The sequence below is a fragment of the Zeugodacus cucurbitae genome, chromosome 2 (assembly GCF_028554725.1).
Source record: "Zeugodacus cucurbitae isolate PBARC_wt_2022May chromosome 2, idZeuCucr1.2, whole genome shotgun sequence".
Taxonomy (NCBI): Eukaryota; Metazoa; Arthropoda; class Insecta; order Diptera; family Tephritidae; genus Zeugodacus; species Zeugodacus cucurbitae.
The window spans coordinates 16477418-16965004 of record NC_071667.1 but is presented as its reverse complement, the minus strand read 5'-3'; the positions used below and the strand labels follow the sequence as shown (position 1 = coordinate 16965004).

The 487587-nt window shown below is 33.9% G+C and overlaps 6 protein-coding genes, 1 long non-coding RNA gene, 1 other non-coding gene and 2 pseudogenes across 15 annotated transcripts; 6 read left to right on the top strand and 4 right to left on the bottom strand.

Moving 5' to 3' along the window:
* Positions 1 to 806: 806 nt before the first annotated feature.
* Positions 807 to 92964, top strand: LOC105216621 (nuclear protein localization protein 4 homolog). Of its 2 annotated transcripts, none has more exons than XM_054229281.1 (9): positions 807 to 1064; positions 3008 to 3151; positions 3211 to 3300; positions 3502 to 3668; positions 3738 to 4266; positions 4339 to 4537; positions 4599 to 4759; positions 91649 to 92067; positions 92207 to 92964. In XM_054229281.1, the coding sequence occupies exons 1-9, from the start codon at positions 1035 to 1037 to the stop codon at positions 92367 to 92369; spliced, it is 1902 nt and encodes a 633-aa protein (XP_054085256.1). In that variant the 5' UTR covers positions 807 to 1034; the 3' UTR covers positions 92370 to 92964. The 2 variants fall into 2 exon arrangements, with proteins under 2 accessions (XP_054085256.1, XP_054085255.1); XM_054229280.1 differs by lacking the exon at positions 807 to 1064 and adding an exon at positions 2166 to 2448.
* On the bottom strand, positions 24544 to 62507 carry LOC105216620 (kinesin-related protein 6). Of its 2 annotated transcripts, none has more exons than XM_054229278.1 (2): positions 61007 to 62507; positions 24544 to 28463 (listed from the first exon to the last, which is right to left on the bottom strand). In XM_054229278.1, the coding sequence occupies exon 2, from the start codon at positions 28461 to 28463 to the stop codon at positions 26169 to 26171; it is 2295 nt and encodes a 764-aa protein (XP_054085253.1). In that variant the 5' UTR covers positions 61007 to 62507; the 3' UTR covers positions 24544 to 26168. The 2 variants fall into 2 exon arrangements, with proteins under 2 accessions (XP_054085253.1, XP_011189513.2); XM_011191211.3 differs by lacking the exon at positions 61007 to 62507 and adding an exon at positions 58106 to 58338.
* Positions 92965 to 93854: 890 nt separating the features above from the next.
* Positions 93855 to 97035, bottom strand: LOC128921490 (uncharacterized). Its single transcript, XR_008470929.1, has 3 exons — positions 96734 to 97035; positions 94052 to 94313; positions 93855 to 93946 (listed from the first exon to the last, which is right to left on the bottom strand). It is a non-coding gene; the product is annotated as an uncharacterized LOC128921490 (long non-coding RNA).
* A 1191-nt stretch (positions 97036 to 98226) lies between these two features.
* Positions 98227 to 98342, top strand: LOC114804496 (small nucleolar RNA U3; annotated as a pseudogene).
* Positions 98343 to 110505: 12163 nt separating this feature from the next.
* LOC105216626 (uncharacterized) lies at positions 110506 to 142781 on the top strand. The gene is made up of 6 exons (XM_011191218.3): positions 110506 to 110587; positions 110657 to 110690; positions 110758 to 110822; positions 141765 to 141853; positions 142084 to 142141; positions 142207 to 142781. The coding sequence occupies exons 1-6, from the start codon at positions 110513 to 110515 to the stop codon at positions 142306 to 142308; spliced, it is 423 nt and encodes a 140-aa protein (XP_011189520.1). The 5' UTR covers positions 110506 to 110512; the 3' UTR covers positions 142309 to 142781.
* Positions 119363 to 457295, bottom strand: LOC105216624 (poly(U)-binding-splicing factor PUF60). Of its 5 annotated transcripts, none has more exons than XM_054229247.1 (6): positions 457037 to 457295; positions 443751 to 444881; positions 255823 to 255867; positions 139129 to 139711; positions 132262 to 132971; positions 119363 to 132192 (listed from the first exon to the last, which is right to left on the bottom strand). In XM_054229247.1, exons 2-6 carry the CDS (start codon positions 443852 to 443854, stop codon positions 131754 to 131756), a joined length of 1881 nt encoding a protein of 626 aa, XP_054085222.1. In that variant the 5' UTR covers positions 443855 to 444881; positions 457037 to 457295; the 3' UTR covers positions 119363 to 131753. The 5 variants fall into 5 exon arrangements, with proteins under 5 accessions (XP_054085222.1, XP_054085225.1, XP_054085227.1 ...); XM_054229250.1 differs by lacking the exon at positions 457037 to 457295 and adding an exon at positions 456139 to 456415; XM_054229252.1 differs by lacking the exon at positions 457037 to 457295 and adding an exon at positions 449495 to 449739.
* Positions 189146 to 194168, top strand: LOC114804495 (uncharacterized). The gene is made up of 3 exons (XM_029043120.2): positions 189146 to 189643; positions 190777 to 191881; positions 193295 to 194168. The coding sequence occupies exons 1-3, from the start codon at positions 189607 to 189609 to the stop codon at positions 194040 to 194042; spliced, it is 1890 nt and encodes a 629-aa protein (XP_028898953.1). The 5' UTR covers positions 189146 to 189606; the 3' UTR covers positions 194043 to 194168.
* On the top strand, positions 279623 to 286614 carry LOC105216622 (juvenile hormone esterase). Of its 2 annotated transcripts, none has more exons than XM_011191214.3 (5): positions 279623 to 280500; positions 280643 to 280768; positions 280822 to 281320; positions 285794 to 285926; positions 286004 to 286614. In XM_011191214.3, the coding sequence occupies exons 1-5, from the start codon at positions 280249 to 280251 to the stop codon at positions 286149 to 286151; spliced, it is 1158 nt and encodes a 385-aa protein (XP_011189516.1). In that variant the 5' UTR covers positions 279623 to 280248; the 3' UTR covers positions 286152 to 286614. The 2 variants fall into 2 exon arrangements, with proteins under 2 accessions (XP_011189516.1, XP_011189515.1); XM_011191213.3 differs by having other exon boundaries at positions 279627 to 280500; positions 280822 to 281842.
* On the bottom strand, positions 380989 to 381202 carry LOC128920025 (small nucleolar RNA U3). The gene has a single exon (XR_008470149.1). It is a non-coding gene; the product is annotated as a small nucleolar RNA U3 (small nucleolar RNA).
* On the top strand, positions 430924 to 431114 carry LOC128920031 (small nucleolar RNA U3; annotated as a pseudogene).
* Positions 457296 to 487587: the final 30292 nt, after the last annotated feature.

Genomic DNA, 487587 nt, shown 5'->3' with positions numbered 1-487587 from the left:
AACCTTCGTTTCTCTGCTGGCAGCACTTGTAATGCTCATACAAATACGATTAATGCAAATTTATGTTGAATATAAGCACCAGTGTTCCGAAAACAACAATACTGAAAGTTTAAAAAGTTAATAATATTGTAAATTTTGTAAAAAAAAATACACGAATTACCACAATTTCACTTGCAACTTGTATGACAGATGATCGAATTTCCTTCTTCATTAATTTGTCATTTCCTTCTTAATTTTTGATACAATATTTTGACAATGAAGTTATATGGCGCCGAAATCGCCGGTTACATCCACACACGAAAGGAAATATTATCTAATTATTTGTAGAAATCACAAATTTTATAACAATTTTGGTATTTGTGATGAAAAATAAGCAAAAATTCATTTGCATGTGCAAATAGGAATCAAAACAACGGTAGATACCGTTTAATATATCTATGTGCATATTCGAATTTAAGAAAAAACACAGTTGGCAACGCGATCATTGCTGGGCAGCACTTAGCATAGTTACAAACCCACTATGAAAATTATATACTTTAGGTTTATGTCTTAGCTAGCTATTTTACTACAATTTAAATACTAATATGGGGAACATATTGTATTAAAGCGTTTACTGAAAACAAACAATTAAAAAAATAAATTTTACACTCTTTGCAGTATTTTTTCATATATATATTTTGTAAATATGTTTCAAATTTACTTTCATGCACATTCCGAAAATATTTTTAGCTAAGTCTAAAACCATATTATTTTCTTAATGAATTGGCAACCCGGCGTTATGTAGCAAAATTTATTTGACAGCAAGAAAATAAATGACAGTTCTCCGTGCCCGTGGTCGTGAATTTGCGATTTTTTTGTAGTGCATTTGATATATTTTATTTCTGTCAGAATTCTCCTTTGTCTGTCTGTCTGCTGCGTTGTTTGTAGGCCAGTTGGAGTTTCCTGTAAGAAGTTTTTGTGCGAAATTTGAATTGGACAAACGCATAATCAAGTGTAATAAAATTCATTGATACAAGCGAACATTGTGTGTGAAAATGTCAAACTCAAGCGTTGGCGATAAAATTGTAAGTTTTATTTTATACGTTTGTTGCTTAATGTTTGTTTGGTAAACGTTTTGTTTTCTTATTGTGTTGGTTAGCATAGTATGGTGTTGTTTTTGTCACGGTCAAGTGTGTAAACGTAAAGGATTATGTGGCCAAAGATAAGCAGTAGCCGGTAAGGTATTGCAGCTGCTGTTTGCATAAATACATACATACATATTTACAAGTATACGTGTAAATAACTAAAGTTTTGTGGAACGAGCGATAGAAGCGTTTATCAATTTCAAATATTTATAAATGTTTAAACTATTTGTAAGCATCAAATCATCATCTGCTACAATTGTGTATATACTTTTACTGCCACCGGCAGCCGGTTAATGCCGGCAAACTTAAGAGTCAATAGAGAAAAGCCGGCACAACACGAAACCATCTTCAGCCACATCTATACAGCTGTGAAACACAAACAAAATCAAAAAGTTACCACAAATGCTATTATGTATGTACGTCACAGGGGTAATGCAATGGCCGGCAGACTGACGGGCTACCAAGTAGTATCTTTGACAAATAAGATAGAAATAAGAACATAAATTACCTTTATATATGTATAGGTGGGCAATCAGTGTAAAAATTTGGCAAACTGTTGTGTTAAGTCGATTTGTATACACGGAGCGTTCTATACGCCTGTTTCGCGCATCCACCCCCTGTTGCTCAACACGTAGTTCTTACTGCCACCCACATTACATACGTGTATGTTTAACAATGTATGCATATAAGAAATGCAGATATTTTTGGTAAAAATAACGCGCGTCTTTCAACAGTTTGTGGCTCATGACACTGTGTCAAATGTATTATAGTTATTATTTATCTGTATAGTGATAAAATAATTTAAATAATAAATTTTTATTATTTTTTAAATAATGAATTGAGCGTAATCACGTTTAATTTATTTATGTATACATTTAGCTATCTTTATTTACTTGAATTATGTATCTTCGGCGAACTTTAAATATCGAACACGTTGAATAAATTTTTATATAATAACTAACGCGTAATTAAGAGGTCTTAAAAGTAAAGAAGAGAAATGTTTTTTATTACTACAAGTGCAGTACATTCAGGACAATGAAGAGCAAACCGCGGAAATTGCATTCAGTGTAAAGCAGCCGTTAGCCATGCCAACAAGTGCATTACAAATTATATTTTTTTAAAAGTACCACTGAGCGCAACAATTTTCTCATAATTGGCCTACCTTAAATAATGCCATAAAAAATAAAAATATTTAAAAAAAGAAGTAAAGTTGTAAAATCGGTTAAAAATGTCGATGCTCGAATTGGAATCATTATTGTATCGTAAACGGAATGTGGTTTATGCTTTTGTGCGTCATAAGTTAATGGTGCTTTGTAGACAGTCGGTAAGAAAGAAAGTGCTATAAAAAAATTCAAAATATGGAAGAGCTCCTCCATAACGATGACGTTTAACACTTTTTAATGCAATCATTTAGTGAACACGTGCTGCTTAGTTTTTCGGAAATAGCCAATTAACACAGTTGCTTAAGTGAACTTGAAAATTTGGCAACAAATCTAAATCTATTTAGTAAACAAAGGAGAAACAAAAGGAATGAAACAAGGAGCTTTCTTGTGCGGAAGTTAAATAAAATAAAAAAATTAGATAAACAATAAAAATAAAAAATAAGAAAATTAAAGAAAATAAAAAAAAGAAAATTAAGAAAATAAAAAGTAAACATTAGAGAATAGAAAAATTAAAAATGCAAAACAAAACCATAACAATTTTTAATATTATCCATATTTTTTTATTTTTATTAATTTTATTTATTTGTTTTATTTTATTTATTTTTTTTGTTTTATTTATTTATTTTTTGTTTTTTATTTTTTTTTTTTTTTTATTTCTTTATTTTTTTTTTTTATAATAATTACTTTATTTTTATTGAAAATTTGTTTCTTTTTTTTCAGTTGATACGCGTGCAGTCTGCTGAAGGCATAAAACGTATCGAGATTTCACCGAAAGCTAACTTAAAGGAGCTCTTCGAAATGGTACATCATAATCTCAAAGTTGATGGCTTCGGACTCTTCAAAGAGCGCAATTTCCTTACAGAGGTACGATTTTAATTCTTGTATTTTATTTTCATACTAATGTGTTATTTTCTCTATTGCAGTTGCATTCTAGTCATTCGCAAAAAATTGGCTCCTGCTTGAAGCATGGCGATATGTTGTATCTGAAGAAAATTGCAGGTGGATCGATACGTGTAAGTTGATAATCAAAATTTGTTAATGGAAAATTTGAATTTTGAACGACTGAGTGCTGAAGATTTCGTTTCTGTGCAAATCGTTGAGAAATTGTAAAAATAATATTCTTGCACATATCGCTCTCTAATAAAATGAAAGCTTAGAATATAACCTAAAAAAGTCAGTAATCCATGTTATTTATATTTTTATTTCTCTATCAGCGTACTAGCACTACTGCAATTGATGATTTTGAGACTTCGAGTGTCAATTCAGCTTCAGCAAGCAGCACCAAACTATTTCAATCTTCTACCGCCGTCGTGGAAGATGAAGTGGATCAAGCGTTATCCAAAATGGATGGTTTGATTGAACGTCCACGTGATGCAAAGCTGTAAGTTTTTAAACACAAATTTATAAAAATAAAATTTTTAAAATAACTGTATTTCTATCTATATTCCAGTTGTCGTCACAACGCTAATGGTCGTTGTGTGCATTGCTCACCACTTGAACCGTACGATGATAACTATCTGAAGGAGCAAAAGATCAAACATTGGTCTTTTCATTCATACATACGCAAACAGAAGTCTGGCATTGATCGTGGCAAGTATGTCGCATTCGATGATATTAATTGTCGCATAAAGCCTGGCTGTCGTGAGCATCCACCATGGCCCAAGGGTATCTGTTCCAAATGTCAACCATCGGCTGTTACGCTAAATCGTCAAATTTATCGTCATGTTGATAATATTATGTTTGAGAATCCCACAATCGTTGAGCGTTTTCTTGACTATTGGCGTACCACAGCTCATCAGAGAATGGGTTATCTGTATGGCACCTATGAGGTACATGCTGATGTACCACTTGGTATACGTGCAACTGTAGCGGCCATTTACGAACCGCCACAGGAGTCGACACGTGACTCGATTAGGTTGCTAGATGACGAAGCAGCAGCTGAGGTGGAGGAGTTAGCACAAGCATTGGGTTTGAAGAAGGTGAGAAATGTCATTATGCTTTATTAAATGTAATCTGTTTAAATAACATTTTTTTTCTTGTTCTCTACACAGGTTGGTTGGATTTTCACTGATCTCATTACCGATGATCCAGCTGTTGGCAGTGTCAAGCACTTACGCGGCATTGAGACACATTTTCTCACTGCACAAGAGTGCATCACGGCGGGCGAACTGCAAAATCGTCACCCGAATCCGTGTAAATATGGCTCTAGTGGTTACTTCGGCTCGAAATTTGTTACAGTGTGTGTAACAGGTAAGTTGTCTTCATAATCAATGAGAAATTCAGTATGTAATCGGGTACTATTTGGTTCCAGGCGATAGCAGCAAGCAAGTACATACAGAGGGATATGCTGTATCAGCTCAGTGTATGGCTTTGGTGCGAGACAATTGCCTAATACCCACCAAAGATGCACCCGAATTGGGTTATGTACGCGAATCAACAGATAAACAATATGTTCCAGATGTCTACTATAAGGTGAGTCAACTATTTATGTTTCTTAGAGGTATATTGAAATCAGTACCAGTAGGTCTTGCCAATTTTGCTTAATTTTTAAATCTCGAAACTTCCACAGTTACGGTCTTCACGTCCGTTCCCCATATTTTTTGAATTACTCTGTTCGAATGATAATCATCTCTCCCACTAAATTTGGGAAGGTCCATATTGAATAGTTTCCCAACGCCATTAACGAGGTTTTACCTTCTTATAGAAGACATTGTCTCATATTGCATTTATAAAAATGAAAGTGACCATCAAATTAGATTATTATTATATTCGTATTCGATGTAATTAAATCTGCACCTTACGTAGAACCGGATGTGCTTAAATGGAAACTGAATATCATTCATAGAAATATTTGACAATGACTGACCTGGTCGGTGTTTTCTTAATAATGTTTCTTACTTTCCATATCAACTTTATTTTATGTAATAATTGTGTTCACATAACGGTTGTTTGTATCTCATAAAATTAAATGAGTTAGATATGGGGGTGTGTCTGTCCGTCCGTCCGTCCGTCCGTCCATCTTTGCTGGCGATAACTTGAGTAAAAATTAAGATTTCTTAATGAAATTTAGTACACGTGTTCCTTGTCACCTTGAAAGGGTTAGTAATGTAGATGTGCGAAATCGTATCACAACCACACCCACATCCTCAAAATGGCTACAACCAAAAACCTATAACTAAGTCATAAATAAAGCTATACAAGTTTGTACAAAGGATCACACTAGAGAATGGAGTGACACATTTTCTTTACGTACCTTCATATTCATCCGAAATTCAATGGAAGAAATTTGATAATTACCACTCCCACCCCACTAACTCAGTAACAAACAAGTAAGGAAGAGTTAAGTTCGGGTGTAATCGAACATTTTATACTCTCGCAATTTATTTATTTAATTTTATTAATGTAAAACACAATTTGGCTCACATATTCGGCATATATACGGTTGAAAGTTTGAAAACCTTAACGTTAGGTATATGGGGAGTTATGACCCGATTTCATTCATTTTTGGCACGGAGACATTATTAGAAGGAAAACATTCCCTCTGATTTTCTTCAAAATATCTGAGAGACTTACCTATATTTTCGGCAAAAAATTTGTTAGAAGAACTGAGGTCTTCATGGTCGCTAATAGGAGTCTTGACATCTCATTATGCGATTTCAACGATTTTTGGAAAGGCGATCCCACTCTATAAATGTAGTATTTGTGCAAAGTTCTGTTTCGATATCTTAACTAGCACTTAACTTATATATTGTAAAGTAAACGGTTCAGATCGACTTCAAAGTTCTGGTATATGGAAAGTAACCGTGGTTGTGAGCCGATTTGGACTATTTTCATAACATATCATGGGATGCCAGGAGAATGTTATTAACCGAATTACATTGAAATTGGTCGAGTAGTTTCGGAGATATGTTTTTTGACCCATAAGTGGGCGGAGCCAAACTCATTTCAAACTTTGTATACCAATTTGAGTCTTTATCATGAAATTTAACGTTTCTAGTGCTTTTCCTTGAATTAAAGCATTCTTAGTAGTTTTCAAGATAACCTTTGTATGGGATGTAGGCGTGGTTATAATCCGATTTCCTCCATTTTTGGATTATATAAGGATATGCCTGAAGAAAACGACTCATGAGAGTTTCGTTGATATAGCTTTAGCAGTTTACGAGATATGTATAAAAACTTAGTAGGGGCCCACACAATTTTCCCCACAAAAATTACATCCAAATATGCCCCTTTCTAGTGCGATCCGTTGTACTAAATTTGACTTTCATAGCTTTATTTATGGCTTAGTTATGGTACTTTATGTGTTTTAGGTTGTCGCCAACCTCCTCAGGGTGCTAAGGAATATGTGTACCAAGATTCATTAAGATATCTCAATTTTTACTCAAGCTATCGTTTGCACGGACAGACGGACAGACCGACAGACGGACGAAGAGACATCCGGATTTCAACTACACTCGTCATCCCGATCATTTATATATGTATAACCCAATATCTGACTCTATTATACTATAATACTCTCTTTAGCAACTTTGTTGCGAGAGTATAAAAACGTTTAAAGTATTATAAAAGAGATTTTAGAGGAGAGTTGCATTCAGATAGTTATAAAAAATGGAAAATGGGCGTGGCGTCGCCGACTTATGTGTCAGAAATACCTCAAAAATTGTTCGACCAATTCCAGTTAAATCTTATAAGCTCCCAAATTCTAGTGTTCTTCTTCTTCTTCTTGACTGGCGTAGACACCGGTTATAGCCGAGTCCAAAACAGCGCACCACGCATCTCTCCTTCTGGCAGTTTGGCGCCAATTGGTTATTCCAAGCGAAGCCAGGTCCCTCTCCACCTGGTCCTTCCATCGGAGTGGAGGTCTCCCTCTTCCTCTGCTTCCACCAGCGGGTACTGCATCGAATACTTTCAGAGCTGGAGCACCTTCATCCATTCGAACAACATGTCCTAGCCAGCGTAGCCGCTGTTTTTTTATTCGCTGGATTATGTCTATGTCGTCGAATAACACATACAGCTCATCGTTCCATCGTCTGCGGTATTCGCCGTTGCCAATTCTTAAGGGACCATAAATCTTCCGCAAAACCTTTCTCTCGAAAACTCCTAGTGCCGTCTCATCGGATGTTGACATCGTCCACGCTTCTGCACCGTAAAGTAGGACGGGAATGATGAGGGACTTGTAGTGTTTGGTTTTTGTTCGTCGAGAGAGGACTTTACTTTTCAATTGCCTACTTAGTCCATAGTAGCACCTGTTGGCAAGAGTGATTCTGCGTTGGATTTCCAGGCTGACATTGTTATTGCTGTTAATGCTGGTTCCCAGGTAGACGAAATTATCTACAACTTCAAAGTTATGACTGTCAACAGTGACGTGGGAGCCAAGACGCGAATGCGCTGACTGTTTGTTTGACGACAGGAGATATTTCGTCTTGTCCTCGTTCACCACCAGACCCATACGTTTCGCTTCCTTATCCAGTCTGGAGAAAGCAGAACTAACGGCGCGGGTGCTGTTTCCAATGATATCGATATCATCGACGTACGCCAGTAGCTGTACACTCTTATAGAAGATTGTACCTTCTCTATTTAGCTCTGCAGCTCGTATTGTTTTCTCCAGCATCAGGTTAAAGAAATCACACGAGAGTGAGTCACCTTGTCTGAAACCTCGTCTGGTATCGAACGGCTCGGAGAGGTCCTTCCCGATCCTGACGTAGCGTTTGGTGTTGCTCAACGTCAGCTTACACAGCCGTATTAGTTTTGCGGGGATACCAAATTCAGACATCGCGGCATAAAGGCAGCTCCTTTTCGTGCTGTCGAAAGCAGCTTTAAAGTCGACAAAGAGATGGTGTGTGTCGATCCTATTTTCACGGGTCTTCTCCAAAATTTGGCGCATGGTGAATATCTGGTCCGTTGTTGATTTTCCAGGTCTAAAGCCACACTGATAAGGTCCAATCAGTTTGTTGACGGTGGGCTTTAGTCTTTCACACAATACGCTCGACAGAACCTTATACGCGATGTTGAGGAGGCTTATCCCACGGTAATTGGCGCAAATTGTGGGGTCTCCCTTTTTGTGTATTGGGCAGAGTACACTGAGATTCCAATCGTCAGGCATGCCATATTCTGCAAAGAAGCTGATGCAAGCACCTTATCAGCTCTTCGCCGCCGTATTTGAATAGCTCGGCCGGTAATCCATCTGCACCCGCCGCCTTATTGTTCTTCAAGCGGGTAATTGCTATTTGAATTTCTTCACGGTCGGGCAATGGAACATCTGCTCCATCGTCGTCGATTGGGGAATCGGGTTCGCCATCTCCTGGTGTTGTACTTTCACTGCTATTCAGCAGGCTGGAGAAGTGTTCCCTCCACAAACTCAGTATACTCTGGTCATCAATAACTAGATCACCTCTGGGGGTCCTACAGGAGTGCGCTCCGGTCTTGAAACCTTCAGTTAGTCGCCGGATCTTTTCGTAAAATTTTCGAGCATTACCCCTGTCGGCCAGCTTGTCAAGCTCTTCATACTCACGCATTTCGGCCTCTTTCTTTTTTTGTCTGCAAATGCGTCTCGCTTCCCTCTTCAGCTCTCGGTATCTTTCCCATCCCGCTCGTGTTGCGGTCGATCGCAACATTGCGAGGTAGGCAGTCTGTTTTCTCTCCACTGCGAGACGACAATCCTCATCATACCAGCTGTTTTTTTTCGAACCTTCCTTGTGTTTGTTGACGTGTACGCTTTTCTACACAGAGGCGGGTGCGTATCTTAGCTGCTACAAGATAGTGGTCCGAGTCGATGTTGGGACCACGAAGCGTACGCACATCAAAAACACTGGAGACATGTCGTCCATCTATCACAACATGATCGATTCAACCAGCTGGGCAGAGGCACCTTCCCAATTAAGGGTCCGGACATTCCAGGTGCATGCCCTTATTTCATAGTCCTTTAAACGTTTGCAGTGGTCGTCATCAAAATTGGGGTCTCTCATCCGAGGCTGTTTTTTCTTTTTCATTGGGGGGTGTTTTTATGTGGTGGGTCCCAAACCCTACGCACAACCGCATAGGCGGGTTTCGCCTTCTCACTTTAGCTCGCCTCCAAACGGATGTCTGTTGGCTACCCAGAGGATACTTGGTCTAAGACCGGAAGTCGGGAGCTGCTTGAGCCACATGTAAAAGAATCGTTCCTGGCCACTCCCAAGTGAATGACAGTCAGAAACTTTCCTCACTTACGTGAACTTCTACATATGACTCCATCCTCCATTCTAGTGTTACGTGTTGAAAATGAGCGAAATCGGTTTTCAACTACACCTACTTTTCAATCTGATCGTTTACTGTGTAACATGTAATTCGATAAGATAAGGAAATTAAACTTTATACGAATACTACATTGGAGGTGTGGTACCGGTCATTTAAAAATTTTCAAAATTGGCCTATAACTTTACAATTTCTCTTAATAATGTGCCAAAAATTGTTAAAATAGGGTCATAACTTTCCCTGGCTAACTTCCTAACTTAATCCTTCATTTCTTGTTTTACTATAGCTTTCGATCACTTCAACTATTCCTCGGATAATTTTCACTATTTTGATTTTGGGTTTATCTTGTCCGATAATTTTTATTTTACGGCTACGTTCTGAAATTTATGGTATGTTATCTCCTCCAATTATTTTTATTTTCGACCATTTCCGATACCATAGTTATCGATTATTATAATTGAGTCAATTAGTTATTTTCACGTATTAACTAATTGACTAAATAATTTCGTTAATTAACATTTCCCGCCCATTAAAAGACGTTTCGCACCTGCCCATTTATTCATAAATCCGAAGTGTAACATAACATTTAATAACATAATCCATTTCATACAATTGCCTTTGGTATTTTTTTCGATATTTATTATTTTTAATTTATTATATATTTTTGCTGTTTACTCACATTTAACTTAATAGCGTTTAACAACGAACAATAGATTACGGTTTATTACCGAATTTAATACATTAACGCAGTTTTATATTAAATTTGGAATTCAATCGTTATTAATTCACATTTTGCCATCAACTAAAGGATACATAATGTTTAGAAATAATTTATTTATATTTGAGTACGAAAACTTTTCGAAAGCGCTCAATTGTTGCGAATTTAAATTGTCCATGAAGTAAGTGGAATGTTATAGCCTTTTCACACAGGAGTTAATTGATCAATTAACCGGCCTCTGCTCGATTAAAACGCTGATTAAGATCAATTTACCATACAAAATAAAAATATACATTAATTTTTAATTGAATTTTAATCACCTTGAAAATGAAATGCAACTCTGCGATTTTTATTGATCAATTAATTTGGCTGTGTGAAAGGGTTATTAGTAAATTAGTAAGAATTGTTTGATAGGAGTCTGTTATGAATTTTGAAAATCATAAAAATAAAATTCTCAAAAAATTGTGTTTGTAATATAAAAGTAATTTACTTAATTTAATATAGCTTAATTAAGAACAAATTAAGTTAGATTATAATTTTTTGGTATTTTTAGTTATTGTTTAAATTTGTTCAATGTGGTTTTTTTTAATTTTTTGCATTACATTTAATTTATTGGATTCAGTTTATGCTATTCTTTTTGTATTCGTTTTTATTTCTCTTTTATTGGCTTTGTCTTGATTCCCTTTATTTATCATTGTATTCACTTTGTACCAAAATATCTGCGCTCTGGGATTGTCCATTTCAAAATGTTTTAATCCGCTTTGAGTTTGCTTAAATTCAATATGAATTTCTTCTTGAAATCAAGAAATTCCTGTCCGCACACTGGGTCCATAATTATTTTTCCATGCAAATTCTGTTTCACTCCTAAATATTTTTTATTTATTTTCACAATGCTAACATTGAATATAATAGACATTTAAATACAATTAACACTGGTTTATGGCTTGCATTGGATAACTGGATATGCCGTTTTCGTAATTATATTATTTTTGTTATAATTAATATTTCTTTAACAATTAGTTATCAATAGAGTTTTTGGAAAACATTTAAAGCATTTCCAGTTCGGAGTGGCAAAGTGGGTATAGAAATGAGTGGTATTTCGTAAGAAGCATGTAGGATAAATTAAAAAAAATATTTTCAAACAACTTGTAGTTTTATACTAAATGTTTTATAATAGCGTTTTCTCTTTGAAATCGACGTCACAATTTGTACATAATTCTGTAATTTACTTTGGTTTTCAACCAAAATATCAATATGTCGGTTCTTGTGTGTCGAAAATTTTAGTTTTGTACTCAACATTATAACATTGAACTTCATAATATTTACAGTTTATAGAACTCGTTTGTAATTAATTTTTATTTTTAGTTTTTTTGAAAAACATTGTCACTTTAAAGAGTTAACGGGTGGGCTGAATTTAGTCACAAAAATACCGTTTTTGCATATTTAATTATTTTATACAATACATACTAGTTCCGCTTTCGAGTGCTACATTTTTCGTTAATATAATTGTAGGTAATAAATCTAAGTCTTCAAAGAGAAACTAAAATGTTCTATTCCTGTAAGTTTTCGAGTGGAAAATTTGTAAATATTTTCTATACGTTTTTATGGCGGCTTTGGTGGTACTTGATTACATGTTTCGTTTGATTTTGTTTTCAATAGATCTGCGTTTACTTTGATAACCTTTAAAAACTTCCTCTTTAGTGTGGAATGTGTTTTTAGAAAAAAACGTTATCTATATTAATGCACTCAATTTAATTGTGAAATTCGTTAATTGTGTTTAATTCAAAGTAATGCTGATTTTCAATACGAAAAATCGTTGGTTTTAAATGTTTAAACTCTTCCAAAAAACGAAAATATGAGAAATTTTACTTTAAATGAGTTAATTAGCATTTCTTTCATTTACATACAATTTGCTAATTGACTAAATTAATTTACAGTTGAACACGTCTATTAAATTCATATTTTCAATTGATAACGGATGTTAGAAGTATTGACAGTATTTAAAAAATTGTATTTTAATTGAGTCAATTAGCATATAGCTCTTGTGGACTATTTACCAATTGACTAAATTAAAGGGAAATCTAAAAATTCTTCTTATTTTCAATTGATAACGGATGGTAGTAGCATTGACAACATTTGAAAAAAAAATTTAATTGAGTCAATTAGCGTACAGCTCTTGTGGACAATTTGCTAATAGACTAAATTAAATAACAAATCTAAACCTCTTTCTTAAAAGCCTATTTTCAATTGATAATGTATGGTATAAGCATTGAAAAAATTATGTAATTGTATTTTGTATTTAATTGAGTCAATTAGCAAAATAAGTTTTCATGGCCATCACTTATTCTTCGCTCATGACAAGTCAGACACTAATTCTTTCAGAGAATGTGTAAAATTATACGTGAATTTTTTTAACAATCAATTCTTTAAATGCTTTCTCTTCACCATTTATTTTGGTTTGCGAATTGTCGCTAGCTTTTCATGGCAGTTTTGCCGTTGTGAAGAATCTCGTGAACACATTTTGTGTTTGGAAATTGTTTTAATATAATACTCGTTTGACGTGAACACAATTTCGTAAAATTTTATTATTAGAATTCTGCTGTAACATTTCGATTTCGTGAGAGGGAACATAATTGAGGTATTCACAGTGCGTACTTTACATATATGAGCTATATGAACATAGCGGGATTGATGTTGATTTGTTTGCATTTAGTAATAGCTTTTGGTTCGGGTTGCACTGCATATATTTTATGGCCTTTATTTGGTTTCCCTATGTGTTTGTTGGCAGCATTATTGCAAAAAATGACATCTATTGCTCTGTGAATACCCCAAAAGTGGCAAATTTTCACTTTTAAACGATTTTATTTTGCTGTATTGTGCTCAACACATACTGTGACACTTTTTGTACATCAATATGAAGATTTTTCTTAGTAAGTACTTTTGTGTACCCTATTTTTTGTGTTTTTTGTTTTCGAAAAGTTGCTTGTACTGTTAATGTTAAACACATAAAGCTTTTATATACATATCAGTTTAGTCTATTCCGCGTTGCCATATTTCGAGTCGATTTTTCCTTATATATTTTTGTTGTATATATGTATGTATGTATGTGTGTATGTGTTTTTTATGAATATGTATGAGTTAGTTCAACAAAATCGAATGTTAAACAATCTATATACGTTTGTATGTATGTATGTATATCGCGCATAGCTTAAGTAGTAAGTCTTTATAAGTGTACAACATACTACATACATATTTATTTGATAAAGTTATTCCTTTTTTATTTTTGTTTTTTGTAGTGCTTCGTTCGTAGCGTCGTTTTGCTACCTACATACACATGTATAAATATCGAGTTTTTTCGTATTTTGTATTTGTAGACTCTTTAAAATACGCAAAGTAATATAATGCAATTCGAAAATGTAAAATTTAAATTTTAAGTTATACAGTTTTTCATATAAATAGTAATACGTAACAATTTTAATATATAGACGTAGATTTTTTCTTTAAATATTTTGTTTTTGTTTTCTTTCGAACGCAACTTATTTTTAAAGTTTTTAGTTTTACACGCATACATAAATGTTTTCGTATAGATTTTAAGTTTTTTTTTTTCGGAATGTTTTGATTACAATTGTGATAATTTTTTTATTTTTAATCAGTTTTAATACTTATTTACATACATACATAGATAAATACATATTTGCACAGTCAATTGTTCAATGAAATTGTCAATTGTTTCCATGAGAAATACTGATTATACAGATTATAATTCCCAAAAAATAATAGAGAATTTGAGAATTTTTGCTTTAATTGAATCAATTAGCATTTTTTAATTTACGAATAAATATAGACAATTTGCTAATGGACTAAATTTATTGAGAATCCAAAACGTCTATAAAGCGCCTATTTTCAATTGATAACAAATGGCAGAAGCATTGAGAAATTAAAAAAAAAAACAATATTTTAATTGAGTCAATTAGCATATAGCTCTTGTGGACAATTTGCTAATTGAATTGAATTAAATGGCAATCTGAAACGTCTGTTAAACGCATTTTTTCAATTGATTGACGGGATTTGACATTGACAACATTTTGTGAACATTTATTTTAATTGAGTCAATTTGCATATAGCTTTCGTACACAATTGCAAATTGACTAAATTAAATGATAATATAAAAAAAACGATGTAAACGGATGGTATAAATTTTGACAAATTTTTACAAAATTGTATTTTAATTGAGTCAATTAGCATATAGCTCTTATGTACAATTTGTTAATCGACTAAATTAAATGTAGATTGTCATTAAAATTTAAACGCTTATTTTCAATTGGTAACAGATAGTAGAAGCATTTATAAATTTTTACAAAATTGTATTTTAATTTAGTCAATTAGCATATATATATTTTGATAAAATTTTAACTCTTGTTTTGGTTTAACTTAAAGATCAAGTTTATTTGAAATATTTTTGATGAAAGTTTTCCAAATTTTTTACCAGTCACATTTATGTAAATATGTATGTATGTTTGTATGCATGCAAATACTCGCCATTATATGCTATTATATTTATAGATGTTTCATATTCGTCTATATGTATGTATGTATGCATATGTTTTGTTATATTTTTAAAATAACGTTTACATTTAAAATTCTTCATTGTATTTATTATAATTATTTTTCGTTTACACTTGTTTAAATAGTTACATAAACAGACACATATATTTAAAACATCGAATTTAAAACAACGCTATATTATTATATATGCGCATTTCTTTAATATTTTATTCTTTTTTTTGTGTGTTTATGTATATTATAATATTTTTTTCTATTTTTCGCTCTTTCATTTAACTATTAATTATAATTACTAAGGATCTGTTTGCTTGTAGACATATTTATGCTAGTATGTGTGTATGAAGTTGGGATACTTGTAAATTCAAAGTATTACCAAGTTGTCACTCACTTAAAGCTAAAACACCGATTACTGCATTTATTTTCTCGCATAATTCATATGCACTTGTGTGTGTATGTTTGTGGCCGTTGGTTATAACGCGTGCCTCATTGCCTTTAAAATATATTTTATATTTTATTATTATTATTATTACATACGTATTTTTGTTGTTTGAAATTTTTGAAGGTTGCCACACTTTTACATACCACACACATGTTTTTTTTTTAATTTTTGCACATCGCTCTTACCAAAAAAAAAAGTACTCAACTCGCTGAAGACACTTTAAGTTGCTGCACTGCACTGTGTTTGCTTAAAGTTTTCTCTTCGTTTACTTAATATTTTGCTGCTTTTGGTTAATTTCTGTTTAATTATTTAATTGGTTTGCTTTGGCTAACTTTTGAGTTTTGCATAATTTTGTGTTTGACTTTGGCCCAAACTGCAATCTCATGCCTTTTGGTAGATTATTTTTTAATTTAGTCACATATTACTATGATTATAATAACTATTTATTTCTGTTTGTATGTATGTATATTTTCTTTTATTTCATATTATTTTTTCTTGTTCATAGTTGTTTGTTTATTGATTTTGCGGTTCCTCAACCGAAGGTACTTGTGTATGCATTCCCATTTGTCATTTGTAGACGCGTATGTTTGTTTGTTTGCTATTATAATCTAGGATACATACAGTTTGTCAACAAATTCTTTGCAAAACGAAAACGAACGGTTTTTATCTACTTATTGTATTATTTTAGAAAAATCCCAAAATGAAAGCTCTGAAAGTTTGCGTCCAGAGTTCTTCCAATGCAGTATATTTTATTTCTTGCACCTGAATAATGTTGTATATAGTCCTTAGCTTAATATTAAAAATTTTGGACACCTATTTTTTATTTTTTTCTTTGAAGTAATGAAAGTATACCAATTGGTTAAATTTCTCATGAACTCATTTACTTGACGATTCTTATTTTCAACTAGATCGTTAGTTCCAATTATATCTGTGCAATTCGAAACATGAATATATGCCAGAATATTCCGAGAAGAACACGTGTTGGCTTTTTTTTTTTTTTTTTGAAAATGTCCCGTTCATTTCTCATGAATTCGTTCTTCGACATGTGCTTGCATTTTGCAAAGAATTGATTGACAATTGGTTTTTTGTTGTTTTTGCTTATTTGAGTCCTATCTTATGTTTTTGTTTTTACTTTTGTTATTTTTTTAACATATTCTATGACTAGATATATCCTATAATAATACTGTAAAAGAAAAATCATAAAAAACTAAACCTTTGTTAAAGAAATGTAATGTCAAAGTTGATTTTTTGAGTCAATTTTCATTTTGCAAAGAATTTGTTGACAAACTGTATATCTGAATTTAGTGTATCTATTTATTTATTTTTTTTTGTTATTTCTTTGAAAGCTAAAATCGTATGTATCAGCTTTTACTCATGTCACATTTCTGTTTGCTCCATTCTTACCATTTTGGCGCTGAGTTTTTGCTCTTTCACTTGACCTTCAACATTTTACTTTTGCAAAAATATGTCTCTCTTACAACACTAATGCATATCTGTGTACTATGCGTTTGTATGTATGTTTATCGTATTTTATGCTTTTTTGTTACTATTTTAATGCTACATAATCATAAAAAGTATGGAACGGCATTGTTATTTATTGTTTTCTCAAACGGAAGTTAAAGTTTTTAGCGACTTATAATTTCATCTAACCTATGCGTATGTATATATGCATGTTTATCTACTTAAGTTTATTTTTTTTTGGTTTTTATTGTACATGAAAAGCTTGTTACTCTTTTGTCTGTTAAATTTCACATCTCAGGTGTTTATGTGTTTATGTGAAAGGTCTGCGAGGTTCCCATTATTGAATTTTTTAAATCTCGTTTGATTTGAATAACTTATATAACTTCGTTTCTTTCTATCAACACGAAAAAAAAACAAATTAGGAAATAGAATCACCGGGAATACTTTCGGAGTATCCAAAATCATACTAACATACATCCATAGATTTATACATACATATATATACTTTTCATGGACTGTTTGCTATTATTGAGTCACTAAGTAACCAATTCTTTGACGCAAGAGGGTTGAACCTACTTAAGTTAAATTTTGTAGCCAATCACACAATCACAATTTGTTCATTATATCTTCCACGGTATTTCGGCAATATTTGTTTTCGAATGACTAAATTACTATAGCTCGGACACTTTTCTATCACTATATTCTTGGATGTTATGAATGGTACTCAAAAAAAAATTGTTTTAAAATGAAGGTAATGGAGACATTCCTTAAGTCAACGTATTTAGCAACTTTTTTAATTATTGTAAAATGCTAGCAGATTTCCAAAAACTCTTCCAATCGCTCGAAAATTCTCAAATTGACGTTTAACAAGTAAGGAAGGGCTAAGTTCGGGTGTAACCGAACATTTTAAACTCTCGCAATTTATTTATTTAACTTTATTTATATTATATAATACACAATTTGACCCACATATTCGTCATATATATTGTATAAAGTCCATTGAAAGTTGGAAACCATAATATTAGGTTAGAAGCACCGAGGTCCTCGTGTTCGATATATGGGGCCTTAAAAACCTATGGTCCGATTTCGGCGATTTTTAGAATGGGGCTGCCACACTATTAACATAATATTTGTGCAAAGTTCTGCACCGATATCTTCACTAGTACTTACTTTATATATTGTAAAGTAAACGATTCAGATTGTCTTCAAAGTTCTGGTATATAGGAAGTAGGCGTGGTTGTGAAGCGATTTGGCCTATTTTCACAACATATCATTGGTATGTAAGGAAACTATTACATACCAAGTTTCATTGAAATCGGTCGAGTAGTTTCTGAGATATGGTTTTTGACCCATAAGTGGGCGACGCCACGCCCATTTTCCATTTTGTAAAAAAATCTGAGTGCAGCTTCAATCTGCCATTTTTTATGTGAAATTTGGTGTTTCTGACGTTTTTCGTTAGTGAGTTAACCTACTTTTAGTAATTTTCAACCTAACCTTTGTATGGGAGGTGGGCGTGGTTATTATCCGATTTCTTTTATTTTTGAACTATATTAAGAAGTGGCTAAAAAAAACGACTGCAGAAAGTTTGGTTTATATAGCTTCTTTGGTTTGAGAGATATATATAAATAACCAATTTGGGGGCGGGACCACGCCCACTTCCCCAAAAAAAATTACACCCAAATATACCCCTTCCTGGTGCGATCCTTTATTCCAAATTTTATTTCCATAGCTTTATTTATGGCTTAGTTATGGCACTTTATGTGTTTTCGGTTTTCGCCATTTTGTGGGCGTGGCAGTGGTCCGATTTTGCTTATTTTCGAAAGCAACCTTCCTATGGTGCCAAGAAATAAGTGTGCCAAGTTTCATCAAGATATCTTAATTTTTACTCAAGTTACAGCTTGCACAGACGGACGGACGGACGGACGGACAGACAGACATTCGGATTTGAACTCCACTCTTCACCCTGATCACTTTGGTATATATAACCCTATATCTAACTCGTTTAGTTTTGGGTGTTACAAACAACCGTTATGTGCACAAAACTATAATACTCTCTTTAGCAACATTTGTTGCGAGAGTATAAAAATTGTGGGTTCAAAAATTCTAGAACAAAACACTAAAGAACGATAAGTGATAATTTTGTAACTGTTAATAAAAGTGCATAATACCTAATTAATACGTTATAGCCTTTTCGCGTAGGAGCTAAGAAGCTAGGCTTTTGCTCGATTAAAGCGCTGATTTAGATCGATTTGCCATACAAAATAATAGCCTTTTTACACAGCAGCTAATTGAACAATTAATCGGCGTCTGTTCGATTAAAACATTGATTTATATCGATTTGCCATGCAAAATAAAAATCTACATTATTTTTTAATTGAATTTTAATCGACTTGAAAATTAAATGCAACTACGACAAAAACCGTATTTGTAATTAAATGTATGTACGCTCTTCGTCTGTGAGTTGTTGTTCACGCTACATGACGATAGATTGCAATCAGCTGATGAAACTTACCAACTTATGAATAGGAAAAACAAAAATGTATAACAGCTGATCGATTATCGAATAGCCGGCAGTGCGAAGGGCAAAAACGGGTTTCTCAATTAAAATATTAATTGATCAATTACTTTGGCTTTGCGAAACGGCTATTAGTCTGATCGTATCTATATTTAAATTCGCAAACCTTTCTCACATTCACACAAACACCGGGCTCGCACGCGTATTTTCACACTTATGGCTAAGTAAAAATCCAAAAATTGGCTACTACATATGAAAAAAATTCTATGCTCCCTAAATATTTAGAGTTAATAAATAGCAGTTATATTTGATTTTATTCATCATTGTTTACTCATATGACACGACTTGCGTAAAATTATGCAATCCATTAATTAATTGTCTTAAAATGTAATCACACAACATTTAAAGCGTAAATTTTCTTTGCATTTTCTTTGCTGTTTTCATTTGCATTTTTTCGTTATTTGTTTTTGTATTTTTTTGCGTTTTGCTAAGTTAAACCGTTACGTATAATATGCATACAATTTTGACTAGTTATCTTTGGTTGCAATTTGCTATATATGCCAATGTTCTTTTAGTAACTAGTTCTTATATATTTTGGTGTGTCAGCATTTTCTAATGACGTTTAAACAAATCATTTATTTAATAATAATAATAATTTCGTTTGTTAAATATATCTTTGAAGTTCACAAACTTCTGTCTGTGTTTAAAAAATTACTTGTGTAAATTTCGAAAGTAATTCAATTTGAACGCATATAATTTAAGTTTTTTCCTTCGCTTCTCTTAATTTAGTCGTTTAATTTTTTTGTTTTACTACATTAATGGAATAGCAATTTAAATTTTGAAGAGTTTAAGTTAATTTTCTTTTCCTAGCGCAGTTCCTAGTTCGTGTCGCACTGTGTTTAACTATCCTTTGTGTTTACTCATATTCTTTGTAATTTTAGATATGTCAATAGATTATGCATCAGTTAAATATAATTTGTAACTAATATACCTTTTCGAAATACTTATTTTAACGCACCTTTAAATATATGAAGACCACCGAAAATAAAAAATACTTATTTTTGTCGCAAAAATACAAAAATTAAAAAAGTCTATTCAATAGCCTTTTCACACAGGAGCTAATTGATCAATTAACCGGCCTTTGCTCTATCAAACGCCGATTTAGAACGATTTACAATACAATTTTAAAATTTACATTAATTTCTAATTGAATTTTAATCGACTTGCGACAAAGACCGTATTTGTAATTATATACACGTTCTTTGTCTGCGAATGGAAATGAAAAGCAAAAACAAAAATGCATAACAGCTGATCGATTATCGAGTGGCCGCTAGTGTGAAAGGCAAATCAAAATTTTAATTGATCAATTAATTTGGCAGTGTGAGAAGGCTATAAAGAACTTAAGTACTTAAATGTGCCGTTCGTAATTTTAGTTTTCTAAAAAGCGTTGAAATTCGTTATTTATTTTTTTTTTGATTGGCAGCTAATTTCGTTGATTGCATCGATTTGAGCAATTAAAGGAAGAAAAAAGAAATTAAGTAGAAACAATGTTGCCACCTTCAATTAAGTACGTTTAGAAACCTAGCATACATTCAGTAATGTTCCCTTACAGTATTTAAGTTCAAGTTAAGTTAGTTTATCGTGTTTGCTCTTAAAAATGCTTCGTCATCGTATAAACACGCCATAACTTCATAAAAAGAGATTATCACTCGCAGTACTGAGTCAATTGTATTCTGTGTTTACTACCGAGTTGTACATTTTTTAGTTTTTATATAGTATAGAGTTTTAACTTACATACAACTAATTTTGTAACCAACGTTTTGAGTTAAGATTTAAAAGGAATGATAACTGTATATATACCGTATTTATGTATAGGTAATGAGATACATAATGTTATGAATTGTGTTCGAAAACTCACAGCAGAAAAAACTTCCTTAAATACATTAGTACAAAGATTACCATAACGATCTACTTCCGAGGGGTAGATCTCCGCATCTACAGAGAATCTCACTTAGACAGCAAAGACTGTCCTTTGTGACACCCAAATACTCCTAAGGCCCAATCCACACCGGATTAGTCAAAGAAGACTTTGTCTTATAAGACACAAAAACGTATTTTGTTCTAACCCATACCAAGCGAACATACGTTTTTGTTTCGTCTTGTTCGGTGTGGGTTGTCACATATCGTCCCCTCAATATATAGTATGTGCTCATACGCCATTATATTGCATATTTAGAATCTCCATCATTGATTCTATGTCTGGTCAAAATTTCGTTAAATTCTACCTCCACAAAGTGGGTCAAAATGTCATTGGAAAAAATGGTGTATAATTTCATGTTCAAAAATTTAATAGACATCTGATTTGACAAAAACTTTAAACTCGATTTTCTCAAAACCCAAAAAAAATTATACGCTATTGTTATATTGAGGGGACGATATGAAGCTATGAGCATCATACAAGAAAAGACGTCTTGACTAAGCTGATGTGGGTTGAGCCAAACGGATCGCCAGAACCCTCATGTTTTGTATAAAGTCTCATAGATTCTTATAAACATTATTTTAGTGTAAGTGAAATCTTTCGCTATTTTTAATGAAAAGGGGACCACTTTAATAAAAAAGAGGTTTAAAAATATTCATTGTAAGGTAATGTAAGTTTATCGATTTCGAATTTCAGTACATCGATACTACTATCGACTTCGGTAGACAATAACGGTCTATTTTATAAACTAATTCAGTTTTGACAAAAAATTCCAATCGATAGTCCATAATCTATATTAATCTCTTGATGTATTAGTATTTATCGGACGAATGACATTTAACTTTATTTCGATAAACATCAACGATAATTTTAACTGATCTGTAGATAATAATATTATTATAAGACAATTAGCTGTCCTTAATTACGACAAAATGATTTCTGCTGTGAGCTTTCCACAAAGATTTATTACCGAAATTGAACATAAAATATTTCAATCTACTTTAGTAAAAATTGTTATCGATTATATTCGATTATTTTAACTGATCAGTAGATAATAATATTATTATAAGACAATTATCTGCCTTTAAAGCCGACAGACTGATTTCTGCTGTGAGTTTTATACAAAGACTGATTACCAAAATAGAACATAAAATATTTAAATTTAGTTTTGTAAAATTTGTTATCGATTATTTTCGATAACCATTGTTAGTTTCATGATAACCGCGCCATAACTGATCAAATATATTTGTATTTAAATTTATGAATGTTTAGTGAAGTTATGTTTGTTCTTTTTTTCGTCTGTTTCCATTTAATACCGAATTTTTTTATTTTGTAAAATTATAATTTTCAAAATCGCTGGGAGTGTTTTGTTTTCTTAAATAAAATTGTTTTTCTTCATAAACGTTTGCTTCAACATCTGTGGGTTTATCTGTTATTTCTCGCTTTTCTTTCGTAAAAGTTGTTAGCACAAAAAATCGTAGTATACAAAAACGAATTATAGTTAGTAAAGTTAGAATATAGTTTTAGTATGAAAAATCTCGTATATGCAAAATATTCATGGGGATACTTCTTCTTTTACATACAATATACAAATTGTTGTTTTTGTTTTCACTTAACAACTTTATATATGTATTTATTATTATTATTATTATTAATTTGTTTATGTTTTGGTCTACTTCGGCATTGCTTTCGCCAAAGTTTCCAATATATTTTTTTGAAGACAGGTACACTTGTAGCGCTTTAAAACACAAATGCTTTAGACACAAATGTATTTATCAATATCAGTATTCGACATTATTTGTGTTTGTTTTTAGTTTTTGTTTTTTGTTTGTTTTTGCATTCAAGTATATATATATATATATACTTCTTAAATATTTTAAGTTATTTGTAAGTATATTTAGTTTTTTTTTGCTAAAATTCTTCATTGTTTCCGCTACTCGCCAAACGAATGGCGTTATGGAATTAGTCATTTAATACTGGATAGTTTACTATAATATTCTATAATTTAATATTTAATTTCACATTTATTTTAATTTTATATATTTTTTTTTTACTTTCGACGTAATTAAGTTGTATGCCTCTTATTGCATTAATGCTCGTACATTTAAGTTCAACGTTTAATATACATGTGTGTGTGTATGTTTTTGATTATGCCTAACATTTATTCATATATTACGATATTTTATATATTATTATTATTATTTTATGTCTTGTCTTTACCATTTAGTGTATTTTCTAATACATATTTATTTGTATGTATATAGGTATATTTTTTTTAATATTAACATTTCAAAGCTACACATCGAGATATATTATATATATATTTATATATTTTATTTATTTATGTATACATGTATATAACTACATATTTTTCGTAAATATTTTCATTTTTAAGTTGTCTTATTTATGTTTTATTGCGTTGTTGGCTCAATATACTACATATATATTTCCATGCTTCATTTCCGGTTCCGTTAACCGTTTCACATGCAATCAATAAGTATATGCATTTATGTAGCAAAGTTTTCGTGGATTCTCCGTAAATTGTTTTTGTTTTTGCTTTGTCGCTCTACAAAAGTGTTAAAATGACGCTTACTACTCCATGAGCAGAAATTCCCTAGTTGTTTTCACTTTGTTCTTGTATGTATTGGATGACTGTATGTATGTCACGGTGTTGAATTAATTATTCAATTCATATCATTTGAATACTTCGAAGTATGCTTTAATGAAACATTTTTCGCTATAAATTTTCCTTTTGTTACTCTTTTGCAATTACTGTGCAATACTGTTTTAAATTTGCATGCCTTAGTAGTAGTGGAATACCTCAACATTTTTGCGTTAAAAGTGCAGTGTATGTGTGTGTATGTATTTTTTTGTCAACAATTATGACTTTTACAGTTTTCAACACTCTGACAAGCGGACGTTTAACACTAACTTAAATTTTACACACATATACACACATATTTATACGTGTAATTTGGATTTTTGCTTTTTCACTATACAAAGTTTGCTGAAGCCTTATAATATTTGTAAGTTTATTTTGATATTTGTTTTCGAAATTCGAGTTCTTTTTTGTGAAAGTTAGAAACACCATTTAGAAGTAGTTTACTATATTTATATTTTTTTATTACTTTATATTTTATATTTATCTATTATGTTCAAACCTATAAAAATAATAAATAAAACATATTGAAAAAAATTAATTTCAGTTAATTTAAAATTTTCAATAACAGAAACGAATTCAGTTAATTAAAGAAAGTTTATTTCGTTCTGACGTGAATTACTGCTGTCTATTTAAGAAAATCATCTGTTCTATCTCTTCACCAGCATAACTTCTATTTAAAAAAACAAAAAACATAAAATAAACCCTTCGATTGTACTTCAAAAATCTAGCTTTAGGTATTCAATTAAGTTCCAAACTGAACCAATTATGTTTTTAATTTAGTCACTCTTTCAATAGTAAAACATTCAAAATATCAGTTCAATTAAATCATCAGTTCAATTAATAGCCTTTTCGCACAGGACTTACTTAATCAATTAACCAGCCTTTGCTCGATTAAAGCGCTGATTTATTTTTCTCCCTTTATTTTTAATCGAATATAAATCGGGTTGAAAATGCAATGCAACTCTGCGCCAATGAACGTATTTGTAATTACATATACGTTCTTTTTCTGCGAGTTGTTGTTCACTCTGTAAATTTGGTATTTTTTGATAAAGTAGCAGTAATACTACTCGATTGTAGGTATCGGAAATAATGGTTGTGGTTATTGATAAAATTCAAACAGATGATGAAATGCAAAAACAAAAATGTATAACAGCTGATCGTTTATCGAGTAGCCGGCAGTGCGAAGGGCAAAATCTTTCTCAATTATAATTTTAATTCATCAATTAATTTGGCTGTGCGAAAAGCCTATAAAAATGTTTTCGAGTCACTCAGTTATAATTATATTTGAGAAAGTGTGAAAATTATTCATGTAAATTTGTAAATTGTCTTGGTTTATTAAGTGACTTGTTTATTGGTTCATTGTTTATTAAGTGACTATACTTAAGGGAGTGACTGTTCAATTACTCTTACAGCGATAAAAATGTAAACAATTAAATTAAATTTTTAATTTAGTCACAAATTTATATGAATAACATGACAAACAAACGTGATTTAATTAGTTAAGTGTTTTTATAAAATAAATTAAGTAGAATTACTATTTAATTTGAAAGAGTGATGATATTATCCGATTAAATGTGAATGTTAGTTGCCAGGCTTTCTTGAATATTCAATGATATCACTTTCGCAATTAATTGCTCAGTAATAGTAAATTGAGTTCATTTACAATCCCGATAAAGAGATATAAACTGAAAAAAACTATTAGCTGCAGAAATTTAAGGTGGAGATTTTGGAAAAATATGTACATATATATTTAAGCCTGCATTTATATTCATATATCGCTTGTATATTTTTACTTTTAATGAGACTCTTTTCTGATTTTTTAAATTTTTATAAACCATTAAAAGTAACCCCTACTTGCTGGTGAAGCACTCGCAATATACGATTTTCCACATAACCTTTTTTCCTACGTCGTTTAGACTCGACCTAATTTTTATAAATAAAAAAAATTAAAAAAGGTTCTAACTTCTTCTACAATTCTTCAACGCTCGCCTATTTGTTATCAATTTATATGTAACATTACAATTAAAGTATATTTATACGTTTAAAAATCGTAATTTTCGAAAACTACTTGTTCTCTAAAATAACGGTCCTGCAACTTTTTCGAATTATCATGAATACATTCCTATCTTCGCACGTTCATAGTCTTCAAGACCAATATGATCTAAAAACATAATATATATACATACGTAGGTAGAAAATGTAAACTCATAATATTTTAAAATACTATTTTAACGTACGCTCATTAAAAAAGTTCGCATTATTCAAACTATTACCTTTCTTAAATTATTAACCACTACCCCAAACCTTAGTGGGGCCTAACCCAACTGGTATTTGCCACAACTTACAACCATAACACTACTCTGTGGCTTACCAGTCGCATCACCGGTTTGCGATATCTTCTCGACCAAATCCAAACCCTCGATCACAAATGCAAATATACCTGTAAAACCGCGCATTTCCCTTAAAATTATACGGAACTGTGAACCTACTAGACCTAAATTATCGTGACGCTTTTGACTGCGCCGCATGCCAACCGAACCGCGTATGGCTAGTATTTTTGTATCGTCGGGCATAAAGAAGCCCTCATCGTATACCGAACGTCCGCCACGCCCATTATTCAATTCAAAATCGCCGGTAATAATACTCTCGTTTTCCCAACACTGGAAGATGTGGCAGCCCTTATAACCGTAGCCGAGCTCTTGCGTGGCGAGTGCATTGAAATTCTTCGCCATTTTCGGCGCCACATCGCTGCGCACCTCGATGAGTATGCGTCCCGAGTGTTGGCCGTTGATTTCGATGTTGAAATAATAGATGGGATAGACGTGTACGCTGGGATTGAGTAGTAGTGATGATTTCGTTTGTTGTTGTGTAGTCGCAGCATTCTGCTGCTGTTGTTGAAGGTGTAGTAAGCTTAGACCTAGACCGTTAAGATCAGCGCTAGAGAATAGATGTGAGCTGTTGTTGCGTTGTGCGCCAACCACCACTGATGTATTTGATGTTGTTGCCGGTGTACCAATTGGTGCGATTTCCGAGAAACTACCGCTAACCGATTGTTGTTGTTGCAGCAGCTGTTGTTGCTGCTGTTGAGCAGTTTGTAAGCTGGTGCTAGATTTGCTCGAGAGCGCAATGATGTCGGCGTAAGTCTTGTGTACGGGCGATGTTGGATTGTTGGCTTGTTGTTGTTGCTGTGTTACGCTATTGCTCGAGGTCTGATTCTGTTGCAGTGCCTGTGCGTATGTTGCGTGCGTGAAATTGGCATTCGAGGTGGGCAAATTACCGTTAATGGTTGTGGAGAGACTCACATGCGATATCATCGAGGTGAGCAAACCGTTCGACAGCAAATGCTGTTGCTGCTGCTGATGTTGCTGTTGTTGTTGTGCATGCTGCTGTTGCTGTTGTTGTTGCTGCTGTTGCTGTTGCTTCAGCAACAACATATGACGCGAATACAATTGTGAAATGCAATAGTTGGCCAACAGCAAAACCGGATTCTGATGAGCACCCGCCGTTATGCCATTGAGACCGCCAATTACCGAACCCACACCGAAGTTATCCAAATTGCCGCCATTGAGCACGCAATTGTGCATTTGCACAAGCGCCTGCTTGATAAGATCAAAATCGAAGACATAACCACAATTGCGTATCATATCGTCCAATTTGCATTGTAGAAACATCTCCTGATACTTGGCCATGAGCCGTTGCTTCTCGGCATGCAGTGTGGCATAGAGCTTCATAGCCTCGGCTGGCGTCTGCTTGTCGATTATCTCGAGGCATAGACGCGCTTTGCATAAATTCTCACGTATTTCGGAAAACTCCAAGGTAGGCATATGATTCAGCAGCTCCGTTTCGATTTGTGTCTTGAGCGTGGTGCAGCTCTCCAATATTTTGAGCAGAAAATCACGTTGCTTCAATACCAAATGCTGCACATCGTTCAGCGTCTTCTGCATGCCGAGCAGCTCTTTTGATATGTCCGCGTACAGTGATTCCTTGGCTTCGATTTTATTCTTCACCAAATGTGTGCGATGCTCTTCGGTGGCGGCACAGGCGCGACACAGCAGTATATTACACGCGCTACACCACAGAGTGTTGGGCATGGCATGTGTCATGCAATTTTCGGCCATTTTCAATTTATCCAAATTGTTGTTGTTGTTGTTGCCTACACCAATACTACTTAGATTGCCATTACTGCCATTGCTATTGTTACTGTTATTATTGTTATTGTTGTTGCCGCAATTATTAATTACACCACTCCCGCTAAGCGCACCGGTGGAGCCATTCGATGCAATCGACGACGAACGCTGCTGACGATCACGTTCGCCGAATTTCATTTTAAAACTAAGCGCAGTCAAATTCTGTGTGAGATACAAAATCGCATTGTAGGTGGGTAAACTGTCGGTACGTGGCTCGGGTCCCTGCAGTTCGGTACGCTTCCAGCAGTGTACACAGTAAAGTTCGTCGCTGCCTTCGCGCAGCAACGAATTGACACATTTGAGGCAGAAGTAGTGGCGACACGTGAACAGCTTGGGCAGGGCGTCGTTATCGTTGAAGGGCAAATGGCAACAGCTGCAGATGAGGAGCTCCTCCAGCTCCGGTGGTACGGTCGCCAAGTCCATCTGTGTATGTGAAAAAGAAGAAGAACGACATTTGTTAAGAGTTTATAATTAAATTATTATTTTAAAATTTAAAATTACAGAATTTTGTAATTGCTAGAGAAAATTGATAACTATCTACTATCGATATATTATGATAACTTTAAAAAAATATTATCGATTTTTGCTCTTTGTTTATATTTATTTTCTCTACTTATTACACTGCCGATAATTACTTTGTTAAAATTATCGATATATTTTGAAAAAATCGATATTAATCGTTATATTTTTGTTAGATTTTATATTGTTTTTTTTTTGTATATTTTTCACACAATAACAGCAATTTATGCTATGACTAAGCCTTAAATTTAAACCATTGAAAATTATCGATACTATTATTGATATATTTTTAAAAATAAAATCGACATTATTTTTATCGATACATTTCCGTTAGATATTTTATTGCTTTTTGGGATATTTTACACAAAATCATAGCAATTTGAGATATCCTCAAGCATTACATTCAAACAATTTAAAAATATCGATGAAATGATTGATATATTAAAAAAAAATCGATAATATTTTAATGACCCATTTTCTTTAGATATTTTATTGCTTTTTGAGATATTTTACACAAAATCAAAGCCATTTATGTGGTCGGTGAGATATGCATAAGCACTGGTTTGAAGTATTATAAAAATATCGATAAGAAACAACATAATATTTCGATAATTTATTCTCAAACAATTTTAATTGATATTATGTATTTAAAATTAATTGAATATTCATAAGAAAAGAAAAATTTTCACTCCAAACAATTTAGTTCGCTTCAAATACATTTAAAAGGCAAATAAGTTTTCCAAAGTCAAACATCGAATTATGTTTAAAAAAAGTGCAATTTGCTAAACTTTCGAATACAGTTCGACTTTTTTGCATACTTCACTAGCATTTTCTGCGCATTTCTTAGCCTGAATGGTATCCAAAAAATACTCTCTTGGGAAGCACTTCAGACGTTAAAGCACAAAACAACGAAGAACAACGAATAATTGCAAAACTAGTCTGTTGATGCTGCAGAAACAGTTAACAGCTATAAAAAGCAATGCATACTTAAAAGAGCCGCAAACAACAAGTAGCTATAATAATCATAATAATTGAACACACATACATATGCACTGCGAAGTATTTGTTTAAGGAAATAAACGCTGATGACGATGAAAGGCTGAGTGCGTGCTTGCACGACTCTCGTCTGAGTTTGAGTGTCCAATTCGGTTTGTATGTGCAGCTTAATGGCATGTTGGCCTAATGTATATAGCCTTAAGGACCGCTTTCACGTTATTATTTCATACATACAAAGACAACATATTCGCCTTCCCCGTTCGCCGTAAAGGCATTCATGCAGAAACTGCTCAATTTGATATGAACAACTGAAATATTTACGAAAATTAAGTGTGAGCAGTCAAATGTCCCTACTTTCCCACTTATGTGCAAACATATATACAAATACATATTTATATCTCGTCTCCAGCTACTTTTCCCAGGCTCTACACTCCATAAAAACTAAGTTAATCACCTAAAATGCTGTTTGCCAGTTTACTTGAAGCCGCATTTTGTGTGCGCTCATTTCCATATTTCTCTGCTCGTTGTAAAAATGGTATGGACCACAGTTGTTTGTTATTGCTTTTTCATATAAACAAACATATGTGCATCCAAAAGAGCTTGCGTATCTTGATTGTATATGTATACTATCCCTAGCCTTCACTCTCTACTTGCGGTACGCTTCTTTCAACCAACTTTGCCAACATGTCCTTTTGTGTTTTTTCTTTTTTGCTTTATTGGGTTTTTTGCTTTGTCTTTTATGACTTTTCTGCTTTGCTTATACTCATTTTTGACTCAAGGCTGCATCATGATTGTGTATTTTGGTTTGTTGGCAATTTACGCAATTTTCCACTAAGCAAAAGGTTGGTTATATATTTTTGTATTGATTAACCTCAATGCGTGTGGTTACCTGATAATTGAGGTAATTTTTCAAAAATTACCTTAAAATTTTATTTTTTTTAAATGTTGGCTGCTTGGGAATGCAAAGAAATGTTAAATTTGCTCAGATATTAGAGACCTTGATCGTGGATCCTTGTGGAATTTACAGAGTTGTTAATAGTAAATTCAAAAAAAATTAATTTCCGAAATTTTCGAAACACTTAATATTTATAACTAAAACTGTTTGGAAATGCAAAGAAATGTTAAATTTGCTCAGATATTAGAGACCGCGATCGATATGTGGGACTTACAGAGTTGTCAATAGCAAATTCGAAAAAAATTAATTTTCGAAATTTTCGAAAAACTTAATATTTGCATTTAAAACTGTCTGGGAATGCAAATAAATGTTAAATTTGCCCAGATATTAGAGACCTTAAAATTAATAATTTTCAAAAATTTCTAAAACTGTTTGGAAAGAAAAGTTGAAGTTACTCAACTATTAGAGACCTTAATCGGCATGTGGGACTTACAGAGTTGTCAATAGCAAATTAAAAAAAAATAAATTTTCGAAAATTTCGAAAAACTTAATATTTACCGCAGAAAGATGAATAAATTGTGTGAGTAAAAGTTAGAGCGTGGTCTCAAATGTTCTACACCTTTAGATAAATTTTTCACAAATATATTAATAACAAATTTTCATTTGCCGAAATTAATACAAGTGAAAAATAATTTCAAGGAAATTTTATTTCCGTAGTTATTCATAACGAATGTGTGTGTTAATATTCCATTGACAGTACCACTATTAAATAATAAATAATAATGGAAGAGTAATTGAATAATAAAAAGTGAATTTTAAAGTTCAGAGAAATTTCGTAAAATTATTTTTGAAAATAAATTGCAGCAAGCTATTCAGATTTTCTATTTCAAGTAGATTAAAACATCACAACAATATTTCACAAATTTGTTGTATTATTTGGAAACTTGTCCAGCATACGTGTAAATGCATAAATGAATGTGAATTTAGCAGGAATCTACATATACAAACACATACATATATATGTTTACATATATGTAAATATAAAAGCGTTTGCCTTTACCATATGAAAAACGTTTTAAATTAAGCGCAGATTGTTTACATTTGTATGTATATGTATACCACATGCATGTATGAGTAACGCTTAATGAATTTTAAAATGCACATTTGCGGTTGCGGTTGCACTAGCCAAATGCCAATAAAACCACAAAAACTGTAACTAAAAATAAAACAACAACAAAACGAATGAGCAAACAAGCAACTAGCATGCTAAATTACAACAACACTACTAACATAAAAAGTTTATGCGAAACTTTGTTGCTTTTAACTGAATAAACAACAAAAAAAACATAATAAATATGAGAGTGAGTGAGTGTTGCATGTATGTGTGTTTGTATGCTATGTATAACTCGTATATAAATACTATCAACAGGTATATACTCCGGCTGTTGCTGTTATATGTATGCATATGTTGCCCATTTTAGCGTGTATTTCCGGCTCCACACTCAGTGCACTCAGCCATTTAGCCAATTCAAAGTTTTAGCTAACTTTGAGGCGTTCAGAGAAACACTGTATATATGAATATTGTAGCTTATGTGGTTTTATAGTTTGGAGTAAAAGTTTACCAAAAAGTCCTTTCATTATCACTATTATTCAGAGCATTTAAAATTAAGAAAAAAAAAAGATATAATTACTCATAAAATTGTCAAATTTTTTAATAAAAAAAATACTGCATAAATTTAACTATATATAATTTTGTAGAATATTGGAAACATGCTGATTTCTTAAAACAATTTTTTTTTTTTTTGTTAATTTTATGAATCTATACTAATATTATAAAGCTGAAGAGTTTGTTTGAACGCGCTAATCTCCGAAACTACTGGTTCGAATTGAATAATTCTTTTTGTGTTGGATAGTCCATTTATCGAGGAAGGCTATAGGCTATATAGCATCAGGAGCGAAGAAACAGTGGTAAATGTGTAAAAAACGGGGGAAATTATTTATCTTTGAAGGCTTCCGTTCCTTCCGCTGCGAAAGCGGTTCAAGATTAGATACGCTAAGGATCGAGAACGGTTGGATCATTCTTGATGAAATGTTCAGAGGTTGTTCGTTGTGGCTCTTGGAAGGTTTAGTCGGAAAATTGTAAAATTCCAAAAAGTGACTTTTTTCCATACATTTTTTTTTTCAATCTATCTATAAAAAAAACAATTCGGAAAAGTCGGAAATTGGCAAGTGGCAACAGAGAATTCAGAATTGCAAATGAACGGTGACATCTACAATGAAGCATTGAGATGTACTGAATCGTGCATAGGACAGAATAACTTTGGAACAACAAGTAAAAAGAAATGTTCCATTATTTAATGAGCAGCAAAAGACAACCTATGATGAATTGATTAAGGATTGATATGATGGAAATGGTGGACTTTTATTTTATGATACGCACGGTGGGACTAGGAATCCTGATTGATTCTGATATCATTGATTTTGGCAACAATACGATCTCAAAATGGCATTACGTTGGCTCTCGCATCTACTGGAATTGCAGCAACGCTACTTAAAGCTGGAAGAATGGCACATTCGACATTGTAACTTCAGTTAAACATGCAAATCTATGAAACATCTATGAGATGAGCCCAATTTTCTAGAAGCACTTGACAGAACAATGAAAGATCTGTGGAATAATAATCGTCGCTTTGGTGGCGTAATGATACTGTTATTGACACACACATTCTGTTATTTCGAAATCAACAACGGCGGAGGAATTGAACGCATGTTTCAAGTCATCGTACTTGTGGCGGCACGCGAAAACCATATGGTTGACCATGAATGTGCGGGTGTTCCTGCAACAGGAAAGCACCGCAGAAGATTTGCAAAGAACTGGGCAAATTCTGGTTAATACTTCTAATGGTTTGAAATCAATCCGAACATTAGCCAAATTTATCGTAACTACGATTGGTTGAGCGCACGCAGATTTTTAAACGCCAAAAATACCGATGTCGATGATTTAATCTATACGACTTAAAGTCAACTTCCGGGAGATTTGTGTTCATACACATCGATCGATCATGTTGAAAATGAAGACGAAGCTGTGAATTATCCAGTGAAATTTCTAAATTCTTTGTCATTATAATGCTTTGTCATTTATTATGCTTCGCAATCTTTAAGCAGCTATCGAATAATGCAATAGTTGCAAGATTTTTTTAAAGGGACTTACAAGGGGGCAGAATGCTTGATTCCACGAATTTCTTTGAGTTCCAACGATCTGCCATTTCAGTTCAAACGTATTCAGTTTCCAACGAGACTTGCATTAGGAATGACAATCAACAGGTCTCAAAGAGGTGTGTGGCATAAATTTCATTCACGAGTTGAAAAACCACCTTCTCTGTACATTTACGCACCGGAACCGAAAACAAAAAATGTTGTTTATAAAGCTGAGTTAAAAAAAAATTTAGAAAATTCGCAAATAAATGTTTTCCAACACTATACAAATTCAACTTTGTTTTCAGAACAAATATTTTCACGCAGTGCAACGACTGCGGAGTCAGCTAGTTCTCAATAAAATTACTCCCAAAGATCAACAGAGAGGCCTAAAAAAATCGCTAGAAAATTATATACATATTCTAACCATACAAAAGTAGTATATAAACGTACAAAAAGGCCAAAGAAATGATACAAGTCAGAAAAAACATATGTGACCCCTAAAAGTATGCAACGATTTTTTGTACTTTCTCTTAATGACAGTTTGAGTGCGAATGTTAATTTCTGGTATTTTTTAGGCTTATAAGCAAATAATATGTTATAAACAGGCACTAACTTTACTTCTAACTGTGAATTTTATAAAAGTCTTATTTAATTAGCTCTTATAATAAAAAATTATTTGATTTTATTCTAAAATCTTTTTTTCTTCCTCTCTTTCATTACAGGTAAGTGCCAAGTTTTTGAAGCTGTTTGGTTTAAGGCTCTTAACTGTGTAAACTAAGCGCGCACTCGCTAATTAACACATAAAACAAAAATAGTTGTGCAAAGTTCGCATATGTGTGGGTGCGCATTAGTGTTTGACAACACACTTCAGCAAATGCCCTGGCAAGTTACAGTGTCTTAATTGAAAACTTTCAAATCTCAACAGGCTTCTAAAATGTTTAAAATTAAACCACACACACCTGCCTAAAATACATATACATATTTGTATATGCTCACTCACATATAAATACCGTGTATCAACACCTGAAAGTATGCTGCGTAAGAATTTTTTGGCAAGCATATATTATATACAGGATATATATCTACATACACTCATATATACAAGTTCGACCTTCACGCTACTTCTCCACCCGCCAGCAAAAAATGCGCGCACATTGCTCATGGCCACAAAACAAAAGCGTACGCGCGCTGCCTGACTGGTTGACTGAGTGAGTTTACTATCTATCTGCTTGACTGGCAGTATTTTGTCGGTTTTCCAGCATAGCACAGCACCCCCCTCGCGACCAGCTTACATAGTTGGCATGTCTGCACTTTGTTTTTTTTTTTTTGTCACTTTTATATTATGATGAATTGCTTGCTGTCGCCGCTGTCTTTGTGCTGTGCCGTCGCTGATAGCGCACTCGGAAATAACGCAAATAAATGGGAGCCACTAATAATTTTGCTTTCCTTGCCACATTTCAATTTTCACACTGCTGAAGACATGGTGTCGGCTTTTAGCGTGCGCGCGTAGCAAGTGGATACTACTTACATACTTTTGCATGTCTATACTCTTTCCGCTTTCATTTGCTCGGCAATTTCCTTTTTGTTTTCCGCTAACATTCCGTGCGGCAGGCACAATAAACTTGTACATATGTAGGTATTCAGTATTACAGCAGCCCAACTGTCTGCTTTTGTTTGCCTTTCGAAAGGAACAAAAACAAAATGTTGGAAAAAAATCAAGTCGATCATAAAATATGCTGATATGATGATGGTAGTAACAAATTTTCGTTAAAAATTCGTTTACATTGTCTGTGTGTGTGTACTGCCATTATAAAATATGCCTTAAATTGCATGGCTGTTGTTCGCGTAAAGTACGAAAATTAAGTTGTAAAGTCGAAAATTTGCTGTAAGAAATTTGTTTGTACAAGTATATACTCTGTATGTATATGTATTTCAGTTGGAAATCATCGTTTGTGATATAGCAGTTATATTTATTTATGAATACCTGCAAGCATATACAAATATACATACGGCCTATATTGTGATATGAAAGAGTCTGTAGGTGGAATAATTAAAATGTTGAGCAGTCATATTTTTTTTGAAAAGTGAAGACCTTATATAAATAGTGAACAATTTTTTCTTTTCTAAGAATATTTTTCTGTTGCACTCTGATTATTTAATTAGTCTTATTGGTCAAGTTTTATTAAAGTTTGCGCCGAAATGTAGGCAACAAAAACTTGAAACGTTTAAAAAAATTGTATTTCATGTTTTATTATTGTGTGAGCAGAAAACTTATTGTTTTTTCTAAAGAATTGTCTTACATATCTATAAATTTAATTTAATTTTTCAAAAATTATAAAATTTCGATATAAAATGCTATAAAGAGTCAAAGTTTTATCTTCGAAAAAAATTAAAAAAAAAATTTATATTTTAACATCTGTCATATAAAATCGACAAAAAAGTTTATACCAATGAATTCAGAAGAAAATTTAGATTGTAACTATTTTTTGAATTTTTTTATAACCACATCCTGTAATTAGTAATAGTTTTTTCTTTTCGAATCCAAATATTTAGATTTTCGAATTTTTTTAAATTTTAATTTTAATTTTTGTTTTCGATATTTTTAAATTCCAAAATCGGAGAATACAAATTTTTTACTTATGACCCAATCTTCCGGAAGAATATTAATGGCCCGATGCCCAGCCGAATGTTGTACAGTGTAATAATAAAAAACAAGTTTTGTAATTAATTGTGTAAAAAATCAATATATAAAAAATAAAAATCAAAAACGAACAAATATAACATTAATAACAGTTCTCAAATTGCTTTGTGCGGAAAAAATATTGTATTATTTTTTTTTTTTTTCAATTTTATCTATAAGGATTGCTAATGATATTAATTAATATTTAATTAAATTTCACCTTCTATATTTTTTATTTAAATTTTTTTTTTTTGGTTTTTTTTTGCAAATTTTAAATTCATGTAAATCATGTAATTTGACACTTCAAATAGATTAAACTATTTTAATGAATAAAGTAAATCATACCGATAGAAAATATCTAAAATATTTAATTAGTGATTATACTTATCATCATATGCAATAACACAACTAATTGACATTACTCAAATTCCATTTGAACATTACCCGCATAAACATATTTTTAATTTTAATATATCACTCCCAAACTATTTGTGACGCCATACAACCCACTACACAGTTATGCTATTTATTATATTTTCTAATTAATAGAAAAAGGAGAATTCGAAAAATTATAAATAGTGGAAATATGTTAGCGTCAGTTTATTAACCGCTACATTTTGAGTGGTATGTATTGGAGAAAATGCGCTGTTCGAATGACACAACACAACAAAAGCAAAAAACGCAAAAGAATACAAAACAATAGACCTTAACCACGCCAGTACAAGCAATAAAAAATCGAAGCTATTTTGAAAAGCAACCATTATATAAAAACACGGCCAATAAACTATAATACAATGTTGGCGGTGGTCAGAGTAAATGCTTACAAATGGCAAAAAAAAAGTCGACAAATTTTGTCACTTACTCAATGGAAATGGAAATGAAATTCAGTTAGCGAAGCACATGGAAAGCGGAAAACAAAATTGACTGGCGCAAGCAAATGTATTGTCAACGCATAAAACTGTTGGTGTTAGGTTTATACGCCTTACATTTGCGTCTGTAGACCAACCAATATGCGTGTGTGCAGCTAAATAGGCGTATATACATATAAATATTGCCTATAGTTAGGAGCAATACTACACTCGTATATAAACATTGCCTACATTTAGGCGCGTTATGAACAGAATATCGATAAATCGATTTACTGATTACGATCCAACAACTTTTATAACAGTAACTATACAAATCAGGAAAAAAAGGAAAAAACGAAATAAAAATACGAAAATAATAAAAAAGCAGTAAAAATGGCGCACAAATACGCAGTTCAAATACATGGTAGAGGAAAAAAATATTTTGTTTTACTTTTGTTCTTGCCTTAACTATTGTGTGGCTTCGCGGCAGTTAGTGTTGTCGCATAGTTTGAGAGCCTGTCTGTATGTATTGGAAAAAAATTCCCCGCCATTTCTTTACAAATGTAATTCTAGTCAGCGTCTATATGTACATATATGTCTGTTGGCGTGTGCGTAGCGCCATAAAAGGATAAGCCAAAAGCAGTTGAATAGTTGTTAGATAAGTGCATACTCTTTCATATATATACAAACATATGTACGACTATATGTGTTGAAAAAACACGAATTTGATGGCGTAAAAAAATTCCTTGTGAAATTTGGCACGTAACATTCCCTCTTCATTCCATGACTGATAGACCGATGTTGTTTTCGCTTATTCAACTAACTAGACGCAACATTTTTTTTCGATTTATTTTTAGGTTTTTTTTTTTTATTTTTGGCGTTTTTTGCCGCCAATTTTATTCTTTGTTTTTCTTTTTTGCTTTCTTCTATTTCACACGCAGTTGTTTTGTAAGCTCTACATTGTATCACTTGGCTAGTATTCGCTGCAGCGTCGGTATGTAAATGTTTCCGTCTATTGTGTACGTTTTAAGTTCGTGCTCTCACCGCCAGTTCTCGTTAAATAACGAAAGCGTGATAATCCGAGTTAACACGCCCGCTTACTCACGCTTGTAGCAATGGGGTACCAAATCATTGTCAGAAAATTTTTTCACACACACATACATACTACACTTGCATATGTGTAGCAAAAGCCCACATATTCGCTTCAGTTGACTTTTACTGTTACTTTGAGTGGTGTATACTGCGTTGGTTATGTACAAAAATATAGGAAATGAGTGCTTTCTATGCGCTTTATTTATATTTTCTGCGTATTCTTCGCGTCCTTGAATATGATAAAGCTAAATAAAATAAATGTATGGTGAGAACTTTGTGGAGCTTCACTTTGTTTCAGAGTATAAACTTTTAATTCGAGCTTATACATATGAAAACACACAAGCATATGGTTTATTCATATTTTTGCGGTGTTTTTACTAGAAATTTGGGTCTAAATGGTAAATTTTTATAAAAAGCTTCTTTTTTTGGACAATCGTGTTGGCTTAAGTCTTCAATTTGTGTTTTCACTTTGCGTTATGCTTTCTCCACCACTTTCTCTTTCTTTTATTTTCACGTCATTCATATTTCATTGTTAGCTGCACCGCGCCGCTTTCACCCTTTACCTATAAGTTAATGTCATGTTTGCTCACGAAAATGTCAACGCGGATTTTTATTGACCATACTCTTATTAATTGATTTCATACACGAACATTTTCGGGTTTTTCTACTTCGTTATTTGTTACTATTTCTCATAACTTTATTATTTGATGAACTCTGAGTACTGCAATATTAATAAAAATTTTTTTTTTTTTAATAAAAAATTATTTTTTTTTAATAAAAAATTATTTTTTTAATAAAAAATTATTTTTTTATTAAAAAATAAAATATTTATAATATTTATAATAAAAAATATTTTTTTAATTAAAATTTTTTTTCTGGTATTTACATCTTTCATAGTTTATAATCATATTTTTGTTATTTATTATTTATTTATATTTTTAAATTCAAATAGCTTTTGCCTTGAATTTAGCCAACTGGTTGTAAAACAATTTTTTTTAGAAATTATATAACAATACACTCCCCTCCACATTTTTCTACAAATAAATTATTCACATTTATCACTTGATTTACTTGATAAACACGCCCACACATGCTCACATCTATTAGCACCCATATAAATAAACAAGCAAACCTTTTTTGTAGCATTAAAGCGGACGCTTGTTAATATATGTAAATTGGTATTTCGTGACTTTTTCAGTGTGCAGATTTTTGTGACTGTCATATACCGTTATTTTACTTTACATTACACTACTTTACTTAAATTTTGTTGACCATTTTTTGTTGCGTGCATATACATATTTATGTATGTATGCATAGGGGTTATTGCCAGTTTGTTTGCTTCACAAATAAATAAAGAAAATTGAAACATTAATAATTTCGTTTCTAAATATTTAAATAAAATTCACTCCCCCATTTGTAAACAAGATTTTAATTTGCAGAATTTCATTGAATTTATTGCTTTCATCAATGAGCTTAAAATATTAAGCTCCTTTAAGTCCTACTTCAGTTGCTTTTATTTTTACTGTTTAAATTTCTGGTTTATGTTATACTATTTATTACAAATACAACACATTTGAGTATATAATAAAATAAAAAAAAATATTGCCTATCTTAAGGCGCTTTAATGAAATCGTATCATTTGCTCTATATAAGAGAACTAGTTAGCTGTAATAGCTCAAAATTTCTGTGAACACAATTTCTTTTCTGCGAATCTTTCATATTCAATATTCAGAGAACTGAAATAGTTACGTATACGCCGTGTATTGCAACAAAATGCTTTTCATATCAATGTTACGTATACGCCGTGTGTTGTAAAATACAATTAGATTTTCTGCGAAACTTTCATATTCAATATTCAGAGAACTGAAATAGTTATGTATACGACGTGTAGGACGTCTAAATGTATAGTGTCCGACCGATACCAAAATTTTGGCCGATGCCGATGCCGATTAATCGGCCAGTTGGCAAAGAATCGGCCGATGCCGATGCCGAATTCCTTCATGAACAACATTATTTAGTAAATTAGTATGGTAACAAAATAAAAACAAAGACAAATAACATCACAAAATAGGTAAACAACTCAATTCATATGTAAATATGAAGTTGTTTAGTGATTTAATTAATATTCAAAAATTAAAAAAAAAAAAATTATTATTATAAGATATATGTTGATAGAACAAATAAGTTATTCGCGTTTTCTCAAAGCGCATCTGCAATCAGCAATATAGCTTTTTTCCTTTAAGGGTGTGACATTTTCAAAAAATCGATTTTTTAAAACGACCATTTTTTTACCTAAAAATCGAATTTTTTTTCAGAACTACGCCATTTGTTAATGTTTGATATCTTTCAATAATCGTAGGTCATTGTATAGGGAATATATTCAACTTTAATAACCTTTTTAAATTTTTGTGTTTCAGTTACTCATTCGGCCGATAACAAGACAACCGATAACTCCTTTATTTTTCAAAATTTTTGTAAAATAAAAATCTTAAAATATAGTTGAAAGTACACCTTATTATGTCCTAAAAACTTCGACACATTCGACCAAGTACTTTCTTTAAAAAAATTCACTGAAATCGCCAATTTTTCATGGGTTACACTGGGTTACCCCTTAAGGACAAATATGAGCATTAGGGCCAATATTCGAAAATAGTAGGTCTAGTAAAAAGAATCCGTTATTCTCAAAGAGATGACTTTTGTCATTTATATCTCACATTGTGAAAGGCGGCAAATAGTGATAGTGACTCAATAGAAACTTCGGAAGCTTGTTTGGGAGGATCTTTTCCATGCACCTTATTATAGTCCACGCCAGCACCTAGTGATTATTACGTGACCCTGTCTATGGCAAACTTTTAAAAATAAATTAATCTAGTTACGAATGCTTCTATAATAGTGACTTTATGACATTATCTTCAAAATCTCAACAACTTTAAACAAAACTGTACATATTTGACATAAATCGAGTGTTTCTAGCAGTGCTAAATAAAACCTTTCATTAATGCAAAGTTGTTGAATTTCTCTATACTAGACTTAAATTATCACCATGATGAATTGTTAGTTTAGTCAAATGTATTTTATATGGTAAACAGAAGAATTCAAATTTTATGCTCTAAAGAAATCAAAAAAGAAAAAAATGTATTTTAGTATAATCCGAAAGAAGTTGAAAGAATCGGCTAAGAATCGGCCAAATATGGCCGATGCCGATACCGATGCCGATGCTTAATTTTGTGGCCGATACTGGCCGATTAATCGGTCGGTCTCTATCTAAATGCATTTTATGTCAATGTTACGTATACGCCGTGAGTTACATCAAAATGCAATAAATATTTAGTATTTTCAATAATACAGTTCATGAAATTGTGTTTTACTGCTAACTAATAGCAATAATAACAAATTATTAATCAATTACTCAATATCAGTTACTCGAACATAATATGAAAATTCGAAATTTGCGTTGATTAGTCAACAATTATTTTGTATGAGCTTTCATAAATCATAATTGCGCACATGCACTGTAGCTAACACCCAATTTAAATTGACATATTACAATAACAGTTTTGAAAATAAATGTTCAGTATATTCAGTGTTTAATAGGCAATCAGCTAGCGATAGCGCATAATCGATGAAAATAAATACAACAAACTCTGGGAATAGTTACAATAACTAGACAATTGACCCGGCAAATTAAATTAATAAAATCGCGAATTAAACAATTTTCCGCTTTAATTAAATTTTCCAGCTAACTATGGATACAGTAATTCACATTCACATCACATAATACATATACTTCACCATATTTCTCATTCACTGCAGCAGTTGTACTATTTTCTACGTAAATTTTTGACAATATTAAATTTCGGCAACATTTTAAGCAACATTTTCGCCGTAATTTAATATGCTTTGCGCAATTTTAATGAGCATTTTGCTTAATGAAATGTGTAAAAGAAATCAGCCACGACGTTGGCTTGGTGGGGAGACAGACGTTTATTTTACCGACAGCTAGCAGTCAGTGCCAACATTATGCGGCGTTCCTTCGGTGCCTTGCACATGACATTCTTGGGGAATTGCTCGTTAATAACAACAGCAGGTTATTGATGTGACGCTTATTTGTATACATATATACGTAAGTATGTTCTTGTTTTGTCGTTTGAGTAGGTAACATTGTATATATTTGTATATGCATTAACTATAGGCCGCACACCGAAGACAATTCAATGCGTAACGATGCCATTAAACTTTGTTGTTCGCTTTTTGTACATGTATATGTATTTGTATATATGTATATGTGTGCATATATAAGTTAGGTGTGTTTCGTTTAATAAATTACTTTGTGCTATTGAAATTAGCCATATGCATATATAGTAATTTGTGTGAAAATAGACGCTCTCGAATTTGTTGTGTTTCACTTTTTCCACGTTGTTGCTGCCAATTTTTTGTTGGCTTTTAATTGATGTGGCCAAAGTGCTGTAAATTCTTGCACGCCCATCCGGCGCGCTGCATAAAGTTGTGGGTGTAATGTTTTTTTTTTCGAACACATAAAGTAGGCAGAAAACACACCCATACATACATATACATATATGCACACACACATACATTTTCATACAAAAAATTGCTAAACCACATTCTTTTTAACGACTTTTGTGCGATTGCCCTTCGTGCGCGCAGTTTTACACGCCGTCTTTTATACATTCAACACGTTTTGAGAATTTATTTTCGCCTGTGCTTAGCATGCTGCGCGCAAGAATTCAGTTTCCTATTGTAAAAGTTTTAATTAAATGTGCCTTTGCGCACAGGTACTTTCTTTATTGCAGTTGACTTCCTTTCTATATTTATTTTTTTTTTTTGCTTCTACTCAGTTGCCACTGTTGGCTTTCAATGATTTTGTACGCAACGCCAAAAAAACGAAATATTCATTGTATGAGAATTCCATATTTGAGCTTTCAAGTATTTTTCTCATTGTCTTGCATTTTTGTAGGCAAATTATGCTGTGTTAATAACTTTTGCCGAAATAGTTGCTCATACGCACTGTTGTACGTCGGTATGTGAACTCAATATACTTCAATGAAAGTAATTTCTTTCTGAAGACACTGTAAACATTTAAATTATATTAAAGTAAAGTAGGTAAACGATGTATAAATAAAAAAAAAAATAATAGAAATAAAAGAATAATTAAATTTGAAAAATATTCATACAAATAATTAAATTATTTAATTATATTATTAAATTATATTAATTATTTTTCCACTTTACTACCACTTATATATTCTCCTCCTCTTTGTGTTTTCTCTTTAATTAATTTACCAAAAACTCTCTTTATTATTTATTTATTTTTATGCTTTCCATGGGACACATTGCTCATTCATTCTGTCACCTGACACTATTGTCCATCCCGTGACCCCTTTGTGCTTATAAGTGAACCGTACTCACATGCCACACTCGTAACCTCAACACCAAGACCAAATAGCATTAATTAAGTGCACAAAATCTGCAATTATGGCTTGGGGAGTCCAAGCGCTTGAGCACCGTAATAGCAACTGGTGTGCTTTTGACGCCTTGTTTGTTGGCCCTAAACGATTGTTAGCGTCAAATTACGCTTTGACAGCGAAGTGTAGTTGTAGGCACATTAAGCATTAAGGCGACTGATATGTGGTTAGTCATGGCCAAATATGTATTGTGTGTGTTTGCGGCACAAGCCTATATTTTGCTTAATAGCTTTAGTTTGATGAACTTTGACAGCGTTTGGTTGGTAATTAATTTGCACAAAGCGAAACTATTTGTGGAATCCTATAACGTATTTGCATGTTTCTAATTTTAGATATTCAAGTTATTAATTTAATTTAATGAACTTGATTTATGTTTTAGCAATATTCTGATAATGAGTACATAATCATCTCGTTATGTTTGCTACTAACTTTGACTTTGCTATTCTGTGTCTATAGTTAAATATTCTGATAATGAGTACATAATCATCTCGTTATGTTTGCTACTAACTTTGTCTTTGCTATTCTGTGTCTATAGTTAAATAATAATCTTTATGTATATACATATTTTTATTTTTCGTCTGTTTTTCTTTCTTTTTTACGTAAGTCTCTATGCCCTCTAGATACACTAAATCGCTAGTTTGTGCATTTTCCTCTCTGCCGAACACACTCGTTCGTCATTGTCAATGACCACGCACAATACATAATTCTATAAGAAATATATTTACAACAACAACAAAAACATCTACAAGAAGATAAAAACAATAGCGCTATTTTTCCTCGTTTTTCTATTTTTTCCTATTGTTGCTACCGCTCTGATACCCGATATAATAATAACTATCGCTCTTTGTATCCGCTTTCCTTTTCGAAAGGAAAATAGTAAATAATAAAATATGCAATTTTATTATATATAGTATATTGGCTCTATTCCTTTATGTTATTAACAATCAGTAAGTTCCCCTGAAGTGTATTTACTTACAAGCAAAATATTTTATGTTTGTACTAAAAGGTTGCGTATACGCCAAGGGGGACTAGTATATTGCATACACAGATGTGTATATTTTGAAATTATGTACTAAAATATCCTCACGTTCACTATTTCTAACAATCAATATCTAAATATACTTGATATATTATTTTGACTCATCATTTTGCTGTCGGCTTCAGCAGCATCTTGTTTAAAATATCTTTCAAGTATACTCAAGTTACGCCATTGTCATTAGCTGTATCATATTTCCAAATGTGACCTACATGTAAAAATATTTCCAGTTATCTCTGTTATATTGTTTGCGTAAAATGTTGAAAATCATTGTTGGTTAGAGTATTAGCATACTCAAATAACACACATTCCCTAAAAGGGAAAATAACCCAAAAACGAAACTAATGTCAATGTCCTCTAAAATCCATACAATATTTACTACTACATCATAAGCATTATAAATGTTGTATCTACATATATATGCATGTATGAGAGCATCTTTGTCTAAGTTATTTATTTGTACTAGCTACACGCTGACAATTTCTCCTCAGCTCCTACTGATTAGTGATTTCAGTTGCAGCTGGTTAATTTAACATTATTATTGCAAACTCAAAATCCGGCTTCGCTTCCGCTCTGTGTAATATGCTAAATTATTGATTTTCCAGCAAGTAAACTGTAACATATTGTTATTGTGTTATTGTTGAAAGCGGATGTCCATTTTGTGGTCATGCTCAGCATACGGCAAGTGTGAGCTGTGCGTCAAGTCAGATGCAATTGCAAGCGTATACTATATATACACACAGAGCATGTCAGAAGCATATGCTTTGCGATTTCTATTATTTTTTACAAGAATTTTTTAATAATATTTAATTAAAACTTCTTTACACTGCTCCCACTCGTACGCCCTGGCGTACACAAACGATTGTGCCTTACCATTAAATAATATTTGCTTCTTTGACTTTTCACTTAACTTCTCGTTATTTTCTTGCCGTTGACTTTTACTTGGTTTTTGTCTTTTTTTCTTTGTATATTTTCGCTCGCTTGTTTGCGTGGTGCTCAAACAGTACTTAAGCGTAATAATATCTTGCAACGCCTGCAGGCTGCGTATGCACAACAACGTAATCGCTTATAAATAATTGGCATTATTTTAATAAAATAAAAAATAAAGCAGCAAGCTGCAAGCCGCTTGCCTACTTGCGATGAACTTTTCTGCGAAGAGTTTTCCCTGTTTTCCAGTGAAATGTGATGCTATTGTGGGTGATGTTTTTTATTCTCTACGGTTAAAATAAACATAATTTGTATATTATTTGTCTCTACGGTATTTACGATTCGTTGAGTAAATTTTTATAAAAAAAAACAACGATTTTTTGTGTTTGTTTAAGATGTGTTGAATTAAGTTGAAATTTGTTAACAGCTGTGAAAAATGGTACATGTATTGACATATAAAAAATTCTCAACAGTTTTGCTACCCCTTGGTGACAGTTTAATAGGAAAGTTGAATTTTTTTATGATTTTTAAATATTGAGTATTTTTTTTATAGTTTTGCATACATTTCCATTGGTAAATATGCAGCTGGAAAAGTCGTTGTATCACAGTTAGTGAAAACAAACATGCCTGCCTGTCATGACGAAAGAACACAACCATATTTTCTTTGATATTTACCACATCTAACTGTCATTTCGCGCATTGACAAGAGCAAGCCAAGCGTAGCAAAAGAAAAAAATGTTAGCCAGTAAACAAACAGTGCGCTTGAAAACAATAAATCCGCCAATATTTTGTGCGCACAAAGTAAATAAAAAAGTAAATAAATTGTGCAAACACTACTTTTGAGGCGCACAATTCATAAAAAAATAAACCAAAAATAAAACAAATTAAATGAAAGAAATGAAAAATATAAAAAACAAATAGAGAAGCACGGCAAATGGATATATAGTATTTTTTGTTGTTAAGCCATTTCTTGACACATTTCTTGCGTCCAAAGCTTATGTTGAATAGCTAACGCTTTTCGTTCCAATCTATCACCACAAATGGCATATTATCGAAAGTGAGCATACTCAAGTGCATGCACTTCAAGCACTTTGCGTTTGTATTTTCTGCTTAAACGGTTTCACTTTCAATTTACTTTGCTATCAAGCGAGTTGTTTGCTCTCCTTTTCCTCGATATTTTTGTTTGTTTAAATTGTATGTGTGTGTTTATATAAATTTCGAGGGAGTATACTTTACGTCGTCTTATATATTTTCCTACTCATATTTATTTGTTTCATACTTAAAAAAAAATTAAAAAAAAAAAAAATTCATTGGCATAAATATAAGTATATACATATAATACATTAAATACAGTTGCATAAATCTACAAGTGACATATGAGAATTTCTGTCTTATTTTAATTAAATTCGGTTGAGCAGTTAGTAGCATGCTCAAAAATTGTTAGAAACGTTTTATAACATTTTCACACAGGAGCTAATTGATCAATTAACCGGCATGTGCTCGATTTAAACGCTAATTAAGATCGATTTACCATACGAAATTCAAATCTCATTTTTCTACATTAACTTTTAATTAAATTTTAATCGTCTTGAAAATGAAATACAACTCTGCGACAAATACCATATTTGTAATTATATATACGTGCTTTGTCTGCGTTGTTTGATGTCGCTGTGAGAATGTATATTAGCTGATCGGTTATCGAGTAGCCGGCAGTGTGAAAGGCAAAATCTGATTTCTCAATCAAAATTTTAATTGATCAATTAATTTGGCTGTGTAAAAAGGCTAATATTTTATTAATTTAAGCAGCTCCCAAACCTATTTAATTTGGTATTTATTCCTGTTGTGATATCGTTTCGTTAACTTATTAATTTAAACGTTTCTATATTGATTTAAATATTATAAATATTTTGTTTTATTCTTTAAAGTTTTATTGAACGAAAAAAATGAAGTTGGCAACCCTATCAAAAAATATTTTAAACTATAAACTTTTTTATTTTTCTGAATTCGGAACAATTTAGAAAATAAAATTGTAGTTGATTGAATCTTATCATTAAATAAATTCTGATATCAGCAATATTTCTCAAGAAAAATTTATTAACTTTATCATTTTATTCTTTATTGAATAATAACTCGAATTACTCCATGCAGTCATGTGAAAATCATATTGCATGACATGCCAACATATCCTGCCTTCCTAGCTTGTACTTTCAAATTATTTGTCGGTTGCAATTGCTTCCGGTTATAGTCAACATTTCCAATGCTTTTACTCGGCCACGCCATTGCAGTCAGCTGGTGCTGTGCAATTTCCTCAACCTTTCAAGCAGTTTATTGGACGGTAGTTGTATGCTTATCATATAGCTATTTTTTTGTTGTATTTTTCTACACACACACACACACACACACACCCATAAAAGCATAACAATACAATCTATATGTTGTGAAAACAAACTTGTATTGCATGTAGTATAGTAACTGTTAATCGATCTCACACTTGAGATGCTCACCGCCATCACACAAGTCAACTATGTAGTTACGCTTTGTTGTTGTTGCCAAATGCAGGCAATGCATAAGTGTTTAAGTGCTCGTACCAGTGTGCTTTCACTTATAGTATGCCCACCACCCGCGACCACCAAACAAGCCTCATCCTTAGTTGTACTATATGCTGTACTTCAAGTGCGCACAACACACCAGCCAACTCGACTAAGTAGCGAGTATCGCTAATAGTAGGCGTTGTTGGTGTTTTCTTTGCCTTTGCTTATACTTATATACTCGTATTTTTTTTTGTATTTAAATACATTTTATACTTGTATAATATGGATAGTTGCTTTTAACAAACTATTGCGTTTACCGCAACTAAGCAGTTAAATGTAAGTGGCAACAACATACGAGGGTCGAGGTCAATAGCGCAACTAATAGCTGTTGTTTTTGTTGTTGTTTGATTTGGGTAACAGAGGAAAGTTCGCTAGCTTCCCATCAAAATTTTGTTCCATTTTAGCTGATAATGCGTGTTAATGCAAGCGATATTTGTTGTGTGCGAGTTATGCTATTCAATTGTGTGCTGATACAGATAAATTTATATACCGAATATACATATATACATCTATTTTATTTTCGGTGCATTAAGCTTTGAATTGTATATACTTCTTTCTATAAGAATATTGATAATTTACACCATTTACTTGAACAATTTTATTTGAAAAATTGCTTTAAATAAGACCGAAATATTCAAAAGACGAGTTTTCTCAATATTTTTCAGTCAACTGAGGTCGAGGCCTGAAAAAAAAACTTCTAAAAAAATAAACTAAGAAAAATAAAATAAAAAAATAAATAAAATAAAACAAAATAAAATAAAATAAAATAAAATAAAAATAAATTAAAATAAAAATTAAAAAACTTTAAATTTTTTATTTAAATTTATAAAAATGAAATAAAAAAAAATATATAGAAATTGTATACATTTTTCCGCTATCCTGTCGCTTAAAGCTTTCTCACAATAAAAACATAATTTTAAGCCTTCACCTTACACACACCTGCTTTGAGTTGCCTCGTATTTATCTCTTGAGATTTTGTGGATTTGCTTAGTTCAAGGATCTTTCATATACGTGCACGTGCATGAATGTATGCGGTTTCCATGTGTTCTCACTGTGGCAACGCGTATTATTGTCAAATATTCTTTTTATTTGACACGCTTTTATTTAATATACTATGCGCTTGCGATTTAAAGAAAATGTAAATGCGAGCGCTATTTTGATTGCCATATTTCTTTACATCTTGTTCATTTTGTTTATGTACATACATATAACATTGGCACTACAACAGTCTTATATTTGAGCGCTCTGAAAATTTATTTAAAACCCGATTCATGCCAAACCGATTCCAATGTATTACCGATATATATGTATGCATATGGATTTGTAGCCTTTCAAAGGCGAATTTAAATCCTTAACGATGTGTTAATCAAGTGTTTGCACTTGAATTGAAGCGTAATTCTTTTGGCACATTTTTCTTATGAAGAGATACATGTACAGTACATTCAACTATGTAAAAATTTATATTTTTGAGAGAAAGCATTGTCATTCTTTAAAATATATGTACATTTATAACTCCTTTCATTGTCACTTTCTTTTCATTTCATACATACACCCACACATACACTTCATTTTGACAATGTGGTGCCTCAACGGTATTCTAATTTGATTTTCCTTTGTACGCTTTGCAGCGTGTGCATTTTTGGTATTAGTTGATTGGTTTTTGGTGATATGCTGTAAATGTATGCTTCAGTGAGAGAACATATACATGCACAATTTTATAAACGTAGAATACGTAGAAAGAAAAGCAAAATTTATTTTCACTTTATTTTTAACATTTTTGCTACCTCAGGCATTTGCTTCCGCTGGGAATATTGAATTGCAAAATTTAATTGACAAAAAATTGCCATTTATTTTTAAAATATAAATTCTGCAAATATTTGTTCGGTAGAAAGTACATTTAATCTCTAAATCAAAATCATTATTTTTTTGTAATGTGCAATTCAAATATAATTACAAATATATTTTTCAAAGCTCATATTGTTAATTGGAAAGTTGATCTATTTAATGCTCACAAATAATAAATAATTTTTATTAAATATGTACATTCAAATATACTCAAATACCTACATTGATACACTTCAATCTATATAACAAAAAAAAAATAATAATAATTTCATATTAATTGCTCTCACCTACCACTTATTATTCATTGCCTAGTTATTATGACAAATTGATCCTTGACCTAAGCCAGCCAGCGAGCGGGTCAAATTTCTAATAATTATCCAACTACCTGAAAACGTTGTCGAATGTCGTCTTTGCATAATTGAGTGCTACCAAAACGTGTCTAAAATTTTTATTTCCACTTCAGCTATACAGAATTGCTCAGGCAAAGGCAGCTGTCGCACACAACCACTATACTTTCGGTCCAGCGTCATTATTAATATTACATTTATATGTTTTTCTTTTCAAGTATTTCATGCGCAAGTATACTAGTCACCCTCCATCCATGCACTCATACATACAAACAAAGTTTTGGTAGATTTCGTACTGTGCTATTTATTCAGCAAACTGTTTATGGTTTTCATAAAGTAATTTCTATACTTGCTGCCATGGTTTTAAGCATTCATATACATACATAGTTGACCTCCACGGTATCAAATAAAACTGAGTTAAATGTGTATATACACAACTTATGTAATTATTTATATATATACATACATGCGCCTGTATAAGTACTTGCTGTTGCTGCCTCTTTGTATGCTACCCCTGCATGCATACAAAGAGGCAGGCTTTTTGATAACCGTCAATAAAAGTATTTTGCACAAATAGTTGTGGTCCACTTCGTCTGTTGGTTAGTTGGAGGAAAATATGTGCATAATATATTCTCACATGTTCATGTATATATAATATATATATATGTATTTGCTTTTCCGTATAAGCCAACGCAACAAAGTGTTGACATAAAATTATGTAAAAAAAGAGAAAATAAACAATCCGTTAAGCAAACAAGTTTAAAAAAGTGGTTTAATATTTTTATACATATATAGTAAATAGATTGCATGTCATAAAAATTGCCGATATTTTTTGATAAGCATTTCGTTTATGCCTCACATTTTTTGACTGAACTTTGATGATATTCCACAGATTTATATTTGCATATGCCAAACCGTGATAATCGTTTGAAACCATGATTTAATAAACTCATATTTTTTCTCGGGTCAAAAATATTGTTTTTTCTTCGACGATTTTACTGATGACATCCATATATTGCAAATTATCAATTCTTAAAAGAATTTTGTAGAAGATTTTGAGGTGAATTCTCTACATTTTGGGAGATAGCTAATAATTGTTGTAGAAGGATAAGGGACACGCTCAAATCTGGCTTCAGACACAATAAAAAAACTTTTATAAAAACGTTCATTGACTTAAAGACATCTATGGTCCTTCATTATTGGGATAATATGAAGTTAAATACCATAAATAAATTTAGAAGCTTTAAATAAAGTCTAAATGGGAATATGAAATATTATGAATAGGAATGCAGAAATTAAATCCGCCTAAATTTTTTTTAAGGAAAACTTCTTACTTCTTAAATATATAATTAGCGGTTTATTGGCTAATAGTCTTTTCACATAGCCAAATTAATTTATCAATTAAAATTTTAATTTAGAAACCCGTTTTTGCCATTCACATTGCCGTCTACTCGATAATCGATTAGCTACTATATATTTTTGATTTTGCTTTTCATAAGAAGTTGGTAAGTTTCATCAGCTGATTGCTAATTTTTAGCAGCGACATCTACCATCGTGTAGCGTGAACAACAACTCTCAGACCAAGAACTTATATATAATTGAAAATGCGGTCTTTGTCGCAGAGTTGCATTTCATTTTAAGTCGATTAAAATTCAATCAACAATCAATGTAGATTTTTATTTTGTATGGTAAATCGATCTTGATCAGCGTTTTAATCGAGCAGAGGCCGCTTAATTGATCAATTAGCTCCTGTGTGAAAAGCTATAAAACTGTTCGCTTTAATATATTATACATATATTTTCTACACTCTCTCTGTGGGTCAAGTAGCCGTTAAGCTTTCAAATCTTAATCTGTCAACTGCATGCTACTAAGTAAGTAGTATTTTCATGTTACGCCATTAAATGTATTTGCTTTAACAAAATTCTTCTAAGTGCTCGCATTTCCTCAATTATGCTCACTAACTGATTGATAGGGCAGCAGGAAAAAGTATGGTTCTAAGATGGCGGCTGTCAACATATATAGTTTAGCTTGCCGTTGAGCATTACATAAATGATTGATTGATTGATTGAGTGGGCGAGTGAGTGAGTGAGTAGATGGCTTGAGTGTATTCGTGTTTGTTATGTACGCGCAATGTCGTTCACTTCCCCTTAGTTATTTTTGTATACGACGCTGTAGCGACAGAAATATGGCGTTACTTTATTTACCGCAATTTATGCAAATTCTAATGGAAAACAAATTAGATTTCCTGTTGCAACGAGTGTAAAATGTAAAATTGTTGCAAATACGCGATTTAGAAACGGAAGCACAATGAGTACACGTTTGTGTGAGTGAGATGTGTGCAGTTATTTTTTACTTCCGTTCGTCAGCAAAGTATAACTCAATTCTCAAACGGTTTATAAAAAAAAAAAATAAAATTTCTCAAGTGTCAATAAATAGTAATATTCTTCGTTTCTTGGTTATTTTTTCGTTTCTCGAGATATATTTTTATGATCCGGCTTATATTTATATTATTCTTAACAAGTGTACCACTTTTGATATTTATAAGCATTCTACTTTAGTAAAATATGTTTAAAACTTGTGTGGGCTACAAGCAGCAACGGTAAATAAACAGCGCACAAATAGCTTGCCACAGTAGCGTGTGGGCGCTAAAATCAGCCGCTTTGCGCTACAAGCTGTACCATATATATCCCAGCTGCTGGTGCGACATGTCGTATACGCAATTATTGATTTATATACAAAGTGTAACAATGTACGTTGGAGTGAATGCTGCATACATTTAGGAGCATAGTACATACAAAAAAAGCGTGTCGAGAGGAATTGACGCTTTATTTATTTAAGTTGGGGAATGTATAAGAATAATTAATGTCTGCTCATCATTTTCAAAGAGTTGCTAAATTTTTTCCTTTTCAATTATATTTTACAATATTATTGTATTTATACACTTACTTGCTTATTTTATTTGCTTCAAGCAAGCCGCAAACCCAAACCCTTTCTACTCTGTCCTTTGTTAAAGTTGTCATTAATTTGTCGAAAAATGTCTTCAGCTGTCGCAATATCATGCAGCTTGTTTGCCACATCCAACTTATTTAGTATTATTCATGGCAGTGCGCTTGATAAGGGAGTGACAGGCGTGCACGCACACATACGTACTTATAAGCCAACCTTTTTGTTGTTTTAGATACGTACACGCATTGAAAATGTTAAATGTTTTAATTATTTTATATATTTGTATATGCTTTTAGTGAGTGAAAATATTTCCATTGGTTATTCTAATGCGTGAAAAGCTAACACATACAATAAAATTCAGAGTGTAATTTCAATATTGTTACTGATGGAATTGAAATTATTTGCTTTCGTTCGATAGTGGCAGCGAAGCCTTTCACATTGGAGGCAATTTTTTTTATATTTTATGGAAAAATTTATGGAATATATCGTTATTTTCATACTTTATTTCATTTCTTATATTTTTCAAGGCTGTATTTGTGTTAGTTTCCCTTTTTCTTTTAAATTTCGGCTGCTAAGTGAGCTACATATTTTTTACTCAACTGTGCATATTTCTATACTCACGCCCATAATTGAGTGCAAATTGTTGACGTTGCATTCTTTTTATAACCCTGCAAAAGTATTCTTAGCGCCAACAGAAGTATTAAACAGCCAAATGGAAGTACAATTTAATTCTAATAATTCCACGCAAGTTTTTGATGATTTTGCATTTTTTTAATTAATCCGGTTGATTTATAAAAAAATTGGACAGAAATGTTTGAAAGTAGTTGAAAGCTCTGTCAAAGCATGAAATCGAGGTAGAGCAAATTAGCACTACGTCGACACTTTTTTAATTAGAGCTCAACAGTTTTATGAAGCTTTTAACGTAAAGTAGCTTAAAATACCGTTATATTGCCTGGGAGATGAGATTTTTTATGTCTCGATTTGAAATTTCTGTAATTTTTTCAGCTATGAATGCGTTAAGAAAAGCTACTAAAGCTACAAGCCGAGTGTCGATTATTTTTTTTTTATTTTGAGAATAAAAGACATGCCATGACGTTCTTATTTGCAAAGGAAAGCACATTTGGTATCACAAAATTTGCTTCATTTGTTTGTAGGTGTAAAAGAAATTTTTCTGAAAGTTTTACCCATTCTAATACGAAAGAGCCTCTACAAAAATTCAACAGTCTTTAAGAGATAGCTTCAAAAGAATTTAATATTTTTGAAGTTATATAGAGAGTTTTCATAAAGCTTTAATTCGTAAAGTGTTCAAAAATAATCGCTTATCACTTCTTCATAGAGAGCCAATAGCTGGAGAATTACGTATAGAGACATATATGTGTACATAAAAATTGAATTTACATACATATCTACATTGCGAATTGTCTACTCAAGTTTATATATCATTTATTGCCTCTCTTTATTACATTAGACTTCTATCGAACCTATTTCGTTGTGTTCTATTCGCTTATGGCATTTTAATTGAATCATTAACTGCTTGCACATTCGATACGTGACGCAATTTCAAAGCGAAAAGGTTTAGCGGTAGTGAACATTTATAATTTACAGTTAGGCTTATTTACAGTCAACAAGAATTTTCGAATTTGTATTTCATTGCATAAATTCTGGGTAATACAGTCTTTTTACTTGAGTCATGTCTTTGTTGTATCGCCATTTTTACGCAACACCGTGTTTTCTTTTTTATTTGATTGTAAATGCATTCACGCAAGTAAATATCGCACAATACCTACCCACATTTGCGTTTAATGCGTTCCTAACATAAGTAGCTACAACCGGGCAAGCTTATACTCAATAGTCTCATATACCGCACACACCTAAAACAGTCTCACATTTAGCTCTCTCTCTCTCTCTCTCTCTCTTATGTATTTTTCTTCTTATTATCTGTTGCTTACTTTGACTGACTTCAGTATTCAGCTGCAACCACAAAATGATAAATTCGGGAGTTTCCGTGAAATTCACTGTGTGTCTTTAATACAGCACCTTCTTTACTTTTCTTTTTAGTGAGTGCGTGTGAGCGTAAGTTAGTAGTCGTTACATTGCTGACATGGCAAAGCTTGGTGTGAAACGACATGCGATTACGTTGATACCGTTAGTTTTTCTCTTTCTTTTTTACTTAGTTCCAGTCAACAAGTCGCATTTTGTCTGCCCTTTTCCTTTACATCCAAGTACATTTATACTGCGTATTGCATGTGTGCATCATTGACCTTGATTTTGCTTACCTAATATGCACATGAATGGGTGCTAGATGTGTGAAGACCCCAAGAAAATCATGTAATATTGTGCTTTGATGTGTAAAACCCACATTACTGTGAATTAAGAAAAAAAATTCAATTTTTCGCTTGTAAGGTATTAATAAGACATTCAAAAAGTTCAAGGTTTTGAGATAATTAAGTTATTGAATAGGTAATTAATTTTGGTATTCATACATATTCAATCAATCTCACTCAATTAGTATTAATTGGCTTAGAATTTTTTCCCGTTTATATTGAAACATCAAATGATGTTCTTTGGGATTTAAAATTGAAGATTATTTTTGTTGCATCTCCTACAGCTCACTAAGCATTGAATTGGAATTTCAACACAAATTTGTTGGAAATTAATATTAATTAATTTCTTCGCAATTAATTAGATTTTATTCAATTAAAGTATCTAGTGTAATTAGGAATAAGGTACTCTTTCGAATTTAGTTATGGAAATTAGCTTCAATATATCTTATAAAAACTTAAATAACTTTCTAGCTAATAAAGGAAGAATGAATAGGTGCATCATAGATATCCTTAATTAAGTCCATTTATGATCGATTAAATGGCTCAATCAAGACCATTTGTATAGATAAATCTCCCTTTTGATACTAGTTGATTTATGTCCTCATAATGGCATTTGCATATGGAAAATTCATTAATTCATATTTCAAATTCACTTTTTCCCTCTTTAACGTACCAAGAAGACTTTCAGACTTGTTTATATTTAAAATTATTTACTGTTTTAATTGCATAATATGAAACATCAGCTCTAAAGTTTATATGTGCAATAAATCACATTTGCATAAGCACTGGTCTTTATAAATAATATATGTATTTCATAATATAAGCTCAGAGGGAATACTGCAGTAAATGAGATATTCATATTTACATACATATCTAAGTGCTTAACGCTAATTGCGCATTTCATTCATACCTCACCTCAAACTCATTAAAATGCTTTTAAATGTGTGATTTTAGAAACTAAAGAGTATACATACTATATCTATGTACTGCAAATTTATGTAACCTCTAATGTGCAAATATCAAACAACCCCTTCACTAAATGCACTCCCCGCTCAATTACTTAACTTAAATTGTGCACACACCACCTGATGCCTACACACACACGTACTATATAATATACAAAGCCATAAAATATCGAAATCTCGCCACAAGAACAAAATGTACAGCAAAGAAATCTATTAAATGATTTTTGGATACAAAACGGTAGAGTGAAAGAAGGAGTGGAATGGAATGCAAAGCATTTTCGGTGACTTTGCCTTAAAGTTTTCTTCATTCACTCATTCAAGTATGTAGAGACTGTGATATGTGCGTACATATGTATATACGGCTTAAGAGCTTACAAACCTATGCTCAATACATATCTATTTACGTGCAAACTGTTAATTTGCTTGCGGTTTGTAGCGCTCACGCAAGCACTTTGCGGTTTAGTGTAGTCCTGAATTAAATAGATATAAGTACAGTGCTGAGATTAAGATATAATAATCGGGTTGTTTAGCACATTTGGATATATATGTATATGTGTATTTGTAGTAAATTTCTAAAAATAAATTAAAATTAAATTGATTAAATATTTAATGAAAATAATTATTTTCACTTAATGAAAATTATGATTAATGAAATTAATGAAAATAATTATTTTCACTTAAATATTTAATAATTTTATATTATCCTGTATAGTTTTTTTTTATTAATTAATTATGTTTAATATTTAACAACAACTAAATAAATAATAATAATTTTTTTAAATTTAATTTGAACTCAATTAAATGTTAATGTATTTTTAAACATTTCTTATATATACTATACAAAAATATATGTTTTGAGTTATTGTTATAAAATTCTATCTTACTTATAACCTTTTCACACAGGAGCTAATTAACCGGCCTCTGTTCGATTAAAACGCGGATAAAGATCGATTTACCATACAAAATATAAATTAATCGACTTGAAAATGAAATGCAAATCTGTAACGTTCTTTGTCTGCAAGTTGTTGTTCACGCAACACGTTGGTAGATGTCGCTGCTAAAAATAGCAATCAGCTGATGAAACTTATCAACTTTTTATGAGAAGCAAAAACAAAAATGTATAACAACTGATCGGTTATCCAGCAGCCGGCAGTGTGTGTGAATGGCAAACACTAGTTTCTCAATTAAAATTTTAATTGATCAATTTATTTGGCTGTGTGAAAAGGCTATTACTCTCAAATAGTAAATTGAATGGGTTTACTCTGTATAACACAATATACAATATATGTATATACAACATAAATAAATGAATAATGGAGATGCATTATTGTAATACAACAACAAAATTCGTTGTTGTTTTTCTTTTTGCCTACCGTTTCAAATTATCGCTAGTCGTTATATCACAGCTAAAAACCATTAATGTTTGTTTATAAACACAGCATCGTGTGTGTTTATATGTACAATTGTTGTTATTGTTGTTGCTTTTGTAACGTGCTTCAATTTAGACTGCTGCAGTAATTGTTTTTTTTCTGGCTTATTTTTGTTTTTTATTAAATTCTTTATTGCCAAATCGTTTTTCGCCGTTTTGCTGCGTTTATTTTGCAATTAGTTGCAATTAGTTTTTGTTATTGTATTTTTGTTTATTCTTATTTATTTCACGTATATTCTTATGTGGAATTTATTTTTTATGTAATTTTTTTTATTTTTTGCTTTATAATTTAATTAGTTCAACTATTGGAGGGCTTACTTTATTGATTCCTTACGCTCGCGTATTTGCTTACATATATTTAATTAACGGTGATTCTGCTTCACTGCCGCAACTGGAAATATGTTTATTAAACTTTTTTTTTTAATTTTAATTAAATTTGTTATAAGAATGTGGTTGATTCATTTTATAAAAGAATAATAATTTAATATTACATTTCTGTTCAATAATATATTCTTCACTCAAAATTATATAAATGTTTTTATTAATTTATATTTAATTAAATGTATTGTATTTTATAAATATAATTTAATATTTTTTTTTGTATGAAACATGCCGAATGTATATGCATGATTTTGCGAAATGTACTCATTATAATTAAAAATTAAGTTTTTATTGAATAAAAAATACAGATAATGAGCTTTAAGTATCGATAACTCAATTGTTCTCTTGAATACCGAGTGTTCGTTCATTTTTACAAATTTACGAAGAAGTAGTGCTCAAAGATATTTTTTTAGAGTTATGTATATGAATGAGGATATCGATTTCTGAAACGGCAGGCTTTTTTCACATTGATTCTATCCAGGAATTTATATCGAGAATAGAAAGTAAAAATCTTAAGCCATATTTCAAATCGACATTCAGACAGAATTTTTAACATATACAGTAGGTTCAACAAGAAAGCAATCTGCTTAAGTAACTGAAAAAATAAAGGTGTCTTTTAAAAAAAAGTTCACAAAATTATAAAATAACTAGCAGACCACTCCGGCTTCGCACGGGCTTAAACAATCAAAAGTTATAAGATTTTATACGCTTATACACACTCTCCCATACATATGTATGTACTTTGCCGTTTCATTCGTGGGTTCATTTAAAAAAAAAGGAAAATGAGGAAAATTGGAACATGAAATTATATATTACATATTTGCAATGCGCTAAAACTTGATTGCGACCTCTACTCTTTTGTGTCCGTTGTTTTTCTCTCTGATTATGAAGGCGTTGGGAACGCTCAGAGTTCGACGACCTATTGCGAGCTTGTATATTTCTAATATTTGTTTGTTCTTCAAGCCGCTGCACACGATCCGTACTCGACTCTCAAGCGCGTACTTGGGAGTTTTTGAAGTTTTGTTCAGCAAGCAGCTGCGAGCGTTTGTTACTCGACTCTCTGGCACGCGATTGCGATACGAAGAAAATGACTTGAAGGACGATTTTCAGTTTCAAATTAAGATTCTCCATCACGAAGTCTTTTTGATACCCACACCTGGGAACTATTTCCAGAAAGTTGTGATTCTAGCAATAAATATAGCCTATGTTACTCGGATTGAATGTAGATTTCCAATGGTGAAAGAATTTTTGAAATCGGCAAAGTAGTTTTCGAGTTCATTCAATACAAACATACATACTAATCTTTCCTCTTTATAATAGTAGTATAGATTATTTATACAAGGCGCCAATATATTTATTAGACTTGCAGTCATCACCATATTTTATAATTTCATTACAACGGGAATGCATATTTACTACTCATTTTTCAGCATATGACTTTGTTAAATTTCGTCACATTGCCCTAAAATTCAGTTTTAATTGATTTTGTGATTGCATCTTTTTCCGTGTAGTTCCAACTTCATAAGTGGCCAAACGTTTGACTCAATTGTGTTCGCCATTCAAGGACTCACCTGTGAAGACCTGAAGGCTTCTATCATCATCCAAATATTCAGCTGCCTATTCTTGACCATTTTTCGTGTTGCAGTTCGTAAAGATTTTACCGTCGTGACACGAAATCTTCCATCAAATAATTTTTTTGTATGTCCTTTCGGGCCAATTTTTGTTTTACTGCTTTCAATGCTTTGACTGGATCAGCTTCGAAAATACTGCTTGTAACCAAATCACCTTTTAAGAGGCGGCAATGCGTTTCATCATGTCATCCACATTTTTGCGCACCAAAAAGTATTGGTTCCAATGCTGGGCAAACGCCTTCGTCATTTTTAGTATTTTGCATCACTCAAATCAACTTTTGGATGAGTACAAAGAAAGTACAAAATGTTTCGCGTATACGGAACTCATTTCGTAAATATATTTTTGTGACTAAAGCGTTTAATTAAGTGCGCAATTGGCAATAAAATTAAGTTTTTTTTGAAAATCAAGACCTACTTCATCTTGAAATTATTTCATTCGAAACAGCCGATTGCTTTCTTGTTGGACCTACTATACCTATAGTCTTATTAATAGACAGTCATTTTGAAGAGATTCGTTAACCTTTTAAATATCGTTATCAGTATTCAATGATTTCTGCAAATTGTCGTGTTTTCTTATATTATTTAGCAAATATTTTATTTTAATTATTTTTTATTTTATTAATTTATAATTTACTATTGTTTTATATAATTTATTTTATTTGGAAATAATTTTAATTATTTATTGACATCTGTAATATTTTTTAATTTACTTTAAATAAATTATCTTCGTCACCAGTTATGATTATTTTTTATCAATTCAGTTTTTATTATTATTTATTATTTTTGGTTTTAAATTGCTAATATACTTTTATTTACTTTACGTATATGCTCACCTGCTTGTTTACTCACATATGTAAACAACACTTATTTACTCTTATTTTGGTGTAATATTTGTTATTTGCATATGCATGTATTCATTTGTTTAGTTTTATTTTTAAATTTGAGTTTGAGTAATTGAGTTCAAACTTCCATTGCATGCATGCTTTCTGCTTTTACAAACTCAATTTTGTTGTAAATTTTTTATTTGTTTTTGCAATGCCCCCTTCGTATATGTATTTGTGTATGCATGCAACAGTGTTCACATTGGCAACATGTGGCGCAATTACTACAATTACCACGTGCGCGTCACTCCGGTGGCAATTATTGTTGTTGTTTTTTTTTTTTGTTCTAATATTAACTTTAAATTTGTTTTATATGTATGTTTGTGTGTTATTTTGTAGCATTCCACAACTTATAATTGTGTCTGTTTAACAAGTTGCTTAGGAACTTTTGCTTATCAATTGTTATTGTTGCTGCTCCGCATCAATTCGTATCGGTGGTGTAATATAACGCGCGTTTATTTTGTGTGTGATTGTGTATGTGTTAGTTTCAATTGCTACTTATTACTGGCAATATTTTGAATTTCTTTTATTTCGTTATTCCTTTGTGTTTGGTGGGGTGTTTGTTGTATTGTTCTTTGGTGGCTTCCGTTGTCTTTCGAGTTTGTCTTTGGCTTTTACTATTATTTCTTTTCCTTTCTCTCCCCATACATTTGTTTTTGTATATGTTTTTATATATATTTGTATATATTTGCCATCAACTTTTCTTTCTACTTTGCTGCTTTCTTTCTGCCGTACATTCTTTGCGCTCTATTGTGCTCTTTTCTCGACTCGACGCTCAGGCGTCAGCTTGAAAAGCCAGCAGCTATAGTCGAAAGAGACATATGTTAACGCATTTAATGTAATAATGTAAATTTATATTCGAAATAAATTTTAAATTATTTTTATTTAGTTGTTATAATTGAAATTTAATTATTATTGTACTTGAAATATTAATTGTTTCATTTGCATCATATATGTTAGTGTGTAGTACTACTAGTGGTCAGCTAGTAAACTCTTTTCCTTTCTTTTGAATCAGATTTTGGTAGCAACAAAGTTGTAGCTAAGAGTTAGCACCATTTGGAGGAAAATAAATAATTTTTCTTTAGCTTTTCACACTAAAAAATTCACCTTTGGTCTGTAGTTAGCGACGCTCAAATCTTTTTATTTCTCTATTATCACATATTTTGCACCATTCATTTTCATTCATATTTTTTACATTAATTCTCACTCTAAATTTTAATTAATTTATTTATTTTGTTATTTTCATCTCATTTGCATAATTCTTCCGCGACGCTACAAAAGCAAAAAGCTTGAGAAAAACTGTTGTATGGCAATTAGAAAAAGTAAATATTGTCTCTGCTATTTTTTTTATTTTATGAAATACCGTTGCTTTGCGCAAATTTGTTGGAGAAAATTGTCTGCGTTTTTGTCCTCCGCACCGTCGGACAGTTCGTTTGCAAATGCACGTTTACGCTCGTGATTTTATAAATTTCACTTTCAAAATGTATTGCATGAGCTAATACGAGAAAGCTTTTTTTTTTGCGAGCAGTACAAATTCACTCTATGTACTCGCATGTGCTAGTTCGGGAGTGCTCTGTTGGCCCACTGTGAAGCTTGTTGGGTGAGGGTGTAAATCAGTTGGTTTGAGCTATATTAAGAATATCAGTAAATGTAAGGGCTACAGTACCTTGGATGTTTATGAAACTCTCGTTATATATCCACGTCTATTTCATTCTCTCTCTCACTGTTTCTCTGCAAAGCTTTGTTGAAAGCTTCATATGGAATGTTTATAGTTTACCTGGGGTTGAGTTTGGGGTGGGAAGGTATGTTTAAATATTCCATATAGCTTACTTTCTCTTGTACTCTATCTGTGCAAGGTCTTTTCTCTCAATTATTCACATCATTTTAGCGTTTTCTTGCGCTGCTTTTGTGACTTGTCAGAGTCAATGTCGACATTAAAATAGTAAAAGTTTACCCAAAAAAAAAAAAAAACAACAAAACAACAAAGTAAAAACAATGTGAACTGTGCTTTCGCTCAGTTTCTCTTCTCTTTACTCTCAAATGTTGTAAGGATTTTGCTGTTACAGCGCGACGGGCCCTTTATTTTCCTCCTATTTACTGTATACTGTTATAGCCTACGGTTATGAATACACTATTTTTCATACTTTTGTAGTATACTTATTTGATATATGTCAGTGTTTGTAAGCCGAGTTCTGCGTAAAAGTTTGTGCATAAATATATTCGCGCAGGGATTCTCCACGTACATATGTATGTAGATACGCATGAGTATCATAAAGCTCAGCACATGCAACACGTTAATCTTACTGCTTGCAGCTACACCAGTGACGCACGTGCTTTTACACTGAGCAGCTTCAAGGTATTTGCAAAATAAAAAAACAAACTAGCTCAACAGTTCACGATTTTATTTTTTAAGAAATTTGCAAATTTAATTTAATACGATTTTAAAATAAAATTATGTGAGAAACTTTTTCGCTTGAAGTTGATTTGTACTTTTGTTCTTATGTTCGATAAATCTTTGTTTTTTTAAGATATACCATTTGTTTTATTGTGAAAGCTTATTAAAAAAGTAATAATAATTTTTAGCTGAAATATAAGGTGATACTAAAAATATTTAAAATAAAAAGCAATTTTCAGTATGAGTAAGAATCAGATTTTCTTTAAAATGATCGCCGAAATAAAATGTATTGCATCCTAAATGTAGGCAATAAACATTTGAACAATAAATTATTACATGCATGTTGCCTACAAATAGGCGCTCACCTCGTTACTTCCGCGAAGATATATATATATAATTATTTGGCGAGGGAACCGCTTTATGAGATTATAGCCGAATCCACCAGAGCGAAGATACTTACCTTATATAATAAACAAAGTAGTCTGCTAAGTACATTGAATGTCCTGCTTAAAAATCACCAAACTAATGGAAAAATCTGAAATCATTGTCTGAAATTATTATCTGAAATAATCATCACTTTCTTTTCTAATACAAACATTTTCTTTTTTTCTCGCGCAGACACCGCTTACGCGATTATAGCTGAAAAATACAAAAAAAGATACTGTTATAAAATATTCTCAAATCAAAATTTCTATCTGTGACATTAACACTTGTTATAAAAAAAATATATAAAGAAATCGCGTCTCTTTTTGTTTTAAGTATTCTACCACATATGTATTTTCAAAATATTTATCAGTTTATTCCACCACCAACACAGCCCTATATATATATGTATACTTTCATACACATATATACACATTTATACATCCTCGCAATTCCAAGGACTACCAAAAAGTGTTGCTCGCAACGCAGCTGTATCTTCGCTGCCGGTGAATATAGTATCAGCGTAAAACTCTTTACATGTGTGTATATGACCCTGCTATATGATTCTTTTGGGGATTACAAGATTAAGTGCAAAATACTATGAGCAGTGAAAATTCGTATTATTGCCTGACAGATATACGTACGAACACAGTTGCAAACATGCAAATGTAGGTACACACAAATATGTATGTGTGTGTGAAATCTGTGCTCAAAATATATCTTGGCTATCAAAATCACTACAATGTATTAACGAGTACACATCATATGAGTTGAGTACACGCATAACTACTCGCGCAGATAATAACATATTTCAGTTGCTTTTTGTATTATATTTACTTACTCACATATATTTGTTCGTCAAGTTCATATTAACAAAGACTCATTGTGCACAACGGCGATACAGTTCACCGCAAGGCTCTTGTGTGTTCTCTTCGTTTTTAAGGTTCTTTCTATTTTATGAATATATGCTTTAAAATTCGTGTACTCAAAATTCGCAAATACATGCATACATACATATATATATAAACATATATATATGTACAACACAAGTATTCATTTAGTCCTGTAAGAGCATGTGAGCTGCCAAATCGCATATCCTTCCAGGCTTTGACTCGCACGCAGTCGCAGTTTTGTTTTTGTATACGCGTTATGCCTTTTCAATATGATTACTTGTTTTTTGTTTTCCTTTTTAGTCACTGTGTATCGTTTGAATGTATTTATTTTGTTTGGGTTCGCTTTCAGCTTTTATGTGCGCTCTCTGCGTTTCGTGGATTTTACTCTGTAAATGTTTCTCTATTTTTACTTTTCAATGTAAATATAATTCCGAAAAAAAAATATGGATTCCAATATATTTAGGTTTCTTTCGGAACAATCAGTTTTAGCATTGTTTCAAGTTGAAGCTGAAGACAAATTAAGATAATAATTAATTCTAGATAATCTTTTAAGAGGGCGTAAATTTAATTAAAATAAATAATAATAAGTTAATTATGTTGAAATTGTCTAAGAAATCAAAAAAACCTTTACGTGCACTTTCTTTCGATTGTAAAAAAAATATAAAAATTCTACAATTCCTAAGAAATATATTCTTTGAGTCGGAGCTACAAACGAATAATTTTTATTTCTTTTGTAATTTATCTTTAAAAAAAAAAATATATTATTAATGGGACTCATTTAACGTCGCAAACGCATGGCAATATCGCGAAATAGCAATATCGTAAAACAACTGTTGATTTTTACATGTATTTTGTTTTACGACAATCTTACAAATATGCGAGACAATTTTCAGTGGCATTCATGTCGCAATTTGCAATCATCTGACATTGCCACAATATTGCCACAGATCGCTCATTTAACTTATATTACCATATTGCCAATTTTCCATTTTTATATAATTGCGACGTTAAATGAGTGCCACTATTATACTTTTAGTTAGTTTGTAATGAAATTTCACACAAATTTATCGAAACAGAGGCTTACAGCCTTTTCACATAAGTGCTAATTGATCAATTAACCGCCCTCTGCTCGATTATAACGCTAATTAAGATCGATTTACCATACAAAATAAAATCCTACATTAATTTTTAATCGGTTATTGAGTAGCCGGCAGTGTAAAGGGCAAAAACTTTAAAATTTAAAAAATTAAAATTTAAAATAATTGATCAATTAATTCGGCTGTGTGAAAAGGTTATTACCGTCGAGGCGTTGGAAACTTCACTTAAATGACCTCAAATCATTCAAATTTAACTCATCCCTTCTTTATTTTGCAAATTGTTTTTCCTTAAGCACTATTTCCTTCTTAAATATATTCATGTATGTGCTAACCTATTTATATATACATATACTATACTAGCTGACTCCGCAGTCGTTGCACTGCATGAAATTATTTGTTTTGAAAACAAAGTTGAATTTGTATAGTGTTGGAAGACATTTATTTGCGATTTTTCTAATTTTTTTTCAATGTAACGCAGCTTAATAAACAACATTTTTTGTTTTCTGTTCCGGTGCGTAAATGTACAGATGATGATTTTTCAACTCGTGAATGAAATTTATGCCACACACCTCCAGCGACTGTCTTTGAGACCTGTTGATTGTCATCCCAAATGCAAGTCTCATTGAAAACTGAATACGTTTGAACTGAAATGGCAAATCGTTGGAAGTCAAAGAAATTCGTGGAATCAAGCATTCTGCCCCCTTGTAAGTCCCTTTAAAAAATTCTTGCAACTATTACATTATTCGATAGCTGCTTGAAGATTGCGAAGCATAATAAATGACAAAGCATTATAATGGCAAAGAATTTAGAAATTTCACTGGATAATTCACAGCTTCGTCTTCATTTTCAACATGATCGATCGATGTGTATGAACACAAATATCCCGGAAGTTGACTTTAAGTCGTATAGATTAAGTCATCGACATCGGTATTTTTGACAGTTAAAAATCTGCGTGCACTCAACCAATCGTAGTTACGATAAATTTGGCTAATGTTCGGATTGATGTCAAACCATTAGAAGTATTAACCGGAATTTGCCCAGTTCTTTGCAGATCTTCTGCGGTGCTATCCTGTTGCAGGAACACACGCATATTCATGGTCAATCATATGGTTTTCGCGTGCCGCCACAAGTACGATGACTTGAGACATGCGTTCAATTCCTCCGCCGCTGTTGATTTCGAAATAACAGAATGTGTTTGTCAATAACAGTATCATTACGCCACCAAAGCGATGATTATTATTCCACAGATCTTTCATTGTTCTGTCAAGTGCTTCTAGAAAATTGCGCTCATCTCATATATGTTTCATAGATTTGCATGTTTAACTGAAGCTACAATGTCGTATGTGCCGTTCTTCCAACTTCAAGTAGCGTTGCTGCAATTCCAGTAGATGCGAGAGCCAACGTAATGCCATTTTGAGATCGAATTATTGCCAAAATCCCGTTTTTTACACATTTACCACATTTACCACTGTTTGGTCGTGATGGTATATAGCCTATAGCCTTCCTCGATAAATGGACTATCCAACACAAAAAGAATTATTCAATTCGAACCAGTAGTTTCGGAGATTAGCGCGTTCAAACAACCAAACAAACAAACTCTTCAGCTTTATAATATTAGTATAGATGTGAGTAAATATATTCAATATTGGCATTTGATTTCCGTACTTTGAATTCCTCGACATATTCTCGCCCATTTGTTTGCGCAATTGAGAATAGTGTGCAGGAAGGCACTCAGCAAATTGCACAAATATAATAAATATATATTTGTACGCGCACACATACATATAAGCACATACAAGGAAATATCCATTAACTCCATTAACTCATACTCATATGTAAATTTTAAAATGAAAATTAAATATTAACTTAAGTGGTCTCATATTTGTACATCCATTTCCTTTGCACAAATACACACAATAATTTCCTTGAATTAATTTAATATGTTCATTTATTTATTAACAAATATTTTGTGTGATTTTCTATAATCGTTTTCTATTACTATTTGTTATATTTTTGTATATATAATAATAAATTTTCTTTCTTTTTTGCAGGTAAGTTTGACTCTATGGCATAATTGTTGAAATATATTTGATGGTCCTCTCGTTGGTTTTGCGGTGAGGTAAAATATTTTCACAGAAATAAATTAAGTAAATATAAATTACTTCCTTCAAAATGTAGGTTTTAGTCGCTGAAATATATTTTTTATAAAAAAAGTATAAGACTTTGAGTACCAGCAGGGAAATACTGCGCCTTATTTAAAAATTTTTAAGAATTCTGATGTCACCTTTGCGCCAACAGTATGTACATTTATGCCAGAAATATTTGAAATTTTGATTTTTTCTAAATGCGAAACTATAATAATATTTTTAATGAACCTAAACAGCAGTTTGAGTACTCTACTGCTTTAGTTAATTTAGTTAACACCTCTTGCTAATTTCAAGTGTAGTTACAATCTACAACCCACGACGTATGTTCTCGTATATATTCGCACATTCTCATTTAAGCTGCAAATTACTTATACGCCACCGCTGGGAATGCAATTGTAAACCATGGTCTGGCCGCTGGCGTTGTACGCAATGTGAGTTGCAATTACCATTTTTCAGTTAACACTTTACATCTTCTTGTTTTTCACTTTTTTCTTGAGACAAATACATATATATGTATTTAAGCGAGCACAATAACAATGCGAGAAGTGCCAACAGTAAAGATGACTAGGAGTTAGTGCGCGCTGCGTCTTACTATGCTGCTCAAATATATATATAGTTCCATATATGTAGCCAAAAGCGCTGAGAGGCGTGCGGTTGTTTCACGTCTGAGTGATTTTTGCTATTGTTGACGCAATATAAATTTCCAGCTTTGTTTTACTTACACTTTCAGTTCTATTTTGTTTGCTTCTGTTTTCATTCCTTTCACGAAATTTCCTCAAAGATTGTGTATTTTCTCCATTACTATTAGTGTCTGAGCGAAACTATAATATACAATATTGTGGTTTAAGGCAGTAAGAGTGGTTGGTATTTAGATCGGAAATAAGTCAAATTGTCCTAAAAGAAATTTGTTGATATAGCGTTGCTTGGCCGTGGCGTATAATCAAAAAAATCGAGTTTCTGTTAGGACAATTGATAAGAATACACATCCGATAACTGTTGAAAAATGGAAATAAAACGCACAGAGTAACATATTGGAAATCATTCATAGTCTGGATATGATGGACCAGAACGAAGGCTAGAGGCAGTCAAATAAAACGTTCGGTTTATTCGTTCGGTCATTAGCCGCAGTGTGCTAAGCGCCAAGCGATCTACTATGTCCTTGTCATTGCCATTGTCACTGTCACCGAATAAATCACTGCTCGCTTGACTGCCTGTGATTTTATAGTAATTATGACTCAGTTTGCTTAGTCGATGACGTTTCCCCTGGTGGTGTAATGCCATGAACACATCACAGCCATTTAAGCCAATCGCGCGCGCACACACAAGTCAATTGTTTACGAGCAGTTGACATACTAACATCCAGACACAAGCACACACACACACTGTTAGCAATACGAATAATAAATGAAAAGTTGAAACTAATCACAGCTCACAGCTCGCCTTACCCTACTCATACTCACCTACATACCCTCCGCTTGCCATCTCCATATTTAATTGCTCACTCAGTAGCATAGTATTAGCAATGTCTGTTGACTCTGGCAATCGCTCAGTTCATCCAGTTCACGACAGCAATGTCGTGCTTTTGTTGTGCTATAAATATTTCATTTCCATATGCACACTAATTTTTACACCTCCCGTCGGGGTGTAGTGTCTGTCACCCCGCTTCTCTTGTTAAATATTTACGTGGCAAGTTCTAACCACAACCACAAATACATATGGTTTCACCTTTACGGTATTTCGGTTTCCATTTGTGTAGCCACTTTTGCGGCGTTGTGTGCTCTCTGTGTCCCTCCTTCCCTCGTACCTTCATTTGCATATTACGTGTATTTATGTGATCTGACAGTTCCCCCACAAAAGCGGCAAGTAAATAAAGCACCAAAAGAACACACAAAGAAAATATGAGAATTTCAAGTTACAAAGCAACGCAAGTTGGACGTGAAAGTTTTGAGCAGTTTTGCGACGGAACCGATGTGTTGCCTACCAATGCGTGAAATCGAACAAAAGATATTGAATATTATATTATAATAGATAATAGAGTTCGTAGCCGGATTTCAAAATTATTGAAGAAATTTTTAGTTCATATTGTCATATCTAACTAAAAACAAGTAAGGAAGGACTAAGTTCGGGTGCAACCGAACATTTTATATTCTCGCAATTTATTGATGTAATTTTATAAAGATAACATAATTCGTCCCATATCTTCGGCATAAAGTTCAATAGAATAACGAAAATCATCATAAATATTATATGGGGATTGAGGTAATTCCTAAACCGATTTCACTCGTTTTCACCACCAAGATACAATGTATCGAAGACTATACGCTCACTTAATTTAATATTACTTATAATTAGGTATATGGGATCTGGGGGAAGTTATGACCCGATTTTTACCATTTCAGGTACAGAGAGAAACTGCTATTAGAAAAAAATTCAGAGGGAATGATTTACATAGAAATATCTGAGGGATTTACCTACATATATTTTCGGTGAAAAATTACCCTTAGGCACTGAGTTCTTTATGTTCGATATCAGGGGCCTTGAAAAGTCAAGGTTCGATTCTGACAATTTTTTCACAAGTGATGTCACAGCTCAAATACAGTATTTGTGTAATGTTTTATTCCGCTATCTTCATTTGTTCCTAATGTATATGTATTATATAGTTGTGAACCGATTTCGCCCATATTCCACCCGTGTCATCAGGGTATCAAGAAAGTGTTATATACCAAATTTCATTGAAATCGATCGAATAGTTCTTGATATATGGTTTTTGACCCATAAATGGGCGACGCCACGCTCATTTTCCATTTTGTAAAAACATCTCAGTGCAGCTTCCTTCTGCCATTTCTTATGTAAAATTAGGTGTTTCTAACGTTTTTCGTTAGTGAGTTAACGCACTTTTAGTAATTTTCTACCTAACCTTTGTATGAGAGGTTGTCGTGGTTATTATCCGATTTCTTTTATTTTTGCACTGTATAAGGAAATGGACTGTATAAAATAAACGACTGCAGAAAGTTTGGTTTATATAGCTTTATTGGTTTGCAAATTGGTTCCAAATGTGCCCCTCCCTAATGGGATCCTATGTTCCAAATTTCAATTTTCATAACTTTATTGATGGCTTAGTTATGACACTGTATAGGTTTTCGGTTTCCGCCATTTTGTGGGCGTGGCAATGAACCGATTTTGCCCATTTTCGAAAGCAACCCTCTCAGGGTGCCAAGGAACATGTGTTCCAAGTTTCATTAAGATATCTTAATTTTTACTCAAGTTATCGCTTGCACGGACAGACATCCGGATTTCAAATCCACTCGTCATCCTGATCATTTATGTATATATAACCCCATATCTAACTCTTATATTTCTTGGTGACACAAACAACCGTTATGTGAACAAAACTATAATACTCTGTGCAACAGGTTGCGAGAGTATAAAAATTTACAACCTTAAATTTTGTATCAATCGAGTTTCAAAGCCACATCCTTTCAATAAATATGTGGTTACTCAACCCACTCGGCTGAAGCGATTGTTAAATGAGAATGTCATCACAAAATTTCAATGAAACACCTATGATTAGCAATAGATTTGCATTAAGGTTCACTCAGTGACGCACTTCTACATTGATATTATTTAATCATCACCTTAACGACGCATAATTCCAACTAATCCTCAACTAAAGCATACAAGCTTACTGCTAAAATTAATTCGAATAGCAATTACCCGCGGCGGCGAAGAACTGATAAGGTGCATGCATCAGCTTCTTTGCAAAATATGGTCGATTGGAATCTCAGTCATCAAACTCTACAAGTCGCTTATCATTTCCGTCCTGCTTTATGGTGCAGAAGCTTGGACGATATCAACATCAGATGAGACGACACTAGGAGTTTTCGAGAGGAAAATTTTGCGCAAGATTTATGGTCCTCAGAACATTGGCAACGGCGAATACCGCAGACGATGGAATGATGAGCTGATCGAGTTATACGACGACATTGACATAGTTCAGCGAATAAAAAGACAGCAGCTACGCTGACTAGGTCATGTTGTCCGAATGGGCGAAAACACTCCAGCTCTGAAAGTGTTCGATGCAGTACCCGCCGGAGGAAGCCGAGGAAGGGGAAGGCCTCCACTCCGTTGGAGGTACCAGGTGGAGAGCGACCTGGTTACACTTGGAATCTCCAACTGGCGCCGAACTGCGAAGGAAAGAGAGGAGTGGCGCGCTCTCATCGATTCGGCTATAACCGGCTAAACGGTTGAACGCCAATCACATACATGTTTATACTGATTTGAATATTCTTAAAATCAACTTTCATTCAATCAAATCGCAATTAGTCCCTTAGTGAAATATATTTGGGGAAAATGTTAGTTATTATAACTTACAGCGAGTGGATAGCTTACTAAAATGAGCTGGACAGTGTTTTGCATATTTAATTCATAATTGGCCTAATGACTTTTGTATGACGTTTGTATGATGAAAACGCATCGTCAAATACTCTCGAAGAGTATAACAGTTTGTTTAGCTAACAGTTATTTCTGTCACCTGAAATTGAAAGAAAATTTGATATAGAGCTATATAAAGGGTTTTTCAAAAGGGGCGCTACAAAAGTAGAGCGATAGAGATAGCAAACGACGTTATATTTTTCTCGCTCTTTTGAGATTGGTCTTCAGTGGCCTCAACTTTAAGAGCGCTAATTGGGCGGCTTCATTGGGTCGCAGTTCTTCCGTGATGATCAAGACCGGTACGTTACTGTGAATGGGAATCACTACGGCTCAACGATAACCGATCCAATTCTGGTTGGATGATATGGACTTGGACAATATGTGGTTTCAACAGAACGACGCCACAAGCCACACAGCGAATGTCACAATCGATTTATTGAAAACCCAGTTTGGTAAACTTCTTATCTCACGAAATGGTTCAGTCAATTGGACGCCTCGTGCGATTTGCCAGCGACGATTGCTGAATTTCGTACGAATATCGAATGTAAATTTGCAGCAGTATCGGTCGAGTTATGCTTGTAAATCGTCGAAAATTGTGTTCAGCGTCTGGACTTCTGCAAGCGAGCCCTTGGTGGCGCTCTTGTTAAAAACCTTTTATATGAAAATGATCATGATGATATAGAGTGTGTTAACTCACTCATGAAAAACGTCAGGAACTCCACCTAGAAAATATTTTAAGGAGAGCTGTACTCAGGTTGGTATAAAAAATGGAAAATGGGCGTGGCGTCGCCCATAAAACCATACATCAGGAACTACTCGACCAATTCCAACAAAATTTGGGAAGCAACCTTCCCCTAATATTCTAATGTTACGGGTATGTATGTCACGCCTATTTTCCATATAATACAATTGTGATTTGATTCGTTCACTTTGCAATAAATTAATCGAGTAGCAATAAAGTTATCGAAATAAAAATGTTTCTACATTTAGGTGGTATTGCATTGGAGGTAAAAATTGTTGAAATTGGACTATAACTCAAAACTTTTCAAGACTCCGATATCGAACGTGAAGATCTCAGTGCTTGGGACAATTTTGTTTTTATCGAAAATCGATAAATCGGTCAGATATTCTAAAGTAATTCAAAACAGATGCGTTCATTATTATAGTGTGCCTCTGACCTGAAATTGGGCAAAATCGAGTCAATGCTTCCGCTAGCACCCATAAACTTTATATAATGCTTTTCAAACTTCGGGTAAGCTTTATACCATATATATCGGTGAATATGTGAGATATCTTAGCAAACTGATATGATATCTCATATAATATTTGATACTATATATAGATACCTAATACATTTGTGTTGTGTTAATTATTTAACTACCCAATCTTACAGTGAATTCCCAAACCATGCATTTAACCAATTATGTCTATATGTATGTCAAAATCACTGACACCGCCATTAATGAGATTTGTTAAATTTCACTTAGCTAAGTTTTCCACTGAGTGACGTTGGCACCAACTAAAATGTCGCGACACAAACGAAGCAAGTGTTGAGTTAATTATTTTAAAATGAAAATTACCACAGCTTTTGTAGCGATTAAAATCACTAGCCACTTGGCAGTGTTATGATACCACCACTTCAGCTAACGAGAGTGCTGAACTGACATACTCGTACATATCTACATACTTGTCTATATTCATACTTGCCTGTTGTACTCAGCCATTTTTTGTATGTAAAAGAACTTGGCTCGGATGCAAAGTAACTTTTTTTGCCAGCAAAATCAACACTTTCAATTGCACTCAAACGCTCGTTGTTAGCTCAACAAAGTGGCTGGAGACATCCCAAAGGGAGGTGCACTACTTTTAGCTTGAAAGTAAAATATTGTCCACTGTCTTTTGTGCGACCGTTGACACTAGCACAAACGCACAGCATAATAGAGCGAATGAAAAAAGGATGATGAAAATAAATAGTTGTGAGCAAATAATAATTTTTATCTCTAGCTTTTCCACCGTCATAAGCGCAATAATAAAGTTAAGTCAACCGAAATTGTTGGTGTAAAGCATGTAAAATCCTTTTAGTCTGTCTGGTAAAAGCAGAGAATAAAAGTCGAAAAATCAGCTAGCTCAAGCGCTTAGCTGTACTTAAGTTGACTGGTTGTGTGCAGATTGAAAGCTTGTTCGGTGGCAGGAGCTGGAAGTATCTAAGATACGAGTAGGATAAACATATATATGTGTATAATTTTTTTTGTATTGATAACAAACTCACGTTATCATCTTACATAACCTTATTTTGTGCTATCCTACAGCAATAAGAAACGTTAAATGACGCTTCCGGTATTTATAGGCGTCTACGCCATTTGCCTTGTCTTACGCTTTATTTTGTTTTCTTTTGTTTTGTCCTGCGTCCAGTGCCCATCAGTCTTTCATTAATGGCTATTTGTTGCAACCACTCTGCCGCTCAGCATAACCATTGGATTTACACGCCTTCAGTGTGCTCGTAAGCTTTTGCATTCTGTTTCTGTTTGCTTGTCTCATTTTATTGTTTCGTTCAATCTCCTTATCCTTTCAATGTCTTTATTCCTCGTAAAGCAATATTCTGTCAATTTAATAATTGGAAATAGCTTCTGTTGTTGTGTGCCAGTAAGCTGATATTAAGCATTTCATTACTCGGCAATGAATATTCGTCGAAATAGATATTTGGCTACCTGATTGCATGATTCTACGAACAGTGAAGATGGATACATGGAATATTGTGTTATGATGAAACGCAGTATTTCAGTTTTGTATTTGACTACATCTCAATACTTAAAAAGCGTGTAATTAGCATACTTTTATACATATTTTGTAAGGTTTAATTTCAACCCGAAAAGCATTTCTTAAAACTATTTATGATATTAGGTCTATAACTTTGCTTCCGCCGTTTTTTTTTTTTTTTTGTAAATTGAAGTTTTTTTTTTGTATAAAAACCGGTACTAATGTCGATGAGCCTCAGCCGCACTTTTCTTGGAATTAAAAAAGGAAAGCAAAATTTCCCGCAAATGTTGAGAATATGGCTCAAAAAATTACATTTTCAGTTGAGAATAAGTTTGGGATGCAAACAGATGTCTACAAATATTTTGTAGGGTTAATGTTGACACAAATATGCAAGATCGATATAAAAAAAATCGATTTAATCGACCAGTGCTTGACCCTAGAGACATCTATTGTTTTTATTATTTTAAAAATTTTTTTTATTTTTTTTTTATTATTTTAAAATCGTTTGGAGCTCTTATGTGTTAGTTCCGACTATAAACAATATAGCCTCAGTGATCAGGATGACGAGAAGAGTTGAAATCCGCATATTTGTCCGTCTCTCCGTCTGTACAAGAGATAACTTAAGTTAAATTGTGATATGTTATTTAAACTCAGCACCCTGAGGAGCTTGGTATTGCCTATGGGCGTAATCGCCCTAAAAGTGCCTTAATTCAGTAAGGAAAAACAGCAGACACTCAAAAATTTACGGTATAGAAGGGATGGGATGCATATTGGTGAAAAAAATAGAAAATGGTGGTGAATCCGCCTATTTATGCGTTTTAACGAAATTCGGTTCCTAAAATTTTTTTGAGGTGCGGCATCACTAATTTAAAAATTGTCGAAATCGGACTATACATTTTCAAGGCCCTATATATCGAACATAAGAAGCTCAGTGCTTCTGTCTACATTTTGAGCGAAAATGACAGTAAATTTCTCAGATATTCTAAAGAAATTTCAAGAAGATGGATTTCTTCACTTCAACAATCTCAGTTAGAACAGTAGGATCTTCATACAAGGAATGATCATTTCCATCTTCATTAATAATACAATTCTAACGTTTGTTTATGCATAACATTTTTTTGAAAGCAAGTTTTCGTATATTCAGCTTTTTAATATGAATTGTCTATGTATTTTTTTACCACACAAACTGAATAATTAAATGAATTTGAAGTTATTTCTCTAAAATTATATTTTTTATTTATCAAAAGGATATGCTACATTGTTGAAAAATAAATGCGATAAGGGTCAACATTTCATATTAGTTAAATAATTTTGGAAAATGACATGGATGCGCACCTCATAACAGAAGTTAAATTGGATTTATTTTCTATTTCGTATATTCATATATAACAACACCTACAATCCTTGGGAGTGCAAACTTTATTCAACGACAAGAGTGTGCCACCTTAGCCATAATCCACATTTATACGAATCGTATTAGAATATTTCATATCGAACTCTCATACTCCATATATTTGCATTGTGTGGTTTCCAGAATTCGGTACTCATATCGGTGCAGCTGCAACTGACAGCTATGGCAACATTTGAATATTTCCAACAACAATAAAATGTGCTTCACACATGTAACGCTGTAAGCGTATATATCTACATATGTCTATATCCATCTGTATAATACATTTGATGCAAAGTTTGCTATGAAATTCATACACATATTCCAAGAGCTGCACAAGGGCACATTTCCGAAATTTCTCAATTTCAAATTAAACATTATCCGCTAACCTTGAAAGTAGACGACAGTATTTCCAAGGAAAGTTACTTGAAATTCCCGTGAAACTTGTATTAGCAGAAGTGTTTCAATTATAAAAAATAAAATTAATATATATATTATCTTTTTTTAACAAATAGTTTTGAACGATAAGAGTTTTCTCCTAAGTCAGTAATATATTGTCTTATCCTCTTGAACTACTTCGCTTTAAGCGCTCCATACCGACGCGCCCAGCTAACAAACTACTGTAAAATTTCGTTTCGATTTGTTAGCTTAAAATAAATGATACTTGCAAAGAAGTAGACAACAACAATCACTTATGCACGTCAAATTTTATTTTTATTCAGAACTCTTCGTTCAACCGCATTTGTGACCTTTTCGTTGCCTTACCAAAGCGCATCTCTACCTAGTATATATCTATCTGTATTTTACTTTTATTTTCCAAATTTTTATATGAATAAATATCACGCATTCATGTGTATTTGATATTGTACATTTTTGTGACGGGACAAGGATGCCACTCTCGACACAATGGCATAATTTTTCATTTGTTATTTTTATTTAGTTCCCGAAATCATTTGATTACATTCACTTTATATTGCTTAATATTTAATGAGAACCAATCGCAAGTGATTGATTTGATTCGATGTTGTTCATTGTCAGAACAAATTTCTTTGCTTGCGAATACGTTGTGATTTTTCCAGAGAAGGTTTATAGTATATGTATGTTAGCTTATGTTTTACGTTAGGGTGGGCTAATAAAGCGGAAGTTTAAAATAAGGTCCAATAAGTTTTTTTGACGGTGATTGTCTGTCATTTTATTCGCTGAACTATGTCAATGTCGTCGTATAAATCATACAGCTCATCGTTCCATCGTCTACGGTATTCGCCTTTACCAATGTTTAGAGGACCATAAATCTTGCGCAAAACCTTTATCTCGAAAACCCCAAGAGTCGTCTCATGGGATGTTGTCATCGTCCACACTTCAGCGCCATACATCAGGACGGGAATAATGAGCGACTTGTAGAGTTTGATTTTGGTTCGTCGAGAGAGGACTTTAATTGCCTACTCAGTTCAAAGTAGCACCTGTTGGCAAGTGTGATTCTGCGTTGGATTTCGAGACTGACATTGTTGGTGTTGTTAACGCTGTTGAAGAGACTAATACCACGGTAAATGGCGCATATTGTGGGGTCTCCCTTTTTATGGATTGGGCGGAGCACACTTAGATTCAAATCATCACCATATTCTGCAAAGAAACTGATGCATGCACATTATCAGTTCTACGCCGGCGTATTTGAATAGCTCGGTCGGGTCTGCCCCCGCCGATGGATCAATATCAATAAACTGGCCTCCGCTCGATTAACCCTTTCATGCCCAATGTTGCGTATATGCAACATTGTACTTATCGGCTCCTAATTCTCGTTATTTAAATTTTTTTAACCAGCGGTTTTTTCAATTATGTAGACTTATGTGTTATGCAAGCTTACAGTTACTTTTTCTGATTTGAGCTGTGCACGTGTTCACTCAGTAAGAGTTCTTAGCAGAGAGAAACTGGCAAAAGTCGTTTCGCGAAAAAAGTTATACAAAAGTTGTTATACAAAAATGGTTCAAAAACATAAAAATAATTGTTTTATTTTAAAACAAAGTGAACTATATAAATAAGTAAGGATAAGAGAGTTATTTACTAAAAAAATTTCATGAAAAAAGTGTTTAGTTTATTTATAATAATTTAATTTGTGCCTATAAGCAACATCACATAGCTAATGAACCACGTAACATAGGACTTTGAAATTTTTATCACTTCATATTTGAGTTAAGACTAATATATATCTGTCCTAAAAAAGCTGTTAGCTCCGCCCATTTTAATTCGGGCATGAGAGGGTTAAAACACTGATTAAGATCGATTTACCATACAAAATAAAAATCTACATTAATTTTTAATTGAATTTTAATCGACTTGAAAATGAAACTTGAAGTTCTTGGCTATATTTTTTGATAAAATAACATTAATACTACTCGACCGTAGATGTCGCTGCTGGAATAAATAAAAAATAGCAATCAGCTGATGAAATGTACCAACTTCTTATGAAAGGCGAAAACAAAAATGTTTAACAGCTGATCGGTTGTCGAGTAGTCGGCAGTGTGAAGGGCAAAAAATTGTTTCTCAATTAAAATTTTGATTGATCGATTAATTTGACTGTGTAAAAACGCTATAATGGAACATCACAGTTATTTCATACTACTAAAATGTTTGCAAAATTATGAATTAAACTCCATATCGTATTCGTTTTTTATTGCATACCGTTTCCACGTATATCTTTTCGCACAAGAGTTAATTGATCAATTAACCGGCCTTTGTTCGATTAAACCACTGATTTGGATCGATTTACCATACAAGATAAAAATTTAATTTATCTACATTAATTTTTAATCGAATACAAATCGACTGGTTGTTGTCTACGCTGTAAATCTGGCTGTGTTTTTTGTTAAATAGTAGAGAAGCTCGTAGATGTCACTGCTAGAAATAATATTTGATAAAATAGCAATCGGCAATCAATCAAAAACCGAATTGTATTACAGCTGATCGTTAATCGAGTAGACGGCAGTGCGAAGAACAAAAACTAGCTTCTCAATTATAAGCTTAAGGTATTAAATTAATTTGGCTGACAAGAAGTCAAGAAATCCGGGAAATTTTTCTGTTTTCTCTATAAAAGATATGCTTAATAATTTGAATTAACGAAATACTGAAAATCTAGTTTACGTCCTTTATCAACAAAACAATGCTGGACTGTATAGCAAACTTTAAGGCACACCCTGGTATATTGCCAACATTTAATAGATTTAAACTTCACACCTCATAATTACCCTAAATTTATTTGCAGTTTATTTATTTTATGCGAAGATGTTTTTCTTCAGCAACTTAAAGATTATTGTCAATCAACACCTTTCTACTTACACACATTTACGCTTTCTTCAATAAATTATTTATGTTGGTTGCTATTTATACTTTGCTTCAGACTTTCACTATAAATATTTTCTGCAGCATCCACGTTACCACGCTCCAAATGCAAAGTAACGCAAATACGCTATGCAAAAATAGCTGTAAATTCAAAACAGCACACCAAATGATTCCATTTAAGGCACTGTCGAGCATACAACAGCAACATTTATAGCAACCGCGTTATATCTTAGTCTGCGGTAGCAACTATGTATATCTCAGTCTGCTGTAGCAGCTATAAATACACACCCACTTGCCACTAACTGCTAAATACAACCCACCAGCACTGCAAGGACCTGTTATTCATTCGATTTCACTTTCTAGCAAGCACAACAAGTCTTTCGCACTGAACGAATTTGTATGTGATTCAATTGCACCTGATGCAATTGCGCTGAATTCCACATCAACAAACAGGCGGTTGTGACACATTTTCGCTATCGACAACTCTGCATCAACACACTGTTGCACACACACATACACACACGACTCTGCATGACAAGCTGTGGGTGGTTTTGCGGTTGGCCGCTAATTCGTTGGCGGAGGAAAATCAGATGAGCGCGTTGAGCGAGTCGCCTTCAAATTAACAATGTTACAATTTCACTAGAAACACCAACACCAGTACATAAAAACATACCTACATAGTGCTTGTCCACACTACCCCACATGGCATACGTAATCGTGTCACAAAAATCAAGCAAGGACAGTACGTAAATCCACTTATACATACACATGAATACATTGCCTACTAGCTCCGACATGACGTATACGCAACATAGCACACTAGTCTTTGCAGCGCGTTACCCACGCACGTTCGCCGCAATACAGTTATTCTGCACTTACTACCAGCAAATGACTCGCTTGTATGAGTACGTTCGAAATGGTCATACAATCTGATTGGCGACTGTGGGTCTAGTAATTGAATTTTTAATACACATTATTAAGCTGCCGTCAGTATGAACACCCACTGGCATACGGAGAAATATCTGTAAAAGCGCAAAAACAATGTGTTGCTGTTATTTTTGCTGCTATATGCGCTAATGTTGTTAAATGATTCAACAACATGCTGACTCAGTTAAAATGTGCAAACTGTTGCATACCTGCAGGCTGATTTTAACAACGCACTCACATACTTACATATGCTTAGCATTATCATATGTATGTGTAAACTTTCACATAGACTTTCTTACATTATTCCTAGTAAATCTACTTATATGATTGAATTCCTGCTCTTAATGAGCATAATTTCAGTGATCTCCAACTAGCTTGCCGGGAATTAAATCTTTCCGAAGAATAAAGCATTCGAAATGCGTTTGAAGCATTTGCGTTGTAAAGAGCTTTGTACCTCGCACAAAAGAAAGCATTTTTTTATTTCACTTGAAGATTTCAGACTCTTACATTGCCTGAGATTAGCTGAGTTAATGAAGGCAATTAGCATAATTAAATTCAATTTTTGTTTTTGCATCTTCTTATGCATGTATGTGTGCGTAAAGTTAGGCTGTGTCTCTTCGTAATAATAATTTTATTCTTAATTATTAATTTTTTTAATCTCAATAATTTATTACTTGCTTTTGTTTTAATAGTTTTTTTAAGCTTCTTTTCAATTTTTCAACGAAATGGTCTGCCAACTTGTCGATTCTAGAAATAAATTTTAAAGAAATGGACGTAAAAGTTTAAATTTTATTACTAAATTCCAGACAGACTGAAGAGTTGGTAAAAATCAAAGGCAATACACCGGTTATAGCAAAACTTAAATTTTTCGATGAAATATTTAGTACGATGAGTCACGGTGGATGAGAGTCGGAAAACACTGCTGATATGGAAGCTATTCGATATGCCACGTTGCATTGTCTCGATTGTAAATCACGTTTTTGTGAATATAATATTTAACGTGTTCAGTTATATTTGAATTAGTCTAATCGCTTAGTTTATAAAAAATAAGCTAATTTGGAGAATTCAACAGTTTCAATAAAAGAAAACTACTGTATTTCAGTCCTTACATTTTTTAAAACATTCTAAGTACTCGGAAATAATGAAATAATGCTTTTTGTATAATTACTTTTCTTATACTCGTATAAGAAGCATCCACACTAATTGAAAACTAATACAGTGGGTTAGAAGAGACTTTACACGATATTATCGCATGAAATATGAATCTTAGTATTAAGTGGTTAGGTGGGTTTCAAAATTTTTAAATTAAAAAATAATAATTTATCTATTAATTAGTACAATATGGGCATTTCCGCCAGAAGGTCCACCACAGACAAAATATTAAACATTATTAGAATTACAAAGTTGTTGCATATTTTCATAGGAAAATATCTAAATTTATTTATATTAAATTTTTATACAATTAAAATAAAAAAACCTTGTTTAAAAATCAGAAGATTTTTGGTTTTGGTAACTACTTAAAATTGGTCACGTGCGACATCGTAGGTGTGGAATTTAAAAATTGAAAATTATTTTTTGTCTTATAAAATTTACTTAAGTATGTAAATAGATATATTTACATTAATTATTTACATATGAGCAAAAAAACGTACTTTCAATTCCATTGAAATAGCTATTCAAATAGACTTTGGCGAAAATTATAGGCTTACAAATTAAAATAAGGGTGCTCATTTTAACAAGTTTGTCAGGATAAAATCGTTTGCTTTTAAAAGTGACAAGTTAGCGCATGACATATTATTTTCTTTTATTAACTAAAATTAAGAAATCCTTTTAGTTGCTTTTCTAAAATATTTTTTTTTTTTAAGGTAACTGCTCTCAGTCTGGTTGATTTTATATACAAAATATTAACAAAATACTCTTCATTAGGATAGAATTTTTTTTGCAAGGAGCCGACGTTGGAGGTGGAGCAGTTATCAAAAGGAAAGTCTAGCAGATAACGAAATCCAAAAATTTTTATACCCGAGGACAGCATTTTCGGAAAAAAAACTGTTTTTCACATTCATAGTACTATTTTCATTTCATACTATAGAATTTTTGTTGTATTTCTCGTTGGATGCTAGTTAAAATAAATAAATAAATACATTTACTACTTTTTTAAGCCATTTTATTGGACTTGTTGTTAAATAATTCCGTATTATAACAACAAAATCAACATAAATATTATGATGGAAAAAAATGTCCCGTGCAAATGTGATTAATATTTAATTAAAAAAAAAACTATGAATTCTTTTTGGGAGAAATTCATACCATCTTTTAAGGCCATCAATGCGCAACATGTTACATTTGAATATTGTCTCACAATTCGCTGAAATCGTCGTTTGAATCGTTGTCCCCAAACACGACTTCCATTTTTTGTCCAGTGCGAATGCCTTGATTGTTTGCAATTATATTGAAAATGTAAACCGTTCCAAAATCAACCTTAACACTAAATGTAGAGCTAATAAAGGGCTCTTAAAAAATCCTCCTGTCAAAATTAAAAAAAAAAAACATTTTAGTTCATATTTTTTTAGTTTAAAGGTATACGATTGTCCCGTTCGACATGGCGGAAATGCCCATATGTTCAAAATATTATCTAAAAATATAAAATCGATACGCATTTATCTCAAAACTCAAATTTTAAAGTTTAAGATCGGTGGACACGATTTCTCTATGCGAAGCGAAACGGTTTTGTTCAAATTTTGCACACTTCTTTGAAATAACAACTAGTTAATAAATTAAGAATTTTTTTTTAAATTTTATCAAAAAAATTAGTTTCTTTTGTTAAAATTCGTCAAAGATGATGAGATGTCAACAGCTAATTTTTCGAAATTTTGAAATAAAAATTTCACAACATATAATTGTATATGTATATTGAAAAAAAAATACTCTTGTTTTCAATCACTGAAACACACCTAAACCCTTAAACAACCTGTTACCAGTTCTAAGTAGGTTTAGGAAAAAAGTTCTATATAAAATTAGCTTTACTTAGTTTAATGTCGCTACTATAAGCTAAATACCTCTCAATAGAGCTTTAAACGTGTGCTCTTTTATTCCACTCACGTACTTATTGTCTTTAGAGTTATAGATAAAAATTACTTTTCAATTATGCTGCAATTTTTTTCCTTGTGGTTTCGTTGTTTTTGTTGCTATCGTTTTTGCTCCAACTGCTGCTACTTGTTTAACTTTTTCTTTAGTTTCATCTTTTTCAACATCCACAATCCGTATCAAAAATACACACATCTCTTTGAGTTCTTACTGTTCCTCCCACCTTTTTTATACTCTCGCAACAAATGTTGCTAGAGAGAGTATTATAGTTTTGTTCACATAACGGTTGTTTGTAACACCCAAAACTAAACGAGTTAGATATAGAGTTATATATACCAAAGTGATCAGGGTGAAGAGTGGAGTTCAAATCCGTCCGTCCGTCTGTGCAAGCTGTAACTTGAGTAAAAATTAAGATATCTTGATGAAACTTGGCACACTTATTTCGTGGCATCATAGGAAGGTTGCTTTCGAAAATGAGAAAAATCGGACCACTGCCACGCACACAAAATGGCGAAAACCGAAAACACATAAAGTGCCATAACTAAGCCATAAATAAAGCTATGGAAATAAAATTTGGTATGAAGGATCGTACTGTGAAGTGGCATATTTGGATGTAATTTTTTTGGGGAAATGGGCGTGGCCCCGCCCCCTACTAAGTTTTTTGTACATATCTCGCAAGAGATCTCTAGAGCTATATAAACCAAACTTTCTGCAGTCGTTTTTTTTAGCCACTTCCTAACACAGTCCAAAAATGAAAGAAATCGGATCATAACCACGCCCACCTCCCATACAAAGGTTAGGTTGAAAATTACTAAAAGTGGGTTAACTCATTAACGAAAAACGTCAGAAACACTAAATTTCACATGCATAAGAAATGGCAGATGAAAGCTGCACTCAGATACAAAATGGAAATGGGCGTGGCGTCGCCCACTTATTGGTCAAACACCATATCTCAGGAACTACTCGACCGATTTCAATGAAACTTGGTTTGTAATAGTTTCCTTACATCCCAATGATATTGTGAAAATAGGCCAAATCGTTTCACAACCACGCCTACTTCCTATATACCTGAACTTTGAAGACGATCTGAATCGTTTACTTCACAATATATAAAGTAAGTACTAGTGAAGATATCGGTGCAGAACTTTGCACAAATACTATGTTAATAGTGTGGCAGCCCAATTCTAAAAATCGCCGAAATCGGACCATAGGTTTTTAAGGCCCCATATATCGAACACGAGGACCTCGGTGCTTCTAACCTAATATTAGGATTTCCAACTTTCAATGGACTTTATACAATATATATGACGAATATGTGGGTCAAATTGTGTATTATATAATATAAATAAAGTTAAATAAATAAATTGCGAGAGTATAAAATGTTCGGTTACACCCGAACTTAGCGCTTCCTTACTTGTTTTTTGTTTGTTTGTTTATTTTTTGTACGAATTTCCTTTGCAGTTTTTCTTTACAATAGCTTTCCTTAATACTCTTTGTGCCTTGTGTTTGTTCGTTTTTAGAGGGTTAACTTGGCAATCCTCTTTGCGTTTTCTTTGAAAGCAGCAATATACGCTCAAGAGCTTTTTATAACGAGAAGTTACAAAAAAGCTTTTACGAGTATTTATCTCGCGCTACAGGGTGTATGTAGAGTTGTAACTGTTTAGAAATGGAATGAAATGATAAAGTAAATTCACGCTAATTAGAACTAACTGCACAAATAAATTTTTAATTATTTTAAAATATGTACATCTTTTTTTCAAAAATTAACAAAATGGCGGCCTCAGGATTTTTTTTCTAAATTTTCGGGATAAAATCGATAGTTAATTGGTCTTAAAAAATCGAAATTAAAAAAAAAAATTGCTCCACAGATCACGAAGCGCATATGGCCCCACTAAAATGTTGATGCAGCTCAATCAATACCAGTCAATTCAGTGAAGTCTACCCAAAATCGAAAAAAGCATCAAATCATATGTCGGAGGTTTTCCAGAGAGAGATTTATGAAATTTGATATCTAGAATGGAAGGAGGCTAATAGTGCTTTATACAAACTGTCCGCTTTGTTTCTAATATCGTGTGACCTATGTAGGTCTACTGTATATTATGATCAAGGGCGCCAGCCCATAAAAATATCGAAAGCTTGAGACCAACAAGGTGTAACAATTAGTCTAAATTAAGTGAGCTAAGCGTTACATTATATGTAAAATGAAAGAAAGTATTATTAAATGTTGTAAATTATGGCTTAATTTGTTGCAAAAGTATTTCAATGTCAAAGGGCACTTACTTCTCGTTTGCTCACGCGAGTGAACTGCATTTGCCGCTGCAATTAATGTTTTTGTTTTTTAATGTTCAAGTGTTCTACTTTGCAAAACGTATGTCCCAATTATAAATACTTGACCTGATAACCTTGAGCCCCATACTAAGGACCATTGGCAGGAGAGAGAACGAGAGAGTAAGCAATGCATTACGCATAAAAAAGCAGAGAGGCATATTATGTATATATAACTATTTTTTATTTACTTATTTACATAATATATATGTATGTATATTTCAACATATATATTTTATATCATACATACATACATACTTTGATATATATATATATATATACATATATATAATTAATAAATGGAGTGAACATAAAGCACTGGAACATTTAGCTCAATTGCCAGCTAAAAGGACAATTGAAAGTACATACATATGAGTATAAGAATAGTAAGAAACAAACAAGGAACAGTAGCAGCAACAACAACAACATGCATTAACACGAGTTTGAAGTGTTACAAGTATCTGCTTCTCAGCGCTTTGTCTGCCCATTTGTTGGATCACACACCAACTCCAATACACATGCAACTCACTCAAGTCTATTTACCCAAGTCCATAACCTTGTGGAAGGCCATGGAAAGCTATCAGCAGAAGGCCAAAAGCAAAATCGAGTTGGACAAGGTGAAAACAGTATCAAGGAAAAATGCAAACAGGTTGTAAAAGCTCTCCCTCGAAAGCAATGTGATTTGGTTGTATAGAGAGAAAAACCAAGACTATGTCTCTCACTCTCTTGTAAGACGCTCTTAACCTTTAACACCCCATAAACTCCATGCTCATGAAACTCTGCAGGCGAATTAGGTCAATGGAGCGCCACAAGGCGCATGATTCTTTCGCCAGCTCTGTTGACTTTCAAATTGTTGACATTTTTTTCAACATTCGTTTTTATTGTAGCCTATGCTGGAGCTAAGAAGTGGGCGTGTATGAAATAATAAGGATACAGCATGAAATTGAGGGTATATATTCTCTGGAATACTAATCAATTGTCTAAACAGTTTAGCTCACTACTTTATTAACTGCGACAAAACTTGAGGAGAATCCTAATAACTTTTACTTGAAGAAACGCTGAGAATCCTTATATTCGACGCTGTTTGTAATTCATGACTTCAGTTAGTGGTTATTATTGTAGTTTTAGTTTATATTGAGAACTAAGTGACAGGCTTTATTGTTTTAAATTAGCTATTTTTCTTTGAATAGATGTTGTGCATTCTAATAATACTCTAAAAGTACTTAAGGCATACGGTATATACAATCTTGAAATTAATTTTAAAGAAGTCTTGCTACATGTTCTGCTTTTCTTCAATTAGATATATAAGACTAATTATAGTAAATTGCCAAGGTAAAGAGGTTTAAGAACAAATTCTGACGAGCATAGTTTTTGAAGAGTTCCCACCTGTTTTAAACATTTTGTTCACCATACAAATTGATAAATGCAATTCAGTGATTGATTGGTAATTGATTAAATTTGAAATCTTAATATAGTTATGTATATAGCAATATCGGCAATATCAAAATTTTAAATTTCACGAATTTGAAGTGTCTAATTGTCAACTTTCTTTGTTGCTTTGTCTGTACCAGCCGCTAAGGTTAGACGTGATTTTATGAGCTTTGGCGATTTTCGTTTGTTAAAAGCTCACACTTTGTTGCTTGTTCGTAAATTTTTGGCCAAAAGACATTCTGTACGACTACCCAGTCTCCATATTCGCCAGACATGGTTCCGTGTGACTCTTTTCTATTTTCAAAAATAAAGATGAAATTAAATGGGGACTATTTTAAAAGCAACAACATTAATGTAGACATCTGAATATTTTTTTTTTTTCAAAATCCGTTATTTTTTTAATAAACCTCGTATATCGAAACTAGTCTCTAAGTATTCATAATATTTTACTATGAAGAATATTATTTGACAGGGTGTAGCTTCTTTTAACATCATGCCCGAACACATAGATGACGACAAGCGACGAGCAACATATGTCAAATATTAATATCCAAGTGCTCTTATGGACACAGCTTTTTGGACGACAGCACGAATTCCCGACAGCAGGCTTGAAGTTGTCACTGTCGCCAAATAACAAATATTTCTAATTTTGCCGACGACAATGCCCGCTGTAGAGCTGCCACTAATATGTGAAATGTAAAATTATTCAAAGTTCTAACAAGATCAAACAAGTATGACGTTATTTTGCCAGCGGAAGCGTTCATGTCGGTGGACACTATAACTCAAAAACTTATGATGCGATTTTGTTCAAATTTTGAACACATTTTTGAAATAACATTATCTATTTAATGAACGAAGGATTTTTTATATCTTTATGGTAAAAATTTTTTTCGAGCCTATATTTGCCGAACATTTGATCAATAAGTGAGTTTTTTTAGTTAAAACTCTGTCTAAAATTAAAAGTTCAATATTTTCTTTTTTCCTTCATTCACTAACTAGGCATGTCCATATACTATCGAAATATTTTTGGTTTATTGATTTTAGTTGAACCACAAGATCTTTTTTTTTGGACACGTTATGGAATTTCGGAATTATTTAATCAAAATTTCACAAAATACTCTTTCGATATGCTGATTTGTTTAAAAGCAATATATGATCGTATATATATAAAAGAAGTATTGTAAAAATACCCAGTTTTTGGCATCTGAAACCCACCTAACCCTATGGTATGTTAAATTCATTTATAAACTTTTAGATTTGCCTTGAAACGAATATTATTATGTATATTTTGGCTTTAGACATAAAATTTTTTAAATTATTCGTTTACATATTATTTTCCATCGAGGCAAATATTATAAGGATACGTGAAATCATAAACTCTAAAATGAATAAAATAATAAAGCAATAAAGCAATAAAATCGACATAGATTTAGAACCATATCGACAGCCAAGTGGAAATTAGCTACATTTATGCAGCAATAAAACAACTTATTTTAAATTGTGGCATTTTATGAATGCACACGACGTGCTTATAAGACAGAACCCTATCAACGCATCCTTTAATTATTATACTCTCGCAACATGTTGCACAGAGTATAATAGTTTTGTCCAGATAACGGTTGTTTGTGTCACCAAGAAATAAAAGAGCTAGATATGGGGTTATATATATATATAAATGATCAGGATGACGCGACGAGTTTAAATCCCGATGTCTGTCTGTCCGTCCGTCCGTCCGCCCGTCTGTCCGTGCAACGGAGATATCTTAACGAAACTTGGAACACGTATTCCTTGGCACCCTGCTTTCGAAAATGGGCAAAATCGGACCATTACCACGCCCACAAAATGACGGAAACCGAAAACCTATACAATGTCGCAACTAAGCCATAAATAAAGTTATGAAAATAAAATTTGGAACATAGGATCACATTAGGAAGGGGCACATTTGGATGTAATTGTTTTTCAAAAGTGGGCGTGACCCGGACCCCAAATAGGTTTTTTGTATATAACTCACAAACCAATAAAGCTATATATATCAAACTTTCTGTAGTTGTTTCTTTTAGTTGTTTCTTTCCTTATACAGTCCAAAAATGACAAAATCGGACAATACAACACCCACCTCCCATACGAAAGTTAGGGTAAAAATTACTAAAAGTGGGTTAACTCATTAACGAAAAATGTCAGAAACACTAAATTTCACATAAGAAATGGTAGAAGGAAGTTTCACTCAGATTTTTTTACAAAATGAAAAATGGCTGTGGCATCGCCCACTTATGGGTCAAAAACCATATCTCAGGAACTACTCGACTGATTCGAATGAAATTCGGTATATAATATTTTCTTGACATCCTGACAACACGACCACGACTACTTTCCTTATAACTCAATTTTGAATTCCATCTGAATCCTTCACTTTATAATATATACGTTAGAAACCAATGATGATAGCGAAATAAAACTTTACACAAATACTGTATTTGATCTGTGACATCATCTATGATCTTCGACATCAAAAAATTCTTGAAAACAAACTATAACTTTTCAAGGCCCCAGATATCGAACATGTTGAACTCAGCGCCTAAGGTTAAATTTTAACCGAAAATATGGGTAAATCTCTCAGATAATTTAATGTAATTCAGAGGAGATTGTTTTCTTCCAATAGTGTGTCTCTGTTCCAAAAATTATTAAAATCGGGTCACAACATCTCCTAGCTCTCATATACATAATTATAGGTTTTCCAAAAATATCATCCCCTAGCTCCCATATACCTAATTATAGGGTTTACAAAAATTCGTTGGGCTTTATTCCGCATATATGTATTGGTTAATATGTGATATATCTTAGCAAAATTAAGTGAGCATATAGTACGAGGGCTGCTATATATATTTCTGGCCTAATAATGAAAATAGGAATATTTTTCAACGAAAATGGTTTTATTGTTTTTCAAAATATTCTTCATCAAGACTTATACTCTTTTGCATGCGCTCAAACCAATTTTCGAAGCACTTTTTTTGAGCCTTTTTTGAGCGATTGTCAAATTGTGCGGGATCCAACGAGAACAAACCTTTTTTACGGCCAGGTGTTCATGCAATATCGAATGTATGCTGGTGGAAGAAATGCATAGGCATGCCTCTATCTGAAGGTATGTTACATGACGGTCTTGCATTATCAGTTCACGTACGGCATCGATGTTTTCTGGCACAACCTTTCACGGAATTCGTCTTTGAGCAAGCGTCGGCCACGATTGAATTCGCTGTACCAGTTTTTCACAGTGCTATAGGATGGTGCTTCATAGCCATACAAAGATTTTAGTTCATCGATGCACTCTTATCGCGATAATCCACGGCGAAAATTGTGAAAAATGTTCACGAGTTAATTCCATTTTTTGGCCGAGATGAATTTTTTAATTCCCTGTAAATAAAACAATTCACGATTAAATGATAAAACGTTCTGAGTGATGTTATGCTAAAAAATGTCAAACTTTCCAATGGAAATGTCGGATTGCACCTGGCAACACTTAGTGTTGCCTAAGCCAGAAATATATATAGCAGCCCTCGTATTGGATATAGTGTACCTTGCTGGTGAAATTGAATGAAATCACTTCAGGAATTACCTCAGCCCTCATATCTATATACTCGTATGACGATTTTCGTTATTCTATTAAACTTTATGCCGAATTTATGGGTAAATTTGTGCGTTATCTTAATAAAATTTCTTCAATAAATTGCGAGAGTATAAAATGTTCGGTTACACCCGAACTTATACTTTCCTTACTTGTTTTTGTTTTAGTGTTACGTTTCTGTGGAGCTTTGCAATGTTTTATTGCGAAAGCAATCACATAACCTTTTGCCAAAGCGAAAGGACGATCTTTCGAATATCCTTTGGAAACACACACATGCACTTGCATTATTTATCTTTATGCTAGCATTTAACCATCACATCTATGCATCTGCTTGCCTCTTTGTAGGAGAAAGACCAATATGGCAATGAAGTACAGCGTTTGGCGCGCCCGCTGCCAGTTGAATATTTGCTGGTGGATGTGCCCGCCTCAACTCCACTCCAACCACAATTCACATTTACACAGTACAAGAAGCGCGGTGAACCATTTCCGGTGGAGAATCGTTACCTCGATGGACATTTGCAGGATTTCGGTGCGCTAAGCACGTATCTCTCCCACTGGACGGAACATGAATTTCTCGAGGCCATTTCTGATTTCCATTTGTTGTTGTATTTGTATCGAATGGACACAGTGCCGTTGCGCGCACACATCGCCCCCCTACTGGAGGCCGTACGCAGCAAGAATTCCGATTTGGCTTACAGTTTTAAGGCCAGCGAACCATGGAAGCTACTGGAGTCGCTCATACAGGCGAGCACCGGCAGTGGCAGGTTAGTTGCTGGGAGCGCCACTTGACCATCGCAAGCACGTTGTAGTGCTCGCACGGTTGGTGGTATTGCTGCTTCTTTTTACTGTTGTTTGTGTATTCTGATTTCTTATTTGATTTTTATCTCTGTTTCGCCTTTTCAGCGTACACTCTGCTGGCAGTGCAACGGTTGCTTCGAATACGGGTACCGCCGCCGCTGGTGGTGGTGGTGCCGCCGGCGCGAACACTCAGTGGCAATGCAATCACTGCACTTTTATTAATCCGGGCGAATTGAGCTCGTGCGAGATGTGTTCGCTGCCGAGATAAACGCTTTGTCGCACTCCTTGCTTTCGCCGTCATCGTTGCCGTTGCTGCGGACGCAATACGGATCAGTTGATTGCTTGGTTGGTTGATTGGTCGGTCAGTTGGTGGGTTGGTTGGTGCTGCGTTCGCCTATAAGCGCAATGTGTGGCAGGATTGTTGATTGACAGGACTTCATTATTATTTAATTTAAATTATAATTACAACAAAAACAAAACAACTATCTTAACTATTACAATTTGCAGCAAACGTGTGTGAAAAAAGGAAGCATGCATGGAAATAAAGGTTATTTAAGATCCTCTAATCCTTACACTTGATATATAAGTGTTAATTGAATAAATGGTTTGGCTATTGCAACTGTTTAGCTTGTACTTCTTCCGTTTACCCTCCAGTTTGATTTACAAACATATATACTCACGTGTTAACCTTGAAACACACAACTTTGGAAAATATATCCTCAACAAAATATTTATAAAAATAACAGAGAAATAATCAATAAACAAAATCAATGTCATCGTCGTCGGTATGTGTAATTATTATGGCACTCATGTTTATGCTAAAAATATAGATTCAATAAATAAATAAATTATTTATCTATTAACTCACAGTGTTTTATTTGATAAAGGAGAATTTGCCTAGATGATAACAGCGTAAGTAAATACATGTCATATTTATATATAAAGGATTTTTCAATAAGGTAGCTACAAAAGTAGATCGGAGGGGCAGCAAAAGACGCCATTTTTCATTTATACATATCTCGTTAGTAAGGTTTGCCATTTCATCATGGAAAGATATACGATCCAATAACGAGAATTGAAATTATTAAAACTTATTACCAAAATTCAGAGTCAGTGACCTCAACTTTAAGAGGACCATTTCTGGCTGAATGGCTTCGTCAATAAGCAAAATTTGCGTTATTGGTCAGGCAGTAATTCACACGTACTCCATGAGTCACCATTGCATTACGAAAAAACAACAGTTCGGTTATGGGCCGACAGTTTATGAGCCGGCGGCGTTATTGGGCGGCACTTCTTCCGTGGTGATCAAGACCTGCACGTTACTGTGAATGGAAATGCAACCGCTCAATGATAACCAATAATTTTAGTCCGAATTGGATGACATGAACTTGGACAATATGTGGTTCCAACAGGACTGCGCCACAGGCCACACAGCGAATTATCACAATCGATTTGTTGAAAACTAAGTTTGGTAAACGTGTTATGTTACGAAATGGCCCAGTCAATTGGTCGCCTCGGTCGTGCGATTTGACGATGTTAAACTATTTCCTGTGGGGCTACGTCAAGTCTATAGTCTATGCCAACAAGCCAGCGAAGATTGATGAACTTCGCACAAATACCGAACGTGAAATTGCAGCAGTATCGTCCGATTTATGCTTGAAAATACCGTAGAAAATTGGGTTCAGCGTCTGAACTTCTGCACGCGTTGCCATGTGCCTACCATGCAAAAGAAATCGAGTTTCATACATAATGGCATCGTATGTGCCTTCACAGGAATAAAGAATTTTATTGATATTCAAAACCGTTTTTCTTTCATTAAAAAAAGTGTAGCGCTGTATTGAAATCCTTACATATGAACATAAAAATTGAAATATAAAATAAAAGTTGAGAAGGTTTTAAGATATGTAAAATTATTATTTCAAGTGAAATACGGAACCATGTCGACAATACCTTATTAAAACATTGTTTTTTTGTTTTTGCCACTTATTCAATGGATCCTCATAAGATGTATGATATTCTAATGGAGTCACATCATGTAACCACTACCAATTTCGTATTATAAGTTGATCCTCAAAAGATCGCCGCAATTAAGGACTGGTGTCACGCGCTCTATGGTTCGTTGCAGCGTTCTGATGATGGATATTGGGCCATTAGCTACAAAGTTGCTTCCATCTCCAACATATAATGATGTTTACTTCGACAGCTGCTTTTACTGTAAATCATCCAAGAAAATCTATGTATAGATAGCTCTAATACAGACACATATGGTGTTTGTAGCACTTTACTATGAGAATTACATATATTATTTTGGCAGATAAAAATGTTTTCAAAATAGTTTCGTCGTATCTATGTATAAGTAAGTTCCGGTTATGTAGATTCGATTATTTAGAAATTTTCTATTTTTTAATATTTTGACAAATTTATTTTGGGCCAACCATAAAGGATATGTATATTTTACCAAAGTTTAACGTCTTAAAACCCATATAATAAATATTGTTTTGTGAAAAGCTTAAATGTTGTTGTAATGCTTAGAGGTGCCTGGCAATATCTTCTAGCAGGTCCTATGTTCGATTCTAGTTTTTTAAAAAACTTTTTTATACTTGTATGAATATCTTTTTGATGGTAATAACAGCTATTTGAATATATTTTTGCTATGAAAAGGCTTCTCTTATAAATCTATCAACAGTTTGTGGGCTTCTTGAAATTAATAGTGCTCACAATATCTAAAAATTATTAGGTCTACAACTTTGCTTTCCGCCGTTTTCCAATAGATGTCTCAAGGGTCAAGCACTGGTCGGTTAAATTAAATTTTTTTTATATCGATCTTGGACATTTGTGTCAACATTAACCCAACAAAATATTTGTAGAGATCTGTTTGCATCCCAAACTTATTCTCAACTAAAAATGTCACTTTTTGAGCCAAATTCTCGACATTTGCGGGAAATTTTGCTTTTCATTTTTAATTCCAAGGAAAGTGCGGCTGAGTCTCATCGAATGCTTTCGGATACGTACTGTGAGGCTGTCCTAAGTGAAAAAAGCCTTAAATTTACAAAAAAAAACGGCGGAAGCAAAGTTGTAGACCTAATATTAAACTTCATATTTACTTGGATTAGAACATACAACAGCATGTCGGTTTGTGTTAAACAAGACCTTCCCTACAAGCATTTTGTAATTGAAAACTGTTCACCAAAACCACTTTTAACCACATGCTTAAGCCAAACATATACGTTACCTTTGAAAAACTGACATTTTCGAAAACAAAATCAATTTTATTCATTATTATTATTTAAAATTTTAAATTCATTGGAAATTGTTGTGTTAACAAAAATTCAAAGTCTTTTTCGCAACATTTTACGTTTACATTTATTTTACATTTATATAAAATTAGTGATAAACAACTAACAGCTAAGAGAACTGTAGGTGAGTGAAAAGTAATTAAGAGAAAAGTGTTTTTTCAAAACAATTTTCGAAATTTTGGAGAAATACGCAACTGGCAATGCTGTTTGCTGCCTGAGAGAAAAGCACAACGGCTGAAAGCTCTCAACGAACAGCGACTAAAGCACAAAAGTACGCGACACCCACACACACACGCCGCGATTCTGTGACTTCATCAAGAGGGTGTGCGAACTTTGATAAGCTTATGTGTGACGTATGAAGGCGGCAGTTCGCGCGGCGACTGACTGAATTTTACGCTAATACTACATCAGTTATTTGTTGTTGTCTAAATGTATACGTAATGTATACGTAATGGGTGTAGCGCACGTTAGCAGCGATGAATCAGCTAGTACTCTGTTTCCAAATGTACACAAAAAGTTCTATTTAATTTGTATGTATGTACATATGTATGTGTGTGTGTGTATATGTGAATTTAAATGCGGTTGCCTGTGCTTGTTGGGAATTTTACTACTCCGCTAACAAAAACCAAGCAGTGTTTTGTTTATTATGAAGCTTTTTTTACGACTGCCATTACGAGGATATTTCCTATTAGTATTTTGTTACTTTTATGTTTGGCTGTCGCCTTCACTTGGCACATACACACACAGATATACATACTTTTGTACCGTTACAGTTCGATTTGTGTACTGTTGAGCATGTAATACATACATTCATATAAATGTTAAAGGTCATTTGAAGGTATTTTTTGTATACAAACAAGTCGAAAGCTACCGTCTTGTGCGTTCTACATTTTAGTTGTTGCTTTTGTGCATGTAAAGGCTTACTAGCTTACGACTAGGCTATTTGTTATCATTTTACTGAAACGCCTATTTCTAAGCAAACACGTCTTCGGGGCTAATCCACTGCCTGGCAACTTTGCAGCAAGCCAAAGTAAATCAAAGTGACCCGCTGTGTACACCACTTGTTGCCAATCGCTCGCTCAGTAATAGCAACAGCAATTTTCCTTTGCACTTAATCAGTCAGATTTCCGGGCGCTTTATTTATAATACAAATGTTTATACTATTAACCGATTTACTACTTTTTTTTGAAATTTCCACTATCGCCGCGACGTCCACTTCTCTCCTTCACTATTGCCAATGCATACGTGATCGCGAGCGCGTTGACTATCGCAGCAAATGCGTTTACACACACACACACACACCCATGAATACTTATGCAAATACATACGTACGTACGTATATGTCATAAAAAATTCTTGTGAATTCAGCGCATATGCCACCACAATGCGCGAAAGCCGTCAAACCGCTTGAAACGCTTTCATAGGAATTTCATTTGGTTTCAGTTCACGTGAACTACTGATTGCTTGAGTACATTTTGAAAGCAAGTGGCTCGTACACATATTGCTCACCAAGTTTATCGCATGTGTACATTTGCATTTACAACTATAGTATTTATAACTAAAGGCAATAAGAAAATCCGCAAATACTGCATATATGGGAAGTCTAAGCAATTGTTTATACATAAATTGTTTACACTATTTTCCCAATATTTGCGAATTTTAGTTTATATTGTTTTTTTTTTTTTTTTTTTTTTTTATTGCTCTTTTTGCGAAAACAAATCACTATTTCACGCATATTGCTGTTCTCAGCATTGAGTTGTGTGTTTTCTATACATTTACTTTGTTGCTGTTTCTGCGTGTTTCCATCTTAAACAAACAGCGTTATTTGCCTCTAACTCAATATTAACACATCGCCAGACTGGCTGGTTGTGCGCGCGCTTATTTGATGAGCAGTGGCGTGCCGTGCCGTTTGTTTGAGTTGAAATTAATTAGAAGTGGCAGAGAGACCCTACAAAACTATAAATCTATAGAATAAATAAGCTATGCTGCTTACGATTTAACAAAACTGTAAACTGAAAATATGTAAATACTTTCGCTAAACCGTAACAAGCAGTGAAGCGACTAATCGATCATTAGACTTGTTGATTTTAGTGTTGATCCCTTTACCTGAATAGCAGATAATAATAATAATTTTTGAAAATAAATATATTTGAGTGTTATCTGACCGAAAATGTTATCAGCTAGAAATATAGTTAAGTTCGTTATTTAAAAATATATAATATATGTATATGTTTACCCAATATGACTAAAATAAAAATCCAAAAAAGCGAAACCCATAAAAATGTAATATTTTCATAAAAGTGGTGGTGGCGTATAAGTAACCTTAATTATTACAGCACTAAAATGGTGTGTAATTTCGTACGAGTATATGCTGACTTTGATCATAAATATGTTTGTCTATAATTATATTGGTCTACAATTTTGCTTCCGCCGTTTTTTTTTATAAATGTAAGGCTTTTTTGAAGTTATACTTCTTATACGACTTTGGAAAAGGTTGCGATAATTGTTTAACGCTTCAGTGGAGAGGGAATAGCCTTGAACAATTAACGCGAGAGAAAGAGAGAGTGAATGAGAGTAAAGCAGAAAACTTAAAGCACTTGCCATGCTTATGCTATTTGAGCAATTCTTGTACTTCTTATACGACTTTGGAAAAGTGGAGAGGGAGCTTTGAGTTAAATTTTTGGTTGGTGACATATTCACATGTGTACGCATATGTATGATTGTATGCTTGCGCATTATTTTTCTTTCGTTTCTGTTTCATTTCTGCGAATTCTCAACTATTTTGTGTGACTTTTGGTTAAAATACTCTGCGTTGGCCGTTGACAAGTTAAGACTATACTTCACAGGATCATTTCCGTAGTCAGTCTTCATTTACTTTCTTTGCAAATCGAAAGTATTAGCACCCGCGATGAGGAGGTATATCGCTTTATCTGACAGCGTGAGGTTTATGAACTTCTTTTATGATTTTGTCTTGTGGCATATTAGAAATGATGTCGGTACTCCTTGCTTCATTGCCAGAAGCTGAACCATTACTGGCATTCCTCAGAGAGAAATTTTCATTAGAAATGATCAATGGAAGAAATGATGCTACGACAAAAGGAGGTACGACTATTGATGCGGTATTCGCGAGAACTATAGATAAAATAGATGTAAGACATTTCATATCGTATTTTAGTTATCATAATCCAATTGTAAATATTATAGATATCAATCCGTCAGAACCCAGAAATTATAATTGAATTGGACTTTGCTTTATAAAATGTGCATAATAAATTTATAAAATGTGAATTTAAGAAGGTGTTGGTCAGTCCACCATATTTTTATTCTTTCCCTCTCGCTAGTTTTCTTTCATACAAAATGATATGCATTTCTTGGAATATCACTAAGAAGTATAACTTCTTCCGCGCGTAGGGACTCCACGCACCTTTTTTGTATAAAAATGTTTATACAAATTATTGGCCGTCGCTAGCTACTACTTTTGACCATCTTTCTGACAGCATGCGTATTCCGTGCAAATGTCGAGAATTCGGCTCAAAAAGTGGCATTTCCAGTTTTGAGAATAAGTTGAGGATGCAAACAAATCTCTACAAATATTTGGTTGGGTTATTGTTGACACAAATGTCCAATATCGATATAAAACGATTTAATCGATTTAATCGACCAGTGTTTGACCCTAGAGACATCTATTGGAAAACGGCGGAAGCAAAGTTGTAGACCTGTAGACCTGTAAAAATATAAATTCGAGAGTTCAAATGCGAATCAAATAATTTGTTCAGAAGAAGAGAAATAAATTGATTTCTAAGTACAAATTTATATACAGTTGAACTTCCATAACACGAAGTTCTTTATAACTCGAACTCTTGAATTGGCAATAGAAGTCAAATTTCATACAAATTTCCTTCTATAAATCGAATTTTTCGACCAGGGCATAATACAAAATAAAATAATAAAAAAATAATAAAAAAAATTTTACTATCGAGGCAGAATTTAAAAAGAGTCCTTTTATCGAATGGAGGCGAAGAAAAAATATGATATTAATGTTATGGATTGCATAAATCATTTAACAAAGACAGACAAGGATGCAGACGTCAAGAGCCAAACAATACCAAACTGCAACAAACAAAATTATAGAATACATGTTTTAACGTATATACATGAAACTTTATGCGAAGTAAATAAATAAAACTGTGTATAAATCTATATTTTACAGATTTTTTTAAAAATTTTATGTTTTAATTAAAATTTCTATAACTCGAAGTTTTTCTGTGGATTATGGTCGATCGAGTTAGGGCAGTTCAACTGTACATATTTGTAGAATGAAAATAATGAACTTTGCTCACTTAACTCCTCTTTGGGAAACTTAAATGTCAGTCAGTTCAGTTAAGCCAACACAAACTACAATCACCTCAATTAAGTTTTACTACTATTGTCCGAAATTATTCCCACATACACGGATTGCAGTTTGTCAAATTTAAGGACAGACAAAATGGCAGTAGTCAAACTGATACAATTTCAATGCACATATATTTCATCGATTTAGAAGAATTATTATTATTTTACATTATCATACAACTGCTAATTTCAATTGACCTTTTAACAATGTTGTCAATTTGACATATAATATGCCATTAAAATTGACATATTGAAGACCACACATTGGTAGGTTCATACACAGAATTTTTTTTAAACGCTTCGAGACAAAAAAAAATTAAAAATCATTTCTCAGACAACTGTCCAGTTGTTACTCGCATCAATCTACAGAAACTGTCAATTTCAAACGAACTTGCCAATTTGACATACATATACTATAATTATAACTGCCATTAAATTTAATAAATTCATATAAAAAATACAATTTTAAACGCCCCAAAATTAAAAAATAAATTAAATAACATTCCTCCAACTATTTTCCATATTTCATGCTACGCCACTGTGTTTGTTTTTTGCGATAAGCATTGAAGAGAATTCCCACCGATGACGCAGTTTTTTCGCAAAAAAAAATAAAACCAGAGCGTTTGCCACCAATTTGTTTATAGCTGTATATATGTAGCAATGTGCTTTGTATTCATTTTGTACATACACGAGTACGAGTGGCTTTCTTTATACGCTCACTTTCGGTGCTTGTGTTGCTGCCCACATTGCCCGGAGTTGTTGTTGTTTCACACATTTTGTATTCTAATCATTATGTTAATGCCATCTGCCATACTGTGTGATAAGAAAAATACTGCTTGTTGTTGTTGTTGCTTATACACGTAAAAATGACTACTAATGTTGGACGGTGAGCGCCTACTCTTCTACACTCGCAAGCGTCTGCATAGCAATCAGCTGTTGCGAATTGCGTAGAAAATGCTCGAAAATAAATTTAGAATTTAATGAATGAATGGAAAGTGACAAACATAAATATGCACACACATACAGGCAGACAGACAGACCGTTATATATGTACATATCTATGTGTATGTGCTTAATTATAAGCTTATGTTGGTTATTTGTTTACATATATTTAATGGCGCTTGTTTGTGTCAGCTTTTTATTATAAATTTTATTTTTATTATTAAAATCTATTTTAATTTTCCAATTAATAGTTTTGTTTTATTTTTTTTATTTTTCGAAATAAACAAATTATTCTAGTATAAGCTATTAAAAAAGATATAAAAATGAAGCATATGACACACCTCCGCACGCTGTCAGTGATGGTGGACGTCCATCAGTTATTTTGAGTTGAGCGCTACAACGTGTCGAAATGAACGTCCTCCCTCCTTATGTAATCAGCTGACGCTAGTCAGCAGGCAGCTACTGGCAACAACAACAACAATTGCAACAACAGTTTGCTTATGGTAGCAGTGCTGTCGTCAGCCGCAACAACAATGCCGTTAAGGTAAGGGTGCGAACTAAACGCTTTCATCCCAAAAAAAAAACAACACACAAAACTTCGCACGCCTCTCTATATGTGTGTGTGTGTGTATTCCCGTATGAGTGTGCGTTTGCTTTTGTAGCGACGGCAGTTAAGCATACGCCGCGTTGTCGTTGCGGCTGAAAGTGAGTTTTCCTTGTTGGTTGGTGTCATTGCTGTGTTTAGTCTTTTGAAGACAGTTCAACAGTGTAATTGTGCAAAGTTGTTTGTGAACTACAGTTACAAAGCATTATTCTCATAAATTTAGTGAAAAAAATATTAATACTTTGGCCGTTTTTAAAGGTCAACGCTACAACAAAAGGTGCTTATCCATAACGTTTTAAATTGTTTTTAGTTTCCGCAACAACTCTACACAACGCTCACAAAATGAGCGGGAAATTTTGAATTGTTCACTGTGCTCCTATTTGTGTGTATGTGTGTGTTTTGTGCTTCAAAAATACGCGTAAAAATCTGAGTAGTGTAATTTCTAAACCCATCCATGGCGACCTGTTGCCCGACCTAAATGTTATGCTTTCAGTCATGTTGCCATAATAAAATACTAAAACGCTTGTAATTACATTATTTTACAAACTAGAGTTTCCTTTGCGCCGTTAACCTTGTTTAAGGTCACAAATGGGGGGGTGGTGAAATGGGTATAGTATCGCATGGAATATTTCCCTTCAAAGCGCACATGAAATAAAACAGTGGTTGGAGTAATTGAGTTATTGTGTTATATTTGGCAGGAAGAGTGTTTTCAAAATTTTTCAAAGCAAGCAGTTATGAAATGTTTTAAATAATAATCAATCAAAATCAGTAAAATAGGTATATTTAAGAAATTTTATATAACAAACGAAATGTCGCATGCTATATAAAATTTATTGATATTTAACTATTTAATAAATTTTTTATAAATATACTAGCTAAATTGTTATATAATATACTAGCTGGCCCAGCGGAGAAGTTTCTTCCGCCTTAGAGGCAGATTTTTGATTTTATTGAGTCCCTTTTTATACATTGTATGTATGTATGTGATTGGCGTTGCAACCGTTTAGCCGGTTATAGCCGAATCGACGATAGTGCGCCACCTGTCTCTCTCCTTTGCAGTTCGGCGCCAGTTGGAGATCCCAAGTGTAACCAGGTCGCTCTCCACCTGGTCCCTCCAACGGAGTGGAGGCCTTCCCCTTCCTCGGCTTCCTCCGGCGGGTACTGCATCGAACACTTTCAGGGCTGGAGTGTTTTCGTCCATTCGGACAACATGACCTAGCCAGCGTAGCCGCTGTCTTTTTATTCGCTGAACTATGTCAATGTCGTCGTATAACTCATACAGCTCATCGTTCCATCGTCTGCGGTATTCGCCGTTGCCAATGTTCTGAGGACCATAAATCTTGCGCAAAATTTTCCTCTCGAGAACTCCTAGTGTCGTCTCATCTGATGTTGACATCGTCCAAGCTTCTGCACCGTAAAGCAGGACGGGAATGATAAGTGAGATTAGGATAAAAATCAAGTATTTTAATTATCCTTCATTAGCTATGTATTTTGATTCGTACTCTTCAGTTAATTACCAAAAATTAAGCGATGTAACATTTGATTACATATAATAGTTAATTTAAAAATAGGCTAGAAAATTTATGAATTTTTATAAGATCGCAAATGTGGTGGTTCAGACAAATCAAAGACAGAACAAGACTATTATATAATAAAATATAGTAAATTTACAAAAATAAATAGATTTTTCTTTCCTACTCATTGGTTGTAGCTGTAAATTAAATAATTTAAATTTATGAAATGTTTTAAAGAATACCTCAGCATAAGTTTTAAGGCATACTTTAAGGTTATGTACATACATAGCGTGGTAGCTGGAATGGTTATATATTTAATAAATACAAAATTTGCTGAGTTAATTATTAATAAAATTCTATATTCACACGAAATATGATTCCAATAATTATAGAACAACTTTTAGAGCCCAAGCTACGAGTTACAGCTTCGCCGGTACAATCAAAACCACTGAACTGTTGCCCAGCTGAGTACCAAATTACATTATCAGCTGTTGTGTGCTGACGTCACATTAGCGAATGTGTTTACAAAATGCGCTTACGTCGGGTTTATTTACGAAATAAATTTAATTGTGATTTCGTACTTAATTCATAATCTCTGTAGTTCTCGTGGCTTACTCTTAATTTCGTTTACTATTTTTTTCTTTAATTTCGTTTACTTGTCGCTCTAATTGTGGTTTGGTCACGTGTAAAAATATGATTACTTGTGTTAACGGATCAAAATTTAATGAGTATTGATTCTATTTCTAAATACGATCTGATTCTATTTCTAGATACTACGATAGAAGCAATAGTCTTTAGTAGTTGATCGAGCTTATTCATCTATTTGAGAACTTAATTGTGTTATTTTACTCCAAATGGACGCTGTTTTTTTTTAAGGTTTTCATATTAGAAAAAACTATAGTGGTTAGGCATTGTCTACCGAGGATTGACCATATCCTATAATATAATAAACTTTTTTATAAGTTTAGATTCTTGATGGAACCCACTATTAGTAAAGTGGCAATCTATCACTGAACTTTATAGGCCGCTTGCAAATAAATGTCAGTAAATGTAATAATAAATATCAAAGTTGGCTAATATATATATATATATTCTACATAAATACGAAAATCCTACAGAGCGCTGTAGAGTAAAAATAGCATTCCATCATCAAATATTTACTTACTGGTTCTTCTAGTATTTATTTTTGCATTGAAATCGCTTTGAAATGTCAAAAGTGTGTTTATATTCCACCAATCAAATGCATGAAGAATATACAAATAATTGAAATATTTGGGACTTGATTAGACTGACTCGCCCTTTCATTTGCGTACAGATAATGGTAATTTACGCACTCATGTCTATAATATATACTAACCCCAAACAGCTGGCGGTGCTGTCATAGCTGACTAAATTATAAATGTGAAAGGGAAAAAGGAAAAGGAAAGCAGTGCAAAGTGAAGGTCATGGCATCCATAAAAGTTTGTGCGCCACTTTAATATACTTACTTATATACTTTGGCCACATTTACGTATATTTTCAGGCATTTGAGATTATATATACATGTAGTATAATACAAAAATACCTGGTTGCCTTACTCCCTAACTTTGTTATCATTTCCGTTCGATTTACGCATTAAACCGTTGTTTAATATAACATGCATACGCAAGGCGTATATAAGTCAATAGATATGTGTATTTATTTATTGACTACTTGCTGTCAAAAAAACTTGACTTCCATGAATTTATATTCATTGCTATTCGCCAAAAATCAACCACAAACATATGTATGCACTTATATCCGAGGTGATAATAATAATTTTAATATAATTGTTCACAACTTACATTGCCACTCTGTATTTGGCCGAATATAGACCTCTATTTATGGTGTGTGTTTTATTGTTTTTACGAAAATGGAGCGTCCTATAAGTCATAAGCCGGCACCTAACGGCTGTTTGATTTTATATACAACTTTTTTAATATTATAGAGTAGCTAAACAATTTTTTTTTTAAATAGAACAAAAATTTATTTCACTTTGGATTTAAAATTACGACTCACGGGGATTACAATATAGTGCTACTATGATCTGTTGAATTTCTTGCCTTGAAACAAATAATATGTGTACAGACAGTGATTTTAAATAGTTAAACAGTATTACGATAAATAACACCGGTCAATACAATTTTTGGGTCTGACATCTACTATCTGACATCTAAATTTTAGTTTCTACTATGACAAAAATAAGGAAAAAAATTTTTTTTCTCGTTAAAGTTTGCTTTCGTAGAAATTAGAGCAATTTTTCGATTTTTAAGCAGAAATTTTTTTCTTTTTTTCTACAATTTCACTATAGATTATTTCGATTATTGACTTTTAGCTTAAAATAGGTTTCGCAAACTTCTAACTTTAATAAATTCACAGCAAATAAAACAGAATGAATCAACATCATTTTTACACTGACTTGATGCCATTTTTTAACTGAGTAATACACTAAAATTGTTGTTACAGCTATAATAAACAGGTTAACATTCACTACTGTGCCTCTTAAAAATAATAATACTGTTTACTGTCGGGTTAATCAAAGTGCTGCCATCTTTGATTTATGAAATAAATTAAAATATACTTATCGATGTAGATCAGCCCAAAGCAAACTTAAAGAACTAAAGATTAATATTTAAGTGTTTTTCAATTTCTAGAATCAGAATTCAAGCATGAGAACAGAAACCCCAAAAAAAATATTTTTTTTGTTGACCGGTGTAATTTTTATATTTTCAGTTCACTGAGAGACCAAACCCAGCATGTATTTTGTGGTTGTAACAACTCAAACGCACTCAACTGTAGTATAAAGGCATCTGTTATCCAAACAAAGCTTCAATATATGTACCATTTAATTCATTTGTTGTCCTTATTCAGCGCTTCTGAGTATATTATCGTTTAATTGCTACACAGTAAATTCAATTTTATTTGTGAATATTTCCGCATGCCATTGGCAGCCGAACGTTATAAATATATAGTTTTCTATAAACCATATGTATATGAATGTAGTATAAGAAAAAAAATATAAAATATACCAGCATATGATATGAATACCATACTATGAATAATATTTATTTTCTTTACTTGCATTTGTATTAGAGCTCACCGAATTAACCGATAGAGCATTATTCGAATAATAATATTCAGTTTGCTTATCCGGATAGTCGTAAGTTGTCGACTATTCGATTAACCGCTCATTTCCGACTATCCGGTTAAGCGTTTGTTGTCGACTATTCGAATAGTGCAAGTTCATTAAATTTTTATTTGTATTGAAAAAAGTGAAACTCTCGAAAAATGCGCATAATTGACATTTTCATAAATAAAAAAACAAAAATCAAAGGCTGCTTGGATTTCAAACAATTTTCATTTATGTAGAGCAGAACAACTATTCGAATAATCGTAGCTGAAAGACTATTCGAATAGTAGTAACATTGCGACCATTAATCGGTTAATATTCATATGAACAGTTACAAACCCGATATTCGAATAATCGGTTTTCAGGTTATTCGAATAATTTTCGAATTATTCAAATTATTTGTATACTTACATATATGTATATACATATGCTGACTTTGCTAATTCAGTGTTGAATAAACATCTCATAACTTTCTGCTGCCCATAATTTCCAATTTAAATGCAAAGGAATACTTACACTACTTAGCTTCAAATACAATACTTTAGTGAAATATACATATATTGATTGTTTAGATTTCAAAAATGCTAAGTAAGCAATCTGCATCTACTACAAGCTCTAAGGCTATATTAATAACCTAAATGCGTATGTACACTTTTCCGCTTTATTTCTTGCACTTTGCGAAATCACGTAGGCCAACCAATACAATGTTCTAGTCTAAAAATTCTTGGACCAACACATTGCGACACACTATCTATCGATAAGCATTCTTTTATTGTGTTCTCATAAATTATCAGGTACAAATTGTTTGCAAAATTTTGGTCAAAACAACTACAATTGTTTGTAGTATAAAGATAACAACAAATAATTGCGTAGGTTTAGCATATATAAACACAACATTTGCCGATTTGTTTGATGTTAGTGCACAAGAATGCAAATAACCACAACAATTTTAATTACTTGAGCACCATTCAAAGCTATTTAGCGGATGAGTAGCCAATTTCTTTGAAATAAAATATTTTCACTGTGAAAACAAGTAAACAAATAATCTCGAAGTGGTTCAAAAGTGAAGAGCATTATTGGCCCACTGATAACTCTTCTACTCCAAGCATTTCATGCTTTCTCTCCGAATAACTTTCACTTCATTAGCATCTCTTGCAAGTACGATCAATTAAAATTATATTGTGCTCAACATTTTCCAAGAATGTTCTTGTACAGTTGAACTTCTATAACACGAACTTCCATAACTCGAAGCCCTCCATAATTCGAACTCTTGAAATGGCAATACGAAATCAAATTTCATACAAATTATCTTCCGTAACTCGGAAGTCTCTCTAATTTGAAGTTTTTGGATTATGGTGATTCGGGTTTGGGAAGTTCAACTGTATTACTTTACTATAAAGCTTCTCACTCATAGAGAAAAATATAAACAGTTTAGACTTCAGTTGATTAATAAATTGAGTAATAGAGAATTTAAATAATAATGTGCCTTTCACTTTTCTTTACAAAAAAAGCCAGAAATAAATCCAAAACACTTCCTTTTTAGCCCGTTAAATACAAATTGTGTAACATAAATTGAGTATGTATGAATAACAAACTCGATCACACAATTTACAGCCTCATTATCTCTGCCAATTTACTATTTTTTTTTTAATCTAGTCTAAGCTTAGTCTACTATTCTGTCTTCATCTGAGACTTTAAGACTACAATAATATAAAATACGTCATAGGTTATAGAGATATTATAATTAGAAATTAGCTAAAGAAATATTTAAATCGTAATAGAATTGCATTTAACCAATAAGACTTCAGTTTTATGCATCATTTATCTACTCATTTTATAGCTACATTCTATTATTTATTGTATATAACATAAAGTATACAGAGTAAAATTGATGAACGTCTGAAAATGTCACTTTGTCATAAATCACACGCCTGCTAAAATTCCCAGCATTTGCTCCAACGATTTGTGTAATTTAAGACCTGTTGCTGAGAAATCAAATGAAACTGCTTACTTTTGTATTCACTCATTTGTTACTATTTGATGCTAGTACTAACTTGTCTAAGAAACTCGTGAATAGTATAAATACACATTTATAATTGACAAAACTGCCACCGCTCCACGCGCCTTATGAGCAATTGTGTACTAATATTTGTACAGTGTTCACTTATCGCATAATCCATTTATTTGGAATTTTCTTATTAATGATGGAATATGGAATTTGATAAAGTAACAAAGTGAAGACAGTACAATCGCTCGAAGGGTAGGTGAGTTGTGCTTGCTGATAAATTGCATTTGTGGCAATTAAGCCATCACAGCGTTATCATTATCGGAAAATCAATATTGCTTTATTAACATGCGAATAAAAGCAACTAAAGTGGCTATAATTAGTTGTACAAAAAGAGTGAAAACAAAAATAAATCATATATACAGTTATTAATGCATGATTATTTGTAACGAAACAAAAATAGTAAAAGCTAAACAAATAATGATGTCATTCGGCGGATATTAGCTGAACTCAAGTGGCGAGTGCATTTAATAAAGTGTGATAAGCGAATTCGTTTTATATGTAGGTACTTATTCCACTCATTAGTTGTAACTGCGATTTTTATACTCTCGCAACAAAAGTTGCTAAAGAGAGTATTATAGTTTTGTCCACATAACGTTTGTTTCTAAGTCCTAAAACTAAACGAGTTAGATATAGGGTTATATATACCAAAGTGATCAGGGTGACGAGTAAAGTTCAAATCTGAATGTCTGTCTGTCCGTCTGGGCAAACTGTAACTTGAGTAAAAATTGAGATATCTTAATGAAACTTGGAACACGTATTTCTTGGCACCATAAGAAGGTTAAGTTCGGAATCGGACCACTGCCACGCCCACAAAATGGCGATAACCAAAACCACATAAAGAGCTATAATTAAGCCATAAACAAAGTTATGAAAATAAAATTTGGAACATAGTTTTTTTGGAAAAGTGGGTGTGACCCCGCCCCCAATTAGGTTTTTTGTATATATCTTGCTGCAGTCGTTTCTTTTATCCGTTTCCTTATACAGTCCAAAAATGAAAGAAATCGGATAATAACCACGCCCACCTCCAATACAAAGGTTAGGTTGAAAATACTAAAAGTGCGTTAACTCACTAACGAGAAACGTCAGAAACACCAAATTTTACAAAAGAAATGGCAGAAGGAAGCTGCACTGAAATTTTTTTACAAAATGGAAAATGGGCGTGGCGTCGCCCACTTATGGGTCAAAAACCATGTCTCAGGAACTACCAGACAGATTCAAATGAAATTCGGTATATAATATTTTCTTGGCACCCTGATGACACGAGTGGAAAATGGATGAAATCGGTTCACAACTACGCCTACTTCCCATATAATTCAATTTTGAATCCTTCTGATTCTTTCACTTTATAATGTATACATAAGGAACCGATAAAGATAGCGAAATAAAACTTTACACAAATACTGTATTTGAGCTGTGACATCACTTGGGGAAAAATTGTCAAAATCGGACCATGACTTTTCAAGGCCCCTGATATCAAACTCATGAAGAACTCAGTGCCTAAGGGTAATTTTTCACCGAAAATATAGGTAAATCTGTACATAAATTGCGAGAATATAAAATGTTCGGTTGCACCCGAACTTAGCCTTTCCTTACTTATTCGTTGGTGGATTTGTACTATATATCTAGAATGGAGAGCTTGACTCATACTTTGTCATTCGCAATAACAAAACACGTGCTTATTGCTAATTAAATGAATTAGTGAAATCAACACTTCACTAATTAATTTAGCACAAGTAAAAATTACACTAAAACGTATTAAATGTTCAACAAGTAATAATAATGGATGCTGTCGCAAAACCATGTAAATATACAATAAAACTCTAGCCTCATGGTGCCAAAATGTCGCAACACCAAAATATGCTAATTAACTATAATAATAATTTGATAATGCCAAACAAGTGTTAAATGGATGGTGTTGCTGACAACAAAGTTTATTTACTATCACATTTTATATAGTATTATGCAATAAAAATATGTAAAATTGTTGTTCTCATAAAACTCAGTAGAAGTTTCACAAAACCAAAATATTTAATAAATGGAAAAAAAATATTTATAATTGTCTAATTAATAATTCAAACAAAGTGTTGCACTTTATTTGTGTGTTTGAATTTCGTGGAAAATGACTAAACTACAATTTCAATCCGTGACTTTGCGGTGAATTTATAATCAGAGAACAGAGTTAAGATAAAGCAACCGTTGAAAGGGCGCACTATAAGTTTTCAGGGTCTTCTTTTATCGCAAAAAACTTTTAGACGAGAATATATTAGTATTTGGTACTACGTTAGAAGATAGGGATTCCCAAAATTTGAATTGTTTAACCTTGCCTATTGCCTATTCCTATTTTGTTGAAATATTTATGTTCTACATTGAAATGTTAAAATATCACCTCATTTGCAGTTATAGTTCATATATTTATTATCTGATATTATCATTTTAGATATAAAAAAATGTCTTACCGCCCACTCTACAACAAATTGATGTCCAACACCATGTTCCGCCAATTGGTAGTGCGACAGAATCCGGTAAATGAAAATTAATACACATATTCTTTATTAATTGTATTAATTCTATTTCTATAATAAAACTTTCAGTTGGTAATGCGCACGCAGCTGGCACACAGCATCAGTAAGTGCTCTATGACATTAATATTGAGAATAAAAAATTATAATTATTATTTAATTAAACTTTACAGAACCCAGAACCCCCCTGAACAAACCATCCATGTTCAGTCCGGCGATCATTAAGCGCTACTGGGAGGTAAGTTTTGTGCTATACTATAAGTGAGCAATACATTTGAATTTCGCGGTATAACGAAAAAAATAATGTATTTTATTAGTAAGCGCTGGTGGGGAATTCCACTTTTTGAGTAATACTTATTATAAGCTAGTATTATCAACGTACAAATTTATGAATCAGCTATTTTCTATCAAGTTATTTAATGTTAACTTCGACAAATATCAAATAATTATTACGACTTTTTAGTGCTTAGCCATTAAACACCGCAAAATTTATTGATATAATATTGCATAATATGTAAGCTAGTAAACAAGTCTGAAAACAAATTCGTTTTATTATTTTTTAACATTTTTTTAGAAGAAGAAGAATAAGAAATATTTATACAGTTACGTACAGCGAATTGTTGAGTGAATGTTGCGAGTTAGTATAAATATATATTTATGAATTCATTACGTGCCTCTCCTAGTTATTTGCGATTTCCTTTTTTCTAAATAAATTAGTCAGTTATTTTGAATAACTCAAATATAATATAGAGTTCAAAGCAGTGTCACAAAACTCAGTACAGTAAATATTACTATATGGATAGAGAAGACCTCCATTATTTAATGATTCGCAAATTCACATCATAATTATCGAACTATAACTGACGCGACGCAGAGAAATTGGTGATAAATACCACAAAAAAAAAAACATATAAAATACGAAAGAAAAATTGGAAAGAATTATCTTTATAGAGATCCTGAAAGGTACAGTAGAAAAATAATAATTTAGTTCCTATTCAGTTATATGTATGTTTATCTAGCAATGAAATTTAGAATTCTTATAAATTATTTTATATATATTATTCTCTTTCACCCCGTAAATTACTTACCTTGTGATTATTGTCAAATAAACACGATACCCGTGTTCTCTTTAAAACAATCATATACTTGTGTAAACTAAACTTTAGACCCAAAAACATAATCCGGTGGTGATAACGTGTGGGTTTCCTCTACGTCTAAAGCAAACCTTTAACAAATCGATCCGATGTAATCTTCATATATGTATGTATATTTTCTCACATCGAAATCGGACTTGTGAAAATCTGATGTTTTCTAAACTTGATCAATGATTGTAAACTCAGGGAGTGTTAGATATAAAGAAAATACTTCGAAACAAAATCGCAAATAATAACGTCCGTTGTTTGAACCTAAAAATATGAATATTTAAGAAATAAATACTAGTTTGTTAGGGTAATATATTGTTTAATCACTCGCTATTCAATACTGTAAAAAATCTGACGGAAAAATACTATATTGCAGTTTACATAAAAAAATATACTATTTTTGAAAACTAAAAGCATTTTTATTGACAATTTTACAATTCAGGCGTCTACAGTCTAAAAAATATATATGTATAAATGTACTAACACACAGAAAGATCGAGAAAAATCTACTAAATGTTTGTGTGAAAAAATAAATTGAACTAGGCAATAAATAAAAATTACGCTTTTACTGAAGCTATAGTCATAAAAAATTAAATGAAAAATGGAATTGCATAATTTAGCACTACTATTGAAGCGATCTATACTAAATTAGTAAAATACATATTGTTTATAACGCAATGCATATATTTATTTATTTAAATATTTTATTAGTGTTTTTAATGGTTTTGTCTATACATTACATGGTTGTTTTAATGTGTTCAAAGCGATTTCTCCAGAGATCATACTTTATTTTAAGAGAGAGAGATCCACTTTTCGTATTTATGGCTATATATGTATACTTTTTCAAACTACAGATATCTACAGTTTTATATGGATGAGTGTATATTATATAACAGTTACAAATGAGTTAGTGGGTTGCCAGTTGTTTAAAAAAATTTTCTAATTTTTAGCAAAATATTGTTAATAAAAAAATAAAAAGTTGGAAATATTTTTGTGGTAGTTGCCACTTTTTGTTGATGCTAAAATTTTAAAAAATGTTGTTTCAGTACAAAATTTAAGAAAAATTAATCAATACAACAAATATTAATATAGTATAGGATATAGAGCCCTTTAAAAAGAAATAGAACCGCCAAATGCCAGAAGAATTTCTAGACAAATAAAGTGATACTTGTCACTATTGTACATTAGCAAGTTCTTTTACGAGTATATATGTACTTATGAAGTATTTAACCTACAATTTTACTCATACATATATGTATGTATGTATGTACGCATCTGTACTTCTCTGCTCTTCTTAATTAAATTGTTTATTGGGTTATTAGTCTAGCATATTTCCTAAGACTTCTCGTGTTACGCATTTTTGACACATTTACGTACGTACAAACTTGACCTTGCCCAGTAATTAAGTACTTTACTATGACTTCTTTAACTTTTTTGTTTACTACTTGCAGACAAGTAAACATGTGAGAGCTAACTATATATAGATATATAAATAGTTTTAAATTATTATATATGTATATGTATATCTACATTTTAAATTGCTGACACCGATATTTTATGGCTGTCATTTTCGAAACAAATGTTCCACTAAAAAACACTAAATATTTTTCAGAATTATTAGCGCGCCGGTTTTATGCGCTTTTATCTATTTTTATTTCGGCGTATGTTGTTTTATTAGCTACAAATTGTTGTTTGTTTCTTTTAAATTTTCATTAATTATCTAAATATACATACATTCTTTTGTATTTCTGTATCTATGCTTCAACTTGTAATTTATTGTTGTGGGTGTGTTGCTTTGAGTATATTCTTTACTAAGTTTTTTTTTTATTTTTTGTTCCTCAATGAATATTGTCTGGAGTCTTTAGAAAATTTTGCTAAATTGTATACTGTTGTTGTTATTACATCACATGTTATTTTTACTATCGTGTTTTTTAAATTTTTTCACTATTTTCTTATAGAAATTATATAGTTTTAGTTGGGAAATTTTTATGTTTTTGTTATATCTAACACCTGCTACACTCAAAAAATGCCTTCAAGAGCAGTAATTCCGAAAATTTTCTGTTTGACTTTTTTATATATGTACATATCGCTCATTTACTTGAATAGTGTCACAACGCAAAAAAGTCGATTTTTCAGGAGAGCGATTTAAAGTTTTCAATTGTCTCTTATTTAGCAAATATAAACAAATTCCAACTGTTTATTGACAAATCTAGTGGCCTGTAATATATAAAATACAATGTTGAGCATAAATGGACCACATAGAGTATACTAATGCTTTTTCTTGGGCATAAATGTGACCCATTTTGAATTATGTCGTTATTTGTGAAAAATATAAATCAATTTCGCCGTCTTAAGTCAAACGTGTCGTTTTTGTTGAAAAAAATCAATACGAAAAATTTAATTACTTTTCACCAATATCGTTGTAATACAAAATATGTCGTTCTTTCTGAAAAGAAAACCAAATTCACACTATGACAATATGTGTTGTAACACAAAATATGTCTCTCTTTCAGAAAAAAATCCATGCCTAATTCTGGCACAACTGAGAAGTGTCGTTATTGTGGTTAAAAAATAATGCAACTTAACAAGTTTAATAACGGCACATTCTTATTTCACGGTTAATTTTTCTACGGATCGGAATGAAATTTTTTTACAATATGGACGCTGAAATTGCGCACATTTCTTCATACCCAACTCAAAAATCGTGTTTTTTGAGTTGTGACACTATTCAAGTAAATGAGCGATATGTATATTGATAAATTGTAAAAAGTTCATTTCAATTATTAATTCAAATTAGTTTCATAAGCAAATATTCAAATACTACCTGAAAGCCTGACTTCCAAATATTTAAAAATATTTAATTTTTTTTAACTGATTAGGCTTTTTGTTCGTATATTATTATAATTTGTACATATAGTTTATGTAATAAAATAATAATATTAGACACAAAATATATTTTTTAAATTGATTTATTTTGATATTCTATGCAGTTTGCTTTTGGACGATACTAATATCATATATGTATCTAGGAGGCATACTATTTATCTGCTGTGATATTTGCCAGTCATATGTAGTTGAATAGGCCTCTGTCTTAAAGATTGATTCATATAACGATGAATCGAACTCTTTCGCCTTCATTATAAGAAAATCTTCAAATCTTCGTTGGGAAATTTGAATATGGAACTCTTGAATATAATATTGAAATAGTATTTAATGACAAAATCAATTACGCATCAAATGCAAATTATTTTTCATTATAGTTCTCATAGCAATTATATGCTACTTCATCTCATTTTAAATCATCTGTATAAATTTTAATTACTCTTAGCTGCGTTGAACCAAACGTGCATAGTTTTGAAAACATATTGAATTAATCCAAACTTCAAACTAATGATATACTGTGTTCATCGTGGTTCAAATATTAATCTATTCATATTCGCTGTTCGTTAATATCAGTCGATTATGTCCACATACTAGTGACTTAAGCTATCCCCTGACATGACACAGTTGATCGGCAATAAAACACTTTAAGCACTATGCTGCAGAAATATTGAAATTGCAGTGCTTTCACTTACCTTCACTGCTAACTCGATATGATGGAAATCACTGTAATTCAACTACAATATTTCAACTACTGTATAAACCACTAGCAAATATCACTGCAAAAAAAAAATAGGTTAATAAAAATGAGTTTTCACTAATTAATTTACTAATTGATGAATGAAAGCGAATTACAAGTAGCTTTATATTAGCAAAGGCAGTTATTCTACACTACTATATAAATATACTATATGACTTTATTACAGGAATAAAAAAAGCAAAGCAGTATAAATAATATTTAAAAAAATAAATTAATAAAATAAATCGTTTTAGCAAAAAAAAAATGAAAATTTTTGTCTACAAAATTATTATTAATTAGCGCTATACTAAAGATACGCTACAAATGTGTTTTAATTAAGTCTGTTTAGTGGTAGATACATTTGCTTGTTACAGTTTTACTAATAACTTTTGCATTACTACCGTTAAATACTGGATATAAGCAATGCACAAGGAAAGTACAATAAATGAAAGAAAAGTGATTTTGCAGCAATTACAATTACACACAATATACGGTTATTTTGCTAAACTTTCAATGATATTTACGTAACAGTTATTGCAAACATTACTTACTGCTACTGATATTTGTTTACTTTTATTGCATAGAACATTTTAGTAAATATTGATGACTACCACTACATTACAAAATTTTACTTGATTCGCTACTTTTACATATATTTGTATACATACATACATGTATGTCAACATTTTACATAAAACATTTGCTACATTTACAGTTAACAATTTTAATGCAACTTTTACATTGTTATTTCAATGCTGCATATATGCAGATTAACACAATTTTAAGCATACATTTAGGCGCACATGCCATACGCTACCTGTTGCTCACATATATTTCTGCTTCGCGCACACACATATTCTTTATATATATATAAGCGCTATGTTTAGCAAGTAAATAAACACCGTTATGTATTTTATTCAAATTTCTTCAGCATTATATATTCTTTATTCTTCATACGTCATCGATACATGTATATGTATTGGTATAGGTATAAGTGAATGCTTGTACAGCTAGAAAAGGAACGAAATCAATTTAATATAATTTTTTCATAAACATTTTTTTATATATGTAAATGCGTGTATATAGACGCACAATTCATAATACGATTGAGCTGAAAGGTTATACATTACCTACATGCATAAATACACACTTATATACTATTATATATGTATATGTATTTGAAGTATGTAATCAACACTTGCTACATATGGCTTAACGCTAAGTAACTAAGGCTAAATTATATGTCCCTTTTTGGTTTGTTTGTTTGTATATATAGAAAGGGCATAATCGTTTCATATATATGCATGTATGTATAAAGACTACATTACAAAACTAAGTATATATGTATGTAAATTTAAATATAATTTTTTTTTTAATTTTTTTTTGTTTTTTGTTTTTGTATACATATAAAGTTACATATATATGTTGATACATTGTGTATTTCTGCACTTACATTATAAACAGTAAATACACTAAATCACAAGCTTAATGTAATATATAAGTATGTATATACAAATACATATACATACAAATGTATATATGTTTACTTGGAAAATGTATAATTTCCGCTTTTAACAGTTTTCAATTTTAATTTTTGTTTTTTAAATTTTTATAATTTTGTTCAATGTCTTCCACATATGTAGTATATATACACAAAACATATAAAATGCACACCACTTCGATTATATATGTATGTGCAAAAATTTGTATATTATTTAAACAAGAAAAAAACACCAACAATTTCCGATTACAAAGTTGAAAAATGGAAGATTCCAAAACGTCAACTATTCAAAAAATTGTATGTATTTGTTTGCAGAAGTTTACACTACATTTATATAAATAGTAACTACTGTATATGCAGTGGAAAGCACAGTTGAGTATATCATTTAACATACTTTGTTTCATACAATAACTATTTAAACGAGTACAGTGTTATATGAAACAACTAGAGAATGTTCTCGAAAACACTTATGCTGTATAAATTAAAATACCTAGTTCATTTGTGTATCGAGAAATTTCACTGTTTGCTGATATTATTTCTCAGTACTAATACATATATAATTTACCTTTATGTAGTATATAAAAAAGCTTGTATATTTCAGGGAATTCTTTTATAGAGTTGACTAAAAGCAACAAAAACATTTCGGCGATGAGGATTAAGTAAAATATAAACAAGTTAGGCAGCACCTTCTTGCTTGCTATACGAATTCTCTTTGCTTATGCCAGTCTATTTGATTTATACCAGTTGTTAGTTCGATTCACTAACTCTGCGGGGTTTGACGAATCGAAGACAGTTCAGACTAACGGGTGATTTTTTTGAGGTTAGGATTTTCATGCATTAGTATTTGACAGATCACGTGGGATTTCAGACATGGTGTCAAAGAGAAAGATGCTCAGTATGCTTTGACATTTCATCATGAATAGACTTACTAACGAGCAACGCTTGCAAATCATTGAATTTTATTACCAAAATCAGTGTTCGGTTCGAAATGTTTTTATCGACAAATTTTGTTCAGCGATGAGGCTCATTTCTGGTTGAATGGCTACGTAAATAAGCAAAATTGCCGCATTTGGGGTGAAGAGCAACCAGAAGCCGTTCAAGAACTGCCCATGCATCCCGAAAAATGCACTGTTTGGTGTGGTTTGTACGCTGGTGGAATCATTGGACCGTATTTTTTCAAAGATGCTGTTGGACGCAACGTTACGGTGAATGGCGATCGCTATCGTTCGATGCTAACAAACTTTTTGTTGCCAAAAATGGAAGAACTGAACTTGGTTGACATGTGGTTTCAACAAGATGGCGCTACATGCCACACAGCTCGCGATTCTATGGCCATTTTGAGGGAAAACTTCGGAGAACAATTCATCTCAAGAAATGGACCCGTAAGTTGGCCACCAAGATCATGCGATTTAACGCCTTTAGACTATTTTTTGTGGGGCTACGTCAAGTCTAAAGTCTACAGAAATAAGCCAGCAACTATTCCAGCTTTGGAAGACAACATTTCCGAAGAAAATCGGGCTATTCCGGCCGAAATGCTCGAAAAAGTTGCCCAAAATTGGACTTTCCGAATGGACCACCTAAGACGCAGCCGCGGTCAACATTTAAATGAAATTATCTTCAAAAAGTAAATGTCATGAACCAATCTAACGTTTCAAATAAAGAACCGATGAGATTTTGCAAATTTTATGCGTTTTTTTTTTTAAAAAAGTTATCAAGCTCTTAAAAAATCACCCTTTATTTTATAATGGTTTATACTTAAAAAAAATTGTTTTTAATTTCAAATTCATTCCTCCATTGAAAGTCTATCCTCCACGAAAATTGTATTGAAACTCCTTAAACTGGTATAATTGGTAAAAGTATTCCAAATTATAGTCTATTTAATTGGAAAATGGTCAATATATAATTCAGTTTGGAAAACTATTGTCAAAAAAAATACTCCTAGTTTTTCGATTAGTCCATTAATCTGAGTTCAAAAACTGGTATAAGAGGCTAAATAAGTCAAGTGGATTATAGATGTTTTTTTTTAATTCTTTTGTGTCCACCGGCCTTAGAACTTCTTTATATATTTTATGTATGTCGAGTTTTTAAATATGGAAGTTTGCCTATTTTTCACCATACTCTTGGTCATTTGCTCATATCAACAAATTTTATAAGCCTCAACTACTAACAATAGTCGTTTTCGATTCGCTTCTTCTCACAAGCAATCTACAAACAAAATCAAAATGTCTATGTATCATTAAGGTGGTTTAGCTGTTATAAATATTTTATGAGAATTATATTATATAGATATTATATTATATAGAATTAATTGTTTTTTGATTAACCAACTTCCAAATTTTATCGGAAAGCTACTTACCTTTAATGCTTGCTTAAGAGTTTTTAATACTGATCTGCACATTTTTGAAGGGATTGATATTATAATAATTTATCCTCCCGCTTTATATGATTGTGTGTTTGTACAATATATAATTTTTTCTGATATGTAAAATTAATTTGTAGCTCTTCGAATTTTTGTCTTTTTTTTATTTTTATTTAGTTTAATCATTTTACATTTAATTATGTATATCGAGTAACAAATGAACAAATTTTATTAGAGCAATACTTTTAAAAGGGGCCAAATTAGAGGGAGACTGGCGCATGTTTTTTTGTTTAGGATTTTACTTTGAAGCCTTTTGGAAAACATATTTTTTTATAAAACCTTTTCTGTGTGTTGAATGATTTGCCTGGTTAATGGCATTGAAAAGGAGCATAAATAGCATGTAATATTTATTTGTATTTTTTTCAATATAATATTGTTTACTCTTTTTTGATATCCTTTCATTTATAGCTTAAAACTAACTTATAAATATTTACTGGTATGTATAAGTTATACACAGTTCACTTATTTTATCGTTTATTCAAATCAATTATTGAACGTTTTGGAATTGAAATTAAAATGAATTATATATTGTGAGCTTATAACATTTAATAATCTATAACAAAATAGCTTTAACTTAGTTTAAGTATATTTCCAAGAAACGAATTGCTTTAATTATTGTATTATATTTTCTTTAAATTTTATCTCATGACTTATAATGCCCAGTTTACACTGAGCAAACTACTATAAATATCTACCATTTCCAAGCTCTAATATATATTTTTTCACCAACTGATTTTTCCTTTCTGTTCTGAGACCTCAACTGCACTGTTATAAACCTTTAGTATGAATGTAGGATTATTAGTTAGTAAAAATATGCAGTTAAATTTTTCCAGATATGGTTGTCGGTTGTATTTTTATATAGTATGTTATAGTGTATGTAGTTGAATTTGTGTCGCGCAGTGTTTCTTTGAATTAATGTCGCGTCTACACTTCAGTACGCATTGATATCGTAATATTGTTACCAAGTAATTGACAATGATAATAGAGAGATGTATTTTCAAATACTGTATGGATTTCTCGTTATTTACATACATACATTTGCCGTCAGCTTGAGTGAGTGTGTTTAAACATTAAACATGAACAATCTGAGAAAAAAATTATACAATTGTAAACCTTTGAAACAAAAACACCAAAATGCTGTATAAAGGACTATAAAATATTAAAGAAAAATATCTTAAAGCCAAGCCGAAAGCTCTTTTCGGGTCGAAAGTAATTACTAATTTGAAAAAAAAAAATATATATATTTATGTAGATTAACCCTCAAAAAAAGGTTCTACCAGTCTTGGGAGACTACAGACTATAGATGACTGACTACAATTCTGTATGAAAATTATATATACGTAATACTTTTGGTATACCTAAGTCAAAAACAAAACTTACAGCAAATAACTGTTTATATGTAGACTTAATTAAAAAAAAATTCATGCCTTCTAAGTTTTTTAATTTACGAGAAAATTTATTTTTTTATCATTTTATATATATCTAGTTTGCTCACTAATTACTAATTAATTAAATACCGTCATATAGGAAGACCTTTTGTTTATACGATTTATACGTTTGAGTATACAATTTTCTCAGTAATATTCACAAGTATATATATGTAAACCGTTAATTTTTTTTTATTCTTTAGCTAAGTTAATTTTAATTTTTTTTCTAAAATTTTCGTTGTTACTTTGCATTCAGTCAGAAATTAACTTCAAATCAATATAACTGCTTTAATATACGTATATATATATATATATATATTTTTTTTTTTGAAGACATTACTTTAATTTTTTTTTTTATTATATTTGATGCATGTCCATAAGTATGTTTGCATATGAAGAAGGCCAATATATTTGCACAACACTTTACGTTGATATTATTTTGTTTTGTTTACCGAATTGTTTTTGTTTTGTTTAGTTTTTAATAAAACTTCTGTTTATCTTAAGTTTGTATATCAATTTGAGGATTTTGAGGTTATTTACGTTTTCAAATTCAAAATTTTTAGCTTTTGAGAGATATGTGTTAGTACATACTATTTCATTAACTTCAATTTACAGCATAGTCATACATTTTTTTCATAACCAGAGTATAAAGTTAACTCTACCTAAGCGGTATTCTGAATTCTATTATTTTTGATTAAGAGTTAGATGGCCTATCTAAACATCACTGGGATACTCTATAAACTTGGCTGTCTGAGTATAGTTTATTATAAAATGTTTGTATGAAGTGAGTTGTCGAACAAATACAACATCGACTTCAGTGAAATAAAAAAACATATCTGTTTGTGAATTTAAGCTGATTGTATTTAAAGTGATAATGCCTCGTTTCAAATTGAGATTCTAAAACAATTTCAACATTTTAACGAAACTACTTTTGAACTATTAGTAAATTTTTTTTTAATTATGAGAAGTTTTTTCATGTCAAAAGAGTAAGTATTCTTTTTTTTTTGAATTTCAATGAAGTCGCTGTGTGTTTTAGAATGATTTCGTAATACCACCGATAAAATCGTCCATTCGTCCGTTTGTTGTATACATATTTTTATGTGCCAATATCTATATGCATATGTCGTAGTAACCTGAACAATTTCATAAAGGTTTCATAACTACTTTACATGTGGTTCCATAATTAGTTCCACTATCTACTTACTTTCGTAAGATTTAATTGTTATGATTATTGTTTAAACTACTACCGCCCTTAATTTATTTTTGTTTTTACATTTAAGTATTTTTCTGAACTCGTTTATTTGTTTCAAAAACTAGTTTCCAATTTATTTTATAACCTATAAATGTTTTCTTCTAAATACTGTTAGGTCATCTAATATTTTCTTGAAACACAGTTGAGCTTATTGTCATACGATGTGATACTATAGTAAAGTTTTAATTTGTTTTTCTTTTTTTTTAATAATTTGGGGCAATGCACAAGTGGAAATGGGTTTTTGTAACTATGTACTTTTGTATATATTTTAATATACTGTGAAAATCTATAGTTTAGTTATTTTTTTATGTTGCTGTTGTTTTTGAGCAATATTAAGGATAATATTTGTCATATATATATAAATATTATTATGTATAATTATGTTTCGAAAATGTTGTATGTCATCTACTCTACAATTTTCTTGTGAAAATAGCCAAAATGTTTTGATATAGTTTAACGGTATAATGAAAGTAACTGTATGGAATATGGATAATTTATTTATTTCTTAAATTTTTCCATACTCCAACTAAACTACTATTTCTTATATGAATGAAATTATAAGGGAGATAAATTTATGAGAATATTTTCATATTTGGTTGTTGAAGACTTAAATATTGTTTTCAAAGTATATATTTGATGAAAATTGATATTTTTTCAACCATATGCAAGTAGCTAATCTATGAATATTATTATTATATTAAAGCAAGCAAGTCTAATAAATGCTTTTTGGGGTTGCAAAATATTTTTTTATTTAAATAATTTTTTAAATCTAGTTTTTATGAAACTACTACTCGTAATATAAATATGTAATGCATTGTTCGAAGTGGAAATTGGATGCAACTATGTGGAAAAGTCTTTTATCTAATCTTTTAAGAAAAATTTGTACTAAAATATTTAAAAAAAATATATATATATATACATATGTCAAAGCTTTTTTTCAAAATATTTTCATAGTTTAATTTTTTAACTTTTATACCAAAATCATCTATAAATGAACAAAATTAATATATATTGTATATACTATGATGAGTAGTGTGGTTAACCATTTTCACTTTGGAGAAATTTCTTTGTCTTCAGAAAGTAGAATACCACTTCGGTTAGTCATCGCGCTTTCTCCAATAATTCGCCACTTTTTACCACTCGTGAAGGTTATTCTATGTTTGATTAATATGATTTGCTTATAGAAAAATCTGAATATCTATATTTCCATATTCTATAAATAATTGGGATTATATAAACAGGCATGCCTAACTTTCAAACTATCAAAAGTAACGGAGCTATATTAGAAAAAAAAAACGAACGGTTTACAATATACAGTGAGCTATTACAACTAAATCGAAACAAACTTTAGCCAGCGAAAAGAGCTTTTGACTTCGGCTTTAAACGAAAATGGCATAAAAATGCTAAATTTTTAAAAACAAGAAAATATAATAAGAGAAAATATTGTATGGGTATTTATGTATGTACATATTGAAATAAATAAAAAACTCAAAAACGTAAGAGTAAAATGCAGCTGAATATAATTAATAAAAAATATTTTTATTATGAAAATATAAAAGATAAATTTTTTTATAAAAAAACAAATATTTTTTTTTTTTTTAATTTGCCAAAAATTAATTGTAAAGACATCAACAATATAAATTATATTAGAAATTTTATAAATGTTTTTTTTTTTTGTGTTTTACATTTGTTATTTGTATTTATATTTTTTGTTCTTAATTATATTATAAGCTATTAAAAAAAATAACTTAAAACTACAAAAAATATTTTTAACTTAAATTATATGAGATCATTCTGTTTTGTGAATATTTTATTGGAGTTTGATGTGATATATAATTCAAAATATTTAAAAAAAAATATATATATATTTTGATGTTATAATAATAATAAGTTTTATCAAATGACTTTTTGTTTGAGCTGATAAAAATGTATTAATTTAAATACTAAAATGTGGCAAGAATTAAGTTAATAAAAAACTATCAAATAAAAGTTATTATTTTCCATTAAATAAAATTATATAAAATAAATTTGTTTTCATGACTTAATGAGTTGAAAAAAAATGTCAATGAAAAATTTCCATTACACAAATTTAATATTATGATTTATATTTATACAAAAATCATCTTTAATATTTATAACTTTTAAAAACTGTTTAATTTGAGTAAAAATTGTTATTTTGCTATTTTTGAAAAATATTTTAGATATTTTTTTTCCTTATAGCTCTTGATTTTGGTCTCCATAGTGTTTTTCTCGCTCTCAAAATGGCACTTTTGAATTGAAATTATTTATGATTTCGACACAGTGTAATTCACATACATATATATGTATGTGGATATGTAAAAAAAAGTATACCGAATACAAATTTGAGAAGTATTGTAAAAAAAATCATGTGTTTTTAAAATAATATATCAAGTCTTAAATTTTTTGTTTAAGTCATAACAAAACGTTTTCAATGCCTCATTGAGTATAAAATTGTTTGTAAAAAATAAAAAATTTCACTTAAATAATAATAAAATGCAGTGTTTTCATAACGCTGTTCTGTTAAAAAAAAATTATATATTGATATTAGGTCACAAGTCTTCGAATGTCTTACGGTGCGTTTTGTGGAATGTCTTTGGTTTAAAATTGAAATAATTTAAATTTTAATAATAAATATATATATAATAATTTTTTATGATTTTAAAAAGCACAAAATAATATTTAAAACAAATAAATAAAAATAATAATAAAAAAAAAATATAATAATAATAAAAAAAAAAATATAAAAAAAAACAAAACATCAATAAATACATACATAAAAACTAGATTATCTAAAATAAATACTTTTTAATTAAAACTAATTTGTACAGAACCAAAAATAACAATATACATATGCAACAAAGTGTTAGTGGCAAGTAGCTACGGTTTTTTTTTTTTTAAATCATATAATTATGTAACTAATGCTAAAACTCGCACAAATGTATGCTTTCAAACGACTACGCTAATTCTATCAAACTAAATACTACTAGTACTAAGGTATATAAAATTGTTTTTATTATTTTTTGTTCGACCTAACAACCTATTTGAGGTTAGTGGCATTATTGATTGTTGATATATTTTTTTTCTTTCTGAAAAACTTCAAAATTATTTGCAAATGAATAAAATGAATTATGAATGCTTTAAACAAAACAAAAAAAAAATTATAGTAAATATTTTTTGTATTCAATTTTAATAATTCTATATTTATAAGGAATTTTCAGTATATTTTTGTTTAAATATTTGTTCTCTAATAATTTATTAAACTAATTTTTCAATAAATATTTTTTGTAGAAATTATTAAAATTATTATTTTTTTCAAATATTGTTTTTAACTGTTGTGTTTTAAAAATAAAAAAATTAATTTAAAAATTCTTCAATATTATGAAAATTTCCAATTTTTTTGTTTTAATATAAAAGAATAATATTTAATTGTTATTTTTTTCGCTTATATCAAATATTCACCAACTCAAATAGGTTGTTTTGTCGAAATTTCACAAAATTACAATTAAATGTATCATATTTTATAAACATACTTAGCACTCACTGGCATGCGTCCTTTGGTGCTGCTGGGCGCCGCAAACTGCTCCACTACGACTGCATTAATTATTTTTTTATATCATTTTATTTAAATACTTCCTTTTGCTTTCGGAAAGTGAAAATACCAATATACATAACTATATATATATATGTATTAAATGTAATTTACAAACTGCACTCATTTCGCACATTACTCTACAAAATTTTATGAATATTTGCTCAGGATTCCAACGCCTCTACAAGTAGATACTTATTATTCCATACATATGCAATAAGTACATATTATGAACACTTACCTTTCACACGCCACTGCTGCTGCTGACAAAAGTTTAATGGAGCAACAAAAGCTAATGCAATAATTTTCACTATGAATTACATACTCAAATGGGATATACATATATTCAAAAAATGTCGTTCACCAAATTTCGGTTTTTCAATACTAAAAATACTAAAGAGAAAATGTTAAATTGTTTAACAACACAACAACAACAGCTAAATAAATAAAATATATATATGTACAGTAGGCCAAACAGACAACAACAGTATGTATGTAGGAGACAAACATACAACTAAGGAATTATATATGCTTGTACTTCAGTCTAAATACCAAAACAAATCACTAATTATTTTTTTTTTTACAAATATACGATTAATTGTAATAAAAACACAGTACAAAATTACATTTTCGCTTTTATTAATTTGCTGCTTAATATATATAAATATAACTATATACTTTATATATATATATGTATATATATATACTAGAGAGTATGTATATATGTATGTGATAGCCGTAATTATAAATTGGCAATTCAATTTGAATGCAAATATATAGTATTGTATGTACTCAATAATATAATTAACGCACGAAATATGTATGTAACTATGTAATTATGTAATTTAAATATATGTTTACTTTTTTTTGTTTTAGCCAAATTGTACAGAACTAGTACATAGGTAGTGTATGGTATTAGGTATGTTGCTTCAAATAAATGTAGTAGGTCTTTTGCATACTTTTTCGCTAAAAATTTATTTCACAATAATTTCCACAAATTATTTACAATGCATAATAATAGACGAGTACTAAAGAAATCCAATCAAATTAAATAAGAAACATTTCAATTCATACAACAAAAATACTTTCGTGAAAAAATCATATTCAATGCATATATGTATGTAAGTAAAACTAAAACTAGAAACAAATACAATAAATGTGTGAGTAAATACTAAAAACTAAATTTTACAAATTAAAAAAAAAACTAAAAATATTTTCGGTTTTGTTATGTTTAGGTATAAACCAAAAACTAGACATGCAGACACGTTTTTTTTTTATCAGTTTCTAATTCAAATCATAATACATATGCTTGGATATATATTGTATGTGTGTATGCCATTATTAGTGGCAAGTAATTTTTTCAAAACTAAAATTAAATGATTTAATTAAATTGAAAATTTTGGTACTACTATACTAAACGAGAATTTCAAATTGATTACTTTGTAAGTGCTTGTTTGAGTTAGCGGTGAAAGTTATGGTGTATATGTATATATTATAGGTGATTTTCGATTGTACTTAACCTAAAATTATTTTATATTACTAAAAACATTTTTATATGTATTAGAACTAAATGTGAGCATGAGAGTGCAGTGGTTGACAGAAAAATAGCAGTTTTGAGTAGAAAAATGTTGGCGTTGAACAAATAATCGTAACTTTTCTTCCGTTTTTTAAAGTTAGATTTGTATCTTAAAAGTTAGGTTACAAAAAAAACGAACTGCTTAATTTTAGTACTAAATTTCTTGACGAAGTACTAAATTATTAAATTTCCATTTGCAGTACTAAAGAGTGCTAAATATCAATTAGGTAACTTCATACAAAACAGAACGTATTAGTAATTCTTTCAATTTAGTACTCTGAAGCACATTATGCCACGTTGTGTCAAATATAGTAAGCAAGAAATATTATTTGTTACTCAATTTATCTTTTAGTACACAATAAGGATATTCTCAAGAGACCAAAAAAAAAAAAAAAGATTACTAAATTTTTGAACTTATTTTCAATGCAATTTTGAAATGAAACTAACATTTTTAGTAACAACTTTTATTTAGAATATTTCTAATCTTTAGTAATTCGTAAGTGCAAAAAGATTTTCGGAAAAAATGTTTTACTAAACATTGTGTTAATTTTTAAATAAAGATTACGTTTGCATAAAAAATATTTTTCTGAAAAGTCAGCCAATTTACATGCAGCTTTCCAAAGAATAATTTGTTCAACACCATCACCTACAGAGCAAAAAAATAAAAAAAAAAACAAAATTTCAAAATAAAATATTTCTGCAAAAATTAAAAAAAAAAAATATAAAGAAATTATATAATTTAAGCAAAATATAAAAGAAACTAGTGCAAATAAAAACAAAAACAAAAACATAAACAAATAGGAATTGAGAGAAGAAATTACAGTTTTAAATGGAGCAGAATAAACTTATCAAATATAATGATGTAGTTTTTTCATTTCAAAAAACTCTGCTTAAATGCTTTTGAAAATTCAAAATTAAATTTTTTTTTAAATTTTGTAAATTTTAATTTTTTAATTTTCATTAATTTTTTTTTTTTGATACAAATTTTTATTCAATACATTTTTTTATAATTTTATAAATAAACTTTTATTTTTTAATTCTTAAAATTCGCAATTGAAGAGTATATAGTAAATATTTTGAAAATGAAAATGAAAAAACCAACATCATATACCTTTAATGTGTATGTGTATGCGTATGAAGTTGTACATTTTACGTTACAGAACTAACCTCAGTATGCGTGCGCAGGCGCAAGATTAAGCTAGTAATACTTTCTGCTGCTGAAATGTCAAAGAATATTTGTACATTCTGGCAAATTATGACAATTAAAATATTACATAACGTAATTACTACATTTCTATGCTATATATACTATTACTTATGAGTGATTTCAATGTATGTTGATGTGATTACATATGTATGCAATTAAGTGTATGTTGCTACTAGCTAACGTAAAATTAGATTATTTTTTTGTTGTTTAACAAAACAAATTAATTATAATAATAATGTTCAAAGAAATATTTATACGCACTATTTTTTTTTTTTCTTTGATATAAAATATATTTTTTTAGTAAAAATTATTCAATTCGCTTATGAACAATATAATATAAAAGAAAATTATATTAAATACCTGTGCTTACATAAAATGCATAAGTTGTACTAATGCGCTAAGTATATGCAGTGTGAATTCCGCTTGAATATTAAAAAAATATATATATAAATATTACGTTAGACTTCGTGTGCAAGTAAAAATGTTAAATAAAAGCAAAACGTTGTTCACAAATGAGTATAATTAGTTATAAACTTATTTAAAATTTTTTGATTTTTTTAATAATTTTTGGTAATTAAAAAAAAATTATACACTTTCGTTTCAAACAATATTTTTTAATTTAACATTTTCACTAGACATCTTTTGTAGCCTTTCAAGTGTTAAGTACTATAAGTGTTTCAGTGGCAAAGCAAAATCAAAATTTAAAATATTAAAAAATCAGCAAAGGAAATATGAAATATAAAACCAAAAATATTTTAAAATTTTTAAATAAAAATACTAGTAGTAATAATGCAAACTGTACTACAGAAGTGCCAAACAATTGTTTTTTTATAAAAAATAAAATAATAATTAAATTAATAAAATTTCTGAAACAAAAACTAAATAATACACAAAGAAAATTCAATATAAATCAAAATAAATACACTAATGCTTCGTTGAAATTTAAAATATATACGCACGCAGTTTTTACTGCTGTCATTAATTGCTAATATTTATGTATATGCATTTAATAACATTACAATGTACAGTTAAACACTAATGTTATATAAATTATTTTTATATTTTTTTTATAATAAATTCAAATAATAGTTGTGGGCAAGCAATTACAATATTTATGCACTTCATACATATGTATATAAGTATATTTACTAAACTAATTTTTTTTTTTGTTGTTAAAAAAATATTATTACTAAAGGAAAACCAAAAACGAAATTCAATACAAATTTCTAGTATGGAAATGGTAGCAATGCAGTGTTTATGGTTTAAATATTTTATATATAAAATTAAAGTACACTGTAGCTTAATATATATGTATTTAAGCCATGTTTGAAAGTAATTTGTAAGCAACGTATGTGGCAAAATGAAGTGAGGTCTCACGAAATTTTTTGTTGCAATAATTTTGTAGGAAGTAGTAAGGTTGCAATGCAAATTCTTTTTTTAAGCTAAATAGCTTGTTCTTTTGTATTTGTATTTGATTTTAGGCAAATAAACAATATCAAATTCATAAATAAAAGCGCTTTCAAGGGCTGTTTCCAGACTTTATAATATCCAACAAAACAACAGTGTTGGTTTTTTCTTTACACTGCAATTCCAGCAATTTCACCACTTTAGGTGGAGTTCATTTTGTTTGCTGATCGCTTTCGAAAATCAAACAAACAATCGCTTTCAGTATTGAAAAATTAAATCTGTTGAACTCACATATGAACTCTGCATTTAACGCTAAAATTTATGTTTTTTGTTAGAAAATTTCTCACAACTACACTAATTACGCCACAATGCAGTTTGCGGCACACTATATACTATTATACATATATATGTATGTATGTAACTAAGCATGCGTTTTTTATGTAAAACTACTTGTAGGCCATGTAGGTATGTATGTATGTATGTAATTGGCATGTATATAATTATAGTATGTATGTATATGTAGTATGTATTTTTCTTTTTGTTTTGTTGTTGTTGTCATGTTTATCTAAATTAAACGCAATCAAGTCGGTGGTTTAAAATTCTAATTCTCATTATTTTATATAATTATTGTTATATGCAATATTAATGTTATATGGTTTATGATTAGATTAGTACAATTTATATATACTTTGCTTTAATGATAATATCTTTTTGTTTTTTGTTTTTAATAACATTGCCTGCAACTGCATGTTATAAGTTATAACATTTGTAGTTATATTACTGCTAGCGTTTTTTGTTGTTTCTTTTCTTCTTGTTTTTTTTTTTTGCTACTTCTTTTAATGCTCTGCTTCTTCTTATATGCTTAAAATTAAATATATGTATCAATTTTTCAACATTTTTTAATTGTTATAATTTTTTTTTGCCTGGGTACATGCGCTTTTGTTATTTTGGCGCTACACAAATTGCTGCGCACACAAATTTTGTTTTTCTTTTAATTTTTTTTTTGTTGTAATAATACTTAAGAGCGGCATTTGTTTAACAATAACAAATACACAATTTTGCATATATCATTTAGTTTAGTTTTGAAATTGACAAATGAATTTTCAGCGCAATGCGCGCGCAAATCGTAAATTGTTGTTTGCGCTTGTCCGTAATTCTGCTTTGAGTCACTTAAAGCTAAGTACATGTGTATTTTCATTAATTTTTAATTTTATTTTAATCTTTATGCGCATAGCACTGCAGCTGTCTGGCTGCTTAGCGCCTTTACACACTCTAGAGTTTGTCTTTTTTCAAGTAATTAAATAAGATGCTTGCAAGTAATGTATACAACACGAGAATTGTTGCAATTTATGAGTTGTTGTTACCTTTATTACACAACAACAGACCCTTCTTTATTGGCATAAAGCAATTTCGCTTGCCAAAATATTGTAGAACTCTTTTTTTGTTTTATGTTGGCTTACGCTAAACAACTAGCCAAAAAGCGCACACATAACTTGTCTGCTCAAGTGTTAAATAAATTCATATATTATATAATTATAAAGATAATAATAATAAGCAATTTATACACTTTTATAGTGTTCTTTATTCACTTCTCTTTTTTTTCATTTCGTTTAAATATAATTCAAGTTGTTATTGAGAACTTAAAATGTATTATAATGGTTGTGGTCAGCGTCTCAATAAATTAATTAACAAATTCATAACTCACGCATGCCACATAAACAACAATGCAGCGGTTATCACAAATAATGTTGCAACGCACACACACATACAATTTACGGCGTGCGTTTTAAACAAATGTATTTGTGGCGCGACAGCATTAGTGAGCATGACATTGGATTTTCTTTCTATAACTATAAATATATTTGCTTTTTCTTCTGCTTCAATATAGAGTATTTTTTATTTTACTTCAGCACACTCCATTGCTTGGTGAAAAACAAAACAAACAAACAAATAAAAAACGCACAATTCGAATGCTTAAATGAAACCAAATGTGTCGAATGTGTTACGCTTTAGACGTACATGCCCATGCCGTACATTTGACTCCAGTCCACACCCTGAAAGCTGGACATGTCCACATTGGTTAGCGCATAGCTCTGATATGGATTGGCTGCAGCCGCATTCAATGGATTGCCGGCAACTAAGGCGGCCTGTTGAGCAGCGGCCGCGGCGAGCGTATGATGTGATGCCTGTGCTCCATGCGCATTCGCTGCGCCACCGGGGCCGGTAACGGTGAGCGCATTGTGTGCGCTCTGTGCAGCGACGCCTTGTGTATTGGCCGCGTTGTGTTGCTGTACTGCAGCAGCGGCGGCAGCATGGGCAGTATGTTGCTGTTGAGCTGCGGCAGCAGCATTCGCTTGTTGTTGCTGTTGTGCCGCAACATGTTGCTGTTGGGCCTGTACCAAGGCGTTGGCGGCAGCAGCACTCGTCGGTATGGGATATGGTGCATATCTAATTATAATACAAAATTACATTTCATTAATCATAAAATTATCACAAAATATAAGATGATCAATTTACCTGACGCTGTGCAAGGCCTGTGGATATGTGGTAAGCAATTTGCCAAAACTAGCTGGATTGGCTGCGACCGCAGCGGCGGCGGCATTTTGTACTTGGAAGGGTGACTGCGAGATGAGCGCTGCCTGTTGTGCAGCGGCGGCTGCAGCGCCATTAGCAGCATGCAATTGTAGCGGTGATGGGCCCTGCAACATGGCTAATGAACCCATTGTGGTGACGCCGGCGCGTGCACCAATCAACTGACCCGGTGCAGTCGGCAAAGGCACACCCAGTGTGCTCAGCATTATACGTTTCTGCAACAGTTGTGCTGCAGCCGGTGTGACAGCCTCCTTGGGTTGTGCTTTCTTGCATTCGACCTTCTTATTTTTAATAGTGTGAAAGTGTATCTCACAAACACGATCCACAACGTCCTCATTCTCGAATGTGACAAAACCGAAACCGCGATGACGTTTCGTCTGTTGATCCATCAGCATAACGGTTTCCTCCACAGTGCCGAATTGATTGAAATAGGCTTTCACCTCATCGGCTGAGGTGTCCTGTGAGACACCGCCAACGAATATCTTCTTTGTCTTATTAGCTTGACGTGGTCGATTCTTGGGTGTGGCATGCTTCGGGTCGATCTTCTTGCCGTCCAATGTGTGTATGGGCACCTGTAGTACTTTGTCAACGCTACAGGGCTCTTGGAATGTTATGAAACCAAAGCCGCGACTACGCTGTAAGTCATAATAGCGATAAGCGATTATGTGTTGGAGATGGGGAGAAAGCCGAAAATTGTTTATATTAGTAAAAATTGTATTTGATATTGTCATAACTACTAACGAGACATAGCTACTAAAATACGTATACATTATTATTTAATGGAATAAGAAAACATCTGCTGTAACTAAGTTCAACTAAATCTGCACAACTGCAGTACGCAAGAGCAATTCAAGTCAATTCAACTTAATCAACGCTAGGCAATTTATATATATATTTTGTTTTTTTTTTTTTGCTTTTATAATTTTCTCAAGTAGTAAAGGAGTACGTATATAATTTTTAATTGCAATTGTACATTCGATTATATGAAAGTTATAAATGAATACGCTTGTTTTATATATAATTACGAATTACAATTCAATACTATGCCTAGTAGTAAAAAGAGACGTTAAAAGACGATTTACTTTATATGTATATAGATAGATATATATATTGGCTGTTGTAAATACATCATTAAAATATAGTCTATTAGTCGAAACAATTCAAACATAACCTAGACGCATAATCTATACGTACATACAAACTAATTTACTTGTCTAAACCTAACCTAAAGCACCACAACTCAATTTTAGGGGTTTCGAGTAACTTTTAGCAATGCGTTAGGCGCGACATTCACATTTGAGTGATTTCAGTGAATAAGTAAATTAAATAATAAATATCACTGGGGGAAGTCAAAACTTTTACATAGCACGCATAAAAAGAAATGTTTCGAATAAAAAATTATTTTGTTATTTTGAGGTTATGTTACAAACTGTTTGTTAAACTTTTATGATTTTTTAGTGATTTCAGTGATTAATTAATTGGGGAGAGTCAAAAATCTTACATAGCACACATTAAAAGGAATGTTTCGAAAAAAAAAATTATTTTGAGGTTATGTTAGAAACTTTTTGTTAAGCCTTTATGATTTTTTTTATAATTTTAAGGTTAACTAATAACGGTCGTACAAGCACACCAAAACAGTTGCTATATATGTTCTTTCACCTATAGTAAGAAAGGTCTTTAATAACCTACTTGAAATACCAAAATTTTCAATATCAATTTTAAGAAACTAGTTAAAGCTAACTTTACTTTTGCTATACTATACTTTTAAGTGTATGTGTAAGGAATTTAACACACGACAAGGTCTATTTTGAAGCACATTTGATGCAAAAGTTGTTAAAATTTTCGTTTTGGACTTTTCGATATTGTATCAAATGTAGTCTGCAAACGAATAATTCAAAAAAGGACTCTCATTTTAGTAAAGAATTAGCCGGTTTATAAAACTAAGTAAAAGAAAAACAATAAGGTTAAGGAGACTAAGGAGAAGGAGGAGACTACAAAAACTTATAAATTATATATTTTTACGGGTGTAAATCAATATATAATCTAAGCTAAGATTTCATCTAGATACTATTTACACGCGCACACTCACTCACATACACGCCACTGGAAACACTTTCAGTAACAAATAACCGGGGTTTGTCAGCCTAACAACAGACTTGCCACTATACCAAATTGAACGCTACATAACAAATACTTTTATAATTATAGATAAAATGGTTTAGTTACATATACGAGTATATAAATGTATGATTCTTTAAATATACTTAAATGATAATTAAAATATTATGTAAATGAAGCGCCATTTTTTAGACTAGGGATAAAAACATACTTATTTAAAGCACCTTACAAGTACGTACACCTGCTGAAAACTAAACTTGTACATGGGACTGTCTACGTTTTATAAGCTTCCTTTGAGAAGATATCAAAACTAGTTAGTAAGCGCAGCGCACCCTATTAAATGTACGTTGTATCTTAAGGATGTAAAAAGTAATACTATTATGTTATTAACATTAAATTACAATAGTTTATACATATATGTATGTAGTATATATAACAAATTAATATACATAATTGAGTTACAATCGTTTAAGGAACATTTTTACGTTTACAATAAGAAAAAAAATATTTTACAACTATTTTTTGGCACTTACAGCTAGACGTTTTCATTAATTATATACTACATTTTTGGTTTCAACTATATATAGAATAAACTTTTATTTATGAGTGTTTTCTTGTCAACTCTATGTTTTCATATTAAATTGGCATTATTGATAACAATTAACATTTTTAAATTGTTGTATACAGCCTTGCTTTTGTACATATATACAAAATTATGTACCCAAATGAAGTAAATACGAGGGGTTACTAATTCAAAATATACTAGACCCGCAAATCGGGTTTGCGATTTAATGCTTAAAAATTCTTAACATATGGGTTTCGGTCCGTAAATCTAGTGTCAATATGCTCTGCTAGATTGATTACTTTCTTTTAATAATTAAATTTTTTTTTTAACTCAATTATTAATATTTTGTTATTGCTTTTTAGCTTGAATTCATTAGATGAATTGTTCGTTTCATTTATTCTAAAAAAGAATATTGAATAAAGAATAAAGCTAAATTTTTCTGGCTAATATATTAAAAAAAAATAAGTTTACTAGAAAGTCAACGATAAAATAAGAAAGGCTATTTGAAAATCTATGAATAAAAGGGGTTTAAATGGTTTTGTTATTTAAAAAGTAGGATTTACAAAGTTTCAAATAAAATATGCACTCAAAAGAACACAAGAAAGCTAGCTAACTATATTATATTCGTAAGTTGGAAACTGAATTGTAGTAAGCATAGTAAAAATATATTTATTACAGTACTGAGAAATTTTCTAAAAATATGAAAATAAATTATTTGACTATTTGTTACATATGACCGCTAGTGTACCAGTCAACGTACGGCTTTACTTGTTTTAATTATTTTAAATCCCTGCTATTAGGTAGTGGGTATTAATTGTTTAATTACATTAATTAATTATAAAACAACTAATTGTTTTTAGAACTAACTGTAATACGAATAACGTTAGTTTAAATCAACTAAATAGTATATGAAGCAATAATCTAAAATTATTAGTTTATTATATAACGGAAATTAATATTTTCAACAATTAATTTGACGCGCATTTTAACTAACTCAATTAAATTTCAAATTAAAATATTTTTTTTTTTTTTAATTTAAACTAACATTATCCAGATTTTAGTATTTTTTACAAAGTAACATTTTTTGACAGAAAAATTAATTATTATACATTGTTATAATATTTTTCTAGTAAGAACAGCAGCTATTGACTTGTAGTTAAATGCTTAGAGGAGCTAGAAATACATACATACCTAGTTACATGTTTTTACTAATTTTCTGTTGATAATTTTATTTTACCCATACATATACATTAGTACACTAAAAGTATGTATTAACGTATTGTACAATTCAACATTTGTCGACTTTCATATTATTTTGAGCAACTACTAAACTGCTGTAAAACAAAATACACTGTTCAACAAATACATTTCCTATTTTATATTATATTTTAAAACGATGAAATCAATTATAAACAGACTAAATTCGTTATAATTATTTTTAATTGATTACAATATATATTTTTTTAAATTAGTATTACATATGAGAGGTGATAAGGCACGATAATTCAATACAATTATAGGTACATTTACAGCTTTGGTGGGGTCAATAGTATTTGTAATTGGTGGTAATATTAAACAATTACATTTGAATACGCAATACACTATTGCAAAGTTACGAGTTTACTGCGTTTTGAGTCCTACTTATTATTATAGATTTATGATTAATTTTCATTAATGAGCATTTGAACAAATACGATTACAGTTTTACATTCATTAATATTTGATATGCGACAGTTATGTATAAAAATTGTGTAGACAAATACCTATGATTCTCGCAGAACATATCAAACGAGTGCGTAGCTTGTGTTGATCACATATGCAAAGTGAATAATGTTGACAAGATCACTCCAGTATAGCGCATTAAATTCGAGGCAGTATAGCTAGTACTTTGTGTACAGGACTTTTTCACATTTATCCTTTAAGGCTTGCTTCGCTACCAGTTTGCTCAGTACCAGTTAATATTTTTTTCCGTAATCCTGTCGCGCAGCTGCCACAAATGGTTTTACAGCTATTGAATGGCACAAAGGAACGGTAGTATACTCCTTCATTTATGTGTGTGTGTGCTCTTTAACGTCGGCCAATGATTCAGGTATACCACAATTTCAACCTCAACACAAAATTTTTAAATATTTACTGCGCTTGACTGCGTATTCCATGCGCAGGCTTCATATGCGTTATGTATCCTTATGCTTGTGCCGGTTTAACCTCGCATATATTTTGCTTGCCGACGTTGTTTTCTCTAAATTCAGTACAAATCCATAGTAATGTTGTTTTTAATAACGTAAATAAATCAATTTCGTTAGCGTCAATTAAATAAAACACATTACTCGCTGCTTTCCTTTAGTTTTTTAGCTTACTTGAGAAATGTTTACTACTTAACTATCTGTGTATATATTTTTTACATTTTCTGCTTGGCATTATAAATGCGAAAAATTTATAAGAATACTTGGGATGGCATAATTTTTATACTTAGTTGTATTATACTTAAACTGTATATGATATACCTGAATAGCTATAGTCACATTGCATGACTGACTTTTGACCTTTTGATATTATTATAACTTACACTTTAGAATTGAATGAACTACAGAATACTACTTTCAAAAATTATAAAACAAATTAATACATAGTTATATATGTAATTAAAATAAATAAAAATATTTTTTCTGCATACTCAAATTTCACACTTAACACAGCAATGAAGCCAGGTGTGTTTTTGCTTTAATGAAATGTATACATATCTATAATTGGTTCGTATGCAAACGTAAGCACACTCCTCCCTAGTATGCAAAAAGGTCATACATATAATACGTGTGTATGTTTAGAATAAAGGAATGCGTAAAGGTAAAACAGCACGGAATTGCGAAGACAATAACAAGAGTTGTGAAAGAAACTCGTTTCTGAGTCGTCAAAACCTAAAACTTGTAAATACAATTTCGGTATAGCGGCAGGACATGCCAAAAATGAACGAATAAATAAAATGGCAAAGTAGAAAAAGGTAGCAAAGCTGACACAATAAACCGTAACAGGAGTAGTGGTACTGAACCCCAGACAAGTAAGGAATAGCAGTACCGTATGCACTGTTTTTATATTCTTTTCATTTAATTTGAGCATTATCCTGTGCCATAGCCCTACAGCGTAGCCCAACTGTGCGTCGACGCGGCATGCCATGCAAGGGCACACATTTTATACGATTATATATGTATGTTTGCTATATTGTAGTCTAACCAAATTGAATTGAACAGCTGTAATATTGCGCCTGCGCATTGCCGCCGGTTTTTATAATGAACAATAATACAATCGGCAAGCCAACAATATATATATTCGAATCAATGGCAGATGTTTGCGTCAGTTGGACGCGCTTTGTATAGTATGAGCGCGCGCTAAATGTTTACAACGCGCCGAATGACGAAACAGTTGGTTTGGTTTGTGTCAGAGGGGCGAATGCCCTACATTCATGCCTTGAACTTTCTGTAGCAGCTAGCAGCACATTTTGAATTGTGACAAATTGCATTTTCTAAGTTTGATGCAGTGTAGTTGTTATGCTTTTATAGCAGTTGTTGGATTTTTTATTATTCTTATGAGTTCTGCTCATATTCGAAAACTCTACTACAGGTAAAAGCAACTTTCTTACAGCTGCCGGCAGCATTAAGGAACCTATTACAATTCAACAGATTCTTTAATTCGAATGTTGTATTGTTCCCATGTTTGTTGTTGGGCCCTCATATATTGTGTAGTTGAGGTAAAATAAAATGAAAAAAAGTGCAGCTGCTTGCCAATTTGGCCGGCTGGCAGCGCATAAATACACAAACCTACCATGTAAGGAAATACCAAAACATACATGGCATATGTCTATGTAAATAAAGATACATATGAAGTCAAGAAGAAATTTGTTTAGTAAAAGTATATCAAGTGATTTTAGAAAAATTTTGGAAAATGTTTAGAGAAATGAGGACAAATATTGCTACACCCAAAGCCATCGTAGGCAGCCACTGAATAGTAATAGTAGACATAACAAATAAAGGTCAATATTGTAAGTAAATAGTAGTATTATAATGAAAAGGTACTCCTCCGCAGCAACGCTAGAAAGGAGACCACTACATGCTTACCTGTGTCACGGGATCCTTCATGATTAGTACATCGGTGACAGTGCCGAATACGCCAAAGTATTCCTTTAGTTTTTCCGATGATGTTTGCCAGCTGAGACCGCCAACGAAAAGTTTGCCTGGTGCTGGATCTGTCGTGGCACTACCATTTACTGGCGTCGATCTACCAGATGAACTGCCTTTATTTACAGAACCATTGGCAGTACCATTATTACCACCAGCAACTGCTCCAGTATTACCATTCAACAGCACCATGGTGTTTTGTTGCGCCTGTTGTTGTTGCTGCTGCTGTTGTTGTTGTTGTGCGGAAGCATTATTATTTGCAGTATTTTGCTGTGTCTGTTGTTGCGCCTGTGCTGCGGCTGCTGCTGCTACTACGGCTTGTGCTTGAGCAGTCTGTTGAGCAGCGCTATTTTGTTGTTGTTGCTGAGCCGATTGACTCTTTAGCACCGCAGCTGCTGTATTGGTCAATGTACCATTTACAGCCGCAGCATTGACCAGCACATTGTGTAGGTCACGGTGTTGTTGATCGATGAGTCCAGCAGCGGCTGCGGCTGCAGCTGCAGCAGCATTATCAATGGGATTGCTGTGTGGAAAGAAAAATGTTGGATTTGTTGCTGATTCTTCTTTAATACGTGCCGCAGCAAGCGGTAAAGTGTGAGGATGGTGTTGTAACATGGTAACGCCTTCTTTTATGGCGTGCACTTCACGTCTAAGCTGAATTTTGAAGGATAACGGCGTCGGTTTCGCGAAAATGGTGTGAGTCCAAATTATTTGGACTATTAAAAGCGCGAAAGTGAGGTTAATAAACAGGTGGTGAAGGCGAAAACCGAATTAACCAAACGAAATGTTCTCGTTTATAACTATTAAATTACGCGTGCACAAAAATAACGTCTATTTGTTGAAATGTCTTTTACGTTCTGTGAAATTTTCAATATTTCCAGACGTTGAGAAAAATAAACAGCAACGCTTTCCACACGGTTGCCCTAGGTAACTACACAAAGTAGTTGCTCAGTTATTTGCTTGTAAAATATTTACTGTTTTCAAGTGAATTCTATGGCGTAGGGAGTTTTTTGTTTTTATTGTTATCTTCTTTTTCTGCACAAATACAAATTTAAGTAAATCTGTATAACACTTGCATTATCGCTATGACGATTGTTTCGCTTTTCTTTTCTGCACTATAAATCGTTTATCTAATGTTTTTATACAACAAATGTGTTTTAAACATGCAATTTATTCAAATAATATGCAATATGAAACTATATTAATGTCACCCAAATATTTACAAATTCACAACACTCCTCAATACAATTTTTTCACTTTTAAAATATGTTTGGCTTCGAGCGTTTGCTTTTATACTTGTTCGTTATTTGCCTGTACATTGAAAAGTCGTTCGTATAATCCTTGCATACATGTTGCTGCAACATGTTCGTTCGCACAGGTAGTTTTGTAAGCATACAGCGCAGCCGCTTTATAGCTGAATGCGCATGAAGGATCGAAGACATGTTTGAAGCAGTGTTAGCAAATGACAGTTTGTTTGTTATGAGTGTTGATCACATGTCTACAAAAAGGAATTTGTTATTTGGAGACTTTAACTGCAAAATTTGTTAAACTATTCTACAATATTGTAGTTTTTAATTAATTTCTATGTGGAATATTAATAATAATAATAACGAATGTCTCTCAACATTGCTCTAGACAATACCGCTTGTCGTACTGACATTATGCGGCTTAACTTGCGAATTTCTCATGACTCTACGGATTGCACTTACCCGCGATGATGTATGGTAAGCGCTTACAAAGTCATTTTATTTAAAGCAATGAAAACTGAAATAATCTAAAATTTAGTTACTTTGGCAAAATGCCCTATGAAGATTACACTCGACTGCTCAAAAATAAACCACCACCTATAAGAAAGGTTCGTCAATGTCAAATACGTTGAAAATGTTAAATATTTCTGTTCTGTAACGAATTTTTGAATATTTACAGTTACGCACCTACAATCAAAGATATGTTTGGCCACCAGGCTTGGTTCATGCTTTGAAAGATGGCGAATTTTGAAAATTTATTATTTTTTTTGTATTGAATTATACGACATTTTAGATTTATCAAAATTAAATTTTCAAATGCAAATAATTATTTTTTTAAAGATAAAAATAATATATATATTTTATGGAATATGTAATTATTTACCCTCTATATACTTAAAAAAAAAAAAAATTGTTACAGTACCTTTTGTATGCACAAAAACGTCAAAATTCATTAAGTAGTAATCTATAAGAACTTGGAAACCTGCAATACAACGTATTCCAAAATTTTCTCTGTTTTCAAGAAGCAAATAATTGATTGAAAAAGAATGTATGTATGTATGCAAAGTATGTGTGTATGTATGGCTAAGGTAATCATTTTAAAATCTATTTTAATTTTATTGTTGATTTTGAGTGAGATTTTCAGGTTTGATTTTAAACTAATCATATTTCTTAAATAGTAATTAAATAAAAACCTTTCAAACGTAAAAAGTATAAGTAGTTGTAGAAAATAATATTTGTAGAGTATTTTAGTTAATTAATTAAGTTTCAAATTAAAAAAAAAAAAAATCAACAAGAAAATAAAATTAAACTTTACTTTTCTCTTTACAGTTATCACCACTTTTCATCATTGTTGGTGGCGCAGTTTTGGGTCTATTTTATGCAATCGTGCGAAATGGTCTATCCCGTGACGATGTGCGGTAAGTTAGTTTAATAATAAATATTATAAATTATAAATGCATTCTGCGAAATAAGAAAAAAATAATTTATTCTTAATCGAAAATATTTTAACGAAGTATATTAAACATCTCTTTGCCTTATTCTATTGAATAAACAGATTGTTGAAGCTTCCAAATTATTATTTTAAAATTTGACAAATGAAAATATTAATTAATTATTAATTATTATTATTAATATTTTTTTTCTACAGTTTCTATTCAAGTGGCAAAATGAACTGCGAAGATGTTGAAAAGTCTGGACCAAGAAAGGTAAGAGCACATTTGTTAGCAATTGAAATTACTGAAATACTGATATCAAAATTTTATTTTTACAGTTTCTGGTCTACAATCAAAAATACAAAGTACCCGAAGGTTTGAAGGAGGCGCTAGCCGCCATTGAAGAGCCAGCAGAAGAGCAAGCAAAGAAGTCAAAGTAAAGCAGTTGACGACTATTTTATAAGAAAAGAGTACTGGCATACTGTACAATATTTAAATAATGATAGTAATTTAATGTTAAGTGTTAGAAAGCGCTAGTGAACTGTTAGCGTAACTGTATAAGTGAACAGTGAAAATTTTAACTATTTATTTTTATGTAAAAACTTAACTTTTAGTTGAGTATGAATACAAAGGAGAAGTGGTTAGATTAATATGCATTTATTTAAAGCATAATGTATAACACACGTTACAAGAAAAAGCTAACGAAGGATTTTTCCCAATTTTGTATTTTGTTTCGTTTTAGCGAAATTTTATGCAGAATACAATAGTATTTAGTATTTATGGAAATTTTAAATATAAGTTTATATGCTATTTATTAAGTAAATAATTAACTTTGTTGTACACGTTCTAATACATGTATGTAATACATTCACCTATATATGCAGATATGTGTTGAATAAAGCAAATAATTGCACATACAATGCGTTTTTTTTTTTTAAGAGAAGATAAAGTCAAATACACAGGTATGTATTAAGAAATAATATTAAAAAATGCAAAATCAAATTTACAAATATATGCTGCAAAACATCAGTAATAACTTGTCTAATATAATTTTTTTAGCTTCAAATCAGAACCCAGATCGGATTAAGTAACTAAGTGTTAAAAAACATGTTTAACATTAAAAATACTATTAACAGAAATTTTAACATTGCCACTGCTGCTGATAACATGATTGTTATTATACTATTATTAGAAAATGTTAATAGCATATTAACATAACAGCGAGGAATAAACCACCAAAAATAAAATAATGCGATTAACCCACTATTAACGGCATTTCTACATTAACAGAGCCAATGATAACATTATTGCATATAAATATTCCTAACAGAGAATGTCAATGTAACATAACATCACAGCCCGCATCACTGATCGCATGAGAGCTGCTGGTTTCTGCTTTTGGAATTTTTGCTATCAGCAGCTAGCATCCGTCAGATGTAGAAATAGCTGTTTAATGAATGTGCAATTTTTTTACTCTCGCAACGAAAGTTGCTAAGAGAGTATTATAGTTTTGTTCACATAACGGTTGCTTGTAAATCATAAAACTAAACGAGTTAGATATAGGGTTATATATATCAAAATGATCAGGATGACGAGACGAGTTTAGGAACACGTATTCCTTGGCACCATGAGGAGGTTGCTTTCGAATTGGGCAAAATCGGACCATTGCCACGCCCACAAAATGGCGAAAACCAAAAACCTATAAAGTATTATGTATGTATGTGATTGGCGTTGCAACCGTTTAGCCGGTTATAGCCGAATCGACGATAGTGCGCCACCTGTCTCTCTCCTTCGCAGTTCGGCGCCAGTTGGAGATCCCAAGTGTAACCAGATCGCTCTCCACCTGGTCCCTCCAACGGAGTGGAGGCCTTCCCCTTCCTCGGCTTCCTCCGGCGGGTACTGCATCGAACACTTTCAGGGCTGGAGTGTTTTCGTCCATTCGGACAACATGACCTAGCCAGTGTAGCCGCTGTCTTTTTATTCGCTGAACTATGTCAATGTCGTCGTATAACTCGTACAGCTCATCGTTCCATCGTCTGCGGTATTCGCCGTTGCCAATGTTCTGAGGACCATAAATCTTGCGCAAAATTTTCCTCTCGAAAACTCCTAGTGTCGTCTCATCTGATGTTGACATCGTCCAAGCTTCTGCACCGTAAAGCAGGACGGGAATGATAAGCGACTTGTAGAGCTTGATTTTGGTTCGTCGAGAGAGGACTTTACTGTTCAATTGCCTACTCAGTCCAAAGTAGCACCTGTTGGCAAGAGTTATTCTGCGCTGGATTTCGAGGCTGACATTGTTCGTGTTGTTGATGCTGGTTCCCAGGTATACGAAATTATCTACGACCTCGAAGTTATGACTGTCAACAGTGACGTGGGAGCCAAGACGCGAATGCGCCGACTGTTTGTTTGATGACAGGAGATATTTCGTCTTGTCCTCATTCACCTCCAGACCCATTCGCTTCGCCTCCTTATCCATGCGGGAAAAAGCAGAACAAACGGCGCGGTTGTTGCTTCCGATGATATCAATATCATCGGCGTACGCCAGGAGCTGTACACTCTTGTAGAAGATTGTACCTTCTCGGTTTAGCTCTGCAGCTCTTATAATTTTTTCCAGCATCAGGTTAAAGAAGTCGCACGATAGTGAGTCACCTTGTCTGAAACCTCGTTTGGTATCGAACGGCTCGGAGAGGTCCTTCCCAATCATGACGGAGCTTTTGGTGTTGCTCAACGTCAATTTCGGAAAATTCGGATAAAGTATTATAACTAAGTCATAAATAAAGTTATAAAAGTAAAATTTGGAATAAAGGATCGCACAAGGAAGGGGCATATTTGGATGTAATTTTTTTTGGGAAGTGGGCGTAGCCCCGCTCACAAATCGGTTATTTGTATTTATCTCGCAAACCAATAAAGCTATATAAACCAAACTTTCTGCAGTCGATTCTCGTACGTACCCCCCCACACACCATGAAAATAGTTGAAATCGGATAATAACCACGCCCACCTCCCATACAAAGGTTAGATTGAAAATTACTAAAAGTGGGTTAACTCACTAAAGAAAAACGCCAGAAATACTAAATTTAACAGAAATAATAGCAGAAGGAAGCTGCACTGAGATTTTTTTACAAAATGGAAAATGGGCGTGTCATCGCCCACTTATGGGTCAAAAACCATATCTCAGGAACTACTCGACAGATTTCAATGAAATTCGGTATATAATATTTTACCCTGACACCCTGACGACACGTGTGAAAAATGGAAGAAATCGGTTCGCAACCTCGACAACTTCCCATATAACTCATTTTTGAATTTCATCTTCTTCCTTCACTTTATAATAAATACATAAGGAACCAATGAAGATGGCGAAATAAAACTTTACATAAATACTGTATATGATCTGTGGCATCACTTGTGATTGTCGAAATCAGACTATAACTTTTCAATGCCCCGGATATCGAATATGAAGAAATCTTTTCACCGAAAATTTCGGTAAATCTCTCAGTTATCTTAATTTAATTCAGAGGAAATATTTTTCTTCTAATAGTGTGTCTCTGTACCAGAATATGTTAAAATCGGGTCATAACTTCCCTTATATATGAATATATGAGAATACCTAATTATAGGATTTGCAAAAATACGATGAGCTTGATAGCTTATAAATCGGTTAATATGTGAAATATATTTAAGCCGAGTATATGAGTCAAATTGTGTGTTTTCTTAATAAAAATATAGCAATAAATTGCGAGAGTATAAAATGTTCGGTTGCACCCGAACTTAGCCTTTCCTTACTTGTTGTTTATTAAAATTAAATATTCATTAAATAACGTTGAAAACACAAATTGTGAATATTTAAACTAATTAGAATTTGATATAAACGATTATATACGGACATATATGCATAAATTAATTAATTGGTTGTTTTTTATTATAAAAGTTAATTCAATTTCTACTGTCATTCATTTACTTCTTTTTAAAAAATCTCTTGAATAACAAATTCAGAATCAACATTTTATTTATTAATTTTTAAGATGTAATACGACGGAATTTGCCAACCGCAGACCGCACTCGGATGTCTATCTGCTAAATTTTGCTTGTTTTCCTTTTTTTTTTTTAATTTCGCTAGCTGTGAGCGTAACTTGCCATATTTGTATATATTTTTTCTCTCTCCCAAAAAGCCAGCAGCTGCCAGCAGTTAATATACAGAGCTAATATCATATTATGTTACTAACAGACCTAAATATTATTAATAACAGGATTAATAGTGCCAATAACAACTTCAACTTTATAGAAATACCCCTACCAGAGATATTGAAAGTAAATTTTATAAACATTTTATATTTTCTGAAAGTTGTCTTCGTTGGATTCGCTTAATTTAGCGACATACATATGTTAATTTGCAGAAAATTTAATTGCCACAAATATCTATCTCCATATATTCTAAAATCTTGCATAAGTAACCTAAAGACACAGCCGCACGACAATCAAAAACGTTTATTCGAACACACCAATAATTCTATTGAGTAAGATGGGCAGCAATGTGCGTGCTTTTTGATCAAAGTGATTACATACATATGTACATATGTAATCATATGTACAACACTTCCTCAAGCGAGCAAATGCATTGGCAAGGATACTTTGTAATATGCTTACGGCTTGAAGGTACATTCAGATGTGTTTGTATGTAAATATGTATGTATGCAGTACATTGTAATGCATACCTTTGTTAATATCCCTATCGCGGTCGGATGTAAATATGTATGCCAGCTTGCATATATGCATGTCTGTACCCGCTGTTATTCGAGTCGTTCACCATTGTCAGGACAACTGTCGATAACAATACGGTTGAAACGAGTTAAATACCAATACATGCACAGAAGAGTGCATTTTTGCATAAAGTGACTAAATATATGTATATGTGGGGATATACAAGTGATGTTGAACAACTCCAGCTTTGCTAGGGTTATCAATAAGACAAATAAAATCGACTAAACGTATATGTGTATATGTATTTATGTACTTATTGTTTCACGTAATTCGATACGTGCACATGCTTCGATTAACCCTTCGATTAATACAGTTTGCTTGCATAATAATATGTTCATGGAATATATTTCCTAAGCACACCATGAATAATTTTGTATTGATTACTGATATTTCCTGCAATTTAAGAATATAAAGGAAAAGGAATGCTTTAATTATACGAGATATAGAGCTTGGTCGTCTCATGTATGGTATATATTCTTCATAAGAAGGAAACTTAAGCGTGTTCCAAACTGTTTGAGATTGCCTATTGGGTAAGGCATACTTTAAAAAAACCTTCTTTCGTTTTTTGTCTAAAAGTGGGTGGAAAGCAAATAGTATCTGTCACACGTTGATACGCTTCTTTGGTTTTTCGAAGAGTTACTATTTTCTTGAAACCATTGATATTGACTATTATCATAAGATGATCAAATTGTAGAATCGTTGAAGGTTCGATTTAAGCTCAACTGTTTCATTATTTAGGGCATGTGCGACGGAAATTTCTTGAGTAGTAATGGATTCAGCCTTGCAAAATGTGGTCTTACTTAAGGGGAGGACAACTAGTGTCTACCTGGGAAGATTCTCAAGATTCTCTACAATTTTAGGCGAGTTATTCAGTGTCATAGACAAAAAGATTATCACAAAAACATGTAAAAGCCTCTAAAATACCGCTGAACTAGTTGGTATGGAACCTTATCTGCGGTGCTAACTACAATGAAAATAGTGTCCATAGAAATCTTTGACGTTTTCGCTAGCCTACGACTACTCAATGAACACTTTCAACCATGGAATCACAAGTAGAAAATGGACGGATAGGCTTCGAAAGGCTACAGCTTTAGACCAAACACCTAATACCATAAGAATTACCATGTTCACTTTGGGAAGGTATGAATGAATACCTCAATACAAAATAAAATAGGTCTTTTCATTGAAAATTTTCTAATTTGACGATAAAAAAATTAGCAAAATGCGTAATTAATGCACCCTTTACTACACTATTATGCGTTTGAGCAGGCCTCCTAAGCGCAATTATAGTCTATGCAGTAGTAAGAGAAAAAATCATAATTGAAAACAAACATTTTATTTGTGGCGTAAAAAGGTAAACACTCATGAGCAGGAGCAGCTCACTAAAGTAACAAGCGAGTGTTGAAAGAAGTGACGTTATTTTGATGCTGCTGCTGCTGCTGCTATGACTCCTCAGAGAGTTGCTGTTGATGGCATTGTAATTGTTATGCAGCAGCCTGTCAGTTTTCACACAGTGGCAGTTTTCACACATGGAAAAAAAGGATGCTGTAGAAGCCTTCGGCATAATGTCTGACACAGCCATACACCTTTATTCGTCCACTCACACCAATACAAATTAAATAAAATCTTCATGGTTTTGTTGTCGATCAAGCTGTGGAGACTGAGCAGAGTTGCTTGAAGCCAATTATAAGAGCAATTGTGCATAGTTTTCCAAGTGAAAAATCGCATACAGTTCCATTGCGCCGACGCTATAACGCTACTTCATTCAAACAGATTCCATTATTGGAAAATTAAAAGAATGGAACATTTTCGGCAAAGTACTTAATTTGCTGAGAGCAAGAGGAACTTTTTGTGTATTACCCATAGCAATAAACAACAAGAACAACAATTGAGAGTTGAAGTGAATGCTCCCTGTACAACAACATAATAAAAACTCTAAAAGAAGAGTACAAAAAAAATGCAAAAATGGCTTGCATTGTGACACAAAGAAAATAGCTAAATAGAGAAATATTTGCGTTGTTTCAACATTCATTAGAGGTTTATCGATTTCCTTATTTTTTTCCATATATCACCCTTAACAGAATCAAAAAAATCAGGTTGCCTACAAATGAGTGAAAATGCCTGACGATTGATGCTGCGTACGATGGTTTGCATAAGGCAAGCCATATTCCATTTTTTTAAAGTAATATGTATATATATATACATATGTGTAAGCATATGCATAAAAATCAGTATACGCCTCTACATAAACGCAATTTCCATGTGAGCGAAGTGCTGATGCTTGACTCTGGCTGCTTAATACAATGTAAATTGCAGAATAATTCAATCAATCGCTGAAAGCGCTTAAATGGCACAAGTTGGCACAGCTGAAAGTGCACTTAAGTGGACGTAGTGCATGTGAAAAAGCGTACATACTACATATTACGTGCATTTAAAATTATAAAAAAAAAACGTTGCATACTACAAGGCGCATCAGGCATCAATTAACCTCATATAAAGCGCATGTTGCACGTTGTAATATTATAAAATGTTACGTTTAATGCTGTTAATGAGAACTTTTAAGAAGAGCATTAATTGATTGGCCAAGGATGGAAAACATCTTCGCTTTTAACAGAGAATAATATTCTGCAGAAGCAATTTCAAGATGGATTAAATAAAAGTAATGGAAATACATAATTGTCTTTATAAGGTTTATAAGCAGTAAAAAGAACAGAAACAAAATGCTGTCTTCTTATCTGTTTATTATCGTTCCCAACCGTTCAATATAAAAAAAAATTTGGAGATTAATATAAAGGGCATTTATATAAAGAGTGATAACTAAAAATTATCTATCTAACTAATTTGTTTATCAACTTATCTAAATTGATATATATATTTATATTTACTCATATCGAGTAGATAAAGGAAAATATTTCACGGCAGTTCGTCGTCATTTTATTACGTAATAAAATTTATAACGCTATTTCGATAGAATAATACCAAAATTGAACTACTTAAGGGGTTAGGGGTAGGGGTAGGTGACTATCATAAGTCCTTGAAGATTTATCCAAAACAAATCGGATAAGAAAAATTAATTTTATAAATAGATAATCTTGGGCCTGGTCGAACCTTTTTTTTCAAAAATTAACAAAATGGCGACCTCAGTAAATTTTTCTAGATTTTCGGGAAGAAATCAACAGTTAATTGGTCTTAAAATAGACATTTTTGAAATACAAAAAATCCTTCGATTCCAGGCCTGAGTTTATTAGGTATTCTAAAATCTGTATGAATTTCATTAATATCTACTGAGCAGTTCTCGAGTTCCAGTTGTCACCCGTTCAAAACACATAGTTTTGAGAAAACGGCATTTAAAGTTTCTTCCGCGAGTTTTGGAGTGTTCGAGCGCTCTTTGTGAAACGATTTTTTTTTTTTTTTGAAAATCCGAACCAGCCCTAACCGCTTAACTGTACTCATTTGTAATATTAATATTTATTATGTTAGTGGCAATAATATTGATAAATTGGTAGAGATAAATTGGTTGCCACAAGTTATCCGCCGGAATTCAATATAAAAGAGTGTTGTATAACTCATTTGGAAGACATAATTTCATTGCTTAGCTGATATACCAGTGAACGATCATAGAAGTGGCCAACAGATATTTTTCGCTTGCAAAGTGAATTTCTTTGGGTTTTGGTACCTTTTTGCTCTCTGTAGTATGTGTTGCATACCGGTTGTTTGTACGATTCGCTACCCGCCAAAGATTTGGCCGAAATGAAAGAATAACCATTAACAGTGGAGCTATTAACACCTTCCTTGACTCCCTTACAGTGAATGGCGTCCTTGGAACCAAACCACCACATTTAGCAGCCGAAGAACTCGAGTTGCCACGTGAAACCAGAGTGACCCTTGCGGAACTTCGTTCTGGATATTGTAGCAGGTTAAACTCCTACTTATCCAGATTGAACCCTGAGAAACAAAATACATGTCCTGCATGCAAAGGGTCCCCGCATGACACTAATCACCTTTTTGCATGCCCAACGAACCCTACTCATAAAACCCTCGCAGGTCGCACCTTTGGTCCGACCCCGTCGAAACAGCAAGTATCCCGGGCCTCCCGTTATATGACCTCGAAGACAACTAGACTTATGCTTTCCATTCCGGCAGGGATAGATACTCGCTACAACAACAACAACAATAACTAATATTAATTTTCAGCTCACTTTCACTGAAACCGAAAGATCACAGAAAAATGCTGTTTGACAAATTTGACAGTAAACTTCTCTGATGCGCTGTTTATCTAGCTTCCAACAAAAAGCAGCAATAAAATTTAATTAACTTTCCTTTACTACAATAGTTCTCCATATATTATACCATTTCATCTTATTTATACCAGTTGTGTGTTCGTTTCGCCATTAACGAATACTGTTAAAATCACACTTCGAAAGAAATACTTGAGAACTATTTTTTATTTTTTTTTTTTTAATGTGTACACCACAAATTTTCCTCATTTCCATATTTCCATGAACAGTGCTACGCAGTCTAATAAAAAATTTATAAAATATTTCTTTAAATTTCGACTCATTTAAAGTAATATTATTTTCTAATACGCTCGGTGAATACCCTCAACTTTAATAGCTTTACAAATACCGAGAAAAACTTACTACACTTCATATACATACATAGATATATGACTACATTTATCCATCCCATGCGTATAAGAAACAAACCCAGCAGCACACACATCCTGCGGCAATAAAGTCGCGACTTTTTGGCATATGCCGTTTTGTATGTACGCTTTGCTCATTCATTCGTTGCTATTTTAATTAGTGTGGTGACATCAGAGTCCACTGAAACGAAACGTACGAAATCGGGCAAAGGATACTTTGGAGAATTAAATGCTGACAGTTCTTTGTAGGTATGTATGCATATGTAAATGTGTATATTGTGGCCTAATTCGATTAGTGGTCACAGAGGTGAGTAATGCGAGCAGAAAAGTGTGTATAATCAAAATAAGTTGTGAGAGTTTTACACAAAAAAACAAAAATTCACGGATCTATATGCATGTGTTAAAAATTTGTTGTTTAAAAAATTTTAATTAATTTTCGAAACCTCGATTATTGGGACTGCATTGACAGACTGTGGAATATTGTCTTCAAAATTATTTAATTGAAAATACAAAACATTTTATTATAATGTTTAATCACTCACTTGATATGCCAGCTACACCTCGACAACACGAAGAGAAGGTCAAAAGGTTACATTTAAGTCGATACAATATCATATAAAATAATATAAATTTAAATTACTGCCATTTACTTTCCTTTGATCATCTATTTTAATTTAAATAAAGTTCCACATAACCACTAAATAAATAAAAATGTGAAACGAACATAATCTCAAAAGAAATATACTCATTTTAGCTTTAAATTCTCCATATAATCCATAAGCAAAAACTCTACAGAAAAGTATCTTCGAAGATACCAGATAATAACATACTTCTTAGCAAAGAAAAAATCTCTCATATAAATAAATAAAATTTTAAAAATTAATTTCAATATCCGTTGCATTACGAAATGTAAAATGCAAATGTAACTGTGTATAACCAACTACAGTCAGTCAGTCAGTCAAAAGCACGACCTCCTTTTTTATGTCCGTCTCCAAAGTGCACTTATAAGTGAATTTCTTCCCATTTTACAAACGTACATATATATTTACGCCACATCCTATTACTGAAGCACTTCCTGCGCACTTCGGGGATTTGTGCGCTACAAACATATATTTACGAGTTTATGTAAATATGTATGTATGTATGTTTGTGTGTCGAGTGAGTGGGGGAATGAGTGAAATGAGCCAAGTACCTCGTCAAAAGCACTACAAGACTTCATATATATCTGTCGGTTGGTGTCAGCGCATATAAAACGGAAATTTGCGTAAGCGAGAAATGAATGGAACGGAAATAGGCGTAGCAACAGTCAACTGAAGAGCATAATGTGCACAATGTACATAGCTACATGACATATAAATGAGTGTGTATGTATGTTTGCAATCGATTTGAATTTGCGCGTAAGTTTGTAGGTACATATATTCCTATCTAAATATTCGGTATGTCATAGTGGGAAAGTAAATGACTAACTCAGTCTTGTTCTTACTGGGATTGTTGCCTATAGTATTGCAAATTGAGCGCTTAGTCTTACTACAGGAGGGGATTGCTCGAATATTAAAAAAAAAATATGGAATTTGAACGAATTATATATGGTAAGAACTCTTGATATGAAAGCTTTCCTCAGTAGGATTTTTTAGATTTTCTATCATTAGAACAACAACAACAAAAATTGGCATAAATTGATCAACAATTAAGTATCTTAATTGAGTCAATTAATAATTTATTAGAATCTCTAACGTTACAACAACAACACAATAAATTTACATAAATTGGTTAACAATTAAGTACCTTAATTGAGTCAATTAACAACATATATTATATTTTTAAGATTGAACAATTGTCGGCAACTTTTTAACATGTGACTCAATTAAAATCAGAAACCATTATTGATAGGGCCAAAATATGTACTTTCAATACCGAGAGTTTCAAAATGTTGATTGGTCAACAATTAAGTACTTTAATTTAGTCAATTAAAAACATATATTTTTAAGTATCTTAATTGAGTCAATTAATAATTTATTAGATTCTCCGTCGTTACAACAACAACACAATAAATTTACATAAATTGATCAACAATTAAGTATCTTAATTGAGTCAATTAACAACATATATTATATTATTAAGATTAAAAAATTGTCGGCAACTTCTTAACATGTGACTCAATTAAAATCAATATTGATAGGGCCAAAATATGTACTTTCAATACCGAGAGTTTCAAAATATTGATGATTAAAATTTAATATCGTTACAATGGACTCTCGGGTCTTCCAACTAAGGAAGATCTTGATGGTTGCGATCAAAATTTGTCGAGATTTAGTTTTTTAAAATCTTGGTTATATTGTCAGTCTTACTTGAGAGCAAATTCTTAGCCAGTATTCCAGATAGCTTCTTCAACTCTACTTTAAATTTTGGCAGTAAAATTGTCTTAAGGAATTCATTCTAACCATGTACAAATTATTTACAGGGTGTAGTGATTTCTTTCTAAGATTTTTCCTGTATCACACACACTCGTGCTATTCTGATATTTTTTCTTTACGCCAATTTCAGTAAGAAAAAGAATAATTTTTAATCAAGTCATTATATTTACTTTGAGTATAACGCAGCGCAGGGCAGCATATTGGAAACAATTATTCTCATTTGACAACAACAACAACAAGCGTGAAATTAAAGAAAACGAACGACGAACACAGCCTTTTAGCCAACGGCATACTAACTAACTGAGGTTATATACATACCAATATATGTATATAAAATATATGTGTGTGGTTATGTGTCCAAACAAAATTGGCCGTTATTGTTTTATGATTGTTTCATATTGAATATTTATGCAATACAATGCTCCGTCAGTACATCAAGCTGATACATATGTATATTTTTTGCATGAGTGTAGTTTGAAGTATTCTTCAAAAATTAAAAAAAAAATGTCTACAAATCAACGTCATATGTAATCTAGGTCCTGTCGGTGGTGAAACGGTGTTTATAGTTGTTGGTGCACATTTTTTTTATCATCTTCTTCTTCTTTGATTTCTGACAATACATACATAGTATCCATTTACAAAGGGATGATGACGACAAAGTTGGCCGACACGACGACAGACAAACGACGACGAGTACTTGCTGGCCTTTATAGGCTTAGACACAATACGACTGAGTGCTGTTAACGAGTAGCATTTTGTTTGGGGGAGGGTGAGTAAACGTACAAGAGATACAGAGAGCAAGTGAATTTTTTGCGCGTACCAATTTTCGTGCGCAGCCACAAACACACTGGAAGGCGCTACGGAGTACAGCAATATACTACAATTAGGGGGTGATTTCCAGTACCCTTATGTGGATTTTACTTACTTTGGGGGCGATAAACGACGAACTATAAACGAGCGAGTAGCGTTTCGCGAAATTGAGCGCATGTTGTAGAGAGTTGTTTGACTGATTTCAGGGTACATATACATATATTTTTTTATTTATGTGTCTAATATCTGCGATGTAGCGGTGAACTGTTTTATGTGTGTAAATATTTATGTAGACCTGTGTGCGTAATTAAATTCTCTATGGAATACACTGTGAAAATTAACTTGTTTTATATACATAGGATGAATGAGAAAGTTTCTTGTTTCTGGCTGATATCTTAATATTAGCTTGTAATTGAAGGATTTTACTTGTTTCAAATAGCCTTAGATTAGCTGAAGCACTTTTTTGAGCATTTTTGTTAGCAGCAATATATATATTACGATGTTTTCATTATGATAATAACACATATCTTTATGCCTATAAATATATCAACTCAATCGCATATTTTTTTCTTTTTCAAAACATCAAACCGCATGATATTACCAAATACTTCCCTTAGATGAAATCATATCATTGATATTATGAAAGAGATGTATTGATCTGATCTACAATAATAAGAACTTATTGTCATCATTTTTCATATTATGTAGCTACACCCACAAATTGCTGACCAAAAGAAGCGGCACACATACACCCAACGCTTACATTAACGAGTATATGCTTACTTAGGGCAGTCGTCGCTAAACTCTCTTTGGTTTTATACTGAATTTTTCGCAGCAGAACTGTAGTAACTTACATATTTACATGCATTTACTACCACTCGCTGGCCACAGCGCTTGCAGCAACGTCAACTGTGCCGTTACTGGAAGCGCATATAGCGCAGAACACGGCAGACTTTCTCGGCTCGTTCATAGTGCGCACACACCTTTCTTCGCCAAATCTACCCTCACACAACGTTTACTCAATGAGCTCGCTGTCAGTCAGCTTTTGGATTTCGTACGTGCAATTTCGACTTGAGCGCCGTTGGCAGGCGGGACGGCCTGTATATACATATATAAACATATATATATCTACATTTTTGTTAGGCTAATTTATTAAAAAAAAACTAATGGTTTTAAGGAAACATATTTGCAAAATATTTGTCTCAAAGTAATTTGTGTATAACGGAGCGAATCTTCAATGGCGTTTAACAGGCAGCGTTTGAAATCTTACTCACAATGAGTAACATGAAACACATTTGAAATCAAACTAACTGTATGCTGTAGTTTCATACGGTTTTGAGTGTTAAACGGTTTCATACTCATCGTTAGTAATGCAACGAAATATTTAGAAAATCAAAATCAAACGTAAAATATGTGTAAAATCGAACGTTTGCCAATGATATTGTCCTGTCACAGCAGTACTGTTCTTCACGATATGATAGCCTACTGCTGGGCCGGGGCATTAACATTGTCTTGCGAAAGTAACAACAATAATAAAAGCAGCAGCAGCATTAATGAAGCAAAGACAAACAGGAGTTGTGAAATATATACGAATGCAACAAAAAGTGTTTGCTAACTGAGTATTCGTCAATATTTAAAGCATACTTTTTGGGGCATACACAAATTTTATGCTGAAAATACCGGATTATTACCAATTTCATTAATAATTTTTTATTTGCTTATCATTTACTTTTAATTTAAACATTTCCGAGGCATACTTTCAAGCGTTACCCCTAAATACACTTGCATGTACATATGTATGTGACTATGTATACACATACAGTTAGCTGTGTATGTGCTTGCACACAGCGAAACGCGTCGGTAAAACGGCACTTTGGCTAAGCATGAAAATATCCGGTATACGGCGAAAAGCAGGAAAAATCAATTTTCCATTTTTAAATCGAGCAGCAGCAGCAGCAGCAGTCAGCGCCACAGATGCAGCAGCAGCAGCACAATTACAACAGCAAAAATGGTAGTTATAGCGGCAAAGCATGGAAAGATGGGCGGCATCAGGAATCGCATACGGACTTCATTGTACACAGCGCCCATAAAGAAGGGATAAAGGATGCTTCAAGTCGTTCGCACCAAAAAGAGATGGATATTGTTGCAAACAGGCAGCTGTACGAGTATGTGTGTGTGTGATTGTGACACATACATATACACCTTCAGACATACAAACACATAGTACATTTGCCATAGTTGGAAACTTTGAATGGAAGCTGAAATTGGAAATACCATGGCAGCGTACTGTTATATGCTCGTTACGTATGTATGTGGATGCCAAAATTGTGGAAGCCGTTCAGCCAAGCTAATGAATTATGCAAAGCCAAGCGCCGAATAAAGAAAATAATGCTACGAACGAAAAATGTTGCAAGAAACAATGGAAATTGAAACGCGATCGATTACGCGCATAAAAAATGGCACAAAGAAGTAGTAGACCCTAAAATTGTGTGGCATGCATCAGCATTACTATTTTGTGTATATTTCCAACTTATTAGCGCTGTATTTAGAAAAAAAAATCAATAAACCACCACCAACGCTGCGAAGCGGCTATAAAGTGTGCCATATGCATAAAAAGCAATATAGTACGCCCTTACTTGCAACACCACCAAAAACAACATACATACTGAATAATATAATGAAACACACCCACTTAATGGCTTTATGGGTATCTAAAAATATGCCACTCACATACACAAACACACACACATCTTTAATGCAACAATAACAACGATTTTTGATAATAGCTAATACAAAATAGACGCTTATAAGTAAGCTGAAACGAGCGGCGGTCAAACAACAACAAAACAGCAAAAAAATATTTGAGAAAAATCACCAACAACAACGAAATGCAAAGCGAAACTATTGTCAGCCGTGCCGGTTTGTGGGGTTGAGCGCAACCCTTCGTCATACACATACATACAACAACATACAAACAACCACACCTATACTACAAGAGTTATGTGCGTGAAACTACTTCAAGCAGCGCCCCAGCACCCCATTTGACATACGTCGAGTTTGCGCCCGTTTTCCCTGTGGTTAATTTTAATCTTACTTTTCTCCCTCACAACAAACCAATGTCCTTTTCCCCTGTCGTTAAGTTTCTTTGTTGTTCTTTTGTAGTAAATTTCTGCGTTCTTTTCAACCAGTAAAGTTGGCTTCTACCCTCCCTCTTACATACCGTTAGGATTGACTACGGCGTCTCACAGCCTATTTGAACACCCCTCACATACATACATACAACTATCAATGTACATATATGTAAGTATATACTCTCATATGTTTTACTGCGAAAAGTAGATTCGTTCATTGGCCGCTTGACAAAGCATATTGTAAGGCGCTGGCGTCAACTGCGAAGCTACCCTCATTTCATGAACTATGAAAGTGTGTATGTACACCTTTATATTGTTTTGTGTAGTGGCGTTGACATCAATGCGCTCATGGAGCTTTTGTGTACCTATTCATATGTGTATGTATACGCTTTGTTGTACTAATTTCGAAAAAGCTCAATTTCATTTCCAAAATGATTCAGTTGTTGCTTTAGTATTTATGTACATACATATATTTGAAGCTGGCCACAACTCATTATTTTCGATTTCAAATTTAAAAAAACGAAATGGTATTTGAATTTAAAAAAATATAGAATTTCGAATTACAATATTCAAAATATTAGTTAATTGATTACTGTTAATTATATTTTTTTTGTTCAATATAGTAATAAAAGCTAAATATTTTGTTTATACAATATTCGAAATTCGAATTTAGAAGTTTTGTATGTTCGAAATGTTCGAAATTCTTGTTCAATATAAGTAATTTCACATCTTAGATTTTTTAATATTCAAAATCATAATATAAGAAATTTTTTATGTTCGAAATTTTTGAAAATCATGTTCAATATGTTCGATTTTTCATATTAGAATTTTTAGTATTCAAAATCATATTTTAAGAAGTATTTTTGTATGTTCGAAATTTCCGAAATTCGTTTTCTATATGTATGTTTTATCAAATTGGAATTTTTAATATTCAAAATCATAATACAAGAAAATATTTCAGTGAAATAAGCTACAATGTTCGAAATTGTTGATATTCGAAATTTCATAGGTTTAGTTGAAAAATACGTAAAATCGTGAATCTAACTGCTTTATTCGTATTATAAACGTTTTATTTTCTCAATTTCAAAATGTTAAGATTTTCGAATTTCTATTGTTTCAATTATTTTATGTTGAAAACGGATTTTAGCATAATAAGCTGAAGCATTTCAAACGGATTTTTATATGTTTGAAATCTCTAAAGTGTACAATGTTACATTTCTATATTCCAAATTTTAAAAGTTCGAATTTTTTAAACTTAGAATTTTTCGAAGTTCGAATTTTCAAATTTTCGAATTTTAGAATATTTGTAATTGAATTAATCAATCAGCATAAGTCAACCGAAATATTACTGTTTAGCTGAGTTCGAGTTATTTCGAACTTTATAGACTTGTTCATCAATATATTTACATATATGATTTACCGTTAAACCGTTAAACAATTGTGAAAATTATTTTTTTCATTTTTTTTTTCGTTCATTTTTAATTCTTTATGTAATTTGAGGAGTTATGGGCACTTCTAAATCAATTCTCACCTTAGCTGTACGCAATTATCATATAAAAGTAGTTAATAAAATTTATATGTAAAAGAAAATCCACTACCAACAACATTATCGTGAAAAAAAAACGCAGAAAACATTCACAAATACATTTTTCTTAGTATACCAAATCGTAGCCACTCCCAAGCGTTGACTGGGTTTTGACAAACAAACACTTGGTCAAGCTATCCGTTAGCCGTTTCACCTGCTATGTGCTTTTCACACACCTCACCAACGGGAAACATAGCTGAAATTTTTACTTTATTTTTTACAATTTCAGTACAACAAACATAAGTATAAAACACACTTATTACAAATGTATATATGTATGTATGTACGTATATGTACCGTCAGCTTGTGTACAGCATCTTTGGTTGCATTTTAAGTATCCCAAACACGCCAGTTTGTACATTTGTCCTTGTACGTCATTCGTTTCGGGCTGTGCGACACGAACGTCAGTTCATTCGCCTATTTCCACAGTTCGACTTCATCCCCATTTGGCCATACACTTCTAATGCAGAATCTTACAAATATTTAGTTATTCGTGTGTGTGTGTGCGTGTGGTAAGCATATAATTTGTGAAATATGCTCAGCGGCAACACTCCAATCGCTGCTACAGCAATTCAATCCTCGGATAGAGCAACACTAAAGGATGCTTTGCAAAGAATAAGTATGTAGATACACACTCATGCGAATAAATTCAACTCAAGTGCAATTGTAGCCTTACAAATTCACTACTTGGATGAGTCTAACGATGCTTTCACGAAAATGAAATGTCGCAAATTGTTAGAGTACAAGATACCAAGAACAAAAACTATAATATTTTGCAAAGTACTCACCTTCTACAGTCACTCAAATCAAGGATAATGGAATGGAACGAATTTCAGAATCCAAAGCTAAAAGCTGTATTTTTGGTGAATCTGTAAAGTGTCGAGGCGAAAAACATATTTAAAAATGGTTCTTCGTATTAAAAAATGACAACATTCACATAAAATTGAACAGAAAGTTTGAGTACAAAAGCTAGCGAGTGAAGAGTAGATCATCAATCACTGACAAATATTATTTTTTTACAGCTACTTAAACGTACTTCGCGATCTCGGTTATGCAGTTGTTGTTTCTCTCTCTTGATAGAACTCGAAAAGCATGAACACTGCGTACGAGTTAATGAAGTACAAAGTCGAAAACTCAACACTTAAGTGGAAAATTAAATTCCAAGCATATATATATAAATTATAAAACAACGAACCATTAAAATAGCGAATCGATGAAGCAACTAGTATAACTACCATAGAAGAGACTGGTATAATCAAGCATAAATATAATGTTAGCGGTTTAACCATTTCAGTGAGGTATTCACATACTCTCTTGTACTGAATTTAACTGATAATTCTTTTGTTCCTTTCATATATAATTTTTTAAGAAGCTCGAAGATCGAAGCTAAATTCGATAATGTAAGAATGAAGCTTTTAAACAATAAAGAAACTATTCTTAACGAAAATCATAATATGTATATAGTATATGAGGGCTGAGATAATTCCTGAACATACTTTAGTCATTTTCGTCACCAAGCTATGTTATATCCAAGACTATACGTTTACTTAATTTTGCAAAAATATCTCACAAACTAAACAATATATACAGTATAAAGCCCATCGGATGTTTAAAAACTCTTTTATTAGGTATATGGGAGCTAGGGTAAATGAGAAGGAAAATATTCTCTCCGATTTGCTTTAAAATATCTGAGAGAATTACTGGTAGTTTTGGTAAAAATGTATTCATTTGCACCGAGGTCTTCAAGTTCGATATCTATGGCCATGAAACTGTATAGTCCTATGTCGACAATTTTTAAATGAGTGATGCCACACCTCAAATGCTGTGTATGCGTAAAGTTTTGTTCTTGTATCTTCATGTATATATTGTAAAGTGAATGAATCAGATGGAATGCGAAATTGTGTTATATGGGAAGTAGGTGTGGCTGTTAACCGATTTTATCTATTTTCCATCAGTAAAATCAGGGTATCAAAAAAGTAGTATGTCCCAAATTAAATTGAACTCGGTAGTAGTTCGTGAGATATGGTTTTCAGTCCAAAGTGGGCGACGCTACTGCCATTTTTTATACCAATCTGAGTGCAGCCCTTTTGTACTATATTTTCCATAAAATTTAGTTTTTCTGATTACTTTGATCAAATAAATATGTAAATATTTCGTTCAGAAAGCAAAATATTATGTTGAGTCTTTTAAAACATTATTCCCATTGATTCAACAGCACACTAATCACTTGTGAAATCGTTAGAAGACGAAGAAAACATACATATTTATTTGTACATATGTAAATTGAATAGCGCAAATACACTGGCTTTGTAAATATTGCCACGATAATTAGAATATATGTATGTTGAATATTATTTTATGCCAGTTATTTGAATAGGAAATGTTTGCGAAGGACCAACAAGTGGTAAGTATGAGTTTTGTAAGTCAATTACTTAAATATACAGTTCATAGTAAGTATGTAAAGTAATTGCCGATTAAATATTAAAAAGGCCGAAAGGATAATATAAAAGCATAATAATCACTTAACTTTCATCATTTGTTATATTTGTATATTCATTAATGGGATTGAAGTAATATAGCAATAATAATTGCGTAGATAATTATTAGGTTGGCAAATATCTCCTTCCTTTCGCTTTTTTGCTCTTTATTCAATGCTTTATAAAAAGTGTTACAGTGATCTGTTTCCATCTAGACGGCAACTTCATAATACCCCCACTCGTAGAATCCCCCCTCCTTATTTGCGAAGAACTCGGACAGCCTCTTTTGAGTTCAACTTTACACCACCAAGGGCGTTCGCAATGGACAGGAACATGTGGTAATCACTTGGCGCTATGTCCGGGCTATATGGTGGATGCGATAAAACCACCCATCCAAACTCCTGTAGCTTCTGACGTGTCATTAACGCAGTGTGTGGTCTGGCGTTGTCCTGGTGGAACACTACACCCTTCCCGTTGGCAAATTCTGGACCCTTCTGGTCGATCGCCTACTTCAAGCGTTCCAGTTGTTCGCAGTAGATAGTAGAATTAAGTGTGTGGCCATATGGGAGCAGCTCATAGGGGATGATTCCCTTCTAATACCACTAAACACACAGCAAAATCTTCCTGGCCTTCGACCACGACCGTTTTCGCTTGATATTTTCGTATGTGATCCATCGTCGCCAGTCACCATCCGCTTCAAAGGCACCCAAACATCAAGCTTTTTTGTGCATCCAGCCTTCTACAGATGGTTTAAAATGGTTTGGTGACTAACTCCCATCTCCTGGGCGATGTCACGAGATGGCACAAGCCGGTCTAACTCGATGTTTTCCATGATTTAATCGGTATTCATCGTCACAGGTCTTCCGCCGGCTGCCTTATTCATGCTGTCGTTTTCACCCGCTCTGAATCGTCGAAGCCATTCCTCCGCAGTTCAAAGTGATAAAGTACCATCCCCCAAAACACCATTAATCTCATGGAACGTTTCTCCAGCGGAAGCGGTCTTTGACGAAGGAAAACTTTAAAATAGCGTGAATTTCGGCGTTAGTGAACTTCATGTTTACACGTCTATAACTGTTGAACAAAATATCCAAACTAATCTTGCATAGTGTCGTTTTGTAGGTTATGTCAAGACCTTTCAAAGATGTATAGTATTGCCAGACACGAGTTCTTCAGTCCTTTATACATAACCACGATATTCAAAAGACAAAAAGGCGATAGAGAGATATTTGCCAACCCAATATATAAAACAAGTAAGGAAAGGCTAAGTTCGGGTGGAACAGAACATTTTATTCTCTCGCAATTTATTGCTATATTTTTGTTAAGAAAAAACACTGATACCTGAGAGATTTACCGAATTTTCGGTGAAAAGTTAGCATGGGGCACTGAGTTCTTCATATTCGATATCCGGGGTCTTGAAAAGTTATAGTCCGATTTCGACAATTTTTTCACAAGTGATGTCACAGATCATATACAGTATTTGTGTAAAGATTTATTTCGCTATCTTCATTGGTTCCTTATGAATATCTTATAAAGTGAAGGAATAAGATGGAATTCAAAATTGAGTTATATGGAAAGTTGCCGTGGTTGTGAACCGATTTCATCTACACGTGTCATCAGGATGTAAAGAAAATATTATATACCGAATTTCATTCGAATCGGTCGAGTAGTTCCTGAGATATGGTTTTTGTTCCATAAGTGGGCGATGCCATGCCCATCTTCCATTTTGTAAAAAAAATCTGACTGCAGCTTTCTTCCGCTATTATTTCTGTTAAATTTAGTATTTCTGGCGTTTTTCTTTAGTAAGTTAACCCACTTTTAGTAATTTTCAATCTAACCTTTGTAAGGGAGGTGGGCGTGGTTATTATCCGATTTCAACTATTTTCATGGTGTGTGGTGGGGTACGTAGGAGAACCGACTGCAGAAAGTTTGGTTTATATAGCTTTATTGGTTTGAGAGATATATACAAATAGCCGATTTGGGGGCGGGGCCACGCCCACTTCCCCAAAAAAACTACATCCAAATATGCCCCTTCCTAGTGCAATCCTCTATTCCAAATTTTACTGTTATAACTTTATTTATGGCTTAGTTATGACACTTTATAGGTTTTTGGTTTTCGCCATTTTGTGGGCGTGTCAATGGTCCGATTTTGCCCATTTTCGAAAGCAACCTCCTCAGGGTGCCAAGGAATACAATTTTTACTCAAGTTGTCCGTTGCACGGACAGACGGACGGACAGACGGACGGACAGACATCCGGATTTCAAGTCGTCTCGTCATCCTGATCATTTTGGTATATATAACCCTATATCTAACTTGTTTAGTTTTATGACTTACAAACAACCGTTATGTGAACAAAACTATAATACTCTCTTACCAACTTTAGTTGCGAGAGTATAAAAATTAAACAAACTCAAAGTCGTAGTTGAAAAATTCCTAATACATATTAGCAATTTGAACGATGAATTTTTATGTCCATATCTATACTACTATTATAAAGAGGAAAGATTTGTATGTATGTTTGTAATGAATAAACTCAAAAACTACTGTGCCGATTTCAAAAAAAATTTCACCATTGGCTATATTTACCGCGAAGAACAAAGGCTATATTTTTTGCAAGAATTTCAACTTTCTGGAAATAGTTCCCAGGTGAGGGTATCAATAAAACTCCGTGATGGAGAATCTTATTTTGAAACTGAAAATCGTCTTGCAAGTCATTCTCTTCGCATCGCAATCGCGTGCCAGAGAGTCGAGTAAAGAGCGCTCGCAGCTGAACAAAATTTCAAAACCTCCCAAGTACGCGTTTGAGAGTCGAGTACGGAGCGTGTGCAATGGCTTGAAGAACAAAATATTAGAAATATACAAGCTCGCTTCATAATCAGAGAGAAAGACAACGGTCAGCAAAGACTAAAGGTCGTAATCAAGTTTTAGCTCAATGCAAATGCAATATAATTTCATGTTCGAATTTTCCTCATTTTACTTTTTTTAATGAATCCACGCAAAAAAGGGAAAGGGAAAGTACATACATATGTATGGACGAGTGTGTATAAGTGTGTAAAAACTTTTAACTTTTGAAATGTTTGGTTAAATCCGTGCGAAGCCGGAGCGGTCTGCTAGTACATAATAAATAAATTTTCCAAATAGTTCAAATAAAGACAATAAAGCTAAAATAATGAAGATAATAAGATTAAAGAAAGCTTCAATAAATGTGTAGATCTCCAAGGAAACTATAAACTGAGTTGACCTAATTCTCACTACGTAATCACATGGCCATAAAAAGCTGTATTAATACGAGTATGTCAAAAATACTAATAAAATACAGAGCAACTAATAGTAAGTAATAAATACTAACATATGTCGGCATTTGTTCGCTGAGTTCACACATATTTCTGGAAATACTAATACTTTTTAATGCATGTGTAGTTCATGTAAACACAGGACATATATACCTAACTAATAGTTTTTACACTTGAAAATAAATATCACACCCACTAACTTGTATGTGCATAGCACTGCAAGCGTACACTTCGAAGTTAAGCGCACTTATGAAGATCCTTCAAGGAAAGCTGATTAGCGTAAGTCCACAGTCGTGAATAGTGTGAATGAAATTGTAAAAGGAGGCACATACATAAACACATATGTGTGCTTGGTGATGCAGTAAGCGCTTGAATAATTAAAGGATAAAAGGATGTTACAGCAAAGCAGCTTATGAGCTGCATTTTATAGTTGATGATGGGCTTATGCTTATATGCGTATGATGAGTATGAAAAAAGAATGCGATTTTAAAATAATGAAATATGGCATATGTTTATGTGAGGCTTAAAAGCTCTGTTTGCGATTAAAGTGAAATTTAAAGTTAAGTGCTTGACAATCATTTACAATATTGCTGGTCAAATGTGGGTCATACGATGATAGCTCGATAAGCCAGTTATGATATTATTTTATATACGAAATGGTTCACAGGTATATTTAAGGTAGAACTTTAATATTATGCTATAGAGCTAGCTTCAATAGAGTTGATTCTTATTTAAGCATATGCATGTACAGTGAGGAGCAAAACTGTAACACCTCACAGTGACCCATTCTAAAATGAGGCCGAAAACAAAAATAAACAATGATTTAAATGATATCTTTATACTCTCGCAACCTGTTGCACAGAGTATTATAGTTTTGTTCACATAACGGTTGTTTGTGTCACCAAGAAATATAAGAGTTAGATATAGGGTTATATATACATAAATGATCAGGATGACGAGTGGATTTGAAAGTGGATGTCTGTCCGTCCGTCTGTCCGTCTGTCCGTGCAAGCGATAACTTGAGTAATGATAATTAAGATATCTTAATGACACTTGGCACACATGTTCCTTGGCACCCTGAGGAGATTGCTTTCGAAAATGGACAAAATCGGTCCACTGCCACTCCCACAAAATGGCGGAAACTGAAAACCCATACAGTGTCATAACTAAGCCATAAATAAAGTTATGAAAATGAAATTTGGAACATAGGATCGCATTAGGGAGGGGCACATTTGGATGTAATTGTTTTTGAAAAGTGGCCGATCTCGCCCCCAAATAGGTTTTTTGTATATAACTCGTAAACCAATCAAGCTATATAAACCAAACTTTCTGCAGTCGTTTATTTTAGCCATTTCCTTATACAGTCCAAAAATGAAAGAAATCGGATAATAACCACGCCCACCTCTCATACAAAGGTTAGGTTAAAAATTACTAAATGTGCGTTAACTCACTAACGAAAAACGTCAGAAACACCAAATTTTACATAAGAAATGGCAGAAGGAAGCTGCGCTCAGATTTTTTTACAAAATGGAAAATGGGCATGGCGTCGCCCATTTATGGTCAAAACCATATTTCAAGAACGATTTCAATGAAATTCGGTATATAACACTTTCTTGACACCCTGATAACACGGGCGAAATCGGTTCACAACTACGTCTACTTCCCATATAACTCAATTTTGAATTCTTTTGATTCTTTCACTTTATAATTTATACATAAGGAATAATGTATACGATAAAGATAGCGAAATAAAACTTTACACAAATACTGTATTTGAGCTGTGACATCACTTGTGGGGAAAATTGTCAAAATCGAACCATGACTTTTCAAGGCCCTTGATATCGAACATGAAGAACTCAGTGCCTAAGGGTAATTTTTCACCGAAAATATAGGTAAATCCCTCAGATATTTTTATGTAATTCATTCCCTCTGAATTTTTTTTCTTATAACAGTTTCTCTCTGTACCTGAAATGGTAAAAATCGGGTCATAACTTCCCCCAGATCCCATATACATGTGGAAGTCACCAGGCGTGGGGATCGGTAGAAGTGTATAGCGGTATACAAGTATGTACCAATGTTAATGCGTAGGTACGAGTAGGCACGAGAATAAATAAAAGATGCTTACTGCTTGACGTCCAAAATTAGAGAGAGTGAGTTTATTGCTAATTCTTGCTTAAGTACAAACATGAATATCATAGTAAAAGGAATAAAGGATTAAAAGCTAGGGTTGTAATTTAGAGTGTTGCGCTGTAGTGTAAAGTTAGCGCCGTAGTAATTGTAGGAGGTTGCCACAGTACTCCCCTCCTAGACACTTTGGGAAGTGGCGATAAAGGCTGGTTTCAATCGATCGATTGAAACTTTAACTATGCTGCCGTTCACGTCTATTGAAAAATATTTAGGAAGTCGTTGAATGACTTTGTATGGTCCTTTGTATGGTGGCGATAGCGATGGTCGTATTAGATCATCTCGAATAAAAACTTGTTCGCAGGTTTTCAGTCCTGAGTGAACGAATACTTTTTGCTTTGTGTGCCAAGCGGTGTCCACTGGTCGTAGATCTCTCATACATTTGCGTAGTTCTTTGACCATGTCTGTTTCGTTGATCGTTGGTTTTGTATCTGTGAAAAATTCTGAGGGTAATCGGAGATTCTCTCCATAAACTAGATCGGCTGGTGATGCATCTAAGTCGTTTTTGTACGTGGATCGTAATCCCAATAATATAAGTGGTAAATACGAAGTCCATTGATTAGTGTTGTGACATAGGAGTGCTGCTTTTAAAGTACGATGCCATCTTTCGACGAGTCCATTTGCTTGTGGGTGGTATGGCGTAGTACGAAAATGACGAGTGCCTACTAGTTGTAGTAGCTGTTGAAACAGAGCGCTTTCAAACTGGCGTCCTAAATCGGATGTGATGGTTACAGGTATACCAAATCGTGAGATCCAACCATTTAACAGTGCTTTGGCGACGGTTTGTGCAGTTATATCTGGAATAGGCAACGCTTCTGGCCAGCGTGTAAACCTATCCAATATAGTGAGACAATAACGATTTCCGTCTGAAGGTGGAAATGGTCCAACTAAGTCGATGTGAATGTGTGTAAAACGTTGAGTCGGAGATTTCTGACGTTGAAAAAGACTACGGTTATGTCGAATAGTTTTATTCCGTTGACACTGCAGACAGCAACGAGCAAAATGTCTGCTATCTCGTTGGATACCAGGCCAAACGAAGCGTTCAGTTGCTAATCGAGTTGTGCCTTTTATGCCTGGGTGAGACAGATTGTGAATTGATCGTAGAAATGTATCTCTAAACTTTTTGGTTATAAACGGTCGGATGCGTCCAGTTGAGGTATCGCAGTATAAACTTTTGGAGCTGAAAGGTACAACGAAACTTTGTAGATTAAGTGAATGATTTATGTTACCACTTAAGAGTTTCCGAAGCTCCTCATCGTTGGATTGATCGTCAGCCAAATCGTCATAATTTAAAGAATCGGCGGAAAGAGCATTTATGCGTGAAAGCAGGTCTGCTGTAACGTTATCTTCACCACTTACATGACGAATGTCGGTGGTGATCTGTGCTATGAAGTCGAGTTGACGGATCTGTCGATTAGAAGCTCGGTCAAGCTTCTGCTGAAAAGCGTAAATAAGCGGCTTGTGATCGGTATAAATATGACATCGACGACCATCGACCATGTATCTAAAATGTCGTAATGCTAGGTATGCGGCTGTCAGCTCCCTGTCGTAAGTGCTATATCTTTTTTCAGCACTAGTGAATTTACGAGAGAAAAATCCTAAAGGTTGTAGGGCACCATCCACGATTTGATTTAATACAGCGCCAGCAGCGAAATCTGACGCGTCTACCCATAAGGAAAGTTCGGTATTGTGTAGTGGATGAGCGAGTAATGTACAGTTGGCTAGTTGCTCCTTACATGCTGTGAAGCTGTCCAGTGTTTCTGCTGACCAAGTAAGCGGTGTGGTGTCGTTTCGACGATTGCTACGTACCATGTCGAAAAGTGGGCCTTGGTTCTTCAGTGCGTTCGGTATGAAGCGACGATAGAAATTGAGCATTGCTAGAAAACGCTTCAATTCCTTGACAATTTTCGGTTGTTTAAAATTTCGTAATGCCTCAACTCGTTCTGGTAATGGTCGAATACCATCTTTCGTAATTGAGTGTCCGAGAAATCGTAGTTCCGAGACGCCGAGTTCGGATTTGCTAACATTGATAGTGAGGTTGTTCTCCCTTAATCGTTGAAAAACTTGACGAAGGTGATTTTGATGATCTTCTTCCGATGTGGATGCAATGCAAACATCATCGAGATAAACGAAGACGAAGTTTAAACCACGAAGAACTTCATTTATTAACCTTTGAAAAGTTTGTGCTGCATTGCGCAAACCGAAGGTCATATGTGTAAATTCGTAGAGTCCGAAGGGGGTTGTTATAGCCGTTTTACAGATGTCTTCTTTATTAATGGGTACTTGATGAAAGGCTTTCTTTAAATCGATTTTCGAAAAGACGCGTTTTCCGGCCAAGATGTTGGAGAAGTCGTGTAGAAATGGTAGCGGGTATCGATCCGGAACTGTTATAGCGTTTAGCGCTCTGTAATCTCCGCATGGCCTCCATGTCCCATCAGTTTTCTGTACCATATGCAATGGGCTTGCCCAATTACTACTGGATGGACGGCAAATGCCCAGTTTCAGTAAAGAATCGAATTCTTCTTTAGCAGCTTTCAGCTTTTCGGGTGAGAGGCGTCGTGGTCGTGCGAATACTGGTTGACCGGTGGTGATTATCCGATGCTCTATTGACGATTTCGTTGCTGTATTAAGCGGTCGCGAGCGAGTGATGTCACCGTATTCCTCGAGAATATTTGAAAAAGTTGAATTTGCGTTAAATGATTTAATACTGAGTATACGAGTTTTGTCTATTTCGCAAACCGTCTTCAATTCGGTTTTGCGATCGAGTAGACATCTATTTTTTAGGTCGACTAAAAGTTCGAAATGTGCTAGAAAATCAGCACCAATAATTGCTTGAGAAACATCAGCAATTAGAAAATTCCATAAAAATTCGCGTCGTAAATTGAGGTTAAGTTTGAGGATCGCCTCACCGTATACAGAGATGGGCGAACCGTTTGCGGCAAACAGTTTCATACCGTTAGGTGAAGCTCGGGCTGTGTTAGCGCACTTAGGTATAACGGAGACGTCCGCACCGGTATCTATTAAAAAATGCATTTTTGCTGACGTGTCGTATATGCGTAAACGGTATGTTTGAGCAGTTTTAGATTGCTTGCCTAAATCTAAAACTGTAGCAGCCGAGCTGGCCTACGATGATTTCTTGGTTGATAAAAAATTACAGGGCTCTCTGCATTTAGTTGCCTTCTCGCCGAATTTGTTGTGATACCAACAAAATGTATTATTCGGTTTATTTAACGGAGTATGGGGTCCACGTGACCTAGACCGTGATCGCGAACGAATGCTTGATCCCTTTCTACTAAAAAGTTTATGCACTTGCCTGGTTAGTTCCACTATTTCGAGTTTGAGGTTAGAAACTTCACTGAGCGTAAGTACCTCTTGAGCGTTGTTGTTGCGAATCCCGATGCTTTCGATGATCGAATCGGCGATTTTGAGCTTTTCCACCATAGCGACGTTTGTGGCTATTATTGCTGCTTGTACGTATGGAGGAAGTCGGCTTACCCACAGATCGTGCAAAATGCTGTCACTCAGAGTCGTCCCGGCTGCGCTTTTCATCTCGTTGAATAGTTCGCTGGGGCGTCGATCGCCCAGAACCATGTCCTTAAGAACTCGTTGCAGCCGACGCTGTTGACTGTCCGAAAAATGTTCGATTATTTTCTCCTGGATGTACTTGTATTTAAAATTAGTCGGTGCTGCGTCCACTATGCAGCGAAGCTCCATTAACTTCTTAGGCGGCACACTAGCGAGAACGATGTCGTATTTCTTATTGTCGCTGTTTATCGAAGAAGCGCTAAACCAAAAATCCAATGAATAAAAATATGCTTCGATATTGTCCTCTGTCATCGTTGGTAATGGCAATCGTGGAGTAGAGCTTGGATTATCCAAAATGTTAACATCAGAGTAGCGGTTACCAGAAACCACATGGCTGTCGTTTAACGCCATTCGAATGTGTAGCTAAAGCTTATCGCTTCAGCTTTGTTGTTGTGTTCAATTTACCTGACGGGTCACCAGATGTGGAAGTCACCAGGCGTGGGGATCGGTAGAAGTGTATAGCGGTATACAAGTATGTACCAATGTTAATGCGTAGGTACGAGTAGGCACGAGAATAAATAAAAGATGCTTACTGCTTGACGTCCAAAATTAGAGAGAGTGAGTTTATTGCTAATTCTTGCTTAAGTACAAACATGAATATCATAGTAAAAGGAATAAAGGATTAAAAGCTAGGGTTGTAATTTAGAGTGTTGCGCTGTAGTGTAAAGTTAGCGCCGTAGTAATTGTAGGAGGTTGCCACATACATAATTATAAGTAATATTAAATTAAGTGAGCGTATAGTCTTCGATACATTGTATCTTGGTGGTGAAAACGAGTGAAATCGGTTTAGGAATTACCAGTCCCCATATACTATTTATGATGATTTTCGTTGATCTATTGAACTTTATGCCGAATATATGGGTCGAATTGTGCTATCTTAATAAAATTACATCAATAAATTGCGAGAGTATAAAATGTTCGGTTGTTACACCCGAACTTAGCCCTTCCTTACTTGTTAATTTTCGCTATTTACAATAGTTTATTGTTGTTGGCTGTTGAAATTTTTACTGTACCTCTACGATGTCCACACACAACATTTAAAAAAAATTCAGTTTTAACTCTAACTGGTGAAATACACTTAGTTGAAATAAGAGCGCCTCTAACGTGTTACACTATTGCTCGTCACTGTATATGTACTGTGCTCAATATTCAATTAACACATGTTTATATATGTACACTTTATAGTCACATACACATGTGTTGACTAGGGTGGCCCTTATTTTCCAAAGTATTCCGATTCTTGATCGCACCCCCTAGAAATATGCGAATAGCCCAAAAACTAGCTTGAAATCCTGAAAAATTAAGAATTTTTGCCATTTTTATGTCTCCATATTTCAAAGCCACACTATCTGGTTTCCATACCGTAATAAGATCTGCATTTTATTATCTTTCCAAAATTACCACAATCTTAAAAATCGGTCGATTGATGTTAGAGTTACAGAAATACAAATATGAAAGTAAATTTAATGTGGTGCATTCTCAAGTGTGGCATGCTCGTGATATACCGTTATAACGGTTCTAATGTTATTCTTATTATCTTATTACGGTATGGAAAACCAGTAAGGGATAGTGTGACTTTGAAATATGGAAGTCTGAGACATAAAAATGGCAAAAATTCTTATTTTTTTCAGGATTTCAAGCTCCTTGCGCAACCTCTGAACCTTTTTTGATTTGATATACTAGTTTTTGGGCTATTCGCATATTTCTAGGGGGTGCGATCGAGAATCCAGAAACTTTTTTTATCCTCCATACAACTAAGGGCCACCCTAGTGTTGACACATGTATGTAATTTTGCTAATTAAAAGGTGCGACTCTAACAACTGAGTAAATAACATCAATGCTCTTATAATGACAACAACAAATAACGAGAGAGCTGGTTGCTAAGAGATTGCTCAAGTTACTGAGCAAACATTTGATGACTAATTAAAACTAAAAGGACTTAGGATAATATGTTTTTACATGTATATACTATACATATTTAAGGATGTCCTTATGGGAAATTAAATATGAAGTTACAGTGTAGAGACTCATAATTTTCTGAAATTAAGCTCTTCGACAGCAAAGCGACAATACTGGCATTGGAATCGATGACAGTACGCTCTGGGCTAGTTAAGGAGTGTCTTAGATCCTTATCAATAGCTTCTAGCTAGTGTGGGTACCCGGTCACCGCGGAATCGTTGGTAACTGTATAGCGGACAAGCTTGCAAGGGGGGTACCCTAGCTACATTGACGTCGGAATGGGAGCGCGTTGGTAGTCCATGGTCCACCTGCGCAAGAGCGCTGGACATGCAGATTACGCATGAGCTCGTCAAACGCTGGTCAACTAGCAGCACTTGTGCAGTGGCGAGATCCTTTTGGCCTTCTGTGGAGCGTAAGAGGTCCTTTTAACTGCTGTCTCTGGGCAATGTCCATATCAGCGCGACCATTGGTGTACTTACTGGACATTGTCCAATGCGTACCCATGCGTTGAAACTTGGAATCGTTGCAGATGCAAGTTGCCAAAGCTTTATGGAGGAAGGCGAGGTGGAATAATCTAAGCATTTCCTTCTTCATTGTCCAGCTTTTGCCAGAGTGAGGTTGAAACACCTCGGAAGGCCCTTTTTCGGCGATCCTAGCGAATTGGCTAGAATCTACATTAGCCGTTTCCAAGCGTTTTGCTGAATCTTAAAGGTCTTTGATCCACAGGGAGTTTTATTGGTATCACAATGGACAGCGCCAAGCTGTCTAAGTGAGATCTTCTGTTTTTGCAGAGATCTGCCTACAAACCTAACCTAACCTAACCTAAGCTCTTGCCCAGTCCTGAGCTAAGACAATTTTTGTTTTGAGACTATATAATAATTTGATAAATTGGAAAAATGTTTAAATTGTTGTATTAGTCAATTCGAAATTTATTATGACTATAGCGACTTATATGTACCTGTGCGTATGCAATAAAATTGTATTCACAAGTAAATAACTAACTTAAGCAATTAAAATGCTTGCAATACTAATCGAATAATAAAGCAATTTGTTCTTCTTGTGGTACTAAATACATTAAAATGAGGGTCAATTAAAAATAACAACTCTAAGCTTGAGCACACACGTACATATGTATAACACAAAGCATGAAAATGAGTGCCAAATTGTAGCTACTTTTCTTTGAAATTGCGTTGTAGACACTTCAATCTCATACCGGAAGTTTGTGGCTAAAGTCTCAAACGAGCTGAGATTGCACTTTGCTGTATGCAACCGAGTGTCTATAGGAAATGACAAGTGGTTGGTGAGTGCATGCACTTCCTGTTGCTGAGTACTTATGTAATGAGTTTTACGGCACGCACTTTTGCAAATGCAACACTGTAGGGTGGTGAAATACTTGACTGCAATACATTTGGTATTTGCAGTGAAAGTGTAGAAGAAGCGTCACCCTGGGCAGCGACGTTGAACTCAAGACGCAAGGGACATTTCGTCACCAGGCACTAACACAATGCTCATAGCAAGAATAATAAAGTCGTTTGAGGTTTAACCTCCCTTGATGGCGGAGCATTACTTTGAATAAGAACACAGTTCTGCTTTCCTACAAGGATTTCCTAAGAGGTACCTAGGTAACCTACTGTTACACCCAAACATACGTACCTATATGAACCCCGAAAGCAACACACCTACCAAAAGTGTAGTAAATTGTTTGTATTAAATTAAATTGTAAATGTTTGTTAAATGTTTCCTAAAATAAAATTAATAATGATAAGCTTGAAAAAAAAAAAAACACTTTACTGTTATGAAATAAATATGCAATGTGCTTTTTCTTACAACTGCATTGCATATAAACATACAAAAGCTTCCAAGCATAAAATTTACAAATAAGCTTTACACATCCACTCTTCCTCAAAGCTTAACAAAGCATCGAAAAGCTCCAAAGCCTAAATTCATATTTGGTATGGATTGTGAGCAGTCATATAAAGCTAATAAGCTTTCTAATAACATTTACGAAAGCTTTAAGGTTTATGTAGCAGATAATACACACATATAAATACTATTATTTTCCAACAGATGGCGCTATGGAACAAAAAAAATTGACATATTGCAGAATGAAAGCAATAAAAGGAACTGTCGGCACAGGGTGACAACGAAATTGGAAATCATATGTAAATATGTATATTACAACTAAATATACATATGTATGTAGGAGATTATGGCAAATTAAGGAAGATCCTTGTTAATAGATTAGAATAAGTTACAACGAATTAAATTAAATCATTTGTTGGAAGTATTTTTTTTACGAAATGTATACTATTGTTAACTAGTTTTTGATTACAGAATTTTTATACTCTCGCAACAAAGGTTGCTAAGAGAGTATTATAGTTTTGTTCACATAACGGTTGCTTGTAAGTCATAAAACTAAACGAGTTAGATATATGGTTATATATATGAAAGTGATCAGGGTGACGAGACGAGTCAAAATCCGAATGTCTGTCTGTCCGTCCGTCCGTCCGTCCGTCCGTGCAACGGATAACTTGAGTAAAAATTGAGATATCTTGATGAAACTTGGAACACATGTTCTTTGGGACCGTGAGAGGATTGCTTTCGGGCAAAATCGGATCACTGCCACGCTCACAAAATGGTGAAAAACGGAAATACATAAAGTGGCATAACTAAGCCATAAATAAAATTTGGAATAAAAGATCGCATATTTGAATGTAATTTTTTTGGGGAAGTGGGCGTGGCCCGCCCCCAAATCGGTTATTTGTATATATCTCGCAAACCAATAAAGCTATATAAACCAAACTTTCTGCAGTCGGTTCTCTTACGTACCCCACCACACACCATGAAATTAGTTGAAGTCGGATAATAACCACGCCCACTTCCCATACAAAGGTTAGGTTGAAAATTACTAAAAGTAGGTTTTCTCACTAACGAAAAACGTCAGAAATAAATTTTACGGAAGAAATTGCAGAAGGATGCTGCACTCGGTATTTTTTACAAAATGGAAAATGGGCGTGGCATCGCCCACTTATGGGTCAAAAACCATATCTCAGGGACTACTCGATCGATTCGAATGAAATTCGGTATATAATATTTTCTTGACACCCTGATGACCCTATGGAAAATGGATGAAATCGGTTCACAACCACGACAACTTCACATGTAATTCAATTTTGAACTCCATCTTATTCCTTCACTGTATAATATATACATAAGGAACCAATGAAGATAGCGAAATGAAACTTTACACAAATACTGTGTATGATCTGTGACATCACTTGTGAAAAAATTGTCGAAATCGGACTATAACTTTTCAAAGCCCCGAATATCGAATATGAAGAATTCAGTGTCCCATGATAATTTTTCACCGAAAATTTCGGTAAATCTCTTAGGTATCTTAATTTAATTCAGATGAAATAATAGTGTAACTTCCCCTAGCTCACATATACCTAATTATAGGATTTTCGAATTATCTTAATAAAAATATATCAAGAAATTGCGAGAGTATAAAATGTTCGGTTGCACACGAACTTAGCCTTTCCTTATAATTATCGAATTATTATAATAATATAATGCTTGGAGTCTTATTACAACTCCAGTAATTAATTTATATGGGAGATGAAGGTGTAGTATCTTTCAAAAAAATAGTTGAAAGCGAGAAAGCCAATTGTTTTGGCTGGGTTTATGTATAAATGGTACAAGTATTGGTGTTTAGAGTATTTTTCGGTTAGAAACAAAGTTTTAGTGACTTTCCTTCATTTTAAATATGGCTTAAGTCATAAAAAAGTTTCTAATTCATAACGGTGTATATAACTGTGCTTTTTTAGTATCACAATATCATGTAAAAATTGTGACCCGAGTGATGTATTTAATTTTATGTTTTTATTAACCACCAAAAAATAAATTTTGTAACGCAATTCTGCGTTATTGCGTAGTAACACAAATACAGTTAGCACACAATAGTGGTATGAAAAGTTTAAAACGCAAAAATACTCAATCAACCACATAAACGTGTATGCGCGGTGTTTTTAAGGACTGCCAAGTAAACAACGATTGTTTTGCAGCCAACATTGAATTGGTGGTGCTGTTTAACAAGGACATTAGTTTGTTGTTGTAACTATTTACTGCTTTCAATTGCTTGCAATGAGCACTATTCACTATTCGCTCATAAATTTCAATTCAACAATTGCGTAGCAGCAGCAATTTCAACTTAACTTGCAGGGAAACGTGCCGAGGTATGAGGGAGATACTTGAGTTTGAAAGCGCGCCAGCAAGCTGGAGGATATGAATGCATGCACGTACAACTGTGTATTGTATGTGGCTGTGTTTATGGATGAGTGTGTGTGTATTGGTAGAGAAAGCACTCATAATGACAATCATGATGATATATTTCTTTTTGAACTATTTGCTGTTGTTGTTGTTATGATTTCACTACGTTTTTGCTGGTTAAATTTACAGTATGTTATCAAAATATTAAACCATATTTCTATACAATATCGAAGTAAGAGTAAGTTTTCGTAGATAATTTCGTCTACCGGGGAACCAGTATTAACAGCAATAACAATGTCAGCCTCGAAATCCAACGCAGAAAAACTCTTGCCAACAGGTCCTACTTTGGACTGGCTATAGAAAAGTAAAATCCTCTCTCGACGAACAAAAACTAAACTCTACAAGTCCCTCATCATTCCCGTCCGGCTTTATGTTGCGGAAGGGTGGACGATGTCAACATCCGATGAGACGGCACTAGGAGTTTTCGAGAGAAATGTTTTGCGGAAGATTTACGGTGCTTTAAACATAAGCAACAGCGAATACCGGAGACGATGGAATGATGAGCTGTATGTGTTCTTCGATGACATAGACATAGTTCAGCGAATAAAAAGACGGTGGCTACGCTGGCTAGGTGATGTTGTTCGAATGGACGAAAGAGCTCCAGCTCTGAAAGTGTTCGATGCAGTACCCGCTGGTGGAAGTCGAGGAAGAGGGAGACCGCCACTCCGTTGAAAGTACCAGGTGGAGAAGGACCTGGCTTCACTTGGTATTACCAATTGGCGCCAAACTTCCAAAAGGTGGAATGAATGGCGCGCTGTGGTGAACTCGGCTATAAGTAAGCGGTGTCTACGCTTGTCAAGAGGAAGTCAAGAGTAGCTTAAGGCATTATCATTTAGAAAACTGTCGAAAGAACACTTATTGAAACTAAAGTTTTTGAATGAAAAGAAAAGTAGAAATTTTGTGGAATAGGGTTGCCAGCTAGAGTGATGTAATGTGTGTAACTATCTATGAATGGAAGAAAGATTTCTTAGAAGTTTTCGGCACATTAAACAAAAATGTATGTACATATATATATTATAGATGTAGTTGCCACCTTACATTTATTAAAAAAAATTTAAAAATGTATACTGATCGTTGGAAGAGAGTAGAGTTGTTGAGGAATTTAAGAGGGTTGTATACTTAACTTTCATGAACACATTTTTGCAATACTCAAATAAAATGAAAAATTTTAGTAAATTATTTTTGGTATATCAGTTAATTATTGAGAAAATAAATGTCCATTTGTATCAGTATATCTTTGGAATTTATTTTAAACAATAATTAGCTGCCATAATTTGAGACAAAATTATATTTACATGTATGTTAAATTTTCGAAAGCACTGTAATCAAAAAAGTATTGGTTAGTTAATACTATTTTATGTACTTTTTGAGGCTTGAAATACTGTTTATGACGCATTTTTGCCACAAAAACACCTCAGCATCGCACGAACTCACCCTCAAAAGTTCAAGCAAACTACCGAAAGCTGAAAATAATTGCGTATTATTTTGCAACAACAAATATGCATATAAGCCACTTCTATTAGGCATAAAGACTTGTATGCTTGAGTATTCCTACATATGTGTGTAGATACAGTAGCACTAATTCTGGTCACGAAAAAAAAGCAAAAATGTGTGACAGCGAGTGCTTTATCAACATCAATAAAATGCCATCGTGAAAAACAACTCACACTGCAGAAGAAGATTTCAGCAAAAAAATGCAATTCGAGCGTCAATGCGGCACGATGTCATTAATATGCATATATACTTATGTGTATGTATGAGCATGTATGAGTGTAGCGACCCAGCAGATTTAAAAGCGAGATCTCCTGAAAGGAGGAATGAAGGAGTCCTCCTATTGACCTCTTTTAGGAGCAGTAAGGGAGATTTTTTAATTTTGTTCTTATATTGTGTTTTTTTTTATATTTTATTTTAATGTTGACCTCCTTTTGTCATCTTTTAGGAGCAAAAAATTAGATTTTATACTTTTATTGTGATTTTTTTTTACTTCATTTTAGTATCGATCTCCTTTTGTCCTCCTTTAGGAGCAATAAATGAGATTTTTTAATTTTTCGTAGCTTAAAAATCGTACTTTTGAGTCAAAAATTACAATTTAACGGGAAATAATAACTGGTAATTTTTGTCTTCAAGCAATTGTTCATTTCAACTGTGTTTTTTAAAGCGTGCGGACGTCTATTGAGTATTAAATATTTTAACTCTTTGTACTCTAAAAGGCATTTAAAACGCCTAGTGAATAAAAAATTAAATAATTTATATAAAAAACAAAATAATAATACACAAAATGAAAATGATGTGGAAAGTGTTAATGAAATTGAAAGTGATACAGGAGCGCAGCGGATTATTGACATATTGCAACCGAAGAAGATTGAATTAATGATATTTCCTATTAAAAACATGAATGATTTAGCACATACAGAGTCCTTGCTTTTGAATAAGCCTGAGGCAGAAATTGTGAGTATGATAAAATACATTTGATAAGATGTTAAGTGCTGAACACAAAGACGACGACACGACACGACGTAGCGACGGCTGACCACAAATGTCGCTTCGAAGCCAGCGTCTTGAACATTTTGAAGACGGCAGCGACATATCAAACAGCATTTTCATTGTTGCCGTACTAACATCTTTCACTTCAATAAAATTTACATATTTAGTTTAAAGTGAAATTATTTACGCAAAAAAATTTAAAAATGGTCGATTTATTTGTTTTAAATAATCGATTGTTATTATAAATGATATATCAAAGTTATTTTACGTTTCTGCAGACAAAATAACGTCATACTTGTTAGAACTTTGAATAATTTTACATTTCACATATTAGTGGCAGCTTTACAGCGGCCATTGTCGTCGGCAAAATTAGAAACATTTCTAATTTGGCGACAGCGAAGACTTCAACCTTTTTGTCGTGAAGTCGTGCTGTTGTCAAAAAATCTGTGCCCATATGAACGCGTGTATTTTAATATTTGACAGATGTCGCTCGTCGCTTGTCGTCTTCTATGTGTTCAACACATTACTAAACAGTTTGAGTTTATTATAGGTGGCGTATCTGAACCAAAAATTTTCAAACAGACCCCTATCAAAAATTTTGGATGAAATGATTGCGGAGTCCCTGCTCCTAAAAGTGAATTGGGATGGAGCCAAAAAAAAAGTTGCATTGAAGAATTATGCACTTTTCAATAAATTTCTTTACGGTAATACATAATTTCATTTCATGTCATCTATTTTTTTAACAAGTTTAATTTTTAGAGGCCTTAAAAGATGATTATTCATACCCTGATTTTGAGGCAAACATCAAAAAGGCGTTTCTCAAATGTAAGGCTCAGTTCTACAGGAACACTTATAATATAAAAAAAAAATAATAGATTTCATGTACATTCATTTAATTAAAAAACTTTAATAAAAAATAAAATTATAAAAATTTGTTTTTGTTAAAGTAATTGCAGGTTGAAAATAATATAGGATTTATCATAGAGATCTCATATAGTAGTAATCATAGAGATCTCCTTTTAGATTAATCATAGAGATATCCTATAGTAGTAATCATAGTCATAGAGTAGTCATAGAGATCTCCTATAGCAGTAATCGTAGAGATCTCCATTAGGAGGTTAAAAGGAGTACTCGCGTTCCAATGACATGCAATGTTAAAAACGAGTATACAATTTTACGTGTATTTACACACTAGTATTGGGAGTAATAGGGAGTATAGGATATCTCCCAAAGGATTAATCCAGGAGGTCTCAAACGATCATCCTAAAATCTGCTGGGGACGTACAGATATGCGCCTAAAAATATGCAGTTAATTTTTACAGCTGTGATTGTGTGTATAACTACGTGTGGGCATATTCACACACAGGCATCTCTAATTTTATTGCGCTCTCCACTTCCGCCTAAACCATGCGCTGTTGCTGCCCCTTGACTTGTTTACTTTCACAGCCCATACCACATTTTGATACTTTTATGTAGCATCTTATTTCGTCAATAATTTTTTCCTGCTTAACAACAGCTAAGTGTCACACAAGCGCTGTATTGGTTTCTACTTTATATCGCATGCTGTGTCTTTCTGTCTTTGTTTTTGCATTTCCTGTTTGTTTGTTTGTCGCTGTCAGCAGCTTCATTGCTTTGTAATCTAGACACAGACGCCGATACGGGAATAACAAGTGAAATCCACAAAATCCTCATGTCACAGTCAATTCCACTCGAAGTGATATGAAGTGAGGACGACGCAGTACTTAACACAACGCAACTCAATACAATATTCGAAGTGAAGTGCTTGCCAAGGGAAAATTAGTATACGCACATACATCCAAATATAGTTATAGAAATTGTAGGTCTATAGGGAGTACAGTGGGCGAAATATTGAAGTAAAAGCGTTTAAATTTATTGTTTTGACATGCTTTCGCAGTGGTGATAGATTTCATGGAAAAAATTTCTCATATAAATTATGTATATTCAAATATCTATCATTAGTTCTAATAGAATTCTCTATACATATATCTGAACTCATAATCTGCCGAAAATTATACTCACTTTCTAAATGTATACGACAAAAACCAGGATCCTATATACTCATGCCACTATCATTAACTGTTTCTAATATTCGTTTCCTAATATACTCGATTTCCACGACAATCAGGTCTATGTGACTGATATAGAACCGAGTTTATATCCATTACCTAAGTAATATTTGGCCTATATATATATTGCCTATAGGCAACATTGTACTTACCGGCTTCTAACTCTCGTTATTTAAATATTTTTGAAGAGAGGTTTTTTCAATTATGTTGACTTATGTGTTGTGCAAGCTTACAGTTACATTTTTTGTAATGAGCTGTGCACGTATTCATTCAGTAGGCCTTCTCCGCAGAGTGGAATTGTCAAAATCGGTTTCGCGAAAAAGTTATACTGAAGTGTTTATACAAAAAGTGCTCAAAAACATAAAAAAAATTGTTTTATTTTAAAACAAAGTGAACTTTATAAATAAGTAAAGATAAGAGGGTTATTTAAAAAAAAAATTGCAACAGAGAAGTGTTTAGTTTATTTATAATAATCTAATTTGTGCCTATAAGCAACATCCTGTAACTAATGAACCAGGATACATAGGACTTTGAAATTTGTATCACTTCATATTTGAGTTAAGATGTTAGCTCCGCCCATTTTAATTCGGGCATGAGAGGGTTAAAGCGCTGATTTAGATCGACTAACCGTACAGAAGAAAAATCTTATTTTACTACATTAATTTTTATGCAACTCTGCGGATTGTTATCCACGCTGGAAATTTGGTTGTGATTATTGATAAAGTAGCAAATAGCTAAAGCAACTCACCAACTTCTTATGAATAACAAAAACAAAAATGTATAACAGCTGATCGTTAATCGAGTAACCGGCTGTGTGAAAGCGAAAAACTGGTTCCTCAATTATATTCTTAATTGTATTAGGCTGTGTGGAAGGTCTATAATCTATTTCATGCATTCCATTGAGCTCATTTCGAGCTTTCAAGAAAAGCTGTTTGTGGAAATGACGGGTAAGGGACTGCCGTAGGGTGGGGTTCTCTCCCTTTATTGTCGAAATATCCACAATAAAATTAAGAATATATGAAATCTCCTATTTTCAGCATTTTAGTACCCGTTTATTCTTCGCTAAGAAGATGGTAGATTATAGGATTGCTTAATCTTTAGACTCGATTTTGATTGACAAACATTCTTGGTTGTTTAAAAAAAAAATTACCATAAAAGTTAGTTTGAGACAATTGACTAAAATTACCTCTGCCCAGAATCAATTCTAACACTAATGAGAAAGTCTCACGTAGATCTGTAATTTAAGAAGTTAGGGTCAGTTAATTAAGTCCTAACCGGGCTTATCGCCATAGTAAAAATGAAAGTTCTCTTGTTACTACGCAACTTTATGACAAGGGAGCACAAGGGAACGTCAGCTCTAAAGTACCGTAATCTATAATAATACCCAAAATATGGCATAAATATTCGAAATATAGCCAAACTAGTCACGCCAGAAGGTTGCAATATGACTGGACAACTTCATGCTATGAAACGTCAACACTAAGCCACTGTGATCACTTTTGATTGATTGGAATTTATGCTGACAAGGCACGATGTCCTCACGACTTTAGCTATTTCCCGTACGTATCTATACGAGCAGTACACAAACAATGCTGTGCTGAGGACAACAAAAGAAACAAAACGCATAATTCACTTTACAGCCAAGGCAGCAGCACAACAAAAGATAAACCAAGCACAGCACAACAACAAGAACTACATGCGACAAAAACAATTACAAACACATAAAGTCACAAAACATGAGTATGGATGCCAACAAAAGACTGCTAAAGCTAAAACCGGAGTTAGAGTTGAGGTTGAAGCTGGAAGCTAGACTCGCAGGATAAGTGTTGGAGTATGTGCATTGTCAGCATGACTGAGTGTATTCGTGTTCGGAGCTTAAGTGAAATATGCGTACAAGGAAGAATGGCTTATTTATGATGTAGGGATGCCAATGGCGAGTGAATTTGTGGGAATAGACTAACTTTGAGACAGATCTTTGAAATGCAGTGGATGAAATTCAGTTGAATTTGCTGCTTGGAAGAAAAGAAGATATAGTGAAATCAACACTTATTTCCTGGTTGTACCGCCCTTGTGAGATCAACTACTATGCTAAACGACTTAGGATTTCACATCTCCGGTAATCCAGCTGAGCTAAAGGTAATCAAAATGAAAGATCTAATCATACTTTTAGCGCATGTCTAAACTATGTCGAGACTTAAGATCTAAGTAAAGACTTTTTATGACTTCACAAAGAACCATCCAAGATTACACGACTCGTCTTAGTGGAGATCACCTATAGAACCAAACGTAGCCTTAGAAAAAATAAGAAAGATAAATCTTTCCAGGGAAAACCTTTTTAAGGCTTTCATTTAAATAATTAGTTACTATACTTTAGCTTTTCTGGACACTAGATTCAATAGACCTTATCAAATATTTTTTTTGTCCTCATAACGGTTGTTCGTATTGTTCGTGTCACCCCGAAATAAAATCTGATCTGTGGCAACACTTGTGGAAAAATTGTCAAAATCGGACTATAACTTTTCAAGGCTCCGGATATCGAACATAATGAACTCAGTGACTGAGGTATTTTTTCACCGAAAATATCGGTAAATCTCTCAGATATTTGAATGTAATTCAGATTACTTTTCTCTAATAGTGTGTCTGTAAGACAAAAATTGTTAAAATCGGATCATAGCTCTAGGTTCCATATACCTAATTATAGATATTTCAAAAATACGGTAGGATTTATTCCGCATATATCGCTTGATATGTGAGATATCTTAGTAAGATTAAGTGAGCGTTGAAATCGATCCTTTTATATTATTTCATAAATTAATTTAATTTAATTTTTTTTCTTTTGCTGTTGACTGTTGGCAACCCTATGTGGTAAAACAATGTACATACATGTATAACGCGCCGTAACTCGTAGTCAGCAGGAGTTTGGCGCACTGCTTCTGCTTCTTGTTGAATATTTGAAAGACTCGAGTACTCGTCGAGTTGTTATTATATTTTTTATGAGCCTTTGCTGATGGCGCAGTGCGAAGCTTTTGAGTATTTTTTCCCGTAGAAAAGCAGTGTTTGCTTTTTCTTTCGACTTTAGAATTTCACTAAGCACTGTTTTTTTGTATTGTTTATATTTTTGCATTTTTTTTGTATTTGTGTGTATTTTAGTTATACGCTTGTGTACAAAGCCGTCGCTTGGTTGGTTGCATGAACTCTTCAACAACGCATGTTGTTGCATATATTAAACGCCATACAAAGATGATATTTGTTTTCGAGATAAAGCCTGTAAAAAGCTTATAGAATTTGTGCGATTTGCCGATACTCGTAGCATTATGCAAAGTAAGCGAAAATGTTAATAACAATAATGCGCGTCGATATGTGTGGGAGTATGCAAATAATGATAATGCGAGGTGTCTCTGGTAGTTGTGTGTGTTGGTTTGTTCTGTACACACGAAATTCATGTATTGAACTCTCGAACTCTGAGGAAGTGCTTCGGTACTTCAAATAAAAGTAAGTATTACAACAACTGCTTGTTGTTGTTTCTATAACAACACGCATGGAGACAATAAGTTGCGATAACACAGCGTTGTAAAAGTGATTGGTAAACTGCTTAAGAGAATGTTTGGTACAATGAAATGAGTACTTAAAAGTATTAGTATTAGTAGTAGCAGGAAATTGTAATGAAATTTTGTTAGCTAAATTAAATTTTGAAAAAAAATAAACTTTCCCCTCGTGCTTTCGAAGTTTCTTCATAGTGGGAATACATTCGAAGGTTTCCCAACATCAAAGGTAAAATTGGTTCTTAAATATAGATCTTCCAAAAGAAAATAAAAAATATCTAAAAATATTGGTCATGGGGCATTGAAAGTTCGTAATACTTCCACATCTGAATCATACGAGGTGTGTTAAAAAATAACGGGAATTTCCGGTTTTTGAAAAAATATTTATTCATTCGTCTACATAATGATGTCTCGTTAGAAATTCTTTCCCATTCGACATAATGCATTTATGCCTTTATATGTTAAATTATATAAGGGGTTCACTATTTTTCGACAAAATAAAATTTTAATTTTTTTAAGATCTAACTTCGACCCTTCATAACACCTCGCTTATAAGATCGACCGAAATGTTTTATGCATCATTAAATTAATAGGAAAATGTATATTATATCCATATTTTGGATGTTTAAGTTGATATATCCTGTAATTCGATTTTTCATTGGTAATTCGTTTTAAAGTGGTGGGGTCCCAAAACCTACGCACAATCGCAGAAACGAGTTTGCCTTTCATCTAAGCTCGCCTCCAAATGGCTGTTTGTTGGCTAACCATAGAAGAATCGTTTCTGGTCACTATTGACCATTGTATACTTAGGAACCAGCATTAGCAACACTAACAATGTCATACTCGAAATCCAGCGCAGGATCACTCTTGCTACTTTGGACTGAGTAGGCAATTGAAAAGCAAAGTCCTCTCTCGACGAACCAAAAGAAAACTCTACAAGTCTGTTATTATTCCCGTTCTGTTTATGGTGGATTATGTCAACATCCGATGAGACGACACTAGGAGTTTCCGAGAGGAAAATTTTGCGCAAGATTTATGGTCCTTAGAACATTGGTAACAGCGAATACCGCAAAGGATGGAACGATGAGCTGTATGTATTATTCAACGACATAAACATAGTCCAGCGAACAAAAAGACAGCGGCTACGCTGGGTAGGTCATGTTGTCCGAATGGACGAAAACAATCCAGCTTTGAAAGTGTTCGGTGCAGTACCCGTCGGTGGAAACAGAGGAAGAGGAAGGCCCCCACTCCGTTGGAATGGCCAGGTGGAGAGCGATGTGGTTACACTTGGGATTTCTAACTGGGGCCGAATTGCGAGGGAAAGAGAATAATGTCGCACCATTATCGATTCGGCTATAATCGGATAAACCGTTTCTACACCAATACATACATATCTTGTAATTAATAAACAAATTTTCTTAAATTCTTTTTCGAACTTCGAAGACAAATATTTCGATTGTGGAGGCATACACTTTTGATACTTATAACTCAATCTCCGGAAATAATTAGTTTGATCCCATACTTAGAAAAAAATCGATTTTGCTGTCTTTGGATGTCTATGTGAGATTTCGAATGGTACAAGGATCCACCTCTTAACCTAACCTGATCTAACCTATATTTATTAAATTACCTCAATAGCTGTCGAGAACTAGATACAATTAATTTGGTTTTAAAGATAATGAAACCGTTTTATGCAATCATCATAATCGAAAATCATTATCATCAGCGATTATTTTTAGTTCACAAATATAAATAGTTACCCTCGTATCTGTAGACGTTTGCTGTTATTTCTGTAATCTCTCACGATTTTGAACACCAATATTTTTTTAAAGAATGACTTTTTAATCTTTTCGCGATTGAATCTAAACACATAATTACATAATAGTGTTTTATTTAATTAACATACCTTTATTTATAAACTTTACTAAACTTTACCATGTTACAACACCAACCTGTTTTTTTTAAACGTAGAATGAATCAAAATATTGGTTATATGTATACACGTCTCTCAATTGGTGAACCGTTAACATACCTATAAAGAAAAAGATAAATATTGTTATTAGTAATGATTATTTAATAGATTCTTCAAGTAATAATTATGTAAAATACAATTTTTTTATAGTAAATGTAATTGAAGGAAGTTCAGTTTGAGTCAGTTCAATGCAATACAAAATACCATACCCAAATAACCATATAATTTGAATACTTCATTAGTGGTCTAATGGGGTAATATCTGCGAATTGTAACTAGACAATCTGTATTTCGGAAACTCTGTGAAAACTCCGAGTAATTTTAGGATAAAAGTTCCTTCTTACAGAATAAAAGTTCCGCAAGCATTTTAGAGAAAAACGCTGCGAAATGTTTATGAATATATGTGGAAAAATACCGTTATGAAATAATTAGCAGAGTTTACGTGTGCTGGCGACAACTGATGACGATAGCTGATGTGTTGATGACGTACGCGTAAATGCCTGTAACAGCTCATTAGTGTCATATCCAGTCTCACTCATAATTTCAACTTATAATGACCTACCACACTAACGAAGCAACTCGTAAATTTGTTCATACGAATATATGTCTAACGAAAGTCGGTCACTGGTCGAGAGTTGTATTCGATAACTAAGTTGGAAAACTAGAGTTTATGTACTATTTTTACAGTTAACGGAATGTGTGTCAACTTGTTGGTGCGATAAGAGATATTTTTGGTACACATTTTGCACTTCCATACATTCGCTGCACCAACTGACTAACCATAACTATGGCAACGCGATGATGTTGCTTATGACGAGTTGTCAATGTTTGCATAAATAATTTACAACTGTCATAAAGAGTTTGAGTGGCAGTGCGAGAGAGTCACCACTGCGAACTCGTAACGGGCATAAAGTTTGTACGAAGTTAGGCGAGCATGCTGTGCAAAGAGGTGACGAAGCATTAAATGGGGAAATGTTTAAATTAAAGTTAAATTGCAGCGGAAGTGCAAAGTTTAAACCAAAAATATGAGTAAAAACACTAACAGGGAAAATTTTATTTTCATTTGTCAAAATATGCCAATGCTAAAAATAAAATCATATCAACGAATGCTGTAGAGTATCGCCACGATTGTAAAAACTGCAAATAGTTGATGTCAGCAAAAGTTTTAATTATAATAAATGTAGAATTTGATGATCATAGTGGTGACATTGGAGGAAAAAATAGGTTGTTTGTTGGCTTTTTGGGTTGATGTCAAAGCTTTTTACGGAGACACAACAATTATTTTAATAATTTGAAGTCACTGAGTGTCAACGCCATCAGTAATTTTCCACGTTTATTTTATAAACAAATATGTTTCACTTGTTCATATAACTAAATAGCTGTAAAAATATTTTAAAATAGCTGAAGTCGAATTAGGCTGAGATTATATATCTTCTTTGGCTTGATAATAACAATATATCACTTTTATTAATAATTTGTAGCTTCAGATTATTTGCCATGGTAGCAATTTAATCAACTGCCGGAAAGACATTCCTTATTCACCACATCTTGAGTATGAATGCACCGCAAATACCAGTGTCACTTATGCCGGTCACTTACCAAATTGTTACCAACTTAACTCGTAACTCTTTTCTGTCTATCATAACTTTTTTTTAACCACTTGCTTTGCCTATTTATCTCGAATTAGGCTGAGATTATATATCTTCTTTGGCTTGATAATAACAATATATCACTTTTATTAATAATTTTTAGCTTCAGATTATTTGCTATGCTAGCAATTTAATCAACTGCCGGAAAGACATTCCTTATTCACCACATCTTGAGTATGAATGTACCGCAAATACCAGTGTCACTTATGCCGATCTCTTACCAAATTGTTACCAACTTAACTCGTAACTCTTTTCTGTCTATCATAACTCTTTTTTTAACAACTTGCTTTGCCATTTATCTTTCCAATCATCATATAAATTATGCATTTTTTGCTCTTTAAGAATAAAATGCTCGCACAAAATAAATAAAATCAACAAAATGCGAACGTGGTCCACAAACAGAGATTTTTTGTTGTAATTTTATGTCCACACAGCAGAAATTCGGTTTAACACGCATGTATTTTTATGGGTTGTTATTATTTGGACAGACAACGAGTTAATGTATAGTATTGTATATCTCGCTTAAATCTTTCTTAAAAGCCACAAACTGAAAATCGTTCTGTTATTTGCAGTTTTAGTCTTTCGTCAGTCTTCTAGTGGAACAGTACACTCAACACGCGCAATAACACGCTGGACAAACAGTTACTTAATGCGTGTTTTTAGTACTATCGGTTATGCGAAGCACGTAAACGAATTGGGTCGAACGCGTCTGAGTTAGAAAAAATAACAACAATTCCAGTCAAATATTATTTAGGAATTTTGAATACTAACTGTGAAGTTATGTGCATACATTTTTAAATATTTATATTTTTAACAAATTGATTCGAAAGTAAAATGCCTTGGATTGCAATTTTCATCTTCGGCATAACAGGTGATTCTAAATTAAAAAGATTGTGTGAACGATTTGGTGTATATTGAATATGAATATGAATAGTTCAAATAATTGATGGATTATAATAAAAATAACGCTGGAAATTTTAATTTAAGCGTGACGTCGTTGTAGTGATTCATTTTCTTAGAGGAAACTTCTTCTTCTTGACTGGCATAGGCAGCGCTTACGCGGTTATAGCAGAGCTTACGACAGCGCGCCATTCAGTCTTCCTTTTGATAGTTTGGCGCCAATTGGTAATACCAAGTGAAGCCAGGTCCTTCCAACGGAGTGGAGGTCTTCTTTTCCCTTGGCTTCCAACAGCGGGTACTGCATCGAACATGGAGCGCTTTCGTCCATTCGAACAACATGACCCAGCCTGCTGTAGCCGCTGTCTTTTTATTCGCTGAACAAATGTATTCGTCGTTGCCAATGTTTAGGGGACCGTAAATATTCTCGAAAATTTCAAGTGCCGTCTCATCGGATGTTGATATCGTCCATGCTTCTGCCCCTTAAAGTAGGACGGGAATGATGAGGGATACCAATACCAGATCCATTCGTTTCGCTTCCCTTTCTAGTGTGGAGAAAGCTGAACTAACGGTGCGGTTGTTATTTTCAATGATATCATCTGTACACACTTGTACCTTCTCTATTTAGCTCTGTGGCTCGTTTTATTTTGACCAGCATCAGGTTACAGAAGTCACCTTGTCTGAAAACCTGTTTGGTATCAAACGTCTCGGAGAGGTGCTTCCCCATCCTGACGGAGCTTTTGATGTTGCTCAACGTCAGTTTACACAGGGGGTTCATCGGTTTCTGTTTTCATTAAGTGAAAGCGTATATGTTGAGGGAATTAGAAGTATAAAGAGTCAGATGTTTAAGTATCCCCTGAGTGTTCTTATTGTAGACTTCTCTTATTGGTCTATAGAGATGAAACTATGATATATAATCATAATTTAGAGCGAATAAATATGTCTGGCATTGGTGAGAGATAACTTAGATCTTTGCAAAATCGAGAAACAATTAACTACACAACTCGAAATCACCTAAAATATACTGATATAGAGTTTAAAATCATTGTGAGCTTTCAAGCCAGAAATGTACCTAAAATAACAAACCGATTTTTTTTAATTTTTCAGCGCTACAAAACTTGTGCTATATTCAAGCAAAATTATCGCCCGAACATGTGCCGAGATCCGTCGAATTGTTAAGCAATATCTTAACACCAAACAACGAGACCCCCAACCATAAAGATTATTTAAACGACAGCAATGAAGTCAACGTGATAGATCTGCAGTTAATCAGCGGCAATAGCAATAATGATGATTTTGTAATGGGTGCCAACGAGCTCAATGACAATAAAGATGACGAACCATATTCGTATAGGGAGCATCAGAAAGATGAGGGTATTGAAGTGGCAACAGAAAATGAATATTTGCCGAGCAATTCCACACAGAGCAGCAACGAAGTAAACAACAAAAGCAACTGCACTACGAAAACCGCAACAGCAACAGACAATAAAAATGAAGCAAAAATGTTCAGTGACATAGCAATGTTGGAGACGACAACGGCAAGGAATACCGGCACACTGACAGAGCTGTCAATGCGGGTCAACAGAAATGATTTTGTCAAAGTGGATGATGGCAGAAATGAAACTAGCAGCAATCACCTGGAAACATCGACAACAGCAACAACTGTCAAAACAAAGCCTTTAACTACAACAAGTAGCAAAAGAAATACCATTACAGCGAACAATAGTGGTGTAACTGTAACGAGTATGAGCACGAGTGTCCCGTCCCCGCTGGCGGTCAACACGAAACTCTACCATCCAAATGGGTTTCTCAATCCATTCGGACAATTAGTCGCCTTCTTTGGCAGCGACCAATTGCATCTGCAGGACTATACGTTCTTCTTCAATGTCGAACGCCATACCGTTTTCCAGCTACACACCAACAATTACAACAATATTAACGAAAAATCGCATAGCCAAGCTGTTGGCAGTGTAACGGGTTTGGCCGAAACGGTAGCTGCTGGTAGTGAGCGTGTATTGAATGTGGTCACCAACTCGATTGGCGCTGTATTTGGCGCAAATCCACCCACAACAGCAGCAGGCGTAACGCCAAATTCAGCGTCAACAACAACGACGTCCGCCCATGCCGCGCCCATTATCAGAGTAGAGGAAGTGCAGCTGTACAATGGCAAATCATTGCGGCAGTCACGTTTCAATCCTTTCAATCCAACACGGTAAGCGATGGCCGACAAAAGGGCTTTAAGGGTCGAGAGTCGAAATGTGTTATGTGTGTCAGGCGAGCGCATACTCGATAGATGGTTGGTTGCTTAGGGGGATTTCGAGTGCTGAAATGCAAAAATTACAGTTAAAAACTTGCTTTTCAATGTGTCTCTGTGTATGCTTGTAGGTATGTGTGTGTGTATGTGTAGCAGTTTTGCTACATTTTCAAAATTCGATTTGTGTTAAACGTGATCGGCATACTGGCGAATGCTTCCGCTTTGCGATTTGTGTCATAGGGGCACTAGTTGCTTGCCAAATGGTTGTTGTCTTTGTATTTTGCTCCTTCGCTTTGTTGCATTTAACTGCAATGTGTTGTTTGTCTCTGCCACACAGACCATTGCACGTCAAAGGTTGCCGATTGAAATGCAATGGTGCGACGGCTAATTTCATTAGTATACATTTTGTTGTTGTTGCTTTCAATTTGTATACAATATTGTCAAAAAGATGACGCTTTTGTTTTGCTTCTTTTTAACATAGTTAAAGAAATTGTTGATAAATGATGTAGCTTCGGTTAGGAAAGAAAGCGGTGCAGAGAAAGAGTGAGAAATTAATAGAGAGAATTACCGATTGAGCTTGATTCCAGAAGAATTGTTAAAAAGAGAGTTTCCAATAACTAAAAGACATTCACCACAGGCACGCTGGCAGACATCCAGACGCTGAACCCACTTTTCGACGGGCTTCAAGCATAAATCGGCCGATACTTCTGCAATTTCACGTTCGATATTCGTCCGAAGTTCATGAATCGTCGTTGTCTTGTTGACATAGACCTTAGACTTGACGTAGGCCCACAGAAAATAGTCTAATGGCGTCAAATCGTACGAACGAGGCGGCCAATTGACTGGGCCATTTCGTGAGATAACACGTTCACCAAACTTGGTTTTCAATAAATCGATTGTGGCGCCGTCCTGTTGGAATCACATATTGTCCAAGTCCATATCATTCAATTCGGGCCAAAAATATTCGCTTATCATCGAGCGGTAGAGATCACAGTAACTTGCCGGTCCTGATCATATCGGAAGTTATATGGCCCAATAACGTTGGCAGCCCATAAATCGCATCAAATCGTAATTTTTCCGTGATGCAATTGTGACTCATGGAGTACTGCCGCATTTTTGCTTATAGACGGAGCTATTCAGCCAGAAATTAGCCGACCATAAATTGCACGTAGCACAGCCCACTCGCTCCGAATTTCGGTAGTAAATCTTAATAATTTTGACTCGTTGTTGGATCGTATATTTTTCCATGATAAAATAAAATACCTTACAGAAGAGAAATGTCAAAAGAGCGAGAAAAGATATAGGTGTACTTTTATAGCATCCAAATATTACGACCTACTACCTCTAATTTCTTTCTCCTATCTTCCACAGCATACTCATACACGGTTGGTTAGGCGGCGCCAATGCAGGCATCTATCAGACACTCGTACCGGCTTATCTCCGACAAGGTACAGGCAATTATAATGTCTTCACAGTGGATTGGGGACGTGGTGCAGTTGCCGACTATCTCACCGCAAGCTATCGCGTGAAGCCGGTCGGTAAGGTGTTGGCGAAATTTATCGATTTCCTACAACGTGAGGCAGGCATACGCTACGAGGATCTACATGTGATCGGCTTCAGCATGGGCGCACACATAGCTGGCATCGCTGGGAAGCATATACAAACCGGTAGACTGCCGGTGATTTATGCATTGGATCCCGCGCTGCCATTCTTTCGTTACGATAATTTCGATGAACGCGTAGCGATCACCGATGCCGATTATGTGGAAGTCGTGCACACGAGTGTTGGTTCGTATGGTTACGATCGCCCATTGGGACATGTCGACTTCTATGTGAACTATGGCAGCGCGCAACCGGGTTGTTTTCTGAATGAATGCAGCCACTTTCGTGCTTTTCATATATTCGCCGAGTCATTGCAGTCGAAGGCCGTGCTGCGTGCGCATGGTTGTGATGTCAAACTGTGGCAGGATATGATTAAGCATAGACGATGTCTAATGGGCACGGGCAGGCAAATGGCGTTGGGCGGTGATCCGACAAATGTGACGGCATTACGTGGACGTGGTGGTGTATTTTACTTAGCGACTAATGCGGCAGCGCCGTATGCCAAGGATGTGACGTGAAACGTGCGAGCGCTTGAGCATGACTTTTACTTTGCATTTGTAGATATTCTTTGAAAATAAAAACACAACACAACACAATGCTATGTGTATGGAAAATTAAAAACGCAATGAGCATCAGGATTTCTATGCGCCTTTCTTTTAACTTGATGGTTCTCTGTGCAGAAATAGTGATAATTAGTAAGCGCGACTTTCTGTGTCGCTTGGCATTAAAGCTGCGCGTACACACACAGGCGGCTTTAGGAAACGGCAAATTCTCAAAAGCGTCGAAAACTGTGCACAACAGGGGTGCAGTTATTTTTACTTTCGCTTATGCGCTTATTTGTATGCAATGCGTTTGCTTTTTTTTCGATGTGAAAATTGAAATGGAAATTAAAAAATGCTGCCATGTGTGAAATTCCTCTACAAAAGCACATTTAACCCGCATATTCAGTGTTATAGTGTGCTTTTCATTATGACTGGCGTTTCGGTTTTTTTTTTTTTAATTTTTCCCAATGCTATGCAATGTTTTTTTTTGATATGATTAAAAAAGCGTCGCTCATTTTCCAGCGAATATGTGTCACGTGGCGTAACAGTGGGCGCGATACTTCTGGTTATGACCGAAATTCTTGCGCAGAAAATGTTTATTTCAATATTCACTAATGTGTTAAAGACTCACTCAAATTAAGATTTCATATTGAAAACAGAGTTGTTCAACTTTGGAGAATTCGATTGCGTTGCTATAGCTTAATTATTGAGTCAGTGCAACCCTAAAGGTATGCTATATAATTTTTATATTTTACCCTTGGTCGCAAGGTTTTGATAATAATCACTAGAAGAAAATTAAATAATGTTTAGGTCTCAAAAGATAACTGTTTCCTAGAGAAAATCTACGAAAGAAGTTATCGCATTTAAATATGTGTCTGTTAGATCTATAAGTTCATATACAAATGACCAAAAATAGCTGGAAGAATCTATTTCAATAAAACAGATAGGAAGTTAGTGTGGTATATAGTGTATGAGGGCACAATAGACCTTAGGTCGCTGTGCAATCCTCAATATGTAAGGTAATCTAGTATGGTGTTGGAAATTGAAGAATCAGGATACTAGTGATTATACCCGTTGCAAGTCTTTAAATAAAGTATAAGAAGTTTTCTGCCGCAAAGAAAAACTTTTTAAAGAGAGTCAAAGCCAAAGGTTGTTCTGACAATCAAAGGAAAGAAGAGTTTTTTTAGTGAGAGTTAATCATAAAATATTATACAAAAATTAGTTGTTGGCAACTTTGCATGAACAAAAAAATAAAGGGTAGTTTAATAAGCGCGAGTATTTCATTATGCACAAAAGCACATGCAAATGAATATATGACCAAATTAATTAGCGCACATAAAGTCAACACTCATTAATATGGATTTAAAATGCTAACAGGTGCTCTCCAACACACAAATGAATTCATAATTGAGTGAGAGTACACACACTGAGTTACGCAACTACATAAAGGGGTTTTCAATAGGAACGCTACGAAAGTAGAACGATAGGGTCAGCGAAGAACGCTATATTTTTTCCCGCTCTTTTGACATTTTTCTTCAGTAAGGTTTGCCATTTCAACATGGAAAGATATACGATCCAACAACGAGTCGAAATTATTAAAATTTACTATCGAAATTCGGAGTCAGTGGCCTCAACTTTAAGAGCGCAATTTATGGTCAGCTCATTTCTGAATGAATGGCTTCCGCAATAAGCAAAATAGACGTTATTGGTTAGACAGCAATCCATACGTACTCTATGAGTCACCATTGCATCTCGAAAAAATTACGGTTTGGAGAGGTATATGGGTCGGCGGCGTCATTGAGACGTACTTCTTCCATGATGCTCAATGTCGGCACGTTAATGGGAATCGCTACCGCTCAATGATAACCGAATATTTTTGGCCCGGTGGATGACATTGACTTGGACAATATGTGGTTCCAACAGGAGGGCGCCACAGGCCACACAGCGAATGTCACAATCGATTTATTGAAAACTAAGTTAGGTGAACGTGTTATCTCACAAAATGGCCCAGTCAATTGACCGCCTCGGTCGTGCGATTTGGCGCCGTTAGATTGTTTCTTGTGGGCCTACGTCAAGTCTATGGTCAACAAGACAGCGACGATGGATGAAATTCGTACAAATATCGAATGTGAAATTGCAGCAATATCGACCGATTTATGCTTGAAACCGTCGAAAATTGGGTTCTGCGTCTGGACTTCTGAAACCGTGCCAGTGGCCATGCCATGCAAAAGAAATTGAGTTCCATACATAATGGTATCGAATGTACTTTCACTTTTATTTAAAAAAAAAAAACTTGTGTAGCGCTCTTATTGAACAAACCTTTACATATCAATCAATATAAATTCAGTTATAAAAAAACGAAGAATAATAAAAATTATTATTACATCAGCATTGAAATTAGGCCTTTAGTAACTCGTTAGAGACTCAATTCAATGTCTTTAAAAATAAATGGTTTCAAGGGATTCGCCTCTCAACTTTCAAAATATACTAACGCTTAGCTTTATTGTTAATTTTCAAATTCAGTTATGCAACGTGTCTTGTTAAATTATTTATTCTAACATATATTACCTTAAGTGTGATGGTGTAACTAAGCTGAGTAATTTCAAAATTCTTGCTGTGCAATTAATAACTGCAGTTTTTCTTTGCTAACAATGTCTTAGCCTCAAATCACAGGATAGTTAGAAAACTAATGTAGGATGATTTACCAAAGGAGAATACCTGCAGGAAATTATTTATAGACTGTACTATATACATACATATAGATATACTAAAACAAGTAAGGAAGGGCTTAGTTCGGGTGTAACCGAACATTTTATACTCTCGAAATTTATTTATTTAACTTTATTTATATTATATAATACACAATTTGACCCACATATTCTTCATATATATTGTATAAAGTCCATTGAAAGTTGGAAACCCTAATATTAGGTTAGAAGCACCGAGGTCCCCATGTTCGATATATGCGTTGAAAACATATGGTCCGATTTCGGCGATTTTTAGAATGGGGCTGCCACACTATAAACATAGTATTTTGTCAAAGTTCTGCACCGATATCTTCACTAGTGCTTACTTTATATATTGTGAAGTAAACGATTCAGATCGTCTTCAAAGTTCTGGTATATAGGAAGTAGGCGTGGTTGTGATAGGCCGATTTGGCCTATTTTCACAACATATCATTGGGATGTAAGGAAACTATTACAAACCAAATTTCATTGAAATCGGTCGAGTAGTTGCTGAGATATGGTTTTTGATCCATAAGTGGGCGATGCCACGCCCATTTTGCATTTTGTAAAAAAATCTGAGTGCAGCTTCTATCTGCCATTTCTTATGTGAAAAGTGTTTCTGGCGTTTTTCGTTACTGAATTAACTCACTTTTAGTAATTTTCAACCTGACCTTTGTATGGGAGGTGGGCGTGGTTATCATCCGATTCCAACTATTTTCATAGTGTGTGGTGGGGTACGTAAGAGAACCGACTGCAGAAAGTTTGGTTTATATAGCGCTATTGCTTTGCGAGATATATACAAATAACCGATTTGGGAGAGGGGCCACGACCACTTCCCCAAAAAAATTACATCCAAATATGCCCCTTCCTAGTGCGATCCTTTGTTCCAAATTTTACTTTTATAACTTTATTTATGACTTAGTTATGACACTTTATGCGTTTTCGGTTTTCGCCATTTTGTGGGCGTGTCAGTAGTCCATTTTCGAAAGCAACCCTCTCACGGTCCCAAGGAACATGTGTTCCAAGTTTCATCAAGATATCTCAATTTTTACTCAAGTTATCCGTTGCACGGACGGACAGACCGACATTCGGATTTTGGCTCGTCTCGTCACCCTGATCATTTTGATATACATAACCCTATATCTAACTCGTTTAGTTTTATGACTTACAAACAACCGTTATGTGAACAAAACTATAATACTCTCTTAGCAACTTTTGTTGCGAGAGTGTAATTAAAAGGGAGGATAAAAAGTTAAAATCCAGAAGAAAGTCCGGAAGTTCAATTTTTTAAACGACCCTGAGTAATATTTGAATAAATGATTTTAAGCTAGGATTTTCCAAAAACTTATATTTAAAATGCTCTTACATATTCTCCAAATTTATTGCTATTTCACTACTTATGCGCTTTCCTACTGGGTAGCTGTGGCGTTTGCGCAAACTCCTGCAAAGGTATTTGATATTAGTGTCGGCAAAAGTTCTTAATCGGATTTTGCAGTGGTTCGCCAAAGTTTTTGAGGCTTCTTTGAGGCATTGGGAAAATAACTTTGCAATTTCTTCGCTTAATTTTCAATTATGGAATTTGCTTTGCATGCTCGTATGCGCAATTTCATTTTGACTTGATTTGAATTAATATGTAATTAAGGTGTATAAAACAGTTCACAACTTTCGTGGAAACGAATCCATCAATTACATAAACATAGTATATCTTTCAAAAATAAATGGAAGTAATAATTAAAATTGTGCATAGAATTTGAGTTTGGAATTTTGTTAATAATAAGAATATTGATGATTGCATTTCTGTAATTGCCTATGTAAGCACATATTTCTACAGTTTAAATGAGGCTATGAACAATATGGTAGTGTTCTAAACAAAATTATTTTTGGTCAATAAATTTTAGTAACAAATTTACATATTGACACCGGTTTAAAGATAGTATGCCAAGATTTAAAGAGTAAGGAAAAGGTAAGTTCAGGTGCAACCGAACATTTTATACTCTCGCAATTTATTGGAGTAATTTTATTAAGATAACAAACAATTTGACCCATATTTTCGGTATAAAGTCCACTAATATAACGAAATTATCATAAATACTATATGAGGGCTGAGCTAATTCCTCAACCGATTTCATTAATTTTTACCATCAATGTACACTATATCTAAGGCTATATGCTCACTTAATTTTGCTAAGGTATACTACATATTAACCGATATATGCGGAATAAAACACACCGGAAGTTGGATAATCCGAATATGAGGTATACATATGGGTGCTAGGGGAAGTTATGATCCGATTTTAACCATTTTTGGTACAGAGACAAATTAGTAGAAGAAAAAGATTTGCTTTGAATTACATTAAATTATCCGAGAGATTTACCGATATTTTCGGTGAAAGATTACCCTCAGTCAGTGAGTTCTTCATGTTCGATATCTAGGGCCAGGAAAAGTTATAGTCCGATTTCGACAATTTTTCCACAAGAGAAGGCACAGCTCAAATACAAATACAGTATATTTGCAGAGTTTTATTCCGCTATCTTCATCGGTTCCTAATGTATACATTATAAAGTGAACGAATCAGGTGGAATTCAAAATTGAGTTATATGGGAAGTATGCGTGTTTGTGAACCAATTTCGCCCATTTTTTATCCGTGTTAACAAGTTGTTAAGAAAATATTGTGTACCGAATTTCATTGAAATAGGTCCATTTCTTCGGTAAAATTTTGTGTTTCTGATATTTTTCGTTAGTGAGTTAACGCACTGAACTTTGAACTGAGATATTTCTGAATAGTGTTACCACCTGTGTTATTTTTCATTTCATAAAAACTATGCACTAAATTAAGTATTAATTTATAATTGTCAGTTTGAAAGTTTTTTTTTCAAAAGCTTGTATTTAATTATGTTATCGAAAAAAAGGATTGCCACTTTTTGATGAATTTTTTTATTAAATTAAATTAATATAATACACATATGATTACAGTTATGATATATTTTTGTATAAAAACTAGGAGGCAAATATTTCTGAATAGGGTTACCAACTGTGTTATTTTTCATTTAACAAAATTGATAAAATAAATTAAGTATTAATTTATAAGTGTCAGTTTCAAACCGTAGAAAAAAATTTTGAAATTTTTGACACTAACTATCAATTTTTTTGTTGTACTGCCGTTGATACTAAACTTTTTAATATTTATATTATATTGTATGCCTTACCATGCCAGCATTGCGTCCAAATAATTCATCTTGACTAAGTATCAACACTTGTTTGCGCTTTAAAATTTAAATGGAATATATTAAGTTCTTCACCACTTATTCACACGCAACAAATAATAAAAAAATGGCAAACTTTTTGCTCCTCTAGCAACTCGTAATATTTAATTGACCGGAAAGTATTGAAATCAACACTTTAGGCGCACAACTGTTGTTGTTTTCGTAGCACGCTAACAGCATGCAATATGCCACTTATGTACGTATGTATGTAGTTGCAGTGGCAAACCGAAAAAAATCGCACGCTGAATAAATAACGGTATTTGATGAGAGCTTGTTGCGGAATATTACACGAGCATGTTTGCAGCTCGATGTGTGTGTATTTGTTTTTGTTTGAGGCGCGCGCCAAACGCCAGATCAACCGAAAAAATAGTCGAACATTAGTCAACACGCAAATCGTAAATAAATGCAATGAATAAATAAATAAATAAATCAACGGCGCAAATTTCGTTTGCTTGCTTGCCACACGGCTAACCGGAAATTGTGCGGACGTGAAGGAGAATTTTTCCAACTGAATTGCGAAATGAAGTGTAACGTTGGTAGAACTGCAGCAGCGGCAACAGCAGCGACGGCTGCAGTCAGCAGCAATCAGCAGGCAGTGAACAGTTAGCAGCAAATGATTGAAAATTTGAGTGATGGTGTTGTTGGTGTTGTTTTTATTGTTGTTGCTTGCAATGCATGCAGTAGGCTTTACTATTCTCTGTTTTGTTGTTGTTGTAGTGTGGTTTTAATGTTATTATTGTTGTTGTACTTTGATAATAAAAATATTGTTGTTTTTTTTCAGTTGTTGTTCTTGTAACTAGTGGTGGATTCACAAGTATTTACACTTTTATGCTATTTCAATACAGTGTTGCTACTATTCCAAATGCATGCATGTACATGTGTAACAATTGCAATTGTTGTTCATGCTTTTCTTGTCATTTATGCCGTTTTAGGGTGAGTGTCTTATGCCGCTCAATACATATGCATATATTAACGTTGTTACTCAGTTTCCAATTGCTGCTCGTTAGGTTCTTTGGTTGACTGGTTGGTTGCTTGAGTTGAGCTGCAACATGCAGAAGAAGCCACACAAGTGCAGCTCGCATGCATGCAACCAGCTTTGTTGTAATGTTTGTGTGTCAATGTGGCTTGAACTTAAATCGCTAAAGCTGCGCTGCAACTAAGACAAATGTCACAAAATGCAAACACAAGCTAAACAGGTAGGGAGGCAACTAAATTCGGATGGCACTGAAGTTGAAATACTCAAGGCAAGTGAGCTTTGGAAATCGGAATTGGGTTAGTATTAAATACTTCAATATTTCAACAAGTCTGTTCTCTTGAGAGAGATTGATAGTTGAAGGTGAATAGTAGAGTGAAAGAGTTAGAAAAAATCAACCGAAAAAATCTAGGAATATTTTCCGTAGGATAAATACGAAATATCTTTACTCATTCTCTAAAGGAATTATTAACGAAGTCAGCGTGGAAGAATTGCAACTGAGCGGTAATTCTTTTGAGAGCGACAAATCGATCACAAAACGTGTATCAAATATAGATAGAATAGCACTTTGTTGTTGCTTGCAAAGTTATTTTTTAGAAGATAAAAAGAGAGGATAGCCCAAGTGCAGATCTCTATATAGAATAGTTCGAAGAACATCATATGACTGTCAAGTTTTTGTTTACAAATACGTAACATCTGGGACTCTTCTTCTCCAATACTACAAACTAATTTTAGTTACACGGTTTTGTTTTGTAATTTTCCTTATACATACATTAAACCAAATAGAAAACGACTAAAGTCTTCAATTAAAAACAATTTATAATTTCATAAAGAAAAAAAAAAATAATTCATAAGAAAAAGAGGAACTGCTGAAGCCAGCATGAGTCTAACTTATCTATCTCACTGTTACTTTGAAAACCTTTAATTGAAAAAAAAAAAACTCAAAAAACCCTACGCAACACATTATGCAGGGGTACAAAAAAGCCTAACTTAAATCGCCGCAATAACAAAAGAAAAAAACAAATACGAGAGGCAAATAAACGAAGCGCAGAATCAGCTAGTAAAATGCACTACACGTTAACAGTATATTTTCGAGTTACTTGAATTGAGCCACTCAAGTCATAATGCCGTAGCTTATGAGATCGGCGTGGGTGCGCGTGTGCGCAATTGCCTGCCATAGTAGCACGAGATGGGCTGCTCGTGGGCGATAGGCACGCGCGCTGCACCAATAGCTAATGACACAATTGACGGCAGGCGGCAAGGTAAGCGGCATGGATCTACATTTGTCACCGACTTGCGGCAATTATGGAACTGGCAACGTGTTCTACAGTCAGGCATTTTCTGTTCAGTGTAGCAAATATTTATTTGCCTAGATATAAGATTTGGGAGAATATGAGTTGGTTGCATTTAAGAAATTGAAATAGGGAGTTTGGAATAAAAGAGACTAAAGCTATATCAAGAAAATTTTCTGAAGCTATTTCCTTTAGCCACTTTATTCTGCAGCATGAAACTGGTTCAATTTGGATTTTAACCACGCCTACCTCACATACGAAGGTTATGCTAAAAACTACTAAATATGCTCTAATTCAGTATTGAAAATCAACAGAAAGCTTAAATTTTATGGTAAGGATGGGGTTTTCGCTCCACTAAGATTGGTATAAATAATGGATGATAGGCGTGGTACCGCCCACTTATGGGTCAAAAGCCATATCTCAGGAACTACTTGAGCAATTTTAATGAAATTTGGTTTGTTTCTTGTCATCACAATGCTATATTTTGAAAATGGAAGAAATCGGTTAACAGCCGAGCCTACTTTTCTTATACTGTCATGGATTCCTTGACTTTACTATATACTACTTTTTTAGTGTGACATCGCCTGTCTAAAAATCCCCGAAATCGGTATATAACTTTCAAGCCCCCTATAAAATGTTCTTCTTGACTTGTTTTTTTTTGAAATTTTGGATTCAATGTAAAAAAGCGCCTAATTGTAGGCAACATTTTATATTATTTGAATCATATTAAAGACTTCGAATTCGTAAAAATTATATAATGAATGAATATAGCATGTTTGTCAATATTTTTTTCAGATCAAAAGTATAAACTAAAGAAAGCTTAAAAACTAAAAGTAAAGAAACTTAAACTGTCAACAAAGCCCAATAACCCATAAAAGACACTACTGAAAATCTTGAAATGAATATGCCAGAAATTCCCGCCATAATAGCTTGCAGTTTTCGATAGCACGTGTAACATACACCAGCAAAGCCCGCTTCCATACTTTCTTAAACTTCACCGGATAACCAGCAGCACCAGGCACTCTTATTAGGCGCATGTCGTCGACATGCGAAGAAGCGAAAATATAAAAAAAAAAATATTCAAGCGTCGCACATAAAAGCAGCCGCTAGTTTCCGTTGCATCCCGCCGGGTGTCAATTCGCATTGCAGCAAATAAAAGCAGCTAACTATTGTTGGCACACAGTTTGGCTTTTGAATGTTATTTTGATTTTATTTTTAGAATTGCTTTTTGGGCTGCGACTAACCGCAGCGCTGCTGAATATATATGAATATACTTGAGAAACTGAATGGAGCTCAACTGCAGCAAGAGACTGCAGCTAAGCGCCATAACAATGCCAGTGGGTGTGCGGCGTGCGACTCAATGTATATATGTATGTATGTATTTGTATTGGTTGGTGTGTGCGGGTGCTTGAAAGTCATGCAACCACATAGAGTTTAGAAAATTCTTAATTCATTTTAAGTGCCGCTGAACAATTGCGACTGTGCCACAACATCCTGTGAACTCGCATAAAGTCACACACACGCATACATATGTACATACTTGATGACATTCTCACAACACGTTTTGTGCTCAAACACACGCACGCATTTGTCCGCAATTTATTAAGCTCTTGGAATAGAGCTGTGTTCATTTATTATCCTTTGAGTGCATTTAACTGTGTGGAACATTTTCGGTCGTGTCGTCGCTGACTGTTATCAGTTGTCGTGCGGTTCATTCATTTTAGTTATTTTTCAGATTTTGTTTTTTTTCTCTCTCTCATTTTTGTTTAATGAAAATTCTGCAAAAGTTTGTTAGTTGTGAATTTAGGTCAACTAGTGCTTTAAAGGATATTGGTCATAATCGTCAGTAAGTAGATTAGTGTTACTTTGAAGAGTTTGTTTGCTTTCGTTTTTATATTTCATAAGAATTTTTTTTAATTTTCTGTTCGTTAAAGTGTTTGTTTTTCAAATTTGTGCAGTTTATTGAATGAGAAATAATTTTAAATTGTGTGTGCTCTTTTTCAAGTAAAACAAGGAATGAACGCAGAATAATGTTATAAGAAAGTATTAGTTCAATTAATTAATTTATATATTTTATAAGAAAGCACCTAAGATAGGCTTAAGAGTTTTTGAAAGCTCAAAAAGTTCAGTGAAAGCTCATTGATATCATTCAATTGGAATGTAGACAGAATAATATAAGAACAAATTACTTGATTTTATTATTGATGTGTCGCTTTGATCTAAAGAAGCTTCGAAGATACACTTAAAAGCTTTGGAAAACTCTAAAAGTTCAGGGGAATCTCATTGACGTCATTCAAAAGGAATGCAGACAAAATAATACCAGAACGCATTAGCTGATTTAATTATTGAAGTACCGCTTTTATCTAAGAAAGCTTCGAAGATAGCCTTAAAGCTTTTGAAAGCTCTAAAAGTTCAGAGGAAGCTCATTGAAGACATTTAAAAGTCAATCAATGAACCAAAAATAAATTTTAATGCAAATAGACTTCGTGAATCAGAGTTTTTTTAGCATTTCTACTTTTCCAAAGATTAGTGAGAGCTCCCAAGATAGGCTTAAAAACTTTTGAAAGCTCTAAAAGTTCAGTGGAAGCTCATTGAAGACATTCATAAGTCTTCGTAAATAAGATTTTATGCAGCCCCTCTTATATTCCAAAGAGCTGTGAGAGTAAATGATTATGGAAACGTAGAAAGATTTTCAAAATCAGTGCGACGCTCGGGTTGGAAATTGTGTTGTGTAATGAAATAGGAATTTAAACATGAAATGTAAAGAATGTTCAATGTTAAGAACTTTTCCAACAGCCTGGCTAGACCTCCGCTATTTTACGGATTGATTACAGCTTTCGAAAACCTCTTCGTAGTGACCTTACTTCACAATAACAAATTGAAAATTTGATTCTATGTACATCTTATTAAAATTAATTCAATAATTATAATTATAAATATAGAAACAAATCAAATTAGTCAAATGTGTACAAACAATCACTAACTTCAGTAACTTCAAACTCAGAAGCATAGAACACAGTTGATATTTGATAACAAGACTTTGGAACCAATTACAAATAAAAACAGACAAAAGCAGTTCACGAAAGAGCAAAAATTAAAAGCCAGTCAACGGGGTCAACTGTGAGGAGAAAAGTAGAAATTTCAAAATGAAATTGGTAAAACTACAAAACCAAAACACACAACAGAAAGTTATTGATTGAAATCGGCAGTTAGTTGCAGAAACGGAAAACAATTAAGAAAATTGATTGCCGACGGTGTATAGATGCAATGCAATAACAACAATGCAATGTAGAATTCGGTATCACCATACAATGAATGCAAAAGTAGAAATTTTGCAATTTTCCAAACATTGTATTGAACAATAACAACAACAGTCTTGCCTTAGTTTATAGGAAAAAAAAACAAAACGAACAAATATTGTTATGTAAGTGAGTTTGTATGTATGAGATATTGAAAAAAGTTGTGTGTTTTCGGGAAAATTTACGAAAGCAATGCTTGCCACTGTCAATATATACTTTCCAGCTACACCGCTCACTGCTCACTACACACAGTCCAATACAATGTAGAAGCCATACATACTAAGTCACCCCAAAAGCAAACAAATTGGATTAGACATTTAACCTCACTTTTATGTGTTCGCCTGCATGTCTTTAGTGGACTTGAACATGGATAGGTGGACAGATGACAGGTGCGAAGCTTACCTACACTCTTACACATACATATGTACACATGCAAATATTGTGTTTCCAAGCAAATAAGGAAAATGCTGTGGCATTATGTGCTTCTGAACGATGTAAATGCTATGTAATATGTATATACATAGATACAGATTTACATATATGTAAGTGGGTGCGTGCATAAATGTACTCATTTATATATAAATGCTACAAAACATATCGTCTTTCATTGCATTCTTCACAAGCGTGCCTAATAACCACACCATCTAATGTGGGTACGTGACGTATGCGTAACATTTTATACAAATTGATAGCACAAGGGTGAACGGCAATACATTCTAAGTTAGTTTGTATGAGTTGTACACTAGTTGAAATATCCGATTACATAAAATTGGCTTCTACTTTAGTGCAAGAAAGGGTCAACATTGAGTTCAATAATGATTGATATGCAAATAAATTAGATTTGAAAGACAGAAGCAATGCCAATTTTTAACCCTTGTCAAGAGTAAAACATTCCTAGAACACTGCATTAACAAATATGGACAACAAAAAGTGTCTTTTTCATTTTGAAATTCCATAGAAATCAAGTGTGCTGGACACAGCAGGTGTTATTGAGTTCACAATTCACCAGAAATATAATAAAAATTTCTGCTAACGCTTTGTGTCAAAGAAGCAATTATTTCACAGCAAATATGAGCAATTTTCTTTATGGATATCGAGTACTTTTACATGTTATTTTATTTTATATATATATTTTTTTTTTGAATCCAATCCACAATAATATTATCGAATAGAAGGTCACTAACAGTACTCGCCAATTCTGGTAAATTTTGGTAGCTGTGGTTTATGGTGTCATAAATAAGCCTGCAGCTAATGTTAGTTGTAGAAGATTCTTAAGTTAACCAAAAAAATGGAAAAATTTCGATTACACAGTAAATGTCTTCGAAATTTTAACATTGCCTTCTTAGTATTTCAAACATTCTGTGACCACGCATCAGTGCAAAATTTACCTCCTTGAGTTGCATCCATGAAATATCTCGCTGTACCAAATCTAAACTATATATATTGTATACACGTATATGGAGCTCTAAGCGGAATTCCTGCTTAAATTCATACCACATGCACACTTTAAACGCACATAATCCACTTGTGGCATGCAACAACGCCCCTTTCGAGTACCGAAACTATCCAAGCAATAAATTCATTGATGAATCAAGAAGACCACAAATTGAAATATTTGCTATGCTAGTTGCAGCTTGTAAGTGAAATGGAAGCGGAGGGTTGCAAGCAACTTGGTAATACCAACTAAACCGCACGCACATACACACATTTTAGGCAGTAAAGCCAACCGAGGAGTGCAGAGTTATACATGAAATAAACATGAATGGGTCGGCAATTATATGTACATACATATGTATGTATGTACGAAAATTAGGAGAAGAAAATTAAAAAGAAAATAGATAAATGATACTAAATTAATTATAGAAAATTTTATAAAATTTATTAAAGATATCAATTAATAATTTGAGATTCTTAATAAAAAAAATTATAAAATTCTTAAAAAATTAAAAAATTAAAAATAATTAATTTACAATATTAAGTACCCAGTATTACAAATGTAAAAAATTATATCAAATGAAAATAAAAAAATGTTGAAAATTAAAAACAAGTAAGGATGCGCTAAGTTCGAGTGAAACCGAACATTTTAACATTTCTTAAATTTTTTTGTATACATATGTGGTATAACGTAAACTGAAAGTTTAAAAACTCTGATATACCTAATATGGGAGCTAGTGGAAGTTATGACCTGATATGGAATCCGATTGGTCCGATTTCGGCGATTTTTAAAAGGGAGATGCCACACTATAATTGCAGTATTTGTGCAAAGTTCTGTTCCGATATCTTCACTAGTGCTTACTTTATATATTGTAAAGTAAATGATTCAGATCGACTTCAAAGTTCTGGTATAAGGGCGTAGTTGTGAACAGATTTGGACTAGCTTCATATCATATCATTGGGAAAACCTAAATCCAAAAATCATTAGCAATATTCCAACGAATAATTATTTTGCCTACAGGGTAACCACACTTTAAGAGGACATTTTATACCAACCCATCACACAGCAGCGAGCGACAGAATGATTTGTGCGTTTTAAATTAAGTGACTACGCGTAAGCTTGTGTATGTGGATGAGTGTGCGTAAAAGTCATGCACTTTCGCAGCGACATAATTTAATCCTGACTTTCTGTTGCTATATATACTCGTAATTCAGCATGGCGGACAATATTGGTCTACATGAACTTGTTGCAACGACAGTTTATTGAATGCGCTGTATTGAGAGCTACAGAGTTAAATAAACTTCACTTTGCACCTTTTAACCTCAATATACCACATTGTGTTTGTTGGTGCACCTGGCGTATGGCTACGTACACGTTGATATGTTTATATACGTTTATACCATACAAGAGCAGCGACCGTAAAACACGTTAATCTCTTTCAATCAGTTGCATTTAAGAGAAACGACTTCATTCGATTGTTGTTGGCATACAAATGTTTGTATTTATGGGTAAAGATGGACTTACTTACATATATACATAGGTGTACAAAGAGGTTTGTGGGAATAAGTAATATATAATTATATAATTATATGCGAATTTTTTCGTTTATGATAATATGAAAAATGGTACTTGTTTACTCAACATACCGATATTGAAGAAAATGTATATATATATATATAATAACCATAGTATAAAGCATTTGCAATGAGGAAGCCTTGGCGTATGAGTGACTTCACTGAAGAATAAAATACTGAGCCTTTCTCTATATTGAATACTAGATATAAATTGCATTACTCTAATTGTGGCTCATATATGTTTATTATTCGTTTAAAGAAACCCCTCAACTACTCCGCTCGTGTGATAATCATTACATTTATCTTGTTGTTGTTGTTGTAATATACACATAATAAATATTTATGCGTTTTTTCACAATAGAATTAAATGGGCTATAATATTTAACTACACACTTAAATTTCTGTGCAAGTTCAGCCATTTCATTACTACCCACAAGTCCCCTATGTATCGGTATCGGCCAATGCGCAAGCATGTGTAAATTAGCTATAGCGACAGGCAAAGTCATAAAAATTTGTCATAAAACTAATAACCTTTTGAAGTAACGGTGAAGCGGCGGAAGTGGTTTCCACTTAATGACAAAGTTTGAGTTGAAATATTTGTGGGGTGAAGTTTGCAACTAAAAAAGAACTTAAATATAAAATATTATTGAAAAATATTAGTATTTCAGACGAAGGCCCCATGCCTTACAGTAGAATTGTGAAAATATTAAGTTGGAAATATTCAGTGATTGACTTAAAAAAAAACACAATTTTCAGTTCACATACATATTTTTTTTTCAACTCGCCTGCATGTAGACTACTTTTATCCATTTATATAAAATTTAAAGATAACTTTGAGAGACTCATACCTATTTCTTCCTATAAGTCAGAACACTCAAATTTCATCGAAATCGGTACACAAAACAATTCCGAGGCGTGGGTAATGAGAAAAAATCCCTTTGTCGATAGAAAATGTTTAAAAATTACAATCTAAAATGGATCTTAGACCATATTCAACAGAACCAGTGAAGGTAACGATAATAGATTTCATCGTAGGTAAGCGAAGCATGTTCGAAATCGACTATCAGGATTACAATACTTTCAATGGGTTAAGGGTTTTTCGATAAGAGCTCTACAAATGTTTATTGTTTATGAGTTTAGTCTGCTACAGTATCCTGAACGAAGTTGTTCTTCAAATACGCCATTCACGGGGAGGGAGTCAATGAAGGTGTTAACAGCTCCTCTGTGAATGGCGTTCAGTGCTTGTCTATAGTTAATCGTAGTCTTTTAGGTCGTCGACGTATTTCGGGAAGGTACTCTTGATGGCTCTGGGAGACGGCTCGGCTACCAGCAGGTTACTGCAGGGATGATTTCTGCGAAAGCATCCCAACTGAAACTGCTTGGTAAGCTTTACGTAATTCTCCTTGACAGGTAGCATCCGGGCCTCATTGTGAAGGTGTTCGACCGGAGACACCAAGAGGCAACCTGCGGCTGTCCGAAGGGCGGTATTTTGGCAAATCTGAAGCTTCCCCATCTGCGCCCTACTGCATCCAGGCGACCATATTGGGGTGATGTAGTTTAGGACCGGCCGGCCGATTGCCTGGTAAGTTGCCAATAACGTTTTCTTGTCTTTACCCCAAGTGAGAAAGGTCTAGGAGGTAGCCGTTTACTTTCGAACACATGTCAACGATTCCATTGGCCGACGTCAATATCGTACAATCATCAGCTTAAGAGGTAACGTAAGTTCTAGTCTAAAAATATTCGGTTATCATTGAGCGCTAGCGATTTCCATTCACAGTAACCTGTCAGTCTTGTTCCTAACGGAAGAAGTGCGGCCGCCGGCCCATAAACCGCACCAAACCGTAATTTTTTCGGGATACAATGGTAACGTGTGAATAGCTGCCTGACCAATAACGCATATTTTGCATAAATAAAATAAATTACATTATAAATTGGACGTAGCGCTCTTAAAGTTGAGGCCACTGCCTCCGAATTTCGGTAGTAAATTTTAATAATTTCGACTTATTCTTGGATCGTACATCTTTCCATTAAGAAATGACAAACCTAACTAAAGAGAAATGTCAAAAGAGCGAGGAAAAATATGGCGTCGTTTGCTATCCCGATCAGTCTACTTTTGTATCGTCCTTATTAACTAATTACCAAATATTTAATCAACACTAGTTACATACTTAATTAGCTTAAGCCTTATATTATTATATTGCGAAATCATATTACAATTCGGTGGCGTCTTTAAGGAAAGTTGCCTCGCTTGTTATTTTAGAAGTTAATAATCAACTTTGAAAGTGCCGAAATCACTGCTTCTCTTCAATATATATTGGCAATGTGTTAGTAATTATACCAGAGGTAGCTTATGTGTATATGTATGCGCCTGCCTAATGATTTCTAACTAAAATATTTGTGAACATTTGCGATTTATGAAAAATCAATAACAGGCTGCTCTAATACTTACACTAACATATACATATGCACATAAATACAAACACACAGCAGTGAGTGCCTTCCCACTTCAACCGATGAATATGCAACAACCGCTTTGCTTCGCCTATATGTATATTGCCACAACTGGTGTTGGCGAATGAAAAAGGTATATTGTTATACAGCCTTACTCGCACAACTAAAGAAACCCTTATATAACAATAAGCAACACATATTACATACATATAAACACAGAACGAAGGGAAGTATCAGGCCGAAACTTTAAGTGGCAACAACGTGTAGTAATCGTGCAACATAAATTAGCCGAAAATGTGCAAACTAAGCAAATGTGAAAATGTACCGTTAGTATGTGACTGTATGTGTGTGGAACTTTGCCTATTCGCAGGAGTCTGCCAAAAATATATATACGAGTATATAAATATATTTGCTGCAAGGAATAAAATAAGAAAACATATTTTATAACGTTACGCCGATAAAGGTGCTTGGCGGTGGAGTTGGAGAAGGCGAAGAATAATGGCAATAGAAACGATACGTTTGGCAATTTTAGTGTCTCAAGCAGAAGGTTGATGAGGGAGAAGTGATATTTTTTGTTCGTTTGACCTAAAATTGCAATATTTGAAATATGATAAGCGCTGAAGCAGGCCTTTTAATGGCCAAGTGATATATGGGTATGGTTGAAAGTATAGTAGTTTTGCTTTTTAATAGCTTAAAGCGAAGTTACCAGTCACGAACTACTTACGAAAGCAGCTAATGGGTAAATATTTAATAAGCAAACATACACATATTTCGTATATTTATAAGCAACGAAAAGGGTTAATGAGTTCGAAAAACGGAACATTAGTTATATATGTAGCGGTCATAGTCAATAAAATCAAAATAGAAACAATATAGTGGTTATATGTGAGCGAATTATGCATCTATTTTGGAGAACTGTTGAGAATTTCAAAAAAAAAATTGAACAAGTAAGGAAAGGCTAAGTTCGGGTGCAACCGAACATTTTATACTCTCGTAATTTATTGATGTAATTTTATAAAGACAACACAATTCGACCCATATATAGTATATATATAGTTCAATAGAATAACGAAAATCATCATAAATAGTATATGGGGACTGAGGTAATTCCTAAACCGATTTCACTCGTTTTCACCACCAAGATACAACGTATCGAAGACTACACGCTCACTTAATTTAATATAACTTATAATTAGGTATATGGGATCTGGGGGAAGTTATGACCCGATTTTTACCATTTCAGGTGCAGAGAGATAAGTAAAAATTCAGAGGGAATGAATTACATTAAAATATCAGAGGGATTTACCTATATTTTCGGTGAAAAATTACCCATAGGCACTGAGTTCTTCATATTCGATATCAGGGGCCTTGAAAAGTCTTGGACCGATTTTGACAATTTTTCCACAAGTGATTTGTGTAAAATGTATTTGTGTAAAGTTTTATTCCGCTATCTTCATTTGTTCCTAATGTATATATATATGTATTATAAAGTGAACGAATCAAAAGAATTCAAAATTGAGTTATATGGGAAGTAGACGTAGTTGTGAACCGATTTCGTCCATATTCCACCCGTGTCATCAGGGTGTCAAGAAAGCCCATTTTCCATTTTGTAAAAAAATCTCAGTGCAACTTCCTTCTGCCATTTCTTATGTAAAATTTGGTGTTTCTGACGTTTTTCGTTATTGAGTTAACGTTTTTTTAGTCATTTTCAACCTAACCTTTGTATGGGAGGTGGAGGTGGTTATTATCCGATTTCTTTCATTTTTGGACTGTATAAGGAAATGGCTAAAATAAACGACTGCAGAAAGTTTGGTTTATATAGCTTTATTGGTCTGCGAGTTATATACAAAAAACCTATTTGGGGGCGGGGTAACACCCACTTTCCAAAAACAATTGCATCCAAATGTGCCCCTCCCTAATGGGATCCTATGTTCCAAATTTCATTTTAACTGTATTTATGGCTTAGTTATGACACTGTATGGGTTTTCAGTTTCCGCCATTTTGTGGCCTGCCGCGTGGCAGTGGACCGATTTTGCCCATTTTCGAAAGCAACCTCCTCAGGGTGCCAAGGAACATGTGTTCCAAGTTTCATTAAGATATCTTAATTTTTACTAAAGTTATCGCTTGCACGGACAGACGGACGGACAGATATCCGGATTTCAAATCCACTCGCCATCCTGATCATATATATATATATAACCCCATATCTAACTCTTATATTTCTTGCTGACACAAACAACCGTTATGTGAACAAAACTATAATACTCTGTGCAACAGGTTGCGAGAGTATAAAAAACCAATTTGTGGGCGGGGCCACGCCCAATCCCCCAAAAAAAATTACACCCAAATATGCCCCTTCCTATGCGATCCTTTATTCCAAATTTTACTTTATTAACTTCATTTATGGCTTAGTGGGCATTTTGTGGGCATGGCAATGGTCCGATTTCGCCAACAACTGGTATAAAGCAACAGAATTTTGATATCAACAGCTTATTCTACTTTAATGGAATTTCACCCTTCCTTTTATTGAATTCAACTGCACTACTATTTTATTGGCCTAAATAGTTGTTTTTTTCCGGAAGAGAGCAAGGCTTTCTGCAAGAATCGCAATTTCTTTTTTTTTTATTATATATTAAGCTTAACATTGTAGTCTTTTTCAGTACTTAAATTATTTATTTATCATTCAGAAAATATTTTTTTATCACTCAGGCCAAAAATTAAGTTTTAAAATTCGAGAAAGCAACACCAACAGCTTTATTCGGCAGAAATTTGCTAACTAATAGTAATTCTTAAAGAGAAAACAGCTAATTGAATTATGCATCAAAAGAGTTTCCACGAAATATCTACAAAATGAAGGCATCAAATTTCACATATCTTGCCATGGAAACCATATTTAATTGCGAGATTACTGTGAAACCACAGACTAAATTTTCACGCGCGTAAATTACCGTTACACCTGCCACGCATGTTTGTAACGGCAAAGCAAATGCATTAGAAGCTCTTGCTTAATTAATAGACATGCAGATGTCAAGTAAGTTCTTAGATTACAAATGCATGTGTGGCGTCCAGAATAGATACATAATTAGACATACATACATATATTGGCGAAATTCGGGGTATTATGTTCATTAATTAAGCAATGTCAGTCATTTTCTCGTTTGTGACAGCCTGAGTTCTCAGAATATTTAGATTTTTTAAGAGACAATAATTTATATTAAGTACTCATTACCAATAGCTAATACTGTTTTCATATAGGAGCTAATTGATCAATTAACCCGCCTTTGCTCGATTAAACGCACTTTACCCAAAAAAAATATCTACACAAAGTTTTAATTGAATTTTAATTTTCAACGACAAAGGAGTTACCGGCGTTGTGAAGGACAAAAACTGGTTTCTCAATCAAAATTTTAATTGATCAATTAATTTGGCTGTGTGAAAAGGCTATAAGAAAGCGAGTGACACCCAAACTCCCCCAAAAAAACCCACTCAAAATTACTACAACTGCAATGCAACAATAACTGGTTTTATGGTTTCACAACCCACGCGCCAAACTTAATATAACAGTACCACAAGGTAAGCATAACGGTGTGCATAAAGTTTTAAATACACAACAGAAAATTGAAGTAAAAGTTGTTGAAGTTTGCGTCTACAAAACGGTATGACGAGTGACAAAAACTGCCGACGTCGAAGTTGGAGTAGCAGCAGCAAATGTAATGTTTTACCGAAAGTTATACGATTCGTGTTGAAACAACCGTAAAAGTTGTTTCCAACACTATTGTTGTTGTCGGTCTGATTCGCATATATGTATGTATATGTAAACCGTTATGGCTGATGCTGATTTTGCTGTTACATTGCCGGTGGCTATGGCCACTGCCGCTACTTATAACTCAATTTCGTTTTATAATCTCACCGTCTTGAAGTTGGCTCTGGTGCTGGCAAACAAATTAAAGACTTTTGCCGACTTGTAAGAACTTTGTGCTGCAACAACAAGAAAGTTGTATGCTGTGAAGCAAAAGAAACATTGTTGCTGGTTGATGTAATGCAGTTGAGAGGTTAGCTTGAAGAACCAGTGAGTTTGTGGTAAACAAAATTATTTCCATACTAGATCGCTTCTGCTTTTGTACAACCGTTAGTTGGAAAGCTTTTACTTAGCTTTGAAACATGGAGTTCCAAAGAGCTTTTATAATTTCCCAGATAATAGTTTTTCTAAAGGTTCTCTCCATACAAATTGCTTAATATTAGAACTCTAGACTTGACAAAAAGCTTTTAACACCGACCTTTTTAGAGAAAGTTCAAAAGGTTGAAATAAAAAAAAAAATTAATTGAACTAATGCGTATAACTATTTATTATTGTTTTTGTAACATATGTATGTATAGTATAGTAAACGAACCACAAAGCTTTTCAATTATGTGTATACATTTATGGTAAACAAAATTATTTCCATACTAGATCGCTTCTGCTTTTGTATAACCGTTAGTTGGAAAGCTTTTACTTAGCTTTGAAACATGGAGTTCCAAAGAGCTTTTATAATTTTTCATCACTCCTAGATAATAGTTTTTCTAAAGGTTCTGTAGTGTAGTGTAGTATAAAAGTGTGTTTAACAGGAGACCTCATCGCTCGACGAAAAGCTCTTAACACTGAGCTTTTTAGAGAAAGTTCAAAAGGTTGAAATAAAAAAAAAAAATAATTGAACTAATGCTTGTAATTATTTATTATTGTTTTTGTAACATACTTATGTATAGTATAGTAAACGATCCACAAAGCTTTTCAATTTTGTGTATACATTTATGGTAAACAAAATTATTTCCATACTATATCGCTTCTGCTTTTGTATAACCGTTAGTTGGAAAGCTTTTACTTAGCTGTGAAACATGGAGTTCCAAAGAGCTTTTATAATTTTTCATCACTCCTAGATAATAGTTTTTCTAAAGGTTCTGTAGTGTAGTGTAGTGTAGTGTAGTATAAAAGTGTGTTTAATAGGAGACCTCATCACTCGGAGAAAAGCTTTTAACACTGAGCTTTTTGGATCTTGGAAATTTTAAAAGTTCAAAAGGTCGAAATTAGAAATAAACTTAACTTAACTAATGCTTGTAACTATTTATTATTGTTTTTGTAACATATGTATAGTATAGTAAACGATCCACAAAGCTTTTAAATTTTGTGTAAACATTACCTATACTCGCCTATCAAACTAGCCTCGTAGCATGGCAGACTGTACCGTACACGAAACATATACATATATAAATACTTGAAAAAGAAACATATTTTTTACACCTTTGGTTCACTTCCCCCTTCTCCAAGCTGTTAAAAGTATTATTAAACAGCTAGAAGTTGCATTGTATTTATTTTATAGCTATATTGTTTGTATGTATGTATTTGCGTGTGTACAGCATGTGGAAATGACAGCTGCAATGAGTGACTCAGCGACCTATGCAAGTTTGTTTCATTTCAAGCTTGAGTCATTTGGCTTTCTTACTCTTCCGTTGTAACTAACTATTGTACTAGTATAAGAAGTGCTCAAAGGCGGCGCATAAATGTAATAATGAAAGTTCTTTAGAGCTCTTAAGCAAGACTAATCAGTAATCTTTGGAAAGTGTTGTTGGCAATGCGCAGAAAAAGCGAAAGACGCGATTATATATGAGTTTTGCCAAAGGATGATTACCATGTTTTATGTTTATAATATGCTGTACTTGAGAGGTAAGGGCAAGGAAAATGTCATTTGGAATTTTATGAAGAAAATATTACGGGAAAATATAAAATCACGAGATAATTAATATTTAACTTAGCACTGTCTAGAAATATTAAATCATGTTATTTATATAATTCTTCTTTTCTTGCTCTTCTTTTGTGATATCCCTATATTAATTGAGGAATTTTACTCTTTTCAAATTATAGAAATTCTACTTACTCTAGATAAGTTCATGAAAGAGCACTGTTCACAGAATTTACATATATAAAATCAAGACGTACCTAAAAGTACAGAAAAAAAATTTATTATTAAAATTATTGCAGATTAATTTACTAAAATCTAAAAAAATTCTACAAAAATTATAAAATTAATGCTTAATTATAAGAAAAATATTTCTAGAAATAGTCTAGACGATGATATGATAAAAGTTAATAATTTTAAGAATGCACAGGGGAAGAATATTGAACTCTTCTTTTTTATGCCATTACTCATAATATAGTAAAGAGAATTTTGCTTCCAACCATAAAGACCTTTATAGCCTTTTCGCACCAGAGCTAACTGATCAATTAACAGGCCTTTGTTTGATTTAAGCGGTGATTTAGATCGATTTACCATACAAAATAAAAATCTCATTTTTCTACATTGGTTTTTAATCGAGTGGAAAATGAAATACAACATAGCCTTTTCGCACAGGAGCTAATTAATCAATTAACAATTAAATTTAATCTAATTTTTTGATCGAATTTTAATCGTGTTGAAAATGAAATACAACTCTAGGAGTTGCCTGTATTTTTTAATAAATTAGCATAAATACTACTAAGGGTAGATTTCGCTGCTGAAAATAATGGATGTGATTATTGAGAAAATAGCAATCAGCTGTTGAAACTTACCAGCTTATTGTGAAAAACAAAAACAATAATGTATAACAGTTGATCGATTATCGGGTAGCCGACAATGCGAAGGGCAAAAACTGGGTTCTCAATTAAAAAATTAATTGTTCAACTAAGTTGGCTTTGCAAAAGGGGTGTGACTATCTTCAGAGAGGTTAAAACACTTCTGTGGACTGTCCTTTTAAAGACCTTTACTTTTTCCAAATATTTGAGTTTGTTTCCATTGAAAATCATTATTGTGGACTGTTCAATTTGATGGCTAGAGAGATATTACTATAGAAACAATTATGATGATCAATGTCCTTCGCATAACAATTATCACTTATCCATCTGTACATCATTAGATCTTCGATAGAAAAAATCTTTGTTTCAAATACTTTAACAAGAAATTATAGAGAATGGCAAATCGAACAAACAACTGCTATAAAGCAAAGTAGATTGGTATAAAGCAACAGAAATAAATAGCAAGCGCTCATTTTACTTTAATGGGGTCTCTAACATTTTTATTGAATTCAACTGGACAATTCAACTTTTGTTACCTTAAAATGTTTTTTTTTTTTTGAAAATTTGTTTTCATTATTTTTGTAGCCAATATTTAGATTTTAGTCTATAACAGTAGTTAACTTATATATTCACTCACGCCAAAAATCAAATCTTCTATGGTTCAAATTACGATTTACCAACTCTCTTAAAGTCTGAAAATTTCAACGTTCATCAATCAACGAGTATATGTCATAGCAATTATGGATTCATTTCCGGAATATTCTTCACACAGAATGAAAAATTTTACTTTCCAGCTTAGGTAATATTTTTGAAAGCTAGATAGAGGACCATTATTACCGCCATATAAAAGCAAAGAAATGAGAAAAAAAACTATTAGTCTCTACTTCCACTGCCTGGTTCTCTTATTCTCATGGTCGTACATAACGTTCATGGAGTTGTTTTTAAGCGATGTTCTTTCCATTTATCGCATGTAATCTACATGACCGCCAAAGTGAATTTGCCACAAGCAATGCCACCAGTGTTGCATGCAACAGTCGACAACCAAATGCTGCATGCGCAGAAAAACAATTATAAACTGTCATGTGATTGTAGGCAAAATTCCATATGCGTTTGTAATTAAAATCTTTCAAAAAGGAAAAAATTACACTGCAATGAAAGATAACAGAAAGAAAGGGGAAGAAATCACGAAAAATTGCTACAGCAATAAACTACATTCATATACATATAGTATGAATATGTCTGTATGCCTAAGCGCAATGCAAATGCTCAAGGATTCGTTCACTAGATTTATAGAGTGTTAGAAGTGGCTACGACGCTCGCACGCCTATAAGTATGCAACGCGGAAGGACAAGAGCGCTAACAGCGTATGCAGGTCGGTCGACAGCAGCTGGCTAGGCAGCGCCAGCGCACAAATAGAAATGGTGAAGACTGCATGCGTTGAAAAAACGGAAACTGAAACGAACAGTCAACGTTGGCATTCAGTCTTGCGCTTTTGCATTCAGGAATTGCATTTAGGTTATTTAATGAGTGGCATTTGCTTTTAGTTTTGCATTTTTCTCGCAACACTCGCTACTCGTACTAACTTGGCGTTTAGTGTTTCTTTTATGCATTTCTGTGGCTGAGTAGTGCTTACGCCTAGTGAATAGGCAGTAAGTGTTGTGTGATTTTAGTCGTTTAGTTATTGTTTCTTAACATGAATGTCTAAGTGGTTTGGTAAACACGTTCTTTCTGCGCTAAATTGTTTTTGAAGTGTTGCATATGAATGTACTTGGCGATTTTTTAGATGTTGTAGTCACTAGAAGTTTTGAAGTGTGTAGAGAATATAACCTGAAGATTCTACTTCTTGAAAATCATATATAGAAATATGAATCATAGAAAGTAATCGAGTATACCTCCAAAGTAATACGGGCACTGAAGAAGAAGGCTGTTGTAGAGGGATATCCCCTACAATAAAAGGAATAAACATTGGCTTTCCTAGCAATGTTTTTAAAGACGAAACCCATAAGCAATATTCGGTTGTCCAATGTAGCAGTTTTTATATCTGAGATAGCTACCAATATATTAATAATTTTCGTTAGAAACTAAGGTTCGTCAAACTCAAAAGTATATAAAATCCTTTTCTGAGGCTTATTATAGGGTTTTCTGGATTTGTTTGATATACTTTTCGATTATTTGGAAACAATTAATCTCAACATCAAGCTATAAAAGCGTTGATCGACCATTAACAGCCACCCCTTACAAATTAGCATACTTTGAGGCGCTTAAGCTTAGAAAAGAAAAAATATCCTTCATATTGATATGAAAACCATTTTTCGTTTCACTTTGTAGTCGTTTCAGCATTTAGTCTCGACATAAAAATATAAACTAAATCCCATGCCACATATAACACTATAGCGTAGTTGCAAGGAGGCAACTCTAAACTGCCAAGCTTCGTCGCACCGTTTTGCGCACGTTTAAATGGCAGCGCTACCGTTTTGAAGCATATCTGTAACGCCGGAAAATTTTTGCTGATTGCGACACATCAGATAAAAGTCTAGAGTGTTACTACAGAGCAGGAGATGCGAGAAATTTCTAAAAAAAAAACAATCCGAAAAATTTAAGTCGCAAAAATTTGCTTGAAACAACACTAAAGCGTTGATCACGTCTATCGGCAGCTGCTATTTTTCAAACAAGCTGCGCACATTGTTGTCGAGTTAGCGTAGGTATCAGCTAGTTGCATGTTGTACAAACGGCATTTTTTACTGTAGTCTACATTTCAGCGCAACATTACATGTATTGTCGTCGTCGTGTCGTGATTGTGAAGTGGTGCCATGCATTCCATAGAAAAAAAGGAAGACAACTGAAAACAAAAAACACATAAACAACCGTAACATGCGCACTATTGTAGACGCTTACACCAAATGGCTAAAAAGTATTGTCTGCTTTTAGGCGTTACATGTCGGCCACTCTATTGCTCGTTTTCACAGCAACTCCTGCAACAATGTACATTCTTTTCGCGCTTGCTACGAGTTCAATGCACTCGATTTTAAAAAGTTTTTGTTTCATGTCGTTGCACTTATTGTAGTGCACTTTTAGGCGCTGCAAATATCTTTGCATTAGCGTGTTGTAATTTAGTTTATTTTTTTATTTTTTTGTGCTATGACAGTTGCTATTAAAAGTTTACAATGCCTTCAATACAGAGTTTTTGCTTGTAATCACTGCACTTTCGCTAAATCTTCTTGAATAAGTGTGATGGCAGCGCAGTTTATGTGAGATGACACAATGCTATCCGGCATGGACATTTTATATAACTTTTTGATACATGTCAGCCTGCAGTCATGTACAGCGAATTCACACACAGTGAGACAATGTAATGTAGAAAGTTTTATGGCGCTTTCATGCTCGATGTTGATGGTCAAAAGCAGCTGTCGTTGTGGCGCGCCACGCACATATGTAGGCAACAATTAATTGATTTAAAAATTAAATACGATTATTTTTGTCGCTTGTGGTTAAAAATGTTAAAAAATATGTTGAAATAGTTAATATTTTACGCATTTTAGCGAATTTTCATAAACTATTTACTTTTAAAATTTTATTTGCATACTTTTAGGCTATGAGCACTTCTGAAAATTAATCAAAATTTCTATCAGAGCTGTTTCACCTAATTTTGAATAATTTAATATCATTAATTTCAGTATTGCCGCGTTATTTTATTTTTTGTTGGCCTACTTTTTGGATGCATACATTTCGGAGTGGAAACTACGGATTTAAGGTTTTTCTTAAAGTATATCAATATTTGTTGAACAAAATAGTGTGAAGCTATTTTTTTAGTTAAAATTCAGATTTAAAAACAAAAACTCCTAAATATATGCAATTAATGTCCAATTTTGCATACTTTATAAGCGTTTCTAAAAACTGATCGAATTGTCTCTACAGTTTCCACTTAATTTTAAATCACTTAATCGCATTAATTTTAATATTTCTGCAAGCTTATTTCTTGTTAATCGCATTAATTTTAGTATTGCTGCATGATTATTTTGCCTACTTTTAGGGTGCTGCCTAACATACATACTTAGACTCTACGGATTTGTGGTTTTTCTTAAATTTTTCTTAATGTGTATCAATATGTCATGAACAAATCAGTGTGAAGCTAATCTTTTAGGTTAAAATCCTAAAAATATGCAATTAATGTCCGATTTTGCATTCTTTTAAGATGTAAGCGTTTCTAAAAACTGATCGAACTGTCTCTACTGTTTCCAACTAATTTTTAATAATTTAATCGCATTAATTTTAGTATTGCTGCATGGTTATTTTTTGTTTGCTTACATTTAAGGTGCTGCTTAGCATACGTTTAGGAGTGGACACTAAGGATTTGAGATTATTCTTAAAGTATATCAATATTTATTTTACAAATCAGGGTTAAGCAAATTTTTTTAAGTAAAAATCTGATTTAAAACATAAACAAAAAACCCAAAAAATATGCTATGAATCTCGTTCGTTACAGCACAGAAAACAAGCAGAGTAAACTAATAACATTGTAAACGAATATTTACAAATTCTTGTAAGTAAAAAAAGTAATAAAAACAAAAACATAACATAAGCAACCGGTCAAAAGAGCGTGTGGAAATACAAAAGCGCATAACAAAGATAAACAATGTACCGGAGAGCGGGAACATATGAACACATAAGAAACAAATGGAAAAGTTTTCTGCCAGCGCCCAAAGGCTTAAGAACAAAAATACAATTCCATAAAAAAACGGAGCAGTGAAATAAAATCAAATGAAATAAGCTGGAAAACGAAATTGAAAGAAAAATTCGAAACAGCAAAATGCTCGTAGCCGGTACTTTGTGTAGAAAAATAAAAATAAAAACAACAAAAACAAAACAAGTAAAGTTCAGTTATTTATATACATGCATGCAGCACAAATATTTGTTTGGCCCTGGAGACCACTCGAGCCGGGCACGACACGACACAGGCATGCACAGAGCGTCGTCTACTAATACGCTTACATAAGAGCTGGCATAACCGTAGTATCTGTGTGCGTGTGCGCGTGCAAGGATTTAAAGCTTCTTGTAATTTTGCGCAATAGTCCGTCTGATCCGTGCGTAGTGTGGTCGACCCCAAAGGGATTTGCGGCACAAACATAACAACTTGAAGCCTAATTCCTTTAGCATTTGTTTATGCATACATATACATATAGATATGCATAAATATATATTTTTGTCTACAACTGTAGCACTTTTGCATTGACAAATACGAAAAATATGCGAATGTTGGGGCAAAAAATTATCAAGCTAAATAAATAAATTAAAGCCGAGATTTAGTCAAGCAAAACAAAAATGATTGCACACATTTTTGGATGGATCAGCAGAGAGGTGTGGGATGAAGAAAATAAAGTATAGTGGTTTTAATAGAATATAAATTATATTGAGAGCAGAGAGAAAAAAAAACTCAAATAATATAAAATAATATTTAAAACTTGTTTTATTTTTTTAATTTTATAATTTAAAAAATATTAATATATTTAATACTTGTAATCGAATTTCATATTATGTGAATAAAAATAAGATCATAATTATATATAAAATGTGAGGTGAGCGACTTTTATGTCATATGCCTAAATGTAGGCAACAATTAAAATATTTTTTAATAATAAAAATTATTTGAGTAAAAAAATATATACTCAAAGACGCATGAGAGGATATTATATTCAGAGATGCATCTGAAGTATTTAACTAAGCAACAATTAAAGAAGTTATAGCCGTTTCACACATCCAAATTAAATGATCAATTAAAATTTTGCTTGGGAAACAAGGTTTTGCCCTTCACACTGCCAGCTACTCGATAATCGATCAGCTATTACACATTTTTGTTTTTGTTTTTCATAAGAAGTATTTTTATACTCTCGCAACAAAAGTTGCTAAAGAGAGCATTATAGTTTTGTTCACATAACGGTTGTTTGTAACACCTAAAACTAAAAGAGTTAGATATAGAGTCATATATACCAAAGTGATCAGGGTGACGAGTAGATTTGAAATCCGGATGTCCGGATGTCCGTCCGTCTGTCCGTCTGTGCAACCTGTAACTTGAGTAAAAATTAAGATATCTTGACGAAACTTGGCACAAATATTCCTTGGCACCATGAGAAGATCAAGTTCGACAATGGGCAGAATCGGACCATTGCCACGTCCACAAAATGGCGAAAACCAAAAACACATAAAATTTGGAATAAAGGATCGCACTAGGAAGGGGCATATTTGGATGTAATATTTTTGGGGAAGTGGGCGTGACCCCGCCCACAAATCGGTTATTTGTATTTAACTCGCAAACTAACGAAGCTATATAAACCAAACTTTCTGCAGTCGGTTCTCTTACATACCCCACCGCACACCAAGAAAATAGTTGAAATCAGATAATAACCACGTCCACCTCCCATACAAAGGTTAGGTTGAAAATTACTAAAAGTGGGTTAACTAACTAACGAAAAACGTCAGCAACACTAAATTTTGCAGAAGAAATAGCAGAAGAGAGCTATACTCAGATTTTTTTTACAAAATGGAAAATGGGCGTGGCATCGCCCACTTATGGGTCAAAAACCATATCTCAGGAACTACTCGACCGATTCGAATGAAATTTGGTGTATAATATTTTCTTGACACCCTGATAACACGGACAAAAAATTCACAACTACTACTACTTTCCTTATAACTCAATTTTGAAATCCATCTTATTCCTTCACTTTATAATGTAAACATAAGGAACCAATGAAGATAACGGAATAAAACTTTACACAATTAGTGCATATCATCTCTGGCTTCACTTGTGAAAAAATTGTCGAAAACGGACCATAATTTTTCAAGGTCCCAGATATCGAACATGTTGAACTCAGCGCCTAAGGATAAATTTTAACCGAAAATATGGATAAATCTCTCAGATATCTCAATTTAATTCAGAGGAAATTGTTTTCTTCTAATAGTGTGTCTCTGTTCCAAAAATTAAAATCGGGTCATAACGTTTCCATATACCTCATTGTAGGTTTTTCAAAAATACGGTGAGCTTTATTCCGCATATATGTATTGGTTAAATTTCTTCAACAAATTGCGAGAGTATAAAATGTTCGGTTGCACCCGAACTTAGCCTTTCCTTACTTGTTTTTATTTATTTCGTGTAGCGTGAACAACAACTCGCAGACGAAGAACGTACATATACAAATAGGGTCTTTTTCGCAGATTTGCATTTTATTTTCAAGTCGATTAAAATTCAATAAAAAATTAGTGTAGAAAAATGAAATTTTTATTTTGTGTGGTAAATCGATCTAAATCAGAGTTTTAATCGAGAAAAGGTCGATTAATTTATTAATCAGCTTCTATGTGAAAAGGCTATTAGAGGCGTATTTATTAATATACTAGATATGCATTTTGGAATCGAACTAGAAACAAGTTCGGTGTGTGGTGCGACCTATGATCTATTGTGCCCTGCTGAGAAGTATAAATAATTAATTTATTGAAAGGAGGAGGAAATTATTTCTATTACTGATAAAATTATCATTATTATTATATTATTAAAATACGCCTAAAGGTAGGCAATGATAGCAGAGAGATGCTGGTGACTGAAATAAATGTTGTTATAGAACAAAAAATTTGTGAAAAATATATAGAAATTAGGGGCATTCAGATCCAACCTGTTAATCTGGTAAAATAGAAAGGACTTTGCATATTCACGTCACCAACTCTGTGCAGTTTCAGTTTACAAAAATAAATGACTATTTTCACTGTCAGCCATAATAAGCGACATTTCCGAAGTTCAACTGTTTAAATAAAAAAATATGTTGTAAATGTAAACATTGTGCAATGCTTACGTATAGTTATTAAATTCTTTTTATTTATGTAACAGAGTCTTTAAATAATCCCCTGTTATGGTACTCAGTGTAAAAATAAAAATATATAATTAAATGCAAAATAGTTTCAGCTTTTATTTATCACATTGCTTAACACTTCATATTTTCTGTGTAAAATGCATTAATTATTTGCATATGGCAACTGTGTTAAGCTTTGAAATACAATATATTACAGTACTTTTACTAATACCTTAGCAGTGCATAACACACTGAAACCATAACACAGCTTTAGGCGCAAGGTTAATGCTGGTAAAAAGCTCTGTGGATTTACATAAGTATATTGCATTGTGAAAATATTTCATTGCTATGTATCGCACTTCAAATAAAATATATATTTTGAATAAAATGTCTGAAAGTATGCGTAACTACCAAGCAAATAGTAAAATAGTCGCTCTTCAAATGAAACTAGTTTTCGTTAAATGCTTTAGTAATGAAAGTAGCTTTAATTCCGTATACAATATATTAAAAGATTTAAAAGAGTTCTGTCTGAATAGTTTCCGCTGGACTTGGTCTATCTTTTTGCGGTATGAATACAATTGTTTAAGATCTGAATTATCAAACGTTAGAACCAAAAACAATACAAAAATAAAAGCAATGAATTCGAGTTTGAAACTATAAATTTTCAATATAGTTGTTTTGAAATTTCGAGTGGATGCCTTTATGAAAACCTACAGAATACTAACTCGATGCTCACTGAGCCGTCTCAGTTCGTTTTATCACCGGGTTGTTACATGCAGTAGCAAATAAAGACTCATATCTCACTTCAAATCGCATACACCAAAAGTTATATGCTAAAACAGAGCTACAATAATGTATATATACATAAATATATATAGATAGATACCAAGCTAGGGTATGGATTACGTTTGGTTCATCTCATTTAAAATCCCTATTTGTTTCAAGGATACAGTTACGACATACAAACAAAACCAGACAAAAAAAATACTTGGAGGAAAATAAAGAATAAAGACAAAAAATCCCATGCGGGGTAAAGCAACCCACTATCTATGCAAAAAAGTACTTAAAATATTTCGAGTAGCTAAACGTTGCATTGGCATTGGAGTGCGCCAGCGAATGGAATCCCTCTAAATACTCTTACATGCACGTAAGCGAACACGCACACAGCGAAGTACAATTTTTTTTTCGATTTTATCCTTCCCAATAAACATTTAGGTTAAGGTGAATTTGTGAGATTCAATTGTTGGTATATTGATTATTGTTTCTAATACTTTAAATTTTCTATTTTATAAGATGATTTTTACAATATAAAGTTATTATTATTTAGGCTATAAGATCTATGGGTGCTACAGCTATAGGCTAAGCTCGCGCTGAGGTTCAATTAAGTGAAAGTCTACGTCTACAATAGAGCTTTGACAATTTTCAGAAGCATTCATCTAAAGCTAGCAAGACAATAGAGCCCTATCTAGAAGAGGTTTTAGAAAAAATTTTCAGAAGCTTTCATCTAAAACAATCGAAACAATAAAGCCCTATACAGTAGAGCATTTAGACCAAAGTTTCTTCAAATGGGCTTTGACAACTTTGAGACAACTTTGAGAAGGTTTCATCTAAAGCTATCGATACAATAGAGCCCTATCCAGTAGAACTTTTCGAAAAAAGTTTGTTTAATAGAGCTTTTACAACTTTCAGAAGCTTTCATCAAAAGCTATCGAGACAACAGAGCTATATCCAGTAGAAATTTCAGACTAAACTTTGTTCAAAAGACCTTCGACAACATACAAAAGCTTTCAAAAAGTTATCGAGATAAAAGAGCCCTATCATGTAGACTTTCAGACTAAACTTTGTTCAAAAATGTTTTGACAACTTTTAGAAGCTTCTATCTAAAGCTATCTAGACAATAGAGCCCTATCCAGTATAACTTTCAAACCAAACTTTGTTCAAAAGAGCTTTGACAACTTTCAGAAGCTTTCATCTAAAGCTATCGAGAATGAATAGGGCTTATTCAGTAGATTTGTTGAAAAGAGCTTTGACAACTTTCAGAAGCTTTCATCAAAAGCTCTCGGAATAACATAGCTCTATCCGGTAGAACTTTTAGACCGAAGTTTGTTCAAAAGGGCTTTGACAACTTTCTGGAGCTTTTATCTGAAGCTGTCGAGACAATAGAGGCATATCCAGTAGAACTTTTCGACAAAAGTTTGTTCAAAAGACCTTTTCAACTTTTGGAAGCTTCCATCAAAGCTTTTTATTAAAATCTGGTTTTTTCATTAAAGCACTTTTCCATTGCTGCCAATCTAACTAATTTCGTGTAGTTACTCATTCGTTTCGCGACCCACCAAGCCTGAGCGCAAGTAAGGGGAATAGTATTGCCACTAAAACATGAAAACCTTTTGAGACATTATCTTAAATACATAAACTTCATAAACTCAAATTTATTTGCTGTTTGCTAGGTTACGCGCACTTGATAATTGCAGGCATGTGCGAGTAAGTGGTATCCACATATGTTCATATAAGGTATGTGCATATTCAAGTTCTTAAGCGAGTAAAATTTCAAACGTGAACATACCAACACTAATACACAAGTAAGTGAGTATGCATGTATGCGTATATTAGGAGTATAATGTGGCTTAACTTGTGCGCACGTGTGTGTTTTCGCTTGTAAGCTTATCTGTGTCACAGTGAATATGCCCCTTCAGATCCTGTGCAAATTTATATGCTTACTGGTACTTCCCGGCATAATTTCCACAACAACAAATAACAAAAACAAATACAAATCACCACAATATTTCTGCGTTAAGGCGCTTAGCTGCAAATGAAATGTAATACCGCCTGAAAGTATGCATGCAAAATATATACCGTTTTATGTTAGTGAAGAGTGTCATTAAAGTTTTATATTACACATTTCATAATTCCCACACTTTAAATCCCAATCACTGCGTAAATATGATTGATTTTTTTGTTAATTGGTGTCGTGACGGGCTGTGGGGGGAGTGGCAACAATATTTGTGGGCGTTTCTTTGCAATCACCAATATGCCTTGCATACATTTAGGCTGCCTAGTATGACACAGATCCAACATTTTCCTCATCATTTATTCATATGTGGTTTATATACTTAATTTTCCAATAAATAGTGAAGCATGAAAATATGTTCCATGTCGATTTGTCATAGTGCATTTACATGCTTTTAGCTGAGTGTAAGGCAATGTATGTTTGTTGTAGTAAGTGACATGTTTTGATTGAACGTGTAAGTGAGCACGCCTGTAAGTACGCTTTACTCGGTACATTCATATCGATTGCAGCATGTCAAGAAATTTGAAACATCTGCAGCAGCAGGGGGGGTTAATATGACACATGCATTGCAGGAGTGTATTTGTGCAAAAACATGTTTTGTGTGTGTGTGTCTGTCTGGTGTGACAAACACAGCATTAGTTGACACTGTCAAAGCTCTTCACGTCTGATTAATGGTCGGGGAATTCAAACGAAATGTAATTGTGTCCTTGTGTGCAAGTGCAAATGAAGACTAGTATAGCTTTAGGCGCAAATGATGTTTAAGTTGAATGTGCCATACACTGCTTTAAGAATTTATCAAATTTATAATATTTTTGCTGCATTTTTAATGAAATTAATTAAATGATGAAAAAACTGTGTTCCCCTTCAAATCAGACTATTCGAGATTTTATTATTCGGTTTTTATAAAGTATACTTTTAGGCTAATTGTCAGTAGTTGTCATTGGATCAACAACAAGCAGCTAGACTTCTCAAATAAATTAAATACTAAACGCTATTACTGTTGGATTCATCAATTAGCAAGCTAACAACTCTAATCTTATAGCCTTTTCGTACAGGTTAATTGATCAATTAATAAACTTACTTAATGAAACTTACCAACTTCTTATGGAAAGCAAAAACAAAAATGTATATGATGATCGATCATTGAGTAGCCGACAGTGCGAAAGGCAAAAATTGGTTTCTCAATTAAAATTTGAATTGATCAATTAATTTAGCTGTGCGAAAAGGCTATTAGATTGTTAACTTAATCATCTCCTGCTAAGCTGGTGCTGGTATATATATGTACAGTGAAACTTCGATGAGTCGTAACACCGATAAGCGAAAAATCTTGATATTTCATAGTATTTCTTCGGTCCCTAGAAAAATTCGCGAAAAATGCATGTATTTCGGTCCCTTTGATAACTCGTATTTTTTTTTTACAAAAAACCGTGACGAAAACATAGTACGTTTTTTAACCGTTATTATTTTACAGTTACGCTTATTCATAAGTTTTGCTTTGTTTTCTACAACTAGCGTAGATTAGTATCAATTAGGACGCAAGATGTCAAGTTCTCGTAAGTGCAATTAAAAAAAAAAAATAAATTATTTTTGCCGTAAAAAATGGTGAAAAACAAGTAGAAACTGCGAAAAGGTTCGGTATTGCGCCATCTACTATCACATCAATTTTGAAAAAAAAGGGATTTGTATTTGGGTTTGCCCTCAAACACCAAACGTAAGCACCAAAAATTACCAGAATACCCGGAATTAGAAAAGAGAGTACTCACTTGGTTTTTGCAATGCCGAGAATCTAATACTATTCCAGTGATGAAGTGTGCGTTCAATGGAGAGAAAACATTCAAAAGTTAATAGAGAATTATGAGCCCAAGAATATTTTCAACGCGGATTCAAAGTCATGGATGACACGTAATTTATTTCTTGAATGGCTACAATTGGTGAACCAACAAATGATAAAACAAAATAGAAAGATTTTATTATTTATTGATAATTGCACCGCAATTTTGATAATTGATAAATTACCGCAATGGAACCTTTGAGCAATGTGCAGATTGAATTTCTCCCACCTAACATCACTTCAGTTTTGCAACCACTCGACAAAGGCGTAATCAAAAGTATCAAAACATTGTACCGTAAAGAAGTTGTTGTTAAACTGCTTGAAAGCATCGAGGAAAAAAAGGATTAATCCATTTCGATTTATGATGCAATGAATATTGCTCATAAAGCCTGGACAAATATCAGTAAATCGACTATTAAAAACTGGTTTCGAGCTTGCGGTTTTGTTAAGGATCAAAATGTAGTCGTAATCAGGGAAGATGTACTTCACATAGCAGAGTGGGCTCGTGTTCCACAAAATGCAGAAACACGTGTAAACTTTGATGACTACATTCATGTTGATGATGAGTTGGTGATTACTGGAAGCCTCAATGATGATGAAATTCTGGGTTTCGAAAACATCGACGATGAAAACGATGAAACATTTGAAATTCCCTCAGTTTCCACAAAGGTTGCGAAAGCTTCAATTGAAAATTTGCGTCTTTTTTTCATGGCATCAAATGTTGAAGACACTATTTTTAATGACATTGTAAACATTGATAATGCCATAGATAAAATACGCCAAAATAATTTCCGTCAAAAACATATTACGGATTTCTTTTAACCTTTAACTACTGAGGTGAAATATTTGGGCGTAGTTACTGAGGTGGGGGTAAATTTTACCCCTTTATAACCTATAAACAATTTTTGTCAACGAAATTTTTTTTTAAATTTATTTGTTTTTAATTTTAATAATAAAACACATTTTTAAATGAATAAAATAATAAATTTAAAGAAATCGAACTTCTAGTTTAACAAAACAAGGACTTGATTTCATAGCCACTTTTCTTAAAACTAAAAAACAAACTACGAGGTGTAAAATTTACCACCACCTTAGTAGTTAAAGGTTAAAATGAACACTTTCCTTAATTTTTTTGTACAATTGATTGAATAACATATGTACTTTATATTTTAAAATTTAAATATGTACAATCATTTCTTGTTTGTTATGTAAAACTAGCAGACCCGCCCACACGTTTTTGTGGCTAAGGTATACATTAAATTAGTAAATCTTTCAATACAGAGAAAAAATTCTTACGCATAAAGACGAAAACGTTATAGCCGTTATATGACCAAATTTCATAGTTGGCTTTATCTTGGCTTTGGTGACGACTTTGGTTACCTTCTTCACAGCCAGTCTTGTTCTTTTGCAAAGTTTGATGTTGATTTATATTACGCAGCATGATGACAACTCACACTACTTTAAATTGCATGTGAGTGGGGATAGTCCAGCAATTTAAAATAGTCTGTGGGATAATTGAATACGGCATCCTGGTTTGTAGCTGTGTGAACTCTCCTTTAACGAAATTCTAAATTGTCGCATTAAGATCAAAGAGATCCTTGTTTTTTTACCACCAATATAGGTCATTTAATCAGTCATTTATGTTTATTATATTATGGTTTCATGTCAGGAAAAACACGATGAATAAGCTCCTCTTTCGAGGCCATGAAGTGACAGAAACCCGTTAAAAATGATATTAATCCATCGAGGTGTCAACTGCGTCGCTACCATTTTCAACTTTTTCTATAATCGCAGTATGATATTGTTGGAAAAACACTCGTATGTTATTTGTTAATTGACGATTCTTTATGTGTCGCCACAAATTAGATGATTTTAGGAATGTGATTAGTTCGTCAGCAACAGTTGATCCAGGAATAGTCTGGCGAAAATCACCTGTCAACAAAATCATGGCTTCACCAAAAATATTTTCGTTGTCGCGTAAATCTTTTAAAGTCCTGTGCAGTACCTCCAGCGACTTGAATATCTGAAAAATCTTCTTTATAGCTCTTTTTTTTTGGCGATTTTGCAGCCTGGTGTTTCGTTAATTTGCAATTTAGGAGTAATTTAAAGGCCGAATTGCCGTTTGTCTGCTTACTAACAGTTGCCAAGTTGCCCCTATTCCCATTATATCTGGGCGTTGAAAATGAGTGAAATCGGTTCAGGAATTACCTCAACCCTCATGTACTATATATGCTGATTTTCGTTATTCTATTGGACTTTATTTCAAATTGTGTGTAATAACATTACATCAATAAATTGCGAGATTATAAAATGTTCGGTTGCCTTTCCCTACTTATTACAAATTGTTTTGGGCTATCGACACAGCCTTATACAATTGAACAATGATAAAAATATTTTAACAAAGCAACAATGACAACTTTCAAAATATTATTATTTTTTGTTTTATTTTTCTTTTTTATAATTTTGTTGTCAATTCAAATAAAATCATCTTCTTGTTATCTTCCTCACAATTTTTCGATATATACTTACTTTCTAATCCTTCCCTGGCCTTCCATAAATATTTCAAAACTAAAATTAGCCAGATCGGTTTGGCCCTTCTCTCCTTTTTCGAGACTAACGTCACAAATTGTTTGTATGGGTGATTAAAAAATTGTGGATTTAAGACTTTTTCAGGCAATTTTTCTAATTTTCTCCGTAAGAACCATCCCGGTACCTCTAAAAGCATTCTAAACAAAGAATTTGCGAAATCGGTTCAGCGGTTCTCGAGTTATGCGCTTAGCAACACATTTTGCGATTCATTTTTATATTAAAGAATTGAAAAATATATAAAAAAACTCTATAATTCGTATACTCTGTATGTTGCCTCTATAAGTTGTATAACTTGATAACTTGAAAAACTCTATAACTCGTATTTAAATTGTGGGCCTTTGCAAATACGTGTTATCGAAGTTTCACTGTACTAATTTCAACTTGAATATAGTAAAGATACTTAGATTTTTATGATAAATCTGATTGAAATCTGAATGAGAACCACAAATTCAATATACGGAAAACTGTATATTCGAGGCAAACATAATCAAAATTCAGAACATATATCTTGTAGACCCTTTGAAGCTATATCAAGACAACATAATTTAGAGATAATTTTAGTCTCCAATTCTTCAGTAATTTTCTGGTTCTTCTAAATCAAATAAATATTTTATGTCAGAGAATTATGAAAATACCGTTTTATAGCTTAATATTATTAAGAATAAAAGAAAAAAAAAATGGAAGAGAAGAATCGTTAAATTTTGATCTACTATTCCATCACTTCTCGACCATTATTTTTTTCCTTTTCCGATATCATTTTTAATTGTAAAGAAAATGACCTTTCTCTAGCTCCACACAATTTATGATAATGGCCTATGGTCTCTAGTGACTTCTGTGGTTCCCGAGGTTCGTTTGTGATTCTTAGATTTAATGTTCAGTAAGGATTATTACATCCAATGGCTTTTAAGAATCAAATTTTAAACAAAATCAAACAGTTCTTTTGGAATTGACAGTGAAAGAGATAGAGAAAGAAAGAAGAGAAAGTAGAGTGGAGTTTAAGTTAGGTTAGGTTAGGTTGCAAGGCTGTTTCCCAAATGGAAAAACACACGTAGACTTTAAAATGTAGTCCTTTGTGAAGCCTGGTTTAAGTTGCTAACTTAAGAAATTTTCTTCTAATTTTATCAATTTATAAATCAAATTAATATCTAATTTATAGTTTAATAAAATATTTCTTTGAAATTTATAGTTAAATTTCAATTAATTTATACAACAATGTTACAATAAATTTTGTTTAGACACAAAAGACAATAAATTCTTCGAATTTTGTTTAGACGCAAAGGACAATAAATTGCTCAAATGCATACAAATAATGCGTATATGTCAACTAATATATAAATATTCAAATACACATAAACATACAGCTATAATTAATATAAGTATATGAGTGTGAAGTCCATATTGCAATACAACTCTGCTCATATATACAAGCATGGCATGTGCTGCAACGGCAACTCGACTGCGTTGAAATGCAATTTCCGACAGTTGAACACGTGCCCAGCAGGCGACACGTAATGTGCAATAAATATTGTAGCATTTAATCGAAATAATCATTGACATACTCATCAATAAAATAGTCACAATAGCACAGCGGTCGTTGTAACAACATGAGATGAATATTATATATGTGTACATATGTAAATATAACTTCTTATATACATATTTGTATATATGTAAGTATATGTAAATTCGCACAGCGCTCCCAGCTCTCACTGAAGGACATTGAAATATGCGAGAAGATGCACAGAACATAATGATAATAATTGCGACAAACGTTGTAAATACAACAAAAATAACCATTAACATACCAATGGGGTAATGAGTTAAAATGGCTGAAAAGTAAGTTTGAAATGTGTTGAATGGTATTCTTATTTGTGTCCACTGAATGTGAATGAGTTTGAGAGTGAAGTGAGTGAGAGAGAGAGAGAGAGAGATAAGATAATAAGAGAAAGAGAAACAAGCAAGGAAGGGCTAAAACCGACGGACTGAACCGATTTCACAAATTTTCACAACCAGGGTGCACTATATACAAGACTATATGCTCATTAAATTTTGCTAAGATATCTCACATATTAACCGATATATGCGAAATAAAGCTCATAGCGTTTTTGAAAAACCTATAATTAGATATATGGGAACTAGGGAAAGTTATGACCCGATTTTAACCATTTTTGGTGCAAAGACACACCTTTAGAAGAACGAGATTCTTTTTGAATTACATTAAGGGGGTATCCTGGTCTAGGATTTTGAAAAAAATCGATTTTTTTTTGCATATTTTGAAAGTTGAGACTTTCAAAAATATGACCTTGGAAGGATTTTTCAAAATTCGACTTATTTTCGGAGATACAGCCGATTTTGTGGCGTGGCGTCCGAGCCGGCAGAGCGGTCTCCTAAACTTTAAACGTGTTTTTCTCGAAACTACTTTTTTTGAGATGGTTGACATGATATCTCAAGTTCTACTGAACTGATTCATTTGAAATTTGGTATATGTCTTCTATATACAACGCTCTATCGTGTCTGTCTTGGATTTCCAGAAATTTTGATTTGAAGTATTTTTAAAAAATTCGTAAAGGTTTAAAAAAGTGGGTCAAAATTTTTTTTTTTCAAATCGACGCCATTTGGTTTTTTTTTTTTTTTTTTTTTTTTGAAAAAGGTCAACCCGATAACGACATCCTAACTAATGAATAATCTTCTTGTGGTTTGTGTTTTAGATCTCTACAAGGGTTGAAATCACGTCAACCAGGACCCACTGTTTTTTTTGAAGCCCCATTTCACCAGCCCGTATCTCAACGAATTTTGGTTTTTTTTCTTGTTATTTTTTATATTATTAAAATGTCAATAATATACAAATTACCATATTACCCAAGGCACTGCGTTCTTCGTATTCCCTATCTGGGGTCTTAAACAGTTATGTTCCGATTTTGACAATTTTTCCGTAAGATATTTTCTAGAGCTCAAATAATGGATTTGTGGAAAGTTTTATTAAACTATCGTTATAGGTTGCTTATATGTATATACATTATAAAGTGAAGGAATCAAATGGAATTTAAAATTTCGAATTTCAATGAAATCAGTTGAGTAGGTCTGAGATATGGTTTTGGATCCATAAGTGGGCGAAGCTACTCCCATTTTCGATTTTTTTAAGCTGTATTGTACTTTTGAGTGTAGGCTGCTCATCTTTGCTACGACTGACAAGAGCAATTGTTTTTACGGTATACATATACAAATACCTAGTAATTATATATGTACATTTATACATGTATATCTGTATGTGCATTTATGGTTGACTGCTTATGTCGGGATGATATTACTATGTTAACGATATGAACGTGAGCGGCCTACGCGTGTGAATTGTGTGCGCTGCATTTTAATTTTATCGACGTTTATGCACACTTTTGTTTGTATATAAGTATATATATACAAATGAAATGTATAATTATGTACGGTTTCTATCGTAGTCACCAACATTAACTGTTAACGTACGAGCAAGTCTGTAGAGGCTCGTCACAATAGCTGTAAACGCATGTATATATGTATATATGGTTTGTAAAGGAGCTCACATCGGTAGAGTAATGCTATTCTTATCGAGTCAACGGCCATATTATGATATTAAAATTAAAATTATAACACTGAATGCTCATTAAAAATTAAAATAGTGTCTTTTTTGTATGGGTGAGTGTGAGGATGAGTATATAATTCTAAGAAAAAAAAAACATTAAATCTTGAATAAAATGCCTGAAAGTGTGGCAGGTATTTTAGGGAATTGTTGGAATTTAAGTTGACAGGTGATTTGACTAAGTTTTGGCTTCTTAAAACAATTATTTAGAAAACGGAAAACCAAAAACAAAAAGCAAAAATCAATATCACTGATAAGACAACTTTAACAATCCCAGTGTAATCAACAATGAATGCGAAATGGCACAGAGCGTATACGTAACTTTTTGTATAAGAGCTATATAATACTTATTAATTCTAAATGAAATATGTGTGAAAGGCTTTGTGGAGTGGTGAGCTCATAGAATATTCCGCTAATTATATGCTATGTCCCTTTTATATTTACTAAATTAAATATAAAAAAGCAAACAACAAGTGTTTTTAGACCTCAATTCACCAAAAAAGCTCACGCATGAGGGTAGCAATCACTCACATCATTACAATTTTCGAAAAGTTTATTGGTTAAAATATTTCTGTTTAATTAAAGTAGTTAGCTTGGCATTAGAGCGCTTCATATAGAAGTTTGCGAAACTTTTAATTGCTGTGGAATTGTGTAAACTAAATATGGAAATGGACAATATTTCAAAGCAGAACATAAAAATGTTCAAAATTAACAAATATTTAACCAGTGCAATATAAGCTAAATTTAAATTTATATTAACATAACTAAAATAATAACAAACATGTTTGCGCAGCTAACATTAAATGAAAATAGAATTATCAACTTTTTGTTGTTATTGTTATAAAAATATAAAATTTTCTAAAAATATATTGGATCTTCACACCGATTACGTATACCAATGTTGATGAAAATTACCTAAAAGCTTACGGATTTCGACGAGATATCAACGCAGAATTATTTTTTCCAGATGCTGAACCCAATTGTCGACAGTTTCCATCGGCCGATACTGCTGCAATTTCACTTTCGATATTCGTACGAAGTTCATCAATTGTCGCTGGCTTGTGACTGGGGGCGGCTATTGACTGGGGCTGTTACAATTACATATATCCCTATCATCCAATTCGGGCCAAAAACATTCTGTTATCATTGAGCGGTAGCGATTCCCATTCACAGCAACGTGCCAGTCTGGATCATCACGGAAGAAGTACGGCCCATAAACCGCACCAAATCGTAATTTTTTCGGAATGTAATGGTGACTCATGGAGTACGTGTGGATTGCTGCCTGACCAATAACGCATATTTTGCTTATTGACGAAGCCATTCAGACAGAAATGAGCCTCATCATAAATTTGACGTAGCGCTTTTAAAGTTGAGTCCACTGACTCTGAATTTCGATAGTAAATTTTAATAATTTCGACTAGTTGTTGGATCGTATATTTTTTCAAGATGAAATTGCAAATCTTACTGAAGAGAAATAGCAAATGAGCTGAGAAAAATATGGCATCGTTTGCTCACTCCCTCGATCTACTTATTTAGCTACCCTATTGAAAAACCCTTTAGTGGCATTTAATTAGCAAAAGTGTTGTCTACATTTGGGCGCATATTTTATATACGTCTTAAATCACTCAGTTTAAGGCTTAGGCCTTAGTTGGTGGGATCAAATATTCTTAATATGTCTGATATTCTTCTGAAGTTCTGAATGCTTATTACTTCATATACAATTTAAAGAATTTAATTATTTTTTTAATTGTTTCGTACGTACTGAGATCTTTATTAATAGAAGTATATCCATATGAGTATTTGAAATTGTCATACATATCATTAAAAGTCCAATTAAGTTATATCTATAAACAAATAAAAAGTTAAATCCCATTAAATGTATGAATTCGATGCATACATTGAGGAGTAATACAGGTTTTATAATTTCTTTCTGTAACTAACATCAAACGATGAAATTAAGTAAATTTAACTGAAATAAAATCCAATTTAATAGCATTTTTTAGCCTGATTTTTTTTTATTAACTGAAGCGAGAAACACTGCGACGAGTGGAAAGATAACAGTAGACACAAAAACCATTTTAAAGTACTTTTTGCCAATGGGTTTAATATACTTTTAACTGTTAAGCCATCAGCTTAAAAATACGTACATATGTACATATATGTTGCAAGTGTTCAGTGCTACATTTTGTCAAACAATTTAATTATGCATACATATATATATACAATATAACACATAGGTATGCATATAAATGAAGCAACGAATTTATGCAAATTTAGCGGCGACCGCGTTGGCCACACTTTTCAATTTAAAATGTGTCATAAAACACTCGAAATGCCGAGCGGTTGAATGAACCATAATAAACGAAACAAAGGACATGCCAGCAATTGACGCGCCACAGCAACGAAAAGTGGCAAAAAAGGACCGCTGACCGACAATATGCCACCCGCACTCACACATACGCACATCCACACAATTAATGGCCGAGCGATATGCTGTATGGAAATACGAGAATTTATGCTAAAACTGCTGCAAATATTGCGAATTTTCGAAATTGAAAATATGCATATGAAGTGGGTATACAATGACAATAAATGCGTGCGCCGTGTATGGCGGCGCGAAGAGCAAAGAGCAATTTCAATGCGTACTTGATATTTCAATGACCATATTGGTCAGTTAAGGTTTCAAATCACTTTCCGCTAAATGCACAAAAATGCTAAAATGTTGTTATTGTTGGAGTACAGGTATGTCAAGCCGTTATTTGGATGGCCCATTTTATAGTCAACTAATTTGAAACAGCTGCTTTGTTGCATTGAGTAGGGCTTAAGTCTCATTCACTCACTCGTGCACCAATATACATGAAGGTGTGCCCACTCAATCGAGCGATTTGCTCTCCAAATAGCTTACTAATTTATGCGCGCTAAAGTGCATTTCAATTCGAATAATTCGAGTATAAGTGGACGCGTATTTCTGTACCATTTTACTTATCAAAGTTATTATGTGCCGAGGTGAATAAGTAAAGCTTTTTGAAAGATATTTGGACCATTCAATGGAATTTTGAAAACGAAACCACAGAAAATTGAATATCCCTACTGACCGATTAAGTGTACATCAACGAGGGCACTGAAGTTGAACTTTGAATATAGGAAATTGAAATAAAAATGAAAATTATGGGAGATAGTAAAAAACCATATCAGGCATTATTTAACCGTGTTAAAGGAATAACTCAAGATCTTTATAATTACTCCTGATGAGTTATGAAGTTATTCTCGTAAAAATCGAATTTAGAAATAACTTGTATATCTCGTATCTGATCGTCTCTCATAAATATCGATCCCTTGCCAATTAATTGTAAGCTCGTTCATAATGAGAAGGAAGTCTAGAGATCTAACTAAATGCTTGTTCAAAGCAATGGAAATTTAAGCTTTAAAAACTTTCTTCGAATGTCGCTGGAGTTCAAATTCAAAATTTTTACGGTTTTCAGAAGATAATTTATATTCATAGTAAGTTAATTATATTTCGTATTCTTGCTATTTATCATACAAAACAACCTTATAAAAAACCAATTGTCAAACACATTTAAAGATCTTTTCTTGACTGGTATAGGCACCGCTTACGCGGTTATAGCCGAGTCCACAACAGCGAGCCATGCATCTCTCCTTTTGGCAGTTTGGCGCCAATTGGTAACACCAAATGAAGACAGGTCCTTCTCCACCTGGTCCTTCCAACGGAGTGGAGGTCTCCCTCTTCCTCGGCTTCCACCAGCGGGTACTGAGCTGAAACACATTCGTCCATTCAAACAACATGACCTAGACAGCGTAGCCGCCGTCCATTCCGTCCATTCCATCTTCTGCGGTATTCGCCGTTGCCAATGTTTAAGGGACCATAAATCTTCCGTAAAACCTTTCTCCCGAAAACTTCTTGTGCCGTCTCATCTGATGTTGACATCGTCCAAGCTTCTGCACCATAAAGTAGAACGGGAATGATGAGAGACTTGTAGAGTTTGGTTTTTGTTCGTCGAGAGAAGACTTTCACTTTTCAATTGCCTACTCAGTCCAAAGTGGCACCTGTTGGCAAGAGCGATTCTGTTGACATAATTATTTCTTTTTTAATAATCGTACTAATTTTTCTCCTGCACATCCATTGTCATAATTATTAAAAAAACTGGAATTTATAGTATTTTAATGCTCACAGTGAAATCTAACATTTTATTTACCCTCGCCCTTTTTCAAAATTGAGAATTGACCTTCACATTTGACATAAAAATTCAACCGCTCAAAACTATCACTATCACTTTAGTAACATTTCGCAAAAAGAAACAACAAAAAATAAGTTTAAAAGTCCAAGTTAGTATTTAAATGAAATGAAAAAAAAAAACACTCCTTTATAGGGCAATCTAAAAAATACCACAAATCTACACGTTGAAGCATGCCACTTAATGACGCTACTTTCGACGGAACACGAAAATGAGCAACAAGGATATGCCGCAAACGGAAGAATGCTCATTTTTTGTTGTACAAAAATACTTAAAAAAAAATGAGGCAACCACAAAATGATAAGCGGAAAATTTGACTCACATAACAACAACAACAAATGCAAATTCATGAAAAACAACTACACTTAAAAATTTAATTTATGCCGGAAGTTGTTAAATTTCCACTTTATTCTGCTGAACTAATTTTTTTTTTACTTTTTAAAACTGTTTTACAAATTTTCTCTCGTATTTTTGCGCTTGCACACTTATTTATTGCCTGCAGACGATTTTATTTTTTATTTTTTGCGTTTAGCAGACGGGCGTGTTTGTCGATTCACACACAGGAAAGTGTGTATATGTGCTTGTATATGTACAGGTATATGTGTAATTACTTTGAGTGTGTTTTGCTAGGCTTGCCGTTAGGGCAGATATACGCAAACAAAAATTGTGTTAAATACACAACACACAGAAACCGCACTTAGTACGCCAAAGGAGGCGTGGTTGCCAGTGGCAAGTGGGTGGCATATTTGGTAGGTGGCAAGTAGGTGGGTGGCTGGTGCTGTATGTGAATTGGTTTTTTTTGCCCTAAAATATATGTACGTGCCTATTTATGCTGCCGTTTTATTGCTTGTAACCAGCGTTCTCAAAAAAAAAAATGCTTGATAATGGCGCAATGATATGAAATTGATACAAAAATGGGGCACGCTTCACAATAAAATGTTGTATGCTATATTTGTTGTTGTTGTTGGGTTTATGTTTCATTTTGCTGTAATTTTTTCTCTCAAATTCAGTTTTTATACTCTCGCAACAAATATTGCTAAGAGAGTATTAAAGTTTTGTTCACATAACGATTGTTTGTAAGTCATACAACTAACCGAGTTAGATATAGGGTTATATATATCAAAATGATCATGGTGACGAGACGAGTCAAAATCCTAATTTCCGAATGTTCGAAAATGGGCAATATCGGACCACTGCCACGCCCACAAAATGCGAAAACCGAAAACACATAAAGTGTCATAACTAAGCCATAAATAAAATTATAAAAGTAAAATTTGGAACAAAGGATCACAAAATTACATCAAAGGGGCATATTTGGATCTAATTTTTTTTGGGACGTGGGCGTGGCCCCGCCCCCGAATCGGTTATTTGCATATATCTCGCAAATCAATGAAGCTCTCTTACGTACCCCATCAGACACCATGAAAATAGTTGAAATCGGATAATAACCACGCCCACCTCCCATACAAAGGTTAGGTTGAAAATTACTAAAAGTACTAACGAAAAACGTCAGAAACAATAAATTTTACAGAAGAAATTGCAGAAGGAAGCTGCACTCAGATTTTTTTTTACAAAATATGAAATAGGCGTGGCATCGCCCACTTATGGATCTAAACTATATCTCAGGAACTACTCGACCGATTCGAATAAAATTCGGTATATAAAATTTTCTTGACACCCTGATGTCACGTGTGGAAAATTGATAAAATCGGTCGACAACTTCCCATGTAACTCAATTTTGAACCCCATCTTATTCCTTTACTTTATAATATATACATAAGGAACCAATGAAGATAGCGAAACAAAACTTTAAAGAAATACTGTATATGATCTGTGGCGTCACTTGTGAAAATCGGAATTGGTCGAAATCGGACTATAACTGTTGAAGGCCTCGAATGTCGAATATGAAGAATTCAGTGCCCCATGGTAATTTTTCACCTAAAATTTCGGTAAATCTTTTAAATATTTTAATTTAATTCTGAGGAAATATTTTTCTTCTAATTGTGTGTCTCTGTACCAGAAATGGTTAAAATCGGGTCATAGCTTCCCCTAGCTCTCATATACCTAATTATAGGATTTTCAAATTGGGTCAAATTGTGTGTTATCTTAATAAAAATATATCAATAAATATATCAATAATTGATAAAATGTTCGGTTGCACCCGAACTTATCCTTTCCTTACTTGTATTCATTTAGTTTTCACTGTTATCAACATGCGTACACATAGCAATTACAGCAATGGACCCGCAGGAGTTTTTGCGTTTGCACATAATAACTGTACTGCGTGTAGCATTAAATAATGCAACAAAATGTAGAGAGCTATTTGCGCTGGTTTTTGGCGCTCTCACGTTCGTTATTTGCTATTGATATGTGTTTTAGAAGTATACATCTCGGCGCCTATTTGCGTTTCGTAGGTGTTTTGGAAATGTTGTGGCGTATGCTGGAGGGTAATAATGCGAAAGAAAAAGAAAAAATTAAAACAAAAGAAAGCTGCAGCTCGTTTTTGTCTGGGAAGTTAAGAAATAATTTATAATACGTTTTACAACAAGAGTTGTAAAGGAAAATTATATATAAACACGTTCACATAGTAATATAGTTGCGAGAATTAAACATAACATAATTAAAGGTTATTCTAAAACTATTTTCTATGATTTAATAATTTATCAATCAAACAATTAAGTTTTTAATTAGTTAATAATTTAGATAAATTACAAATAATTGAAGTCTTAATTAACACTTGCATATTTTAACAGATAAAGGGGTTTCCAATATGGACGCTGTAGGGACAGCAAACGACCCGGCTCTTTTGACATTTGTCTTCAGTAAGCTTTGTCATTTCGTCATGGAAAGATATGCGATCCAACAACGAAATTATTAAAATTTACTACCTAAATTCGGAGTTCATAATCGTTCTGTCAGATCAACAATTGAGCGTCTAGTGGAAAAATTTGAGACACGGTACGAAATGTAATAACAAATAAGTGTCCGTAGTGTCGAGAATATTGCTGCCGGCAGCGCATCAATTGAGGAAGACCCAAAGCATCTCTATAAAGTCCTTGCGGCAAATTTTGCGAAAAGATTTTTGCCTACATTCTTACAAGATCAAATTGACGCAAGAACTGAAACCGTTAGATCACCAGAATCGTCGAATGTTCGTGAATTGATCCGGATTTTCATCGAAAAATCATCTTCAACGATGAGGCTCATTTCTGGCTGAATGACTTCGTCATTAAGCAAAATATGCGAAAACCCGAAAAAATTACGGTTTGACGCAGTTTATGGGCCGGCGGCGTCATTGGGCCGTACTTCTTCCGAGATAATCTAGACCGGCAATGGTAACCGAATATTTTTGGCACGAATTTGATGGTATGGGCTTGAGCAAAAAAACCAAGATAGGTGAACGTGTTATCTCATGAAATGGCACAGTCAATTGGCCGCCTCGGTTTTGCGATTTGACGTCCTTAGACTATTTCCTGTATGGCTACGTCAAGTCTATGGTCTATGCCAACTAGCCAGCGACGATTGACGAACTTCGTACGAATGTTGAACGTAAAATTGTAGCAGTATCGGCCGATTTAAACCGCTGAAAACCGTCGAAAATTGGGTCCAGCGTCTCGAAGCGTGCCCGTATTGGCCATGAACAAGAAATCGAGTTCCTTACATAATGGCATTGAATGTTCTTACACAGGAATAAAAAATCTCGCTTCACTTTTGTAGCGTTCTTATTGAAAATCCTTTTACTTATTAAAGCTAAGTAAAGGAGTTTAATATTAAAAAATAGCTTCAAATACAACCGTTCCTTTAGTTCCCAACTAATTTCTCTCCGCTTCATATTTTATCCACACTCATAAAACTGATTGCTGTCAATCGCCATAATGACCGTGAAACGATTAATTTCATTTTAAACAATCTCGCAGTCCATTTAAGCGTCATATTTGAAGACTAATTAGTTAATCAGGAAATAAAAGCAATTATTTATCGCACACGCGCACAAATCAACTATGCAATTATATAATAATAAATTTAATGTATTGTCATTTATTATATTTCAACGCTAGCAATAACAATGCGCATGCACTTACAAAAACAACAAACAATATAATTGACCGGGGTGAATTGCCGTTGCATGACACATTTTTCCGGTCATCAGAAGAATTTTTTTTTGCATTTCATTCGTGTTGTTGCTCACTTTGCGCGTGAATTAACACTTTCTTATCCAACTGTTGCATCGACCTAGTTGTTGTTATTGTATTTCATGTTTCATTTAGAAGCGTTTTGTTTATTATTAGTATAACCACTATGCTTATTTTAAAAAAATCATAAAAAATGCTGAAAGAATAATTAATGAGTTTCAGGAGAGAGTAATGTAATTGAAGCCATTAATTACATAGAACTTTCAAAAGAAGCGGAAGAGCTAGTGCAAGGGAGGAGGCAGAAAAATGGCATATCTAGCGGAATGTCAACAAAAGCATAGAAGGTAATATTAAGGAAGATGACGGAAGTGGCGCAAATAATTGCGTTTAAGAAAAAAGGATTGACCGGAATTTGCAATGACTTATTGGAATTGTTAATGACTTTTCACTTGAAATGTGTCAATAAATAATAAATAACCTGGCAAATTAGTGTGGTTGACATGCACTATGGCAATTTATTGCATTGGAAGTAAAAATATCCAGCTGGAAATTGTGAAGGCGACCATAAACGTTTTGATTTGACTTATTTTTTTACACTCTCGCAACAAAGTTGCTAAGAGAGAGAGTATTTGAGGTGTGACATCACTTGTGGAAAAATTGTCGAGATCGGATTTCAAGGTCCCTGATATCGAACACGAAGAACTCAGTGCCTAAGGGTAATTTTACACCGACAATATCGGTAAATCTCTCAGATATTTTAATGTAATTCAGAGGAAATGTTTTTCTTCTAATAGTGTGACTATGTAGCAAAAATGGTTAAAATCGGGTCATAACGTATCCAAGCTCCCATAAACCTAATTATAGGTTTTTTAAAAATACGGTGGGCGGCTTTAACCCGCATATATCGGTTAATATATGAGATATCTCAGCAAAATTAAGTAAGCGTATATTCTTGGATATCATGTACCTTGTTGCTGAAAATGAGTGAAATCGGTTCAGGAATTATCTCAGCCCTCATATACTATTTAAAATGATTTTCGTTAGTCTATTGGGCTTTATGCCGAATACTTATATGAGTCAAATTGTGTTATCTTAATAAAATTTGATCAATACATTGCGATAGTATAAAATGTTCGGTTGTATCCGAACGTAGCCTTTCCTTAATTGTTCTCCTATATTAATAATTCATCTACATTAATATTGTCGTCTTTAAAATAGTCACCAACGGCGCTTCTTCCAATCTTTGAAACACTTCTCAAGCTCGTTTGTGGCGATAGTCTTTGACTCTTAGATCGATTTCTCGTACGCTTATACAACGACGACGCTCTTTATTTTTTGATGTAGAAAAAAGAAGCAAGGAGTCATACCTGGCAAATATGGAGACTGAGCTATCGTTTCAGTATTGTTTGTGGCCAAGAATTCACGAACAAGCAACAAAGTGTGAGCATTTAACAAGCGCAATTCGCCAAGCTCTTAAAAAATCGTATCGGCTGCATACCTTATTTCGTTTTGGAACTCAAACCCATGACCTTGCCGAATGTAAGCCACGCAATCAATGCTACACGCTTGAAACGGTCACTTCATGACCATAAATAGATACATAGACTGGAATCTTCCTCTATGCACCAGTAGCATAGCCTCCTACGTCATTGCCTCCAGAGTAGGATACAAGTAAATACGTAACTCTGCAAACAGTGACTGACCTTATGGCTTGAATTTCACTCACACTGAATCTGCCAGTGAGCTTTTGGTATTTATATGGTACATACTCTTACATGCTAATTGTGAGAATGGGAGAAAGTTTTTTTTTCCATAAATATCTTTCTGTCATACCTGTATTAGTTGGTTAAGCCAAATATACATACATATGTACCGTTATTGTATATTTATTGTGGACAACATTGCGTGCCATTGCCACTGGCTAAAAGCCAACGTAAATAGCTAAACAACAAAAAAAAAGATAATAATAAACAGCTGTGAGAGCACTTAGCGTGTTCGCGTAGAATTTATAGCAGTTGCAGTACATACATACAAAACACACACGCATATGTCTATACATGTACCTTGTTTGGGTAATTGCATTTATTATTAAAATGAGCAAGAGTCAAATGCGCCATAAAATACAATACTCTCAAGTACTTAGTTGCAAATACTTGTAAACAAAAGCGCAGCTAAGCCAAAGCGCATGTGTACGGGTGAGTGCGTGTATGTGACTGCAATGCACTATAGTGGCGCTTTTTCATGGGTATTCATAGAGTATTAATGCAACTTATAGCAACAAATTTTATAAACACAGTGAAACTAATGCAATCACAACAACAACAACAAACACGTTTAGAAATAACAACAACGATAGCACGGCTAATAAGTAATTGTAATGCATTTGAAAACCCGCAGCACGGAGTAAAACACCATAACAAATAGTCACACAATTTAAATGGCATTAAAGTTCATCGATAACAACAGCAAAATATCACTAAACTGGTTGGACAATAATAAAATTACCGACAATAATGTGATTCTATAATACTGCCCTTTGTGCGGCCACTCATGTGTTCGCAACATTATACGAGTAATGAATGGTAACAAAACCCCCTTCCCCCCAATCCAGCTTGTGGTTTTGAAAAAAATCATTTATGAATTGATGTTAACTACATAGTAATGACATACATATATTACACTGAGTGGGTATTGGACCAAACTAATTTTTTTCGTGCGATTGAGTTATGAGTAAAGAAAAGTCTATTCTGTTCTATTTATTTTCGAAGTTAACCACCAAAGTTGAAATAATTAACTTCGAAGTTCAAAAACAATATTCTTTTTAAACAGGGTTATTAATTTCAACACATAGTTCCTAAAAGATCCATAATATGGGTATAATCAACATTTCACTCTTAAGTGCTGAACACAAAGGCGACGACACGACACGACGTAGCGACGGCTGATCACAAATGTCGCTTTGAAGCCAGCGTCTTGAACATTTTGAAGACGGCAGCGACATATCAAACAGCAATTTCATTGTTGCCGTACTAAAATCTTTCACTTCAATAAAATGTACATATTTAGTTTAAAGTGAAATTATTTGTGCAAAAAATGTAAAAAAAGGTCGATTTATTTGTTTTAAATAATCGATTGTTATTATAAATAATATATCAAAGCTATTTTACATTTGTGCTGGCAAAATAATGTCATCTTTGTTATAACTTTTAATAATTTTACATTTCGCATATTAGTGGCAACTCTACAGCTGCCCATTGTCGTCGCCAAAATTAGAAACATTTTTAATTTAGCGACAACGACAACTACAACTACAAGCCTGTTGTCGCGTAGTTGTGCTGTTGTCAAACAATCTGTGCCCATAAGAACGCGTGTATTTTAATATTTGACAGATGTCGGTCGTCGTTTGTCGTCTTCTATGTGTTCAGCACATTCATTTAATAGTATACGACACTTTTCAGTCAAACTTATTAGCAATATGCTTGGAAGGGTCTAAATTATATCTTCGAAAAAAATAAAATTTTATATCTCGAAAAAAAAACTGGTCCCCTAACATGACATCTATCATATAAGTTTGACCAAAATGTTTTATAGTAGTTTGGTCCAATACCCAGAAAAACGTCGATTTTGCTGTATAGTGTTATAGATAGAGTAATTCAATACGGTCATTTTTTAGCGGTTTGTTCTAATCAATCAATGTAAGTTAAGCTCAGCTTTTTTCAATGCTTATATCCCGCATATTACTGATTGGACCTTATCAGTGTGGCTTTAGACCTGGAAAATCCACCATGGACTAGATATTCACCATGCCCCAAATCTTGGAAAAGACCCGAGAGAGAAGAACCGACACTCACCACTTTTTCATCGATTTTAAAGCTGCTTTCGACAGCACAAAGAACTCCTTTATGCCGTGATGTCTGAATTTGGTATCCCTACAAAACTAATATGGCTCTTTAAGCTGACGTTGAGCAACACCAAAAGCTCCGTCAGGATCGGGAAGGACCTCTCCGAGTAGTTCGATACCTAACGAGATTTCAGACAGACGAGGTGACTCACTATCGTACGACTTCTTCAATCTATTGCTTGAAAAAATAATACGAGCTGCAGAGCTCAATAGAGACGGTACAATCTTCTATAAGAGTGTACAGCTGCTGGCGTACGCCGATGATATCGATATCATTGGAAACAACACCCGCGCCGTTAGTTCTGCTTTTTCCCGCCTGGATAAGGAAGCGAAGCGAATGGGTCTGGTGGTGAACGAGGACAAGACGAAATATATCCTGTCATCAAACAAACAGTCAGCGCATTCGCGTCTTGGCTCCCACGTCACTATTGACAGTCATAACTTTGAAGTCCTAGATACTTTCGTCTACTTGGGAATCAGCGTTAGCAACACCAACAATGTCAGCCTCGAAATCCAATGCAGAATCACTCTTGCCAACAGGTGCTACTATGAACTAAGTAGGCAATTGAAAAGTAAAGTTCTCTCTCGACGAACCAAAATCAAACTCTACAAATCGCTCATTATTCCCGTCCTGATGATGGCCTTGAAGCGTGGACGATGACAACATCCGATGAGACAACTCTTGGCGTTTTCGAGAGAAAGGTTTTGCGTAAGATTAATGATCCTCATTGGCAACAGCGACTACTGCAGACGATGGAACGAAATAAAAATATAAGATCGAAGTATTTGATAAAAGCCTGGTAAGTACCTCGAGGCACTTAAGCGGAATTTATTTAAGTGCCTTTCCCGCTTAAGTGTCACAAAAGTCTTGCATGTTAAGAAGGGGCACTTAACTTTGAAATATTATGATAAGATAAAAATAAGTTTGGCTATTTGGGCGTTTTGTTTACGGAATACACAAGAGTTAATTTTCCACAAACAAGCTTTATTGCACAATATTTTTAATTTTTTTATTAAAATTTGGAAATTATCTATTTCGTTTTTTTTTATTATAATTATATGTTATTATTTATTGTGGGTTCCACTAATCGCTTCACGACTGTACTTTGCAATGCAAATTTTCATTTTATTGCCTCAATTGAGTAACACTTATACAGATAGTAATCCAATTGATGTTTATATTTCCAAGAACTTTAGCTGTAAATCGCAACACCTTCAGTGCTCGCACACTTTGCACGGATGCGAAGCTACTTGCTATTGAATACAAAGTCTACAGACATACAAACATACATATTACATACGAGATATGTAAAAGCTCAAGAAACGATGCAGCTATGCACAGAGAATAAATATATAGATATTTACATAGTTAAATATCGTATACACAAGTGAATGTGATCCTTGTAACGACATGTTATCAACTGTACGAACCAAATACTTGTGCTTCAGTAAAAGTAATTTAATTTGTTTTAAGATGCCTGTCGGCAGCGAAGATTGAAACTCTGGACGATTGTAGCTTAAGGCAGGAAATTAAGTGCATGCGTTCTCACATATATGCAGGAGCATGTGTGAGTGCTCAATACAAATTCAATTGCTAGTGAGAAACTATGGAGGCAAGAAGACACTTGTATGTAAATGTATTTAAATATGCGAATGACAGTAATAAGAGTAATAATAAAAATTAACTCACGTATATTTGATTTACCAATTGAGAATTTTATAAAATTATTTTTTTTTTTTAATTATTTAAAGTTATTCTTTTTATATTGCTATGTTATTTTAGAACTATTAACCTACATTAGTTTACATTAAAAAAATATATTCGAATTAAATTTCGAAATTTCGAACATATTCAATAATATGCTACAACGTTCGTTTTACCGCTCCTTTGCATTACTTTGTATTATTGGCTCAATTTACAACAAAAAATATATTCCAATTAAATTTCGAATTTTCGAACATTGTTTTAATACGTTATTGCATTCATTTTGCCACTCCTTTGTTTTACATTGTATTAACTAATGCGTTTAATACCGACTGTATTATGGGAACTGGAAAAGCTATAAATGTATAGAGTATAATTTGGAAAAATAGCGAAAGTTGTATAACAAATTCAACTCAAATATAAGCGAGGAATGCCGAAAACCATTTGGCAGGTTAAACATACGAGTATAAATAACGGAAAAAATATGTAGTATAATATGTAGTAGCTCGGAATTTAGAAGCATATCCTAAGGAGCTTGGGAAATTTGTTTGTGGATATTCGTTAATTGTTAGGCAATTAAATTAATTAATTAATGATTTCGATATTAAATCTATATTTTTCGAAAATATAATGTTTAATTTTCCAACTTGAAAGAACTGATACTTAAAGGATTCTTGTTTGTCATAAATTTTAAAATTCGTAAAAAAAAAATTAAAATTGTAAATTCAAATTTAATTTTTAATGATAAAAATTTGAGTTTTATTTGAAGTATTTTATACCCCACAATTGTTACTGTCTTATTAAATTGCTTGTTCTTGTAGTGACAATAGTTACTGCTTTGATTACACCCAAATAGCTGTATCCTGCTGTATTCGCTTGCATCCTTGCTTAATACATGCCCATATACATATATATATGTATATGTATGTAGAGACATATGTGTATACATGTATTCACTTACAATTCTCAGTTGCCTTCCGCACAATTGCACAACCATTTTCACATACAAAACTCACACGCACTCACAGTTGAGGCCAATATGAGGTGTGCTCTTTTATGTGAATAGCTATATTTTTGGATGTAAGTATTGCATACCCTAGCTGGCACTTGGCTGTGCGTTTGTTTAGAAAACAGATAAAATGAAAGCGAATTCATAGTCTTCAGTTGGAATACATAGCTTGATACTGAGCGATTGAATCGAACGTATTTACTCGTTGATATATTTATACAAGGAAATATACCATATATTCCAATTACCCGGCAGTAAATCATACTAAAAATCCGTAAAATATATATTATAACAAAATATCACAAGTTGCCTACATCTAGGCGCATGTTCCTTATATGATATACGCATTTTAGCCAAGCCTCATACATGAGCTAAAAGATAAAGAGATACATCGGTATATATTTTGACGAAAAGCGATATTTTGAAGAGATTTTTCTTCAGAAGATTTTAATAGTCTTTTCACACAGGAGCTAAGTGATCAATTGAACCGCCTATGCTCGATTAAAATGCTGATTAAGTTCGATTTACCATATAAAATAAAAATCTAATTTTTCTACATTACTTTTAATCGCATATTAATCGAGTGGATAATGAAATGCAACTCTTCGACAAAGACCGTATTTGTAATTATATACATATATGTTCTTTGTTGTTCACGCTAGACGATAGTAGATGTCGCTGCTACAAATAGCAATCAGCTGATGAAACTTCCAAGCGAAAACAAAAATGTATAACAGCTGTTCGGTTATTAAGTAGCCGGCAGTGTGAAGGACAAAAACTGGTTTCTCAATCAAAATTTTTATTGATCAATTAATTTGGCTGTGTTAAGGCTATAAGAAAGTTTGTCTTAGACTTCCTAATTACTGAGAATTGAATACGAAATATGTATTAAGAGGCTTACCACTGCCGGTAAAGTGGTGAAAACCAATAGAAATAACTATTCAGTTAATTTGAGATTTTAGAGGGAATATAATTTTATATTGTAAATTTATTTAGCGACTAGAAAAATCGTTGGCAAAAACGCCAATAATTTTTTTCCATTCCCAACTAAGTCCGTCACTGTGTCTTACTGGCATTTCCAATTGCATAAGCATATATGTATTTCTAAGTATATTGTGTAACAATTAAGGCGGCTTAGAGTTTGTTTATGTATGTAATAAATTACATAACAGCAAGTAACAATAACAAACCATAATACGTATAAATAAACAAACACACACACATTCATGTTTTCACACAAATTTAATATAATTGTGGCAAAGTGCTTGGATATATAAATGTATATGCGTGTATTTTAAGCCTCAAAGCGTAACAAAGGCGTTCGAAGGCTGTTTAAATGTGTGAATGCATCGTTTTATCTGACTAGTTGCACAAACTCATAGGGTTGCTAAAAGTGCAACTAGACCATACTATTTTCTTCTTATTTTTTTTATATAAATTTTGTTATTTTTGTTTTAAAATTTTCGACCAAACAATTGAAATTTCGGCAAATCGTCCAAAAACATTGCTGAATCGATTGGTGAATTGAGGCGTACCACCTACGGCTTTAAAGATTCATGTGTGTATATGCATGTGTGTGTGTGTGTTGGAGTATTTGTCCTTCTAAATGCTTTTGGCATAATTTTTAGTTCACACTTTGCGTGCTTGCAGCAAATTAATTTCGTACAGTGAAAATGCCTTAGTAACACCCCTAACACACACACTTCACCTAACCGTCTCCTCGAGTGCCAACAAGGAGCTTGTACTATTTGCTATTTGTAAGTGTTTAAAAGCCATTTTATTTCGCTTTTCCGCATATTTCTAAATTTGTAAGGAAAATACGAAGCAATGCAAATTCATTTCCTTTTTCGGCATATTCGCAAGTCAAGCCGTTTGCTGGTTGTTGTATTTGCATTTGTTTTTGTGTGCAATTCAGCAGAAATTTAAGTAAATGTGGGAATTTAACTTTAAAGCAAATAAATGCTGAAAATCTCAGCAGACAAATGCAAAGATTTTTAATTTAAATTGGAATGCTCATATTTTGCTTTGGTTTTTGTTTTTTAAATTTGAAATCAGTTTAATAAATGCACAAAATTGTTACACTGAGAAATGCAATTAAATGGAAGAAGCAGGAAATTACAGAAATTCCTCAGCGGAATGCATTCATATGAAGTAATAAAATAAATAATGTCATTCTATAAATTCTATAAATATTTACAAGAACTAAAAAAAATATAACAAAATAATATTTGGACATTTTATTATGTAAATAAATATATTAGCTTGCTTGTGTGTAGGAAAATTAAATTTGAATATTTAAATTGTCTTGAGAGTCATTCGCGTCTCATTCGAGTAAAATTTTAAATAAATTTCTTCTGACACTGGTGGCAGTTTCTAAACACTTTGAGCTAGAAAATCTAAACCAGTTTCATATTTCTCATGTTTCTAAATGGAATCGACTATATATGAACATATAAATGTATACAGTAGTTTTCCGAAATAACGAATATTCGTTTTAACGAAAACCGCTTATAACGAACAAGCAAATTTGTTACATTGAGTACCTTAAATAACGAACATCGGCAATTTGTAAGTACTCGGTTGAACGAACAACACGAATAAAACATATGTAGAAAGAGTTAGAAATCAAATAAAATCGTGGTAAAAGTAGAATTACAAATATAACTTGAAAAAAACTCAAAAGAAATGTGCAAATTGAATAAATGCGTACAAGGAAAGTATTGAATTTGATAGAAAAACTTAAAATTATTGATCAGCGGCAATTTAAGTGGCACTAAAAAAGAAGAGAAGTGGCAAAGAAGAATCATATCAATTTCTCAAAACTTATCGTATTGATTGAACTTCAGGAAGGATCCAACGAAGCGAACGACGTTTGATATAGTTTTGAAATAGTTATAGAAATTTACGAGTATCACGAATGAAAAATTATTTTGATCTCGTATAGCATGAATTTGCTTTTTCAGCACATTACTTCTTTCAATACAATATTTCAATTGTTCTGTTAAGGTTTTTCTTTTTTTAACAAATAATTTAATAAAATAGTTTATTAAACTGAAATTTACGGATATTTAACTAATTTTTATTGAAAAACATACCTTCAAGTGAGTTCTCGAATTAACGAAAAATTCGGTGTAGCGAACAGGCCTGACAATTAATGTGTTCGCTATTTCGGAAAACCACTGAACTATTTATTATTACAAATTACTTTATTTTCCTCGAGATGTAAGAAGAAGAGCTTAGATTGATCTTAGGAATGTATTTATGGCAAAGACTGCAAAATCATTTTTCTCTTTTTTGTTTCCAATCATCCAGTTACTTAAAGCTTTTTCGCTCAGCCAAATTAATTTATTACATTAAGATTATAATTTAGAATCCTCCGTTTGCTTTTCGCAAAGCCGGTTACTCGATTAACAATCTGCTGTTATAGTGTTTTTAGACAGCCAAATTAATTGATCAATTAAAATTTTGATTGAGAAACCCTTTTCTGCCCTTTATACTGCCGGCTACTCGATAACCGATCAGCTGTTACAGATTTTTGTTTTTGCTTTTCATAAGAAGTTGGTAAGTTTCATCAGCTGATTACTATTTTTAGCAGCGAGATCTACCGTAGCTTTATTTATCAAAAAAAATCAGCCAATCGCAGACAAAGAACGCATATCGTATGTCTTTGTCGCAGAGTTGCATTTGATTTTCAACTTGATTATAATTCAAGTAAAAATAAATGTAGATTTTATTTTGTATGGTAAATCGATCTTAATAAGCGTTTTAATGGAGCAAAGACCGGTTAATTAGCGTCTGTCTAAAACGCTATTAGATATTTTTGTTTTTGCTGTTCGTAAGAAGCTGTTAAGTTTCATCAGCTGATTGCTATTTTATCTTTTGTATGGTAAATCGATCGAAATCAGCGCTTTAATCGAACAAATGCCGTTTACTTACTTACATCATTTAATAAGTTTCTCAATTTGTAGTTCGATTAAGGTGAGAAGATGTGAGAAAGAGTCTATCTCTGAGAAGTCAAATGTAAGTATTTATTTTAAACTGGTAAGAGTGATATAGCAATCATAAACGCTACGTAACGGAAACGGACATGAATTTCACTCCCCGAAACTTTTATACCGCTACAACAATTTAAACATCATCTGGACATTCTCAGAACTAACTACTTTTGTTGGAAGGCTTTACATAACCTAACTTACAATTGAATATTGTAATATTTTTATAAAAATATTAGTTTTTGTATTATTCTTACTATATTAATGAATTCATATAATTTTTTATAATGCTAAAATTCAGTTACACTTTCAACAGACAAGAGGTACGGGCATTTAACTATTAAATATGAAAAATTTTCAAATGAAGTTCTGTGTTATATACAATAAAGCATTTAACATTTTGTAAAATTTTTTAATTAGCGTTTTTACATAATTTAAATAACAAATATTCAGTACCAAAATTAAACAAAAATCTTAGTCAATAAAAGAGTTTATAGAGTAATCGCTTACCTTGCTGTGGTCAGGCAGGTGAAGGCTTTAATTGGTGTCTGAAACCTGTAATAATAAGAACCAGAAAAGAGAAAAGAATATCTGCACTAAACGTTTTATGCATTAAAGATATTATATTAAATAATTATTTTAATTGTTTTAAGGACTCAATATTTTAAATATTATTTTTAAATGCTAATTATGAAAATGTTTATTATATTTTTTAATATTTATGAGATCATTAATTATTTTAAGTAAGAATTTACAAAGTTAATTAATTACATGACAGTTAGTATAGATTGTAAACTACTAGCTATGCATTCATTCCCATTAGAATTTAAATTAACAGTACTTTATTATGAAAAATTAAAAATGAAAAAAATAATCTTGAAAATAATTGTTCAAAATTTTTTATAATATGTAATATAAGATATTGGTAATCGAATTAAGTTAGATTCGGATTAGTTAATTTATTAAAAAAAAACCGAAAATGTGTAAAAAAATAGGCGTGGTTATGACCATTTCGTAATATTTTAATGGTCTATGTTTTAGTTGCAAATTGATCAATTAAGAGCATTTCAAAAATTTATCACATAATTGTACTCAATTTGTAGCACAATTAAGTGTTCAATTGAAACTGTTGTGAAAGTTCCCATAAATCCATTTGAATAGTATTAAAATGAGAGAAGAAAATACAAGTACACTTTGAATTAATCAATTAGGAGTAATTTAATCACCAATTGTTCTCAATTTTTCATACAAGTAGTGTTCAATTGATCATATACTTTTTTTTAAGTTCTCATAAATCCCTGCTAATAGTATTCAATGAGAGGAGAAAATGCAAGTGCACTGTTAATTAATTAATTAGGAGCAATTTCACCTCTAATTGTTCCTTTTGTCGTGCAATTAATTTTCAATTAATCATAAATTATTGTAAAAAATTTCACATAAATTTGTAAAGAGTGCTCAAGTAAAGAACGAAGTCTAATTCGAAGTTTACTTTAGCCATCACTAATTGCTTTAGCTAATTGAGAAAGTTTGAACAGCAACCCGGATGAGACTATTAACGTCTTAATTAGCTTAACTAAGTGGCGATTTGAATAAAGTTAAACTAGTGCTAGTGCTAGTTGGTTCGCATTTTTAATACTTTTGAAACGTTTGAACGTGGTTGTAATTCGATTTCACACGTTTTACACCTTCTTAGAAGCTTAAATATTTGAACCCAATTTGGTTACAATAATCTATAATATAATAAAAAAAAGAAGTTTTTAAAGGCGGAAAATGCTTTTAGCCCACCGTGTTTATACGAATATATGCATACATATTTATAGATCTTATTCCCATAATATAAATAATTACTTGTTAAGCAAATATTTGCCTTTTGCCAGTATCAAAATACTCTGCTTACAAAAAGCTATTTAATTTTTATTTTATAATGTGTGTTATTTTTCGGAATTTATATTTATTTAATGTGTAAAAGAGAAATTAAATTTAGTTAAAATTATCGAGAATGTAGCCAAATGCCGTTATAAATGTATATATATAATATATTGATGTAAATTCACATGAGAGTATGTTAAGTGAACCGCAAACTACCATTCCAATAAGTGTATGAAATTATTGCTATTTTATATTACATTTAGTGAATTATAGCATGACTTCAAAAAGACAAGTTTGAATTACATTATACACCTACAATTTTATTACTTTGTTATTGTGTTGTTTCAACATTATCTGAGTTATTAAAATGTATGAGGGATAATTCAAATAAAAGTTGTAATAAATTAAAATTAAGTGAAATTAAATGGAAATTTCATTAGTGCCCTAAAAGCTACTGAAATGTGAAATTTTACATCAAATAAATGTAAATTTATCAAGTAATAGCACGTAATACCTTGAACCTATTATCACCTGAAATTCATTTTATTCTTTTTTAATATATTTCATGGGATAATTTTGGTTTTTATACATATGTACATATTCGCATTTTTCAACGATTTAAATTTATCAAAAAATTTCATCATATTTTCTATAGTATTAAATATGCAATAATGGAATAATATGAATACTTTAGAGCGTTTTTAGACAGCCAAATAAATTGATCAGTTTAAATTTTTATTGATAAACTCTTTCTGCCTTGTATACCTGAGACAGAAATGTTGTACGTATTGTAGTATGCTTCAGACACCATATGTGTATCACCGGTGTTCCGAATTTTGTTTGAAAACAAATGGTGTTTCGTACTATAATACGGTTATAGAAACCATTGCAATTTTGTGGTGTTGTGGAATGTACTACAATGGATCGCATTGAACATACCGAAAGCTTTAAGCTCTTCTGCCACAATCATATGTTGTACGACATTTTGACATACAGAAAATAAATTTGATTCAAAATAAACTGAAAACAAAAAACAAAATTTGAAAAAAAGATCCATAACCGATCAGCTGTTATACATTTTTGTTTTTGCTTTTCATAAGAAGTTGGTAAGTTTCATCAGCTGATTAATATGTTTCAGCAGCGACATCTATCGTAGCTTTTTTTATATAAAATTCAGCCAATCGCAGCCAAAGAACGTATAGCGTACGTCTTTGTCGCAGAGTAGCATTTGATTTTGAAGTCGATTAAAATTCAATTGAAAGTTAATGTAGATTTTATTTTGCATGATAAATCGATCTTATTAAGCGTTAAACGCTGAGCAGAGGTCCGTAAATTGATCAATTAGCTCCTGACTAAAAACGCTATTAGTTGTAATAAATTGTTATTGTTGTCTTTTTTTTATTTAAATTCGACCAATTTTTAATTGGTTTATGGCTTTTGATTGGTTTTATGTTTCTAGAGAAGATATTTTGTTACAGTTATTATATAATAATATTATATTTAAGTATATTCCATGCTGAAGGGGGTTTTAAATAACTTTTTTTTGCCACCCATATTGTTATACCAAATTGTGATAATCCCTATAATTTAAGACAGTAGTCTACTTTACAGGCTTCAAAAAATAGATTTTTTTTGTTTTTGTATAAATCTCTTCCACAACTATCCAATAATATGTCTTTAAACTTCCTACATATTTTCGAAGTTAGAGCAGTTTTAGTGGCCGAGCGTCGAGCAGGTGCGAATGCATAAGGCAGACCTTTAAATCGCGTTTTCTCGAGTTTTCATTTTCACAAGTGTTACTGAAAACGGTGCCGGCGATAGCAAAAAGAATATATGTATGTCCGATCGAAAAAAAATTATTTTCTATTTGAAATATAAAAGTTGGACAATAGTATTATTTAAACTGCTTGTTTTGCCATTTCAATTTTTTTAAGAAAAAAGTGAATTTTTTTTCAAACTTCTTCGGTATTTTTTTAGTTCAGAAAGAAAAGAAACTTATAAAAATTAAAAAAAAAAATTTGGTTCAACTGTTTCAGATGCATCGCACGACCTCCATCGCCGGCACGGATTTACAAGTGCAGACTCCAGGCGCTCCAGAAAAATACTTACAACTTTGAATAAATTTAAATTTTTTTTAATAATAAATATTGTTTTTTAAGCCCTACACTATCGTCTTAAAATTCCGTTTACCGCAATCATTCCCTTCCCTTTCAAAAAAAAAATTGCTAAAAAACGCTTTTATACGGCTTCTAAAGCAGACTACTGCCTTAATGTCATTTTAGAAATTTTTTCTCTTGGCAACCTCATCCGAAAATAGTTTTATAAACAAGCATATTTTAAAACCTTTAGTTGAAAATCATTATCAATTTATTTTTCTTAATTCTATATTCAAACAGGTGGCAACCCTACTCAAACAAATGTGTAATGCAAGCCATTTCGAGAGTTTTTTAGATACTCAAATTGCTATGTTATATTTTATTTAAACAACTTAGGTAATTTGAAAATTTCCAACAGGTCGCCACTCTTATTCCGCAAATATGTATATACAGTAAGCCTTTTTCCAGCTCCATATATTCCTTTTTGACTAATGAATTTTGAAAATTTATTCTGATATTGTATGTAGGTATATTAATTATATGTTTATACAACCTTGCCAAGTATTTACCGTTATTATAATTAAAAAACATATTTATTTTTCATAATAACTATTTAATAATATTTACCCTATAATCTACCTTTATGATGTTTTTGTTTTATGTGAAGTGATAATTTATGCATATTAAACTCAATTTAAATCATATAAAAAATTAAAATAATATTTAATTGTAGACATAAATTTTAGCTGTTCAGATTTCCTACAATTTCTGGTTATTATTAACACATTTTCTAGACAATAATAACAACAACATCCACCAAAAAGCAGTTATGTGCACAAACACCAATAACAAATATGTAATAAATAAATAAATTCACGCTAAAATATATTAAAATAATGTAATAAATAACAATTAAAAAAACAACAATAACAACAACAACAAATTAGCAAACAATAAAACTGAACTCGGTGTGAAAGCACAATAGAACAAACCATGCAGGCTATGAAGTTCCCTAAATGTATATGAATTAAAACTTAGTTGCAAACACACAACAGCAAATTGCGTAAAGTTTTCATTATTACATACACATATACATATTTTGTGTAAAATGTGAGTGGTCACTAGTTACCAACAGCAATAACAAAAATTCCACAAAGATATATATATTTTGTAGTATTCATATGATAAATTATATGTTCGGCGGGGCGTATGCGCAACAATTTAATACATTTTCAACAATTTTCATTTTTTTTATAAATTGCTTTACGGTGAGGTTTGCTTTCAATTCATGTTTGTAGCTAATAAAATTATGTATGTGAAAAAAAAATATTAAAATATTACCTACTAATTAAAAGCTTACACACGTACAATTACCAGTAATGTGTATGTTACTATAACCGCAAGCATGTAAATATCGCGAAAACAATAAATGATAAATAAATATTTAATCGTTTGCATGTCTTGTTTATATTTGAATAAATATTTATGTGTTTAATAAGCATAAACATTTATCTTTGTCTTTTTTGCTGTCAATTAATGAATATAATAATAATATAATAAAATTTAAATATAAATGAGGTGCAGCTGAAAATATATAGTGGACCGCGGCTGAGAGCATGAAGCATGTCGGAAAGTGGGTTTGAGGTGAAACTTTGAGTATGTAAATAACACTTCAATGGAGTCAAAATCAAGGAACTTATATACACGTTTTCTAGTTAATGCTATACCTGATTCCGGTATTTAATAGAAACTTGATAAATGTTAAATCTGGCTTTCGCGAGACAAAGTGAAAGATAGCATCTATGCATCGGATGGAATCGATCTTGTTATATCAAGTGATCCAAGTACTTTTTTCAATAGCCTTTTTTTGATAGATCAAGCGTGAGTATAAAATATAGCAGCGGAAGCTGCGAGTGTACACGAATACCGTGGCGAGTCGATTCGACGCCGTTCGCAGCAACTCGGTCTTACGTATGGAACGACTTGGCACATTTTTCGTCGAGATCCTAAATTTAAAGCATATAAAATACAACATGTGCAAGAATAGAAAACGCTCGACCTTCCTATGCGGTACTAGCTCCTCTCTATGGGCTCTTGAAAAGTTCCAAGAAGATCCGACATTTTCGAGCCAAATTCTGTTCAGCGATGTGGTCCATTTTGGTCCAATGGGTATGTAAACAAGCAAAATTGTCGTATTTGGGATGAAGAGCAACCTGAAGAGATTCAAGAACTGACATTTCATCCAGAAAAAACTACGTTTTCGTGTGATCTGCGGGCCGGTGGAATCAAGCGGTCCGTACTTCTTCAAAAATTATGCCGGTGAGAACGTAACCGTCAATGACGACCATCTGAGACTTAGACGTGGCCAACATTTGAAAGAGATAATCTTTGAAAAAATAAATGCGTAACATTTAAGACAAGCGCGCACTCAATTGCAGGGATGACTACCAAGCAATAAAAATAATGAATAATGAATTCTACCGTTATTCAGAACAACATTTACGACTATATATGTAGGTATAACTAAGAATATCTTTCGCAAATGCATTGCCTCTTGCCATACACTGAAACTCTCCAATGTTACCTGTTAATTTGGCAAAGTAATCGAATGAGTGGATCTGCTTCAATGAGAAATATATATGTATTTGCTGATGATGATTTTAGGCCTTTGTCAATGCAAATTTTGGTCAGCACTTTGGGAATATAAAATACCAAAAATATGCAAATACGCATTTGTGATGGACATGTGAATTACTTACGGTATTTATTGATATTTACCAGAGCGTACAAATGCACTTATGTGCATACTTAAGTGAAATGAAGGATATCGAGTTATAAATATGTTAGTCTCTATTTGCATTAATAAATCATAGTAAACTAATCAAGCTAACATACATTTACTTAATATTTAATTTTTCATAAAATTTTACAGCTGTTAACTGTATTTTCAATTAACTGTTCAACCGTATTTTTGTGACAATATTTGGTCGACAGCCAATTTTATATAAATAAGTATAGCCTGTAATTAAAATGTTGTAATTTGTTGTTGTTGTTAAAGCTTAAACTCTCATAACAACATATAACGGCCTATACATATGTATATATAAACAAGTGGAGGCAGGAAATGAATTTTTGGCAAATTGTCAAGCGTTGAGCACACAAAAACCAATAAAAAAACCAAAGAAAAACTTGTATGACAATGCCAGCTTGTGATTAAAAGAACAACAATAAGCGTAGAAACAATGCACAGTTATGGCAATGACAACAAAAGCTTAGAATGTAAAATTTTTAATTTCCTGTGCTGTAGCTGGACTTTAGGCTGGAGACAGCCGCTGTGGTAAATGCAGAGCTTGAGGAGACAGGAAGGATATATGGCAATAACAACATACATATACATATATAAGTATATATGTATACAGAATAAAAATTTTAAAGGAACCTGCTTTCAAATGTTCGAAAAATTTAGTACATGGTCAGCTAACACTATTATGATTTTTGGTCGTGATGGGACGTATATGTTTCATTAAAATTCTCAGTGAAATACATTTGTGGTAACTACTGTACTTTAGAAACAGAAAACAAGAAGATCACAATTATGCGAGATCAAGCTCTTTTAGACCTTTCCCATCTTCTGTGGGATATATATATTAGTACGAATTGCTTCTCAACGGTCTCTCTGATGTTCTCGAAGTCATATTATGTTAACACATAGACCAGAGCAAGATCCAGATACATTTGGAATCAAATGATTGATCGAAAATCTAATGTATTTAATGCACCAGAGCACCAGAGAATCCGATCATATAAGCGATATGTCTGAAACTTTTCTGTTTTGATAACTGGTATGGAGACCATATTATTGGTTTTGAGAAGAATTTCAAAAGATAGTTACAATACATTCGCAACAACGCTAAGAACTCTACTTGAGCCGCAAATATGTCAGTTTAGCTAGAAAATTCTGGTTTTGTAGAACTTCTACTGCAGAAGGCACTGCCTGATGACAGTGTTCCTGAGAGAGCTTTAAAGAAAATCTTAGGCCGAACATGGTAGAAACAATATGTATCTTCGGATTGGAAAGGATTATTCAGGAGCGTTGGGTATAATTTGTTTGAGCTCAAAGCTCAAGTATATGAATCTATTACGTTTGAGACTGTAACTTAACAAACGCCTAAGCCTTGTTACTGACCCCAGTACTTTACATCGATTTCAAAGATATTTTTAAACAGCTCGTGGAAGGGTTATAAATAAAATTCTGCGATCGACAAGCTCGTGTAGATTTGTAAGAAAAAAATATGAACAATACTAGCAACTTCTTGGAATTGTTAGAAGCTTATTGAAGACGATTGTTAACAAACGAGAATACAGAGTGGATAGGATTTTTCTGCAGATATTATGGAAAAGTATTTAAAATCTAATTTTATTACTGTAATATGTATTTAAATAGTAGAATTATTTTTACAGTTAAGTACAATTTTTACTTAAGTAACAACAACAGCAAACAATGAATTAAAAAAAAGTTACAAACTTATACAAAGAAAAACTAGAAAAAATAATAATAAAAACAAACGACAAACAGCAACACTTACTTGAATTCGAGATGCTGATGCTTTTGCTATTGTTGTTGCAAAGCAGGCTGCAGCTGAAGCTTGAAATCTAACTACAAATGAGCATATTTGCATATGGCTGAGATACTAACCATAAATGCTTGTACAACTACATACATAAATATGTGTGTGTATGCTGTTGTTGTTTCCACAGGCAGGTGTGGTTCTATGCATTTGAATTACTTCGGGGTTGGGTTGGCTTTCTGGGTGAATTGTTTACCGTAATTTGCATACATTGTTATGTGGCTACAAACATGCACATGCAGATATTTACATATTTACTACATTAAGAGGCGATTTGTATTTGTATAAATTTACATGTGATTAAGTTTGAATTGTGCGCGTGAATACACAACTGCACGCACATCCATACATATATGTATATGTCTCTAAAGTAATGCATCAATTTAATTAATTTAATATATTATGCAGATGCCGATACCAGTGTGTGTTATGTTAGTATATTTATATGATTTTCATAGAAATTGAATTTTATTCACCAAGTTTGCCAATCGATATTGTTTTATTACTTATTAAATTAATTAGTAAATTAATTTATTATTTTTTCTGAAAACTTACAAGTGTTTTTCCAAGAGAATTTATTTAATTTTAATTCAAAAAGTCACTGCCAGCTTACCTATAATGAGAAGAAATGTATAATTTATTAAATTTGTTGATTAAAAATTACTAAGTTATATAAATAATTTAATTGACTTAATTAATCTGCAGGAGGATGGGATCATGTGTAGAAGTTCACGCAAGTGAGGAAAGTTTTTGATTGTCACTCACTTGGGAGTGGCCAGAAACGATTCTTCTCCACATGGTTCAAGCAGCTCACGACTTCCGGTTTTAGACCAAGTATCCTCTGGGTAGCCAACAGACATCCGTTTGAAGGCGAGCTAAAGTGAGAAGGCGAAGCCCGCTTATGCGGTTGTGCGTAGGGTTTGGGACCCACCACATAAAAACACCCCCCAATGAAAAATCTACGAAAGCCTCGGATGAGACACCCCCCTTTTGATGACGACCCCTGCAAACGTTTTAAGGATAATGATATAAGGGCATGCACCTGGAATGTCCGGACCCTTAATTGGGAAGGTACCTCTGCCCAGCTGGTTGATGTCCTCATACGACTTAAGGCTGACATCACCGCCATCCAAGAAGTGCGATGGACGGGACAAGGACGGAAGAAGGTGGGTCCTTGTGACATCTACTACAGCGGCCATATAAAGGAGCGCAAATTTGGTGTTGGATTTGTGGTGGGAGAGAGACTCCGTCGCAGAGTCCTGGCATTCACCCCGGTGGATGAACGTCTAGCCACAATCCGCATCAAAGCGAGGTTCTTCAACCTATCGCTGATTTGCGCCCACGCCCCAACGGAAGAGAAGGACGATGTGACCAAAGATGCTTTCTATGAGCGCCTAGAACGCACCTATGAGCGCTGCCCCCGCCACGATGTAAAAGTCGTGCTTGGTGATTTTAACGCTAGGGTGGGTAAAGAAGGTGTCTTTGGCACAACAGTCGGAAAATTCAGCCTCCATGACGAAACATCGCCAAACGGCCTGAGGCTGATCGACTTCGCTGGGGCCCGAAATATGGTCGTCTGTAGTACCAGATTCCAGCATAAGAAAATACATCAAGCTACTTGGCTGTCTCCTGATCGAAACACGCGGAACCAAATCGATCACGTTGTGATAGACGGAAGACATGTCTCCTGTGTTTTAGACGTGCGTACGCTCCGAGGACCAAATATAGACTCGGACCATTATCTGGTCGCAGCGAAGATACGCACCCGCCTCTGTGCAGCAAAGAATGCCCGTCAACAAACACAAGGAAGGTTCGACGTCGAAAAGCTGCAATCGCAACAGACAGCCACGAAATACTCTACTCGACTTGCACTCCTGCTCTCTGAAAGCACTCATCAGCATCTCGGTATAAGGGAACTGTGGAACGGCATCTCAAACTCACTGCGTACCGCTGCAGTCGAAACAATTGGTTTTCGGCAACGACAAAAAACAAGCTGGTACGATGAGGAGTGCCGTCTCGCAGCGGAGAGAAAACAGACTGCCTACCTCGCAACATTGCAAACGACCACAACACGTGCGGGATGGGATAGATACCGAGAGCTGAAGAGGGAAGCGAGACGCATTTGCAGACAAAAAAAGAAAGAGGCCGAAATGCGTGAGTACGAAGAGCTTGAGAAGCTGGCAGACAGAGGGAATGCTCGAAAATTTTATGAAAAAATGAAGCGACTTAACGAAGGTTTCAAGACCGGAGCATCCTCATGTAGAGACCAAGGTGGTAATCTGGTAACCGATGTCCAGGGCATACTGGGATTATGGAGGGAACACTTCTCCGACCTGCTGAATGGCAGTGAGAGTACAACACCAGGAGATGGCGAACCCGATCCCCCAATCGATGACGATGGAACAGATGTTCCATTACCCGACCATGAAGAAATTCGAATAGCAATTACCCGCTTGAAGAACAACAAAGCAGCGGGGGCCGATAGATTACCGGCAGAACTATTCAAATACGGCGGCGAAGAACTGATAAGGTGCATGCATCAGCTTCTTTGCAGAATATGGTCGGAAGAAAGCATGCCTGACGATTGGAATCTCAGTGTGCTCTGCCCAATCCATAAAAAGGGAGATCCCACAATCTGCGCCAATTACCGTGGGATCAGCCTTCTAAATATCGCATACAAGGTTCTATCGAGCGTACTGTGTGAAAGACTAAAGCCCACCGTCAACAAACTGATTGGACCTTATCAGTGTGGCTTTAGACCTGGAAAATCGACAACTGACCAGATATTCACCATGCGCCAAATCTTGGAAAAGACCCGAGAAAAGAGGATCGACACACACCACCTTTTTGTCGATTTTAAAGCTGCTTTCGACAGCACGAAAAGGAGTTGCCTTTACGCCGCGATGTCTGAATTTGGTATCCCCGCAAAACTAATACGGCTGTGTAAATTGACGTTGAGCAACACCAAAAGCTCCGTCATGATTGGGAAGGACCTCTCCGAGCCGTTCGATACCAAACGAGGTTTCAGACAAGGTGACTCACTCTCGTGCGACTTCTTTAACCTGATGCTGGAAAAAATTATAAGAGCTGCAGAGCTAAACCGAGAAGGTACAATCTTCTACAAGAGTGTACAGCTCCTGGCGTACGCCGATGATATTGATATCATCGGAAGCAACAACCGCGCCGTTTGTTCTGCTTTTTCCCGCATGGATAAGGAGGCGAAGCGAATGGGTCTGGAGGTGAATGAGGACAAGACGAAATATCTCCTGTCATCAAACAAACAGTCGGCGCATTCGCGTCTTGGCTCCCACGTCACTGTTGACAGTCATAACTTCGAGGTCGTAGATAATTTCGTATACCTGGGAACCAGCATCAACAACACGAACAATGTCAGCCTCGAAATCCAGCGCAGAATAACTCTTGCCAACAGGTGCTACTTTGGACTGAGTAGGCAATTGAACAGTAAAGTCCTCTCTCGACGAACCAAAATCAAGCTCTACAAGTCGCTTATCATTCCCGTCCTGCTTTACGGTGCAGAAGCTTGGACGATGTCAACATCAGATGAGACGACACTAGGAGTTTTCGAGAGGAAAATTTTGCGCAAGATTTATGGTCCTCAGAACATTGGCAACGGCGAATACCGCAGACGATGGAACGATGAGCTGTACGAGTTATACGACGACATTGACATAGTTCAGCGAATAAAAAGACAGCGGCTACGCTGGCTAGGTCATGTTGTCCGAATGGACGAAAACACTCCAGCCCTGAAAGTGTTCGATGCAGTACCCGCCGGAGGAAGCCGAGGAAGGGGAAGGCCTCCACTCCGTTGGAGGGACCAGGTGGAGAGCGACCTGGTTACACTTGGGATCTCCAACTGGCGCCGAACTGCGAAGGAGAGAGACAGGTGGCGCACTATCGTCGATTCGGCTATAACCGGCTAAACGGTTGCAACGCCAATCACATACATACATAATTAATCTGCATATAATATGGTTTTAGATTTATCTACTCAAATTTGATATAATATAATTTCTTTAATTTTAATTGAGCAATTAAGTTACTAGCCGTTAATTCTAGTCAATTTACCATATAATGAAGCAATTAACTAATTGCGCAATTAATATTAAATTAACTGAAATAAAATATATTTTACATTAAAAATTATGAGTCAATTAATATCTTAATCATCTTAGCTAATTGACTAGTTCGAACGTGGTATTAGGTACAATTACAAATAAATACCAGTAATAGCTCTAAATTTAATATGGTCCTGTTTAATGATTTTAAATGCGCCTCGGCAATATTGTAGAAGCTTTAACTTACTTTTGAATAAAAGGAATGGTTTATAGAATCATACGAGTATAGTAATATGAACAACAATAAACAGATTTCTCCTAGCGTATATTATCTTATAAAATATTAATTTTTGATTGCACGACTGTAACTGAGCTGATTGATTCTTTTTTCTCTCCCATAAGTGACCAATCAAAATTTGTTCGCTCGCTTCTCCCTCTCTTCTATAATCATCCTTGAAAGCGTGGACAATTGTTTATATTTTAAACCATATCTGACCTAGGGATTTTACGAGGGTCAAACTTAGGGTACTCTGAGCCTTAGCGAAAAGGAGTTGCCTCTATGCCGCTATGTCTGAATTTGGTATCCCTGCAAAACTAATACGGCTATGTAAGTTGACGTTGAGCAACACCAAAAAGCTTCGTCAGGATCGGGAAGGACCTCTCTCAGCCGTTCGATACCAAACAAGGTTTCAAAAAATGTGACTCACTATCGTATGATTTCTTTAATCCTGGTGCTGGAGAAAATAATACGAGCTGCAGAACTAAATAGAGAAGGTACAATCTTCTATAAAAGTGTACAGCTGCTGGAATACGCCGATGATATTGATATCATTGGATCAACACCCGCGCAGTTAGTTCTGCTTTTTCCAGACTGGATAGGGAATCGAAGCGTATGGGCCTGGTGGTGAACGAGGACAAGACGAAATATCTCCTGTCACCAAACAAATAGTCAGCGCATTCGCGTGTTGGCTCCCACGTCACTGTTGACAGTCATAACTTTGAAATTGTAGGCAATTTCGTATACCTACGCACCAGAATCAACACCACCAGCCTTGAAATCCAACGCAGAACCACTATTGCCAACAAGTGGTACTATGGACTGACTAGGCAATTGAAAAGTAAAGTCCTCTCTCGTCGAACAAAAACCAAACTCTACAATCATTCCAGTTCTACTGAAGGAATTTTCTAGAGAAAGGTTTTGCGGAAAATTTACGGTGCCTTAAATATTGGCAACGGCGAATACCGCAGACGATGGAATGACATAGACATAGTTCAGCGAATAAAAAGACAGCGACTACGCTGGCTAGGTCATGTTGTTCGAATGGACGAAAGTGCTCCAGCTCTGAAAGTGTTCGAAGCCGAGGAAGAAGGAGACCTCCACTCCGATGGAAGGATGAAGTGGAAAGTGACCTATCTTCGCTTGGTATTACCAATTGGCGCCAAACTGCCAAAAGGAGAGATGCGTGCCGCGTTGTTGTAGACTCGGCTATGATTGCCTTTACATACACTAATCCAAATGCAATAACGAATTGAAGTTTTTGGGTTAACAAGAATTAATTTCAAAATCGGTGTTCCACACGAAAACTGAAAACAAACCACAAAATAAAAAATTCTAAAAATATTTTAACTCAAAAAAAAAGAAATAAATATTAATTGCGTTACAGTACTGTCGATAGTAACAGCGGTTTACAATATTTTTTCTTACATTTATTACAACAGTTCAATCTTGGCTTGTAGACATGCTAGTATACTTGTACAAAGAATTCTTACTAATTTACAACGTTTGCAACACCCATGAGACACATGCAAACCAACAACGATTGTGGCCATAAGCCTGCTACGAGTTTATAAACGCGAGAATGCGCGACGGTTGCATGCAACCGAAAAATACTCAGAACAACAAAGTTATAGTTTTTCACCTTTTTTTGGGCGATTCTTGCGCAAAAACGTCGTCAGTTGACGGCGAAATCGAAACTTCAACCAAGCGAAACGAAGCAAATCGAAGGCAAAAGTGAACGAGTGTAGATAAAGGCAGGTAAACAACAGCCAGTAGGCTGGCTGCCACGAAAGGCTGCTCAAGGTGAACCAGTTGCGACGCCTCGGTGCAAATAAGAACGAACAGAAAATCAAAAAGAATAACAAAAAACACTTTGCAAAAGCAGAAACTAACAATAAAATAAAAAAAGAAAACGAAAAATTAAAATTAAAACAAATAAAGCATTAACATGTAAAGCAAGCATAAACCGAATTGATCAGTAGAATAAAGAGAACCAAACAAGCCACTGAAAGTGTAAAATGAAACGGCACATATATAGATATGTACACCGGCAGCAACTTCGAAGGCTCGCAATTGCAACCAGTACGCAATTCGCAATTGCAAATATGCAACAACAAATGACAGTAATTGCAACACAACACAGACAAGCAATGGAAATAAATATTTGTTTTTAAAGGGTGCCACAGTAAGGATAAATGCCGAATTTTTCCAAAAGAACAAAAAAAATCATCGGTCGGTTTGCATTTCATTATGATTTTTTCATTAATTTGCTCTAATTTCGGGGACATTTCGAAACTGACTCTTTATGTGGTCTTGCAATCAGCGAAAGTTGCTTTCTGGTGTAGTTTATTTGTCGAAGCCATCATTAATCCCTATATTTTGGTTATGATGAGCGCTATGGGCCAATCATTCGCGACCATTTAGTTCCCGAGGTCAAGATTAATACTTTATTATAAAATTTTTTCAAAAATGGGTACGTCTTCTAGATCAAGTGGATTGAATTTGCTATACTATTATATTTTTTCTGGAGATTCAATTGAGAATCGAAATTCGACACGTTTAGATAAAATCGGCTACGCGTTGAAATAAAGGGTACTCAATTTAAAAGCAATAGAAGGGTATATATAGCACCTAAATCCCTCGCAAGTCCCGACATTTTCCTCAAAAAATAAATAAAACAAATAAGGAAGGGCTAAGTTCGGATGTAACCGAACGTTTTATACTCTCGCAATTAATTTATTTAATTATATTAATATAACACTAAATTTTGTATAAAGTATGATATAAAGTCCATTGAAAGTTTGAAAACCCTAATATTATATTATATTAAGGGAAAGTTACGACCCGATTTCACTAATTTTTGGCACGGAGACATATTATTAGAAGAAAAAAATTCTCTCTGAATTTCTTCAAAATATCTGAGAGACTTGCCTATATTTTCATTAAAATATTTATTAGAAGCACTGAGGTCCTCATATCCGATACAAGGGGCCTTTAATACCTATGTTTCGATTTCGGCGATTTTTAGAAGAGCGATGCCTCTCTTTAAATACGGTATCTCTGCAAAGTTCTGTACCGATATCATCACCAGTACTTACTTTATATATTGCAAAGTAAACGATTCAGAACGACTTCAAAGTTCTGGTATTTGGAAAGGAGGCGTGGTTGTGAATCTATTTTCAGAAAATATCATTGGGAAGCCAGAAAAATATTTTCAACCGAATTTTATTGAAATTGTCGAGTAGTTTTGGAGATATGGTGTTTGTTCCATAAGTGGTCCGACCCATACACATTTAAAATTGTGTATACCAATTTGAGTGCAACTCCTTTGTACCATCTCTGTAACTTTTGAATGGGCGGTGGGCGTGGTTATAATCCGATTTCCTCCAATTTTGAACTATATAAGGAAGTGCCTGAAGAAAACGACTCATGAAAGTTCCGTTGATATAGTAATAGTTTGCGAGATATGTACAAAAAACTGAATAGGGGGCGAGGTCACGTCCACTTTCAAAAAATACATCCAAATATGCCCCATCTTTTTTTACCAAATTTCCCCTCTTAGCAACGAGAGTATAAAAATGTCAGACATGCCTCGTGTAAGACCCTTTAAAAGTGTGGCAAAAAGTAAGATAATTATTTTTTCTTTTGTTTTTGTAATGTTTTTATTTAATTATAATGAAAGCTAATAATAAAGCAGACATAAAAAAAGTTGCAACAACAACAGCAGCAAGCGCGTTCACATTTCAACATTGCCAACGACAATTAAGAATTAATATTTCATAATTACAATAAACTGAAAGCTGTAATAAGCGAATTATAAAGCGTATAATATTGCACAAAGGTGCAATGCCAAGTAATTAAATATATACGAGTATTGGATGTTGTGCCAACAGCTGATTTTCCACCATTTAATTCAGAGCTGTAGCGTTGTTGAGTTACAAAATGTGAAAAAATGTAAACAAGTCGTGATTGATTCATAGCAAACACGAAGCCTGACGACTACATACTGTAGAAGCAGCTGTTCTTCAGTGAGTAATAAAACTCAATAAACTCAAAATTGTTGTTTTTGTAATTTGTACAACTCATTGGCGTTACATATTATGCAAACAAAATGAAATGTCGTTTAAAATTGTTGTTTTTATACTCTGTGCAACTAAAGAGAGTAGAATAGTTTTGTTCACATAACGGGGGACGGTAACTTGGTACACATATTCCTTGGCATCCTGAGGAGGTTGGTATTGAAAATGGGCGAAATCGGTCCACTGCCACGCCCACAAAGTGGCGAAAACCGAAAACCTATAAAATGTCATAACTAAATCCTTTACGTAATATTATTTGAAATCATAATAATTTAAGAATTTTTGTGTGAAAAAAAGCATAATTCAAGTCAGAATGCAATATTAATATTATATTTATATATTCTTATACAACATTTATTTAAATTAAGAAAATCTATCTATTTTGCTTATCGCTTCTCCTAACAAAACTAGATTTCTTCCTTTCCCACTTTTGGCTATAGTTACTTTTTGCCAATGGCAACAACAATTTTAAAGAATACAAATCTATTTGATATACGAAACCAACAAATGAAATCACTTAGGTGATAAAATTAGTTGTCAAAAACATAAATGAGTTTTGCAAAGTTTCGCTAAAATTCCATGTCCAACACATAAACAGATAGAAAGACACACACAATAGAATCATAAAACTACATACATAAAAAACCACTGGTTCAAAGTTGAAACCACAATTCTTGTGTTGGGTGTGTGTTGGAGACCACATACTAGCCAACTATTGCAGACAAAAAAAAAATAAACAGATATGTGAGCATACATGAGTTGGTAACTTAATTCCAGAAATTTAAATCAACGCTTAAAATCAAAACAACAACAAATTGAAAGAAACAAATCGCCAAACTACCAATATGATTTATATGATTTATATACTTAAAGTGGTTAGGTTAGCTCCATTAGAAACAGACACACACGCTCGAAGCAAACCCTAACACTCGGAACATGACACAGTGGAACAAATTTACTGTTATAACAAAAACTGAAAAATTTTCCATTTGTGCTATCTAACACAACTGCTTTGCTATCAGAGCTCGACGTCTTTTGTTAGTCATTGCTTATCAAGGAATTTAGAGCATTTACTGGAAAATATATGTGTATCTGTGTATGGTATGTAACATATGTGGGGTATAAATCAAAGAAAGAAATAGTCGCATCGTCAGTGGCATAGTCGAAATCCTAAAGGAAAGAAAAAGAAAACTATACAGTTTAACTTCCTTAACTCGAATCACCATAATCCACAAAAAACTTCGAGTTATGGAAGTTCAACTGTATATCACTAAACCCATCTACCTTTTATGATAGCTCTATATATTAGAAAATTTGTGGATGTACTTTTCTATAGGCCAAAAAATGTTTTACATCATGCAAAAAGCATTTTTTCGTAGTTCTTGCCTTTCGAGTTCCTACTGGGCAGGTAAATGTTATTTTAATCGATTATCCTTGCGCTTCCATAGCTTAATATCTGCTCTGAGAAATCAAATTGAAATTGTAGCATATGTGTATTTGGCAGCACTCAGTAGATGATAACAAAGCGTTTTAGTAAGTAAATCAATAAGCATGCGCTGGGAAAATTGTAGGTTATGGTAGAATAGGATATGTTTTGCTCTTATTTGGTGAAGTACAACAAATTCCTAAGTACAACAAATTTCACACTATTTGGTAAATCCTAAATTACCCAGATTTTAAAAATTTGAAAACACAAATAAAAATCTGATAAAAAATTTAAAAAGATGAACTGATGAACTGATGAACCTAGTAGATTAGATTATATTAAGAGTTGAGGAACGCACTGGGACCTAAGTTCTATTGAGCCCTCTCATGTTATCACAAAATACCGTCCAACCCCGTCGCGTTAAGAAAACTGAATAGCGTTACAGGATTAATGGACGCAATAATGAGGATATAGAGACCCCCATTGGCTGACTGCTTTTCCTCACAATCGCAGTCGAAGAGTAGATGCTTAGGTATCTCCGCTGCTAGATTACAGAAACTGCACAGATCGGACGAGCAGAGTTTTTTCAGATGACACTTTAGTGGTCATTGTAAAGTGCCACTAGTTGTCACATTTTGTTTCTTGGGAGAGCAATAAGATGTGTAAAACTATTCCGGTTTCCCGAGAAAAAGTTTGGAAGGACGAAGGTTTGCAAGTGTAGCCAGTAGCGGTTCCTACTTGCCAAATCATCTTCATGTAGTCGATTTTTGAGAACATGCCGACCAACAGCAATGAAGGGCTCCGGCCCTATCGGCTTTTTTCGCTAGTTGGTCCACAAGTTAGTTGCCCTGTATATCTTTGTGTTCTGGTACCCAGAACAAAGAGATACTGTTGTTGCTGCAGATCCTCTTAAGTTTTTCGATGCGGAGATTTATTTTAAAGGAGAGATATTGCCTGCAGAGCCGCTTGCGCTATCACTGATGATAGCTATCCGTTCACCGTTATAGTTCCTGTCCAATATGTACAGAACATTTGAAATTATATTGGAAGACCATCAAATTAAATCTAAAGAGCTCTAAGTAAATCTACTTACTGCCAATGCAGATAAAATGTAAAAATCTCACAAATGCAAAGAGATATTTGTGCAAATTTTCTCTTCAAAAATGCTCTCTCGCAAAATTAAATGCATTTAGTGAAGACGCACATCATCGATGTTGACACTATTTTTTTTTTTGTTTACACAGTAGAACTTTATTTAATGAGGAAAAATAAAACCAAGTTGGTTAGCAAATCAATAACGGTAAAAATGAAATAAAATAAAATTGTGAGGAAATGCATTTCCTCTGCTTCATTGGAACCAATCAATTGTCAAGTAAATAAATGGAAGTGAATTACGACAATCACATTCATTTTATGTGCGGAATATCCTGATTGTCAGCTTGTTTACCCAATGAATTTGCTCATGTGCGTTTGCTATACTTATACAAACAAATTGAAAATGCTAGGAAAACAGACAGACCCACAGGAAGACGAGAAATAGGAGTGACGAGCTGTGCACTAGCAATAACGTTAACTTATACTTACACTCACTATGCTAAGCTCAAGACACAAGCTAGTGTGTGTTAGCGGAACGGCACGATTCAACTAGTAACTGTAAAAACAATAAATTCAAAACTTACTACACGACACCTTGGAAGCCGGTAAAAGCTAGCAATTAAATTGTCGCATTTATTTGAGGAAATAACATTGTGTACCGTTAGATTTTATTAACCCAATAACGGTTTGTTGAGATAGAAGCTTATGAACCCAGATGTAATAACTCTTACATCGACTTTTTGATAGCCTTTTTTGGCAGATCTCGGGTGAGTCGTGTCAAGCTGTCATGCTATTTTTGTTCAGTATTATTTGTCATTTCATCATGGAAAGACTTACGCCTGAACAACGTTTACAATTTTTTCAATTTTTTTACGAAACTTGACGTTCTATAAAGAAAATATAGCAGCCGAGAGCTGAAGACCGCGGATAGTCATTTCGGTGCCATACGCAGCAGCTCGGACTGACGTATGGAACAATTTTTTGCATTTTACGTCGAAATCTTAAATTGAAATCTTACAAAATACAGCTTATTCAAGATCTGTCGCACGACCGTACGAAGCGGCATCACTTCGTTCTAAGGGCTCTTGATAAGTACAAAGAAGATACGACGTTTTCAGGCCAAATTCTGTTCAGCGATGAGGCCCATTTTAGGGTCAATGGGTATGTAAACAAGCAAAATTATTGCATTTGGGACGAAGAGCAACCTGTAGAAATCCAATAATTGCCATCCTGAAAAAAACAACGGTTTGGAGTGGTTTATGGGAGGGTGGAATCATTGGTCTATATATCTTCAAAAATGATGCCAGTGAGAACGTAACCGCCAATGGCGACCATTATGCCATGATAACCGACTATTTGTTGTCAGAAATTGAATATCGTGATCTCGCGGCATAAGGTTTTAACAAGAGTAGCTACTTCCTACACATTGAATCAGTCATTGAGTAGATAATTTCACGATTGGCCACCAAGATTGCGAAACATCTCACGTGTTATCAGTCGAAATGAGTCATCGAAAATTGGACTCAATGGATGGACCACTAGAGATCCGGCCAACATTTGAAAGAGATAATCTTTAAAAAATAAATACCAAAGGTTGTTCTTTCGAGGGATAATAAATGTTCCGCATTAAATTTAAATTGTCTGTGTTTCTTTTTCTTTAAAAAAGGTGAGCCTCAAATTGGGTCACCCATTATGATGAAGGGACAAAAGATATATGGATAGTTCAGACCATCTATAGTTACCATGATGTATGCACTGTTTGTAGGTCATGCTCGCAGATTGGTCTGAACAGCTTTCTAAGCTATTATTTAGAAAAGCTGAAACTTTATTCAATAAAAGAACTTGAAATTCCTTAGAACTTCGAATAACCCAAATCTATTATCCAAAGATAGTAATAATAGAGAATTAAGATGTACTTTTAACGAGGCCAAGAGACGAATAGAGCTCTGAGTGTATTTTTTTTCTGAAAGCTTAGCTTTGGGGGATAGAAACTACATGCAACCTAAACGAAATTATACGCAAAAGACCGTGAGAATCGTGAAACTTTTATAGAAAAGTGTTAGTGTGTTACACTGTTTTTCACACAATTTCACAATCATCATAAAAAGTTGGTGATTTTAAAGCCAAATAGTAAATTCGCCTTCATCTAGTGGGTTATTTTTCGAAATTCCTGACCATCTATTGACAACTCGTTGAACACAGCACTAAATGTATGCATGTATGCCTTTATATTTATGTATTTGACTACCCGCATCGCCCGCTGGCCTACAAATGTGTAAACAAAGCGTAAACGTGTAAGAATTGTAAATATTTGCATACAGTTTTTTGTTTGTGTTGTTTTCGTTTTTGTTTTCGCTTTACTTTTTCCTAGCTTTGCAACATTTCAATGAATGAATGAACTCATCGCCGCGTTGTTTGTTTAGTAGCAAACGGACTGGCCACCCAAGCCCGGTTGAGTCAACTCAAAGTCAAACATGCACATCCACACATGCATATATATGTATATATGACAGCGCAGGAGTTTACGCGCCTGCCAATTTTCTCGTTCGCAAACATATACATACAAATGTGCTCAATCACGCAGTTATAGAGCCACTGTGCCACTTTTAGTCACAAAATCAGCCCACACTTGACATTCAGCGGGAAGCTGTCGCATACAACTACCCACACATCATGCATGGTACCGTTATTGGGCGTCGTTTGAAAATCTATGTTTCATAATTACATACACACTTACATACATATGTATATACGTATGCATATTCAATGAATTTTCTTCGTAAACTTTCATTGCCAACCGCGTTGATTGTAGCGTGAATGCTTTCACCATTTTGGTGGATGCTTAAAATATTTATTAACTCAACACCTCATGACTGAACGCCTTCATAATGCTTCTTCTTAAGAAGTTATAAATATGAATGATTTCAAGGAAACCCTCTCTTTATAGAAACGTTTCGAATGCTCTCATTATGAAGTATCTGGATTGGTCTATTTTCAGATTAGTAGCATTTAATAAAGTATTTTAAAATTGCCAGGAGTTGTTACGAAAAGGCGAGCATAATTTTATTGCCTTTTCACACAGCCAAATAAATTGATCAATTAAAATTTTAATTGAGAAACTAGTGTTTGCCCTTCACACTGCCGGCTACTGGATAACCGATCAGTTGTTATACATTTTTGTTTTTGCTTTTCATAAGAAGTTGGTCAATTTCATCAGCTGATTGCTATTTTTAGCAGCGACATCAACTCGCAGACAAAGAACGTATATATAATTACAAATACGGTCTTCGTCGCAGAGTTGCATTTCATTTTCAAGTCGATTAAAAGTCATTTAAAGTTAATGTAGATTTTTATTTTGTATTGTAAATCAATCTTAATCATCGTTGAGTAAGATCTCATATTATTAGGTTGCAAAGAAGTTCCCTACTTTGTTCTGAAATTTGATTAGCATTAGTGTAATTTGGTTAGGATATCTTTAGTGCGACTTTGCATATTTAATATTCCACAATTTTTTCTTCGAATCTCGAGGCTTCTTCAAACTTTCTTTAATTCTTTGGACAAATTTATTCAACTTCAATTAATTTAACTTCAAAAACTAGTTTTCCAAAATAGCTACTGGGTAGCTCACAGCATTTATGTTCTGAGTATAATATAAAAATCATTATTGATTGGCAAAATATGTCAAATTTAGATTATTTGTCACTGCTCTCAACCTAACCTAACCTAATATTTTACTGAAGCTACGCGTTTGATTTGATTTTGCATAGAAATTAATTATTCATCATTTGCTGCACCCTGTGGATTTAAGCAAATCAAACAAATAAATACACACTAATTGCTCAGCATCACATATTCGCCAGCATATTTGTGTTGTGTATTCACTTAAATATGCCTCATAAATTTTGGCGTTTCAAATTAAATTGTTTATTGTTGAACCCGCTGCTGCCAATGGCGCTGATGCTTTTTATTACTTTACCACTTCAAATAAAATACATTTGAACTTATTATTTAATATTGTTCTTGGGATTTTAATTATACACGCTCTCGTATATATAAACATATACAGGGTTATGTGTTATGCGTTTTCGGCATTTAACGGTGATTTGATTTATATAAAAATTTGGATTTAAAAAAAATATTTGAACTTCGCCATAAAAGCATATATCCTGATGCACAAAAGCTCGAAGGTTTAACTGTTTATAATCGATAAAAAACTTGACAGCTGTCGAAATGTAACTCGAAACTTTAGAAATCACTGCATGTAAAAATCGGATAAATGAATAAATTTAAACTCAGTTATTTATATCCAGTTAAACTGTTTAAATTCGTAATAATACAGTTTGACAGCTGTCAAAATACGACTTTGCCCTTTCGAAATCCCAAAACGAATAAACCTTTATTTAATACCATCCAATTCGCTCTCTGTTTATGTATTTTGTTTGTGTAAATAGGTATAACCGTAGTGCTGGAACTTTAATTAGAATTTAATTACACGAATGCTGGCGAAAATGAGTGAAACCAATTGCGGCGATTTGCGGGTGTGAGATGCTCGCGATTGCAGTGCACGCTCGAGTAATAAGTGAGCTGCCTAAACAAATAAATAAAATTTAATGCAATCGAGTAAAATAATAAACAAACTTACGAACAACAACAACAAACAAGTAAAGTGATAGCAATAGTTTATAAGCGCTTTAATTGACCAAATAAATTGTGAGCTAGTTGAATGATGTGCGTTGCGAGATGTGGAGATTACGGTAGCTTAAGCGATAACGGTAGTGGGATTCAAGTATACAAACATTTACATACACAGAGATGCGCTGTTGAATCAATCGTTCAAATTTAATTAAATTCTATTTTTTTTTTGTTCAAAATAAAAGCGAAAGAATCGCTAGCAAATAATGAGGTGGTAAATAAATGCGGTTAGTGGAGGTACTTCAGCGCAAATGGAGTGAACTAGTATAAGCGGATTCAAACAATTTGATAAATTTGAATTTAAACCAGGGTACAGGCTGCGTTATATCAAACTTTGCACATTCTGTTGAGCGGAGAAGTAAAATTCATTGGCAATATGAACAGTGGTGTATTTGAGATGAATTTTGCGTTCAACAATTTAAACTAGAAAGTACTGCACCGTTTAATTTTAATATGAGATGAGCTTAAGGCTGTGCGTAGCGTACTAGGTTCGTTATCAGTGCTCTCTTACACACGAGACTCGCTCATCTCAATTGAAATGCTGAGATTTGCTAGCAGCAGTACTATTGTAGGTATTATTATCACAGATTGTGTTCACCACGAGTATCGTCTAGAAGTGTTCACAGTGTAATCTAGAGATTTTAGAACATATATTTTGAATTATTTATTATTATTAAATTTTTTCTATCTTCAACACAATGACTTCCATAAAATTGCAGTCATTGTTTAATATAATTTATTATTTCGTGCTAATCAATTGTCTAATAAATGTGAAGTTGAGTTTCTCAACGGCGAACATAGATGAAACTGTTACAATCGTATTCGAAGATCAACAACAGCGTAAAATCACCGTTGCGGGGGTGCATAACAAAAGTTGGACCAATGCGGATTACTATGCATTTCGTGGTATACCGTATGTAAAGCCACCTGTTCAAGAGCTGAGATTCAAGGTGAGTATACAGCCAAAGCTGGTTTTAGAAGAAAAATCTAGCTGGGAAACAATGATAATTGTTTTGACAGGTGATTTGACAGCTTGTTTCTTCAAAATTTTATACATTTACATAAAAAACAGACGTTCACAATAATTTCTAGGATCCCCAGCCACTTCATGAATTACCAAGCTACATTGATGCGCGTTACGATGGTCACGATTGTCCGTCCATTTATGCCACGAATGCCTCAGAGGATTGCCTTACACTCAATATTTATACGCCAACCGTAAGTTTTACTCAATTCCAATCAAAATCTGTAATGAATTCTTTTCCTTCCAGACCACTGATACAGCCAAATTGCCAGTACTTGTTTTTATACATCCCGGTGGCTTGTATATTGGCTCGTCGCTGAGCACGTTCATCAGCCCCGCTTATCTACTCGCCAAACCTATTGTGTTGGTATCGTTCAATTATCGTCTGGGTACGCTCGGTTTCTTGCAGCTCGGCACACGTGAAATACCCGGCAATGCCGGCTTCAAGGACCAAGTGTATGCAATGCGTTGGGTACAAAAATATATTAAACATTTTGGTGGTAACCCTGAAGACATCACACTCATGGGTTATAGCGCCGGTGCGTTGAGTGTTAATTTACATTTGGTTTCGCCTATGTCGCGTGGCCTATTCCACAAAGCGATTATAATGAGCGGTTCATTGCCACCGCAGACAGTGTTGCCACAGCATACACAATTGGAATTGTTGCGTAAACAAGCGCGAGTACTTAATTGCACCGAAGTGTCGTCTGAGCTGGAGTTATTAAATTGTTTACAAAAATTTAACGGTAATGAAATTGCCGCAACACTGCGCAGTCTGTTTGCTTTTGGCAATGATAATCCGATTTACATATATTTACCGGTTGTAGAGCGCGATTTTGGTCAAGACCGTTTTCTAACTGAAAATCCATTTGATAGCCTAAACCGTGGTGAATTTTCGAAAGTACCTATACTTATTGGTTTTACAAGTGGTGAATTTTGTCAATCGGCGGTGGATATTTTCAAAAATTCAGAATTGAAACGGCGGTTTAATGAAGACTTACAAAAACTGGCGCCTGAGTTATTTATGTACGCTGAACATAACGGCAATTTGAGTGTGATTAGCGAATTTTTGAGCAAGTTTTATTTGCCGAATTTTGTGGAACTGGATTCTACAAATTTGGCACATTTGTGTGACTTCTTTTCGGATGCGATTATACGCTTTGGTGCACAACATTTAACCGAGTTAGCTACTAAGCATACCAAAGTCTTTCCCTATAGCTTTGAATTTAGAGGCGAGTTTAGCAATCTGGATTATCCTCTACGACCGGGTACGTATAATTGAGATTTTTAATAGTCTAATCAATGGATGGAGTCATATGTAGAAGTTCACGTAAGTGAGGAAAGTTTCTGACTGCCATTCACTTGGGAGTGGCCAGGAACGATTCTTTTACATGTGGCTCAAGCAGCTCACAACTTCCGGTTTTAGACCAAGTATTCTCTGGGTAGCCAACAGACATCCGTCTGGAAGCGAGCTAAAGTGAGAAGGCGAATCCCGCTTATGCGGTTGTGCGTAGGGCTTGGGACCCACCACATAAAAACGAATAACCAGTGAATAAGAAACACAGGCCTCGGATGAGAAACCCCCCTTTTGATGACGACCACGGCAAACGTCAAACGTCAATCCAAGAAATGCGATGGACGGGACAAGGACGGAAGAAGGTGGGTCCTTGTGACATCTACTACAGCGGCCATATAAAGGAGCGCAAATTCGGTGTGGGATTCGTGGTGGTCGAGTCCTGGCATTCACTCCGGTGGATGAACGTCTAGCCACAATCCGCATCAAAGCGAGGTTCTTCAACATATCGCTGATTTGCGCCCACGCCCCGACGGAAGAGAAGGACGATGTGACCAAAGATACCTTCTATGAGCGCCTAGAACGTACCTATGAGCGCTGCCCCCGCCACGATGTCAAAATCGTGCTTGGCGATTTCAACGCTAGGGTGGGTAAAGAAGGTGTCTTTGGCACAACAGTCGGAAAATTCAGCCTCCATGACGAAACATCACCAAACGGTCTGAGGCTGATCGACTTCGCCGGGGCCCGAAATATGGTCATCTGTAGCACTAGATTCCAGCATAAGAAAATCCATCAAGCTACTTGGCTGTCCCCGGATCGAATCACTCGCAACCAGATCGATCATGTTGTGATAGATGGATGACATGTCTCCAGTGTTTTTGATGTGCGTACGCTTCGTGGTCCCAACATCGACTCGGACCACTATCTTGTAGCAGCTAAGATACGCACCCGCCTCTGTGTAGAAAAGCGCACACGTCAACAAACACAAGGAAGGTTCGACATCGAGAAGCTGCAATCACAACCGACAGCCGAACGATTTTCTACTCGACTTGCACTCCTGCTCTCTGAGAGCACTCATCAGCATCTCGGTATAAGGGAGCTGTGGGACGGCATATCAAACTCCTTACGTACAGCTGCAACCGAAACCATTGGCTTTCGGAAAAGCCAAAAAAACAGCTGGTATGATGAGGATTGTCGTCTCGCAGGATTGTCGACCGCAACACGAGCGGGATGGGAAAGATACCGAGAGCTGAAGAGGGAAGCGAGACGCATTTGCAGAAAAAGAAAGAAAGAGGCAGAAATGCGTGAGTATGAAGAGCTTGACAAGCTGGCCGACAGGGGTAATGCTCGAAAATTTTACGAAAAGATCCGGCGACTAACTGAAGGTTTCAAGACCGGAGCACACTCCTGTAGGACCCCCAGTGGTGATCTAGTGGTTGATGACCAGAGTATACTGTGTTTGTGGAGGGAACACTTCTCCAGCCTGCTGAATGGCAGTGAAAGTACAACACCAGGAGATGGCGAACCCGATTCCCCAATCGACGACGATGGAACAGATGTTCCATTGCCCGACCGTGAAGAAATAAGAATAGCAATTACCCGCTTGAAGAACAACAAGGCGGCGGGGGCCGATGGATTGCCGGCCGAGCTATTCAAATACGGCGGCGAAGAGCTGATAAGGTGCATGCATCAGCTTCTTTACGAAATATGGTCGGAAGAAAGCATGCCCGACGATTGGAATCTCAGTGTACTCCGCCCAATCCACAAAAAGGGAGACCCCACAATCTGCGCCAACTATCGTGGGATAAGCCTCCTTAACATCGCTTATAAGGTTCTATCGAGCGTACTGTGTGAAAGACTAAAGCCCACCGTCAACAAACTGATTGGACCTTATCAGTGTGGCTTTAGACCTGGAAAATCAACAACTGACCAGATATTCACCATGCGCCAAATCTTGGAGAAGACCCGTGAAAAAAGGATCGACACACACCATCTATTTGTCGACTTTAAAGCTGCTTTCGACAGCACGAAAAGGAACTGCCTTTATGCCGCGATGTCTGAATTTGGTATCCCCGCAAAACTAATACGGCTGTGTAAGTTGACGTTGAGCAACACCAAAAGCTCCGTCAGGATCGGGAAGGACCTCTCCGAGCCGTTCGATACCAAACGAGGTTTCAGACAAGGTGACTCACTATCGTGCGACTTCTTTAACCTGATTCTGGAAAAAATTATAAGAGCTGCAGAGCTAAATAGAGAAGGTACAATCTTCTACAAGAGTGTACAGCTCCTGGCGTACGCCGATGATATTGATATCATCGGAAACAACACCCGCGCCGTTAGTTCTGCTTTTTCCCGCCTGGATAAGGAAGCGAAGCGAATGGGTCTGGTGGTGAACGAGGACAAGACGAAATATCTTCTGTCATCAAACAAACAGTCAGCGCATTCGCGTCTTGGCTCCCACGTCACTGTTGACAGTCATAACTTTGAAGTTGTAGATAATTTCGTATACCTAGGTACCAACATTAACACCGATAATAATGTCAGCCTTGAAATCCAACGCAGAATCACTCTTGCCAAAAGGTGCTACTATGGACTGAGTAGGCAATTGAAAAGTAAAGTCCTCTCTCGACGAACAAAAACTAAACTCTACAAGTCCCTCATCATTCCCGTCCTACTTTATGGTGCAGAAGCGTGGACGGTGTCAACATCCGATGAGACGGCACTAGGAGTTTTCTAGAGAAAGGTTTTGCGGAAGATTTACAGTCCCTTAAACATTGGCAACGGCGAATACCGCAGAAGATGGAATGATGAGCTGTATGTGTTGTTCGACAACATAGACATAGTCCAGCGAATAAAAAGACAGCGGCTACGCTGACTGGGTCATGTTGTTCGAATGGATGAAAGTGCCCCAGCTCTGAAAGTTTTCGATGCAGTACCCGCTGGTGGAAGCCGAGGAAGAGGGAGACCTCCACTCCGGTGGAAGGACCTGGTGGAGAAAGACCTGTCTTCACTTGGTAATACCAATTGGCGCCAAACCGCCAAAAGGAGAGATGCGTGGCGCACTGTTGCGGACTCGGCTATAACCGCGTAAGCGGTTTCTACGCCAGTTAAGAAGAAGAAGAAGAATCAACTCTAGTTTCCATTGAACAAATCATATATTTAGTTAGAGTTTAAGAAAATCCAGAAAGTTTTTTTTTCTATAATATGAGAACTTGTTATTAGAGATTCCGCTTCCTCTGGCTATTAAAAATTATAGGAGACCGGGTTTTTAGAGATTTTTTTTCTAGTAAATCTAGGAGACCTGGTTTTTACAGATTCTTGTTCCTAGCGATTCTAGGAGACCTCGTTTTTAGAGATTCTGGTTCCAAGAAAGTCTTGAAGACCTAGATTTTAGAGATTTTGGATCCTAGTGAGTCTAGGAGACCTGGTGTTTAGCGATTCTGGCTCCTAACGGTTCTAGGAGACCTGTTTTTTTTAGAGATTCTGGTCCCTAGTGATTATAGGAGATCTGGGTTTTAGAGATTCTGGCTCCTAGCGATTATAAGAGACCTGGTTTTTAGAGATTCTGGATTCTAGCGATTCCAGGAGACCTGGTTTTTAGAGATTAAGGTTCCTAGAGATTCTATATGATAACTGATTTTTAGGGATTCTTGCATACAGTCTTCGATGGGACTCTCCCACCTGTGCTCTCAAGGAGTCCTCTGGTTCCCAAGTCGTTAATCGTTATTCAATCATCATGAATCTGCTTTACTTATACCTAATAGGGTCAGAAATTGTTCACGTTCTCAGGATGTTTAGCTATAACGGTAGTGTTTTATGAGAACTATTATATTCCTTATACGTGTAAATGTATGTATATTCCTTCTTTATTCTTTACTGCTTTATCTCAATTGTCTTCATTTAATCTTAATTAAATTAATTTCAGCACGCGTGGAGCACATGGACGATTTAATGTATTTATTTGAAATAAACGCTAGTAAATTTAACCGCAACGAATCCAGCAATGCATCTATGATTCGACTGTATACAAAATTCATATATGACTTTGTAAAATCTGGGTGAGCTTTAGAGTTGTAGTGTGAGCTTTCAATAGTCGCTTTCACATATTTAATGCATTTTTCTCTTACACATCTAGTTCATCACTTTTTAGCAAGCTACCAACTTATCCTGCAGGATATACAAAAATATACCGTTCATTGGAGTACCAACCGGGCTATATTTTCGCCAAAGACACCTACGAGATGTGGAAACGCTTGTTTCATTTAGATGATAACAAAAATTGAAATTGTGAAAGTTCAAAAAAGCTCAACTTGCAATAAGCTTCCGTATTAATTTATATTTTTTAATTTACGTATATTTTTTTAATTATTCTGCTCGTCATACATTTGAAGTCCGCAATGCGCCCACATAACTCAATTACAACGCTGTGCCTCAGACAGCAATCAATGATATGAACGGCAGAAGAGTAGATTAAACCAATACATATATAGGTGTAAGCTTACATATTTACCTAACGGCTATTTAAAACTGCCCCGTAGTATCTCTGTATGCGATGGTGTCTGCGCGCACTTCATTTAATTTTGAGTTGCTTAATTGAATTGAGCACTGAAGGTGATTAATTAAGCAAACCGATTGGGGATTTCAAGAGCTTTAAGCGTTGAATTGTGAAATTGATGTAGAATACTTGGGAATAGAAAATTGTTTTTTTCTTTTTTGGTGAGAACTTAATAAATGGATTTGAAATTGCGTGTGGCTATTAATGAAGAAGTAATATACATATATACTTAAGTATATTAACAATATAATTATTAAAGTCATCAATCTATTATGGAAGGGTTTTTAAACTGGATGATAATGAGCTTTTAAAAAATAATATCAACGCAATAAAATTGCCTAATTAGCGAAAAAAAAAAACTGTCGAAATCTCACTTTGTATATACCTTAGGTAGGTGACAAAGAGACTTTTGATATCTTAAGATCCAATAAATACGACTGATGAACTTATGATAGCCTTTAGCAAAAAATAATAAACCATCGAGCAAATCTGTTGGAATATCGAATATGAAATGAGTGTTCATTATAAGCACTTCAGTCAGTCACATGTGGCCACAGTCATGAGAGAGCTAAATTTGCTGTCATTATAGTAGTAGTGGTAGTGAAACACTTCTTCTTCTTCTTGACTGGCGTAGACACCGCTTACGCGGTTATAGCCGAGTCCACAACACCGAGCCACGTTTCTCTCCTTTTGGCAGTTTGGCGCCAATTGGTAATACCAAGAGAAGAAAGGTCCTTTTCCACCAGGTCCTTCCATCGGAGTGGAGATGTTCCTCTTCCTCGACTTCCACCAGCGGGTACTGAATCGAACACTTTCAGAGCTGGAGCACTTCGAACAACATGACCTAGCCAGTGTAACCGCTGTCTTTTTATTCATTGGATTATGTCTATGTCGTCGAATAACACATACAGCTCATCATTCCATCTTCTGCGGTATTCGCCGTTGCCAATGTTTAAGGGACCATAAATCTTCCGTAAAATCTTTCTCTAGAAAACTCCTAGTACCGTCTCATCGGATATTGACATCGTCCACGCATCTGCACCATAAAGTAGGACGCGAATGATGGGGGACTTGTATAGTTTAGTTTTTGTTCGTCGAGATAGGACTTTCTTTTTTAATTGCCTATTCAGTCTATAGTAGCACCTGTTGGCAAGAGTGATTCTGCGTTGGATTTCAAGGCTGACATTATAATTGCTGTTGATGCTGGTGCCTGACACGCCAGACACTGAGGATTTATATAAGCGTATAAAAGATCATTGAACTTTTATAATCTAGGCGCTTACCCACGGCTACTTTGGAGTTAAAGAGACTACAAAAAATGTTCATGAGAGAGAGAAAGACTTTTTTGGAACTAAGCTCTTTTTTTTGTCAAGAAAAAATATTGCATTCTGTGTACCTATATAGTAAAGATAGGACTTTAGGAATTTATTCGGGTTCGGATCACACTAATCGTTTCTTATCATTCGAACAAGGTCTCTTATAGCCTTTTCACACTGGAGCTAAATGATCAATTAACCGGCCTCTGCTCAATTAAAATGCTGATTAGGATCGGTTTACCATACATAATAAAAATACATTTTCTACATTAATTTTTGATTGAATTTTAATTGACTTGAAAATGAAGTGCAATTTTGCGACAAAGACCGTATTTGTAATTATATATACATTCTTTGTCTGGAAATAAATAAAAAATATTAATTTGCTGATGAAACTTATCAACTCCTTATAAAAAACAAAAATGTATAACAGCTGATCGATTATCGAGTAGCCGGCAGTGTGAATGGCAAAAACTGGTTTCTCAATCAAAATTTTAATTGGACAATTAATTTGGCTGTGTGAAAAGGCTAGAAGTCTTTAATTTCTATAATGTAATCGAAACAATTTTTATCAAGTTTGATCGAATTTTCTCACAGTGGCACGTCTCAGTGTTCTAGAATGTTGTACCTAAATATAAATTTACAGTCAAAAAATTATTCACTATTATAGCAGAATTAGCAGTTTCTGAAGCAAGTTGAGATATTCATATCTATTCTATATTTTTTAATATTCCGTTTAAAGAAAACCATTTAGTTCATAAATACACAAAATTATGCAAATTAACTGAAGGAATTAATTTCACTTACAGTTTTAAAATGCTAAAACTAATTTTTATAATACTCACAAACAGTTTCACTTAATATTAACGCGAAATGCATTTAAAATGTTCTCTCTCTGAGCGCGCAAAATTCCCGCAAAAAGAGCAACTATGCAAAAGGCAAGCGAAAATGAGGGGAACAAAAAATGCACATATATACTTTCATACATATATATATATATATACACGAAGGTAAGTGTGTGTATTTGTAGTAATGTAAATCCCTCAGCGCATAGCACATTGCATAAATTTATGGCCAGCATGCAACAAAAGTCAATGCAATGCCTTGCCATGCCGTGCCATGCCAGTTCCGTTGCCCAAGCCAGTGCCATTGCCAATGCCCTTAGCTGTTGGCAATGGTTGTGGCTGTGGTTGTGATTGCGGTTTCAACTGCTGTGAGCACACGACACTGCCTGTGTGTTGTTGTTATGGTTGTTGCAGTGAGAGACAGCCCAAAAGTGGCACAACCTGCTATATAGCCCTTACTGCACGCTGCCGCATGCCACTTGCTGCCGAGTGAGGTACATACTCTTATATCCATTAAATAGCAACCAGAAAGTGGAAAAAAAAAAAAAACTAAAACCTGCAAGATTTAAAGCGCAAGGAGATGAATTCGCAAAATTCACGCACAGCACGTACAACAAAATGTACAACTTGTGTAAATACGTGTGTATGTATGCGTGAGTGTATAGGTGTGCAGCGGAAATACAGATGTTGCAATGAACACACACATACACACTTGCATGCATATATATGTAAACATGCCTTTTAGTGGCACCCACTTTTATTGTCGCAACGTCACATTGTGAGCAGCAGGGCGAATTATGAGCAACAGTCAAACAAAAAAACAATAACAACAACAAACATAGTAAATGAAGAAGCAGCCACAAAATAAATACGGCACTTAGTAAAGTACATATGTTTCATATGTATGAGTATGTGTGTGTGTACTTAATGGCCATAAAGACGTTCACACTCGGTTGGCTAAGCCTTATAGTTGGCCTTCTGCGTGGTGCGTCAGCGGGCATACAAGTTCAACAACGAGTTCAAGGTGAACTTCTGTCTGTCTGTCTATCTGTCCAACAATGAACACACACACATATTTAGACCGATAGTGTCTCATATGTGCGCACATCTCGTTGCATACAAGCTTACATATATGTATGTATGTGTGTATATGCATGAGCCTGTGGCATCTTTCAAGAAATCTTCACTGTCTGCTCAACCGTAGTTTTTACTCTTTCAGTTTCCTTTTATTCTTCTGGGTCTTCTCCCTGCGTTCTTGTCCATTATTTGCTTCCTCTCCTTTGTGTTTCGCATTCTTTACTTGAGTACAGTGTAAACTTTTTGTTGCAAGTTGCATACTGCCAAGGCTCGAGGGACATAAAACACCGATTTTTGTACATTGATTTGCAAGACTTTGTTATTACTTGAAATTGTTGTTTTACTTTAAAGTTTTTCGGTCTGTGACATAAGAATTCGTTTAGTGTTCCGTACGTTCGTTAGCCTGCTGGTTATATTGAAAGTTTTCTTTAAAAGATAAGACATTAGTAACTTTTTACATAATTGTCTTCAGATTCCGTGCATGAGTTAGCCATCAAAGCTTTAAATTTCGATATTTGGCGAAATCCAGGAAGCTTTCTGTATTACTAACTTGAAATTCCGCGAAAGCTTTTGTCTTTCAACCTTCACATCTCGAGATCTTGAAGAACCATAAAGCTTTCCGCAGATTCTTTCGTAATCCAACCTTCAGATTTCGAAATCTCGAAGATTTAGATGCCTGCCAAAACCTGTGCGTTATAATGTATACGAAATCGGAAGAGCATTCGGCATTACTAACTTGAGATTCCACAAAAGCTTTCGTCATCTGACTTTCATATTTCGAAAACTCGAAGACCCAGAGCAGCGAACGACAATGGATAGGAAGTCCAGAAGGCTTTCTGCATCACTTACTTGAGATTCCGGACAAGCTTTCGTCAACTAACCTTCAGATTTCGAGAGCTCGAAGACCCATAAAGCTTTCCACACAAGCTTTTGTCACTCAAGCTTCAGATTTCGAAATCTCGAAGATTTAGATGCCTTCCAAAACCTGTGCGTTGTAATGAATACGAAATCCGAAGAGCATTATGCATTACTAACTTGAGATTCCACAAAAGATTTTGTCATCTGACTTTCATATTTCGAAAACTCGAAGACCCAGAGCAGCGAACGACAATGGATAGGAAGTCCAGAAGGCTTTCTGCATCACTTACTTGAGATTCCGGACAAGCTTTCGTCAACTAACCTTCAGATTTCGAGAGCTCGAAGACCCATAAAGCTTTCCACACAAGCTTTTTTCACTCAAGCTTCAGATTTCGAAATCTCGAAGATTTAGATGCCTTCCAAAACCTGTGCGTTGTAATGAATACGAAATCCGAAGAGCATTATGCATTACTAACTTGAGATTCCACAAAAGATTTTGTCATCTGACTTTCATATTTCGAAAACTCGAAGACCCATGAGCAGCGAACGACAATGGATAGGAAGTCCAGAAGGCTTTCTGCATCACTTACTTGAGATTCCGGACAAGCTTTCGTCAACTAACCTTCAGTTTTCGAAAACTCGAAGAACTAGATCTTTGCCAACAAACGAACGATATTGGATAGGAAGTCCAGAGAGGTTTCCATCCAAGCTTTCGTAATCTAACCTTCAGTTTTCGCAATCTCGCAGACCTACATCCATACCGATAGTAGTAGAGTATATTGAATTGGAAACTCTTCATCCGGATGTGATTGGTAGTACCGGCTTTGGATTTTTACTGCAGTTTAAACTTTTACAGTCATTTATTGAAATCGAGTTGACTCTGTCGTCACAGGCTCGAAAAACAATAACAAACAAAAACACACCACATAAATGCGTAACCGCTTTCCTCTATTGTTCTCTGAATACCTTTATCAATGCACTTTCTGAAATTTCAATGATGTCGAGCATACCCAACTCGTCGCTCGCTTTTGAAGTGCGGCAACCGCAACGAAATGCCAACAGCATACAAATTGTCTAACACGCTCGTTCCGTAATCAGTAAGCGTTGCAGCAACAAATCACAAAGAGAAGAGCAATGAGAAGACGACTTGACATTGACATTGTAAATTACATAAATTATTGTCTTGTCGACACTGTTAGCGACATTTTAATGTCAAATGTGTAGCGTAATAACAATTAAAATTAAATATGCGAGCACTTTGAACCACAAAAATACAACAACAAATACAAATAAAAGCTTCTATAAAATCTGTTACATATAATTATTATGTCCGACGGTGTGTTGCGAACTGAATTTGTTGGGGATTGTGACAGACAAAGTACGACTGAAAGAGATGCTTGTATGTTATGCCATAGATAGTATATACTATATAATATAAAGCTTAAATTAATGACAAAAGATATTATAGAATGAAAGCATAACCTATCATACCATAAAATTGTGGAATTTTTATAGGGTTTCAGCTTAGTTTAATGTTCGATTTCAACCAGCAGCAGTTGGATAGACTGAGAATAACAGGTCAAGATCATGTCTTAGAATTTGTATAATAGATAAAAACTTTATAGTCTATAGACAACTCAACTGACAAACTAAACTACTTTTGCTTTGAATAGTGGATAAGAAGCGATGATGGTAGACTCCAATATGCAAGATATGTACAAGACCCATTTCCACGAACAAGTCAGATGAGTATTTAACGAGGTTCTACCACAATTGAGGTTAGTATTTTTCATATAAAATCAGAGCGATGGACGATATCGATATGACTCGAAATGTGGTAGACTCAAATGAGTGGACTTTTGTAAATGAACTTTCACTAAACAAAGCCAAGGTAGATCTGATCAAGCTAAAACGTTACGTTAACTATATTTTGAACGGAACATTTTTAAAGATGGCGCTTTATACCGATCGATTCTTCCTAATCTATATAAAGCAAACCATAGAAAAATTATTCCAAAGTTAAGTACCACCCTCAAACGATAGTGTGGCAACATCATTCTTGGTATATGAAAAAAAAATTGAAACGAAGTATTTTTACTTTTATCGACATTCGGGGTCAATGCTTTAAAACATTTTTCAAACTATATGCATGTATATTTGTTTTATCTCCAATATCTCTACCAGTCTATATGAACTACGGCTTCGAAAACGCTTTAATGCACAGCACGTTTTCAATTTAAAAGATATTATTGCCATTTGACACATGTCATGTGTGTGCTGCTAAATGGCAGGATACGAAAAGATTTAAAAGATATGAGAGAGAGAGAGCGGAGAAGAAAGCATTCAATAAAAGTGTTGCACAGTAAAATTCAATACTTTGTATCATTTTAATACACAAGCGCTTACAAACTTACTTATTGCACAAAAATCTCAAATTTCATCAAAAAAGAGCTAAAAAATAAGAAAAGGTAAAGTGGAGTGACGGCGCAAAATATCGCCAATTGTAGTCATCAAATTGTGAGCTTTTATTACCTTGCGAACAAATTAAAATTACCATATATACAAAAATCTTACTTTCGATTACTTTATTATGCGCGGTCCACGCGCATTGTTTTGCATTTTTAATTGTGCGCCCATTTACGAAATTGGTTTTCTTTGGCTTTTGGGAGAAAAGTTTACATTTACAAACTTTATTGTAATTTATTTGGAATTTGGTTTTGTTGTTGTGTTATTAATCAATTGGGGCGATTATGTTGACAATCTGTATCCATGATTTACCTTGTCTATAGCCAAAGCCAAAGCCAAATCATAATGGAGGTTAATTTTTTTAGTTCAGATTTTTGTCGAAACTATTATAGAGCATTTACAAATATTTATGGTTTTAAGAATGGTTTCTTACTTGAATTTAGTAGCTAACTAAGCTTCAGTATTCGAAGCGAATTTTAAAAATATAGTTTTGTAGAGAATTTTAAAGTAACTGCACTTCATTTAATTACCAAGGGAGTGATATTTTCTTTCTTCCAACAGTTAAAGACATATTTTAAAGGCTATTAATAAGTTGCAATAAAATGCATTCAAATCTATCGAGCGGTTCTCGAGTTCCAATAGTTAGCGCTTTGGAGAACATAGGAATTAAATTTTTGGATATCTTTTACTCTACGTTCTAGTTCAAGAAACTGTATGAAGACTTCTATTTTAGCTATTTTATTATTTTATTTTATTTTTTAAATACTTTTTAACCTTAATACTTTAGACGATTCCGAAGTAATGGAACTTACAATAACATTGGAGAACAGCGGCAGTTAAAGTTTTGAATATCTTTTTCTCTACGTTCTAGTTCAAGAACCTGCATGCAGACTTCTATTACAGCTATTTTATTATTTTATTTTATTTTTTAAATACTTTTTAACCTTAATACTTTAGACGATTCCGAAGTAATGGAACTTACAATAAATACTACCGAAATTATTTGTGTCCGTAATTTTTCTGATACATATCCGGAAATATGTCGTTAAATTTTTGAGACAACTATTAAAGAAATATTAAGCTTTCAGAAAGGATTATGTAAACGACATTTGCTTTGTTCTAGAAGTTTTCCGAAACGAAAACTTGAAAACACTACACACTGAAAAGTCGTAAACTCTGTCAAAATGTGTTGAAATCACTGGATCTCGGCATGGAACAAGCAAAACACACATCGTGTTCTGGAATTTCTTTCGGTTCCCCTGATTACAATTCTCTAATTGCCTTAACAAATTAAATAACAATATAGTAACAAAACAGTATAAATGGATAATTGGATGCCCCTGTGCAACCATTCATTTTAAATAACTGTCGACACAATCTACACCGTTAAGTGGCTAGGAGGTGTTAACAAACCTTTCGGTTACACTTGCAACACATTACAACAATTGGTCACGCAATGTTTGTGGAAAAAAGTAAAACGAAAACAAAAGCAAAAAACCGAATAAATATTAAATATACTAAGTGAGCGGCAATTAAAAAAAATTTAAGGTTGAGTGAAAAAAAAAAATAAATTACGCATGCACGCAACTGTACGACAGCATGTTGAATGTGTCGGTGCAACGCTAGGCTATGTGCTAAGTGGTCGCTCACTAAACGAAAAGGTGTGGCAGCATTTCGATGACGTGTTAACTCGGGCGTATAGAGCAGCGATGCTCCAGGGACATTGGATACAAGATGATGATGGAGTTAAACACTGACTAGAAATTGTTGTTTACACAAATGCATTGTTTAGATTTGAATTTTTTAAGTGTCAATGCTGTTGTTGGTGTTGTTGCTGTTGTTATGAGTGCAACGTTTATAGCGCTTACAAGCGTAAGACATGTTGTCATATTTAATTTTTTTTATTTTTCTATTTATTTTATTGCTTCTTCATTCATTCTTCATTCTACTCACTACCAATTTCAGACATACAAACATATATCAAATTTCGTGTCATTATTTCCTGCACTTATATAGTGGCATTTCTCTGCAGTTCAAGCTGCGTTCATAGCTGAGCTGTTAAATTTCACGACCGCACAGCTGTTCGCTTGTAAGCTGAGTAGTATTGGGTCAAGTATTTTATTCGGCGTTTGTTTTACCAATTTTCGGATTTCTTTTTATGACTGCACAGACACGCTTTAAAGTTAAAATTGGGTGTACAACAGAAACTCATATAAACCAAAGGATCAGAGCGAAGTAGTAAGTAACAAAATGGGCGCCAAGCAATGCACCGACAATCTGTATAACAAGCTAACTAAATTTGTTTTTCGAAAAATTTTAAATTTCCAAACTGAATTGTGCAATCTCTCATCTTGAAGTCATTATATGCTCACTCGGTTAATATTATCGGTGAGAATTTTAGATCACTTATTGTACGAATGAAACCCTGTACTGTTTCTTTGCAGAGGCTATCCTTTAACATGTATAGAAAATGTAATTCTATAGCTAAAATGTCATCAATAATTAATAACAATAAGAAAAGTTTCAACAAAAATCTAATAGAGGATCTGACAGAAACTTGCTTTACTTCCGAGGAGTTAACGTTAGACACAAATATAAGTATATATATTTACTATAACACAATGTTCTAGGGACTATATTTTAGTTATATCACTTGTGATCGAGAATGTAGACTAAATTAAATAATTTCTACAAAAGCCAGGCAAGGATTGTCCATGAGTGAATTGACGTTTTTTAGTGCAAGTTTCCAAGTTTAAAATACGCCCATAATTCTATCTAGTAATACACCAAAATGTAGGCAACACGAGTCACGTATGGGAGTATAAATGTTTGCCTAGAATGGGATTGAGCTGGTCTTGGCAACAAGTTCCCAGATCTGATACTTTACAAAGTTGAAAATGAGTTGAAAGAACTTCTTAATTTGAATAACAAAATTATAACTTTTTATACTCGTATGCACATAACTTGACACCATTTATGAGTCTTATATAACTTATATCTTCAATAAATCACTGTTTATTGCAATTAATATTAGCGAATTTCGAAATGAATTGGAACAGCCCACACAAATTGTGTACAAAATTTAAATGCTATCACGAATTCTCACTTTGAATTATTTGAAATCGATACCGAAACCAGATAAATTCTTTTGTTATTAGAAAATATGCATATATGAGGGTGATCCCTAAATAACTTTACTAATACAATTTAAAGCTGGTAGTCCAGCTCCAAAAATGAGTAGCCAATATTAAAAGTGCAGGGTTTTGATATTACTCTGTCCATAAATCACGTTTAGTGCGACATTCACGACTCGGTAACATACAAACGTTGTCGATCGCCCATGCGATAAGCAGTAAATTGCCGATTACGTGAAGTATCAATAAACTTTCGAGAGGTGAATGCCTGAAGCGAGTAAAAAATAAACAAAAACAACTTAAAATTGAAAAAATAAAATAAAATAATAACAACAAAAACACAATATAATAACAATGACAATAAATATTAACGTGCCCCTCAGACGCCATATATGACCATTTGACGGCATGTATCACCTATATTCGTATATTCGTAAATATGTCAAACACATAAAAAGGTGTAAATGAGCTCAGCAGAAATGCATGCGCATGACGAAATTTCGAAAAAATTCCCACAGATCATATTTGATTTTTAATTTTAGCGTACAATTCAAATGTAAATTTGATATTTTTTTGCAACATTCTGTGGACTTGCTTGCAATTGTAGATGTGACTAAATTATTTGAAAAAAAAATCGGTATATTATATTAAGAATAAAAGCTTACTGGCCCCTTGAATGGGTTGTAAAATTTTTTTTAAATTAATTTTTTAACGGGTGATTTTTTTGAGGTTAGGATTTTCATGCATTAGTATTTGACAGATCACGTGGGATTTCAGACATGGTGTATAACCAAAAAATGTTCGTACGGTAGCTATTGGACTGGTAAAACGACATTCGAACATATTAAAAAATTTCTATAAAGTTTACTGTAATACAAAATTTAAGTTCATTTCTTCATCTGTATTTAGTAAAAGCTAACTATAAACATGGCATAATTGTATAAATATTTTAAAACTGTAGTTCTGGCATCCCTTTTTATGATAATTTAGAGTTGGTAGCACTGTTAATGTGAAGTGGAAATTCAATTACATTATGGAATTATTCAATAAAGTTGAGGAATTTTTGTATCCTTGGATCGAAAAAGCATTTTAATAATAATTGTTTTTTTATCTAAAGCTTACGATAGATGGCGCTATGGTACACTTTTTTGATTTCAATATGATTTTTCATTGTAAAATCTGAATTTACTCTTTTTAGTGTTGAGTAATCCAATTTAAACCCCGTTTCATTGAAAAAGTTATACATAAAATCTGACTTTATTGTATTACTGCCAGTTTACACGCATTCCACAGCGCACTAAGCAATCATGATGCAAATATTTTCACATGAAAAATGTGACATTTATTTGTTGTTATTATTATTTTATCTTTTTTTTGTATTATTTGTTTTTTTTTTTTATTTTCATATATGTTTCATTTTTTATATTTTTCATTTTTACTCCACATATTTCATTTCTAATTTCGCGTGCTCAGTGTGCCAATTCAAGAGCGGCAAAAACTTTCAATTTCCATTCATGTATAATAATTGCATTTTACTGTAGCGAGTACTTCATTTTCTTCGTTTTTTACGCCTTATTTGTTTACTGTGCAATTTTGTTCTGTCTCCATCGTTTCGTTTTGTATTGTCTGTTGTCTGGCGTTTGTTTTGTGAAATAAATGTAGGTAACCTTGATGCTTAGTCATAAATAAAATAAATAATAATATAAATAATGCTAAAAGCTAAAGCGACGAGTAATGAAATTGTATGAATGGGAAGGTGATGGTAAATAATAAATGTGGCAACAACAAAAAGTAAAATAAATAAATATAAATGGTAAAAATACCGAAACTAGAATGCACAAAAGATATTTGCACATAAATTTACGCTCTGCATTTAATATCAATTTATTTCGTAGTTTTTCAAAACATTCAATATAATCTTTGCCGCTATCAATTAACTTTATTGCAATCGTTTGGCGAGCGATCCACACAAAGAAAGAAGATATTCACTGATTTTCCGAGAGATTTTCGGTTTAATATTTATAACTGTATCTTTCGTTGTTGTGTTTGACAATAGCACGACTACGCTACAACAGGCTTGTAGTTGTCGTTGTCGCTAAATTAAAAATGTTTCTAATTTTGGCGACGACAATGGGCAGCTGTAAAGTTGCCACTAATATGCGAAATGTAAAATTATTAAAAGTTATAACAAAGATGACATTATTTTGTAAAATAGCTTTGATATATCATTTATAATAACAATCAATTATTTAAAACAAATAAATCGACCTTTTTTTAAATTTTTTGCACAAATAATTTCACTTTAAACTAAATATGTACATTTTATTGAAGTGAAAGATTTTAGTACGGCAACAATGAAATTGCTGTTTGATATGTCGCTGCCGTCTTCAAAATGTTCAAGACGCTGGCTTCAAAGCGACATTTGTGATCAGCCGTCCCTACGTCGTGTCGTGTCGTGTCGTCGTCGTCTTTGTGTTCAGCACTTTATTCGCGAAAGCGACAAAACATAAAACTATGAAAGCTCAGGATTAGCACAGTCCAGTACTGAAAGAAAACTTCAAAAATGTTCAAAATCATTAAATCTTTTTTAGTACCTTTTCATGTGTCCTCAATTTCAGAATTCTCACTCACTCTCTTTATATTTTAAAGTAGACAAAACTTTCACATAGATATTACACAGTATGAATTTTGGACTTTACATACAATATCCATATTGAACGGAAAAAACAATCTCCGAGTAGATTACATCCAAATACTAGGTTTTATTAGTCTTATTTTGACCTTCTCTATCAATATTTCGGATATAGCTGTGATAACAGCAAAAGTATACCAGGATCTGAAATTGGAACCATTGAATTGTCATAAAACCACCAAATCAAAGAGACAATCGGTAGAATGCTAAGCAAAGATTTACATTATTTGACAAGTAACCCTACTGGAATATAGTTACTATACATGTCGGTCTCATGTAGGACTATCAAAGTTAATTAAGGGAGGGGTTTGAGTTTCGGCGCAAAAAAAAACACTTTTTTGTGATTTTTTTATCTCAAATATCGATTAATCAATTTTATTCAAACCTTCTATACATTATTGAGCATAGTTTTGACTATGTTCTGTAAATTTTTCATGCAAAAATATTAAACCATTAGCCCGTGACAGAGCTTCCCCTAGGACGTCTTGAAAAAAACAATTTGCGTGTTCACTGTAACTCGGCCGGAAATTATCCGAAAATGAAAAACCATAAAAATTCAGTTAAATTTTAAACAAATCTTCCCCCCAACGTTCTCTGATTATTTGTTTTTTTTTATTTAAAATTTTTGGCGGCCATCTAAAGTGTGAACCGTTATTTTCGACTAAAATTTCCGCCATTTTCAGGCTGGGAAACAACCTTAATGTTAAAAAAATTTTACTAAATGTAGGGTCGGGCAGTTTTCAAATGGCAGTGAACACGGACTTCAAAAAAGTAGTTTTAAGGAAAACGCGTTTAAAGCTGCACTGCAATCCCAACCGCCCGTAGCTGTTAGAATTAGAGTATTAAAGGCCCCGAGACTAATTAAACAATAACTTCAAGAATATTGCTTAGATCGGATTAAAATTTTGAGGACATATTCTTGAAATGTTAAACAATAAGATAAAACAAAAAATAAAAATTCGATTTTTCGAAAGTGAAAACCCAGACCCCTCCCTTAAATTCTGCACTGTCAGTTACTTCTATCCCGAATTATTGGGTGTACTCAGCCTTATATTGTATAATACTTTTTCAGTCTTTAATAAATATTTTCATAAAAAACCATCCTTCAAACCAACACAAGAGATAACGTTTGGTCCAGCCCACCCACGAAGCCTAAATTAATTAATTTCAAATACTTTTGACACACTTTCCACAGCGAAATAATAATTTTTCAAGAAGGCCAACACTTAAAATATTCACTACATAATTAAAATGAATCCATACTAGTCTAAAGTAACAACAACGTTGATGTAGCCATAAAGGGAACTGTCCATAGACACAAACATATAGACATGTATAAGCATAATTTGAAACACAGAAACCCATTAAATAAATTGTTACTTTGAAGAGACAGCCAACAAAAGCAGTGTAAACCCTTCAAATATATTTATCGAGATATATGCAGGCATATGAGGGTGTTACTATAATTTAGAAATGATAGAGGTGATTTCACATATACAATTTGGACTCAATTAGAGGCGGTGAAAGTCGAGTACTTGAACCAAGAGTCAGACTATACTATACGTCGTTCACAATAATCAGATTTTGAACATATTCGTATTGAGTTTTGAAGGTTAGACGATAGACAACACCTTATACTACCTAAAACATATTGCTAAAGATGATACTTCGACAAAGACGGTGTTTTTTTTTTGTGAAAATTGAATATTGGACTTTTTAAATACCACCCTAGTGTTTAGAATTTTCATATAGTAGCAATACATACAAAAAAGTTTGGGGAATGGGAAGCGCATAGCAAATTGCCGGATATAGTTTAGTTTTTACTTGCAAGCTGAATTTATACACAACAAAAGAGAGGCAAAACACGAAAAAGGAAGTGGTTACAACATTACCAAACCGGATGGGGGTAAAGCACGACAGTACTATAATGGAAATGCAATGGCTATGGCTGCCGAAAGAGAGGTAAAAAACAATGCTTCGACAAAAATATTTCCACGTTCCACATTCCTACCAAATATCATGGTAGAATATTAGAATTTCTATAATTGATGGTATGACAAAAACAATTATCTCGAATAGAAAATATCTAGCGAAAAATGTTAAAAATTGTATGGGTGTACTAACGGTAAATGGAAGGAAGCAAAGTGTAGCGAAACGGTGAATAATGAATACAACAAAATACTAAAAACTTTAGCCGGCGCACCGCAGATTCATACACAAAGAATGCAGAACAAAGCTCGAAATTCACTCTAAAAGACACATAGCTAAGTAGAAGCAATGGAATTCCTCGAGTTCTTGAAAGATAATGAAAGCAATTGCAAATAGCATTTTAAGCTGCAAAAGGGTTGGAAAGACGGCACGAAGCCAACTAACCACTTGTAGTTATTATTTTACTTAATTACAGCGTGGAAAATTGTTTCTGTTTCTGCTTTTGTTTTTGTATTGTTAGCCGAGTAAATTAGCGGAAGGAGAATAACGGGTTTTGTATTTTTGGCAGAAAATAGCAAATTATCAACTTAATGGAAGCATGGTAATTGTAGGAGGAAATTGCGAAAGAAGTGGCTCACGCTTAACACAAAGGAAGAATGATAATTCTAATATATAACAATGCGAAAAAAAACAAATAACTATTAGTTATAAACATTCGCTGTAGCATCATTCTCAGCACGCCCCCGAAAGTAGAATAACGGGAAATCCAAGTAGAGGTACTTTTTCCAATAGCCTTGGTGCATTTTACGTCGAGATCTTAAATTGAAAGCATAAAAAATACAGCTTGTGCAAGAACTGACGAAGCTCGACCTTCCCAAGCGACATTGCTTCGCTCTATGCGCTCTTGAAAAATTCCAAGAAGATCCGACATTTTGGAGCCAAACTCTGTTCGGTGAAGAAGCCCATTTCTGGTTCAATGAGTATGTAAACAAGCAAAATTGTGGCATTTGGGACGAAGAGCAAACTGCAGAGATTTAAGAGCTACCATTTCATCCAGAAAAACTAACGATTTGGTGTGGTTTGTGGGTCAATGGAATCATCGATACATACTATTTCTTCAAAAATTATGCTGGTGAGAACGTAACTATCAATGGCGACTGTTAGCGCGCCATGATAACCGACTATTTGATGCGACTATTTGATGCCTGAAATTGAGGCTCGTGATCGCATTTCGTTTCAGACAAGACGGCGCCATTTACCACAAATCGCATCAATCAAAGAAATTATTGAGAGAAAACTTCGGTGAGCAGATAAATTCACATTTTGGACAGGTTGAATGAGCACCAAGATCGTGTGGTATCACCGCGTTAGACTTTTTAATGTGTGGATATGTAAAGTCTGAAGTCCTTGGATCAAAAAATCTCAAGTGTTACCAGTAGAAATGCTCGAACGTGTCATCGAAACTTGGACTCGACGGATGGACCATTTGAGACATAGCCGCGGCTACCATTTTAAAGAGATAATCTTTACGAAATAAATAACAAAGTATGTTCTTTCGAATGATAATAAACATTCCCACTTAAATTTGAATTGAACCCTCGATCTATTTCGAGTCTTGTGAGTAAAAGTGCTCTCTCAGTACCAAGAACGATTTATTACAAATAATGAGATTTAGTGGAGAAGAACCGAACCATATTCCGAGTTCCTCTGAGTTTATTAAAATATAATCAATTTTAATAACTTACTCATAAAGTTTTGTGTATGACTAGGGAAACATTGAAATTGACACCAGTAGATTCTTGAAAGTAGATTACCTGCAAAGAATAAAAAATTAAATCGTTATATTAAAAAATATGAAATAAATATCTAAATTGGTTATAAATTGTTCAATGTTATTTCTATATATATATTCATTAGGGTGATCCTTAAGTGGAATAAGGTTTTATACCACAACTGCAAACACAAAACCAAAGTCTTTTAGCGATATTACTACACTATAATCAAGATCACATACGTTTATATTTTGGGTTCTATTAGACCACTTTGGACGCTTTATAGTATGTACATGTACGTTAGTTCTATTCTATATATATGTTGTCTTTGTTGCAGCATAAACTATTGTAGCCATTATATTTTTTTCTATTTTCTGCAAGCAAAGTGAAATGCTCTCATTGAGTTTAGCTCATCGAAACTTTTACGCACTTGCTTATGTATATTTTAAAGCTATTCTACAAATGCGGTCAATAGACAGTATAATGTGGCATCCGTACTTGATGATGCCGGACACGTGTGAGCTGTTGCACATTACAAATGTGAACTAATGCATAGAATATATAAAAATAAATGTTGTGTTCATGATAAAAAACAAAACAAATAATATAAAAACACTAAAGGGATTATAATCACTTCAATATAGTTGTAGAATCGTTTGTTATATGAAATGTTTGTTCTAAAGCTGTAATTGATTTGAGTGTGAAAGTCGATAGGTGGCGCCAGTGTCAAATTAGTCTTTTATTGTAAACTATTTAAACATATTTAAAGTTAAAAGAAATATAAGAAATGAACTCCAACTATCTTCTAACCTTGGCTAGAGCTAATATCCCACTTTTATCAAAGCAATTGGAATTCACAGAAGCGGAAGGAATTGATTAATGCTGCTGTTGTTGAATGTCCAATCCGGTTAAACAGACCTGACTGACGGAGGAAGATCTGTTTTTATACTCTCGCAACCTGTTGCACAGAGTATAATAGTTTTGTTCACGTAACGATTGTTTATGTCACTAAGAAATATAACAGTTAGATATGGGGTTATATATATATAAATGATCAGGATAACGAGTGGAGTTGAAATCCGGATGTCTGTCCGTCTGTCCGTCCGTCCGTCCGTGCAAGCGATAACATGAGTAAAAATTGAGATATCTTAATGAAACTTGGAACACATGTTCCTTGGCACCCTGAGGAGGTTGCTTTCGACTCCACTGCCACGCCCACAAAATGGCGGCAACCGAAAACCTTTACAGTGTCATAACTAAACCATAAATAAAGTTATGAAAATGAAATTTGGAACATAGGATCGCATTAGGGAGGATGTAATTGTTTTTGAAAAGTGGGTGTGACCACGCCCCCAAATAGGTTTTTTGTATATAACTCGCAATCTTTCTGCAGTCGTTTATTTTAGCCATTTCCTTATACAGTCCAAAAATGAAAGAAATCGGATAATAACCACGCCCACCTCCCGTACAAAGGTTAGGTTGAAAATTACTAAAAGTGCGTTAACTCACTAACGTCAGAAACACCAAATTTTACATAAGAAATGATAAAAGGTAGCTGAACTGAGATTTTTTTACAAAAAGGAATATGGGCGTGTCGTCGCCCACTTATGGGTCAAAAACTATATATCAAGAACTATTCGATCGATTTCAATGAAATTCGGCATACAACACTTTCATGACACCCTGATGACACTGGTGGAATATGGGCGAAATCGGTTCACAACTACGTCTACTTCCCATATAACTCAATTTTGAATTCTTTTGATTCGTTCACTTTATAATACATATGTATATACATTAGGAACAAATGAAGATAGCGGAATAAAACTTTACACAAATACATTTTACACAAATCACTTGTGGCAAAATTGTCAAAATCGGTCCATGACTTTTCAAGGCCCCTGATATCGAATATGAAGAACTCAGTGCCTAAGGGTAATTTTTCACCGAAAATATAGGTAAATCCCTCTGATATTTTAATGTAATTCATTCCCTCTGAATTTTTACTTATCTCTCTGCACCTGAAATGGTAAAAATCGGGTCATAACTTCCACCAGATCCCATATACCTAATTATAAGTTATATTAAATTAAGGGAGCGTATAGTCTTCGATACATTGTATCTTGGTGGTGAAAACGAGTGAAATCGGTTTAGGAATTACCTCAGTCCCCATATACTATTTATGATGATTTTCGTTATTCTATTGAACTTTAGCCGAATATGTGGATAAAATCGTTTGTTATATTAATAAATTTAAATAAAGAAATTGCGAGAGTATAAAATGTTCGGTTACACCCGAACTTAGCCCTTCCTTACTTGTTATTTCTAGATATTTCACTCAAATCCTAGAAGATTCTGAATTGAAGTCAAAAGCATAAATTCTCAGTGAGAGCATAGCTTTATTGAGTCAATAACCAAAGAAACCTGAACTTCCTGTTATTGTTATTCTTCTTATCATTCTCTGCAGTTGCAGCAGCCACTCTGAAAATTTATGTACCACAGATTTTCCACGGTTCTATGCGAATTCGTTAGAAATATCCTACAAAACTCAGCTTACGACCAAAGCCGCCACAATGCAAACAATTCCAGTTAAGGCAGGCGGGCAAAACAGTGTGTTTTTCTTGAGATTTGCACAAATTTGCAAGCGAAATTTCATTTTCGCTATGAAATCTTCAACAAGCTACCCAACTACAGCAATAACAGCTGGCGAGCGCCACGATTTCTGTGTAAGACTGGCTAGCTGTATGAGCAAATCTTATGTTTGTGGCTTTGTGTCTGTTGTTGTTGTTGTAGTGGTTGGCGCATACAATGGGGAAAACAAATCCATAAATGGCGCGAAGATTTATGCAAAGTGAAAAATTGTTGCAAGCAAAGCGTTTATTATGCAATCAACGGCTGTCCATCAGCAATGCAGATTTGTTGTTATACGTTTAGTAGCTATGTATGGTCATATACATACATACATACGTACTGTAGTGGCACATAAATGCGCATTTCGTCGTACAAGTTGCACATAAAGACATGTGTGTGTGTCTATGCCCGTTGATGACTTTGCGTAATTTGAAATGTAAGCAGCAGCACAAACGTAAATGACAGCATTGCAGCGTGTAGCAACAAATTGACTGCAACATATTGCGCTAGTGAAGTCGTAAACGAATGAACAGCAATATGTTAGAGCTTGTGAATCGAGCAAGGAGAGTGAAAATATTTTTTTTTTTCGAAAGTTTATAAAGTTGCTCGTTTTTTGCATTTTTCAAGTGGCTTGGGCACAAACAATTTCACACAGTTATATTTCAGAAACCATAATTCGTAGTTTCTTTGCGCTACATCTCAGCGAGTCTGAATTGGGGAAGGCTGAAAGTTAACAACAAGATTTTTGAAACTGAATTGGTCGATTTAATCTCATTCAAGTTAAACTTAGTGCTGCATAAGAACCTATACGAATATCTGTGAAGGGATAAAATTTGAGATAAGAAAATGCTACAACCTCAATCAAAAGCAAAAGGTCCGACAGATGGCGCACGTAAAAATATTACTTTTCAAAGCATAAAATTTAAAAAATATTGATGAAGAAGCGAGTTTGGAAGAGATCTTTGAGTTTACAATCGATCTATCGAAGAAACCAGCAAAAACTTTAAATCAATCTCTTATTGAATCCTCTTTGCAAGGTTTTTAAGAACTGGCCTTCAAGAAAAGATATGGCCGGTTAGACAACTATTGCTTAACAAACAGGAAAACCTTGAAGATAGTCAAAAGTCACAAAAATTTGTCTGAAAGTTCATACTCTTGAACATATGTATGTACCTAGGATACGCTATAATATTACTTTCGTAAAGGTAACCCATTGGTTTGTACTAAAAGGTTCCACTCTCGTCAAGACTACGCTTCATACGAAATTATTAAAAATTTCAGAAATATTAACAAATTGCCTCCATCCCCTCTTCTAATGATAAATAACCACAAATTAATTCTATCTATTTTCCATATTTCTCGTCATTTCGCATACACTAACTTTTTTCGACATTCTATGTGTTGAGAACTTGAATTTATTTGCATTTTAAATTACACAAATTAATTTAGTCATCAATCTCATCACCATACCACCCGTACCATAATTGGCGTGCGGATCACAACAAGTATTCGACGAATTCACTTTCAATTCTATCATATGATTCGCTTATTTATTACTTTTTCTTCTTTGCTCGGCTTGTGTTTTTTTCGCATTTCGACTCACTCGTTTTAGCTCATTTGGCATTCATCTATTAATGGTTTAAACATGATAATTTAGTGGGTTACTGTGTTGCTACCGCATTTTGGTTGTCTTCACCACAATCTTCTGCGGTTTCTTTGCGTTCATTGTTCATTTCTTCATAAAGTTAAATAACACTAATACTATTCTTTTGGGCTACTTTCTTTTCTTTTCAAGTAGCCGCCATTATCCGGTGTTTAATGACTCTTAATGACTTCTTCGACATATTGAAAAGTATTTAAAATAATTAATGGAAAGTGCCAGTCGTGCACAAATTCAGTGGCAATAATTATTATATAAGTTCATCATTTCGTTGATTTAAACCAGTCTCAAATTGACAGATTGACTTAAATGTTGAATAATAAAACCAGTCGGTGATTTTTGCCTTAAACGGTGAGCTTGCGAGAACTTGAAGTATGTATGTTAACATTCTTGGGATATAAAATTGTCTTCATTTCCTGTGTTGGTGTGTATTTGTGAAAGGTGGAGGCTGGATTTTCGCGATCTTATGAGGATTACGACGTTACAGCCTTTTCACACAGCGAAATTAATTGATCAATTAAAACTTTAATTGAGAAACCAGTTTGTGCCCTTCACACTGCCGGCTACTCGATAACCCATCAGCTGTTAGTCATTTTTGTTTTTGCTTTTCGTAAAAAGTTGGTAAGTTTCATCAGCTGATTGATATTTTTAGCAACGACATCTACCTTCGCGTGAACAACAACTCGCAGACAAAGCACGTATATATAATTACAAATGCGGTCTTTGTCGCAGAGTTGCATTTCATTTTCAAGTCGATTAAGATTCAATTAAGAATTAATGTAAATTTTTATTTTGTATGGTAAATCGATCTTAATCAGCGTTTTAATCGAGCCGAGGCCAGTTAATTCATCATTTAGCTCCTGTGTGAAAATGCTATTAGATAAAATATGTTAGTAATTCCGAAAACTTTGAATCGATAGCCTTTTCACACTGCCTAATTAATTTAATACATTAAGATTATAATTAAGAAACCAGATTTTGGCCTTCGCACTGCCGGCTACTTCATTAACGATCATCTGTTTTTGTTGTTCATAAGAAGTTGGTAAGTCATTAGCTGTTTGCTATTTTATCAATAATCACAGCCAAATTTACAGCGTTGACAACAACTCGCAGATCTACATTACAGTTTCAACTTGATTTGTATTTAATTAAAAATTAATGTAGTAAAATCAGATTTATTTGTATAGTAAATCGATCTAAACAGCTCGTTGATCAAGCAAAGGCCGCTTAATTGATCAATTAACTCCAGTGTGAAGGGGAAGCGAATAGTCTGGAAAACTAACAGTAAGAGGATAATGACTTGTACTCTCGCGTAAGATCACTAAGCAAAGATAATAGTATTAACCCCAAATATTTGGTTTTATTTAGTTCGTGTTTGTCTACATCGAGACTATTCCTACATATTCCTATTCCAACGCTTTATGTACTAATTGTCTTCATCTTCTGCTCTAAATATTTTTTATTCGTCAGGTCGGGAGTCTTGGTTCTAATCACTCGTGGCAGATGAGATTGTCCACAACTTCGAATTTATATATATATATTTATCGTGAAAGAAGAGGTAATTACTTAGAAAATGACTTCCGAAAATTATAAGATTCAGCAGGATTTCGAAAATATTATTGATATATTTTATTATCGAACTTTGTGTGTAAAAATCTAATGCATAGCAATCGGACTAAAACACACAAATTACAAAAAAAATTCCAAAAGTCTTCGACTCCTACGATTATTTGCAGTTAAAGTCAAGAAATCGTACAAACTCATTCATTTTTCATTGACTGCGGAGTATTTGCATAATTTATTTATTTTTTGTGTGATCGTAAAGTAGCATTATGAGTGACAGATATGCGGCAATTCAACAGAAGCGTAGCGTTAGCCACTTCGGAACGCTTGAAAACGTATACAATTCATATCTATTGTTTATTTATACTACTAATGCTTGAATTCGTTATCATATTTCACGCTAAACTTCAATATGCACTGTTTGGTTTCGTACGGAAATCTCCATATTAATTTATTTGACTTAACGTCTATTGATCCGCGTATTAGTTTTTGTTTGCACACTTTTAACTCTTTGTTTCTTCACTCTTTTATTGTTATACGTTTTTTTATTGATTTTATTTGTTTAAAAACAATTTTTGTTGTTGTTGCATACAAATATTTGTGTTAGCCGAATAAAGTCATTAATTATAGTTTTTTGGCCGCTTCCATTTCATTCATCTGCACTTCGAACTATAAAAAGTATTGTCTGTGTTTTAATTCACCCGAAATGGCTATTAGCTATAGTTGCGCTTTGTCTAAATTTTCAATAAATATTGCAAATCAAATTTAGTTTTATACCTGAGAGCTATAAATTTAATTAAATTCGAAATAAAAAGTAAAAATATGATTGATTGTGTGATATGAATGGCTTTTCGATGTTTGGAAATATTAATTTGAAATATAATTAGCAAAGAATTGTTTCAAGTAAAAAATTTTTAATTCTTGAAATATTTTACAACAAATTTTTATAGAAATCGTGACATTCCGAGGAGAAGAGTAGTTTTGATAAAAATGTTTCCAAAGTAGTAAAATGTCGAAACTATGTCTGGTAAGAATCCTTAGATAACACTTTTATAATATTAGTTAGTTCTTATGTCAAATAATGCATTCTCATGAGTGTTTAAAATGAAAATCTAAAATTTTGCTAATCGATATGGTAGCTTTTCCTCCTTTTATGAATTCGAACGGTAAAGAAGAACCATTTGAGTAATATAGCCTTTATGTACAGTAGCTAATTGATCAATTAAATGACCTTTGCTCGATTAAAGCGCTGATTGAGATCTATTTACCATACAAAATAAAAAGCTCAAAATAATCGAGTTGAAAATGAAATGGAACTCTATGACAAAGAACGAATTTATAATTACATAATTAAACTGATCAAAAGCTGACGGCTTGATATACATTTTTTTCGCATTTTTCTATATTCCCGTATTTTTCCCATCAACTTTTTTGTTTCCATCTTAAATATCAAAAATAAATTCATTATTTATGAAGAGAGTTTTAATTATGATTAATCCGCTGACTGTTGCAAAAAAATTACAAAAACTACAAAAGAGCACGTAGTATGTACACAATAATAACTCAATGGAGTGTGAGTCATTAAATCAAAAACGGTAATTAGCAGGAAATTAGTCGAAAATCCCTTAGTGTTCTGATACGGCGTAATGGCAAACAGCGTTGCTTTAATGAGGAAGAAATGAAATGAGCTACATTAAAAATTACATGGTATTGCATGTTAGGGTGGTATAGCAAAAAAACTACTAAAAATTTAAGAAATATGTTTCAATTTTTTAAAGACAAAAATTTATTTTTTTTTGTATTGAAAAGACTGGACCCAAAAGCGTTTATTTATAAATACTCAGTTGAAGTCAATATTTATGGACGTTTTAAAATGAGGAGGAAAATAGTTGCATCTAAAGTGTTTCAGAATCACTAGATGGACAGCACGACTGAGAGAACTCTTAAAAGGGACTTGGTTTCGTGGTCCCAATCAGATAAATATGGAAGAGAATTTGTATACCCTTGCCAGAATAGGATCTAAAATTTGTTAGTGAATGTACATATCGATGTTATGACAGATAAGATATGATATATCATAGCGGTAAATCATAGACATTTTGAAATATTACGAGGATCCGATGGGGATCTTAGTGCCAAGAGGTTATTATTCACAATGGCTTTTGGACAATTTAAAACTAACTTCTACTGTCTTCGAATTAGTAATAAATTATGTAGGTGACGTTAGATGAAGGAGATTCTTTTCATGTGAAACAAATGTTTCCATGAAAGATCTGGTTGGCTGTAATGTTTACAGATTGTTTTCTAAAACCGATGACTAAATTGAGCAGAAGACTTTTTAGGAATGACAACTGACAATGAACGGACCGGTGTCGTAAATTGAGGATTCATTTGTGAATTTTAAATATACTGTTAGACGGAAAATAGACCCAATCAAACTTTTTTCACAATGCAGGGAAAATTAATGAGTAATATGGCACTCCGGCTTATCTGAGCAAGTTCTAGAAATCTAGAAGATAGTTATACTGCAGCTAATAGGTGTCCTAACTTTTTTTTAACTCGATTTCCCTTATCTATCTACACAATTTGGTACATAAAACACCGGTTACACATCTTTTCACCCCAATTATTTTTTAGAATATTCAAGTGTTTTAATCTCAATTTTAAGCTTTACGAAAAATATCCGAGGCTGTGTTTATAAATATAATATGGAGATTTCATGCAATTATGCATGCCACTCTCTTTCCCAAACACACTTAGCATTTGTTTATACTTTTCTTTTTTTCTTTCCGAAGACTATTTTGCAACAAAGCTAGCTGTCACATTTCATTTCCCTCTTCCCCCGCTCTATCTTTTGTTGTCAAATATCTCTATTATGAAAGTGTACACCTTGAAAGGGGCATATCAACGTATGAAGAATGATCGTCTACCTCGTATCCTTTTACATTCCCTTGAAAATATGACACAAAATGTCGTAACATATTTATATACCCTACTTCTTGCCATATATTCGTATGTATATATTCATATGCTGGTATCCATTACAACTGCAGAGGCGTGCGTACATACACATTAATTTTTGTGCACTTTTTTGCATGGCCCACTGTTGGAGGAAAGTTTTAAATATGTTTATTCCATGAATATGCACATTTCGCTTTATGCTTAAAGAAGTGTTATATTATTTGAATGAATGAGTACTATTCACTTGTTCACAGAATATGTAAGTATATGTGTGTGTATGGGGAAACTTTGAAATCCGTATTCATAGACTGACTTTTATATAATTTTATGTGTGTGTGCGTGTGCTTGTACTAAAATATTTTCTACTCAAATGTATGCACACTTCAGTCGAATAAGTATCTATGCTATTCACGTTAAAAAAGTGTATCTGACATATATTCTTTAACTTTTTTTAATTTAAGCAAATATGTATGTATATGTATTTTGACACATATAATAAGAAAATATATAAATAAATAATATTTTGAATCATATACATATGTACGTATTCATAATTATTATCCAATAAACAATTTAATTTAATTTAATTTATTGTTTGTTTTATTTTATTTTATTTTATTTTATTTTATTTTATTTTATTTTATTTTATTTTATTTTATTTTATTTTATTTTATTTTATTTTATTTTATTTTATTTTATTTTATTTTATTTTATTTTATTTTATTTTATTTTAATTTATTTTATTTTATTTTATTTTATTTTATTTTATTTTATTTTATTTTATTTTATTTTATTTTATTTTATTTTATTTTATTTTATTTAATTTAATTTAATTTAATTTAATTTAATTTAATTTTATTTTATTTTATTTTATTTTATTTTATTTTATTTTATTTTATTTTATTTTATTTATATATATATATATATATATATATATATTTTTTTTAATTTTACGTTCAACCCGTTTAATCATCCTACCTTATACTAAAGCAAAAATAAAAAAAAAATATTTTTCATATACACTCATACATAACCTTTCATATCTCTATGCCTTGCACACATAACCTATATATCACTAACTAAATTTTCACCACAGGCGGCTGATTGCCTATTAGTCAAGCATATGAGATAGCCACAAAATTTAACCGCAAAATTTAATGCGACCAAAGAGTGGTCTGACACCAGCACTTAATGGTTGCTACATACGCATATATGTACATAAATACATATGTAAGTCACACATGTAAGTATACGAATATACGAATGCCTCGATTATCGGGCAATATATTTGTGTAAATAAAATTGCGTTGAATTTGAGTATTGCCACAACTCTTGTTTGCCTGTTGGCACAATTTGGGCTCTCTCCACTGGGGAGTCATTTGTCAAGCCGCATTGACAAGCGTTTTAGTGGCACTATGTTATCATATAAGTGGTCATTTATATGACAGTGAGCAAAAGGTTTTGAGGAAGTTTCAAGAAGACTTTCGGAAAAAAATATGATTATACTTCGGTTAAAACATTGGGATAGTAAAAATATACTAGACAAACTGTTTCTAACATCCTCAAAAAACATCTACGAGATATGCAAAAGACTTTTAGTACATGGGTCTGGAAATGAACATCTCAGATATATATGAAATCACATCTAATCAAGTATTAAAACTAAATATATCTCATTAGCAAGAATTTCTATGCTATCCCAGTATATAGGAACTCCAAGTTAACACTATGGTTCAATGATTCCATGATCCAATCCATTTTCCAGGGTTTCATGATTCAATATTTCTCTTAAATACTTGCACCCTTCAGTTAGAAGAGATTTGAATTACGGGAAAAAAAACAGGCCCATTATATGTAGTGTATCGAAATCCGGCGAGTTTAGAAGCAAACGATATGTTAACCAAAAGAGGAAGACAGTGCAGAGACACAGAATAAACTTTATAATAAAACTTGAGGGGTAATCCTAATCAAATTTGTTATAAACAAAAACTAATACAGAAAAGATAACTCGATGGACGATGGTAAGGGAATTGTACTAGACTAAGAGCTCTACCTAAAATAAATACTTTCATAAAAGGGGGTCTAAATGAATCAACAGAACTATCGATCGCTAGAGGTTCGAAGTTTTTGGTAATTTAATTGAAAACTATATAAAAATATATAAAGGGTTTCATTTATATTTGATAGATTCGAAAATGCCTAAAAGATCGAACAGCAGAAAAAACTTTATTTTTCCATCTAATGCTTCCTGCTAAGTCTCAGTTTGTGAAGCAGTCATTTCAAAATTGTAACAATATAAGCTTAGTAAGCAATCTAAGAAACTTTTTTCTATTCTGACTCCTACACTTTACATCGATTTTCTCATTCAGTCGGTCTGCCTAACTCTTAAAATTTTCAAGCTCTTAAATTCAACTTAATAGTGAATTTATATAACAACAAATAGGGAAAGGCTAAGTTCGGGTGCAATCAAACATTTTATACTCTCGCAATTTATTGATATATTTTTATTAAGATAACACACAATTTTATATATATATATATAGAAAAATATTTTCTCTAAATTAAATTAAGATACCTGAGAGATTTACCGAAATTTTCGGTGAAAAATTACCATGGGGCACTGATTTCTTCATATTCGGTATTCGGGGCTTTGAAAAGTTATAGTCTGATTTTTTCACAAGTGATGCCACAGATCATATACAGTATTTGTGTAAAGTTTTATTTCGCTATCTTCATTGGTTCCTTATGTATATATGTATTATAAAGTGAAGGAATAAGATGGAGTTCAAAACTGAGTTATAAAGAGAGTAGTCGTTGTTGTGAACCGATTTCATCCATTTTCCACACATGTCACCAGGGTGTCATTAAAATATTTTATACCGAATTTCATTGAAATCTGTTTAGTAGTTCCTGAGATATGGTTTTTGACCCATAAGTGGGCGATGCCACGCCCATTTTCCATTTTGTAAAAAATCTGAGGGCAGCTTCCTTCTGCTAATATTTCTGTGAAATTTAGTGTTTCTGACGTTTTTCGTTAGTGAGTTAAGCCACTTTTAGTAATTTTCAGCTTAACCTTTGTATGGGAGGTGGACGTGGTTATTATCCGATTTCAATTATTTTCATGGTGTGTGGTGGGGTACGTAAGAGAAACGACTGCAGAAAGTTTGGTTAATAGCTTTATTGGTTTACAAGATATATACAAATAACCGATTTGGGGGCCCACTTCCCCAAAAAAATTGCATCCAAATATGCCCCTTCCTAGTGCGATCCTTTGTTCCAAATTTTACTTTTATAACTTTATTTATGGCTTAGTTACGACACTTTGTGTGTTTTCGGTTTTCGCCATTTTGTGGGCGTGGCAGTGGTCCGATTTTGCCCATTGCCGAAAGCAACCCTATCACGGTCCCAAGGAACATGTGTTCCAACTTTCATCAAGATATCTCAATTTTTACTCAAGTTATCCGTTGCACGGACGGACGGACGGACGGACAGACAGACATTCGGATTTTGACTCGTCTCGTCACCCTGATCATTTTGATATATATAACCCTATATCTAACTCGTTTAGTTTTATGACTTACAAACAACCCTTATGTGAACAAAATTATAATACTCTCTTAGCAACTTTTGTTGCGAGAGTATAAAAAAGATGTATCCCCACATAGAACTATGATATATCCATATCAAAACCTTTTCACATCTTGTCCTTAGCCCATGCAGTCCTTAACCCACGCACGTTACTCAAAAACCCTCCAACGCTTCCAATGCAATATTCACTGTGATGATAACCGTAATTAGTTGGCCACTTTTAATTAGTCCATTTACGAGTTGTAGTTTGTGAAAGTGGCGAAGGAAGAAAATAAACAACAAGAAAATATATATTCTACACTTGTGGCAAAAGTTTATTAGCTACGCTTGTTGTTATTTAAGTGTAGTCTTCTTGTACTTATTGAAGCTAGCATTAATTTACACTTACATCATAGATAAACAAGAGTTTTAACACTACTTGTACAATTACTAAAGTGTAAACGTTCGCCGCATTAATAAGCAGCTACACTTGGAGAGAGGCAGAGAGGCTGGGCATGTGCCAGAGTTCGTCAATTATCCCACCCCCACCAACAAATTGCATGAGTTACACCCAACATTATACCGTTGATAGCGACGAGTTAGTGGGCGATTTAGATTACCCGAGTGGGTGACCACACACCAGGACAGAGAGACAAGCAAATTGACGCAATGAGGAAAAGTTTAAGCATTGAAAGGTCGGTGTTGAAGTGTTTCGGTATTGATGGCATAGTTTAAAAGTATGTAGAACAAGGATTTTTTTAGAGATCTTTGGATAGAAGAGAAGATGTTAGAAGTTGAATTTACAGGACCCAAAAACATAATTGTCTGCTTCAAGAAACCATTTCGTCGACTCATTAGCTCTAGCTACTTGATTTTAAAGTATGATTGTTTTTAAAACCATTGACGAGTTTCTGCTTGCAACTGTGGATATAATATTTGATGCAATCAAAGCACTCATTCCATTCAAAAATTCATAATTACTGCATTATTTGTAAGTAAGTCTTTTGTATACTCATTCATTTGTTATAGTTAACTCTCGCTTGTGTGGGTAGTTTGACATCACTAACTGACTGACTGACTGACAATAAACTGATTGACTGACTGACTGCTATGTGTTAGTTGCTAGCGAATGTTGCACAGACTGTCTGTCAGTTAGCTGTCTTTTGATGCGCACTCAATTCTTTGGTTGTAGCGGTATTTCAAAACAAAAAAAGAAAAAACTGAAAAGAGTACTTTCCAGCTGCTGTTGAAGCCGGTCTCTATTATGCGGCAGTCTTTCTTTTCTTTCGCTGATTTTCGCTTAATTAAAAACTTGCCTCAAAGCGTCAATACTTACATACATAGCTCAGCATGTATGTACCATATGGGTATTTGCATATTTTTATTGCAACGCACAGTTGAATGAATTTGAATGTGTGGAAAAAATGTGTTTATGCTTTGTGAAAATATTATTTTTTATTTAGCAAAAATCTTTAACTTTATTACTTTAAACAGATGAATAAATGATGTTTCGACTAAATATGTACATATATACATATGTACATATTCAAATAGAAAGATAAATAATTATATACCGTACTAAGTATGTGCGAAAATGCTCTTGTAGCACCAGCAAATCATATGCTTTTAAACACATTAGGATGGAAAAATAAAACAAAAAATTATCTTCATTGTTTCTATGCATCCCGTTAAAACTCACAGAACATTAAATGAATTTCAATAAAATCTTTAATTTAGTCACTTAATAAATTGTCAACATTAATATACTACTAATTGACTCAATTCCGTTAGTAAATAACACAGATATTCGAATTGCAACTAAATCTTTAATTTAGTCAATTAGTAAATTATCTAAATTAATTTAACACATATTGGGTCAAATAAGTGCCCTGTTAAACCGTTAGAAAAACATACAGAGTACTTGAATTGCAACTAAATCCTTAGTTTATTCAATTAGTAAATTGTCTATATGAATGTACCACTAATTGACTCAATAAGTATCCTTTAAAACCGTCAAAAACGCAGAGTATTATTTGAATTGCAACTAAATCATTAAATTAGTCAATTAGTAAATTGTGTACATTAATATACTATTAATTGAGTCTATTAAGTGAACTAAAATGTGGTTTCCAAATAATGCTAGACGAAGCAAATCTAGGAAAATAGCATTTAAGGCAAAAGGATCTATTCAATTTAAAAAAAGATGAAACTATAAATTTAAAAAAAAATATATATATTAATATATATTTTCTGTATACCCGTTATTCATTAAGTTTAATTTCATCCATTAATTTTCAAATCTTCTGAATGAGCAATGTTATTGTTGTTCTCTTACTTCACTAAAGTTACTTTGCTTTTCCAATAAAGCTGGTATGTATGTCCGAAGCAATTTAATTATGCCTTCCACCCTAATGTGCACACAAATGTAGGCAAGCCCATCACTTTGTTTGTGAAAATAAATGAACGAAGAAATGAAAACATGAAAAATGATTGCAGTCAACAGCTGAGCTGTCACTGTCGACGCTGTTGCTTCCTTTTGCTGCCACGAAGGCACAAGCATATGCACGCTTGTCAGCCGGAGGTGTTCTTCTTGCACACACTCCCATAAACACACATATGTATATCCCAACGTTCAGCCTTCCGCAGCTCCGTCTTGCTTTGGTCGTTGACGTTCTAAATGTACATATGTATATGTATGTATATATATATATATATTCATATGAATCTTCTATCTGCGAAGCACTTTTTGGGCGCTTGGCGCTCACTGATGCTTATAATGCTGCGCAGTCACACAAATCGGCGACAACTTTCATGTTGTCATTGCTGCCCAATGGCACTGAATGCAATAGTTTGTTGCTGCCTATGTGTCTGCAGTCGAAATACTTTCTGTAGCACATCAGAATGATTTTAACGGATGTAATCAAATTTAATTATGAGAGATGAATTTTAAATTTTTTTTCGGTGTGAAAAATCATGCATAGTAGTACAATATACAATTAACCACCATGTTCCGTAAGGTGATTTATTGTTGAAAAATTACAAAAAATATATATTTAAACAATTCTGTCGAGTTAACAACATCCGATTATCGAGCACCGTAGGTGGAATGTGTTTCCAACGTCATCTAGTGAGTTACTCGATAATCGATCAGCTGTTATAAATTTTTGTTTTTGCTTACAAGTTGGTAAGTTTCATCAGCTGATTGCTATTTTTTATACCCTGAACAGACAGGGTATGTTTGTAACACCCAGAAGGAAGCGTCGGAGACCCTAAAAAGTATATAAATGATCAGTGTGTTGAGCTGAGTCAAGTTAGCCATGTCCGTCTGTCTGTCCGTCTGTATATATACGAACTAGTCCTTCAGTTTTTAAGATATCGTTTTAAAATTTTGCAGATGTTATTTTCTCTTCAAGAAGCTGCTCGTTTGTCGGAACTGCCGATATCGGACCACTATATCATATAGCTGCCATACAAACTGAACGACCGTAATCAAGGGCTTGTATGGAAAACTTCCGCATTTTACTACATATCTTCACGAAATTTTGTGTGAGTTATTGTTCATAGAAATACAAACTGAACGATCGGAATCAATGGCTTGTATGGAAAATTTTCGCATTTGACGTGGTATCTTCATGAAATTTGACATGGATTACTGCTTAAGGTAATAATATAATTTCCGAAGGAAATGTTCAGATCGGTTAACTATATAACCTTAATGTTTCTAGCAAAAAACCCGGCTAAAAAGTATTAGTAAAATGTTTTCTTTTTATACTCACGCAACATGTTGCACAGAGTATTATAGTTTTGTTCACATAACGGTTGTTTGTGTCACCAAGAAATAAAAGAGTTATATATATATAAATAATCAGGATAACGAGTGGAGTTGAAATCCGGATGTCTGTCCGTCCGTCTGTCCGTCTGTCCGTGCAAGCGATAACTTGAGTAAAAATTGAGATATCGTAATGAAACTTGGAACAGATATTCCTTGGGACCGTGAGAGGGTTGCTTTCGAAATGGGCAAAATCGGTCAACTGCCACGCCCACAAAATGGCGAAAACCAAAAACAAATAAAGTGTTGGAATAAAGGATCGCACTAGGAAGGGGCATATTTGGATGTAATTTTTTTGAGGAAATGGGCGTGGGCCCGCCCCCCAATCGGTTATTTGTATATATCTCGCAAACCAATGAAGCTATATAAACCAAACTTTCTGCAGTCGGTTCTCCTACGTACCCCATCACACACCATGAAAATAGTTGAAATAGGATAATAACCACGCCCACATCCCATACAAAGGTTGAAAATTACTAAAAGTGGGTTAACTCACTAACGAAAAACATCAGAAACACTAAATTTCACATAAGAAATAGCAGATCGAAGCTGCACTCAGATTTTTTTACAAAATGGAAAATGGGCATGGCGTCGCCCACTTATGGGTCAAAAACCATATCTCAGGAACTACTCGACCGATTTCAATGAAACTTGGTTTGTAATAGTTTCCTTACCTCCCAATAATATGTTATGAAAATTGTCCAAGTCTCTTCACAACCACGCCTACTTCCTATATACCAGAACTTTGAAGACGATCTGAATCGTTTACTTTACAATATATAAAGTAATCACTAGTGAAGATATCGGTGCAGAAGATACACAAATACTACGTTTATAGTGTGGCAGCCCCATTCTAAAAATCGCAAAAATCGGATCATAGGTTTTCAAGGCCCCATATATCGAACATGAGGACCTCGGTGCTTCTAACCTAATATTTGAGATTCCAACTTTCAATGGACTTTATACAATATATATGACGAATATGTGGGTCAAATTGTGTATTATATAATAATAATTAAGTTAAATAAATAAATTGCGAGAGTATAAAATGATCGGTTACACCCGAACTTAGCCCTTCCTTACTTGTTTTTAATTACTTTTTCTTACGTTTGCTTAAACACATAGTTACTAAAAGAAATGTACCTGTGAAGGGTATATTAGCTTCGGTACAGCCGAAGTTAACGTTTTTTCTTGTTTTTATTTATTTCCAGCAGCGGCATCTACCATGAACAAAAATTCGTATTTGCATTTGATTTTCAAGTCGATTAAAATCAATTATAAGTATAAGTAGATATAGAATAATGTGTATGGTAAATCGAACTTAATCAGCGTTTCCATCGAGCACACGGATCAATTAGCTCCTGTGTGAAAAGGCTATAAGGTTTATAAACAAATATCTGGTAATAAAACCTAAGAGAGCGTATATTCAATATTATGTATTTGCTTTCTAATCAAGTTATCCAATTTTAGAATTTTGCTCTTAAAATATATAAATATTTTAACTATTTGAAATCGCAAAAAAGTTTGCTGACAACAAATGTCGGATCTATGGATTTAACTTAAAAAATAGCATACTCTTACATACAAAGAAACTCATGTACGAAGCAAAACCATCTGTCGTGAAAAAATTCAAGCAAAAGCTATGTGGCTATAAATATGTTTTTTCCACTAATCTGTAGTTGAGTTATTTTAATTGTTAGTACTGTCGCACAACGGTAATCGCTTAAGCACCTTTTTACACAATAATTTAGTGTTTTTTTTTTTGTGACGGCAAATTTTCTCCGATTTTATGCGTGAAATAAGTCGGGAAGGCGCACACACATACATATGTACATATAAATATATGAAGACTACTCTTTGCCTATCTATCCATTGCTAGCAGCGTGTTAAACAAATATTTCAGGCATAAAGCAACTATTTATTCGAATTCGGCAGCTGTCTTTATACTTGTTTTTGTTTTTTTTTTATATATTTCATTTCATGCTTTCTTCTCTTGAGTTTTCGACACATGAAAAAATATGCTTTTCCTGGCGCATACTTTCCCAACCGTCACTGGGCGCATTTAGTAAGCCGCAAATGTCTTGCCACTTGACATGTTTGTTCAACAATGAGCTAATTTTCAATGCTGTCGACAATGAGTTTGTGCCTGTTTTTTCTTTTCAATATTCATGTATATATATATATTAAATGAAAAAAATATATAGAAAATATATGTATAACTTATGTATACATATATGTATTTAGTTTGCTGGTAAAAAACTTTTAAATTTAGTTTTTTTTTTCAGGATTTAAATTTTTTGCTGTAAAATTTTTTCTTTTACTTTTTTATTTTTTTTTTTTAATTTTTTTTTTATTTTTTATTTGTTATTTTTTCTTTATTTTCATTTCTGCTCTTCAGCACTTACATGATATATTTGAACTCCATATTTTTTGCTGTTTTTGTTACTTTTTTTAATATTTTCTGTTCCTGTTTTTAAATTTCCCTTCCATTAAAGCTAACTGCACTTTTCATTCATCAATTGAGAAATGCATAAAATGCACATAAAGATTCTTCTGCTATAGTACTTCATTCACGCAAATCATGCAACTTCATTATTTTCCATTGGCAGTGACTTGATTCATTAATGGAACGAAATGCTGCAAACAAAATGGAATGCCATAAACCACTACAAAGGAGAATATAAAGAGTTCAACTTGAATTGATATGTAAAGCCTGCAATTAAAATGGCAATGCAACATGCCACAATCATAACGTGTGAATAAAAATTTCAATACAACAACAATGCGCAGTCATAAAATAAAATTTTAAAGAAAGTATACAAATTAAAATGAAACTAAAAAATTAAATAAAAAAAAACAAGTAAGGTAAGGCTAAGTTCGGGTGCAACCGAACATTTTATACTCTCGCAATTTATTGCTATATTTTTATTAAGAAAACACACAATTTGACCCATATATTCGTCATAAATATATTTCACATATTAACCGATTTATAAGCTATTAAGCTCATCGTATTTTTGAAAATCCTATAATTAGGTATTCTCATATATTCATATATAAGGGAAGTTATGACCCGATTTTAACCTTTTCTGGTACAGAAACACACTATTAGAAGAAAAATATTTCCTCTGAATTAAATTAAGATACCTGAGAGATTTACCGAAATTTTCGGTGAAAAGTTACCTTGGGGCACTGAGGTCTTCATATTCGAAATCCGGAGATTGAAAAGTTATGGTTCGATTTCGACAAATTTTTCACAAGTGATGCCACAGATCATATACAGTATTTGTGTAAAGTTTTATTTTGCTATCTTCATTGGTTCCTTGTGTATATTTTATAAAGTGAAGGAATAAGATGGAATTCGAAAATGATTTACATGGAAAGTTGTCGTGGTTGTGAACCGATTTCGTCCATTTTCCACACGTGTCAACAGGTTGTCAAGAAAATATTATATACCGAATTTCAATGAAATCTGTCGAGTAGATCCTGAGATATGGTTTTTGACCCATAAGTGGGCGATACCACGCCCATTTTCCATTTTGTAAAAAAACCTAAGTGCAGCTTCCTTCTGCTATTATTTCTGTAAAATGTAATGTTTCTGACGTTTTTCGTTAGTGAGTTAACTCACTTTTAGTAATTTTGAACCTAACCTTTGTATGGGAGGTGGGCGTGGTTATTATCCGATTTCAACTATTTTCATGGTGTGTGGTGGGGTACTTAAGAAAACCAACTGTAGAAAGTTTGGTTCATATAGCTTTATTGGTTTGCGAGATACATACAAATAACAGTTTTGAGGGCGGGGCCACGCCCACTTTCCCAAAAAAATTACATGCAAATATGCCCCTTCCTCGTATGATCCTTTATTCCAAATTTTACTTTTATAACTTTATTTATGGCACTTTATAGGTTTTTGGTTAACGCCATTTTGTGGGCGTGGCAATGGTCCCAAAACCACCTCACGGTGCCAAGGAATACGTGTTCCAAGTTTCGTTAAGATATCTCAATTTTGACTCGTCTCGTCACCCTGATCATTTTGATATACATAACCCTATATCTAACTCGTGTAGTTTTATGACTTACAAACAACCGTTATGTGAACAAAACTATAATCTTCTCTTAGCAACTTTTGTTGCGAGAGTATAATAATAAAAGAAATAAAGAGTATGTAAAAGCATTTAAAAAATAGCAACAACAACAAGAAGTACATTAAAAATGACATAAGTTGCATTCTATAGACAACAACAATGGCTTTCATGTCAGAAAATTCTACAGACAAATATTTATACATCACTATGACAGCAATAATCAGTAGTAGAGCAAATCAGAATCAGCATAACGTATGGAATTTACAACAACAATGCGTTCATTTTGAAAAAATGCACTAGGCGAGCAATTCAAAGATATTTTATGGAAATTATTTTCAATTTTTTTGTTTAATTTTTTCTCAGTTGCATCTGCTTAATTGATGCGCTCGATTTGTGATGTAGCTTCCGTGATCAGCAAAACAGAAATACAACAACATAAAAAGCGAAGAAACAAAAACGTTGCATTGTACTCGAAAATATGCATACAGTACTCCACTTATACTATGCTCATATGTATGTATGTATGTACACAAGTGATGCATAATTAATAAGCTGTCACAAGTGGGCGGCGGCTGCTTTACTTACAACGTGCACTAACACATACACACTCTCAACTCATGTGTTACTTTGCCTTTCGCCTCTGCAGCCCTTTGCTTTGTTTAACAGCTTCCTGATATACAGACACATATACATATGTATGTATGTATATACAGATGCCAAGAAAAATCGTTCGCTTTCAAGTGCAGCAGCTGACTTCACCATTCAGCTGCCAAACACTTGACAAAGTCAGCGCAACAACAAAAATACGAAAACCAAAAACAATTACAGAAATCCACTGTATTCTTCAGTAAAAGGGGCAAATTGTAATTCTTTTTAATTTCTTCAAGCAAAGTCACTTACAAGTTTCAAAAGTATGTGTGGGAGCGCTTGTGGAGCTATTGAAAAAATTTTTGTTTGTACTTTGTAACTTAAAAAATTATGAAAATTTAATTTGAAATACACAGTTTTTTCATTGAAAATCTTCACACAGCAATGCGTGCAACCGTTGGCTGAAAATTAAGCTGCACAAAAGCATATTGTCATTGTTGGGGAAGCTACAGTGTGTCGATATAGCACAAATACGTTACAGAATTAAAAACAAAAAGATTATATTTGCCAGTCGAAGAACTATTATATAATATATTATGAAAAACTTGAAAGCAGATCTTGAATATTTATGAGCGACAATTCAGTAGGGTCAAAGGGCAATAGAATATATATGTACGTCGGAACGTTCAAAACTATGTTAATGGGTGAAATTATATGAATATTTGATATAAATACGACAACGTGGCTATTCTATAAGATAACCTGACCGCTTTTATGAAAAATCAATTTTAGGAGTGATGAAACGAAATCTTCTCATTAACATTTATCACTGAAGAATGAGCAAAAAGCAGCGTTGAGATATCAATTTGGCATAACGCTAAGAAATCTCTAATAAAAATTTACCACGTAGATTGTACTAGGATCTAGAATATTTCCTCTAGGTGGCGCCAATGTCAATTACACTATACGGCAAAATCGACTTTTTTTCTGGGTATTGGATCAAACAATTGTTTTCCAGGTGATTAAGTCATAAGTAAAAATATTATATTCTCCGATTTTCGAAGTTTGCCTCCAAAATCGAACTATTTGAATTCGAAGTGCGAAATAAGGACATTTTAAAAAAATTATTATTAATTACAGGATATAACTACGAAGGAATCCATAATATGCCTATAATCTACATTTTACTCTAAATCCAATGGTGTATACAACTTTTAGATCAAGTTTACATGACAGATGCTATGAAGGGTCAAAGTTTGATCTTCGAAAAAATAAAAAAAAATTATATCGAAAAATACTGGACCCCTGACTGCCATATAAGCTTATTGAAAACGTTTCATTTCGTAATGAAGATGCATCTGTATTCATTAAATCGTAAGAGAACGTGTACAATCCCAATTGCTGCACAAAGTTGGCATTTTCTTCATGCAAATCAAGGGAAATAAATATAAAAAATTAACTATTTTATATATTTATTTTAAGAATCCTTCTCCAATAATAGAAGATAAAATTGTCAAAAAACAACAGCATATTTAATTTTATATTGAGTATAAAAGAAATATTTCCAAAAACACACACTCTGCCTGAGTGGACTACAGTAAAGTGCTTGCATTTAGCACCCACACACCAAAAAACAAACGGCACCAACAAAAAAAGCAAAAAATAGCGGTAATTATAAAGGAATTCAATTGCAATAAATGCTGGATACATTTGGAGTATTTTCGAAAAACAATAAATTAAGAAAGTAACTAAATACTACAGGCAAATTGAGGGCACCAAGTGTGAGATGGCAGGTCAGTATGTACATATATGTTATGTGATAAATGAAAGCAAGTAATGGCAGTACTTGAGATTTTTCAACATAAAATGTAAATAAATAATAAAAATAGTTTAATTATGAGTTTTTCGGAATATAACTGGCGATACTCGGAATTTTATAAATATTTGAGTATTTAAATGCATATTTACATATTTTCGGTAGGGCTGCCACTGAACATTCACTTTCAATGACACGATGAAGTAGCACATATACATACAATATATATTTATATTTATATATATTTCTATATACAAGTGCTATTCAAATACGGCGGCGAAGAACTGAAAAGGTGCATGCATCAGCTTCTTTGTAGAATATGGTCGGAAGAAAGCATGCCTGACGATTGGAATCTTAGTGTGCTCTGCCCAATCCATAAGAAGGGAGACCCCACAATCTGCGCCAACTACCGTGGTATAAGTCTCCTCAATATCGCATATAAGGTTTTGTCGAGCGTATTGTGTGAAAGACTAAAGCCCACCGTCAACAAACTGATTGGACCTTATCAGTGTGGCTTTAGACCTGGAAAATCCACAATAGACCAGATATTCACCATGCGCCAAATCTTGGAAAAGACCCGAGAGAGAAGAATCGATACTCACCATCTTTTTATCGATTTTAAAGCTGCCTTCGATAGCACGAAAAGGAGCTGCCTTTATGCCGCGATGTCTGAATTTGGTATCCCTGCAAAACTAATACGGCTATGTAAGCTGGCGTTGAGCAACACCAAAAGCTCCGTCAGGATCGGGAAGGACCTCTCCGAGCCGTTCGATACCAAACGAGGCTTCAGACAGGGTGACTCACTATCGTGCGACTTCTTCAATCTATTGCTGGAAAAAATAATACGAGCTGCAGAACTAAATAGAGAGGGTACAATCTTCTACAAGAGTGTACAGCTCCTGGCGTATGCCGATGATATTGATATCATCGGAAGCAACAACCGCGCAGTTTGTTCTGCGTTTTCCAGACTAGATAAAGAAGCGAAGCGTATGGGTCTGGTGGTGAATGAGGACAAGACGAAATATCTCCTGTCATCAAACAAACAGTCAGCGCACTCGCGTCTTGGCTCCCACGTCACTGTTGACTGTCATTACTTTGAAGTTGTAGATAATTTTGTTTACCTGGGAACCAGCATTAACAACACCAACAATGTCCACCTCGAAATCCAACGCAGAATCACTCTTGCCAACAGGTGCTACTTTGGACTGAGTAGGCAATTGAAAAGTAAAGTCCTCTCTCGACGAACCAAAATCAAACCCTATAAGTCGCTCATTATTCCTGATGTATGGCGCTGAAGCGTGGACGATGACAACATCCGATGAGACAACTCTTGGGGTTTTCGCGAGAAAGGTATTGCGCAAGATCTATGGTCCTCTAAACATTGGCAACGGCGAATACCGCAGACGATGGAACGATGAGCTGTACGATTTATACGACGACATTGACATAGTTCAGCGAATAAAAAGACAGCGGCTACGCTGGCTAGGTCATGTTGTACGGATGGAAGAAAACACTCCAGCTCTGAAAGTATTCGATGCAGTACCCGCTGGAGGAAGCCGCGGAAGAGGACGACCTCCACTCCGGTGGAAAGACCAAGTGCAAAGTGACCTGGCTTCACTTGGTGTTTCCAGTTGGCGCCAAAAAGCAAAAAGGAGGAATGAGTGGCGCGCTCTGGTGGATTCGGCTATAATCGCTTAAAGCGGTTCCTACGCCAAATATATATATATATATATACAAGTGTATATATACATGTACTCTCATCTCAAAAAATATCACCTTTGACAGCTCGCATTGCAATTGACTTGAAGCAATTTGACAGGCTGACCATAAAAGTTGTTGGCCAACAACGCTTGTTAATATGCACATGTATGGGCTCATTATATTTATATACATATACATACATATATGTATCTATTTACTTTTTTTTATTCAATTATTTTATTTGCTCTCCTTTTAGCATCGCACATGTAGGCGTTGCACAATTAAACCACAATTAAAGCGCGGAAAAAATAAAAAAAAATTTAATGAATATTCAATTACAATTGCTTTTGTAATTAGAGTGCGACCCTTCAGTGTGTTTGTTGTTAGTGCGAGCTACGAGTTTTAAGCAGTGGCTTAGCGTTCATACAATTACGATATTCCGTCAGCCCACCAGTCACCTAAACCATTGGCCCAGCTTTGTGCCGCTAACCGCAAAAGTGGGCAACAGCGTTTGCTTTTGCCGCCCAAGCAGCTACCAGCCTGCCTGAGTCGATATTATTCGCTCTTGATAATGTTGCCGCTTTTGTTTACACATTTTAAGTTGAGTTTGCGCAGCTGCCAATTGACATAGCATTGCATTTGCTCGCCTGCGCACATTTCATATCCGCTCTATATACACACTATAGATCGGGAAATTAAATGCTGTTTGCAATGATTTATGTAATTCCATTAATTAAAGCAAATCTACGGGTATTTAAATTGAAATGCAAAGTTTGCTAATAACTTGTAATATGAAAACCCACCGACCTTGGAGTTTGTATTATGAAACAGATGGCGCTGCGGTCAAGTTATTTACAATAATGTTTCAGTGATCAATGAAAAATCGATTGAATTTAATTATATAGTTTTTTTAAATTCTCCCCATAGTTGAGCAAAGCTATGGTCATATTTGTAAAAACAAATTTGACACTACTGTTAAGGTTAAGTATAATATTGCCAGTAAGATACTAGGCGTAACTGTGAGACCACGCAATACAAAGGAATCCCTTAATTTCGTCGTTTCGTGACCTTAGATGAGACCAGAACCACTGAGGTACACAACAGAGACCAAGGAACAGTCAAATAAGAGAACTTCATTCGGTGAACCTGCTCCGCAGAAGTCGTTCTAAAGTGCAGCCAGACCTTGCTTCACCTGTTCTTTCAAATGGAGTTCTTCTTTCCGCTGATTTCCCCGGCGGATACTGCATTGTATCTCAGAACTGGAGTATTCTCATCCATGCGAACAACATTACCTAGACAGCCGTTGTTTCTTGATTCGCTGAACTATGGTAATGTCCTCCATCTTTCCACCGTCTGCGGTATTCGCCGTTGACAGTATCTACCGCAAAACCTTTCCTTCGAAGACTCCTAGTGTCGTCTCATCGGATATCGACATCGTCCACGTTACTGCACCATAATGCAGGACGGGATTGTAGAGTTTGATCTTAGTTCGTCGGGAGAAGACTTAACTTTTCAATTTACTACTTAGTCCGATAGACTATTGTTGGTGTTTATGCTGGTTCCAAGAAAGACAAAATTATTAACACCTTTAACTGTCTTTAATGTTAAGACTGTCAACAGTGACGTGGCAGCCAGGTGCGAATGCGCCAGTCAGAAAAATGAGGAGGTTATCACTCAAATATCTCAAAAATCACATGAAAATATATTATCAGACAGATAAAAGAAGTTGGAACTGGGTTAGCTATGTTGAGCTAACGAAATAAATTATAATTTTTTCGAGTTTCTTTTGCCGCCTTTCTATGTTTATTACCAGATTTTTTATAGATAAACAAATTAAATAAGAAATTTGTATTATATAATTATTCCATTTCCTATCACCTACTTTACGTAGCAATGTTTTAATACCTTATCAGCTTCAACTATTATTATGCAATAGACAAAAGTGAAGAATGAGCCAAAAAAAAAGTCAATAAAAGCAAAGGCAACATAAAACCAAAAAATATAATAAGAAATATTACTAAAAGCACAAGCACTGATGACATTGTCACTCAAATATTTATCGGTCCATCAAGCAGTCAATACAAGACTGCCTTTTAAGGCGGCTATCTTCATAAACTATATATTTGCACGTCACTCTTTGTAGCCATTTGCAGACAAGCAGTGAACCGTCAAATTGTCAGCGCGCTTGTCCGACTGTCATACCTATTGGCTAGTCATACAGTTTTTTGTGCATTTGTCTTATTGTCTCAGCGGTCAGCTAGCCTGTCTGCTTGTCGACTTGTCATTTGCACATGTCAAATGCGATACTTGTGATTTTGCCGTTGCGCTTGTCAATACCAATTTTTGGGTTGTAAGTGGTTACATAAATGTGTGTGTGTGGCTTAATGTAATTCCGTACAGATATTTATATATGTAGGCGTATGGTAGGAAAAATGCCGTATTATTTTCGATTGGAAAGCGAAAGTAATTGACAAAAATGTGTAACAGCTGATCGATTATCAAGTAACCGGCAGTGTGAAATGCAAAATCTGGTTTCTCAATTAAAACTTTAATTGATCAATTAATTTGGCTGTGTGAAAAGGCTGTAAGTCGAAATGGAGTTTTTGGTCACTCAAATTTGAGATAAAAAAAAATTATAAGTAAAAATATAACAAGCATTTAATGCATTAATTTCACTCATCCCCAAAAAACCGTTCCTTCCTAATGTTTAAATACATTTAAAAGAGGTTAACTGTGTAGGCCTTTATTTATTACACATTTCGATAGCATCCACTGCTCTTTTTATTTCAGGAAATATTTGTTTAATTTTCTTTTTTGTTTCTGATATTTGCTTGTCAAATATTTGCAGCAATAACCAGTTGTTGGCGCTCGCGTTCATAAAGGTAGAGACGCGTGGGCTCGACAAATAAACAACTCGAGTAAACAAAAGTAGTTCAAATGTATGAAATGTGTATATATTTCCATTATAGTTAACCATTTTTATATTTTTGAAGGCAGATTTAAAGCTTAGCAAATGTTAACGCGTGGTAAAGAGGCGGAACTTGAATGAAACTAGATCAGATGTGGTGTTACAAAAAAGTAAAAGGAATGTGGAGGAGATTGAAATTAAATATAATGAAAGTATTTGAGATAATTATATAAAAATAAATTAATAATTCAAATATTTTTTTATAATAAATTGATATCAATTTTACAGCCTTTTTACACAGCCAAATTAATTAATCAATTAAAATTTTGATTGAGGAACAAGTTTTTGCCCTTCACACTGCCGGCTCCTCGATAACCGATCAGCTGTTATACATTTTTGTTTTTGCTTTTCGTAAGAAGTTGACAAGTTTCATCAGCTAATTGCTATTTTTCTCAGCGACATCTATATATCGTGTAGCGTGGTCGGTGGTTAATTGCTCAATTAGCTCCTGTGTGAAAAGACTATTAACAAAATTATTTAAGTGATGGTGATCAATTTTACTGTGATTGTTACTGTTTAGTGATTGTTCTATTGCAAAGTCGAGATTGATTTATGTAACGCAACATGGTGACACCTCACACTACTATTAATTGCAAAGTGAGTGGGGATAGTCCAGGCAATTCTAAATAATCTGTGGTATAATTGACTTCGTCATCCTGGTTTGTAGCTGTGTCAACTCTTCTTTGTTTTTTACCACCAATATAGGTCATTCTACCAATCATTTATCGTTATCATATTGCGGTTTCATGTCTGGAAGAACACTATGAATAAGCTCCTCTTTCGACCCCACTATTGAAGTAACACTATTGGAAATGTTATTAATCCGTCGATGTGTCAACGGAGACCCTACTATTTCCAATATCTAGCAACTGCTTTTACAATCGCAGTTTGATATTGTTGAAAAACACTCGTATGTTAATTGTTAATTGGCGATTCTTTATGTGTTCGTCTGCAATACTTGATCCAGGAATAACTGAAAGAGTCTGGGACAAATCATCTGGCAACAGAATCATGACTCCAACACAAATGTTTTGGTTGTCCCGTAAATCTTTTAAAGTCCTGTGCAGTGCCTCCAGCGACTTCTTCAATATTTGGAAAATCTTCGCAATAGCGCTATTTTTGAATTCGCATACTTGTGTTTCGTTGATTTGCACTTTAGTAGTAATTTCAAGGCCGAATATGCCGTTTGTCCTACCAACAGCAGCCAAGTAGCCCCTATTCCGTTATACGTTGGCGGTGAAAATGAGTGAAATCGGTTCATGAATTACCTCAGACCTCATATACTATGTATGATGATTTTCGTTATTCTGGTTGACTTTGTGCCGAATATATGGGTCAAATTGTGTGTTAACTTCAGAAAATTATTTGCGAGAGTAGAGGATTTTAGACTTTTTAAAGGAATGTTTTTAATTTTTCTCTCCGTAAGAACCATCCTTGTACTTCAAGGAATATTCTAAAAAAAGACTTAGTGAAATCGGTTCAGCTGTTCTCGGTCATGGCTTAGCAACACATTTAGCGATCCATTTTTATTTTATAGATTTTTGTTTTTTAATATTTAATTTTTTTTCTTTTATTATTTTTATATACTTTTTAAACTGTCGCATCAAAGTTGCTAAATAGAGTGTAATAGTTTATTTTACTATTATTTCTTTTTTTTTCTATTTTTTATTAATTTTTAAACTCCCTAGAGATTATCTCAACAAAACGCGCAAGATTTATTATCCTAGATAAAATCAATCCCACTTTTTTCTTATTTTACTATATATCCGCTACCGCGGATAGCACATTTGGTAAAACAAAAATCCAAATTGGAGCAAACAAAGTAGAGAAATAAGCGAAAACCTATAAAATAGCGAAAATATAAAACCGGCTTAACCTTGATTCCATATGCAATTTGGGACACACACTCACTTACACACATACACTATATGTAGTGCCGTCGTTTCTCTTTAATCAATGCAAAGCAAAAGTATTTTTTATGGCTACTTAAAAAAGGAGTATTTCAAAATGCTTTCAACGTCTGACAGTAGACATGACAACAACAACAACAACAAACTATAAAGAAACGTAGATATCTCGCATAGAGGAGCGGCTTGCTGCGTTTCTTCCCCGAATATTCGAAAGTTTTATAAACATTTGTTGGCATACAAAATTTCATAGCAAATAGTTTGATATTGAAAAGCGATTTTTGTTTTTGTTTGTGCAAAAAGACACCTGGCGAACTGCTGCATCAAAGTGGCTGCCGCGCCGCTTAGATGTGCAGTACATACTAGATCCATATACCTACTATATAATCTCGTAGTTGCTGACGACGACTCACCTGCAATAAAAAAGAGCAAACAAGAAAATTTAATTAGATGCGAATTTTTAAATTTTTATAGGGATACTATTACGTTATGAATATGTAAATCAAGTTTTTTTATAAGTGGCTACTTTATATGGTGTTTAGTTGTTGGCATATGTTTTCGTTGAAATTAAATGCTGCGGTTAGTTAAAATCACATAAAAAATAGCGCATAAAATTTTTGTTTGAAAACTGCATGTACAGAGAGAAAAGTTATAGTTTCAGCTGTCAGCAAGGTTGCACCTGTGATCAACCGTACTGTGGTATCACGGATATTTTGAATTTGAAACCTCCTTATAAAAACACTACAAGTTTGTTGAAGATACAGAAGTGGATCTGTGTGGAAATTAGAAATCAAAAATTACTCTTATCATGATCGGTTGATCGACTGGAATTCATATTGCTATTATATAATAAAGTCTCTCAAACCAATTGCAGACATAAGTTCTTTCTCAGTCATTTCCGACATAACTGGCATAACTCATAATACGAGGGCTGCTATATATATTTCTGGCCTAATAATGAAAATTGGAATATTTATCAACGAAAATGGTTTTATTGTTTTTCAAAATATTCTCCATCAAGATTTATACAATTTTGCATGCGCTCAAACCAATTTTCGAAGCACTTTTTTTGAGCCTTTTTTGAGCGATTGTCAAATTGTGCGGGATCCAACGAAAACAAACCTTTTTTACGGCCAGGTGTTCATGCAATATCGAATGTATGCTGGTGGGAGAAATGCATAGGCATGCCTCTATCTGAAGGTATGTTACATGACGGTCTTGCATTATCAGTTCACGTACGGCATCGATGTTTTCTGGCACAACGGCTGTTTTTGGACGTAATTCGTTTTTGAGCGAGCGTCGGCCACGATTGAATTCGTTGAACCAGTTTTTCACAGTGCTATAGGATGGTGCTTCATAGCCATACAAAGATTTTAGTTCATCGATGCACTCTTGTCGCGATAATCCACGTCGAAAGTTGTGAAAAATGATCGCACGAAAATGTTCGCGAGTTAATTCCATTTTTTGGCCGAGATGAATTTTTGAATTCCCAGTAAATAAAAGAATTCACGATTAAATGACAAACCGTTCTGAGTGATGTTATGCTAAAAAATGTCAAACTTTCCAATGGAAATGCCAGATTGCACCTGGCAACACTTAGTGTTGCCTCTGCCAGAAATATATATAGCAGCCCTCGTAATTGTTAATGTCAATTTATTAATCTGGACAAGTACGCTTTGAAATCATTCGTGAGATCACAAAAAGTTCGGCAGTCTCAAGGTTTAAGTAAAAGCACATATCCGATATCGGATATCCGGAAGTTGATTGATAGACGATAGTAATCAATCTTTTTAAGTAATATGTCTCGACCTTTAATAACACACTACGTTGATTTCCCTAACTGTCAAACTTCTTTACTATACGACTCAGCATTTAGAGCACTAACCGACTTCGAATACCATCTCACAACTGCTAACAAAACATAGATCGGATGTAATATGGCAGAGGCTAAAAAAATATATTGATTGAATCAAGGAATCATCTTAGATACATCCATAAAATATCCGAAAAGTTAAACATATGAGCGAGGTTTCGATTGAATGAAGAAATGATCTTAGATATAACCTTGAAGCATCCCAAAAGTTAAACATATGAGAGAGGCTTTTATTAAATCAAGGAATCATCTTAGATACAATCTTGAACATACCAAAATTTAAGCATATGAGAGAGGTTTGGTCGAAACGAGGAATCATCTTAGATACAACCTTGAAACATCCCAAAAGTTAAATAATAATAATTAGAGACCTTTTATACAATCTTGAAACTGTGAAGTCCGAATAAAGTGAGCAAATAGTGTTTTCAATAAAAAAAAACTTACCGTCTTCTCGAGCGTTAAATGGCGTAATTCTTCCGCACATACAAATCGACTCAATTAATGCCAGATCCACAATTATAAGCGCTCTTTTATCGATTATTTTTTATAGCTTTTAACTCACCCAAAATTGCTACGCATTAATTAATGGAATGTGGCAGTCTTTCATTGATTTGTCTACTTTTATAATTAATTAAACGGCAAATGGTTGCATATTTCTGCGCCAACGCCGAAGATTTATGGTCAAGTGCTAATTTTTTCACATTTCGTCTATTATTTGGAATTTTTAAAATGCAGTTTTATTGCGCTAAAAGACGATTTGCGTCAATTTCAAGCGTTATGGAAGATGTCTGTAGAGCGCTGCCTCGCCGCTGTGCCAATGAGTATATGTGAGTTGTCTGTCTGAATAAGACTGCGTTCGTCTGTAATAAAATTATTGGTTAACCTGCTTCGGTTTGGTTGTGTTAATAAAATTAAGCTCGATTGAATCGCCATTAAAATCGGTTGTGTTTTGTAAGCGGAGGAAAAAAATAAGCGCTCACTAAATGCTTAATGGCTAACGACACTTTATTGGGGGAAAGGCGGAAGAAAGTGAAATAAAATTAACTAATTAAGTTGTTAAAGTCACTTAGCGGGTGCGCGACAAAAGAGAAAACTTCACAGAAATAAAAAAAAAAAAAATATTTTTGGTTGAAGAAGAGGCTTTCAGAGTAAAACTTTGTTGAAAAATTTGTGTTTGAGTGAAAATTTAGAAATTCTTTTTAAAATAAACAATGTCCTGAAATTTATCAGCGTTGTACAGAACAACGGAGGTGAGAGCAAATTTTCTAAGAACTCTTTGGTCTAAAAGATAACCTTAAATATCGATGCCTTCACTATTTTTCATTGAAAACTCAAAATTTTTGGTTTTTAATTTTCAAATCATTTTCAAACTACTAGATTCATATATGTATATAAATATCTCAGCCTTAAAAAGTTGTAATTCTTGTTGCTAAACAAATGCAGTAGTCATGCAATTGAGCAATTTGCAACAGGTTTGCCGCGCATAAGCGTCAAAACCAATGTGTGGTGCATGACATTTCTCATGTGTGGGAATTTAATGAAATTTTCAAATAAAATTTAACAATTTCCATATGCCACCAGCACGCCAGCCAGCGATGCGATTTGTTGCGGTTCGCAATAATGCGCTTAAACGGCGACTACTAATTCACAGCTGCTCAATGCAATGCAACTAAATGTTGCAATAATAATAGTCAAACTTATTGACCAACTCAAAACGTTTATCATACAATTGCCGGTGGCCATAAACGCGCTGGCTTAGACGAGCAATTGAGCAGTTAGCTATCCAACAGCAACCAACTACTCGCAGCTGAGAGCTAAATGCTTGATATGTGTAATTTTTCATTCACAAAGTGATTACCTAGCAACTGCCAGGCTGGCAAGCACAGATTGCGCTATGAAATTAGCTTCATTGACCACTCGATATTGTTGTTGTGATTGTGGTTGTCTGCCAACCTGTTGGCCCGACACATTGACAGCAATTACTTACAAATCAACGAAAGGCCAACACAATGACATAAGCTCTACTAAGCCGATCTCAGCGCTTAAATTACTAAATGCAGTGCTTCAATCATTTCAAACACACACATTTGGTAGATGATGCCTCAAAGTCATTTAGTAGAAATAAACCGAATTTAACTTCAAATTAAAGCGTGTAATCCTCAACAGATACTAAATTTTGAATTTGTAAGCCGAGCTTCAAAAGTTCAAAAGTGGTAGCTACTAATAGCCAACAGCTAACTGCTTGTGTAGCTGCCGCTAACACGTGCACGGCATTCAGTGGTGTTGTTTCTTTGTTGTTGCGTATGTTTGTGTATAAAATTATTGTATAATAAAGCACAACAAATAACTTTTATGAAGCAGATAAGAAGAAACGCCGAAAGAAATACAAATACAACACACACAATTCACACAACTTGTCAACAATTTGCTCGCTGACAGCTGACCAACAACAACTTGAATAGTTAATGTTATGCGCTAACAGCGGCAGTGGGAATGTTAGTATATATTACTGTTGTGGATGATTGTGTTATTTCAGTAAATTAAGTCATATAGTTGCTGCGGAGACTGTTAAATTTACAAGCAGAGATACACGTGAAATTAATGAGTTCAGTCACAAAAAAATAAATAACAAATATTTAGAAAAATATTAAGAAATGTCTATAAAAAAATTAAAAAAGCAATAATAACGTAAAAATAATTTAATAGTAATATAAACAAATAAGAATGAAAATAAAAAAAATTAAATTTTTTTATTTTTTATTAAATTATTAGTTTTTTATAAAAAAAATAAAAAATGATTTTTACTACTAATTATTTTCCCACGCGAAATTTTCTATTATTATCATTATACTTGCTTATAAAAAAATAGAGAGTGTTCAAAAAGTAACAGGACAATTTAGAATTGTGTGGATTTGGAGAGCCACTAAAGTGTGATGGAATTTTCAGTTGTTTTATTCGCTTACTTTGTCTATAGCAGCCGCTAAGGTTAGTCGTGTTTCTATGAACTTGATAAAAGAAAAAAAGTTAAAAGCTCACACTTCGTTGCTTGTTCGTGAATACTTGCCCAAAACCAATACTGCCCCAGACTCCATATTCGCCGGACACATAACCTTTTTCCTATTTTCAAAAATAAAGAGAACCTTAAAGTGCCGTCGTTTTACAAGAAAACGAAAAATCGCTGAAAGAGCTAAAGGCTAACTCAAAAATTTGTGGTTTTGCGAAGTGTTTTGAAGATTGGAAGAAGTCCTGGCATAAATACAAAATATCGAATGGCGACCAATTTGAATAAATAATTTTTTAATGAAAATTCCCGTTATTTTTTGAACGCACCTCGTACATATATAATATTTAATATCGAAATCTTAGCACAAACCTCTTATCTAGATTTTTATTATGAAAATATCATATTGATTTTCATACTCATCCCCTTCTATTGAAACAAACAATTACGCCTTCTTTATTTTACATCTTCATCTGAAGATAACTCTTCATAAATACTGCTCTAACATTGGTCTATATTCATTTTTTGTGACTTTAACATTGAAAAAACCCCATCACTTATGCGATATTTTCCGACAACAACGAAAACGGTCTATAATTTGAATACCAAAAGAGATACCACTTAACTGAATATAATTCAGAGAAGACATCAAATTGTAAATGAGATAAACTCAGAGCTTATTTTAAATAAATTAAGATTTGACGGGTGTCTTGATTCAAGATTAGACGCATACTGAATAACAGTATAGCTTTAGCAATACCTATAAGAATCTTCATTTTGTCTATTAGATGTAGCAATACTACTTATTCTTCATTGTAGTCATATAATTTATGATATAGTATATAGTTATACTAACCTTAAGTTATTTTACCCTGAAGAAGTCATATATTATCGATTCTACTCTTCCTATTAATTTTAGAATTTATTTTCATTTATTCGACAGTCTGTTTTACAACTTCTATTTATAAATTAATAATTTTGTTTTTGTTTTGTTGACAAATTATTACATTTCAGACCAGTACCACAACAACTAACAGCACTCAATTAGTATAATTTATGGTTAACACAGTGGCTTTTTGTGCACTTTACGCTCTTAATGCTCTTGCGTGCGCTCGCACACCCCAAACTGTAAATTTTCATGTAATTTCGTTTGAACTTGAAAATGTGAACAACAATTAATCAAATATTTATTTAAATTTCTGTAGCTGTGTGTGTGTGCATGTGTGGTATAAAATACAAATAACAACAAACACACGCATATTAGTAAGAAACAAACACAAATTACAACAACGAGAAAGATCGTAAAATAAGTTTTGTGGCACGACAACTGAATTTCTAATGTGCATTTAAAGAATAAAAGCAACAAAAAAGACATATGTAAACAGCTAATAATTGTTGTAAACACATATATATGTATATAAATATGTTATGTTGTTGTAAGTATTTAGTTGTTATTTGTAGTTTCCTCTTCGCGTGGTTGTGTGCTTTCCGTAGAATGCGTTCGAAAAGTAAAAGTGCGTGTTGGGCCGAATAAAGAAATGTCATAAACACCAAAGCTGTCTAAGGTGCGAGCATGATAAAATGTTTAGTATTGTTGTATAAATAAACAAAACAATTTAAATTAGAAAATTCGTTTCTAATTGAGGGGTGAGGTAATATTATGACTTGATGAACTGTGGTAATTGAATAATTTTGATTTATGTTTCTTGTATTATGGCGTAATTAGTGTTTTTAAAGTTGAATATATATTTCAATTTTCCGAATACATGTACAATAGCTGATTCTGCTGGAAAGTGAAAATTGGCGAATCGAACACACAAGTGTTATAAATCGAATAAACTGGTATAATTACATAGAGACGAAATAATAAAAGACTAAATAGGTGTGGTAAGTTGGTTGTATGGCTGTTCTCCAGATGTAAATACACTTAGATTATAAGAGATGATACTTTGCGAAGTCAGGATCACCCCACCTGATTAGATATTAACCCTAGCGAAGCCCCCTGAGCTTATTACAAATCTACAAACATTTTTACATCATTTATAACTGCGTGGTTGTTCGAAAAAGTGAGATCCGAAAAATCTTTGTCTTAATCTCGCAAAGATGGGACATTCCAAGAGCAAGTGATGAGACGATTCCACCTCGTCCTCTTCCAGGCAGCTTTTACATCTAGCATTCGCTGTTATTTTCAATCTAACAGCGTGGATCCCGATGGGACAATGGCCAGTTAAAACTTCCTCAACTAGGGAGAGATAAGCTTTGGTAATGAGCTCCCTAGATCTTTGACGATTCACAAGAAGATGTGGCGACTGCGGAAATGCTAATGGCTGCCCAGACCTGCCTAGTTCAGCTGAGGCCCAACAGTACAGCAGTAAATAACAATAGGAGAGTGGTTGTACATGTTCCCAAGCTACTGTAGATGAGACTGATGTACCACCCAGACTAGTGTAATCATAAAGTAGCACAAATTCACCCTTATAGTGAAGATTATATATTTATCATTAATTAAAATATTAACTATCAAACTTAAATAATTTAGTAGTGTAAATCAAATTTATTATTATTCTTTATTTTCATACATACACTCTAATCAACATTCATGTGGGCTATTGGAAATTTCCCCAAAAAAATGCACGTGTTAAAATGTGTATCAAAGTGTCAACTTGGGTGGCGCAGCAAGCAATTAGTATGCCCACAGCGTGGCTATTTACATATGTACACGCACACATACACACTTATTTGTGTATAGTTTTGGCTAACACTTAGTTGCTTACTTATTACGGCAGTCATTAGGCAAAATTAGTGTCTAAAGTCAAGAGTGAGAGAGTGATCGAACGAAATTCTGCTTATTTTTACCTACAATCATATCACGTATGAAAGTGCGTACATACAATCAAGCATAGATATAAATATACTACATATACATATGTACATACACACGGTAGCAATAATTTTCTATGCTTGTTATAACTTTTTTTCCATGCTCTTTGTTTACTTCCTTAACTAACCATTGGATTTAGTTTTAAGAATTTGTATGCCGCGCACGCACACACCGACTGCTCATTTGATCGCTCGCCGTTCGTCGGCTATTGACACCCACGTTTGGTCATGACAACAAATGTCTGCTGATTGTCGGCATTTAATTTTTTTAAATACGAAAAAAAAAACTTTCAAATTATATTGTGACAGCTAATTGACAGTTGAGTGCTACATTTTTAACGCCCTCGGTAGTCGGTATTATTTATATTGTTATTTATTATTTATTAAGCTTTTGAAAGTAGTTTGGAGTTAGCTTATCAAACCAGTTTAGAAAAATATTATATGCAGGTATTCTATTAGTATACATATATTGAATATTATTTTTCGTTTACAAATACAAATATCTATAGATATGTAGATTCTCTATCAGTTCGGTACTGGCGCTATCTTTTTCAATAATCACCAGTTATTTGCTTATGCCGACGATATCGACATTGTCGACTGCAACAACAGGACAATGTGTGCAGCATTTTCAAGCCTGATAAAAGAAGAAACAAATGCGAATACAAACACGAAGTACCTTCTGTCATCATGCAACGGATCTCACGGATTGGCACGTATAACTTCGAGGTAGTAAAAGACTTCGCCTATCTAGGTTCCAGCATATCTGTATCACTCTAGCCAACAAATGCTATCGCAGGCTTAGTTTGAAATTGAAAAGCGGAGTCCTCTCTCACAAAACCAAAGTAACGATCTTATAAGTCACTCATCTTACACGTCCTAATGTATGGTGGGGAAGCATGGACCAACAAAGATGAAAACTTCTTAGAAACACTCGAAAGAAAAGTTCTCCGAATGATTTTTTGCCCCCTACGTGTGGGCGTTGGTGAGTTCCAGATTCGTTGAAATGACGAGTTGTATGAGCTCTTTGGCGATATACGATTCGGTACCAACTGGTGGTCGACGAAGAAAAGGACGATCTAAACTCAGGTGTAGTGCCAAACTGATGATACTGATATTTCAATGTTAAATGTGGACCATATGAATCCAATTCGGACTCCTTACAACTATTCGGGCTATTTTCTATAATCAAAAAGACGTTAGACTCCTTAGCTAACATTGACTCAACGCGAAGAGACATATGTTAGATTGTCTGTCTCAGTAACTACTTGTTCAATTGTATAGATCATATCCACAACATTCCTTTTAGTATGTACGTTTTTTTCTAGAGTTTTTCATTTCATCAAGCAGTAGATCCTCCAATTTCCATCTCATGCATACATATGTGTCTCATAACATCTTCTAAGCTTCTAGCATTCTGTAATCAGCAACATCAGAGCCCTCCACTCAGGTGTCAACTTGAGAACTGCAATTTGTGCATCCAATGGAAAGCGAACACCTGTTATTTCGCAAACAATAACCACTGTCTGTCAAACCGCTAATTGTCAACTGTCAAGGCAGTTACAAAGATAATCTAAGCGCTTGACTACTTGAAGGTGCCACGAAGTTGCATGGCACAAGCACAAAACCACAGACAAAACTAAAATAATAAAGTACTGAAGGAACAAATATAATAAGAAATACGCTAATAAACGCTTTTGAATGCGAAAATAACGGTAAAAGTCTCAAGACAGCTAACTGCAACAGCGCTATTTATGCTGGCTGCAGCCGAACAAAAGTGAAACTTAATTCGCACACAATGCAGAAAATCCATTCGTAGACAGACGAAAAAGGGAAAACTCCTATAAAACCGGCGGCGAAAAGCACAAAAACAAGTGCAACAACAACAACAAGCTAATTTTACAATGAAAATGAATTGAGCAACGAAAATCTTAGCAGCTACTTAAAAACTTTCGGTCGTTAGATGATTTGCAGGCGAAAAGGGCAACAACAACAACAACAATAACTAGGTGCATAACAGAAATCGCATGCGATTAATTTATGCATGGGTAACAAGTGGTGGCGGCGGCGGCAGATACTCACGGTACGTACGTACGAATTCACACGGTGCTATGCAACAACAAGCGGTAAAGTAAGTAGTCAGCAAAGAGTCATGCATATTTTATACAAGTGCTATGTCTGACGATGTGTTTTTGTAACAACAACAATAACATAAGTTATCTGACAACCGTAAAACAGCAGCTTTATTTGCGCACAGCAGCAGAAGCAGCATTCCGACGGCGGGCATTGGAAGACACGCTCGGCGTGTAAGTGTTGCTGATTTTGTTGTTGTTGTTGTTGTTTATTTTGTAATCTACATTTTTACCCACTTCTTGTATTGTTTATTTGTCTTGTTTATGTGTCAGTTTTAGCAAGCACGCAAACTTTGGCTTTATCAAATCCGTCAGACCCACCTCAGCTTTCTTTCTACTCACAAGATTTATTAAAACACTCGAGTAGTGGCGGCTGCTGTATTTGCAGTTTATTGTGGTTGTTTTCTAAGTCTCACTCTCTTTACTGTAAATGGTAAAAATACGAAATTTTGAAGTCTTTGGTATGTCAGTTTGGTCTTAAGGTGTCAAGCAGACCTTGGATCCACCACCTTGAATTCGCGGTATGCCCAGGGCAGTTGTAGGAACTGGTTATCAGATTTCAGTTTTTAGTAAATAGGTGTGCTCCAAAATCACATAACGGATTTCATGCTGAGTTTCGCATCAAACAACTTCAGGAGAGCTCACAAAAATCCTACCTATAGCACTGAGATCCTACAAAACGGCATTGAGTTCCAGAGACAAGCGAAGTTTAGATGCAGAAAAAAAAGTTTAGTCGAACTCCCACTAAAAGAAATTTAAAGACACTGTTCGATATTAAGTTAAGATCTATTTCGTTGGAGAACTCCATATTATATTCAACAACCTTCAAAGTAATGGCTCCATAATAAAATGAACCGGATATTGATGTAGTATGAGCGAGAGAACATTTTTAAGTTCATGAATCTCAGTCCAAAAACGACTGCTTGCCTGCTGGAAATAAATATAGATTGATTTTTACTCTCATCGCCTCATTTCACTATAGTCGTAGACTTATCCTAGTTTAAGATTCCATAAATGGGCTTTCAATAAGAGCCCTATAATTAAAACAAAAACGGTTCGGGATATCAATGAAATTCTTTATTCCTGTGAATCTTGAATCTAATAATCGGCCGATACTGCTGCAATTTCACTTTCGATACGATATTCGTACGAAGTTCATCAATCCTAGCTGGCTTGTTGGCATAGACTTAACGTAGCCCCATTGGAAAGAATCTAACGGCGTCAAATCGCATGACCGAGTCGGCCCTATGACGTCGCCGGCCCATATTTCGCACCAAACCGTAATTTTTTCGGCATGCAATGATAACTCATGGAGTACGTGTGGTTTGCTGCTTGACCAATAACATATATTTTGCTTATTGACGAAGCCATTCAGCTAGAAATAACCATCATTGCTACGTAGGACGTATTGCATACATTTACATATATTTCGCTCAGATGAAAATCGTCTTCAAAGAAATAAGAATCACAAATACTAAAATTTGACCTTCATTTAACCCTAGTAAAATGGCTAAGATGGCAGTACGCCAAATCCAGTTACAAACTCATACATACAAACACTGAAGTACAGTCCATGGATTACCATAATTAATTATTTTCCCTATACACCCCGTAATCGTAAATACAAAAATACCGCTGCAACGGTATGCGCAAGTTTTACGATGACAACTTTTATTGTCGCTGCAAACGAATTTCTGCTTTAAAAAATCTCAAAACTTTTTTATTGTATGACATAAATTTTTGCAAATATTTTATTATTCCTTTGTTGCTACACTTTCTATTTTATACTCACATAGCTTTAATGCTGAGTAAACAGAATTTGTAGCGACAATTGCAAGGTGTGAACAACAACAAGGCAGGCAAAAGAAACAAACGTTCTTACTTACTCTTTTTTATTACTTTTGCAGAAGCTGTGAAATTGAACACCTTGTCTAGCTGGCTGTCTATCTGCATATCTGCATACCTGACACTAGAAACTTTTGTATTTTCACATTAATTCTAAGCGGATTTTGCCAGCTTATCAACTTGTAAGACTAAGCAAACGACAAGCAGTGTCAGCGAATAGGTGCGAAAGTGTTGAGTAAGCAGCGCGTCTAACTGGCTGACTGACTGACGGATTCTACAGGCAAGCAACAGCTTCCAATTGCAGCAAACAAAAAACGTAATAAAGAAGATAAAAAATTGTTAAAGACAGCAAAACGATCAACTGTCAATTTCGTGGAGTGAAATAAGAAGAGTTGAAGGAAACAATAGCAAATTATGCGAATACAGTTATGTGAGAACAAGTGCTTCAGAGTTTGAATTGTACTTGTAAACTGTTGAGTTTTCAAGAGATATACATACTTTATGGATATTTAATTCTAGCAAGCTTGATTGTTATACCAGAAGTATAAAGTAGTAGACCCAGTAGTTAAGATGACGTCTTTTCCGATTTAAGTATTATCCAAGCTGCGAAAGTCAAATTCTGTAACAACTGCGGATCACTTCTGGACGATGAACTTTTTTATCCATTTTTACCAATTCACTCACTTTTGGAACAGAGACTTACCAATATTTTCGTTAAAAAATTTATTAGAAGCACTGAGTTCCTCATGTTCGATATATGGGGCCTTGAAACATATTGCTCGATTTCGGCTACACTATAAATGCAGTATTTGTGCAAAGTTCTTCACCAGTGCTTACTTTATATATTGTAAAGTAAACGATTCAGACCGATTTCATAGTTCTGGTATATCATAACCTATCCTTGGGAAAACAGAAATATTTTATGAACCGAATTTCTTGGAAATTTGTCGAATAATTTCGGAGATATGATTTTTGACCCATAAGTGGGCGGAATCTCGAAACTGCTTAGCTGAAATGTTGCCTCAACTCAGAGATATGATTTTTGACCCATAAGTGGGCGGAATCTCGAAACTGCTTAGCTGAAATGTTGCCTCAACTCATCGGGTCATTTAACAAGTTAACCTCTCGTATGTAGAGGTGTGAAGACCGAAAAATCTACGCACGATCGGCTACATATACATACTATATACATTATATAACGGACATTCGTTATCGTTTAGAAAATTCTAAACTCGGCTCTAAATATAGACTTCTCCTCCGAATAGAAGTGGTAAGATGTGTAAATGTGTATGTTCAGAGATAAGTATCTATACAGACAGAGCAAAAACTAGATAAACGGGAGGTGGTGACTTTTCAGAAAAATTAGACACCAAAATCGTTTTCTAGCTACCGGATCATCACAGTGTTTTCCAATCAGACATAACTGCAATTAAAAAAGCCTTCTTGTTCTGTCCAAAATAGTGTTAGCGACCAGAAACATATTTGTATTTCCGTATAACCAAGCGGCTTTAAAATCACTGAAGTCTCAGAGAATATCATCGAAGATAGTAACAGAATGCTTGGATCTCTTAATGACACTAACAGCATATTTCACGATAAATCTTCAATGGGGTTCCAGAAAACAGTAATATTCCTAGAAACTGTAAAGCAGATGAACTAGCTATTTAGAAGGAAGTGGATTAAGAGCCGCACATGTCGACTATAGACATTCAAAAGAAAAGACATAAGAACCCTCGTAGGGTGTTAACAGGTCACTCACTGTCTGATTGAGGCACACGCTAGCAAACTGGAGATAGTTTTCAATGATTATTGCAGAAGTTGCCGAGAAGTAGATGAAAATGAAACTATGACACACCTCCTATCCGTTTGTAATGCTCTTGATAGGAAAAGAATCGCAACTATCGGATGCGGTTTTCCCGATGTGGCGGAAGATGTACATAACAAAATATGCAAATTATTTCATTTCATCAAGACCACAGCGTCTTTCAAAGAGGACTTATAAGTGTGTGAGGATCCCAGTTCCAATGGTGTCACAATGGGCCTCCCAAAGGCTTTCTAATGTTTCCATTTAACTCTTTTATTTTAAAGAAATATTTCTTACAGGTTCTTTCGGCTACCAAAGTGGAAAAACTTTATACTTATTTTAAAGAAATTTATATTTTTTATCGATTAAATTGATTTCTAAATATTTTTGGGATTAAAATTATTCTACTAGTTTGTGTTATATATATGTTTATGTTTGTTTTATTGAATTGGCAAGTTATCAATCACTTTATTAGCAAACCGAGTCCATAAAATAGAAATAAATCGAAATTGAAATCTAATACCAGTCACCTTCAGCTGCATAAGAAGATTAACCGCAGCTTATATAAGCACGGACACACTTACATATTTGCATATATTTTTCAAGACACATGAATATAAATTTATTCTCCGCAACTGTTGCATAAATATGTATATTTATAACTTTTGTAGCTCACGTACATACATATATGTATATGTAGTGGTTGTAGAAAGAAAACAAGAAAAAGTGTAGAAAAAAATGTGTGACACCAGAAACCGGCTACTAAAAACAACGCTCAATTTAACAACAAATTGCAACTAACATTACGAGTACGCCATTGAGGCATCAATTTCATTTATGACGACATAAATCGACTAAACACCTTTTTAAATATTAACATTTTACGGTGCATTATAAACGAATGGCGATCATGTTGCAGCAGCAACAACTTTCAGCAGGCAATGAGGCATGTCAATGACGATGGCACACTGTGTGAATGAGTTCAGTGTAAATGTAATGAAAAAATAACAACAACAAAACACTATTAAATAGCGAGCGTTCTAAATTCATTGCTGCGAAATTCACGGTTGTGGTGATTTAGTATGTGTTGGTGTGTGTGTGTGGGGTATAAGTGTGTCAATAAATGTGAATTTATTGCATTTTTGCTTCAAACACAATTGTTAGTGTTGTTGTTGTGTTATTTTGAAATTTTTTCAGATTACTGTAACAATTTTTTTCGAACCTTTTTTCCCTTCTATATTTATGGCGCTTCAAATGTACTTATATTTGGATGGAAAATACACAATAACTGGGCTGTGAGATTTATGTGCATAAATATTTGTATGTGTTAGTGTAGGTAAATGCGTTAGCATATATTTGTAACCACAATTGGTTGTTATTTGCGTAAATTTTTCAAATCATATAGAATCAATCAGCTAATGTATACTCACGCATACATAAACAAACACATACATTAATAAACGATTAAACAATTTTCACATTTTGTAAATAATTCTACACTTAAAACTCGCCATATACATAAATACTCAACATATTTGCATATTTTTTTTATTTTTTTCAACGCTTAAACACCATTGCTTTGCATTGCCTTACTACTTTAAATATTATTGCAAAATAATACTTCGAAAAAAGCGCAAATATTCAATATAACTCTGTTTGTGTATTAGTCTAATAGCTGTAAACGAGCGTACGTGTTTATTTTCAGAAATTTAAAAGTGTAGAAAAATTGTAGCATATGCCTAGGCGTGCATGACATCAAATAAAAGCGTGGTGAATAAAAAAACAAATTTATTGCTTTAGGTGGTTTGAAATTTCACCGGCATATGAAAATGTCAAATTTGAAGCTGTTATTTCTATGTGCAGCAAATTCATTAAATACCCTTTTTTGCTGGTGATTTCGCTTGGTACAAAGGATCGTACTAGGAAGGGGCGTGATCCCGCCTCCTACTAAGTTATTTGTACATATATCGTAAGCTACCAAAGATACATATATCAACGAAACTTTAAGGAGTGATTTTTTTCAGACACTTCCTTATACAGTTAAAAAATGGAGTAAAGCGTATAATAACCACGCCCACCTCCCATGAAAATTACTTAAAATACTTTAATTCAGTAAGGGAAACCACCAAAAACCTTAAATTTCATTATAAAGATGGTACAGAAGGTTAAAAACCATATCTCCGAAACTACTCGACGGAGCTAGGGGCTTTGAAAAATTTGTACCAAAAATATATGTAAGCCTCTCAGATAAATATTTTGAAGAAATTGAAAGGGAAAATTTTTCTTCCGTTCTAATGCCATGACTTCCCCATGTACCCCATATACCTAGTATTAGGGTTTTCAAACTTTCAATGGACTTTATATAAATTGAGTATTATAGTATTAATAAAATTAAATAAATAAATTGCGAGAGTATAACATGTTCGGTTATACTAGATTTAATTTTTTCTCTTTCACAATGAAGTATGAGCTCCTACTTCAAACAAACTCAGCAACACCCATTCAAAATTCTCTTTACCCTTTATTGCGCTTTTAATATAAAAATTTCGATTTTCTCGCACATTTATACCTTCGTTTAAATTTCTCTTTATGTCTTTTTTATTTCATGGTTAACCTTTATTTGTTGTTAAGCCTTCATATGTATGTCTATCCAAGTCGAAATTTTATATTTCATGTCAGCACCAGCATGCTTATTGGTACATATGTATGTGGGTATATATATATATATATATGTATTGATAAACAATCTACGCTTTTATTTCTGCATTGCCATTGTGTGGGTTTTCGCACGTTTACTGTAATTGGAGTCAATTTTTATTGACAGTCGAGTAAAACAAACAAAAACAAAATTTAACGAAAGTATCAGATTCCCTTATGATCTATGTCAACGGCTAACCATAACTTTATTTGAAAATCGTATGTAAATATATGTGTGTACATTAGGGTTATCGGCTTTGTCATCTCGTCGACTACCACCGCTCTCTAGCTAGATATTAAATGGCAACATGATTAGATGGAATCTGTCCCAAAAAACAGTATTATTCCCAAATTCATAAAGTTCTGTTATCGAAGTTTTATGAAGGGGTTTTCAATCGATATCTTTTGTATGGCCATCAAGGGCACGCTTGCGTAACATGTTCACCAAACTTCGTTTTCAATAAATAATTTGAGACATTCTATTGGCGCCGTCCTGTTGGAACCACATTTTGTTCTAGTCCATATCATCCAATTCGGACAAAACATATTCGGTTATAATTGAGCGGTACCGATTCACATTCACAGTAAAGTGCCGACCTTTATCATCACGGAAGATGTACGGCCGTATAACACCGCCGGCCCAAAAACCGCACAAAACCGTAATTCTTTCGGGATGCTACAATGACTCGTGGAGTACGTGTGGTTTGTTGCATGACCAAGAACGCAGGTTTCGCTTATTGACGAAGCCATTTAGACAGAAATGAACCGAATATAAATTGGTCTTAAAGTTGAGGCCACTGACTCCGAATTTCGGTAGTAAATTTCTATTATTTTCAACTCGTTGTTGGATCGTATATCTTTACAGGATGAAATGGAAAACCTTGCTGAAGAGAATTGTTAAAAGAGCGGGGAAAACTATGGCATCGTTTGCTGGCCCTTTCGCCTCTTTGTAACGTCCCTTTTGAAAAAACAGAATTATTGACATCTGTTTATATCTTCCTCTAACTCATACAAAACTGTCATACTAATTTCCATTTATAGGATTGCCTTTAAGATGCAAATCTCAAGAGACTTATCGACGTATATCAAATCATTCATATACTTAAAATAATTGGGAACAGCTAAGACTTAGTTCCGCACGAAGTATAACATTCTTACTTATTTTTCACCTAATTTCTTTCTTAATTATTTATTTCTTACTATAATAAAGTTAATGTCATACAAAGGAAAATATAAAACATTTAATTTCCTTTGTATAATTAAAATTTCCATTTCCGAAAAAAACGGACCGATGCAAACTAATGAAATATTCTTTATTTAACTGTACAACAAATGAGCTTATGATTTAAAATAAAAAAAAAAACTCTCAATAATATAACAATAAGTCGGTCGGCACACGACTATCTCTCTCCCGCACACCGGAAAGCACAATATATCCCCAACCCCACCGTCTTCTACCATTACACTTTGTATGGTTTCACCCTCACGCTTTCGAAATAAATCCAATAAAGCGCGAATTACGTCACAAAAACACGTGATCACAGGGCCACCGGCGGTGAGCGCTTTGCAACTTTAACAGCTGACAAGATAGCTTTTGCAGCAGTTAATATGCAGTGACGGTGGCGCTGACTAACGCGCATAAAAACTCTACCCATAGCATGCATGTCCTGCAGTGTCCTGTCAGCAACAGTGGCGAGTAAACGCCGAAAATCACGCTAATTTTAGAACGAGGGAGCAGCTGGCTGTAACCGACGACGAGACGCGGATTGCACAGGAAGCATGAAGAATTTTCTGCGCGCTATCGATGAGGTTTTATTCCGTAGAACATTTTTGTAGCGCTACGAAATGACCGTGCGCCATATGTATTGGTATGTAGGTGAGTGTGTGTTTCGGTGTAGAGGTGGCAAGAAATCCGCAGGAAGCCAGCATACTTCGGCAGGAAGTTAGCTTGGTGGGTGAGGAAGCTACGAGTGGAAGTTAAAGGAAAACAACCAACCAACCAACCAACCAAGTGGTTGTTGGTGTTGGTGTTACTGGTGGACTGGTGGTTGTGCAGCGCTTGAGGGTGTTTTGTGCAACACACGAAGTGAGCAAAAGCAATTTAGCGCAATTGGCCACACAAATAAGATAAATGAAAGAATATGGAATAGTATAGAGTAAGAAAGGTGGAGTAAAGAAGCAAAAACAAAAAAGAAATAAGAAAATAAAATCTACAAAAATAAAACCTCAATGCTAAACGGAAGCACGAAAATTGCGGCTAAAAGTTGTTGTTAACGAAACAACATAAAAACAAAACAAAAATAAGAAGAAGAAAAATCGAAAAAAGCGACATTGTCGACGCCAATGAGTCTGTACGTCAGTCAGTTGAAATGGTATTTGGAATGTTGCAAAAGAAACGTAGATAAACACGCAAGACAGACAACAGCCACTAGATAAACATGCTGAAAGGACGGCAAACAGCGAAAACGTGCCGTAGACACTTCACGTTGAACTACGATTTTAATGTTACCACCAATACATGTACAACAATGTATGTATATGTGCGTGTGTGTGTGATCGAATATGCTTAGATAGTCATTGGGACACTGTGTCAATCATAAAATGCCATTAAATATCATCATAAAAGTCGCTATAAAAATGGCGAAAATGAAATGGAGTGCTGACAGCTAATATTCTGCATGCGTGGATAGGCTGTGGAGTTTCTGATTTCAGCACTGGAAATGGTGCTTTGTAAAGCATATTCTGATATTTATTGCGACCTTCTAGTAAAGTCCAGTTAATGAAATGGATACTTATGAATACCGTAAGAACTTGAACTTCTATAACGTTCAACAATCGCCGATTATAGATGAAGCTTTAGTTTTTTTCAGGAATCGCAATTTAAATTTAAACGGAGGAAACTTTTGTAATAAATCTAATAAGCTTTATTTAGGTACCGATTGATATTAGTAGAAAATAAGGCACCAAAGAAGATGAGCACCTCACATTTTCAAGAAAGATATTTATGTTTCAAAACTTAATAAATATCGTTGAGTTAGATAAGATTACAGGGACATACCAGAGGTACGGCTAACGCAATTAGGACTGGTCCTTTCTTCTATATTGAAGCATTTGGTTTCTAAGAATGGTTCAGTTAAAGCCAGGAAGCTTTTGGATGAAAGCTTTCAATCCAAATCTAGTGCAGAAGCTTGCTGCAATCTTGCATCTATAGTATACTAAGTATTTAAAGATTCTTCTTAGAGAAAATATATATTTGTGGTGTTTTAGTCTGTGATATTGAGCAGCTTCTTGAGTAAAAAAGCCATTAGTGCTACGCAAAAATATGAAAAACACAATTAAAAACAAGTAAGGAAGGTCTAAGTTCGGGTGTAACCGAACATTTTATACTCTCGCAATTTATTGATGTAATTTTATAAAGATAACACAATTCGACCCTAGAATAACGAAAATCATCATAAATAGTATATGGGGATTTCACTCATTTTCACCACCAAGATACAATGTATCGAAGACTACACGCTCACTTAATTTGATATTACTTATAATTAGGTATATGGGATCTGGGGGAAGTTATGACCCGATTTTCACCATTTCAGGTACAGAGGAACTGTTAAAAGAAAAAAATTCAGAGGGAATGAATTACATAAAAATATCTGAGGGATTTACCTATATTTTCGGTGAAAAGTTACCCTTAGGCACTGAGTTCTTCATGTTCGATATCAGGGGCCTTGAAAAGTCATGGTCCGATTTTGACAATTTTTCCACAAGTGATATCACAGGTCAAATACAGTATGGGGGTTGCTACACTAAGTGTTGCCAGGTGCAATCTGACATTTCCATTGGAAAGTTTGACATTTTTTAGCATAACATCACTCAGAACGTTTTGTCATTTAATCGTGAATTGTTTTATTTACAGGGAATTAAAAAATTCATATCGGCCATACCGAATTTCATTGAAATCGGTCGAATAGTTCTTGAGATATGGTTTTTGACCCATTAGTGGGCGACGCCACGCACATTTTCCATTTTGTAAAAAAATCTCAGTGCAGCTTCCTTCTGCCATCTCTTATGTAAAATTTAATGTTTCTGACGTTTTTCGTTAGTGAGTTAACGCACTTTTAGTACTTTTCAACGGGAGGTGGGCGTGGTTATGATCCGATTTCTTTCATTTTTGGACTGAATTAGGAAGTGGCTAAAAAAAACGACTGCAGAAAGTTTGGTTTATAAAGCTCTATTGGTTTGCGAGATATGTACAAAAAACTTAGTAGGGGGCGGGACCACGCCCACTCCCCAAAAAAAATTACATTCAAATATGCCCCTTCATAGTGCGATCCTTCATGCCAAATTTTATTTCCATAGCTTTATTTATGGCTTAGTTATGGCACTTTATGTGTTTTCGGTTTTCGCCATTTTGTGGGCGTGGCAGTGGTCCGATTTTGCTCATTTTAGAAAGCAACCTTCCTATGGTGCCAAGAAATAAGTGTGCCAAGTTTCATCAAGATATCCTAATTTTTACTCAAGTTACAGCTTGCACAGACGGACGGACGGACTGACAGACATTCGGATTTGAACTCCACTCTTCACCCTGATCACTTTGGTATATATAACCCTATATCTAACTCGTTTAGTTTTGGGTGTTACAAACAACCGTTATGTGAACAAAACTATAATACTCTCTTTAACAACTTTTGTTGCGAGAGTATAAAAATACTGGTCCGCCATTTTAAATTTTTAAAAAGAACGTCAAATTCATAATTAGGGACCCAAAAATTCCCTAATAACGAGCTTCAAGCGAATTCGATGAACCGACTCCGGGCTCGTAATCCGCGACTCTGAAAACCGTCGAGTAGCGAGTTTCAAGCGAAGACGTTGAATTTTTAAAAACGCTGTCCGTCGTATTGGTGGTTTTGGGATTATTTCAAAACCCTAATCTGATGGGGTTCAATGGATCTCGGATTCGACTCCTAAAACATAGAGTCCACATAGTAAAACCCCCACGCCGGAACCAAATTTTTTTGGGTTGGGTTTTTTATGTTTTTAGGTTATAAAACCTTTTTGTTTTACCTCTCCAAAAAACACACAAATTTTAATTACTTTTTCATTATCTCTAAATACATTTATAATCATTCGAAGTACAAAAACCCTCACAATTTCCACTCAAAAATAATTAAAACTCACATTTCACGCAAAATTCTCAAGAAATCCCAACAAAAAAAAAACTTTGTGAAAAGTACCGCATTATATTTTTCCAATTCATTAACGGGATTTAATCATTGCAGCCGAATAAATATATAAGTAGCACGAGCTGGCAAAGGTGTCCTTACAATCCACTCACCCGCACGCACACACACAGAGGAATAATATAAAATGAATTTGAGCCGCATATGTGTACATAATACATGTCTTTATAGCGGAAAGCACGCAATAACGCAATATCATTAGTAAAATCTTTATAAGTATATATATACATGCGAATATAATACATTTTGTGTGTGTAAAAAATGAATATCGATAGAAGCTTTCACGGCTTTGCGAGGCTTAAAGTAGCATGTAGACACACACTGCATTACCTGACCTCGGTAAAGCCTACGCTATTGGCATTCAAATGATTTTCTTGTGAAATTGAAAAAAAGTAAGAGCACAACACAACACGATATAACAATAAAAGCGGCAAATGAAATGGCAGAGAATAAAAATTACGCTGCCAAATAGGGTTATATACACATATATACATACATAATGAAAATATATTTGCAGCAAGAAAAGAGAGAAAAAAATATTGAATAAAATATTTAAGGCGCAAAAGCATGCACGATAAAGCCATTTGGCATAGCGAAAATCGTAACCAAAAAAACAAATCAAGGGCATAAAAGTGAAATAGCGAGGCTGCTTACTTGCTTAGTGTCTGGCGCACAAAGCAAAGGAGTAAAAGTTTGAGAACCACGTGTAGTAGGTGTGTGTGAGTATGTTTGTATGCCAAAAAAGAGATAATATAGCAACAAGAAAAATCGATTCTCAAAGAAAAGCAACGTAAAGTTAAGCTGTGGCATACGTGCGTGAAGCTCGCTTTTAGGCGCATAAACTGAAAGCACAAAAAAATCAATCAACACTCCTGTTTTTAACACCTTACAAGCGCAATGTATGTGAGTGGGTATATTTCCTTTGAGAGCTCGCATCTGGAATTAATGTTAGCCAAGTGGGCATATACTTATGTAATGTGTGGGTGAGTAGCTAAGCACATAATCTCAACAACAAATGTGTACATTCCGTTCTTGATCTTTAATTACTTAAAAATATCTCAAAAGTTCGACCTAATAATGCCGCTATGAGAGACCGAACAAATTTTGAAGATATTAGAAGGCACTTTTGAATAAATATTATCTGAGTTATAGGCCTATATTGGAAGACAATTCAAGTTCTCACAATCCAAACTATCGAGAAGAACTATTTCTAGAATAGAAATTTAATACCCATTGTTTTTTACGTATCAATTATACATATGTGTAAAGACAAAATAGACATTACTCGACTTGAAGACTAAAGAACAGGAGGACCCAAAAATGGATATTCAAAATTTGAGCTCAACAAATGTGATCGAATCAACGCCCACGCTTGGCCCCTAATTGTCGAGAAAACTCTTCAATAGAATTGTGAGTACATTACAAGAAACATATTCTCTTTTATTGGACATAAAATAAGTAGGTAGTAGTAGATAATAAGAGAACAAATTTAGCAGTTCTCTCGACAGAAGATAAAGATCGCTTTCCGGAGAGACTTCATCTCAGTTTTAACTATGTTCTCTGGAATTTCAAGAATCACACGATAGGAATTCCTTGCAACGCAGTTTGGTTCTTACGAGTTCTAACGTAGAAGTTTTAAAGTTCGAACAACCCTGTAACAAAATACATATCACAATTCACTGCTCTTTTTATTTATTTTTCTACTATTTCATCTTAATTGTGTTGTTGCCTTTTGTTTTTGGATTTTCGTTTTGAACAAAATTTGCCCGAGCGACAGAAAAATGCCATGCAACTCGAAAGCTTTTCATCCAGCTCGCCTACACGGGTACGATAGCCGGCGGCAGAGGTCACAGCAAACAGGGGCTTAGTCAGGCGTGAGCAACGGTCGACTAAAGAGGGCGAAGCAACAGGATTTTCCGGCATTATGAGCGAAGTAAAAAATACCATATTTCACAGAATTTCTTCAGGGATTTCAACAAAAATGCCATACTCATGAGTGGCAAGTGAACGAAAGTGCCAAGCGTTGGTAGACATGAACAAAATTTTTGCGAAATACAAAAGTAGAGTCAATGAAAGTGTATTCCAATGTGGGTATATACTCGAACACACAAGTACATATGCTTGATAAAATTCCTGCCTACAATATAAATTTATACTCATATATGTATGTGTGTGTTATAGCCTACTTCGTTTTTATGTGCGTACTTATTTGCTCTTTTTATTTGCCTGCCCAAGCTCCGTTATGAATTCTGTGGCTTAATTTTGTTTCAATAAAATATCAGACAATAATGTTGGCACAAACGTCTCACAGGAAGTGAGGAAAATTCCAAAAATATGATTATACAAAATGAAATGCCTATACGTGGCATACACAGAGTTAGAGAGAGAGCGAAAGAGAGCGCGACAAAAATATTACGTTACTTGAAAGTGAACGGTAAATGTAATGTTGTGAAATGGATTTTGTGAATATTGGAAAGCAAGTAGAAATAATGAATTTATGCCTTTTGTGATGATAAAATCATTTGTTTATTAAACCACTCAAATTGTTTTATTTAATAGAATTTATCTAAGCTATTTGTTTATTGTGCAATATTTTGGTTAACTACAACAGTTATTAGTTCGTGGATTCTCGTTGAAACATTTTTTTTTCAAAACCAAATTAAAGATAACTAAATAATTTTCTTTTGAAAAGCATAAATCTGCTGCATTGAATTCGTAGATTTTTTTTTTTTTTTGCATTTCATAGATCGATAGTTTGCATATATGTATGTATATGGGGACTACGTAATACACCGACAAAGGCACTTAATGCCATTCTACTTATAGCCCCCATTGATATAACGGGTAGGTGTATTGCTGCAAAGGTGGCTATCTGAATCAGAGGGGCTGGGTACATTAATGATCTCAAAGAGGGACACTCTGAAACCTTCGTGGCTTCGACTGCATCCCTGAAAAATTGGATCACTGCACCGCGGAACCTCCTCTCTCTTCACATTTCTCCGCGGATATGCGAAGCCAATGAATCAAAGTCCAGAGGGATGGTTGGTTGAGTTTTGTGTAGGGAGCTCAAGGTAGCAGCAGATATACTGCTCCGAAGTAAGAACCATTCAGGGTGGTATGCATTCACTCTGATAGGCAGCACTGAACTTGAACTCGCTGTCTGTTCCTCCGCAACTGGACTGTCTCTCAAAACTGAACAAAAAGCATCAAAATACTTTAGTATTAGCCTCGTGTGAGTGCCGGGTCACATTTCAACCGAAATCTCATCAGACTTTGAACGAGCTAGTATTCCATAGTCCTTGGGCGTTCTACCACTAGATCAAGGGACCTCGCACGAGCTCCGCAGGCGGTGGTTAAGGACTAGCAGCTTCGTAATTGCGAGATCGTTTTGGTCCCGTGTGGATCATCCACTGAATTACTTGCATTCAGCATGGTTCAATTTGTCGCAATGGTAGGAGTCTTTACTGCACACTGTCCAATGGGCTTACATGCAGTGAGGCTGAACAGGAAGAAGACGAGATTGAAACTTCACTGTCCAGCTTCTGCTACACTGAGGCTGAAACATCACAACAGCACTAGTCTCGACGAACCAGATGAATTATATCGATGCTTGAAGGTCTGTGGTAGCCATATTTAAGAATTTTTGGCCATCACAAAGGACTGGTGATTCTAGCTGTCTAAGTGAGATCCTAACCTAACCTAACCTATATGTATATCACACTGAATGGTACAAAAAGTTTGACAACACTTTTCGATGACATAAATCTCTCTTTTCAAAGGATGTACATTTTATATAATGAAGTATGAAGTTACTGACTAAGGTCCGTAAATAAACATACATATTAATATACCATATACTGTACTATGAATATGTATTCGCGAAGTGTAAGTATGCCGCCACTGGCATAGTTGTCCAAAGTGCCCACACAAAAGTCCACTTGAACACTACTAATGGATTTTTGAGTAAGGCCTTTGGCGGAAACACCTGTAAAAAGGATAACAACTTCCACGCATACGCCTACAATAACACAAAGCGCCGCATAAAAGCTATCTAACTTAACCTACTTAAATATGTTTTTACAAGAGAGAAAAAATGCACATTTGAGTGCCAGTAGTGCAGTACTGCACGAAAACCGGCTGGAGAATCGCTTTTAACGGTAAAGTGAGAGCGCTTTATAAGTGTTGCATGCATTTAAAGGCATTTTAAAGAAAATATCGAAAGCTTTTATGCGTGAAGTATAGCTTAAATTAATAGCAATATATGAGCAAGAAGAAGTGCACGCATTTTAGTTGGTGTCTTAATCATACAAAAGTATGCAGTTATACTAGTATTTATCGTAGTTATTTAAGTTGTGGGAAAATGTTGCACCATTTCACACCAGCCAAGCATAAAAGCACTACAAAGTGCGCAAATGTTGCACAAAAAATATATGCAAACAATAACTACAATTGCGCAATTAAATGTTAGTTAAAAGTTACAACACAAAAGGGTGTTTCGATAGAGACTGTTTAGTGCTGTTCTTATGATAGTCGAAAGTGTTTTCTAAAATCGAAGTTGACCTTTTTTTCATAATGATCCTAAGTCAAAGCCTTTTTTCATTATGATCCTAAATCAAAGCAACAGCTGCTCAAGATCGTGCAACTTAACCTCAAGAATACTTTTGGCTGTACTGAGGTCACGAAGTCTATGTACACAGGCGTTAGTCTGTTGTTATCCTTATAACTAAATATATTATATAAAACATGCTTGAAGACCAGCCGAAAACAGTTTCACTTTTTACAAACGCACCGAATTGCAACATCCTTTACTTCAGTCGCATGTTACCATATGAATTATATATTATTTTTTACTCAAATGCATTCACACAAACGCTCACCAATAAAAAAATTGCATGCACATTTTCTCACCGATTTACAACTGTAAGTGATTTAAATAACATTAATAACAAAAACTTGTACATTCCAGTTAACCGTTACTGCAATTACCGCAAGCCAACTTTTTAAAAGCCGATGTCTCGTGGTGAGAAATGCAAAAAAAAAAATAATTATGTAAACAATTGTTGTTAGTTTGTAATTAGTAAGGAAAAAAATATGTATTTAATCACTTAAGACTTGTTACATAATTAAAATTTTTAAAGTTTGTCTGTATTAAAATATATATATATATGGTAAAATGAAACTATTTTTTTATAACATTAAATTTTTTAAATAGCTGGAAGCTCTCTTCAAAAATATTTTCAATTGTAATCATTGTAAGTCTCGATAGTTAAAAGTAATTTTTATTTAAACAAGTGCCAACATTCGAACATTTTTATTCTCGAATAATCCTTATAAAAATATAAATTTCATCACTTTGTGTAATATTGTAGTTCTGATCTAATTGAATACCCCTGGATACTACTTCTACTTACATATATTAGGATACCTAAGTATACTGATACTCGTATGATAATTATCTAAAAAAAGGCTAATTATCAGTCAAAATTTACGTTTTTACTACTTATAATCTCTATATACAATTCAAACATGATTTTTCCAACGAAACCGATATTTTCATATTCGCAAACAGAGATTTATTGTGTGCCAATAACTTTTGAAATGAACTCATCATCAATCGCTTGTAATTAGCGCTTACAAATAATAATATTATTTTCTAGTTTTCGAATGCCAAAGCTGCTACTACTATGCTCGTAATTAATGCCTATATACATATATTTCAACGGCTCAGTACAACACATTACGTTGCAGCTACCACACAGTAGAACTAATAACACATGCAACCTGTGGCTATACGCTCGACGTGTAGTGGGGGTATTTTAAAATTCTTGTTGACCGCGTCAATAAACACGCGCCGCTGGTTAAATGTAAGCAAATAGTGAGTCGCGAATTGACAGCCAGATAAACAGTTGAAAATAATACGCTGTCAAACAATAGGACAAACATACAATTAGGCGTACAAATGCCACAAAGCAAATATGGACAGTGCATGGGCTCGTAGATGGACAGTTAGACAGCTGCGAACGGCGGCTTTTCGGCAGATGAGCGAACCGATTGGATGGCAAACAAATAATTGCGCGGATAGTGTGGCAAGTAAAACTAAATGTATTTACGAGCTGTGTTCAAAAATTTACGGGAATTTGGAAAAAAATCTAAAAGCTCACACTTCATTGCTTATCCGTGAATTCCTGGTAACAAAAATTGTGACGACGCTCCAGCCTCCAGTCAGATTAATGTAGACGAATGAGTGAGTATTTTAAAAAAAATTAAAATTCCCTTTATTTTTATGGTATTAGTATGTGATGTATAGTAAATTTTTTAAAATTTTAAGTACTACATATATACTAGTAATAAGTATTTGTTTTGTTGTAACTTTTGTGACAATTGGTCGCGCGCCGACAAAATTCAATTTTATTCAACATGATTCATTTATTATTCTGAGTAGTTGGCAATGCGGCAAGTTGTTGGCAAAGCTCGCTGTATTGCTGCTAATGATAATGCACTCAAAATACTGCTGCTGTTGGTAGCTAATGATTGCAGTTGTTACTGCTATTGTTATTTGGCATGCAGTTTCAGGGCGAATATGTGTAATGCAGTAAATAAGCATGTAATCATTGATGTAATTACATTCCTATTTCAAATACATATATTTGAACGGTATTGCTCAATTCTATGGAAACCAAATTATTATTATATGCAATAACATGTACTTTATTATACCGTTGTTCAATTAAAAATAAACCTAAATGCATATTTAAATTAAATAGTAATTAATTGTATATGTTGTGCGATTAAAGAAATTTAAGCCGAGAAGAGTTGTGAAAATCACAGAATTTACCATTTCCAATTGATCAATCAAAATATATAGAACAGAAATTTAATTTGTGAGCAACTTTGAACATTAGATAACAATTAACATTAAAAAAAAGTAAAAAAGTGAGGAAACCGCTACAACATCTCCTAAATACATCTCTGATAAATTTACTATTTTCTCGCGTCCATGTTCCCTGAAACTAATGCCCAAAACCAAAATAATCAAATCGCACACACCCACCCACCCACAGCGCAAGTGCGTTAATTAAACAGGTCCATACAAATAGATGAGCTACTGTATATCCCATACACTCGCAAAACATTCGCTTTCAATTATTTATTCAACACAACGGGTATTTTGTATTTTCTTTCACCTTCTTCATAATTGCATTGAACTTCGATCGGCTTTTGTTGATTGACAGCTGTAAACACGTTTGGCAAATAAGAAAAACATAAAATGCAATACCGTCTATATAAATACCAATGTACAGAGTGTGGTTGTTGTAGCAATGTATTTGTAAATATGTTTCACACATTTACTCCCATTTGTTTACAAACAAAAAACCCGCAAATATACTTACAATAAACCGCTATTATTAGTTGAAAGTCATTATCAATTGATTGAGCTCTTGACACTTACCTGAAAGAAAAGAAGAAAATTAGAGATTTTTCGATTAATAAGTGATAATTGCTTTGAGAAAGGGATTTTTGTTAATAAAAATAATAGTAATTATTAAAAAAATCTGAAAATAAATAATTATTATCACGTCATTTCTTTCAGTTGTTTCGAGAAAAATTGTTTTAATGTGTGCGTATTAGTCTTTCACTCTCTGCTTGTCTTGATGAAAAATCTTAAAATTTTTCATGATGCTCAAATCAACAGCCATCATTCTTTGAAGCTCTTTAAGAGTTTTTTGTAACCAGTAATTTATTAGATTTTTCAACATCACCCACACCAAGTTACTTCAAAAATTATTTACAAATTACTTATAAGTCTTGAAGAAATAAAAAAATTGGTTCTCGGTCTTAATTTCTTAGCATATATTGGTAATTTAAAAAATCATTTTCATTTGGTTGGCTCTGATATCAAAACAAGATAGAAACATATTCCGTTAATAGAAGAAGAACCTGCCCGATGCTTTATACCAAAGTATTTTTGCATCGAGTCGCATATTTTTTTCCAAATTTCAGTAATATTAGGTAAATTTTTTAAAAAGCAAAAGGTCACCTCAACTTAAGATTACTACTTTGTGTCCGAGTAATTGTTATAGATCATCAAACAATGAATAGAAATGGATGGACCCTTGTGAAATATTCTAGCCACGATTCTCTTAAAATTAAAGCATAAATATTTCTTGAAATCTATGAGCTCACTGAAACCGTTTGTTAACTGACTGTCTTCTCATGTGAAGAAAAATTGCAACATTGTTATTTGAAACCATTTTATATAAAATGTTGGTGAATTTGGAACGAAAAATTTGATAAAAAATTTGTGTTAATTTTTTCAATTATTAAACAACACGTAAGTTGCACTCAACTTTAAAAAAGGATTATGGGCGTGGCGTTGCCTACTTTTGGGTCAAACATCATCACCTCAGAAACTACTAGACCGATTTTAATGAAATTCGGTGTATAATATTTTCTTTTTCGGTAACCACGCCTACTTTCCATATAACTCAATTTTGAATTTCGTCTGATTCGTTGACTTTATAATATATAAATTAGGAATCAATGAAGATAGCTGAATAAAACTTTACACAAATACTGTATTTGAGCTGTGACATCACTTGTGGAAAAATTGTCGAGAGCGGGCTATAACCTTACAAACATGAAGAACTCAGTGCCTAAGGGTAACTTTCCACCGTAAATATCGTTAAATCGATCAGATATTTTAATGTAGTTCAGAGCGAAAATTTTTCTTCTAATAATGTGTCTCTGTATCAAAAGTAGTTAAAATCGAGTCATCGTTTCCCTTAGCTCCCATATACCAAATTATAAGTTTTTAAAAAATATGGTGGGCTTTGTACCTTATAAATCAGTAATAAGTCTTGCAAATAGTGTACCTTGGTGGTAAAATGAGTGAAATCGGTTCAGGAATCACCTCAGCCCTCATATACTATATGTATATGATGATTTTCGTTATTCTATTGGACTTTATGCCGAACATATGGGTCAAATTGTGTGTTATCTGAATTAAATGAAATAAATAAATTGCGAGAGTATAAAATGTTCGGTTGCAACTGATTTTTTTTGTAATTTTTTCACACCTTGGTTTGGATTATTGGAGTTTTAGTATGAATCCCTAACATTTTTGACAATTAAATATAGCCTATGTCCACCGCAGATAATTCAGTTATTTTCTCCAACAAATAAAATACCAAAACAATTTGTATCTAATAAAAAGAAATCATATACTTTTCGAACCAAAATTAGTATTAATTCAGTATTAATTAGAAATTTTCTTGAAATTAATTTGCCTCCATTATATCAATTCCCATAGAAACTGTCTTGATTGATTTAAAAGCTTTTAGCTAATGTACTACTAGTTCAACACCAATACATTCGCTTATTTAGATGCAGGCAATGCTATACTGTATTCTTATGCATATATTATGCAATTAAGCATTACTGTGATTACTCAATAAAGCACGCTGTACTTGCGTAAGGGGATATTTAACAGCATTACTCAATTACAAATGAATTTCAGACATTATTAATTAAAATTTCAAATGTGATATTGGCTTCATTTACATATTAGAACAACAACTGTAAGTGCATTGCGGCAAGCTGACTTGATTATGACACACCTCTTACAGGAGTATATACATTATTGAAGCAACTTGGACTATAAGCATTAAACAAAGCGCAACTGCACCAACAATTTGGTTACTTATGGCCTAATCGAGCACTGTCAGTCAAGCTCATGTTCAATAAATACATACGTACATACACACAAATATATATGCATATGATTTGCTTGTCAATCGTGCCATGTCACAGCAATTCGTGCACCATTATTCTAATTACAAATGAACGCAAGGAGAATGCACGAAATTGTGTCGCAATACAATAGAATGCAACTACAAGTACAACATGCGAGCGTATGGCACACAAAATAATACAATAAGCGCATTAAAGCAATAACAACAATTACAACAGCAAGTAGGAAAGTGGTGTCATGGCAGCACTTTAAGATGCAAATTGTGCAGTTGCCAAAAGCTATTGGCAATTGGAATTCAATCAAAGACTGAGCTTTATAACGAGAATTGTTTGTGCTGTTATAGCTATTGATTTACTAGTTACAATAGCAACAACTAACATAATATAATAATAATAATAACAGCAAAAAGAAGAACAAAGGCTTTTGCACACATTTTCTTTTTTATTGCGACCTTGCAACTTATTTAGCAGGAAACGGAAGTGAAAGGACAAAGTGAGTTTGGTTGCACATATGTATAAGAGCATACGCGCACACACACACACACACACACATAATACACCTGTGAGTGCCATCCATTGCATGACACGCTGTTAAGCTGATTAAATTGCCAAGCAAATTAGAAAGTGCCTAAGGTCGTACGTAGCTGGAGGTAGAGCTCGAACTAGAGAGTTACAATTTCTCATGTGAGCGGAAATAAGTCGTAATTGCATTTCGATTGCATAACAATTGAATTTTCGTAAGTGCCTTGTGTCTCATTAACTGACTGACTAACTGACTAACTGACTGGCCCAGTGGGGTCATGTCTCATGTCTCATGTCTCAAGTGATGGACTAATTGTGTTTGCTGTTGTCGAGTGGATAGGCGTAAGGCCTTAGACTGCTTTTTCAAAGAACTTGCATTGGAAATATGCTATAGTAAAGCGATTTTAATAAGATACAAAAATGGTTTGGGATAACAATAAAATTATTTATTCCTGTGAAAGTACATTCGATGACATTACGAATGGAACGCGATTTCTTTTGCATTACGACCACGGGCATCCAATTTTCGAAGGTTTTCAAGCATAAATCGGTCGATACTGTTGCAATTTCACGTTCGATATTCGTACGTAGTTCATCAATCGTCGGTGGCTTGTTGATCATAGACCATACACTTGCCGTAGCCCCACAGGAAATAGTCTGACGGCATCAAATCGCACGAGGCGGTCAATTGACTGAGCCATATTGTGAGATAACACGTTCACCAAACTTGGTTTTCAATAATGCGATTGTGACGCTTGCTGTGTGGCTTGTGGCGCCGTCCTGTTCGAAATACATATTGTCCAAGTCCATATCATCTAATTCAGTCCAAAAATATTTGGTTATCATTGAGCGGTAGGAATTCCCATTCACAGTAGTAGTACGGCCCACTGACGCCACCGACCATAAACAGCACCAAATCGTAATTTTTTCGGAATGCAATGGTGACTCATGGTTTACGTGTGGATTGCTGCCTGACCAATAATGCATATTTTGCTTATTGACGAAGCCATTCAGCCATAAATGAGCCGACCATAAATTGGATTAAAGTTGAGGCCACTGACTCCGAATTTCGGTAGTAAATTTTAATAATTTCGACTCGTTATTGGATAGTATATATTTCCATGATGAAATGGCAAACCTTGCTGAAGAAATGTCAAAAGAGCGGGGAAAAATTTGACGTCATTTGCTGTTCCAATCGTTCTACTTTTGTAGTTACCCTATTGAAAACCCCTTTATAATTGTATTCTCGGAATTTTTAATTAAATAAAGATTCTTAGCATTAGATATCGTTATTTCCGTTAATTTCGGTTGCTTTACTTCTAACAGCTGTAATTTTGAAGCTTCGGCTTACAATATTTCTCTCCACAAAAACATGATTACTTACATAAATATATATATTTTATATTCATATTCTAATAAAGATATGTAGGCACGATTACATGTGTTAATACTGACATCTGTTATTGTACAAACGAACTAGAATATGCAATGTAAAGACATATGTTAATACTAAAATACTTGGTAAGGTATTTACATATGTATTTACTACACAACTTAAGCACCTTTTAGCGCGCATACATATACATAGGTAAGTAACTGTACAATATACTCGTATTATGCGCAAAATTTTATGAAATTCACATTTTGCTCCCAGCAGCATGAGTGAATTTTCGCCTCTATGCTCATTAATTATGAATCAGTTGAAAAGTTGTTATATCAACTATGTATATATACAGTAACCTATATACATATGTCTGTCTATATGTACTTTGTGCCAAACAACAACCGCCGCTTGCCGGAAATCTAAATCAAACAGCAGAAATCGACCCAAATACTAGTATATGTTAGTTGAATGCAAAACTTTCTACTTAACATTCTATCTAATAGTGTGGTGTACACATAATATATATGTATTTGTGTAAATAAATTGTATGTATTTTAGTGTAATAGTGCTTCGAATCTATTTTAGGTTCGTTAAGGTTTGCGTGTGAGGGCTTGCATGACGCACATACTCGTACCGCTCGTAGAATATCTGTGTGCGAACAATTTTTTGCTGAACCTTTTATGATTAAATGTTTCGTGAAACTTATAACTTTGAATGCGAAATAGACATATTAGTGTATGAAATCACAAGTGTAATTTATGTCTGGTTAATATCTTGGATTCCCGCGTTCGATTCGCCACATCTCTAAATATACATATACAAATGAATAATGCAATCAAATTGAGTATAAGTATGAGTATAGATATGAGTATGAGTACAATTATTACTATAAAAAATTGTTGGCTTAAGTATGAGTGTAAGTATAAAAATAAGTATAAGTATGAACATAAGTATGAGTACAAGTACAAGTACAAGTATAAGTATGAGTATGAGTGTAAGTATAAATATAAATATAGCTATGAATATAAGTATAAGTAACAAGCAACAAGCAACCCTTCATTGGGACACCTTCAATAATAATCTCACGAACTAGTTCCCGCCCTACCATGCTTCATTAGTCCCAACTACGCTCTCTAGAATAATTCTATCATCGATTAATACAAAATAATTATATTAGCAACGTTAAATTATAAATATCACTCTTTCAGCAAAATACTATATTACGAACTGTTGACTCAACGAATAGCGAGCGCAAAAAGAGAAGGAAAACAAATTATAAATAATTTTCTTGCCCTAAGCGACGCAAATCAATTTCACTTTAATTACAATAAATCTTGATGGACTTTTATTAATCGAAGGCACACATATACACAAACAGCGGCAGCCAAACAATCAGCGGCGTAGAGCAATTATGAAACAACAAACAACATTAAAGAGCAAATCGTCAGCAAAGTTTACATAGAAGCCTTGCCACACACTTTCATCACTGCATAATAATAATGAACTCGACAATAATAGTAAACGAGCAACAACGCCTTGTAATCGTCAGCAAAACGTTACAATAACAACAACTACACTGTAGGCTAGTATGGTATAACGGTGTTACTGTTTTTTTTGTCTTTCTCGTCAATAAGAAACACTCACTGTCACTGACAGCGGCAACGACGTCATCATCATCAGCTGTGAGAGGCCGCCCACGAGATTTTGTAATTACAATGACAGTAATGCGTTACAATGGCGATGGCAATAGCAGCAGCAACATGAAAATAGCAATAACAACTACAAACACATGAAAGTTGCCATTTGTGAAATTAAAACAAAAGCAACAGCCAGTACAATAATAGCAACAACAACAACTGTGATGAAAGTAAATGCGCATAACCAACTTAAGGCCGCTCTTTGTAACAACAACAACAAACAACAATTGCGAGTAGGTACGTCCAAAAGCAGCAACAAGCCCATAATTTTTTCTCGCTCACAACGGCACTTAATGAGCAGCAACACTTTTGTCCAAAGTTGAATAACTTGGCTATGTAATTAAGGTCAATTCTGTTTGAAAGAAAAATCAGTGGAGATACTCATATTCGGTATGCAGAAACACTTGACTTCTATGCACATATCTATGCAAACACGCCCGAAAAAGAAATCGAAAGACCAGTGAAATAGTGCAATAGGGTGTCGAAGTTTGAAATACTTTTCTTTGGTATGCAGAAAAAAACTGTAAATAATATACCGTTAGATGTTGTTGTAGCGAATATAATATAGTAAAAATAGTTTTGAGGAATGTTGTCGAGTAAAATTCTGGATTAGAACAAACAGAAACACTCGCAATTTATTTTTGTAATATTATTATAGTCTTTTCGCACAGTTGGTAATTGATCAATTAACCAGCCTTTCCTCGATTAAAGCAATAATTTAGATCGATTTACCATACAAAATAAATATCGAATTTTTCTGCATTAATTTTTAATAGCCGGGTGTGAAGAGCAAAAACTGGTTTCTCAATTAAAATTTGAATTGATCAATTAATTTGGCTGTGCGAAAAGGTTATTAGGATAACTTCCAATTTGACACATATATTCGGCATAAAACTCACTGGAATAACGAAAATAAGTATATATAGTATTTGGGGACAGGAGTAATTCGTGGCCCGATTTCAACTATTTTATATATCAATCTATGTTATATCCAAGATTTTACATTCGGTAACTTTAGCTAAGCTATCTCAAATGGTAGCCGGAAGGAGGCTAGAGAAAATATTGGCCTAATTTTGCCCATTTTTGGCACATATGTAGGTACACTATTGTAAGAAACACATCGCCTTTGAGAATATCTGGAAGATTTAGATAAAACTATTACCAATTGGATGCCTCAAAAATGTCGTGTAGTTCCTAAGATATGGTTTTTGACCCAAAAGTGGGAGGCACCACGCCAGTTGTTCATATTTTATACCAACCTTAAGCAACTTTTCTCTACTATATTTACCATAAAATTTAAGGTTTCTGGTTTCTTTATATGGAAGGTAGGTAGGTTTCGATTTCTAATTTCATTTTTCATATATTAACACCTTTAACATGCTGTCAGTTGCGAATCGAGGTAGAACAAAAAGTACATATCACGTTGGAGCATTACCACCTACTTATTTACGATACAATAGTTAAAAATCGTACAACAACTTCAACGGTACTCAGACAATAGGCGCAATCTGTGGGCAAGCGGCTCCACCCACCGTAAACTAGTTACTTTTAGTGTCTGGAAAGCCGAATTTTATGAAGTTTTTAATGTTGTTGTGGTTTTTTTATTTTTGTAATTTTTGTTTGTTGTAATTTTTTTTATTGTTGAACTTTATTTTTTGTTGCTTTTTCTGTAATTCTAACGCCTATTGGAGTGTGTAGTATTATTGTTGTTGCATTCTTTATGCCCTACTCAACTTCAGTTTGTTTCGTTTTCAGCGCCGTCCAAAAGTCCAAAAAAAAGTGCACGTGAAAAGGTTGCCACAGACGCATTATTCAATGTTGCTCGCACTCGATTGTGGTTGTTGTATTTTATTTATATATTTTTATATTTTTTTTTTGCTATTAAAAGTCGTAAAAACTTTTTATGCGAAATTCGTCATTGTGCACCGTTGTCTATATATGTATATGTAACGAATTTGTTTCATGCTATCATTTCGATTTATGAGTGGAATTTGTTGTTGTGTCGTTCTTCGCGCCTTCTTTTTTCTTTTTTTTTCCGAAGTGTCTTGCGGATTTACTGACAATTTCCGACACATTGCAGTGAAGTGTGAATAATAACGACAGTAACAACACCAACAACAACATCAATATTTTCATACAGCAACTTTGTTTAGCTACAACAACATGACAGCAATATATACAATCATACGAGTATATCCATAGATACATGGCAGTAGCAACAGCCAGTAACAGATAAAATGCATAAACGGTAACATATTCATAGATTTTGTTGTACACTCTTGCTGTGCGAATAATTTTGAATATACCAACATTCTGTGCCGCGCAATGAATGGTTCGTTGGCTACACACGGTTGATATTGTTACTACATGCTGTAGGTTGAAGGTGCATAAGAGTACAATTGCCATATATAACAACTAAGTATGTAAATGGCGTGGGTAAAACTTCTTTGTACTAGTGCGCATGCGTCTAGACCACAACCAGTTGCGAAATGTTGAAAAACCACGACCAAATCTTTCAATAAAATTTTTCAATTTTTCGCTCTCTCGCTCATTTACACCTATCTTAATTCCAATTTCTCTTATAGACGACGAAAATCTGAGAGTTTCGAGAAGCCTTTGAAAATTATTAGACGTTCCTAAGATCTAGGTACCTGGGAAGCAGGTTAATTGTCAGTGCTATGAGTGTAAATCTCCCGACAATCTGAAAAGCTTTTAGTATGATCACACTAGTCATTCTAAAGGGTATCCATTTATGAGGCATTACTGATACGAACTTCAAAAATCTATAAAAAGGTTCATCAAATGCGTGAATTTTTTTCTTATTGATAACCATAGTAAACTATTCAAGATCTATTTGATCGAAGCAACAGAACCTAGAATCGAAAAATTATTTTCCAAAACAAAAAAACTTCTTTTTTTCGAAATTCTCTAAGTTATTTTAAAACTACAATAAGCCTCACGAAGAGCTCATGCAAAAAAATTGAACTGAGTTCCCAGCTGCAGTTACCTTCTCTCTTAGTGACATGCTGTAGCTACATTTTTTTCTTAACTGAATAAACTGAATAAATTAATATAATCATATTTCCATGGTAACCCGGTAACACTGTTCTGTTCTATTTTTTCGACAAACCACTCATATGTCACATATGCAGGAAACATGTAGAACTTAAGTGAGTTGCCGGTAAATGACGCTGAAATGAAATACACTTCGTGCTCGCGCGTATAATCGTGGCTCACAGATGCGTTATGCGAACACGAATAGTGCAAACGATTCCATAAAAAAATTAGCAGAGTTCGCGGATGTAATGTAAGCTGAGGTTACTAGTATCGCTTGCAACTAAAAGTGTTTGCAGATTTATATGTACACAGGAGTATTAATGTATACATTCGAATAATACAAGCTTTTAGAAATAACGGTAAAAATTCACATGTGTTTTTTCTTATCTCATAACATTTTGTTTCAATTTTTTTCACTGGATATTCCTCCAACATTTATTTGCATAAAGAGAAATTGGGACAAAAGCAAACGACAACCATGAATATGAATAAGTGAGGTTAGAGAGCATATATTAATACAGGAAATATTATATATTCATTAAAAAAAAATGAATATATAATATAATTTTCAAACTTTTCAAAAATCAGCAACCGTGTCCGCTGTATTAAAATTACAAAAGCTACAAAAGTAAACCGATAGGTTCAACAAACGACGCCATATTTTTCCCGCTCTTTTGGCATTTCTTTTCAGTAAGGTCATTTCATCATGGAAAGCCATACGATCCAACAACGAGTCGAAATTATTAAAATTTACTACCGAAAAACGAAGTCAGTGGCCTTGACTTTAAGAGCGCTACATCCAATATATAGTCGTCATAATCGTCCTGTCAGATCAACAATTGAGCGTCTAGTGGAAAAATTTTAATCCACAAGCACATTACAAAATATTCTCGTGAGTGAGACAAAGAAGTGCCCATAGTATCGAGAATATTGCTGCCCATGGCGCATTAATTGAGGAAGACCCAAATGAGTCTTTCACACGTCGCTCTCAGGCGCCGTGACGTCGTTGTGGCGAATTTTACGAAAAGATCTCGACCTACATCCTTACAAGATCAAATTGACGCAAGAACTGAAGCTGAACCTGAATCGTTCGTGAATTGCGCTGAGCAACAACTTGAAAAGGATTTGGATTTTCATCAAAAAATCATTTTCAGCGATTAGGCCCATTTCTGGCTGAATGGCTTCGTCAATAAGCAAAATATGCGTTATTGGTCAGACAGCAATCCACACGTACTCCATGAGTTACCATTGCATTCCGAAAAAATTACGCTTTGGTGCGGTTTATGGGCCGCCGGCATAATAGGGCTGTAACTCTTCCGTGATGATCCAGACCGGCACGTTGCTGTGAATGGGAATCGCTACCGCTCAATGATATTCGAATATTTTTGACCCGAATTGTGATTGTGTGATTCCAGCGCCAGAAGCCACACATCGAATGTGACAACTGACTTATTGAAAACCAAATTTGATGAACGTGTTATCTCACGAAATGGCCCGGCCAATTGGTCGCCTCGGTCGTGCGATTTGTTTGCAAGCATTTATTTAGTCCGTTTTCCTAGCTTCTGACAATATGTATTTATATCCACTAGAGGGCATTGAGTACAGGGCTGGGTCTCTTGTCTTTTAAATGGTCGAACTAACAGTAAAATATATTTTTTCTTCATTTTCGTTTTTGATATACGAACTGAACCACGAAACTCCAAATTAGAAAATTCCGGAATGATACTATACACGAAGAAAATACGAAGTAAAACCATCTGTAAGACAACTATTGTATGCGTTGCTTTTCAAGAATGACTCTATGTTGTATTAGAGGAGTTCCCCTAGAAGGTTCCGACACCTAGCGCTCTCTATTTCTACCTCGCTCTCACTCTCTGTTTTTCTCCTTCTATAAGTACAAATTTAAAGTTCTCCAGCATACTTTTACCAACTACACAAACTCCAACTGTGTAACCAAAAGCGCAGACGACTGTAAATTTTATTTCCACAACTTTTTTTTTAATTTTTTTTGTTGCAATTTATATGCCAATTTCGCGTCACTGTAACCGACAATGCAATTTTATGTGTCTATCACTACAACTACTTGCACGTTTATTCGCATTTACATTTCACTGTCGCATTCACCGAATCGCGGATTTCGCTAGTTTTTAGGGTTCTCTTTTGCGTGTGTGTGTGTTAAATATGTAAATGTGTCTGATTGCAGCAAGGTGGCAGTTACTCGTATGTACATATATTGTTATCCATCTATCTTTATGTGTTGTCATCAATTTTCGCAACTGGAATTCACATTCACATAGACCGCGCTGCTGTACGCGTGTTAGTTGGAGAAACTGCAAATTTCGTGCATATTTTATTTTTAGTATGGGAAAGTCGCTGTTTCGCTAGAAGTTGTAGCGTTGTTGCATGTGGAACTTTATTCGTTGCTATTTCTACTTTTTCGTATTGCCAACAGAGTTGCCCAACGCTCCCGTTTTTATTATAATTTTTCCAGTTTTCGTGTGATCTTGCTTTATGCGTAAACGTCATGTTGTTGTTGTTACGTTTTCTAGGCTGCTGTACGCTACTCTTTGTTGTTGTAAATTGTATATGTTTAGCACCTTTTATTGTTGTGGTTTCTTTTGTCTACTTGTGTAAAATCTCTGTCTGTAAGTTAACTTTGATTTTTGCTTTTATTGTTGTAATAGCAAAAAACCGGTTTTTAACATTTTTGCTATTTTTTTCGAATATTTTTACCATTTCTGCGCTTAGCGTTGCTGTGGATGTGCGGCTCTGCATTATAAAGCTTTGTAACATAAAGTTACGATTCGAAAGAGAGATCATGTGGGTATATGTATGTACATAAACGAGTATATATGAGTTAGACCAGACTCAGACTTCGTTTAAGTTAGGCCTACATGTAGATGCATACCAGCATTTTAAATTTATACCAGTTCTTCGTTCCAATATGACGCTATATTTGAGTTATGATCTCTTAGTCAGTATGTATGTATGCATATTACAAGCGAAAACTACAACGAAGTTACCCAGTAGAATTCAATGGAAAGAGAGTGAGAGAGTGATAATAACTCCTTAAAATGGTATACTTGCTACTACATTCATTTTACGTTATACCAGTATTTTAAATTTATACCAGTTGTTTGTTCGATTCGCCACTCATCATGGTCTATCGCAAACGAATGTACCTATCGTAAGTGGATTTTTCAATATGAATTCAATGAAATTCTTTATTCCTCAGAAAGTACATTCGATGCCACTATATATCGATTTCTTTTGGGCACACTTTCAGAAGTCCAGACACTGAACTCAATTTTCGACGGTTTTAAAGTATAAATCGGCCAATACAGCTGCAATTTCACGTTCGATCGATCATTGTGACATTCGCTGTGTGACATGTGACGCCGTCCTGTTGGAACCACATATTGTCCAAGTCCATAACATTCAATTCGTGCCAAAAATATTCGGTTACCATTGAGCCGTAGCGATTCCCATTCACAGTAACGTGTCGGTCTTGATCGTCACGGAAGAAGTCCAATAACGGTCCAATAACGCATCTTTTGCTTATTGACGAATCCATTCAGCTAGAAATGAAGATCTGAAGATGATTTTTCGATGAAACTCCGGATCATTTTCAAGTTGTTGCTCAGCCCAATTTACGAACATACGACGATGCTGGTGCCAAGCGGCTTTAGTTCTTGCGTCAATTTGATCTTGTAAGGATATAGGTCAAGATCTTTTCACAAAATTCGCCATAATGACGGCATAGAGATCCCCAATGCTTGAGAACGACTTGTAAGAGATTGATTTGGGTATTCCTCAATTGATGCGCTAGCGGTAGTCTCACTGGCACGGGAACATTTTGTACTATGCCTGGGATTCAAAATTTTCCATTAGATGCTCAATTGTTGATCTGAGAGGACGATTATGACGAACATAAATTGGACGTAGCGCCCTTAAAGTTGAGGCCACTGACTACAAATTTCGGTAGTAAATTTTAATAATTTCGACTCGTTGTTGGATCGTATATCCTTCCATAATGAAATGGCAAACCTGAGTGAGGAGAAATGTCAAAAGGGCGAAAAAAATATGGCGTCGTTTGCGGCCCCTATCGGTCTACTTTCGTAGCGTCCCTTTTGAAAAATCCTTTATATATAATACAAAGATCTCTGCTCGATAGTGAGATATATATAATTAAAATAGTATAACTGATTTTTTAAGTTTATACCAGTTGTTCTTCGATCCGACACACTCCAAGGTCTAAAGATCGGTGCATTCGTAAGGTGATTATGCATAAATTATTCCGAAAACGCTGTGTTTGTGTACCTTTTTTCGAACAAGAGGTATGAAAAATCTATACTGTTATAAGTACCCTAAAGTAGTCTAATTTCTTATTATCAGAATTAACTTTCTTAAAAACTGACTTCCTCAAACATTTTTAAACTCTAAACAACATATTATTTATCATTTGACTCAAACTTGAAACTTGACCGCCCATAAAACTAAAAGCATAGTAGCTTTACCGAAACTATAATGCGAAATATTTAAAATCGTTAATCAATTGAGTAAAGCAATAAATGGTGTTTCGTTTGCAATTAAATCATAAATTATTTTGTCACTAAAACGACTAGTGAGCGCTTCTTCGAATACTAAATTTAGTGCAGTAGCATTGATTAGCTTGAACCATTAAATATTGATATTCTCGAAATTATTTATGTGAAAACTACTTTAAGTGGTTTTTGAAAGTTTTCACTATATATATTTTTATTATGAATTGGTTTCTAGGCATTTCAAGTTAGCACTTTTTATGACGCGCCATAAACATCTTGATTTCCTTGCTGACATTTGTTTTTATCGCTATTCAACACTGTTCTGTGCTACTGGAAATTAATTATCAGCTTTTGCATACATGCATTTCTGCATTAATGTGAATGCATAATTGATTTTTAATTTTTGATTTTTAATGTATATAATTAATGTCATGGGCCATAGGCAATCATATATGTATGCTATGGGAAATATTGTATGGTCCACAAGTGGTTCCCATAATTTTGTTTTTATATTTGTTGCAAATTATTTCTGTTGCCTTGTAAAATTCCAAATAATTTTAATTTGACCCTTATTATTGCAATTGTAGTTGTTTTCACAGCATTTCCCAAATTCACAAATACGAGTGAAACCATGCTGCCAAATCAACTGAAAACCATTTATGGTTATATTATTTGCCATTAGTGGCAATCGATAAAGCCAAATAAATAAATCACAAACCGCTCAAAATGCTCAACTCGTGGTTAACCAGCCAAATTATATACTTATGAAAAAATATACTATATACCATGCTTATGTACATATGTGTATATGAAGTGCTGGCTATTTGTGGCACTTGTGTACACTTTTGACTTACTTTTGGTCAAATACACTTGAAAACTGTTAGTGAAGCACTTTCAATTGGCTTTAATCTGCAGGAGTGTTAGTCTACTGCCATTATGTTACTGAGTACATGTAGATATACAGACACTGTATACAAATATGGGGTTTTCAATAAGTTTTTATAAATAAACCAAAAAAGGTTTGGGATGTCGATGGAATTCCTGTGAAAGTGCATTCGATGCTTTCATATATGGAACTCGATTTTTTGCATGACTGCCGCGGCACGCTTGCAGAAGTCCAAACGCTAAACCTAATTTTCGACGGTTTTCAAGCCGATACTGCTGCTATTTCACGTTCAATATTTGTACGAATATCATCAATCGTCGCATAGACCAGAGACTTGACGTAGTCCCACAGGATATAGTCTAACGGCGTGACATCATACGACCGAGACGCCCAACTGACTGGGCCATTTCGTAAGATAAAACATTCACCAAACTTGGTTTTCAATACATCTATTGGGACGTTCGATGTGTGACTTGTGGCGCCGTCCTGTTGGAACCACATATTGTCCAAGTTCATAACATCCAATTCGGGTCAAAAATATTCGGTTATCATTGAGCGGTAGCGATTCCCATTCACCGGCACGTTACGGTCTTGTCCATCACGGAAGAAGTACGGCTCAATGACGTCGCCGGCCCATACACCGCAGCAAACCGTAATTTTTTCGTGAGTCGTACTCATGGAGTACGTGTTAATTGCTGCCTAACCAATAATGCATTTTTTACTTATAGAAATGAGCCTCATCATAAATTAGACGTAGTGCTCTTAAAGTTGAGGCCACTGACTCCGAATTTCGGTAGTAAATTTTAATAATTTCGACTCGTTGTTTGAGCGTATATCTTTCCATGATGAAATGGCAATCCTTACTGAACTGAAATGTCTAAAAAGTGACACAAATGGTCTACTTTTGTAGCGTCGCTTTTGAAAAACCCTTTATATACCACATATGTATGGACAAGCTTCTTCAGTTGTTTCGAGAAATCTTGACAACCAACTTTGAAAACACAGTTTTGAGTATCAATAAAAGAATCCCGAAGCATGTAAATACTTCAGCCTTTATCTTCAAAACTATTACTCGGATAGAGTTGGAAATTCGAGATCGATATTCTAGAGATGTAGAATTTAATAAGACACAATTTTTGGAAGCCGCGAAAGTAATGTAACATCTACAAATAAAATATGTTGAAATGTAATTTATTCTGCTTTGTTGAGCGGATGTAATCAGAGTAACGCAATAAATGCAAATATTTCTAAAAACACTTGCTTTCAACTACTAATGGCAACATTTTTGCATAAATTATGTCACAAAATTTTTATTTGGTCTTCTAATCAAAATATGTTGTAAGCCAAATAAACGACAACAAACGTCTCCAGGGCAATGTGAGATACATAAGTGATTGTAATTAAATATCAACACAAAATACAATTTCTGTATGTGTGTAAATTTATTTGTGTAATTTACTGTCTCGTCAGTCATTTCCGGCAATAAATAACAACAGAAATGGTAAAGTCGGCTGGTATTTGTACATATGGACATATATAAATTTAAATGTATAGATATGTATCCATATTAGACGATAAATTTCCATCATGAATGAAACCAAATGAATGTTAAATTTTAATTAATAAGTAGATTAATTTTAATATAAATAAAGCAAATAGATAGTGTTTATTTGCATTCTATTATTATATAATAAACCACATTGTTCGCTTGAGTAATAATATATTATGACTATTTAGCTTTATAGGTGAAATTGCAGTGAATTCAGTCCATCAATTTTTTTTATCTGTTTAACACTATCTCAAATTAATTCTGAGATTCGCTAAATATTGTTCTGATTTAATTTACTAAAGATCATTATCTTAAGTTGTAATTGAATATACTCGAAGAAAGAGTGGTTAGTGAACTAGTCAGCAGCGATTTAGTGTAAACCAATCTAGATATTTCAACACCAGATCTCTTCAATTTAGTTTATAATTAAAATCTTCTCGATATGGTGCGCTGATTCTCTCTACATAAAATATGAAGAACTTTTTCCTATTCATCTTTTTCGAATTTCTCTCAAACTAAGACGGAAGACGGTATCCCCGCAAAACTAATACGGCTGTGTAAGTTGACGTTGAGCAACACCAAAAGCTCCGTCAGGATCGGGAAGGACCTCTCCGAGCCGTTCGATACCAAACGAGGTTTCAGACAAGGTGACTCGCTATCGTGCGACTTCTTTAACTTGATGCTGGAGAAAATTATAAGAGCTGCCGAGCTAAATAGAGAAGGTACAATCTTCTACAAGAGTGTACAGCTCCTGGCGTACGCCGATGATATTGATATCATCGGAAACAACACCCGCGCCGTTAGTTCTGCTTTTTCCCGCCTGGATAAGGAAGCGAAGCGAATGGGTCTGGTGGTGAACGAGGACAAGACGAAATATCTCCTGTCATCAAACAAACAGTCAGCGCATTCGCGTCTTGGCTCCCACGTCACTGTTGACAGTCATAACTTTGAAGTTGTAGATAATTTCGTATACCTAGGAACCAACATTAACACCGATAATAATGTCAGCCTTGAAATCCAACGCAGAATCACTCTTGCCAACAGGTGCTACTGTGGACTGAGTAGGCAATTGAAAAGTAAAGTCCTCTCTCGACGAACAAAAACTAAACTCTACAAGTCCCTCATCATTCCCGTCCTACTTTATGGTGCAGAAGCGTGGACGGTGTCAACATCCGATGAGACGGCACTAGGAGTTTTCGAGAGAAAGGTTTTGCGGAAGATTTACGGTCCCTTAAACATTGGCAACGGCGAATACCGCAGAAGATGGAATGATGAGCTGTATGTGTTGTTCGACGACATAGACATAGTCCAGCGAATAAAAAGACAGCGGCTACGCTGGCTGGGTCATGTTGTTCGAATGGATGAAAGTGCCCCAGCTCTGAAAGTTTTCGATGCAGTACCCGCTGGTGGAAGCCGAGGAAGAGGGAGACCTCCACTCCGGTGGAAGGACCAGGTGGAGAAGGACCTGTCTTCACTTGGTATTACCAATTGGCGCCAAACCGCCAAAAGGAGAGATGCGTGGCGCACTGTTGTGGACTCGGCTATAACCGCGTAAGCGGTTTCTACGCCAGTTAAGAAGAAGAGAAGACGGAAGATTACAGTCATTAAGTCCTTTAAACTTAATAGCCTTTTCACACAGGCGCTAATTGATCAATTAACCGTCCTCTGTTCGATTAAAATGTTGATTAAGATCGATTTACCATACAAAATAAAATTCTAAATTAATTTTTGATTGAATTTCAATCTCAATCAAAATTAATTGATCAATTAATTTGGTAGTGCGAAAACGCTATAATGCTCGCTGCTATGACAGAATTACTAACCGACTAATTACATCATTGCAGTGATTTTATTAACTATGTGAAGTTTGTCTTCATTTCCGTTGTTGAATTTGAATTAGAATTGACATTGCCGTACTTGCATCATCTGAGGATCTGGAATGGATGTCTTCAGCTACTGAGTCTTCAAGAAAATGATGAATAGAATTGGTTTCAAATCTTAAATCGGCATTAAGCAATAGAATTGTATTATAAAAATTTAGAGTTTATGTTGAGTAAAAAGCAAAATTGGCTGAGGTTCCTTAAACAAAAATTTTTGACAGACTTTGAAGAAAAAAAATATTTTTTTTGGGCCAAATTTTTGCCATATATTGGCAAAGATCTGTGCAAAATTTGAAAAAAATTGTGACATAAATTTTCGAAAATTCGTGTCCATCAACTTGAAAAGCGGAGTTTGAAGATAACTACGTTTAAAGTTTTCAATTGAAACTAACGTGTCCTGATGGGTGGAACTTACAAAGAATCTATCTTTTACAGTTTTAGTCCGATCGACTTAAATTTTGGAGAAAATTTTAAAGATATTGTACTATTTAGTAAAGCAAACAATTTTTTTTTTAAATTGTGAAATATTGAAACCCACCTAACCCCTTAAAAAGTCCTTTAGTATATTATTAGTATAACCTGTAACTTTTGCAAAACTCATAAATTGGACAACAAAGGATTTTAACGGCTGTTTCGAAGTAAACTCCCATTAACTATAGATATATAATATTTTAAGTGCACAGCTTACACGCGTTATTTTTTCCTCTAATAAAGCATATTGAATTAAAATGCACTCATAAAAATTCTCCAACACCAACACGACGCACACAACGACCACGCGCAACCAGCTGCAACACGTTGCGGTGCCAACGCACTTCCAACGCCATGAGGCAGCACAGCTGGCTGGCAAAATAAAATTGCAAAACCAGTTCTAAGTTGCAGATTTTTCACTTTCTAAGCGCATTTATACGCGGGCAGCTAATCGGAAATCGACAGGCGATGCACAACAACAGCAACAAGAAATAAGTGTTGCAAAAATGAATATAAAAAAATATTTCTAAAAAATCATGCATAACATAACTATTTTTAATGAAAATGAATTGCACGCCACCGTAGGTTTTTATTAGCAAAAAAAGAATAATAATTTAAAAAAAAATTGTTAGAAAAAAATACAATTATAATTTCTGCGCGGCAGCATTTGCGCAAGACAAGTAAATCCTGTCAGCGTATAAGTCGAAACTATGTGGACCGTATGCTGTATCGGGCAGACCGGTTTCACGGCGGCTACTGCACTGCAGCTGCTTAGTTGGAAAAAGTTTCTAGTTTGCTGTGAGCATTGAGCTTAACCAAAAACAACAAAAACCATATTTGTAACAACAGCAATATTAGCAACAAAAACAACAACAAAACTATGTGCATATGCAACAAACAGCGCAGCAAGCTACTTAATACATTGCCAACATTTAGGTATTTCATACACAATTGTTTGCCGCATGTTGCATGCCACAAACAATTTTCCGAACTACGCTATTTACTCGACGCTATTTATTGGTTGCAATTGCAGCTACTTAAATAGCGAACAAGTTCACTTAAACGTCAACGGCATTTGATGGTTTCGACGACAACATAGCAGCACCTTTATTGTTGCCACAAAAGCTGCAACACACCATATTAGTGCAACATACGCAGGCATAGGTAAGTGTGCGTGCACTCTCCAACGAGGATAACAAAAATGGTAGTTGTTTACTGTTATCTACAATTTACATACATACATATGTATATATGTAGGTATATGAAGGACTTACGTCCTGCCCCTTCGCCAGCACTATGTTGCTCACGCACACACACCCAATCGTGTGCACATCGTTCATCAATTAGCAATTAAGTCAACATGCGAAAGTGAAAATTTCGCAATTATACCACCAACTGCGGTCCAGCTGCAGCCGCACAAACACTGCCAGGCTCGCCCACATGGCCACATACTCGTATTTTTACCAAGCATGCATGGCCTGCAGGGGCGTTAGTTGTTGTCAAGTTGCAAGTGACTCGAGTGCGTTGGCGTTACACATGCAACACACACACACGTACGCATATTTGTATGCTTACATATGGTAAGTAGCACCGCACTCCTATGTAAATTGACTTAATTTCTCAGTTTCATTGTTGTTGTTTTCATGCCACATTTGGCACATTGTTGCTGGGCAAAGAAAGTGAAATTAAAATGAACGTAGTTCGCTTGTTAAAATGGCTGGAGAGCAACGTAAATTTGTTATGAGAATGACAAGGAGTCTTCAATAAATGTTGGTTATATGGCAAAAAACAAAATCTGCAGTTTATAACCGTTATAATAGTAATTGGCTGACAGAATTATTTACCCAACTTTATAAAACAATAATTAATAAAACATAATTAATTAAACATCTATTTTATCTATATTTCTCGCGAATACCGCATCAATTATTACCGCATTATTTTATATAATTATTTGGATAAAACCTTGGAATTTATTCATTAAAATCACCACTCAGAAGTCGTTTTATCCGTTGTAACCGAGCGATCATCGAAGAAACATCATTTCTAATATGCCACAAGACAAAATTAGAAATGAAGTTCATAAACCTCACACTGTCAGATGAAACGATATACCTCCTCATCGCGGGTGCTAATACTTTCGATTTGCAAAGAAAGTAAATGAAGACTGACTACAGAAATGATCCTGTGAAGTATAGTCTTAACTTTTTAACGGCCAACGCAGAGTATCTCAACCAAAAGTCACACAAAATAGTTGAGAATTCGCAGAAATGAAACAGAAACGAAAGAAAAATAATGCACAAGCATACAATCATACATATGCGTACACATGTGAATATGTCACCAACCTAAAATTTAAACATTGTTCTACAAAAACAAGAATTGCTTAAATAGCATAAGCATGGCAAGTGCTTTTAGTTCTCTGCTTTACTCTCATTCACTCTCTCTCACGTAAATTGTTCAACGCTATTCCCTCTCCACTGAAGCGTTAAACAATTATCGCAACCTTTTCCGAAGTCGTATAAGAAGTATAACCTCAACAAGTAAGGAAGGGCTAAGTTCGGCTGTAACCGAACATTTTATACTCTCGCAATTTATTTATTTAACTTTATTAATATTATATAATACACAATTTGACCCACATAGTCGTCATATATATTGTATAAAGTCCATTGAAAGTTGGAAACCCTAATATTAGGTTAGAAGTACCGAGGTCCTCATGTTCGATATATGGACATGGTTGGCCTTGACAACCTATGGTCCGATTTCGGCGATTTTTAGAATGGGGCTGCCACACTATTAACATAATATTTGTGCAAAGTTCTGCACCGATATCTTCACTTGGACTTACTTTATAAATTGTAAAGTAAACGATTCAGATCGTCTTCAAAGTTCTGGTATATAGGAAGTAGGCGTGGTTGTGAAGCGATTTGGCCAATTTTCACAACATATCATTGGGATGTAAGAAAACTATTACAAACCAATTCATTGAAATCGGTCGAGTAGTTCCTGAGATATGGTTTTTGACCCATAAGTGGGCGACGCCACGCCCATTTTCCATTTTGTAAAAAAATCTGAGTGCAGCTTCCATCTGCCATTTTTTATGTGAAATTTAGTGTTTCTGAAGTTTTTCGTTAGTGAGTTAACCCACTTTTAGTAATTTTCAACCTAACCTTTGCGTGGTGGGCGTGGTTATTATCCGATTTCTCTCATGTTTGGACTGTATTAGGAAGTGGCTAAAAAAACGACTGCAGAAAGTTTGGTTTATATAGCTCTATTGGACCACGCCCCCTTCCCCAAAAAATTACATCCAAATATGCCACTTAATAGTACGATCCTTCATACAAATTTCCATAGCTTTATTTATGGCTTAGTTATGGCACTTTATGTGTTTTCGGTTTTCGCCATTTTGTGAGCGTGGCAGTGGTCCGATTTTGCTCATTTTCGAGAGCAACCTTCCTATGGTGCCAAGAAATAAGTGTGTCAAGTTTCATCAAGATATCTTAATTTTTACTCAAGTTACAGCTTGCATAGACGGACGGACGGACACACGGACTGACAGACATTCGGATTTGAACTCCACTCTTCACCCTGATCATATTGGTATATATAACCCTATATCTAACTCGTTTAGTTTTGGGTGTTACAAACAACCGTTATGTGAACAAAACTATAATACTCTCTTTAGCAACATTTGTTGCGAGAGTATAAAAATTAATTTACCCAACTACTGTGGTGAATATATGCAATAATTTATCTAAAACATATTCATATTATTGTCTTGAAATCAAGGTAGCTGCTTACTGTGGTGAGTATAAAGATATCAGCTTCTAGATGTTTTTTCCAAAGGCCTCGGTATTGAGTATATAGGCATAAAATTACCTCTAAAGAGATAAATTGATTTCCTCCAATCCTGTTACGAAAATTAAGTAATTTATTTAAAAGTCTCTGTTGAATATTGTAAAAAACGTCAGATGAGTGTGATGGGAATCCAAAAATCAAATTATCGAATGATTATAATAGGTACAACAAAAACATCTTTTTGTGGGGAGTATACCTAAATATATTTAATTATAAACTACATAAGCAAAATAACTTATGTGATCCGTGGTGAATAACAAAATTAGGTTACGGCCCTAGTGACTATCCAGAAGATTATGTTATGAATTTAAATCCATGTACATGCCTGTACACCATGTTGAGTATTCTAAAAGTCGTCTTATATAAATACATAGGAATACAATATCCGAAAAGAAACAGGAAGAGTTAAAAGACAACACTTGCTGGAAGTTTATTTACTATATCTACTTCGATCGTTACTTAGATCTATAATCTATGCTTTTCGAATTAAGAAAGTGCTCGAGAAGATTTAAGCAGTTTAATTTCCAGTCAAATTATATTTAATAAATAACTCTCTGTCTATTATAATAATTATGTTATCCAAAAAATTTTCTTAAATTAAAAAGTCAATTAACAATTGGCAACGCTCCATAAAAAATATTTTCATATGTGATAGCCTTTTCACACAGCAGCTAATTGATCAATTGTACGTCTTCTGCTCGATTAAAACGCTGATTAAGAACAATTTTCCATACAAAATAAAAATCTACATTGCTTTTTGATTGAATTTTAATCGTCCTGAAAATGAAATGGAACTCTGAAACAAAGATCGTATTTGTAATTATATATATGTATGTACGTTCTTTGTCTGCGAGCTACACGACGGTAGATGTCGCTGCTAAAAATAGCAATCAGCTGATGAAACTTACCAACTTCTTAAGAAAAGCAAAAACACAAATTTATAACAGCTGATCGGTTATCGAGTAGTCGGCAGTGTGAAGATCAAAAACTGATTTCTCAATCAAAATTTTAATTGATTAATTAATTTGGCTGTGTGAATAGGCTATAAGCTTACCTAAATCTCTTCAATTTGCTGAACGGGTTGGAGTTAACACAATTACCAACCACACAAAATCTATATTAAAAGCAAAGCTTTCTCAAACCGCTACACTTTCTAGAACTTCTATAGAAAAAATTCTTTGCTAACAAACATTTTCAGTAATAATTTTTATTGAAATCGTAAGCGTAACAATTCTTGGTATCTTTCGTTAGTGAATTCAAGCTTTCACTGCTAAATAAAGTCTCCAAGCGCCATTTTTTTCTACGAAATTCTGAGCAACTACAGCTTCAATCAACTCACGACCAATTTACTTTGCACAAACTTTTTTTCAATGAAACCATTAGCAAATCATATCCTTATTCATACTAAAAGGGAAATTCTCGGAAATGCCCACTTGAACTAACAGGTATGTTAAATATGATATTGAACACCTGAAATATTAAGCTCTGCTGCGCTTAATTTTAGCCAATTTCTGAGAATTCAAAACTTAAGCGTTGCAAAGATGCTGCAAAGTTCATGAAAGATGAAGTTCATAATTGAAATTTAACAAACTACCAAAGCCACGAAGTTGTTATTGACGTGAAATGAATGGTGGGTGTGGTTGCGCACAAGCCGATGGAGGGTGGCAAAGCGTGTGGGGGCTAATGAAAAGATGTGCACGTATACATTAGCATTATTTAAGATTATTATAATGTAAAGTATTAAAATGTTGTTGTATTTATACAATGTAGCAACTCGGCGTAAATCCGCTTATATAACTGTATATAGTATATATAAAAGTTTAAGCCATATTAGTGAGCGCATTACGCCAACATAAAACGCCGCAAAAATCACATTTAATAATAATGCTAACAATAGCAAAAAACTACTGATCTAAAAACATGTATATATATGTGTACTTGCAACAGTATGTATGCATTTGATGTTGCAACAACGCTAATACTATGGTTTCCGCAAACCTAATCGCTACAACTTGCCAACAAAAAATGCCGTTATTGCTCGTATGCTCGTTTTAGTTGATTGTTTTGCAACACTGGTTGCATTGGCGCACTGTTTGATTGTTTAGCTGATGTGTGGCATGCCACATATTCACGATTTTGTTGACTTTAATTAACAATTTGCATAAAATTTAATCAAACTTCTACGTTGAACGTCATAAACAGAGATATTTATATGAATATACATATGTATATATATACACTACATGTATGTACATATGTATGGGTGTAAGTATATATGTATTGCAAAAATAAATTTTAGCTCAAAATAAACAAGTTACACATGTAGAACCCGTAAAAATTGATGTTTCCCTAACATAATGATCTTTTACTGGAAATCGTGATTGGGAGTTTTCTATATATTAGTTTGTATTTTTTTCAATATTTTCATGTATTTTTAGCGTTTGGATTTAATGAAAAAACTGTAAATTAAAAAATAGTTTTTGCCTCGGATTCAGTATTATTTCTTTTTTTATTCATATAGTTACTGTTACTCAACAATCGAGCTGAAGAAATGTGCTATAACTGAGTTATAATCCACTTGAAAATTGCGCGAATTTTCACAAAATTCACGAAATGGTGTAAAATTTTGTAATTAAGCCTCAGATTTCAAATCATCCTAAATGTAGGCAATGTGTCACATGTGACACATGGATTTAGAGTCTATTGAAACAAAAATTAAGTGGATTAAATCAGAAATCATATTAAAAATTCGACATATTTATTTAGTAATTTCTAGAATCATTGGTACTCTCTGTTATATACACATAAAAATAATGTCATACCCTAAATGTATGCAACGATTTATTTATGCATAAATAAGCAAATGGAGCGAAGTTTAGGCAACTTTTAGGCACCTTTTAACATTTAGCAAAGAAACATACCTTGATAGTTTTATAACGTGACTACAATTTCTTAAAGTGAAGCTTTGGAAAAAAAATTAATTTGGGATTAATACATGGACAATTTCACAAAATCAGTAAAATTATATTCATATATGTAACTTTAAAGCCTTATACTACTTAGACAGCGGCTACGCTGGCTAGGTCATGTTGTACGGATGGTGTAAGTGTTTGATGCAGTACCCGCTGGAGGAAGCCGCGGAAGAGGACGGCTTAAACTCCGATGGAAGGATCAAGTGGAAAGTGATCTGGCTTCACTTGGTGATTCCAGTTGGCGCCAAAAAGCAAAAAGGAGAAACGAGTGGCGATTCCTGCGCCAAATATATATATATATGCTTGAATAAGCATGGCCTTTTAAAATTCGCTTTGTTTTCGAAAATAAAAAAATTACACGGAGCCATGTCTGGCGTATATGGAGGTCAGGGCAGTATTGTTTTTAGCCAATAATTCACGAACAAGCAACGAAGTGTGAGATTTGAGAATCGCTAAGCTCATAAAAGCACGTCTAACCTGAGCGGCTGCTATAGACAAAGTAAGCCTTTAATATTTTATCGTACTTCAGGCATGTCTTTCAAAATAATAAAAATGTGAGAATTGAGCGTTTGAACAAAAATTCCCGTTATTTTTTGAACACACCCCGTATGTGTAATCTTCATTTCGAAAAAATTTCGAATGAAATAAAAATGTGATTGAAATGTGTTAAAAATTAACGCCAAAAACCAAAACCTATAGAATGTCTTCGATACAGCAACCCTTGGTGAGCGGTGAGTCGAACTAACAACTGGTAGAATAGCAAGCGGTTATTTCACTTTTTTGAGAACGCCATACACTTTATTATATTGAAATCTACTGGATAACTTCGTTTTGTGCTACCATGTGTATTTTTAAGCAGAAGAACAGCAGAACTCTCAGTGAGCAGAGAAATAGCGAATCGAAGACGGATAAAATGATTAATAAAATGAGTTTTCAAAATATCTTGAATTCAATAAATTTTTTATTTTTATTTATTTAGTTCTTTTTAGTTGAGTAAAAGACATTTTGAAATTTGTTTCGAAATTTCTACAACGCACAGTGGGCGATTGGGCATCGCTAGCGGCATTTAATTAATAACTTCGAAACGAAAAAAGATATCTTCAGACGGTTTTTTTTCACAGCTCAGAAAAAAGTCATAGAATTTTTTAAGAAAAAAAATTTGTTTAAATTTATTTTTTTAATTTTTAAAATTTTTTTAATTTTTTTTATTTTTTTTTTTTAATTTCAAAATTTTTTTTTTTACCTTCAATAAACAAAGGAGGGGATGGGGTCATATGTAGAAGTTCACGCAAGTGAGGAAAGTTTCTGATTGCCATTCACTTGGGAGTGGCCAGGAACGATTCTTTTGCATATGACTCAAGCAGCTCACGACTTCCGGTTTTAGACCAAGTATCCCCTGGGTAGCTAACAGACATCCGTTTGGAGGCGAGCTAAAGTGAGAAGGCGAAGCCCGCTTGTGCGGTTGTGCGTAGGGCTTGGGACCCACCACATAAAAAAATCTCCCCAATGAAAACAAACACCGAGCCTCGGATGAGAAACCCCCCTTTTGATGACGACCCCTGCAAACGTACTAAGGATCATGATTTGAGGGCATGCACCTGGAATGTCCGGACTCTTAATTGGGAAGGTGCCTCTGCCCAGCTGGTTGATGTCCTCATACAACTAAAGGCTGACATCACCGCCGTCCAAGAAGTGCGATGGACGGGACAAGGACGGAAGAAGGTGGGTCCTTGTGACATCTACTACAGCGGCCATATAAAGGAGCGCAAATTTGGTGTTGGATTTGTGGTGGGAGAGAGACTCCGTCGCCGAGTCCTGGCATTCACCCCGGTGGATGAACGTCTAGCCACAATCCGCATAAAAGCGAGGTTCTTCAACATATCGCTGATTTGCGCCCACGCCCCAACGGAAGAGAAGGACGATGTGACCAAAGACGCTTTCTATGAGCGCCTAGAACGCACCTATGAGCGCTGCCCCCGCCACGATGTCAAAATCGTGCTTGGCGATTTTAACGCCAGGGTGGGTAAAGAAGGTGTCTTTGGCACAACAGTCGGAAAATTCAGCCTCCATGACGAAACATCGCCAAACGGCCTGAGGCTGATCGACTTCGCTGGGGCCCGAAATATGGTTGTCTGTAGTACCAGATTCCAGCATAAAAAAATTCATCAAGCAACGTGGCTGTCCCCTGATCGAAACACGCGCAACCAAATCGATCACGTTGTGATAGACGGAAGACATGTCTCCAGTGTTTTAGACGTGCGTACGCTCCGAGGACCAAACATTGACTCGGACCATTATCTAGTAGCAGCAAAGAACGCCCGTCAACAAACACAAGGAAGGTTCGACGTCGAAAAGCTGCAATCACAACCGACAGCCGAACGATTTTCTACTCGACTTGCACTCCTGCTCTCTGAGAGCACTCATCAGCATCTCGATATAAGGGAGCTGTGGAACGGCATCTCAAACTCATTGCATACCGCTGCAGCCGAAACAATTGGTCTACGGCAACGCCAAAAAACCAGTTGGTACGATGAGAATTGTCGTTCCGCAGTGGAGAGAAAACAGACTGCCTACCTCGCAACGTTGCGATCGACCACAACACGTTCGGGGTGGGATAGATATCGAGAACTGAAGAGGGAAGCGAGACGCATTTGCAGACGTAAAAAGAAAGAGGCCGAAATGCGTGAGTATGAAAAGCTTGAAAAGCTGGCCGACATGGGTAATGCTCGAAAATTTTATGAAAAGATGAGGCGATTAACAGAAGGTTTCAAGACCGGAGCATTATCATGTAGGGACCGAGAAGGTAATCTGGTAGCGGATGTCCAGAGCACACTGGGATTATGGAGGGAACACTTCTCCGACCTGCTCAATGGCAGTGAAAGTACAACACCAGGAGATGGCGAACCCGATTCCCCAATCGATGACGATGGAATAGATGTTCCTTTACCCGACCATGAAGAAATTCGAATAGCAATTACCCGCTTGAAGAACAACAAAGCGGCGGGGGCCGATGGATTGCCGGCCGAGCTATTCAAATACGGCGGCGAAGAACTGATAAGGTGCATGCATCAGCTTCTTTGTAGAATATGGTCGGAAGAAAGCATGCCTGACGATTGGAATCTTAGTGTGCTCTGCCCAATCCATAAGAAGGGAGACCCCACAATCTGCGCCAACTACCGTGGTATAAGTCTCCTCAATATCGCATATAAGGTTTTGTCGAGCGTATTGTGTGAAAGACTAAAGCCCACCGTCAACGAACTGATTGGACCTTATCAGTGTGGCTTTAGACCTGGAAAATCCACAATGGACCAGATATTCACCATGCGCCAAATCTTGGAAAAGACCCGAGAGAGAAGAATCGATACTCACCATCTTTTTATCGATTTTAAAGCTGCCTTCGATAGCACGAAAAGGAGCTGCCTTTATGCCGCGATGTCTGAATTTGGTATCCCTGCAAAACTAATACGGCTATGTAAGCTGACGTTGAGCAACACCAAAAGCTCCGTCAGAATCGGGAAGGACCTCTCCGAGCCGTTCGATACCAAACGAGGCTTCAGACAGGGTGACTCACTATCGTGCGACTTCTTCAATCTATTGCTGGAAAAAATAATACGAGCTGCAGAACTAAATAGAGAGGGTACAATCTTCTACAAGAGTGTACAGCTCCTGGCGTATGCCGATGATATTGATATCATCGGAAGCAACAACCGCGCCGTTTGTTCTGCGTTTTCCAGACTAGATAAAGAAGCGAAGCGTATGGGTCTGGTGGTGAATGAGGACAAGACGAAATATCTCCTGTCATCAAACAAACAGTCGGCGCACTCGCGTCTTGGCTCCCACGTCACTGTTGACAGTCATAACTTTGAAGTTGTAGATAATTTCGTTTATCTGGGAACCAGCATTAACAACACCAACAATGTCAGCCTTGAAATCCAACGCAGAATCACTCTTGCCAACAGGTGCTACTTTGGACTGAGTAGGCAATTGAAAAGTAAAGTCCTCTCTCGACGAACCAAAATCAAACTCTATAAGTCGCTCATTATTCCCGTCCTGATGTATGGCGCTGAAGCGTGGACGATGACAACATCCGATGAGACGACTCTTGGGGTTTTCGAGAGAAAGGTTTTGCGCAAGATTTTTGGTCCTCTAAACATTGGCAACGGCGAATACCGCAGGCGATGGAACGATGAGCTGTACGATTTATACGACGACATTGACATAGTTCAGCGAATAAAAAGACAGCGGCTACGCTGGCTAGGTCATGTTGTACGGATGGAAGAAAACACTCCAGCTCTGAAAGTATTCGATGCAGTACCCGCTGGAGGAAGCCGCGGAAGAGGACGACCTCCACTCCGGTGGAAAGACCAAGTGCAAAGTGACCTGGCTTCACTTGGTGTTTCCAGTTGGCGCCAAAAAGCAAAAAGGAGGAATGAGTGGCGCGCTCTGGTGGATTCGGCTATAATCGCTTAAAGCGGTTCCTACGCCAAATATATATATATAAACAAATTTTATAAATCAAAATTATCTTCGGAATCAGAATCAGGTATATCTAGATGCTTCATTAAAAGCAAGCTCTTAACATCATCGTCCATAATAATATTTTTTGCAGTCGAAATTGAAGACCCATTTGACAATGAAGATATCAAAGGGTCAGACGAAACTAATAAAGCATTTATGATATCTTCCATTGTATTTTTCCTAGAATTTTTTCTTGTATTGCTCTCGCGTATATTTCGATAGTCCTTGTTCCTGGCTTCAAGAGCTTCTTCGGACATCATACCAATCGGAAGGGAAAAATTGTTATTATATCTGCTCCATGAATTAAAATTCTGTGAACAGACGATGGCATGTAAAATATCTATAAAATATCTTTTTGTGGACGTCCAATAATTTCGGAAGATGATCTTTCAATCAATACTAACGGCGTATCTAGCCATTCCTGGTTTTTGTTTTAAAAAAACCTTATTTCTTCTACAGTTTTTCCACTTTTCTACAAGCTTACTTGTAAAATTTCGCAGCTTTTTGCCAATCTCGTACTGCTCCTCCTGGGTATATTTAAGGTAGTGCGGGCTAGTTGTTAATACACTTAATTACCACTACGTTTTATGAACAACTCATTTACAGACCGGTCACAAACACTGATTTTTTTATGTAATACATACCTTGAAGTTAATAAAAAGCCACACTTTTAAACAAGTAAAAATTGCAAATTTCAAAGGAGCTCGAAATCAATGCGCACAACAAAGAAAAAACATTGTAAAGCACTTGCCAAAACATATTTTGTGTTTGACAGCTCACAGATGATGATCAGCTGATCGTAGAGCTTATAAAAAACCGCCAAAAATCTAATCAAAGCATCTGTTATCGATTTGTGAAAAAAAATTAACGCTTTTTCAAATTTGAAAATTTGAATTAAACGCCGCTAGCGAGGCCCAATCGCCCACTGTGAATTAAATAGTAATAGTAATTTTTTTCTTGCGGAAATGCAGGCTTCGGTACATAAAGCAATCCATTATACATACATATATGTACATATGAACTTACACAAATATATGACGGAATTTATTACACATTTATTTTATGCCAAAAAAAATATACTTCCCGAATAACCCAAATAGTTGTATATTATTGATTTTGATAGGCTTTTACCATAAATCATGCAAGTCATAAACAAAATTTGTCAAGCACATTTATTGCTTTTCAATATTTACACATTATAGAACATGCAACAGAATGTGGCATGAAAATCAGTGAAAACTTCTGTGTAGCACACAAAGTTTTTTCCGAACTAAAAATATGCCAAAATGTCTAACTACGTGTGTGTATTTTGATTTCGCATATAGCGACGTTGGTTGGCGGTGCTGCTGGTGACACCGTGCAAATGTCATGTCGCAAATCGCAATGAATTATTGCCATCAAGCTGTGTGTTGGCGCAACATTAAAGACACACGCCAATAAAAGTGGTGAACAAAATTTCGGCGAAACTGAAAATTAATATTGCGAAAGCAATAAAAGGTACTAAAAAACCAAAAAAGAAAAAAAACGAAAATCACACCCACTCACCACGGCCTGGCAGAGCAAAAGGAACCTTGCTGTAGCGAAAAAGTGTAAAGCACAAAAACGAAGAAGCAAAATTTCGCAATCGATTGGAGCGATTTGCATAAATTTCCAATAATTCTTGTAGCAATCAAAGCAATGCATTTCAAGCGTTCATTGCTTATTTGCGTAATAGTGAATATGTGAGTGCTCAGTTTGAGGGTCTACTTATACTGTATGTTTGCATGTGTATGTGTGTGTGTGTTAGTATGTGATGGTGACATTGCACAACTAGAACGGAACTAATTGCATTTTTGCCAATAAATTTAACTTTTTTTTCGAAATTATTATGCCCAACCGCGCTATTGAGACACAAACACACATATATATTTACATATTGGTGCAATTACATATTTACGTTTGACGCACGGCCACACACACAGACATACATACAAACACACACGCTTACTCTTCATATTCATCAGCTGTCCGCACATCTCCCTCACGAGCTGACAATTGTGTCGCCATGCAACAAACGATCGACAGATATTCAATAAACCGCAAATTTCTATGGCGCTTAGACGAAAAACGAATAACAACAACAACAAAAACGTGTTTTGCATAAGCAGTTTTAGCAGCTGCTGACCAATGAGTTTTCGCGCATTTGACGCCCACCCACCTCAGCGTCTGGATGAAAAACGTCACAAAAATATGTAAATCAATTTTATCGTAGTTGTTTTTGTTGTTATTGTTTTTGCTACCGCTGTTGCTAGCATTTATACACAGCTTCATGTGATTTATATGAATTTGTGTTTCACCTCAAGATATTTGCCAATGAAATGTGGGGCGAAAGAGCGTGCAACAAACGACGCGATGAACGCCAAACTAAGGACGAAATATACAAACATACACAGAAACATTTGTACGCACAACAACACAGCGCACGAGTATATTTAGCTCTCTGGGTGCCACTTAAAAATGCAAGATTGGTAGCTGCAAAGGGAAATAGCATTTTGTACGGTTCATTAAGCGCGTAAAAAGCTGAAAGTTTATTTTCGAAGAAGTTTTCGTGACCGCAGAATCTCTGAAGATAACGAAAATTTGCAGCTTGGCTGTTATAGATGAAAATGTGAAGGTTTGGTGGCGAAAAATTTCAAAATCGAAAATTCGAAATTAATATTTAAAAAAAATTAATTCGAAAAAATTGTTTATTAATATAAAAAATTGGTAAATATTTTTTTTAATTGTAAAAAAAAATTAAAAAAAAATTTCTATTAATTTATTTTCTAAAAAAAAAATTTTAAAATAAAAAAAAAAATTTAAGTATTAATAATTTGTTGGTAATTTTTTTTTGTTTTAAAAAAATTGTAATTTAAAAGAAGTTAATTAACTTAATTTCTAAAATATTTCTGTAACAAAAGTTTTGAAAGTTATAAAATGAATCTAAAAAATTAAAAAAAAAATCAAAAATTGTAAAACAGATTTAAAATTTGTCAAAAAATTTAAAGTTGTAAAATTAAATTTAAAGTTTTGAAAAACAAATTTTAAATTCGAAAAAAAAAATGTAAAATATATTTTTAAAATTTTCAATTTTTTTTAGTATTCGGCAATGCAAAATATTTTTACTACACTAAACAAAGTTTTTAATGAAGTCCAAACTTGAGCTTAAAAAAACAAACAGGTGGCAACTCTTTTGTGTATTATACAGCAGGTTTTCCTACACCTATTTACTTCTCACTGTATCTTTATTTTAATGTTTTTTGCAATTTTCGAATTTCAAACATGTGGCAACACCAATTTTTGTTTTTCAATCATTCCGAATTTTCCAACACAAAAACCAAAACATTCAATTCGGTTGTAGTTTCTCAGGAAGGTAATATCCATGAATGTGACGAAAATTCGTTGCGCAACACAGTTACGTTGCAGTTTAGCGATTTTACTATGATCGTTTCTACACATAATTCATAAGGTTTATTCAAGTATTTTCCCAATTTCATATAAAAGGAAAGGTAAAAATAATATGAGCTGAGCATTTATTTTGAGGGCAAAAGTACTATATTACCATTCGACCTCTAAGTCTACAATATACCTACATTACATACAAATGCGTTTGAGCATTTCCAACGGTCGCGAACCGTACGTTCGCACGCATTTAAAGTTCAAAAAACAAGGAAAACAAAATTTTGTCTTGTTTTTTTATGTTTCGATAGCATTTTGCTAGGTCTTTCTTTGGTGCAAAAGGTAGGATCTTTCGATTTCTATTTTTTAATATGTTAGCGACAAACATGCGGTCGCGAACGTACGAATAATGGAAGTTGCTTTTGGGTGCAACTAGAAAAACGCAAAAAATAGCGAAATGGAACATAATATTCTAAAAGGATTAATTTATATTACATTGGAATAAAGTAACTTCCTCCTAACTAATTGCACGCTGAAATTTGTCCATTGGTTTTTTATTTATGAGGAAACCTTTTCTTAAATAAAGCAAACTAATATTCCTTTTATTGATTGAAAAGATATAAACATATCGCTCATTTACTTGAATAGTGTCACAAGTCAAAAAAGTCGATTTTTCAGGAGAGCGATTTAAAGTTTTCAATTGTCTTTTACTTAGCAAATATAGAAAAATGCCATCAGTTTATTGACAAATCTAGTGACCTGTAATATATTAAATACAATGTCGAGCATAAATGGACCAAATAGAGTGTACTAATGCTTTTTCTTGGACATTAACGTGACCCATTTTGAATTATGTCGTTATTTGTGAAAAAGATAAATCAATTTCGCCGTCATAAGTCAAATGTGTCGTTTTTGCTGAAAAAAGCAATATGAAAAATTTAATTAACTTTTCACCAATATCGATGCAATACAAAATGTGTCGTTCTTTCTGAAAAGAAGATCAAATTCACCCTATGGCAATATGTGTTGTAACACAAAATATGTCGTTGTTTCGTAAAAAAAATTTTAACTAATTTTGGCACTACTGAGAAGTATCGTTATTGTGGTTAAAAACTAATGCAACATAACAAGTTTAAGAACGGCACATTCTTATATCACGGTTTATTTTCCTACGCATCGGAATGAAATTTTTATACAATATGGACGATGAAATTGCGCACATTCCCGCATACTCAACTCAAAAGTCGTGTTTTTTGAGTTATGACACTATTCAAGTAAATGAGCGATATATAAAGCACAAGAAATATTTATTTAATATTGTTATATTTTGAATAGGCCGTACGAGCAGTTCGTAGCTTAAGATTTTCGTCGTAAGAAATGGAATTCACCATTCTGATACCTGCAATATTCGGTATATCCTTCCATTTTCGATATAAAGTTGGAGATATCTCGAAAATTGTATCAGCTCCAATATATAAAATTTTAATTTCAGTAATGTGCTCTTGCGCACAATTGTAAAAAGAGAATGCATCGTTTAAAACGACATTTTTGTTCTCGTAATTTGCCAGATTTTTCTTTTCACAACTGCCAACTACCATGTGACGTTGCAAAATAGTTCCACTCATCCAAGCAATCAACTTATTTTTAAATTGACTACTACTTCCGTCCGAGAAAACGAAAATTCAAATTCGCCATGCTGCTTTTTTATCTCTTGAATAAGCTTCGTTATGAAACAAACGTTAACATCGATTTTGCTGTCATTTAAAATATCACTAATTACTGCAAACGACTTAATTCCATTAAACATTCAAGCTACGCAAGTAAAAATGGAAAGTTGCTTATAGTTGAAATGTGCGCTTTGAATTTCATTTTGGCACACCAGCCTATAATTTTCCAGTCGTGATATTTTTCCTTACGTTTTCAAAATAATTTTGTTGTGCTCGCTTTACAAAGAAATGATGCTTGAAAATTGGCAGTTAAACTTGTAGTTCATGGAACAAGCAGCAACAGTGCAAGTCAAAATTACACGATCGCCCACTTTCCTCCCGGATTGCCATTTTTGACAAGTATTTTAGCGGCAAATATCTTTTACATCTTTTGTATACTTTTCGCAATCGTTTGTCATACAATTTTCATTAGAATATTTGTTTAGAAACAAATCAATACTTACGGTCGCGAACGTACGAAATTTTGAAAATCGAAATAAAAAGTTTGATGCACTGTTTACCTAAAGTAATTTTGTTTTTTGATTGGGGATGCTTAACTTGCTTTAATCGGGTGTTTTTAGGCACCAGTTTGCACTCAATGTGAAGTAATAGCAATAAATGACGTTTTTGGTCGCGAACGTACGATTAGATCGAAGATAATAAGCAAAATAAAAATTTACCGTTATATCGGACTTTGTTTGGCCCCTTTGCATTTGTCTCTTCTTATTTGGTATTTAATAAAGAGATTTTGTGGAAAAGTACAACCATAACATAAGTTATTCATATAAAATAACTCAAGAGAAAAATTACTTGTAGAGTAGCTCAAAGTAAAAACAATTAAGTTTTCAGGTTTTTCATGAAAATACCAGAGAGAGTTTATGAAAACATTATATTCATAAAATTTAAACAACTTTGCAAAATCGTATTAAAAAAATTTTTATCTTTATTAACATTTTAATTTTTGGTCCTGGTTGACGATTCTGTAGAAATGTTCATATGATAATTTTTTTTTTTATGAGAATAAACTTGAGTAAGTTCTAAGTCATTTTATTTTACTCGAAATTGCCACAAAAATGTTGCGGTTGCAAGCACATACATACATACATACATACGCAAATAAAAAAATATTAATTTACAACCATATGTATAAAAATATATGCAACAACGATGCACTGAATAAAAATATCTGAAAATTGTCTGTTTACAAAACAAGTACCGCAAAAGTTGCACTCACCGCATTCACCGAGCATTCGTACACATGTCAAACGTATAAATGTGCAAATGCGAGAGGGAAAACTATAAATTATTGGAAATATCTAGTGCACGTTACAAAATATATTACAAGTACATACATCTGTAGTGAACGACAAGTGTAAACAAATAAAGACAAAATTTTGTGTCTAGAAAATTGCTGGAAATGTAATATTTTGACATTAAACATTTTTCAGATATTGCGGTGTGGTTATCAAATGCCACTAAGCTTCTGAATTATTAAAAATTTTGTTAAATACTTGAAAGACTAACCAACTAAAGGTTTACTTTCTTCCATGCTTATGTATCATAGTCGTGATAGAACCCGTTCAAGGTCCTAAACAATTTGCAGATTTGATTCAAAGCTTTCTTCTTTGAGTACGTGGAAACACACTTATAAGACGGGTCAAGATCTATAAGTCACAATTGAGTATTTTATATTTTCGAAGTGGTCCTGGAATAAAACTTTGATGACGGTATTTTTGATCATCTGCATATCACGTAACATGAGTTTTCAACAATCAGCAATTATCCTTAGAGTAGATTTTTACTGGAAGTTAGTCAATTCTGTAAAGAAATGCTGCAAGGAGTCACAAAGCAAAAACGCTACAAATATATAAACTATCATTGTAAACTTTAAAATGATCTCATTATATTTGATTCAAATACGAATGTATCACGCCGGAAAAAGCACTAATTCAGAATCGATTCGACTCTAATTTACCAAATCTATGTTCTTAAGTCCAGAAGAGGTCGAGGGTCATTATTAATATATTCCAGAAGAGCGGTGTTATATTTATAAATAAATAGATATATATTTGGCGTAGGAACCGCTTAGGCGATTATAGCCGAATCCATCAGAGCGCGCCATTCGTCTCTCCGTTTGCAATTTGGTATTATTTATTAATTCCAAGTGCATCCAGGTCACTTTTCACCTGGTCTTTCCAACCGAGTGGAGGAGGTCTTTCTCTTCCGCGGCTTCCACCGTCGGTTACTGCGTCGAATATTTTCAAAGCTGGATTTTTTTCATCCATTCTAAGAACACTTGCAAGCGTAGCCGCTGTTTCTTTATTCGCTGAACTATGTCTATGTCGCCGAATAACACTTACAGCTCATCATTCCAACGTTTGCGGTATTCGATGTTGCCAATGTTCAAACGGCGATTAGTCTTGCGCAAAACTTTTCTCTCGAAAACTCCTAGTGTCGTCTCATCTGATGTTGACATCGTCCACGCTTCTGCACCGTACAGTTGGATGGGAATAATGAGACTAATGACTTGTAAAGTTTGGTTTTAGTTCGTCGAGAATAGACTTTACTATTAAATTGCCTACTCAGTCCAAAGCAGCACCTGTTGGGAAGAGTGATTCTGCGTTGGATTTAAAAAACAGGTTTAAAAACATGATACAGTAAAACAAATTTTTATTGCTATTTAATTCGATAAAGGTTTTTGACATGAGAGAGAACAGCTTAAACTTAGCGGGCAGAGAGCGTTAACTACTAAGTAGTACATCTTAGTTCAAAATTAGATATTCGCGTGAATTTCCCAACAGGGTAGTTACGCATTCATAAATATATAAACACACTCATGTGTACTCTAATAGAAATATGCTGCACTTGGCAGAAATATTGTCAATGGAAGTTGAGTTTAAATATGAAACGAAACTTGTTAAATGTATCTATACATTTATGTAAGCTTCCAGCTTCAAATTTCCGTTCTTAATGTCCAACAAATCAATTCGAAATGTATAAATATTTAGATGGAAATTGACATAATATTTGAGTTGCTGCAAAGAACGCATACTGGGTACACACATACACATGGAGCTCAAAATTCTACGGACGGTGAAAGAAATATCGCTAGATATGGATTGTTGGCTGTGCCATTAGGTTTTTCAGTAGTTCAGAACTGCCAAAATTTGTTAGCTTTTCTTCTAAAGAAAATTGCTGAGTTCAGAGTTGCCTACAAAGGATCCATACAAAGTCTGCGAAGAAATCCACTATACTAAGATGAATGCCAACCACCAGGTAAATTTGAGTGGCAAACTAAAACTGAAACAAAAAGTTCGGTTAGGATTCTAAGAAAGGTAAATATTTATATCATTCAATAATACAAACGACTTATGTAACGTCATTGCAAAATCATAAAACACTCCATGCTCATGTTGTGGCAAGTTAGATGTAAGTATATTTGTGTATAGCTGTAAAAAGTTTGTCCATTTATGGATATTTTCTTTGCTACGCAATGCATGTGTACAACATTTGTGGCATAATGCCTTTTGCAGTTGCACGTAACATGCATGCGGTTTCTTAACCAATCTAAGCTGTTTGTTCTATATAAACACTATATAAATATATACATACATATATTTTATATGTATGTAGATATGATTGTCATATATTTTTCCGAGATTCTACAACCATTGGCATTACTATGGCAATTGCCTTGCTATTTATATTTCTTGTTGCATCAGCAGCTATCTGTCTCCACGCATTGCTACCTTCTTAAATGGCAGCAAAAATCTGCTATTAATGTCACATATTACATATCGGTACACATATGTATGTTTGTTTGTATATAATAACTGTTAACAAACCAGCAAACGCATTGTCACCTTGTCATTGCCACATTGAGGTGCGAACTAACGGCATGTTGCATGCAATGACATTATTACATTTTCCCTCATTTCTCTTGATCGTAATGCCCATTTTGCTCGCTTGTTTACAATTACATTCATCTCGCATTACGTTTTGATTCGATTTTATAGAGATTCTTGTGGGTCATCAGTGAAGTTCTTCAGTGGACCTGTGAATATGTGAGTTTTAATTCGTATATTTTACGGTCGTTTTAATTAAACGCTTTAACGTTAAACTGTTTGTAAGAAAATCTTACAATTAAAGGAAAAAATATATGTGACGATTTGTGATAGGAGGGATTTAGTTTCTAGTTTACGAAATTATAAAAAGTATTGCTTACCCATTTCTTGACTTGAAATCTCGAATGGAATATATATATATTAAGTAGTGCTTACCTGCAAAAGAAGAGAAAATTTATAAATTTTATTGAAAAACATTAAATTAAATATTTTTTGTGATTTAATATTTCAAATATAAATTTCGACTGCCGCGGTAGTTGAAGGCCTGTCGTGATGAACATGAGGAACATAGAAGAGATCAATAACCATAAAATCAATTCGAAAGTATAAAAGCTTAGAAGATGAAAAAGAAAGTAGGGGTGCATTCACATTATGTATCAGACTTTAAATGTACCATAGGTATATAGGTTATTGCTGATGCTTCAAAGATTTGTTTTTATAAACGCTGAGTCCTAATTCTATGGCAAACAACTACCGAATCGGTTGTTATTCGTCCCACACATACTTTTGGTTTTATAACAGAACAAGATACAGCGGAACTTCCATAACTCGAACTTCTATAAGTCGAAGATCTCCATAACTCGAACTCTTAAATTGGCAATAGAAGTCAAATTTCATACAAATATCCTTCCATATATCGAACTTTTCGACCAGGGCATAATACAAAATTTATGATTTTACTATCAAGGAACAACTTTAAAGGAGTCCCTATATTCATATTACACTTATATATTTCATAAATCGGCATGAGATACAGACGTCAAGAGCAAAGTGCAACAAAAAAAATTACTCATATTTGAATAAAACTTTTTCCGAAGTAAATACTAAAACTGTGGGTAAATCTATATTTTACAGCTTTTTGAAAAATTTATGCTTTAATGAAAATTTCTATAACTCGAAGTTTTTTGTGGATTATGGTGATTCGAGTTAAAGAAGTTCCACTGTATTTACACCCAACAGAAAAATTGAAAACAGGTCCAAAAAAATACAGTTTTGAGCCAATCAATTCGCATGTGGTTTAGAACTAGTTGCTTTAGAATGCTGCGAAAGACAGTTTAATGTATCAAGCCTAATGTAAAATATCGATAATCGACAAACTTCATATGTATTGTATTGTAAGTATAAAGGTTAATTAAAAACCAAACGGACATTTTTATTGCAAGACTCGGTAGTGAGAGATAGTACACCGCAGAACCAATCGAATGGAACTATCTCACAACTGTCCACTATGGAACCGGTGAATGTAGAGTTGCAAAGTAATGCACTTGACAATTGTCACCGCCAATGACGTCTCCGTGTTAAAGTATACAGTTGTTAAAGCTAGAACTAGAACTGTCGTTAAGATAGCTAGTTTTTTCCAAGTTCTGGAGCAGTCGAATTTTCTGCTGGGCATATATTCAGATTTTGCTTATGGCTACTCAACTTCTAAACATCACTTGAAGTCTACGAGAATAACAACAAAAGGTATAATGCTATAGAGAAACCCAGTCAGTTTATATACCTAAAATATTAGTTACTCTGATACACTTTCATACTCCAATCATAAAACATTACTCAAAAGTATTTATGGAAGATTGGATAGGAAAGATGGATCGGGAGGAAATATTGAAATATGTAGTTGTAATCTTTTCGTCAAACCGGTGAAAGCAACCACTTATCGCCTTATTGCCTATTAACTAATTTCCCTAGAAAAAAATCATAATTATAATGTTTTCAATGCTAGAAGCACTTAATTACTTCATAGCTTAGTTGTTTGTTTGATTTACAACTCTTCAAGATTTGGCGAATTGAAGACAGCTTATGACTTATTAGGAATAGTTTCCATAATAGAACAAATTATTTAGGGTCTATAAATTATTTTATATAATTTTTTATTTTATTTGTTTTTGCTTTAGATAATATAATTTCCCTAGAAAACTTTAAATTATTATTATTTGTCAACGTACAAAGTATTTAATTACTTTGAAGCTCATTTATCTACAGCAAATATAATACTAAGTGATAACCGTTTTATTTTGATTGTATCTTCTTCCGCTATGCGATAAAGATTTTACTTTGAAAAGGTAGCTCACACGCATGCGAAGAAACAGTTCATTAATATATTACAGTAGCTTATGATAGTGACAGAAAAAAATCACTTTGATTTATTATCTCTTACTTCAATTGCTATCGGGTGGTGACAGCGGTGTTATTAATTTAGTCGGCAGAGTTGCTGGGTATCAATAAATTGTTGTTGTATCTGTCACACATCAAATTCTTTTTTAAATATTTTTTTACATTTGCATGTTTACATATTTATGATTCACTATTTGTCTTTTAAGTATGCCTTAGGTAATACCAACTGTCTTCGAAAATATTGTGTTGTTCAACCAGATAATTGTGTACTCGACGGCCGTAACATTTCTATTGACACAGTGTAAATGATTTAATCGATTTTGCTACAATTCAAACAAGGCATATAAGTAGATAGGTATGTATAAGTGTGGAATTAGAAAGTAATGTCATAACAAGAAAGAAAGTACTGTGTGCTGATAGTATATACACTGCTTGAGAGTAAGTAAATATAAAAGTTAGTATTTCTACATGTAAATATTGATCAAAAATTACCAGATCTTTAAGTTTTCAACACTTAAGTAACCAAAAACAATTTCAGTCAGATTTATTTATTTTAGTATTGATGACGAATGTATGTTTTGAAAGTTCTTATCAATTTGACAAAATGAATATCAGCCATACTTTGTGGTAGTGTGTTCTATGGAAGGTGAAGTAATATAATAAAAGCATTGAACACGATTGTTAAATAGAATAATTTAATAAAAACATAAATTTAAAAAGATTTTCAATCTTTCGAAAAGTGAATTTATTTATAGAAATTGCATATTCTGTTTTTCTTCATCAAAGCACCAACTATGAAACTATCACTGAAAACAACATGTATCTTCATAATAGATTTAGCTGGACTCGAACTCACGACGCTCTCTGGTCGTAAGCACGCCCAGTTTTCATATTTAGTGCTAATTTTATGCGAATTTCTTGTCGTACTCAACTTAAGCATTCCTTATTTATCCATTCAAATTATATATTTTCTTATATCGATCTGTTATATTACATTTTTGGCACGAAACCAGCAACGTGCATACGCCAGGCAACACGTGAAATGTGAGAAATGTATTCTATAAGAACTGGCTGAACGCTTTTGATAAAGAGTGAAACAACAACTAGTACTACATCAACTATATGTAGAAATCTACACAACAACAGTCACCTTGAAACAACAAATAGCCAATCAGCGAACGTTTATAAGGCATAAATAAATATTTTATTAGAGCAAGTGCAAATTACGCCGGCAGCCATTTAAAGGAATTGCATACACACATATATACATATGTATTCATAACGCGTATTATATAAATAAAAAAGATTTACACTAAACAACAATTACAAAATTAAAAAGAAAAAAATAAATATATATTTCTCCAGCGTGAAAAACTTAGTTTTTATTTAATGTAATAGATTCGTAATTAAAAAAAAATATTTTATAAAATATATCTCTATTTTGTATAGAGCATAATAATTTTTATATTTATATGTATATGTATTTTTACCATTTTCTTGACGCCAATAATTTGTTGACTAGTGTAACACTGATTTTATTTTCTACGTAAGCCACACAAGTGACACTGAAAGTTTGTTTGTGTTGCTATTAGTCGGAAAACTATGCGGGGGAAATTGAAGAAAATTTAAATAAACAAAATGTGGAAAATTATTGGTTTGGGCATCTCAATATACGCCATTTTTAATAATAATTATAAATACGCTGTTTTTACGTAAAAGTATTTAGATGTACATACATTATTTTTTCACAGTTTTCACTTTCTTTTCTTCTGCCTCTTCTTCTGGTTTGTATTTTTATAATTTTTTTGAACAATTTGTCCAAGTAATGCACTTTTTCGAATTACTTAAGTCGAGAACTAAAAGATGCATTACTTCCAGAAGAAATCAAGCAAATATTGAATAATTTAACGAAGCAGTTATTGGTAATAGTAATTTTAATGGTAATGGTTAAAGTAATGTTGTGGATAAATATTTGTAAATTATAAGAAGAATATTAAAAGAAAAATTGTTGTGAATGTAATTTTAAAATAATCATAGTATTTGTAAATGTAATGGTAATGGTTAAAGTAATGTTGTGGATAAATTTTTGTCTATTATAAGGGGAATATTAAAAGTATTATTGATGTAAATGTAACTTAAAATAATCATAGGATTTGTAATTGTTCCAACATTGCTGGGAGTAAAATTTTCCTGTGTTTTCATCAATAAGTGAATTCGGAAAATACTTATAATATAGTATTTGCAATGATAATATGTGCGGTAATGGTGACGATAATTGGAGATGTAATTAAAATACGTTGAATTGTGTTTATCAGTTGAGAATTACAATATGTAAATAATAATAATAAATATAAAATCATTAAATACTTAATTATCGTATTTAATTACAGTAATTGTGGTAATGGTAATGAAAATAATGATGTAATGGTATAAATTTCATTTTTGTAGTGGTAATGTTGGGGATAATGACGACGATAATGGTAATGGAGTTAATAGTAACAATGACATTCGTCTTCAGAATTTTAAAAATGTTATTGTAAAATATAGAAAAAGACTTACTTAAAGTATTTACATTAATAATAATTGTGGTAATGGAGTATGAAACGGAAACAGAAAAGAAGTGTGGTAAAGGAAAACGGTACTGCTAATAGAATTACTGATCTAAATTTAAGTACAACAAGTCAGCAAATGTCGCATTAAGTATATCGACAATGGTAATGAATAAAGTAATGGTAAATAATATAGTAAGAGCTAAAGTATTGACAATTGTTGCTGTTAATGTATATATAAGTTATATAACATAAATTAATACAATAATTTGTGTAGTAATAACTACCTTAAGGTAGCATTTCTCAAAACTATTTAAAACTTTATTTGCATAAAAAATATTGCAATATTTGATTACACCTCGAGTTTATTAAATATCAAAACAAATTTAAAAATACTATAAACAAGTTATGTCTATATATTTTTATAGATTGCGCCCTAAATTGTTAGTCCTAACGTTGAATATCTATTTCAATAATTAAAAATAGATATATACATATGTATTCTTCAAAGCAAATGCCGATGTCGCGTCGAACAGTTGATTGATTATTGAAAAGCGCAAATGACAACGTCGTGGTATGACAACAGTTTGACAGGTGGTTATGTTTAAGAGGTGTGGCATGGGTATACAGAAAATTTGCAAAACACTCAAGGTCTGACAACTGAAGAGCACGTAATTAAATATCAATTTCAGAGAAATTTTAAAAGTGATATACTTTTAGTCCGAGTGTATAAAAATAGAAACAATTAAACACTGAACTGGGAATTGAGAAAATGAGCTTTTAAATGAGTGATTGTTTTGAAAAATTTAAAAAATATGTGGAAATGTGAATTTTTTTTTTTTTGATATTAACTCTGATTAAAAATGCAATTTTCTATAAAATATTTAATTGTCAGTTTAATTAAAAATAAGTTTTTCTATAAAATTTTTAATTTTGCATTAGCTTTTTTTGCTGTGTATTAAAGCAATAAATAAATATTAATAACGTAATAATTTCATGCCATATTTTTTCAGTTTACGCACAAAAAGAGAAAATCAAAAATATATACAGTCAACTTTTCTATTTAATTTAACATTTTTCCTGTCGTATAATTATTTAGCACAACACAAACAAACAGACAAACTTAATCATATGCCAGCCTACACTGCAATTTATCGGCAATTTTCCCCCACGTCAATGGCAAAATAAGCATACTTTGGCGTATTAAAGCCGCTGTTATGCAATAAAATAATTTCTATTCATTGCTATTTAATGCAAATTATTGCACATTTATCAGTGGCAATCACACAAGCTTATATGTATGTTTCCCCCCCACAAAACGGCAAAACGCGCCCAACGCATTGCAGTTGCAATGAGAACAGAATAAATAAATTTTGCTGTTACCTTTTAGAATTAAATATATAATGATTATTAACTCTTATAAATACCGTCTATATATTATATCTAGCAAATATACAATTAATTTATATCATTGCCTACACAACAACAAATGAAATTAGTTAAATGCACAAAATGCGTATTTTTATGGCAAAAAAATAATAAAAACACATTCTGTGCATATGCCATAGTATCCGCTTGCGGCTTGTGAGCTGTCTAATTTTAGCAATGCCAAAATTAGCTAATTATTAAATTGAGTGTGTAGCAAGCTAATGATTTATTGCACACGAATGACTTGTCAAATCGAATCTTGTATGCAAGAAGAATTAATAAAGTATTTCTTTGATTTATTCAATTTGCTATATATTTTATAGGAAAAAAAATTTTATAGGAAAGTTGTTACTTCAATCATACTATTTTGCTATAAATTTTATAGGAAACAGTTTTTTATTGGAAAGGTGTTACATCAAGAATAAAATTTTGCTATAAATTTATAGGAAATATTTTTTATAAGAAAGATGTTACTTCAAGAATACAATTTTGCTATAAATTTATAGGAAACAGTTTTTATAGGAAAGCTGTCACTTCAAAAATGTCATAATACTTGATTGGTATTGGTTAACATAGTTTTTATAGCAAAAAATTATTATGGGAAGAAGATATAAAAAATTACAGCACTGATAATTAACACATTTAATCCACAATGTATACTAATAGTACTATATAAACCATGAATATGACCAATAAATGTATTTAACCAATAGGGTTGCCAATACACAATAGACTAATTTTTTATAGTAAACTATCTATTTTTATGGGAAAGGCGTTATATTAGAAGACAACAATTTATTTGTGTTACATATATCACAACAATTTTATAGAAAATATTTATATCATGAAGTACAACTTCTACCTAAATATCTTCTTCAGGGATCCTTCAAAATCATTTTCATTCAAAAATTATAGCATAGACATGTTTATACTAAGTTTTATAAATGTGACAAATATTAATAACAGATATTTATTTTTCTTTATAAAATAAAATAATGGTGGTTAATATTATGAAATTTTTCTTAGTAGAATTACAAACCCAAGCTATTAAACGAATCACGTTCTTGAACTGCCATCATTGTGGTTACCATTATACAGTTATAATGAATATATGTGTGTATGTACATCAATGCAAAAATATTTTCAAATGCGAACTCTGTCGTTTTAAGTAATCATACAAAGCTACACATATACCACATAAGAATGTAATATCAGCAGACCTAACCGCAGATCAATATACTACGAGTATTAATTATCCAGAACGCATAAGATAAGTACTTATGTATGTAGGATTGTATGTAAATGCTACAAAAAATCACAAACCACTAATGAAACGTATGTATGTAGTTATATGTATGTACGATTAGAATTTAATGATGATAGTATGTGGCGTTCGACGGCACAGATACCCATAAACATAAACGAATACATGGTACTGTAAAATTGTTGCATGTAATTACAATGCAATTGTATGATACGAACTTTTTCATTTTGAATGTTTACACAATTTATGGAATGAAATTTCGGATGCCTTTGGATGGACTTGATGTACACCGCATTGATGAAACCAAAACATAGCATTTTTTCGAACTATGGATTTTTTATGATAAAAAAATAGTATTAGTAGTAGTAATCTTTGGCACAGTAATCATTAAGATAAATAATCATAATATTAAATTCTTTATGGAATAATCCCAACTGTAATGGTAACGATTCCACATGATATGATGATGATATGTGTTCAAATTAGAAATTTTAAGAATTTACTTGGTAACTTTAGATATAATGATTATAGTAATTTAATGTTTAATGGTATAGGTACTAATTACATTATAAGTATACTGATTACATATATAAAGACAGAAGTACTCAAAATTATTTTGTGATATCAATTATGATATGGCGGTAAATTTAAATAAGTAATATACGGTTAGAGTAATTATAGTGGTAATGGTAATTATAATTGTACTTAAAACTTACTTTATATATATTGCTTTTATTATGCCGGTAGTAATGATAATTGCAATAATAAACTCAAGTAATCACAATATTATATTCATAAGGAAGTGGGTAATCGCAACTGCAATGGTAATGCTACTGGCAATGACTACATATGAACCATGCGTTGAATTTAGAAATTTTAGAAGTTTATATTATACTCATAAGGGAGTTGGTAATCGCAACTGTAATGGTAATGGTTCTGCTGATAGTAATTATAATGGTTGTAACACTTTTTTAAATATTTATTTTTTTCGTAGTATTAAATGTACTAATTATTTGTATTTACAACTACTATTTACATTACAATAAAAAAATGTGTAAAATGTCACGCTAATGGAAATGGTAATTATTGCTGTAACTAATTTTTATAAGGATGATAATTGAATTTTGTGAAAATCTAATTTAAGCAGTCATGTTAATTCACAAATACTATGCTATAATATTTTATGCTACGCTAATTGAGAATTTTCATAACACAGTTGCTAATAAAGTTAGCAAATAAAGTAATTTATGATGACAATCTTTTGATTACAAAATCAAGTCGTTTGGAATTAATTAAGTATTATATATGTATCTTTATAAAAAATTTAAATATTTTTTTTATATTTCATAAAAAAATATATTTTATTTAAGACCGTATATATTTGTATCAATTTAACCTTTAACTACTGAGGTGAAATATTTGGGCGTAGTTACTGAGGTGGGGTAAGTTTTACCCCTTTATAATCTATAAATAATTTTTGTCAACGAAAATTTTTTTTAAATTTATTTGTTTTTAATTGTAATAATAAAACACATTTTTAAATGAATAAAATAATAAATTTAAAGAAATCGAACTTCTAGTTTAGCAAAACAAGGACTTTATTTCATAGCCACTTTTCTTAAAACTAAAAAACAAACTACGAGGTGTAAAATTTACCACCACCTCAGTAGTTAAAGGTTAAGCTAGTTCATATACATATGTATGTAAGTACATATACTCAATCGCATAGCAGCAACACGAACAAATAGAACAACAATCACTGGCCATTTTTCACTACGCCTTTAATAATTCAATTTTTATTTTTCTATAAATTCTCAAGTATCATGAAATGGAATTGCGAGAATAACTATACCATACATACCATTTGATGCCATTTAATTAATGCCAAGTACAATGCTATATGCCATATAGTAGCTTACAAGCCGACAAATGCAACCCAGTTGAGGCACAAAAGCAAAAATGATTGTAAATGCATGAACAATTTAACAATAACTGTATGAAAGAATGAATAGGCGACTTCAATACAAAATGTTTGTATACGATACATATGTGCATACTAGAATATGTAATATGTATGTATATATATAAGCACATATGTGAGCCTCTGTAATAATGGCTGGAGCTTTTAAATTACCACGCATGTGGTTAAGTCTTGATAAACCGCATACAAAATAATGTCAATCAACAACAATAATAATCATGGCATGTCGTGCTCATAGGTGAGCAAACTAGTATGTATGTATGTATAGTGATTTATACTGTACATATATACGCACATTTGCAGCGTGCGCTCCATTTATGATTATCTCTCGAAATCTAGTTTTGTGACTTGGCATAAATTCGATAGATTTACCTCTAGGCATCCCACTTTGAACTGTCAATTCGGTGCGTTTTGATTGACGTTAATGTCAAGTGCAGACATAGAAATGCATATATCTATAATACCTGTGGCTGAGTTTATATGCTATATACCTGGGTATATCAAAGCATTTCTACCTTTAGGGACTTAGGATTAAAAATATAAAGTTTGGACATATTTTATGACTTTTCAATTATTTAATATACACATGTATATGTATACTTATGTATATTTAAATATATATATATATCAGCAAATATACATTTATATGCCCCTACCATACAAGTACCCACTCATTGTAAAAATTTCAATGGAATTGTATCGTAATGGTAACAATTGAAATATGACGCCAGACGCAAGTTATTGTGCATACAACCGCATAAAAAACCGCAATTGTCATATTACATAAGCTCTACATTTTATACACAGTATTGAGTAATATTTTACGACAATTCTAGAGTTTTAAGTGAACTCTAAAGAGGTAAGCTCATATCTACCATGGGCTGAGTGCGTTACGTTTGTGTATACTGTAGTTCAACTGACAGCTGTCATTTCCCGGCATATGCTTGCTCAAATACAATACAGCTGCAGGCTACATAACTGTAAAATAATTCCAAACAATATGAAAGCATTGATCAGTTTTGGCACGGCATTGCATTTCCATTCGAATTACAAAATATTAATTGTTCAATTAAGGCAAATATATGTGTGAAAAAGGGTGGTTCATAAACTTAAATGAATTTTCAATTAACTGTTATCAGAAAAGTCTACGAATTGCACGATCAATGCTTTTTCATACTATTTTTCAACGGCATTCCAAATAGGTTTAAGAGTAACATAAGCATTATTTGTTGGTCAAAAATTACAATTGCGATGGTAGAAGGTCTTTGATTTCAACAAAATGTCACAGAAGTATTGTCACAAGCGAATTTAGGCTTAAGGGGTTAGGGGAAGTCAGAGATACAAACAATTAAGAATTTGTAATCTTTTTTTAATTAACCGTGTGGTGGCCTCAGGAAATGTTTTTCCAGTTTTTCGGCTAAAACTCAACAGTTATTTGGTCCAGGAATATTATGTATTCTGATATCTAAAAAAAAAACAAACATTTTAAAAGAAATGAAAACTTTATTTAAATTTGGACAAACTTCTGGAATTTCAAAAAATACAATCATAAGGGTCACCCTATACAAGCATATAAGTCCACCGGACTGAGTGTGTACTGCTCCATCAATAATTGTATTTCATAAAAGTATATACAAATATATATATTTATATATAAATACATTTATTTCTCTGCATATATGTATGTACATATACAAAGGTTTGTAATGATAAAGCAATATTTATTAGTTATTAGTAAATTGATAATATATTGCCCGCTGCACAATAATTGTGAGATATGTTTGTATGCAAGTGTATAGCAATAAATTCGAAAACAATAACAGATCTACTGACACACACAACAAATCAAATGGAAGAAAATGATATTAATAAAATTCGCTGAAATGAAATCATATTTAGAGTGTTGGCAGAAGGTCTAAGTGGCACAACAACAAATAGTCAAGTGCACAAACGAAAGCATTGAACATTCATATATATCTTACCTATATATACATATATAGTTGTGTGTATCTTTGAGAGTCTAGAGATACATATAAGATACTTCTATTCTTATCTGAAATGTTCAGCTGTTAACGGTAATTGATTTTTCATTTGCCGGCCGTACGGTATTGAGGTACGGTGCTGTTTTCATCTGAAGAAATACGGGTTTATCAATTGGCACAGATCTGATAGTAGTTGCTTGTTAGGGACTTATTATTTTAGAGATACTTTGTCAACGTGTCACAGTTAGAAAAATGTTAAACAAACTCAACACGGTTCGACAAAATGTTCAGAAGAATCGTATATAGTTGAGACTTCAATATGTGCAGGGTTTCAGTATATTAATTTCGACTCTAATTGAATGATATGGTATATAGTTCTAGCGATACGAATAAATTAACGAGAGACTCTACACAATAATAGTTGTTCAATCCCTACATAACTCAATAAAAATGAGCTTCAGTTTTCGGGATTTCTGGCAAATTGATTTAGTGTTCCAGAAAAACGAATTAATATTCATAATCCCGAAATGACTACTTTGTAATTCTTTAATTTCGGTACTGCTATCAACATTGCGGGCTTAAAACAAATAACGCAAAAACAGCACCATTCAACAAAGTAGATAATAAAAAAAGCATAATCCGAAACACATGAAAACTTTACATTGACAACCAGTCAGTGACTGCCGTGAAGAATGGATGTGGTATGGCAAAACAAAGTGTAGACAAGAGATATGTCATAAAAAAGAGACTCTGCATAGCGCACCGGATGTAAATTCTGCGCCAGCTTATAGGGGGCGATGTCAGAGTAACACGCGATCATGGTTTTTGTAGGTAATAAACTAGCGACGTTTTGTAAAATAAAGGTATGATGATATGAGTATATATAGATAGAATTAGCAAAATGCATAGTTGGGTGAATTTTTATATACAGACATATGTATATATGTAAATAACAGTACATAATAATATTTGCCTATATTCGAATGGATTCTAAAACACATATAACTATTTATATTCCTTTTTCCATTCGTTAACTGCTTTATTACAATTTATCGCATTATTCAGTAAAAATATGCAATTCTTATACATTGAAACATAAATATAGAGGGTGCACATAATTTTATGCCGATTTATAAATATTAAACATCTTTTGAGTACTTAAAATTTATTTGAAATTTTACCTGTTAAGTTCAACAATTGTCTGGGCGTTAATTTTTTCGACCTTATAGCCTTTCACACAACCGAATTAATTGATCAATTAGACTTTTTATTTAGGAACCAGTTTTTGACCTTTATTCTGCCGGATACACGATAATCGATCATTTTTGCTTTTCATAAGAAGTTGGTAAGTTTCATTAGCTGATTGCATATTCAAAGAACGTATATATAATTACAAATACGGTCTTTGTCGCCAAGTTGCATTTCATTTTCAATTCAATTAAGAATTAATGTAGATTTTTATTTTGTATGGTACATCGATATTAATCAGCGTTTTAATCAAGCAGAGGCCGTTTAATTGATCAATTAGCTCCTGTGTGAAAGAGTTGTTAAAGGAGTGAAATCTAAAGATCTACTCGTATGTTTAATAGGCCTGAACGACTAATCGTTGTTTATGGTTAGAATTTTACCAAATCATGTCAAATCCACTATACCGATAACAAACATCAATATATTAAAGTACAGTATACTTTGTATACTTATAATCATATTTTTATACTCTCGCAACAAAAGTTGCTACGAGAGTATTATAGTTTTGTTCACCTAACGGTTGTTTGTAACACCTAAAACTAAAAGAGTTAGATATAGAGTCATATATACCAAAGTGATCAGGGTGACGAGTAGATTTGAAATCCGGATGTCTGTCCGTCCGTCCGTCTGTCCGTCTGTGCAAGCTGTAACTTGAATAAAAATTAAGATATCTTGACGAAACTTGGCACAAATATTCCTTGGCACCATAAGAAGATCAAGTTCGAAAATGGGCGGAATCGGACCATTGCCACGCCCACAAAATGGCGAAAACCAAAAACACATAAAGTGTCATAACTAAGCCATAAATGAAGATATAAAAGTAAAATTTGGAATAAAGGATCTCACTAGGAGGGGGCATATTTGAATGTAATTTTTTTGGGGAAGTGGGAGTGGCCCCGCCCACAAATCGGTTATTTGTATTTAACTCGCTAACTAATAAAGCTATATAAACCAAACTTTCTGCAGTCGGTTCTCTTACATACCCCACCACACAGCATGAAAATAGTTGAAATCGGATAATAACCACGCCCACCTCCCATACAAAGATTAGGTTGAAAATTACTAAAAGTGGGTTAACTAACTAACGAAAACCGTCAGAAACACTAAATTTTGCAGAAGAAATAGCAGAAGGGAGCTGTACTCAGATTTTTTTACAAAATGGAAAATGGGCGTGGCATCGCCCACTTATGGGTCAAAAACCATATCTCAGGAACTACTCGACCGATTCGAATGAAATTCGGTATATAATATTTTCTTGATACCCTGATAACACGTGTGGAAAATAGATGAAATCGGTTCACAACCACGACAACTTCCCATGTAACTCAATTTTGAAATCAATCTTATTCCTTCACCTTATAATGTAAACATAAGGAACCAATGAAGATAACGGAATAAAACTTTACACAATTAGTGCATATCATCTATGGCTTTACTTGTGAAAAAATTGTCGAAAACGGACCATAACTTTTCAAGGCCCCAGATATCGAACAAGTTGTACTCAGCGCCTAAGGATAAATTTTAACCGAAAATATGGGTAAATCTCTCAGATATCTCAATTTAATTCAGAGGAAATTGTTTTCTTCTAATAGTGTGTCTCTGTTCCAAAAATTGTTAAAATCGGGTCATAACATGTCCATATACTTCATTGTAGGTTTTTCAAAAGTATCTTCTCCTAGCACCCATTTACCTAATTATAGGTTTTTCAAAAATACGGTGAGCTTTATTCCGCATATATGTATTGGTTAAATTTCTTCAATAAATTGCGAGAGTACAAAATGTTCGGTTGCACCCGAACTTAGCCTTTCCTTACTTGTTATATATGTAATATATATGTACATAAGTAAATATGGAAATGTAATGAAATATACAAATTGCCAGAGATTAAAATTCATTGCCATTACATTCTTACACCCCACTTCATTTTTCTCGAGAATTGAGCAAAAATTCATTATTAAATAAAGCATAAAATGTATATATGTCTTAATCATTTATTAGAATTCCGACGTTGATTCACAGAAATTCAAATGTATGAGGTGGGGCAGGAGGCGGGGGAGCATGATGGGCCATATTTATTATTATTAATATAATATCACAGGAAATTCTATTCAAATGAAATAAAACTTAATGAATCAGAATAGCACTTAAAGAAATACACATAAACAGCACGAATAACAGAGTTTAGACACGATAAACATCGTTAATTGATAAGGTTATGATCATACACATACATATATATAATATATAATATTTCTTAATATTTTTTTTTATTCAAATATAGAACTTTTTATTGCCTGTATTTTCAATAATACCGGGGCTTAAGATTTGATTGAGCTCTATCCTGCTCTAATTATCTCTCTTCAACTCCGGATTTCTCTATCCGGATTCCGGATCTCTATCATATCAAATGATATCTCTTCAAGTCCGGCTCTCTCTGTCCGACTCGACATATCAATTGATATCTCTTCGAATCCCGCTCGAAGGACCAAATGTTTAAAACAAGCTGATTTCAAATACCTCTTACCGCGGGTCGGGGAAAATATTGAAACAATATAATTTCAAAAAAAGAAATACAGAAATATTGTATCATAAATGTACCGTTAATTTTTTTCAGTTACATCACAACAATTTAAAAAGAAATTTGAAATATTGCGAAAAAGCAAGGAAAATACAAAAACATTCAGTTTTGTTTTAAAAAATTTAATAACTTTGGTGAATGTATTTTATTTCAGTTTTATTTTTTATACCCAGCTTACACTTTCAATCCATTTACCTTTTGACCACTACATATACATTCTCACAACCAATTTTTTATTGGTATTTTATGCGCCACAATTTTATTGCCTTTTTGCTACATTTCTCGCTGCCATGGCATGTGTCCTTTTTACTGCAATCAGGCAAGAGTTGGAGCTCATGCCACCAGCAATCAATAAAGAGTGCCAAGTCTATTCGCTAGGCTTTTTTGCGTGCCTAGTGTAAATGATTGATTTGACAGGAAATTGGCAGTGTTGTTTAACATTCGAAAAGTTTGCCTCTGAATAACATTAAAGTGCCAAACCTTTAAGCTGTTCGCTGACTCTGTGCCTTCTTAAGTGGTTGTTGTGGTTGAGTGACTTTCACTTTTTTAGTCAAGGATGTAGTGGAATAAAACTCTAAAAGGGTTTGATTCAAGGAGGAGGAGGAGCGTCACAATTATAAGAGTAGTTTGAATGATGGCGATAATAGATTGAGTATATCGCAGGATTGAATATAATAGTTTGGCCAATGCGTAATAAAAATGTTGGAAATGAGTTTAATTATGTTAAATACTTTGCAATTATTTCTAATATCACTTTACTGGATATTGCCGTTCAATTAAACTGCTATCAGCCCCTTCTAGAAGTCCACGATGGACTTAATGATTGCTGAAACCTAAAGCTTTCGGTTAAACAATAAGATAAAGAAACAAAAAAAAAATATTACATAATTTAAGAGAAATGCGCTTTTCACACAGAAGCTAATTGATCAATTAAACGGCCTTTGCTCGAGCGCTGATATAGATCGATTTACCATACAAACAAATTTAATTTTTCTCCATTGTATTTAATCGAATTTTAATGGGGTTGAAAATGTCACCGCTGAAAATAATATGCTGGTGGTTATTGAGAAAATAGCAATCAGCTGTTGAAACTTACCAAATTTATATGAAAACCGAAAACAAAAATCGTTAACAGCTGATCGATTTTCGAGTAGCCGCCAGTGCAAAAGGCAAAAACGGGTTTCTCAATTAAAATTCTAATTGACCAATTAATTTGGTTGTGCGAATACTAAATCAAGGATCATAGAGGTAACGGAAACTTCCTCCGATACAAAATTGGAACCGGAAATTTTCGAAGTCGAAAATATGTTTGAAACATTTTGAAAAAGAGGAACCGATTCAGGCTTGCCATTGTTGAGAGAGGCGAATAGATCTCGACATTTTTCATTTTTGGATTTCGAAAATATAAATGTAAAATTTGGTTGATCTTCAGAGACTAATAATAAATGTATTCTATAGTATTAGACTTATCCTAGAGGTCAAAAACGTATATAAGTTCAAATTTTATCAAGCTAATTTTACTAGCGTCATGTATAGCATACAGTCACCAATGAAGAAATTAGTTATGCTTGGTTTCAATGGAATAAATTAAATAAAAAAATATGTGCCGCAAAAGAAATAAAAATTAAAAAATCTGCTTTTGGACCAAAACCACAAAATTCCTTTGCGGAAAAATCACACAATTATTGAAGTCAAAAAACTGTCGAGAATTTTTATATATTATTATATATACGCATATGTATACTCTTGTATGTAAGTATATACATATATATATTATATGTTTGTATGTTTGTGGTTAAGAATAAAATAAGGCATAGTTAAGTACATAAAAAGCTTAAGTTACACACATAAATATTTACAATACAAATGTATGGATATATATGTACATACGTGTATATATGCGAAAGAATGTTAAGAGTATTGTCAAAGTACATACATATCTACATATAAGACTTATTTTGCCAGCAAGCTAAGAAATTGAATAACTGAGCTACTGATTCTTTTTTCTTCCTGGCCCATATAGCATAAAACCTGAATACACATGTACTCGTATAAGCTCAACTAAAGTAATTCGCTTCTTAAGTGAGCATGAAAAATGGCACTTGGCATTATTACCGTTGCAAATAACCATAAATGGGCATACATAGATAAATACATACATACATATATATAATTACATATATGGCAAAAGAGCAGTGAACAATGATAGATAGGAAGGAAAAAAGTAGCAATTGGTTTGCCATAAATGTAGCAGTCAACGGAGGAGATAGCGAGAATTGTAAGACATGCCCACGCCAAATGTCAACCACCTAACTGTGCAATAATCTAAAGCGCTCAAATTGCCTTAGAATTTGCCAACAGAAATGGAGTTGACGAATAGGCATGACAAGGTGTAATGAGATAATGGTGACGATATTGAGGTTAAAAACAGTAATCATGTGGCAAGGTATACAACATAATAGAAAGAAGGCGTATGTCAAAGGAAAGTGTGTACATGTATAATTAATAATAATAATCGAATCATTAATAATAATTAATTTAGATGCCTTATAGCCTTTTCGCACAGCTGCTAATTGGTAAATTAAATTAAATGATTTAGATCGATTTACCATACAAAACAAAAATCCAAATTTCCTACATTAATTTTTAATCGAGTTCAAAATTAAATGCAACTCTGCAATTGGCTGTGTTTTTTTTTTTTTTTTTGATAAAATGGCATTAATACTACTCGACGGTAGATGTCGCTGATATAAATAAAGGCTGTGGTTATTGAGAAAATACCAAAATTAGCTGTTGAAACTTAACAACTTCTTATGAAAACAAAAAAAGGAAACAAAACTGTATTACAGCTGATCGATGATCGACTAGCCGGCAGTGCGAAGTTCAAAAACTGGTTTCTCAATTAAAATTTTAATTGATCAATTAATTTGGCTGTGCGAAAACGCTATTAGACCTTTGGATAATGCTCCTAAGATAGAAATGCTATATAGATGTTGAAACAAAAAAAAATATTTTTTGTCGAAGTGATTCTTCTAAAATCAAATTGAACCATGCTTAAATGAAAATTCACATATCACTAATTAAACTAGAAATGATTTTCGTGCAACACGAAAGAGTTTCACGAAATATTTGAATCAGAATATTGTCTACTACCTTCTTTAAAACCGAATTGAACTTCTGAAACACCAACTGCAATGATTTCAATGCTCAGATACTGTTTTGACAAGATATTTTTGTGTTTATTTCGCAATTTTAGATTTGAGGGGTTTATTTTCAATGCAACCGTAAGATAAGTCAAATATTTGATGAGTTCTTTAAAAAGTATAAATCAGAGGAATAACGAAAGGTTGTTGGATTCAAATTATTCAGGGTCACATAAAGCTAAGAATTTCTAAAAATATGTTGTAGTAGAAAAGAAAAGCATTACAGAACTAAAAAACCTTCGGAAAAAATTCGAAAAAGAATTCAGTTGTACTTCCCTAACTCGAATCAACACAATCAACAAAAATACTTCGAGTTAGAGAGTCTTTGAGTTATGTTAAGTAATTTGTATGAAATTTGATTTCTATTGTCAATTCAAGAGATCTAGTTATGAAGAACTTCTAGTTATGGAAGTTCAACTATAGTTAGCTTAAAATACTACGTTTACAAAAAAATATTTTGAAAAGCATTATTTTTTCTGAATTTAAGTCGAACATTTTATATTCCTTTTAATTTTAAATTAATTCCCACTCATAGAACAACAAAAAACATTGAGAATTTACTACACTAACCTAACTTTATTCTCTACGTATATGTACATACATATTTCTATATTTAAGTATAACGAGCAGTGATTCTTGGAAATTGGTTTGTAAAGTATACCAAACGTAATTATAAGCCTGTAATTATAGCTGACTCATGTCATTTTGTGGCTTTTTCACGCGTCTCTAAGAAATTTCAAGATTTCACAGCTTTTGTTGCTACGCCGAAGTGACTATTGTGTTACTGTGGGTGTACGAAAGTAATGGTACTTAGAAATATAGAAATATAGAAAAAGCGAAGTCTACGTAGTACTTACAATAGAAGAGTAGAAAACAAATAGATTCAGAGTTATGTACACTTTTTCACTAGCCAACTCATTGTGGTTCGTTAACCTGAGACACACACACAACATAACGCACGCTTAAACTGTAAGAGATCTCAATAAGAGTAAAATAAACTTCCTTCTTTCAAAGTATGTTTTGTTTTGTTTTTTTTGTATTTTTAAAAAGTCTTTACAATGAGCGCGCATAACTTTTAAGCACACGCATTGTTGTTGCACGCCTGTCAACTCATTTCTACAATTCTTGTGAACTTTCAGAGAGGTAAAATTGAAAACAAAAATACAAAAACAACTATAAACAAACTTCGACAAACACTTTGTACAATAAAGCAAATATTAATAACGGCTTATAGTTGTATATACATGTATGTGTATGTTGATCAGTGTATAGGGTGTATAGAAGAAATTCTTTGAGATAAATGTCTAGAAAAATTTCAAATTATAAAGCAGTTAGTAGAAGTATTATTGTTGAGGAAAAAATTGCAAGAGTTATCTGTCTTGTTAAAAATTGATTTTCCATTAAAGAAAACACACAGTGTCGCATACAAACATATGTACAACAAAGTTTGCTGTTTACTTTAAGTATCTATTCTTATTTGTTCACTATGTGCTACAACAACAATATACAAATTATAACCGTTGTTCCACATTATAAATAAAACTAACATTTTACACGCAGCTTACTTCAGAGTATACCTAAGTATGTATTTCTTTGCTATGCTTACAAAGGTGTAGCAAACTATGCTGGGCTCCTAAATACATATACTTATACTTGTGCTTAGGTGAAAATAATATATTTTATAAATACACATATATGTAAGTGTGTAGTCTTCTTGTCATTGCGCATAACGCTCTAAATAGTAAGCACTTATTTGCTGCTTATTTATGACGCAGCTGCTGTGGCATTGTAATTTTGCATGCAAATATGTGTATAAAATTATTTATGTAAATTCACCGTAATTATGTTTATTTCCAGTTCTGCATTTACTTCACTTCACCGCACAATCAGTGTAATAGATATGACATTGAGGCGTGATGTCTTTCCATTTTGTGAGTTACGGTGAGTCTACACTTAACAGCTTGTGGCATATTGCATATAAATAATGTTAGGTTTGTGGAGATTTTTATTGAAAATGGTAGTATTTATAAAATCGCCTAAATGTAGGCAACGCTTGATACCGCTACAACTGTTCATATAAGAAATATGGCCTACATTTAGGATGATGTTGAATAACAAACACGGTTAGTGTTAAAATTGAATGCAATGGATAATATTTGAATAAAAATTATAGAGATGTATGCATACAATTTCAATATTCCTAAAATATTACGATACTGCTGTAATTTCACGTTCGATATTCGTACAAAGTTAATCAATCGACTTGACGTAGCCCCACAGGAAATAGTCTAACGGAGTCAAATCGCACAACCGAGACGGACAATTAACTGGACCATTTCGTGAGATAACAAGTTCACCAAAATTGGTTTTCAATAAATTCGCTATATGGCTTGTGGCGCCGTCCTATTGGAACCACGAACATTCGACGATTCTGTCGGTCAAGCGGCTTCAGTTCTTGCGTCAATTTTCTCCAATTTCTCCGAATCGGCAGTAAATTTTAATAATTTCCACTCTTTGTTAGAAATGACAAACTTTACTGAAGAGTAATGTCAAAAGAGCGGGAAAAATATGGCGTCGTTTGCTGTCCCTATCGGTTTACTTTTGTAGCGTCCCCTTTGAAAAACCGCCTAAATGTAGGCAACGTTTGTATACTTTATTTGCTTGTCTACAAAAGGTTGCCTATATTTAGGGTGTTGTTGAATAAGACACACATAACGTATTAAAAGCAAATAAGTGGGTTTTTAAATAAAAAAATGTATAAAACAAATTAAGTGATACAATTATATGGTCTGTTGCTTTGCACTAAATATATATTACGTTCAATAAACCCATTCATTATTTATATGATTTTTATTTTATAAAGAATAATATATGTAGAGTGTGTTAGTTATCCTTTGCAATTTTACTCCCTTGATATTATTTTCAATTTTTTTTTGTTGAACTTTTAAGTATTTTTTCCAGCACTTTCGCGTTGCTCTAACTTTGTGCTGAAATTCTATATGTGTCGCTTAAGCTGCTAAAGATATGTCGCTAATACAGCTGAAACTTTTCAAAGGATATACTGACTCAATTTTTATATGCGAAGAGCACTTCTTCTTTCATAGAATACGAAGAAAACTCCTTACTAGTTCATTATATTGTAAAGCCTTAACGTAAAGTAAAGCAAATCGGTAAGAAGAAACACGAGGAAGTGAGGTTAAGCTTGAAAGCGGTATTAAACTGCACTCCGTTTTCTAGCATGCAATGCCACAGATGTATGTATATAGAGCACTGTTGAAATACCCCAGTCAAGAATCTTTGGCATCTCCTTGGCATTCAGAGGTTTTCATTTCAGTTTAGTAATAACAGTGCAGCAGATTGAAGTTGCAGCGACCTTTCCACGTATTGGTGTGTATTTGTTTTTTTTTTGTTTTGCTTTTTTTCTTGGTTGATGTGAAAACTCATCACGCCAATGATGCTGGCAGGATTTATCCAGCTGCAGGCTGCAACTGCATACATACATACAAGTGCACATGTTGCATGCACTCCCGTTGGCCTTTATATTGCAAATCGTCCAAGCGCCGCATGTCTCCTCTTCAGCTTTCATTTTGTGCCATGTTGTAGTGGTTTTGTCACTGTTTTTTCCATTTGTTTTTCAATTTCTCCAGTTTTTATACCCATATACACACATATGTATGTATGTATGTATGATACACAGGGATTTTTACTTTTATCTCTTGCAAGCGCGCATGGCAAATGTAGCATACTTGTTGGCGCGTTACATGTATTACATGTTGCATTTTGTGCATTCTTCGTGCGCGTTTCGCCATTAATACCCTTCTAGAGCACAAAAGCGGTTGTGTATGTGTGTGTGGACGTCGAGTGGTCACAACAGGCCACCCACATACTCGTACGTAACATAACATAGCAGCGCATTCAACTTCATTTAACGTTGTATTGCTTGGTGTATTGCTCTACAGTTGAAGTGTGCAGTTAGCATTCAAGTAGCTTGCCCTAGTGTGGGTTTAACGGTAACTACTTGCTGTTCGTTGAATAAACGCAATAATACAGCGTCGGTTGGTGGGGATTTCTTTAAAGGCCAACATGTGTTTTCAGTTGATTTGTAAAAGAATTTGTTAGCAAATTTCCAAAAATCAAACCTGACGCAGGATATGTTTCTCATTTATGTTAGAATGTTAGATGAGCTCTATCGTAAAGTCTAGTGTAAATTTTTAGAAAATATTAACAGTCTTATGTAATAAAATAAAGGCAGTATACAACTAGTTGTCCTGGAAGTCAAGTTCAAACCGTAAACAGTTATACCTAATGAACAAATTCCAACGACAGCCAGGTCTGCCAAAATTTTTTTTGCGATATAACACTGCTTACATTGGGGTTCGATTATCGGTGCAACAGCAGTACGAAGCCTTGAAGCCATTTCCATTTCAAGAATATTTTTGGAAGGTCTCAAGATAAAGTAAGGTTTTTGAACCTTAAAATTGTCAATTTCTTTCATATTTCTCAATATATTTCTTAAAATTAGTTTGAGACTGTTTTCTGTCACTAAAACCACGACAAGAACCGAACCAGAACTGTAACAGTTTGCTATTTGTGTCCGATATCGAAGAATACTACATTAGTAGATCTCTATTTCTGGCCGAACTTTCACGAAAACTGCCCATCTTTAACGTACATGGCTTAACTGATACCTTATAGCCTTTTCACACAGCCTAATTAATTGATCAATTAAAATTTTGATGGAGAAACCAGTTTTTGCACTTCACACTGCCGGCTACTCGATAACCGATCAGATGTTATACATTTTTGTTTTTACTTTTCATAAGAAGTTGGTAAGTTTCATCAGCTGATTGCTATTTTTAGCTGCGACATCTACCGTCGTGTAGCGTGAATAACAACTCGCAGAGAAAAAACGTATATATAATTGCAAATACGGTATTTAACGCAGTTGCATTTCATTTTCAAGTCGATTTAAATTCAATTACAAATTAATTTAGATTTTTATTTTGTGTGGTAAATCAGCAGAGGATTCTAGAAGGTTTATAATTTTTTTAAGCTTGGCAAAATGACTATGAAATCTGAAACTCATACGTAGAACCAAGTGCATTTATCTAGTCTCGGTTCTAGATCTCTCATAGATGCAAGCAAACGGGAACAAAATTCTTCCAATCACAAAAGTAAGTTTATATTAGGTAACCTTCTACTTCATGATAGTCTATTTAACGATAGACCATATAGAATGTAAAGTTTAGTTTGTCAAAAAACTGATTTTTTAATTGTCTTCAGATTTGGGTTGATTGACCCACAAACTCAAGCTAATTGATTTCGTTGCCCTAGTATTTTTACACACAAAATTTTAGAATAATCTACCGCTTTGAAGGAGTACTATGTTGTTATAATAGAGACACAGACCAATTGGTATCTAATGCTGACTGCCACTTTCCAAGTTGAAGCCCTTGAACATACTATGTATAGGCTTGTATTGTCAAGGTTTCAATTACTTTTTTTCTCCTCTCAATCAATTAAATTTTGCTTAACTTCATAGCGATTTAGTAATAGTATTAAATAAATCATAAACACTTTAAAATCAATAATCTTTTAATGGTTATTAATCCTAATAGTTGGTGTATAAATCACTACACAACAATATATGCATATTATATTTGTCAAATTTAGCAAAAAGCCAACCTTCACGCACTTTAGTCATACATTAAATATTCAAAATTTTTATTCATATATGTATATATATTTATAAATTTATGCACACAAATCTTTTCTATTTTCAGCCATTAACTAATTTACACTTAATCTGCCACTTCGTGACACAATCCTATTTATGCCTGTCAACAAATGTGGAAAATTTATTGCTGTCTACATTTCTCGCACTCTCTCCTTCGCTCTTTCGCCAACATTATAGTATTATAATCATAATTTTTTTGAACCAAACAATTTGTTTATCTCTCTTTTTCGTTTTAATCATCTCACGAAATAATAGCAAATTAGTCAACTAATATTGATTAACTGCATAAATCACACGAAAAGTATGCGCATGCCAAATTGTGATTGCATAAATTATTCGATTATCATAATAAGACACACTGGAACTACTACCGAAAAAGCTGCCTCTTTTTTTGTTTGCTCAATTTGAAACACGCTGCAGGCGAAATGACATTCAAATTAGTTGCGGACATTTCTTATGCTTCTTAAGTGGATTAAAAAGTCATATTTTTTAGTATTTTTGTGCATAACTAGTTATTCGACGGAACGTGTACTATGGCGGTAGCAAAAATAAAAGCAAAAAAACATAAAAATTATTATTAAAAATGCATGCAGTATATACATTAGGGTAGTCCTAATTTTTTATTTTTTTTCTGTGCCTAACGTTTAAGGTATGTAGTATAGGTGTCAGAGAATATATAATCTCACAAATTTACAGTCTCTGGCCATTAAATTATGTACGAAGTGAAAATATTTAAATTTTTTCTCATTTTGTTTACAATTCTTGAGAAAAACAAATTGCTTAATTCGATAATTTGAATACGTACGTTTAAGGTGTATAGGTGCCAGAGATTATATTATCTAACAAATTTACAGTCTCTTGCCATTGAATTATGTACAAAGAGAAGACATTTTTTTAACAAATCATATGAAAATATGGAGAATAGTGGAGCTTCAGTTGTTCATCAAATTGTATGTTTTGTCTAAATCCGATATCCAGTAATATAATAAATACAAATTTTATTATTTTCAGTAGCTATATATGAATCTGAATTTTGACCTCAGTCTGAAAAATTTTTTACAAGGTCTTAAATTTGATGTGATAACTTCGACGTTATCGATCTGGTATACAAACTTAAAAAATAACGTTTTTTAAAATATCGAACTTAATAAAAAATTATCTCTCTAAACTTATGCACCACCCTAGCATTAAATATTTATCTACAGCAACTTGTTTCTGCAAGCACTTAAGCGCCAAGCAACCAAATTTATTTAAATTTAAAGCGTTGGCATATTTGCTGCTCGTGAAAGTATTTTTTTTTTTTGTTGTAGTTTTTTCTAGTGAGCCATATTAAATTGATAGTAAATTAATGTCGAACAATGGCAATTATGTATGCACCTTTATTGAGTCGCACTATTAAAACCACTTTACTTCTATTCTGTGTGCGGTATACTTAATCAGTATTAAATTAATTGTTTTAAGTAGATAACCAGTTTATATAAAAGCGAATATTAATAATATGTATTCGATATGACCATTCATAAAAAAAAAATCATCGAAGCGGAAGTGATGCTTTAAACCCTACATTAATATACTACTTTAGTCAAGCAGATATTTGTGCTACTTGCTTAATACCTTTAAAATAAAGTGGGTGTATACAGAGTTAAAAGAAGTGGCTTTAAAATGGGCTCTTGAAGACCTTGGCATTGAAAATCGCTTATTTCGGGGATGTGGGGATTATTGAAGGTGTAGGAATTCGATAGAGCACGATTTTAGTTCGTGTTAGAACGATTCGACTAATTCGATTTTGACTCTCAAGTATCAAAAAAATTTCTTTATAAAGGATTTTTCAATAGGACGCTACAAAAGTAGATCGATGTGGACAGCAAGCAACGCCGTATTGTTCCTTCCCGCTCTTTTGAGTAAGGTTTGCCATTTCATGAATCGAAGTTATTATAATTTACCATCGAAACTCGGAAATTCCAATTTATGGTTCATAATCGTTCTGTCAGATCAACAATTGAGCGTCTAGTGGAAACATTTGAATTCACAGGCACAGTACAAAATGTTCCCGTGCCAGTGAGACAAATAAGTATCCGTAGTGCCGAGAATATTGCTAGAGCATCAATTGAGGAAGACCCAAATCAGTCTCTCACACGTCGTTCTCAAGCGTTGGGTATTTCTGGGACGTCGTTGTGGCGAATTTTGCGAATAGATCTTGACCTACATCCTAACAAGATCAAATTGGCGCAAGAACTGAAGCCGCTTGACCACCATAATCGTCGAATGTTCGTGAATTGGACTGAGCAACAATTTGAAAATGATCCGGATTTTCATCGTAAAATCATCTTCTCATTTCTTGCTGAATGGCTTCGTCTATAAGCAAAATACGCGAGATTGGCCAGGTAGCAATCCACACGTACTCCATGACTAACCATTACATTCCGAAAAAATTTCGGTTTGATGCGCTTTATGGACCGCGGTATTCCGTGATGATCAAGACCGGCAAGTCACTGTGAATGGGAAACCGCTCAGTGATAACCGAATATTTTTGGCACGAATTGGATGATATGGACATGGACATTATGTGGTTCCGACAGGAAGACGCCACAAGCCACACAGCGAATTTCACAATCGATTTATTGAAAATCAAGTTTGGTGAAAGTGTTATCCCACGAAATGGACCAGTCAATTGGCCTGCCGATTTATGCTTGAATCCCGTAGAAAATTGGGTTCAGCGTCTGGACGAATAAAAGTATTGCAGAGGGATGAAAATAAAACTCGATGGTATAGAGCTCCCACATTTCATTTGAAAAATAGCATGCGAAACTTAAATGTTGAAAAGGAAGAGGGGTGTCAGAAAATCGTCTTCTCATTATTATGAGGAATAATTGTTTCTTTCTCCATAGTCCATGGAGGCGGAATTGAGATTCCTATAACTGGCTGATGCAAATATGTACAAAGATATGTACTATATATGAGTATTGTAAGTATGTATTAAGTTTTGTAAAAAAATATTCACATTAGCATGTTCGATTCACCCATTTAGACGTAAATATTGCATAATATAAGAAACATAGCTGTAAAAATACACACACACGCACACAACTAATACAACCGTTATGCATTTTCTCTTTCATTTCCAAATATGCCAACCTGTCACATGCAATATTAGCCGTTATTTATCACAAACGCCCAGCGCGCCTTTGAAGGTCTACATAAGTACATACATATGTATGACCAAAGCGCAAACTTACAAGATTTCATTGCAAAAACAACAAAAAAAAAACATAATATTAATAAAATGTATGCCATGTTGTCGTCACTTAAGCGTTTGCAAATTAATCAAACGAAAATAAATATTTGAAAAATGAAATAGCACGCCCACTACAAGGGAGAAAAAAGTTCAGCTAATTTCTGTTACATGCGACAAATTTTATGTGATTTTTTCGATCGCAATGCAGTTTTTTCTCTCACACTTAATATTCCTTGCTTGCTTACTTAAATATGTATGAGCTAATGGGCCATTTATTTGGCGCTTATTGTCTTCAAATCTAGCTGCTATGCTTTGTAGTAACTAGCTTATGTGTATGTTTATGTGAATTTATTAATTATGATTGGCAGCATAATGCTCATGCATTTGTTGACTAATACATATAAATACATATTTATACTAGTACGCATGTATGCATGTGCTTTTGAATTACAATACGGCATTCATCAATATGGCTGTGTCCAAGAGATGATTAATTATAATGGATAATTATCGAATCGTTAGGAGGTTGACGACTAAGTGAAAAGCCGATTATTGACTGTGAACATAAATAAATTGTTGGATTTAACCTTCGCTAATTAATTATCATACGATGCGCTCCAATTTGAGATGCCAAGCTGAGTAGGCTTATGGAGGAGTGGTGTATCAAGGAGAGAAGGTTTAAGCTAATTTTAGCGATTTTAGTATTATAAAGAGAAGAAAGACAATAGCTGAAGTGGAAGTTACGAAAACTAGGGATCAACAATGAACTTTGAACTTACTTCCGACAGAAATTCGGGGCGACTAAAGAAGTAATAATGCTATCTTAACTGGCAAGCAGCTACTATAGCGAAAGCCTTCAGGACCTTTCAGAATAAAGAGGTTTTATCTCTGTCATAGTCCACTCATCTGAGCTCAAAACCATTATACCCAGAACTATACACACAATGAATAGATTTTAAGCCATCTTTAGGCTCATTATGCTCCCCAAAGGTGCATGAAAAAAAGAGTCACCTCAACAACTCAGTTGATTTGACGAAACTGTTAAGTTTTTTCCGTCTCAGCTGCTCAATTTGTCTTAGATAAGAGTATTGGGAGCCGTGGAAAGTGTACCTTCTTAACCGACTGAAGACTGGGCATTCGCAAAGAGAATGTTTTAGCGTCTTGTCATCCTCCGCGCACGCCCTGCATTCTGCCGATTCTACTATACCAAGTCTCTGCAGCTGGCCATTTAGAGGTGATACAGATTAATTCGCTTTTGCTCAAAATAAGAAGTTCTTTGATGTCTCCACTGTCAACATTACCCCATAGTAATTTTGTGATAGGACCCATGTTGCAAATGCTCCAAGACCTGATTCATTGCTTTAGACGGCGCTTGGGGTCTAGGACAGTTTAAAGAAACTGCGTTCACAGCTGCCCCTAAGCGAGGCGACTCATCCGCATTTTCATTTCCTTCTATACCTATATAACCAGGTACACAATTGCTATTAACTGAGTTTTCTCCTGCTAGTCTAATAATTGCCTCTTTGCATGATCTAACACAGTAAGACTTCGACTTCGCTGCTTGGCTATCCACAAAAAAGTTGATGGATATGTTGGTTGCTCTCCATAAGAAAGACCGAATTGTAGTAATTTAGTTTCAAACAGCTTTCTGTATGTGGGTTTTTACAGAAAAAGCTTGCTCCTGTACCTGTTTCACCTTTCGATCCGTCGATGAATATATAGATTTCCAGTGGTACTATTGGCAATTGTATGATTGGTCCATTCTTCTCGGCTGGGGAAAGAAAACATTGCATTTATCTCCCCAACGGTCCCAGTTTCCAGGTCACAAGATCAATCACATAGTCCCAATGAAAAGCAATTGTTCTGGTGATTCTCCTCAAGTTCTCAGAACCGACGCCTTAATATGGACCAAATAGCACTACTGTAGTTAGCTATATACGCTTAGTTAGTTTTATTTTATCGTTATAGGGTTGATACTTCCGCTTCAAAACTTTTTCCTTAATTGCAGATCATGTCAGAGAAGAGATGTAAAATCCCTACCCACCATATTCAAGCACATTGTTAATCTCTCATGAGATTTAGTACAACACAATGACAGCCGACCTTTTCACAACATTGGTATGCAATTTTATTAAATAATAAATTACATACTAAACAGTAAAGGATTTAACGGTATTTTAACTGACCTCAACAACAAGCTGAGCTTAAACTACGTAACGTCGATTGGTTTTACCTCGTCATATATCTAAGTGCATAGCAGTCAGTTGTCAGCGTTTGTTGACAGTGACAGCAGCATGCATTAACTAGATTTCCTCTTTGAGTTGCAGTTTGCTTTGCAAATTTCTATATTTTTGTTTTTTTTTTTGCAGAAGCAAAACAAATATAGTCATTCACATGCCTTTAATTAAGTATATACGTATGTATGTATGTCTGTATGTAAATATGCGCATAATTTTAATTGCAAATAAATAAACGATAACGTTAACTATTCGCCTATTATAACGTTTATTAATAATGTCAGCGCAGAATGGAGCACAGCATGTTGCTCCATGCTTTACTACGATAACAACCAAACAGCGCTAATGAAATCCCACAAGCTTGTGCTTTGTTCAAGCGTATAAGTGTGGATATGTGGGTGTATGTGTGTGTTTGTGTTTGTGACTAATTAATATGCAAATCGCATGCAAGCAAATAAATATTATTTACACACACACACACACACATTGGCTTCCATGCTAAATGTTGTTGAGAGAGATTTTTCTGCTGTTAAATATACTATATAGTGCATTTATTTACATACATGTGGGTATATACATTTATGCAACTGTAAGCATGTATGAATCTATGTACATGTGCGCATATATAAAATCTTACAGACCTTCAACATTGTAAATCGAATAAATCAAGAACACTTGCCACAGCTGATATAGTTAATTTTCCAAGCTTTCATTTATTTTTAAATCAGCGAACCCACATGAAACGCAGATACAGCTGTGGAGCAGTGTAAACTGGCAGTATACGTGTAATGACATAATTATGTGTGTATGTATGTATGTAGGTGTATATATTTATTTCATTTGAAGGTAGGACATGTTTATAGACAAGGCGAAATAAATTTTTGTTGTTTAATAATTGTATGAGCCATAATTTACTTACAGTATAGTACTTACAGTACTCTACTTGCCGAGAAAAATAGTTTAATTATTATAAAATTTTGTAAATAAAAAATAACAAAAAACTCCACTGTAGTGAATGAAAGCAAAAAAAAAAATTATATAACCGCAGCTAAGTTCACTTTACTGCGACTGCATTTTTGTTGATAAACTAAACCAAGCATGATTGAAGATTGAATAATAAAAATTGTATAGTCTGTGATTTTACCAAGCACAAACATTATTTTTCTGGAAATTCGATGAAATTCTGACTGCTAGCTGATTAGCAAAAATATAATCTATTTTTTTCTATTCTTTATGGCGATAAAAATGTATGTACTTATAATCGTTCTTCATATTTTGTATGGTTAATTTTTACTAAGACTCCTTAATGCACCAGGCTTTGGCGCGTGGCGAAATGAACACACAACTGGTATAAATGCAATAGACTGGCATAATGAAATATTATCACTATAGCAGTCACTCTCTTGCATGGAACGGAGACAAGTCTGTTATTACTCGCTCATAATTTTTGTTTTTAAGTTATACTTCTTATACGACTTCGGAAAAGGTTGCGATAATTGTTTAACGCTTCAGTGGAGAGGGAATTGCGTTGAACAATTTACGTGAGAGAGAGTGAATGAGAGTAAAGCAGAGAACTTAAAGCACTTGCCATGCTTATGCTATTTGAGCAATTCTTGTTTTTGTAGAACAATGTTTAAATTTTTGGTTGGTGACATATTCACATGTGTACGCATGTGTATGATTGTATTCTTGCGCATTATTTTTCTTTCGTTTCTGTTTCATTTCTGCGAATTCTCAACTATTACTCTGCATTGGCCGTTGAAAAGTTAAGACTATACTTCACAGGATCATTTCTGTACTCAGTCTCCATTTACTTTCTTTGCAAATCGAAAGTATTAGCACCCGCGATGAGGAGGTATATCGTTTTATCTTACAGCGTGAGGTTTATGAACTTCATTTCTAATTTTGTCTCGATGTGACGATATCAACTTCAACATGATTTGGCGATTTGTGTGCGGTAGAAAGCGAAATGAACCCTAGCGATAATCGTAATAGTAAAAAATGGAATTTAATTGCCATTTATATATCACCAAATTCATCGATGAGAGATATAAAATTGTTCATCGGTAAAGCTTTATTACCGTTGTCAACTGCAGGTTCGCAAGCTTTTGCAAATATTAACGGAGAACCAGTAGAGTATAGCGAAAAATCGGTACTCCTTGCGGGATGTCAATGTAAATTTCTCATTGCCAGAAGCTGAACTATTACTGGCATTCCATGACAAAATAAGGTACGACTATTGATGCGGTATTCGCGAGAAATATAGATAAAATAGATGTAAGACATTTTATATCGTATTTTAGTTATCATAATCCAATTGTTAATATTATAGATATCAATCCGTCAGATCCCAGAAATGATAATTGATTTGTACTTTGCTTTATAAAATGTTCATAATAAATTTATAAAATGTAAATTTAAGAAAGTGTTGGTCACTCCACCATATTTTTATCTTTTACCTCTCGCTAGTTTTCTTTCATACAAAATGATATGCATTTCTTGGAATATCACTAAGAAGTATAACTTCCTCCGCGAGTAGAGACTCCACGCACCTTTTTTTACTAAAAAGCGAACCTCAACAGGTTAGATGGGTTTAAAAATTTGAAAATTGGAATTTTTTGTCTCATTAAATAGTACAAAATGCTTAAAATATTCTCCAAAAATATTTGAAATCAATCCGCGTAAACTTCGATGAGATAGACCCTTTGGAAGTTTCGCCCATCAGGCCGGTTTAAATTTAAAACATTAAAAGCGTTTATTCAATAATTCTTACTAATTGAGTAATCAATGAATTGCTTCATTGTATTGTAAATTGAGAATAATTAATTTAATTAATTGACCAATTAAGTACTAAGTCAATTAAGTGTATAATTTTAACCTTAAAAAAATATTCAATAAAATAAAGTTAAAATTAATTATAATCTGTTAAATAAATGAAATTAACTTTTTGTCTTAATTTGTCTTAATTTCGCCGAAGAAATTAAAGTATGCGGAAATTGTTTTGCAGTGAAAAAAGTATATTAAATGATTTATAGAACAGAGGTTCTGTATATCAATTATATGTAAAAATTACTGACTTTATCTCTAATTAATAATGATACTATAGAAAACGTTTATTAATATTTCTGTAAATATAGTTCTCAATCACACAATTATAAACTTTTCCACATAATACTTACATATGATTATCAAATGGTTATCAAACAAGTAAGGAAGGGCTAAGTTCGGGTGTAACCGAACATTTTATACTCTCGCAATTTAATGATGTAATTTTATAAAGATGACACAAGTCGACCCATATATTTGGTATAAAGTTCAATAGAATAACGAAAATCATCATAAATAGTATATGGGGACTGAGGTAATTCCTAAACCGATTTCACTCGTATTCACCACCAAGATACAATGTATCGAAGACTATACGCTCACTTAATTTAATATTACCTATAATTAGGTATATGGGATCTGGGGGAAGTTATGACCCGATTTTTACCATTTCAGGTACAGAGAGAAACTGTTATAAGAAAAAAAATCACAGAGATTCATTTAATGTAATTCATTCCACATTAAAATATCTGAGGGATTTACCTATAAATTAACTATAGGCACTGAGTTCTTCATGTTCGATATCAGGGGCCTTGAAAAGTCATGGTCCGATTTTGACAATTTTTACACAAGTGATGTCACAGCTCAAATACAGTATTTGTGTAAAGTTTTCTTCCGCTAGCTTCATTGGTTCCTTATGAATACATCATAAAGTGAACGAATCTCAGTGCAGCTTCCTTCTGCCATTTCTTAAGTAAAATTTAATGTTTCTGACGTATTTCTTTAGGGAATTAACCCACTTTTAGAAATTTTCAACCTAACCTTTGTATGGGAGGTGGGCGTGGTTATTATCCGATTTCTTTAATTTTTGGACTGTATAAGGAAATGGCTAAAAGAAATGACTGCAGAAAGTTTGGCTTATAAAGCTTTATTGGTTTGCGAGTTATATACAAAAAACCATTTGAAAAATTACATCCAAATGTGCCCCTCCCTAATGGGATCCTATGTTCCAAATTTCATTTTCATAACTTTATTTATGGCTTAGTTATGACACTGTGTAGGTTTTCGGTTTCCACCATTTTGTGGGCGTGGCAGTGTACCGATTTTGCCCATTTTCGAAAGCAACCTCCTCAGGGTGCCAAGGAACATGTGTTCCAAGTTTCATTAAGATATCTTAATTTTTACTTAAGTTATCGCTTGCACGGACAGACGGACGGACAGACATCCGGATTTCAAATCTACTCGTCATCCTGATCATTTATGTATATATAACCCCATATCTAACTCTTATATTTCTTGGTGACACAAACAACCGTTAGGTGAACAAAACTATTATACTCTGTGCAACAGGTTGCGAGAGTATAAAAAGCAAAAGCATTAAGCATGTCTCATTAAATAAAAGCTTTTGTAATCAAAGATTTAATAAATCGTGACATTTAACGCATTAAAAATTTGCAAATAGTAATTTCATGATGTTTAACGCCCTAAATAATATCTTAGTCAATCATTTAACTATTATATATAAGCATAAAAAAATTTATTAATATTTTACTACAACAACAATTATATAGAAAAAAATATTTATTAAGATTTTGTTTAAAACGTTAATGAAATGCAAAAATTTTGATTCAGAAAGGATTTTATAAATTAATCAGTTTACTATTAGACTGATTATAATCACTACTATAGACAAAAGAATGCTGCAATGCATTACTCAATTGTAAAAAAATATATTTTAAGTCCTACAATAATTTTCCAATTTAGAGTTTACGTTGGTATACAAATGGTGCGATGCGGTGGAACTTACAATCAAATTTATATATTTCAAAACGTTCAATATCAAGCAGCATTATCGTAATTATGCAACGCGCTGCGTCAATACGTTAATTGTAATTAATATTTTTCGATAAAAATTAGCAAATGCGCGACGACACACACAGTTAGTTGCGTTGTAAATTTGCAACCGAAAAGAAAATATTTAATAATGAGAAATTAAAAACAAAAACTCAATTTATACATGTTGCATTGTGAAGTAAGATATATGAATCGAGTTCATTATCTGCAAGGTTGCTCTACTTTTACCGGCAAAGTGGCACAAATACTGAAATACACCAAAAAACAAATGAAATAACAACAACAAAAAGCCCACAAAAATATGCAATAAGCGTTTAATAAATTTGCTCATAGTAGCTATAAGTCTGAGTATAACAAATTTGTAAAGCTTATGAAATGAAAATCTAGATACATTGCATGTACTAGCTTTATATACCGACATACATATATGTGGCTTACATGTAAATATATACTTGTAGCTATATAGTAAGAGTCGAACCGCCTCTAGAATTCATACCACATACACACACTAAGGCAAACTGCAAGTCGTTGTCGTCGGTAACAAGCAGCGGAATAATACATACAGCAATAACAATAATAAAAAAAAATCAGAAAAAAAAACCCGAACATAATGAGAAAAGCAAAAGCAAACAAATCACACAAGCCATTCCTTATGTAAAATAGGGTATTTGGAGCACTCGAGACCGGCGCCCAAGACAACAAGGAAATAGACGAAACGTTGATTGGATTTAAAGTGACAGTAATAAATGGCAACAAATGCACGCGGCCAAAAACGTTGGTGCTACGAGCATTTCGCTTTGCCGCGCGCCAACGTCAACGCTCAAAGTCAACAACAGCAGCGTCAGCAGCAGCAGCACACAACGCAAAGCGTTGCGCATCGCTACATTTAATTTACATTTTCATTTTCCTTTTCATTTCAGTTGTGTATGTGTGCGTGTGTTTCTTTATTTTTGTTTTTGCTTTTTCGCCTGCTTATTTTTCAATGGCACACAAAAAGCTTAAGCGCGTGCGGCTAAAAAGTTGCCGCGTCTAAGTGTCCGTATGCGTGATTGCGATTGTGTGTGTGTAGTTGTTGTTGTTGCCACATTGCGTTTGCCATGCCGCATGACCATTCGTCACGCAGAGATTTCGTTGTTGTCGTTGGGGAATTATCAACACTCGGCTAGTTCATTTGCTTTTGTTTTGCCTATGCTTTTCCCGAATGCTCGAACACTTCAGACCAGCTGTTGTTTTACTTGGGATGTGTGTAGGCAAAAGAAATTCATCAAAATTTCGCTAGAACTTATTCATACGCAATTTCCTGCAGTTGTTCTTTCACTTAATTTTTTTTATCTTAAGTGTTGTCAAACTATTTTCGTTTCGAAATAATTTTAAAAATAATATTTACTTTGACAAATGTAGACACATATAGGTCTGTTTGTAGAGTGTGAGTAACATGGCATTTTAATAGGGTCATAATTTTAAAGCGATCATCAAGCTAGCCTCAGCGGTTTTCTTTTTGCATATTTCACTCAATGATAGAGTGTACTCTTAATGAACCGTGACAATTTAAACTCAATATTACTTATCAGGGAAATATCTTAACATGCTACGCCCCAACCCCATGTGACTTGCTTGAAATAATGGTATACTTTCCTTACTTCACCATTTGAAAAATTTCATTATTTTACAATTTTGAACAGGGTTGTATTTTGAGACCAACAGTTTGCTCGTTTCGCTCGTTGCACCTTAATTAATGACCTCTTATTCACATTTTAGTAATCAAATTCGTCTGGAATCATACAAATTAAAGCTTTCAAAACATTTTTCGATCGATATATTTGTGTCAGAACAAGAGAGGCTTCGCCCTCAATGATTATTACAATACAGTGGATGGAAATTGCTTTTAGGTTACTGAGATGGAAAATCCGCGGACTGGCAAATCATTTAAACTCTCAGCCTTAAGCAAAAGGGGTCACAGTTTATCGGTCTAAAATTCTTACTGTAAGAATTAGCGAGACTATATCTGCTTGAAAGCTCCTGTATATATTACCCAGGTTGTGTAATTGATCAAGGACTAGGTTGTGTTTGGAGATTTATGAAAATTTAATTGGTTCGTTGAGTCCAATTTTCGATGACTCGTTCCAACTATTCGATAGGAAACTGGCGAATGACACGCGAGATGTTTTGCTCCAAGGTCTGAATCGAAGCGATATTGTCCGCATAGACTTTGGACTTTACATATCCCCACTGGAAAAAGTCTAACGGTGTGATATCACACGATCTTGATGGCCAATCGACCGGCCCATAACGTGAAATTAACTGCTGGGCGAAATGTTCTCTCAATAAATCCATTGATTGATGCGATGTGTTTGAAGATCACGAGCTTCAATTTCAGGCATCAAATAGCCGGCTTTCATGACGCTATAACAGACGCCATTGACGGCTACATTGTCTTCACATTTTTGAAGAAATATGTACCGATGATTCCACCGGTCCACAAACCACACCATGTGTGCTGGATGTAGTCTATTCCGCCGAATATTATCCAATAATGAATGCTGGGTCTCAAGATGGGTGATGGTGTTGCGAATAGTACGTTCAGTAGGCCGATTATGTTGACCATAAGTTGAACGATTCGCGCGAAATACATACTTTACAGAACTTGTATTTTCCAAATAAAGTTGAAAAATTTGTAAACCTTTCCATGATTATAAATGCCAATAATACTGAACAAAAATAACATGACATATGTTTCCCTCTCGCTGAATAAAGCGTTCTCCAAGAAAGGTCAGGAAGTTCTTTTCAACTGCCATGTTTCAATAAGATTTTGAAACAAAAATCCCAGATTATTTTCCAATACTTCAAAAAAACACTTTCGAATACGTTAAGCATAAAAAAAGCTGGTTTAAACATATCCTTGGAGCTGGTTCACTTATTGATGAGCTTTGGAAATAACTCCAAAGTAACATCGAGTTTCTTTTCTCGGGTTTTTATAAAATATTTTGAGATTAAGCTTCACTTAGTTGTTTCGACGAGTACCTCGGCCTTACATTATGAATTGCTATCCATAAAAGACTATGGACTGTGTAGAGGAGATTACATGGACAGCAGAAATATGTCTGACTTAATTATGGAAAATATGTAATCGGTATATATTCCAATTTCATTGAAATTATTATTTGACGATAAATTCTGCTCTGTGGTACCCCGTCAACCAATTCGATATTGAAATAGCATTCCTTACAACATACTTGCTATTGACGCATACAAGACACTGCGCTCAGTGAAGCAATCATTGCAACTATTTCACATTTATCAAAACATTGGAGCGACAAGCAAAACACAAAACAACAACACAACCGTCAATCATCAACTGCAATAGCAAATAATATGTAAAGCTGTTGCTAACAGCGACACCACGCCACTAACAAACCCGCTCCACACCTATCTCATACGCCCAACGCTAACTAAATTGTACGCAGCAAAGCCAAATAGCAAATCGTTAGCGTAATTAGTTTAATTGTACTGACAATTATGCGGATGTCAAGGAGAAGGCAGCAACTGGCAAATATGACAGAAGTAGTAGAAGATGCTTCCTAGTTCTCGTATATCGGGCGAAGTGAATGTGTTTTTCTAGCTAGAAATGCAGATGTCTTGTAGGGTAAATAATATTTGTGTATATTTTTATTATTAAATTTTGTTTGTATGTATGTGTGTACGTTAGAAAATTTATGTAAAAATATGTAAATCGAGAATTCAGACGCTCATATTTCTGTGAAATATGATGATTACTGTGCATTTGTTTTCTTCACTAGGCTTGTGTGTGTGCTCCCGGTAGTGTCAAAATATATATCAAGATACATGTATATTTAATACATACATATTTGTTTAAAAGTCTTAAATGATTTTAATTTTCAGATTTCTCAATTTGCTTTCGTTAACAGATTTTCTGGTTTGTTTTTGTTTTCAATTGACCACTTAAATACGAGGATATTTAAATAAGTATATAATGTATTTCTAAAATCATTGTTGGATCAGTTGCTTCGAGGAAACTTTAGAAACCCGAGAATTTGTCATTTTTTACGAAAACGATGAAAGAGGATTCGAATGTTCTTTTTTGAAAAAAAAAAAATTTTTTACGAAAACGATGAAAGAGGATTCGAATGTTCTTTTTTGCAAAAAAAAAAAAAAATGCAATCTTAAAATTATTACAACCTTTTAGAATGTTATGGCCGCTCCTAACTATCACTAGCAATACATTATAACTTTCAATACATTATGCAAAGTCCTAACCTACCCCAAGCGATATTCGTGAAGATGTTCCAATAGTAGTTGTCTCTCTATCGTCGTTAAAATCAAGCAAACAAGTAGAGCAACGATGGAGGCCCCGAGCATCTCTGCAATCGCATTTAAGTGCCAGTCTATCGAGTTCACTTGACAATAATACATCATTCAAGAAGTTTTTTCAGTCTAAAAACAACAATACCATAAATATTTAGCCTTTGTATGAAATAAAAGGGGATCTGAAATTACAGGCCGATCGTCAGAAAACATGAATATAATAATTATATAATACAAGGACAAAACGAAGCTTTCTATTTTTCGAAGAGACTGAGTTTCCATTCCACAAAAAAGGTCCTTGAAATATTAATGCGATCCTAGATGTTAATTTGGACTGAGTAGGTAATTGAAAAGTAAAGTCCTCTCTCGACGAACCAAAACCAAACTCTACAAGTCGCTCATTATTCCCGTCCTGATGTATGATGCAGAAGCGTGGGCGATGACGACATCCGATAAGACGACTCTTGGGGTTTTCGAGAGAACGATTTTGCGAAGGATTTATGACGATGGAACGATGAGCTGTACGACTTATACGACGATATCAACATAGTTCAGCGAATGAAAAGACAGCGGCTACACGGGCTAGGTCAAATTGTTCGAATGGACGAAAACACTCCAGTTTTGGAAGCTCGAAAGTTAGTCAAATTTGTGTTCAATTTTTACATAAAAACAAATATGAAAAAAAATTTCACAGATTTATTAAACCACCCGGAAAGTATATTATATTTCATGAACAAATACATACATATGTATGTACATACATACGTAAATAAAAAAGTAAGCAATTTTTTTTTGTATTCTAATGCGCGTTGTGCGATTTTTTCGTCATTTTAATTAAAATATTTCGACCGAAGCAGGGCAGCGCGATCGCATTTTGTTTTTGTTGCGGACTTTAACTTTCGATCTCAACGTCGTTTATGACGCACGCACACATACATACAGGCACATATAACAAATTATATGATTTTACTAGCGCATATTTGCGGTTTTCTCTTTTGCTGGCAAATGTTATCGTACACACATATGTATATATGTAAGTATATGGAATATATAGAAACATAAACGCATGCAAACCCACCAAAATATGTTAATTCCATGGAAATCTGCCGCTTAAGCCACAAAACAAAACTTAAATGAATACAAACGCGTGATTTTGAGCGAATTGATAATTCGTCAGCGGCTTTTTTACAACTTGATTTTTGTTTTTTTTTATTTATAATTTTATGTTTGTTTTCTACTCCTTCGTATACTATATGCTTTGTGGTATACACGCATATATTTCGATTTTATTGCTGTGGCAATAAAATTAGTAGTTTTAAATGTGCGCATGCGTACAGATTTTTATCACTGCGCGCGGGAATTGTCGAAACGCGCCAATGCGCGGCAGTTGATTAGCGAGCTTTTGCAGCAGATTAAAAAAAAAAACAAATACATACGGTTTTAATATATGTATGTATAAGCATTTATGCTTCTGTTCTTGTAGATTTGTTGTGTGATTTTTACGATCACTGATGACCCTGTGCGAAACACAACCGCGTTAACTCATGTGTCGATGCTAACTGTATAGCTATCAACACTGGCAGTTTGTGTGATTTCATCAGCAAGGAAAAATTGTTTAGTTTACAAGTTCAAAAATCAACACCCAAAGTGTTTGTATATTGTATGGGTGCTCATTTATATCATTTCATCTCGTAAAAACCCTCAACTCAACATATGCCTAGTCAAATTTATCATATATAATTATCAAATAAGACAAATGACCTTGAAAAGTCTAAACAGCATTGCTGTGCGCTCCAATTTGTGAGACGCGGCGTTGTTATTGCTCGGTTTACTAATTGAATATTTTTCAAGTCACTGTCAACAGCAGCAAAAACAAAACACATACATATATGTACATATGTATCTTTAATATACAGATATACAGTTCCATGAATATATGTATGCACACAAATGCATACGACAACATATATACAATAAAATCATAGAAGAAACATTTAAGGGTATTATAAAACCTAAAGTCAAACGAAATAATTGTAAGTCAAAGTACAAAATGTCATTTAATACATAAAAATCTACCTTTTTGCTCCTTTGACCTCTATTTAGCATCCTTTTCAAACACATACATACATACATATTATTATATCCATACCATACATTTATATATAACACTATTTAAAGTGGTTGTATTATTCAACTTGCCAGCATACCCACTTCATTTCTAATTTCATTCCTAGAAAATTGTCCACTAAAGTTAAAAAAACGTTTAAAGATAATAAAAAATACAAATGAGTATATGTACGGGTGCATAAACATTCATATATAATGAAAGAGAGTTACTTTTCCATTAAACGAGATAAAATTACTTGGCGTCTGGATGTGCTCACACACATATATTTAAACATTTGCTTGTCCCTGCAGGAAAATATTAACATTAGTAATAGCCTAGCCATAAATGATTAACCTTTATCCTCTTGTGACATTTCTCTTCAGTAGGGTTTGCTTCGTCATGAAAAGATATACGATCCAACAACAAGTCGAAATTATTAAAATTTACTACCGAAATTTGCAGTCAATGGCATCAACTTTAAGTGCGTTACGTCCGATCAACCATTGAGCGTTTGGTGGAAAAATTTGAATCCATAGGCACAGTACAAAATATTCCCGTGCCCGGTTTGGTGCGGTTTATGGGCCGGCGGTGCTATAGGAACAAGACTGACACGTTACTGTGAATGGGAATGCCTACCGCTCAATGATAACCGAATATTTTTGGTCCGAATTGGATGATATTGACTTGGACAATATATGGTTCTAAAAGGGCGGCGCCACAAACCACAAAGCGAATATCACAATCGATTTATTGAAAACCAAGTTTGGTGAACGTGTTACCTCACGAAATGGACCAGTCAATTGGCCTCGTCGGTCATTTCGATTTGACGATGTTAGACTATTTCCTGTGAGGCTACGTCAAGTCTATGGTCTATGCCAACAAGGCAGCGACGATTGATGAACTTCGTACAAATATCGAACGTGTAATTGCAGCAGTATCGGCCGATTTATGCTTGAAAACCGTCGAAAATTGGGGTCAGCGTCTGGACTTCTGCAAGCGTGTCCGTGGTGGCCATGCAATAGAGTTCCATACATAATGGCATCGAATGTACTTTTACAGGAATAAATAAATAAATAAATTTCATTGATATCCCAAACCGTTTTTGTTTGTAGCACTCTTATTGAATAACCCTTTATCATGTATGTATTTTATGAAATATTTCTTACAGAACAAACTGCATTTAAAATTCTCAACTGGAACAACTGCTGCTCCAGACAGAGTTGACATTTTCACATTTACGAGTAAAGTGTTAGTCAGGCGAGCGACTAACCAACCGACCCAATGCAGTAAGCTCCAGCCTCAGTCCCAGCAAACAAGCAAAGCGAGTAAAAACAACGCCAACAATTTTATTAAAGAATAGAGCAAGTCGCGTAAATGCTAGGAGGTCGGGAAGTATGATTTACTTTAAGTGATACCAATTTGCATATTAAAATCGCGTCGAAGCGAGCGAATATAAATAAAAACAGAGCATAAGCAGCAGCAACAGCAGTAGTAGAATGAAATGAAGGAATGATGGAGACAAGCAGAAGGTACACACCAGTGTTGGAAAGCGGGCGAAGAGCACCAAGAAGGCGATTGCTGCTAGCAGTAAAATGGAGAGTGACTGAAAATAAGTGGTGGAAAAGCAGAGTGTAACGTAGAGCAGTCAACCGTGCGGTAGAACAACTCATGCCACATGGCGCTTGCCACGCGCCACATGACGGCACATGGCACATGGAAATTACTAAGGTGGTTACGATTAGACTTTGATGATTTCGTGACATTTTTTGGTGCTTTCAACGACATTAGCTGAAAGTTTCGTACCAAAAATTAATGTTGTGCACGTGTGTATAGGAATTCGCGCCACAAAAATCACTGGACCTTGTAATTTATTGCAGCTGAAATAGGAGTAATGTTGATTTTTTCCCCTATGGATCTATAAAATTAACATAAGTTTTTAAAAGCACAATAATAATGGTCACTTTGTGGAATACATTTCTAAGGCAGTGGAGTTTACGGAACCGAGAAAGTTCAGTATATATGTAGGTACAATATCCGTACAAGAGAGGTAACTACTTCGAGTGTTGTTTTATGAGGAATCCAAGTTTAATATAGAGATTTTTGATGAATATGTCGTAAGGAAAGATCAAAAGAAAAAAAGACTCTTGCCAACAGATGCTACTATGGACGATTGAAAAGTAAAGTCCTCTCTCGGCGAACAAAAACCAAACTCTACAAGTCCCACATCATTCCCGTTCTACTTTATGGTGCAGAAGCGTGGACGATGTCAAAATCCGATGAAACGGCACTAGGAGTTTTTGAGAGAAAGGTTTTGCGGAAGATTTCGGTCCCTAAACATTGGCAACGGCGAATACTGCAGACGATGGAACGATGGGCTGTATGTGTTATTCGACGACATTGACCAGCGAATAAAAAGACAGCGGCTACGAATGGACAAAAGTGCTCCAGCTCTGAAAGTGTTCGATGCAGTACCCGCTGGTGGAAGCCGAGGAAGAGGGAGACCTCCACTCCGATGGAAGGACCAGGTGGAGAAGGACCTGACTACGCCTGGTATAACCAATTGGCGCCAAACTGCCAAAAGGGGAGACGCGTGGCGCGCTGTTGTGAACTCGGCTTTAACCGCGTAAGCGCTGTCTACGCCAGTCAGGAGAAAGATGAAGAATGGTAAAAAAATATAATAATTATCAACAGTCTTTTCAAAATATTGGTCATTCGTCAAAAAGAAAAGTCGGTGAATTGGAATTTCCAAGATACAATATAACTTCCAATCAAGGAAACGAACACATTTTAATAGTTTAGATACTAAGTATTGGAGGCATGATTAAGTTATGACTATAAAACAGAACTTTGTTCCACTTGTCTTTATTTTTCATTTTTCATTTGGAGAGTTTTCACAATATAGCTCCAGTCGAAGAGTTCGCACACATTACCCACTCTCATACAACAATATACATACAACTACATACATATCATATGTGCCTGACACACTTGTAGCCACTAAGTTCGGTGCACAGATGAAGCCGTCAAAACTTTGCGCTGAACAGAAGGTGAAATAAAATTTAGCAAGAATTCCAAAGTTGTAAATATATTATGCTTAAACCTTAAATGCTGAATAATTGAAAGAGTTGTCGAGAAGAAATTTACGTATAAATGCATGAAGTAATAAGTACGAAAGCATATAAGTAATTGAGTAAGGACGTAAGTATGAAAGTATATAAGTAAGTATGACATATATACATAAATATAAGTAAGTTTGTGTAACATACCTTAAATTTGGAACGGCTGCTGCTGCGGCGGCCGCCTGTAATGGTGGTGGCACATTGTACGGGAATGGCAATTTGGCGGCTAATGCGGGATTCTCGAAAAGCATCTTGAGTGTTTTAGCTGATTACTGTTGCTGCTGCTGTTAATATAATGCTGATGAATGAAAGAAAAACACCGGAACTGGCGCGTAATATGATTTGATTATTATTATGATTATTTTGCAAACAATTTACGCTTAATGAAATTATGAATTCGCTTTTTTCACTGAATTAACACTGCGCGCGTGTTTTTTTTAACTTTTTCTTTAATTTCTTTGCACTGAATACTTTTTATTATACACTTTTTGCTGCTTTTTGCAATGAATTTATTTATTTTTTCAATATTTTTATAGAAGAACTGCTTTTAAACACTTTTGTTGGAAAAAATATTTTTTCAAAATTTATTTGTAAGAAATTCGAGATTGTTTTGTAGTTTGTCTTTTTTTGTATTAGTTTTAGCTAATATTCACTGTATCAAACTTGATTTGTATGAGAAAAATTTCTTGTTTTCTTTATCTATTAGTTAAAATGTGTAATTTGTTTTTTTTTTTTATTAAAAACATTAAATTTCATACAATTCAATATTTTTATTTTTTAATTTCCACTTAATTTTTGCTTATGATTATTAAAAATTTCATGTATATATTTTTTAATTCTAATTATGTTTTCTATATATGAAATTCACTGCTCTGTAGCTTTTTTATTTATACTTAGATTTTTTTTTTGTTTTTTTTTTTAATAATTCTTAATACATTTTTTACATATACAATAGATTTTTCATAGTTTATTGAAATTAATTATGTCTTTTTTATAATTATAGAATATATTTTTTTGTAATTATTCCACTGTAAATTTGGGGCAATTTTAACTGCTTTTAAAATTGTAAATTTTTTGGTATTTTCAGCTCTTGCTTCAAATAAATATTTATCTTGAAATTCTTTCACTTTCCAAACTTTTGTGTATCTATTAAATTTGCCTTTTGCTTGATATTTCTCACACAATTTTGAAATTTTCTGAGCACTTTTGTTATAACAATTTTCAAATATCCATTTGTAGACTTGAAAATTTTATTGGTTTGGTACTGCTTGGGTTACACTGGAATTAAATAAAAAAATGTATATTAAAAATACTATTTCATAAATTTTAAATTAAATTTAAAAAAATTGAAAAATAATAATTTTTCATACATTAAAAATTTATCACTTAAATTAAAAAAAAACTTAATTAAGAAAATATTTTTTTTAAAAATATTCATTAATAAATAAATTTAAAAATATTAATTTAAAATTATTAAAAAAATTTTGATTAAAAAAATATAAATTTAATAGCTACATAAATGCTTGTCTAAATAAGTCTTTCGATTTCATTCCTAACCTCACATATTTTCCCGCCTTTAATACTTCACATAATTCACTATATTAATTTTGACATCATAACACCTCACCTAACCATTTTTCTTAATATTTATAAATGCCTTAACACACCTGCGAAACTATACTGAACATTAGCTGCATTAGCTAATTGACTCAAGCGCAATGCTCCGCCTGAAGGCGGGGTGTTGAAGCACCACGGGAAACACTTGCGTACTGCATGTCGCCAACTGACTTGTTTACTGATTAGCTTTTAATTAAAAATCTTTGTTTTTCACTTAACAGAAAAATAAAACACACTCCAGAAAGCAGAAAAAAATCAATGCGACAACAACAAAATGTTGTTTGAAATTTCCAACTAATCAACCAAAACATTTGCGTTCATGATAAAAGAAATTAAAGTCGTCAACTCAACTGCTTGCCAAGGCGATGCGACGGCCTGAAATCAAAACTTTTCGCCTCTTTTCTTGTGCACACATAATTGCATAGGGAGGACGTGAGCGAGGGCGTGTAGGTGTGAAGAAAACACGAAGGTGGAACTGGCAAGCGGTCGCACACTTGAATTTATTAATTTTCTGCTTTTGAGTTTACGTATTTCTTTTTTGTTTTTGTTTTTCAACCCTTTTTCATTTTCATCTGTATTAATATTAGCTTTTTAGGGCTTTAATATTGCGCAGTTGTTGCGTTTTTTTTTTTGCCACTGTTGTGGACACTCTGTTTTATGGTGCTTCATTAAGAATTTATGCTAACCTTTATAGTCTGCATGGCAAAAATTATGCTCTTGACTTTTTTTTTTGGGTTATCGCTTTTTATGTTTGTTACATCATGCTGTGGAAATGTAATTTTGGTTGCTTTTTAGCTTTTTTTTCCAGAAGTCAATAAATCGCATATTAAGTTTACGAAAAAAGTCAGTGAAAGTAAAATTATTAATGTTGAAAGTGACAGAAAAAAAATCTCTCCAAGCTACGTCTGACATTCTAAATTTAGACCTCGACCGTTAGTCCTTCCGATAATCTCTAAACAACTGAATGATGAAATATGTTTCTAATTATGTTATAACCGATTCGTTCTCTTATAAGCGAAGCTCAAAAGAATGCTCATAAAAATAATAATAATGATAAAACAAAGTTGACTATTTCTACATAGTTCTGCGAGTTTGGTTAAAAATAATATCCATCGATCTTAGTTTTGAAATAACTCTCCAATTCTCGAAGAATACAAGTGATTTCATTATTAAGTCTATCTCATTTCAAAAACTAGAATGCTAGGGCTTTAATATCTTTTATAAATATCTTGAGCTTCATGTTTCTTCAGAAAATCCCAACTTTATACAATAGATTTTGAATGCAGCCATCAACTTAAGACCTTCAAAATTATCAATTATCTCTGCAATATTTAGAATTAAAGAGATCAATATAAAGTCGGGACAAACTATTAGTTATGTTAAACTATATACAATTTCATAACAACCAACACAAATTTAAAAAAAGTTCCTGTCACATAATGAATGAAACGGAAATAAGTGTTAAAAACTTTATGGATGGAAAATATATGATTATAAATATTATACATACATATGTATGTATGTAAATATGTACTTCTGTGTATGTCAGCATAGAAACATAAAGTTAGAACAACGAATATACAAGCTTTTATAGCGAACACGCTGCAGAGTAATCAAAAATTTATACTTACGAATATGCGGGCATACATATCCTTGCGTATAAAAGTGAGTACATGCAATAATACATAATGAGCAACAGGATAATGAAATCAGCACTAGTGACACGGGAACAATATAAAATATTAAACAACAAGCTTGAATGTAACTTAATTAAAGCTAGTTGATAACTAAATCTGGATTATTCTACAGTAATCACACGCTTAAAGAGCGTTTGAAACCTTGAGATTAGGAAACAAATCTATATAAAGCACTGTTATTGGGCGATCCAGATAGAACTACTTTTCTCAATAGCCTTTTTTTTTGACTGATCACGCGTGGACCGGTTTCAAGCTGTCATATTATTTTTGTCCAGTATTATTTGGCATTTCATGATATACACCTGAACAACGTTTACAAATTGTTCAACTTTATCAAACCTATCGCATCTTAATATTCGACCTAATAGATCACGTTCAGTAAAGAAAATATAGCAGCCGTTCGAAGCAACTCGGACGATCGACGTGGCCGATTTTACGTGGAGATCTTAAATTGAAATCGTACAGAATACAGCTTGTGCAAGAACTGAAGACGCTTGAAAAATTCCAAGAAGATCAGACGTTTTCGAGCGAAATTCTGTTCAGCGATGAGGCTTATTTCTGGCTCAATGGGTATGTAAACAAACAAAATTGCCTGAAGAGGTTCAAAAGCCTTTGTAGGCCGGTGGAATCTTCGGTCCATATTTCCTCAAAAATTATGAATGCAACCGTCAATATTTGATGCCTGAAATTGAAGCTCGTGATCTTGGCGTCATTTGGTTTCAACAAGACGGCGTCACTTCCCATCGCATCGCATCAATCAATGGATTTATTGGGAAAACATTTCGGTGAGCAGATTTAACGTTTTGGGCTGGTCGATTGGCCATCAAGATCGTGTGGTATCACACCGTTAGACTTTTTCCTGTGGGTATATGACAGAGGCTTTAGACTTTCGGCGGACCATCACGCTTCGATTTAGGCCTTGGAGCAAAACATCATCAAGTCATCAGTCGAATTGCTCGAACGAGTCATCGAAAATTGGAATCAACGGTATGACCATCGGAGTTGTAGCCGCGACCAATATTTGAAAGAGATAATATTTACAAAATAAATGTCAAAGAATGTTCTTTCAAAGAATAATAAACATATCCCATTAAATTTGAATTCGCTGTGTGTAGGGAACCTCGAAATAGATCCCCTTTATATATCATAGAATTAGTTGAGAATATAAAATACGTCATGAACGAATTCATAAGCACAATACAGTAGTTTTCCGAAATAAAGAATATTAATTATAACGAAAACCGCTTATAACGAACAGGCAAATTTGTTGCATTTAGTACCTTAAATAACGAATATCTGTGATTTGTAAGTACTCGGTTTAACGAACAACATGAAGAAGACATATGAAGAAAGAGAGGAAAATACAAATAACATCGAACCAGAATTAAAAATAAAACTTAAAAAATTCATAAGTAATGTGCAAATTGAAAAAATTTTGAATTTTATAAAAAAAATTTAAAATTATTGATCAGCACCAAATAGAAGTATAAGTATCAGAATTGGTCCATTTTGGAAGAATTTATTAGATTTGAATTGTTTTGTTATGGTTTTTCATTTTTAACAAATAATTAATAAAACAATTTATTAAACTGCAATTTACGGATATTTAACTCATTTTTATTGAAAAGCATACCTCTAAGTTAGTACTCGAATTAACGAAAAATTCGATGTAGGGAACAGGCCTGACAATTAATGTGTTCGTTAATTCGGAAAACTACTGTAATTACTCGATATATTAAATATAAAATTAAATTGGGTAACCTAGAGAAGAATGGGGTCGAGTTCATGCAGCGTTTAATATTTGCAAAATCGTCTATAGAGATATATGAAAAGTTCAGTCAGTTTTTTTTAAGATATGTAAATAAAATCAAGTTAGAACTGTATGATTTCAGACGATCAAAACGATTTCAGATGTATCAAAAGTATTTAATAAAGAATGAAAGCTCCTAATGCGTCACTTTAATGGTATTTCAAGTAAAAGAGTGATGAAATCTTATTTCGTTGTAGTGTCTTATAGGCATTGTTATTATTTTGAACACAGCTGCAAGCATGTGTACTCGTTTATAAACCGCCAAGGTGAGAATTCCTGAGGAGCGGCTGCTAAAAGGGATAAATAAAATCTACTTCCACTGCTTATGGATAGTAAATAACAATCGAACTTACAACCTTCCATCACATCATCACGCACAAGCCTCACTGCCAGCGAGGTCGCACTCATTTACATTATTTTACACACATATGTACGAGTATTTACATTGTTTATTTTATGCATTAACCTTAACATGCGCTTTTAATAAGTTTTTTAATCTTTATTTATGTATATTATATAAATCACTCTGTTTGATCAATAATCTAAAGAAACTTGCGCCACATAACTCAGCTACTGGCTATTATACTTATTGCTTTTTGTTATTGTTATTGTTCTTAGTCACAAATGATGTTTTTATTGTTGTTCTATTTTTTTATGATTGGCAACTTCAACCTCTAATTTGCGTGGCATGCAGCACTTTGCTGACAGTTGCCAACAACACTTGCTGCCTACGAATAAACACAACACGTATATACATACATACATACATGTACACATAAATAACGCGCTCCAAATGATTTCCAATCAGAATGTGCTTTTATTGCAACAATAGTAACATCCAGCCGCGTCAAACACACACTTTATTTATTTGTTATTATTATTATTATTTATTTTATTTTTTTTGTTATTGTAATTGAATACACGCGCGCATACAATTGGTTTGGCAAGCGAAATCAATTCATTCGTTAGCATAAGCTCTCGTACTTGTACAACTGCCCTCGTGAGGCGACTTTTGTCAACTGAATTCGGCAATTCATTTGAGTCGTGCGGTGACCGCGCTGAAGCTGGCTACACTTTGGAGCATATTCAGCGCCAAAAACCCTAAAATCAAAATGGAACAAAAACAATACTGATACAACAACAACAAACAAAATTCGTAGTAATAATGTGTTACCACGAGCGGCCGATGACGCATAATCGCCAGCATTGCTTTACTTATGATTGTTGTTTTTGTTGTTGATTGTGCTGGTGGTGTTTAAGCTGTTTATGGAGTTACAGGAGTGCTGGCACACGTATGTGCCACTATTAGGCCGTTGACGTAGACAGCAGCAGCAAAAATTTCCACCCGCTCAATGTTGCAACAAATAGTGGTTGTTGTTGCTGCTATTGTTACTTTCAAAATTTTTGTTACCATTACTTCTTATTGTTTGTGTTTGTGTTGTGTGTTTGAGTTCTTTTCAAAAATTTCTATGTCTTAGCGCTCCCACTCCAGCCCTACTCTCATTCTCGCTCGCTCTTGGAGTAAATTTTCTCACAAATGGAAGTAACTATGCTCTCGGCGTTAAATCAGGTTTTGGCAAAATTTCACCTGTACCCATTTATCCTTGCAGTTGAAAGAGATAGCATACTTGCGAAACTCCTCAAGCGGCAGGATTGCGCTCTGAGCGCGGAAAGGCGATAAGAGAGTAGGAATATAGCAGTTGGCGAGCAGGTAACTTATTGACAGTAATAAATGTCCAATATTATTATATACAAATATATATACATATATAATTATATATCTATTATATATATATATATGTATATATAAATATTTACACACATTCATACCAATATTTATATTAACAATAACCTCAAAAAAAATGTTACGTGCCGCAACAAACACATTGCAGCATCGCATTTAGTGGCCAAAAACACTCACACATTCACACCAACAAATGTAAATGGTAGAACGTGTCTTTATCTCTGCCTTTGGCGTCTGCAGCGTGCTTGTAGGTATTGGCAGCAGAATGACGCGCGATATGCGACGGAAGTGCACATCAACAATGTGGCTGCCGATATTCGATAAACGTCGAAATGGTCAAAAAGTAATAACAGCGTAATAGGCCGCAATCGTGCGTAGAGTCTACACGAATCTTTTATTGCATTGGTCGGTTGGTACAAGATTTAATAGGGAACCCTAATTTTTTTTGGGAAATTCTTAGAATAGAGAATCTTTGGAATATATGTAAATGATTACAAGCTATGCGCAGAGATTTCGTTATATAATATTGTCGGTATCTGATTTCAAAGACTCTGACTCTAGAAATCCACACCCTCGTGAACATTTTCGGTTTATAGATTCAATGCTTTGGCATTTTGTAGCAGAAAAAAATCGTTCAAACACCCAGAGTTTAAATATTGCCAGGTTTCAGCGCCTTCTTTTTAAGAGAGACTAAAAACAAGAGCATTTTTACCATTTTTTTAAATATATATATATACAATCATATGTTTCATTTAAACAATTCAGCGCATCAAAGATAGATATTTAACAAGTAAGGAAGGGCTAAGTTCGGGTGTAACCGAACATTTTATACTCTCGCAATTTATTTATTTAACTTTATTAATATTATATAATACACAATTTGACCCACATATTCGTCATATATATTGTATAAAGTCCATTAAAAGTTGGAAACCATAGTATTAGGATAGAAGCACCGAGGTCCTCGTGCTCGATATATGGGGCCTTAAAAACCTATGGTCCGATTTCGGCGATTTTTAGAATGGGGCTACCACACTATTAACATAGTATTTGTGCAAAGTTCTGCACCGATATCTTCACTAGTACTTACTTTATATATTGTAAAGTAAACGATTCAGGTTGTCTTCAAAGTTCTGGTATATAGGAAGTAGGCGTGGTTGTGAAGCGATTTGGCCTATTTTCACAATATCATTGGGAGGTAAGGAAACTACATATTACAAACCAAGTTTCATTTAAATCGGTCGAGCAGTTCCTGAGATATGGTTTTTGACCCATAAGTGGGCGACGCCACGCCCATTTTCTAATTTGTAAAAAAATCTGAGTGCAGCTTTCATCTGCCATTTCTTATGTGAAATTTAGTGTTTCTGACGTTTTTTGTTAGTGAGTTAACCCACTTTTAGTAATTTTCAACCTAAATTTTGTATGGTAGGTGGGCGTGGTTATGATCCGATTTCTTTCATTTTTGGACTGTATTAGGAAGTGGCTAAAAAAAATTACTGCAGAAAGTTTGGTTTATATAGCTCTATTGGTTTGGGAGATATGTACAAAAAACTTAGTAGGGGCGCGGCCACGCCCACTTCCCCAAATATGCCCCTTCATAGTGCGATCCTTCATACCAAATTTTATTTCCATAGCTTTATTTATGGCTTAGTTATGGCACTTTATGTGTTTTGGGTTTTCGCCATTTTGTGGGCGTGGCAGTGGTCCGATTTTGCTCATTTTCGAAAGCAACCTTCCTATGGTGCCAAGAAATAAGTGTGCCAAGTTTCATCAAGATATCTTAATTTTTCTCAAGTTACAGCTTGCACAGACGGACGGAGGGACAGACAAACATTCGAATTTGAACTCCACTCTTCATCCTGATCATTTTTGAAAAAAATCCTTCGTTCATTAAATAGATAATGTTATTCCAAAGGTGTGTACAAAATTTGAACAAAATCGCTTAACTTTTTGAGTGTCCACCGACTTGAAAAATTGAGTTTTGAGATAAATGCGTTAAAAGTTTTACATTCTTATATCTAAGAATATTACTCAGATTGATTAGTTAGTTTAGATAATATTTTAAACATATTACACTATTTAATAAGACAATACATATTTTTTTTCAATTGAAAAAGTGAAATTAAAAATTAAATTTTTGAAACCCACATAACCCCATAGTGACTTCCGCACTACAAATAATACACAAAGAGTTTTGGTGTATTTTACAACTCAAATTCGCGCCTACACCAGGACCATCTCATTTAATCGCCTGTCTTCCACAGTTTGCCATTAACTTCGCGAGCGAAATTCTTGAAATGGCCACCATTCACTCCATTTCCTTTTGTGCTTATTCAAACTTTTTTATTTATTTTGCTTGTCAATATGTGTACAAGTACAGTGTTGAGCAATATTTGTGCTACCTTTAATCTTTTATAATTATTTTCTTTTATTATTTTGTTATTAGAATTTTATCATTTTTTAATTATTTTTATTTATATTTACGATTTTTATTTATTATTATTATTTTTTTTATTATATTGTTTTGAATCAAAAATTCAATTATCACACTTTTTATAAATATTTAATTTTTTTGGGATTTTTTTAGTAATATTGAAATGCTTTGTTAAACATTTTATTCACGCTAAAATTAAAAAACAAATGCATATACACATACATACACATATTTTATAATTTTTTTATAACTTCTTATTTCCTATTTTTTTATTTTCTACATTAATTTATTAACAATTTTTTATTAACTTGTTATCCAAAATTTTCCAAGCAAAAATATAATTTATACATTACTTTCATCAGCATTCCAATATTATGACCTCGCAAATTTCCTGCCCAGGAACACAACTCTTATCACTAATTATGTATACATTTAGCTTGCATGTGACGTATTTATTTTTTCTCTAAATAAACATTTCATTTCCCCCCGATTTCTTGAATTGTATTGGTCATTGCTTTTGTAGCCCCTATCGCTCGCAAAGTTGTGACTTTATGCGCTGCTCTGCATTCCACATTGTTTATTGACTCAGAACTTTAACGTCTCGCTATTACATGCGAGTCGTTTATCTACCTTCTTTTTCTTATATCGACTCTTTTTCGCAGCGACATTCGTTTCAAAATTAGTTGTTTCTTTGCATTGAAGTCGAGATTGTACATATGCATATTTACATATACAATATTTACCATAGTGTAATATGCATACATGTAAGCATGTGTGTGTGCATACGCCAGTATGCCCCATTACATTTGCGAACCCCTTTCTCATACATATATACATACATATATGTATAACTCTCTGAGGGACTAACATTTTGCTGTGTGTGCTTTGCCTTTGTTTTTCGCTTTGATGGATATCAAGTTCTGGCGTTTTGTTTACTTGTTTTTACTACAGTCTTCGCTCTGTTTTTATTCTCTTTTTCTTCAATCTTCTTTATAATAGTGGTTTTGGTCTTTTGCTTTCGTTTCTTATTCGTTTTATTGTCGTTTTCAACGTTTATTTCGTTGTAGTTCTTAAATTGCTATGCTCGGTTGCTCTGTTTTATTTATTACTAAACTGCATGGACTTTATTGTTGTTGTTTTGGTTTATATACATATTATATGTACATACATATGTACAATAAATCTTTGTGGCCAATGTTATCGTCATTGCTTTTAAGTCTTCACGATGATCTTGAGCATATTTCTCTGAAAAAAGATCCAACCGCTTTATAATCGCGCTTACAGTTGTATATATGTAATTGTGTATGTATGGATATTTAATATATTTTCAAGCGCATTTCTTCAAGACTTGTGGTTTTTCTAAAAACACCCATACTCAGATAGCACAATATATTTATATAATTATATTATATATAAATACATATAATTGTTTTCTTAGAAAAGCGGCTCGATATCCTATAAGTGGGTGCATTAAATTAACTTTTTATCGAAAAGGAAAAACCAGATATTTTATTTTGCACAATGCTCAAACAATGCCTTAGATGTTGCTAGGTCTTTGAAATGTGAAAATACTTATCAATTTTGAACAACAACATTTCGTACCAAAAATATATTTTTAATAAAAACAAATTATTAATTTCAAAGATTTGAAAATAACAGAATTTGTTGCAGTCTGTTCGAAACCTTTTACACTTAAATTAACAAATTTCTCTACTGAAAACATTGACATAATCTTTTATAACATTGGCATAATCACTTCGAAACTTGTCTTTTCAACATTTTAGCTCTGTGTGTGAAAATTGCTTTCTGAGACGAAGAGTCAGCACATTACTGTCAACATGTTAATATTTTTAGCACAATATTACCATTAACCGTTGCAAAGACCATCATAATATGTAAGTCAAAGAATGTGAATTTTTTAATTTATTCGAGTCTTCAATATATAAATCATTATATTGTCTAGTATAATTCTTGAATAAAAAGCAGACTTTATAGCACATACTCTACATATAATGAGACACCACGGTAGTATTACAAATGACAGATAAACTAACGACACGAGCTAAGTAATTAATGTTAGAAGGGTATAAGTGAACTAGCACAAAGACTTTCATGTGAAAGAAACTGGAGAATGAACCGGAAATAAAAATCGAGATAACTTTATAGAATTTTCAAAGTTTTTAACCATTTACGACTGACAATAATACATTTTTACCGCTATTTTATGCTTTTATTGTGGCATCGAAAACCAATATTTTAAGTGGTTTTATTTTTTTATAGGAAATAAATTAAAATTATTTATTTTTCGTATTTATATTTATTACTTGTGGAGTTTCACAGAATTTTCAAAGTTTTTAACCATTTACGATTGACAACAATCATACCTTTTTACCTCTACCATTTACCATTTACGATTGACAACAATCATACCTCTATTTGATGCTTAATTTGTTTTTTTTTTTTTTTTTTTTTGCAAAAAACAAATAAATATTATAGATTAAAAAAATATTATTTTATTTTATTTTATTTTATTGTATTTTATTGTATTTTATTGTATTTTATTGTATTTTATTGTATTTTATTGTATTTTATTGTATTTTATTGTATTTTATTGTATTTTATTGTATTTTATTGTATTTTATTGTATTTTATTGTATTTTATTGTATTTTATTGTATTTTATTGTATTTTATTGTATTTTATTGTATTTTATTGTATTTTATTGTATTTTATTGTATTTTATTGTATTTTATTGTATTTTATTGTATTTTATTGTATTTTATTGTATTTTATTGTATTTTATTGTATTTTATTGTATTTTATTGTATTTTATTTTATTTTATTTTATTTTATTTTATTTTATTTTATTTTATTTTATTTTATTTTATTTTATTTTATTTTATTTTATTTTATTTTATTTTATTTTATTTTATTTTATTTTATTTTATTTTATTTTATTTTATTTTATTTTATTTTATTTTATTTTATTTTATTTTATTTTATTTTATTTTATTTTATTTTATTTTATTTTATTTTATTTTATTTTATTTTATTTTATTTTATTTTATTTTATTTTATTTTATTTTATTTTATTTTATTTTATTTTATTTTATTTTATTTTATTTTATTTTTAATTGTTTTATAACATTAATTTGCATGCCAGTATATTGTTCATAACTTTCCAACATTACTTCTTCTAATATATATATATTAGAATATAAAATAATTACACACCTTTCTTATTTTGATTGCGTCATTTAAGGTAAGTTGGTATCTTCACTTAATAACATTTTTTTTCTTTCCTTCTTAGATTTGTTATTAATTTTCTGTGTGTGTATGTATCACATTCGTTTAATTTATTTATGTATTTTTTCCATAGTTTTTTTTTACCACATTTCACCGAAAATTTGATTAATTACTAGCAAAGCAACTACAATATCCAATTTCAACCTCGCTAATCAAATGTTATCAGTCGGCGAGTGTGTTTTGGAGTGCCGTGTCTATGGTCATCGGCACCGTGCGACCGTTTGTAAAATGGAAGAAATATATATATTTTATTCATGTAAGTGGGTAAAACTGGTAAACACAAAAAAAAAATAAAACACCAATAGCACGTGATACGAAGCTACTTTGTGCCACATTTAATTATAATACGAATTACTTAGTCGAATTTACAACAAAAAATATGAATTTAACAAACAAAATTTAGCTTGAATTACAGAAATGTAAAAAAAATAACTTTTTTCAAAACTGTTACTTATTTTACACACACACTAGCAAAACGCACAAAACACAAAGTAACTTTTATGAAATTTGCATAAAATAAAATTTAGTCCGTAAAATTGTAGCGATAAATTGTATTAAAAACTAAACAGAAAATAGTTTGTTGTTATTGTTAGTATAACTGATAGATATATGCATTTAAACTTCATTTCGCAACCACGCTTACAACATGAGCGTGCGTATTTTTTTCTTTTTCGCTTAGCAGCATTTAACTTTTTGACACTTCACCACTTCCACTTCCTTCATAACAACTTTCGCACACTTCAATTTACATACAAATATATCCACGTAAATATATATATGCTTTTATTTAGTTAAACTGTCTTATTTTGTCACACTATTTTTATACCTTTTTGTTTTGCTTGTCTCGCGACCTTCCTGTATGTCACTCAATCATCAAATTCTATTTACTGATATTCAATATGACGTTTCAAAGCAAACGCCACACAACAAATAAACTATGCCGAACGGAAGCGAACGTTTTAGCGAATTTCACACGCACTTGCAACTTGTCGAAATAACGGTCACAAATGTACTGAGCAAAGTTGGACGCCAACAAACACGCCAAAGCAACGTAGTCCGTCAGTCAGTCAGCACTTGAAGCGAAGTCAGAATCAACGGCGGCGAATTAGCACTGAATTCCCCACCAACAAATTTGACAATTTGACGCCAACGAACAAGAAATGACGCTTTTTCAGCATGCTATTAAGGCAAACAAATACAATTTGAACAACAACAACAATAACAATATTGTGTGTAAGATGCACGCCAGTGGTGTTTTCTTATTTGAGTGCGAGTGATTTCTTATTGGTGGGAGCAAATGAGGTGGTGGCGCTCAGCAGTTTGTGCCGAGAGTGTGTGTGTTTCGAAAAATGCGCGCTCTCGCTCAATGTGGCGAATATTCGCTGGAGCGCGCATGTTTGTGTATTGAGGAGTGGGGAGCACAGAGAGCGGTCGCAGAGCGTAGAGCGCAGTGGGTGCTGCGTGAATGCCGCCTGCGCATTGTTTCGAATTATTTTTTTGTTGATTCTGCTTCGAAATTTCAATTTCAACAGAAGCAATAACAAAAACAAATAAATGCGCCGTCATAATAAGGACAAAATGTGCACAATGCGCAACCAATATAAATCATTGAACAAAAGGAGTGAAATATTCAGTTCAATACAAAAACAAATACACACATTTTTGCGCACTTTAAGATAAACTTGCATGCCATACAACGCAAATATGAAAATTCTTTCTCAAGCGGCGCTGAGAACACTTTGCCGTGTGTGCCAGTCAAGCGTAAACGAGAAACGTCAAGCAAGCAGAAAGCCGCCTAGACGTGTTTTATTCACACGCACACATACATATGTATGTACATACATACATACACTCAGAATTTCATCACTTTCATAGCTGACCGTCGAAGCGTCACCTACACACACACATATTAATATCGAGCCAGACTTTGTTGAAGTTGGTAGTAGTCCCAATTCGCCTTGCTCGCAATTTATATTGCTGCTTTAATTATGTATCTGCGAATGTGTGTGATTTCCCTCGAACCACTTCCGCTCTACTTCATGTCACCAAGAAGACCAGTCACAGCTACTTACAACAGCGTCTAACGAACTCATTATGAGTGTTGCACAGTGGGTTCGATTCCAAATTCCGTTGATGTAATATTTGAAGAGTAAAATAAAGGCAATTGTTATAAGGTTACCACCTATTTGAAATATGTTTGATAATATAAATTGAACAGTAGAAACTGCAGAGGTTTCGTAAGTTTGAGTTGAATTTTTTTTTCGAGTGTTGCCACCTGTTTGTAAATTTTAATTCAATAAAAGTAATAATATTCACGTATTTTTATAATATGGTTATCAAACAACAAATATTTAGTAATCAATTTTTTCAAAATATTTTTAGAGAAATATTACCATCTATATTTAAAACAAATTTCAATTAAATTGTTCAGATGCCAATTAAGGGGTTAGGTGGGTTTCAGAGGCTAAAAACAAGGGTATTTAAATTTTTTTTATTATATCCAAACATATACATATACGTTTAAACAATTCAGCGTATCAAAAATACATGTTTAAACAGTATTTTATTTTTATGAAATTTTTATTTAAAAATACCTAAAACTATGACGTTAGCACCTCTTCTCCCATAACGTGTCCAAAAAAAATTTTTGCGGTGGACATTATAACTCATGATTGGTTCTTCTAATAACAACAAACCAAAAATATTTCGTTAGTATATAGATAAATCTAGTTAATAGACGAAGGAAAAAAGAAAGTATTGAAATTAGAATTTTTTACGTAACTTCAACCAAAAAACTCATATTTTTGTTCAAATTTTGGACATATTTTGGTTCGAAAAAACTAGTTATAATAACAATATTAACAAGTAAGGAAGGGCTAAGTTCGGGTGTAACCGAACATTTTATACTCTCGCAATTTATTTATTTAACTGTATTTATATTATATAATACACAATTTGACCCACATATTCGTCATATATATTATATAAAGTCCATTGAAAGTTGGAAACCATAATATTAGGTTAGAATAACCGAGGCCCTCGTGTTCGATATATGGGGCCTTAAATATATTTCTTAATTATAAGAAATTATTATTTGAAAACATTTTCGCTAGCGCTAAATTTTTTCAAGCTTAAAGGAGATTTTTATTGTTATTATTTTGAAAAAATCCAATTCGAGATCAAGCGACATAATAGCTGTCATCGATTGGTCACTTCTCTGCTCGCTATATTTGGGCGCTGCTCGCCTGTCAAAAATTTTACATGTGAAAGCAACAAAAAAGTTATCTAGTTGAATTCGTGCAGGAGAGTATGCGAATACCTCATTAAAATTTCAGTCGCTGAGTGCTACGAAGTTTTGTTTTACACATTTTAGAACCATTTTACTATTGTGAACGGCTCAAAGGACATATTACTGTCAAATAATAAAAATTGTTATACACAAATTTGAAATTGAAAATGGCATGCGAAGATAAATCGTAAGTATTTTTGTATTGAATTTATTGAATAAAAAACTTTAAGAAAACGTAAGACATGGACGGTGGTTGAAGAGTTCAGTGCGACCAAGTAAAGCCATTTCGATCTCGGTGCTGCCAGTTTGTATGAAAATTTCGAAAGTTTGTTCGATTGGCTTGTCTATAGCAGTTAGCCAATCGATGACAGCTAATATGTGGTCTAGAGGGTTTTATAAAAGTATATTTTTCTACCACTATTAAGCGCCGGTACGATTTCGTTGACTTTTCTTCCAAATATTGTTTGATACAGATTCATCATTCATCGTCTCATTATTTTTAATTTGCATATTAGAAATTGAATTTTTAGTTCCGGGTATCGCTTATCAATAATTTAAATGCTTAATTTGAAATGTTTAATTATTAATTACTTAGGGAATCCCCATATTTTTCCACAGTATTTGAAAGCGTCATGGCATATTTTTTTCGGATATTCGTTCATTGTTCTTTTCATGTTGCTGCTATTGTCTACATTTCATATAGAAATATATATACACACACACACACACATACACATGGGATACCCAAATCAACGCGCCTCCATATTAAATATGTACAGATGTACATATGTATGTATATTTAAGCATATTTACATACATACATACATATAAACGCAAGTGTATTTTTTTTTTAATTTTTGCACTTTTCTGTTGTTGTTGATTGTTTAATGCACAGCCATGCGGCATTTGGCGGCATCGAACACACAGTGGTTGCAAATATTTGGAAACGAAACGAAAACGAAATAAACAAAACTCACACAACATTAAATGAGAGCCTGCACATAGTTATCTGTGAAGAGCAAGAAACATGCACTGAGGTTGCTCCATTAAATAAAAAGTGACCCCACAATAATCAACTACTCAATTAGAGTTGTGAGAGCGCCAACAATTTGGCGCTCTATCAAGACTCTCCATCACACTGCTCTCTTTAGCTCTCTCTTCTTCATATCTCCTCAAACCAAATAAATTTTATTCAGCTATTTTACTCACATTGTACCGTTTAATGTCGTATTGTGTGACTGAAAGCGCTAAATCTAGTATTTCTGAGAGAGCATTAACTCTCTTACAAGTTATAGTGGAAGTGTGACAACCGTTTGGCATAATCTGTGCCTCAAACGATAGTCGTTTTTATCTCGCAACTTGTTTGTAATATCTCTGGTTTATTTGAAAGTTCAAATAGAAATGTATATAGAAGCAGGGATGTTTAATATATGTATAGGGTGCGTCAATTGTAAATATATACTAAATATTTGTTTACTAAAAATTTAGTTTATTATTTTTACAGTAGAGTTAATAGTTTTCATTATAACTGGGGAGCTTTTCCACTTGTCACAGGGACTGGTAAGCGATAACAGTTCTCAAACATATTATGAGTATTTCATTTGATTTATTTAGATGTATTTAATTGTAAAGTTAAAAAATTAAGAATTTAAGAATAAGACGTCAATATTCAAAAGTTAAATATTATATGTTACCAATTACTAATCTATCTATATAGATTATCATATCGTTTAGGAACATTTAGTGCCATTAGTGCTGGTTTACTTGCAAACCATTTTTATAATTCTTTTCGAGCCAAATTAAGAATTTATTTTCGCTAATTATAGCGGCATCGGTTGTTCTAAGGAATACTACTGAGCTTATAGAACCTGACCTATTATATGAGGTCAGCAAATATCTCCCTTCCGCTTTTTTTGCTCTTTTTTATAAAAAAGTGTTACAGAAATCGCATTTAGTTCAAATATACGCCATTTCGTATACCATTTAGACGGCAACTTCTTAATACCCCCCTCGTAGAAGCTCCCCTCCTTATTTGCGAAGAACTAGGACAGCCACTTTTCACAAGCCTCTTTTGAGTTCAAGTTTACATCACCAAAGGCATTCGCCATGGACAGGAACAGGTGGTAATCACTTGGCGCTATGTCCGGGCTATATAGTGGATGCGATAAAGCCACCCATCCGAGCTCTCGTAGCTTCAGACGAATCATCAACGAAGTGTGTGGTCTGGCGTTGTCCTGGTGGAACACTACACCCTTCCTGTTGGCCAATTCTGGACGCTTCTGCTTCAAGCGGTCTAGTTGTTCGCAGGAGATGGTAGAATTATGTGTCTGGCCATATGGGAGCAGCTCATAGTGGATGATTCCCTTCCAATACCACCAAACACACAGCAAAACCTTTCTGGCCATCAATCCCGGCTTCGTCACTGTTTGGGACGATTCACCGGCCTTCGACCACGATATTTTCGTATGTGATCCATTTTTCGTCACCATCCGCTTCAAAAATTGGTCGAGTTCTTTCCGTTTCAGCAGCATATCGCAGGCGTTGATTCGGTGCAGAAGGTTTTTTTACGTCAAACCATGCGGCACCCAAACATTAATCTTTTTTGTGTATTCAGTCTTCTGCAGATGTCACGAGATGCCAGATGTCGGTCTAACTCGATGTTTTCCATGATCGTTTTCGTATTCGTCGCCACAGGTCTTCCGCCGGCTGACCCATGCTGTCGTTTTCACACGCTCTGAATCGTCAAAACCATTCCTCCGCAGTAAATTATAGCTATAGGTCAATCGTCGAAGCGGAAATGACCTTCCTCGATGGAAACAAGATAACGTGGAATCACATTTGTATTTATTTTAGAAAGTAACATTGGCCTTGATGCAGCTGAAGTGGAAATTATCTTTCAGAATGTTTTAGTTCAGCTTTCAGAATTGCTTAAATATAAAAAATCACAATAACTAATTTATTTCTAAATACTAATAGCTCATTTCTTGTGCAATCACTTGGCGCCTCATTACTATTTTTTAAATACAAAAGAAAATCCAATTGCTCACAACGCACAAATCAGCAAAATACGAATGCCAATTGGCAGCAGTCGACCATCTATGAAAAGTATCAATAATACAATAAATTAGTCGGCCCAGCAAATGCAACCGAATTCCAATCATTGCCTCGAACACAGCGACAAGGATTACAACGCAGTGCTTTTCATGCGGCAAGTACATAAATAACAAAGTCTGGTGGCAGAGGTGGGCCAAACAATTCGCTGCAGGCTGAGGCAGTTAAGGTGAAATCGTGCACTTTATTGCCAAATATGTATGGCAATTTGAGTGGATAGGTAAGCCAGAAAAGGGGATTATTTAAGGAGTCGAAACATTTAAGAAGTTCACGTTGCAATGCCGCATGAAATATGAATGCAAAGTGGGTGGCAGTGCCGCACAATGCTATGAGAAGGTGCGCGTGAAGCCAACGACGGCATCACGAATTGCCCAATGCAATTGTGCCAATCGATGATTTCAAACATAGTATAGTAGCGATATGAATCAGAGTTTGTACTTGAAATGCTTCCAGCGGCAGTAGTTGATTATTGTTGTAGTGGAAAATTTTATCGAATAGCTGGTTTGGCTGATTTGTTTACTCCATGTATTAGAGGTTGGATGGTAGAAGTGGTAAGCGGAAGTTTTATATACAAGGAAATTAGGGCCAATATCTTTTCTAGAATTTATGCAAAAGCTGTCTCCATTCCACACTTTTCCGGGAAATATGCAAGAAGAAAATATTCAACTGGATCTGAAGAAGCGAAAACCAAATCAATGGACAACTAAACATAGCAACTGTTGACTAGAAGAAACCACTGATTTGGTTCATGGCTAGAGTCAGTAATATATATTTTTGAAGAACAGAACGGGGCTCTAAATAACTTTGAGAGTCTTGTTCTATTACTAATTGACGGGGGACATGGGGTCTCTCGGACAATAGTTTGACGAGTTTCTGAAGTTAACCGTATCTCAGAGCAGATTCGCTCGAGTAATACTAAAGAAGAATTTCTTGAGAAAGCTAACTAATTGGTCCGCTCAAATAATAGTACAATTAACCGACAGAACCGTCAATAGTAAAAGGACTTAGAAACTATTCAAAGTGAAAGAACTCTCGAGATGACCAAAATGAAACGGTTCTTAGGGTTTCAGAAAGAAAAAAATAATCGGAATCTCTAGGCGTTTCTTCAGATTAATCTTCTACACATCGCTTATGCTAAATAATGACAAACACTTGTAAGGTTTTAAAAATACCTATATATAAAAGGAGCCAAACACTTCCACTAACCTAACATTTGGCGTAAGAACCGCGAACGCGAATATAGCCGAATCCACCAGAGCGCGCCATTCATTTATTCTTCTTGCTTTCTGGCGCCAACTGGAAACACAAAGTGAAGCCAGGTCACTTTGCACTTGGTCTCTCTAACCTCTTCCGCGGCTTCCTTCAGCGGGTACTACATCGAACACTTTCAGAGCTGGAGTGTTTTCGAACAACATTACCTACTATCTACGACTTCAAAGTTATGACTGTCAACGGTGACGTGGGAGCCAAGACGCGAGTGCGCTAACTGTTTGTTTGGTGACAGGAGATATTTGTTGTTGCATCCGATGATATCAATATCATCGGCATACGCCAGTAACTGTACACTCTTATAGAAGATTGTACCTTCTATATTTAGACGCCGCTAACCAAAGAAACCATCGACTACCGATGGAACCACTCAATTAATTTAAGCATGGACTTTCGATTTAAGCGCACTTAAATTTATTAATAGCTTTAGCGCTTTCAAGGCAATGGCAATTATGAAATAAATGGTGGTCATCGCTGCTACACAGGTGCTGGGCGCTAATGTATAGCATCCGTCCCATGAGAATAATTACACTATAAATAGTACAAAGAATGTCTTCCTAATTGCTTTGAAGCTGAAGAACTGTGTGTGATGCGCTTACACCTACCTCCCAACCCCTAAACCAAATGTGCGCAATTAATCATGCAACACGCATCGCATTAAGCTTATGGTATGCCATAAAAAATTTATGAGCCTTGAATAGTTTTTTTTTTGCCCTCTTAACTCTTTTCTGATTTCGCTTCCCAATTTTTGTGCCATTATTTTATGTGGCCATATCCCTTTTTTCCAGTTTTTTGTGTTTTTCTCAGTGCGCGCGTTGACAGCACGAATTGGAGCGTTAGCTTACACTGCCACCTACCAATGGACGGCTCTTAGCTGTGCATAACAATTAGTCCAACCTCAACTGGACCGTACCGGCACCACTCATATGCATAAGCTGGCATAAACGCTGATTGGGTGGGCGACGAAGGCCGTAGCTGTATTGTGTTGCACGTCATAAAAATATCACTTACATATGTGCCATATGCCAGCGACAGTCAACAAGCGCAACGAGCACCGACGACGACAGCGCCACCAACAACATCATCACCAACAATCAGGCAGGACATCAAGCAACAATAACGTCGTCATGTTGTTGATGCCGCTGTTGGTTACAGCTGTCTCTCTGGCTTGCTGGTGACCAGTACAGTATATGTAGTAGAAATCACAACATTCAAGTCAACAACATGAACATGAACGATAGCGACAGCGCCTGATTGCCGTTGCTGTTGCGATGTTGATGTTTAAGAAAGTGGAAAAAATGCTGATTACTCGTATATATGAGTTGGGACCTATTTGCTGTGTTTGTAGGTGCTCGACGTGGAGAAATTCGATATGTTATTTTAAATTTAATATCTCTGAATCAATTTGGTTTTTCTTTTTAATATTTATTTAATTAATTTTTATATATACTTGTGCATATATTTTCTTAAGCTTATTCTCCAGTTTGTACTGTGTATACCTTTATAAGACGCTTTGTTGTGCTTTAAATTCTCTTGAACTTTCGAAGAATGGGTTCGCGGTATGTATAAGCTGAAATCAACTGGATATATCCTAGCAGGAAATACTTCTTAATAAATGCTTTGCGAGTTCTTTCCGACCTTTGTAATTTTATACGTCAAAAGAGAGATCCTACACATTTGAAATCCCTCCCGCATATCTGATGGTCTTTTATGGAGAGTTTTCTGTCATATCACTCAAGGATAATTTTCTAAGCTATCTGACAAATGACAATGTGCCGGTCAAATCGGTGCTTCGAATACTTGTAAGAAAGTGAGTTTTCGTCTAACCGCGAATTACTGGATTGTCGAAATTAGAACGATCGCTCGACAACATTTAAAAATATATATATTTAAGATTTTATGACATAATTCCTCTTGTTTCTTGACTAGAGCAACATTAATTGAAAGCTGAGGAAATAATAATTTTAAACAGGATGGCTTAGAAGTACCTAAGTTGGGTTTGAAAATTAAAAAAAAAAACGTGAAAAAACATATCTCTGTTTAGAAATATATATCTTATTCCTAACTGGCGTAGGAGACGCTTACGCGGTTATAGCCGAATTTACAACAGCGCGTCATTCGTTACTCCTTTCGGCAGTTTGGCGCCAATTGTTAATCCCAAATGCTGCCAGGTCTTACTCCCCCTGGTCTTTCTAACTGGAGGTCTTCATCTTCCTGGGCTACCACCAGTGGGTACTGCATCGAACACTTTCAGAGCTGGAGTGTTTTCATTCATTCGAACAACATGACCTAGCTAGTGTAGCCGCTGTGTTTTTATTCGTTGAACCATGTCAATGTCGTCGAATAACTCATACAGCTCATCGTTCCATCAGCATTCGCCGTTACCAATGTTTAAGGGACCGTAAATCTTCCGCAGAACCTTTCTTTCGATAACTCCAAGTGCCGTCTCATCGGATGTTGACAACGTCTACGCTTCTGCACCATACAACAGGACGGGAATGATGAGTGAGAGTTTAATGTTTTTTCGACTAGAGAGAAATGTTTTGAAATATATACATATATTTTGCTATAAATCGATGAAATGGTTTGATGCTGCGTAGTTATAATCGAAAACCTGTCTTTAAGAAAATTTTGAGTTTTGTCATCATTAGACTTCGAAATGTACTCCATGAAACTGACAACCATATATTATCGACCAACCTGTACTCTTTTTCAGCTTGGACTCCGTCAGGGCATTACTAAAGTGAAAGTGATTGAGACTCTCCTCCTTCTTAAATTAGATGTAAGTTTTTGGCTTCTGAAAAGATAAAGGCCAAGAACAAAATATCACCCCGATTCCAAAACTCACTGCTTAGAATACAACCCAGGACCTAGAAGAAAATGTTCGTGACATTTAATAATGAAAAAAGATTTCAGACACACGAATTCTACATTGGTTCGGTCTTAGTACGACTACTAGTTCGTGTTTCGGTTCAAGGGTTTAGCTTGACCAATACATGCTGGCTCAACATCAAACGAACGACCTTTGAGGCTTCGATTATTTTACTTTGCATTTCCTGAAAGCAATACCGTTTTAATTGAACACCTTTCCGTTTTAATTTTAAAATGTTCTTAAATTCTACTTCCTGTCTATGGTTAAGGATATATACTTTATTTATAGAATTTGTATATTGCAACACATTTAACTAATACAATTTCAAAATAGCTCCAGACACTGGCCTGTCAACGGCATGACATTGTTGCATTCTACAACAATAACAATAAAACCAACAACAACCAGCAGCTGCAATGCTCGCAAGCGATGACAGTTCAATATGCAAATCTCATAAATCATGCAACACCTGTCCGAGCGTTGATGCCAAACGGGGCAGGCATAGAAGATGTGGCTGAAAAGAAGAGCAGGAGAAAGAAAGAGGAGGAAATGGAAATGAATTAATGCAATTCAATATGCATGTGGCCTTTAGAAGTAATATATGCAAAAAGTGCCAGAGCGCTAGCTTAAAAAGAGGCAAATCTCGTAAAATTAGTATGCAAGAATTTTTTTTGAGGATAGTGGGGAATTAATTGAGGTTTGCGTAAATTTCAAGAGCTTAGAAAACAATAAAAAATGTCCTGTGCACTACCTGTAAGCACACTCCGTCGCTTATAGAAGGCAGCAATACTCCTGTAATCTGCAAAGTAAAAGAGCCACCAGCAATGCAGTATACTAGTGCGTCTATAACCTGCAACGTGTAACATGCTTGCATGCGCAATCTGCATATATACCACATACACAGCAACATTTGCTACAGATGCGCATGCATATTTCTATCTGATGTACGATGCGTTTTGTTGCACGTGCATGTTGCTGCAACTGTTCATGCGGTCTCATATTTTTCCAGCCTTACAACAACTTTGCAGCAATGGTGTGCGCATATGTACATTCAAGTCTGTGTGTGTATATATGCATGTGGGTGCTGTTGCAACATAATGCGGCAACAAGCATTGTAAAATGGACAGTCTAATGGTGCTGTATCAAAAACCAAAAAAAAAAAGAAAAGCAAAATAGACACCCAAACAACAGAGTAAGCGCCTGATTGTCCGCCGCCAAATGAAGTGGAAAGTGTGGCATGAGTTACTCAGTAGGCGACTAAAGCGAAAATGAATGCCTATTTGCAACCGCAAATTAAAATATGACCATGCACCTAAATAGTAAACAGCAAGAGATATTGCAACATAAATTTTTCGTGTATTTATGTGTGGCAATTTCAGTGCCACAGCTACTAAGGTTTTTATTAAAAACATGTGTATTAAATAGTGTTGCTTTAATAAAACGTTATTTATTCTAAAAAATATGTAGATAGTTAGGTTATATTCCAATTGATAACCTCGAACAATGCTATAGCTCTCAATGATACAACTGCAAAGATGCGTAGATTCTTATACAGATTTGTTAGGTTGGGGATTACCATTAGAGAGGCTTAATTTCGTTGTCATCAATAAAGATGCCTTTTACTTTGTATTAAATATTCATTATTATTGAAACAAGATCACCCTCATCTTTAGAAGTTATTTAGAGTAAATAGTTTGCCAAAGCTTTCAAAATGTAGAAAGTGGTCCATAGCGGAGTAACAATAAAATGCAATCTAGAAATGGGTGTTCTATAACCCTGTGTATATAACTCAGGAAGTTCTTTAAGTGCCTCAGGCATTTCATAGGTAAATGGAACCTCAAAGCTCTCCTAATTCCAGCAATACCTTACTAAGCGTACAGTTGCTATTAGGCCGAGTGCTGAAGTTATCTTAGTGTACCAAGCTAACTTAGTGTCAACTCAAGTCCCTTCGATTGTTGTCCAATAGTATCTTCTTTTGTGAATAACTGTCATAACTGCAGAAATGCAATTCAGTTGGTTTGAATTGAAATGAAACAAGTAACGAACGGCTAAGTTCGGATGTAAGTGGACATTTTATACTCTCGACTACTCAAGACTATATGCTCACTTAATTTTGCTAAGATATATCACATATTTACGATATATGCGGTATAAAGCCGACCGGAAGTTCGATCATCCGAGTATAAGGTATATGGAGCTAGGGGAAGTTATGGCCCGATTTTAACTATTTTTGGTACAGAAACACACTATTAAAGTTACCCTCTGAATTACATAAAAATATCTGAGAGATTCACCGATGTTTTCGGTGAAAAATTATCATAACTCAGTGCCTTCTTCATGTTCGATATCCGAGGCATTGAAAAGATATAGTCCGCTCTCGACAATTTTTCCACAAGTAATGCCACAGCTCAAATACAGTACTAGTGTAAAGTTTTTTCCGCTGTATATATTATAAAGTGAAGGAATAAGATGGAATTCAAAATTGAGTCTCTCTCTGCATCCATTTTTCATCCGTGTTATCAGGATGTCAAGAAAATATTATATAACGAATTTCGTTGAAATCGATCTAGTAGTTCCTGAGATATGGTTTTAGACTTATAAGTGGGCGACGCCACGCCCATTTTGAATTTAAAAAATAAACTTTGTTGCGAGAGTATAAAAATCATATTTCTCTTTTTGTTAGGTCTCCAACAAAACTTCCAACTCCCTCATTGCGAATAATTAGTCAAGATTACTGAATAATTGATGAAAAGAACACACCATCAGTAAGAACATAATATAAATATCAAAAACTATCTAATTGTTCCTAGAAAAGATTACTATAGAAAAGCGAAAACTGCCTCAATCTGCGTGAAATACGAGTATTAAAGACTTGAACTATGTTGCCTACTAGTGGATCAAACTCAAACTCACTAGTGGATCAAGGCTCAAACTGACCAGTTGCTGAAAACTTATGGTTAAAACGATTGCACTAACATGATGGTACTGGCTTCTGCGAAACCTCAAATATTGAAATGACCAAGGGATGTGAAGATAGGCATTTCCGGATAAAAATACACTACTTCATTTTGTTGTTGTTAGTAACCCTAGATTTTCAAGAGCTTAATCTTCCACAAATACATATATAACTTCACATTTAACTCCACACAAAAAGCAAACAAATTATGACATCAACCACAAATATGTCTCCTTTGTGGTCTCGTCCATATAATATAACATATGTATAGGCGCTGCTGCTGGTGTTGGCCTTTGTGTATTGCTTGCGGCTAACCAAAATTATGAGCACGTTCTCACCTTATACCCACAGTGTTACAGCTGAGCTGTTGCGCAACTGACCACTGTCTAGCACATCATACAAATGACTTATATTTTTTGGTGGTTTTGCTAACAATAAAGCAAACCTGTGGTTTGCTATCACATTTTTCTTTTATTTCCAACGTCCACACTCAAATGACTCGCTGCAGGCTTACAGTTATGATTTATACATGCGTGGAGTGTCGCTGATCGCACCATCTGGTTGGAGGCATCGTTGCTTTTAGCGCAATTAAGCGCCTTTTCGTGCATAAAAAGAAATGCTTTCATGCATACATTTAGGCGCTTTTAATAAAAAGAGTACACTGAAAATTGTTTAGCTGAAAGTAATATTTTGGCCGTAGATATCTTCGTAAAAATAAATGTTGTAATCAGTTCTATGGGGGATGGGGTCATATGTAGAAGTTCACGCAAGTGAGGAAAGTTTCTGATTGTCATTCTCTTGGGAGTGGCCAGGAACGATTCTTTTGCATATGACTCAAGCAGTTCACGACTTCCGGTTTTAGACCAAGTATCCCCTGGGTAGCTAACAGACATCCGTTTGGAGGCGAGCTAAAGTGAGAAAGCGAAGCCCGCTTCTGCGGTTGTGCGTAGGGTTTGGGACCCACCACTTAAAAAAACCTCCTCAATGAAAGACCGAACAGAGCCTCGGATCAGAAACCCCACTGATGGATGCGATACAGAGGATACAGAGACCCAATTATCTAACACCTTTTCTACGCGATCGCATACTATTTAATCTAGCTTCTGGTTTCCACCACTTCAATATTAATCTGCAAGTTCACAAGAGTTCCGAACAACCCAAGCATGCTTGAGTGAACTCATTTTCAAAAAAAAAAATTGTTAATGTCGAAATATGAGCCACATCTCAGTTGTGACTTCTTGCCAAAGTATTCCTGATTTTGATGGTAAATTAATTTGTTGTTCAGTCGTCACTCTTCCATTTCGTTAATTCTCACAAGTGTTTCTAACTGCAAATTTACACATACATACATATACACGATTTTCACTAAATTGCTTGACATTTTTTCAACTGTTATTATGATTTGTTAAGAGTACTTTTTTTACTTTAATACGCCACAAACAAATATTAATCGTGCGTGTAAACAACAGAGTTTCGACTCAAGCAATACATATTTGCAGGCGCCTCAACCACTGCTGACTGTGACTGCCTTGCCAGAGTTAAATGTCAAATGCCAGCCAGTGAAACTGAAGCGACAAGCTCGTACAGTTATGATTTATATGCAACAGCAACAATGGCACATGTAAAAAAAAGTCGTAAATGTGACATGAACAGATTGAAGCTTTTTACAGTTATTTATAATAAATTACGGTATTGTGCATTTGACACGCCCACTTCCACACAGGCTGGCTGGTTTTCGTTCACTTCACTCACTTGATGATGGTCTGATTTCAATATGTGGTCGCAGTTAACGTACTGTATATGCGCACATACTGCCCTAATCAAGTTGAGTGGTTCACTCTCCGTCCTTGATAATGTGAATAATGAGCTGTGAACTGCTGAAAAAATGTGCAGAACAATCTAAAACTGAAGAAGAAGTTCAACAAATGTTACAATTCGCAGAAAAAGTGTGGTTAGTGTGTATATAGAATTTAAAGATTTTTGTTTTAAAATGGTTTAGTTTTTTATACTCTCGCAAGTTAACGGTTCGTTGTAAGTCATAAAATTAAACGAGTTAGATATAGGGTTATATATTTAAAAATGTTCTGGATGACGATTGGAGTTCAAATCCGAATGTCTGTTTGTCCGTCCGTCCATCCGTGCAACGGATAACTTGACTAAAAATTAAGATATTGTCATAACTAAGCCATAAATAATGTTATAAAAGTAAAATTTGGTACAAAGGATCGCATTAGGGAAGGGTATATTTGGATGTAATTTTTTTTTGAAAAGTGGGTGTGCGTAGGGCTTGGGACCCACCACATAAAAAAAGCCAATGAAAAGGTAGCAACAGCCTCGGATGAGAGACCACAATTACGAGCCGCAGAGCTAAACAATCAATCTTCTATACGAGTGTACAGCTACTGGCGTACGCCGATGATATTGATATCATTGGAAACAACACCCGCGCCGTTAGTTTTGCTTTTTCCCGCCTGGATAGGGAAGATAGGGCCTGGTGGTGAACGAGGACAAGACGAAATATCTCCTGTCGTCAAACAAACGGTCAGCGCATTCGCGTCTTGGCTCCCACGTCACTGTTGACGGTCATAATTTTGAAGTTGTAGATAATTTCGACTATCTGGGAACCAGCATTAACAGCAATAACAATGTCAGCCTGGAAATCCAACGCAGAATCACTATTGCCAACAGGTGCTACTATGGACTGAGTAGGCAATTGAAAAGTAAAGTCCTCGACGAACAAAAACCAAACTCTACAAGTCGCTCATCATTCCCGTTTTACTTTATGGTGCAGAAGCGTGGACGATGACAACATCCGATGAGGCGACACTAGGAGTTTTCGAGAGAAAGGTTTTGCGGAAGATTTATGGTCCCTTAAACATTGGCAACGGCGAATACCGCCGACGATGGAACGATGAGCTGTACGATTTATACGACGACATTGATATAGTTCAGCGAATAAAAAGACAGCGGCTACGCTGGCTAGATCATGTTGTTCGAATGGACGAAAATGCTCCAGCTCTGAAGGTGTTCGATGCAGTACCCGCTGGAGGAAACCAAGGAAGAGGGAGACCTCCACTCCGATGGAACGACCAGGTGGAGAAGGACCTGTCTTCACTTGATGTTACCAATTGGCGCCAAACTGAGAAAAGGAGAGAGGCATGGCGCGCCGTTGTGGACTCGGCTATAACCGCGTATAAGAAGACGAAGAAGGGTGTGACCCCGCACCCTATTGAGTTTGTTGTACATATCATGTAAACTAATAAAGCTATGTCAACCAAACTCTCTAGCGTCGTGTACTTCATGCATTTCCTTATACAATCTAAAAAAATCACTAAAAGTGTGTTAACTTACTAACGGAAAACACCAGATACAAATAAATTTTTCTGAGGAAATGGTAGGAAAAAGCTGCGATCAGATTTTTGGATGGAAAATAGCCGTGGCGTCGAACATTTATGGGTCAAAAACCATATCTCAAGAACTACTCGACCGATTTCAATGAAATTTGGTATATAATATTTTTTTGACACCCTGGTGTCACGTGTGGAAAATGGGAGAAGTCGGTTCACAACCACGCCTACTTCCCATTTAACTCAAATTTGAATTCCATGAATGATTCGTTCACTTTATAATATAAACATTATGAACCAATGAAGATAGCGGAATAAAACGTTACGCAAATACTGTAAATGAGGTGTGTGACATCATTTGTGGAAAAATTGTCAAAATCGGACAATAATTTTTCAATGACAGGAATATCGAACATGAAGAACTCAGTGTCTATGGGTAATTTTTCACCGAAAATATCGATATATCTCTCAAATATTTTCATGTAATGCAGAGAGAATGTTTTTCTTCGGATAGTGTGCCTCTGTATCAAAAATGGATAAAATCCGTTCATAACTTCCCCTAGTTTCCATATACCTAATTTTAGGGATTTCAAAAATACGCTGGGCTTTATTCCGCATATATCGGTTAATATGTGAGATATCTTAGCAAAATTAAGTGAGCATATAGCCTTGGATATAGCGTACCTTGGTGGTGAAAATGAGTGAAATTGGTACAGGAATTCCCTCATATACTATTTATAATGACTTTATGCCGAATATGTAGGTCAAGTTGTTGTATATTAGTAAAATATATCAATAAATTGCGAGTGTATAAAATGTTCGGTTGCAAGAACTCAGCCCTTCTTTGTTTGTTTTAAACCTTAAATTTTCAAGCACAGCCTTTAAGCATTTTTATAAATTTTTATTGTCTCTCTATTTCACCGCAATGCAAGTTTCTTCATTCAATTTTATCAACTGAGCTGTCAGTGTGTCTCTCACATTGCTCTGGTGACTCTTTAATTTAGAAAAATAAAAGCACACAATAAATTGAAAAGCTTATATATAAATACATATTTATATGTATATGAATATGTTTATGTATATATGTATGCGCATAATTAATACAAAAAACGGCAAGCTATGTAGTTAATGCTACTTTTAGTCGCCTTTTGCCGAGCAGACATTTTTTATACGTTTTTTTAGTGTCATTTGCAGCAGAACCTCTTTCATGTCACAAATAACGGTACACACTGTACACAATATTACTTGTGTTGGCTGACAAAAGTAGTGTAGTTTGCTAAAAAACATATTTTTAGGCGTTGTTGCTTTAAAAATGAAAAAGAAATGCATCAAAAGTGTGCTTTAAAAAAGTATAAATGCACCCAGCCTATTCACTGTCTTGTTTTCTATACCCTGAACAGACAGGGTATATTAAGTTTGTCACGATGTTTGTAACACCCAGAAGGAAGCGTCGGAGGCCCTACAAAGTATATATATAAATTATCAGTATGTTGAGCTGAGTCGATTTAGCCATGTCCGTCTGTATATATACGAACTAGTCATTCAGTTTTTAAAATATCGTTTTGAAACTTTGCATATGTTCTGCAAAATTTTTTCTTTTCTCTTCAAGAAATTGCTCATTTGTCGGAACTGCCGATATCGGACCACTATATCATATAGCTGCCATACAAACTGAACGATCGGAATCAAGGGCTTGTATGGAAAACTTCCGCATTTTACTACATATCTTCACGAAATTTGGTGTGAGTTATTGTTCATAGAAATAATTTAATCTCCGAAAAAATTTTTCGGATCGGTTCACTATAGCATTTAGCTGCCATACAAACTGAACGATCGGAATCAATGGCTTGTATGGAAAATTTTCGCATTTGACGTGGTATCTTCACGAAATTTGTCATAGATTACTGCTTAAGGTAATAATATAATCTCCGAAGAAATTGTTCAGATCGGTTAACTATATAACCTTAATGTTTCTAGCAAACAACCCGGCTAAAAAGAATTAGTAAAATGTTTTCTTTTTTTTACTTACTTTTTCTTACGTCTTTAGATTTGCTTAAACACATACTTACTAAAAGAAATGTACCTGTGAAGGGTATATTAGCTTCGGTACAGCCGAAGTTAACGTTTTTTCTTGTTTTAGTTTTTTTGCCAAGTGTTACCCATTTTCGCTGCTACTTATTTACGAGCAATGCAAAAATATCGCCGAGAGCCAAAACATTCGTTTCACTACTTTTCTGTGTGTATTTTTTAATGCAACCTGCAATGACACTATTTTCTATTCGTTGCCGTTATTTAGTAGCATACATTGTTGTTGTTGTTACTGTGCCACTATAATGTAGCTGCTGCTGCTGCTACTGGCAATGGTAGACCATTTTTTGCAATTGCAAAGCAGCACCAACAGCTCATCAAGGCGCTACCAAACGGCAAGCTAGACGGTGTAGCAGCAACAACAACAAACACCTACATAAACACAGCTAACAGCTGCTGTTGCAGGGAGAACGATTCGTAGGGCTCGCTTTTGTTCAATGTATGTGTGTTTGTTGATGTGCTTGTTGAAGGGAATGGTGCTGCCACTGGCAGAAGACTGCCTGCCCACCATTGCTCTCACACATTCTGTAACTGTGTTGATTTCCGTTACCGCACTCATTCGCAGGCACACTATTATGCAATGGTGGCCTCATTAGTTGATGTGACGCGCTAGCTTTTGCAAAGATTTTATTTTCTATTAATTTTCGTCCTTTTGCTTGGAGAAATTGTTAAGTAGTATTGAAAAGTCACAAAAATATGAAAATGGTGGCAATGATGGCAATATACTCATATGGTTAGCGAATATATCTCAATTATATATCGGTGAGAATAGGTTGCAAAAGTGTTAACGTTAAATTTAGGGAATTTCTAATGACAACTCTTTGGTTTTTAAGAAGACCACCCACCACAAATGTTTTGAAGATTCTTAATCGAAACCGTTGAAAAACTCCGTTATTCCTCTCTTTCAGCCATTTTCCTGTCCTCTTATTATATATTCTTACACAAAAAATATAATTATCATAAATTAAATGTTTAAATGTATGCCAGAAATATTAAATATTCTATTTTAGCCACCATAACTCATTCCCTGATAATGCATCCATGAGAATTCGCCGATATGACAAGTCATAAATTTTCGATTATGCGAAAATGATAAAGAAACAAAATGGCGTTACTATTACTACGAATAAACACGGTTGATTAAAGACAGCAACAACATTGTTTTCTTTTGTTTTTGTTATTTTACCAGAGTGTTGCCTTTTACGTATGGGTTATTCCTAAATGGCGAAATTATTAAATCGTGCGGAAATGCGAAGATAAGAATGAAAGAAGAAAATATGGAAGAAAAAAGAGAAAAGGAGAAATTCGCACGCGCCAGCTTTTCGAGGAAAGTGAAATATTTTTTATATGGAGATAATACAGTGGAATCGAAGAAACAATGAGGATGGCATATAATTTTACTTTCGCTTTTCACACGAAGGCAATGTAATGTGATTTTAGTGAATTTCGTTGAGTCCAAATTAAAGATTTAAGTTTTTATGGGATATTAAAAATGAAATTGAAAGTAAAAACTAGAGTTGAAATTATAAGATTAATAGAATAAATTGGTTAGGTTAGGCCTTTAACGTAAAACCATCTGTTCTCTGTGGCGTCGAAACCTACTAAATATGAATACAAGAGATCCCAAGAGTTTAAGACAAAGCCCCTTGAGCCTGTTACAAATGTTTGAGGCGGTCAATATAAAATTTAAATGAAGTAAAATCATTCCTTTCGTTCCCAAGGATATACAAAAAAAGTTACTGACAAAAAAAGTCATAGCCACCATTTTAAATCATAGATTAAAAAAGTGCATTTTTCTGATACGGTTAAAAAAACCAGAGAAATTATGAGAGTTAATGCTATTACAGAAGCTGAAGGGAAGGGCATGGACTCTTCAGATCATAAGTTAGTCCAAAAAAAAATTGGAAAATAAATATAAATTAGTTGTTGGATATGTCAGACGAGCTATCCAGTTGGAAGGCTAGCAGAAAATCCAACAGTTCCATCCGAATGTATATTTTCGAAAGCTAGTCAAACAGTAAGCAATAAAAAGAATAGTATAAAACCAAAAAGGTTAAATAAAATTTTATTTTTACAAACCTTGGAAAAAGAAAATTTTGGTTTGTAAAAACTAATTAAAATTTATATAGAATAAGTTCTGTTTTTCTTTGTATTAGATTATTTTTATAAACTTATACTATTGAATAACATAATTTTATAATTATTTAACAAAAACTGTCGTACAAAGATATTTATTTAGCGAAGTTTTCTTTAATAGTATTATTTTAGAGCTTAATTTTCAGTTTTACTACTGTAAAATCAAATTTTAATAACTTTCGCATGATATCGATGTCAATTTTCGATGCTATGATGCAATAAAACATTGATGTTTTTTTCAATGGCCATACCTAGTTGGGACTGAGTTCGAAAACTCTACTCTTAAAGGTATGTGCCTTTTAAGTTGGGATCTCCTGGGGTCCAAGACATTGTATTCATACTACTCAGAACTACTACACTTAAAAACGTCAATAATTTTTTTTTTCTTAACTTTTTTTTTAACTTTTTTTTTTTTAAGACGATCGGAGAATAATTACTGGAATAATAAAATAATTATGGCACAACTTTGATGAATAGTCACTTCTGTTTTTATAAAATATTGCGCTATTATGCTTGGTAGTAATATTGAAACCAAAATTGAAAGTACAAAGTAAAACGACGGACATCTTTTTTTTTATGATGTTTTTATAGGCATTACGAATAATTTGATACTCTTAAATTTCCATAATTTTCAAAAGTTTTCAATTTTCGATTCAGACCGAACTATACTTTCATTTACTGGTCTCATTCAAGTTTTTTAAAACTATAAAGTACCAAGATTTAATTCACATTAAATTACAACAATTATGTAAGCTTTAAGTTAATAGAATTTGAAAGTTTTTATTATTGTCAATAAGACTCTTACGATTACTTCCAAATTAGTTTTAAGACGCAGCTGTGTATGTAAACGAAAACATTCTTCTAATTTCAAATACAAATTGCTTCAAACGAATATTTCATAAGAGTACATTTACAGCTAAAACATAAAATGAAATCTAGTTATTTGAGTACAAATAAATTTTAAAAAATTTTCAAGCATATAACTCCATTAAATTTTATGTGAGTTTAATGCGAGTTGAAATTAAAAACAATAACAGTACTTATACTAACTGTAAAATAATGTAAAGCTACAACTGTGGCAGCGATTACACAATCATTTAAACTTGATAGATAAGAGGGCGACTGCGTTCAAAGACAGGGTGGTTTGTTGACAATTGCGGGACAACAACGATTTGTACAATCAAAACAAGAGTCAACACACGCACATTTACACACATACATATGTACTTGCAACAAAAAAATTGCTGCGCTGACACTGTAAAATATTCGTACACATAATTTTTTGTTGGCAACTATACGCTGGTCCTCGTACATGCAACTCGTATATACACGTATGTACTTGTGCACTCATATAAATATATCACACTTAAATACAGTGGAGCAAATAAATTGCAACGGTTTAACACATTTTAACTCACTCAACGGGGCAACACACATTCCAGCTACATTCCACCTCCACCAACAACTCATTACCAACACCGAATTTCTTTACATCAGTCTATTCGTTTCAACCGAAGTTCGAGTTGGTCGTGGAGTACAGTTAACAGCTCCAGCCACCCGATACCCACTCGTTAGCCCGTTAGCCCGTCATCGCGTAATTTTCATTAAACATCAACAACACCAACCAACCAACCGACCAACTTAATGCACACATACTATGCCATGGAAGGATAGGTATCCTGCCGCCGCCCACCCAAACTTTATGCGCGCTCTCATATGTTGCATGTGTGGCGAATAAACAACATGTTTTCACATTGCCACATACATACTTACTTATATATGTACATACATAAATACTGACTGACTTATGTATGCATTTACGTTCGTTAAGCAGCGGTTGCAGTGGCTTGCTCGCTCAATACTCATTTGCTCTTAATGAGTTGGCTGGCAGCTTTAGTGTCGATAAGTTCCATTTCTTTTTTTTTTAATTTTAATTTCGGCGGCGTAAATTTGTTGCCTTTTTAATAAAGTCACGGCGTGTCATTGATGTGATACGAGTCTGATGGAAATATTGCACTTTTTTAAGACTATCAGTTACGGAGAAAGTGGAATTCCGAAAAAACAGGTGTAATTTATTTTGTGAGGACAGAGTAAATTATGCAAAACTCTTGTTTCTTCTATTGATTTAATTACTTAAAATTTTTTTTTTGATTTTGCTGTCGACTTCTTATGGCAGATAGGAGACCACTTGAAGAATGTCATTAACTATTCCTATATTTTATCTGCTTTTAGTCTAGTCGGCTTATTCTAAGCGCTAGGGACATTCAATAATAAACCAACAATAATGTCAGCCTTGAAATCCAACGCAAGGTACCACATTGGACTGAGTAGCCAATTGAAAAGTAAAGTCCTCTCTCGACGAACAAAGACGATTTTAAAAGTCTTTCATCTATCCCGTTCGGCATTCCGAACCGTAAATTATGTTACCGGAACCGAATATGCGGTAACCGGAAACGGATATGGGGTAATAGAAAACGGGTATGAGGTAATGATGTTACAGAAACCGCATTTTATGATACCGGATATTTGGTATATGTTACCGGAACCGGATATGGGATTATGGGACGATATTATTGGAAGCGGAAACTATAACGCCGGAACCGGATATGGGGTAACAGGAACCGGAGATGAGTAAATATGATACCGGAACCTGTTATGGGTTCACCGAATATAACGTTAACGGAACTGGACACTTGTAATCCAGGTTATTTTACATTTATAACTACAGGATGGAGTCATATGGAGAAGTTCACGTAAGTGAAGAAAGTTTCTGACTGCCATTAACTTGGGAGTGGCCAGAAACGATCCCGTTGGAGGCGAGCTAAAGTGAGAAGGTGAATCCCGCTTATGCGGTTGTGCGTTGGTTTTGGGACCCACCACATAAAAACGAATAACCAATGAATAAGAAGCAACAGCCACGGATGAGACACCCCCCTTTTGATGACGACCACAGCAAACGTATAAAGGACTATGATTTAAGGTCATGCACCTGGAATATCCGGACCATTAATTGGGAAGGTGCCTCTGCCCAGCTGGTTGATGTCCTCGTAAGAGTAAAGGCTGACATCACCGCAATCCAAGAAATGCGATGGACGGGACAAGGACGGAAGAAGGTGGGTCCTTGTGACATATACTACAGCGGCCATATAAAGGAGCGCAAATTCGGTGTGGGATTGGTGGTGGGAGAGAGACTCCGTCGTCGAGTCCTGACATTCACTCCAGTGGATGAACGTCTAGCCACAATCCGCATCAAAGCGAGGTTCTTCAACATATCGCTGATTTGCGCCCACGCTCCAACGGAAGAGATGGACGATGTGACCAAAGATGCTTTCTATGAGCGCATAGAACGCACCTATGAGCGCTGCCCCCGCTACGATGTAAAAGTCGTGCTTGGCGATTTTAACGCCATGGTGGGTAAAGAAGGTGTCTTTGGCACAACAGTCGGAAAATTCAGCCTCCATGACGAAACATCGCCAAAAGGCCTGAGGCTGATCGACTTCGCTGGGGCCCGAAATATGGTCGTACTTGGCTGTCTCCTGATCGAAACACGCGTAACCAAATCGATCACGTTGTGATAGACGGAAGACATGTCTCCTGTGTTTTAGACGTGCGTACACTCCGAGGACCAAATATTGACTCGGACTATTATCTGGTTGCAGCGAAGATATGCACCCGCCTCTGTGCAGCAAAGAACGCCCGTCAACAAACACAAGGAAGGTTCGACGTCGAAAAGCTGCAATCACAACTGACAGCCGTACGATTTTCTACTCGACTTGCACTCCTGCTTTCTGAGAGCACTCATCAGCATCTCGGTATAAGGGAATTGTGGGATGGCATATCAAACTCCTTACGTACAGCTGCAACCGAAACCAAAAAAACAGCTGGTATGATGAGGATTGTCGTCTCGCAACACGAGCAGGATGGGAAAGATACCGAGAGCTGAAGAGGGAAGCGAGACGCATTTGCAGACAAAAAAAGAAAGAGGCCGAAATGCGTGAGTATGAAGAGCTTGACAAGCTGGTCGACAGGGGTAATGCTCGAAAATTTTACGAAAAGATCCGGCGACTAACTGAAGGTTTCAAGACCGGAGCACACTCCTGTAGGACCCCCAGAGGTGATCTAGTTATTGATGTCCAGAGTATACTGAGTTTGTGGAGGGAACACTTCTCCAGCCTGCTGAATGGCAGCGAAAGTACAACACCAGGAGATGGCGAACCCGATTCCCCAATCGACGACGATGGAGCAGATGTTCCATTGCCCGACCGTGAAGAAATTCGAATAGCAATTACCCGCTTGAAGAACGATAAGGCGGCGGGGCCGATGGATTACCGGCCGAGCTATTCAAATACGGCGGCGAAGAGCTGATAAGGTGCTTGCATCAGCTTCTTTGCAGAATATGGTCGGAAGAAAGCATGCCTGACGGTTGGAATCTCAGTGTACTCTGCCCAATACACAAAAAGGGAGACCCCACAATTTGCGCCAATTACCGTGGGATAAGTTTCCTCAACATCGCGTATAAGGTTCTGTCGAGCGTATTGTGTGAAAGACTAAAGCCCACCGTCAACAAACTGATTGGACCTTATCAGTGTGTCTTTAGACCTGGAAAATCAACAACTGACCAGATATTCACCATGCTCCAAATCTTGGACTTTAAAGCTGCTTTCGACAGCACGAAAAGGAGCTGCCTTTATGCCGCGATGTCTGAATTTGGTATCCCCGCAAAACTAATACGGCTGTGTAAGCTGACGTTGAGCAACATCGAATTGCTCCGTCATGATTGGGAAGGACCTCTCCGAGCCGTTCGATACCAAACGAGGTTTCAGACAAGGTGACTCGCTATCGTGTGACTTATTTAACCTAATGCTGGAAAAAATAGTTCGAGCTGCAGAGCTAAACAGAGAAGGTACAATTTTTTATAAGAGTGTACAGCTACTGGTGTACGCGGATGATATCGATATCATTGGAAACTACACCCGCGCCGTTAGTTCTGCTTTTTCCCGCCTGGATAAGGAAGCGAAGCGAATTGGACTGGTGGTGAACGAGGACAAGACGAAATATCTCCTGTCATCAAACAAACAGTCAGCGCATTCGCGTCTTGGCTCTCACGTCACTGTTGACAGTCATAACTTTGAAGTTGTAGATAACTTGGTATACATGGGCACCAGCATCAACACCGATAATAATGTCAGCCTTGAAATCCAACGCAGAATCACTCTTGCCAACAGGTGCTACTATGGACTGAGTAGGCAATTGAAAAGTAAAGTCCTCTCTCGACGAACAAAAACTGAACTATTGAAGTCTCTCATCATTCCCGTCCTTCTTTATGGTGCAGAAGCGTGGACGGTGTCAGGTGCAAACATAGTCCAGCGAATAAAAAGACAGCGGCTACGCTGGCTGGGTCATGTTGTTCGATTTGACGAAAGTGTCCCAGTTCTGAAAGTTTTCGATGCAGTACCCGCTGGTGGAAGCCGAGGAAGAGGAGGAGGGTGGCGAAGGACTTCTTCACTTGGTATTACCAATTGGCGCCAAACTGCCAAAAGGAGAGAAGGACTAGGATTTTGGTAGTCGAAGTCCTGCTCAAAGTTGAACATGGCTTTTATTCGATTCACAATATTGCATGCATAAAAGTGGTCTCTTTAAGTGGGACCTTCATAGAATTTTCGTACCTCTTGTTGTTCGAAGTTAATTTTCCCAATTTTAATAATCATTTAATCTCATCGATAGTATTACCATTCCTTAACATTAATAAATCATTCACAACTTCATCATTTAAATTGTATTATCCATAGCCAACACTACTATTGGCTAACTCAATAAATCGTTTACAAAAAAGTACAAAGTGATGAATCGAACATTCTATGGGCTAGGAGCGAATCAATGCTGGTTTTTATGTCTAACAAGATCCCACTACCAAAACTGTCGTTACCCACATTAAGCTTCTATAAACTAAACCTTCGAAAGAACCTAATTTAAAGCGAGTTGCATTTCATCTCAATTGAATGTTCATCAACTGATCTGACATGTTGTACAGCTTATTAAGTTAGTGGATTTAACCAAAATACGCCACCACACAACTTTCTTCACTTCTAAAGTAGAGAAAAGAAATGAATTTCCCTTGCCGACACTGAATTCAATGGCGCGATGAGCTAAAATTAAAAGATCACACACAATTACCGTACTAGTAGTTATGTGCAACAACAACAACAGCAACACTATAAAGGATATAGCTGAGCTATAAAAGTGTGAATAGAAATAAATTCTATTGTCAATGCGACACTTTTGTTGCACGCGCGTTCAACTACTTCCCTTAAATAGTTGGTCGTCGTTAAAGAGGAGCACACATGTGCGGCGTGTGTGAGTGTGCACTTATGGCTTTGCGAAAAATTTTCGACTTTCGAGAAAAAGACTAACTGTAACTATACAACCGATATGTTACAGGTAAGGGGTGCATGCAGCATGCCGTGTGATAATAAATGTTGTTTGCGGTTAAGGGTTAATAACTACAAAAGATGTGCCACAAAATGTGGCAAACAACAAAAGAGTGCGAATATAGAAAAAAAAGCAAGAAAATCCAGTGAAAGGACAGTAAAAGTGAGCGTAATAAATAAAATGCAGAAAATGGAAGATGTCACAAACAGATCAGCACAAAGACACAGGCATTACAAATCACGTAGAACAGTTGGACAATTGTGGGGTTTGGCAGGCGCTTTAAGTGCCCTTAATATACACATTGGAAAGGCAATTGACTTGGCATTAATATCTTTAAAGGTTTCACGACTTGTTTGCAGACATTGCCACTAGTTTGCTTCCTTGAAACGCATTTAAGATTTTCATTAACTATTTTTCTGTTTCTGATTTCATTCTTGCTGCTGTCATTTATAAGCTTTGAGCGCATTACGACTAAATATGTGTACTGGAGTGGTAATACAGTAATGCTAATGAAAAACTTTGTCACCTCATAGACTAAATGCAGACACATATGTATATATGTTTATACATATGTATGCACGCTATGCGGTGTTTGTGGCAAGTGCATGTTTATATCTCAAAGAATGTGATGGGGTTGCTGCGTCCTTGGTGTATGATTCAGCGCACATGTGTAGCCACTTATTAGCTTGTTTGCGTTTATATGCTTCACATTTCAGAAATTTGTCGCTAAATATATATGTATGTATGCGTGTATGTATATGTGTTTGTGATATGCAAGTTTATGTCCTCTTAGCTGCTTGTAGCATATTTATATAGCTTACAAGTCCAACGCAGACAGGCGTGAATTTGTCAACGCAGCAGAAACAGCAACAGGACACGAGCAACAAAAACAGTGCAACAGTGACACATACAAACATACATATGTATATATGTAGAGCTGCATATGCGGTTATATACATAAATTTGACTAATACACTTCCTGTTCCCAGTGCAACAATGCACTTACACAACAGTTTAAGGAAAATTTAATTCAATTAAGGCACGTTGTACATGAGAGTGGTGAGCACTTCTAACCTGAAATTAATTAATTTAGAATATATATGTTTTTTTTGCATGGAAACGAGGAATTCAATATTTAATAGTATTAAACAACTTATAAAGTGCAAATGCAATATAATATAATATTATATTATAGAAAGCAAGTAAGAGATGTATAAAAGCACATTAAAGCAATATTAGAAGTATTGAATCTCAAATTAAAGAAGTAGAATCACTCAACTACATTCATGACATCGGACCCTATCGAAAGCAGTTCGGTAATTGGATGGCGAGATGTTTTAACCCCTTTACTAGAGTCTTAAAGGTTAATTTTTTAATTAAAGATGGTAGGCATCGTGTTAAAAACGTGTACACAGAACCGTGGCAATTTCAATAAATTTGATAGTTGCCACTTGGTGGAAATTTTTTATTAACATTAGTTAAAATAAAAAATTAAAATTAAAATTTTACAATTCGGTCATCGACCTTAAAATATATAAGATTTTTATTCGAGTTATTTTGTTGAGTTGCCACCTAATTAAAAAAATAAAAAATTTAAAACTAAAGAATTCACTCCCAAATGTATGTATGTACATTTTAAAAGGGTTGCCACTAATTTCAGAAATTTAGTAAAATAAATTCGATATTATAATAAAGGTTTTTCAATAGGGACGCAATAAAAGTAGAGCAATAGGGACATCAAACGACGCCATATTTTTCCCGCTGTTTTGACATTTCTCTTCAGTAAGGTTTGCCATTTCATCATGGAAAGATGTACGATCCAACAACGAGTCGAAATTATTAAAATTTACTACCGAAATTCGGAGTCAGTGGCTTTAACTTTAAGAGCGCTACGCCCACTTTATGATGAGAATCATTTTTGGCTGAATGGCTTCGTCAATAAGCAAAAGATGCGTTATTGATCAGGCAGCAATCCACACGTACTCCATGAGTCAGCATTGCATCCCGAAACAATTACGGTTTGGAGTGATTTATGGGCCGGCGGCGTCATTGGGCCGTATTTCTTCCGTGACGTTACTGTGAATGGGAATCGCTACAGCTCAATGGTAACCGAATATTTTTGGCCCGAATTGGATGTTATGGACTTGGACAATATGTGGTTCCAACAGGACGGTGCCACAAGTCACACAGCGAAATGATCCAATCCAGATCAATTGATGAACTTCGTACGAATATCGAAGTTCCATTATATATGATATCGAATGTAATTTCACTGGAATAAAGAATTTCATTGGTATGCCTGTATAAATATATAATAAAAATAATATAATGAGTGACTGTTGTAAAGCTCTTCAATACTTTGCTTTCATTTTCATTTATGATTTCACAATTTTTTATTGCTTCCTTTTCTTCTGTGCTTTTCTCCAATACAGTTTAATAGACTTTTGATAGTCATCATTTATGCAGATGCATTATTTATAGAAGCTTTTTCCGGTTTGTATTGAGCTTAGGAAGCATTGCTGTTTGTAAAGTCACATTGCCATAGAGACATACGTACAAGCTGGATAAAAATAAAGTGTTATAATGAGTCCATCTCTTCTTCTCACTCTCTCTTCTCTTCTCTTCCACGGTATTGAAGTGTACTTCATTTTTGCCATTAGTAAAGCTAGCATTCTTCTCAGATTTTTTTCCTATTTTTCTACTGTTTGTTCTTTTTTTAAACTTGACTATTTATTTATTCTTGTTGTTTTTTTTTTCTTCTTTCATATTATTTTCTTTTGTTTCTGAATGTTCCGTAGAAGTGCACTACTATCAATATTGATAAGCTTTTAACTCGAGATGAGCCAGATAACTAAGTCACGGGTATTATTAGCGTGAACAATACTGAGTGCAGATAACACAAAATGGCATGTGAAGTGGGCATAACAAGCACTATAAAATACAAAAATTAAAAAAATTGTATTTTTTATCCATTTAAGGTAATCCTTGTGGAAGCTATTTTCCAGTATTGTTTTCACACAATATAATACATTTTGAAAAATTTCCTTATGGAAGTGAGTAGTTTAATGAGAGTGTGGTTAAGTAGACATTTTTCGCATTTAGGACCAGAGTATTAAGGTTATGTTACTGATTGTCGAATTCAAGTTCGTTCGATTCATTAATTATAATGGGATTAAGTAGGCTATCTGTCATAAACATAATTTTTATTTTTTTTTTTGAATATAATTTCGAAATTACTATTTATTAAAGAGTTCCTCGAATACATATAGTATTAACTTTGATGGATTCCAAAGGTATATTTTCATCACCTTTCACAGCACTTAAACTCAACGATTGCTGCAATTTAACTTTGGAAACCTTCTAGCTATGTACTACTTACATACACTTCTACTAATAGTTTCCGAAGCTGTTATGCCTCTACGAAATAATATGCGGCTTTAGTCAACAGTTGTTGTATTGATAGCAGTACATTCAACATTGAATGGCTTATTTGCTAACATACATACACACGCACAGGGAGTGTAGCATGTTTGAGCGCCTATGCATATGCTTTGATATTTTCCGAGAGCATTGGTTTCGTATTAAATTGCGGCGGGCATCAGTAGTTTTCACTCGATTGCTCATATATGGTCATGTGGATATGCACATCGACACACATGCAGATTTTGCTCATTTTCTGTTGTGCTTTACGCAAGCTCATGCTTGTACATGCTGCTTTATGCGGATTTATTTTTTGTCGCTTCTCCTTTCATACTTCACACACACTTTACCACCCACTTTTTTGTTGTTGTTATTCCGACACTCTATAGGCATTTTTGTGTTTCTCGCTTAAACTCGTCCATCATTAAGCTGCCACCAGCCATTGTTTCAGCGACGCTAT

Bases quoted from the DNA above. Each gene is read 5' to 3' on its own strand.
- LOC105216621 (XM_054229280.1), top strand. From the start codon at position 2,353: ATGTCGATGCTCGAATTGGAATCATTATTGTATCGTAAACGGAATGTG. The intron at 2,449-3,007 runs GTAAGAAAGAAA...CTTTTTTTTCAG, and splicing joins TGGTGCTTTGTAGACAGTCG to TTGATACGCGTGCAGTCTGC. The intron at 3,669-3,737 runs GTAAGTTTTTAA...TCTATATTCCAG, and splicing joins CGTCCACGTGATGCAAAGCT to TTGTCGTCACAACGCTAATG.
- LOC105216620 (XM_054229278.1), bottom strand. From the start codon at position 28,463: ATGGACTTGGCGACCGTACCACCGGAGCTGGAGGAGCTCCTCATCTGC.
- LOC105216626 (XM_011191218.3), top strand. From the start codon at position 110,513: ATGTCTTACCGCCCACTCTACAACAAATTGATGTCCAACACCATGTTC. The intron at 110,588-110,656 runs GTAAATGAAAAT...TAAAACTTTCAG, and splicing joins TGGTAGTGCGACAGAATCCG to TTGGTAATGCGCACGCAGCT. The intron at 142,142-142,206 runs GTAAGAGCACAT...TTATTTTTACAG, and splicing joins AAAAGTCTGGACCAAGAAAG to TTTCTGGTCTACAATCAAAA.
- LOC114804495 (XM_029043120.2), top strand. From the start codon at position 189,607: ATGCCTTGGATTGCAATTTTCATCTTCGGCATAACAG. The intron at 189,644-190,776 runs GTGATTCTAAAT...TTAATTTTTCAG, and splicing joins TTTCATCTTCGGCATAACAG to CGCTACAAAACTTGTGCTAT. The intron at 191,882-193,294 runs GTAAGCGATGGC...TATCTTCCACAG, and splicing joins AATCCTTTCAATCCAACACG to CATACTCATACACGGTTGGT.
- LOC105216622 (XM_011191213.3), top strand. From the start codon at position 280,249: ATGACTTCCATAAAATTGCAGTCATTGTTTAATATAATTTATTATTTC. The intron at 281,843-285,793 runs GTACGTATAATT...AATTAATTTCAG, and splicing joins GGATTATCCTCTACGACCGG to CACGCGTGGAGCACATGGAC. The intron at 285,927-286,003 runs GTGAGCTTTAGA...TTACACATCTAG, and splicing joins TATGACTTTGTAAAATCTGG to TTCATCACTTTTTAGCAAGC.
- LOC105216624 (XM_054229247.1), bottom strand. From the start codon at position 443,854: ATGCTTTTCGAGAATCCCGCATTAGCCGCCAAATTGCCATTCCCGTAC. The intron at 255,868-443,750 runs GTATGTTACACA...TTATTATTACAG, and splicing joins GCAGCCGTTCCAAATTTAAG to GTTTCAGACACCAATTAAAG. The intron at 132,193-132,261 runs GTAAATTGATCA...TATTATAATTAG, and splicing joins CAGGCCTTGCACAGCGTCAG to ATATGCACCATATCCCATAC.